Source organism: Rhineura floridana, chromosome 1 (genome assembly GCF_030035675.1).
Source record: "Rhineura floridana isolate rRhiFlo1 chromosome 1, rRhiFlo1.hap2, whole genome shotgun sequence".
In the NCBI taxonomy this organism is placed as follows: Eukaryota; Metazoa; Chordata; class Lepidosauria; order Squamata; family Rhineuridae; genus Rhineura; species Rhineura floridana.
This window is the reverse complement of record NC_084480.1, coordinates 24,489,732-25,013,733: the sequence shown is the minus strand read 5'-3', so window position 1 is coordinate 25,013,733 and position 524,002 is coordinate 24,489,732. Positions and strand designations below refer to the sequence as shown.

Below are 524,002 nucleotides of genomic sequence, written 5' to 3'. Positions count from 1 at the left end.
CAGCTCCATTTCTCCGTAACTTCTGAATCAGGAGAGGCCATGCAAGCCCTGGACCGCTGCCTGGACTCGGTGATGGGCTGGATGAGGGCCAATAAACTGAGTCTGAATCCTAGCAAGACAGAGGCACTGTGGGCTGGTGGTTCCCGAGTTCAGATAATTGGTCAGTTTCCTTCTTTGGATGGGGTCGTACTCCCTCTGAAACATTCAGGTTCGTAGTCTGGGGGTGCTCCTGGATTCAACTTTGTCGCTAGAGGCCCAGGTGACCTCAGTGGCTAGGAGTGCCTTTTACCAGCTTTGGCTGGTAAGACAGCTGCAGCCGTTTCTGGACCAGGATGGCCTGACCACTGTTGTCCACACTGGTAATCTCCAGGCTGGATTACTGTAATGTGCTCTATATGGGGCTGCCTTTGAGGTTGGTCTGGAAGCTGCAGCTGGTGGCAAGACTACTCACTGGGGCAGGTTATTGCCAACATGTCACCTCACTACTGAAAGAATTGCACTGGCTGCCCATTTGCTACCAGGCCAAGGTCAAGGTTCTAGTCTTGGTGTACAAAGCCCTATACATCTGGGGACCAGGATACCTGAAAGACCGTCTTACTCCTTATATACCCAGTTGATCACTGCACTCTGCAGGTGAGGGCCTCCTGCAGATACCATCTTATCAGGAGGTCTGTTCCGTTAGTGTAGTGGCACCTACCCTTTGGAATTCCCTCCCCTTAAATATTAGACAGGTGTCATCTCTGTTATCTTTTTGGTGCCTACTGTAGACCTTCCTCTTTCAACAAGCCTTTTAAGCAGAGACCTTATCTTAGTCTGCGTCTGTGTTGGAATTGCTTTTTTAAATGTTTTAAGCCTTTTTTATATGTTTAAAGTCTGTTTTTATTATGTTTTGAAGTGTTTTTAGTGTTTTAGTTTGCCTCCCTGGGCTCCTACTTGGAGGAAGGGCGGGATATAAATAAATAAACCTGAGGGCCTTTCTACCAAGTTTTTTTTAATAACTTTTGCTTCTATCAGTTATTGGAGTCATTCTCTTATGTCATGGAGATAACCCTGGTCGATTATCTGACAGATCTCAGTCAACTAAATGCAGCTTCTGCTGTGCTGTTTCTTAAGAAGACAGTGTCTTGTCATAAGATGGCACCTTTCATGAAAGGGCTGAAATCTGGTTAAGAATCAGATCAGAGGCCTATCTAGTGCAATATCCTGTTTCCCTCAGTGGCCAGCCAGATGCCTATGGGGAGCCCATAAGCAGGACATGAAGGTGATAATAGCCCTCTCCTGCTATTATTCTCCAGCAATGGGATTCACAGACATACTGCCTCTGATCCTGGAAACCACTGCCCACTGGTTCTCCATGAGGAGGACAAGAAGCTCCAGTTCAAGTTTCTGGAAAACAGGCTGGTGAGGGGACAACACTGTTTAAAAAATCATCACCATGTTATGGGGTGAGTCCCATGTCTCTTGTAGTCAGCTCCCATTCTTCTACCCCTTACTTCCATTTTTTTAGAACTTATTTCTTACAGTGCTGCCCATCATCTTAATTTGCTCAGAGACGTAAATTTCCATTTACACATACACATTAACAGGTGCAAATTTTATCCAGATTGTGACATAGCTCTGTGCATTGACTCTTCCAAGTGTCTAGCAGCCAAAAACAAGAACCCATCTCTTTTAAGACAGGCAAAATCTCTACTATTTAAGGTATCTAAAAGAAAATACATAATAGCTGGACACACAATCTGTACATGCTTTGCTGGAAGATAATGTCTGCTAGCCTATCCAGCTTGTCAAGGCTCCTATTTTATAATGATGGGGAATGCACTTACTGGTGGGGTAAGTGTGGAACCAGTGAAAGTTGGAGATTGCTGTAGAGGGCAGAAAACAAATGAAAACAAGAAAGATCACTCCCACCCACTAGGTCGCTGATCCACTGTTTATCAAAGGACAACCATCTTCACACACCACAAATCTATTCAGAGAGACCGTCCTAGTAAAGCCAACATACCAAACTACCCTTGTATGAGCCATTATAGATAATGCAGTTTCCCAGGAAATAACTTACATGAATCTCCACCAGTTGTAGGGAACCCTCCCATTTCTCCATAGCAACCAGGCTCCCTTAGAAACTGGCATGCCATTTCTGGCTGCAAATTATTACCCTCAGTGAAGGGAGCAGCATCTGTGTGAGGTTAAGATGCTTCAGTTTTAAATTCGGCTGGGATCTCCTAGCCGAGATCAGATGGATCCTGAGAAACTTGTCACAGGGAGAGTAATAGCTCTCTAAGTACTTACCTGCACCCTACACACAGGGTTTCCAGGCCTTGGCCCAGAGGCAATGCAGTGTCCCTTTAAGCTCCAAGGCACCAAGAGGCAGGGCAGCATCTACACCTCGCATCAGTTCTTTCACCCATCCTCCTCCCTCACCTGTTGTAAAAAGCCAGACATCACTTTTGTCCTGTAACAGGGTGGGTGAAGGGACCAAGATGGGAGGGGAAGCCACTGCCTACTCTCTCAGCGTCTTGAGGATGATAAAGGAGCAAGTGCCATCCCTAAATGAAAGGACGTGGAGATCTTGCCCTATGCATCCCCTCACCACTGCAGAGTCAGGATTCTCACAACCTTTATCATGTGATGGGTGCAGTGATGGCTAGTGGCCACTGGGACAGGCTAGGCAGACGGGAGGGAGGCCAACAGTAGATGGAGCACAGCCAATGAGAGGGAACAACTAATTTGGCTTTCATCCTCATCGTCCCTGCTGAGTTCTACTACAGCAAACCTGGGAGTAAGGAGGAGGAAGCAGACAACCAGGGCCACCCCCTTGACTGGTTGTAAGTAAGAAGGCAGGCAGATAGGCTTGGAGGAATCAAGACTGAGGTTGTTGGGGCAGTGCCCCATTCGCTCTAATGGACCAGCCTCCACTAGGTGGTTGTAAAGCTCCCATGACACCTTTGTCATCAAAATCTGCTAGCATGTACTGGCAGTCTCAATCAAGGTGGTAGCTAAGGTCACTAACAGTCAGATGGTCTGTTTATTTAGTATTCATACTGATTTGTCTGCACAGAGTTTCAGGGAGGCTACACAACATAGTCCATTTATTGAACATTCATTCTGATTTGTTTGTAGGGAGGTTATATGATATTGCATCAAGCAATTGTTATCCCACACTTTCCAGTGCATTTTCCTGTCACTTTCTTTATGGCAAAAAGTCTGACTGGGGTGCGGGGGGAGCAGGTTTGTTGAGCAAGAGCACCCAAACAAATTGAATTGCACAACCTGAATTTGCTGTTCTGTGAGTGAATCCCATCCAAAAATAGTGACCGTATGGAAGTGCCCCTAAGACATGCATGTGGAAGCAAAGACTGTGTGTCTGGGGTGGGGTTAGGCATGATAGAGTAAGACATTCATAGACTGTTCAATAAATTATTCTGATTGACAGTAGGCTATTATAAATTCCTGGGATATTATACATCTGACTGCCTGGGTGGAGGCTGAAAGGCCACTTTGGGGCTATGGTGTGTTCCAAGACAGCAAAAATAGCAGTTTCAAATTTGGATAGAGAGAGCAGGCTGATATTTTTGGAGCTATGTGGCAGAAGCTGTCTTGGAGAATGAGAGCCTGTTGCTACTGCTTTGGGATCAATGTCACTGTGAATCTAGCATTGCCAGCCTGGGTATCTGTTTATTTGCTATCTGTGTAACCCCTACATTTGTAAAAAAACAGCCAATATTAACAAAACCTTTTTTTGGGTGAATGGTCACTATTAATATCGCAATGATTACTATCTGTATGTCTGCATTTCCTTTCCTTAGGACTTCATTGTTTACAATTCTCCTGCCCCCGCCATGATCATGTACACCTGTAACTCAGGATAACCCTTCAGGCATTTGATAAAGTGGGGGTTAGTCCACAAAAGCTTATCTTAAAATAAATATGTTAGTCTTTAAGGTGCCACAAGATTCTCTGTTGTTTTTGTTGCAACAGACTAGCATGGCTACCCTTCTAGAAGGTATTACAAAAACATACTAGAGCTGCATCCTGTGCATGTTTACTTGGGAGTAGGTTAAACTGAATTTCGTGAGACTTATTTCTAAGTAAACAAGCATAGAATTGATTGGTGAGACCATACTACTCTGTCATGGAACCATCCTGTCTAGCAGCCTTGGACCTTCCAATTATTTGAGGAAGGGGAAATGAAAAATCATGTGATAGGCATTAAGGTTTGATCTAGTCTAGCCACTCTCCATGTGGTCTAATTTAGAAGACACATCACTCACTCACACTATACTAGATGCACAATGGCTTCTATAAATCTGAGCACACAGTGAGTCCCAGCTCACAGCAGTCCAATTGCATGAAATGGTTGCCAAGGTCAGAACAAGATTCTTTTGCACACTTCTGCCAGCCGTGTGTGTGTGTGTGTGTGTGTTGGCAAATCTATGCAAAGCGATCGTTTCATGTGACCAACTTGCCACAAGATGAGAGAGACGTGCATTCAAACAAACATTTGTTTGAACTGCCCCTTAGTGGAGACAGTTCATGACATCTGCAGGTATGGAAGTCAACTTCCATTCACCTGAGATGTAGGATACTTTCAAATGGAAGCCTAATACTGCAAATGGGTATTTCATATAGCACAAACGGATCATTGGTAACAGCCTGTTGTGGGTCTGGGTGTTTTAAAAACCTTACTAGATTCACAGGTTTATTTAATTTCTCAGATTTTCCATGGAAAGGGTAAATCCAGTTAAAATGGACAATGTAGAGGAAGAAGGTTTAGCTTTACTGCTTTATTTTTAATTTCCATTTCAAATTCAAATTCTCAAATGGATGCGATACAGAACTTTGAAGACTGATAAATAAAAAACAAATCCTTTCACCCCCTCTCTAATTTTCCAAGAGCGGATATATTTGTATTGCTGTTATGACTGACAAGTGCTTTTTTAAAAAAATAGTCTAGCCAGAAAAGCGGCAGCGGGGGGAAGGAGGGATTTTTTTTTTACCTTTGGCTAACATCCACATAGCATCCATTTACAATCTGATGTATCTTCTCTCTCAGAACTACATCTAGCACTTGTAGGGAGATGGTTTTAGTAATCCAATATCCTTTGCTGCTCTCATCCTAATGCTAATTCCATAGCATGTTTCATTCGTAAATTAGTTTCAAAGAACATAGAGCCATAGGGAAATATGAGAGAATACCATGCTCTCTCCCAGAAACACATTAAACCTAAATCTCTCTGAGACCCACCTTAAGAGTTAAGCACAATTGCAAACCTCCTCAAGATGGTGTGAGGAGTGTTATACAAAATTCCAGGTTCTACTTGGGATGAAAGAGTTACGTTATTTGATGACATCACAACATTTTTAACACAGAGCCCTGTTGGTTGCATTGTATCACATGACATGTGATGATATGTGGTTACGTAGGAATCAGCCTTCTACAAAGTTAAGCCATTGGTTCATCTAGTTCATTACTGACTGCACTGATTGGCAGCAGCTCTCTAGAGTTTCAGTCAGGGTTTTTCCCCGGAGCTATCTGTCAATGTTGGGGACTGACTTTTTGTATGCAAAGCATGTGCTCCACCACTGAGCATGGGGCTTCCCTATCTGAGCCTCACTGAACAATCTGGTAGCGTTGTTTCATTTTGTTTTGAATGCAGATAGGTCTGCATATTCTCAGGGCTGAAAGTTACTGCATCAGGTTGACTGATACCTTCACCCAGTTTGGGTGAAGGAAGTGGTGACAAAGACCATTACTAGGGGAGCAAGAATGCCAACCATGCTAGACAGGACCTTAAGGTACTATGACAGAAAGCTAGAAGAGCAGGAAATATTTTGGAGATGCACTCATTACCACTCACTACCCTCTGGAGTAATCCTTGTATTGCGCAATAGCTCTGTGCTGGATCTTAGCCAATGTGGAGTCAAGCTGCCTCTGAGCCAGTGAATAAATGCATAAATGGCTAAAAGCTTATGGCAATATTCTAAGTGACGAGTGTTTTATGCATTACTTTTGGTGCAGATGTTGCCATATGTATTTACATTTGTTTAATTAAATAAAATTATCTACCACTCTCCCAAATCAATGCTCAAAGTTATATAGTCTTATTTTGATGTTTCTCATACCAGGGTCTTCCATTTGAAAGAATGAACATGTTCTTCTCATTTCCATTGAAGACCACACAGCTTGCTTTCATTATAGGCCAGAGAGAGGTATAAAGAGGCGGGCCTTTGTGCAAATGGAAATCAGAACCTTTTCCCCCCTTCATTTTCTGTGAGGATTATGTATATCGTATGTCCTGAAGCATTACAGGAAAAAATCAAAGAGCTAGAAAGTGGGATGGTGTCCAGAATTTAGCCTTTGCAATTTAAAACAGGACCTGGGGGACATCTGTACTTTGGGTGAGGACAGATATAAACCTTATGTAATCCTTCTCCATCCATGAAAGCTCTGTATAAGTCATTTTACAAAGAAGCATGTAATTGCAACCAGTTATGCCAAAAGGACAGGAAAGGGGTTTTGTCGTATTTCTTTTGTATGCAGAGTATCTGGGACTCTGGAACAATGAATCTGGGAACCTCTGAGCCTATGTTTGGGGACTAGCTGAGTAAGTTACCACGAGTTGTGTGTGCTTAGCCTCAGAACCCTTGTGAAGACCAGAAAAGGCTGAGGTGTGCAACATTGGTCCATGGGACTGTCAGGAGGCATGAAGACCATGGACTGGCTAAATCTGGGATTAGTAGGGGGGGAAATCAGGAGGAAACTCCAGGTACGTGCAATAAATGCACGTTTGGCAAAAGCTGCTGCTAAAACATGTATCTGGGGAGGGATTTGTTCCAAAATGTGTTGGGCCTGGAATACATTTTATTTTAAGATCCCGGAGTTTTTTCCTATATTTTACTGGGGGACGGGAGAGGGGGCTTGCCATTGGTGCTTTCCTGATTTTGTGGTTGGATGTAAATATGAGAAACCTACACCTAAGAGCCAGAGTAGACGTTCCTTTGACTGCATGAATGCAATTAATGTGCATGTATGTTGCTATGTAAACAGCATCCCATGGCCTCAGGACCATGAAGAGGGGAGGTTTAACACCTTTTCTCCCTGCCAAGGTTCAGACAAAAATTGCTGCTCCTGTTGCACATAGGGAGAAAGGGAGTTAAACGTCCCCTCCTCATGGCCTGAGGCTGTTTGGGCTTCTCCTTGGATGCCTGTATGTAGATGATAAAAACTGCCTTCACCCAATAATGTCACATCCAGTTTTGCCTTATTGTGATTAAGAAGGGGGAACCCTCAGATTGCCAGTTTTTGAGCCCTGGAGACTTATTGTAATGTCATAATAATCTGTTTATTTCCAAAGGAATAAGTAGTACAGGTTTTTACAGAAGCTACAAAAATAAGCACACAAGTGAGTAACAGTGGTGCCCTGGCATCCCACCATGGCAACCCTCTGGCCTATTGTATTGTTGCTCTACATAAGCCAATTGCCCTAATGCAGGCCTGCACAGATTGTGTGACGCACTAAGCTGAATGCAACCCATGACAGCTATATAAAAGGGTCTGGTTTCTCCCTCCATCCTCCTGCCCGTTTACCCCCCCCCCCAGTCCCAGGCAGTCAGCAAAAACAATAGGTTTACTGAGGGCTCATCCACACGGCGATTTAGTGTGTGTGTGGTGCTACTTGCATCCCTTTGTAATTCGCATGGTTCGCATGACATTGCAGGCAAGCAGAAGCTAGAACGCAGTTTTCCCCTTTAAATCCGTATCAACCCAATCCAAATATAATGTGAAAAGGAAACACCATTTCAGCTTCATTGCACTCCTCCGTGTAGGTGCTTTGCTTCGATTTTTTTTTAGTGGGCGGGCTCTCTTATGCCCATCGCCGGCTCCCTCTCTCTCTGCTGCCTGCAAAAGCTGTGGCAGCCGCTGCCTACTTTGCCTTTCACTCACTCCCCCCTCTAATTAGTTTCATATAGTTTCATGTCAATTGCACCCCAACCCTTTCTGCTTCAGCTGGGAGAGGGGTGCAATTGACAAGAAACAATGAAACTGACCAAAAAAACCCTCCCCTTCTCCCTTAGCAATATTGATACTCTGGAAGGAGTAAACATGTAAAATTGGGGGTGGGGCCACAAGGAAACAGTGATACTAAACTTTTCCAAAGGAGCCCCTACTTGTGTGAAAGGAAAACAGCAGATTGGAAGCTACCATTGGACAAGAAGTGTGGACATTGAAAAGCTATTCCGATGGTAAAAGCTTCTTTAGTACCAAGTTAAGTTCCCGTGTGGATAAGCCCTGAGTTCCTGAGGAGTCACCAGCCATTGCTGGGGGGCTGCATTCCATTTTGTAGGTTACCAGTTGTGCAAGTCTGCCTTGACATAAGGTTTTTATTAATTTGCCATAAAGGCAGGGACAGCATGTCTATAAAGAGAAAAGAACATTTTTCATGTATGCAGAGAACTAGCTGTTATCTCTTGGATTCCACAGATCAGTTCTAATCAATAACATCCTTTATTACTCTAGTATGGGTTCCATAAAAAAGGGATTAGACCAGGAATTCACAGCATTGCAACTGATCATACCAGACAATTCCTGATGAACTGGAACCTGGTGCATAAAATCCCTTTTCTAAAGACAGCCCCCACACCCTCAAGGGTATAAATCTAATGGTTGAGGAATCCATTTGAATGTCAGATATATGAAATGAATTAAACTCGATTATGCCAACAATTCACTTCATTGATCTGGCCATATCCTGGAGCATATACTAGAGAAAACCCCTGTACTAAAACTTCTCATCATGATCCAAATTTAATATTTCTGCAGTAGTCTGTGCGGATTCCTTTTGGGGGGAATGTGTTCAGTTTTTTGTGGGACTTGGAAATCAGACATTTGTCTTTATAATGTAAAATATTTATCCTCCCTATTCCTTTGTCTTTCATCTCTTTTTTTGTCTCTCTCCACCCCCCAGCTTTTGAGATTGCCTCTCTTCACTTCATTGCCTACATTCTCCCTGTAGCTATCTCAGAGAGACTAGACGCTGCTTATCTCCTTTCTCAAACAGAAAGCATTAATCAGTTAATTGGTGTGTTAATTAGTTAACGATAGATTAAAACTGCTTCCCTTTGTCTTCCTTTGGCATTTCCTCTAGCACCAACCTTAGTCTTTTCTGTTGCTCTCTCTTTGGGTGCATCCAGACTACCTGTTCACTGAACAATCATCCTGATTTGTTTGTGAAAAGGTTAGATGATGTTGCATCTGTCAAGAAAGTGTTATCCCGTACTTTCCAGTGCATTTTCCCATCACTTTCCTTATTGCAAAAAGTCTGATCTTTTGGGAAAGAATGTTTGTTGCATAAGAACTACCAAACCACTTTAATTGTGCATCCTGAATTGCTGGTATGTAATTGAATCCAACTCGGAAACAGTGACCCTCTGGAAATACCCTTAGTAACTTGGAAGGTAACTTGGAAGGTGAATATACATTACAGTATTACATTCATCTGTGTAAGTTGCTTTCTTTGGGTCAAACTAGACTGGGCCTCCTGCTTCTTTACATTTTGTCCAATATCAGGTCTAGACTAGGAGTATGTGGTGCTGGGGAAAAGTGTTTCTCTTTCCTATTTTCCCCATGAAAACCATCATCTTCCTGAAGCAGCTATTTGCACCATTAGAGAAAGGGAACACATTCAGGCTGTGCACACATCAAGTTTTCCCAAATGCAGCAGAGAGTAACCATGTGGGGGATGGAGAGAATTTTCATCAGAAAAAGGACAGAGGAAAGAGGTATGCCCCTCTCCCCAGCACCATGGTCCTGGTCTGTATTAACCCCCCTCCCCTCGCTGTTGCTAGTGGTCAAGAAACAGGAGATCTAGTTCTTAGCTATACACTGTAGGCATCTGGACGGCTGCTGTGAGACCATAATGTTGGACTAGATGGGCTGTTGGCCTGATCCAGCAGACTCCTCTCATGTTCTCATGGTTACAGATTGTCCTGCCCAGAGCCCGAGACATGAGATGGAGGCGAGGCTTGGTTTAATTCTTCTTTTATTAGGGTGATGGTTACATCCAAAGCAGTGTGCTTCATAAACCTGGCTACTCTAGCTCACTACTTTCCCTAGCTAAGCTACCTAAACAGTCTCTGCAGCATGTGGGGAGAGTCGAATCAGCACTAGAGCCTGGGCAGGCACCTGCTTAAGTAGGGAAGGTCTTCGCCCATAACTGATGGCTCCTCTGAAGTTCCACCCTCTCAAGGTCCCCTTTCTTGTGCCGTCTCGTGCGGGGTGAGGGGGGTTGAGCCTCTGTCAGCCCATCTGACAGCGGGACTTTGCGAGGTGACGGCTCGGCTTCAGTGAGCGGGAAGCTGGTTGGCAGGGAAGCATTTGAAGTGCCAGGTGGTTGGCGCATGCAAGGGGTCGCTTCCCAATGGCTCAGGCGGGAGCTTGCAGACGGAGCAGGAACTGCCTCGATGGAGGGGCTGGCCGATGGAGTCTGCAGGCTGACTGCGCTCCCCCTTCCTTCAACGCTCCCAGGGACCTCGTCCTCATCTGACTCTTCTCCCTGAGCTAACTCCTCTTGTGCCTGGGGCACAACACAGATCTCTGTTGTCTGGTCTCATTTGGACCTAAAATTAAAGTAGTTAGTGATGCAATTATAACTAAGCTCCACTGAGCAAAGTGGAACTAACTTCAGGGGGGTAGGGATGGCATTTGCCAGGGAGAATTGGCAGCAAGTGCATGTGTGCTGTTAACTGGCTTCTGATGTGGTGGGGTTTAAAAAAAAATATTCCCCATACCCCAAGAGCTTGAAATGAGTTCAGATTTCTTCCGCCCTTCGTTGAGCAGTTAGAAAGCTGGTGTTTTGCCTTCATGTGAATGGCAATAATGTGTATGTAACTAGCACTGCATTGTTCATGCGAGTTGCATTTTCAATGTCCTTTCTGCTCATCAGGGCAAATGGCTCAACTGGGACCTTTCATCCAAAGAGGTAGGAAGTATTTATTTCATCACTCAGCACTTCTAAACTGTGTTGTTGGTACTCAGGGTAAGATTAGCGGTGCTAGACCTTAGGTGCTAGCACAGAGCTCTTAGGTGAAAACCAACAGTGAGTTTCTTATATAGGAGTTTTAATAATTTAAGAAAGGTTTAAAAATGTTTTTATTTCATTAAAGGTGTATTCCTAAGGCTCTTGTTTATTAAAAACCCAAAGTGTGGCCATCCTGTGCTATGTGTAAAACAACTGGCTCAGGCAGAGGGCGTTTCTGTGGCATTTTTGAAAAGAAGCAAGTGGTGCCTGCAGGGTTATGGCTTAGAGCAGCTTTCCCCAACTTGCTACTCTCCAGATGTTCTGGACTACGACTCCCATCAACCCTGGCCAGCATAGCCTGTGGTCAGAGACTGCAATGGAAGTTGTCATCCAAAATGTCTGGAGGATACCAGATTGGGGAAGGCTGGCTTAGAATCATGCTTGTTCTCTTGTCTTGCCTCTCTAGTGTTGTACTGCTGCTAGCTCCTCCGCTGAGCAGACTTGAGACAAAATCCCTCCAATGTGTAGAGTGCACAGATGGCCACATATATATTGTGGCACACCTTTGAGTCTCATATCTGACATTGCATAACTTGCCAAAAATGGCTAATTTTTGTACAAGCAAATTATATATATATATATATGTCTTAACGTATGGAAATACTAAGCAATATTTGGGAATATAAAGCAGCCCATTCCTTTGATCAGCTGTGCAAGAACCCATACACCATAAGCTGTGGCATTGCACCAGTAGAGCTAAAACCTGGGAGAATGGTTTTCAGCTGGTGCTCCCGGAAACCTGGCAAATTGTGGAAGTCTGTTAGGGATTCCTCAACGAGAAGATGGTAGACAACTTCCCTGAAAGAGGACTTCCCTGCCACTACTGATTTTCCTCTGCAATGCACAGCTGCAAGGGAGTGCTGCTGAGTGTTTTTAGGGCTGGGATGGGCAGAAGGTAATTTCTGGCCCACTTCAATGGCCAATTTTTGGTGTGCTGCTTGGTGCCTGCTGGTTGCAAAGTGTGCTGAGCTTTGATTTGATCCAGGAAAGAACTTGTGTCCTTAAGCAAGAATGCATACTCAGGATCATGTAATACAGATTGGAAGTTATGCCTTAGCTGTTAAAAGACATCCTGGGTATGGACTTTTGCTTTATAAATTTAAAATACACTTTAAAAAACAGTATACACACCATGTAAGCCTGAAGTCAACCGACACCTGTTCTAAGGTGTTCTCTTACTTCACATGAAGTGACAATGATACCCAACAAGTTGACCAATGCTCTGCATGGAATTATAGTGTACATCCTTGAACACTTCCCAGAATCCTCTGCAGTAGGCGGGAGTCCCTCAAAGAGGGAAGAGTTGCCTGAAGTTTGCAAGTATGAAAACCACTGACCTAGGCCGATATTAAATTTATAAACAGCCTTACTTTTTTCCTTTTTTAACTTTGCTGATAGGGAAGTTAAGATCATGGGAACAAGCCTAACTCTGCCTCTTTGGATTTTTAAAATGTTGACAGGTTATGACAGCAAGACAAGCCTGTAATGGGGTATGAAGTATAAAACAAGAAGTGATGAGGGGCCAAGGGGCTTTCATGATCAGTTTCAAGCTCCCTACATCTTTGTTGTCTCCCGGGATGTCACTCTCCTTGAGGATTTCGTTTAGGGATCGCATGATGCCTTCATTGATGCCATTCTCCGCATGCAGTCGATCCTTCTCCTTTTCACGGCCTTGGATTTGCTCTTTGAGCAACTTGTGGGACTTCCTTGAGATGAAAAATGGGTACAATGTAAATATTAAAAATTGTTCACTTGTCCAGGGAACACCCAGTTCCTTAATTGGCTACAGCGCAGCTGTTATCAAAGAGAGGGAAAAATCAGCACAGATTTGTGGATTAGGCTTTATCCAGATGATCATTCTAAGAGTTAATTTCAACATATTGATAAGCCACATGGTGCCAAGTTCCTACTAAGCATATCTGACCACGCAATCCTGTATATATCTACCCCGACATAAGCCCCGTCTAGTTCAGTGGGGTTTACACCCAGGTATAACATTTCAACCTTAATTATTATTATGTTAAACCTGAAGTATCCACAGAGAGAATGTTGTCCTGTTGTTTCTGATCAGCCTAGTCTCCGGCCTAGGGATCCACCCAGAAGGCACCAACAGGGAGTAATGCTCAGCCTAGTGACTGTTGCATTTAAGAAGAATTCCTGTCTAAAAATTCTTCTTACCACAATGATTTCAGCTCAGTTTCATACAGTTGTGCCAGCTCCTATAAAAAACAGATACATCCCAACATTAATAATTACTAGATGGGCCTTTTGTTATTCTTTTAGGGGACGTTTGCTGCCTACCTAATCTGCTAGGTCTGTGATTGGTAGCAGGTAAATTATATTGTAGGATTGTTGATGAGGTAGATTAAATGGTGGAGAGTTACCTTCTGAGGAAGAAGCTTCTGCAAGAGGCAATTCTGGTAGAGAAGTAGCTTCTGCGAGAGAGAGAGCTTCTGCGAGATAGCTTCTGAGAGAGAGATAGGTAAAAAAGGAGTGTTGTCCTCTGGTGCTACTAGGCCTGCTGCTAGCTTCACTGATGACTGAAACAAACTGAGGCAGGTTTTTGGAGGGAAAAAATAACTAACCAATTAAAGAGAGGGGTGATATCACCTGACAGGAAGTTACTATGAGGCTAAGGGAGCATAGAGACAGCCCATTAGAGTTCCATAACTTAACCTAATAAATGCCTTATTTAACACAACAGAAGGAATATCTCTATATACAATTCTAACCCTGCGGAGGCAGCACACCCACCAGGGGGGAAAAAGCACACCCTCAACTTAAAAAAAATAGAATGGGAGGGACAGAGCAACAATTTATTTATTAATTAAATGTATATCCCACCCTTCCTCCCAGAGCAAATGGGATGTTGAAGGGTAGAATCATAGAATCATAGAGTTGCAAGGGGCCTTGTAGGCCATCGAGTCCAACCCCCTGCTCACAGCAGGAAATCCACAGCTAGAGCATCTCCTGCAGATAGCTGTCCAGCCTCTGCTTGAAGACATCCAGCGAAGGGGATCCCACCACCTCCCTAGGCAGTCGGTTCCATTGCCGAACTGCCCTTACTGTCAAGGGCACCTTTACTGTCAAGGTACCCACATGCACCACATGTGGGGGACCCCAGATATAGATGTCATATGCAGTAATCTGCTAGCTTTAGTTGACATCCCGACTGCCACATCCTGGACCAATTAAAAATTGTCTTCAAAGGCAGTCCCACATAAAACACATAAATGGCAGATCCACACCATACATTTAAAGCACATCCCATGCACTTTTACAGCACATGGCTTTCCTCAAAGAATCCTGGGAACTGTGGTTTTCTCCTCCAGAGCTACACATTCTCAGCACACTTAACAAACTACAGTTCCCATTATTCTTGGGGGGGGGGAGGGAAGCTGAGCCAGGATGGGGGACTTTAGCTACTGTAGCCCCAGCTAAGCCCAGGCTCAGCTGGCTCAATTGGATATCCACTTATTCCAAATCCCCCTCATCCCAGCAGATCTTGAGTTTGGATTGCTGTCTGGTAAATTCCTATACACCCTTTCTTAGGAGCAAGTCTCATTGACCACGAGTGTTAATTCTGAGTAACATGCCTATGATTGTACTGCACAAAATTTTAATTTATGATCACAGAGAAAATATAACTAGGTTAAGCATAAAAAGAAAACATTACAGTTTCCTATACTTAACACGGTACTGGTGTGTAAGGCTTTTTGTTATATTACATTTGTGGTGAAACGGTTTGCTGTGACCGCTTATCTCTAGGCAAACCAGATATTTTTGTCAGGCACTGGAATTCATTAATATTCCAAAAAACTCATTTAAAAAAGTCCTTATCCAAGCAGTCATGAAGAATTGTAAATGGTGATTAGCTTGTGGGCTGCAAATGATTTATTAAATGTAATAAGATTTAAGGCAAGCCACATGTAGATGCTTGTAGAGCATAAGGGAGGTTGCATTGCATGGATCTTAACTAAGCAATGAAACACAGATCAGCATTGCATCGTTGGTGAATTATGCTATTATCAGATTGGAATAGTTGTGTAATGTGAAAAATACAAAATGGATTTCTCATAGATTTACAAGACATTATTAGCACATGTCTAGAAGCTATGTTAAAAGCTCCTTTTGCATCAGTGGTTTGAAAGTCCTTCCTTGTACTGCCTTATTGTAGTAAAAAAAAGATTATTATATAAAAATAGTACCATTTGGTTTTTAGAAATCCTTCATTTGAATTCTGGGGAAGCAGTTTTAAATAGGGTTGCCAGGTTCAGGGCCTGAGAGTGATCCTGTATCTTTAGGAGAAGAGATAGTCAGCCAAGTGCAGGTATTCTTGCAACCCTGTAATGGGAAAAACCACAAGGTGGAATTCTCCCTTCCCCCTGCACAACTTTTAAAGATACAGAAGACCTCTTGGTTGCCAGGCCCAGCCTCCAAGAGGTCTTCTGTATCTTTAAAAGTTGTGCAGGGGGAAGGGAGAATTCCACCTTGTAGTTTTTCCCATTAGAGTGTTGCAAGAACACCTGCACGTGGCTGACTTTCTCTCCTCCTAAAGATACAGGATCAGTCTTAGGCCCTGAACCCGGCAACCCTATTTTTAAAATGTGTTTCCCTGAGGATTAAACAATCAATCAGCCTGTTCTATCTGCGTCAGTCATCATCTTCAGGCAAAATATTAGAAGCCCTAAGAGGACTATATTCCATTTGGGTCTATCCTAGTGGAGGCTGACCCATTAGGTCAAATGGGGCACTGCCCCACCAACCTCAGTCTGACCTCAGCCAGCCCCCATCTGCCTGGCTTATTTATTACAAGCAGTCCAGGGGGTGGTACTGTCTTTAAGCTTCCTCTTCTGCCCCAGTGTAGCTTTTGTATAACTCAACAGGGAGGAGGACAAAGCTAGAATGAATTGGGTCTGCCTGTCATTGGCTCTGGCTTCACCTACTATTTGGCCTCACTGTCTTCCACCCTACCAGTTCCAATGGGCACCTACCACCACTGATATTCTTTGCGTACTTGGTGCTATTACTTACCCCTCAGTAAACCTAATAAACTCACTGCCTTACACAGTCCCAGCATATTAAAAGTCTATGTTTCACATTAAGGTTAGTTGATGGGGAAAGTGCCTGGGAGAGAGAGAGAGCAGGAAGGTGGGAAGGGTTCAGCGCCTCTCACACATATGTCCTCTTTTGCTCTGAAAATCCACCAGCCTGATTTATATGTTACTGGGGTGGTGTAATGGTTAGCGTGTCGGACTAGGACCTCGGAGACCAGGGTTCAAATCCCTACACAGCCATGAAGCTTACTGGAAGTCCTTGGGCCAGTCACTGCCTCTCAGCCTAACCTACCTCACAGGGTTGTTGTGGGGATTAAATGAGGAGGGGGAGAACCATGTTTGTACACCACCTTGAGCTCCTTGGGGAAGAGGTGGGATATAAATGGAATTATTATTATAGTTGTTGTTGTTGTTATTATTATTTCAGTTATCCCATCTGTAAAATGGGAAGAATTATAAATTTTAACTGCCAAGGTGGCTTCAAAGCAGTTCACAAATATAAAACCCATTGCAAAAATATATACAAACACACATAATTAAAATGAACAAGAAAACAAATTTAATCAAAACATTAAAATAAACATCCACAATTAAAATGTACAATTAAACAAGTCAATTAAAACAGTTAAAACAATTAAAACAGGAGGCTTGTGTCAGGAGATCAAAGGAATGCTTGTACAATCTTCTGAACATTCCTAAGAAACCTGTCTCTGTTATTCCTATTTTACATATAGGGTAATTGATGCTGAAAGTACTTTGCTATGTAGGGTTGTTGTTTTTCTTAACTTGTATACTGCTTTGATGTTTTTAACAAAATAGTGGTATACAAATATATTTATAAATTTGTAAATAAATAAATATGTGATCATTTTAACTTCTTTTGACATATCACTCACTCTGCTTCAGATGGACTCTTCTTGGAGCCTTGAAATCTCAGGTGTTTTTCCTCCCTTAGTGCTTTACTTGTACTAGGTCCAATCAAGATCCAATAATGCAAAATTCTGATGTCATATAATGAAGGCAGGGAAGCCCTGCTGTTGTGATTGTCAAAATAGCCTTGCTGCAAGGGAAAACTCTTATTTAAAAAAAAAAATCCTAGGATGCTCTAACATTGAAGAGAAGAAAGGCAGCAGACATGATGTTCCAGGGTATCCTATAACACAACTCAAGTGCAGCCAATACCAGTAAGATAGCATGTGTCAGCCCAGTGTTGCACTGCAAGAACCTCTGTAATGTTCATTAGCATGCAATTCGAGAGTTGTATCTTGGGTCCCCTGAACTGTTGCAAGGAATCCTGGTGTACCCTTTGGACTGCATAGTGCTGCACATGAGCCAGGAGCCCCCCCATCACCACCACAAAGAGAGAGAAAGAGAGCTTCCTCTACACTATCACAAGAAGAGGTGTTGGGGGTTGCCTAGATCACATTTTGCATTCATTTCCCTTGGCTACCTTGGACTCAAGGGCAAATGCTGCCCCAGCAAAAACAAATCACACCTCCAGCAATTGCTTGGAATGTTTGTGTAGTCAAGCTGGCCTTGCTCACATCCTGTTAACTGACCCACAAAGCTCTCTGGAATGTCTCCAGGTTTCTTAAGGGAACAGACAAGTTGCGGGCAACACTATCAGATTGAATCAGTCCCAAGTGAAATAGGAATGAAAACCAAAGGACGTCGGCAACTTCACCGAGTGGAGAAAGGGGGGGGGAGAGATTTAGCAGCCAGCAGCATCAGCCTAATTGTGTTGAGATGAATCTCTGGCCACACTGAAAGTCCTAATCCTCTGGTGAAACAGGAAGCACACATTCCATACGGCCCAGAGAGACAACCAAAAGGTTTGTCTGCCAAGTCAACATCTAGTCTGATTCCAGAACACAGCGATGAAAGATTACAGGTATATCCAAAAATGAGCCCAAATCCTTATTATATCTATAAGAACTGTGACAACATTGAAAGTGACGTTAAAATCCCTCTTTAGTTAAAGAGGAAAGCACAAAAGTAGGACTATAGCTGAACGTTAAGAAGACCAAAGTAATGACAACAGAAGATTTATGTAACTTTAAAGCTGACAATGAGGACATTGAACATGTCAAGGATTATCAATACCTTGGCACAGTCATTAACCAAAATAGAGACAATAGTCAAGAAATCAGAAGAAGGCTAGGACTGGGGAGGGTAGCTATGAGAGAACTAGAAAAGGTCCTCAAATGCAAAGATGTATAACCGAACACCAAAGTCAGGATCATTCAGACCATGGTATTCCTGATCTCTATGCATGGATGTGAAAGCTGGACAGTGGAAAAAACGAATAAAAGAAAAATCAAGTCATTTGAAATATGGTGTTGGAGGAGAGCTTTGCGCATACCATGGACTGTGAAAAAGACAAATGGGTGTCAGAACAAATTAAACCAGAACTATCACTAGAAGCTAAAATGATGAAACTGAGGTTATACTTTGGACAGATAATGAGAATACATGATTCACTAGAAAAGATAATAATACTGGGAAAAACAGAAGGGAGTAGAAAAAGCAGAAGGCCAAACAAGAGATGGATTGGTTCCATCAAGGAAGCCACAGACCTGAACTTACAAGATCTGAACAGGGTGGTTCATGACAGGTGCTGTTGGAGGTCACTGATTCATAGGGTCGCCATAAGTTGTAATTGACTTGAAGGCATACAACCACAACAAAGTGGCCAGTGCTGCACAGCTTGTGATTTACCCAGGTGAACATAACAAAGCAATCATGGCTTGTGGTCTACAGAGAGCTTGGCAAATGCTCCCACAGACTAGTCATATATCAAAACTAGAATTATTAGGCCTCTAATGGGTTACTGGCTATATATGAATGGCAGGCTGTGTTTGGTTAGAAGGAATATAGGTTGTGCAGGTTTGAATTTGAAGGTGTGTCTGAGGCAGTCCAGAGACCTCTCTTTGCTATATACTTTTTAGAACTATTCATGGCCCACTGTTTGACAAACACTAAATTAGAAGATAAAAGCAAAAGTAGAAATGCCAAGCAGGCCTCTTTAGGGTGGGTGTTCCAAAGACAGGGTGCCACCGCAGGAAAGGCCATGTCCAGACTTGCCATCTACCAAACCTCCTTCAGCTTTGGTACCCTGAGCAGGGCCTTTTATATTATATGTTATTGTGATATTTTTTAAAAATAATCATATGATTATTATAATATAAAAAAAACAAAAACACTCCCTCCTCATTTACATGTATGAATCCTGGCTGCTCATTTCCTAAGAATACATGATTGAAAAGACAGAACAGCTTGGGGACAGACTGTAGTTCAGTGGTAGAGCACATGCTTTGCATGTAGAAGGTTCTAGGGTCAATCCAGATAGAGCAGGAAAAGACCCTTTCATGAAACTCTGGAAAGCTGCTGCCAACCAGTGCAGGCAATACTGACACAGGCAGACCAATGATCTAGTTCAGTGTAAGGCAACGTCTTTTCTCCCTAGCTTTCACCTCTGTTTCTTTCCAGGTACACCATATAGGTAATTTTACATGGTTAAAACCAAGATCTATTGCAATCAACGATTTTGCTGGTGACTTTAACAGGACTTGGAATGCATGCATTGTTTCTTCCGGTTGCTATGAGAGCATATGTTCATGGCAGGTGACAATCTGATCCTAAACATTTACCCAGTAATAAGCCTGATCATATCTATTTTTATAACCAGTAGTAAGTCCTTCCCAGGGCAGAAATTGAAGTTATGAGAGGACATTCACAATTCCCAACCCCAGATTTTGCTTACAGTGCTAATGGAGGCATTTCCGTGAGAGAATCAGGCAGGCAGTATGTGTGTGTTGAACCTTTTCCCTAAGTTAAAGGTAAAGGTGTCCCCACACTTGTAGTGCGAGTCATTTCCAACTCTTAGGGTGACGTCTTGCGACGTTTACTAGGCAGACCGTATATATGGGGTGGGATTGCCAGTTCCGTCCCCGGCCTTTCTTTATCCCCCAGCATATGCCGGGTACTCATTTTACCGACCATGGATGGATGGAAGGCTGAGTGGACCTCGACCCCTTTTACCAGAGATTCAACTTCCTCCTTTCATTGGAATCAAACTCTGGCCGTGAGCGGAGCTTCAGCTGCGTTACCGCCGCTTACCACTCTGCGCCATGGAGGATCCCTTTTCCCTACTTGCCTACAAATCAGGGGTGGGGGATCTTAGCCAAATGTGGCCCCCCAAGCCCCTCTGTCTGGCCCTTGCGGCTCTCCCTAGGCTATGTCTTCTCAGCTACGCAACATGTCATTGATGCAATAATAGTGCATTAGCTGTGGATTTATGCTGGACCAGCCACACATCATTCCACTTTTTTAGTTGTTCTGCGACGCTTCCCCATTGTTATTTCATTATTGCCATCTGGAGAGGCAGTCTTGCACCACAGCACAACAAAAATGGGACAAACCCCCTACCCCCCCACCCCCCAAACATTTGTGGTATAAAACGTCACAGGAAGTAAGCAGCAAGTCACGTAACATACACTGATTGGAAACCAAGCAGTATATCTGCTCCAAAACGTCTGGAGGTGCAAACAGTGTTGATTAACCTGGGTCACATATAACCTCTGCCATAAAATAATGAGCACAAATAATCATGAATGCACAATATAAAGGATGTCTGAATGGGCCCATAGTGCTAAACTAGACATTTTGTAATACAGAGGGAAGAACCATCCATTTTGAAAGACAAAAAGGGTTCTGTTGCTACTGTTGTTTTGCTGGCGTGCAGCTTTAAGGTTGCCAGCTGGCTCCGCTATAAGAGAGGAAATGGGAAGAGTGTCCGCAAGAAACTTGCAATGAAGGCAGGGAAGCAGGCTGTGGAGTTTTACACTGGTATGCAACAGTCAGGGAGTCTGTCAAATCCATTTGATCTGAAAAACCCAAACAGCAAAGACGTTCTAGAGAACCCTAGGAAGCAATAGGTTCCTCAGCATTTTGTTAAATGTGAATGCACACACAAACATGTGCTTCCACCAGGCCACAGTTATTTGATGCCACCTCATAGTGACATAGTTATAAACCAATTCCAATCAAAGTGGGATTCCACTGGAAATTTGTAGCCCCTTCAAAATGAGTTACTGTCCTGAAAAAGCTGGCAGAAGTATCAAAGGTTGCCGTTTTCCAGTCATCCAGTGTGTTCTTTTTCACTGGAAGGTGGTCTAGCTTTCTTTGATGCCACACTAACAGGTATTCTGTATTCTTCTGATATTTGTCTCCTTGCAATATTTTAACGCTTTCATACTGCAGATAAGTTCCCATAATCTTGTTGAATCATGTGGTAATCCTTCTGCCAGTTTGAGACTACAGGCCACATGATGTAGTCTGACTATGACTGGAACACATATATACATGACAACATCTGCAGCCTTGACTGGAAGCAAGCAGTTTATTAATCTTGAAGGAGTGGCAGTGCAAATGGCAATATGTGCATTTTTTCCATGAAAGTCTGCTGCTTAGTTCTAGGAAAAAAATGATTCGAAAGTAATTCCTCACACAGATGTCACACATCCCTTGTGGGTAGAGGGTGCACAGGGAGGAAGGGAACCTCTGTTCCTAAACCCCTTCTCTCCCCCCTGCTTCTGGTATCTCTTATCTTATCCACATCAATCTCCTTCTCTCTGCCAATATATAGACAGTGGAACATCCCAAAGGAAGGGTGTATTACAGTTTGCTGATGCAAGCTGTACTACATCTAACAGATGTGGAGGAATCCCTGAAGCATCAATCACCATTGCCCAGAAACCACAGCAAAGTTGGAGCATGCTTGTAAGGACAAGGAACCTAATTTTGGAGCAGATTTGCAATTATACTCACAAGCCAAAAATACAGCAGCCATACATTATCTCTCTGTAGAGATTAGAGATGGCTTCTCACTTCACGATATAAATACACAGAGCCAGTTGTAATTCCCAGCAAAAAAAATAGCATGCCTTTCTAAAGGGCTGTCACCTCCCCATTTGTCGAACAATTCTCACTGTTCAGATGCTCAACTAATCGTGCACATTTTAGCCATAGGAAGAACTTCATTTCCTTATTGTTGAAAGACACATCCTAAAAACACCCTTTCTTGGGAGGAAGGACCCATTCAAATCAACTGAACTTGTGTTCCCAGGCTGGAAAGCCTCATACAGGAAGCTGCCTTACAGTGCCTTGCAAAAATAACCAGGCCCCTGGCCAATGCTCTCATATTACTGAATTACAAATGGTACATTGTAATTTCATTCTGTATGATATTTTAGTTGGAAACACTGAAACTCATAATCAATTATTGTAAGGTGACATTGGTTTTATGTTGGAAATGTTTATAAGAAACATAAAAAACGGAAACATGTTGCTTGCTTAGGTATTTAACTCCCACACATTAATATTTGGTAGAGCCACCTTTCGCTGCAATAACAGCTTTAAGTCTTTTGGGGTAGGTACGTAGCACCTTTGCACATGGTGCCAGAATGATTCTGGCCCACTCTTCTTGGCAGATTCATTCCAGGTTATTCAGGTTGGTTGGATGTCGCTTGTGGACCGCAATTTTCAAGTAGCGCCACAAATTCTCAGTGGGATTGAGATCAGGACTTTGACTGGGCCACTGTAGGACATTCACCTTTTTGTTCTTGAGCCACTCCAGTGTTGCTTTGGCCTTGTGCTTGGGATCATTTTCCTGCTGAAAAGTGAATTTCCACCCAAGCTTCGTTTTTTTAGTGGACTGAAGCAGGTTCACTTGCAGTATTTCCCTGTATTTTGCTCCATCTATTCTTTCTTCAGTTTTAACAAGATGCCCAGTCCCTGCTGATGAGAAGCATCCCCACAGCATGATGCTGCCACCACCAGACTTCACTGTAGGGATGGTGTGTCTTGAGGCATGGGCAGTGTTAGGTTGACACCTCACATAGAACGCTTTGAGTTTTGCCCAAAAAGCTTTATCTTGGTCTCATCTGACCACAAAACCTTTTCCCACATCACAGCTGGGGAATTCTCATGCTTTCTGGCAAACTCCGGACGTGCTTTCAGATGGTACTTTTTGAGTAAAGGCTTCTTTCTTGCCATCCTCCCATACAGGCCAATGTTATGCAGAGCTGTTGATATGGTTGACTGGTGCACCATTACTCCACTCCCAGCCACTGAACTCTGTAGCTCCTTCAAAGTGATTGTTGGCCTCACTGTGGCTTCTCTCACAAGTCTCCTTGTTTGAGTGCCAAGTTTTGAGGGATGGCCTTTTTTTGGCAGTGCCTGGGTAGTTTGATGCAGCTTCTACTTCCTGATGATTGATCCAACTGTGCTCACTGGGATATTCAAACACTTGGATATTATTTTGTACCCTTTTCCTAATCTATGCATTTGTGTTGCATTCTCTCTCACTTCCGTAGAATGCTCCTTGGTCTTCATTTTCCTTCAGATCCACAGCCTGACCAATGATCCTTCAATAGTGGGGGTTTTATCCTGACAATGTGACAGTAACTTTAATGGTTCACAGGTGGAGGCCAGTGGTAAGATAACTGTGTCCTCGATAGGGCAGTTTCTTCATCTGTGTAAACTGAGAGTTTTTTTACGTTTTTATGTTTAGGTTATGTTTTTTATGTTTCTTACAAATATTTCCCAACACCAATGTCACCTTACAATAATTGATTTTGAGGTTCAGTGTTTCAAAATAAAATATAGCACAGAATGGAATTACAATGTACCATTTGTAATACAGTAATATCATTGGTCAGGGGTCTGATTACTTTTGCAAGGCACTGTATATTGAGTCAGACTTCTGGTCCATCTAGCTCAGTATTGTCTACACTGACTGGCAGTAGCTCTCCGGGATTTCAGGCAGGGTACATTCCCAGGCCTCCCTGGAGATGCCAGGGATTGAACCTGGGACCTTTTGCATACAATGCAGACGCTCACCAGACACCCCCCCCCGGTGGTATGCTCTGAATGGGTGCAGAATTATTTAGAATCATGTCCTACAGTATAAGTGAGGGCAGAGAAAGAGAAAGAGAACTGTTTGGGACTCTTTGTGGACTCTCGTGGGGAAGTTTCAACTAATGCCACATATTTTGCAGGAGTAAGGAACACAGCACCATTAGAAGTAGGAATTTCCCCCTATAAAGCACTGGTTTTTATTAAGGTCTGCTTCTCCCCAACACTTTCCTCCCCTGTGTTGGTCGAGTTTTGCTGGCATAAATGTTATGTCTGCAGTAGCCTTCTGCCAGTGGAAGAGTGTTACCACACCATTCTTTCTGCTAATGTAGCATTGTGCTCTGCTAGTCCATGGGACAATTCTATCCTCGTTACTTCCCCCCCCCCCGGTGTAACTTCAGAATAAGCATGTCTGCTCACACCTCCCTGCTCCTTTGCTCTAAAGAGCACTAGATTATAAATTTGATTTAGGTGTTACAGTAGATGTGAGGATTCTGGAAAAAGTGACTGCTTCACATTTCTGATTCTATTTTTGTGATGCGATGTGCAAAGCCAGGACTCACGCATCAAATCCATGGTGAGATCTATGAGTGCCAAGTGACCTCAGTGCAGACTGCATGGTCCACTGTTAGTCAGCTACTTACTGACAGAATTTTGAAAATGTTCACTGTGATGATGTCTCCAGAATAGAGATGTGGCCCAGAAAAAAAAACTAGAAAACTTCAGGGAAAAAAACAGTTTTTCCTGTTTTTTCCTAATGTTTTGGGAGTTTCCCCTGAATTTCCCTTTTTTTTCTGAGCTTTCACATCTCTACTCCAGACTGCTAGTATTTTTTGGAAGGGATTCAAGCACACACTGGATCTTTAGACTTGAACAATTAAAGTGGATTAAAAGGCTCTGTCACACTGGCACAACAAATCTATTTTTTAAATAAAACACAGACTTTTTGTGGTTTGGAAAATGATGGGGAAATACACTGAAAAGTGTGGGATAAACGAATGAATACAGGGAAGTCTTGAAAACAGCCAACAAGCAAATAAGGATAAGATTCGATAAATGTTCATTGTCATGTAACCACCAGTAAAAAAATCAGAACAAATGTTCAATAAGACTGGAGGAAAGGCATGGTGGTTTACAGTGTGTTTGCTGATCCTCACATCTCCTGTTAATTTGCATCATTTATATGATGTTACCTGCGAACAGAAGTTGGACAGTGAAAAAAGCGGATAACAGAAAAATTCGCTCATTTTAAATGTGGTGTAGGAGGAGAGCTTTGCGCATACCATGGACTGTGAAAAAGGCAAATAATTGGGTGTTAGAACTATTTAAACCAGAAACTATCGCTAGAAGCTAAAATGATGAAACTGAGGACACATAATGAGAAGACATGATTCACTAGAAAAGACCATGATGCTGGGAAAAACAGAAGGGAGTAGAAAAAGAGGAAGGCCAAACAAGAGGTGGATTGATTCCATAAAGGAAGACACAGACCTGAACTTACAAGATCGACGCTACTGGAGGTCGCTGATTCATAGGGTCACCATAAATCATAATCAACCTGAAGGCATATAACAACAACAAACCTGCGAACAGAAGCTATCGTGTTGTTTTCCCCCTGTAAATATGGAGTAACTAGGGTTGCCAGGTTCAGGGCCTGAGAGTGAGACTTGGAGGCCAGGCCTGGCAACCAAGAGGTCTTCTGTATCTTTCACAGTTGTGCAGAGGGAAGGGAGAATTCCACCTTGTGGTTTTTCCCATTCAATGTTGCAAGAACACCGGCACTTGGCTGACTTTCTCTTCTCCTAAAGATACAGGATCAGTCTCAGGCCAAGAACCTGGCAACCCTACGCCAATAATACCAAAAGTTGAGAACAATATCTATCTACTCCACTCCACATGTGGTTGCATACGCTTTGCTTCAATGTTTTTAAATGGGTGTGTCAATTGTAATTTTTTCCTACTCCCCTTTCCACGCCCACTGTTCTTCCCTTATTTCATTTTGTTTCCTGCAGTTTGACAAGCAATTTCCTGTTCCTATCCTCAGTTTTGCTCTCCTTTTTTTATGTTTATGCAAACAGCCACAGAGGGCAGACTACATACTGTAGTTGACTATCACAGCAAGCAGCCTCATATCTTAGCAGATGAACGGTGCCTTATTTTTTTCTTTTTCCCCTAACTGGGGGCAGTTCTTTCTCCACCACCCCCAGGTGTTCTTTCTCCACCTCACCTTTAATTCTGCACATCCAGATTTCCCTGTTCAAAAGAAAGCATATCTGTGTTTTATCAGTTTTGCGCTTCAGTGTAAATCTGTAATTTTGTACAGCTATATATCAACATGAAACATATTTAAAAAGTTTGTAATGATGCATTGCAAAACCTCAGAACCTTCATTTTGATATAACTTAAAGGAAACCTGCTTGTAGATATGGGATAGCCTTTTCTCAGGTCTTGTCCAGTGAGCTTCTTTGCAACCTTAATTGCCCTGCTCGGTACCCAATTTAACATATGGAAGGAAAGATCAGTATCTGGTGAAACTTTAATTAAGAGACTAGCCCTCCCCACTCAGCTTGCTGATGCAATTAAGTAGCTTTTGAGGAGTTAAAAGTTGAAAAAGACACAATACATTCGAAATAATAGCAGCAATACAAATACAATTAAAAATCATACAGCATCTAACACAGCATATTACTGTTAGGGATAAATTGAAAACCCCAGTGCTTGTAAAACTATAATTCACTTGTCCTACCTAAACCAGCTTGGGCTTCACGGGAAATAGAACCAAACTGGCCTTTATTTGACTTTTGATATAAAATGTCGGTTTATTTCCTGGTGACCTGACCCTTACCTACATTCCAGTGGCTCGCATAATAAAAGCCGGTTTAAGCTGGAAACTTCCCTACTATGCATTTCTGTATCACATTTGTGCTTATGGCCTTGCTTATTGCTACTAATGTGCCTTGCATAGGAATGTCAAACGCTGTTCCAATGTCCCACAAACCTTGAATTGTAATGCTCCTTTGATATGTAAGCAAAGTAATATCATGTCTGTCTCAAGTTTAGGGGGCGCCCGGTTGCAGCTGGGCCTCCTCTCAATAGTTGCCTTTGTCTGCTCTTGCAGTGCTTATCTCAAGGACATGCGAAATATGCAGACATAGAGTCTAAGAGATAGTCTTGATGTTTCCACTTTGTCCTTCCCCCTGTACCCCTTTACCTCCTTACATATGCCCCAAAGCTATGACAGTTAGCAATTGCTTCTTTTGTATTTTATCACGTGAACCCGATATTGTAAACTTCGGGGTAAGCCTATATAAACCCTTAAACACCAATAAACGAGGTTCCCATGCTGGCCTGCTTCGGCTTGTAAATATTGGGTCCCCTTTGCAAAGGTTTTTGTCTCGTGTTACTTGATCTCTGATAGTGGGTTCATTTGCACTCAACTCCGCACTCTTCCCGGGTGTAATAAGCGAGTTGGGGTTGACAGGGCGACTTGCGTGTTGGGTTTGGACCTAACATTACAATAGCTAATACAGAAGAAAATTAATTAAGTGGCCCACCAAGACCATTGGCAATTTTAATGTGGTTGTTGTTATGTGCCTTCAAGTCTATTACGACTTATGGCGACCCTATGAATCAGTGACCTCCAGTAGCATCTGTCATGAACCACTCTGCTCAGATCTTGTAAGTTCAGATCTGTGGCTTCCTTGATGGAATCAATCCATCTCTTGTTTGGCCTTCCTCTTTTTCTACCCCCTCCTGTTTTCCCCCAGCATTATTGTCTTTTCTAGTGAATCATGTCTTCTCATTATGTGTCCAAAGTATGATAACCTCAGTTTCATCGTTTAATGTGGTACAGGAAGGAAAAAAGTTTCTGGAACTATCTAGAGTGTTTTGTGGAAATAAGAAATCTGTGCATGCCCAGTTACCTAGAAACCAGAGGGGGTGGACATACAGATAATAGCTCTTCCAGTTTTTTAAAAAAAATAATGCTACCTACTGCAGCTACTTAAATTAAAACATGTATGCTCAGTTCTCTAGCAAACAGCAAGAGTGGAAATGAAAAATTAGAGGGTGGGGTCATTAGGAAACAGCGTGATTTATCCTTCATGGAATGCCTGTCCTGCCAAAACTCGAAGAACTCAGACACGGCTGGGTTTTTTTCTTTTATTGAAGTAAGAGGTTTCAATTCAGTGCACTTCATGCATCTACTTATGGCTTATTCAGAACTCAGCATCTCTCTAGGTCTAACCAGGCACAACTTCGCTGCACTAAGATGTTGACTTAGCAACTACTCCCCCCCCTTGGCTTAAGTAAGGCTAGTTGGGCACCCTACTCACGTGTGCTATCACAATTGGGAGCGTATGCGCAGGTGAAGGCTCCGCCTCAACTGTGCCTGTTGAAGTTCCCGCTGTATTTGCCTCCTGGTATGAGGCGAAGGTGGAGCTCCCATCACTGTCCAGTCTTCCCCCTCAGAGGAAGGAGGCTGCCTGCGGGCAAAGTGGGCGCAGAGAAAGGGGAAGTGTCAGGCTGCGAAACAACTGGCTGGTCAGGTTGACTCTCCACAGGGATATCTGGAGCTGCTGGGGTTGAGCTGTCAAAGTCTAGAGCTGGGGGGTCTTCTGAGTCCAACTAACCGCTCGGCCCCTCACCGGCTCGACCATCCCACTCTAAGTCCTCCTTCTCAGCTCTGTTCTCATCGGTCCACCCCCTTCCAGCAGCGCTCACGATAATGCCTATTTATGTGAATGGAAAAGACCGTATTTACATCTAGACTGAGGACACAGTGCAGATGGTGGAAATCAACAATGGAGGTAAAAGATGTATCTTTACTACGAAGAAGTGTTGTCATTATTATTATTATTATTATTATTATTATTATTAACATTTGTATACCGCTCCATAGCCAAAGCTCTCTGGGTGGTTTACAACAATTAAAAACATTAAAAACAAATATACAAATATATAAATTTAAAAACACTTAAAAAAAATTAAAAACATGCTAAAATGCCTGGGAGAAGGGGAAAGCCTATGGTCTAATCACCATGCAGGTGTGTATTGGAGGGAGGACACTCCAGGACAAAGACGCATTACTTTTTTTGCAGGCAACCCCCTTCCAGCATCTCTCTGTTTGTCTCTACAGCCAATCAAGCTGCCGCATGCTTGCTTTTAAAGGCTAGGCCCTTTCCTCTTGCCTTAGGAGAGAGGGGGGAAATCCAGCAAGGTCAGCTGTCACTACAGCCAATTAGCAGTCAGTATGAATCTCATTGTTGCTGTTGGGAGGAGAGAAACAAAAGGAGGAAGAGAGTCAGCAGGAATTAAGAGAGGGGAGTTTACAGAGAATAGGAGGGACAGCCAAGCTCAATTTGAGAGGGGGGTTGCATCAGAATCTTACTAAAATGAAGACCTTTCAAACAGTCCCACACAGACTAATAGCAGCCAAAGTGGAGGGTGGGTGAAGAGAGCCACTCTGGAAGGGGGAGCACAGGGCTAAGAGTGAGGCAAAGCAGCGTTTTCTCTCAGAGGAGGACAAAGGAACATAAGAACATAAGAAGAGCCTGCTGGATCAGGCCAGTGGCCCATCTAGTCCAGCATCCTGTTCTCACAGTGGCCAACCAGGTGCCTGGGGGAAGCCCACAAGCAGGACCCGAGTGCAAGAACACTCTCCCCTCCTGAGGCTTCCGGCAACTGGTTTTCAGAAGCATGCTGCCTCTGACTAGGGTGGCACAGCACAGCCATCACGGCTAGTAGCCATTGATAGCCCTGTCCTCCATGAACTTGTCTAATCTTCTTTTAAAGCCATCCAAGCTGGTGGCCATTACCGCATCTTGTGGGAGCAAATTCCATAGTTTAACTATGCGCTGAGTAAAGAAGTACTTCCTTTTGTCTGTCCTGAATCTTCCAACATTCAGCTTCTTTGAATGTCCACGAGTTCTAGTATTATGAGAGAGGGAGAAGAACTTTTCTCTATCCACTTTCTCAATGCCATGCATAATTTTATACACTTCTATCATGTCTCCTCTGACCCGCCTTTTCTCTAAACTAAAAAGCCCCAAATGCTGCAACCTTTCCTCATAAGGGAGTCGCTCCATTCCCTTGATCATTCTGGTTGCCCTCTTCTGAACCTTTTCCAACTCTATAATATCCTTTTTGAGATGAGGCGACCAGAACTGTACACAGTATTCCAAATGCGGCCGCACCATAGATTTATACAACGGCATTATGATATCGGCTGTTTTATTTTCAATACCTTTCCTAATTATCCCTAGCATGGAATTTGCCTTTTTCACAGCTGCCGCACACTGGGTCGACATTTTCATCATGCTGTCCACTACAACCCCGAGGTCTCTCTCCTGGTCGGTCACCGCCAGTTCAGACCCCATGAGCGTATATGTGAAATTAAGATTTTTTGCTCCAATATGCATAATTTTACACTTGTTTATATTGAATTGCATTTGCCATTTTTCCGCCCATTCACTCAGTTTGGAGAGGTCTTTTTGGAGCTCTTCGCAATCCCTTTTTGTTTTAATAACCCTGAACAATTTAGTGTCGTCAGCAAACTTGGCCACTTCACTGCTCACTCCTAATTCTAGGTCATTAATGAACAAGTTGAAAAGTACAGGTCCCAATACCGATCCTTGAGGGACTCCAAAGGAAGCTTACTTGTAAAATACAAAGTGTGTTGCTTGGAAAGCATTTTTGTTCTCCCTTGATGATGCTTTTTGCAGATTGTCTGTGAGAAAGTGGATGGGGGGGAGAGACAAAGGGCTAGGAAGAGTGGGGGTATTTTACATACATCACTGCAAGCAAGAGAACTCCTCACAGCTGATCTACAAAAAGCAGGTTTCTTCCCCTTGTAAAATACAGGCAGCTTTGCTCTTCACCCACTTTCTTAGCCCTTCGCTCTTTGTCTTCCCCCACCCTCTGAGAGGCTCTCTTTCTCCCCCCCTTTCTCAGACAAAAGCACAACTGAGGGGAAAACAACCACTTTACAATCAATTCCCCTTTAATTTTACAGGCAGCCTTCCTTCTTCGTTTCTTCAGGCAGCCTTCCTTTGCCCCCTTCTTTGTGAAGAAATGCCACCGCACCTCACTCTCCACTCACTGTTCTTAGCCCTTTTTCCCTCTCTCCCCGCACACCCTCTGTGATGGCTGCAGTGAGTCTGTGCAAGGAAAAAGAATTCTTGTCAAACAATGCCCCTTGTATTTTGCAGACATTGTGTGCAAGAAATAAATCCTTCTCTCAGCTGATACGCAAAATGCAGCAGGAAGAAACTTTTTTTTTTGCAAATCAGCTGTGAGAGGGACCTCTCTTCCACACAGCAATTCCTGTAAAATACCACTTTCTTTATCCCCACTCCCCATGGAAAGAAAGAACCACTTTGCTACCCTATGTTTGGTGCTTTGGGAAGCCCCAAGCACAAGGCTAGCAAAGCCCCATGTGCAGAGATTTCCAAGCACCTAATTGTCAATAGGCTGTCATGGCTTGGGGACTCCCTGCAAGGGGTTTTGATAGGTGGGTTGGAGAGCCCACCTATCAATCATTTGACACCATAATCATGCCATGTGACTGACAGGTGGGTGGCACCACCTGTCAAATTTGGCCAGTGAGGCCCATCATGATGATGACTCATGAACGGACTCTGCACTTCTAAATTTGCCACTACACTACTGCCACCATGTAAACTTTTTGCAAGCAAATCAGGGTGAATATATCATTTGGGGAAGCCCAGAGGCACCTTCTTTTCAAGGTATCTAACAGCTCATGCAAAATGGAGGGAGAGGGGGCCCACACATGTGGCCTTTTTGTAATTTTATGCTGCAGAACACTCATCAGGAATGCAATCAATCCCAGGACTAGTTCTTGGAATTAATGTAGCCAATGTTTCAAATTACTCCAAGAGCATATTTTCTTTAATGTTCAGGTTGCATAGCAGAGAAGGAAACACTACAGATAAATACTATGCAAACAAAAGCCCATGTGCTGATCCTATGTGAGAAATAAGAAACTTGCAGTGTCTGAAATCAATCAAGTCCTAAATCAAGCAAATCAGATCATTGTTTCAGAGAAGGAAACCGGTGGATGCCTTTGGATAGTTGTTTAATACAGTTCTTTTCCCTTGTGGTAAATCATAGCCTTGTGAAAAGGATCGTGGAGTGAACTGCTACCCTGGAAACAGAGGTTACAGTAATTAATGCACACTATTGTAATTCTTGATTAAAGGGGTCCTTTTACAACAACCCATGTCTGCATAACTTGTCTGGCTCTTACCAAGGACAGCATTACAATAAAAAACAAAATGAAACAGTATTTCTGTTAACACTAACATGTAGAAATGTGTTTCCAAAATGGTTTCCTTTGCCAAGTGGGGAAGAGAGGGGCATGCATTTCACCAAAGATAAATTATTCTCCCCCAGGCCCAGCCAGATGAGATCCTGGATCATTTCCAGATGGAATCTGGACTTTGAAGCAATAATATCCTTGTAGAGAGCACATTGTATATCATAAGGTATTTAGCCAAAAGGAAATGTAATTCATAGCCTCACGTGCACTCAGGTTCAAAGATGGTGGTTTTGTGGGTTCTTCCCCCCCCCCGTTTATTTTCCATTAATGGAACCAATACGTTTTCAAGAATGGGAGGTAGCAACAACATGAACATAGGCATTGATTTAGGTCCTACATTTTAGGAGATGGAGCATGGAAGCAGTGTTAGAGAGAGAGAGAGAGAGACATTCAGAGTATCTGAAGAATATCTCAGAACATATATGGATTGTCTACACCAGTGGCTCCCAAACTTTTTTTCCCATAGACAACTTGAAAATTGCCAGTGGTCTTGGAGGACAGCTTAATGATTTTTCCGCCTGTTGTAGCAATTGTAATGTGCTGTGCTAGGTGCTGTATGATTTTTATTGTATCTTAGAAGCAGTAAAAATACAATTAAAATAAATATATTTAATGTGGACATGTTGCGGACCACCTGAATGAAGCCTGTGGACCACTGATGGTCCACACACCACAGTTTTGGAACTCCTGGTCTACACTGGCAACAACGCCTATGGTCCTATTCACACACTAGACAAAATGGGCACAATCAACATAGAGTGAGGCAGTGGGATTGCCCATTCTGATCCTGGGTCCCTGCCTTGCCTCTAAGGATGGAAGAGAAATTTGATTCAGCTTGGATTTAAAACTGAATTGATCAAATTCGCATTTTCTGAAACAATATGAGAACTGAAACACTGCTATCCTTTTAAACCTGCACTTATCCGAATTTTGGGATGCAGTTCTCCAAACAAACATTTACAAAAATGCATATATTAAGGAAAATGTATTGGTGAAAATAACATATTAAAATGCATTGTATTAGGAGAAATTGCTTGCAAAAATGTGTATATTAGTCAAAACTGCATACAAAAATCGGTTTAAAGGAGAAATTCACACTAAAATGATGAACATTTTTCATGAGAATTTTTTTTAAAAATCAAAAATTTCTGCAGAAATGTGGAGAACCGAATTTAAAACTGGAAAAAGAGAAACTGTGAGAACTGAAACTGACAGATCCTTCCATCCCTACCTGCCTCGATGCATCGGATATAATGTGCAACTGACACAGGTGTAGTGTCCAAAATATGTCTAGTAACGTGGGGTCCTTATCTGGAAAAAAAAGGGAACATGTGTACATACTAAAGTTGATGTTGTACTGATATTTCTTAATTTCCTCCCTAGGGAATTCCACAGGAACATAGAAAGCAGACAATTTCAAACCGCTGATCTATCTAGCTCAGTACTGTTGACTCGAAATCAGCCTTAGCCAATCTGGTGACCTCCAGATGTTTTGGACTACAAATCCCATCATCCCTGGCCATTGGCCATCCTGGCTGGGGCTGATGGGAATTGTAGTCCAAGACACCGACACCAGTTTGCAGAAGTTGGGTCTATACAGGCTGACAGCAGCTCTCCAGGTTTTCACACAGTGGGCATTCCCAGCCCTACCTGAAGATACCAGAGACAGAACTTGGGACCTTCTGCATGCAAAGCAGATACTCTACCACTGAACTAGGAATCTTACATCTACATACCCAGGGACTCTCTCTCTCTCACACACACACACACAGAGGCACCCAAACAGATCCCCCTTCCCCTCAAATGGTTTGCTAAGCTTCCTCCTCTCCTCCCCTTTAGACCTCCTGTGAGGAGGGGAGAGGTGGCCAGCCAAGGCGAGTGACTCAGGAACAGTGGGGAGTGGTAAGGCAGTGCCTCAGCAACTGTCCTCCTCTCCTGCTGCTTCCCTCCTCCTCGCCTTCTGCCACTGAGGCTGTGGGAGGGGGGAAGCAACAGCAGAGCAAGATGGTTGATGAGGAGTTACCCCAGGCTGTCCTGATTGTTCCTCCATGGCTTGCTCTCCCAACTTGCTTGCTTGCTTGCCTCATGCCCACCTCCCTCACCCACTGGTCTGCTTGCCTCACTCCACCTGCTCCCATGGAATGCTGCATGACAGCTTACAAAAATATTTTATGTATAGATATATTAATACCATATATGCATTTTTGTACATATTACTTGGCTGGGAGAGCTGCATTGCAAAATTCAGAGAAATACAAATTTCAAAGGATGGCTGTGTTTCAATTTGGAAAAGAGAGCTGTGTGCCGCCTACAGACTGGGACAGCCTCTGTGAAGGCTTGTTCCTTGTGGAGTACCATATATGCATTTTTGTACGTATTACTTGGCTGGGAGAGCTGCATTGCAAAATTCAGAGAAATACAAATTTCAAAGGATGGCTGTGTTTCAATTTGGAAAAGAGAGCTGTACCATATATGCATTTTTGTACATATTACTTGGCTGGGAGAGCTGCATTGCAAAATTCAGAGAAATACAAATTTCAAAGGATGTTTCAATTTGGAAAAGAGAGCTGTGTGCCGCCTACAGACTGGGACAGCCTCTGTGAAGGCTTGTTCCTTGTGGAGTCCCCTTAAGGGGGTTCTGATCAGTGCACGGATGGGAAAGCCATGGCTCTCCAAACATTGCTGGACTATGACTCTCCTTATCCCTGACCATTGGCAACGCTGGCTAGGGCTGATGAGAGATATTCCAAAACATCTGGAGAGCCACAGGTTCTCCACCACTGAGATTAGTTGTATTGTGTTGGTTGATTCTACCTCTGCTGCCAGTGCCCCTTGGTTTGATGCTACATTTGTCCTTTTATTGGATTTGGATCCTTATTTCAATTCCCCCCCCTGCATGGAATTATAGTGTACATCCTTGAACACTTCCCAGAATCCTCTGCAGTAGGCGGGAGTCCCTCAAAGAGGGAAGAGTTGCCTGAAGTTTGCAAGTATGAAAACCACTGACCTAGGCCGATATTAAATTTATAAACAGCCTTACTTTTTTCATTTTTTAACTTTGCTGATAGGGAAGTTAAGATCATGGGAACAAGCCTAACTCTGCCTCTTTGGATTTTTAAAATGTTGACAGGTTATGACAGCAAGACAAGCCTGTAATGGGGTATGAAGTATAAAACAAGAAGTGATGAGGGGCCAAGGGGCTTTCATGATCAGTTTCAAGCTCCCTACATGTTCATTCTCTCCCGGGATGTCACTCTCCTTGAGGATTTCCTTGACAGTGCGCATGATGACTTCCTCTATGCCATTGACCTCAGCATGCAGTTGATCCTTCTCCTTTTCACAGCCTTGGATTTGCCCTTTGAGCAACTTGTGGGACTTCCTTGAGATGAAAAATGGGTACAATGTAAATATTAAAAATTGTTCACTTGTCCAGGGAACACCCAGTTCCTTAATTGGCTACAGCGCAGCTGTCATCAAAGAGAGGGAAAAATCAGCACAGATTTGTGGATTAGGCTTTATCCAGATGATCATTCTAAGAGTTAATTTCAACATATTGATAAGCCACATGGTGCCAAGTTCCTACTAAGCATATCTGACCACGCAATCCTGTATATATCTACCCCGACATAAGCCCCGTCTAGTTCAGTGGGGTTTACACCCAGGTATAACATTTCAACCTTAATTATTATTATGTTAAACCTGAAGTATCCACAGAGAGAATGTTGTCCTGTTGTTTCTGATCAGCCTAGTCTCCGGCCTAGGGATCCACCCAGAAGGCACCAACAGGGAGTAATGCTCAGCCTAGTGACTGTTGCATTTAAGAAGAATTCCTGTCTAAAAATTCTTCTTACCACAATGATTTCAGCTCAGTTTCATACAGTTGTGCCAGCTCCTATAAAAAACAGATACATCCCAACATTAATAATTACTAGATGGGCCTTTTGTTATTCTTTTAGGGGACGTTTGCTGCCTACCTAATCTGCTAGGTCTGTGATTGGTAGCAGGTAAATTATATTGTAGGATTGTTGATGAGGTAGATTAAATGGTGGAGAGTTACCTTCTGAGGAAGAAGCTTCTGCAAGAGGCAATTCTGGTAGAGAAGTAGCTTCTGCGAGAGAGAGAGCTTCTGCGAGATAGCTTCTGAGAGAGAGATAGGTAAAAAAGGAGTGTTGTCCTCTGGTGCTACTAGGCCTGCTGCTAGCTTCACTGATGACTGAAACAAACTGAGGCAGGTTTTTGGAGGGAAAAAATAACTAACCAATTAAAGAGAGGGGTGATATCACCTGACAGGAAGTTACTATGAGGCTAAGGGAGCATAGAGACAGCCCATTAGAGTTCCATAACTTAACCTAATAAATGCCTTATTTAACACAACAGAAGGAATATCTCTATATACAATTCTAACCCTGCGGAGGCAGCTGTGATGCGTCCTATATATTAGTGTATATATGGTAAGTGCTGGTTGTTTAGAGCATACATGGTAAGTAGTGAAAGAGGAGGGGGAGTGAATGGGCAATAGAATGCTTGATGATTGGCTGAATGTGAAAAATGGCTGACAGTATAAATGAAAGGATGACAGGTAAATCTGGGGGAATGTGAGGTGGTGAATTGTGGAATCTGGGGGGAGAAGAGAAAGAGTGGATTGCTTGGTGGGGTTTAGAGAGTTGTTTACCAGGAGGGAGGTGGAGTTCAGATTAGTATTGAGTAAAACCATATGCTTATGTGCCTTAAGAAGAAATCTTGTTAATCTTATTAGCTTTGTTATCTTTAATAAATACTTAATTTGGTTTACCAAAGGCCTGATCCTTGGCTGGGGTTTCACAGACCAGAAGGGAGGGTAAGGTAATGACCAAGGCTGAAGGGGAACTGTAACAAATGGTGGCAGCGGTGAAGAGAATAACAATACCAGTATTCAGAGTCTCTGGGAATACTAGTATTGGGACGTTACTGGTGGTTGCTTAGCAGGGGGATCTGTTGAGATCTGTGCTAGAGCGGATAGGTAAACCATAAGAGAGTGCGGTCCGGACTGGTGGAGTCCCTGGTGGTGCCTAGAGACAGGCAGTAACCACGCGCAGGTAGGAACCTGACAGGGAGAGCCAGGGAAGGATGCATCACATGTGGTGGCAGTAGCGGTGGGATACGAACAACAGAGAATCCAGATACGAATACTAGAGAATCCAGAACAGTGGTGTGGCAAACAGAAATAACAAAACAAGATTTCTTGTGAGAGTGACTGGCAAAGAGTGTGTGGCAAAGAGTGAGTGAACTCAAACACCATGGCTGAATACATAAAAATGAAAAGAGAGGAGCTGGTGGAGAAGTGCATAACATTCAATTTACCTCACGAGGGTAAAGGGGTAGATGAATTGAGGGTAGCACTTATAGGATTTGCTACTGCCCAGCAAAAACAACCTGTCAGGGAAGAGACCCCAGGAGGATATTTAAGCAATCCCGCTTATATAGAGTACTTGAGAGAGAAGTTAAGATGGGAGGCTGAGGAAAAAGACAAGCAGAGGGAGTTGGAAGCTGAGAGATTGAAGATGGAAGCTGAGAGATTGAGGATGGAAGGTGCAGAGAAGGAAAAACAGAGGGAGTTGGAAATTGAGAGAATGAGATTGGGGTTTGAGGAGAGGGAGAAGCAACGAGCATTGGATGCTGAATTACAAGTAGAAAAGTTAAAATTTGATAGAGAGAAATTTCACTCTGAGGAGACAAGGAAAGACAGAGATGGAGCAAAAATAAAAATTACTCCAAAGGACTTTGCTGTCTATGAGCCTGGTCAAGATCCTCAAATTTACCTCAGCACCTTTGAAAAAGCAGCTCAGTTGTGGGGGCTACCTGAAGATAAATACATGCAGTATTTATCAAACCTGATTAAAGGGGAATTGGCTGAGGTATACCAATATTTCCCCTCAGACAGGCCCGTCACCTATGCTGAATTCAAAGAAGCAGTGTTTAAAAGATTCAGACTGGGGCCTGATTATTTTAGAAAGCTTTTCAGAAACTGCCAGATACAGACAGGGAGGTCTTTTGTGGAGCTGGGAGCAAAGTTGATGGATATATTTGGAAAGTGGATGAGTAGTGCCAAAGCTCAGTCAGTGGAAGAGGTGAAAAGCCTCATGATACTGGATCATCAGTTACCACCAGAAATAAGGCTCCTGGTCAAAGACCGTTCCCCTACATCTGTGCAGGAGGCCGCAGAGATGGCGGATCACTTCGCCTCCAATAGAACTGGCTGGGTGGGGAAAACATCAAGAGAGTTTAAACCCAGACCATATAGTGCTGGCAGAAGGGATGTGGTACCACAGCGAGTGAGTCCTCCATTAAAATCTGAAGGGCACAGGACACCCCAGAGTGGATCTGTGTACCCTAAAAGTGAGGAGAAATTATGCTACAAATGTGGTAGACCGGGGCACCTACGTTTTCAATGTGAGGTTGCCAACCCCATTAGTAATCCTGCTCAGACAAGGGCAGTGAAAACAGAGCCCAAGGCTTTAGAAACAGTGAAGAAGGTTCAGTTTTGCCAGATAAACTGGACAGAACAGACCTTGATTCAAGTCTGAGAGAGGAAGTGAGTGTACAAGGGGCAACTTATTGGGCATTGCTTGACACTGGTGCCGCTCAGATGTTACTGAGGCCAGATTTAATAAAATCTGAAGAAATATTACCTCAGGAAACAGTGACTATCCAAGGAGTGAGGGGTCAACCAGAGAGTTTGCCTGTGGCCCTAGTGAAAATGGAATGGAGAGGCCGAAAGGGCCAATATAAAGTTGGTATTAATGCCCAGCAACAAGAACCAGTAATACTGGGAAGAGATGTTATGGGGGCACAGGGGAAAATATATGTAGTGACCAGACAGCAAATTGGCAGAGAAAAAGAAGCCATATTAAGGGGGGCTGAAACAAACAGGGTGGAATCTGTTAACCAGCCTCAGGTCACCATAGCAACCACTAGCAGGCCTGCTGAAGAAGACAAACTGTATCAAGTGGTCTCTGGGGAAGAGACAGAGCATTTCAGAGAAGAATTGAATAAGGATACCAGTTTGAGTCAAATAAAGGAACAGGCTCTGACCCAGCAGATTCCTTTCGCTGACAAGCTGAGGAGTCAAGTTGTGTGTGAGAATGGGATTTTATATAGACTGTGGATGCCTGCTGAGAGAAAGGGTGAATGTGAACCAGTGAAACAAATGATGGAAGTGGTGAAAGAGAATTTGAGTCATGCACAGGAGAAGCAAAGTTACTGGTATGACAGAACAGCCAGAGAACGTGTGTATGATGTGGGAGATATGGTTATGGCGTTCATACCCAGGAAACATGACAAATTACAGGCTAACTGGGAAGGACCATATACCATCAGAGAAAGGCTTGACACAGTGAAATATGTAAGCACCACAGACCAATTAAACAAAAGCAAAGTGGTTCATGTAAATATGTTGAAGCCTTACCATACCAGGGATCCACAGGTGTTGCAAGTTACCTTATTCCCTGAGGGAAGTGGGCCTGAACTTCCAGATTTGGTACAGGAAAGCAAAGACAAAGGAGGGGTAGATCAAGTGGAATGGTCAGAGGAGGTAGAGGAGGAAGTAAAAGAAGAGATTCTGAGAGTTTTGAAAACCTATAGGAATCTCTTTAGCAACAAACCTGGCCGAACCAGTATAGTTATGCATTCCATTGATACTGGAGATCATGCCCCAATCAGATCTGTTCCGTACCGTGCGAATGGGAAAGTTTTGAATGAGATCAAAAAGGAGGTGGAAGAGATGCTGGAATTAGGAGTGATCAGGGAATCCATCAGTCCCTGGGCCTCAAGTATTGTCCTGGTTCCGAAAAAAGATGGAACGACAAGGTTTTGCATTGATTATCGGCTAATCAATAAAATTACTGTCCCAGATGCATATCCTATGCCTAGGGTAGACGCTATGTTAGAGTTATTGGGGGCAGCAACCATTATCTCTACACTAGATCTCTGTAAAGGATTTTGGCAAATGGAACTAGACGAGCAATCCAGAGCCAAAACTGCCTTCAGTACACCAGATGGGTTATATGAGTTTGTGACCTTACCCATGGGACTAAGGAACTCACCAAGTTCATTTCAGAGGCTAATCAATACTGTGTTGCGTGGCATGTCAGATTTTGCAGTGGCCTATATCGATGACGTGGCCATTTTTAGCAAGTCGGTGCCTGAGCATGTCCAACACCTGACAACAGTATTGGAGGCCTTAAGAAAAGCAGGCCTCACAATAAAAGCTAAGAAATGCCAGTTTGGACTAAAGGAAGTAATCTATTTAGGACATAAGGTGGGGAGTGGGAAAATCACCCCCTTATGGAGCAAGGTGGAGGCAATACAAGCGTGGCCGATCCCCTTAACCAAAAAACAAGTAAGGGCATTTCTGGGTGTGGCTGGATTTTATAGGAAGTTTGTGAGAAATTTTGGGGAAATAGCAACCCCCTTGCATGAATTGACCAAGAAGAATTGTTCTGAGCGTGTGGTATGGACGGATGAATGTCAGAAGGCTTTTGATCTGCTGAAGCAAGCCTTGTGCCAAGGACCCATATTAATAGCACCAGACTATGAGCAACCATTCATCGTGGCTACAGATGCGTCAGACCTCGCGCTGGGAGTCGTCTTGCTGCAGGAGAGAGAAGGCACCAGACATCCAGTGGCGTATCTGAGTCGCAAGCTGATGCCGAGGGAGAAAAACTATTCGTTGGTCCAGAAGGAGTGTCTAGCGGTCGTGTGGGGACTGAACAAGTTGCGCCCATACGTGTGGGGACGAAGATTCACAGTGACTACGGATCATCGGGCCTTGTTATGGTTGCAGACTATGAAAAACCATAACACTATGCTGCAGAGGTGGTCCTGGGCCCTACAGGACTATCAAGTGGACTTCCAGTTCATCAAAGGCAAGGACAATGTACTGGCCGATGGACTTTCCAGGCAAGTGGCTGGGACTGCAGTGACGTGACCAGACAGAGGAACAAAGAAAGACATTTTCCCCATAGAGACTTTTATTTGTTAACGCGACGTATAAATCCTGGAACAGGAATAATACTCTGCTGTTGTTTAAGGGGGGGGGAAATGTGATGTTCCTATATATTAGTGTATATATGGTAAGTGCTGGTTGTTTAGAGTATACATGGTAAGTAGTGAAAGAGGAGGGGGAGTGAATGGGCAATAGAATGCTTGATGATTGGCTGAATGTGAAAAATGGCTGACAGTATAAATGAAAGGATGACAGGTAAATCTGGGGGAATGTGAGGTGGTGAATTGTGGAATCTGGGGGGAGAACAGAAAGAGTGGATTGCTTGGTGGGGTTTAGAGAGTTGTTTACCAGGAGGGAGGTGGAGTTCGGATTAGTATTGAGTAAAACCATATGCTTATGTGCCTTAAGAAGAAATCTTGTTAATCTTGTTAGCTTTGTTATCTTTAATAAATACTTAATTTGGTTTACCAAAGGCCTGATCCTTGGCTGGGGTTTCACAGACCAGAAGGGAGGGTAAGGTAATGACCAAGGCTGAAGGGGAACTGTAACAAATGGTGGCAGCGGTGAAGAGAATAACAATACCAGTATTCAGAGTCTCTGGGAATACTAGTATTGGGACATTACTGGTGGTTGCCTAGCAGGGGGATCTGTTGAGATCTGTGCTAGAGCGGATAGGTAAACCATAAGAGAGTGCGGTCCGGACTGGTGGAGTCCCTGGTGGTGCCTAGAGACAGGCAGTAACCACGCGCAGGTAGGAACCTGACAGGGAGAGCCAGGGAAGGATGCATCACAGCAGCACACCCACCAGGGGGGAAAAAGCACACCCTCAACTTAAAAAAAATAGAATGGGAGGGACAGAGCAACAATTTATTTATTAATTAAATGTATATCCCACCCTTCCTCCTAGAGCAAATGGGATGTTGAAGGGTAGAATCATAGAATCATAGAGTTGCAAGGGGCCTTGTAGGCCATCGAGTCCAACCCCCTGCTCACAGCAGGAAATCCACAGCTAGAGCATCTCCCGCAGATAGCTGTCCAGCCTCTGCTTGAAGACATCCAGCGAAGGGGATCCCACCACCTCCCTAGGCAGTCGGTTCCATTGCCGAACTGCCCTTACTGTCAAGGGCACCCTTACTGTCAAGGTACCCACATGCACCACATGCGGGGGACCCCAGATATAGATGTCATATGCAGTAATCTGCTAGCTTTAGTTGACATCCCGACTGCCACATCCTGGACCAATTAAAATTTAAAAATTGTCTTCAAAGGCAGTCCCACATAAAACACATAAATGGCAGATCCACACCATACATTTAAAGCACATCCCATGCACTTTTACAGCACATGGCTTTCCTCAAAGAATCCTGGGAACTGTGGTTTTCTCCTCCAGAGCTACACATTCTCAGCACACTTAACAAACTACAGTTCCCATTATTCTTGGGGGGGGGAGGGAAATCATGTGCTTTAAATGTGTGCTGGATGTGCTTTAAATGTATGAGGGCAACACAGAATTTTCAAAGTCATTATAATGCCATTTCCCCCCATGCTAATGGGACAGGTACTTACTGTTATGCTCAGAGGCCTGGGACTCTTAGAAATAAGAACCTGGACAGAAACTGTACTTACTTATCCTTCACCATTTCATAACTGACAGTGGGGGATGGGGGAAACACACAGTGTAATGATGTTACATCATACATTGTCTTACACTAGGCATTACAAGGAAGAGAAACATGAAGTAGCAGCAGCTCTTGTAATGTCTAGTGAATGATCAGGGATGCTTTATGTTTCTTACACCGCTGGTCAGTCAGCAACCACTCCTTTAGGGGGAAGAGCCAGCAATGCCACAGGGTCCCCTACACTACGGTCAAGATTCCTTCTATAGTCATTGCTGGATCACATCAGTTGCCTCATGAGTATCAACGTTTTGATAACATAGCCTTGTTTCTTCTCCAGAGACGAAATCGCTATGATGAACTTCAAGAATGCTCTAAAGTTCTTGTCAATAGCAGTCCCAATCGTTTGTGGTGAGTATTCATCACATTCCATTCTTGATTTAAGAGACAAACAAGTGTGTGCTGCTACATTCACTCACCTGCTATATTGACTCCGAACGAATGAAGTCAAAACTGTGCTTAGTTTTGTATAGTTTGGTTGCCTTTTTTGGAGAGAGGCTATTGGAGACCTGCAACATATATGTAATACTTCACTCTATTTACAAATGTTCAAAAATATTAAGATTGGGAGTCAAAACACCAATACCATCTTCAGGACTTATTCAAAGAGGGCAATCCTTTGACTAGAGAACAAACTGTTGCTCATAGCAATGTGAGGGCCAGTAGTATAGTGGCAGATTCAGAAGTGCAGGGTCTCTTCATGATAGCCACACCACGTCCCCTCACAGCCACATCACCTCAAAGCCATGCCTCCTTTTCCACTTTCCCTCATATCCCTTACTCTCTGTGTCATCTCTGAATCAACTTGGGAATAGAACTGGAAGAGATGGAAGGTGGTGTTGATATTTAAGCTGCATTAAGTTTATTCTGTTTTTCTGACGTTTCCTCATCTGATAATTTCCTCATTTTATTTGATCTTTCACATGATGTATTTATTTATTTTATTTATTTAATTTCATTTTTAAACCGCCCATAGCGAATAGCTCTCTGGGCGGTGTACAAAAGATTAAAAGTACAGAAATACAAAATATCACAATAAATAAACTGAAACAAAGAGATTTAAAATTGTAACATTAAACGCTTTAAAATGCCTGGGAGCATAGCCGGGTCTTAACCTGGCGCCGAAAAGATAGAAGCGTCGGCGCCAGGCGTATTTCTTCGGGGAGGCTATTCCACAATTCGGGGGCCACTACAGAAAAGGCCCTAGATCGAGTAACTGTCCTCCGGGCTTCCCGATGGGTTGGTACCCGGAGGAGGGCCTTAGACGCTGAGCGAAGTGACCGGGTCGGTTCATAGCGGGAGAGGCGTTCCACAAGATACTGCGGTCCCACGCCGTGTAAGGCTTTATAGGTCAAAACCAGCACCTTGAATCTGGCTCGGAAGCAAATAGGTAGCCAGTGCAAACGGGCCAGAACAGGTGTTATATGCGCTGACCGGCTGGTCCTCGTCAGCAGTCTGGCTGCTGCGTTTTGCACTAGCTGAAGCTTCCAAACTGTCTTCAAGGGCAGCCCTACGTAGAGCGCATTACAGTAATCCAACCTAGAAGTTACCAGAGCATGAACAACTGAGGCGAGGTCATCCCTGTCCAGATAGGGGCGTAGCTGGGCTACCAACCGAAGGTGGTAGAATGCATTCCTTGCCACCGTGGCCACTTGCGCCTCCAGAGACAAGGAAGGATCGAAAAGAACCCCAAGACTACGAACCTGTTCCTTCAAGGGGAGTGTAACCCCATCTAGAACAGGGTAAGCATCCACCATCTGGGCAGGGAAGGCATTCACCAACAGTGTCTCAGTCTTGTCTGGATTGAGTCTCAGTTTATTAGCTCTCATCCAGTCCATTATCGCGGTCAGGCAGTGATTCAGCACATCCACAGACTCACCTGTAGAAGATGAAAAGGAGAAATAGAGCTGCGTGTCATCAGCATACTGGTGGCAATGCACTCCAAAACTCCTGATGACGGCACCCAGAGGCTGCATGTAGATGTTAAAAAGCATGGGGGACAAAACCGGCCCCTGAGGGACTCCACAATGGAGAGTCCAAGGAGTTGAGCAATGTTCCCCAAGTACTACCTTCTGGTGACGATCCGCCAAGTAGGAGCGGAACCACTGCCAAGCAGTGCCTCCAACTCCCAACTCCGTGAGTCTCCCCAGAAGGATACCATGGTCGATGGTATCAAACGCCGCTGAGAGATCAAGGAGAATCAACAGAGTCACACTCCCTCTGTCCCTCTCCCGACAAAGGTCATCATACAGGGCGACCAAGGCTGTTTCAGTGCCAAAACCAGGCCTAAAACCGGATTGAAACGGATCCAGATAATCGGTCTCATCCAAGAGCACCTGGAGCTGACCGGCAACCACCCGCTCCAGAACCTTGCCCAAAAAGGGGACATTCGCCACCGGTCTATAGTTGTTCAGGTCATCTGGGTCTAAGGAAGGTTTCTTTAAGAGAGGTCTTACTACTGCCTCCTTGAGGCTACTAGGGACTACTCCCTCACTCAAGGAGGCATTTATCACTTCCTTGGCCCAGCCGGTGGTAGTAGTCCTGCTAGCCTTCACTAGCCAAGATGGACAAGGATCTAGAGCAGACGTGGTCGCCCGCACCAATCCAAGTACCTTGTCCACTTCCTCAAGCTGCACCAACTGAAACTCATCCAATAATGAAAGACAAGACCGTGTTCTGGACACTTCAATGGATTCGTCTGTCATAACATCGGAGTCTAGGTCCCTAAAAGTCACTTCTGGAAATCTAGCAGAATATAGTGGAAGTTTAGTGTTCATTTTTGTGTTAATTGCTTCCAGAAAAAATCCATTTTCAACCCCATTAATGTAATATAAGAAAAGTTTAAAAGCTTTCCTGTACCTATAGAAATGCTGACAACACATATAGAATGCTGACAATGACTTTTGATAAGTTGGCAATATTAAGGGAATCAGCAGGACTCAGCAAACTGAAAGTATCAAATAAATGAACAAGCTAGCAGCTTCATTTCTTATCTGCAGTAAAGCGGAAATCTCCATAAAGTGGAACCCTATTGCTGATAATGGGGTGTGTCGTGTGAAAATGCCGCAAAATCGCAAAAATCGGCTTTAAAAAGGGGAATTAAAGCCGCCACATTAGCGGAATGCCGGGAAGCGAAGCGCCAGGAAGTGGGGCCCTACTGTATTTTGCCCTGCCAGCACAGAATTCCCATAAGGGAGGGAAAGGCATTTAGGAGAGAAGGGTGGATTTGTTAAGTCTTGATGCAGATACAGGATTATAAAGAAAAAAGGGTAAAAAGTATTACATTTGCTATTTTGATATTTAACATGATTGCTCAACACAGTAAAAAAAATTTAAATTTTTTTTTAAATTCCAATAGCAACGTTTGATCATGTTAAAATGTTAAGGTGTCACTGCATTTCTAATTTGGGCAATGTGTTGTTGCAGCTCTAGTTATGACTTGTGAGGCTGGCTTCCAGGCACACTTGTGCTCCAGCATCATTGTTAAGAACATAAGAGGAGCCCTGCTGGATAAGGCCAGAGGCCCCTCCAGCCCGACATCCTGTTCTCACAGTGGCCAACCAGAGGCCTCTGGGAAGCCCACAAGTAAGACCTGAGAGCAGCCACTCTCCCCTCTTATAATTCCTAGCAGCTGGTATTTGGAGGCATATGATCTCCGACAGTGGAAGCAGAACATAGCTATTATGGCTAGTAGCCATGGATAGCCAAATCCTCCATGAATGTATATAAGAAATTACTATTTCAAGTAGGCACCTGCAAAAGACTGCAGGAACTGGAATGAAGGTAGGCAAAAAGTACATTTCTCCTTTGTTTCCATTTTCACTCCCACCCAGGGCCCCTCCAGGTGCATTCTGCAACATGTCATTGATGCAATAATAGTCTATTGGTGCTGGATTTATACTGGACTATCCATACGTCATTCCACTTTATTAGTTGTTCTGCAATGGTTCCCCGTAGCACTATAGCGCAACAAAAATGGGACAAAAATAAAATAAATCAGAACATTTGTGGTATAAACATCACGAGCACAAATAATTATGAATGCACAATAAAAAGGGCATTTGGAGGCACCTCTTGTCCTCATATGCTGCCCTTCCCTTCCCATTACCCCAATAAATAATAATGGTGTGAAACCCCTCAGAGCCATCCTTGAATATATGGGTCACTCACATAACCTGACATACCCATCTCTTGGCTTTCCCCTTCCACCTCTCACCATCAATCTCCTCGCCTTCCTTCTGACCTCAGCAGCACACACGCTATACCTTTAAAGCAGATGACCTCCCCCAAAGAATTCTGTGCTTTAGATATGTGGTGTGTGCACAGCCTACATTTCTATCATCTTGAGTTCTTCCTTTTTTCTCTTCTTTAACCCATCAGTGGTGCTATCCCAGTTTTGTGGCTGTTTTTCTGCCCTTATTAAGCAACCCTCCTTCAAACCAGAGCGTGGAAAAGTTACTTTTTTTGAACTACAACTCCCATCAGCCCAATCCAGTGGTCAAGCTGGCTGGGGCTGATGGGAGTTGTAGTTCAAAACAGTAACTTTTCCAAGCTCTGCTTCAAACACCCCACTCTCTGGGTCCCTCCTGCTCTCTCTCAGTGCTGTTTGCCAAGTCACTGAGTTTCACTCCCTGTCTGCTGTGCTGACCCAACTATCCTACCTAATTCCACATACACTGAAGGAAAGCAAGTCACCAGGGAAAGAACCACACACCTGTGCTGTTGTTATATGAATTTATGAATCGGCTTCCACACGAGTCTCAAGGCAATTCATAACAACTAATGATAGCTTTAAAACAGTGCAAAAAACCCCGCAGCAACTCAAGATAGGTTTGAAAACAATACAAAATAAACACATAAGGCAGAGACCTTTTCAACCAGCTGGAAAAGCTAGTAGAAGCAAACATGTCTTCAATTGTTTCTGGAAAGTACAAATCTCAACAGGGATGCTGTTTGCCAGCACAAGTGCAGCAGCAGAAACGCTGACAGGAAACCTGGACTAAAGGGGAAGCACTGTCTCATGGGTGGAGCAGCAGTGGCCCACCAGAGTGGCCCGTGATCAGGGAGGAGGAGAATTGTAGCCCAGCAGCATTTGGAGGACCACAGTTTCCTCACTCTTGCATTGGTCGAACCCACTTATGGCTTCCTGGCATTAAGGGAACTTCACAAGGAACCATCCATCTCAGCGGGGCTGTGGAGTCGGTACGCCAGACGTTCGACTCCAACTCCTCTATTTTTCTACTGTCCGACTCTGACTCCGACTCCTTCATAAATGGCAAATGTATATTAACTAGTAATAACACATTTACTGTAGTAAAATGGTAGCACAAGGCATTTCATCACCACCACGTGAATCCAGAGCTTGGAAAAGTTACTTTTTAAAGCTACAACTCCCATCAGCCCCAGGGATTGGGCTCGTGGGAGTTGTATTTTTAAAAAGTTACTTTTCCAAGCTCTGGATTCACGTGGTGATGAAATGCATTGTGCTACCATTTTACTACAATAAATTTGTTATTACTAGTTAATATACATTCGCCATTTATGAAGGAGTCGGAATCAGCGTTGGAGTCGGTACATTTCTACCGACTCAGACTCAGACTCCACCCAAAATTGCTCCCGACTCAGACTCCACGACTCCAACGCCACAGCCCTGCATCTCAGGGGCTGTCCCAGTCTGTAGATGGCACACAGCTCTTCTTTCCACCTGAGAATGCAGGTGAGTTAAGCAGGGTAGGATGGTGTCTGTCAACAGAATGCATATAGGTCTGGGGACCTCACGTGAATAAACAAAGCCTCATAATACGGGCCTCAACAGGCAATAAATGAACACATAAACTGATCAGCCCCTTTGTCACAGGTTTGCAAATGGTCACTACTTTGTATTTCACTCCTCTGTGCTGATGTGGGACATACTCTGAGCTACTTCTAGGATGCAATTTTGCTATTTCAGTGCTCTTCTTAATCTTGTTTGCACTCTTCTTAGATACCATGTCACTGGATTATCTCCATGGTAATTCCCTAACCATCTGGTGCTCCTTTTGTCATTTTCCATGGATTATTTTAGTGTTTGAAGAAGCATTTCTAAATGAGAAGTTAAAAAATGCTTTAAATAGGCATCACCATATCAGATCTTGTCTTAAATTTCTCTACTCCTCTTACTCTAGGAAAAATGTCAAAACAAATGCAAAAACCCACAAATAAAAAGATAACCAGCATTTTTAGCAAACTATTTGCAGTCCTTTCTAGCTCCTTTGTTTTCCTAGCAAACCATCATGGACTTTTCAAAATTAAGCTTCAGCCCTTACCCAACCCAAAGGTTGCCATCTTTTAAGTTCACCCTACTCCTGTGTCTTTTAGAGCAGCTGATGCGTAGAAATTGAGACAGTGAAGCTTTTACTGGCATTATTTAATTAATTAATTTATTAGATTTGTATCCTGCCCTTCTTCCAAGTACAAGCCCATAGAGATGTTATGCATTCCTCCAGCTCAATCTCTGTGTCAAGGTGTTGCTAAAGGCACAGGAGCGAGCCCAGTAAGAAAAGGTGGCAACCTTATGGAAGACTGCGACCATGAAAATAAATTCTGGGTACAGTAGGGCCCCACTAATACGGCAGGTTAGGGACCAGACCTCCGCTGTAAAGCAAAAACGCCAAAAAGCGGAACATCGATCAGCTGTAGTGCAGGAAGCTCCAGCTGACAGCGCTTGTCCCCTGAAGCTCCCCCCCGCAATAGCTGATCGATGTTCCACCTTTCCGTGCATCGCTCCCCCCCCCACTCGCTCGCCCTCGTTATGGTGGGGGAGTAGTGCTCCCCTTGGGAGCTGTCCTCCCGCTCACACCTGCTCGCTTGCACTCCGCCGCCTCTCTGCCTTGTCCCCCTCTTGCCCGCGGGGCTCGCTTGCTCACTCTCCGCTGGCTCCCTCACTCATTCCCCTTGCCCATTCACCCTACCCCCCTGCCTGCTCGCTCGCTCGCTCGCTCCCACCGCCTCCCTGGCTCGTCCCCCCTTGCCCGCTGGCTGGCTCGCTGGCTCGCCCTCCTTCGGCTCCCTCACTCGTCCCCTCTTGCCCACTCACCCTCCCCCCCTGCCTGTTTGCGTGCTTGCTTGCCCTCCGTCGCCTCCCTTGACAAGAAAATGGTGCCAAACGCCCTTCTCGGACTCAGCTGCTGCGCGTGTCGCCAGCGCTTGGAAATGTTTCTTTTTTGAAGTACAACTCCCATCAGCCCAACTGTAGTTTAAAAAAGGAATGTTTCCAAGCTCTGATGATGCGCTCAGGGCATTGGGCGCCATCAAATTGTGCACTCAGTGTCTCTCTTTTCCAAGCTCTTCCTGTCATACCGCAAAATCTCAAAACCTCCGCAAAAATGGAACAAGCCCCGAACATATGGACATAGACACAATTCAAAACCGCCACATTAGCGAAGCACCGAGCAGCAAAGCGCCAGAAAGTGGGGCCCTACTGTACTCTATCCCACATATTCCTCTTGCCTGTGGCTCAAGTTTCACTTATCCTTCTCTCTTGGAGTGGACTGGCACTGTTGTCAATATCAAAGCCAAAGCTTTTGTGGTTGAGCTCCATCCTGCCTGCCTCTAGCATTTAATTTTCCACATGCAAGCTTCTCCTGCTGTAAAAAAATTGAAATGCCTCCTGCTGGCTTTTCATTTGGATTCTGGCAGCACTGAAGCTGGGCAGAGCTTACACCCAACAAAGCATGCCTAAGTTCTCAATGTTGATTACTGGTTGAGACAACAGACGAAGCAGATTTTTCTCCTGTGGTGGTCCCATTTTTACTTGGTAAGGGCAGTATCCAAGCAAATTAAAGCATTTTTAAGAATGCAGTCTCATGCACACTTATGAGAAAGTTATCTCAAATTCAGAGGGGTTTACATCCAAATGAACATGCATAGGATCAGGCTATAGGTTCAGATGATTCAGGGGGAAGAGAACTAAGAGCATGCTTCCCTAGTTAAATGAATTGGAGTTAAGGATACAGCCTTACTTTCTTGGAAGGACACCTTGTTGAAGTCAGTGTGATTTCCTTCCAAGTGAACAAGCATGAGATCAGCTTGCCAATATATTTGCACAATACCACATTCTGTTTAGGTTTATACAGCTATGTCAGCTTTTTTGGATACTAAAGCAGTCTGTAATGTGCTTAAGGTAGCTGCTGGCTTTAGGCAACAACAGTGGACTCCTCCAGATGATCTGTTTATTGAATATTCATCCCGATTTACTTGCACAGAGATTATACAGTGTCCATTCTTTATTGAGCATTTGTTCTGATTTGTTTGCAGGAAGGTTATATGGCCATGAGCATTCATCCTGATTTGTTTGGTTATACACCTTCCCATCAATCAACGGTTATCCCACACACTTTAGTGCATTTTCCCATCAGTTATGGACAAGGAAGGGACTGGCTTGTGCAGGGAGGCAATGGTAAACCCCCTCTGAATACCGCTTACCATGAAATCCCTATTCATAGGGTCGCTGTAAGTCGGGATCGACTTGAAGGCAGTCTATTTCCATTTTTTTACTCTTCAGAATCTTAGAAACTGATCCTCCTTTTCTGACATTTCCTTTGGATGCTTCCCAGGTTTTGTGAATGTGTGGATCCTGCCACTTTCCTAACCACACAAAGTCTGGTTTTTTTTAAAGTGGGTTTGTTGTACCAGAGCACTATAATTAATTTTAATTGCACAAACTTAAATTTCTGGTATCTAATTTAATTGTCCCCACAAGAGCGGGAGTCTGGAGGTTACAGGTAGTAAAACAAATACTGTGCCTGTTAAACTGAAGGCCCAAAGCCAAAGATCTGGATAGTTATTTCAAATCACTATGTTATTCCTCACCTCTGCAGCATCCCAATCTGTCCCCATTTTCTTTCTGCTCTCAAATGCTTCCCTCTGGCTCTCTCTTCTTCCCCTCATTCCACTGGGCCACTGCTTTTTGCTAAGTTTCAAACACAGTTTTCTTCTATTTTACTGGTTCTGCTCAGACATCTTCAACAGCAGGCTTGACACACAGGAATATAGGAGGCAGGTCCTGCAGCAAGGTACAGCAACAGCTGAGTGGTATGAAAATCTTGGTGCAGGGGTTTTTGTGGTTGATTCAAACAGGATTGATCTTTATTCGGTACATATTTATTACATAGCCATATGGAAAAAAATGTCCTTCTGGATTTGAAAACAAAAATGTCTCAGGAGGGTTTGGGCAAAGCCCTGAGCAAACCTGTGCTGAGCTAAAGTTGGCACAATATTTCTAACGTTTTCCAAATCTTGAAGCATGGCAACCTGAAGGTGTGTTCTATATAAAGGGAAACCTGAGAGAAAATGCCTGAATAAAATGTGGCAAACAGATGGGTTTGTCAAACTTTAATCCTTAACAGTAGTAATTTACACAGATGCAGGACATCAAATCTGGAATTTGCGAGTGTGACTGTACAACACGAATGGATTTAGGCAAATCCTGGCAATCCTGCAAGTTAGGTCTGCATGTCAGAGATGGAGGAGTGCTGATAGAAGATGTAAACCTCCCCCAGAAAGTAATGATGTATCTTTGGGTGGATTTTTTTTAACACATCAGGCTGAATTGTGGCATGTTATACTGAATGATTAGGGTGTCCCAAAGTATAATGACCCAAATCCATGGAAAGTTAAATCACACTAAAGTCCCTTTGAAATTAAGCATAACTCAAGTCCCAATGAAATCAATAGGACGTAAGCACAACTAACTTTCTTGGATTGGGGCCAATAGTAACATTGACATGTCCTATCTAGGCTGCAGTCTTATGCACACTTTAATGTATTTTTGTATTTTTATTGTCAGGCCAGGGTGGGGGTGTGCTTGTGGGATTTACTGCCTCAGGTACCAAAATAACTTTGCTTGCCTTGAGTACTATGCACCTTAACTTGGGAGGTGGGGCAGCAACCAACTCTGCCTCAGGCAGGAAAATATCTTGCACTGGCTGTGGTGGTAGGGTGGTCAATAACTGGCCAAGAGACCAAGAAAATTCTTCCAGGAAGTCTAGGTGAGAGCCCTTTGCTCCTGACTGCATGTTGAAGTGAGGCCAGAATAAAATGTAGTTGAGTAAGGAGTCTCTCAAGCATTCTCCAATATGAATCCCAGTAAAAATATTTTGGCATAAAACAAGTGGCTAATTATATTGTGCAAACATTCTTTTCCTGTAGCAATGGTTAACTGACCACTTTTGTTACAAAGGAAGGAGACAGAAGTATTAAATTCCCATCCAGGAGAAGGGTGAGGTGACATTGTATGAAATCTCCTGATTGTCTTTTGTGCAAAGACACAGTGCAAAACAGTGGCATTTTTCTTTTGCAGAACATGCATATAAATCTAGTGCATAAAAACGCACAAATACATTCACAGGTCTCCTATAATGTGTCGCTGCCATCTTTAGCCCTCCCTGTTAATCCTCCTTTAGCCACCTATGGAGGTATAAAAATGTATGCCAATCCAGGAGATCAGATTTTGGATCTCCCACAGGGTGACTAAACAACACTGATGCAAAACTAAGAACCAAGTATGTTGGGTCTGCATGTAAACCCACCTTCCCCTCTAAACTACTTGTATTGCACCTTTGCGGATTTTTTGGAGGGGGCATTTTTAAAAGAGCAGATTAAATTTTGGAAAACTATACTGTAGTGATTATAGTAATCACAAATAATAGACAATGCACACTCTAGTGGTGATTGCTGCTACATCACAGTGCACTTTATACTGAATATTTATTGAGCAGCTATCTATTATTATATTCCAAGAGAAGCTATCTATTATTATATTCCAAGAGGCTATTAACATGGCCCCTAGCATGGAGTTTGGTTAGAAAAGTACCTAAGTATAACTGCTTATCAATTATTTGCTTTTCGGCAGAAGCAGATTCACACGTAGCTTTTACTGACAATGATGTTTCAGACATGACTGCCCTCTAGTGTAATTTGCTTGATTTTCAAGCCATAAAACCCCACTCTGTGTTCCCCTACTTGCAGAAAAAAGTGCGCATCATGGATACCCTTCATAGCATTTGGCTGAATTTAAAGTTCCAGCTTTCTTGTTTTGATACAGGACTGGCCAATTTTGCTAGCAAGCACTGCAATCTGTGCAGGTAATGGAATAATATAAAAACAATCTTTATATCTCAGCAAGTGAAATGGTGTTGGCTTTACTGCTATTTTAATTATTTTCATTGTAGTTTTAATGCTCATGATTTGATCTTTTTCATTTTTATATCAATGTTTTATGGTTTTAATATATTGCTATTGTTTGATATTTTTATTTGTATGCTGCTTTTGCTGTATTGCTGAAAGTGGGATAAATGTGAAATAAATAAATATATAGTTGCTTCTCTATCTACAGATCCCCCATCAAAAATATGTGTGGGTGGATAAGCTGATAAATGTTTAGGTTGATAAAAGTTTTGTACCAGTTGGGAAGCTGGAAAAACTACAATGAAAGTCTCTTACCAAACATGCCCTGTACATTTTGGAGTAAGGTCCATGGAGTTCACAGCCTGATCTTATTTTATTTAACAGAATTAATATATGGCGTGCTTGTAAATAGAATCTATAAGCAGTTTCCAAAAAATAAGACAAACATTTAAATTATCAGTAAAAGACAAAGTTGATTTTTTTTTTAAAAAAAAATCAAAATATAATTAAAATCAACTGTAAGCTAAAAACAGATTAAAAAATACATGCCAGCTTTTGTGCGTCTGGACAGACTTTCCTGCATTTAGCAGGTGCCAACGAGTACTACAGTGAAGGTGCCTGCCTGATATCAGTAAGCATCTTATGAAGAGTTTGTGCTCATTATGTCCTAGTCAAAGTATATATATATACATATATATATACATATACAAGCCAACTATTTTCTGCTCTTCCCATGTGATTTATTTGTAATTTCCCTAACAAAATATGTGGCTGTCAGGGCTAGGGGTGAGAAATTCAATTCAGTTTGTATTTCAAGCCCAATCTATCAAATTTTGAAACAACATGAGAACTGAAACACAGCCATCCTTTGAAATTTGCACGTATTCAAATTTTGCTATGCAGTTCGCCAATCTATGTTTACAAAAATGAGTACCGTATATTCCGGCGTATAAGACGACTGGGCGTATAAGACGACCCCCAACTTTTCCAGTTAAAATATAGAGTTTGGGATATACTCGCTGTATAAGACTAACCCTGCTTATGACATGCAAGCGATGTACCTTACCGGCGATTGGCTGGTTGTTGTATACAAAGCCTATCGTGCGAAGGCAAGAATGTCTTTGAAGTCAAGACTAGGGGCGTCAGGCCCCTCCCACTCTCCAGTTCATTCTTGCCTTCGTACGAACAAGTTTGATATTCTATAGCGTAGCTTAGCTAAGTTTTCTGTGTTTTTTGTTGCTGTATTTGTTTGACAGAGTGTGGAGGTTTTGTGACTGTGTGTTTACCAAGTGTTCCCTTCCCTCTGTCTTGTATCTAACGTCGTGCTTTCCATTCCTGGGGAGTTCCCTTGGGGGGGTTCCCTGTTGCCCAGGCCGTTGATTTTCCCAGCCTTTCATCCAACGGCCATCAGAGGGACCGCGGCTGCGATTCTCTCTATTCCCAGCGGGAGCTTGCGGCTGCAGCTCCCGTCGTTATTTCCCTCCCGTTCCTGGCCGTTTGAGTCTCCCCCGTCCCGGGAATATTTCATTGAGAGTCTGCGGCTGCGGCTCTTTCTCTCCCTTTGCGGCTTTTATCTTGGACTGCCTTGAGCCTCGCTGCCTGACAGTTTCGCGCCACAACGGTCCCTGCATACGGCGGCTGCGGCTGCCTCCTCCTGCTTCCTTAGCGGCGGCGGCTTTTTTGCCTTTTTTACCTAGCCATTCCTTTATTGATTTTCTGCACCGCGACCTTGCTTATCGGCCCCGCGGCTGCAGCACAAGCGGCTCTACCCCCGCCCGCCATTGCCGCTTCGTTATTGTCCGCCATTTTTTGACTTAATTTTCCCGCTCTTTTTCAGCACCCGGCGTATAAGACGACCCCCGACTTTTGAGAAGATTTTCCTGGGTTAAAAAGTCGTCTTATACGCCGGAATATACAGTATGTTACGGGAAAGCGTGCAAAATAATAAATATATCAAAGAAAATAACATAAAATGCATTATATTAGGAGAAAGTGTTTGCAGAAATGTGTACATTAGTCAAAACTGTCTATAAACATTTGTTTATTAGGAGAAATTCACACTAAAATTGACTATAAGAACAGGATGCTGAACTAGCTGAGCCTTTGTTCTTATGATAAGGACTGAGAGCCCTAAAAGTGAAGGACCCCCTTAGTGCCATCCTTGGAGCAGAACACTAGAGGGATGTCAGTCCACCAGAAGAAATTACAGATGAGGAGTGATTTATGAAACATCTCTTTCCCTCCATTCATCTTTTAGTATTAGACTGGACTGCTTGCAATTGGACTAACTGTCTAGGAGCATTTCCCCCACCTCCTCCTGTGTAGTCTTTGTATCTGCTGAAGATATGTTGAATACACTTGATGGGTTCCATTTTTGGATTTGGAACCTGGAAATGCTTTGAAGAGGCACTGAGACTTTCTTACAAGCTTCTAAACTGATTGGGGGGTGGGCGTATAAAATCTGTACCAAGAGGGATATGCAGGATCTGTGTCATAGGTTTTGAGTATTATTTCTATCAAATGAGATACTGTAAAATGTAAGGAGTACATGTAAAAGGATGGAATCAGTTCAATTAAGATCAGCAATATGTATTTTATTAATCTGAAATTGTTCAAAAGCATTAGTAGGTTATTTGAAAGAATACACAAGCTATTTTGATAATATTGTTATGGGGCTGGGGGCTGAGACAGATGATTTCTTTGGATTCCCCTCAAGCCTGTGATTTTGTATCTGGAAGTTGGGATATGCAAGGAAGAAACCTGCTCTACTGGTCAGACTAATTCCATTCATAAGTTAATGGATTCAGCCAAGTCTGTCAAGTGCCCCCATTAAGAAGTGTAAGAATCTGCTAGGGAAGCAATGTGGCCCATTAAGAACTTTTTTCAGGAGAGAGGCCTCCCCTGCAACAAGGAAGTCATTTGTGTGTCAGAGTTAGTCGGAGGAAAGGCTGGGAAATGAAAACAGACAGAGAGGCTTGTTTGCTGTCTGTATTCCCAAAGCTATGGGCGATGGGGAGCAAGATCCAATGGACTGTTAATGCGGAGAACACCTCCATCTTATGCTCAGGCTGTGAATATGTGCAAATAAACCATATATCATAAAGACACCACAGTCTCCACTGACCTTCTTTCCAAAGAAACCAAACCCTGGGTAAAGCACTGGCAACCATAGAAGTCTCACACCGCTCAGAGTCAGAGATTGGGCTGTGCACAACAATATAGAGACAAGAAAGCAGATGCTGAAGGTGAAAAGGGCTTTAGATCCAAAAAAAAGCATTGAAACTAAAGAAACCAGCACATCGGAACTGCATGTTGAGGACTGTGTATATACAAACCCACTTGTGGTGGATAAATATAGTTTTTCTCAATCTGGAATCATTAATGCTCGTCCCCAACATGCTGCTTTCAATCCAGATTAATTCTAGATCCTGTCGTCCTCAAGGGTGGGTATGGCTACCTGATAACAGTTTAGAAAACTGTCCTTTTGATTAGGTTATCCACACCTTTTTCTCCCTGTACTTACCCCAGGTGAATGAAGAATGAGGTGGTGATCAGATATGTTTTCCTGGGGGGACACTCTGGGACACAGCCCTGTTACCTTTTTTGCAGCTGGCCTGCAGCTGGCCCCCTCGTGCAGTCCTTCTGTCTGTCTTTACAGCCAATCAAGTCACAGCAATTCCCAAACATGGAATCCAGCAAGGCCAGGAGTACCCACAGCTAATCAGCAGCAGTTAGTATGTTAATTGGCTCCAGTTGTTGTGGGGAGGAGAGAAACATGAAGACAGAGAGAGTCAACAGGAGTTAAGAGAGGGAAGTTTACTAAGAAGAAAAGAGGCAGCCAAGCCGGATAGGGTTTGCATCAGAATCCTACTAAAATGAAGGGCTTTCAAACAGCCTCACACAGACCCATAGCAGCCAACGTGGAGGATAGGTGAAGACTACCACATGGGGGTGGGGGAGGAAGGATGGGGCAAAGAGTGCAAAGCCACATTTTCTCACAGAGAAGAGGGACGAAGGAAGGTGCATTGCTTGTAAAGTATTTTTTTTCTCCCTCAGTGGGGCTTTTTGTAGATTGTCTGGGAGAAACCGGGAGGTGGGGGGAGAGAGACAAAGGGCTAAGAAGAGTGGAGGTATTTTACAGACATCACTGCCCGAGACAGAACTCCTTCTCACAGCTGATCTACAAAAAGCAGGTTTTTTCCCTCTTGCGAAATACAGGCAGCCTCATTCTTCTCAGCCCTTTGCTCTTTCTGTCTTCCCCCAACCTTCGTGAGCTTCTCTCTCGCCCCCCTTCCACTTTCTCACAGACGATCTGCAAAAAGCACAACTGAGGGAAAAAGAACGGCTTTACAGGCAATTCCCCTGATTTTTGTAGATCAGCTGTGAGAAGTAGCCTAATCCATGCCATGCCCTGATCTTGAAACTGTCCTTCAAGGGCATTTTTTAAGGATCGCATCTTTTTTCACCCCATGTACAATTGATCTGGCATGGGACACCTGCAATGTATCCAGATGTGTGGAAAATGTGAGTGCATTATCTGTGGTACTGGGGGAATGTGTGTTTAGTTTCCCCTGAAGCTTTTCTGGCCAACAGCAGAGAGATAGACAAAGTAAGAAAGAGCCAAAGCAAGTGCAAAGCTCCTCTGATGTCCACTGCTCTGAGCCTCTGTTGTGCCCAGAGGGTGTTGGAGGAGCTTGTCTTGGTGGCTTGTTTTCTGGGGGATTCAGTGCTGAAAAGCGTTGAATCGTTCTCTGGATGAGCTGCATACACATGTAGCTGTTTATAAGATAAAAATACGGAATCATGCATGCTCATCCTTGGCTGCCTGCATACACACAACATTTGATTCTAGAGTCAGTAGAGATTGTGTGTGGACTACATGGGGGGGAAAGCACTCAATCTAGATTTATTGAAAAAACTTTCCACTGAAAAGCACTTCTTGAGAAACTGGTTTCATTCTGAAAATAAAAGCTCACTGCAGATTGATTCTGATTTATCCCACAGCATGTCCATTTGAAAACAGATGTAGGCAGTCCTGGCAATGTGTATGGGGGGGGGGATGTATCTACATCTGCCCAATGATGTTGTGGGTAAGGGCATACTAAGATTGCAATTACCACTAGTAGTGTAGTGGCAAATTTAGAAGTCCAGGGTCCTTTCATGAGTCATCAGGATTGGCCTCACAGGCCAAATTTGACAGGTGACTGGGGGCACCCACCTGTCAGTGTCATGACATCATTATCCAACCCACTTATCAAAACCCCTTGCAGGGGGTTCCCAAGCCACAACATCCTGCTGCCCATCAGGTGCTTGGAAATCGCTGCACATGGGGCGTTGCTAGCCCTATGCTCAGCACTTCCCAAAGCACCAAACAGAGCTAGCAGAGTGGCTGTTTCTTCCCTCCCCATAGGGGGTGGGGACACAGAAGGTGGTATTTTACAGGCATTGCTGCCTGCAAGAAAGGTCCCTCTCACAGCTGATCTGCAAAACGCAGGTTTCTTCCCCCTGTGTTTTGCATATCAGCTGAAGGACTTCTCTCGCACATGATGCCTGTAAAATACAAGGAGCACTGCTTGACAAGCGTTTCTTTCTCCTTGCGCAGACTCACTGCAGCCAAAACGGAGGGTGCACAGAGAGACAGAGAAAGAGGGCTAAGAAGAGTGGGTGGAGAGTGAGGTGAAGTGGCATTTCCTCACAAAGAAGGGGGCAAAGGAAGGGAGAAGGAAGGCTGCCTGTAAAATACAAGGACAACTGCTTGTAAAGCAGTTATTTTCCCCTCAATTGTGCTTTTTGCAGATTGTCTGTGAGAAGTTGGGGGGCGGAGAGAAAGAGGCTCATGGAGGGTGGGGGAAGACAGAACGAGCAAAGGGCTAAGAAGAAGGAGGCTGCCTGTATTTTACAAAAGGGGAGAAACCTGCTTTTTGTAGATCGGTTGTGAGAAGGAGTTCTGTCTCAGGCAGTGATGTCTGTAAAATGCCCTCACTTTTCTTAGCCCTTTGTCTCTTTTCTCCCTACCCTCCAGTTTCTGCAAAAAGCCCCATTGAGGAAGAAAAAATTATTTACAAGCAATGCACCTTGTATTTTACAAGCAGCCTTCATCCACCTTCTCTGTGAGAAGACGCTGCTTTGCCTCACTCTTCGCCCCATCCTCCCATGCCCCCATGTGGCTGTCTTCACCTACTCTCCATGTTGGCTGCTATGAGTCTGCCTGGGACTGCTTGAAAGCCCTTCATTTTAGTAAGCTTCTGATGCAAACCCCATCTTCAATCAGGCTTGGCTGCCCCTTCTCTTCTCAGTCAACTTCCCTCTCTTAACTCCTTTTGACTCTCCGTCCTCGTGCTGCTCTCCTCCCCACAACAATAGATGGTGGGAGCCAATTAACATGCGAGGAGATTCATACTGACTGCTATTTAGCTGTAGTGACTCCTGGCCTTGCTGGATTCTGTTTTCAGGAATTGCTGTGGCTTGATTGGCTGTAGAGACAGACAGAAGGACTCCAGGAAAGGGTCGGCAGGAGGCCAGCTGCAAAAAAATAATGGGGCTGCATCCCAGAGCATCCCCCCAGGAAAACATACCTGCTTTTCCCATCACAGAGCTACAATTCCAAGTTCCCTGGGAAGAGGAATTGACTGTTAAACCATCCCAAGAATTGTAGCTCTGGGAGGGGAATAGGAGTCTCCTAACATCTCTCATCAACAACCTTAATAAACTACAGTTTCCAGGATTCTTTGGGGGGAGGCATGGCTGTTTAAAGTGGTTTCATGCTGCTTTAATCGTATACTGCTGATGAGGCTGAAAGAAATACAGGCCGCTCTGACAAAAAGGAGTAACTTGCAGGGAAAATGGGGATATGCTTGTGTGACCTTCATAGCAACAGTTGTCGTGGGGAATGGAATGTTGGGGGAAAGGCCAATTAGAGAGGGGGAGAGCTGAAGCTTTTGGGTGATAAGGAGACCTGGGAAGAAAATCAAGAAAGGAGATAGAGAGAAAGATAGAAAGAGAGCCGGCATGGGACAGAACAGCTACCAGGGCCAGTGACAGAGGGTGGCCATGTTGGGCCATGGCCAAGGGCCCCTGAAGCCCAGAGGGGACCCTGAAGGGCTCCTCTTTAGGGTGGGAGGGTGGTGCTCCTGTTCCATGATCTGCAGCAGTGTCACGTCCTGCAACCTGACCCTGCCACAGATCGTGGAAAGGGCGCTCCCAATACAGACAGCATGGGCTTCAATAAACCCATGTGCACACCTCACCTACCTCTCCTGTCAGCATGAATGTTGTGTGAACTGTGCGTGCACGTCATTCACATAAGAGGTAGATGGGGTACATGGGGAAGCTTATTAGCCCAGCACCACCTGTATTGGGGGGCTTAGGCTACGGCGCTGCTGGCCCAGGTCAGGTTGGTGCCCAAGGGCCCAATCATACCTGCTGCCGGCCCTGACGGCTATGAGGAGCAGCAAATCTGGCAGTCTGCAATGCACATGTCTAGGACACTACGTCTTCATCTAGTTTTTCCTGGGGAACAGGGAGGGCCCTGCAGAAGTGAAGGAAGAAGACCCAGGACTTTATTCATGACTTGGCTTCTTTTATGAAATCTAAATGTTTGCAAGGGGTTTGTTCAATAAAAAAGTATCTGGATGTTGTAGTTTTTAAAAACTCTGAAGTGCTTGCCTGGGTTCAGCGCGTACCTCTCAGATAACTTGAGTGTTGGTCACACTTGGCTATTGGAAGAATCTCTGTTTTCCTATAGTCATCTGTGGGAACAATTCAGACAGCTACCTAACTCTGGGTCAGATTCAAATATGACTTCTCTAGGTTGAAACCCGTATAGTGACCTGTATGGATCAATTATTGTTATGTATTCCAGTTGTTTTTACTAGAAACTCTCACTATGCATGCACACTGAGACACAATCCATATAATATCATTATAGCGTCAGATCTGTTTCCACATATTCCACTTCACTCTAAGTAACATTTTTAAAGGGGAACTATGTGGATTAGTCAAATGACATACTAGTATTGTTCATCTGCAGGAGCCATTGATGTACCATGTTTACCATTGTGATTAAAAGTTGTTTTTAAGGATGTATTTTAAATTGTTGTAACCTACTCTGGGACCTCAGGGCGAAGGGTGTGTAATAAATTAAAATAATAAAAATAATAATTCCACAAAAAGGAACCATTGCATTTGGGTGATGAATGATGTTTCCTCTTCGCAGACATTACTGGATGTAATGGCATGGGATTAGACTATAGTGAAGTCACTTTTACACCAGTGAGTGGTGGGTATACTTCTGATATAGTGGAATATTTGCCTTTATTCCAACTTATTTCTCATGTTCTCCAAACCTGTCTTATCCATCTTTTACTACTCCTAGATCCAACATTGTTACTTGAGGCCCATGTGGTCTTGATGGCTAGGAGTGCCTATTTCCAACTCCAGCTGGTTTGCCAGCTAAAGCCCCTTTTGGACATAAATGGCTTGTCCACAGTACTCCATGCTCTGGTAACTTCCAGACTGGATTATTGCAAAGCACTCTATGTGGGGCTGCTCTTGAAGACAATTTGTAAATTTAAACTAGTCAAAAATGGAGGAGCCAGATTACTGGCTGGGGTTCCATTTAGGTCTCATATAACCCCTCTCTAAAACAGTTGCATTGGTTGCTAGTTTGTTTCTGGGCCCAAATTAAGGTGCTCATGCTAGTGTTTAAAGCCCTAAACTATTTAGGCCTTTCTCTACAGACCCTCTTGGGTGTTGAGATCGGCAGAGGGGGCCCTCTTGCTAGTTTCACCACCCTTGGAAATTCAGGTGGTGGTGGCCTGGGAGAGGGCATTCTCTGTGGCAGCCCCTAAGTAATGGGATTCCCTCCTCCAACTGGAGGTTGGGCCCAAAGGGCAGTTTAGGGATTCTGCTTGTGTACCGCCCACCCCGCTGCACAGCAGACTCCCTGACCGAGGTGCTCGAGGTAGTCTCGGCTGTGCGATTGCTCTCCCCCAATCTTGTGGTGATGGGGGATTTCAACGTACATGCCGAGGCTGTCCTCACAGGAGCCCCTCGGGATTTCATGGAAACCATGACTTCCTGGGATCTGCACCTTAGTAATATAGGGCCTACCCATGTAGCCGGTCATGCTCTCGACCTTGTGTTTGTCTCGGGAGGGGAGGATAGTGCTCTGAAAATGGGGGTGAATTCTTCTAACCCCGTGTCATGGTCAGATCATTATCTGGTGAATATAGATTTCTCGATGCCGCACGCCCTCCGCAGGGGACAAGGACCTATTAGAATGGTCCGCCCCAGACGCCTGATGGAGCCCAAAGGATTCCTGAATGCGCTGGGGAATATGGAGCTGACTGAAGGTCGCCCGGTCGAATCCCTGGTGATGGAGTGGAATAAGGAGATCGCCAGGGCGGTGGACCGGGTGGCTCTGAAACGTCCTCTCCCCCTGAACAGAACTCAGACAGCACCTTGGTATACACCATGGCTGCGGGGTCTGAGACAGGAGGTGAGACGACTTGAGCGCCGGTGGCGGAAATCTTGCACTGAAGACGATTGGACACGGGCTAGAGCAGCAATAGCTGCCTACCAGGTGGCAACAAAGGCAGCAAAGAAAAATTTCTTTGCTCCCTCTATTGCGTCGGCAGAGTGTTGTCCCAGGAGATTGTTCCAAGTGGTCCGAAGCCTGGTCGGTCCAGTTGCTCAGGAACCCATGGAACATTCTAAAATCTCCTGTGATACTTTTGCTAAACACTTTGCCGATAAAATCGAACGTCTGAAGAGCACGCTTCCGCTCGCCGTGGAGACAGGAAGTGGGCCAGAGTCGGCCAGTTGCATGCCGGTCTGTTGGGATCGGTTTCAGCCTCTTCTGTCTGAGGAAGTGGACAAGGTGCTCTGTACTGTGAAGCCGACCACCTGTCTGGTTGATCCTTGCCCATCATGGCTCATCATGAACTGTAAAGAGAGACTGGGCGAAGGGATCAAGGCAGTGGTGAATGCATCCTTGCAAGAGGGTGCAATGCCATCAGCCCTCAAGGAAGCGGTAATAAAGCCCATCTTAAAAAAACTGTCCTTGGATCCCCAAGAGTTAAACAACTTTCGCCCAGTCTCTAATTTACCATTCTTAGGCAAGGTGATTGAGAGGGTGGTGGCTGTGCAATTACAGACACGCTTGGAGGAAACGGATTATTTAGATCCATACCAATCGGGTTTTAGGACTGGTCATGGTACGGAAACAGCCTTGGTCGCTCTGGTAGATGAAATGTGGAGGGCATTGGATAGGGGTGAATACACCTTCCTTGTCCTCCTGGACCTCTCAGCGGCTTTCGATACCGTTGACCACGGTATCCTTTTAAACCACCTAGAGGGATTAGGAATAGGAGGCACTGTCTTGCAGTGGTTCCGTTCCTATCTCTCGGATAGGCAGCAACGGGTGGCATTGGGAGATGAGGTTTCAGACCCTTGGCCTCTTCATTGTGGAGTGCCACAGGGTTCTATCCTCTCTCCCATGCTATTCAACATCTATGTGAAACCGCTGGGAGCAATCATCAGGAGTTTTGGGTTGCAGTGCCATCAGTACGCAGATGACACTCAGCTCTATCTCTCCTTTAAGTCCTCACCGGAGTTGGCTATGAATACCATGTCCAAGTGCCTAGAATCCGTAAGTGGATGGATGGGAGAGAATAGGCTGAAGCTGAACCCCGACAAGACTGAGGTATTACTTGTGGGAGATAAAAGGAGGTTAGGAATTACTGACCTGATGCTTGATGGGGTAAGTTTACCCCTGAAGGACCAGGTCCGCAGTCTTGGGGTCATACTTGACTCCCAGCTGTCCATGGAGGCTCAGATTACAGCAGTGAGCCGGGCAGCTTGGTATCAATTACATCTGATACGGAGACTGCGTCCCTATCTTCCTGTTCACCTGCTCCCTCAGGTGATACATGCCCTGGTCTCCTCTCGCTTAGACTACTGCAATGCGCTCTACGTGGGGTTACCCTTGAAAACGGTCCAGAAATTACAGCTGGTACAGAACGCAGTGGCGCGCTTGATTACGCATAGCCGTCGCTGGGATCTTATCACCCCAGTGTTATTAGATCTTCACTGGCTACCAGTTGCCTACCGGGCCCAATTCAAGGTGTTGGTGTTGACCTTTAAAACCCTATACGGTTTCGGCCCAGTATATCTGAAGGAACGCCTCCAGAATCACCGATTGTGCCGCCTGACGAGATCAGCCTCGCAAGACCTTCTCTCGGTCCCACCGGTGAGAACAGCTAGGCTGGTACGGACCAGAGAGAGGGCATTCTCTGTTGTGGCCCCCACCCTCTGGAACTCTCTCCCTTTCGATCTCAGACATGCTCCCTCCCTGTCCAGCTATCGCCGAGCCTTGAAGACCTGGCTGTTCAGGCAGGCCTACAAGACTGGGACAGATTAATTTTATGTTATAACTGAATTGATGGTTTTTTAGCTTAAAATTTGATTATGTTGATCTATATGTATTGCTTTTATTCTTGTTGTTCGTCGCCTAGAGTGTCCCTAACCCGGACAGATAGGCGGCTGAAAAATAAAATTTATTATTATTATTACTCACACAAGTACATGTGGAACCTTCACTGTAAAGTTTCCAGTGAATGCTGAAGATGCACCTTTTTACCCTAGCCTTTGACACCTCAGGTGTATGTTTTCAGGACCCACCCTAGTCTTGGTATTGTAATTTGTTTTAGTTGTTTTTAATATTCAGTTTTAAATTGTTGTAACCTGCCCTGCTGGCACTTGTTCATGAAGGGTGGGTATTGTTATGATGATGATTGTGTTTATTTGACCACATTACATGATCAAACATTTTAAATAAAATAATAAAACTGGTAAAGAAGCATAGCAACTTTAATGCCAGGGTACTAGCTCCTCTTGGCATAGACATCCTGCAATGGTTGTGTTCTTTGTATATTCCTGTAATGTATAGCACTAGAATTTGTTGCTGAGCTACATGACCAAAAAGGAATGCACACGTTAGGATTTCTTTAACCTAACACTTGAATTGCCCTCATAGCCGTGACATGGCAAGAATCCTATTTTAAACCAGTTCTTTTCCCAGGAAACATTTAAACAGATCACTCTGCAAACAGATGGCAATTCAGAAGGCTGACACAAGGTGGACATTCCACAGCTGCTGCCTTGTTGAGATTTGTAACAAATAGTTTTCATACAGAACGGATGTTTTAATGAGAAAAAAGGACAAATTCTATATACATATGGTCTGAGTCTATCAGTTGCTGCACAAATGCAGTGGTGCACACAATACAATGTCATTCTGGTTTGAGGAGACAATTGTGCAATGCTAGAAGCTTACCCAACTTTTTGGTCCTGCTGCTCCATGGGTGTTTCTCCCACAGTCCTGACTTAATTGAGTTATATGATACACAACATTGCTTAACTCTAGTGGGGGGATGGAAAGCATGAGGATGATTTTTTTTCTGAGGGAGCAGATAGGAGTTTCCTGGGAACATATTTCAGGCATAGGAACATGCCAATCATCTATAACTCAAGAAGAGGCATGTTCAGGAACAAACACATTGTTAGCATAACAGCGAAACAGCAGTGATAGCTGTGTGCAAATGGTGATTGAAGGAGCACACCCTTTCGGTAGATATAATCACACTGACAATCTGGCTTTAAGAAAACAGTCAAGCTTACATTTATCGTAGGAAATACATACTTAAAGAAAAGATCCCAGCTCTAGCTAACTAAAGGAGATGCAAAGAGCCTTACTTGCTCTTTCACTTCTGCAGGAGAGAGACAAAGGAAAGATATCTCCTCTACCAAAGTGGGAAGAAGGAGGGAGGAAATGAGATCAGCAACCTTAAGAGTATTGGTTTATATACACAAAGAAGGTTAGTATAGGTTAAGTCAGAGAGACAGTCTAGGAAGCTTGGAGGTTTCTCAATCTGTCTACTCTTTCCCATGCAAACCCCCAGCAAACTGAGTTGCATCCCCCCAACATTTCCAACAAACATCAGATTCCATTTACAGGATTATTAGGGAACCTATTTGGCTTAATCTTTGAAGTTCTAATGTCAGCAAACAGCAGTTAGGAGTAAAATTATATATGCCTTGGGGGGGTTTTCCAGTTCAAAAAGGAGTTGCTCCAAGTGGCTCACAAAATATCAAGCTGCCCACATTACTAATTCAATGTGACATACTCTTTTAGGCTGAAATTGAATGCCTGATTTAATTATACAACCAGTGCTGTGGGAGCCACTTCCCCATTATCTGGTGCTACAATACTCCAGCAATGCCTGTATGAAGAAACTGTGAGAGTGAGATAAATGAGCACTTCGCTCCTTCCCACTCTTAACTGAGCTTCCGAGAGAGGAAACAGAGTTTGGATTATTATGATATGTGAAGCCAGGCTCATGGCTTGGTTCTCTCTAAATAAACTATGAGTGGAAGCCAAGGTTTGTTCTTGGCTTACTGCTTGTGGTTTGTTTGTAGGAAACAAACCATGACCCTGGGTTTGCACATCACAACAAGCCAAACTCTGGGTTGTTTCTGACTTTTCTTCCCCGTGTGGCACAGTCAAGTGCAGGGGAATAGCTCATGCACATTAAACCATAGTTTATTTAAAACTATGCTGCTTGGAAAAGTTACTTTTTTGAACTACAGCTCCCATCAGCCTAATCCAGTGGCCATGTTGCCTAGGGCTGATGGGAGTTGTAGTTCAAAAAAGTAACTTTTCCAAGCTCTGGCCTTAACACTGTGTGCAGACTGGTCCAATGAGGGAAACTACTGAAGACTTTGGTATCTTCTTAACATATTGGAAGCAAATGTACTTCTAAAGAAGGCAGCATAACCTCTGGGCTTGCATCAGATTCCCAGAGAACAACAGAATTTTGCAGGACACAAGCATTATTAACTCCAGCTACAAAAAAATCCCAGCTCTCTACTCTGTTTTCAGTTCAAACTACAAACTGTTTTTGTTGCACCACACATATAGGCAGAAAGTAATCTCAGAGCCCAGCCTATAGGATGATTGCCCATTCTGGAAATATCTCCAATCAATCATCCCTGACCAAGCAACCAGCTTAATGAAAGATGGCCAACTTGTTCTTGTCACACTAGGATAGCAGTTCTTTCTCATGCAAATACAAAAGGTTAATTTAGTAGCATGTAGTTTTGTTTTCTTTGGCTTTTTGAGGGATTTCAGACAACGTTCTGAGAAGGAGCTCTGGTGTTGCTCCCTGGATTTTGTCCCATAATCTGTGGCTTGGAAAATTTCAGGAAGGAACTGAGGAAATTTGCTGCTTGGGAAGCCAGGTGCCTGTCCAACACCATCCTGTTAACCAGGAATCTCCAAAGATCTGTATTTTGGAAATATGATTAAAAAATGCAGAATTGCTGGGTGTGAATAGATTTCCATCTTTCTTTCCATGCCCTGTCCCCATTCCTTTAATAGCATGTAGACACATTAAATTTAGCAGACAAAGCTCTTCCTGGCATGGGGATATAGTGACAGAGAACGTTTTGCTTGCATAATTGCTGCACATCAGACTGATACAAAAATTCTCTAGTCTTAGGTTCAGATTGCTGCACACATCTGGTGAAATTTGATCAGGACGTTTCAAATTTTATATTCCCCTCTCCCACAATTCCATCACTGAAGATCAGAAGCAACAGACTGTTATCCCAACATATGTTTATGGAAAGGCTGATCACATTTTGCAGATGGTGTGGAGAAATGTTCAGGAAGTATAAAATTAAGAATAACAATATTGCTGAGTTGTGCAAAAAGCTCAAACAGCTGAGGAACCACTTTTTATGGTCCCCTTCCCAGATTATTATTAATAATATTAATTTGTTTTTAATTATACATTTTTCGATCAAAAACATGTTTCACTGCTCTGAGAAGTCTAGTGTGAGTCATCTCAATGTCTGGTTAGAGAATTTCCCTGGAAAGAAGCCAATTTTAAAGTTCCCTCAGGGCAGAAGTGAGAACTACCTTTAGAAATATATGGAGAAATCCACCCATTGTGGGGCAGGGGAGTTTGTCCAATCTGAAAGTTTAGCCTGAATTTTTCTATCTCTGACTAAAATTCTTCCTTTTCCTCTCTTTCCCCAGAATTCATTTTAAGAGGCAATAATCCATTAAGAATTATTATTCCATACATCAGAATGTCACTGTCTGATAACTTCCTTTAGGTGTCTCAATATGTGTTTTTAAAAACACCCGGTCACTGGGGAGAGCCGAGAGCCATAGGTATGTTTTGGCTGGTCAGTGAATGGAGCCTGGTGGTGAGGTTGGTTTTGGGGAGGGGGTAAAGTTGTAACCTGGTGATTTGAGGTGGGTCTGGGTAAGGGCCTTGGTGGGTCAGGAAGTAGGATTTGGCAGATTTGGGGGCAGGGAAGAGAAGAAAGGTGGCTCTAGGTTTGAGGCAGTCCTGGGCAATGTAGTGGATCCTGGTGGGGTTATCTCACAATGGTGGTGAGCAACACAATTGCTTCAAGAAGTACCAGATGCCTGGGAGCTGCCATTTTAATTTCTCGCAGTGCCCCAGTGTAGGAAATCAACATGGCAACAAGAGACCTAGATACTTGGGGCACTGGACCTATATATATAAATTACAAAAGGCCCTGGGGCAGGTGTCAGAAGTGGGCCCTGCCAGACATTGGGGCCCCAGCCACTGCTCAAGAATGTCAGGTGCTGACGCCAGCCCTAGCAGAGACCCTGGAGGATCCTGAGGTCATCTTAATGGAAATAAATTCACCCTGGTTCGAAATATCTGGTATATTTAGCAAAGTGCTTGAAACTTAACCTGAGGCAAAATAACTGAATAAATAGAAGAAAAATGTCAAAGGAATTTAAATAATAGGAATGATGATACCTAGAGAAGATTTGGAAGTGGTGAGGGTGCAAGGAAGATCACACCCCTTGGGTCAAAATTATGCTTATTTCAGTTTTTGCTCAGGCAAGAAAACCATGAAACCATACCTTCTTTGATTTACTCTTCCCCTTTCCCATATGTATGTGCTCTGAATGGGCATTACTCATCTGGAAACATTTTGCACTTTAATGCCACAGGAAACTCCAGAACAGCATCTGGCAAATTCTTAAATTGCTGTCACCAGCTGAAAACATCAGTGCCGTCCCAGGGTTTGCGGAATCAAATTATTAAGTGCCAAGGGGATTCATGTCTTCCCTGAATTATTCACATGTCTATGAAGTCCGAGGGTTTAACCACTGGCTACAAAGAATGTTCAGTTCGTAGTATAAAAAAAGAAAAGAAAAAAAGGTCAATTAGATGGCCACCGTCTCCAAAAATCTGAATTTCTGTATAGATAGACCTACTTACTGTTAAGTAGAAATGCAACTTAACAACATAAACAGAGCCTTGCTGGATCAGACTAAAGACGTCTGTCTAGCCTAGCGCTGTGTTTCCCACAATGCCCAACCAGATGCCTTTGGGAAGCCTAGAAACAAGGCAAATTGGGTAACAGCTCTCTTCTGCAGTTGTTTCCCAGCAACTAATTATTACTTCAGAGGCATGCCGTTTCTCTATGTCAGCCTTATCTTCCATAAATTTGTCTAATTCTCTTTTAAAGCCATTTAAGTTGGTGGCCTTCACATCTCATAGTCATGAATTCTATAGTTTTAATTGTGCTATGTGAAGAAGTACTTCCTTCTATCTGTCCCGAACCTCCCTCAGTTCTGCTTCTAATGGATCAGCGTGGCTACACCATTTTATAAACAACAGCAATTCATTTTAAAGTTTTATTTTTCTGCCCTTTTTCATTTCGAATTCACTTTTTATCTCCCCAAAGTCAATTTCTCTTGATAGAAAGAAATAGCTTTTACTTTGTTTACTTGCCTTTGTTTAACCACCTTAAGTTTCAGGTGGGATGCCTCACTTGTTTTTTATAACCAGAAATGGCAGCAGGGACCGTGTGTGTATGTGCGCATGTGCGTGCATGCACATGGAACTCTAGGACTGGTAGTTCTTGAGAGAGTATGTTACATAGGGAATAATAAATCTTTCTGGGTAGTTCCCAGACAAGCTGTTAATTCACATAAAATTTGGTTATCCTTCAAAAACTCTAATAAGAAATATTATGGAAAATTGTACTGGAAAGTACAGACTATCAACCGAATGCTGGCAATGTCTTCTTCTTCTTCTTCTTCTTCTTCTTCTTCTTCTTCTTCTTCTTCTTTATTGCCCACCCTTCACCAACAAGTCCCAGGGCAGGTTACAAAATCTAAAATACAATATTAAAAAGGATTAAAACATTTCAATTACAAGAATCGGGTAGGTCCTGAAAACATACATCTCAGGAGCCAAAGGCCAGGGTAAAGAGGTGTGTCTTTAGCATTCACCAAAAACTGTATAGCAAAGGTGTCTGATGCACCTCTGTAGGGATCAAATTCCACAATTTAGGGGCTGCCACAAAGAAAGCTCTCTCCCAGGCCACCATCTCCCAAAATTCCGAGGGTGGCGGAATTACCAAGAAGGCTCCTCTGCTGATCTTAGCACCCGGGAGAAGTGGGGGAAGGAGTCAGTCTCTGTAGGGAAGGAGTCAGTCTCTGAGATATTTGGGGCCTACGTTGTTTAGGGCTTTAAACACTAACTTAAGCTCCTTGAATTGAGTCCAGAAAAGAACTGGCAACCAATGAAACTGTTTTAGAACAGGGGATATATGACTTCTAAAAGGAACTCCAGCCAGTAATCCGGCCACTGCATTTGGACCAGTTGAAGTTTCCGAGTTGTCTTCAAGGGCCGCCCCACATAGATCACATTGCAATAATCCAGTCTGGAAGTTACCAGAGAATGGAGAACTGTTGCCAAGTCATCTCTCTCCAAAAGGAGCCAGAGCTGGCAAACCAGCTATAGCTGGAAATAGGCACTCCTAGCCACTGAGGCCACCTGAGCCTCCAGTGACAATGCCGGATCAAGGAGCACCCCCAAGCTTTGAACCTGCTCCTTCCAGGGGAGTGCAACCTTGTCCAGAGCAGGCCATCTTTCCATCTCATAGACTCGAGAACTTGGAACACATAACACTTCTGTCTTTTCAGGATTTGTTGGGCCACATCCAGCCCAACACCTCAGCCTCAGCTCCAGCACTTCAACTGCCTCTCTTGATTCAAATGGCACAGAGAGGTAGAGCTGAATGTCATCTGCATATTGGTGACACTTCACTCCAAAACTCCTGATGATCGCTCCCAGCAGCTTCATATAGATGTTACATAGCATCAGGGATAGAATAGAACCTAGCAGGACACCGCAGGAAAGCTCCCATGGTGTTGAACAGAAGCCTCTCATAACTACTTTCTGATGTCCCTTGAGGTAGGAGCAGAACCACTCAAGTACAGCGCCCCAAACCACCACCCTCCTGTGTTGGCAGGCTGGCTACCCCAACATGGCCTATGTGATTTTTAAAATGGCTTCAGTTTGGTTCATTTTGAAAAGAGGCTGCTTTGAGACCTGATGAAGAACATAGCTGAAAGAGTTAAGTCTGTCATTTCAAGTGAGAGGATTCTGCCAGTCATATGAACAGAAAGGGCCTTTGGCAATCCAAACAATGCAATCCCAAAAGCAACTGTAAAAATTTGGCCCTCAGGAGAGGAGGCCATTGTTCAAATCTTATCAAGCTAAATAAAAAGTGAATGCCACCACCTGTCTTCACAAAAGAAAAGCCCATTACCCTGACCATAGGATTCACAATAGGTATGGAAATTAAGGAAGGACACCTGCCTGAACCAATCAATTCTGCATTCTCCTTTGAGGCTTTTGTCCAGAATGGTATAAAAACTGGACTCCTAGAGCCATTTTCTGTTCTGGATTCTGGTTGCCGCTTGCCCAGATCCACTATGAAATCACCTACTAAATCACTGTTCTGGGCTCTGGGTCTTGGTCTGCTGGAAATCACTCTACACGAAATCATCTGCTGAATCACTCAGCCAGCTAAAACCCAGGGGTCTAACTCTCCCCTGCTTTTCCTTCACTATCTCTGGACCCCTTCCTACTGAAACAGAGGTCCCTGCTTGCCGAACCTGCTTCAGAGGCTCTTTTCAAGGCTCCACTCCTTTTCCTGTTTTGCTCTGGACATTTGCAAAGCAGAGATCCAAGAAGCCATTTCAGAGCCTGCCTGCTGCCTTTGCTGTTTCCCTGGCTGATCCAGGAGTTTCAGCATGCTCCAGTTCTACTTCCAGATTTCCCTATATTTTGCTCTCTATCCTGTCTTCTGAAGGTCTTTTCCCTACAAATTGTAGCCCCCACATCTGCTCCCTTTGCCTATCTTTGACTGTGTGTGTGACTATGTTTCAGAAGCCATATTTTGGACCTCCCTGCCCAGCTGCGACTGACTGAGGCCTAGTCTGGAAAGTAAGCCCAGTGAGAGAGAAAAGGGCAGGCTAGTGTGCCTTCCTTAGTTGTGATGAACTCAATCTCCCCAGTCTCCCCTTATGCCTTCTTGCTCCTCTGTGTGTGTGTGTGTGTGTATGTGTGTGTTAATTTGGTTATGATTAGGTTTATTTAGCTAATTCCCTCATGCATATTGTTACTGAACTATCCCCCTTGATGCCAGTAGATATGTACTGTTACTGAACTATTCCCCACTGAAGTGTTAAATGTGTATATTTTGATTCTGTGTGTCTATGATCAATAAATATCCCCACGTTTAAGACCTGTGTGAGTGTAAGTTACTGGGTAAATCTGGCAAGACGCACTGTTGCCAATGTCTAAAGATCCTAATTTTAGCATGTGTTTCTAAATTGCTTTTTAAAAATGTGTTTTTTAAATTTGTATATTTGTTTTTAATGTTTTTAACTGATGTAAACTGCCCAGAGAGCTTCGGCTATGAGGCGGTATATATAAATGCAATAAACAATTCACAAGAACTTTAGAATGTGTGAATGTGAAACATAAGTCTACAGAGGAGTCTTGCTAACACCTGAGCCGTTCCAGAAGGATGCCATGGTCAATGATATTAATAGGCACTGAGAGATCAAGAACAGGCAGGGTTGCACTCTCCCATCTTTCTCTTACAAATGTCATCAACCAGTCATCAGGGGGACCAAGGCAGTTTCAGTGCCATGACCAGGCCTAAAGCCAGACTGAAATGGATCCAGATATTGTCTCCTTCAAGCATGCCTGAAGTTGTACTGCCACTAGATTCTAACCGTGGCATCCAACATAACCTCCACATGAACATATCAGCGCAGATGCTCAATAAACAGCGGGTCTGGAAGCTCCCTGAGTTTTGCAAATGACAAGTCATAGTGTTAATTGCACAAACATTTATCACCTCTTTCACAGCTGCCACGTGACATTTGGCTCCAAGATCCCTATTCTGGTCAGATGCTGCCAGTTCAGAGTCCATCAATGTATATGTGAAGTTAAGATATGTTTGCCTTCACCTACAAAATAGTTCTAAAGAACTGAGCCTCTGTGTATTCCCTTTTCTGTATGTGTGTAAAAATTTAGACTTGACTTTGGACATGATTTTCTTAATTGTCCAGCTCTAGAGGAAATCAAGGCAATTGACATCTCTAGTATAGATATGTAGATTTCCAATGAAAATACTCTATTTAGCAACATAAAGTGAAGCTGTAAATATCTACAGGATTGTATTTTTAGTATCTTATATATTTATCTATGGGTAAATTCAAAGGATTATTAAAATGGGATTGCCACCCTGGGCTGCTACTGGGAGGAACAGGAGAATATAAATCAAATAATAAATAAAGTGCTACAAAAGGACCTGTCTAAAGTGAGTGCATGGGCAACAAAATGACAAATGAGGTTCAATATAAGTAAAGATTACAATGACAGGATAATTTTATAGGGACATGATCTGATTGAAACATGCTTCTTAGGTTCATGTTTATCTTTTCTTGGCAGGAAAATTGAATTTGATTTGGCAACAGCCTTTAGGAAAACATGGGAAATTAGAAGTGGGAGGGGGGTAAGAGGAGACGTTTGACTGGGAAGCTCAAGCTCAGCACTGGGAACTGGGACTCAGTATGAGCTTGAATTCAACTGACTGTTTTCAGCGTGTTTTTCCAGTTTCCTTCTATAGCTGGCACACAAGCAAGTATTTGTCTGCAGTGAGTAAGTGTAAGATTCAACCATCAAGTTAAAAATCTTCGCTTGTGCATTTGTTTCCTACTGGCCAGTATATTAATATTCCCCCCCCCCAGAATGAACAGATACTGTGTTTTGTGTTTGTGTGTGTTTCTGGCAAACAGCCAGAAAATTGTATCCAAACTCCAAAAGGCCTTTTTAAAGTCCAGATTCCCAGCTTTTCCGTGTCTAAAAGAGCATAAAACATTTGCCACATGTTCTTCATTTCCATCTTATTTATCACACTAAAATGAAAACATGCAAAAAGAAAAAAAAAGAGAAAAAAGGGAGTAACATTTGTCAGTGCCCTCAGAACCACAGCTGTCCATTAAATACAGTGGCCATTTCCAGCATACAAATCAATTTTCCCTGCAGTGGGGGATGCGGTGAATAATGACTGGGTTGTTTAAGAAAGCATGACTGCTCCGGGATGAAGTTTTCTGCCACTCTGACATTTTCACAGTGTAATTTATTGCATGCAGCATATAAAGCTATGGTAACTAAGTCTTCCTGCCAGCCTTAATAGTGGGGAATAGCCTGAAAAGACCACATCGCGGCAACTGCAGATCTTTCCCTAGGAAAAGGCACTTGAACTCCCGAGACCTTGCAATGTTGAATAATATGGCATCCAAGGATTTCCTCAATTGGAGTCTCCTGGCTTTGCTTCTATTGCTTCGCTTTTGCCTGTGCCAAGATGAATACATGGAGGTGAGCAGAAGATCTAATGATCCAGTGGCCAAAGTATTGCAAAGTCACCACCAGACTGGCCACAAAGGTCCCAGCAGCAGGGAATTGTTGAGACAGCGGAGTCGCCTTGTTGAATGGACGGTTGAGAATGATGATGGTAATAGTCCTTCTACTGACCAAAATGCCTTGAAACCAGAGGTAGATGATGTAGCACAGACTACCTCAAACAGAGTCCAGGTACTCTGAATTAATCTTCTAAGACAACATTTAGAAAGTTAATGAGATTTTATTTTACTATGTGAGACAATCAGCACTATTTTTAAGAAACATAGCTTGTTAAAGATTCATATTGATGGACATATGCAAGTTTCTTCTAAGTAATCATAAGACAGTATGGTTATAGCAGAGCACCAGCAGCTTTTCATTCTCTGTAACCTTTGGAGTTTTTTGCATGCAATCAAATGCTTTGATCTTAATTTTCTAATTTACTGTAACAGGGTATCTTGAGTATGCTAACAGCCTAATCCTACACATGTTTACTCAGGAGTAGGTCCCACCTAGTCCAGTGGAGCTTACTCCCTAGCCTAGTAAATGTGAGTGCAGACTAAGGGTGTGATCCAGCCAACGGTAAGTTCCATTCTTCTAAGTTCCATTGAAACTAGGGTTTGCTTAACTTTCAAACTGTAATTTTAGTAGAAAAACAAAGCATACAAAGTCCCTATCTTGTATCAGACCAAATTCTGTTCTTGAAGCAATATGCAAACACTTGAGCTACAAAAAAATTCTTCATTAAACAAAATGTCCAACTTAAATTAAAGATTAAATAATTTTGTGGGGTAGATCTCTTCTTCAGGATTTTGCAATGCATTTTATGCTTAATTGGGAGAAAACCCTATTGAAAAATGAACTTAATCCTGAATGCCCCTTTATAGATTGCACTGTAAGAGTGGTGAAGGGAAACAAAAAATATTGTTGGATTGGTGATTTTTTAAAAACACTGTTGAATCAGTATAAGATGATTTAATATGCTCTTGATTCCATCAACTCCAACTCAGCCTGTTGGAGGTATATGTTGCATTTTATTAATATTGATTGTAATTATGATTGATTTGTCATTTTAAGATGATCAATGTTACTAGCATTGGAATGGGCAGGAGGTTAGGCTGTTAAAAGTGAAAATATAAATATACTTTATGTAGTTACACACTGATTATTTTTTCAAGTGTTCTTCATTTAATTACTGAGGAAGGTATCAATATTTCAATATTTAAAAATCCTCAAAGTGGTGAACAATAAGACATACAAATACAATTTTTAAAACAATAAAACAACAACACAGTCATCATAAACATTTATCATCCAGTAGGAGAGATTAAAACAAGGGTAAGGAACCTGTAGCCCTCCAGAAGTTGCTGGACCACAACTCCCATCATTCCTGACAAGTGTTCACAGTTGCTGGGGCTCATGGGAGCTGGAGTTCAACAACATTAATCCCTACTCCTGGAGTAAAATATACCACCACATATATCTTAGATCTTGATATCAGCACATCTGAATGGACAACCTTCTTGATTTGGCCGATCTCAGATAAACTGAGATCCACAAATGGGGAACTAATACCACTACTAAAAATGTTCTTTTGACTGTTGAAGCCAGTCTTGCCTCTAACGGAAGTGACATCTGCAACAAAACTTACATCCACACCATACATTTAAAGAATCATGGGAACTGTAGTTCACCCCACTCAGAGCTACAATTCCCAGCACACCTAGCAAACTAGAGTTCAGAGGAATCTTTGGGGGAAGCCATGCGGTTTAAATGTATTCTGTGGATGTGACCGTAAAGTTTTGTTGCTAGATCTCAGTGAGGCAGGGAAGTTCAATTTTTTTGTCAGGTTTTGAATAGCCCTTGCATGAGCTATAGCATAAGTTTGTATGGGATATGAAGTCAATAAAGGGGAAGAAATCTAGATACTCCACAACTGGATTAAACAGAAGCTTGAGTGTTTCAAAAGTAAAGCTAATTTTAGCTCCATTGATTTCAATGGGACTGAAATGAATTAAATCTAAACACTTAATTAGATTGTGGATTAAGATACCATTTTGGGGAAAAAGTGGGAGAAAGCCATGTGTGATAGAATATTTAGAGCAGGGAAATAATGGATAGAGAAAGGGCTAACTATCCAATGGACCACTTCTCAGTTCCCAATTGCCCCCTCTGGAAGTAGCTTTTCTTCTTCAAAAAGGGCTGTTGGGCTGTACTTACATTTATTGTGCAGCATGGCCCTAATAAAGGTGGTAAGAGGGAATTGGTTGCACATATTCCAATTTTTCTAGACTATCCCTCTCCCTCCTCAGAATTTACAGGGCAAGAAATTAATAACTGGTTGTTCCCCATACCTCCTGCTTTATTTTTTCACTATTGTACTGATTAGGGGAAATGCCTGCACAAATATTAATTATGAATTGAAGAATTTTCAGATAGCAAATATAGACAAGTCATTAACAAATGAAGCTGTTGCTCAACACATGGAGATCAATGTAGATGCGTTCAAGCAAGCAAGTAGATTACAAAATACAAACATGCTGCATCAGGTTTGAATAGTATGTCAATTATTTTTTCAGCAAAAGCAGGGCCCAAATCCTTTCCCAACAGCCGTTCCAATGTATTTTGTTAAGAAAAGTGACAATTTAAATGTACTTGCACCATTCAATACTGTTATTACCGTGTATTGTCTTTGATTATGTCTATCCAAACACGAACTCTTGATTTACGATCCAAGCTTATGGTTCAAATTTCATGGCTGCCCCATCGCGTGCAAGTGTCCACATCTGCTCGACTGAACACCAACAATTTTTCAGGGAACATATGTTCATGAAATTTATGTTGTTTTTTGACAATGTTATTTCCTATTCTAGATATTTCTTACACACACACACACACACACACACACACACACACACACACACACACACACACACACACACACACACACACACACACACACCTCTCAATTATTTAACTTTGTGTCAATGTTTGCCTCTGTCAAGAGTGGATTTGTGTTTATTACTTAAAAATACCACCAAATATTGAAGATTTGTATCTAAAAAAGGCTGGGCAGGGTGCCAGTAAAAAAAAAACACAAGTAAACACATTATTTTGTTTTCTCACTTGTGTAGTAAGAATTCTCTTGAATAGTAATAATTTCCTTTTATAAGGTGTTGTTTTATGTGAGACTGCTAGAGATTTACCGTTTTGTAGGACAAAGTTTAATTGGTTAGACTAATCCATACATACAATATTTTTCTTAGGCTGCTCTCACGCTGTAATCACATGATGTCAGCCTTCTAAATGTTGTGGGGTCATGGTGGCAGCAGCAGCAGGCAGGCAAAGTAGGCTGGCAAGCAGTGCGGGAGGGAGGCAAGTAGGCAAGGTTAGGTGAGGGGGCAGTGCGGGAACAGGCAAGGCAGGTGGCGAGGCTAAGCTACATGACTGCCTGAGAAGCATAAGCAAGGCCGCCATGCACCAATGCCTGGAGGCACTGGGGAGTTTGGCAAGGGGGGGTAGGGGGTGCCTCGGGTTCCTATTCTTGGGGTTAGGTGGTGGGGTTGGCATGCAAAGCATGCAGGAGCAGAAGCCCCTAGTTTATTTTTTAAAATCTTTGGTGCACTCTTATTAATTGGGCAGCAGATTATATATATATACTTGTTAACACAAGTGCATAGAAAAACTGTAGTTTGCAATCACCATCTTAAAAGAGGTATAGAATCATAGAATAGTAGAGTTGGGCCTGTAAGGCCATCAAGTCCAACCCCCTGCTCAATGCAGGAATCCAAATCAAAGCATTCCCAACAGTATACTCTCTATTGTCAACACAGGAGGGAATGGATCTTCTAAGATGATGTTTGCTACAACGTATGTATCAGGTAAAGGAAGTATGCTTCTTGATTAAAAAAAGGGTTTATATGTAGATTTATTGACATTTAATTGATAGATCCATTGATTTAATCTATTAAAGCTCATAAGATTTAACATTTCTTCAATCATGCTGCAATGGTACAATTTTGTAATAATTTATTGAGATACACAAAACTGATAGATATCTTAATATATAATTTTATTTTATAATGTATATTATACCTGATTTTATTTTTATTTTGAAAATTTTTATGCCAACTTGTCTTTAACTTCTGACATTTTATCAGTAATTTTAATACATATTTTATAATGCATGTAAACAGCTTAGAGGTTTTTACAATTAAGCAGTATACAAATTCCATTAAATAAATAAATAATAACTAAATAAATATACAGGTTGAGCAGGTAGCAATAGTAAGCATAGATGTAGGCAGCTCCAGTCAGCTCATCATCCATAAAGTTGCTTCCACTGACTAGAAAATTTTGGGTGTGCAAACTTTTCCAGCTCCATCTCTTTGGCTTAATTTAAGCTGCCCTGTCTCTTTCTCTCTTTAGCTCTCTTGGTGCATATACATTTTGCTTGGATTCAGCTTTCCACTGTGCGGTTTTGATAAAGATCTCAATAGGCCATTGGTGTCCCATAAAGGAAACAGCTGTAGTTCATCATCAACCAGCAGACTACAGAAGAATCTGGAAAGACCTCTTCATTTGATACAAACAGAATAGCATGGCTGCAACAATATAAATGCAAGGTCTTACATTAGAGATTAATATCTTAATCACTGTGTGTATGCCTGTGCAGCAGGGGATACACTAGATCAGTGGGTCCCAAACTTCCCCCCCCCCATGAATCACTTGAAAATTGCTGATGGTTTTGGCAGACCACTTCAGTTCCCCCCCGTCTGTTGTAGCAATTGTAATGTGCTGTGCTAAATACTGTATGATTTTTACAGACACACTGCAGACCACCTAAATGAAGCTTGCAGACCACCAGTGGTCCAGACACAGTTTGAGAATCTTTTCACTAGATTAAGGGTTCCCAAACTGTGGTCCATGGACCACTGAAGGTCTGTGAGTTTCATTCAGGTGGTCTGCAGCATGTCTGCAAAAACACAATTTAAAAATCATACAGCATCTAGCACAATGCATTGCAATCAACAGGCAGAAAAATTAAGTGGTCTGCCAAGCCCCCAGCAATTTTCAAGTGGTCCATGGTAAAGTTTGGGAATCACTGCACTAGATGAATTGTTTTTGGATCTAAATTCTGTATTCGCAGACTACACAGAGTGGACCTCAAAGCCCACTGGAATGTGGCTGCCGAGGCGATTCTGGATTTCGATGTTATCAAGGCCCACCAGGACCTCCTGGAATGCCAGGTAAAAAAATCTAGTTGCATAAATGTTAGAGTTTCAAGTAGTTGTATGGGCACTAATAAGGCGGTCATAATCTACTGCAGTATGCAGGGCCAGCCATAGGGGTGAGTTGGGTGGTCACCTGTGGTGCTGGGCTGAGGGGAGCATCTAGTTGAGCTGAGGGGTGACTTAGCTGAGCTCAATGGCTGTGTTTTTCTAATGTACTGTCTGAATTGAGCTAGGGTGGCAAAAAGCAAGTGTCTAACCTTTTTTCCAAGGTTCTTTCCACAGGTTGTCTAAGTACTAACTACAAAAATGATTTTCCTTCAGTCAGCCTTAAAGCATGTTTCTTTCTTAATTTCCACCTGATGCATTAGGTAAAATCAGTGTAACACAACTTTACTTTAAGACATTACCAAGCACTTAGCACTTCAAATACTATAAACACTGTAAGCACTGTATAAACAATAATAAAGCTGTAAGAGGTCAATTGGATACCTTTTTTGTTTACAACCTTTCTTTATTATTTTTAAAGGTAAAAATAATGGATATTCTAAAATAAATAATGCTTACCAAATATAGGAACTGCTACAAAACAAAAAATATTAAAAATAAAACCCATGATAGCTGAGGAGGGAGTGTTGGAGCTCAGGGAGGAGAGCTTGAAGTAGGAGCACTTTTTTGTGTGTGCTGAACATAATAAAGAATATATGCCTACAACTCTATAAGGTGTACAACTCCATGAGAGTCATTATTTGAGAACCACCCAGACCACATGACAGAGACTTCATTAGGAACCTAGAACTGGAGCAGGAGTTCACTGAAAGCACAGCAGCAAATAAGAGGTAGCTTGTTCTGTACCTTTTTCAGGGGGAAAAGCCTGGGAGTAGCAGGTTCTGTTACACTGCTATGTTTTGCAACCCTGCATAAGGCATCCAACTTGGTAATGCTGCAAAGCTGCAGGGCTGCCCGGGGGGAGGGGGAAATGGGGCAATTTAGCCCAGGCCCCCACAAAGCAAGACCCCCTGCCTCAGTTCCTGTACGTACCATTGGTCCCTGTCCTGACTCTGCAACATTGCTCACCAGAATTCTTGGTATTATGTTTTAAGTTTCCATAAAAAGAAGATATGGTATATTAGAATGTAAGAAGACACTGAATCTCAACATGTAATTATGACATAATGGGACCTCTTCCTGTCCATGATGAATGAAATATTTTACATAGTTGTGTATGAAACAGAATATATTCTAATTTAAGGCTTAAACTGGTTGTAAAATGTATCCTTGGGAGGCTGAAAAGGAGGGCCATGCTTATTAACTAGGCCTGCAGCTCAACTGTAAGGTAGTCTAAACCAATCACAGTACAGTAGGGCCCCACTTATCAGTGCTTCGCATTCCAGCGTTCTGCTAATGCGGTGGCTTTCAATTAGGGGAAATTCCCTGTTTTAAAGCCGTTTTTGTGCTTCTGCGGCATTTTCGCATCATTTTTGTGCAACGCACCCCATTATACTCAATGAGTTCCACTTTACGGCGATTTCCGCTTTACAGCGGCAGTCCGGAACGGAACCTGCCGTATAAGCGGGGCCTGCCTGTATGGTTAAATCTCTCTTTATGCGTGGGCAGCAGTAGATACAAGATTGGTCAGGCAGGCTTATGATTGGTCCAGGCCAAGTAGCCCCCGTTACAGAGTTTGTTGTAAGGAGAGAAGGAACGGGAAAGTCTTTAAGGAAGGATTCTGTGGCAGAGTAGGCAAATTGTTCCTGTCACAGAAAGAACTCCAGGCCCACTGGGGAAAGAGTTCAAGTACTGAGCGAGTCAGTGAATGCCACCTAAAATTTCCACTGGTGCCACTGGAGATGCCACTGGAGAGTAATTTTCTGTGGCAGTTACCACAAAGAAAGGTGTAGGAGTGGTCTGAGACTAGGCCTTAAGGAAGAAATCCTTCCTGAGTGAGTAGTGGAAAAGGCCAGCAGCAGGCCAGAACCAGATGATTTGCAAGACTGAGCCCCTGGAAGCAGAAAGAAGCTCTGCCAGAAGGGGTATGGAATTTGCAGGAGGTTCTCAGGAGGAGTAGAACCCAATCCCTTATCCCCATGTAAGAAAAAATGAAGTACATCTATAATTCTGCTTGATCCCAGGGCAAGGAAGAGCTGCAGGTGAGAATTCTCACATGTAGAAAGTGCATGCAATAATTCTTGCATGCGGCCCTGAGCTTTGTACACATATGCATGGGTCCTTGTAGGGGCCAGAAGCAGGGCCCCCAACATCATACCTGCACTGGGCCCCATAAACCCTCTGGGTGGCCGTGCAAAACTAACCACAAGGGGGGACGACAAAAGGCACTCTTCCCAGAGCGCTGTTTATCCTAGGGCCAGCCCTGGCAATATGTTCCTATAAAACTTTTCCTAGATTGCTATGCAGCTAGGAGATCCAGTAGAGTGGTAGTCCTTTCCTTTCCTTGCCCATTCCCTTGGCTCAGCCCCGGTCCTGATGCATCCCTGGGAAAGTGGGTCAGAGAGTTCTCATTTGCATTGTCTTCATGTTAACAACCATGTAGATCTGGCCGTGCGAGCTCAGCTTAAATAACAGCAAGGGTTTGTACAACATGCCAGTAGCAACCAGACGGGTCTTCTGTCTTTTTTTCCTGCAAGTCATTGGCAGCAGCAGTAGAGCTAACATCCTGTCCATCTAGCGCAACCGAGTTTCTTTAGTTCTTTGTTGATATTCAAGTAATAATAAGAAGTTCCAGTAATAAAAGTATGACATAGCTGCATAAAATGCCTCTATAAGCAGATTTGGATGGCAAAAATATACAAATAGCATGGTTCCTTTGGCAGAAGCCAACAGTGATGAATAGAGTTTATTATGTGAGCCAGCCACCAACGTTTCATTCCATAAAAGTATGGTATAAGATTTCAGGCATAAGTACAGAAATATCCAATAATGGCTGAAGCCACGTGGGCTTTGGCAACCTAATAAAGAATAGTATAATTTTTAGATTATACAATGTATTAACTTAAAAACCAATGAAAATAATCATTTCAATTTGGTCTTTCAACATAGAAAATAATGTGTGTGCTCATGTAGTTAATGACGAACTTCACAGAGCATGCAACCAAAGAGTATCTGTGTTGTATCCATTGGTGTCCCTCACACTAATGCAGGAGTGGGGAACCTTTGGTCCTCCAGAATTTGCTGAACTACAACTCTCTTTAGCCCTAGCAAGCATGGCCAATGGCCAGTGGTGATGAGAGTTATAGTTCAGCAACATCTGGAGGGCAAGAGGTTCCCCACACTTGCATTAACAGAAGGCTCTTTGACCTAGCAGAGGCTCTCATCAGTGGAAGATGATTTTAAGTAATTCCTCCTCCCCTGCATCCCCTCCTCCTGCTCCAGAGGCATGGAAGGTGGTGATGGGGGTTATAGGGGAAAGGGGAAACAAGTAAAAATCACCTCCCTTCTTGTTAAGCTGATAGATGCCTCTGCTGAATAAAAGAACCTTCCGACAGTACAAGGGATAGTATAGGCTATAACCCCTTATTTCCAGTTGCATATACAGGAATACCCCGCATTAACGTACGCAATGGGTCCAGAGCGAGTACGTAAACCGAAAATGTATTTAAAGTGAAGCACTACCTTTTTTCACTTGCGCCGCCACTGTGCCACCTCTCCTTCACATGGAGCCTCAAAGCCCCACGCTAAAGCCTCTGCTGCGCTGCCGCTGTGCCTGCCAGCTGATCGTGATCGCGCCTCCCAGCTAATTTGCAATTGCACGATCGTGTCTCTTTCCACCCCCACGGACAGAAAGAACAGGCCACAACCAAAGGTTAAGTGTCCGTTCTTGTGAAGCGAGCGTACGTAAACGGGAATGGTGCTACTGTAAGTATGTCCGTACTCGCGAGTGTCCTTAAAGTGAAGGTCCGTATAGCGGGGTATTCCTGTACAAACTCTAAATGTGTTCCATCTGTTATTTAATTTAAAGGCTATCAATTCGGTTCAAGTTGTCTTGGTAATTGATCATTACAGCAACCTTTGGCCTGTGGGCCAGATTTGGCTCGCTATTTGGCCCAAGAGGTCGTTTCTCAAAACCATGCCACTTGCCCCACACCTGATGTCATAGGTGTTGTCAGGTGTGGGCAGGTAGACATGGCTGCTCCAACTGCTGGTGCACAAAGCAGGATTGAACTCCCTGAGCATCAGCTGATGAGTGGGGAGTTCAATCTTGCTTGGTTTGGGTGTGCAAGCAAGTTTCCTGTGGGGAACTCGCTGGTGCATCTGAATTCCCTGCATATTAGCTGATGCACAGGGACTGAAATCCTCTTTTGTCACTATCTCGCCATCCCACCCCCACAGGCCAACTCTGAAAGGTGGGTGGACAACGCACCTGTCCATCAGTCACCTGACATCATTATGATGTCAAATTATTGGCAGGTGGTTGGTCCCACCCACCTGCCAAAGTTGGTTCATGGGGCGGATTGAGATACAGATCTTGCTGACTGGGCCAAAAAGGTTCCTCACCTTTGTTGTAGCTACTATAGTCTTTCAGAAGCAGTTGATAGGTGATTAATTTTATTGCAGCAAAAATATCCTGCTTATGTCCTGAGTATGGGAACGATGTAGAAAACTGGAATTGTCTGGATCTGAGCAGCAGATTTTTAAGTCTCTCTCTCACAGACTTATGTGGGGCCACAAAGTTTCTAGGGCAAGTCCAGAAAGGCCTCAGATCCATGTTACATCTCACTATACTGAGGCTTAGGCCTATTGTGCCAAAGCAGGTTAATGATGTCATCAACCTATAGTATGCTAGGCCTTGGCCTAGGCCTAAATTCACCCATTGCCAAATAAGGGTAGCTTCCATTATAGTGTTGTATTTGGCCAAGAAAATAGTTTAATTTCTTGTAAAATCACTAGTGCAGGGATGAAGAACCTATCGTCCCAGATGTTGTTGGACCACACAACTCCTATCCCGTCTGGAGCTGACACAAATTGGAGTCCAACATCTGGGGAACCACATGTTCATCATCTAAGTATATAGTGGGCTATATGTGGGAGTTACATTCATGGCTGACATTGGTTTCTCCTGCTGCTGTACATGCCCTCCCCCTCAGGCCCTAAAACATGCAATTTGACCTATGCACGCAGTTTCTTTTCTGTGCCCTACCTGTTTTCTACTTTTTAGAAATCAGTTGTAGACCCTATTGTACAAATGGTTATATGATTTGAGGAGGATTAATCAAATAACTTATTCTAGAAAAAGGAGTGGAACATGAAGTTGGGTGGGCTAACCCTTTTAATCATGAGCCATTAAACTGAGCAAAAATATTGATCATTTTAAGGAAACCATGGAAATAATGGAAACAATGGAGCCCCTGGTACAGAAGGATCAAAAGGTGACAAAGGTGACAAGGGAGACTTGGGACCAAGAGGTGACCGGGGCAACCATGGACCAAAAGGAGAAAAAGGATACCCTGGCGTCCCACCAGAACTTCAGGTAAACATCCTTAGAAAGCCATAGGGTTGCATCCACCAGAACATCAGATAAACATCCTTAGAAAGCCATAGGCAGGCCCGGCGCCAGTGGGCAGCCAGGTCAGGCACTGGCCGGAGGGCCCAGGAGCTCACAGGGACCCACCACCCATCATTGCCAGGTCTGACATTCCTCCCACTGCCTTTGTTGCTGCGGTGGCCTGCTGGTGCTATCATTTCTACCTCCTCTATGCTTGCTTGGCCATCGCTTCAGCAGCTGGAGGCTCCAGGCGCTCTGCTGCGAGCCCTTCCACAGACACCGCTGCCAGAAATGTTGGGCGCTGCCCCCTCATGACGCAGGAAATGTCACCTCACGGACACCATCACTGCCGCACAAGGCACCACAGGACAATGAGAAGTTTCTCACACCACAGGCGCTGCTTCTGAGGGGGCAGGGCCCAACATGTTTCTGATGGTGGTGGCTGTGGAAGGGCTCATAGAGGAGCACCTGGAGCCTCCAGCCACTGAAGGGATGGGCGGGCGAGCACGGAGGAAGAAGTGGTAGCCATAGTGGCATGCCCCCGCAGCAATGAAGTCAGGCAGCAGGAGGAAGTAAGCAGGTGACCCCTTCGGAAGGGGAGAAGGAGTCCACTGTGCCAGAGGGCTCCCAGATACCTGGAACTGGCCCTGGCCATAGGGCTGCCTCCAGAGTGACCATTCCGTTAACAGAAAAGCTCCTTCTGTTCACAGGAGTAGCGTTTTGTATGAGAGGTCTCTAATATTTATTTTACTTAAAATGATTTATATACCGCTTTATTTTTTAAAAAATCTGTCAGTTCACAACTATAAAGCACAATACAACTCCAACACAGTAACTCTCAAACTTTAAAATTAAGAATACGGCATCCACATTCTACATTAGATAAATGATGGTATGTACCAGAAAAATAACTGATGGTTAGGAACAGCCTGGGTGAAGAAGCTAGTTTTGTTAACGTTTGCAAGAACCTCAGTATGGTTGGTGCATGTCTAATTTCTGAGGGGAGGCTGGTCCACAGAATAGGTGCTACCACCAAAGGCCCTCTTCCTGGAGGTTGTGAGATGGAGCTCAGAGGGCTGTGGCATCACAGAAAATGGGCAGGCCGTATGGGAGAAGGCACTCTCTTAGGTAAGTTGGTCCTAAGGTGTTTAGGGCTTTGTAAACTAAGAACGTAACCTTACATTTGGTTCGCTAAATTTGGTTCAACAGGGGTGTAACATGCTAACAGTAGGATGCTTTACAGAGTAATATAGTGGTTGCATTCTGCACCTGCTGCAGGTTATGAACCAACCTTAAGGGCAACCCCACACAGAATGCATTGCAGTAATCCAAACTTGAGGACACTGTGGCTAAGCTATCCCTGGCCAATAAAGGCCATTGTTGGGGTACTAGCCAAAACTTGTAGAAGACACTCCTAGAAACCAAGATCACCTTCAGCCTCCAGTAAAAATGAAGAGTACCTTCAAACAACTTATCTGTTCCTTCTGAGGAAGAGAAATCCCATTCTCATTAGGTAATTCACCCAGTTGCTGGACCCAGAAACCACTTACCCGTGAGGCCTCCATCGTACCAGGATTCATCATCAGTGTATTGGTTCTCATCTAGTCCATCACTGTATTTAGACTGGTCTAGGGCCTACACAGCCACATCTGGAGCAAACAGAAAGCAAATGCTTGTGAAAATTCAGCTAAAAATGCTCTGAAAGTGGCAGTAAGTTTTGATCTCCCATCCCTTCCTGGATAATTGCTCAGAAAGAAGATGCCTTCCCCTTTGTATCTATTTTTTTTCTGAATAAGTACCCAAGAAGGGATGGCACATCATTATGTATTGCTACCCCCAGCACATTTTCAGGTGCATTTTCAATAAGTGCTGGGCACTTTGTTTTCTAGCTGCTTGAAGCAGCTAGAAAACAGTTTTTAACAAGGGCAGTTCTTGAACTACCTCCTATATTACTGTAAACAAATGTAACTTTTGCTAAAAGCATGCAGATTTTTTCTTCAAAACCCCCCACACGAAACTGGAGTGGACAGATTTGCTAGACAATATGTGCAAAAAGACATGAACTGGGTCAAGGCTGTTCTGTCCATCCCTGATGAGTCAGACTGCAATTTTTTCCCCTGAACAATGGATAAAGTCCCCCCTTTTAGCATCCTTTCACCCATACTGATGGACCACATCCGGCTGATCATATATTGGCTTACTGAGCTGATATATGAATGAACCTTATGGCACCTTTTACTCATCCTTTGTGTGGGCAGGTAAACATCAAAGCATGAAGTCTCCATTTAACTGTAGCTTCACAAGTGGTCAGAACTGGGGAAACTGGTTAATGCTTCAGAACAAGCCAGGAAGTCATGGTTTGAAGGTGGCTTAGTAGTCTGGTTTGTTCTGAAGTTGTTAACCAGTTTCTCCAGTTCTGACAATACAGGAAACTATAATTAACCGAAGAATCCTGGTTTGTTTGCTAGTTTGCAAGAAGGGACCATGTGTGTGAGCCATAAAGCTTATTCATATCTTGATTTATTAAACCAAGATATAATAATCTGAATGGAGCAGGAACAAAAAAGGAATTCAAAGTGTTTTAAAGAGTTATTTTAAGTAATATGTGATATACTCACCCTAGTTTCATTCCATTTTACACTTGGCCATCCTGTTACAACATTCTGCAACTAGGCTAGTTAACTAGAAAAAACACATGATGAAAACTGGGAATATTGCTCTTTGATAAGGCTAATTATGTTTGCTGATACTTTCTGTACTCAAAAAGGATTCTGCAGTATTTACTGAGTCCTCTGTACTTCTGTCAAGTTAAATATAGCAGCTAAATTAATTTGGAAAGTGTATTTTGCTTAACTGGTCATAGCTAAAATATTAGACATTTCAACATATTTTTCTAGCTCCTCCATAATTAATTTTCCAATATTATTTAATGGTTTATGCAGCACTGCTAATATGTAGACCAAAGCAACATTTTAGTAAGGATAGAATGCCACAAAGTCCCCCTGAATTCAGTAACAATACTGCAAGATTTTGTCAAGGACAATGTTGTCAAGGGCTTTTTGCTCTGCACTGAAAACTTTTTTTAAAATAAAAATAAAGTCTGCCCCCCCCCCAAAGCTGAGTTTTGCACCTTTTATAAAACATGCCTATTAGGCAAATTTGCATAATTTATTATGCGCTGAAGCCCCAGTCCCAGGCTAGCCCAGTCTTTTACATTTATTTAGAAGCAAGTCCCACATATGCCCGTGTCTAATATTGCAGCCTTCTTCAGCTACCACTTTGTCTTCTAAGATATCCCATTGCCCACATATTTCCAGTCATTAAAAATTGAATTATATGCCTAATACATGTATTCTGTGATTTTTCAACTCTTGCACAAAACTGAAGATTACTAAGATTCTTTATTCCTGCTTCCTCAGAACTGTTCAGTGGCTGAGATGGCACTTGATGCAGAGAAGTCTCCCAGGATCCAGTTGGTTCAGTGGGTTTTGTGTTAAAGTGAACTCTCAGATTCATCTATTTACCCTGCAGTCATGTGCCTACATGTTCTGCCTTCTGCACATGAATAGTTCTGTTCTTACATAAACCAATGGGACTTTTATCACTAGAGTTTGCTGAGAGCTGGCCCAGGTCCTAAATATACATTTAGGAAATTAAAGTAAATATGCCCCAAACCAAAGTGGTGAAGTAGCCCATATAGAATGGATTGGTTCAATCATGTCTTCCAATTTGTCTTTGTCCTACTTGCTATCTGCTGTTTAAACATAAGCTATATTTGAATAGGTTGCATTCATGGCTTCAATGGCAACCCACTTCAGTAACCAGAACAGTGGAATTATCTTCAGTAGTGTTGAAACCAACGTTGGAAATTTTTTTGATGTAATGACTGGTCGATTTGGAGCCCCAATTAATGGTAAGTATAAAGAATAGCAAACAGTATAGAGATGGGCCAAACTTGTAACACTGGCTCCATTACAGCCACAATCATACACAACCTTACTTAGGAATGAGTCCTATTGTACTTAGATTTTACTTTGGAGAAAATATGTATACAGTTGGACTGGATATGGGGTGTGCATTTTCTAAGGAAAAAAGTAGTTTAAAGGCAATTCAAATATCTAATCACAATAAATTATGTATCACTGATCATATATTTGCTTAATTTTCAAATTTTATGTTGATTGAAATACGTGGGACTTTCACAGAATTCAGACCATTAGGCAAGAACCAGGATTGCCAAGAGGGATTAGCATGTAAGAAATCAAAATCAATTGTGGTGTAGTGGTTAAGGTGTTGGACTATGACCTGGGAGACCAGGGTTCAAATCCTCACACAGACATGAAGCTCACCGCATGACCTTGGGCCAGTCACTGCCTCTCAGCCTCAGAGGAAGGCAATGGTAAACCACCTCTGAATACCACTTACCATGAAAACCCTATTCATAGGGTCACCATAAGTCGGAATTGACTTGAAGGCAGTCCATTTCCATTTTACCTGTGTTTTCTTGGGAGGAGGCACATGCACAAACACTTTATAATATAGGCAGTGACATGTGGGATAATTGTCCAATCTGAACTATTTTGTACAGTTTTAATAAAGTATAAGATTATTTTTCAGGGGTGTATTTCTTCACCTTCAATATGATGAAGCATGAGGATGTGGAGGAAGTGTATGTTTATCTAATGCACAATGGCAATACAGTTTTCAGCTTATACAGGTGAGCTCACTGGCATTTGTGGACTTCATACATTTACAAACTTTTGTCAAGCTGTGAAGAACCACAGCTCAGTGGTAGAACATGCAAAGTCCCAGGCTCAATCCCGAGCATCTCAAGTTAAAAAAAAGGATCCAGTCACAGGTAATGTGAAAGAACTCTATCAAAGAGCTGCTGCGAGTTTCCCAGAATGGCAGCTTTGTACTTAAGTCAACTTAAGGTTGGTAGCCCAGCTACGTCCCTATCTGGACAGGGAGGACCTCACCTCAGTTGTCCATGCTCTGGTAACCTCTCGATTGGATTACTGCAATGCGCTCTACGTAGGGCTGCCTTTGAAGACGGTTCGGAAACTACAGCTTGTGCAAAACGCGGCAGCCAGGCTGATAACGAGGACCAGGCAGTCTGAACATATAACACCTGTTCTGGCCCGCTTGCACTGGCTACCTATATGTTTCCGGGCCAGATTCAAAGTGTTGGTTTTAACCTATAAAGCCTTATACGGCGCGGGACCACAATACCTCCTGGAACGCCTCTCCCGATATGAACCTGCCCGTACACTACATTCAACATCGAAGGCCCTCCTCCGAGTTCCGACTCATAGAGAGGCTCGGAGGATGGTTACAAGAACCAGGGCCTTCTCAGTGGTGGCCCCCGAATTGTGCAATAGTCTTCCCATTGAGGTGCGCTTGGCGCCGACATTGCTATCTTTTCGGCGCCAAGTTAAAACCTTTCTCTTTGCTCAGGCATTTTAGTTTAATATGTTCAAATTGGTTTTAGATTTGTGGATTTTTACATATATGTTTTTGTACCAATTTATGTGATTTTATTGTATACACTTTCTGTTGTACACCGCCCAGAGAGCTATGCTCGTGGGGCGGTATAAAAATTTAACAAATAAATAAAATAAAACTTCATTGTATTATCTTTAAAGAAGATTGAGGCTAGCATATATGTTTCTAGGCAACTAACATACTCAAACACCAAACCTGCTGTTTCACTGCTGCAAAGCGTTTGCAGATGAGGAGACCCTCATTTATTTATTTAAATTTCTCTCCTGCCCTTCATCAATTCATGATCCCCGTGCATGCTATAAATGAAACAAAAGATTCAGTTAAAACAACAATAATTAAAACTGATAAAATGTAGATCTCATCCCTAAGACCTCTATATCCATTGGGGGGTGGGAACATTTGTTCAAAACAATAATGTGCAGGATATTACAAACAGAAAGTTAATATTTTATAATCTCTTTATTCTCAGCTATGAATCAAAAGGAAAAAGTGACTCATCAAGCAACAGCGCAGTTCTCAAACTCGCCAAGGGAGATGAAGTTTGGCTACGGATGGGCAACGGAGCACTTCATGGAGATCATCAACGCTTTTCCACTTTTGCAGGGTTTCTTCTTTTCGAAACCAAATAGACTAACACTTTAAGACAGATATTGCTGTTTGCTTTCTGTTCTTTGGAACAACATGGTAACATCCCACAGGTCCTTTTTTCAAATCACTATGTTGGTGCCTGAATCTGTGGAGTGTTATGAGAAATGTTAGGCCTCAATATGCCTTTATGCTTTTTTTGGACCACACTACTTTGCTGTAGCTCTCATGCCACAGAGTACTGAAATCATATTCCACAATGAATTTAAAGGTGTGATGACTACAGCCTTTTGCCCCAATCTGTGTGGCCTTATACTTGTATGGATTTGTTCCACATATAGGGTTATGGATCTACTTTCTTTTGAAATTAATGTCTGGAAGTCACTGTGTTGGAAGTTTCATATATGCTTCAGAGCTCCTTTATAACAAAAAATCGGAAGTACTTCTGGTCTGCAAACTGCACCACATTCAGTATGGGAATATGGATATGGAATCGCATGTGCATTATTGTTCACGACAAAATTTTAACAACTATTTGAATTGACCAATTTAAAATAAGACCTCTGAAGTGTTAAACATTGCTAGGTAATGCATTCACTACAGAAAGAATAATAGGTTAGATTTTTTCTCTCTGTACTAATAAATGATAAAATCTTGATCAAAGCTTGATTTAAACTCTCTGGATAGTCTACAGCTAAGTAGAACTGTCTTTAAACCAATGTACCCATCCTGTATGAATGATTAGGAATGTTGACTAAATTCAAGTTCTTTGACTTAACTGAGTTTGTAGAAGTTTGTATATTATCAAAGTTTGTGCATGCTTCAAAAGACATAGAATCAATTTGTCATTAATTCCTATCAAATTATTTTGTCCCTAGCTCTCAGCAGCATGAAACCCTTTTGGCATTTATGTGTCATGAATGTGTTTAACTATTTGCTTGTTTTATAAATCAAACTTTTACTAATTAAAGACCAGTTTGGATAAATCTCTTGCAGGCAATACTGGAAGTATTTTATTTATTAAATTTATATCCTATCTGCTGTCCAAGGAGCTTAATGTGGCGTACATGGTTGACCCCTCCTCACTTTAACCTTAGAACAGCCCTGTGAGGTAGGTTAGGCTGAGAGATGGTGATGGGACCAAGATCATCCAGTGGACTTCATGTCTGAGTGGGGATTTGAATCCTGGTCTTTCAAGTCCTAGTCTAACACTCTAACCACACTGGTTCTCACTACCTCTTTAGTACAATGAAAATAATATAATAGCCCATGTTGGAGGCTGCAAGATGCAAAAGAACCAGGATTTGATTCAGAAAGTGACCTACTCAAGCAGGCCCTACAGAAAGACTGAAGCATAAAAAATACATTGTCAGTGCTATGTAACATACAAAGAAAATTAATACATCTTCTACCATGTAATTAATACATATTTCTAGAAGCAGGAACTTAAGATGTGCCATACTATGTGCAATGGCATAATGTGAATGCACACTTGCCCTTCCCATACAGGTGTATCTTTTGTTGTAATAGTGAGACCTTCTACAGAAACCAGCTTTTCATTTAATTTCACATGACATGCCTCCAAGGTAAAGCTGAAGCTGCCTTGCTGAATATATTCCCTGTTATTACAGCTTGCTTTTCAAAATGACTCCAGCTATGTTTTGGAAAGAGGAAAAAAAGGAAGGAAAAAAACAATACAACAATTATGTCTAATTCAAAGAAATCATATGCTTATCTGCCATCTGCAGATCACCTCTAAATAAAACAGCAAACTAATGAAGTATCAGAAATGCAAATAATCTAGTCTTTTCCTTTGATTATTCATTGTCTAAAAATATAAAGGTTGTTACCATTCTTCAGCAACCATACTAGAAAGTTGGTTCTAAAGCCAGTACTTCAAAACAGTATGGAACTACTGACTACGCCCACTGGGCCATCAGATGGAAGAGATCTAGTATGCTGATGCAAACACAAATGCATGAGACACAAAAACATGCCCTTATTTTTCATGTTTGCTCTTTTGTCTAAACCCATAAAAGAAAAATGAACTCCATTAAGTATTTGAGGGCTTATCCTTATATAAACACAGACATCATTATATCACATTCACTAGGTAAAGCAATTTGGCTTGGGAAATGTTTCTGGCAATTGTGAAATATAAATTAAATAGATATTTTACAGACTGTTATCAGAACAACAATGGCACATCATCCGAGATGCTATGAATTATAAAGTACCTGTGAAAGTGATTTATATTTATTTATCTTCATGAAACTTGGGAAAGTAGGTGATTGTAACTTCCAATTCAAGGAAGGAGAAATTAAACAGTAATGTGCCCAAAGATACATGTTGAATATGTTTGAAGTAGCAGATTTGGATTCCAGTCTTGGGAACAACACACTCTTCCCTGGACTACAATGGTCATTTCACACAGGTTTGTCTCAGGATAATTCAAGGACCTGCAGCTAATCACAGCTCCCTGAAAACCGACCTGTGTGACACACATTTATGTCTTTAAAAATGTGCTTTTAAAGTGCTAAGTGTTGTTCTTTGCAGCAACTGACACAACACAACTAACCCTCTGCAATTTCTTCATTCAATTTCTCTCTGCAAGCATTAACAATGTCCCTTTGGGGGAATGAACTACAGAAGTAGAATAAGACGAAAAGGCTAGTGCAACAACCCTCACAAGGGATCAATAACATAACAGAAACAACTCAGAAAATATATTTGGAGCGGCTTATTGTTACACATGACAGCTGGTATAGCACAGTGGGGAGGAGAGCCCGGCTGTGAGTTCAAATCCCCGCTCATGTCTCATGGGTGTCAAGGGCCCACAGTGAGTGGCTCGGGGTTATGTGCCCTGCCACCTGTGCAGCCATGGGCTACCTGCATAGTCCCAAGGAGCCGTTGCCCCCAGCTGGCAGTTGCAGACAAGGAAGGGGCTGGCTTGTGCAGCTGTGGCAAGCTGAGCAGGCCCTAGCCAGCTGGGGAGGACTAGCCTCAGAGGGAGGCAATGGTAAACCCCCTCTGAATACCGCTTACCATGAAAACCCTATGCATAGGGTAGCCATAAGTCGGGATGGACTTGAAGGCAGTCCATTTCCATTGTTACACATACGTGAAGAAACGGTAGCAGCTGTGAAACTAGCAGAACTGACTTGTTATTTCCTGAGACATTTTCACTCTTACTTCTCTCTTCTAATAACGTTTCTTTAGATGGAGAAACATCTCCCCATGCGGTGCAATCCAGTGCATGCTTACTTGAAAGCAAGTCCCCTTGTGTTCAGCAAGGCTTATCCTACTCCCTAGTACTGTATGCTTCTTGAGAATTGCACCCTCATAGAGCAATCCTGTGCATTGAGTAGTCCAAAGAATGGCATTCAATACTAGTCCACCACGACTGCCGATATTGTCCTTCCCCAAAAAGATGTGGCACCAGGACTAGAACCAACCAAGGCTAAACAAAGCGTCACTAATTTCGAAGGGAAACGTTGAGTTTCCCATTAAATCAATGGCTTGTCACTGCTTAGGAGAGCAGCCAGATGCAAAAGAGGGCAGAGTTCTTGCAGCTTTAAACATCATGTAGAAGAGAGATCTTCACGTTCCCTCTTTTACGCAAAGATGAAAGCTGCAAAGGACTTTGTCTCCCCTACAACCTGGCTGCCCTCCTGCATAGCTTAACTGTCAACATAATGCCATAACAACTGCTTGAGGATGGGTTGCTTTGAGGTTTAAATACCCACTGAAAAAGAGTTTTGTACATCTCAAAATGTTTTGCATTTCGTTACCAGATTTTTGTTAAAAAATGTGCCTTTGCATTCAATTATTATTCTTTGATTATTGCCACACCACCCACAGAATGGGATACAAATTGCTGCACAACTGATTCTTAATTCCATCAAGTTATATTTCATTGACAAAGACAGTCTGGATCAGCAGGTGTTTAGAATGCAAGGCAGACTGATCCAGGAATGGAACTTTATCACAGAGAAGTCAGGGGTGAACACATCTCAGCTCCTAAGTTAGCTCATTTAGCATGATCAGAAGCTGCCCTTATGGCAAAACTGGAAAGCTTCCCCAAGGTAACCAGTAAAGACTACCACAGGCTGTGGGACCTGGCAGATCTCCTGGAGGAGCTTGCAGCTGCGAAGACAGACCCACATCTTCCAGGACTCTCATGCCTAGACCACTACCTGTCTCAAAAGCCTGGCTGGGGCTGATGGGAGTTGTAGTTCAAAAAAGTAACTTTTCCAAGCTATGGTAAGGGCAGTTCGGCAATGGAACCGACTGCCTAGGGAGGTGGTGGGATCCCCTTCGCTGGATGTTTTCAAGCAGAGGCTGGACAGCTATCTGCGGGAGATGCTCTAGCTGTGGATTTCCTGCTGTGAGCAGGGGATTGGACTCGATGGCCTACAAGGCCCCTTGCAACTCTATGGTTTTATGATTCTACCCTTCAACATCCCATTTGCTCTGGGAGGAAGGGTGGGATATACATTTAATTAATAAATAAATTGTTGCTCTGTCCCTCCCATTCTATTTTTTTTTAAGTTGAGGGTGTGCTTTTTCCCCCCTGGTGGGGGTGATATGGTTATTTAGAAGTCTGGCCTCCCAAATGTTATCCACTGCTGATTTTTTTGAGCAGGGTGGTATATGAACATTAACCCGTATTAGGCAGATTTGAGAAATTACCATAAGAACCACAGCTGCAAAGGGATTACAAGGAGTTAAAGCTGTTATTACTACCTTCATGTTAGTTGAAATAAAACAAGCTAACCTTCCGCTGGCCCTCCCACCCTTAACAGAAGGAGTGGCTGTCAGAGAATAACACATTTAACCATTAGCAATATACTTTCCACTATAGTAAGCAATATACAACCATTATGTTTTTCTCCAGGCCGTCCTAGCTAAAATATTGTTCTTTTGATTTTCCACAGTTTTATTATATTGGGATATGCCTTATTTCAGCACATCACCACTCCTTGAAGTACCTCCACTTGTCAAAATTATCTATTGTAAAATATTATTCTGCATGTCGTGTAGTCTCTTTATAGACACTCCTGCAGCATGACAGTTCCCAGCAGTCTCTGTATAGCATATGGGAAGGAGACACTTTACCAGAATACATACACATCCATAATAACAATAATAATAATAAAAATAATATTTTATTTATTGGTCGCCTATCTGTCCAGGTTAGTGGTATGGGGGTTCTGTCCAGAGATAGCACCAGGTCTCCAGGGTTTGTTGTGTTGTTTCTTCTGTTCAGGAAAGGCTTCCCTTCCATAGCTGCTCCACGAGCTAGAGGGAGCCCCAGCTGACGAAGCGTCAAGGCCCCAGCTGACAAAGCATCAAGGCGAGTTAAGCAGCAGAGCGAAAAGAGGGTAAGTAGCTCCCATTTATTCCATTATTTAATTGAAGTAAAACAGCTCAGAGCAATAAGTAATAAGGGCAGCCCAAGGTCACCCTGAGCTAGGAGCCAAATCCTGAAAGAACCTATATCTTAGGAGACAGATCCTAGGAGAAGGAAGCCCATAGAAAGCTAGTGTTCAACACCACCCTAGCAGGAAAGCTTCAGGGGACACTGTAAACAAGGCTAAATTCCAGTCGGAGAGAAGGGGGAAAAGGAAACTCCACCTACACATACAGGGAGAGAGTCAGCTCAGTCCTTGCTAAAAAGGGCAGCTTCAGCCTTCCTGAAACACAACCACAAGCTCTGTTTCCCTAGGTTAAAGAAAGGTCAGGCTGTTCTAGGTGGGAAAACAACAAACACAAAAGACTTGCCTGGAAGGCGCAGCCCCTTGATTAGATTAAAAGCAGCCAAAAGCTTAAACAGCCCCACCCCTCGCTCAGGAAGGAAGGAAGCCTGAGAGAATACTAAAGAGTTAAGCCCCAGCTGATAGCCATCAGCCTCAAGTAACACATCATTGGCTGGCAGCAGTAGCTGGGAGGAACCAGCCACACATATAAAGTCAGAGCACCCTAGCGAGGAAGCCTGCTCCACGAGCTAGAGGGAGCTCCAGCTGACAAAGAGTCAAGGCGAGTTCGGCAGCAGGGCGAGTTCGGCAGCAGGGCGAGTTCGGCAGCAGGGCGAGTTCGGCAGCAGGGCGAGTTCGGCAGCAGGGCGAGTTCGGCAGCAGGGCGAGTTCGGCAGCAGGGCGAGTTCGGCAGCAGGGCGAGTTCGGCAGCAGGGCCCCCCACTCTGCCCGTCTGTTCCCTGACCTCAACTAAACCGCAGTCTCCAACCCATTGACGTAATAAACCTTAAACAAAACTATGCAGGTAAGAAGCCAGCAGGGGTGTGGGGGCTTTCCAGTGTTTTGCACCGCCTGCAGCATGTACGACTATCTGCCTGTTGGACAGAAGTCGTGGGTATGCTCTCGGTGCAATGAGTTCCTGGCTCTCCGGGAAAGACTTCATTTCCTTGAGGCCAAGGTGGCGGACCTGGAAAAGCGGAGAGAGGCAGAGAGGTGTGTGGAGGAGGCCTTCAGGGACGTTATAGCTGTGTCCCACTCCAACGATGATAGCTCTCCTGCTATCATGGAGAACGATGGTCTCGGGGAAGGAGAGCATCCAGCTGAGGAAGAGGGAAACGATCCCTTACAAGGGACCCATTCCTTGGGGGATGAGCAGCTATCCTCTCGGGCCGAGGATATATCTCCAGGGGGTGGAGGGATCCTTGTAGTGGGTGATTCGATCATTAGGAACATAGACAGTGGGGTGTGTGATGGGCGTGTAGACCGCAAGGTGTTTTGCCTGCCTGGTGCGAAGGTTGCGGATATCGCCCGTTGTTTAGATAGTTTGGTAGACAGTGCTGGGAAGGAGTCAGTGGTCGTGGTGCACGTTGGCACCAACGACATGGGGAAATGCAGCCGTGAGGTCCTGGAAGCAAAATTTAGGTTGCTAGGTAGGACGCTGAAAGCCAGGACCTCCAAGGTGGCTTTCTCTGAAATGCTACCGGTTCCACGCGCAGGACCAGCCAGACAGGCCCAGCTTTGCAGTCTCAATGCGTGGATGAGACGATGGTGTCGGGTGGAAGGGTTCGTATTTGTTAGGCACTGGGGAACATTTTGGGACAAGCCGGGCCTGTACAAAAGGGACGGGCTCCACTTGAACCAGAATGGAACCAGACTGCTGGCACTTAAAATTAAAAAGGTAGCAGAGCAGCTTTTAAACTGACTGAGGGGGGAAACCCGACAGGAGCTGAGAAAGGTCCGGTTTGGAATAAACCTTCCCCCTGGGATAAAAACCAAAGAAATGATGAAATTTTAAAAGGGGTAGGCCTAGAAGTAGGCATTGTGAGAGCAGGGGCACAGGATATAAATTCAGAAGAGCAAAATTACCACAGGCCTAACCACAAGTGCCAAAGACACTTGAAGAGAGACACTGCTTACAAGTGCCTGTACGCTAATGCTAGGAGCCTCCGAACCAAGATGGGAGAACTGGAGTGCTTGGTCTTAGAGAAGAGCATTGATATAGTGAGCATAACGGAGACCTGGTGGAATGGAGAAAACCAGCGGGATACGGTTATCCCTGGATATAAACTACATCGGAAGGACAGGGAAGGACGTATTGGTGGCGGAGTTGCTCTATACGTGAAAGAAGGCATTGAATCCAGCAAGCTTGAAACCCCCAAAGAGGCAGACTCCTCCACAGAATCGTTGTGGGTGGTGATACCGTGCCCCAGGAGGGACTTAATACTGGGAACGATCTATCGTCCCCCTGATCAAAATGCTCAGGGAGACCTTGAGATGAGATATGAAATTGAGGAAGCATCCAAACTAGGAAATGTGGTAGTAATGGGTGACTTCAACTACCCGGACATAGACTGGCTGCATATGTGTTCCAGTCATGACAAAGAAGCAAAGTTTCTAGATATTCTAAATGACTATTCCCTAGATCAGTTGGTCATGGAACCGACCAGAGGGACGGCAACCCTGGACTTAATCCTCAGTGCGGACCGGGACCTGGTGCGAGATGTAAGTGTTGTTGAACCGATTGGGAGCAGTGACCACAGTGCTATTAAATTAAACATACATGTAACTGGCCAATTGCCAAGAAAATCCAACACGGTCACATTTGACTTCAAAAGAGGAAACTTCACAAAAATGAGGGGATTGGTAAAAAGAAAGCTGAAAAACAAAGTCCAGAGGGTCACATCACTCGAAAATGCTTGGAAGTTGTTTAAAAACACTATATTAGAAGCTCAACTGGAGTGCATACCGCAGATCAGAAAAGGTACCGCCAGGGCCAAGAAGATGCCAGCATGGTTAACGAGCAAAGTCAAGGAAGCTCTTAGAGGCAAAAAGTCTTCCTTCAGAAAATGGAAGTCTTGTCCGAATGAAGAAAATAAAAAAGAACACAAACTCTGGCAAAAGAAATGCAAGAAGACAATAAGGGATGCTAAAAAAGAATTTGAGGAGCACATTGCTAAGAACATAAAAACCAACAACAAAAAATTCTATAAATACATTCAAAGCAGGAGACCATCTAGGGAGACGATTGGACCCTTGGATGATAAGGGAGTCAAAGGTGTACTAAAGAACGATAAGGAGATTGCAGAGAAGCTAAATGAATTCTTTGCATCTGTCTTCACAGTGGAAGATATAGGGCAGATCCCTGAACCTGAACTAACATTTGCAGGAAGGGATTCTGAGGAACTGAGACAAATAGTGGTAATGAGAGAGGAAGTTCTAAGCTTAATGGACAATATAAAAACTGACAAATCACTGGGCCCGGATGGCATCCACCCGAGAGTTCTCAAAGAACTCAAAGGTGAAATTGCTGATCTGCTAACTAAAATATGTAACTTGTCCCTCGGGTCCTCCTCCGTGCCTGAGGACTGGAAAGTAGCAAATGTAACACCAATCTTCAAAAAGGGATCCAGAGGGTATCCCGGAAATTACAGGCCAGTTAGCTTAACTTCTGTCCCTGGAAAACTGGTAGAAAGTATTATTAAAGCTAGATTAACTAAGCACACAGAAGAACAAGCCTTGCTGAAGCAGAGCCAGCATGGCTTCTGCAAGGGAAAGTCCTGTCTCAGTAACCTATTAGAATTCTTTGAGAGTGTCAACAAGCATATAGATAAAGGTGATCCAGTGGACATAGTGTACTTAGACTTTCAAAAAGCGTTTGACAAGGTACCTCACCAAAGGCTTCTGAGGAAGCTTAGCAGTCATGGAATAAGAGGAGAGGTCCTCTTGTGGATGAGGAATTGGTTAAGAAGCAGAAAGCAGAGAGTAGGAATAAACGGACAGTTCTCCCAATGGGGCTGTAGAAAGTGGAGTCCCTCAAGGATCGGTATTGGGACCTGTACTTTTCAACTTGTTCATTAATGACCTAGAATTAGGAGTGAGCAGTGAAGTGGCCAAGTTTGCTGACGACACTAAATTGTTCAGGGTTGTTAAAACAAAAAGGGATTGCGAAGAGCTCCAAAAAGCTCTCTCCAAACTGAGTGAATGGGCGGAAAAATGGCAAATGCAATTCAATATAAACAAGTGTAAAATTATGCATATTGGAGCAAAAAATCTTAATTTCACATATACGCTCATGGGGTCTGAACTGGCGGTGACCGACCAGGAGAGAGACCTCGGGGTTGTAGTGGACAGCACGATGAAAATGTCGACCCAGTGTGCGGCAGCTGTGAAAAAGGCAAATTCCATGCTAGCAATAATTAGGAAAGGTATTGAAAATAAAATAGCCGATATCATCATGCCGTTGTATAAATCTATGGTGCGGCCGCATTTGGAATACTGTGTACAGTTTTGGTCGCCTCATCTCAAAAAGGATATTATAGAGTTGGAAAAGGTTCAGAAGAGGGCAACCAGAATGATCAAGGGGATGGAGCGACTCCCTTACGAGGAAAGGTTACAGCATTTGGGGCTTTTTAGTTTAGAGAAAAGGTGGGTCAGAGGAGACATGATAGAAGTGTATAAAATTATGCATGGCATTGAGAAAATGGATAGAGAAAAGTTCTTCTCCCTCTCTCATAATACTAGAACTCGTGGACATTCAAAAAAGCTGAATGTTGGAAGATTCAGGACAGACAAAAGGAAGTACTTCTTTACTCAGCGCATAGTTAAACTATGGAATTTGCTCCCACAAGATGCAGTAATGGCCACCAGCTTGGATGGCTTTAAAAGAAGATTAGACAAATTCATGGAGGACAGGGCTATCAATGGCTACTAGCCATGATGGCTGTGCTCTGCCACCCTAGTCAGAGGCAGCATGCTTCTGAAAACCTGTTGCCGGAAGCCTCAGGAGGGGAGAGTGTTCTTGCACTCGGGTCCTGCTTGCGGGCTTCCCCCAGGCACCTGGTTGGCCACTGTGAGAACAGGATGCTGGACTAGATGGGCCACTGGCCTGATCCAGCAGGCTCTTCTTATGTTCTTATAGATGTAGAATTAAGTTTCATCGGTAGAACAGTCTTGGTGATTATGGGAGTAGGTTTTGCCTGGTTTGTAAAATGCCTCTGGACCGTTATACCATGACTGCTAAGCAGATTTATTGGCAATTAGCCAAACAGTTGTTGCAGGCGTCTTGAAGGTAAGTAGAACAGACGTGTTTAGTGAGGGGTTGTAAAGCTGTTCCACCTTCAGAATGTCGTTAGGCCATAAATCCATCAGACCTAGCGACTGGAGAGCGAAGGAAAGCAAGTGTTCTGAATCCTTAACACATATCAAACTCGCAAGAACTGCTTTGTGTATTATCAATAGTCATGACAATAAAGTAATAATACTGATGCAATTAGTACAGGTGTGACTAATGTTTGGTCATCCATCTAATGCTGTACTACAGCTCCTATCATGCTGGCTGAGGCTGATGGGAGTTAGAGTCCAACAACATTTGGAGGGCCACATGGGTTTCAGCTATAGCTGTTCCTGGACCTCAGTAACTTGGTCACAGACAGTAACACATGCACTGGTAGCCTCCCAATTGTAATGTGTTGTAGTGGGGCTACCCTTGAAGAAGGTCTGCCAGAGTATGTAGCTGCCAGAATGCTGAGCAATATGACTTATTGTAGCCTTATAACACAATTGTAATGAGATCTGAACTGACTGTATGTTAACGAGCCCCATTCAAGGTATTGTTGACATGTAAAGCCTTGAACAGTCTGCCCACTCCCTGTGACCTGCAGGAAAGGCTCTTCTGGAGGTCCTGCAAGTGACTGGTACGTGAGATGGTGACTTAGGGTAGGGCCTTTTCTGTTGTGACACTCCAGCTATGGAACTCCCATCTACTAGAAATACAGCAGTGCCTACATTGTATGGATGTCAATGTCAGCTGAAGATACATGTCTTCACCAAGGGAATGGTTGACTAGTGCCACCTGTTTGTAATTGAGTACTGCCTTCTGCTATAAGTTTGGCCTGGATTTAAATTTTGGTTTTACTTTGCTGTGCTGTGCTTTATTGTTTCAAGGGAAGGTTTTGTGTATAAACTTCATCATGAATGAATTCAGGACAGTTTATACACAAAACTGTAAATAAATTGAATGAATAAAATAAACACTCTTGGTTTTGCTTCCATAATAAACTCCTTGAGTTATCACATTGATAGTAGATGTTGAAATCGGCTTTTTCTTTAACTTTCAAGAAAATTAAGTTCTCTCAGATTCCTTCTCTGTAAAGTCTGAAACTGCTGCACTCTGCTCTATGTGGGACCCTGAAAATCTTAACCACCACAGATGCAGCCAGTCTTTAAAATAATTTATTTTTTAATTTTTAATTCTTCACTGTATAGCATCCCTCTCTCTCTTTTCCTCTCCCTCCCTCCAGCCAGAGTCCAGCCTCTTTCTCTCTCTCTCCAGCCAGCCTCTCTCTTTCTCTCCAGCCTCTCTCTCTCTCCTGCTCAGGGCCAGGCAGCGGTTGCTAGGAGACGACGTGCGCCTGCCAGCCTCAGCAGGAGTGCAGGCCGGCCAGGGCCGGCTCCTTCTTAGGCCCGGAGCAGGTTCCCCTGCTCCAGAAAGGGCGGCCAGCGTCTTCACCCCTCCTGCTGTGGGTGCCACTGGGCGGCAGCGGCCGCGATGGGGCTCAGGCTGGGGGCCCAATTCGCGGCCGCTGCCGGCCAGCCGCGGCGCCCACAGCAGGAGGGGTGAAGACGCCGGCCGCCCTTTCCAGAGCAGGGGAACCGGCTCCGGGGCCGGGCGCCTAAGGAGCCGGCCCAGCCTCGCTGCCACCGCCTCTTCATGGCTCAGGGGCTCCAGGCCGGCCGGTTCGGACGCCGTCTTCTAGCAACCGCTCCGTCCCAAGACTCCCGAGGGGGCTGCTGCTGGGGGGGGTCCCAGGGGCGGCGGCTGGACGGATCCCATGTCGGGACGTGGCAGCAGACGTAGCACGCGGGCCAGGAGGCTGCCCTCGCGACGCTCAGCCAGGCGGCTGCGGGCGGGGGCTACACGTCCAGCACCCCCCTCACCTGTAGTTGTGTGTGGGCGCTGGCTGGTGGTGGGCGGTGTGGTTGCTGCTGCAGCTGCCTGTGGTACCGCTCGCTAGCGGACAGGGGCTGCTGCTGGGGGGGGGGGTCCCTGGGGCAGCGGCTGCTCAAGTCAGAAGTCCTCCTTGTGCAGTCTCTACCGCGGCGGCAGCGTGCCTGTGTGTGACTGACAAAGGACGGGAACGCTGGGAAGGCGGCCCTCCACAGCCCAACGTATGCGTGCGTCAATCACGCATGCGTGGCTGAGGGGGCCAATGAAAAACCGGAGATCCACCTTTTTAAATAAAATTAATAGGAATGATATACGTAGGTTCATTAATTTCAGTAGGTCTACTCTAAGCGCTTAAATATAACCGTAGGTTCTACTATTCTCAATGGGGCTTACTCTTGGGTACATTGGACTACAGCGCTGTAGTGCATTTTAATCAGTTTACTCAGTAGAAAACTACTAAGCTCCCGTTAATGGACTTCGTACTTTTAGGTAAGTGTGCACAAGACTGCAGCCTCATTATCAAGCATTTCTAAACACGTGTACTCAGACGAAAGTCCCACTGAAGCGACCATCTATACAAGCTTGGCAGATTTGGCAACAAAAATGAACAAGAAATCAATAGATTTACTTTTATTTTCAGTCTAATATTATCCTTCACAGTCATGAGTTATTATTTTCACTATGTTCTCTCCTCGAAAAGTGACGTGCACGCCAAAATATTGGTTGTTTATTTCTATTAATTAATGTTATATGTTTATTTCTTTTTATTCCTCCACAATGATGTTCTGATGATTATACAAAGCCATTCTTCTTCTTTAAAATAGTAAAAATAGTTTTTTAAAAAAAATAAAGTCCCACTGAGGTCAACGAGGCTTACTCCCCGGTAAACGGGCACAGGATCGTAGCACACTGGCCGTAACCAAGATCTTTGGACTTCTCTGATTCCGGCCATGTAAACAGCAAGGAATCTCGCTCTCCCCAGCTCAGCCCTTTGGAACCGCCGCCTAGAACTCAGTCCACCCCAGGAGGAGGCGCCAAATCCGGCTCGGCTGGTCGGTGCAGAGACCCGCCTCGGAAAGTCGGCCTGCCTGCCTTCTTTCTCTCCGTTCTTGCCTAGGCCGCGTCAGTTCCCCGCACCGCCCGCCACTTTACGTCGCTATGGTGCTGCGCGGAGTGAGAGTGCTGGAGATGGCGGGCCTAGCACCGGCCCCGCTCTGCGGCCTGATTCTGGCCGACTTCGGGGCGCAAGTGGAGCGGGTAGACCGCTCGCCCCGCACGGCCATGGCTACGGACGTGCAAGGCCGGGGCAAACGGTCTCTGGCGCTGGACTTGAAACAGCCCGCGGGCGCCGCGACGCTGAGGAGACTCTGCCAGAAGGCAGATGTGCTTATCGAGCCCTTCCGACCAGGTGCCTGTCTGTTGCTCAAGAAGACGACGACGGCAAAGGAGAGCTGGGGGGCGTGGGGGCGTATCTCCTCCCCATAAGTAAAGCGAGGACCAGGGTGGGGGGATGTCGTTACCTTTTGGGATTTGAAGTGACATTTATGGGGAAGGATTAGCATGACAACGATGGGCTTGGGTGGGGGTGGTGAAGAGGCAGTGCGCTGAGGAAATTTACCTCAAGAGGTGCCAGAAAGGGGTAGATGGGTGTGAGTCTAGCTAGCGCTTCGAAACTTGGTTGGACTCCATCTCCCATCAGCCCCTGTCAGCATGGCCAGCGCTCAGGGATGATGGGAGCTGTAGTCCAGCAATAACTGGAGAGCCACTGTTCCCCTACCCTTGTCGCAGGGGCAAAAGGCAGGATGTAGCTGTTGCTCTGTCTACTGTTCTCGAATGGTCGCTCCCTTTTGTGTGTGTGTCTCACAGAACAACTTGTGCGGTGACGGTCCTTTTCTCACTCCCTGCCCACGCAAGGGAAAAACGCATGTGTCCCCTTTGCATGCCCCCTAGCGCAGACGTTCTCTGATGTGGCCTGTAGACATAGAACAGAAGAAATTGCTGTGGAATGTGGAAAGTGAAAATTCTTGTACTTCCTCCCAGTTCAATACGTGGGGAAAAAATCATGAAAAAATGCCAAATGAAAATTACTGAAAATGGATTCATTTAATACAGAATAAGTAAACCTGATTAACCTCTTTACAATGCCGACAGTGGCATAATCAGATACAATATAAAATGACAGCTCATTTTAAAATACTGTAGATCAACATACATAAAAAAGAAAAAAGGCAAATGGTTGCATTTATCTACAGATTTGCTATTCTAAAAAATTATAAATAAAGACAGTTTCCCAGTAAAATTAACTTATTTTTTTTTAAAGTAGCAACTCGAGTTAATTTTGGGCTTGGAATTTAACTGCATTAGGCATTCCTGCAGGATGTGAGTGGTCTACTTGAGTGAGCAGCTACTTTCACACTTAGAAAAATGTATGATGTGTTTATGGTAAATACTGGTTCTGTTCACTGAAGTAACCCCTGCAATCTTCTTTGTTTGTGTTTCAGATGTTAATTTACACACACACAAACCAGGAATGTATTTTTTAAAGTAATATTTGCACCAGCTCTTAGGTTGATAACATGAATAAACTGCTCCCTTGGATCAGTTTTTTTTTTTTTTTTTGGTGCATGCATATTTGGTTTTTCATCATACAAATGAATGCACATTGACTTCACATGTGACAGAGAAAGGGTGGAAAAGAGAACTTTAACTTGTACTTCCTCTCTGTCACTTTTGTGAAATGCCCAAAGGCACATAGACAGCAAGTAGGAAGTGAAAATGGTTCAGCTTCTTGTCTCCACTTTTTTTTTTTGTTATGTTTGCAGTTTAGCTTTTGTGGCTCTTCTCCTCTGGAGTTGTGCAAGCTTTCCATGCATCAAGAACATGTGTGTCTTCCCGTCAGAGAAGAAGGCACATGAATATTCCCATATGAACTTGTGGACAGACATAGAACCAGGAAGCAGAAAGCACTTGTGCATTTTGCTCTTCCTACATCAGTGTCATATTCAGAGTTGCACCAGGTTCATTTTCCCAAAAATGGATAAAACAAATATGCCATTAAACAGAGACAGAGCAAAATGGGACAGGCCAGTCACAAACTGTCAGGTGGCAATTCTGCCTTCCTGTTCAACATTTGTGGGTCTAGCTTTTAATTTTTATGTGAGTTGACTTATTTTATCTCCCTGTTCAGGTGTGATGGAAAAACTTGGTCTTGGTCCGGATATCCTTCTTCAGGATAATCCTAAACTCATCTATGCTAGGCTAACTGGATTTGGTCACACGGGAAAATATGCCAGATTGGCAGGTCATGATATCAACTTTTTGGCACTGTCAGGTACATTGCATAATTTAATTTTTATTTAAAAAAACAACAACACTTTTCTCCTATGTTAAATAATAATTAACTTGGTGGAGATTTGTGGTTAATATGGTTGAAATTAATTAGGGGGCGTGTTTGTGTGTACATGCATGCAGATGTGCTTGATTGTAATTCATCAATGATAAATGGTCTGCATTCGGCCACAATCATTTATTTTTATTTGGAAAATAAACCAGGTCTACAGTTCTGATACCAGCTTTTTGATATGTTGCTGTATAGTTTTGCTGTTAAGAGCTGACTTATGGACTTTGCTGTAAGGTCCGATAGATCTGAAGTTCATAATAATTTTTTGTGTATTTATTTGTGATACTTTTACAATATTGTGAACAGCTTAGATGTTTCTTTGAAGTAATCAGTGGTATATTAATTACATAAATAAATAAATTATTGAAATGATTGTTAACTCTTCCTGAAGATGGCTTGGAGTCTAATCACACTTATCTAGGAATACACCAGCATTCCAGTGGGACTGTTTCCAAGCAAACATTCATTGGATTGGATTGCTGATCAGCAATTGTTAAATTTGAGTAGATACTATCAAGAGTTGGTTATAATACTAGCAGCAGCAACAACAGAACTTTATTGCATATAGCCATAGGTCTTTGCAAAATACAAAAGGGTTTTACAATAAAAGTAGGGTTAAAACATCAGATAGGTTAAAATAGGCCAGAGTTTAAAAGAAATCACATGATGTTATAGGTCTTAATGTGGCTTGCTCGCAGCTTCTTGGTGGCCAGCACAAAATTAGCCATGGAAAGTGTTACTTGTTTAGCATGATCACCTAGGAGCTCCACTATCAACTCCCTGGAGCAATTGCCTGGGCGCAAGTGAATATATCGGGCCAAGAATTTCCTTCTGGGATCCTCGTATAGCGGGCAGTGAATACTAGCATTAAAATAACATTTTATTGAAAACAATTTGGAGTCTATTATTTAGAAAGCAAACTATAGTTGTTTATCAATCACATAAAAAGTTTCATTGTGAAGAATTCTTAAGCAGTTCTTTTGGCAAAGATCAATGCAAAGGATTTAGCTATAGTTCCCTCCTCTTTTCTGGAACAGCCTTATATAGGCATTTCTGGCATGCATTTTCCCCAGAAGTCCCTTTGCAAGGCCTCTACCCTAGTACAGTGGATTCAAAAGCCTAAGAATATGATTAGAGTTTGTTTGAACATTGATGAGCCTTTATATCTACATTTAGAAGACATTAGTATTGATTTCAGAATTTAAGACTACATTTTATTTTGGGGCGACATGGGGAAAATTAATTTAATTATTACATTGCATATATGTACTATTGTATATAGGTGTATTGTCAAAACTTGGCAGAAAAGATGACAATCCTTGTGCTCCTATCAATCTTCTGGCTGATTTTGCTGGCGGTGGTGTCATGTGCGCAATGGGCATCATTATGGCACTGTATGAACGTACAAAATCTGGCAAAGGGCAAATCATTGATGCAAGTATGGTAAGTTTTTTTTAAAAAAAAAACAGGCTACAGACTGTTAAAGAAAGGCAGGTGGAACTGTATGCACTTGGAATCAGTAGTCCTAAAACCTTCAGTTGATAGACACCTCTGTTTCAGCTGGATATGCGAGTTTCCTTTGTTGAATCAGATTGACTACCTGAACGTCTCTTCTCTTGATTTCTTGTGGCATCAAATTCTTTTGACATAATGTACATTTATATTTGTGTAGCTGTCCAACAACTAGGTATCAGTTCAGGCTTTCATTAGAGCTATTTCTGTAGGTAACATTCTTGCAGTAGCTTACTGCAGCTTCTAATTCCATCAGAAATCCTCTTTCTGGCACTTGCCAATGTTTATCTTTGTTTGCTAATTTTTCGACAAGGCAAAAGGTATGGAAGCTTCCTCATCTGTAGAAATAGTGCCTTTAACAGACCATAATCCCAGATGCTGGTGCATGTATCTGCTTAATGTATTACCATATTGGATATATTTGGGCAGGCACAAATAGCACTACCTGTTCTAGGACAGCCCCATCGTTAGGTATGGGGATTCTGAAGAGTTTGGATATATTTTGGGGAGGGGTATTATTAAATTTCTTTTGCTGTATTTTATTATTGTAAGCAGCTTTGGATGGGAATCGCCCATAAAAGCAGCCTATAAACATTTAAAAATAAATAAATCCATCATATTAGATATGGTTGGAGATACTGGGTCCAGCCGCATAATAGATTCAGACATTTTCAAGGTGGTGATGGAAACGAAGAGGTAATAAGAGACTCTGCTAGTCTTAATGGAAGGAATGACATGCATGTTCGGCTATGGCCAACTTTGGGCTATACCTGTACAAAGCCCCAGTAACTAGCTAAAATAGATACTTTAAAAACTGGAATTTCAATAATTTAGTCTCAAATATTTTTGTTACATAAGTGTTAAAAAGGAACAATTACATTGTAATGCACTAGGGAAGTTTTGGGAGCAGCAATAAAGCTTCGGGTTCCAGATAATGCCAAAGAATGTTCAACGTATTCTGAGTACTGGGTGAATGAAACAGGCAGCATGGAATATTCACAGACATTCTGCTCCGAAGGAAATAAGGCACTGGTTTGTCTGTAACTTAAACTCAGACTAATTTTCTTTTATTTATTTTTAAATAATTGTACCCTACTTCGATAAAATGGAACTAATCAGCGAACAATAAATAAAACAATAAATGTACTGCTAGTATTGCAGAACAATAAAACATGTTAGAATCGGCAAATTGTTAGACAATTTAAAAAACCAAGCTAATCTGAAAAAAATTAACAGTAAATACTGCCTTAAATCAGGCTTGGGGAACCCTTTTGGCCTGGCACCCACAGGTCAACTTTGACAAGTGAGCAGGACAATCCACCTGTCAATCACCTGGCATTATTGTGACATCAGATGATTGAAAGGTGAGTTGTCCCAACCGTCTGTCAAAGTCCCTCGCAGCACTTTCCAAGTGCCTGACAGTTCAGTGGAAGACTCAGCGGGAAGAAGAGGGAAGCAAAAAGAGGTTTGGTTTTATCAGTTTAGGATGTTTTACCTCAGAATATCTAGAAGAGAAATGCCTTTATTCCTATTAATATTATTTTGTCATATAATGTTACAATGTGGGGTCCCCCCCATTTTTATCTTTTAAGGTAGAAGGTACAGCATACCTAAGCTCTTTTCTGTGGAAATCACAAAACCTTGGCCTTTGGAACAGACCTCGTGGTGAGAACCTTCTGGACAGTGGTGCCCCTTTTTATGAAACATATAAGACCTCAGATGGGAAATTCATGGCTGTTGGTGCAATTGAACCACAGTTCTATGAGCAGTTCATCAATGGTAAGTTAACAAGAGGAGTGGTTTTAAGAAAGAAAGAAGGTTTTGTGTACCATGAGTTTTAAACAGATGTGCAAATATTATTAGTAATTTTTGTAGCATTTTAAAGATGGCAAAGTAATTTTCAGGTTCATCTCCATTGTCTGCACAACATATACTATTCCCATTTTACAGATGGAGGGAACTGAGCCTTGAAAAACAGATTTTCCCAAGACCACGCAATGAATTTATTGCAGCTGTGTTAGCTCAGGTTCAAGCCCTAGAACTTTTTTTTAATCGGTTGAACTACTGTGACTGAGTTTGTAGGTTTCCCAGGCAAGTGAGAGCTTTGTCTAGGTAACCATTTTTTAAATTATTGAAAGGTTCCTATAAACTTGTACTTACATTTTTTAAAAAAAGTTTGTAGACCTTATGAATATGGAGAAAATCCACAAAACAGGTTTTTTTCCGTAAGTCGCTTTGAGTTCCTTTTGGGGAAAAAATGACTAATAAATATTATTAATAAAATAATAAATAAAAAACAGGACTGCACAGCATGCCTTATACAACTAGTGCAGCAACAATAAATACAGACCTACTGCAAACATCGACCATCCTGAAATGCTATGGGAAACCATTGCTTGCTTATAAAGGAAAGCCCTTTTGGGAAAGTATTGGAACTTTATAGATCATTAAAGCATATAAACAGACCAGCAGTGTACAGAAGGAAAATTAACAAGACCATCCTTACAGGATTACAGTCTACATCATTTTGGTAGTTTCTGCATTTGATAGTTGGGGTGGGAGTGCTTGCTTTTAATTACACCCTCTGCTCTAGAAATGATCCTGGTACAGTATAAAGGAATTTGCAAGTAAACTTATTCCCCACCTGCCCTGTGCAAAAAAGAAAAAGAAAGATTACTTTTAAAAAGTTGTATGATGTAAATGGCCAAGTTTCAGGCCAGCCTATAATACAGTGGTGGGAAACCTCCTGCTCCTGGGCCTAATTGTACTTGCCAGGCTTCAAATGCTGGTCTGTCAGGCCATTTTGGATCAGCCATGCCCACTTTTCCTGGACCTGATGTTGTATATGATGTGAGGCACAGGAAAGTACAAGCTGTGGCTAAAAGGAATAAAAATTGGGAGTGCACTTAGATGTCACATTTGGAGTATCTTGTTTGGTTATGAGAACACAAGTTTTTTTGTTTTTTAAGTTCACTTGAAATAATTGCATAGGTGTTCACATCTCTTGTCTGTAGGACAGGGACGGAGAATGTTATTTCCTTAAGGGCCACATTCCCTAGGTGGTAGTTGGGAGTTGCATGCCAACAGTGGTTGGGGTTGGAGCCTTCTCATAGTTACTGTCTGTCTGTCGCACACATACCATTCATCCATCCTCCTTGCACTCTCTCTTATAAATCTCCCATCCCTTCATTTACTTACACTTCCATTCTCTTTCTCTTCTTCCCTTCCTTCCTGCTGTCTGCTTTCTTAACCTAAATCCCTCCATGCACAGCAATTAGGCTTAGGAAAAAAGCTTGCAATATTGCCAAGGGAACCTCCCCCCCCCCGCTAAATCTAATTACTGTGGGGGTGGGGTTCTTTGGATCGCAGTGTGTGGGAAGTGTTAATCTTTTCCTAGCTGCCATCTTAGAATAAAAAATCCTTCCATATGGGAATTAGGCTTAGGGGAAAAGAGCTTGCAGGGGTGCCAGTGCAAGCTTATTTCCAAATTCCTGTGGTGAGGGCAGACTGAACAGGGAAAGCTTCAGGCCAGCAGTTAACAGTCCCTGCTCTGGATGGTAAATGAGCTTGAATGTGAACAATTGTCGTATTGAAAGCACTGACATTGGTATGTGTAAGGGTTAACTAGGCCGGGTAATCGGGAACAGCAATTCAGAACACCAACAGAGAAAGACGCAACTCAGTTTTATTGATTACTGGTACACTGCACTGGCCTGCAAGGCTACAGTACAATACAAAATGTTTGCCCACAAGACTCCAACCAGAACCAGGGGATATAATTACGGAACAATGATAGCTCGCTGCAACTAACTCGACACCTTCAGCAAAGGCCAGTCCTCTAATCCATGGGAGGAACAAAACGTGGACTTTTCCAGTCTGTTCAGGGCATGGCTTCACTAATGGAACAGGCAGACTGTGCTCCCCAAAACAAATTGAAGTTGGCAATCAATTTTGTCAGTCCTGGAAAAGGGGAGGGCTAAAATAGAACCAGGAGGGCAATTAATGCTACAGAAGCCTATATGAAATTTAAAGCAGTCCGGGAGTCCTGTGGCACCTTAAAAACAAACAAAACCAGGGCAATCCTAATAATGTCTACTCAGAAGTAGGTCTTATTGAACTCAGTGGGGCTAACGTCCATGTAAGTAGGGTTAGGATTGCAGCTTAACACATTTATACGTATGATTTCTGTAAGCAAGATCTTGCTTCATGTGTCTGTTGAACTGCGCAAACGCTGGATATTATATTTGCGTGGTGTACATAATAAGACAAACATAATAATGCTTAGCATTTGTATAGCACATTTCAAGTGTTCAGAGTGCTTTGTGTTCAGTGTCTTAGTAATTCTTTCAACAACCCTGCAAGGTAGCCCAGTCTTATTATCCCCATATATGGATAAGGCATAGGGTCCTTGTCTTAAATCAACACAGTTGAAGTTAACTGTGTCATATAGATCTCACTTAGAGGTGTCTCTTTGTTATGTGTTCCTTTTATACTGTTTTCGGCAAACCCAGTATACAGACATGCAAGCTACTCTCTATGCCAGTGGTTTTCAAACTTTAGGTCCCCAGATGTTGTTGGACTACAACTCCCATGATCCCTCGACCAATGGCTAAGTTGGCTGGGGATGGTGGGAGTTGTAGTCCAAGAACATCTGGGGACCCAAGGTTGAAGAACAGCGTTCTGTGCTATCCTGCGGTACTGAGGTCATCCATGCAGATAGTGATGTCAGCAAGCCAATCCAGTGATGTCAGTGCACCAACATAGTAAATTCAGCAGAACAATTCATGAATCCTAATCAATGAGTTTACAAAAGTTTAACACCATGTCCTGCGACTATGATTATATTTAGATCTGGACCAACATCTTTAGCAAGATGTCTTGTTCCACTTCCTCATGTGCTTTGTTTTTCAGGCTCTCTCTTCATGCTTGCATGCCTATTTATTAATTTATTTTTAATAGATTTTTACCCTTCTTTCTCCCAAAGGAGACAGTAAACAAAACAATACAATTTAAAAAAATAAATAAGCAATCTAAATATCCTCACAACTAATGATTTTAAAGGTAGCAAAAATAATTCTGTCACTGAATCCTTGCACGAACAGTAATGTTCTTAAATTCTTCCTAAACGTTAATAATGAATGAGATGGACAAGCACTCTTCACCAGGGGGAGAGCATTCCATAAGTGGGGTACCATTACCGAGAAGACTCTGTTTTGAGTCAGCACAAGTTAGGTGGCATCAAGCATCAGAATCACCAACAGTGCATCTACTGGTTGATATTAGGGAAGGTGATCTAGGTACTTGGGTCCCAGGCTGCTTGGGGCTTTGTATGGTAGTACTAACACCTTGAATTGGGCCCAGTAACTCACTGGCAGCCAGTGCAGCACTTTCAGGACCATCGACACATGGTCTTATTCAGCTTCCTCATTCACAAACCTGGCAGCTGCATTCTAGACTCGCTGCTGCTGCTGTACTGTCTTCAAGGGGAGCCCTAGGTGTAGCCTGATACAGTTGTCCAGATCAGAGGTTGTTAGAGCATGGGCTGATGAGGCCAGGCTATCCCAGTCCATGCAGCTGTAGCTGCTGAACCTGTCTAAGTTGAACATAAGCACTGCTAGCTACAGAATCCACTTGTGACTCCAGTGACTGAAATAAGGGAGTACTTCCAGACTATGAACCTGGCCAGGGACAGTACAACACCTCCCAGAATAGGTTGTCCACATAATTCCCAGATATGACAATACCCTACCCACAGCACCTCCATCTTTTCAGGATTCAGTTTTACTTTATTGGCCACCATCCAACAACATCTTTTTCAGCCACCCCTTATTCAGATGGAATGGCAGTCATACTGATGATACCATGTTTCCTATCCCTGGATGGCAGCTCCCAATGATTTCATATAGATGCTGTATAGTGTAGGAGTCAGAATAGACCCCTGCGGGACCCCACAGCCCAAAAGCTGTGGGGCCATGCAGTATCCCAGTAGCACTACCCAGTAGCAGATAGGAGTGGAACCATTGTACTACATATCCATGGCCACCTGTTAAATGTCATCAGTGGTTATGTTTATATATATATATATATATATATATATATATATATATATATATATATATATATATATATATATGTTTGTTTCATCACATCAGCAAATATTCATCCAGTTCAAGTCCTGATCCACTGACAAAGACTTTTTTTGCTACACTGTGTGCACAAACATCATTTGCTAGACTGTGCAGCCCTTAAAACCAGACTGCTAATGTCATCAGTGGTTAAGTTATATTTATTTCATCACATCAGCAGATGTTCATTTCCCCCCCAAGTCTTGATCTCCTAATAAACACTTTTTGGTACACCATGTGAGCAAAGAGCATTTCCTACTCAGCGCAGCCCTTACAGCCAGATTCTTCTCAGTCAGATTCCTGTCTTCTATGGAGGCCTAGACCTTCAGTCTCATTTTGTGAATTTACAAGGATTTAGCACAGTGAGGAGCAGAGCCTGGCTGGGAGTCCAGAGTCTGTGAGTTCAAATCCCTGCTCGTGTCTCCTGGGTGTCAAGGGCCAGCTAAAGATCACCCACACAGGGAGTGGCTCAGGGGTTACGTGCCCTGCCACCTGTGCAGCCATGGACAAGCTGCATAGTCCAAAGGAGCCCAGTTGCCCCCCAGCTGGTAGTTGCAGACAAGGAAGGGGCTGGCTTGTGCAGCTGTGGCAAGCTGAGCAGGCCCTAGCCGGCTGGGGAGGACTAGCTTCAGAGGGAGGCAATGGTAAACCTCCTCTGAATACTGCTTACCATGAAATCCCTATGCATAGGGTAGCCATAAGTTGGGATCAACTTGAAGGCAGTCCAATGGGTCAATGGACAATTGAGCAGAGAACACCCATTAGGAGGAGCTCAGTAGGCCAAGTTGAAATGGGCCTACCTGAATACACTCCTCTGCTTCTGAATCAGGAGAGAGTGTTCCAGGAAACAAATAAAGGAGGCAAGGAGAAGGAAATGATGCCAGATTTGCAGGCAGTCACGGGGTTTCAGTCCAGGGATTTCTGTTTACAGATAGTTCTCTTGCATGTTAATATTCAGCACGTAACACCATACCTGCACAGATTCACAATGTTCTTAAATGGAAACAATGTGGATCTGATGCTAGTTCCACCTCTCACAAATTCTTGCCAAAATACACATTTAGACCTGGGACTAGCTTTGCTCCAGGATATTTGCTTTCATAAAGAATACTGGTAATTTAGGTCAATATTTCAGCATGTACATTCCATTTTTCTCTCCCACCTCTAATGCTAAGATGAAAAACTTGACTACCCCATTTCATTTGTCTTGTCTATTTTCAGTCATTATTCTTTTTATCATAGAACTGTCTTAAATGAAGTTGCTCTTATCCACAAAGTGGTGGCAAGGGTGATAGAGGTATGATTGCTAATATTTGATTTACTTATTTGAAATGTTTATATCTCACATTTCAATTTAAAAAAGTTCTCTAAGGTGGCATCACGTCTGTGGTAGCTGGTTCTCTAAAGCAAACTCAAGGATGGTCAAGTCTCGCACATAGCAAACAGGCTTATTCAAAAACAAGCAAGTACAAACACAAGCAGATACAGAAAAAACATAGACCAAACCACTTGGCTGACTAAATATTTTTCACCTGTGCTGGCAAGCAGTTCATAGATTTTAGAGGGACATTACGCTACAACTTCAGTATAATAGCATAATAAAACAACAGTGCAGTCATGGCCCCAGCAGCAATAAAACATCAGCTGATGAAGGTTATGTAGTCCACAACAATTTATCTGCTGCTCTAAAGCCTGGATTGTAAATGTGGGGTGTTTTTCCTATGGGATTGAAATATTCTTTGACCACAGGTAACCTCTTTCCACTTACCATCTTCCAACATCTGTGAAGCCATTATAAAAAGAAATAATAATAATAATAATAAAATTTTATTTCTAAGTCACCTATCTGGCCGAATTAACAGCCACTCTAGGTGACGTACAGAAAATTAAAATATAACATATAAATACAAATACAACATCAGACTCTACTTAATCTAAACCCACCCACATCTTTACAGAATAAAACTAGATTACCCAAAAGTCCCGTAGGCCCGCCTAAACAACCAGGTTTTCAATTCTCGGCGGAAACCTACCAGGGAGGGGGCATGGTGAAGGTCACATGGCAGAGAATTCCAGAGGGTGGGGGCCACAATCGAAAATGCCCTCTCTCTGGTCCGCACCAGCCTAGCTGTTTTAACTGGCGGGACCGAGAGAAGGTCTTGTGAGGCTGATCTCGTCAGGCGGCATATTTGATGATGCTGGAGGCGCTCCTTTAGATAAACTGGACCGAAACCGTGTAGGGCTTTAAAGGTTAACACCAACACCTTTAATAAAAATTAAAGCTAGAGGTTCAGAGCCTCTGAATCATTTATTTTAATTTTAACTGTGGAACACTGCAGTGGTTATTGGCCAATAAATGTGTCATATTAAAATTATTTCATGTGTCATTTTACTGTAGCACTTTACAACAAACCTGACAATAGATTCTGCCAGATTTCCTTCCACTGTAATCTGTATGTATAATTTCATAAAGGAATAATCATATTTATATAGTGTCATGTAGGACATGTTGTTTTATTTAAAGCTAAAAACGAATTTACTCTATTAAAGCTCTCAATTTTAATATCCTCATAACAAAAACTAGGACTTTGGGTCAGAGGTATTTCATGTCCTACAATATATGTCCATGGATATAATTTCCTGCTATCTGTTTGCATTCTGTTCAGTAAAGCAGTAAAACTGATTGATACATATGGAAATGTACCCAGTGGATTTATTATAGAGTAGGTTCCTTTTCCTTTGAGAGAACCTAAATTCACTGTGGGAGGCCAGCTGTGCAAATCCTGTAGCATGCACATCTCCTATTAACTATGTGGATTGCTAGCAGAATAGAGAACTGTGAAGCTTCCTACATGTTTAGACTATGGGGGTCAGAATTGTTGCACAAATTGCAATCCAATACATGTCTACTCTGCAATCCAATACATGTCTACTCAGAAGTAAGCTCCATTGGGTTCAATGGGACTTACTCCCAGGTAAGTGTGTATTGGATTGCAGCCCTAGTCTGTAAAATCAGAACCATCAGGGCATGCTGGAAATTTCTTCAAAGGCAAAAGCCAAAGTCTGAAGTCCAGGAAGCATCTCCTTTCTTCTGCCTGCTTGTTCTGCAGCTTTAGCTGTTTATTTTCTAGGATAAAAGTTTGGGAACAGGACAGAAGGCTGGTTCACACGGCAGCTTAAGTTCATAGTAAATACGCACCTTTTGCCATCGCAATAGCTTTGCAAGGTTTACACTCCCCAGCTTCCAATACGTTTATTTTTACTTTCAATTCACATGACGTTCCTCTGGAAAGGGTAGTATCTCTGTTTCCTTGTGGCCCTGCCCCCAAATTTGTGTGTTTACTCCCTCTGGAGTATTGCCAATGGAGAAGGGGAGGGTTTTTTTCCCATTGTCAATTGCACACTGAACTGGGAAGAGCATTGGGGGGAGGAACCATCCCTTTTCAAAGTATTTATGAAATGCAGCAGAAGCATGTGTGTGCGCATGTGTGCATGTGTGCCTTCTGCAGCCTCAAGCGACTACCCGGTCCTTATTTACTCAGAAGTAAGCCTCAACAGTGCTTACCCTCTGCTCGGGGCTCATCACTGATAACCATAGAGAGGTTCCTCCTGTCAGATAGACAGTCAAAGTTGATAGTTGTTCTGCACTCTGGACTCCCCCAAAGTCATTACTACCCTTCTCACTCTCTCCCCCACATTGCAACTTCTACAGAGAGAAATCTCTTACATGTTTACTCCCTCTTGAGTATCGATTTTGCTATTGAAGAGAGAGGGGAAGGGTTTTTTTTTTTTGTCAGTGTCATTGTTTCTTGTCAATTACATGCCTCTGGGAAGCCTGGAGGGGGGGAATTGACATGAAAGGTGTGGGGAATGAGTGAAAGTGAAGCAGGGCAGCTTTGCAGGTGGCAGAGAGACAGGGAGCCTTCTTTCATTCCTGCTCCTGATAGTGAACTAGGGTATTCCTCTCACATTTGTTTTTTTTTAATCTACTATTTTGCGATCAAACATAAAATCAAATGTTAAACGAATAATATCAAGAATAGATAACTTTGGTCAAGCTGAAATGGGTCAACCAGAGAGAATTCTGGGAGCCTGTGGATCCCTGGGACACCCTACTGAGGGAGATCCGTGGCTCAGCACCATACAGACAATTTGCAACATTGCAAGAAGATCCAACTGAACCTTAGCTATTATCCCTTATCAGCTTCCTGAGATCAAAAGTCAGGAAGAGGGGGTGTTGTAGATCAGGACCCCTGGGTGGAGCTGTCTGGCCCCCTTATCTTCAAAGGCTTCAAAGGAGTGGATCACAGCAGGGGTGGAATATAGCTATTTGCCTCCCCCCTCCCTGTGGATTGGTAAACTCCATAAAAATGAAGCATATTCCTTCAGTTGTTGCTCCGTGTTTCCATCTACTCTACTCGCCTAAAGCTTTACAGAAAAGAAAAGCCGTTTGGGGACCAGGCTATTCTACTGTGAGTATAGGATCTTAGCTTAGCAAGCTCTTTGTTATATTCTTTGTCTGTATTGAACCTCTCACCTTTGTTATGCCAATGTATCTCTTGTAGCCCAGCTGGGGGCAATTGGCTTTAAGGAAACAATTGCTGCTCTCTTTTTGTATATACCTTTCTTTTCTTTTAAATAAACTACTCTTTTATAGATGGTGTGTATTGACTTGAAACTAATGATTCTACATCTAGTCCTTGATCGCTGAACGCTACTGATCACTGTTGATTAATGTGGGTTAATACCCTTGGAACTCACGTAGCTCTCTGAGATCCCCTTGCTCAGAGAATGGAGCTGGAAAGAGGGGTGGTGGCAGTTCTACCTTTGATTTAATCCTGAAAGAGGGATAGTTTGCCTCAGAAGCAGAGACCCAAAGGTGTTGCGACTGTTCTCAGAAGCAAAGAACCCCCCTTGGGGTGCTGAGGGCAAGGGACCCCAGGGGGACAATTCTTTGACAAATAATATTTCCACAATGGCAATTTTACATATTACATGCAATATTACACAAACAAAGTTTAGAGGAGGTTTTTAACTGAGCTTCCTTGGGCTGAAAAGCCTCTTTTCCTGCCCAACAGCTGATGGGGATGAGAGGGGGAATTAAAAATCAGAGACCATAAGGAAGGGGAAATTAGGTTCTCTCCCTCCAGGCAGACAGATCTCTGTGTGTGTGTGCGGGGGGGGGGAGGAGTGAGAGAGAGTGCACACACTAAGTTGTGTTCTTTTCCTCCCAGCCTGAAACAACCCAGATGTTTATTTTGCTTGCACTTGAGGGGGGGCATTAACATTGCCCTTTTGCACACACACAAACCTGTGTTAACGTTACGGGGGGAAGTGAAGGGGCGGAAAGGAAGGCTAGAGCTGTGGAAGTGGCCGGCTAAGCAGACAGAAATGAAATGGAGTTGATGTGGAGTTTGTGCAAGTTACGATCCACCCCCACCCCCAGCAGGAAACATCGGAATAAGGCGACTACATGAGCGGGATGCAGTGAAGCAGAGGAATTTTTTCCCTTACTATTCGGATTTTCAGTGGATTGGTTTGACTCGCTTTTAAAGGGAAATGCAGTGGCTCGCCTTCCCTTTCCAAAAAACATAAAGCAATTGCTGCAAATTAAAAGGGAATGCAGCCAGCCTCGATAGCACATTAAATTGCCATGTGAAGGAGCCCAGAGACAGAGATTAGTCAGGGTGTCTGTTTGTACTATTTTGTATATTTTGCTTATTGATGCTGTGTTCTCATCTCAGCAAGGGGAAGTTTTGGCTAGGATCCTTCTGAATTTTGCTTCTTCGTTTCCCAAAGATGCTCAAAAATACATTACTACTGCTTGGAGTTGTACTTAATTCCCAGTACCCTGTCAGCTTTGTTCGGGACAAGTTGGAATAACAACTCAAGCTCACTTGATTAGTTTACACACTCAAGAGTTGCATAAGAGTATGAAGGTTGAAAGAGAGTCAACAAACACTACAAAGTTAGGCCTCTCTTGCTTTACTGTTCATCCAAGGATAGAGTAGTGTGTGTAAAACAGTGTAAGTTGCTTTCTACTGAGACAAATCAATGGTCCATCTAGTCCAGTATCGCCTATTCTGACTGGTAGCAGCTGTTTAGGGTCTCAAGGGTCTTTCCAATCATGTCCTTCCTGATCCTTTTAACGGGAGATGCTGGAGTTTGAACCTGGGACCTTCTGGATGCAAAGCAGAAGCTACATCTCTAAATAAGTGATCATATAAACCAGTGATTCTCAATCGGTGCGCCCTAAGAGATGGCTAGGTATGCCACAAATGTTATGAAAGTATATTTTAAAAATGAGAAGAAACCCATTTGTATAGGCTAAGTTTCTATAGTTTAAGTTATTTTTATTCATAGTTTAAAATATATTAATATATTTTTAATTTTGTACATGAAGTGCGCCAGAAATTTTTTATATGTTTCACAGTGCGCCGCGAACCAAAAAAGTTTGAGAACCACTGATATAAACAATAATAGAATGGATATGGCATAAATCGTCATTTGCCAGAGTTAACTTCGTCAGCTGAATCATCTTGCATCTGATAAAGCTGAACTTTGCCTACAAGCACTCATGTCACAATCAATGTATATGTTTTTAAGGTACCACTGTTTTTACCACTATAGACTTGCATGGTTACACTTTGGAAACAGCAGAGCTGATCTTCCTGGAGGGTGGCATCCACAGTTTCCCAGAGGAACACAGTGATTTATGGGCGAACCAGGATATTCAACAATTCTAGCGTTCCTTCTTTGATTAGGAAGCCACTGTTGAGATAATGATTTCTGAGTCATGATTGCATAAGTAAGTTTGTGAATTAGCATATTGATAGGGATGTGTGTGTTATAGGTAAAACATGCAGCGTGTGGATATAACCTGTTGTATACATATTCCTGTTGTCCTCCCTTTTTAATCTATGACCTTTATACAATTCCTGGTTGTTACTAATAAATAATTTTTTTTGCTAAACTCAGTGAATTTAATGATCCATTTTTTTTATCTCTTCAGGTCTGGGGCTGGATTCTCATAAACTTCCCAGTCAAATGAGTTTCTCTGACTGGCCTGAAATGAAGACGATGTTTGCAGATGTATTTGCAAAGAAAACCCAAGCAGAATGGTGTGAAATCTTTGATAATGTGGATGCCTGTGTGACAGCAGTTTTGACTTTTGATGCTGCTGCCTCACATCCACATAACAAAGAACGTGGTTCTTTTCTTAAAAATGACCAGGGGGAGATAAGTCCTAGACCGTCTCCACTTCTTTCTAGGACCCCAGCTATCCCTTCTTCCAAAAGGGACCCATTTATAGGAGAGCACACTGAAGATATCCTCTTGGAGTATGGTTTCTCTAAAGAAGAGGTTTCACAGCTCCATTCTCTTAAAGTAATTGAATTCAATAAGCCTAAAGCTAATTTATAATAACTCTACAAATCAAAGAGTCCTACACTGGCATGTTATATTTTTAACCCCATTTGTGCTGTATTCTTAGCAAGGGAAAGTTTTGTACAGTATCCTCTGTATTTTCATTTTCTTTCCCAGAGGATGTTTGGAATGGTAGTAAATTCCCCAATATCTTTCAGCTAATTATGCTTGGAAGGTTTTCTCTCTTTTCTGCTAACGCCGTTTGAGAGCCATGCATTTAAGTTTGAGAAATGAACACTAGCCAGACAAGATGTATATTGATCTACGTGGATCATCATTCAATACTTACGCTGAGAAACACACTAATGCAAATATAGGTGCAGCTTGTCCTGATGTTCTCCAGTGTGGATGATCAGTAGGTCTGTGTATTAATCACATGAAGAAATTACTAATACCAAATTTAGGCAGATTCTGCTGCTGTGCAAAGAATAACAGGAATAAAAGGATGAAGAACATTTTTCACAGAACCATGCTACCTTGAAAACTCACACTCTTGAAAGAGTTTTCAGAAATTCCTTAAAGGTTTTTGCTTACAATACAAGGATTAAAAACCCTTCATTACTTCCTTCAATAAGCTTCTAGCAAGCAGGTAGTGTTATTTTCAAAACATTATGTCTATGGAGTAGTGGGGAAAAAGGGCATTCCTCTCTGCCTATAACAGAGTCCCAGATGCTGATGGGACCTGAGTGCTGGTTCATTCTCTCCTCCCCCCTCAAACATAATTTTATGCTTATATGGTGTACACAAATGGTGTGCACAAAAAGCTTATTTTGTATTAGTATTTGCCGTATGGAATAAGAATATTATTGAATTGCAATTTGGTGAAATTGTTACTGTTTTAATTAATGATCACAGTGAAGGATTTGAGTCCTGTTAATCTGGTCTTATCCTTTCGATTTTGTGTTTGCAATTTGTTGTATCATTTTGTTGCGGCTTAAAGCCAAAACCAAACAAATATTTTAAAATTGCATGTTCTGTAAATTAACTATTGGGATGTTATCATCCTTTAGTTTGTAATTTATACTGTAATGATCTAAAGACAAGTGGTTTTCAAAAACGGTATTAACACATTTTTAAAAAAATCTTATGAATAAAAGTGTGAAATTAATTCCCAGTGTGGAAACTGTATTTTTTATTATTATTGCAGAATATTGTATACTTGTATTTAAGCTTGGCCATTATTTCAGAAGAATTCCACAGGGTGATACCCAGCTAAGGCATACACAGAATTACTTAAGTCCATTGGCTTCAGTTGGTCTACTAGTATGACTCACATTGGATATCACCCATAGTAGAAAGAAATGTTTGCCTTAAAAAAACTCTTTGATGCTGACTTCCGGGAAGGATGGCTTAGCTTGTGCCTGCCTCTGAGGCGAGCTCTCGTCTCAGAGGAAGCTTTTTCAGTTTTAAAACCAGCCAAAAGGTTTTTTTTTTGATTGGTAAAACTTTCTCCCAGGCAAGGGAGAAACGAAGAGATTATCCACAAGCTTCGTTGTGTTTGTTGGGGGACTTGAATTCATTAGGAACGAAGGACCTGCCAGCAACATCGGACGGAGCCAGGGAATTTCAAGCAAGCTCAAACTGATTAAGCAAGATGTTTTTTTTTTCTTTAAAGAAAAACCTATTCTAACAGGCAAGCATTCTTCTATCTACTCTTATCATTTTGTTATCGTTACAGTAAAAGAGATTTGTTATAGGATCAGCAACAAAGAATCCCTGGGTGAGTTATAACTTTCATATACACGGAATTAAGGAGGAAGAAAATCGAAATAGCCTATCTTTGTTTTTTATTGCAAAAAGCTGGCATGGAATTGAGCATTTTAAAGATATAAACGGATGAGGGGCAACTAATCTAAAGAGGAAATCTGATTTTATGACATTTGAGACTATTTTTTCTGGTTTACTTTTTTTTTTTTTTTTACGAATCTGCTTACTTTTTATGCCACTAATTTTTTGGATGCTGTGAACTAAATTTGTTTTGCACTTTTGGACACATAAGAGATAAGGCGGTTTGTGCTGTCTAGAGGGTGATGTCAGCAGGCTTGGAGGATTAACTCCTTTGTGACTGGAAAAAGAAATAAACTGTTCTTTGCTTGGGAATAGTTAAGAATGACAGTCAAGAAGGTGGCTAAGACCCTGGATGTACAGGAAGGGGTTCTCTATCTAGATATGTTTCAGAAAATAATGAATGAGATTAAGCTGGTGAGACAGGAGCTGAGACAGAGCAGACAAGAGATGAAAAGTGAATTTGGCAAAATGAGACAGGAGCTGAAGGAAATTCAGGATTCTGTGAGAGGGGAGGTGGATGATACCAAAGATATGGCTGGACAAATAAAACAAGATGAAAGAAAAATTAAAGGAAAGGTTCAAGCCCTGGAGATTGGAATAGATATATCAACTATGGACTTGGAAAAAGATTTGGATTTTATGGCTGTGATGGATCCTGGAGACAAATATCACTGTTTGGAATTCAGCGCTGTCCTTGAAGGAATTGGTGAAGAGATTAGAGATAAAGATATCAATGGTTCAAAAAAATTCCTGGACTGGAAGGATTTGATGGAACTTGAAATGGAGAAAGTTTACAGAATTAATTCCAGATGTGTGACAATGGAAAAACTCTCGGGAGATGTGATGGTGCATTCTGTGGAAAGGAGGAGCAGAGATGCAGCTTTACAACAACATTTCAGTGGTACATTCGGAATTGATGGCAAGGAAATATTTATGATGAAAGAAATTCCTATCAGACTTTTATTATATGACTATGACTATGACAGCAAGATTATTATGGGTGCAAGGATGGAGATGGAAGATGGAATTAACACTGAGAATGGCTATTGAAACTACTGGACCTAGCAGACTTGATGAGATGGATTAATTGACATGTTTATTTGGAGAAAAATCGATGGATATATTTCTCAAGGAGTGGAAGCCTCTCTTTGACTTTTTGCGGAAAGAATAAAGTAATGTTAATGAGATTTGATGATTAATTAAGAACTACTGGAGGAAAGTGATTTTGTAATATATTAAGAGAGAGGTTTGTTATATATTATAGATCTATAACTGATCTGCGACAAATCGGAAAGTCAACATTTTATTTTATTGTATTAGTTAATTTGTTTTTTTTGTTTTGTTTTGTTCTGTTCTGTTTTGTTTTTTGAAACTTTGAATAAAAATTATTGATATAAAAAAACCTCTTTGATGCTGTTTGCTGCTTCTTGACTGTAAGTGCAGGTTTATTATGGAGGAGGCTTGTGATACCTTTTAATAACAGTTGATATATATAATTTATGGCTTAGAAGGAATGCAGCAAGCACAAGTAGTGTGCGTCATTGCCAAGCAACATGAATCCGGGGGATCCTCAATCTGAACATCCCCTTGTCAGACTGCTTCTCATGCTGCATTTCTGCTAATTGCCAGAGTCACATCCTATCCTGTCAACTACTATTACATTTTCAGTTGTATAGTAGCACATTGGAAGCCTGTTCCTGTTCCCATTTTCTTTGGTGTAAGTCCGAGCTCAGACTTCTGAGTAATTGTGCATAGGATTGCAGTCTTAATATGCAAAGTGCCTTGCAGTTTTTGAGTTTGCAGAGCAGCTCAATAAGGAAGGTCACTATTCCACTTTATAGCTGAAAAATTGAAGTTGCTTGTTGTTGACTTGGTTAAAGCCCACAATAAGTGCTTGGTAGTGATGGGATAGGAGGGGAGAGTGCTGTTGAGCTCAGGTCCTGTTTGTAAGCTTTCCATAGACATCTGGTTGACCACCATGAGAACAGGATGCTGTACTAAATGGGCCACTGGCCTGATCCAGCAGGCTGTTCTTATGTTCTTATCCTAGGTATCCCAGATTCAAGTCTCAGTTCTGTGGCCACACTGCCTTGATTTTTGGTCTGCCCATCGTACTTAAATGGTGAGAAGGGCCTCTAGCCAGGGTTAGTGTTATGTCTGTGGTTTATATGGCAGTTAGCTTATTCATATCCCTTGATAAATGGTATACAATAGTAATTGATGAAATCCTAAGAGTATTATCAGCACAAAAGTGGTTGCTGTAGCCACAAAGCTAAATTAGATCATTCAGAGAGAAGTATAATTCCTTTGCATTCATCAGCCAGAGTGTCGGATAGTGATAACAGGTTTAGAATGCTGCCTATATATTTTCCTTTTATTTCCTTATACAGAAGGGATACATGCTTTTCTTTTCTTTAAATGAAAGCTGAAAATCCAGGGAGGGAGCCTGGAATGTTCCTTGGGATACAGGCCCCAGAAGCAAGAAAGCCGATCATCAAAGCACACAGGATTAAGTACCATAGGAAGGATTGCAGGTTTTATGCTGTTTCTTCCTCCAGACTGTTTTAAAAGCCATCTCGCTCTGCAAACCTTTCACTGCCAGAAATAGAGTAGAAAGGATACTCTCTCCCATAATCGACAGAAAGGTGGCAGATGCACTAACAGTCTGCTTGCAGAACATGAAGCAGCAGCAGCAGCTTATGAGAGTATTCTGTTATAGGCATAGTCTCTTGCCTTCAGACTAACTTTGGCTCCCAGCATATGAGAGTAGTATACACACATGATTCTTGCAGATAATCCTCCAGTCATAGCTGGGAACTCTCCAGTTAACTAGGCACTCTAATTGTACTAATCTTCCACAACACACACACACATACACACACAATGCATGCTTCCCCCTCTTGTAACTTGTGATTCCAGAGTCACGAAAAGTATGTGTGTGCCCCTCCTCCATCTCCTTTTCCCTGCCAGCTGACCCAAGAGCCATGCCCGACAGATCACACTCCCAGAAAGCAGCCCAATGACTCCAACCAGGCAGGATTTTGGTGGGCCGCTTCCACTCCCCTGTGAGTTGGGCACTGCCAGCATGGACTGCAGCAGTGGGGGGAAAGAAACCATGCTGCTCTGCTTGGCAGGCGGAGACCCTTTTCGGCCAGTGGAGCCCCCTAAGAAGGCAATGGGGAGACTGGTTATGCACAGCATGGCCATGTTTGGCCGAGAGTTCTGCTATGCTGTGGAGGCTGCCTTTGTCACGCCTGTGTTGCTCAGTGTGGGGCTCCCCAAAAGCCTTTATAGCCTGGTGTGGCTTATTAGCCCCATCCTTGGTTTTGTGCTGCAGCCTGTGGTAGGCTCGGCCAGCGACTACTGCACTTCCGGTTGGGGCAAGCGAAGACCTTACATCCTGGCCCTTGGCATTATGATGCTGGTGGGGATGGCTTTGTACCTCAACGGAGACGCAGTAGTCTCAGGTGAGTAATTAAGCACTCGCTTGTGCCAAGTGACACAAAGCTTTGTGAATCAGAAAATACGTATGTGGGGATGGGATGGATTGAAAGTGTGAGTTTTCTTAAAGGGCTGAAATTGGGATGTTTGTTCTGTGCCTGCAATTTCTCCTTCTCTCTAATGGATTGAAAATGTGAGCTTTCTTAACAAGCTCAATCTTGGGAATTTGTTATGTTCCTGCCATTTCCTCTCTCTCTCTAAAGGACTGAAAAAATGTGAGCTTGTCTAACAGATTAAAAATGCGAGCTTTTTTAACAAGTTGAAGCTTGGACATTTGGCACGTGCCTAAAATGGACTAGCTGGCATAAAAAAATAAATAATTGGGGTAAATTAATAGAAGCCATCCTGCACGGAAAGGGCTGAATGTATGTTGTTTGAAGTAGGTTTTGATACAAATGCTATCTGTATTTTGCATGCATATTCAACACAACAGTTGCAGCCATAATTGCCTCTTTCAAGCCACACAGAGGTTCTGGTCAAAAGAAAATGGGCAAAGTGCTAAATGGATGACTCCTCTGATTTTGAAATTAATCACATTTCATTGTTTATTTCAGGCGTAACTGCCTGAAAAAGTTGGATTATGCTGTGTTCCCATGCCTCCTGATGCAGAGGCTCATATTGGCACAAAATAACAATAACAACAACAAACGGTGTACGTGAAGCACTTCAAATGCTGAAGTGATGGAGTACATACAAATGCTGTTATCAGGTATCAAAATGCTTCATATGCATTGTCAGTAATCCCTGCAATATCCTTGTGAGGTAGGTCAATATTCTCGCACGCCACCCCGATCTCTGAGCAGCGTGAGACTGCACCCCAAACCATGGTGCAGAAAGCAGGCTGCTCTGTGGTCTTTCCAGCTTCACCCCCAACCCAAGACAAGACTAAAAACACAACCCTCTCCTTGGCTCCAGGATGGTGGGAGGAGGGCCCCTCACCTGAAAGAATTCCCAAAGCTCCCTTTGGATATGCAGACGGACTGTTCAATAAGTCCATTAACTCACAGGCTAGCTTAACAGAGGAAACTAGCCTGACCAGTAGAGCAGGTTTCTTGTTTGCGTATCCCACCTTCAGATACAAGATTACAGTCTTGAAGGGTACACAAAGAGATCATCTATATCATCCCTCAATCCCATAACAATATTATGATTCCTAAATACAGGACATTTACAACAGAGGCACTTAACAGGAAGCTGGCTATACAAGAATCATTTGGTTATATCCAATGTAGTGCTTAGCACAAGGTTTCTGCTTGCACAACAATTTCCCATCTCTCCTTCTCCTGCACCTCCCCCTAAACATATTCTCGGGGTTTCCCCAACCTTCCAGGTCAGATTTGGGAAGAGCACGGGGGGAGTGCAGGGAAATGCCATTGTGCAATCATAAATCCTTGCACGAACAGAACAACTGCATTGGATACCACCCAAAGAGTCAGAAGGGGCCTCAAAGGTAATCTGGTAAACCCTGCTGTTGCATCCCTGCAACAGGTAGCCATCCGGCCACCATCTTTTGAGGCCAGCCTGTTCCACTGATAGAGTGCTCGTACTGTCATAAAGTTCTTCCTATTGCAGTGGTGGCTGGTAGTTCCATGTCAGTGGGGCAGTGGCATCTGCTTCGAGTTTTAATTTGAACTTTGAAGGAGCTGTTCAGACTAAAACACAGAGCGGATTCCACTGCCCCGCTAACATGGAGCCACCAGCCATCACTGTCCTAATGTTTAATTAAAAAAGCACCCTCTGTTCTTGTACTTTGAACCCATTGACTCTGGTCTTACCCTCTGGAGTAACAGGAAGCAAATTTGCTCCATCACCCGCATGACATCCCCTCAAATATATGAAGATTGCTATTATATTGCCTCTTAATTAATCTCGTCTCCATACATACCCAACTCCTTCAACCTTTCCTCATAGGATTTGGTGTCCTCGCCATCTTTGTCATTCTCATCTGGAGACATTCCAGTTTCTCAATATCAACCTCCTCAACTGCAGTGCCCATATTAAACAAGCAGCTGTGGGCGCTTAGATTATCAAGAGTAAGGATTAATTCATACTATGCTGTTTTCAGGTTTTCAAAAAAAGGAGTCTCCTATAATAACCTTGTGAAGTTCAGCAGTCAAGATGATTGGGCTGTTATAATGGGCTGTTAATGGTAAACTATTCTGAAAGTGCTCTGATAGATTAGAAATTAGAAGAGATCTTTGATACTATCAACCCTACAATCCTCGCTGCTGACTCTGCAATAGCCCTACAAGAAACCAAAAAGGACTGCTTCAAGGATTGAGATGTTGCAGCACAATTTACACTTGGGCCTTGCATTTAATTTGCCTTTGTCTCATTGCAATCAACAGTTAAATGGATTTTAACCAAGTGTATTAATACCTGCTAAAGTGGCTCAAAGTCTACTATACCCAGCCAGTGACTGTTAAGAATCAGTTATGGAAAGGAAAATATAACCAGGTACCTAATTAAGGCTTTTGGTGTGCCCTGGTTCACCACATAAACCAACTCTGACTGTATGATTTGGGCTGCCAACATGCAACCTAGAGATTGATATATCTGTACTTTCCCTGATGATAGAAAAAACTTAATAGCCTTGACTTCTCTGGACAGCGTTCCCCTGTCCTTTGTCATTCCCCCTTCATATCTAGGTGTGTCACACAGAAAGTGGAGAGATGGAGCAGCGGGTGAAAGGAACAGACTGGAGGGGTGAAATACATTTGGGCAGGAAAAGCTGCAGCTGTTGAGTTCCCAGCTTCATTGGGGGTAAATGTAATGCTATAGTTGCCCTAGTTGGAACCCATCAACTATATGCATGCAACCAAATATTTGAGAAGATGGCTTGCGATGGTACATGGGCAACCTGCACAGCGGGGCTGATCCAGATCATGAGGCAATACACAGAATGGCTTGCTAAACGAAGCAACCATCCCATCCAGGGCAGTTGTAAGCAGCCTCTGTGTGGCAAACCTGTTGTGAAAAAATGGTCCCATGTTAGCCAAAGCCTGTGTCCCCCAGATCAATTAATAGAATTTTGGCTGCACTCCTTGCACCACTTAAGGCTGAACCAGGAGTGATGGTCGCAGGTAAGTATTTAGAAGAAAAAGAAAAGTGGCGATTGCCACAACCTTACAATAACCTAGCATGCCTGTGATATATATTTCTCATGTAAGCAATGGCTCTTGCGTGTGAAGAAGGCAACTGGAAATTGCAGCCAAATTGGCCCTGAGTAGTCCACAGTGCATAGGAAGTGGCTGTATTCAGTGCACCGGTTTCTTCTTTTGCAGCTTTGGTTGCAGACAGAGGCACCCAGAGGACTTGGGCTATAGTGATTACCATGCTGGGAGTGGTGCTCTTTGATTTTGCTGCTGACTTTATTGATGGTCCCATCAAGGCGTATTTATTCGATGTCTGCTCTCACCAGGACAAAGAGAAAGGGCTCCATTATCATGCCCTCCTGACAGGTAAAACACAGGGCTTCCGAAAGGGCCCCTTTCCCCCCCCTTTACTCAGACAGTGACGGGAGGGGGGAGAGGTGGTGGCTGCCTGGAGCTCCCTTTTCCCTTTCCATGCTTAAGCTTCTTGAATGACCTGATCATCTGATCCATGCCTCAGTCATGAGCATTGCCGAACAGGCCATCTTGTGACTGCTGAGGCTAGCAGAGAGAGGTTCCAGAGGGGCAGCTTCTTTTGAAGAAGTAATCTCCTAGAATGAAAATTAAAGCTAATCTCACAAGTATTTCCTCCTATTTGGGGAACATATTGGGTGTGCTTTTTTATTATTGATATTATTTTTCTTTTTGTTGCCTGGTATTTTTGTTTGTTTTTGGAGACTGGCATTTTTAACTATGGGGACACAAATCTAGCCAAGGGCCAGAGATGATACATCAACAAAAGCTTTTTAAACTTAGGGTTGTAGGTGACTAAGTCCTCCTCAGAGTAGACCCATTAAAAATAATGGACCTATTCGTCATGTCTATTAATTTCAATGGGTTCATTCTGAGTAGGATCGACACTGGACACAACCCTTAAACTGTAGCCCTTTAGCCCAAAATTACTAGGAAGTAAACTAGATAAGGACTGTGCTGCATATTTCAATTTCACTTAAGAGCGCAATTGTGCAAAACAGCATTCCTTTCCCATCCTCTCCCTGCCCGGCACCAGGTGAGAAATAAGTTTACCTGTAATGTCCCTTGATATTGCTACTATTTCCTACAATGCAGTGGTTATTCTACATTTAGATATTACACATCTATTTGTTATGCCATGCAAATAAGACCATAAGAAGAGCCTGCTGGATCAGGCCAGTGGCCCATCTAGTCCAGCATCCTGTTCTCATAGTGGCCAACCAGATCATCATCATAACTGATTATTTGTATGCCCCCTTTCCATAACAATTTATGCACAAGGCGCCTCACAACATGAACAGAAAAAAAGCTACACAACTCACTGTATGAAATAAGTTCAAATGGTCAATAAGTTAACAAGAACATCATAAAAACATACAATAAATTGACACATCCTTATAATTCCTACAAAATCCAACAATAAAATACAGAAGCATAATCCCAATAACAGCAAAACAAAAAACCGACCATCAGAAATTAAACTTTTACCCAAACAGAAGCCCCTAAGCAACACCCCACAGTCAAGGTGGTCTCTGGCATCTTCAGGCAGTGATACCTTTTATAGCTGCAGTCAGTCAAGGCCCCACCTTTCCAGGCCAGATGGAAAGAGGCCAGCAAGCAAGGAGAGGGTCTTACAGCCAAGATGGTCTCTCTTGGTCCATCCAAGATGGTCTACCCCAGGAAGCCCACAAGCAGGACCTGAGAGCAAGAGCACTCTCCCCTCCTGAGGTTTCCAGCAACTGGTCTGCAGAAGCATATTGCTTCTGATGATGGAGGCAGAGCATAGCCAACATGGCTTAGTAGCCATTGATTGCCATATCCACATACCTGCTTTCAAACAAAGGAGATGCCAGGAAGGGTGGGTGTTTGACCTTGCTGGCTGAGTTTGTTTGGTTTCTATCTTACCTTTTGATCCGGAGGGACCCCCAAAGTAGCTTACATAAAACAATAAAATATAATTGTATTAGGGCAGTGTGGAACCTGTGCTGTGGCCCGTCAGTGGCTCCTTGCCGGACTACAACTTCCGTCATACTTAACTAGGGATGGGGTAGAAATTCAATTTTATTTGCATTTTAATGAAAAATTACCCAATTTGCCCTTTTTGAACCAATATGCGAACTGAAGCACTGCTATCCTTAGAAAGTTGCACTTCCCCGAATTTTGTGATGCACTTCCCCAACCAAACAAACGTGTTTAAAAATGCATTATGTTAGGAGGAAATGCTTGCAAAAGGTCAAAACTGCACTGCATGTAAAAATGTATTTATTAGGAGAAATTCTCATTAAAAGGTTGATGAATTTTAATGAGGATTTAAAAAATAATGATTTGCAAACTGCTGCAGAAATGTGCAGAACTGAATTTGAGATGGGAAAAAAGGAGAAACTGAGGGAAACCTAAATGGATAGCTTTGTCTATCCCTGTCCTTGACCATTGGCCATACTGGCTGGGGATGAGGGGAGTTAATGTCCAAAACATTTGGAGGGCCACAGGTTCCCCACCAGTGCTTGTGGGCTTCTTCTACCCCAGGGATGGAGAACATTTGACCCTCTGGATGTTGTCAGGCTTTAACTGCCATCGCTCCCATCTCTTCCCTCTGATATGTAGCACTGTTCTGAGCTAGCATGTCTTCCCTGCAAAATGCCATTCTTATTTGCTCATTATGGTTGCTTCTCTCCTCACCTTTCATCCCATCTCACTCTTCTGACTGCTGGCAATTGGATGGTCCATTGCCCAGTCTGGCTATGGGCTCCTTTCTCCTTTCCCTCCAGGACCAAGGTATAACAACAGCAGCAGCAGCAGCAACCACATAAATTTAAATGTACTAAGAACCATATATAAACAAATCCATAAAGTCCTTAGAATCCTTAAGAGCATCAGTATAAAGGGGTAGAAATTAACCAAATGCTTGTATAAAAAAATGGGTCTGCAGCAGCCATGGGAAGAGAAGAGGCTGGACTCACCTCACAGGGGAGGGCATTCCATAGCCTAGGGGCCATGACAGAGAAGGCTCTGTTGTGAGTATTCGCCAATCGGGCTTCAGATATAGTAGGCACTTGCAGCAGGCCCTCTTCCCTGGCTCTCGTGCAGTGGGCATGACTAATTAGGGGAAGGCGGGCAGACAGATACCTAGGTCCAAACTGTTTAGGGCTTTAAAGGTCAAAACCAGCACCTTGAATTGTACTCAGAAGCAAACTGGAAGCAAATGTAGCTATTTTAGCACAGGCGTAATGTGCTCAAAGTGGCTCTTTCTAGTTAACATCCTGGCAACCGCATTTTGAACCAGTATTTTCACTCCCTTAGGACAGAGAGCTGATGAGTGGGGCAGCTGGTTGTTCCTATAGATGATCAGGAGAGCTTCCCCATTCACTCCCTTCACGAGGGGCATGTGGCTTGTGTGCCCGATAGGAACGCACATACAAAGCATTCCACAACACCAAAATGAATGCTTTGCATTTCAGCCATCATGCCATCTGGAGTAGAGCATCAGCACCATCCCCCAATGTGGATGGCAGGCACCAGCATCCAAATGGGTAGGGGAAACCTAGATCTCCAGGAGAGAGCTATGTGCTCTCCAGGCTTCAGGCAAAACATAAAATCAGGGTGACTGGAAGGCATGAGTTACTTATGCTTTTGCACTGTGCCACATCTGGAGCAACCCTATATCAAAGTGAGTTCCCAGCATTCTATGCCATACTCAAACATAGTTTAGATTAGAGTAATCCAAAGCAGCACCCACAACAAGACAGGAACAGGATTGTTTCTAAATGGCTGTGAAGGGGTGTCGCTAAGGGCAGGGACCAGTGTTGGCTAGCCGTGTCCCTGAGTGCACACACGTTTATTTAGTCTCATATGTGACCAGATGATGTTCATTCTAAATGCCGCAATGTGTGGCACTTGGGAACAATGTGTTGGTGGAGGCAAAATCAATCTGCTGTGCTTAGTAGCCGGGCCCATGGTGGGCAATGCTTTCCTCAGCCCAATAGCCTGGGACCCATAGGTGACCAGAAATTCCATGCATGTGAGTGGGGAGGCTGGTGGAGGAGGGATGGGGTGCTCTGTCCTACCTCTGCATCCGGGATAGAAGCCCAGTGGGTTGCTAGAGAAGGGGAACCCCCTCTTCTGTGACTATCAGACAGCTCTCCATCCCTTCTCAGCCAGCCCCCAACAGGCTAGTTAATTTTTTGCAGGCTAGACCTGAACTTACAAGATCTGAACAGGGTGGTTCACGACAGATGCTCTTAGAGGTCACTGATTCATAGGGTCGCCATAAGTCATAATCGACTTGAAGGCACATAACAACAACAACAAACAAAGTAAGTTTTATGGGCTTATTTATAAGACTGGCTGTGCCACACCTCATTCCCCCGCCCCCCAAGCAATACAGAGACCTTCCCTTCATATTTAGTTTGCTCATTCCAGTGATGGGCATTTTGCTTGTAGTGCAGGGATTGGAAGTCTGTGTCTCCAAATGTTCCTGGGTTCCAACTTCCATCAACCCTGGCTATTGGCTGTACTGGCTGGGGATGATTGGACTTGGAGTCTGGCAATGCCTGGAGGGCTACAGGTTCCCCATCCCTGTCATAGTGAGTAAGGCTGTTGTGCACAGCTCGCTAACCATGTTCAGGTGAAACATGAGAAGAACCATTGCACAGATAAATTAACACAGCATAGCCGCGTCCTCAAGGGAATGCAACAGACTGATGAAATGTGATGGACCTGAGTCCCCTTCATTGTGTACGTAACCAGACAGAGTGGGACCTTGGTGCCCCCATATTCAGAGAGGTTGTTTTGGGTGGACCTCTTATCGGGATACTTGGGATCCTATAACACCAAAGTGCGGTGATTGCTAAGTCTGCAAAACTGCTGTCCCCCATTTCTCATCCCCTTTTTTTGTAAAGGAATCATGCACCCACTTTGCTCAGTTTGTTTTGTTGTACACAGTTTGTATTTTGTGTCTGTCATCTCTGTAACTGTACCTGAAAGTGGACTTTTTGTGTGTGTCGTGAAAGAGAAGGCCCAGCTTGGAATATTTCCCCGACAACTTTCTCACCCCCATAAGGGCTTTTCCTTTCTCCAAATCTGGAAGTTCTTATGCCCCAAGGATTATTCTTCTCTGACCTCCAGACCTTGGATGTTAGGCTGGCATCGATGGCATGAGATGGAAGGAAGAGCCATGTGATCCTCATGCTTGCCCATCTCACTGCCACAAAACAAAGAGGAAGTTGTGCTGCCTTGCAGCCGAAGTGATGCCAGCCCTCCTACAGTTGTTTAAATTGGGGTTTACATATAAGTTTGACCTTTATGGTGTTACACATCCAGCTAAACACAGCATTTGTGGGTGCATTTTGGGATCTCTTGCAAATGCACAGCAAGCAAAGAACAAGCTCTTGCTATAAAAATGGTAGTGTTATAGCATTGCAAGTAGGAGGACCCTTTGTAGCCCGAGGGCCACATTCCTTTCTGAGCAGCCTCCCAGGGGCCACATCCCAGGGCCAGAGCAAAAGTGGGCAGAGCAATGAATGTAAAATTTGCAGCTTGGGACCAGCATACTTGAAAGATTATCTTACCCCCTATATACCCATTCGATCACTACACTCTGCAGATGAAGACCTCCTGCAAATACCGTCTTATCAGAAGGTCCGTTCCATAAAACATAGGAAGCGGACCTTTAGTGTTGTGGCACCTACCCTTTGGAATTCCTTCCCCTTAAATAATAGACAGGCACCATCTTTGTTATCTTTTTGGCACCTACTGAAGATCTTCCTCTTTCAACAAGCCTTTTAAGTAGAGACTTTATCTCAGGCTGCGTATGTGTTGGCATTGCTTTTTAAGATCTTTTTAGAGTTTTTTTTAAAAGATGTTTTTAAAGATGTGTTTTAAAATGTTTTTAAAGACATTTTGTTTCAATATGTTTTAAAGTCTTTTGTTTTTAAGATGTTTTAAAGTGTTTTTAGTGTTTCTGTTTGCCGCCCTGGGATTTCTGTTATGGACTGCCTTCAAGTCAATTCCGACTTATGGCGACCCAATGAATAGGGTTTTCATGGTAAGCGGTATTCAGAGTTGGTTTACCATTGCCTTCCTCTGAGGCTGAGAGGCAATGACTGGCCCAAGGTCACCCAGCGAGCTTCATGACTGTGTGGGGATTCGAAGCCTGGTCTCCCAAGTTGTAGTCCAACACTCTAACAACTATATATACATTTAATAAATAAAATAAAATAAAATTGACCTTTGTGTGGTAGGCTAGTTTCTACACTCAGTCACATGTTCCTCTTTATCCACCATCCAGATAAGCTAGAGGCATTATCAGAGTTAATAATAACACATCCCAGCCTAGCAAAAGCCCTCAAGTAGGATGTGAAACAGGGCCAATGCGGGTCATGGCCTGGGGAGAGTCCCAAGGGCCAGAGCGAAAGGCCTGGAGGGCCGCATTTGATTCCTCACCCCTGAGGTTTCTCCTCCTTGCAGTCCAATGTAGCCTTTAGATTTGTTCCCTGATCTGAGGGCTCTCCCAGGCAACCTCTTTATTGCGCGTTTGTCCCAATTTGTTTGAGGGGAGGCGAGACGACGTTGCATCAAAGCGAGTGTTATCCCACACTTTCCAGTCCATTTTCCCTGCCACTTTCCTTATTGCAAAAAGACCGATCTTTTGGGGGAGCAGTTTGTTGTGCAAGACCTCCCAACCCACTATAATTACGAGTCCTGGCATGTGGTTGGATCCCACCCCAAAAATAGCAACAGTCTGGAAGTGTCTCCATTTTAGAGCCGCCTGAAGAATCACAAGGAAGTCCATCCTTTGCAACTATCAAATGTCAGCATCTCCTATATGCCAAACCTTCCTGCATACAGGAATATAAGAACATATTTTCTTTGTGTCTGCCAGTGGTGGTTGGTGGCTCTGTGTCAGTGGGGCAAGGAATCCGCTCTGGGACCCTGGACAGCTCCTTGAAAGTTCAGACTAAAACCTGGAGCGGACTCCACTGGCATGGAGCCACCAGCTGCCGCTTCAGTTGAAAAATGGAAATGGACTGCCTTCAAGTTGATCCCGACTTATGGCGACCCTACGAATTGGGTTTTCATGGTAAGTGGCATTCAGAGGTGGTTTTACCATTGCCTTCCTCTGAGGCTGAGAGGCAGCGACTGGCCCAAAGACAGCCAGTGAGCTTCATGGCTGTGTGGGGATTTGAACTCTGGTCTCCCAGGTCGTAGTCCAGCACCTTAACCACTACACCACACTAGCTCTCGCTGTTACAATTAGAGGAAGTGATATCTTTCATTGATTTAACTGATTGTTCTAGATATCTTTTAATGTATTGTTAAAGCATGTGAATATATTATTAAAATGTGTATGGGAGCTTTTGGGAACAGAAGGGCAAGAAACAGAAATAAAAATAAAATTAAAAAATCTGCACAATAATCTTTGGATGTGGAAATAATCTGACATGTTGGTATTAAATAAGATATTACTGTCTTTTTAATATTAACAAGCATATCTTTTTTCTTTTCTTTTCAGGTCTGGGAGGGGCCCTTGGCTACCTTACAGGTGCTATTGATTGGGAGCATACTGTCCTGGGAAAATATCTGGGATCAGAATTCCAGGTGATGTTCTTTTATGCAGCTCTTGTGTTCCTGATCTGTCTTACTGTACACTTGTGCAGTATTCCTGAAACATCTCTCGCCATCAAGGTAGAATCTGAAGCCCTGCTAAAAGCAGCTCCACCCTATCAATATGGCTCCATAGGAAAAGTCAAGAATGATTATTTGAACAGTGGATATAATGAAATAGGTATTTTATCTCAGCAAGGGAAGCCCACCATAAAACAAGACATTCAGGTAATTGCTACTTTTTGGGTTACCATCTCTGCCTTTAATTCTTACATATTTGAGAGAGTAACCCTCGACCCCGCACCCACAGTAGAAAGTGATATAATCAATCTGGAATATCAGGTTGTTAGAAATAAAATGGAGGCTGGAACATGGGGCTGGATCCAGACTAAGGTTGCAATTTAATACATGTCTACTCAGAACTAAGCTCCATTGGGTTCAGTGGAACTTACTCCCAGGTAAGTGTGTATTAGGTTGCAGCCTAAGTTACCTAGTTCCCATTGAAATAAATGGAACACAAGTGAATTCATGACTAACTTGTTCTATTAATTTCAATGGGACCTAAGTTCAACTAACTTAGTCTGGTTCTAACCCACAATCTTATGGATGGCCCCATTTCTAAACTATGGTCATGATCCTAAAAAATTTAGTCATGCTCAAGGTTGCAATCTTGTACCCACTTCCCTGGGAATAAGCCCCACTGAACTCAATTGGGCTTTCTTCTGAGCAATATGTCTGTCCAGCTATCTAAGTTCACTGATCCTGATTAATTTGACTCTAATTTCATGTCTTGCATTTAGCCAAGAAGGATCTTGGCAAAGTATCACTGTGTTCGGTTGTCTTTCAGCTGCAGTCCTCAAGTTAATGCATTTAGTGAAAAGGAATCAGTCAGTTCTTGCTATATTAAAATCACAGAATCATAGAATCATAGAATTGGAAGGGGCATATGAGACCATCAAGTCCAACCTCCTACTCAATGCAGGTGTCCAAATTAAAGCATATCTGACAAGTGGCTGTCCAGCTGCCTCTTGAATGCCTCCAGTATTAGAGAGCCCACCACCTCCCTAGGTAATTGGTTCCATTGTCGAACTGTTCTAACAGGTAGGAAGTTTTTCCTGATGTTCAGTCAAAATCTGGCTTCCTGCAACTTGAGCTCATTATTCTGTGTCCTGCACTCTGGGACAATTGAGAAGAGATCCTGGCCCTCCTCAGTGTGGCAACCTTTCAAGTACTTGAAAAGTGCTATCATATCTCCCTTCAGTCTTCTCTTCTCAAGGCTAAACATGCCCGGTTCTTTCAGTCTCTTCTCATGAGGGATGGAATCCTCTCCTCCTTTACCTTTCATTTCAAGTATCTTTTCATTTTTCTGATCTCCAATTTTTTTTGCTTTGCAGAGAATTATCAATATTATAATCATTATTTATTCACAAGTCTCCACTGATACTGAAATTGCCAGTTTACATTCCTTTTCAAGTGCATTGCAGAGCAGATTAAGGCAGATAATCAACTCAGTGTCTTCCCCCCTGCTGCTTACAATCAGGACCTCATTCCTTCATGCTGCTTTTTGTCTGTCAGTTACAATCAAGACTTCATTGACATAAGTGAAAGGGAATACACATTTGAAGAGAAATAGAAAGTAGATTGAACTTTCACATAGAAAGTAGATTCATAAAAGTATCATACTATCAATGATTTCAAAACGATTGAAAAAAAAACAAATTGGGGGGAAAAAGAAGAAAGAATCGGAAACCAGGTGTGGAGAGTTGCTATTTCAAAATACTCTCCTCAAAGATAGAGAATATCAGAAATAATAATTAATCTGATGGCAAATCTGATTATTGCAGAAATGTAGCCCATCGCTACTCCTCACAGGGCTTTGTTTCCAGTCCCCTGATCATCCTTGTTGCCCTCCTCTGAACCCATTCCTGTTTGTCTGCATCCTTTTCAAAGTGTGGTGTCCAGAACTGGACACGGTACTCAAGAGGAGGCCTAAACATTGCAGAACAGAGGGGAACTAATACTTCATGCAATTTGGAAACTATACTTCTGTTATGCAGCCTAAAATAGTATTTGCCTTTTTTGCAGCCACATCACTCTGTTGGCTCATATTCAGCTTGTGATCAACTACAATCCTATCTTATCACTGTTCATTTGATTTCTTTTTCCTCGGTGTAGAACTTTGCATTTATTCCTATTCAATTTCATTCTGTTGTTTTCAGGCCAGTGCTCCAGCATATCAAGATCCCTTTGAATTTTGTTTCTGTCTTCCAGAGTATTAGTATTCCTCCCAATTTTGTATCTTCTGCAAATTTGATAAGCATTCCCTCCACATCCTCATCCAAGTTATTAATAAAAATGTTGAAGAGCACTGGGTCCAGAACCACTGATAAATACTGTTGAGTATGATTCTGCAGCCAACTGTGAATCTACCTGATAATTGTTCCATCCAGCCCACATGTATTTAGTTTGCTAATCAGAATATCATGGGGCACTTTGTCAAAAGCTTTGCTGAAGTCGAGATATATTATGTCCACAGCATTCCCACAGTCTACCAGGGAAGTTACCTGATCAAAAAATGAGATAAGGTTAATCCGGCTTTTTTAGGACTTGTTCTTGATAAATCCATGTTGGCTTCTAGCAATCACTGCATTGTTTTCAAGGTGCTTACAGACTGACCACTTTATAATCTGCTCCAGAATTTTCCCAGGGATTGATGTCAGGTTGACTGCTCTTTAGTTACCAGCTTCCTCCCTCTTGTCCTTTTTGAAGATAGGGACAACACTAGCCCTCCTCCAGTCATCTGGCACTTCACCAGTCCTCCACGATTTCGCAAAGATAATAGACAGTGGTTCCAACAGTTCTTCAGCCAGTTCCTTCAATACTCTAGGATGCAGTTTGTCGGGCCCTGCAGATTTGAACTCATTCAAAGTGATTAGGTATTCCTTGATGATTTGTCCATCTATTTCAAGATGCAATCCTGCCCCTTCAACTTCACGTTCTTTAGGAAGGTCATAGACCCTTTTTTGGGAGAAGACTGAGCCAAAGTAGGAATTGAGCACTTCTGCCTTTTCTTTGTCATCTGTTCTCATTTTGCCATCCTCGCTGAATAGCTGTACCATCATTTCTTTTCTCCGTCTTTTACTGTGGATGTACCTGAAGAAAGCTTTTTTGTTGCTTTTGGCATCTCTCGCTACCCTCAGTTCATTCTCAGCTTTAGCCTTCCAGATATCATCCCTGCAATTCTGTACTACTTGTCTGTACTCTTTCTTTCTGGCCTGGCCTTCCTTCCACTTCCTGTATGTGTCCTTTTTTTGTTTTCAGGTCATTTCTAAGCTTTTTGTGAAGCCACATTGGCTTCTTCTGCTATCTTCCTCTTTTTTTCCTTGATGGAATTGTTTGCCATTGTGTCTTAAGATTTTTCTGTTTTAGAAACTCCCACCCATCTTGGACTCCTTTTTTCATCAGGGTTGCTTGCCAATGAACCTTAGTTACCATTGTTCTGAGTTTATTAAAATCAGCTTTCCTGAAGTCCAGGGTACGCAAATGGCTACTCGCAGCTTTTGCTTCTGTTAAAATCAAGAATTCAAGTATGGTGTGGTCACTTTCCCCCAGAGTTCCTGTAGCTGCCACTTCATCCACCAAATCATCTCTATTGGTTAGAATCAAGTCAAGGCTAGCTGATTCTGTAGTTGCTTCCTCTACTTTCTGTAGGAGAAACTTATCTCCAACGCGTAAGGAATTTCTTGGAGGGGCCGTGTTTGGCAGAATTTGTCTCCCAGCAGATATCGGGGTAATTGAAGTTCCCCATTACTACTACACCATGCTTCTTTGAAACATTGTCAATTTGCTTTTCAAAAGTTTCATCCTCATCTTCTTGATTGGGTGGTCGGTAGTAGACTTCAACCACCATGCTCCTTTTATTCTTTGCGCCATTAATTTTAATCCAGATACTCTTGGTGGAGCTACCAAGCTCATCTTCCTCTATTTCTGTGCAGGCATATATATTTTTAACATATAGCATGACTACGCCTCCCTTTCTATTCCTTTTGTTCTTTTTGAACAAGTTATATTCTTCAGTTGCTGTATTCTACTCATGGGAGTCATCCCACCAAGTTTCAGTTATACCTATCAAGTCGTATTTACTCTCCTGTATTAAGAATTCAACTCCGTCATGTTTGTTTCCCATACTCTGGGGATTAGTATACAAACATCAAAGACCATGTGATTTACAGCCTGGCTTCCTTCCTACATTTTTATGAAGACTATTACTGGGCCCCATTAGAGCCATTCCCTCAATTCCTCTTACTGTGCACAAGACTTTGTTAGTCATTACTGGCAAGTTTATGTCTCCCGCCCCCTTAGGATTCAGTTTAAAGCTCTCCTGATGAATTTCTCCATGCTGAGGCCAATCATATTTCTCCCAGTCCTTGTGAGGTGCAACCTGTCACTTGCCAGCAGTCCATCCTCCAGGAAGCATAGCCCGTGGTCCCAGAATCCAAATCTCTCATGTTGGCACCAGTAGTTTATAGGCAGTCATTCACCCGGAGTACTCTCCATGAATGAAGGTGAAAGGGGAGGGCCACATAAAAAGATGACTCTTGTTGAATGCGCCATATTACCATCAATCAATCAATCAATCTATCAATCTATCTGTCTGTCTGTCTGTCTGTCATCTCCTGCCCTTCTTCCCATTTTCGAGATCATCCAGGCCCACCCTTAAGCAATGTTTTGTTTTGCATCCAATTTTTTTTGTTTTTTTTATTTGAATCCATTTAGGCCTGGGCTAAGCATATGGGGAAGACATTCTTCTTTTTTAAAAAAATGCATCTATTTGTTTGATTTGATTAACTGGCAACCTCAAGATACCTATGTGCTTACATGTTGGGAATCCCTATGAGTGCTTCCAGGCTGTCATTATTTTTCAGGCAGGATTCATTGCATACCAGGAAATTCAGGTTGTGCAATTAAAATGGTATGTGGTGCTCTTGCGCAACAAATTGACTTCCCCCACCGCTTCTACTTTTTGCCGTAAGGAAAGTGAGGGGGAAATGCTTTGGAAAGTGTGGGATAACAATTGCTTAGCATGGTATCATATAACCTCAGTGAAAAAAAATTAAAATGAATGCTCGATAAACAGCCAATGTATAACTTCTCTGCAAATGTTGTGCAAACAAATCAGGACAAATGCTCAATACACAGGCCATTGGGAAGTGGCCATTGGGAAGTGACCTATGTGAGGGTGGTTGTATACCACCAGCCCAAGCCAAACCCTACAGTGTTGCTTTGTGGCAATTTTTCTTTACTACTTATCAGAGGCTTTTACCAACCTGGAGCTCTCTAGATGATGTAGAACTACAACTCCTACCATGCTGTGTTGGCTGGTGGTGATGGGAGCTGTAGTCCAAAAACATCTGGAAGGTACCAGGTTGGTGAAGGCTGACTTACAGGAGTACCTTGTGGGCCCATGTGAAGGTCAAACTAAATGGAACACAAAAGTCACTTGACAGTTTGTTTTTACAAAGCTAAAGTCCTTGGCTTGTGACCCACAAGTCACTACAGTGTCATCCAATATCTGTGGACCATTATATGAGGAACAGCTAGGGATGGAAGGACCTGTAAGTCTTGGCTCTCTCAGTTTCTCATTTTTCCGATCTTAAATTCTGTTCTCCACATTTCTGCAGCAATCTGCATTTTTTAAAAAAAACCTCATAAAAATTCTTCAGCGTTTTAGGACAAATTTCTCCTAACACATTTTTGTAGGCAGTTTTCACTAATGTACACATTTTCAGAAGCAATTTCTCCTAATACAATACATTTTATATGTTATTTTCACTAATATATTTATTCTTACGCACACTTCCCCTAAACGTGCATTTTTGGAGACATTGTTTAGTTGGATAACTGTGTCGCATAATTTGGATAAATGTGTTTCGGTTCTCATATTGCTTTGGAAATTGTGGATTTGATGGATTTGGCTTTAAATGCAAACTGAACCAAATTTATCCCCCCTGTGATTGTAACATGTACACCAGTTCTCAGTGCGGTCAAAAGAAAATGCAGGATCTTTAGCCCTCTTCTGTGAATACTTTTGGGAGCCTTTAAAATGAAATATTGGGATATTCTTCCATTCAGGTTCGGAGGCAGATGACCATTAAGTCCCTCCTAAAAGCACTTTTAAGCATGCCCTCCCACTACCGCTGTTTGTGTGTGAGCCATTTGATGGGATGGACAGCTTTCCTTTCCAACATGCTCTTCTTCACCGATTTTATGGGGCAGGTAAGGAAAGTAACCATCCTTCCCCTGGCCGAATGCAAACTTGTTGATTTCAAGTATTTCACCTGCTTGCTTATACAGCATGATGGCAAATTTTAGAATTGTCAACATTTAGAATAGCCAAATGAGAAGAGAGATTTCAAAGAACACAAATGGATGCCTTCAGGCATTATTTATAGAACTGACTCCATTGGGTAGCCAAGTTTTAAAATTTATTTTAGAAAAAAAGGTTCAGCCTCTTTAATCTGTCATATTCTCTAAAAGATGAAAATGCCAGTTTTAAAAACAGCAGGACCTGGGGGAGCTTCCTCCTCCAACACACACGTTTCCATTTCTGTTGCAAATGTTTGATTCCCCTCCATATCACTCTTGGAATCTACAGAACTGACAATCATGCCGTACATTTTAAAATTAGAATCCCCTCTAGCATTTAATTATTTTGTTTACTGCTTTAGTGTATATGGGCAATTTTAACTGAAATAAACCTGACATTTCCAGCTCTCTGTTTCATGCCATTCAGAGACTATTATGTGAGTAGATATCCAAATCTGATCCTTCCCACTTGCTAGTGGAGGGTGTCATGGACCAGTACTACCTAGGAAGGGATACCCAATGTTGTTTCTTCCAGATATTTTTGAACTTTACCTTCCACCATCTCTGATCATTGGCCATGCTGGTTGGGCTGATGGGAATTGGAGTCCAGCACCATCTGGAGAAAGTCATGTTGGTCAGTAATTACCACTATGCTAAGGTCCCAGGAGGACAGAGGAGACTATGTCTGATGATAGCATTCTGCTGCCAGGAAGAAGGTTCTAGAATAGGAACCAATGTGCTGCTCTCCAGATGTTGTGGGACTCCACCTCCCACCGGTGCCAGGCAACATGGTCAGTCATCATGGAGTTTTACTGCCCTCTAGAAGTTCTTGGACTACGCCAGCAATTCATGTCTCAGAGTTTGGAAACAGTCAAGTGAAACGGCACACTATGGTTTGGTGTTGCAAGAATGAGCAGGCAATAGTTTCTGGCTTGTGGGTTCCCCTTCCTCTTCCCATGCCTTGTTGTACGAGGGGAATCTTAACATCCACTCCCAGTTTGTAGCAAAACATGCCAACAAGCTAGGATTTGCAAATCACATTCAAGTAATGGGTTATAATACTGGTTTTTAGTCAAAACAGTTAAGAATGGGTTGTATCCAATATTTGACCTACTCAGGGTAGACCCATTGAAGTGAATGAACATAATTAACTTTGATCCATTAATTTCAAGGGGTCTTCTCTGAATATTTGTTAGTTGGATACAACCCTATGGTTTAGCAGAAACTGAGACCAGACATTTCTATTTTGACTTACAGGTGGAGGAGGAAATGCATGAGTCCAAGGTTTATTCTTGTAACATCAAACCATGGTTTGGTACTAACATGCAAATAGAATCATTGTGACCTTGTGCTGGTGGAAAGCCTGTCTGAAACAGGAGTCAGACCACAATACTATCAATTGTTGGCCCTACACTATTGGCAGAAAGTCTGCTGTCAGTACATGTCATCATCATAATTAAAGTCACCAACACAAAATAACACACAGATGCAATCAATCCTGTGCAAGTGAAATAACATAAGAACATAAGAAGAGCCTGCTGGATCAGGCCAGTGGCCCATCTAGTCCAGCATCCTGTTCTCACAGTGGCCAACCAGGTGCCTGGGGGAAGCCCGCAAGCAGGACCCGAGTGCAAGAACACTCTCCCCTCCTGAGGCTTCCGGCAACTGGTTTTCAGAAGCATGCTGCCTCTGACTAGGGTGGCAGAGCACAGCCATCATGGCTAGTGGCCATTGATAGCCCTGTCCTCCATGAATTTGTCTAATCTTCTTTTAAAGCCGTCCAAGCTGGTGGCCATTACTGCATCTTGTGGGAGCAAATTCCATAGTTTAACTATGCGCTGAGTAAAGAAGTACTTCCTTTTGTCTGTCCTGAGTCTTCCAACATTCAGCTTCTTTGAATGTCCATGAGTTCTAGTATTATGAGAGAGGGAGAAGAACTTTTCTCTATCCACTTTCTCAATGCCATGCATAATTTTATACACTTCTATCATGTCTCCTGACCCGCCTTTTCTCTAAACTAAAAAGCCCCAAATGCTGCAACCTTTCCTCGTAAGGGAGTCGCTCCATCCCCTTGATCATTCTGGTTGCCCTCTTCTGAACCTTTTCCAACTCTAGAATATCCTTTTTGAGATGAGGCGACCAGAACTGTACACAGTATTCCAAATGCGGCCGCACCATAGATTTATACAACGGCATTATGATATCGGCTGTTTTATTTTCAATACCTTTCCTAATTATCGCTAGCATGGAATTTGCCTTTTTCACAGCTGCCGCACACTGGGTCGACATTTTCATCGTGCTGTCCACTACAACCCCGAGGTCTCTCTCCTGGTCGGTCACCGCCAGTTCAGACCCCATGAGCGTATATGTGAAATTAAGATTTTTTGCTCCAACATGCATAATTTTACACTTGTTTATATTGAATTGCATTTGCCATTTTTCTGCCCATTCACTCAGTTTGGAGAGGTCTTTTTGGAGCTCTTCGCAATCCCTTTTTGTTTTAACAACCCTGAACAATTTAGTGTCATCAGCAAACTTGGCCACTTCACTGCTCACTCCTAATTCTAGGTCATTAATGAACAAGTTGAAAAGTACAGGTCCCAATACCGATCCTTGAGGGACTCCACTTTCTACAGCCCTCCATTGGGAGAACTGTCCGTTTATTCCTACTCTCTGCTTTCTGCTTCTTAACCAATTTCTTATCCACAAGAGGACCTCTCCTCTTATTCCATGACTGCTAAGCTTCCTCAGAAGCCTTTGGTGAGGTACCTTGTCAAACGCTTTTTGAAAGTCTAAGTACACTATGTCCACTGGATCACCTCTATCTATATGCTTGTTGACACTCTCAAAGAATTCTAATAGGTTACTGAGACAGGACTTTCCCTTGCAGAAGCTATGCTGGCTGTGCTTCAGCAAGGCTTGTTCTTCTGTGTGCTTAGTTAATCTAGCTTTAATAATACTTTCTACCAGTTTTCCAGGGACAGAGGTTAAGCTAACTGGCCTGTAATTTCCGGGATCCCCTCTGGATCCCTTTTTGAAGATTGGTGTTACATTTGCCACTTTCCAATCCTCAGGCACGGAGGAGGACCAAAGGGACAAGTTACATATTTTAGTTAGCAGATCAGCAATTTCACCTTTGAGTTCTTTGAGAACTCTCGGGTGGATGCCATCCGGGCCCGGTGATTTGTCAGTTTTTATATTGTCCATTAAGCTTAGAACTTCCTCTCTCGTTACCACTATTTGTCTCAGTTCCTCAGAATCCCTTCCTGCAAATGTTAGTTCAGGTTCAGGGATCTGCCCTATATCTTCCACTGTGAAGACAGATGCAAAGAATTCATTTAGCTTCTCTGCAATCTCCTTATCGTTCTTTAGTACACCTTTGACTCCCTTATCATCCAAGGGTCCAATCGTCTCCCTAGATGGTCTCCTGCTTTGAATGTATAGAATTTTTTGTTGTTGGTTTTTATGTTCTTAGCAATGTGCTCCTCAAATTCTTTTTTAGCATCCCTTATTGTCTTCTTGCATTTCTTTTGCCAGAGTTTCTGTTCTTTTTTATTTTCTTCATTCGGACAAGACTTCCATTTTTTGAAGGAAGACTTTTTGCCTCTAATGTGACCGTGTTGGATTTTCTTGGCAATTGGCCAGTTACATGTATGTTTAATTTAATAGCACTGTGGTCACTGCTCCCAATCGGTTCAACAACACTTACATCTTGCACCAGGTCCCGGTCCCCACTGAGGATTAAGTCCAGGGCTGCCGTCCCTCTGGTCGGTTCCATGACCAACTGGTCTAGGGAATAGTCATTTAGAATATCTAGAAACTTTGCTTCTTTGTCATGACTGGAACACATATGCAGCCAGTCTATGTCCGGGTAGTTGAAGTCACCCATTACTACCACATTTCCTAGTTTGGATGCTTCCTCAATTTCATATCTCATCTCCAGGTCTCCCTGAGCATTTTGATCAGGGGAACGATAGATCGTTCCCAGTATTAAGTCCCTCCTGGGGCATGGTATCACCACCCACAACAATTCTGTGGAGGAGTCTGCCTCTTTTGGGGTTTCGAGCTTGCTGGATTCAATGCCTTCTTTCAAGTATAGAGCGACTCCGCCACCAATACGTCCTTCCCTGTCCTTCCGATATAGTTTATATCCAGGGATAACCGTATCCCACTGGTTTTCTCCATTCCACCAGGTCTCCATTATGCTCACTATATCAATGCTCTCCTCTAAGACCAAGCACTCCAGTTCTCCCATCTTGGTTCGCAGGCTCCTAGCATTAGCGTACAGGCACTTGTAAGCAGTGTCTCTCTTCAAGTGTCTTTGGCACTTGTGGTTAGGCCTGTGGTAATTTTGCTCTTCTGAATATATATCCTGTGCCCCTGCTCTCACAATGCCTACTTCTAGGCCTACCCCTTTTAAAATTTCATCATTTCTTTGGTTTTTATCCCAGGGGGGAGGTTTATTCCGAACCGGACCTTTCTCAGCTCCTGTACTTGTAAGCAAGTCCTTTGGGTCCTATTTTATTTAGAAATGCAATATCAGCATAGCCTGTTCTTATTCTTCTATTTTGTGGTGCACTGCAGATTGTGTTCAATGGTGATCCTTACGCACCTCATAACTCCACAGCTTATCTAACCTACGAGAGGGGGGTAGAGATTGGATGCTGGGGGATGTGCATCAATGCAATTTCTTCCTCACTTTATTCCTGTGAGTATTACCAACAAATGGATTCTTGTGATGTTACCAAAATATAAGTGCATTTATACAGAGTGGGCTTTAGGGACTTCAGAGCATTTTATCTACATTATCTTTGTGACTATACAACAACTCTGTAAAGCTGATCAATATTATTGTGCTCATTTTACAGATGTGGAGTTGAGGCTATGAGGTGGCTTGCCCTAAGGCTGCCTTGTCCAACCTTTGGGTTCCCAGATGTTGCTAGACTGCAACTCCCATCAGCCCCAGCCAGCATGGCCAATGGTCAGGAATTATGGGAACTGTAGTCCAGCAACATCTGTGGCCCAAAGGTTGGACAAGGCTGCCCTAAGGGTTCCTGGTGATTCTGTGGAAGAGGGAAGAGTCAAATTCAGGGTTTCCAAATTTGTAGAATATGGCAGAGCACATGCTTTTTGTACAGAAGGCCCAAGGATAAATTCCTGGCATTTTCAGTTAAAACTATGGCAAAGACCTGTGTGTGTTTTGGAGAACAGCTGCCAGTCAAAATAAAAGATACAAATAGATCAATGCTTTGCTGATATAAGGCAATTTCAAGCTTCCTTCATTGATATGGATGGTAAGACCCAAAGAGTGGTCTGGAGGTGTACAATAAAGTTTTGACTGCTAAACCTAAAGAGATCTTACCATGACGGGTACCAGGGAGACTGTCTGAGAATCATATGCAGCTCCTTGGAGGAAACTAGATACAATTAGTCGATAAAATTAAGCGGTATAAAAATCTTGCTAAATAAATTTAAAAAATAATGTTCAGTGGTGATTCAACTGGTTACCTTTTAACCAACCAAACAAAACCCTTTCTCAATCCTTTTCTCCCAACAGATTTGCAGAAAGCCCTTCTACCTTACATTGGATTAAAAGGACTTTACTTCATTGGATACCTGCTTTTTGGACTGGGCACTGGGTTTATCGGACTCTTTCCCAAGGTGTATTCTACTTTGGCTCTGTGTTCCCTCTTTGGTGTAATGTCCAGCACATTATACACCGTACCATTCAACCTCATTGCTGATTATCACAAGGAGGAAGAAGTAAGTTGGAATGCATGCTTGTTGCCATATCCTTCCCTATAGCATCCCTGTTCTAACTCCCGGAACTAACTCTCGTGTCCCATCTCCATCTGTGTCCGTGGGAAGTGCAAACCGAGAAGTGAGTGTAGACACAGCCAAGTTGCTTCTCTTTATTACTGACATCTCAAAGCCAACTGAGCTCTGTTTTTCTAGACTTGTTTAGAGTTAGATCTGTTTAGAATTTTGGAGGCGGCGGGGGGGGGGAAATGGTACCAGGAGTCAGTGGAGTTGGTTGGCCATTTCTGTAGGCCTTAGAGCAGCCACTTATGCACTATCAAAAAAAGAGAAGACATTCAGATTTGTATAAAATCTGCTTGTGCTAATTGACGTACATAGATGGGATGTGGATGTGGCCAAGCCCGAACAGCAAGTTACGGGGAGGAGAGGCAAGGTGGATTTTCAAAGTTGATTGTTGGAGGATTCAGGACAGACAAAAATAAATACTTCTTCACACAGTGCATAGTTTATGGAATTCCCTTCCACTAGATGCAGTGATGGCCACCAACTTGGATGGCTTTAAAACAGGACAGAGCTTGGAAAAGTTACTTTTTTGAATCCAGTGGCCACGCTGGCTGGAGCTGATGGGAGTTGTAGTTCAAAAAAGTAACTTTTCCAAGCTCTGAAACAGGATGATACAAACTCAAGGAAGATACAGCTATCAACAGCTACTCGCCACGATGCCTGTGTTCTACTTCCACTGTTGGAGGCAGTATGTCTCTGAGTGCCATTTGCTGGGAATGACAAGTGAGGAGAGTGCTATAGTGCTCAAGTCCTGCTTGTGGGCTTCCCATAAGCATCTGTCTGACCACTGTGAGAATAGGATGCTGGTTTAGATAGTATGGGCCCTTCTTGTTTTATAGATGATCTTTTTCACTGTAGACCATTGGCCCATTTATTCCAATGTGGTCTACTGAATAGCAGCCATTCTCTCAGGTCTCAGGAAAAAGTCTTCCCCAGTGCTTGCTCTCTGAGTACCTTTAACTGGTGACTGAACCTGGAGTCATCTGCCAACAAAACACATGCTCTATACTGATTAATATTCAGAAGTGATGAATGCTCTGAGACGAAGCTGCTCTTCTGACGCCAGTATCACTGCTGCTTACCCCTGATGGGGATGTGTGGGGTGGTTGCGCGGCTGCAGTTGCCCTGATGGTAAGCCCCAGCTAAGTAAGCAGCAGTGATGCCGGTGGTGGGAGGATGGCTCTGCGGCTTTGCCCCACCACGTGCACCACGACTGCCGATATTGTCCTTCCCCAAAAAGATGTGGCACCAGGACTAGAACCAACCAAGACTAAACAAAGCGTCACTAATTTCGAAGGGAAACGTTGAGTTTCCCATTAAATCAATGGCTTGTCACTGCTTAGGAGAGCAGCCAGATGCAAAAGAGGGCAGAGTTCTTGCAGCTTTAAACGTCATGTAGAAGAGAGATCACGTTCCCTCTTTTACACAAAGATGAAAGCTGCAAAGGACTTTGTCTCCCCTACAACCTGGCTGCCCTCCTGCATAGCTTAACTGTCAACATAATGCCATAACAACTGCTTGAGGATGGGTTGCTTTGAGGTTTAAATACCCACTGAAAAAGAGTTTTGTACATCTCAAAATGTTTTGCATTTCATTACCAGATTTTTGTTAAAAAATGTGCCTTTGCATTCAGTTATTATTCTTTGATTATTGCCACACCACCCACAGAATGGGATACAAATTGCTGCACAACTGATTCTTAATTCCATCAACAGTTATATTTCATTGACAAAGACAATCTGGATCAGCAGGTGTTTAGAATGCAAGGCAGACTGATCCAGGAATGAAACTTTATCACAGAGAAGTCAGGGGTGAACACATCTCAGCTCCTAAGTTAGCTCATTTAGCATGATCAGAAGAAGCTGAGGAGGCTGAACTCTCTCAGGGATGTTAGGTTTTGAGCACATCTTCTGTCGGGTTAAAGGACTGAGAAATGTTCAGGTGGAAAAGCACTGCAAGATAGTGTTTTATTCTCTACTGAGGTATATTTTTCATAGGAAAAAAAACCATTTTGATTACCTTGGCTTATTGTCATGAAACACTGCACACATTTGGTAGCTACCTTCTTTGCTGAACTTTGCTTTCCCTTAGAAAGTTGGAGATCAAAAGCTTTCCTACTAACATAATGTGACATAGCAGTCAGGGTGCTGGACTAGAACCAGGGAGAACTGGGTCCAAATCCCTGCTCAGTTATGTCCCTCTTTGGTTGATTCATCATTTCTCAGTCTAATATAGCTCACAGGGTTGTTGTTAGGATAAAATGGAGAGTGGGAGAAAGAATGATATATGGCTTCTTTTATTTAGAAAATGCATGTGATCTCCTTGGAGGAAAAATGGGATGTAATAAATTTTTAAAATTGTATTTCATATGATGGCACCAGAAAGGAGGTCAGTTGCTTTTGCTTTGCTGTTTGCTTAGTTGGATAGGTTTTGCCATACTTTGTTAACAACAGGAGAACTTTTTATCTCCAGCTTTCCGAAGGTAATTATGGTTCAGCCAAGAAGATAGTTAATGAAATGCCTGCAAGTGTATCATTACAACAAGCCCAGGCCATCAAGAGATGTTTCTATAAAAAAAACCCTTCACGCTGACCTTGCAATGCTTCTTATTTATCATTCAGAAAGCACTCTTGTTCCCTTAAGTGTTAAGTGTGAATTGTCACTTATTTGGAAGACTCTTCAGTCAAGTGCCCTGGACTTTAATGTAACCTACTAGGAAATTATCATACTTCAGAGCAGCTTCTAATGAGTTAGTGGCAAAAATATTGCGTATTTTGATTTGCGCTCATCCATTGAGAGAGCAGTCAGAGCACTAGGTCTCTTTGGCCTGTTTCATGAGTAACCCCTCTCAGCTTGCCCATCAAAAAGGTCTTCACCTGGAGCCCTTCTGTCCGAATGCATAACTGAACCCTCAAAAGGGGTACAGACATGCAAAATAGTTGTACATAAGAACAAGAGAAAAGAGCCTGCTGGATGAGGCCAGTGGCCCATCTCGTTCAGCATTCTGTTCTCCCAGTGGCTGACCAGATGCCTATGGGAAGCTTGAAACCAGGACCTGAGTACAACAGCACCAACCTCTCCTGCAGTTTCCAGCAACTGGAATTCAGAAGCATACTGTCTCCAACAGTGGAAGTACATTGTGACTGAGAGCGGGGGAAAGTCTTTCCTTACTAGCAGATTTTTCTCTTTGTAAAGGTTGTACCCAAAACAAATTACTAGAGCCACCACAGGTGCCTTCCATATATTCTTGGACTACAACTGCCCTCATCCCTAGGCATTTGCCATGCTGGCTGCGGCCAGTGGGAGTTGGGGTCCAACAACACATGTCTCACCCTGACCAAGGCTACCTGGCTGTCTCAAGGGGTGGGGGTGGTTCTAGGCCCTGCTGATGAAGACTCTCCCTCCAGCCCAACTCTGAAAATAATAAAAAGAAAGCAGCTTTAGAATGACTTTCCCAAAGCCCAGTGGACACATTATTCGACAGAACTTTATGAACTATCCTTGGTACACAAGGAGTAGTTTAACAGCCTAGCACGTGGAGAAAGTTTTAGCGAGAAATTCAAGAGAAATCCCCTTTTAAAACCAACGAAGCCAACTGCCAATGTCTAGAAAGATATTTTATTTGGAGAAAGGGAGGGGAAAGGAGGCTACATGCACGAATTATAAAAGCAAACAAGTCAGTCGGACTTGGCTCGTTACATTTTACCTGCTTGAGTAGAGTGTAGGGTTTCAGAGCATGTACAGAATTCCTGGCACAAAAATGTATCTGAGAGATCATTAACCTCTAGCAGAGCATCTGTGGCAATGTGATTTGCATTCTTCCCAAGGAGACAGGTGACTGGGACGATTACTTCACACATTAATGTGAACCTGAGACCATTTGAAGCCAGCCTCCTTCCTCAGATGGATTTGGATCAATGGAGAACTAAGCTCCATCTTTTATGGAAGTGGTCAAGGTGGCCAATCAGAAATTTATGTAGAGGATGGTTTCACCTTCCTAATGGGTTTGGATTTCTATGACAAAACAGCCAGTTCAGACTAGCTGGCTGTTGTAAAAAAGAGTCAAACCAGGAAAGTCTATGGGATCTATTACCAAGAATGTTGGTCTATGCAGGAAGCTCTCAACAGGGATCCAGAGTCCCAGACACTCAAGATGAGGCTATTTGTTTGAATTGACAAAGAGAGGTTTCCCACATAATGACATGGCTGCAAAAGACACAGACATTGGTAACTCTAATCCTATGTTTACAGCTGGATCACTGGGGACTTGACCCTTCTACTATTCCCCCCTTGGTCAGTGGAACTATTCTTTTTCATGTACAAGAGGCTTGTTTCTGTTAAGTTCAACCTGATGTCCCCCCCTTCCTGGATCTATTGATGTGGTCTATTGTGTTTTTGTGAGCCTTAAAGAGACATGGGCCCTATTCATTGTTGCTAGCTGCTCTCAGTTCTCAAAACTGAGGGTGGGAGATTTTTTTTTTTAAGTAAATGTAGAATTGGGCTGTACCAAGTCATAAGAAGTAGGGATACGAGGTGTGGCCAGTCAGAGCTGGCCCAAGATATTTTCTTGCCTAAGGTGAGGAACAAAATGGCACCCCCTCTTAATTCCATGTAAGAAGCTGAGTGGGCTGGCAGCTGAAACTTAGACCCCATCTATATTATCCATTTAAAACAGTATCATACCACTTTAAACAGTCACGGCTTCCCCAAAGAATCCTGGGAACTGTAGTTTATGAAGTGTGCTGAGAGTTGTTAGGAGATCCCCTATCCCCTAATAGAGCTACAATTCTCAGAGTCCCCTGGGAAGAGGGATTGATTGTTAAATCACTCTGAGAACTGTAGCTTTGTGAGGGGAATAGAGGTTTCTTAACTCTCAGCACCCTTAACAGACTACAGTTCCCAGAACTCTTTGGGGGAAGCCATAAAAGTTTAAAGTGGTAAGATACTCCTTTAAATGGATAGTGAAGGTTGGGTCCTAATTCAGTCCTGATGATGCGACAGTGACTTCCACAGCACCAGAGGCAGCAGGTGAGGGGTGGTGGTTATGTGTGGAAAGACATGCTGTATAGCCACGTTCTCCAAAAGAGGGGAATGGCCATAGAGCCTTAGAAGCAGTCCTGTAACCAGTCTTCCTTATTAGGCAGGGTAGATACAATTCTAGGTGGGGCATTCTTTGGAGAGGAGGTGCATAACACCAGCCAATCCCCACCCACTAGCGGAGAGGATGTGAAGGCCAGGCTAGGGGAAGGGAAAGGCAGTGACCTTTCCCCCTCACGTCTCCATCTAGAGAGTGTGTTAACTTACATAAGTGTTTCATTAAAAAAAAGATGTCAAGGATACAGTGACCAAGGTGATACCAAAAGGTGCTAACTCCTCCTTGAGGATCCCTCCTTCTAGTTTTGTTCCTGACTCTTATATTTTCTTTCCTGTTGGACAATCAGTTTAACTGGTTGTTATAGAAAGGACTTAACCAAGTGATTGGAAACTAATTGTGGAAGACAACAGGATTTTTTTAAATTGATGGCTGGGTTGATTTTTCTGTCCAGAAACCCTGAAAAGGCCTCAAGCTGAGCTGCACATATTGGCAAAATCAGAAATGAGGCTTGAGTTACAGCCTAGATGGCCAGCCACCCAGGTAACTGTAGTGTGCACAGCAGTATTTTTATTCCTCTAGGGCTGTTTTCATCCTTTGCCAACAAGTACACAAAGAAGAAGAAAAAATAGCCACTATGATTGTGGGTATAGTGAGTGTTTTAAAAGAGTAAAGGGTAATTTAAGGTAGATAGTTTTTCAGATCACTTTAAGTGATCTCTTTATTTCACCCTTTAGCAATAAGCACCCAATCCTGCTCTGTTCATCATCATAACTGCAAGATAAATAAACTCTTACTGCAGGCAAACAAACATAATTCTTTATTGCTGGCTGGGTAGAGAACACAAGTGAAGCTGAAATTGAAAAGCAGAGCAAAGGAAAGTCAAAGGGGTGGAGTCTAGCCCATAACACAAAGTTCGAATATATTTACCTCTTCAAGGGTCATGTTAGTATATAGGCTGGGTTTTCTTTAGGATCACGTAAGTTAATACGGGGTGATTGTGATCATGAAAAATCCACCCACAGTCATGTGAGCAGACTTTGAGGGGCTCTTCCAGATGTGGCTTTTGTTATGTACTCGCCATGCCTCATTCACTGAATTTTTCAGAGGGTCCTATTCTTAAATTGCTCCTGTTCTTAAAACAACCTGTCATTCTTTAAATGGACGCTGTCATTGTCTGTCATGTCACAAATTAAAAAGACAATTTTTAAAAAATCCTGGGGGAGGGGTGAAGCACAGCTCTGGGGGGGGGGGACATGGTGCACCCATTTGCCCCACCCTGGCTACAGGGCTGCTTAGGAGGAACAGCCAGAGGAGTGTTGCTGCCCGCCACCACCCGCCACCTAAGGCAGCCACCTCACTTTCCTTAATGGCAGGGTCAGCCTGGTGGCCAGTGGAACTTTTCTCTATTCTGTGCAATTCCAGTGGTCCAAACGCAGCTTCATGGAGTTTGAAAGGCGCACCTGATCTCCTCATCAAAGTATCATTTCCTGTGGTCACAAGAACAAAGGTTTGGCTTGCCTCTTCAGCAAGACTGTGTAGGATTTAAATGACTGAGAACCATGTCTCTACAATCTACACTGGCTTCCAGTTGCTTTCCGGGCTCAATTCAAGGTGTTGGTATTAACCTTTAAAGCCCTGTATGGTGTCGGCCCAGTATATCTGATGGAGCGCCTCCACCGTCACAAATTGAGCCGCCCTACAAGATCTGCCACGCAGGGCCTTCTCTCAGTCCCACCAACTAAAGTGGCTAGGTTGGTGAGGACTCGAGAGAGAGCTTTTTCTGTGGCGGCCCCCTCGATCTGGAACTCCCTCCCAATAGATCTTCGTCATGCCCCTTCCCTGGATATATTTCGCCAGGGCCTGAAGACTTGGCTTTTTAATCAGGCCTTCGCAACCTTTGAGACCTCTAAGGTGAATCAGCCTTGAACTAAAATGTTGATAAATCTATCATACTGTAAACTTTGTATTGTACTGTACTGACTATATTTATTATTGTATTTTATCATGTTTTATTGTTCGCCACCTAGAGTGGCCATCGGCCAGATAGGCGGCTTATAAATTAAAGTTTATTATTATTATTATTATGTCATGAAACGGACAGCACCGGATTCCTCACAGGATTGGCTCTTGTGCCTGGTTGGACTGAGTTCCCTTTTCTCTTTGCTTTCAGTGTCAGATGGGAGGAGGTGAAGAGCACAGCCGAGGAAAGGGAGTGGACTGCGCTGCCCTCACTTGCATGGTTCAGCTGGCCCAGACCATTGTTGGGGTGGGCCTGGGCTTCATGGTCAGTGCCGCTGGCAGTGTGGTGGTGGTCGTGATCTCCGCCTCTGCAGTTGCTTTAATGGGTTGCTGCTTTGTAGCGTTCTTTGTGCGTTACGTGGAAGGAAACAATAAATAGTTGATGCTCGGGAAAAGCTGTGGTCTTTGACAAAGGGTGGGGCACTGTTGTTCTCTGGTTATATTTATATGGTACTGCATCCATACTGATCTTTTCTGTAGCAACTCTTTTCTTTCTTTGTGTTTGTGCTGGGAACATTTGTGGGCACCAGTTCTCCCACACAGTTTGGGCCCCTCTATGCCATGGACTTAAACCAGCTTAAAAGGCATCCCTCCTCAAGGAATTATGCCTTCTGCATTTCTGTGGTGGGGACTGGGAGTCTTTAACAAACCGGGATGGGCTAATTTCAGTCTTGCCCAGTCTTCTTTTCTTTTCTTTTTTTAAAAAAACCAAGAACCCCAGAGGTCCACTGGTGAGTTTTCCAGTTTACAAAGCCACAGTGCATATTTAGGCTTTCATTAGGGGGGTTTCCAAATTGGGGCTTAAGATTGCAAATGGGTTGTTCAGAAAGCACAAACAGGTAATTAGCAACAGGTTTTTTTAAAGAAAAAACCTCACTGCATTTCCTTCAGAAAGAGTAAATCCAGATTAAATGAAGGAATATGGGTTGGCATTTTGATGCCAATGACGTTGTGTGGACACTGCAAAATGCTTGCATGCATGAAGAGCACTGATTCCACAATAAACACCTGTCTGATAGCACCCTTATACTGTTAAGGCGTAACTCATCTGTGTTAAGCAGTCCTGAGTGTGTGCTCTTGTTTCAGAATTGTCTTGTTAAATCAGACCAAAATACATCTAGACCAGCATTTTTTTTGAACCAGTAGATGCCATAGCTCAATGGCAGAGCACATATTTGGCATGCAAAATGTCCTGGGTTCAGTCCCTGGCATCTCCAGATAGGGCTAGAAAAGACTGTCTGGAATCCCAGAGAACGTCTGCCACCCCATAAATTTAAAGCACTCACATAGTACTTAGACAGTCATGGCTTTCCCCAGTGGCGTCACTAGGGTTGGTGTCACCCGGTGCGGTAACTCATGGTGTCACCCTCATGGACCTCCTCCCGTATCAGACCATACAGAATCCTTAGTAATGTTTTTTGTACTAATGTTACTCGTAAATCGTAATTCCCATATATCACTGAATGTAATGGCAATAGTAGTGACGTAAACAACTAGCAAAATTAAAATTACACCTTTAAATTACAATATCGTACGCACAGCTCAAATTCTTGCTCTTGTTACTAATGGGAGTTAATTATCTTGCATATGCCCATAGTAAATTTTCAGATACTTTCAGACCCTCAGCAATTTTCAAGTGGTCTATGTAGAAGAAAGGTTTGGGAACCCCCGGAATAAGACACCTGCCTATGTCCCTATGCTGCTCTCTCCCCTCATTTAGGTGCCTGGGATGCATGCGTGTGGACACACCTCCTTACAATGAAAGAAAGTGATTCTTAATAATAAGTCTCCAGACACAAAGTTACATAGGTATTTATCAGTTGTTTAGTAGAACATTCAGAGCTGCAGGGTCCCTTCATGATAGTTACAGCCACGTACACCCTTTTTTGCTCCTGGATTAAGAATGAGATCTTTGTTAATGCATTCTCTCACAACAACAAACATCACTAGGAGCCAATCAGCATGAAAGTGGAGAGCATTAGCAACTAAGAAGAGTCTTCTCAGTGGCTGACTCACCTCCTTTCACTCTGATTGGCTCCAATCTGCAGAAAAGGCAAGGAAGCATATTAGAAGACTCTTCTCAGTGACTAACACACTCCCTTTTCATGCTGACTGTAGGATGCTTGGAGACATAGAGACCCTGCTCCCAAAAAAGCAGAGGGACTAAGATCCCCTGGGCGACTACCCTCCTGGTGCTTATGGACATGACCGTAATATATTTTGTGATGTGCAAGTTCAACATTATTTATTAAGTGTGTTTAGGATTACACTGATGGCATTCCCAAATATGTACTTTCATACAGACTTTGGTTTTCCATAACACAATGTTTGTCCAAGCCTCCACACTTGGGGGGGCACTACTTGCACACCCCTTCCATAAGCACATCAAAGTTGGATACACACCTGAACCAAGACCCAGACAAAAGGGCACTCAAAACAAAAAGGTAATTACAGTGGCTGAGTAGATCTTGTACAGTGGTTATACTGACTGGGCAGCCACTGTCCTTCACATTTTACAAAATACTTTTTCCTATACAAAGATTAAATTTCTGTGTATGAAAAAGTAATATATGAAGTGGTCTCAATAGCGAGAAAAGTAAACAAGTGAATGGTGATCCAAATGTTTTTCATTCTCACATTATGAAGCTAGCTGCCAGATGATGTTTCACCTTCGCTACACATGCAGCGTAGAATGAAAAAACAGCACCCAAGCCACCATTCAATACGTACACGTGTTCTTTCCAACATGAATCTACAGGTCTCAAAAAGTAATGTGTGACAAAGTCCTCAAACACCTTATAACATGCCTCAAACATGGTCTCTTGTTCTACCAGCATGCCTTCACACCATCACTTTGCCAAAACATAGGGATAGGTAAATTGCTTTTAGGGAGGTTCACAATTATGATTTCCTATTTATTTAATCTAAAAATATTTAAAATACATAAAAACAGCCAGGGGAAGATATTGGAGAAATATAAAATAAATACAAATAAAATAAAATAAAATAAAAAGGGGGGGGAGGTGAAAAGACCTTAAATGTGCTACTCACCATCTCTCAGCCTGGATGAAAACAACGGAGAACCATGACCACCCCTAGGAAGAAGGGCACACTTAAAATGTAGAGGAAAAAATCATCTACAACCATAGTGTGAAATCAAATACTTATTGGGACACAGTATGAAGAAATATTTATATAAACATGACTATCAAATACGTTTATGAATTACACAATCTTTAAATATATTTATAGTGCAAACTGATGTTTGTTTACTCAGAAGCAAGTCCCAATGTATTCAATGGGGCTTACTCAAACTGGGAAGTGTGCAGAGAACTACAGCCTCAAGTGATAAGGAACTTGTTCTTTCAACTTGTTCTTTTAAGTTGAGACCTTATCCAAGTCTGAGTCTGTGTTGGAATTGCTTTTTAATATGTTTTTAAGCCTTTTCTTTTTTTAAAAAAGGTGTTTTTTTTAAGCTTTTAAAAAATATTTTCAAAGATGTTTTAATATATTTTAAAGTCTGTTTTTATGATGTTTTAAAGTGCTTTTAGTGCTTTTGTTTGCCACCCTGGGCTCCTACTGGGAGGAAGGGCGGGATATAAATCAAATAATAAATAAATAAACTTCATTCACCCAACCCAAAATTCAGAATCATGCCTCTTTAGGCTGTTTTCCAACTGTTTATTCTTGCTTTATGGTTATTGGATTTTAAATGGCTTTATTTCTTGTTGTGAGCTGCCTTGGTTTCCAACCCTACCTCACAGGGTTGTTGGAAAGACTACACACACACACTGCAGATGTATAAATACATACAGCCCATATAATAGTTTATTGTCAAACCAGTTGGTCATTGCAGAAAAATCAGTATTAGTTTTTTAAAAATCAGTATTTGTTTCCTACAGAATAAAAACTGTAATACCTAAGTAAGCCCTGCCTACTTGCTTTAAAATAGAATTGGAGGGGGGGGGGACAGAAAGACAACACAAACACAATTCTTTTTTACATTCACTCCAAAGTCCCATTGATTTTCAGCACATTCATAACCATGTCTACTCAAAAGTAAACCCTATTGAATTCAATGGGATTTACTCTGGGCATATGGGATTAGCAATGCTTTTACCCCCACAAAAGCAAGTATTGGGAAGGTTTTCAAAACACTGCCTAGGATCTGACTCCTGCACACAAGAGGGGAAAAAACTGAAATATATATACTTACCCAATTTATGAGATTTTCAGATAAACGGGGGGGGGGAACCACCATTTTCTGGCCTTGCAATGAGGTTTACTAGACACTGCCACAGGTCAAACAAACACTTCACTGATTGGTTGCAATCCTGAACGGGCGGGGTTAAAGCTACAAAGTGCTATACAGTAGTTTAAAACAAGATTTAACGGGGGCGGCTGACATTTTTATGTTTATCTCGAGAACTGGACCACCTAGAAACTTAATTTTTTAAAAAAAATAAAGCTGAGAATCACCCCCCTCTGATGGTGTCACCTGGTGTGGTCCGCACCCCCGCACCCCCATAGTGACGCCACTGGCTTTCCCCAAAGAATCCTGGGAACTGTAGTGTTGTGGAATTTTCTCCTTAATGGAGTCCTTCTCCAGGAAACGACACTGAGGCAGGTTGAAGCTTACAGCTGTTTATTATACTTACAATTGTAAGGAGTCCCTGCTAGCATGTGCTATGGCGGAAGACTGCCTTTTTCCTCAAATAGAGGGTCTTTTATAGGTTTTTACGGTGTACAGTCATGTGTCCCAAGGTACCCAATAAGGGGCTTTACCTGTTTCCCGCTCCCACCTGGCTCCGTGATTCGTCAGGTAATTCTCCATTAAGAAGAAGTATGAACGCACATACTCATCTTATGTCTGCCCCATCTTGTCGCAACATCCGTCCCCTTCAACCTTATTTACATACTAATACCAATGACCCCTGAGAGTAGAAAATTCCACTTCAGTAGTGTTCCCAGCTGCTGGGTGTTGGGAACTGTGGCTCTGTGGGGGTAAACTACAGTTCCCAGGATCCTTTGGAGGAAGTCATGACTGTTAAAGTGGGATAAATGTATGGGGTGGATGTGACCTCAGAGTAGATGATACTAAGCTAGATGGACCGGTGGTCTAACTCGGAATAAGACAGCTCCCTGTGTTCTGGATGATCCGTTGGAATCGGCTACTGAGTGAGCCATGATGCACTTCCTGCACATCCCTGCTCTAACAGAGAATTTTCAGCACCTTCATTTTCAAAGGATTCTTTAGGGCAAGCTGATATGCTTAAACTAGCACAAAATTGATTTGCCTTTGTGGTGTAGATTATGCACCCAGTTCTCAATTCCCAGGAAATTTGCAAACAAACATCACAGGTCAAAGGTCTGACTGTTCAATGTGTTGTTACTTTCCCATCCTTCACCACCTGAAAACATGCTGCTGGGAGAAGACAGGATCTTGTCTAAAATCAATGACAAACATTGCCTTGATGTTACAGGAACTGAGTTGCTTTCTAAAGCGTCAATTTCATTTAATTTCCTGAAAATCTGGAACCCATTGTCAATCCCATTCACATTCTGCAACCAGCATGTGTTATGGACAGATTTGCATATATTTGCATGCTTTGCCGAGGGAGGACCTTGCAGAATTTGAAACTCATTGTATTTTTTAAAATATCAGTGAATGGGACCTCATAAGGTTGGGTCCTGTGAGGCAGGGATAACAGCAGTACAGAGAGTAAAAGAACCCAGTCAATAGGACATGAAAGTGTTTAACTTACCTTCCAAAGGGCACAATCCAGCTAAAGCAGGTGTAGCCAACATGGCACCGTCTCGACGATGTTGGACTATAATTCACATCATCACTGGCCATTGGCCATGTTGATTGGGGCTGACGAGAGCTGGAGCCCAACACCATCTCAGGAGCACCCAGAGCTTGGAAAAGTTACTTTTTTGAACTATTATTATTATTATTATTATTTATTATTATATACCGCCTGACTAGCAATAGCTCTCTGGGCGGTGAACACAAAGAATACAATAAAATACACAATATAATACAATAAAAACATATAAAATAAGAACAATCTAAAATCAATACAACAAATATGAAAATCAGGTTAATTTAAATTAAAATGCTTTGGAAAAGAGGAAGGTTTTAACCTGGCGCCGAAAGGATATCAGTGTTGGCGCCAGGCGCACCTCCTCGGCAAAACTGTTCCACAGTTCAGGGGCCACCACTGAGAAGGCCCTAGATCTTGTCACCACCCTCCAGGCCTCTTTATGAGTCGGAACCCGGAGGAGGGCCTTCGTAGCAGAACGTAGTGTACGGGCCGGTTCGTATCAGGAGAGGCGTTCCAACAGGTATCGTGGTCCCGTGCCGTATAAGGCTTTATAGGTTAATACCAACACTTTGAATCTGGCCCAGAAGCATATTGGTAGCCAGTTCAAGGGAGCCAGAACAGGTGTTATGTGCTCAGACCGCTTGGTCCTTGTTAGCAATCTGGCAGCCGCATTTTGCACTAGCTGTAGCTTCCGAACTGTCTTCAAAGGCAGCCCTACGTAGAGCGCATTGCAGTAGTCCAAACGCGAGGTTACCAGAGCATGTACTACTGATGTAAGGTCCTCCTTACTCAGATAGGGATGTAACTGGGCTACCAACCGAAGTTGGTAGAATGCATTCCGTGCCACCGAGGCTATTTGAGCCTCAAGTGAAAGGGAAGAGTCCAGAACGACTCCCAAGCTACGAACCCGCTCCTTTAGGGGGAGTGTAACCCCATCCAGGATAGGGTATGAATCCACCATCCGATCAGAGAAACCATCCACCAACAGCATCTCAGTCTTGTCAGGATTGAGCCTCAGTTTGTTAGCTCTCATCCAGTCCATTGTCGCGGCCAGGCAACGGTTTAGCACATCGATAGCCTCACCTGAAGAAGATGAAAAGGAGAGGTAGAGCTGCGTGTCATCAGCATACTGATGACAACGCACTCCAAAACTCCTGATGACCGCACCCAACGGCTTCATGTAGATGTTAAAAAGCATGGGAGACAAAACCGACCCCTGCGGAACTCTGCATTGGAGAGCCCACGGTGTCGAGCAATGTTCCCCAAGCACTACCTTCTGGAGACGGCCAGCCAAGTAGGAGCGGAACCACTGCCAAGCAGTACCTCCAACTCCCAACTCTGCGAGCCTCCCCAGAAGGATACCATGGTCGATGGTATCAAAAGCCGCTGAGAGATCAAGGAGAATCAACAGAGTTACACTCCCTCTGTCCCTCTCCCGACATAGGTCATCATACAGGGCGACCAAGGCCGTCTCAGTGCCAAAACCAGGCCTAAAACCTGATTGAAATGGATCTAGATAATCAGTTTCATCCAATAGCGCCTGGAGCTGGCTAGCAACCACTCGTTCCAAGACCTTGCCTAGGAATGGAACATTTGCTACTGGTCTATAGCTGTTGAAATTTTCTGGGTCCAAGGAAGGTTTTTTCAGAAGTGGTCTCACCGCCGCCTCTTTCAGACGGCCAGGGACCACTCCCTCTCGTAAAGAGGCATTTATCACTTCCTTGGCCCAGTCAACTGTTCAATCCCTGCTAGTTTTTATTAGCCAAGAGGGGCACGGATCCAGTACCGAAGTGGTTGCACGTACCTGTCCAAGCACCTTGTCCACGTCCTCGAGCTGAACCAACTGAAACTCATCCAATAAAACATGACAAGACTGTGCTCCGGACAGCTGCTATAAATTGGGAGTCTAAGTCCCGGCAGATGCATAAGATCTTATGCTGGAAGTGCTCAGCAAACTCATTACAGCGGGCCACCGATGATTCTACCGTGTCCTGAAGGTCTAGATGGAGTAGCCCACGGACCACTCTGAAAAGCTCCGCTGGGCGGCAAATAGATGACTTAATGGTGGCAGCAAAATGTTGTTTTTTTGCCGCCCTCACCGCTCCTACATACAGCTTGGTAAAAGCACTAACCAGTGCATAATTGCATCCGTCGGGAGTTCGCCTCCATTTCTGCTCAAGCCGCCTCCTATCTTGTTTCATCGCTCTCAGCTCTGGAGTGTACCAAGGAGCTGTATGAGCTCTACACAGGAGAGGGCGCACAGGAGCAATCGTGTCAACAGCCCGGGTCATCTCCGTATTCCACAGATCAACCAGGGCTTCAACAGGAGCGCCAGTCCTATCAGCCGGAAAAACCCCTAGAGCCCTTTGAAAACCTTCAGGATTCATTAGTCTCCGGGGGCGGACCAATTTAATAGGTCCCCCACCCTTGCAGAGGGAAGAGGCTACTGAAAGTCTAAACTTCAGCAAGCAGTGATCTGTCCATGACAAAGGGAGAGATGTAAAACTCCCCACATCCAGATCACTATCCCCATGTCCAGTAGCAAAAATAAGGTCTAGAGTATGCCCTGACACATGCGTTGGACCACTAACATATTGAGACAGCCCCATGGTTGTCATGGAAGCCATGAAGTCCTGAGCTGCCCCGGACAAAGTCGCCTCGGCATGGATGTTGACATCCCCCAGTACTAATAGTCTGGGGGATCTCAGCAATACCTCCGAGACCACCTCCGTCAGCTCAGTTAGGGAAGCCATTGGGCAGCAAGGTGGGCGGTACACCAAAAGGATTCCCAGCCTGTCCCTCTGGCCCAACACAAGGTGCAAACACTCCAGACCGGTAGTTGCATGGACATGGTGCTTGGTGAGTGAGATGGAACTCTTATAGACCACAGCAACCCCACCTCCCCAACCCTCAGATCTACCATGATGCTGAACCGAGTACCCCGGTGGGCAGAGCTGGGAGAGACTAACTCCTCCCTGTTCACCCATCCAGGTCTCAGTTATACATGCCAGATCGGCTGTCTCGTCCACAATCAAATCGTGGACGAGGGAGGTTTTATTATGTACCGATCTGGCATTTAAGAGCAGCAACTGGAGATCTGAGAGTTGGCTGAGAGGACAACCACCAACCCTGCGGGTGTGAGAAGGACCGGAACAAGGCACAGCCACTACATGTCTGGGCCGCGTTCCCCTTACCTGGCCCGTCCTTCTCACATCACCATACCTCCCTCTACCTGTCACTACGGTAACTGGGGCCCCCTCAAGTCCCCCCAGTTGATGAAAAAACCTCTTTCCCAAGCACATATTAAAAACGTATGTACAGACACACAAACTCACTCACATCTAACACAATCACATGCACACCAACATTCATTCAAACCAGGCACACAAACACAGTTCCCTTCATGTGTTCTGTTCTTCCTTCTTCCTTCTTGATCTGCCGCTGCGATAAAGGGCACACCGTACTGCACCAACCACCGACGGAGACGGCCAAAAGGAACCCAGCAACGCAGACACATCCAAACCATGTCCCGGTTCCACCGCACCACACCCGCCGCCCACCGCTCCCCGCCAAACAGAAGGCACTCCAAGGCCCAACAGCATCGGGAGCGCAGTACACAGCGGCGGCGATGGGAAGCACGGCCGCGGCGAGAGCGCAAACCGCAGCAGCGGCGGTGGAGAAACACGGGCCGCGGCGGGAGCACAAGCCCCAGCTGGCAGAGAGGCACAATCAATGGCAGAAGGACACAGCCACAACAAAAACAGCCGCCGCGAAAACATGGGCCGCGACGGGCGCAGCCGCGGCCAAAGCGACAGCGACAGAGGAAGCAGGAGTCACAGCAACTCCCATCAGCCCAATCCAGTGGCCATGCTTGCTGGGGCTGATGGGAGTTGTAGTTCAAAAAAGTAACTTTTCCAAGCTCTGGAGCACCACATATTTCCCTGAGCTAAAGGTAAACATCTTTGCTCTGTTTTCAGTGGGAGAAACTGTAAGCGCCTGCTTCCCTCTCCCACTGAGATAAATGGGAACTGAAAGTGCTTTGCTTCAGCTGGATTGTGCTCCAAGTGCTCTAAACGGTGTTACTCATGCTCCAATTTCAAGAGTGATATTTGAAAATGTTCTCCATTCAGAGACTTGGATTTGAATTCTGACTGTTGCCTCCTACATTCTGAATTTGTTCTGAATGTTCATTTCAGCTTGATTGGTAATATTGGATTATAGATATATCTTGATGCCCAGACTGTGGAATGAGACCTCATGCAACCTGCAACCAGCTGAAATATTCCTCTTAAACTGTTAAAAGAGAAAGAAAGGTATTAACCATTGGTTCCATGCACCTGTTCCCACCTTTCTGCCTCAAATTATGCCAGAGGATAGGTTGAGATGGTGGGTACTGGGGTAGTGTGGTGACAAAGGTCCAGAACAGATTTGACACGTCCTGACTCCTGTGCAGCAATTTTACTGTGATACTTCCTTACAAGAACTGCTGGCTAATGTTAGAAACTCCACAGTTTTCCCAACGTCTTTCAATAAAGTTTCCCTTTAGAAATGTCCTTGACAGAGTCTAGCTAAAAATGCACAGGCTTCTCTTCTGAAGCATAATACCTCATCCTACTGGGAGGAAGGGGGGATATAAATCTAATCTAATCTAATCTAATCTAATCTAATCTAATCTAATCTAATCTAATCTAATCTAATCTAATCTAATCTAATCTAATCTAATCTAATAAAATAATAATAATAATAATAATAATAATAAAATACCTGCTAAAGATAAAGAAATGTTAGCCCCCCTCCAAAACAACCTGGTACAACAGGATTTTTATTTTTGTGTTCTGCCCATATATACAAAGCTTTAGCTTTAAAAAAAATGATAGGCATCCAGCGACTGTGCTCAAGTAGTAATTATTTTAAACCTTCCAGGAACTGTATATTTCAGCTCCTGTTTCAGCACCTATTAAAGCAATCTGTGGAATAACAAAATTGCAAAAGTACTAGTGATTTTATCTAATAGCAAAGTGTGCTCAGCGAATACATCAAGATTTGGGCTGTTCACACTTTCGTTCCGGGATGGCTAGCCTGTGATCTTCCAGTTGTTGTTGGAGTACAACTCCCATCATCCCTGATCATGGGCCATGCTGGCTGGGGCTGATGTTGTTGGGGTGCAACAACATTGGGAGGGCCTCAGGTCCCCCACTCCTGCTTTACTTTATCCATCATTCAGGGAAGCAACATCTACATTTGTATTTGTTCCAGTAATATCTTTCTTTGCCTGCCACCGGCTATACCACAGAGGGACTTGTGGAATGGGGGAGGAAGAGGCTTCTGGAGGGAGCCAGTCAAGGCAAAGTGCAATGGAGGGAAGGAGGAATCAAGATGGTAAGGAGGCAAGGGAAGTGCCTCCTGCATGGCTGGAGAGAGAGCAGAGACAGAAAGTGGGAGCAGAGGGAAGGGGACCAGAAAAGGTAAGGGTGTTAAGGAAAGGGAGTTGGGAAAGGAGGCAGTCCCATCCACATCATGCTTTTAAAGCACACAGCTTCAGTAATGCAGTGGCAAATTCAGAAGTGCAGGGTCCCTTCATGTCAGTCATAGCCATGCCCTCTCCCCCCCTTTTTGCTGCTGAGTTGGGAATGAGATCCCTGTTAATGTCTTCTCCCACAACAGACATCCCTAGGAGCCAATAAGCATGAAAAGGAAGAGAGTTAGCTACTGAGAAGAGTCTTCTCAGTGGCTGACTCACCTCCTTTCACTCTGCTTGGTTCCAATCAGCAAGAAAGGTCAAGGAAGCATGTTAGAAGTCTCTTCTCAGTGGCTAACACACTCTCCTTTCATGCTGATTGGCTCACAGGATGCTAGAGACACAGGGATCCTGCTGGGACTCTGCTCCCAAAAAAGTAAAGGGTCTAAGACCCCCAAGACCCTGGATGACTACACCCCTGCATGGCTTCTCCCAAAGGATCCTGGGAACTACAGTTGACACCTCACAGAGCTATAATTCTGAGCACCCTTCACAAACTACAGTTCCCAGGATTCTTGGGGGAATGCTTCAAATGTATGGAGTGGGATGTGATCACAGGAATTTGAATGAGGTAGGAAATGAAGAACACCAGCACTTTGTCATGACTTTGAGCGGTGGTGCCATCAGGGCAGGACTTTAGGCCAGATGAGCATGCCCCCCCCTGAGCAGGATGCCTCCCCCCGGACTGTCTTACCACATTTTGGAGCAAATGAAGCCGTGCACATTACCATCTAAAGAGGGGGCCTCCACAAGACCATTAAGTCCAGAGTGTTCCCCAACTCAATAAATAATTAACTCCAGAGTCTAACATTATCTGCATTTGGCAATAACTGATTTTGATGGCTGCAGAGTCAGTGGATGTGGGTGCAAAGTATCTGTGCATGCATTAGATAGAATCTGCAGCAATTCAGCTCTGCTGTTCTCTCCAAATATGTAGCATGTATCTAGCACTTTAGATTGTTCACATCCAGTGTTATGCTGCAGTCCTTGCTACCACCTAAGGGAAAGGGCCGTAGCTCAGTGGTGGAGCATCTGCCTTGCATGCAGAAGGTCCCAGGTTCGATACCCGGCATCTCCAGGTAGGACTCGAAGACACCCTTGTCTGAAACCCTGGAGAGCTGCTGCCAGTCAGCTGGATGGACCAATGGTCTGATTCAGTATATGGCAACTTCCTATATTCCCAAGGTAGGACATATGAATATTGCCTAGCTCGCGGCAGATGGAAGGAGAGTGGCTTGCTTAGGGCCGCCTAATGTATTTATGTCAGAGGCCAACTTTACCAGATGGTATGGGGGACCAAGAGAGCCAGTGTGGCGTAGTGGTTAGAGTGCTGGACTATGACCTGGGAGACCAGGGTTCAAATCCCCACCCAGCCATGAAGCTCTCTGGGTGACCTTGGGCCAGTCACTGCCTCTCAGCCCCAGAGGAAGGCAATGGTAAACCATCTCTGAATCAGAGCTTGGAAAAGTTACTTTTTTGAACTACAACTCCCATCAACCCAATCCAGTGGCCATGCTGGCTGGGGCTGATGGGAGTTGTAGTTTAAAAAAGTAACTTTTCCAAGCTCTGCTCTGAATACCGTTTACCATGAAAACTCTATTCATAGGGTCGCCATAAGTCGGGATCGACTTGAAGGCAGTCCATTTCATTTTCAAGCATGATTGCAAGGGAGTAAATCCCATTAAACTCAATAAGCATACAAATGATCAAACCTGCCCTCCCCTCCTCCTCCCTCCCATCCCCTCCCTCTTGCCCCTTCCCTCCCTCCTCCCTTCCTTTCCCCCATCCCCTTCCAATCCCCTCCTTCCCTCTCCTCCTCCTCCCTCTCCCCTTCGCCCTCCTCCTCTCCCATGGTCAGTTTTACCTATCCTCGGACTATGACCTGGAAGACCAGGGTTCGAATCCCCACACAGCCATGAAGCTCACTGGGTGACCTTGGGCCAGTCGCTGCCTCTCAGCCTCAGAGGAAGGCAGTGGTAAACCACCTCTGAATACCGCTTACCATGAAAACCTTATTCAGTCACCGTAAGTCAGGATCTGCTTGAAGGCAGTCCATTTCCATTTTCATGGGAGGCCATAACTCAGTGGCAGAAACACATTTGGATGGAAAAGGCCCTTGGTTTAATCCCTGGTATCAGCAAGTATGGCTGGGAAAAACTCCTGTCTGAAATCCCGAACAGCAGTCAGTGTAGATCATCCTATCTAGATCGACCAGGTATAAGGCAGGATTCCATGTTCTTATGAGAGATTCTGTGACCAAAAGTAATGGGTTGTATTCAACTAACCTTTACTCATAGCAGACCCATTGAAATTAACGGCCACAACTAACTTAGGTTTATTAATTTCAGTGGGTCTACTCTGAGTAAAAATTAGTTGACTACAACCCAACGTGTCTGAATCATGTTTGCCAGTGAGGCAGAAATGTTCTTTGCATGTAGGATGCCTGAGAGCAGTTGCAGATGACAGAAAAAGGCCCAGATTTTCTTGGTGCTAATGTGATGCTAGTCTAGATCCAATATGAATGCAGTGGATGGGAGGGGAGGTAGCCTTGCTTGTGTGTGTGTTTTGCACACACACACACACACAACACCTGTGTTGCTAGGGAGAAAAAGGAAATAACCTCCCCATTCTCTCTTCTTTTTTCCTGAATTAACAAAGTAGATGTGCACTCTTGCACCAAAGAAGAGGAGTGCCCAGCTTACAACTAAAGGAAAAACAGAGTTCATGAAATGTCAAGAATTTGCTGTAGGAGAATGCTTGCCAGGTTTGTGTGTTTGGTTTTCAAAATTTGTATGGATGATACAAGCATTTGCAGTGTACATTAGGAAGTCCCTTGACCCTAAACCATTCAGTTCTATGCACACAGGCACACACATAAACACAAGAGTGATCGAATCTTTCTGAGTGATATTTGCTTGCAGACACAGCACTCCATGAAGTAGCAACAAACAATGCTCAACATAATATGCATCAAGTGATTTAATAGTCTACAGATAACAAGATTCAATCTTTTGATACAGAAATTTTTAATACAAAACCTTTCCTCTTGAAGCATCCCTTATTTTCAGCCCCGGAGCATCATCCTAGGTACTGGGAAAGGGCCATAGCTGAGTGGTAGAGCTTCTGCTTTGCATGTAGAAGGTTGCAGGTTCAATTCCCGGCATCTCCAGGCAGGGCTGGGAGAGATGCCTGCCTGAAACCTCAGAGAGCCGCTGCCGGTGCTGACTGAGCTAGATAGAGCGACAGTCTGACTCCATATGAGGCAGCCTCCTCTGTTCCTATTTAGTTCACATGAATTTTCAGGACTATTACATCTAGCAATCTTTGGTGCAATCCCAGCCCTTGTTGGGCAAACACTGTGGCATTTGGATTAGGGCAGTAGTAGCCATGGATAATGGATGATTCATTGGAAATCCAAGCTGGAAAGAATTAACTCTATGCATGGGATAAATGGTGGCACAGAATGCAAGAGCTGGGATAGAAAAACAGGGAGTCTGGAGAAGATGGAAATCTGGCCATCAGAGAAAATGCTATTGCTTAATTACGAAGTCCAAGACTATTAGGTCATGAATGAGCGTTGGGTGGCAGTGCCACCACCAGGTACACTGGAGAGACAACCTTTCCAGACGTGGATCCAGAAAAGGACTTTTCCACACAAGGCATGCATGTTTTGAACATTGCCATGGACAGCTTCACCTGTCTGGAAGGACCTCATTATGTTCTTAAATGCAGGCTTGGCAGGGCAAGCCCGTTCCTGGCACTTCGACAACTTGCCTTACACAATTAGTCTGCACCACCATCTGGTCTCTGATCCATTCCCAATCTCAACCACCCGCCCCCTACAGCTTTTTTGAGTGCCCTTTGAAGTCCCAAATGTCCTTGGCAATGTTGGGACTGGAATAATCTCACAGAAAAGGATTGGTATTGCTCCATTTCCAGAAGGGATAGCTATATTAGTCTGTTGCTGCAAAAACAAACAAGCAGGTTTGTGGCACCTTAAAGGCAAATAAATGCATTATGGCATAAACTTTTGTGGACAAGGGTTCACGTCATCAGATGCAGACGTCTGAAGCTGCAACCCCAGCCCCTCTTGATTTCTCTTCCTTTGGTTCAAAGGTATGCCCCAGGAGTAAAGCAATGCCATAGGCTTGCTGTCTCTTTTCCCACTTCCCACTCCTGGAACCTTCAGCACTTCCCTTAGGATGAGTCCAGATCCTAATATGAGCACGCAGAACATGGGACGTGCTTCAAACACCAGTTCTAACACCCCTATAAACATTGTTTCCTCTTCCACTGGAACTGAACCGTCTCAGGGCCCTTTTGCTATCGACAGGCCCCCTTACTCCCAAGAAGGTGGAGTAGTCCAGTCCAGCCAAATTCCCCTACCATAAGGTGCAGAACCCCTCCCCTCTCTACTCTCTGTAAAAAATGAGAAAGTCCCCAGGAATGTTTTCCTGGGACCAGAAACTCCCTACCTTGAGACAGTTCCTTCTGCATCCTTGGCCATGGGAAGTCTCTCCTTAGGCAGAGTGGGGCAGCTGCCTCAGGCGTCGGTGCTGGGGGGCAGGGAGCGGTGGTGAGATGTTGGAGGACAGAGGTGTGTGTGCCACACAGCCTGTCACATACCCCTTAAACTAGCCTACTGCTCTAATGTGGTGGAGAAGGACACTATCCATCACAAGCACTGAAATGAGGTTCAGCTTCCACCAGTCTAGTCATCTTCAGTACATGCATCTTGTCTTTGCTTCAGGCGGCAAAATGTCTTGGGCTGGGTCTGCTCTCCTAAATGACATAGGTTCCCCACCTTTATGCAGGGAAGGGCCATAGCTCAATGGTGGAGCATCTGCCTTGCATGCGGAAGTTCCCTGGTTCAATCCCTGGCATCCCTAGGGAGGGTTAGAACTGTTCTCAGTCTGAAACCAAAGAGAGCTGCTGCCTGTCAGTGCAGACAATACTGGACTGGATGGACCAATGCGTCTGGTTGGTATATGCTCCTATTCCTTGGATGATCGAACAATCCTATATACATTTTCCTTTCTTCTCTGGAATGGAACCATTCAAGGAAAATAGTCCCACAGGCATTGTCCTGCTCTCCCTCCCAGGTACCCTCAATCAAAGATCCTGACCCGGGGATAGGGAAGAGTCACAGTCTCCCTCAGTGCCAAAGCCCCTTAGACTTAACAGTGGAGTTCAGGCAAGGTGCTGGTGGGCAAGATGTCAGAGCAGTTAGTGTAGACCACCACCCCGGGGGGATAGGAGATGATGCCAGGCAGGGCTATTGCTCCAGGAGGAGCGGCAGGGCCAGCAGGACCAACCACCGGGTCAATGGGCACCAGGGTCTGCAGTGCTTGCTCCTCCTGCTCTGGCTTGGTGGTGGCCGTGAAGGGGCGCATGGCGGTGAGCGAGGGCGAGGTGATCCTCCACAGCAACTTCTTGAGAGCCTTGCGGAATTCCCTGCGCATGAGGCAGTAGAAGATGGGATTGAGGCAGCTGTTGGAGTGCGCCAGGCAGATGCTGATGGGGAAAAGGTAGACCTGAGAGAGGAAGTAGGCATCGCTGAAGTGCAGCACGTTGAGCTTGATGAGGATGCCCCAGGTGGTCAGCGCCTGGTTGGGAAGCCAGCAGAGGAAGAAGGACAGCACTACAATTGTCACTGATTTGGTCACCTGGGACCGGCGCCTAGTGCTGGGCCCACAGGAGCTGGTGCCCATGTGTCTGTCACTGATGAAGCGCACCAACAACAGGTAGCAAAGGGTGATGGTGCCCAGTGGCAACACAAAGCCCAGCAGCACCTTCTGGGCATGGTACAGTCCCAGCCAGAACTGGGTATTCTTCCCTTGGCTGTCCGGGATCTTGACCAGGCAGAATTCCTCCTCTGAGTAGATAGTGGAGGTGGTGGAGAAGATGCCGGTGGGCAGAGAAGCAAGGATGGCCACCAGCCAGATGAGGACACACAGCCACTTGGCGAAGGTGCAGTCCCCGCCAAGCCCCAGCTGCCTTTTGCTCTTCAGGGCAGAGGCCACCGAGTGATAGCGGGCAACACTCATGGCCGTGAGGAAGAAGACGCTGGCGTACATGCTCATGGCCGTCACGTAGGAGAGGACCTTGCACATGGCCTTGCCAAAGAGCCAGGTGAAATCCAGAGCATTCTCCACCGCCCAGAAGGGCAAAGTCAGCACAAACTGGAAGTCAGTCACCGCCAGGCAGGTCACGAAGAGGTTGATGGAGGACTTGTTCCAACCTTGCTTGCTTTTCATCAGATAGAGCACCAGCAGGTTGCCTACCAGACCCAGGGCGCAGACCACCGAGTAGATGATGGAGATGAAGACCCGCAGGACCAGGGAGCCGCTCCCGTCCGCCCTCTCCAGGCTGATGAGGCTCCTCAGGAGCTCCTGCAGGGACTCGTTGGTCCCGTTGCCGAGGAGCCTTTCCTCCAGGGAGCCGGGGAAGGGACCCCGCGAGGCTCCCGGCTCGGCTTCTTTCATGCCGGCTGCTAGCGAGCAGTAGCTGTATTCGCAGAGGGCCTCCATCCCATGGCAGAGCGAAGCCTTGGTCCCTCGCCGCCCCTTACCAAGCTGCCCCGACGGCAAAAGAGGGCTCTTCCCACGCGCTGGCGTCCAGGCGCAGGCTTTCCCGCGATCGCTGCTGGCAAGCGGGCACCGGCTGCAAAAGTCTTCCCTGGGAAGGAATCTGGGGAGAACTTTTCGAAGGGGCGGCGGCGGGGAGGGGGTCTTCCTTCTGGAGCCAATGGCCAAGGCACCTGGGCGGACTGGGGGCGGCGACAGAAATGGGCGGCCAAAGGCGGCGAGGAGGACGCTGCAGCCGGCAGAACGAGCGCTCCCGAGCCAAAGGCTGAGAATAGACTCCCCGACGCGGTCTGGAAAGCAGCAGAAAAGGGGGCAGCGACCGGGCCGCCACGCTGACCTTTGCTTGCTCCCTCGCACGGCTGCTCGCTGGTCTGTCCAAGAAGAGCGTCGCCGAAGGTCTGCCTGGACGGGTCGCCCAGGTCCTGCCTGCCGCTCGGGGGTAGTTATAGCGCCTTCCTGCCCCCGCCGCCTGCTTTTGAAGGTGCGCGCGCAGCGACGCACCCTGGAACTCTCCAAGGTGCTGAAACGGAGCAAGCCGGTAACGCGATCTAGCCCCGCCTTCCCGCCTCTGCCCCCTTGGCAGCCAAATTGGCTGGCACCCACATATCTGCTCTAACTTGCACCAACGACTTTTTAAATCACAGATACCTCTTAACAGAGCATCTTTTTCTTCCTTCCTTCCTAAAAAAGATCCTCTGCTTTCACTGATTTTCTGCATCATTGCTTGATTCCACACCCTGCTTCACCATAATGGGCAACATACGGATCCTAAGGATCAAAGGCACACAGTATTTTGCATTTTTGCTTGTATATTTCACATGGAAACCTCAAAGTGGGCCTTTAGGAGTACATTTTTTTTCTTTTCCAGGCTTGCTGGTAGTGGTGGGGGAACCTTTTCCCAGACAGCAATTGTAAAATAAAAATTCATTTATTAAAAAAAGAGAAGCAAATGGCATTTATTTATTTATTAAATTTATATCCCGCCCTTCCTTCCAGTATCTCTTGCCTGCTGCAAATCTCCTTCCAATGTCGCTTTCTCTGTTATGTTTCCTATTGTGCAGTGTCCTGTGTTTGCAATCCGTTGTAACCAGGACTGAAACTTGGAGTGAAAGGGAGTTCTCTGCCCCATGAGGAGAAATAAGGGAAACTGGGATTCTCACACAGAACCCCTTTTCCCCCATTGCCACTGAGTAACCACAATCAGCCCTCATGACACTTTGATCGGGGCTAAGACAGGTGGCATGACACCCTGAACCCTGGTGCCTCTCTCAAAACAAATTAAACACTGCACATGATACTGCATGTTACTTACCTTCAGTAATTTCAAAAACATGTTTAAAACTGGTTAGAGTCCTTAAATTTCTCAGGTGTTCCTTTTAAAGTTTCCAAACAATGCATCTTAAAAACATTAGGTTTTCAAACATTTCCCTCTTGTATTAATAATTCTTAAAAAACCTACCTATCTTCAGAGCTATGTTTCTAGGGCCTTAGAAATATATTTATTTAAATGTTTATAGGTCACTTACCCATAAGCTCAAAGTGGCTTGAATGCAAGTAAAATGGACAATGGAATAAAATACCAAAAACATCCACCCCCCCAACACCCCTCCCAATAAAAATACAATAAAATTGATTGGATCCAGACTAAGGCTGCAATCCTAATCCTATTTACTAGGAAGTAATCTCCATTGCATTCCGAGTAGCCATGGTTAGGATTGCAGAGGTAGTCGTGCTTAGAATGGACCCATTGAAATCAGTGTGGCTTCAGGTAGTCATGACTGAATTAAGTCCCATTGATTTCAATGATAAACAGGACTAACTATGGATCCAACTCAGTTTTGACTGACTCTCAGAATCCACCCAAGTTCAACATATCAATGTATAGTAAACCAAATCCAAAACCAACCAGAATAGGTGTGTCTTGCAACCCTTTGTGAAGGCAGTTCTGCAACTGCAACTTCACACTGTATCTGGAAAATTGTTCCACAGCTTACAGCCTTGGGGCGATCCCAGTGAAACTCCTGCTTCTAGTAGCAACTGAGATTATTAACATGCACACTGATGGAATAAAAAGAGGGGCTTAATTGAGGGTTGAAATTCGTATGAAGGCTGATTTAAGGAGAAGCAATTTGTAGATTCATAAGGGTTAAACCTTGTGCTGAAAGATCTGCACTAGCCCCTAGTTTGCTTCCAGATACAATTCGAAGTGTGTAACCTACAAAGTTCTAAATGGCCTGGGCCTACACCAAGGACCACCTACTTCCATACCAACTGCTTCATTCCCCTAGATCTTCCTCAGAGGCTGAACTCTGTGTTGGAATGTATGAGGTTCAACTTGGTGGTTTGAGGCTGCATGGGGTTAATAAGGGTAGCTAGAGAGCTAGACCTCTTGCTGGTTGAGGCTATACCTATCTCTTTGATCCTCTGCCATCTCTCCCCTTCCTGCTAGGCTGATAAGCAAAGGAAGGTTCATCCCAGTTCCTTCCCACCTTTCTCAGTGTTCTCTTTCTCTAGAGAGGGGAGCAGACATCTTCTCTTTGTCTCTCCTCTCAACCAGGATGAGGGTGAGTACTGGGACCAGTGCTCGTTGCTCCAGCATAGCTAGTTAGCTAGATATAGAACTATTTCCTATCAAGCATGTACTTCCAGAATAAAGTAGCTGTTTCTTATTTTAAAGCTTAAAGTCTCTGTCTGACTAATTTGCAGGGAAGGTAGAATCTTAGCAAAGATTCAAACACACAGACACACTAAGCTCGCTCAATACTCTCCGTTCCACAACTCTGCTATGCAACTCAATAGAATTCCGACACTCTGGGTGTCCCTGCCTTCAGGGTTAAATCAGGTGTCCCCTGTAGTGGCACAGCACCTCCGGAATTTCCTCTTGAGACCAGGTGAGGGCAATCCTGTTTTGTCAAGACTTAAGAGCAATTGCATTTTAATTTGGATGATCAGGTGGTTGTATCAGTGTTGCTGTTTTTTAGCTTTCATATTTGTACCAGGCTTGTTTTACCTGGTTTTTAAGCATTAAAAGCTGCCTTGGACACAAATAATGGGAAAGGAGGTTATAAATGATTCAAATAATATAAAATTGAATATATAAAAGCCAGTATCTTGAATTGGGGCCAGAAGCACACTGACAGCCAGTGTGGATGATGTAACAGATCTGACAATGTTCCCACCTCCTAATATTCATAAGGAGCAGGGAAATCACATTTTGCTTTAGCTGCTGAGAGGCATCACATTGTGTGTTGCTGTTACTATATACAAGTTATCTTTATTCTGTCCCTCTTTTCTGTGAGCCGTAAAGACTCAGCAGTGCTCTTTCCCTTACTCATTGATGATGGTAATGATGATAATAAAGCACCTAAGCAACTAGATTCTTTACAATCATAGTCCTGATTAATGGCACTATTCAAAAATGGGAGATGAAATGGTAATAATTAGAATTATTATCAGAGGAATAATGTGGTCATGATTAACAGTGCTTTAAAAATGATAGAGCTCAAAAGCAGCAGACTGGGCTCCCATGCATGCTTAAGGACTAGGGTTGCCAGGTTCAGGGCCTGAGTCTGATCCTGTATTGTTAGGAGAAGAGAAAGTCAGCCAAGTGCAGGTGTCCTTGCAACACTGTAATGGGAAAAATCACAAGGTGGAAGTCTCCTTTCCCCCTGCACAACTTTTAAAGATACAGGAGACCTCTTGGAAGCTGGGTCTGGCAACCAAGAGGTCTTCTGTATCTTTAAAAGTTGTGCAGGGGGAAGGGAGAATTCCACCTTGTGGCTTTTCCCATTACAGTGTTGTAAGAACACCTGCCCTTGGCTGACTTTCTCTTCTCCTAACGATACAGGATCAGTCTCAGGCCCTGAACCTGGGAACCCTATTAAGAACTGTTAGAAGGGAACACTGAAGTTGTCCATGTCAACTAATAGTGGTTTCAGGAATGATTTTCTGTAGCTTTCAGGTCTTCATTAGGAAACTCTGATTGTTGTTCTAACTATAGCCACTAGAGGTCGCAGGTGTTATGGAGGAAAGCTCTGGGTGATACACTCATTCAACTCACTCACCTAGCTAACCCCGCCACATTCTTCCATAGCATCAGCAACTGATAAGAAGATTACAGTTTTGCCACAGCTCCTGGACTGGAAAGCCATGATATACGCAATTCATTGCTGTAGACATGAAAGTACGAGGAAGGCTGTGTTTGTCATTACTCTTGATCAGCTTTCCCAAAAAGTCTCCTCAGATGGTCATGGATTTCCTTGTGCAATAAAAACAAAGATCTTATAAAATAAAAACAGATTGTTCCATCCCTAGTCAAGAGCAACAGATTACTTCATTTAATCCATTTCTTTGTTCAGGCATAGGGGTGGCCATGTAATCCTTTAAAAAGGGGTAACTAACCTGTGGGCCACCAGATGCTGTGGGATGCCCCACTCCCATCAGCTCCACCCAGCATGGACAATGGGCAGGGACAATGGAAGGTGGAATTTAACCATGTCTTCTGGGCCACAGCTTCCCTGCCCCTCTCTCTTTTCCACACCAAACACCACATGAGCTGCTGGAGGAGGAACAGAGGAGTCTGTCTCTCCTCTAGCTATCTGCAGCCTTTGTGGTGTTAGGTGGTGAGAAACAGAAGCCTCTTTTCCCACAGCCTGCACAGAAGCCAAGCAGAAGGGGGGGAGAGGGAGAGGGAGGGAGGAGAGGGAGAGGGAGGGAGGAGAGGGAGAGGGAGAGAGATGGCAGATGGAGGGACAGAGAGAAAAGCGGCAGCAGATGGAGAGTGAAAATGGCAGAGAGAGAGAGAGAGAGAGAGAGAGAGAGAGAGAGAGTTTCATTCCCTTCGACTCTGCCCACCATCTGCACACATCCTCTGACAGGAAGATGACCCTCTCAGCATCCAAATGCTTTAGGGTTGCCAGGTTCAGGGCCTGAGTCTGATCTTGTATCTTTAGGAGAAGAAAAACTCAGCCAAGTGCAGGAGTTCTTGCAACACTGTAATGGGGAAAACCACAAGGTGGAATTCTCCCTTCCCCCTGCACAATTTTTAATGATACAGAAGACCTCTTGGAGGCCGGGCCTGGCAACTGGGCCTGGCTGTTGCCATTGGCTGAAGGCTGCCTCTGATGTCACAAAAGGAATGACTAGGGTTGCCATATTCCACTTCCACAAATCCGGGCAGGCTAATTTGCATATTATACATATTATTTGCATATTAATATTTGGATTGTCCAGTTGTTTTGTTCTTGGCCTAGGAATTACCACCAAAAACTGGGGAAAGATGTGAGAAATCTTTTTTTAAAAAGCAACATTTTCAGCCTTAAATGCCTAGACTCTAGTTTCCAACACTATGGAATATTTATTGATTGATTAAGAGGATTTATATCCTGCCCTTCTGCTGTTAAAAACAGAGCTCAGCACAGTTTACAAATATAATAAAAACAATAAAAATACACAATCAATATAAAAACATAATAAAAACACAAAATAGCAACAAACATAAAGTAAGTCAGGGCAGCAGTACGGTTAACCATTACATATACGATATATTTCAGAGATGTGGTGGGTGGAGAAAAACAAGAAGCCAAAATGTTAGGAAAAGGAGTCTTTCACACCACATGCTGTTGCAGCAAGTTTTACAAGTTCCTCCAGTATTCCACTAGTGCAGGCAGTCAGACATTCAAAGTATCTGTATGTTTCTTAGGTTTTATAAAAGCAGAGTTTTGCTTAACTCAAAATTTCTTCTCCCTTTGATCAACCACATCTACACAGGTTCTACCTCCATACTCAAAATGAAACTGGGCCTGGAAGTTTGCAACAACCCCACACATACCTTGCTAATTAGATTACCAATGCCAGGATGTCTGTCTTATCGACTACTCTCCTGCTCCCCCCCACCCCGGGCATCATGAAAGACCCAGTCCTGGGCTCAGAAAGAAAATAAATACCTGGTCCTCTTCAAAGTACTCATAAGCCTCTTGTTTTAATTAAAATAATAATTACAAATTTTTGCTCTTATCACTAATGGGAGTTAATTATCTTGCATATGCTGCATGGCTGTAATGGAGTGAGGTTAAAGATAAGTGAAATGCAAACAGGAAAACAACAACACAAAAGGCAGTAACACTTTCCTAAATGTAATACCATACCAACCACAACAAGATTCCTATGAGTAAGGCAGAAAACTCAGCATCCCACAACCAGTCAGGATTCATAACCAAAAACCCAAACTAAAGTAATCCTAGCAGCCAGTCAGCCAAGGTCACAGAAATCCCCATGCAGCACAACCTGACCTGAGGACTGCAGTTAATGCGGAATGCTGCAGCACAATTGCTGACATGAGTAAGATCCTATCAGCACATAATACCTCTGCTCTGAAATCTGCATTGGTTGCTGATTTGCTACCAGGCCAAGTTCAAGCTGTGCTTTCCATGTTATGGGTGCCACATAGTACTTGTTCTGCTCTTGTAAGAAATCAGTCCTGAAAAGTGGCAGCACCTACGCTTTGGAGCTCCTTGCCTATTGACATTAGGCAGACGCCTCTTTTCAGCACCTGCTAAAATCAGTTTTCTTGAGGCAAGCCTCTCCAGGCACGTGGAAGCTATTGAGTTTTTAAATCTGTTTTTAACTCATTGTTGGTTTTAAGTATCTGTCCTTAACGCTTTTGCCAATAATTTTATTGTTTTAATTCTTTCTGTAAACCGCTTTGAGATTTTTTACAATAAAGCGGTATATAAATGTTGTAAATAAAAATACATAAATAAATGTTGGAGTCACTGTGGCCCCTGAGTCTCTTCCCACTTTTAGGAACCAAGGAATCTGCCTTATACTGATTCAGGCCATTTCGTACCATGATTTCTTAAATGCAATACCATACCAACCACAACAAGATTCCTATGAGTAAGGCAGAAAACTAAGCATCTCACAACCAGTCAGGATTCCTAACCAAAAACCAAAAATAGGATAAATGAAGAAATATTTATATAAGCATGACTATCAAATATATTTATTATTTACACAAACTGTAAAGATATTTATAGTGCAATCCTAGGTTTATTTATTCAGAAGCAAGTCCCAGTGTATTTAGTGGGGCTTACTCAAACAGGGACAGAACTGCAACCTCAAGTGATAAACAACTTCATTCAAACAACCCAAAATTCCAAATCATGCCACTTTACACTGTTTTGCAACTGTTTATACTTGTTTTTATGGTTATTGGATTTTAAATGTCTTTATTTCTTGTTGTGAGCTGCCTTGGTTTCCAACCCTACCCCACAGGGTTGTTGGAAACACTCCATACATGCACACACACACACTGCAGATGTATAAATACATACAGCCCATATAATAGTTTATTGTCAAACCAGTTGGTCATTGTAGAAAAATCAGTATTAGTTTTAAAAAAAATCAGTATTAGTTTCCTACAGAATAAAAACTGTAATACCTAAGTAAGCCCTGCCTACTTGCTTTAAAATAGGACTGGAGAGGAGACAGAAAGAGTTAGAACACAAACACAATTCTTTTTTACATTCACTCCAAAATCCCATTGATTTTTAACACATTCATAACCATATCTACTCAAAAGTAAGTCCTATTGAATTCTGGGCATATGGGATTAGCACTGCTTTTACAAAAGCAAGTATTGGGAAGGTTTTCAAAACACTGCCCAGGATCTGACTCCTGCACACAAGAGGGAAAAAAACTGAAATGTATATACTTACCCAATTTATGAGATTTTCAGATAAACGGGGGGGGGGACACACCACCATTTTCTGGCATTGCAATGAGGTTTTCTAGACACTGCCTCGGGTCAATCAATCTGAAACACAACCCTGGCTTCACTGATTGGCTGCAATCCTGAACGGGCAGGGTTAAAGCTACAAAGTGCTATACAGTACTGTTTAAAGAAAGATTTAACAGTCGGGGGCGGCTGACGTTTTTATGTATATCTCGAGAACCGGACCACCTAGAAATTTAATTTTTTAAAAAAAATAAAGCTGAGAATCCAGGACACCTAAGGGGCTAAATAGGCGCTGGGTGGCATGCAAAGAATCCGGGTAAAACCCAGCTAACTGGGCAATATGGCAACCCTAGGAATGACAGCTGAGTGGGTGTCAAGGAGGGGGAAGGGAAAAGCATTTTTTCTCTTCCCCAACAGAGCATAGTGGGTAACGGTTGAGCCATCCCACTCACCATGCCTCTCCGTCTTTGCCCCTTTTAGGATCTTCTGGCATTGAGACCTAAACACTCCCCAGAATTTGGTACCCCAAGGATTAACAAGGACAACAAAGAAAATCAGAAGTAACTGTTATTGTACCAAAAAGGAATTAGCATACTTACTAAAAAAGTATTTGAATAGATGTTCATAGTATAGGAGAAGTTAAGGGGTGGAATCTGTCTGCCCACAGCAAAAAAGAGAAATGGTTCTCGGACATCAGCCTTAGGGGCCCAGGACATCCCAAAAAAGCAACAGCAGGTATGTTTGGGTGCATGTAGCAGACTTTGGGGGAAAGAAGGGAAGAAAGACACAATTTGGTGTTTTTAAGAAATAAGGGAGGTTTTGGGGGGGGTGAAAAGGCAAAGAGTTCAGCTCAAAGCAGCCAACAATGTAAGCTATTTGGTTTTCTTAATAATAATAATAATAATAATAATAATAATAATAATAATAATAATAATAATAATAATAATTTAATTTGTGGATCGCCTATCTGGCCAATGGCCACTCTAGGCGACGTACAATTTAACAACAATACATTACATCATAATAAAATACATCATAAAATACAATATAACAGTAAAACAATAAAACAGTTCCAGTACAGAGTAGTAGGCTATTCGTCGTAAAAATTTAACCCTCCCCGTAAATCCCAAAGGCCTGTCTGAAAAGCCAGGTCTTCAAAGCTTGGCGGAATACATTCAGGGAAGGGGCATGTCGAAGGTCATACGGGAGGGAGTTCCAGAGAGTGGGGGCCACCACTGAAAATGCCCTCTCTCTTGTCCCCGCCAACCTAGCTGTTTTAGTTGGCGGGATTGAGAGAAGGTCCTGTGTGGCTGAAACAGGGAAAGAAAGATTGAAAAATAGGCCTCAGGGAGGGAATACTGGACTAGATCAGGCTCTGTCCTGATCCACAAGGGCTCTTCTTATGACTTCATGTTTAAAAGAATTCCTTTCCTCCTTCCGCTCCCTGGGTCCTGTTTCCATTCCTATTTTGCTCTTCCCCAACAGAACACAATCGGCTCTTCCATTCAACACAGTCGGACCTATTCCAAACTGAGGATTTCTGAGAGCTTTTAAGTGGTGGGATCCACTACTCCTTGGGTGTGCCATCCGGAATCCAGTGGGGAAGCACAGAGCTGCCCAGTACTGTACTTGGAGAAGCCCATCTTGCACCACACTGTGATAACTCTTCCACCTTTCTCTGCAGGGCAGGCTACAAGGATGCTCCAATATGAAGGAGGCAAATTGGCAAACAGGAAGTGGTGATGACCCCAAAGCTGAGCACTGTGGGGTGGGTGAGAAGGCAAGTTCACTAGCGGTGGATTTGCAGAGTGGGTGGCAAATCTCTGGCCCGAAGGTGGCCAGAAGCCATGGCTGGAAGTGAGCTGATGTCTGGCGACTGACCTAGTGGAACCTGATGGATATTGGCAGATGCAAACTGGCAGAGTTTGTATTTGGAAGTTATGGAAGCTCAAGGGTTAAGCTGGCTCATTTTTGCAGATGTAAGCCAGTGAAAGTTTGCCTTTGGAAGCTAGCTAACGAAGCTTGGCAGAAATTTGTGGACTGAAGCCAGTGCATGTCCGTGAATGGATGGGAGAGTGGCTGATGGAGTGGCTGATAGTTGCTGAATTTCCTTTGAGGATGTGAGCTCTGTGTGTGTGTGCGTGCGTGCACGCGCGTGCGCGCATGAGAGAGAGAGAGAGGCAGGCAGGCAGATACTGCTGGTGTATGGATGCATTGGGGGGGGAGCAGAGGTGAGTCACCACTTGCTGTGTGCCTGGGAATTACATGTTCAGGGGGTGGTGAAGATCACCCTCCAGATGCAGGATGAACATTGTGCACGAAAGTGAATGGGGAGGCTGCTGGCTTATGGGTGCAATTAAGGGTCAGATGAGGTGAACCTCGAGATCGTCCCTGCCTGGGAATTTACACAAACAGGTGTAAGAGTTTGCCCTCTAGAAGCAGGGTGCGTGTATGAAAGCAAACCAGGGGCTGTTCATAGATGGAAGTCAGTGGAAGTCAGGGTGCAGAAGCCAGAGGATGATGTCACCAGAAAGAAGCCAGTGGAGGGGCCTGGACTGTGCTGGTGGATGGCAGGAGATGAGCCATGCCACTCACCATGTTTATATATTTGCATTCCAGCGATGTTTCATGCAGAGAAGGTGTTTGGGAGACAATTCCTGACAGCAGTGAAGGGAACCACAGGCCTTAAGCACACACAGAGCAATCTTCTCCACCTCCCTGGGTCCCTTTTCTTTTGCTTTTTGCTTTTCTGCAGCAGAGGATAGCGGGCAATGGAATTGACATTCAGTACAGTTAGACCTCTTTGAATCCCAAGGTTTGTAAGAGCTTTTGAAAGGTGGGATCCACTTTTCCTTCCGTTTGCAGTGCGCCATCTAGTGGGGAAATAGAGAGCTGCACAAGCACTTTGAGAACCTTTCCACCTTTCCCTGCCAGGCAAGCTAAAGGGATTCCACCATGTGGAAGAGGCGAATTGGAAGCCGGGGAGCTGTGATGACGGCAAAGCTGAACACGGAAGAGTGGTTGAGAAGGCAAGTTCACTAGTGGTGGACTTGCAGAGCAGGTGGTGAGTTTTTGGCCACCTGAAGCCAGCTGATGTCTGACCTAGCAGAAACTAGTAGACATTGGTGGGCAAAAGCTGGTGGAGTTCACATTCAGAAGCAAATGGAGGCTCAACGGGGAAGCTGGCTGAGGTTTGCGGATGTCAGCCAGTGGAGGTTTGCCTCCAGAAGCTGGCTAACAGAAGCTTGGCAGAAATTTGAAGCTGGTGCATGTCTGTGAATGGATGGGAGAGAGTGGCTGATGGAATGGCTGGTAGTTGCTAGATTTCATTTGAGGATGGCAGCTGGGGTGTGTTTGTGCATGGGAGACAATGAAAGTGACCCAGGAGAGACTGCTGGTGTATGGGTTCATTTTGGGAGGGAGAAGAGGTGATTTGCCAGCTGCAGTGTGCCTGGAAATTACGCGTTCAGGGGGTGGCATAGGTCACCTTCCAGATGAAAGGTGAATGTTGTGAATGAAAGTGAATGAGGAGAGTGCTGGTGGACGGGTGCATTCAGAGTGTGGCAGAGGTTGCCTTCCAGATGCTGCATGCCTGGGAATCACATGTTCAGGGGGAGGGGGAGGTTATTATTATTATTATTATTATTATTTATTAAATTTATATACCGCCCGACTGGCAATAGCTCTCTGGGCGGTGAACATCAAGAATGCAAAATTCAAACCTGTTAAATAGCAGTTAAAGCTTGAAAAATGTGTATTTGTGGAAAGTCTATTCAGACCAGGCTCTAAGAGGATTTCAAAAATATACTGCCTTTACCTTATACTACCTCTGTTTTTAAACTTGTCACAATTTTATGCTACATTTCCCCCCAATGATTCACAAGGAAAGGTATAAAAAACAGAAGATAAAGGTGATCTAATCTTCTCTTTGCAGATGACTCGTGAGTCCTTCAGCCTTTTAGGAGTTTAGTAGAACTGTTTTGGCCAAGGGATTCGATAGCCACTATGCAAAAACAATCAGGTCATTCAAGCAAAGGTTAAGCATTGCAAAACAGGGTTCTTATATTTTTCAAGCTCAAAATGCAATTGTGTTAACCTCACAGACCTAGGTTGTCCTCTAGACACACAGAGAATGTGATGGAAGAAGGTGAATGAGGAGATAGCTGGTTTTTCTGGGTGCATTGAGAGGGTGGCTGACGTCACCTTCCAGATGCTGCGTGCTTCGGAATTACACGTTCGGGGTGGTGGTGGAAGTCACTCTCCAGATGCAGAGCTGATGTGTTGGATGAAAGTGAAAGGGGAGAGTCTTGGATTATGGGTGTAATTAGGCGTCGGCAGAGGTGAACCTCCAGATGGTCTTTGCCTTGCAATTACATGAACAGGGGATATAAGAGTTTGTGGACTGAAGCTGGTGCATGTCTGTGAATGGATGGGAGAGTGGCTGATGGAGTTGCTGGCGGCAACTGAATTTTGTTTGGGGATGTCACCTGGGTGTGTGCATGGGATACAGTTAAAGTGCATGGAGAGACTGCTGGTGGATGGGTGCATTGGTTGCTGCATTGCTGGGAATTTCTCCACACAGGTCACCCTCCATGCGCAGAGTGAATGTGATGGATGAAAGTGAATGGGGAGGCTGCTGTTTTATGGATGCATTCAGGGGGTGTCAGAGTTTGCCCTTGAGAAGCAGGGAGCATGTATGAAAGCAAACCAGGGGTTGTTCACAGATGGAAGCCAGTGGAAGTTTGCGTGCAGAAGCTACAGAATGATGTCACCAGAAAGAAGCTGGTGGAGGGGCCTGGATTGTGCTGGCAGATGGCAGGAGATGAGCCATGCCACTCACTGTTTGTGTTTTTGCATTGTAGGGATGTGTGAAATAGACAAGGTCTTTTGGAGAGCATTTGTGAAAGCAATGAAGGGAACCACAGGTCTTAAGAAAGGTGAGGACCATTCCCTTCCTTGGTCCCCTCCCTGGGTCCCTTTCCTATGCCCCTTTTGCTTTTCCACAGCAGAGGATAGTGGGCAGTGGAACTGACATTCAGTACAGTTAGAATTATTCAAATCCAAGGGTTTGTAAGAGCCTTTGAAAGGTGGGATCCACATATCCTTGAGTGTGCAGTGCTCCATCCAGTGGGGAGATATAGACTGCCCCTGAGTACTTTCAGAATCCCTTTTTGAGCTGCACTGTGATAACCATTCCACCTTTCCCTGCTAGCTAAGTTAAGGGTTGCCACAACATGGAAAAGGTGAATTGGAAGACAGGGAGCGGTGATGACGACAAAACGGATGAGAAGGCAAATTCAATAGTGGTGGATCTGCAGAGTGGTTGGTGAGTTTTTGATCAGAAGGAGGTTCATATCCATGGCCAGAAGCCAGCTGATGTCTGGCGACTGACCCATCGGAAGCTGGTGGACACTAGCGGGTGGAAGTTGGTGGAGTTCACATTCAGAAGCAAGTGGAGGCCCAACAGGGAAGCTGACTGAGGTTTGTGGATGTCAGCCGGTGGAGGTTTACCTCCAGAAGCTGGCTAACAGAAGCCTGGCAGAAATTTGTGGACTGAAGCTGGTGCACATCTGTGAATGGTGGGGAGAGAGGCTGATGGAGTGGCTGGTAGTTGCTGAATTTCCTTTGCAGACGTGAGCCGGGTTGTGTTTATGTGCATGGTAGACAATGAAAGTGGTCCAGGAAATTGCTGGTGTATGGGTGTGTTCATGCAGAGGTCACCCTCCTAATGCTGCATGCACATTCTGGGAGTTGTGGTTGCCCTTCAGACTAAGGGTGAATTTTTTGGATGTCTATATTTGGTGAAACTGCTGATGTAAGGATGCATTCAAGGATTGGGGGAAAAGTCACTCTCCAGTTGCTGCATGCCTGGGAATTACGTGGCCAGAAAGAATTTCTAGATTCCTGTATTAATTACAGAGAGAATTATACGTGTTTGAGCGATAAAGCATACAATGAAAATTATGATTGTATTTTACAGAAATGGAGAAAAGACATGACTCTCGAAAACCAGAATTATCATGGTGGATGTATAAAACTTAAAACAGTAAAATCCATTTCAATCCAGATGGCTAGATTTGTCTGTGTTCTTTTTTTTTTATAATCTCTTTATATAATCTGTGAAATCAAACTAAACTGCAATAAATGTATGTACTTTACTTTGGTAAAAGTAAGAAATTAAGGTTGATGTAGCGGTATAAATCCTGAGAGTATTTAATATAATAAAATAGCATGAAACACAAATGTGACTATATAACAAAATATCTCTAAAGTCAAACAAATAAAGTTTGGAACAAGAGTTAGATATATTTTGTTATATAGTCACATTTGTGTTTCATGCTATTTTATTATATTAAATACTCTCAGGATTTATACTGCTACATCAACCTTAATTTCTTACTTTTACTTTTGATATATATTAAGGTTTCATTTTACTTGTTTTGTTTGCTGTACTTTACTTTGACCTATCATGACCTTTGTTTTGTGTCTTAATTTTCTCATAAGTCCATTTCCCAAACTATATAATGCCACTATTCAAAATCTGCTCCAATTAGATCCTTCCAGAGCCTCACAACAGTGGACCATGCAACTGTCAACAGTTGACTAATTAGTTCCTTATATTTCAGGTCTTTATCGCTATCCAGAAATAGATTCAGTAAATTGAGCTGTAGGGATGGCAAAATACGGTGCTTAACCAATTTCCTTAAATATTTGAATCGAAAATACTTGTGTACCATCAAGCAGTCCCACCACATATGCCTGGCAGCCCCTGAAAACTGTGTCTTTAAACAGGGCGTTTGAGCGCTTGCACCTCCTTGTGCCGCCTCCTCCTTATTATGCTTCTTGCTATACATTTCCAAAGACTTCCTCTGTTAAAATGCAAAAAGAATGTTATTATTACAATATGTACAGCCTTGCATATAAGGCCAGAAAAGTTATTAACAGGCTGGCAAAAAGAGAAAAGAAAAAAGTATTTTACCAAGTTGGCTGTCAATGGTTTCCATGCTGACATAGGAAGAAAGGGGTTGCTTTCCTCTGCAGACAGAACAAAAATGCAGTGGGCTGGGCTGGTGGCCAAGGGATGGATCTCTTATCTCTTCATCCGTGCTTGGTTTTCATGTTGCCATTTGTCCCTGCAAGTGCAGAATCCTGGAAGACGGTGGAGGAGGGAGAGAGCCACCTGCCTGGATGGACTCCTGTTCGACTCCTTGGTCGTTGACCTATGGAGTCCCTCAGGGTTCAGTTTTGTCCCCCATGTTATTTAACATCTATATGAAACCGCTGGGAGAGGTTGTCCGGGGATTTGGGGTTTGGTGCCATCAGTATGCGGATGACACCCAACTCTATTTCTCCTTTCCACCTAAAGCCAAGGAAGCTGTCCTGGTCCTGAACCAGTGCCTGGCATCAGTGATGGACTGGATGAGGTCGAACAAATTGAAACTAAATCCAGACAAGACGGAGGTGCTCCTGGTCATTCAAAGGGCAGATCAGGGAATAGGGATTCAGCCTGTGCTTGATGGGGTTACACTCCCCCTGGAGACACAGGTTCGCAGTTTGGGTGTGCTCCTGGATTCTGCTCTGAACTTGGAGGCCCAGGTCTTGGCCGTGGCCAGGAGTGCCTTTGCCCATTTAAGACTAGTGCACCAGCTGCACCCGTTCCTGGAAATGCCTGATTTGACTGTGGTGATGCATGCCTTAGTTACATCCCATTTAGACTACTGTAACACGCTCCACGTGGGGCTGCCTTTGAAGACTGTTTGGAAACTTAAACTGGTACAAAGAGCTGCAGCCAGAGTATTAACAGGGGCTGGTTACAGGGACCATACAACTCCCTTGCTACAACAGCTCCACTGGCTGCCAGTTTGTTTCCGTTCACAATTCAAAGTGCTGGTTTTGACCTTTAAAGCCCTATATGGCCCAGGTCCAGGCTATCTGTCAGACCGTATCTCCCTATACGAGCCTGCCCGGGCCCTGAGATCTTCAGGAGAGGCCCTTCTCTCAGTCCCAACACCCTCGCAAGTGCGATTGGTCGGGACACAAGATAGAGCCTTCTCAGTGGCTGCTCCTAGGTTCTGGAACTCCCTTCCTAGGGAGGCACGAATGGCCCCCTCCTTGCCATCCTTCCGTCATCAAGTAAAGACTTTTTTATTCCGACAGGCTTTTGGGATAGATGTTTAGGATTGGGCTTTACAAGGCTTGTTTTATTGTTTTATATTATTATCTGTATTGTTTTAAATTGTTTTTAGATTTTTAAGTGCCTTTCACGGTTTTAAGGTTGTGCATAGTTTAATTGTATTTTAATTGTATGTTTTTCTATGTTTTTAACTACATGTAGTTTTATTTGTAAGCCGCCCTGAGTTCCAGTTTGGAAAAAGGGCGGGGTAAAAATAAAGTTTCAATCAATTCAATTCCATGCCCTCCCCTGCACTCGAGTGATTCCTTGATGCCTATGGTGGCAGCTAGGCTAGTCAAATACCAGGCTGGACTATGCAACTGACCAAAAGACAGTGGTTGGTTCAGTCTGGCTTGAAAGGGTACTGCTTACAAGCAGACGTGAAGTCTGGTTTGCTGAGCACTGGTGCGTGGGGAGGAGGGCTGGTACCTTTTCTGGGTCATCTTGTGTAGGGCATTAGCAGAGGAAAGGAAGCTGTTAGTTCAGAACCACACAGGACTATATCTATATTTTGTTAATTTATGTGTTGATAAAATTTCTATCCCACCCTTCATCATAAATGATCTCAGGGTGGGCAGCAGTTTAAAATGCAATAAGACAAGAAAAACCTCATTAAAATAAAAGCTATAGATATCTCTCCCATCTGTCCCAGTTTAAGCCTTAACCCTTCAAATGCCTGGCAGAAGTAGAAAGTCTTCAGATGGTGCTGAAAGATGGATAAAATTGGTGCCAGCCTAACCTAGCTAGGGTGGGGAAGGAGGGTGTTCCACAGCCAGGGTGCCATTGCTTAGAAGGCCCTCTGGTTAGTCACAGCCCCTCTGGCCAATAGTTGGCGAGTGGCCTGCAATTCCCATGCGCTCAGTGTGGGCAACAGGCCATGATACCTGCAGCAGTGGAGGCCGGTCCATCAGGGTGAATGGGGCACTGCCACAGCAACCTCAGTCTTCCCTCAGCCAACCCCCACCTGCCTGCCTTCTCACTTACAGTCAGTCAGAGGGTGGCTCCACCAGTTATTGGCTCTGGCTCCACCTACTGGGTCTCCCTGCCTTCTGCCTACCAGTCCCAATGAGCACCAGTCATCACCGGCCTGCATTGAAGTAAAAGAACACATTTCCTTCTGCCTTCTGTGATCACAAGTGCTAAATGGGATCTACTCACACTCCTGTGATTCCATTAATTACGAAGCAGCTATTTTGGGTGCATTTAATTAGAAGAATCCCAAGGTACATTTTTGGTTGCTTTTCATGATTGCACAAGTGCATAATTTGTTTGAAGATCATCATCATCAAAATGAATGAACACGTAACTGATTAGTCAGCATTTTTCACAGCTAGCTCATTTCATTTTCCAAACAATAAAATAAAAATAAATCAGTTTTGAGAACGGTGAAAAATGAATCATTTCTTCTGTTGGATGGATGAAATGCAATCAAGTCTAGAAAATCCTTGTCACTTTTCCAGGGATGTTTTGCCATTACAGACCTTGCATTACAACAGGCATGAGGAACTTGTAGCCCTACAGATGTTGCTTGACTACAACTGCCATTGTCCCTGACCATTGGCCAGGCTGGCTGGGGCTGATGGGAGTTGGTTGGAGACCAACAGCATCTGGAAGGTCACAGGTTTCCCATCTCTGCACAGTGTAGCGTAGTGGTTAGAATGTCGGACTAGGACCTGGGAGACCAGGGTTCAAATCCCCACTTGGCTATGAAGCTCAATGGGTGACTTTGGGCCAGTCACAGGCTCTCAGCCTAAATTATTGGTGTTCTCATCCTTATCATTCTGCCATTCCTCCCAGAAGGAGCCCAGGGCGGCAAACAGTGTTGTTGTGAGGATAAAATCAGGAGGGGGGAGAACCATTTTTGCCACCTTGAGTTCTATGGGGAAAAGGTGGGACATAAATAATGATACTAACAGCAATATGGACTGCCTTCAAGTCGATCCCGACTTATGGCTACCCTATGGATAGGGTGTTCATGGTAAGAGGTATTCAGAGGGGGTTTACCATTGCCTCCCTCTGAGGCTAGTCCTCCCCAGCCGGCTAGGGCCTGCTCAGCTTGCCACAGCTGCACAAGCCAGCCCCTCCCTTGTCCGCAACTGCCAGCTGGGGGGGGGCAACTGGGCTCCTTGGGACTGTGCCGCTTGCCCACGGCTGCACAGGTGGCAGGGCATGTAAAGCCTGAGCCACTCACTGGGGGGTGATTTTAGCTGGTCCTTGACACCCAGGAGACCTGGTTGGCCACTGTGAGAACAGGATGCTGGACTAGATGGGCCACTGGCCAGATCCAGCAGGCTCTTCTTATGTTCTTATGAGACATGAGTGGGGATTTAAACTCACAGACTGTGGACTCCCAGCCAGGTTCTCCTCCCCATTGTGCTATACCAGCTGTGTAACAGCAATAATAACAACAATAATAGGTAATTGTGATGTTAAATCAGAACTTCAGTAAGGGACTTTCTAATCATCACTTTACTCATTTTAGTGAACCACAAAGTTGCCAGAAAAGGGGCAGACTCCAATATGGCTCCACCTTCCAAACAGCTTATTGGCTCTCCCTGACTTTGTCTGACTATAAACACTTCCAGCATTTGGTCCGGTAACAGTGGCTCCTGGTTTTGCCTGTATTCAGCTCTGCTTTGCCTATAATCTGGGATGGGGAAAACTGTGGCCCTCCAGATATTGTTGGGCTTTAGCTCCCATCAACCCTGGCCATTGGTCATGCTAGCTGGGGCTGCTGGGAACTGGAGTCCAACTGCAGATTCCCCATCACTGGTTTTTATACTAACTAGTGAATGGTGTTGTTTTAAATAATTCTTCCTGTGTGATGGTTGGCCCTTTCTGGTAATGATTCCTGGACAACCTAGGTTCCCTGCTCCTATTTGAATCTGACCCACCCATTGCTAAATAAAAGTCCCATATCCCAAATCTGAATAAACACCCTAAAGAATGACCAAAGGAGGCTGGAGATCCTGTATCTTAGAGAAAATTCCATCAGATGCCACTTGTCTTTGAAGAGAAAAGCTGTATTTACTACAATTTTTTTCATACAATTATGAAAAATATAACAAACTTCCTTGCATCTGGGCTTCACAGGATCTGATCACTTATGTTGTTAGTTTTAGGCAGTAGGCTGGCCTGGAAAATGACTGGAAGTTCAAAACTCTACACGTTAGGGAATAGGAAATAGGGAGAAATGCAAGAAAATAAGCAAATATGCTAATTGGGTGTTAGAACAAATTAAACCAGAACTGTCACTAGAAGCTAAAATTATGAAACTGAGGTTATCGTGCTTTGGACACATAATGAGAAAACATGATTCATTAGAAAAGACAATAATGCTGGGAGAAACAGAAGGGAGTAGAAAAAGAGGAAGGCCAAACAAAAGATGGATTGATTCCATAAAGGAAGCCACAGACCTGAACTTACAAGATCTGAACAGGGTGGTTCATGACAGATGCTCTTGGAAGTTGCTGATTCATAGGGTCGCCATAAGTCATAATTGACTTGAAGGCACATAACAACAACAAGAAGCAAATATGGAGTCAGGGAGTGTAGTTATTCAAATGGCTGAAGGCCCTTGAGATCACCACTTTCCTGAAGCTAAGCAGGTCTGGCCAGTGCTTGGACGGGTGACTGCCTAAGAACCACAAGTACATAGTCTTGAGTAGGGTTGCCAGGCTTAGGGCCTGAGAATGATCCTGTATCTTTAGGAGAAGAGAAAGTCAGCCAAGCGCAGGTGTTCTTGCAACACTGTAATGGGAAAAACCACAAGGTGGAATTCTCCCTTCCCCCTGCACAACTTTTAAAGACACAGAAGACCTCTTGGAGGCCAGGTCTGGCAAAAATCAGTGCAGTTTTAAAAGGTTCAGTCTGCCATCTTGATTCAAAATGGTGTCCAACTGTATCCAAGCATAAATGAAAGTCTGCTACTTGTTCGTCATGTAAAATTTGGTTACAAAGAATATCATGAGATGTCCAAATGCATAACCAATGAACAACTTTCCAAAATATATAATAGATAATGACCATTTATATTGTACTTGTGAGTATTTCAAGTACCTCGCAGTATACTATCTCAGTAATTGTTAATGGAAATGTTTAAGTGCACTGTGGGCTAAATATTAGAGATTTTTGACAACTCCCCTCATATGTTTCCAAAGGAAGTGTGAGGGAGTTGTGTGGGCCCATGCAGGCTAGCCCCACTCCCCTAGCTGCCATGTCCCCTGTATTTTGTGCATTTGGCATGCATAAGAAGGGGCTCACTGATCTATGTGCATATAGCTCCTTCAAGAAAGGGAAGGATTCTAACTAGAGATGGAAAGACCTGTCAATTTCGGCTCTCTTATTTTCTCATTTTTCCAATCTTAAATTCAGTTCTCCCTATTTCTGCAGTAATTTGCGTGTTTTGTTTTTTTTAAAAAATCCTCATGAAAATTTTCCAACATTTTAGTGCGAATTTCTCCTAATAAACACATTTTTGTAAGCAGTTTTAACAAGGGTAGCTATTTCTCGTTATCTAATGCATTTTTGCATGTTATTTTCACACATATATTCATTTTTATGCACACTTTCCCCTCATATATACATTCTTGAAAATATTGTTTAATTGGCAAACTGCATCCCAAAATTCTAATAAATGTGAATTTCTAAGGATGGCTGTGTTTCAGTTCTCATACCAATTTGGAAAGTGTGAATTTGTTACATTCTATTTAAAATGCAAACTGTATTGAAATTCTGCCCCATCCTTAATCCTAACTGGCCCATCATCCCCCATCAGGTGAAGGAGCTCTACCAATGGAGGCTGCTGTATTAGGGCAGATGGGGCAGTGCCCCAACAACCTCACCCTCCCTCACCTGTCTGCCTTCTTACTTACAACCAGTCAATTATTAATATTTCATGGGATGGATGTGCCATCTTCTGTCTTCAGCCACTAATGCACAGACAGGCCATAGACCACCTGAATGAAGTTCACGGACCAAGGTGGAATTCTCCCTTCCCCCTGCACAGCTTGTAAAGATACAGAAGACCTCTTGGAGGCCAGGCCTGGCAACCAAGAGGTCTTCTGTATCTTTAAAAGTTGTGCAGGGGGAAGGGAGAACTCCACCCTGTGGTTCTTCCCATTACAGAGTTGCAAAAACACCTGTACTTGGCTGACTTTCTCTTCTCCTAAAGATACAGGATCATTCTCAGGCCCTGAACCTGGCAACCCTATTGGGAACCCCTGATTTTAAGGAATTATTCAGGACAATAAATCTCAGAAATGGAAGGTTTGAGGTGCTGATAGATTTTCCATACCAAGGAAGGTATGTCCAGTATGGATAGGTATGTTTGTGTGTGTGTTGTTTTTTTAAAAAAATCTGTTTCCTTTTCAGAGAGAGAAATCTATTATACCCAAAACACAATGATTCAGAACTCTCCCTCTCTCAAAGTATTTATGTAGACAACAGCTGCTTGAGCCGCTATTACAATAAACATAACAAACAACTTTCTTCATTTAAGGAAACTTGAATAGGAAATGAGAAACAGCAGGACTCTTTCAGGGTGAATGGCATAAAAACTATCATTTTCAATATACAGTTGTCAGAGGCATTTTGAAAATTAATTGGCGGTGGGGAGGGGAAAGAGAGAAAAAACAGTTTGATCCCCAGTGTCATGCTATCCCAGTCAACAGGCTACAACACTGAGCAAATGCAAACAGGGAGAATTTTAGAGCTGTTCCAGATCACAAGGAAACACTTTTTTCAGGTTTTCAAGACTGCAGCCCTAAGCATGCTAACTAACTTGGGAATAAGGCTCATTGAACACATTGGGATTTACTTCTGAGTAAACATCCACAGGATTGTACTGCAGACTATGCAAATATCGTGCAAGTGGAAACAGAGTTCACAGCTCCTGAGGCCTGGCGAAAAGAAAGAGAGAGTGTGTGAAAGAGAACAGAGCTTTGGCACCCTTAACCGTTGTGTAAGAATTTACTTGCTTTTGCACAACAACTAAAGGGGCAGGAACCCCATCTTCATGTTTTACCTGGCCATCCTATTCAGAGTGTCTCTGTCATTGGCAGCATTTTACTTGCACCAGTTGTGATCCTGCATCAGCAATGCTTTGCGTGGCCAGACTTCGGCTGTGAGCACACTAGTCACCTAGAGCAAAACATTTCCATTGGCCACACCTGGAGGGGCAACAGGTTGATCTGCTGATCAGTTGCGAAATCTGTTTGAAGTCAAATTAAGAAAAAATACACTCAGGCTTATTCCCACCAGGTTTCACAGGTTTTAGGGGGCGGGGTTTGACTAGCATTGTGTGCCCCCATTTTCAGAAGACAGAGTGGAGACACATTGGAACCAGCAGGACACTGAGTGTGTCCAGTGGTGTCACTAGGGTTGGTGTCACCCGGTGCGGCCCACAGCGCCTTCTCTCTCAGACTCCGAGCAATCACATGTGCGGCGGAGCACGTGCGCAGCCTCTAGGAGCGCGCGGCCGAACGACAGGGCCCGGGAGCACACCGCCACCTTGTGTCTACTGCCACTTCCAACTTCTAACAGCCAAGGAAGGCAGCCGGTGCGCCACGCAAAGACTCTTGTTGGTGCCTAGGCAGTGCCTGGGGGGGGCGGCTTTGGGTGTCACCCTCGTCTGGTGGTGTCACCCGGTGCGGCCTGCACCTGCTGCACCGCCCTAGTGATGCCCCTGAGTGTATCTTTACCCTGAGGACACAATGCTGGCTTAAACCGCAGTCATTCCTGTTATTTGAATCTGGGTACACACAACGTTTCCCACAATTACCTACAATCCACTGGTTCCTTCTGAAATACTGTGTTTTGAATCTATATAAACAAAACTAGCCGCACTCTTACTTTAAAACTGTTTGAGTGGCAAATCCCAGGTGTATACCGTGGAAATGTTTCCTGGGGTTGGTTCTACATGCCTGATGTTAGCAGGGTGTGGGTGGGCATATCATCGAGGAGCATCCCCTTTTCTCAATACAGAATAGTTCATGCTCGTCTTCAATGTGATGCTTCAATCTAGATTGATTGTAGATTTTGCCATCCATATGGGTGGGTGTGGTTACTTGATATGTGTTTGCAAACCTTCCTCTTGACTAGGTTTTGCCTTTGAAAACCCTCCCCTTACAATTTTGGTAAATGCTCACCCATAACATCATTGAGCAGGTGTGAATATCCCTGATTCCTGGGACCACCTACATCTGTTTTCAAGGAAATGCAGAATCAATCTGCAAGAAGCGTTCATTTTTCAAATGAAACCAGTTTGTCAAGAAGCGCTTTTCAGGACAATAAAGAGAGAGAGAGAGAGAAAGAGAGAGAGAGAGAGAGTAGTAGTAGATAGGGAAAAGAAGAACTCAATCTCCCATTGATTCCAAAATAAAATATAATCAATCACTCAACTTCACTGTCAGAATGAGAGTGTTAATGCTCACATAGTGGGCACAGAATACACAGGGCCAGAAGTCTCCCTTGGCACATTGTTCTTGTGTTACATGCCCACTTCAATCAGTTGGAGCCAGAGTGGGAGCTTGGCCAATACTAGGCCAGAGCTCCTGGAGCTCCTGAAAAGGATTTGAAGATTATCCCTTAGAAAGCATCAATATTCTTCAGCAATGTTCAGGCTGGTTAAATTCATGCTCTCCATGTTTCTCTCAGTCTTGCCATGTCATTACTTGCTTGAAATGTCTTTATTTGGAGAGCGAGGCTGCATTGTTTTATCAACTTATCTGGGAGTAAGCCACATTGAACTCAATGGGACTTGCTTTTGAGAAGATGTGTATAGCATTGCACTGTTAGGCTGCAGTGATGACACAACTGTATCAGTGACTGCAATCCTGTGCATGTCTATGCAGATGTAAGCCCCACTGGGTTCAATGGGGATTATTCCCAGAGAAGTGAGTAGGTTTGCAACCTAGCTCACACTGAACATAGCAGGATTTATTTATGTGTAAACACACCTTGGATTGCACTATTTGTTTCACACCTATGCATATTTAATTGGTAAGTTACACTGAACATAGCGGGACTTACATTTAAGTCAGCACTCACTGAATCAGGCTAAAATGGCATATTTATACTTCAAATGTTTCGGTTTCATACCACCTTAACTGTCCTTGCTTTCCCTGAGGAATCTTGGGAATTGTAGTTTGGCGAGGGTGCTAAGATTCACCTGATTGAGATTCTTAGTTGCCTCTGTAGAATTACAGTTCCCCAAGGAGAAGGAATTACTGTCATGTCTTTTGTGAAGATTCACTTATGGAATTGGGCTATAGCTCAGTGAAAGAGCATCTGCTTTGCATGTAGAAGGTCCCAGATTCAATCTCCAGCATCTCCAAGTAGGCCGGGAAATGTCCTTTGTTTGAAATCCTGGAGAGCCGCTGCCAGTCAGTGTACACCAGCTTTCCCAAATCTGGTGCCTGCAGCATGTACGACTATCTGCCTGTTGGACAGAAGTCGTGGGTGTGCTCTCGGTGCAATGAGCTCCTGGCTCTCCGGGAACGATTTCATTTCCTTGAGGCCAAGGTGGCGGACCTGGAAAAGCTGAGAGAGGCAGAGAGGTGTGTGGAGGAGGCCTTCAGGGACGTTATAGCTGTGTCCCACTCCAACGATGATAGCTCTCCTGCTATCATGGAGAACGATGGTCTCGGGGAAGGAGAGCATCCAGCTGAGGAAGAGGGAAATGATCCCTTAGAAGGGACCCATTCCTTGGGGGATGAGCAGCTATCCTCTCGGGCCGAGGATATATCTCCAGGGGGTGGAGGGATCCTTGTAGTGGGTGATTCGATCATTAGGAACATAGACAGTGGGGTGTGTGATGGGCGTGTAGACCGCAAGGTGTTTTGCCTGCCTGGTGCGAAGGTTGCGGATATCGCCCGTCGTTTAGATAGTTTGGTAGACAGTGCTGGGAAGGAGTCAGTGGTCGTGGTGCACGTTGGCACCAACGACATGGGGAAATGCAGCCGTGAGGTCCTGGAAGCAAAATTTAGGTTGCTAGGTAGGATGCTGAAAGCCAGGACCTCCAAGGTGGCTTTCTCTGAAATGCTACCGGTTCCACGCGCAGGACCAGCCAGACAGGCCCAGCTTCGTAGTCTCAATGCGTGGATGAGACGATGGTGTCGGGTGGAAGGGTTCGGATTTGTTAGGCACTGGGGAACATTTTGGGACAAGCCGGGCCTGTACAAAAGGGACGGGCTCCACTTGAACCAGAATGGAACCAGACTGCTGGCACTTAAAATTAAAAAGGTAGCAGAGCAGCTTTTAAACTGACTGAGGGGGGAAACCCGACAGGAGCTGAGAAAGGTCCGGTTCGGAATAAACCTCCCCCCTGGGATAAAAACCAAAGAAATGATGAAATTTTAAAAGGGGTAGGCCTAGAAGTAGGCATTGTGAGAGCAGGGGCACAGGATATAAATTCAGAAGAGCAAAATTACCACAGGCCTAACCACAAGTGCCAAAGACACTTGAAGAGAGACACTGCTTACAAGTGCCTGTACGCTAATGCTAGGAGCCTCCGAACCAAGATGGGAGAACTGGAGTGCTTGGTCTTAGAGGAGAGCATTGATATAGTGAGCATAACCGAGACCTGGTGGAATGGAGAAAACCAGTGGGATACGGTTATCCCTGGATATAAACTATATCGGAAGGACAGGGAAGGACGTATTGGTGGTGGAGTCGCTCTATATGTGAAAGAAGGCATTGAATCCAGCAAGCTCGAAACCCCAAAAGAGGCAGACTCCTCCACAGAATCGTTGTGGGTGGTGATACCGTGCCCCAGGAGGGACTTAATACTGGGAACGATCTATCGTCCCCCTGATCAAAATGCTCAGGGAGACCTGGAGATGAGATATGAAATTGAGGAAGCATCCAAACTAGGAAATGTGGTAGTATTGGGTGACTTCAACTACCCGGACATAGACTGGCCGCATATGTGTTCCAGTCATGACAAAGAAGCAAAGTTTCTAGATATTCTAAATGACTATTCCCTAGATCAGTTGGTCATAGAACCGACCAGAGGGACGGCAACCCTGGACTTAATCCTCAGTGGGGACCGGGACCTGGTGCGAGATGTAAGTGTTGTTGAACCGATTGGGAGCAGTGATCACAGTGCTATTAAATTAAACATACATGTAACTGGCCAATTGCCAAGAAAATTCAACACGGTCACATTTGACTTCAAAAGAGGAAACTTCACAAAAATGAGGGGATTGGTAAAAAGAAAGCTGAAAACAAAGTCCAGAGGGTCACATCACTCGAAAATGCTTGGAAGTTGTTTAAAAACACTATATTAGAAGCTCAACTGGAGTGCATACCGCAGATCAGAAAAGGTACCGCCAGGGCCAAGAAGATGCCAGCATGGTTAACGAGCAAAGTCAAGGAAGCTCTTAGAGGCAAAAAGTCTTCCTTCAAAAAATGGAAGTCTTGTCCGAATGAAGAAAATAAAAAAGAACACAAACTCTGGCAAAAGAAATGCAAGAAGACAATAAGGGATGCTAAAAAAGAATTTGAGGAGCACATTGCTAAGAACATAAAAACCAACAACAAAAAATTCTATAAATACATTCAAAGCAGGAGACCATCTAGGGAGACAATTGGACCCTTGGATGATAAGGGAGTCAAAGGTGTACTAAAGAACGATAAGGAGATTGCAGAGAAGCTAAATGAATTCTTTGCATCTGTCTTCACAGTGGAAGATATAGGGCAGATCCCTGAACCTGAACTAACATTTGCAGGAAGGGATTCTGAGGAACTAAGACAAATAGTGGTAACGAGAGAGGAAGTTCTAAGCTTAATGGACAATATAAAAACTGACAAATCACCGGGCCCGGATGGCATCCACCCGAGAGTTCTCAAAGAACTCAAAGGTGAAATTGCTGATCTGCTAACTAAAATATGTAACTTGTCCCTCGGGTCCTCCTCCGTGCCTGAGGACTGGAAAGTGGCAAATGTAACACTAATCTTCAAAAAGGGATCCAGAGGGGATCCCGGAAATTACAGGCCAGTTAGCTTAACTTCTGTCCCTGGAAAACTGGTAGAAAGTATTATTAAAGCTAGATTAACCAAGCACATAGAAGAACAAGCCTTGCTGAAGCAGAGCCAGCATGGCTTCTGCAAGGGAAAGTCCTGTCTCAGTAACCTATTAGAATTCTTTGAGAGTGTCAACAAGCATATAGATAGAGGTGATCCAGTGGACATAGTGTACTTAGACTTTCAAAAAGCGTTTGACAAGGTACCTCACCAAAGGCTTCTGAGGAAGCTTAGCAGTCATGGAATAAGAGGAGAGGTCCTCTTGTGGATAAGGAATTGGTTAAGAAGCAGAAAGCAGAGAGTAGGAATAAACGGACAGTTCTCCCAATGGAGGGCTGTAGAAAGTGGAGTCCCTCAAGGATCGGTATTGGGACCTGTACTTTTCAACTTGTTCATTAATGACCTAGAATTAGGAGTGAGCAGTGAAGTGGCCAAGTTTGCTGACGACACTAAATGTTCAGGGTTGTTAAAACAAAAAGGGATTGCGAAGAGCTCCAAAAAGACCTCTCCAAACTGAGTGAATGGGTGGAAAAATGGCAAATGCAATTCAATATAAACAAGTGTAAAATTATGCATATTGGAGCAAAAAATCTTAATTTCACATATACGCTCATGGGGTCTGAACTGGCGGTGACCGACCAGGAGAGAGACCTCGGGGTTGTAGTGGACAGCACGATGAAAATGTCGACCCAGTGTGCGGCAGCTGTGAAAAAGGCAAATTCCATGCTGGCAATAATTAGGAAAGGTATTGAAAATAAAACAGCCGATATCATAATCCCGCTGTATAAATCTATGGTGCGGCCGCATTTGGAATACTGTGTACAGTTCTGGTCGCCTCATCTCAAAAAGGATATTCTAGAGTTGGAAAAGGTTCAGAAGAGGGCAACCAGAATGATCGAGGGGATGGAGCGACTCCCTTACGAGGAAAGGTTGCAGCATTTGGGGCATTTTAGTTTAGAGAAAAGGCGGGTCAGAGGAGACATGATAGAAGTGTATAAAATTATGCATAGCATTGAGAAAGTGGATAGAGAAAAGTTCTTCTCCCTCTCTCGTAATACTAGAACTCGTGGACATTCAAAGAAGCTGAATGTTGGAAGATTCAGGACAGACAAAAGGAAGTACTTCTTTACTCAGCGCATAGTTAAACTATGGAATTTGCTCCCACAAGATGCAGTAATGGCCACCAGCTTGGATGGCTTTAAAAGAAGATTCGACAAATTCATGGAGGACAGGGCTATCAATGGCTACTAGCCATGATGGCTGTGCTCTGCCACCCTAGTCAGAGGCAGCATGCTTCTGAAAACCAGTTGCCGGAAGCCTCAGGAGGGGAGAGTGTTCTTGCACTCGGGTCCTGCTTGCAGGCTTCCCCCAGGCACCTGGTTGGCCACTGTGAGAACAGGATGCTGGACTAGATGGGCCACTGGCCTGATCCAGCAGGCTCTTCTTATGTTCTTATGTTCTTAAGTTTTGGACTACAACTCCCCTTAGCCCCAGCCAGCAACTCCAGATGGGAGTTGTAGTCCAAAACATCTGGAGGGGAACAGGTTGGCAAAGACTGATGTAGAGGCAGTACTGAGCTAGGTGGACTTGGTATAATGCATCATCTTATGTTCCAGTATTTTTTTCTATGGTATGTTTTATAGGACCAATGACATTCAAAGAGGCCACAACCTTGCCACTTACACTGATCTCTTCATCAGGCAGAATGAATACTGGGAAGGGATGGGGGAGAATTTCTCTAAAGTCAAACTCGGCACGGGATGACCCTATCATTTGCACATTCGTTGTCTCTGTGGACCGATCTTGTTTGCTATCAGCTTCTGTGATTTTCTTGGTACTGGGTCAAAAGCTAAATAGGATATTGAATATTCCCCTCCCCTTGCCATTTCTTGTCACAATAAAAAGACCTGTCAAAGATAATGCTCAGTAAATGAATATCCTTGGCAGAAAGCAGCTTCTGCATTCACCCTTGGGGAGCTTAATTCACTTGCCACATGGCCACATCATCTGCAAAGACCAGTCATTCACCATGTTCCTGACGCAGAAAGCTGCCTTATACTGAATCACACCATTCATCTATCTCGCTCAGTATTACTTGCACTGATTGGCAGCAGCTGTTCAGGATTTCAGACAGGAGTCTCTCTGGGCCCTTCCTAGAGACACCAGGGATTGAATCTGGGACTTTCTGCATGCAAAGCACATGCTCTTCAACTGAACTACAGCCCTTCTCCAACAAGGGTGTCAACAAAGAAGTGAACCCCAAGGGATCTTTGCTTCTGAAAACAGCCCCAACCCTCTGGACACTATTCCTGGGCAACTCACCTTCCCAGGGCTAGATTACACCAATGCCAACCCTGTAAGGTAGGTAGACAGCCACCACCCCTTTACTTGGCTTTCTACTCTGAGTAGGGGGAACTCATAGCACTACTAGAAACCCCCAAGAGCAGGACTAACTTCTTGCTCTGGTATGTTAACCTGAAATAACAATCAGTAGTCAGTAGCATCGTGGTCAAGGACTGGATTTAGAGCCAAAGCCCCAAATAACACACACCAAGTAAGAAGAGGTAGTTTATCAAAAGCATAAAAGGTAAAGGTGTCCCCGCACTTGTAGTGCGAGTCGTTTCCGACTCTTAGGGTGACATCTTGCGACGTTTACTAGGCAGACCGTATATATGGGGTGGGATTGCCAGTTCCTTCCTCGGCCTTTCTTTACCCCCCAGCATGTGCCGGGTACTCATTTTACTGGCCACGGATGGATGGAAGGCTGAGTGGACCTCAACCCATTTAACCGGAGATTTGACTTCCTCCTTCCGTTGGAATCGAACTCCGGCCGTGAGCAGAGCTTCGGCTGCATTACCGCCGCTTACTGCTCTGCACCACAGAGGACCTTGTCAAAAGCATAAGGGGGCATATAAAAAGAAAGCAGCATATAATATCCTTTAAAGCCAAACACCCCCAACAGGGTTTGGCATAGACACATTTACATAACACAGTGAGAGATTTCAACAGACAAAAGAAACATAACAAAGTTTACTAGCCTAGCTAATACTCACTTCAAACTACAAGAGCCTGGTTCCCTGAGGCTCCACAAGAATCCATAGATGAGTCAAGGTAGATAGAAAGGGGAACAACTAACTGAGGAATCATCCTTCATTTTATGGGGTTCAGCTGGCAACAGTGAGGGGGCCAATTAGCCAATCCAGGCACCGCTTCAATGATCCAACCCAGACACCTTCTTTGAAGATGAATTAGGCTAGAAAGTTCACACTGGACAGTCTCTGATTTACAACGCCCAAACCTCCTGACTCTGATATCTGTTATATTGATCAGGATGAGACCGATAATAAAATAGAGCTTCTTAAACAGTAAAACATCTGAGCTTGTTCTGTGCTAGGCCTCACCCAGCACACACAACACTGACTAACTCCAGTAACTAAGTCAGTCTAGTTCCCCCTAGGGTGTGTAATACCCTCTAGAGAAAGTTAACTCTTTCTTTGCTGTGCATTTAACCTAAAGACACATTTCACTACATTTCCCTTTCTTTGAGTTCTAACTATTTTTTCCCCCTATCAGCAAACATTGTGTAGAATAACATTTAGTCTCTATAACTTTCTGGTTTTCGAATTACTCTTCCTCTGGATGTCATTATCTTCGGACTCTCAAGAGATAGGCTGTCTTTGGCAGATGATGCTTGCTCACAATAATTTGTAAGTTCTTTGTTCTCAGTCTTTTGAGATTGTTTTGGCAATAAATTCTGCTCTTCTGGTATTTCTGCGTCTGAATTCTCACTTTGTTGTGAAATTGGTTGTGGTTTGGGAACCAACTGTAGATGTCTCCTGTTCCTTCGGAATGTTCCATTGTTGGTAGTGACAACATAAGGTCTTGGAGTTTGACTTTGGCTCTGGACTGTTGCTGGTTCAGACCATCCTTTCTGGTCGTCCAGTTTCAGTTTCAGTCTTACTTGTGAACCAGGTTGTAATTTTGGAAGTGTCTTCACACCATAATGTCTGTCGTAGTAATATTTGTAGTTTCTTTTAGTCATGTTGTCTGTGACATTTACTTTTCCCAAATCAGGCCACTTAGGATACAAATTTGCTTCTAAGCTTGGAATTGGTGTTCTTAATTGTCTTCCCATTATCAGTTGTGCAGGATTGCACTTCATTGCATTGATAGGTGTTGCTCTGTAGCTTAATAGTGCTAGGAAGGGATCTTCCTGGCATAAAATTTGCTTTACTGTTTGTACTTCTGTCTCTGCTTCCCCGGTGGCTTGTGGGTAATGGGGACTGGCGGTAATGTGACAAAAGTCATGTTTCTTTGTGAACAAAGTAAACTTTTTCTCTGCAAAGTGCGGTCCATTATCTGTTGCATTTGGGCATCCCCATCTGGCAAAGATATTCTTCAGACAACTGATAACAGTAGAACATGTTGAATCAGGCATGTATGCAATCTCTATGTATCTGGAGAAATAGTCTATTGCGATTAAGTACTTTTGTCCTTGTAACTCACAGATGTCTGCTCCCACTCTCTTCCATGGTCTATCTGGCAATGGAGTGGTAATGAGTGGTTTCTTCCATTGCGAAGGTTTATTTGTCTGGCAAAACTCACAGTTTGCCATTGTTGTCACGAGGTCTTGCCCTATTCATGGCCACCAAACAGCCATTCTTGCATGTTCTCTGCACTTAGTGATTCCTTGATGACCTTCATGGAGTTTTCCCAATATTTTCTGTTGCATTGTAGCAGGACTGACATTCTGTCACCAAATAGGACTATTCCTTCCAACTCTGTAAGGCTTCCCTTTTCTGCAAAGAAAGGTTTAAGGTTAGTTGTCACTTCAGACATGTACAATGGCCAACCAGTTCTGACAAATTTCAGCACCATTGAAAGGTCTGGGTCAGTGCTGGCAGCTGCTTGAATGTGTTGAAGGAGTGTGGTAGATATTTATTTTATTTATTTTATTTAATTAAGCTTATATACCGCCCGACTAGCAACAGCTCTCTGGGCGGTGAACATTAAAAATACAATAAAAATAACACAATACAGTATATCACAATACAAAACTGTACAAAAAACTGTACAGTCTAAAATCAAATTATAATAATTTAAAATTAACAGGAATTAAAATGCCTCAGAGAAGAGAAAGGTTTTAACCTGGCGCCGAAAAGATGATAGTGTCGGTGCCAGGCGCACCTCCTCAGGGAGACCATTCCATAGTTCGGGGGCCACCACTGAGAAGGCCCTAGATCTTGTCACCACTCTCCGGGCTTCCCTATGAGTCGGAACCCGGAGGAGGGCCTTCGTAGTAGACCGTAGTGTATGGGCCGGTTCATATCGGGAGAGGCGTTCCGACAGATATCGTGGTCCCGCGCCGTATAAGGCTTTATAGGTAAGTACCAACACTTTGAATCTGGCCCGGAAGCATATTGGAAGCCAGTGCAAACGGCTAGCACAGGTGTTATATGCTCAGACCGCTTAGTTCTTGTTAGCAGTCTGGCCGCCGCATTTTGCACTAGCTGTAGCTTCCGAATCGTCTTCAAAAGTAGCCCTACGTAAAGCGCATTGCAGTAGTCCAGACGCGAGGTTACCATAGCATGTACCACTGATGTGAGGTCCTCCTTACTCAGATAGGGACGTAGCTGGGCTACCAACCGAAGTTGGTAGAACGCATTCCGGGCCACCGAGGCTACATGAGCCTCAAGTGTGAGGGAAGAGTCTAAGATGACTCCCAGACTATGCACCTGTTCCTTTGGGGGGAGTGTAACCCCATCCAGGACAGGGTATATATCCACCATCCGATCAGAGAAACCATCCAGTTTAGAAGCTTGTAGAAGATTTACATAGACTTTGATTTCCTCAACTAACTGGGTTGTTTCAAGGTTGTTTCCAGTGGATTTCTTGACAGTGTGTCTGCTACAACAAGAGTCTTGCCTTGTCTGTATTCTGCTTGAGGATTGTACCTCATGTGTAAAAGGAGTCACTGACATCGTATTGGTACTCGATCCAGGTCTTTACAGTTATCAGCAGTACCAAGGGTTTATGGTCTGTATAGAGTGTAAATGATTCTAACCCATAGAGATATTGTGAGAATTTTTCACAAGCCCAAATAGCAGCTAGACATTCCTTTTCCATCTGAGTGTATCGGGTCTCAGCTTCTGTTAGCGTTCTTGAGCAATAGGCCACTGGTTTCAACTCTCCATCATGATTTTGGAATAGTACTCCTCTTAGGCCATAACTGCTGGCATCAGCACTCACTACAGTCTGCCGGTTAACTTCATAGTAATTGAGTACTGGAGCCTCTGCTAACAGTTTTTTCACTGTTGAGAAAGCCTTTTCTTGGCTTGGACCCCAGCGCCATGTGCTGTCTGCTTTCAAAAGTGTATTTAAAGGGTGTAGTTTCTCTGCCAAATTTGGCAAGAAGTGTCCTAAATAATGTACCATGCCCCAAAATCTTTTCAGTCCTGTGATGGAGTCTGAAGGTTTGATTGCAGAAATTGCTTCTACTTTCTTAGGATCTGGACTCACACCATGCTCATTTATGCAGTGTTCAAGATATTTAATGTCTTTCTTGCGTAAGATTCATTTGCTGTTGTTGAGTCTTAACCCTGCTGCCTTTACTGTTGCTAAGACTTTGGCCAATCTTTCATCATGTTCTGACATTGTGGTACCATAAACCAACACATCATCCATGTACACTGAAACACCTTCCAGGTATTGTAAGAGCTCCGACATTTCTCTCTGAAACAGCTCAGATACACTTAAAATTCCAAATGGCAATCTCTTGAAGTATCTCCCAAATGGAGTGATGAATGTAGTCAATTTAGCAGTGTCGGCAGCTAGTTAGATCTGCCAAAATCCACTTGCAGCATCAAGCAATGAAAATGCGCGGGCACCAGCTAACTGTAGCAGGATATCATCCATAGTAGGAAGAATGTACTTTTCCCGCTTGACAGCATTATTTAGTTGTTTTAGATCCACACATGTGCGTACTGTTCCATCCTTTTTTGGTACTGGAACCATTGGTGCACACCAGTCAGGTTCTGTGATAGGTTCTATGACTCCACAGCAAACTATTCTATCCAGTTCTGCCTTTATTTTGGTAGCAGTGGAACTGATATTGTTCTGGCAATGTGAATAGCATAATATACAGGCCCTTCTTTGAGTCTTATCCGTACTGGTGGTGTCACTGTGTCAGGAATTTCGGATGGATAGTTCATCTAAATGTTGCACCAACCCCATCATAGTTGCAACATCCTGGCTTAGGATGTTATTAGTCTTTGCACAGATCACATAGACCTTAAAGTCATAGTCATTGTCTCTATAGCAGGTTCTTGCCATGAAATATCCCATGCAATTTAGATTCTGTCCTCTAGGACCAGTTAAAGCTGCTGTTGTGTGCTGGAGACTAGGTGGGTTAGAAAAAGACTTGTAAACAGACTCAGAAATTATGCTGACATCTGCACCAGTGTCTGTTTTAAACTTTATCAAGAGCCCACTGATTTGTAGTGATACTTCAAATTTTCCACCCATGTGACTGGACCCAGAAAAAATTGTTCTTGACTTTTCTGCTGCTCCACAGTTTCACTCATAATTCTAGTGCGGCACACAGTGGCAAAATGACCTATCTTCTTACATTTGTAGTATTCTGCAGCCTTTGCAGGACAGGCTGCTCTTTGTGTATGTCCTTTCCCACACTTTGCGCATCTAGGGGCTTTTATCTGAGCATTAGATGTTTGGCTGTATATTTGTTTCTGGTATTTTGGAGTTTGGGGTTTCTATTTCTGCAGGGTTTTTTTGGCTATTTCTTGCAGCCCTTTTAAAGCACCCTGGTCTTGGACCTAGCCTTTTATAAGCTCTTAGTTTCTTATCAACTCCACAGCCCTCTCCAAAGTGAGACTGGATTCCATCTGCAGCTTCTGGGACAGGTCTTTATCCAAAATTCCCACTACCAATTGATCTCTGAGCATTTTACTCCTGGTGTCCCCAAAAACACATTCATCAGCTTTCTCATGCAGCCATCTTATGTAGGCCTCTGCAGATTCTCCTGGTTTCTGATGTCTCTGGTGAAAGCATGCCTTCTCATGAAAGAGATTTTTCTTTGGCACAAAATAGTCATCAAATTTCCCCAGGACTAGGAGATAATCATCCTGGTCCTCTGCAGCAGCAAATTCAAATGATTTAAATATCTGCTCTGCTTGCTAGCCCATGGCATAAATCAAGGAGCATACCTGAATTTGTTCCTTCTCTTCATCAGTTTTGTAGCAATGAGGTATCTGGAAAACCTCTGCTTCCAATCTGGCCATGCTGCAGGCCTAGTGAAATCAAAGGCCTCTGGTGGGGAAAACTTTGCCATTGCTTTTCTTTTCTTTTTATTCAGTTGTTCCAGGAGCTTTGCTACTCTGGAGACACTATGAGGATTGCTTAACTTCTGACACTATGTTATATTGATCAGGATGAGACCGAAGATAAAATAGAGTTTCTTTATTTAATATTTCTTACACAGTAAAACATCTGAGCTTGTTCCGTGCTAGGCCTCACCCAGCACACACAACACTGACTAACTAACTCCAGTAACTAAATCAGTCTAGCTCCCCCTAGGGTGTGTAATACCCTCTAGAGAAAGGTAACTCTTTCTTTGCTGTGCATTTAACCTAAAAACACATTTCACTACACTTCCCTTTCTTTGAGTTCTAATTAATTTCCCCCCCCATCAGCAAACATTGTGTAGAATAACATTTACACATTTCACTACTGGCATACCCCGCTTAACGTCGCTTCACTTAACGTCGCCTCGCCATAACGTACATGCTCCATACTCCACCATACCCTACTTTAATGTACACACTTCGCAATAACGGACACTGACGGAACTTGCGTTCCATGTGCCATGTGCGTTGTGAAGCATCGTCTTCTGAGCGAACTGAGCGGCTGCTGCCTTGGAGACAGAACCTTTTACAGTACTGTAATTTTATTTGACATTTAAGTACAGTACTTTACAGTACTGTAAAGAGCGATCAGAGCTCTGCCTGCCCCGGCCTAGGTTGGTGGCGGCAGTGTGTGTGTGTGTGTGTGTGTGTGTGTGTGTGTGTGTGTGTGGCACCTCCTGCTCTTTAAATCCCCCTGATATCATTTTAGATCCCCCTGATTTCATTTTACTGTCCCATTTTATACCTCTCCGTCTCCATTGTCCTATCTGCTTTACTGTAATTGTTTGTGATAAAAAAATAAAAAATAAAAAAAATTCTTTAGATCACCCTGATTTCATTTTATACCTCTCCATTGTCCCATTTTATACCTCTCCATTGTCCCATCTTCCTTTCCTGCTTTTTCTCTCTGTCTCTGCCCATCATTAGTTCTGGCTTTTGCCACTGCTGGCTTGTGACTCCCAATAGCGTGTGTGTGGGGTTTGTGTGTGTATTGGTATTGTTTTCCCTTGCCTTCAGTACTATACAGTACAGTACTGTACAGTATTACAGTACAGTACATAATGGCAGATGCAAAGAAAAGTCGTAAATCTATCACCTTAGATATGAAGCTTAAAATGATTAATCTGTCTGATGAAGGTGTTTCTCAAGCTGAGATAGGCTGAAGGCTAGGCTTCACTCCAATGACAGTTAGCACAGTCATGAGGAGCAAAAAAAAAAAATTCTTGTGGAAGTTAAGAGTGCTACGCCAGTGAACACAACAAAAATTAGAAAAAGGGATAGCGTTGTTGCAGATATGGAGAGACTCTTAATACTTTGGATAGAAAATCAGACTGCACGCCAGGTTCCTGTAAGCCAGGCAATGATTCAAAGTAAGGCCTTAAGCCTATACAATAACCTGAAGGCTAAGAAAGGTGAGGCAGCGAAGGATGCCGAATTTGTTGCAAGCCGTGGATGGTTGGACAGGTTCAAGAAGAGGTCTAACCTACATAACATCAGAGTGCAAGGAGAGGCAGCTGCTGAAGATACTAAGGCTACAGAAAGCTATCCACGCGACCTTGCCAAAATTATTGAAGAGGGAGGCTACTCCAAAGAACAAATTTTTAATGTGGATGAGACTGGGCTGTTCTGGAAAAAGATGCCTGCAAGAACCTTCATTGCCAGAGAGGAGAAAACAATGCCAGGCTACAAGCCAGCTAAAGAAAGAATAACCCTTTTATTAGGTGGCAATGCCTCTGGTACCTTGAAACTAAAGCCTATGCTAATTTATTGTTGGGAAAACCCTAGAGCTTTAAAGAACTATGTTAAAACTAGACTTCCAGTGCATTGGAGGTCTAATAGAAAAGCATGGGTGACTGCAGCCGTTTTCGAAGATTGGTTTGACACCTGCTTTGTACCAGAGGTGAAAGCCTATTGCAGGGACAACAATATCCTTTTAAAAATTTTGCTCCTTGTAGACAATGCTCCTGGCCACCCTCGAACGTTAGATGAACTGAACCCTAACATTCGAGTGGAATTCCTACCACCGAATACCACCTCACTCCTGCAGCCCATGGATCAATGTGTCATAGCCACCTTCAAGTTGAACTACTTGAAAAGAACCTTCAGCAAGTGTATTGCAGCAATAGAAAATGAAGAGGGGACAGGGCAAGGAGTCCTAAAGAAATTCTGGAAAAGCTACAACATCTTGGATTGCATCAAAACTATAAGAGATGCTTGGAATGACATCAAGGAAACAACATGGACAAAATTATGCCCACAATTATTTGATGATGTCGAAACCTTTGAAGATCCTGTAGCTGATGTTACTGAAAATATTGTAGAGATGGCAAGGCAGTTAGAGCTGGAAGTGGAGGCAGAAGATGTTGCTGAACTTATGGCGTCCCATACTGAACCCCTCAGCAATGAAGATCTTCTTGAACATGAAGAGGAGAGAGAGGAAGAAAATGTGCCGGATGAGGATGAGACCATGGAACAGCCTGAAGGCCTAACTTCAAAAGTTCTCTTGGAAGCTTTCCGTCATCTTGATAGCGCCATGGCTCTTTATGAAAAGCATGATAGGGACTTTGAAAGAAGTTCCAAAGTCAATGCAAACATTTCGGGGGCTTATGCCTGTTACAAAGAAATCTACAGGGAAAAGAAAAGAGCTACAGTTCAAACTTCCATAGACACCTACTTTCTCAAAAGGCCAGCAGCAGCACCCAGTCAATCTCCCAGACCATCAACATCCACTGATCCATCTCTAGCATCGACATCAGCCCCAAGCCCTCCTCCTACTTCAGGTAGTCCATCCAAGTCGCCAGCAAGAAAGCGTCTAGCCCTTGATGACTTGACTTATGAAGTAGAAGATATGCCCTCTCCTTCATCCTTCCTGCAATACATGTAAATTTTCGTTCATCCACTTCGCATCTGCCAGCTGACATTAAAGGTAAGCTGACTTTATTTTATTTTATGTTTATTTTAGTTATAAATGTGTTATTTACATCAGTTATGCCCATATATGACGATTGCAGTGCAGTACATGCATCGATAAGTGGGGAAAAAGTAGTGCTTCACTTTAAGTAGATTTTCACTTTACATACACACTCCGGTCCCATTGCGTATGTTAAAGCGGGGTATGCCTGTATGTGTGCCGCCTCATTGGGGAAAGGTCATACAAGCAAGTAACAATTCAACAGGTGGAGTACTTACTTTGTTTTTTAATTTATTTTATATCCCACCCCTCAGTTTTACAGTGAAACACCCCGGATTCCTCCCCCTGCCCCCATCATTTCCACTGTCATGAAGGTTTTATAACAGGTAGAAATGAAACCAGTGCAGCTCTCCCTATAACCATATCTTCATACTATAAAAATTGCACCTGTTGCAGGACAGGCAGATAGTTAACTAGTGATATATGCTCTGGGCATTTTACAGCTGCATGGCAGGCTAAAATTCAACACGTGCAGCTTTCCCTGGCATGAAGATGGCCAGACTGTTGAAAGAAGGGGGGGAAGATGACAGCTTTTTAGTGTTGGGGCAGAAGGCAGCTGGTAAGGGAGTGTGATGGATGCTCCGCATGTTTGATATACAGAGGACAAAGTAGGGGAAGAATTAATGATCTTTCAAAAACCCACACTTGTGGGGTGAGACCACTGAGACTGAAGCGGAAAGCAGCAGTTAGGAAGAAGTTAGCCAAGAGCCGCTTCAGAATCGATAGGAACACACATAAGCAGTAGGCATTTGGACTTTGTAAGCAGCAGCCGCTTGTTAATGAGAAAACCCGCTTGTTACCTCAATAACATTGGAGTAAAATTAAAAATGTATATGTACTGCCTCCAAGTTGATTCCGACTTACGGCGACCCAATGAATAGGGTTTTCATGGTAAGCGGTATTCAGAGGGGGTTTACCATTGCCTTCCTCTGAGGCTGAGAGGCAGTGACTGGCTCACAGTCACCCAGTGAGCTTCATGGCTGTGTGGGGATTCGAACCCTGGTCTCCCAGGTCATAGTCCAACACTCAATCCACTACACCACACTGGCTCTCGGTCCCCTCGCTGGATTGTCACCTTGTAGTGATGAGTGGGCTTGCGAGTTCCAATGAACTCTGTGAGCGATGCCATTGGGAGTCATGTACTCCCAACAAAGTCACCCATGGCGGAAAGGTCAAGGGAGATGAACCAGACAAAGAATGATCCAAGAAAGTCCTCAACGGCAGAACATGTGCAGGATAACAATGTGTACTTTACAACAGCTGTGAAGGTGGATGAAGGCTGCAGCAGATAAAAGACTTCCAATTGTTGTGGTATGCATGCCATTGGATCAAAGCCTTTTTCTGTCAAGATTGTGTGTTGATCATTGTGCGCCGATCTCCCCACATAAAACAAATTCACGCACAGGCGTCTTCGAAGCAAAGACCTTATCTTGGAAGATAATCTTACTCGGCCACGAGTGATTGCCAATGAATGAATGAACTGGCTGTCGGGGTAAAATTAGCCCATGGGAATTTCCCCTTCTCAGCCCCATCATCTTGTTTTAACACCATTTGTCAGAATGCTTGGCTTAAGCCATCCAATAGCTATTAAAGACATTGGGGGGACTGATATTAGAGACTGTGAATGGCTCATGGCAAGATGTCCTTAGCTTCTTTTGTGCTCTTTTACTTCCCCTGAGAGTCAGGAAATTCCAGGGGCAGCTTTAAATAGGGTCTGTCCCTTGGCAGGAGTGGAATGTCATGGTGCATTTTGGTCATAAACACTTCCAGCTCATTCTGCACATGCACTGTCCTTTTTTCCTTCTGTTCTGCTCCATTCAGACTATCCATCCCCCTAATGCAAAAAATGAAAGCTGAAACATAGGGAAGAGGTGGGAAGCAAGTCATAGGGGAGTACCTAGGACCAGTGGCGGTCGGTGGCTTCAACTCAGTGGGGCAATGTGGAATCCATTCCGGGGTTTGTTTGAATTTTCAAGGACCTGTCCAAGCTCCTTGAAAGTTCGGACTAAAACCTGGAGCAGATTGCACCGCCTCACTGACATGGAACCACCAGCTGCTGCTGGTTAGGGCATTTTACACACTGGACTTAATGGTCTTACAGAGTGTTTCCCCTCCTCTGCCTTTAGCTGGTCGTGTGTATTATGTCTTCACTTACTTCAAAAGGTGGTAACCAGCTTCGTTGCATTTGGGGGCCCTCCAGTCCATTGGATCTGTGATGCACGGGCAACTTTGCTTGATGTTGCAGTCATAGGAAACCTAGAAAGTTGCCTTATACCTTGTCAGAATATAGGTCCATCTGCCTCAGTATAGCAGTGGTTCTCCAGGGTTTCAGGCAGAGGACCTATCTGGAGATGCAGGGGATTGAACCTGGGACCTTCTGCATGCAAAGCGAATGCTCTGCAGCTGAGCTAAGGACAAATCTGTCAGTTTTAGTTTCTCTCTTTTTCTCATTTTCCCAGTCTTAAGTTCAGTTCTCCACATTTCTACATCAATTTTTCTTAAAGTCATGAAAATTTGTCAGCTTTTTAGTGTAAATTTATCCTAATAAACACATATTTATTGGCAATTTTGCCTAATCCACACATTTTTTTATAAATTGTATTTTCTCTAATGTTTACATCTTCCCTAATAAAATGCATTTTTTGTATGTTAATTTGAATATATATATTTTTATCCACATTCCTTAGCTGGAGAACTTCATTGCAAAATTCAGAGAAGTGTGAATTTCCAAGGATGGTTGTGTTTTGTCTCGCACATTGTTTCAGAAAGCATGAATTAGGTAGATTCACCTTCTAAATGTAAACTGAATAGAATTTTATCCCCCATTCCTGGCTACAGCCCTCCCGCAAATCATTCTACAGAGTGGGGCCCTGGATTCTGCCCCCAAAGTCCTGCCCCGACAGCACTACTGAGTGGATTGGTTTAGACCAAGCCATGGTTTGGGGTTAATGGAACAAGCTGTGTGCTAAGGATGACCAGATGATAAAGAGGACAGGATTCCTAACCCTTTAATAGTTGTGCAAAATAGGGACTTTCAGCAGGTATAGTTTGAAAACTAGCTTGCTGCTTCTCACCCACCTGAGCTCTGTTCCTTTGCTGAAAATAGCTGGGTTACAGAAGAATCTGATTATATACCTTGTTGGGTTGGTTATAGTTAGAAGAGCTGAAAGAAGAGTTGTTTCAAACAGGCTTTAAATTGAAAGAAGTTTTGATATATACAGAGCTACATTTTTTGGCATGATTGTAAGATTGAGTATCTAAAGTTTTATGAATTATACGTTAGTATCGTAATGGATATAAATTGTCCAAAGATACAAGGCTTAAGCTGTATACATAGTGGCTGGATATTGTAGAATGTGTCAGACACAGATTAATAGTTTTGATGTTGTCTTTTTAGATTCTAGAAGGATAAAGGTTCTTTGTATTCAATGCATAAAACTTAAAAACATTCTATAATTGCATCCATTATATAAATATGTATAATTCATAAAACCTCAGGTACTCAGTATGAGCTTGATAACTGGAATCTAGAATGCACCATTTTTGTTTTTACAGAGTCCCTTGGTACAGATTTCAAAATTCATACTAGAGTAATATCTTTACAAGGCCAACCAAAACATCACAAAATAATGAGCAGGCTTTCAAGTCCTAAAGAATTCTTCATCAGGCTAGACACTAAGCAAAGTGAAGAAAGAGGAGGAGAGGAGAACAACAGACTTCTTGAAATATGCCAGAAACTTAAAAACGTGGTGCAGCTGTTTTTTCTCATTTCTGGCTTTTACATCAGATGTTTCTGATCATCTTTATTGTGTGGACCAAAGTCTTGTTCCAGGGTACTCAACATCTCATTCAATCACCTCTTGCGTTGATACTGCCAGAAGTATTGCCCATATATGTTCAGTCATAAGGACTAGAAACTTCATCCTTTTTTTAAAAGTTTTTAAAAAGGCAGCTGAAACTCTCAGGAAGCTGTTATGCACCTAATACCACACATTACTCTTTTTCTGCATCCTGAAAAAATTCCCTGTGAGTTGTGGCAAGCAACGAAAACACTTTAGCATTACTGAATACATAATAAGCAGAAGAGGCATTAGATGACCTAGATTCGATTTCTAAAATTAGATGTGTGTAGCTGAAGCAGGCCTGGAATCTACTAGGCCTGGTTTAGAAGCACCATTCCTTAATGCCATGTGTGGTTCCTTACTTGTGAGGAAACTCCATTCTGCACATGTTCAAAGGCATTCTCTCTTATGAAGAATCCTTGTGTCGCATTGCATCCTGGCATTGGCCACGTCCTGGCTAAATTAAAACCTGGCTGTAGTTACTTAGGTGCACAGCTGGACAGTAAAATAATGGATCATTTTGCTGAGGTTCTGAATTTTTCTAGAGTCAGGATATGCTGTCCTCATAACAATGTTATTTTTCAGTTGGACACAAAAACATACACCTCCCTTCTCCATGTTATTTCTGCAAATGTGCTCCTAATAGGATTAAAGGGCGGGATATAAATAAATGAAATATGTTACATGAAAACAATGGGCAATGGAGAAAACACTTCTAGGCTGCAATCCTACATCCACTTTCCTGGGACTATGCCTTACTGACCTCAGTGGGACTTGAAATTGTCAGTAGACATGTTTAGTGTCTGGTGTATGTGTTTGTGTAAGAAACAAGTCTCTCCTCTTCTGATTCCTCCTAACCCAAATAATTCACTACCCAGCGGAAACACCAGAAGAGAGAGTTTCTTATACCCCCAGCTCAACTGCATTCGCTCATCTGAGTTTGAAAGGGATTCCCTGGAAGCAGCTTTCTCACTCAGCCACCCCCTTTCCTCCCCCCTCCAGAAACCAGACACCAGGACTCCAAAGCACTCCCCTTTTCAGGAAAAAAGCCTCTCTGCCTTTCCTCTTTGAGAGTAGCTTCTCGCTCCCTCTCTGCATTGATTTTCACAGTCCTTGGCCATGCAACTTGATCGCTTTCTTCCAACTAGGCATTGAAAGAGGCGATCAGTTTCCTACAATTAAAACATGTCATGTATCCAGAGAAACTGGATTGCAAACTTTTCCTTTTGGGTCCACTTTCTTCATATCCAGGCGCTGTGCTATGGTAGAAATCCTCCACCCGGCAGATTTGTCTTTCCAGACATGAGGCAAGGTCAGTGGCTTCTCTTGTTTTTAACTAAAGCAGCTCCATTTAGAATATGGCAACGTGGCATATTTCCTCCACATTCCTGATCTGATTGGGCCTCATTTGGAGTTTTCATCTTTTGCACGAATAACATCTCGCCTCCTTTTCCTTTGCAGAGTTTTGCGATTTAAAAATATTTAACTTTAGTGCAGCTTTGTCAACTGATTCCTTCCCAGCTCAAGCCCAGCAGCTTCCCACGCTCCCACAGAAATGCTCTAAAATGCTGCGAGGCGGTTGAGTGTCCCACAAAGCACAAGGCTGGCTTGTGCTGCAGTGACAACATTCTTGCAACCAGCCAGCTGGTAACAGCTGTTTCAAAACAGATGGCAACGCTAGTGTGAATTATTTGTAGTGGGGTGGATGGATGGTTGCTGTAGCCCAATTCACTGGCAATCATACTGTTTTTCCTTTTGTGTGCAACAGTTGTGTGGATTTTTTGCATGAAAAAGGCTCATTGCATGGCTCTAACAATTTCACTACAGCCAGCATAGACTTCCTTAATAGTTTTCACAGTTTGCAGCTTCATGGCAGAAATCACCAGAGCTGCATGAACTGCTTCATGTGAATGGCTCGCCATCTGCAGCAACCCTGTTTGGGATGTTGTGAGGGAATGGCCCAGGGATCTTTTTAAAAAGATCTTCCCCCCCCTCTCTCTCTGTGCTGCAAAGGGCAGTACCAGTGTGACCCCACCCCCTCACCATGGCTGCATACACACCATGCACTTAAAGCACATTTAAATCACATTTCCCCCAAAGGATCCTGGAAACCGTGGTTTACCCCTCACAGAGCTACAGTTTCTAGCAAAAAAACTCAGTTCTCAGGGTTTTCTGGGTGGGGAAAAATGTACTTTCAATATGTGGTGTGTATGCACCCCATCTTAATTTGCCCAGAGGGAAATTAATGTTTTGTGCCTGGAAAATCGAATTGGCATCTCGTAGCTCTCAGTAAGCAAGTGCCAGAGGTTGTTTTTTCTCCCTCTGATATTCAGCCTGTGTGTGTATGTATATATATATATATATATCAGAGCTTGGAAAAGTTACTTTTTGGAACTACAACTCCCATCAGCCCAATCCAGTGGCCATGCTGGCTGGGGCTGATGGGAGTTGTAGTTCAAAAAAGTAACTTTTCCAAGCTCTGAATATATGTATGTATATGTGTGTGCATGTTATATATTTATATGCAAATATGTGTCATGGGCCTGTGCCCTGAGTGTTTTAAGTACCTAGTAATCCCCTTTGACCCTGTGTAATAGCAATGTCTTGAAATGCAACATCACTCTTTGTATGTGTGGTGAAGGCCTATAACAAGCCAAAATATGGTTCATTCAGTAGTGTATATAGCTTCATTTTGATGGTATCTGGTTGTCCTATGCACACCCCTTTATGTTTGCAAGGCACATCTGTACCATACATTTTAAAGCACTCTTATCCTACTTTAACAGTTGTGGCTTCCTCCAAAGAATCCTGGGAACTGTAGGTTGTTAAGGGTGCTGGGAATGGTAGCCCATGAGGGGTCTCCTGAGTCCTAACAACTCTCAACACCCATAGCAAACTAGAATTCCCCGGATTCTTTGAGGGAAGCCATGATTGTTAAAGTGGTATGACAGTGCATTAAATGTATGGTGTGGATGTGACCACCTTGTAAATATTAGAAGTGTGCATAGGCCTCAAGAGTTTCCTTGTATCTGGGTGTTTTTTAAAATTCTGACCTGCTTCTGAGGTGCTCTGTGCACTCTCCACTTCAATCTGTAATTTGGTTCCTGAACTGCTCTGTATAAAGCAAAATTCTGTGTTTTCCCATTCATTACAATGGGAAATCTAAAAACAACTATAACTTTTTCCCTTTTAGGCCAAAATGGATGGAATTTACAGGTACAGGAGCTCCTTCAGAATGGATTAATCATGCCAAAGCACAGATAAATAGGCACAGGGGCTTTTGTGGGAAAGCTAAAAGGGATTCCCTTTTCTCCATAATCTTTTATGGGGAAGGGGAAGGGGATTCTCTCTTTCTTACCTTAAAACAACTAAGAGGTCGCTGAGAGGTGTGTATTCTGGCTTGTACATTTTTTAATCTATGCAGCTTTCACCTGCTGGATCATCATCTTGTAGTGGTGAGTGGGCTTGCGTGTTCCAATGAAACCCTGTGACTGATGCAATTGGGAGTTATGTACTCCCAGTAGGGTCACCCATGGCGGTAAGGTCAAGGGAGGGGAACCAGACAAAGAACAATCCAAGAATGTCCTCAATGGCAGAACAGGTGGAGGATAACAATGTGTATGTTACAATGGCTGTGAAGGCAGATGAAGGCTGAAGCAGATAAAAGATTTCCAATCGTCATGGTATCCATACTATTGGATCAAAGCCTTTTTCTGTCAAAATTGTGTGTTGTTCATTGTGCACCGATCTCCCCACATAAATCAAATTCATGCACAGGCATCTTCCAACCAAAATAAAACAAAAGTCCCATGGCGAGCAGTGAATGGCGATGGGGGCAGGACTGTAAAATCTGAAAGCCCCTAGTCATGGACCGGCACATGGGCATTGGATACAGATTCACTAGTCCTGGCTCAAGGACTGAGGCAGTTGAGTAGTTCAGCAGCTATAGCCATGCCTGAGCAGTCCTATTCAGGATCCACTCTGCTCACCCCATATGGGGAGGGGGCTAGAAAAGGTGCCCTAAACATAATCTGCCTCCTCTCTCCCTGAGTGGATTACCGTGTTCAGTAGGGTCACCACTTAGTAGTCACAAAAGACAACTGAATGTTGGAACATGCAATATACGAACATTGCTGGACAACGCAGATAGTGAACGTCCTGAACACAGGACTGCCATCATCGTGGGGGAGTTGAGACGTTTTAATATTGACATAGGAGCACTCCAAGAAACTAGAAGAGCAGGAGGACAATTGAAGGAAGAAAAAGGAGGATATACCTTCTTCTGGAAAGGACTGCCTGAACAAGAATGACAAATACATGGAGTAGGCTTTGCTATTAAAAATAATCTTGTGAAGCTCTTGTCAGAAGTTCCTTTTGGCATTAATTAACTGCTCTCAACTGTCTGGTTAAAACTCACCAAAACCCAGCAGGCAACTATTGTAAGTGCTTATGCTCCAACATTAGATGCTAATGAAGATATCGAGGAAAAAATTTATACCCAGCTGGACACCATCTTATCAGAGATACCTAAGGAGGAAAAATTATCCTCCTGGGCGATTTCAATGCAAGAGTTGAGTGTGATTTCGATTTATGGCCAAAAAGCATTGGGAAAGAAGGAGTTGGCAATAGCAACCTGAATGGCATTCTACTTCTGACTAAATGTGCAGAGCATAATCTTGTTATTACAAATATACTCTTTCACCAGAAAAATAAATTTAAAACATCACAGAAGCACCCTTGGTCGAAACACCGGCATCTCCTGGATCATGTAATTGTCCATGCTAGAGATGTACTCCTCACTAGGGCCATGGCGAGTGCTGATAACTGCTGGACAGATCACCGATTAATTCAATCCAGTATGGCCATTAATATTGTTCTGCAATGTAGGCTCCAAGGAAGAAAACCAAGGTGTAAAATGAACACCCATGCCCTTCAAGATCCTATTAAGCGAGCTTGTTTTCAAACAACGTATAAGAAATATCTACCTGTTGAACTCCCTGAAAACCTCAAGGAACACTGGATTAAACTGAAGACTTCCTTTATTGCAGCATGTGAACAAACTATTGGATACCAAACAAAGAAACATCAGATGAGAATGATACTGAGATTGAACATATCACCTACAAGAAAAGGAAAGCCTTCCGGATATGGCAGAAAGACATTGACTGTGCTGCTAAGAAGAAAATCTATGCCAATGCAGTTGGTCATGGAACCGACCAGAGGGACGGCAACCCTGGACTTAATCCTCAGTGGGGACCGGGACCTGGTGTGAGATGTAAGTGTTGTTGAACCGACTGGGAGCAGTGACCACAGTGGTATTAAATTAAACATACATGTAACTGGCCAATTGCCAAGAAAATCCAACACGGTCACATTTGACTTCAAAAGAGGAAACTTCACAAAAATGAGGGGATTGGTAAAAAGAAAGCTGAAAAACAAAGTCCAGAGGGTCACATCACTCGAAAATGCTTGGAAGTTGTTTAAAAACACTATATTAGAAGTTCAACTGGAGTGCATACCGCAGATCAGAAAAGGTACCGCCAGGGCCAAGAAGATGCCAGCATGGTTAACAAGCAAAGTCAAGGAAGCTCTTAGAGGCAAAAAGTCTTCCTTCAGAAAATGGAAGTCTTGTCCGAATGAAGAAAATAAAAAAGAACACAAACTCTGGCAAAAGAAATGCAAGAAGACAATAAGGGATGCTAAAAAAGAATTTGAGGAGCACATTGCTAAGAACATAAAAACCAACAACAAAAAATTCTATAAATACATTCAAAGCAGGAGACCATCTAGGGAGACAATTGGACCGTTGGATGAGAAGGGAGTCAAAGGTGTACTAAAGAACGATAAGGAGATTGCAGAGAAGCTAAATGAATTCTTTGCATCTGTCTTCACAGTGGAAGATATAGGGCAGATCCCTGAACCTGAACTAACATTTGCAGGAAGGGATTCTGAGGAACTGAGAGAAATAGTGGTAACGAGAGAGGAAGTTCTAAGCTTAATGGACAATATAAAAACTGACAAATCACCGGGCCCGGATGGCATCCACCCGAGAGTTCTCAAAGAACTCAAAGGTGAAATTGCTGATCTGCTAACTAAAATATGTAACTTGTCCCTTGGGTCCTCCTCCGTGTCTGAGGACTGGAAAGTGGCAAATGTAACGCCAATCTTCAAAAAGGGATCCAGAGGGGATCCCGGAAATTACAGGCCAGTTAGCTTAACTTCTGTCCCTGGAAAACTGGTAGAAAGTATTATTAAAGCTAGATTAACTAAGTACATGGAAGAACAAGCCTTGCTGAAGCAGAGCCAGCATGGCTTCTGCAAGGGAAAGTCCTGTCTCAGTAACCTATTAGAATTCTTTGAGAGTGTCAACAAGCATATAGATAGAGGTGATCCAGTGGACATAGTGCACTTAGACTTTCAAAAAGCGTTTGACAAGGTACCTCACCAAAGGCTTCTGAGGAAGCTTAGCAGTCATGGAATAAGAGGAGAGGTCCTCTTGTGGATAAGAAATTGGTTAAGAAGCAGAAAGCAGAGAGTAGGAATAAACGGACAGTTCTCCCAATGGAGGGCTGTAGAAAGTGGAGTCCCTCAAGGATCGGTATTGGGACCTGTACTTTTCAACTTGTTCATTAATGACCTAGAATTAGGAGTGAGCAGTGAAGTGGCCAAGTTTGCTGACGACACTAAATTGTTCAGGGTTGTTAAAACAAAAAGGGATTGCGAAGAGCTCCAAAAAGACCTCTCCAAACTGAGTGAATGGGCGGAAAAATGGCAAATGCAATTCAACATAAACAAGTGTAAAATTATGCATATTGGAGCAAAAAATCTTAATTTCACATATACGCTCATGGGGTCTGAACTGGCGGTGACCGACCAGGAGAGAGACCTCGGGGTTGTAGTGGACAGCATGATGAAAATGTCGACCCAGTGTGCGGCAGCTGTGAAAAAGGCAAATTCCATGCTAGCAATAATTAGGAAAGGTATTGAAAATAAAACAGCCGATATCATAATGCCATTGTATAAATCTATGGTGTGGCCGCATTTGGAATACTGTGTACAGTTCTGGTCGCCTCATCTCAAAAAGGATATTCTAGAGTTGGAAAAGGTTCAGAAGAGGGCAACCAGAATGATCAAGGGGATGGAGGGACTCCCTTACGAGGAAAGGTTGCAGCATTTGGGGCTTTTTAGTTTAGAGAAAAGGCGGGTCAGAGGAGACATGATAGAAGTGTATAAAATTATGCATGGCATTGAGAAAGTGGATAGAGAAAAGTTCTTCTCCCTCTCTCATAATACTAGAACTCGTGGACATTCGAAGAAGCTGAATGTTGGAAGATTCAGGACAGACAAAAGGAAGTACTTCTTTACTCAGCGCATAGTTAAACTATGGAATTTGCTCCCACAAGATGCAGTAATGGCCACCAGCTTGGATGGCTTTAAAAGAAGATTAGACAAATTCATGGAGGACAGGGCTATCAATGGCTACTAGCCATGATGGCTGTGCTCTGCCACCCTAGTCAGAGGCAGCATGCTTCTGAAAACCAGTTGCCGGAAGCCTCAGGGTCCTGCTTGCGGGCTACTTTACTCCCAACTTAAGGATGGAAAATGGAGTATCGATGGACAGCAAAAGAAGTTTAAAGATGTTCTTAAAGATAATGTAAAAAAGGGTAACATGAGCACTGAGAACTGGGAAGTTTCGGCCCATGAACGTCCCAAATGGAGATCGGCTATTATCAAAGGTGCCGTGGACTTCGAAGAAGCACGAGTACAGGGTGAAAGGGACAAATGAGCTCAGCGGAAGGCACATCAAGCAAATCCTCATTGCGACGGTCTTCCATCTGGAAACCTATGTCCTCACTCTGGGAGGCTGTGTGGATCTAAGATTGGCCTCCACAGTCACTTATGGACCCATTGTTAAAGACCTTATCTTGGAAGATAATCTTACTTGGTCATGAGCGATGGCCAATGATTCTGACTTGTACATTTTTAAATGTAGTGATTGTTCGGTTCCCTGATAGGCTTTACAGGCCTCCTAATAAGCCTATGTTTTATTAGATGAAAGCAAATGTAATAACTTCAAGTAGTGGTGGGATACAAGCAGTGGTATTAGGTTTTTCAATTTCTGATCAAATATGAAAAGCAACATATAGGAAAAGATAAGCAGATTCTCAGTATATTGGTCCCAAACAAGTCATTGCAAGATATTTGATTAATGGTATTTAACACTGCATCTATTAAGATTTTGATAGATAAGAACTGTCAATATGAAGGGGCACTGATGCAAGAGCTGGTTTTATGAACATCTGCTGGGGGGGGGTCAGCCCTATAGTCCACAGTATTTTGGAGGAAAGTTTTTATACACATTTACTTCTGTAATTAAACAGTCTCGTCTCTCTGGACCTACCCGTGATTTTACTCAGACATCTTGAAAGGCAGGTTGAATTATGAAAAACAGGAGCTAGTTTGTAATATGTTAGGGATAGCTCAAATGTGATATTGAAATTTGACCCTCAGTCGGTGAATGGTGTGATAGCCACATCCACACCAGACATTTATTCCACTTTAAACGATCATGGTTTTCCCCAATGAATCCTGGGAAGTGTAGTTTGTGAAGGGTGCTGAGAGTTGTTAGGAGACCGTTATTCCTCTCATAGAGCTCCAATTCCCAGAATTCTGTGGGAAGAAAGGCCAACTGTTCAACCACTCTGGCTATTGGAACGCTGTCAAGAGAATTAGAATCTCCTAATAACACTCAGTACCCTTCAAAACTACATTTCCCAGGATTCTTTGGGGGAAGTCATGACTGTTTAAAGTGGAATGGATGCCTGATGTGGATGTGGCTATGGGGGAAAGGAGAGTGAAATTGCAGTAGGTAGGAAGGAAGAATAATATTTTTTTTCCATACTGTACTCCTGATTAGGGTTGCCAGGTCAGAAGCATCCCAAAACCTGAGATTTTAGGGGCAGGCCCGAGTTATGTCACGGGGTGGGCCCGAGTGATGTCACGGGGCGGGCCCAAGCGATGTCATTAAGCATGATACATTAAGCATCAACCACAGTTGCTTGGAGCGTACAATTAAAAAAAATATCTGACTGGAAATTAAGCTAGACATCTTAGCTAAAAGATGGAGCCTGGGTAGGGAACATTTAATCTAGCCTACTTGCTTTCGGCAAGAAGGGTTTAAGTGCCTTCAGGCCAGTCCAGTCACCAGAAGGCCACTGTAGGAAGAAAGGAGCCTAGTGTTGTGAAGATGTTAGATGGGAGCACTCGGGAGTAAAGATGGATACCCCTGAAGGATGCAATTCTAAACACACGTACTAAGGGACTAAGCCCCCATAGAACTCAACAGAACTTACTTCTGAGTAGATATAGTTTGGATTGTGCTGTTGGTAAAGCTTGACTAGGGATTCTCTGCAAAGACATCCATATCCAAGCAGGGTTGGCAACCCCCTGCCTGGAATGCCCTGCCCTTATCTTTTAATGTGGCTGCTCCAAACTTCTTTACAGATTTGACCCTTCCTTCAGAAAGAGGTCTGAGAAATGAGTAAGAGTAAGAAGATTCTCTACCCTTTCTGTCTGCATAGATGCCCTCATCCTTCCCCTGTGCCCAGCAGAAGCTCTGGGCCAGGCAGGATGCAGTGGCATCTCATAGAGGACACCCTCCCCTTTCATGGGGTGTATGATTTGTCCTGGCCCAGAGCAGATTTTGGGGTGGGCACCCCCAGTTACTTATTTTTTTCTATGTGTTTTTGTCCATTTTGATTTAGCATAGATGCCTTCCTCCATGCCCTGCACCCAGCAGAAGCTCTGGGCCAGGCGGGATGCAGTGGCATCTCATAGAGGACACCCTCCCCTTTCCTGGGGTATATGATTTGTCCTGTCCCAGAGCAGAGTTTGGGGTGGGCACCCCCAGTTACTTATTTTTTATGATTTTATGACATCATTATATATTTATGATAATATCAGAAGCCTGATGATTTTGATTGCATAAATATATTGTTATTCTTGATGGGGAGAGTCCCCCGATCACAGTGATATATCATACAGGGTACCCCAACATATATTTTGGGGTTCAGAGACATGTTAAGTTTGGCTTGAAGTTGCTGTAGTTGTCAACTCTTCTTTTTTAGTGTTTCGAACTTTCAAGCAAATAAGGAACTGGGAACTAGGAACCAACTTCAGTGTTGTATCAGTTAAATAGATTAAACAGTCATGGGGTGGCGGCTGATGTTTTGGTGTATATCTCGGGAACCAGACCACCTAGAAACTTATTTTTTTTAAAATTGAAGCTGGGAGTCCAGAGATTAAGGGGTGCTAGCCGGAGAGCCGGAGGGCCCCCCAAAAAACCAGAGATTTCGGCGGAAAACGGAGACCTGGTAACTCTACTCCTGATACAGCTGCTATTTGCATTGGGATGAAATCCTCCTATTCGCCAGAGCTATGTGTGTCTGCCCACTATGCAATGGATTGCTATAAACAATTCCCAGGGAAAGGAGGAGAAAGCCAGGAGCTTTGGGAACAGGAGATGGGGCCTGTATTACAGACCTGCATTGGGATTGACTTTCAGCTACTGTTAATCAATGCAGCTTCCTCGCTAGCTTCAAAGGAGTTACAATCACTTAACGTTAGCCAAAGACTTGGTACATCGATGACCTGATTAAATGTTTTTATTTTTTATTATGTTATATTTTTGAAGTCTGGGTGGAAATCTAAAATGGGGAGAGGTGACTGCTACCAACATGTAGACAGATATACGCTGCCTTCACTTTTAAACACTTCAGCACCAAGTAGATGACAGAGAATACACCACCAGACAAGAATTTACACAATGTATAATTAGATAATTAGATAATTCACCACCGCAAGATGTGGTGACGATTGTTAGTAGACAAACCCACAAAGGGGAAATTGTATCCTTGGGTGTAATATATAATCAATATAGTGGGTTGTAGTTAATTAACTTTTACTCAGAGTAGACCCTTTGAAATTAATGACCACTTCTAACTTTGATCCATTAATTTCAGTAGGCCTACTCTGAGTAAAAGGCAGCTGAATACAGCCCAATGTCCTCTTAACTACTCATTCAGTTGCTCCTTTTCTTCTCTAGATAAATTTGTCAAAACGTTGCAGGACTACCAAGCGGTCAGCCCAGCGAAAGTCAACGCAGAAGGGCAGTTTCTCTCCTACAGTTTGCATCACCATGCCTCAACCACCAGAAGGAAAAGAGACATCATGAAAAAGGACAGTAAGGTGTATTATAAAATTAAGCACAAAGAGAAGGATCTCTTTTTTAACTTAACTCTCCAACAAGGGTTACTATCTAAAAGTTATATTCTGGAAAGACGACATGGCAACTACTCTGGTGCACAGATCATACAACGCTTGGAAACGTCATGTCACCTCATTGGGACAGTCGTGCAGCCAGATTTCAGGAATGGGAAGGCAGTGATCAGCACTTGCAATGGACTAGTAAGTGACAGAGTTATCTTGAAATGTTTATTGCTGTTGGTAATTCCAGGTATTCATAAACCAAAAGCCACATTTGCACTATACATTAAAAGCACTATTAGACCACTTTAAACAGTTATGGCTTCCCCTAAAAGAATCTTGGGAACTGTAGTTTGTTAAGGATGCTGAGAGTTCTGAGGAACCGCATATTCCCCTCACAAAGCTACAATTCTCAGAGTGGTTTAGCAACCATTTCCTCTTCCTAAGGAACTCTGGGAACTGTAGCTGTGTGTAGGGAATGGGGGTGTCCTAACAACTCTTAGCACCATTAACAAACTGCAGTTCCTTGGATTCTTTTGGGGAAGGTGTCGTTCTGGGTAATGATATTGCTAAACATTGTCTCCAGTTATGGGTTGGAACTAAGACTCTACCCTTTAGCTTCTTCTGGTGGTTATTTTTATTTTCCTATGCAGTTGTGTGTTAACTTGATCTATATTAAACAGTATCTCTTCTATACTATATTTGTGTAAGAATGGCATTGTGCTGGATGGGCAGGCCTCATCTCCATGGAGGGGGAAGAGCAAAGTAGAAATGTGGCCTTCAAACTAGGTATTTGCATATTCTAACAATACTGAGATCCTTTTCTGCCTTGGCAAAACATTGAGGACAGAGAGGGACAGTAAGAGGCAGAAAGTGGTGGTATAAAACAACAGGAGAGGGCTAAATAAATTGGGGAGGAAGGCATACTGAAGGTTGCTTTTTAAAAAAAATAGTTTTAACTTCATGGTTGCCATGACAACTATGGGGCTGTCTCTGATATTATCTGCACCAAAGCATGTGGCAGGACACACACTTGGTTTAGTGTTTTGTTTGGGACAGGAAGAGGGTGATCTGAGGGTGGAGGGGTTCTTAGTGACTCCATTGGCAAGGTTTAGGCTTTGTGCCCCTGGGAACCTTCACAGGGGTGAAGGACCAATTAAGATGGTCCGCCCTCAGAGATTTATGGATCTGGATGGTTTCCTGTATGCTCTGGGGGATGTTCCCAGCATGGCTGGCGATACTGCCGAAGCGCTGGTTAATTTCTGGAATACGGAGTGACCTGGGCAGTGGACACTATCACTCTGAATAGCTCTCTTCCACTAGGGAGGGCTTGGTTTGCTCAAACCTTGGGGCTGATGAAACAGCAAGGACAACAGCTAGAGCGACGATGGAGAAAAACTCAGTCTGCTCCTGACCGAACACAGGCTAGAGCTCATTTTTGATCCTATCATGTGGTGGTGATGGCAGCAAAGAAAGCTCACTTCTCTGCCACCATTGTGTCCACTCAGTGTTGTCTGGCGATGCTTTCCTGGGTGATCCGGGGTCTTTTGGACTCTGGCCTTACACTGGATCCTGTTCCCTCAGTCACTTGTTGTGACATGTTTGTGAGGCACTTTGCAGATAAAATTGCCTGTATTTGGACTGACTTGGACTCATTAACTACAGTTGTGCCTAATGCCCCCGAGGCTTCCTCTGGTCATTTTTCTATGGATACTTTTCACCTTGTAAAGCCTGAGGATGTGGACAGGACGCTGGGAGAAATGGGGGCCACCACTTGCTCTCTTGACCCTTGCCCATCCTGGTTAATCAAGTCTGCAAGAGTGGGAGTGTCTGGTTGGTTGGCATATTTAATTAATACCTCCCTAAGGGAAGATTCTGTGCCTACATTGTTGATGGAGGCTGTGATAAGACCTCTGTTAATGAGACCTTCAGTAGACCCTGCAGATCTTAACAACTGCTGCCCAGTCTCTAATCTCCCTTTTTTGGGCAATGTGATTGAGGAGGTAGTGGCTGCTTAGCTCCAAGCTTTCCTGGATGAATAGAATTATATAGACCCTTTCCACTCAGGCTTCAGACCTGGTCATAGGAGAGAGTCTGCCTTGGTTGCCCTGTTTGATGACCTACACCAGGCATCAGACAGGGGGAGTGCATCCCTGTTGGTGCTGCTGGATCTCTCTGTGGCTTTTGATACCATCAGCCATGGTATCCTTCTGGGCCATCTGGCAGGGATGGGATTGGGAGGCACGGTTCTATGGTGGCTGTGGTCCTATCTGGTGGACAGGTCCCAAAAGGTAGTGCTGGGAGACTAGTGCTTAACCCCCTGGTTGCTGGCCTATGGGGGTTCCACAGGGTTCCATTCTGTCTCCTATGTTCTTTGTTATCTATATGAAACCATTGGGAGCAGTCATCCAGAGATTTGGAGTACAATGTCATCAGTATGCTGATGACACACAGCTCTATCTCTCCCTACCACTTGATTACAGGGAGGGAGTGCTCATTGTAAACTGGTGCCTGGAGGCTGTGAAGGGCTGGATGTGGGCTAACAAACTGAAACTTAATCCAGACAAGATGGAAGTGTTGCTGGTCAAGGGGAAAACTGTGCTGGGAATAGGGCTGCAATCTGTTCTGGATGGGGTCATACTCCCCTTGAAGGAGCAGGTCCGCAGTTTGGGAGTATTCCTGAATCCTGCCCTGCTGCTTGAATATCAGGTGGCTGCAGTAGCCAGGAGTGCTTTTGGCCAACTCAAACTATTCTACCAGCTGTGCCTGTTCCTAGAAGCAGTTAACTTGGCCACAGTGACACATGCATTGGTGACATCGAGGCTTAATTACTGTAATGTACTCTATGTGGAGCTGCCTTTGAAAACAGTTCAGAAATTGCAGTTGGCTCAAAGTGTGGCAAAAGGAGGAAAAAAAGGAGCAACCCCAAAATGCTTGAAAAAATGTTTATTTTAACAAAAGCCCAATGCGTTTCAGCCACTCAGTAGTTTGACCTTCATCAGGGGATGAACTGGCCTAAAATATTGTTTTCTAGCAAATCTGCTCAAAATGATAAATGATAAATGACCATAAATGATAAAGTGTGGCAGCCAGAATGTTAACTGGATTGCGGTGCAGGGGTCATATCACCCCTCTGCTTTATTGACTCCACTGGCTCCCAATTTGTTTCCTGGCCCAATTCAAAGTGCTGGTTCTGACCTTTAAAACCCTAAAAAGCTTTGGACCAATGTACCTGAGCAGAGCTTGGAAAAGTTACTTTTTTGAACTACAACTCCTATCAGCCCAATCCAGTGGCCATGCTGGCTGGGGCTGATGGGAGTTGTAGTTCAAAAAAGTAACGTTTCCAAGCTATGCCTGAGGGACTGCTTACATCCATGTGTACCTGCCCTTGATTTAAGATCAGCTGCCTCTGGCCTCCTCTGACTGGAATGAAAGATGTTAGACTGACAGGCACGTGGGAGAGAGCCTTTTCAGTGGTGGCCCCCAAGCTTTGGAATACCCTACCCCAAGAAGTCCGCTCTGCTCCTTCCCTGGTGGTTTTCCGGAGACTTCTGAAAACCATCTTGTTCCAGAGAGCCTTTGGGAGGGACTGAAAGTAGAGCCTGGAACTGATTTTATTTCCCCCCTTTTTTAGTTTTATTTCTTTAGTCCATTTTAATATCACTCCCCTAAATTTCTCAACCGTATTTTGTGTACTTTTATCTATTTTAATGTTTTTTGTGTTTTTATTGGGTATGATTTTATTGTGTATTATATTTATTGTGAGCTGGCCTGAGTGCCCTATTGTAGGGTAGAAGGGCGGGATAGAAATATTTTAAATAAAAAAATAAAAATAAATAGCAGAGATGGATACAACACAGGAGCTAATTACAAAAAGTTAACACAGATATAACACAGCCTTTCCCAACTCCCTCCTTGCCCTACTTGCTGTACTCAAACCTCTCATGTTGTTTAAAACCAACACTTTCCCCCTCAGTATTCCTCCATCTCTGCTTTGCTGAATCCCATTTTTTAATCAACATTTTCCCTCTCATGTTCCTCCACCCCTGCTTTGCTCAGACCCCTCCCATTGTTTAAAACAACACTTCCCCCCTCACATGTTCCCCCATTCCTGACTTATACTTCTCCCGTTGTTTAAAATGGGGTGAGTGTGCAAAGGGAGCTGCAGAATAGGAGGGGGAGGAAGCTTGGAAATGGGGGTGGTCTGTGTGCAACTGGAAGTTGAGAAAGGAGAGAGGAAAAAAGGAGTGAAGGTGAAAACTGTATGTGTGCAAATGGGAGCCGCAAAATGGGAGAGAGAAGGAGGCATGGGAACAAGGGTGGTCTGTGTGCAAGGGGAAGCTGAGGAAAGAAAGGAAGAGGAGGAAAGAAAAATGGTTGAAAGTGAAAAAAGGGGGGCAAAGCGAGTTTCCAAAAAAAGGAAGGCGTATGAGGCATGGGCATGGGGTGAAGGTGAAAACAAGTGCAAAATAGCCTGCGGTATAGAAAAGTGGCTTCAGAAATGGGTTTGGGAAGGTGAAAAGAGAGCTCAGTAGTTGCATGAAGTGGGAAGGGGAAGCTCTAGGGGGTTACCATGGTGAGAGTGGCAGGGACTGGTGAGCAGAGTGAGCAGGGGTGCAGCCCCTAGTTTTAAATAAGAACTTAACAGAAGCCATGAATATTTAAAGTAGTATAATAGTGCTTTAAATGCATAGTGTAGATGGGGTCTGTGTCTGTTTGTGGGTTTTTTTTTTCATTTCACATGACCAAACCTGCATGGTAAGAATATGGACAGAGCACATTTGTGGCCTGAGCTGCGCATGAACTGATTTGAATGTATGACTATTTCACCCTGAAGGAAGTTCACAGCTCATCCTACATGCCATGAAAAAAAGCGCTGTTGGTGGTGTTTATCTAATTCCTTTTTATTTTTTGCCAGTTTTATTGTTGTTCCCTTTGTTAATAATCCTTCAGAATAATCACGGTTGCCACACACTCAGTCAACGTTTTCATTTAGCAATTCACCACACACCCAAGATCTCTTTCCTGGCCAATCACTGCCAGTTCAGACCCTGTCAGTGTAAATGTGAAGTCTGGATTTCTTTTTGTCCCAATATGCGTTACTTTATACTTACTTACCTTGAACTGCATTTGCCATTTTTATGCTTGTTCACTCAGTTGAAGAAATCCTTTTTTTGCCAGCTCCATCTGCACACTTGGCTCACTTCTCGCCATGGATAATTTATGAAGGAGTTAAGAAACACTGCGCCCAATACAAATCCTTGGGGAACTCCACTGTTTACAAACCTCCACTGAGAAAACTGTCCCCCAGTCGGGATACACTGCCTCTGAACCTGGAAGTTCCACTTCGCTTTTATATCTGTTGATTTGCTCAACCCCTATAAATATGTCAACCCCCCCTTTAAAACCACCAAGTTTGCAATATTTTCCCCCACCCCAATGTGCATCACTCTACAATTACTTACAATGAAGATAATTCACCATTCTGTTGTCCATGCATTCTCCCTTACAGGAGAGTTCCTGTTGGACCTCTCTGGTCAGCCTTTTAGTATCATGACAGCCTGATCCTTATATAGATCCGTCTGCTTCAGACATTACAGCCATGCCATGGAAGATCTTGCCCCCTCTGCCCCCTCCTGAATTTGGAAGACAAGTTTTTGACTGGCCCAGGAGCTATTAGAAATACCTGGAACCTAGGGAAGAATTGGATTTTTGGCCTAGTCCCTAATTACAAAATTACAAAGAAAAAGAGTGTGTAGCAGGTTTGTAGTAGTCTGTAGAATTCAAGCCTAGAGGGTGTTATCACTCCTTTGATCTCTCTTATGTCTACAGATAAAACTATGCCAATGTAAACATGTGTGGGACATCGTCCTGCTCCCACCCCTTCGGTGTGGAGTTAGAACTATTCTCCTTGGAAACATTACTGGCCTGCAGAATATCCTTCTACTGTTGAAAAGCAAAGCTGATTGCGGGCCTGGTATACATACAAGTGAAAGATGTTCATTTCAGCACATGAAGGAATATTGAAAAATATATGGATAATTTAAATAGGATTTCCTTACACACGCTATCCAAATGTGGTTCATAACACCACATAGTCAAGGAGCAGAGATGTAAGCCCAATGTACGTGAAAGTGTAACCCACAATCTTATATATTTAATTAACAACATTTATATACCACACTTGAATGTAGAGACCTCTAAGCAGTTTACAAAAAAAATTAAAATTATAATTAAAACAAGTTAAAAATATGTTTAAAACAAGTAAAACAGCTATTAACTGAAAATATTAAAACAGATCAACATCTATGTATCTGGAAAGGCTTGCCTAAACAGAAAAGTTTTAAGCAGGTGCTGAAAGGATGACTATGATAGCATGATCAAGTGGATGTGGCAGTGAGGTGTGTTCAGCCCATCATCCCTGCCAACCTCCACATGTTGATCTAAATCTCTGCATAAATTTGTATGCCTGTAAAGGCTCTCTGCATGCATTGTACTACGTATTTTTCCATAATATGAGGTGCTGGTACCCATATCTTGATAAAAATGCCGTGGAATGGCACAAAATGGATGGCATAAGGAGCAAAAAAGAAAAAGAAAAAAAAGAGAGGTGCCAGTACTCCATACCAGGGAGTACTATCACAAAAAAAGCCGTGCTAATACAGCTTGTCCATGTGTAAACTCTGTGAGATGATTTGGACCAAAGCATGCAGGTTAAGGGCCAGTGAGTGCAATCCAGTCCCCCATCCTCATCAATACGTTGAACGTCTGCACAGGTTCCATGCCTGAATTAACAGAGGCTCTGAATATCATTTTGCCAGTAGGGACCAATTTGCTGAAATTTAGTTGATTCTTTTTCTCCCTGCAGATAATTAGCTCAGGATTATGAAAAGGGAGATTAAGTCCCAAATGCATTTTCTTTCTTTGTGTTGTTTTGCACATATATGTGCAACATGTTGCATTCTGTTTCACTTGATTCCCCTCCCCCCCCGGCTCGATAGTTCCTTTTTACCCTACGACTGCTCACTGTATTGCCAACATGTCACCCTGCCGCTGAAAGAATTGCACTGGCTGCCTATTGGCTACCAGGCCAAGTTTAAGGTTCTGATTTTGGTGTACAAAGCCCTATACAGCTTGGGACCAGGATACCTGAAAGATCGTCTTACTTATATGCTCAGCTGATCACTGTGCTCTGCAGGCGAGGGCCTCCTGCACATACCATCTTACCAGGAAGACCATTCCGCACAACATAGGAAGTGGAGCTTTAGTGTTGTGGCGCTGACACAATGGAATTCCCTCTCCTTAAATATTAGACAGGCACCATCTCTGTTATCTTTTTGGCGCCTATTGAGGACCTTCTTCTTTCAACAAGCCTTTAAGTAGAGACCTTATCCCAGTCTACATCTGTGTTGGAATTGCTTTTTTAGAAGTTTTTGAACCTGTATTTTTTAAAAAGATGTTTTAAAAATGTTTTGTTTCAATATGTTTTTAAAGATTGTTATAAGATGCTTTGTTTTAATGTGTTTTAAAGTCTTTTACTTCACCCTACAATGTGTTTATGGTTAATGTTCAAGATAACCAGTACCTTTTTTAAAAAAGAAAATTGGTAGATAAATCGGGAAAATTGTTGTTGTTGTTATGTGCCTTCAAGTTGATTCTGACTTATGGCGACCCTATGAATCAGCGATCTCCAGCAGCATCTGTCATGAACCACCTGTTCAGATCTTGTAAGTTCAGGTCTGTGGCTTCCTTTATGGAATCAATCCATCACTGGTTTGGCCTTCCTCTTTTTAAGAGTTTCTTCAGTTATCCACTGAGGTCTTTATCTCTTTTTAACTAGAGGTATTGTCTGTTTGCATTCTTCCCTGATAATGTCTCTGACTTCAGTCCATAGTTCTTCTGGTTCTCCGTCAAATAAGTTTAAAGCCTCAAATCTTTCTTCTGATCTTTATATCCTCCTGGGATGTTATTTAAATTGTATTTTAGCATTATGATTGCTTTGTTGTTCTTTAGCTTTTCCTTCAAAATATTGACATTAATATCAATGTTTTTCCGAGTGGAAAAAAACACGGATTGGTAAAAGCAGCAGCAAGCAGATACAGAACAAACCTGAACTGATGCTAGCCTGATAGGTTGATGGGATGCTTTCGATTGGCACTGGCCAATGGATCCCGTAGTACACAGCTTGAGTACATTTTAGCTAGAGGAAAAAAGGCATGTACCCAATTCTATGAATGCTTACCCAGATGTTGCTCGCACTACCTTCAATGGGATTTACTCCCATGTAGGTGTGTTAATATAATTCCAGAGGGTAACTATGAAGCCCAGGTGACTTACAGTGCAATCTTATACATGTTTACTCACCAGGAAGTCCCAATGAGTTCTTTGGAGCTTACTCTAGGTAAGTAGGTATAGGAGTGCAATATTAGACTACAAATTGGAGAAGCTTACATGGGAGTAGGCCCCAATGAACACACTGAAATTTACTTCTGAGTAATCATGCACAGGATTGTGTTGTTAATTGATCATAATTTCTTAAAATCACATTCCTAACTTCTTCCTCGTTTGATTTGTCTAATTCATTTCTATGGTCTTCAGAACGTTTTGGCATTACTAGAGCCAAAATCTTCATATATTCAATTTCTGGATAATCAGTACTATAGAACATTATAATAGTTAAGAAATCATCACAGATAACTGTGTATCAATAAGATTCCCTCTTGACTGTAGATACAAATCAACTTAAAAGAGGCTCCTTCTAATATTTTGATCAATAATTTTCCCAACTCCCTCTAGGATGCACACCTTAATGTGGGGAGGGGGTTTGAGAGTGTTGAAGAAGCTGAGAGCAATGCCAGGAGTCTAGACCAAGAGGCTAGACTCCTATCAGGGTCACCCAAGGCGGAATGGTCAAAGTTGAGACACCAGACTAAGATGCATCCAAACTCAGAGGAAGGCAATGGTAAACCACCTCTGAATACCTCTTACCACGAAAACCCTATGAACAGAGTATCCAAAATGCAACATGAAATAGTGCTGGAAGATGAGACCCCCAGGTCAGAAGGCACTCACCAAGCTACTGGGGAAGAACAAAGGACAAGTACGAGTAGCACTGTGACTAATGACACAGCTGGGTCAAAGCCAAAAGGAAGCCCAGAGGCTGATGCGCACAGATGCGAAAGGAGAGTCCGGAGTTGTATGACACACACAATAGGAACATGGAATGTGAGAAGCATGAACTAGGGAAAGTTAGAAATTGTCAAGCAAGAAATGGAATGTATCAACATTACAATAGTGAGTGAATTAAAATGGACAGGAATGGGACATTTTCAATCATGCAACTACAAAATATGCAGGAAATGAGAAATTGAGAAGAAACGGGGTTGCTTTAATAGTGAGACGTGATGTAGCAAAAGCAATTAGGAGCTATAATGCAAGGTCTGAGCGATTGATATCAATGAGATTAAATGGGAAACCTATCACATAACCATCATCCAAGTCTACACTCCAACGGCAAATGCAGAAGAAGAGGAATTGGGGAGATTTTATGCAGAAGAAGAGGAATTGGGGAGATTTTATGCAGAAGTAAAGGAGGAAATTGACTGTACACGTGAACATCACCAGATGGTCAATATAGGAATCAAATTGATTATATAATTGGAAGCAGAAGATGGAGAAGTTCCATACTTTCTGCAAAAACAAGACGAGGAGCAGACGGTACAGATCATGAACTGGTAATATCAAAAATCAGAGTAAAGCTAAAAAAGAACAAAGCAACCATAATGCCAAAATACAATTTAAATAACATCCCAGAAGAATATAAAGATCAAATAAGGAACAGGTTTGAGCCTTTAAACTTAGTTGACAGAGAACTCTTAAAATGGTTAAAGAGAGAAGGAAAGCAAAAGGAGATAGAAAAATTGTTAGAACCCTAAATGCAACTATACAACGACTAGTATGAAGGAACAAAGAGAACTATTACAATAGTTATTGTATAGAAATAGAAGAGGACAACAAAAAGGGAAGAACAAGAGCCCTATTCCAAAAGATTAGAGATATTAAAGGGAAATTTAAACCAAGGGTAGGGATCTTGAATAATCAACAGGGAAACACACTAACTGACCGAGATAAAATAAAAGGAAGATGGAAGGAATACACTGGAGAACTCTATAAAAGGGATGTGTTTATAGATTACAGCAAAGCCTTTGATTGTGTAAATCACGAAAAACTATGGGGTGCCACAGAATCTGATTGTCCTGATGCGCAACCTATACTCTGGACAAGAGGCTACTGTAAGGACAGAATATGGAAAAACCAATTGGTTCCCAATCGGAAAGGGTGTGAGACGGGTGTATTTTATCACCCTCTTTGTTTAATGTATACTCAGAACGTATCATATGGAAAGCGTGATTGGACCAAGATGAAGGAAGTGTGAAAATTGGAGGGAGAAATATCAATAATTTAAGATATGCAGATAGTCAAGAAATCAGAAGAAGACTAGGACTGGGGAGGGCAGCTATGAGAGAACTAGACAAGGTCCTCAAATGCAAAGATTTATCACTGAACACTAAAGTTAGGATCATTTAGACCATAGTATTCCGGATCTCTATGTATGGATGTGAAAGTTGGACAGTGAAAAAAGAGGATTAGAGAAAAATCAACACATTTGAAATGTGGTGTTGGAGGAGAGCTTTGCACATACCATGGACTGCGAAAAAGACAAATAATTGGGTGTTAGTGTCATGGCCCCGTCAGAGGACTCCTCTGATGAGGACGACTCGGGAGTAACAGCAGCAGACCCAGGAGCAGCAGACCCAGAAGGAGACACGGAGGAGCCTCCTGAGAATCCAGCTCCTTCTCCCCCTCAGCTGCAGAGCACTCCAGATACAGCAGAGGCCCTGCAGCCAGACACAGACAGTGAACAGGATACTCCCCCCTCACCTGCAGAACGTAGACAGCAGAAGGTCAGGCAGAAGAGAGGCAGGCCTGTCCCCTTAAGGCCCAAACGCTGAGGGCTCACACCTGCTGTCAAACCTGCTCCTTATAAGGCACACCTTGGCTTCAACTTGTTGCTGACTGCAATGTCAGGCATGGCTCGTGTATTCCTAGTTTCCCTGCAGCATCTCTTGGACTGACCCCTTGGCAATTGATCCCGGACCTCTACTGACCTCGCTTCTGGACTTCGGACTTGGAAAGTAAGCTTCAGACAGGCCTGGCCCTTATCAAGTTCCCTCCTCGTTTGCCTGGCAGATTTACAACCAGACTGCCGGCTAAGGACTTTCCTCCCCTGCTAACGACCCAGGCATTTCCAGCCCCCACCAGCACTGCTGTCTCAGTGCAGAGCTGACAGTTAGAACAACTGAAACCAGAACTATCACTAGAAGCTAAAATGATGAAACGGAGGTTATCATACTTTGGACACATCATAAGAAGACACGATTCATTTGAAAAGACAATAATGCTGGGAAAACAGAAGGGAGTAAAAAAAGAGGAAGGCCAAATAAGAGATGGATTGATTCTATAAAGGAAGCCACAGACCTGAACCTACAAATTCTGAACAGGATGGTTTATATCATATGCTATTGGAGGTTGCTGATTCATAGGGTCACCATAAGTCATAATCGACTTGAAGGCATATAACGACATTGATATTTTAAAGGGAAATATTGACAAATTATCATTTTTATGATCAATGTTATAGAGGTGGATTTTTTTTTTTTAAAGTACATTTTCAAAAATAGCTTTGGAAATTCCACCCTCCCTGAGTTCAGGAAACCTGAAGTCCATTTTGGCATGCACTGGTTTACCTGTACATGCAGGCAATTTTAAAATTATTTTTGCAATATAAGTTTTCTGATATACCACACTTGCACAAAACAGCGGGTTAATAAACGTGTGTGTGGTGTCCAGCCTCACCAGCTGTTAAAGGAGGAGCACCTTGACAATGGATAGATGGACTTCCGGGAAGGGTGACTTAGCCTGTGCCTGCTTTTGAGACGGGCTCCTGCCTCAAAAGAAGCTTATTCAGATATATCAGTCAGATTTTTTTTTTTTTTGACTGATTAAACTTCTCCCGGGTAGGGAGAAACGAAGAGATTAACCTCAAAGCCTATTTTTGTTGGGACGACCAGATCTCATTAATTTATGGGACGAGGTCCAGCCGACGAAGGTGGGACGGATTTTCAACAACAAGCTCTATCTGATAAAGCGAACGTTCATCTTATCTTCTAAGAGAGAACGCACTAACAGGCAAGCACCCTTCTTTCTATATTTTTCTTTTACTTGACTTAAATTGTTGCTGTTTAAAAGAGATTTGCCAGATTGATCGGTTTTTGACATCTCACTGGGGAGCCATAACTTCTCTCTGCTACTCACTAATTAATAGCTTATCTCTGTTTTTGTTGCAAAAAGCTGTCCTGGATTTGCATTCTAAAGATATACACAGAAGAGGGATTTCTATTCCAGATTTTTATTTTGAAGAATATTATATTGTCTGAGACTACTCTCTTTTTGGTCTATTTTATTTTGACGAATCTGTTTTCTGACGACCGCCATTAATTGTTTCGATCCTGGGAACTGCATTTTGTTTACTTAAGCATGGAGAGATAAGGCTGTCTGCTCTGTTTATACTGTGATGTCACCAAGTTTGGAGTATTAACCCAATTGTTGCTGAAATAAGAAGTGGTTTTCCTATATTTTTCTTTTAAAATGGCAATTAAGAAAGTGGCTGAGAAGCTGGAAATAACTATGTTTCAGAAAATAATGGATGAGATTGAGATAACGAAACAAAACCTGCGACAGGGTTGTAAGGAGCTGAAAATTGAATTGAGTAAAATGAAGCAGGAGATTAAAGATATAGGGGTCCCTGTGAGAGAGGTGACCCTGGAAGGGGTCCCTGTGAGAGAGGAGACCCCGGAGATTGGAACAAACGTGGAACAGGAAAAAGATTTGGAGTCTATGGACTTTAGAAACAAAATCTATTGTTTGGAGATACAGGAGATTAAAGACATAGGGGTCCTTGTGAGAGAGGAGACCCTGGAGACTGGAACAGGGGTCCCTGTGAGAGAGGAGACCCTGGAGACTGGAACAGGGGTCCCTGTGAGAGAGGAGATCCCGGAGATTGGAACAAACGTGGAACAGGAACAAGATTTGGAGTCTATGGACTTTAGAAATAAAATCTATTGTTTGGAACTCAATGTTATCTCTGAAGAAATTAATGAAGATTCTAGAGATAAAGTTATTAATGGCATGGATAATCTTCTGGACTGGAATGATGTGATGGAGCCCAATATAGAGAAAATCTATGGAATTAACTGCAGCCATGTGACAATGGAAAAACTTTCAAGAGATGACCCAGTGTATTTTGAAAAAAAGAACAGAGATATGATTTTACAGCAGTATTTCAGCAACCTATTCAGAATGGATGGCAAGAAAATATTTGGGATAGAGGTAATTCCCATCAGACTCTTATTATATGACTATGGCTTTGACAGCAAGATTATTATGGAATACTGATAATGGAAGATTGGATACTGAAATTACTGGACTTAACAAGACTACTGAAGATGGAAGATGGAAAATGGAACTAATAGGGATAATAGAACAATGGCTACTGAAATTACTGAACCTAACAGATTCTGATGTGATGGATTAATTGAAATGTTTATTTTGACTATGGTTATGACAATAAGATTATCATAATTAGTAATGAGATGGATTAATCGATATGCTTATCTGGAAAAAAAAATTGATAGATATATTTCTTAAAGAATTGAAACCTCTCTTTGACTTTTTGTGGAAAGAATAAAGTAATGTTTATGAGATTTGATGATTAAGTAAGATAACTACTGGAGGAAAGTGATTTTATAATATGACTTAAGAGACAGGATTGTTATATATTATAGACTTATAACTGATTTGATCTTTGACAAATGGGAAGTCAATATTTTACTCTTTATTTTTTATTTTTGTTTTTTTTTTTTCTTTTTTCTTTTTTTCTTTTTGTTTAACTATTTTTGATTTTGTTTTTTGTCTTTGAATGTTTTATGATTTTGTCTTGTATGTTTTATGAAAATCTGAATAAAAATTATTGAAAAAAAAAAAAAAAAAAAAAAAAGACAATGGATAGATGGCACCCAGCAAAATGTCACCACACGCTATGCTTCATTCAGTATGTTCACAGTTGGGTAACATGGGATTTAATGTTGGATAAATAAGCAAACATTTTAAAGTGTTGTGTGTACACATCCTCCGTTCCTCTAGTATTTTGTCTTATGCTATTGGAAATCCCTGCCTTGGGAAGAAGGTGGACCTAATGAATGTAGTTCTTTCAGCCTTTATGATTTTGCTTTGCAAGCTGAAGAGCTGCTTGTGCTGGGAGATGAACTTTTGGTAGAAGGACGCTATAAAATCTCACAGTGTTTTGATGAATAACAGTATGCATCTGGTTGAAATAACAATGCAGCTTTTAAATAGGGTGACAATCCTCTTTTGACATAGTTCAGAGCTCCAATGCTGAATTATTCGCTACATCAGCTTGGCTACTGCTGTTCAATTGATGTGTTCTTTCAATGCATCTTTCATCTGCCCTTCTGAACCTAAGAAGATCACTATCACTATCACTGCTTACAAACGTTTACCCCGGGGTGGAGAACCTGTGGCCCTCCAGATGTTGTTGGACTCCCAGCTCCCATAAGTCCTGCCAGCATGGCCAGTGGTTTGGGATGATGGGAGTGGGAGTCCAACAACACCTGGAAGGCCACAGGTTTACTCCATGGCTGATTCTTACACATACCTTTTGAATTCACTGGGCTTAAGAGTGACTAATTCTGCATTAGATTGTGATCTGGATGTCTTTGTTCCTCAAGAGAGAGACATTGTGAAATCTTCTTTGCTTGAGGAGATCAGTCCTAGTCCCTTCCAAAGGCCATCTCTTGATTGATTCTTATTAAGAGGCTTGGAAGCATTGGATTCTGGATACTTGAAACAAATTTTATTGTTGCAATAAAGTTCTCTAAAATACATTAAATGTGAAAAGAGAAAAAGATTGACAGGTTGAAGAGGTAGACTTTGGGACGAAATAACATTTTTTGGATAAGAGCCTTTTCAGAGATGCACTTGATATAGTTCTCTTAGTTTAACAAACAAGTGTTAAAGTGTTTTTAAGGAGTTCTCAACGAAGCTACATTTTTCAATTTAGACCACAACTGAATAGTTTTTCAAGGGTCTTATGGTGGTCATGTGTTCTATGTCAGTGGTTCCCAACCTGGGGGCCGGGACCCCCAGGGGGGCCGCAAAGTAATCCAGAGGGGGCCGTGAACAGTAAAGAAATGAATTATTTATTATTATTTTTTAAAGAAGTCTTCACTCCCTCTACACTGTCTGCTTTCCACTGCCGCTGCAGATGACACCTCCCCCTTGCTCCAAACAAGAGGGGAGGCCTTTTCTGAAGCTCCAGAGTGTCTTTCAGGCGCACTAAGGGCAGGCATCTGCCTATAAAATACATGGCAGATGCCAAAGGAGTCTGAGGGTGGAGCTACCAGGAAAAAGAGGGGAATACTATCACTGATTCCTGTCTCCTTGCACTGCCGCTACTGACAGCGCCCTTACTTAGAATGAGAGGAGAGGGCTTTTTGTGAAGCAAAAAGAAGCAAGGCTGCAAAGAAAGGCTGCTTTCCCCCTTCCTTCCTGGTAGCCAGCCTGCCTCCCTGGGGGGAGGGGGTCACAAAAAAAATTCAGCTTATAAAGGGGGTCCCGTGCTCATAAAGGTTGGGAACCCCTGTTCTATGTTACAGAAGACATCTATTTGTCAGGTTGTCTGGTCCAAGTCAGGTTTAATGATGAAGAGGCATCAGAGCAGGGGCCTTGAAGTTGCCCATTGACAGTTAGCAGGTTATACAACTTCCTGTTAATCAATCATTATCCCACACTTTTTAGTGTATTTCACCATCACTTTTGCCATCATGAATCTCAAAAAGTCTATTTTGTTTTTTAAAAAATTGATTTGTTGCGCCAGAGCATTTTAATCCACTTTAGGCATGCATACCTCCAGTAAAATAATGACAGTCTAGAGATGACCTCTCTTAAAGCAAGACAGAATAGTAACAGGAAATTCCTGGTTCCACCCAGACTCAACTATGTCCAGTGCCACCTAGTGACTAACGCACAATGATACTTGTCCATACATCTTCTGCACTATTATTTTAAGAAAACCAAGACGAAATCAGCACTGGTGAAACCTTTAATAGTTCAGGTAATCATTCACTACGACTTCTAATAAGTGAAACAGTGGTGTCAGTGAGGTAGGCAGCAGTGGCGGCAGCAGAGCAGGATGGTTGCTGTGGAGCTGAGTGGCTGCGACCACTGCTCTCAGACGCTGCTGCAACGACCTAGTGGCATTTAGAAGGCTGTCGTCACGCTGTAGCCCACAGCACGATCTGTTGGTAGATGGCGCTGCGGACTACATCATGAGAACAGCCTTAAAATAGGTAATAGAATATATACTGTAATAGCTTACAAAATGCATTTTGAACAACAAAACATAAAACATTACACTTGAATTACGCTCAGATGGACAGACTGATTTTTTTTAAAAAAGGAAGATGCTAGGATTCAACCCTCTCCCCGCATCTCTCCAGTCATTGTTTTAGGTGGAAGCATTGCAGTAACTTCCAGACTGTGGAATCTACCTATGGTTACTCAGTGGTTTGGAAAATAAGCTCTGTACATGTTCAACTGTGCTCTTACTATATCATCATTTGAGATACTCCCAGGTTGAGCCTTAGTGGGCCATGATATGTGAGGTGAACTGGGTGGTAACCAGGGAAAATGCCTTCTTGGTGGTGGTGCTCCATTTATACAATGCCTTCCCCAGGGAGTCTTGCTTGGTGCTCATGCTGTGGTCTTTTAGGCACCAGATAAAGAACTTTTTGTTCTCACTGGCCTTTTCATTTTTATAGTATTCTTTTTATCATAATGGTACATCTATTTTAGTGCTTCCCCTTGCTGGGTTTATGTTGGTTTTAAATTGCTTTTAGTTGTTGTGTTTCTATTGATTTTAGCTGTCTTGATTTGTTTATAATTGGTTTTAGTTTTTCTCTAATAATTTCCATTTTTTATTTTTTATTTTTAATGGTCTGTAAATTGCTAGTTATATGGGTGGATATGCATAGAATAAATAAATATGTGTGTAACTTGTGCAACCAAGAATTCAATTCCAAGAGTGTGTGTGAGAGCTAAACAAATATACAGTTCTGGTAAATGGACAACTGTTGTTTTTTGCTTTTGCTTTTTACTGTGGTAAACAGTATTTCAACATTTTTTTTAAAAAAAGTTTTCCAACCCACTTAGCAAACCAGTGTAGGATATTTACACCAAAATGCTAATTGTGTCTTGGAAAAATAACCAGTATGAAGTAGTTTTTGAGGTAAATACTTGCTTTCTGGGCCAGACATTTGCAGATAGCTACCCACTTACCTCCTCCCTCATAATAGTATTTTTAGTGCTACTGAGTCGAGGGTGGTACCTATATAATTAGGCCTGCATCTTTACAAACATGGGGAGGAAGCCCCACTGAATATAATGCATAAATGTGCTGAAGGTTACTTTTGGGTCTTCTAAAGACATTTGTTGTGAAATCTGATGCTGTTTGGTGAAGATGCTTCCATCTAAAGGCTAGTCGCTCTCTGCTTTCATGGATGGATAAACATTGGATAAGTAATTCATACTCTGTGGCAAAGGTCACATTCTCAGTCTCACAGAATGTTGCCCCTTGCAGTCACTGATAAAACTGTAGCCTCCTAGAATGCAAAGACAATCACAAGAACGAGAAAAACACAAGTGTCACTGAATACAAAAATAATATTGCTTCACGCTTGCCCCCCTGCAGGTGGGAAGCTTACGGTAGCCTTTGCAATGTCTGGAAGAGGGAACAGTGAAAGCTTAATGGAATATTTGTACCAGTCTGTATAAAGCAAATGGGATCTGTAACAAAATGTTGCAGGGTGGAGTACTACTGTAAAGGGCTTCCATCACTCAATACTATTCTGCATTTGTGGCCACTGAGTATATTCAGTCCGTGTTGGGCTGTTTTGTCCCCCTCTTTAGCCCCCCTAAAAATGGAATGGAACCAATAACCTAGGGAGTTGATGGCTCTCCAGCACTGGAGGCATTCAAGAGTCAGCTGGACAGCCACCTGTCGGATATGCTTTAGGTTGGATTCCTGCATAGACCAGGGGGCTGGACTTGATGGCCTTCTAGGCCCCTTCCAACTCTACTATTCTGTGATTCTGTGAAAAAAATGTGTTTTGTATTTCTGCAAGTCTTCTCTCTTGTGCATGATTTTGAAAGTACAAGGGACTGCAGGGGAGAGGAGGGAAGGGGGAAGTTGCATTCTACAAGTGGAAGTCTCTTGCGCTAGCTCAGTTCTGGGGAACCTTTGGCCCTTCAGATGTTTGTTTGTTTATTTATTTATTTATTATTTGATTTATATCCTCCCATTCCTCCCAGTAGGAGCCCAGGGTGGCAAACAGAAACACTAAAAACATTTTAAAACATCATAAAAACAGACCTTAAAATACATTAAAACAAAACAACTTTAAAAAACATTTTAAAAAAGCTTCAAAAACATCTTTAAAAAAGGGTTAAAAACATATTATTAAAAAAACATATTAACAAGCAATTCTAACACAGACGCAGACTGGGATAGGGTCTTAACTTAAAAGACTTGTTGAAAGAGGAAAGTCTTCAAAAGGCGCTGAAAAGATAGCAGAGATGGCACCTCCCTAATATTCAAGGGGTGGGCATTCAACAGGGTAGGTGCCGCCACACTAAAGGTCCGTTTCCTATATTGTGCAGAACGAATCTCCTGATAAGATGGTATCTGCAGGAGGCCCTCACCTGCAGAGCACACTGATCAACTGGGTATATAAGGAGTAAGACTGTCTTTCTTGTATCCTGGTTCTGAGCTGCATAGGGCTTTGTACACCAAAACTAGAACCTTGAACTTGACCCAGTAGCAAATGGGCAGCCAGTGCAATTCTTTCAGCAGTGGGGTGACATGTTGGCAATACCCTGCCCCAGTGAGCAGTCTCGCCGCCGCATTTTGCACTAGCTGCAGCTTCTGGACCAACCTCAAGGGCAGCTCCACAGAGAGCGCATTACAGTAATCTAGCCTGGAGGTTACCAGTGCGTGGACAACAGTGGTCAGACTATCCCGGTCTAGAAACGGCCACAGCTGTCTTACCAGCCAAAGCTGGTAAAAGGCACTCCTAGACATGGAGGTCACCTGGGCCTCTAGCAACAAAGATGGATCCAGAAGCACCCCCAGACTACAGACCTGCTCTTTCAGAGGGAGTACGACCCCATCCAAAGCAGGCAATTGACCAATTATCAAGACTTGGGAACCACCAACCCACAGTGCCTCTGTCTTGCTAGGATTCGGACTCAGTTTATTGGCCCTCATCCAGCCCACCACTGAGTCCAGGCAGCGGTCCAGGGCTTGCACGGCCTCTCCTGATTCAGATGTTATGGAGAAATAGAGCTGGGTATCGTCAGCATACTGCTGACACCTTGCCCCAAATCTCCTGATGACTGCTCCCAAGGGCTTCATATAGATGTTAAACAGCATGGAGGACAAGATGGTACCCTGTGGCACCCCACAGCACAACTGCCATGGGGCTGTAAGACAGTCACCCAATGCTATTCTCTGAAAACAACCCTGGAGATAGAATTGGAACCACTGTAAAACAGTGCCTCCAATACCCATCTCACCAAGTCGGCCCAGAAGGATACCATGGTCAATGGTATCAAAAGCTGCTGAGAGATCAAGTAAGAATAACAGGGTTGCACTCCCCCTGTCCTTCTCCCGGAAAAGGTCATCCATCAGGGCTACCAAGGCAGATTCAGTCCCATAACCAGGCCTGAACCCAGACTGGAATGGGTCAAGATAATCTGAACTACTACTCCCATCAGCCCTAGCAAGCTAGCTGCCCCTTTTAACTAGGGATGCCAGATTGAACCTGGGGCCTTTTACATGTAAAACATCTGTTCTAACCACTGAACTGTGGATGGTACCTAACCAACTTCCTATTAGCCCTGTGCCACTAGCTCAACACAGCCTTTCCCAGCCTTTGGGTCCCTATATGTTGCTGGATTACAACCCCCAACAGCCCCAGCCAGCATGGCCAATGGTCAGGAATTATCTGAATTGTAGTCCAGCAACAGCTGGGGACCTAAAGATTGGTAAAGGCTGCTAGATCACAATTAGGGCAATACTGCTGGTGGGGGACCAGAAAATTGTAGGGCTCTGGGGAACTCTTCGGACAGTGTAGGTGTTGAGCACCAGTTATCTATCTGAACAGCAGATTTAGGTAACTTCTGTTTTATATCTAATTACTTGGTTTCTTTTGAATTTGTGTGGTCCTGGGAAAGCAAGAGTTGTTTGTTAGATCAGCTTTATTAAATTTTATCAGGGCCTTCCTTCAAGAAGCTCAGAGCAAGGATAGGGGAGAAATTTGGTTTTGTTTGCTTTTTAATGAGAAACTACCTAATTCACACTTCTTAAACCACTATGTGAACCAGAATACAGCTGTTGTTCAAAATTCACAGTTCTCTAGCTTTAGCAGGAAGGAAGCTTATGATAGCCTTTGCAACATCAGTTTCATTAGGAAGAGGGAACTGTGAAAGCTTAATGGAATATTTGTACCATTGTATCATTTGTATTTTATCACATTGGAGAGGGAATTCCATAGGGTAGGTGCTGCCACACTAAAGGTCCATTTCCTATGTTGTTTAATGCTTTAATTTTTAATATTTAATATTAACATACTTTGTAGAGATTGCAGAAACCATGGCTCAAAGCCTGTACGTTGTATACTGCTTCGATAGTTCACCCCCTTTAAATCTGTACTAACCCAGTCCTCTGATAATATGAAAAGGAGGAAAGGAAAAACCATCTTCACTCCTTATCTCTAGTGCTTGCAGATGCTTTGCTCCGATGCTTTTAGGTGGGTGTGTTAATTGTTCCCCTCTCCATGACTATTCCCTCCTCTTCCCTTCTTTCATTTCCTGTGAGTTGACAAACAACTTCCAGCTGCTCTCCCCTCTTCTGCAAGCCTTTTTTATGTTACTGCAAACGATGCCTTATTTTTCTTTCCTCCCTAACTTGTGCGCAAAAGCATAACACTGCTCAGATAAAGATTTGTATTTCAGCTGTATCGTACCAGTGAAAATACAAATAATTGCAGTTCCGGGTTGTTCTTTTTTAAATAAAACAAACTGAGCATGTTTGGTTGCCAGGTAACCAGAGGGAGTGGAAATTTTAAATTAGAGGGCATGGTCATTAGGAAACTGTGTGATTGATCCTTCCCCTCCAGTGTGAATAGAAAACACAGTTTACAGCTGGCTTTGAGCCTTTACTGTGGATGGTGCAAATAGAAAAAGGAGGTAAAAACAGTGTCTTTAGTATGAAGCAATTCTCCTATGTGGATAATCCCTATGTCTGTCTATACTTTGCTGTTGTTATGTTTGTTTTTATATTAAAAACTTAAATGATGATACAGATGGGCCCTTGGAAGTTATCTAAATCCCAGGAAATGAGAAGAAAGGGAAATATAAAGGAAGCTCAAGTCTCAAAGAAGAACACATGTTCTTGTTCCTTTTTCCCAGTAGCCTTTTTGACAGCTGGATAGTTTGGCTGTCTGGAATCCTTTGCTTATAAATACTGAGCTATCTTGGGTATTTAGATGAGTGAAGGATACTAAGCATGGTTTCTTATGGAGATTAAACAAATACTTTTTAGGAACATATAAGGTGGTGCTTCAAAGTGTGATTTACTGCAGCCTTCCCCAAGACAGTGCCCTCCAGATGCTTTGGACTATATCTCCCATCATCCCTGACCATTGGTTATCTGACTGAGGCTGATGCCATTTGTAGTCCAAAAGATCAATTAATTATCAATTGTCAATAATTGTCAATTATCTCTGTTTGGCATAGACAGCTTGCTACAAAATAGCCAAGGAGCAGCTAATCTTTTTTTGGCCCAACAGCCAGGTTCACCCACGGACAACCCTCTGGGAACCATATGCCAGTTATCCGTATAGATCAGCTGAGAGGAGGGTAATTTCCCCCTCTCTGCTCATCAAACCATCTGTCTGATGACTAGGGAGGGGTAATTTCCATCCCTATTATGTAAATTATATAAGTTACATCATTTTGCCACAGTGGACAGCGATATCATAGTTATTGGTGGAAGATGAACTGCAGCAGGATGGTAACAGTGCAGCATGTGATGAATACAGGGTGAATAGGCGTTGATGTCTTCTTCCGTCTGTACTCGTAGTGGCTGAATTCAAGCGAGTAGTCCTAGAGAGAGCAATTGGGGCTGATTGAATTGGAGAGTTAGGCCACATTCACACTAAACATTTATTCCACTTTAAACAGTCATGGCTTCCCCCAAAGAATCCTGGGAAGGGTAGTTTGTGAAGGATGCTGAGAGCTGTTAGGAGACCCCTATTCCCCTCACAGAGCTACAATCTTCACAGTGGTTTAACAGTCAGTTCCTCTTCCCAGTGAACTTTGGTGGTTGCTTGTAAGCTGATCATCTCCCTTTACTTCAGCCTTGGTTTTTGGATTATTATGTCTTTTCTTGACTGTCCTGGTCAGGGCATTGGGGGAAGAGAAAGTTGTTATTGTAAAACTTTGAAATTGTTTTACCACCTCTGGCTTAATATGAAGCTTAATTCCAGGCATATGGGGAGGAGGATTCTTACTAGGAAGGCAGTTCATGGGAATGGGAGATTTATTTCTTCACACCCCAACTTCAAATTGGAACGGCCTGCCAATGGGCAGTGACACAGAAGGGCTTATTTCTGTTGCAACTGTGTTGGGGGAGTGAAGAAGTAACTCTTTTCTCCCAACACACTCCATCCCCAGTTATCCCACACACACACACACCTATAATTAAGGAAAAACTAGACATGTAGATGCATGTCACTCATTACGTGAATGTCTAGTTTGGCCCTGAGGTTATCAACATGGAGTTGATTATAAAAAAAGAAACAGAAAGCAGAGTTTCATCATGCAAGAAACAAAAAAACCTGCCTTCTTATGTATGCCTTTGTTGGAGCCACAAAGGCCAAGTAAGGGGAGGTCATAATTTCCCCCGGCAAGTGAAGCACATAGAACACAAAAACCGTAGGAAAGTGAGGTCCAAAACCATGCCAGTGTAAAGGGAAGGAATTTGTTTGCCAGTGTTGTTCTTGCCTTTCACAGCCATTTATGCAGAACAAGGAGCCAACACATGAAGGGGCATTGTTAGTCGTGGTTCATGAGCTGTCCTCAAAAGGGTCAGAGCAGAAATAGTGCACACTAACGAACCTAGTCCTGCTACTAGATAAGAGCCGGTTCAGGAACAAGTTATCATCTTCAGCCCTGTGTGATGCTGCATCTGTTGCTGGGCTTGATTACTTCAGACTGTGAGCAGACAATTAAAGGAAAGGCCATAGCTCAGTACTGAAGCACATGCTTTGCATATAGAACAGTGTTTCTCAGCCTTTTTAAACCCATGCCCCCCTTTAGGTAACATAAACATTCCATGCCCTCCTTCAAACCTGGCTCTCCTAACAATGCTGAAGTACTGCACACCCTTGATGACGTGCAGTTCACGTAATAAGCTGCATACAATCTTCTCACTTTCCAAACATAACATTCCATACTTTTAAATTTCAATATTGTTATTTTTTTTTCTTTACTTATAGGGCACATCTTTTTGGAAAAGCTCACATCCTCCGCTGGGATCTTCATATGCCCCCCTGTGGGGGCACACCCTCATGGTTGAGAAACACTGATGTAGAAGGCCTTGGGTTCAATTATTGGTGACTCCAGTTAAAAATGATTTAATAGAATACCCGTTGCTGGAGAGCACTAGTAGGGAGAGCCCTGTTGTGCTCATGTTCTGCTCGTGGACTTCCCATAGTCTGCTTGACCACTGTGAAAACAGAATGCTGAACTAGATAAAAACCTTGTCTATATAGGATGCTGGGCTCAATGTCTTGTAGGACCCTGCAGTAGCGGAACGGAGACCCTGTGTAGCGGAACGGAGAGTATTGAGCGAGCGTATGTGTGTGTGTTTGAATCTTTGCTAAGATTCTACCTTCCCTGCAAATTAGTCAGACAGAGGCTTTAAGGTTTAAAATAAGAAATAACTACTTTATATTGGAAGTACATGTTTGATAGGAAAGATTCCTATATCTAGCTAACTAGCTAAGTTGGAGCAACGAGCACTGAGCCCAGTACTCCCCCTCATGCTGGATGAGAGGGAGAGACAAAGGAAAGATGTCTGCTCCCTTCTTGAGAGAAAGAAGAAGACTGGGAAGGAGGGAAAGAACTGGGATCAACATCCTTTGCATATCAGTCTAGCAGGAAGGGAAGAGACAGCAGGAGATCAAAGGACAGGTATAGCATAGCAACCAAGAGGTCTCCTCTCTAGCTACCCTTTTTAACCCCATGCAGCCTCAACCCACAAGTTGGAGTTGAACCTCATACATTCCAACAGTCTATTCCAGCAGGGTACCTCTTGTATTCTGATGACTTGACCTGAAACCGTTTTATCTTTGGTAGGTTCTCTGGTAAGAGCATTAGGTAGGGTCAGCAGAGTCAGCTTCTGGACATTTAGTGGGGCTTTTCTTATGTTTTTGTGCACTGTCTATAAGACTGTTATATCAGATTGAATGCTTCCAGGTTTACTATGCATTTTATGTTTTATGCTGCCTGAAAAGACAAACTAGTTATGAACTGAAAAGAGAATGTATTATGACTTAGCATGCTTAAGAGCTGAAAAGAACAGCTTGCATGCAATAAAAACATTATATTAAATTGCTCTCTTTGCAAGTATAATCACGGGCTGGACTTTTTTGTTTTTGTTTTGGATTCTCTCCATTTCATCAAACACTTTTGTAAATGATATGGAACCATCACATTGCAGAATAGCTAATCTACACAACTTGTATGCTCTTATTTTAGTGTGTTGTCTTGACTTCCCTGACTGCTCTTTGTGTTCTAAGCTTTTTTTAAAAATAACAGCAGCAATTTCTTAAAGTGAGAATGTGGTGGAGAGGCTGTGACTATGGCTTTGTCTACAATTTATCCAGAGCCAAGCACACAAATTCCTAAATCTTGACAGGCAGCTCTCTTTGGGAATAAACTCAGCACAAATGCATAACCATAAGTACGTTCATACTACAATGCAAACTCCAGCCTCTCTACTGACATGAAGAGACACTGAGCAGGAGCAGTTCTGAATGTTTCATCACAAAATGTCTAGTTAAACCCCGAGACTCGTCATTAAATTCTGACACATGCTAAGATCAGGCCACTTTTTCCAGGGGATTGTTCCTTTATTGTTGGGTGTGGGTTTTTTTTTATACATGAACATATAGTTGTTGCAACAGGATGGGTTGTCAACCTGAGATCTGCTGGGACTTCATTTCAGAAGACGTGTTTCTCGAAATAAGCTGCCAAGGCTCTGCTTTTTGAATATGTCTGTCCTGCAGAACAGATTGCCAATTATCCAGCCTGTAATTGCATTGCCCTGAAATCCTAGAAGAAGTTTGGAATGTACAGGAGCTTCTTGCTTTCTCTAGTAATACAGATGGCTTCTTGAACCTGCTTGAATCTTTTGGAGATGTATATTCTGCACAAAGCTCTTGCTATCAGGATGTTAGACCTGAAATGTGACATGTCAGTGGGGGTGAAGTCAAGGGGGCAAAGAAGGGGGAAAACTGCATGAAACAAAATGAGGCTAAGCTAAGTCTAGGGCAGAGAGCAGCACTGAGCTAAGCACCTGTACAAAAACATCCTTGGGATGACTCATATCTTTCTGAGCTATCTCCACAACTCATTTGTGCTACCACTAAAAGTGACCGTTAGCTCAGTTGGTTAGATTGTGGCGCTAATAATGCCACGGTTGTGGATTTGATCAAGGTATAGGCCAGCTAAACCTTACCGTTTTACATAAGGGGCTGTAGCTCAGTGATAGAGCATCTGCCTTGCAAGCAGAAGGTCCCAGGTTCAATCCCTGGCATCTCCAGGTAGACTCCCTGCCTGAAACCTTGGGAGAGCTGCTGCCAATCAGTGAAGACAGTGGGCTAATGGACCAAGGGTCTGGCTCAGTGTAAGGCAGCTTCCTATGTTCGTTTCTCCACGAATTATTTATTGTGGCCGCCCCTAGCCAGTCACAAGCTTCTAGGAATGATTACAAGTCTTCTGTTTCTTGTCATTCAAGATTCTGATGGCACATTTGTGTGTGTTTCTGTCGTGCTCTTGCTCTGTTTAGAATTACATCCAGTTGTTTTTGTCTCTGAAGCCGATTGCCAAAATCCTTGCTCTGCAGGAACAGCAATCCATGCATTGCTTTCGATACACTTTCTGGTTTTAGACGACTGCAATCTTCGAAGAGCTTGTGGTTTGGTTCACAGTGATGTGTCGTAGATAGCTCCTCTGTGACCTCACCAACTTAGCCAGATATACATCATGCTTCCTAGAAGACATTTTGCAAAGGAAAGATTATACAGGATGTGGTATCTGCTCATAAACAAAATTATGCAATAAACTAGATGTTAAAGGTTAGTGGGCTAAGCCTAAAACAACAGACACCTGGTTCTGGAGAATTAATCTCCATTGCACATTTTGCAATTATTTGCGACATTGCACAGAACTGGAAAGTCTTCTGAATTACTGAATCCACTTTCCTGGCTTTTTATGGGAGTTAGGTAGGGGAGAGTATATAGAACATTCAACATGAAACTCCTTTCTCCAATCTACCTCTGAGAAGAGTTGAAGGATTCATTCCAATGATCCTAGCCAGCACTTGAGAGTTTCCTGAGTAGTAACCGTGGAAGAACAATTCAGTCCGGGGTTTGTACTGGAACAAAAGATAGGAATCACTTTGGGACAGATGGTTCTGTGCAATCATTTGGAAACATTGTAAATCATATCTCATGCACATTTCAAGCAAGCCTTGCTCCTAAGGCTACATAAACATCACACCACCTTCCTATTATTATTATTATTATTATTATTATTATTATTATTATTATTATTATTATTATTATTATTCTGTTGTTCTAGTAAAAGTCCCCAGAGCAGCATGTAGAATCATAGAATCGTGGAGTCGGAAGGGGCCTATAAGGCCATCGAGTCCAACCCCCTGCTCAACACAGGAATCCAAATTAAAGCATTCCTGTCAGATGACTGTCCAGCTGCCTCTTGAATACCTCTAGTGCTGGAGAGCCCTCTACCTCCCTAGGTAATTGGTTCCATTGTTGTACCACTCTAGCAGTTAGGTAGTTTTTGCTGATGTTCAGTCAAAATCTGGCTTCCTGCAACTTGAGCCCATTATTCCATGCCCTGCTCTCTGGGATGAGATCCTGGCTCTCCCCTGTGTGGCAACCTTTCAAGTACTTGAAAAGTGCTATCATATCGCCCCTCACTCTTCTCTTCTCTTCTCAAGGCTAAATATGCCCAGTTCTTTCAGTCTCTCCTCATTTTGTCTGCATCTTTCTTAAAGTGCGGTGTCCAGAACTGGACACAATACTGGATGAAATTTGGCTTCCTGCAACTTGAGCCTGTTATTCTGTGTCCTGCACTCTGGGACGATTGAGAAGAGATCCCAGCCCCCCTCTGTGTGGCAATCTTTCATGTACTTGAAGAGTGCTGTCATATCTCCCCTCAGTCTTCTCTTCTCCAGGCTAAACATGCCCAGTTCTTTCAGTCTCTCCTCATAGGGCTTTGTTTCCAGTCCCCTGATCACCTTTGTTGCCCTCCTCTGAACCCATTCCAGTTTGTTTGCATCCTTCTTGGAAGTGCGGAGACCAGAACTGGACGCAGTATTCAAGATGAGGCCTAACCGGTGCCAAATAGAGGGGAACCAATACCTCAGTGATTTGCAAACTATGCTTCTGTTAATGCAGCCTAAGATAGCATTTGCCTTTTTTGCAGCCACATCACACTGTTAGCTTATGTTCAGCTTGTGATCATCAACAATCCCAAGATCCTTCTCGCCTGTAGTATTGCTGAGCCAAGTATCCCCTACCTTATAACTGTACATTTGGTTTCTTTTGCTCAGGTTTACAACTTTGCACTTACCCCTGCTAAATTTCATCCTGTTGTTTTCAGCCCAGTGCTCCAGCGTGTTGAGATCCCTTTGAATTTTGTTTCTGTCTTTCAAGGTATTAGCTATCCCTCCCAATTTTGTATCATCTGCAAATTTGATAAGCATTCCTTCCATGTCCTCATCCAAGTCAAAATGTTGAAGAGCACTGGGTCCAGGACTAAGCCCTGTGGTACCCTGCTCCTAACCTTTCCCCAGTATGAGAAGGAACCATTGATGAGCATTCTTTATGATTCTGTAGCCATCTGTGGATCCACCTGATAGTTGTTCCATCCAGCCCACGTTTAGCTGGCTTGCTAATCAGAATATAATGGAGCACTTCGTCAGAAGTTTTGCTGAAGTCGAGATATATTATGTCCACAACATTCCCATAGTCTACGAGGGAGGTTACCCAATCAAAAAATGAGATAAGATTAGTCTGGCAGGATTTGTTCTTGATAAATCCATGTTGGCTTCTAGTAATCACTGTATTGTTTTCAAGGTGCTTACAGATTGGCCACTTTATAATCTGCTTCAGAATCTTTCCAGGGATTGATGTCAGACTGACTAGTCTGTAGTTCCCAGGTTCCTCCTTTTTAAAGATAGGGACAACATTAGTCCTCCTCCAGTCATCCGGCACTTCACCCATCCTCCATGATTTCACAAAGTAATGTCAGTGGTTCCGAGAGTTTTTCAGCCAGTTCCTTCAATACTCTGGGATGCAGTTCATCAGGCCATGGAGATTTGAACTCATTCAAAGTGGTTAGGTATTCCTTGACCATTTGTCTATCAATCTCAAGCTCCAATCCTGCCCTTCCAACTTCCCATTTCCCAGGAGGGTTATAGACCCTCTTTTGGGAGAAGACTGAGCCAAAGTAGGAATAGAGCACTTCTGCCTTTTCTTTGTCATCTGTTCTCATTTTGCCATCCTCACTGAGTAGCTGTACCACCGTTTCTTTTCTCTGTCTTTTACTATGGATGTACCTGAAGAAATCTTTTCTGTTGCTTTTGGCATCTCTTGCTAACTTCAGCTCATTCTCAGCTTTAGTCTTCCTGACGCCATTCTTGCAATCACTCTCATTTTGAACATACCACCACTTCCAGGTTAAGGGGCACACGGTGGGATATGTTATTCGAAGACCCTTATTGCACAGTAGAAGTTATCTAAAAAAACCCCAAGGATAGGCTTCCCTGGGAATGCAAGTAGACAGCAGGAGAACATAATCAATTGTTTCTAAAATGTGTACCCTGCATTAGCCCATGGGGTTCTCAAAGTAGCTCATAGAGAGAAAATAATAACAATAACAATAATAATGTAAAATCATAATGTTCCAATAACAAAAACATTAAAAGCAACTAACAGGGATTATACAGTGTCTAATATGCAGCAGCCAAGCCAAGGTAGAAAGTTTTGTAGGGCAGTACTAAGCTAAAGGATAAAAAAAAAATCCTTTGTTTGCATTGCTTAAATAAATAATGGTACATTGTTATTAGTATTTGTTTAATTAGTATTTATTTATATAGTCTTTGACTATTCAGGGTGTGCTGTACAGTGAAAGAAGATAGCTCTCTGCCCTGAGGAACTTACAATCTAAGTTCCTCAAATTTCAAAAGCACCAAATAGTGGTGCTTATTTCCAAATAAGCAAGCGTAGGATTGTGCTTTCAATCATATACTGCACGCTTGGGTCTTCTAGTCAGCTCAGATGCAGAGTTAACTAAAAGGGGAACCTGTGAACCTCTAGATGTACTTGAGTGCATGCACATCTGGCACAGCTAAACTAGAGCATTAGATGTGGATGTGAGAAGTCCATCTTCAAATCCCTGTTCAGCCATTAAGATTACTGAGTGGCTTTGGAAAAATTGCCCAGGCTACTTCTCAGCATAGCCTACCTCACGGGATTGTACTGTATGTAGTAAAAACAAAAACAAATAAGAATTGTATGCTCTTTTAAAAGTGTTATGGAAAGCAAGCACTATTAGTAAATAAGACTCGACTCTTCAGCTGGAATTCCAAACATACTTACTATGGCAGCCTTCTCCAACCTGATGCTCTCTCTTTGGACTCCAGCTCCCCCAACAAGCATGGCCAATGGTCAGGGGCAACTGGAGGTACAGTCTGTAGGCCTCGGGTTCTCTTCCCATCTACGCTTTAAGAGAAACTCAGGAGAGGTTTAAGGGATATAAATAGAGAGTACCTAAGACTTCACAGAGTGGTTTGCCTGTCAAGAATGTGTCTTTTCATTTGGTCTGGGCTATGTAGGGAAGAATAGGGGACAAAATTGAGTAGCCTCATGTTCTTTTTTTAAGCTGCTAACCGTCTTGAAGTAATTTACTAGAATGCATTAATAACGAATGTTTGACATGTACTGAAGCAGATGTGTAATTCTTCATTGCAGTAAGATCTTGCTTCATTTCTCTTTGTACCTAGTCTGTTCTTTGATGTTTCAATGAAACCTATTTGAGGAGGAAATGAGAACATGCAGTAATACATATCGCGTAATTGAAATACCTTCACATTCCATATAAAAGTTTATTGTATCTCCATTAGAATGATACACAAGTCTGATTTAAAAAGATATATATGATATATTTATTACCCTCACTTTGAGATTAAGAAATAGGAAGAGAACATGTCCATTAATGTTTGTCTGACTGCAGGAAGTGTTTATAAGGAATTCCTCATCATTCTTCAGCCCAGGATTGTGTCTTCAAAATGGGAGGGAGGGGGAAAGGATGAGGAAAGAAGGGAGGGAAGATAAAAGGAAAGAGGAAGAAGAGAAACAAGAAGTAAGATTAGGGATGGGGGAGAAATTAGATTCTGTTTGCATTTAAGGTCAAATGTATCAGCTTTGCACTTTCCAACACAACATGAGAATCAAAACAGCCAACCTTCAACATTAACCCTTATCTAAATTTTGTGATGCAGTTCTTCCACCAAACTGTGTTTACAAGATGCATGTATTAGGTAAAAGTATGCATGAAAATGAATATATTAGTGAAAATAATATAAAGGCACTAAATTGGGAGAAATTGCTTGCAAAAATGTGTACGTTAGTCAAAGCTGCATACAAAACTGTCAAAACTGACCCTTCTATCCTCAAGTAAGGTATGGCCACCATCATACATGCCATGCTAACCTCTAGGTTGGGTTACTGTAATGTCTTCTATGTGGACCTGCCTTTTAAAAGTGTTCAGCCACTACAACTGGTTCAAAATGCAGTAGCTAGTGATGGGAAATTGCTAGAAGAATTACCTGACCCTCATTTTAGAAGATCTGCATTGGTTGCCAATTTGTTTACAGTCCCAGTTCAAAGTAATGCCCCCCCCCTTACAAGGCTTTGAATGGCCTGGGCACAGAGTGCCTGAACGATTGTCTCCTCCCATATGCTTCTTCATGTTCTTTTAAAATCTTACGGGGCCCCTAAGGTGCTAAAATGAGGGTCGCTAAAATCTCTGGCCTTCTCTGGGGTACAAACCTCTTTGGAAAGTGCCAGGGAAGTGTGCCTGGCTGATTCCCTTGTGAGTTTCAGGAGACTCACCGCCTTTTTTAGAAGGGTGTATTTAGATTAGCAATTGTTTTGGTGTTTTATCATGCTGCTTTGATAAACCATGACGGTGATGCTTTTAAGTATTGTTTTAAATCATCTCATTATATGTTAATGCTGTGAGCAGCCACAATACTGCGCAGTCCAGAAGAAGGTTTATCACCATACCTGGCTGCTTGTGTGAACTGGGTTATCCAGTTCTACAGGAGCTTGAGGCTCAGAGACGAAGCAACCAGTATCTGTTCAAGTCAAGTCCAAGTTAAGAACAGGTGAGAACAGGACCTTGGACAGCTCCAGTGCTGCCGCCACCCCCCCCCAACTGACTGAAACATTCTCCCTCTAATACACCTACAGAAGATCTTGTTTCTGCAGGGAGCTTATGCAGGCTGATTTGGCCTGAGGTGGTAGGCTGTACATCCCTGGAGGAGCTGGCTGGGTGGTTAAAGGGTGCCTTGCTTCATTTTGCAGTGTTGGCTTCTATTCAAGTTCTACTCAGAGTACACCCATTGAAGTTAATGAACCTAAATTAGTCATCTCCATTAGCTTCAATGAGTCTACTTTGAGTAGGGCTAGCATTGAATATCCCCACAAGGCTGGGGACAGAGCCGTACTGCATGGGACTCATCTTCTGAGTCGGAGAATGGTAGCAGGGCTAAGTCTTCCAGCTGTGAGGGCCCAGAATAAGATCCTAATGGTCCCCCCCAGAAGTAGTCTGAACCTCATCATCATCAGAGTCCTTTGTTGTGCACTGCAAGGTTCCACAGGTTATGAGTCATGCCATGAGCCTGAGATGCAACTGTAGCAAATATGTTCAAGAAAAAAGCTGCAATTCAAGATGTAAGGAAACAAATCCCTCATAAATCCCAATGACTTGTAGGGTTGTTTTCCCATTTGGGAAATGGCTCTAACCCTTGGCCATGGGATGAGCACTGAATTCAGGGTGATCCCTTAAAGTTGAAGACTTCCTCAGAACCTTCTTCCTGTGAATGTAATGTGTTTCACTGGTTTTTAATACTGTATTTTAAATTACTGTAACCTGCCCTGGGACCAAATAGTGAAGGGCAGGAATAAATATAATGATGATTATGAAGGCTGAATTGTAGGTTGGAGCTGTATCCAGATGGGAACAGCGCATAAAGTCTCTTTCAAACTGTTGTACTATTTCACATTTCACCAAAACAGACAGAGTTGATGCCTGTGCTTAGTTTGGATGCCCCTGGGACACTGTCAAAAAGAAGGGCATTGTAAATTAGAAGAAGGGTGTAAGCAAAGACTATAGCTACTGACTCTACCTTTGTATGCTGGCTGCTGTCCATATCACTCTCCAGAAGTGGAGCTGACTGGATCGTTTTACAGCAAACCCTTCGCTAGCAAACTTGCAGAATGAATTCTGGAAAGGTGAGAGCAATTAAGCAATCAAGGACGCCATGAACAGGAGTCATTCGTTCACTACAATCCACATCTGCAAATGACATATTGGCTTGCATTAATATAACATGGAGTGAATAAATGTAATAATGATGAGACTAGGTTCACAGCTTTGTTGATGGAAAATATTGCTGGGGCGAAAGCACCAGTAGGGTTGAAGGTTTCATGGGGTTAGAGACAGGATGCTACAAGTAGCACTGTTTCCACAGGCGCCACCCAATTACAAGCCAGCACACAATACATATATAGTTTATACTTTGCAAAGCACTAATAAAATGCCTAGCATTATAATGGTCATGGAACTAAGTGGAGGGAGGAATGGAAGTTACAGTGGCTTTGGGGGGGCTCAATGCAGCTCTGTGATCCTTGCCCTGGCAACTCCAGCCACTAGGGTACGGGGTAGGGAGAAGTGGGATGGCCACTTACAAATCACCTCAAACAAGAAATGTACCCCCAGAGGAGAAGGCACAGATTTACATAAAATTTGCATATGCTAATTTATATGTATAGATGCAAATTAAGAAACAATTGCTATATTTTAAATAAGAACATGATGCAAGAGTCAACCAAGTTAAGTCCACTTTCTTTGCCCCATAGAAATCAGTGGGAGAGAGTAAACACGGAGCCAATCCACATCTGCATATCTCCACCCCTCATTTGCATACCCACCAGGCCATGCCTGCAACCCCCTCCCAGGTATCAGATATTAGTCTTTCAAGAACTGGTAGCCCTTGACATCACCCTTGTGAGCCTCAGGCTTTGGTATGCTGGGAAACTGGCAGCCATATGTGGAAATCCCTGAAGGCTGAGCATTTGTAACGGATATAAAATAAAAATATGTAAAGTCTCATGCGTACTTAGTTACAGTCAATTTTGGTTGTTTATCCAGAACTGAAAACTGAACCACAAATCAACAAGAGAAAGATGGGTGAATGTTGTTTTTCTTTACTGTGTTACCTTGGGCGGGGGATCAGATCTGTGAACCACTTTTAAGTCTCTGTAGTTTGTAGTTCTCTGATACAAAAACACATACCTCAGCTGAGATAACCAGATTAAAATGCTAATTATGTATTTTCTTCATTGGGGAATTAGGAAAAGTTCATCTAGCATTTCTTGTTATTCATGCGATGGTAAATATTTACTTACAGGAACTTGGTAGGTCTCAGAAATCATGGAATCCCTGGTGCATATATAACTATGAAAAAAAAACCCTCCTAAAGTCATCATACTGAAGTAAAAAACATCAGTCCTGGCCTGCTCCATCAACTACAAAATGAGCTACAACTGGTGCAGATGTTACAGCAGCCAACCAACCCCTGAAAATGACTTTCACGTAAGCTATCTACTTGCACACATAATGATAGGAACATTGATAGCTGCCTTATACTGGGCCATCTTGCTTAGTATTGTTTACACTGGCTGGCAGCAGCTCGCCAGGGTTTCAGGCAGTTAACATTCCCAGCTCTACCTTGAGATACCAGATATTGAACCTGGGACCTTCTACATGCAAAGCAGATGCTCTGTCACTGAGCTGTGGCCCTTGCCAGTGAAAATTCAGAAGATCAAATGGAAGCACAGGAAGCAACCGCCAATTTGCACCAAGGCCTTCTTCTCCATAGCCAAATTGAGGAATATTTTGGGAAATGAGCTCCCCTTTCTAGTCTAGAGAGAAACGTAAAACGTAAAATACTTTAGTGCAGCAGAAAAGAACCCTGAATGCGTATTCAGATGTCTCCCCTTTTCTGACACCCCTTTTCTGGTGATTAGATCGTATTTCAGTGCCATTTCTGGTGTTCTCCTCTTAGACCCAAGGGTCTTGAAGACATAAGAACTATTGGAAGGAACAACAGGAAAGGCTTTGAAATTGCCCATCAACCTCTAGCATCTGGATGGCTGATGGAGCAGGTTCACAGGTCACCTGAGCTCTTCCACACTATGGAGATATGTATTGTATTTCTATATAAATTATAGTGATTACTTCTAAATTTGCACCTGCACATATAAATTAACATATGCAATTTTACGCAAAGCTGTGCCATCTTCTTCCTCTTTTTTGGCAGTGCGTGTCTGCCCTGCACCATCATGGCAGTTTGTAGCTCTGTGGCTAGGGTACTAGACCAAACACCACTCTCTGTTGCCCTAGCAACTGTGGTGGTATTGAGAGCTGTTTAGTCCAGCACACAAACTTTTCCTTGATCCTGGCAGCTTCCTTCAGACAGTGTTGTTCTCTGTGGGCTCCTAGGATTATCAGGACTGAGTGCCCGTGGGACTAGATGCTTTGCATTTTTGGTCACATCTACACCATGTGTTTAAGCCACTCTTATACTACTTTGAACAGTCATAGCTTCCCCCAAAGAATCCTGGGAACTGTAGTTTGTTCAAGGTGCTGGGAAATGTAGTTCTGTGTTGCTTGTCCTAACAATGTTCAGCACCCTTAACACAGTACAGTTCCTAGGATTCTTTGGGGGAGGGGAAGCCACAACTGTTAAAGTGGTGTTAAGAGTGTTTTCAGTGCACAGTGTGGATATGCCCAATTGAACCACTGGCATAAGTGCTTGATGGCTCCAAATCTGAGGTGGTTTGCTGCGCTTGAAGGTGGTGTTATAGCTCTGTGGGGACATAGGAAGCTGTTTTATACTGCTGGACCATTTGTCCATCTAGCTCAATACTGTCTACACTGACTGGCAGCAGCTATCCAGGGTTTCAGACGGAGTATTTCCCAGTCCTACCTGGAGGTGCTGAGGATTGAACCTGGGACCCTCTTCATGAAAAACAGATGTTCTGCCACTGAGCTATGCCCCTTCCTAATGTCAAACATGGCCATACTATAGATATTGTTATGAGCATGGGGGTGGGGATGGATGATTCCTGTGGGTCCCCTTTCCAGACTCTGATTTGGAATCCTGTGCCTTGGAATGAGCAACTCTCTGCTGGTCAAATGAGACTTTTGTTAACCAAATAGATTGGCCAGGTAAGATAATGGACCGGTCAGTTGCCTAGCAACGGTGAATGGGTCAGGGAGATTCTTTTGTCATTGAAACTCTTCAGGAGAGCCTCCTTCCCCCCCCTCCTGGAGCCCAGGAGAGTTTTGTGTTTTTAGTGTGTCTAGAGAATTGCTGGGAACTGGAAGGCAGGGCAGAGAGAGACTAACTGTCTGCACCATGGCCTATGGGGTGCCTCCTGCAACCCAGATGGAAAAACTGGATATTGGACTGCTGATGCCTTGAACCCCTCCATTCTTGAGCTCAGGTTGGAATATGTGTAAATAAATAAACCATATTTCATAAAGACACCGCAGTCTCCGCTGAACTTCTTCCCAAAGGAAACCAAACCCTAGATGAACGCAGGGACCCCCGAAATCTCACCGCTGGAAGATTGGGAGAGGTGCACAACAATATGTTTCTTTTTATGTCTTTCCAGGTTCTCTGTTCAAACTGCTTTGGCAAGGTTTTACAGAACTTCAACCTGTACTCCATGAAAAGGCCAAAACAAACCCTCAGAATGGTGTCCAGCGTGACTGACTATGGGGATTAGTTGGGCAATGAGGCTTGACCCAGCTTTCAGAGAGTTATTTTGTCACCTGTCTCAATCCCTAAAGTATTGGCAAAAAACAAATAAATGGTTGATAAGCCTCAGTTCCACACTGTATCAGTTTGCTTTACTTATTTAAGACATTTATATCCCGCTCAATCATTTGCATATCTAAGTGGTGTGCATAAAAATGAACCAAACATAAAATGAAATAATAAAACAATAAAGTAATCATAAAACCAAACACTACCTTAACATGTCTGCTGGAGTCCTAGTCATGTGCCTGAAGTTCAACAAGTAGGGTGCCCATTTAATCTCAGTTGGGAGGGAGTTCCACATGCTTGGGCCCACCCAACACAGATTCCAGTTGCACCCACCCTAGCTGGCATGTGGCCCCCCCAATAATTATCCCCATGCTGGCTGGGACTGATGGGAGCTGTCATTAAATTGCATACTAAACCAGAATTGTACAAACTGAATAAAGAAGCAGACTTGGTAGGGTATAGCTACTTATAGCAATATTCCTGTCCTGTTGCTTGTACAATCATTACCTGTGTACGTAACAGGAAAGGCTTCCAGGTCAAAAAGCTAGGGAGAAGAAATGGATGATTAGATTAAGTCTTGGCACCTGACATCCAACTGTTGAAATCGATGTTCTAACTGGCATCATGTTACAGCCAATGCTTGGAAAGTTAATTTTAAAAGGGAACTAGTTCTAGTCCATCCTGTCCAAAAAGGAACTAGTTCCATTAAAGTTTGTACTTTTACAAAATGAACTAGTTCAAGCCAACTCCAAGTTCATCCATATGAACATTTTCGTTTATAAAAAGTTCATCAGGAGAAAAATCCCAGCTTTTAGAATGTTACAAGCTGCTGTGCTTAAGTATAGGGTCCATGCCTGAGTAATAAGATGTGTGACAGACAGATTGTCAATTGGTGAAGCTTTCCCCATGATTGTATTTCCACACTAGAAAAGGCTTAAGCTGTTTAATTTTTGTCTGCTACTCAGCTGTTAAAGGCACAAGGCATCATTCACTTTGTTTGTGTAACCTGTACTTCTTGCCTCAAGCTGCTCTTGTTAGAAGAGAGCAACTCTCTTCATCAGGGAAGATACATAAAATGCCTCCCATTCCTTCCTTTTGAAGACATAACGACAGTGATAGTAATGAAGCATCCTTAGAAACAGCAGCACCTCTCTATCTGCCTAATAAACCTTAACACATTACTTCCACATTTTGCTTTCTAATTTTCGTTATAGATGTCCAATTGACTTACTTAAAAAAAAAGTCTAGGCTCCCAGCTGGGGGAAGGAGCAGAGAATGAATGTGAAGATGAACTAGAAATTGTTCAAAGTTCTACCCCAGAATGAACTTAATAGTTCACTGAACTTCATTCAACTGAACTAGTTTATTCCAAGCACTGGCTACAGCCCTTTCTTTAGGTTATCTTGTAACTAGCATGTCCATAATAAGCAGTTTCTGTTTTCTGTTTGTTTCTGTTACTTCTCAAGCCAAAACTAAATGTAATGGCAACAGACATGAGTCTTTCAAACAGGGCTGCCACAATCTTGTGTAATGCAGGAATAATGTGTGGGTCCAATTTAAAGTGCAAAATGGGGAGATGAGCCCTGCATGATACTCCTCTCTCTTCCCCAGGCAGCCTCACTTCCAGTATAAGATACCATGGAGAATGTATAATCTTGGAGTAAGGACTGCAGGGGAAAGACTCTGCAGGCAGGGATGAAGATCCAGCACTCTCTGCACATACTCTTTTAAAGCTTGAAATCAGAACACCAGATTGCTGTTGCTTCACATGTGATTTGGGCGACCCAGCACTTCAAGATACACATCTACTGCCTTTATAAGTAGGCTGTGCAATTTCTAAAAGTGACCCACCTGGCACGCTCCCACTAGATCAAGAATGGTGGACCTTTTTTTCTGTTGAGGGATGCATACCCTAGAGCAGCCTTCGCCAACCTGGCAAACGCCAGACGTTTTGGACTACAACTCCCATCACCCAGGAGTAATCTGTTGGGGACCATGTACCATTACTGGAGCCAGTGGTGGGTGTGACCAGACCTCTGTTTCTGCCACCCTTCCCCCCCCCCCCGTTAGGTGAAGGAGTTCCATGTAGCTCTCAGGTCACAGGTTGCTCACCCCTGTTTGCATTGGGACCATGTGGAAGATATGGTGAGGAGATTAGGAACTGATGCATACAATAAGCTTTCCTTATGCCTAGGTCTTTGCTGCGCCTTGGTCCTTTACTTGTGTTTGGAATTATTCAGGTGTCTTGAGCTAAGATAAGTGAGCTAGACACTGTCAGGTGTGATTGATGTGATACTATTAGTTATGTAACCATGAGTCTGTTTATGCAGTCAATGTGGCAGGAATGTATTTAAACCCTACAGACCCCTTCCATGGTCAACTTCACCATGGGATAGGAGGATTATGATGTGTGTTGTGGCATGCTGACATGATGTCTGTACTGATACCGGGGTTCCCCAGTGATAGAAGGGATGTGACTCTTGTTATTTGTTTTCTCATCTCCTGTTCTGGCTTATCTTCTACTAAAGTAAGTTACAGATATGTGTTCATTGCCTTGTCCGAATCCCTATGAACCTCCTCCAGACTCCTGCCAGAACACTGTTCTGGAGTTTCAGGAAGGCAGTGAACACATCATTATTTTGACTTGCGTGCCTATAATGAAAGATGTGCTCTTTGGTCTCTAACTAAATTAACTCCAATTCTCCCAAGGATGTGTCTGTATCTGCTGAAAAATGCCTCATTTTGTCACTGCAAAATACGCTGTTGGCGTGAATGAAACTAGGGGTTTAGCAATGGGGCAAAATGAAATGCAGATCCATGTGTCCTCGACTTTTGCTATGCTATGAGGAAGCTGCCTCAGTAACAGCCTTGTCATTGAAACTGTCAGGCTCAGCAGCATTGCAAACTACATTGCTGTATCTGCTTAGGAAAGGATGGCCTTTTGAGATGAAAGTGACAGGATCATTTCACTTAGAGTTCTGAGCAGTTCCTGTCACCATCAGATGTCACCTGTGCTGTTGACATGCTCAGGAGGATATTATTCTGCTTATCTCTTGGAAAGCAGGAGTAGGCGAGACCAAATAACAGTCTTTTTGCATTCCAGATTGAAATCTTTCTTTCCAGGGGGGTGAAGAACCCCACTGTGAATGTCTGAATTTCCCAGTCAGATTTCCCCACAAGAAGTTCCTTGCAAAGACAGGTTGATGGCAATCTTATAGTGACGCTGTGACTGTCTTGTCTATCTATTTCATTTGTATCCTGCTTTTTATATGAAGAACTACAGGCGACCCCACATGGTGGTGAGGCAGGCTAGGCTGAGAAACGGTGGTCGTTTCCAAATGACCTGTTTATTGAACATTCATCCTGCTTTGTTTGCAGGGAGGTTAGACATTGTTGGCTATTTATTGAGCATTAATTCTGCTTTGTTTGTGGGGAGGTTCAATTATGTTGAAAAAAGCCTGTGCCTTCTGAATTTGCCAGTATGTGATTAAATCCCATTCAAACAAAACAATACTCTGGAAGCAACCAGTGACTTGTCCAGTATTACCTAGAACCAGGGTGGCTAAATGTAAGAAGATGATAGGACTCTTGGACCTTTAGTAGCTGTGTTGGAGAAGGAAATTCAGTAGATGATTAAAGGTGCAGGAGCCCTGTCCTCTTTTACATTTATTTCCAGGGAGTGTATGCTATTTTTTCCACACATCCCCTGTGTAAGTCAGTGGAGAGATCTCCAAAAAGCCATGTAGGGATCAGAGAAAATCACTCCTCCCTCCATCAACAACTCCTGGAATAACGGGGTTCTTGTTTGGAGGTGAATTTTTCCCATATCAGTCTTAGCTGGGGATCCATGCTTTTTTTTTTACCATACCCCCAGTTATTCCTATTGTACCTACCCCAAAACAGTAAAGACTGCCCTTGTGGGAGGACATCTGCATCTTTTATGCCTGAATTTGACAGACTTGCCCTCAGAAGGAGTGACCATGCCTGTGAATTGCAACCAATTCTGGCAGAAAATGAAAAAGTTATAGACTTTTCCTTAGTTTTTAAAAACTCAAACTCTAAAGGTGCTCCATATAAAGATCCCTGGATGCCTACAATTTGGCAGGCTTTATCTGTTCTGGAGGGGCTGCTCTGCTTGCAAATTTTATTCACTTCTGTGAGAAGGAAAAATGTTATAGCCATTTGGAGATCCCCATTATAGTGATTGGGGAAGCAGCTTTGTTTTTTGACAGATCTAATGTGGTCCTGATCAAAGAGTTGTATGCGAAAAGCACAGAGTGGCTCCAAAAGAGATCAACTAAAGATTCAGATACAAGTCAAATCTTGTGGCTATGCACACCCCTAATATTACCCCCCAAAATGAATTCTGGTATATCTGTTCATATTAGCTGGATCAATCTTGTCCCAGTGGATGAGTGAGCAAAAGTGACTTTCATAAAAAGAAAATATAATTTATTCGCTCACAAAGCCAAGGACAATTTCTAGTGCATATAAAATTCTTTCTCCCACCCGCTATAGAAATACAGAATTTCTAGATTCTGTTTAGATGGTCTCTCCTCCTCACCCAATTTCCCTTATTTAGAATATGATTAGGACAAAACAAGAAGGCAAATTCCTCATCATGAGTCTTTCAGAAATAGACAAAGGAGCCATTTATCTCACCATATGCAAACTACCTAAATCTTTTTACACAAGATGCAACCTTGAAAGGATAAAAATATATAAATTAGGGTCATTTCTAAAGCAGTGTGTGTGTGTAAATGTGCTCTAAAATACAATCCTTTGTTGCAATTCAAGCTTTCTTGAGAAACTGGAAATGTAAGTGGATAAGAATTAAGTGTAATCAGATTTACTGTGTAGCTTGAGACACAATGCAGTTAAGCTGATGTATTATTATATGGTATGGGTGATATCCTGAGAGCCAGTGTGGTGTAGTGGTTAAGGTGTTGGACTACGACCTGGGAGACCAGGATTCGAATTCCCACACAGCCATGAAGCTCACTTGGGCCAGTCACTGCCTCTCAGCCTTAGAGGGCAGCAATGGTGAACCACCTCTGAATACCATTTACCATGAAAACCCTATTCATAGGGTCACCATAAGTTGGAAATGGACTGCCTTCAAGTCGATCCCATTTCATGGGTAATATCCAACATTAGTTATACACAGAATAGACCCACTGAAATCAATGAACTGAACATTGGATATCGTTTTGGGTCTGCACCAGCTATTTTTCTTGGGAATATGGCACAGAATAGTTGGAACAGTCTAACTCCACCCATCATCTATGGTGGTATGTGTCTCTGAGTAAGGTCCTTCATTTAGCTCTAAAAGAAATGTCCCAAGACAGATATCTCAAGGAAGTTTGGATCCACTCCAGATAAAGTTAAGTACTTTTAAAAATGGAAATGGACTGCCTTAAAGTCGATTCCGACTTATGGCGACCCTATGAATAGGGTTTTCATGGTAAGTGGTATTCAGAGGGAGTTTACCGCCTCCCTCTGAGGCTGAGAGGCAGTGACTGGCCCAAGGTCACCCAGTCAGCTTCATGGCTGTGTGGGGATTCGAACCCCAACACCTTAACCACTACACCACACTGGCTCAAGTAGTTTTAAGTCCTGTCAATTTCAATGGAAAAACAAATCCTTAATTTTCCTGTTAAAATCAACAGGACTTCAGTGCTTAAAGTTGGCTGAGTCATGTCCACTGGCCTCTTCCTACCTGTAAGACTATTTATTCACAAAAACAAAAAAACCCGGTGTCCCAGTTTACCATTTGTCCCCTACCTCATACTGTTCATTTGTGTATGTATACTGCAAATGGCAGCAGAAAGGTAGATCCATTGAATGAAACCTAAGTTTTCCTGGGAATGTTCTGTACTCTACCCTAGGTGGGTCTGACATTAGCTTTGGCCTCTGTGGTTATGCTGTAGGTCAGCATCAGTCCTGTTTATCTCCAGATGTTTACTGTACTGGCCCTACCCATTGCTCTTTTATCATAGCAGCTATTTTCTTCTTTTTGATTGCTTGATGGCGAAGGATGAAAACACTCCTAGAGGAATAGCAATATTGCTGTGTACACTTCAGTTGGACACCTAACTCAGGCCTAATTTCTGACTTCCCCAGTATGTGCAGCTCAGCACGAGGCCTTTTCAGGGTTTGTGCACAGAAAAATCAACCCAGCAACCAAGAAAAAAATTCCAATTAGTTTCCACTTGCTTAGTTAGTCCTTTATATAACAGCCAGTTAACAAGTTTGCATTTGATTGTCCAACAGGCAGGAAAATCTAAAGGCCAGGAGCAAGACTAGAAGGACAAACTCTCAAGGCGGAGTCAACAAACACACCCTAAAGTATTTATTTTCTCTCTGCCCTTCTTTAAACTTGTAGTGTGGACAAGTTTGTTTTTCAGGTGGAATCTAAAACTGAGATACCTGTTGCAGCATCAAAGCCAAGCTCAGGAGCTCACGGTCTTTATACCAAAGTAGTTCAGTTCATGAAGAATCAGAACACAGGGATAGATCACAGGTGACAGGGGACTATAGCTTTGGCAAAGTCAAGCTTTTCAGTTTCTGGTGTTTCCTAGGGATCTCTCAAAAAAGGGTGAGATAATTCAACAGATCAAACTTCATTCATGTAAATTAACATTCTCTCTGAATGGAGGAAGAGTGACAGGGAAGGTCACTGACTTCTTCTGGCCTTCTCCACCAGTGAGGGGGGATTGTCTGGCACTATTCACCTCTACCCCCCTAAATGCTCCACCTAGAAATGTGACTGCCCCACCTAAAAAGGAAGGCTGGCTACAGGGCTGGGGGCACTGCTAGTCTTGCCATATACAGCATGTGCGTTTTGATTTGTGTGCTGCTTCCAGCAAAGCTAACATTCTGCTGAACCTGGAGACTGCTTCTAAAATCCTCTGTGACATTAAGATAATCTGTCTTGCCTAGGGTGACAAAAAAAAAGCTGGAGAAGGAACAGCAGACTTATATTTCCAAAGTGAGGAGGAAATGGATGCTAACATTCTGTGGATGACAATGATTTTTTGAAGATTTTAATAAAAGTGCAGATTTTATTAAGATCTGAACAGAACAAGAGTTCATGCAAAGCAGAAAAATGCTTTTGTTAAAATGAGCCATTTTAAAAGCCTTCATGTAGAGCTATAGCTCTTATAGAAATAACTTCACTGGCCTGAATAGCATGGAATTTATCAGCAACCACAGGAGCTGATTGGAAAGCTGTTCTGTTATTCTGTTGAGGCACTTGTATACAACTTGCAACCTTGCCTGACTTGTCAAATGCTTAATGACCATTGTAGCTTGCCATAATTGACATTTCTCCTTGTCTCAGACAATTTTATTGGCCTTGCCATCCCTTATGATTTCCTCCTGAAACACAAATAGCTAGAAGGGTGCTTTGTCAACATTCATTTCTAAGCGGGATTGATTTCTGTATTGGCTACGGAAAATAATTTTCCTCCTTCAAAGTGCCTGTGTTTTATGTTATAAAGCTGTCATTGGGATCGGAATCAAGAGTTTCATTTCTGAGCACAAGTGCTCACTCAACTCAGGGCTGGCACAAGACATTTTGATGCACTCACTACATTCACATATATAGAAGCCGACTGGACTGCAAGTCTAATCTTGCTTTAATGCTGGCATGGAGAGAGTGTACTCTGTTGCACATAAGGACATAGGGCCAGTTTAAGAGGTGCAAGGCAGTATGCATGGCACACACAGCTCTGCTCTCCAACATTCACCTCTGCTTCTTCACTGTGCCACCTGGTGCCTGATCACTCAAACAAATGCTGCAATGCAGCAGCAGCAGCATGTGTTGCAATGAGCAGAGTGCTGGGTGCACATGCCTGATGCCTGCTACAGGACATGGCCTGGGCTAGCAGTCCCTCTGACCCTTTGCTTGGCCAGAGATCTTTCCCAACAATGCTGTCTGTGACACATTGGTGGAAAGTGACTAGACAAGACAAGGCAAGACAAGACATCCAGCCAACTCAGGCCAGCATCATTGCGTCTGGGGCATTGGCTCAGCAAGAGGGGAACAATTGGGGGGGGGGACTTAGGAGAGATGAATGTGGAATTGGCCACCCCCAACATGGGAACTGACTGCAAGGGCTATTAAATAGGATACTGTTTTTACTGCTTTGTATTTTGTGTTTTTTGAATCACTTTGTTTTAATTGGTTTTAATTTTATAGTTAGTTGAAATAGATTTTAATTAATGTCTGTATGCTTTATTTATGTTTTTAATTGTATTTGTTTTACTTTGTCTAAGCTGCCTTGAGTCCTAGTGGGAAAAGGGAGGGATATAAATGAATAAAACAACAATCACAAATAATCCACTTCCTGGGGCAGCTGCTCCACTCTGTCTAATGATAGGGCCGGCCCTGGCAAATCTCTAGACATAGAAAGGTAACAGCTATTGCCACTTGTGTGCCAGTGTTTGCCCTCTGCCTCTGCAAAAGCATCATTTTTCTCAACACATGAGAGAACAGGCACTTATGCAAATACTCTTATAATTACATCACATTATGACTTCACTAGTGTTCTTGAAAACCAATTAATAAACAAGTCTGCATAAACAGAGACATACAGAATTTTATGAGCCTTCTATGAATCTGGTGCTCATTATGTACAGACTTCTAATTGAAAGCAAGTGCACGAGAAACTGGTTCTTTATATTTATTTATTTATTAAATTTATATCCCTGCTCTTCCTCCCAGTAGGAGCACAGGGTGGCAAACAAAACCACTAAAACCACTCTAAAACATCATAAAAACAGACTTTAAAATATAAGCATATAAATATAAAACAAAGCATCTTAAAAATATCTTTTTAAAAAAGCTTTAAAAACATCTTAAAAAGCAATTCCAACACACATGCAGACTGGGATAAGGTCGCTACCTAAAGGCTTGTTGAAAGAGGAAAGTCCTGTCTGCTGAAAAGATAACAGAGATGGCCCCTGTCTAATATTTAAGGGGAGGGAATTCCAAAGGGGAGGCACCATTACACTAAAGTTGTGCAGAACAGACCTCCTGATAACGATGGTAGCTGCAGGAGGCCCTCACCTGCAGAGTGTACATAAGCGGTAAGATGATCTTTCTAGTATCCTGGTCTCAAGCTGTCTAGGCCTTTGTACAATACCAGAACCTTGATCTAGGAGTACCCCTAGACTATGAACCTGTTCTTTCAGAGCGAGTATGACCCTGTCCAAAGCAGGCAACTGACCATTATCTGAACTCAGGAACCACCAGCCCACAGCACCTCTGTCTTGCTAGGATTCAGACGCAGTTTATTGGCCCTCATCCAGCCCACCACTGAGTCAAAGTACTGGTCCAGGGCTTGCACGGCTGCTCTCGATTTAGATGTTACAAAGAAACAGAGCTGGGTATCATCAGTGTACCGCTAACATCTTGCTCCAAATCTCCTGATGACCGCTCCCAAGGGCTTCATATAGATGTTTATTTATTTATTACATTTGTATACCACCCTATAGCTGAAGCTCTCTGGGCGGATTACAACAATTAAAACATAAAAACATATATACAAATTTAAAAACACATATTTAAAAGCCAATTAATGTTAAACAGCATTGGGTACAAGATGGTACCCTGTCACACCCCACAGCACAACTGCCAGGGGCCTGAAAGACAATCGCCCAATGCTGTTCACTGAAAACGACCCTGGAGATAGGATCAGAACCACTGTAAAACAGTGCCTCAGCTAACCATCTCTCCAAGTCGGTTCAGAAGGATACCATGGTCAATAGTATCAAAAGCCACCAAGAAATCAAGTAAGAATAACAGGGTCGCATTCCTTCTGTCCTTCTCCCAATAAAAGTAATCCATCAGGGCAACCAAGGACAATTCAGTTCCATAATCAGGCCTGAACCCAGACTGGAATGAGTCAAGATAATCTGTTTCACCCAAGAGTGGCTTGCAATTGCTGCACCTCAACCCTCTCAATCACCTTCCTTAAAAGGGGGGTATTTGCAACTGGGTGGTAGTTGTCACAGACCAATGGGTCCAGGATGGGCTTTTTCAACAGCGGTCATATCACTGCCTCTTTCAGGGTGGCTGGAACTACTCCCTCCCACAATTATGTGTTGACCACACCCTAGATCTCCTCGGTCAACCCCCTCGGCAAGCTTTTATAAGCCAAGAAGGGCAAGGGTGGAGAGGAGTCGTAGCTGGCACCTTGTCCACATCATCAGGCCGCATCAACTGAAACTGATCCCAAGAAGTTGCAGCAGATGTTGCACTGGGGACTACACTAGATATGGATGGGACATCAAGATTGTTATGGAGGCAAGCAACTTTACCCTCAAAGTGCTTTGCAAGCAATTTACAGTGGGCCTCTGAAGGGTCAAAATCTCCATTTCTGGAGTTGATGTCAACAGTCCCCGGACAATAGGGAAAAGCTCCACTTAACAGCTACTTGAGGATGTGATGGTGGCAGAGACATGGGCCCTCTTCGCCGCCCTCACCACCACACAGTAGGCGCAATTATGTTTTACTCTTGCCCGATCAGCCTCATAACACAACTTTTGCCACTTGTGCTCTAGCCATCATCCAGCCTGTTTCATTGCCCTTAGTTCATCGATGTACCAAGATGCAAACCAGGCTCCACAGTGCTGGAGAAGGGGCCTCAGGAGCAACATTGTTAAGAGCCCGATGTGCCTCGTTGTTCCATAGTGTGACAAGGACTTCAACAGGGTCACCTGCTGTATCTTTATTTTGGTTTCCAGCATTAGCTAGCTGTACAAGGATGCTGACTGGTTGGCTCTTGTGGTGATAACAGATGACCAGGTATATGTGGCCATTATGGATTGGATGTGTGGAGAAACAGAATGTCCCCTTGTCAGGAAAAAAAACCATTCCCCCTTGTAGGGAGGCACATCTGTATTTATTCTTAGTCAGAAGACAACCAGAGCCTTCCTATCAGTATTTTGCTGGAGGGATTCAAGCACATGTTGGAAATGAAGGTTTGTGCAATTAAGTGGATTGAAACATTATGCCCCTTTTATCCTAGCACAACAAATCCACTTTTTCAAAAAGAGCTTTTTGCAATTAGGAAAGTGGCAGGGAAATGTAGTGAAAAGTGTAGGATAAATGAATGATTAACGGGAAGATGTATAAACACAAGCAAATCAGGAAGCATGCTTTTGCCATATAACCTCCCTGCAAACAAATCGGAATGAATGCTGAATAAAGACCAGACATTGTTTAAACTCTGTGTTAGCTTTGTGCAAACGAATCAGTATGAATGATCAATATACAGGTTGTCTGGAAGAGCCCCATGTGTTTATAAAATTGATCAAACCAGGGCCCATTCTGCTGGCGATGAAAGCACATCTTCCCAAGCACCATCCAACTTTCTTCAATAGGGTATCTGATGCAGTGCGTCTTCACTTCTGGGGGCAGAGTTTGCCTGATGGAAAACTGTGGATCAGGCTGTGTGTATATAATTTTCTCTGGCTGTTTTGTCTAAAAAACTCCCCTCTTATATTGTGCCTGAGCATTTGACTGTTAACAGGAGAGGATCAATCCCCCCCCCTATTGATACAGCACCTCTTTTAGAAGGACAAGTGCTTCTTCCATGGGCTCTTGGTGCCTGGCTTTTTAGACTCTTCAGTAAATTACTTTCATACCAGGCCAATTGGAGACACTTGTTTTAAACTGAGTGTGGTGTTCCGGGCATGCTTGGGTCTTGCACATTGTATTATCTTCATCAGACATCTGTAAAATCTTGCATTTTGGGAAACCAGGTAGCTCTTTTCTGAATAGCAATTATATTTCCCTGGGCTTCTGCTTTTGTGTGTTTAGAACAATATATCTTTTTTAAAAGAGGAGATGAGAATGTTCTGGAGAGGATCATTCCAGTTCCACACAATGTACAGTAAAGTTGCCACTTCTATGCTAGGTAAGCCTTTGGAACTCACAGAGCCATCCCAACCAGATTTTGAGGAAAAATGTTTATTCTGCCTCCCACCTCCATTTCCCCCCAGGGACTCTCTGGGCTTTACATGTGGGCCCTCAGCCATTTTAAAAGCCTTGTCCACAGACATGGGAGGATTGTCAGGTGGGCCTCCCAGTCTGCACCCCCTCCCTTGCTGTGGGTTCCTTTTATTGTTATGTGCCTTCAAGTCGATTGTGACTTATGGCAACCCTATGAATCAGCGACCTCCAATTGCATCTGTTGTGAACCACCCTGTTCAGATCTTGTAAGTTCAGGTCTGTGGCTTCCTTTATGGAATCAATCCATCTCTTGTTTGGCCTTCCTCTTTTTCTACTCCCTGCTGTTTTTCCCAGTATTATTGTCTTTTCTAGTGAATCATGTCTTCTCATTATGAGTCCAAAGTGTGATAACCTTAGTTTCATCATTTTAACTTCTAGTGACAGTTCTGGATTGCCTGTAATGGCTACATGGATGGAGTCTCCATGTTCAGGGGAAGTATATAATTGCATACAAGTTGGGTGGAAGCAACAGTGGGGGAGGATTGTCACCTTCATGCCTTGCTTATGGCATTCCTGGAGCTGTCTGGTTGACTGCGGTATGAAACAGGCTGCTGGATTAACTGTGTCTTTGTTCTGGCCCAGAAGGGTCCCTATCTGATGTTTAGCGCTCAACTCTTACAATCTTATGTTCTTAACCTTCTCTTTGTGGGCTTGCTTATGTGTCTCAAGAACAATTCACACAACCATTCTGCTCCTCCTCTGCCCAGGCTGCTACAAGCCTCATTCAATTGCGCCATCTGAAGCCAAGTATCTGTATACTGTTCATATTGTGAGTTCAGTTTGCAGGTAGGGTGGCCATTTAGGCATTGCCAAAAAAAGCACTCTCTCTCTCATTGTCATCCAAGTCAGGAGAAGCCATGCAGATACTGAACTTGTGCTTGGAGATGGCAATGGGCTGGATGCAGGCCAAAACCTGGGGCTGAATCCTGACAAAAAGAAGGCAGTGTGGGAGTAGGTGGCTTCTATGTCTGGGAATTAGGTATGCATTCTGTTCTGGATAGGGTCACACACTCCCCTTGAAGGAGCAGGTGCACAATCTGGGACACTGACGCATCTGGCTCAGAATTGTCTCTCAGCTCTCCAGGGTTTCAGATAGGCTTTCCCGCAGCCCTGTCTGGAGACTAAACCTGGGACCTTCTGCATGCAAGGCAGATGCTCTACAACTGGCACCTCACAGCCTGCACATGTCTTAAGATGGGCAGAGGAAGCTATTATTCATGTTCCACTGTTGGAGTCTCATTTGGTGGGACAGAGCCTTCTCCATGTGTTGGGGCTATGGGATTTTGTGGGAGCTGAGCTGTGCCTCCACCGATGGAGGAAACACAATCAGTCTCCATTGATCTCTTTCTTCAAAGGAAACCAAACTCAGATAAGTGTTGCCCCTGGAACTTCTACCGCAGAGCTATGGCCCTTCTAGTTATCATCAAATCCCCGCCTCACACCCCCCCCCCCGGTGGTCCCAAGGCTGCTCAGGCTTCCCCTTGTGCTATTTACATAACAAAAAGTATGCTTGTTAATGTCACATCTAGCATGGCCCTAGGTGTTGGGGTACAACTCACACACAACATTGTGTGCTTTAAGAAGTTTCATCTAAGGGAGGGCAGTTCCTAAAAATTTCACAGCCGGCCCCTTCTGGCAAAAGCTGTCTCCGCTGTTTGTGAAGGTAACTTCTTCTTCCTCGGTGATAATCAGGGTAGCATACTGTCAGCTTTGGGGCTGGGAGCTGGGCTGTAACTAATCAGCCGGCAGTTAGCTGGGCCGTAAATCTGCCAAGGCCAGATAACAGGAGCCAGCTGGAGAAAGGAATGCTTCTAACAACCATACCAGTAGCAGTGCCTGAAAGCATCATCAAGGAGGGGAAGCTGGGTTCAGGAAGCCAGGGGTTCAGTCCCAAAGGTCTGGAGTCTGCAAACTACGTTTCACGTGGAGGTCACACCCGACGTTGTAGTCAGCAGTCTGCTGCAGTCACAAACTGCCTTTTAAAACCTACTTGCTAGGCAGGTGCAGGTGCTGAGTCTCCCAACTTCTCAGAGCTGCTTGTTCTTAAAGCCCGACCTCCTCGTCTGTTGCTGCGATACTTGCTGGCATCTTCGTTCTGCAGGGGGGAGGAGAGCCCCCTGTTCATCCCCTGAATCTGCTTGAAAGGCTTCAGCGGGGACCTGGACATTCTCCAGCTGGGGAAGGGTTGGAGTTGCGTCCTCAGGGGATTCCGCTTGTTCCTTCTTCTGGGTCCGGTGCCGCTGCCTCTTTCTCCTCCAAGTCCTCTGAAGGGGCCATGACACATGCTGTAGTTCCCGCCTTGTGGCGCTGTCAGTCTGCCCATTGTGTTATTCTGGACAGGACTGGCAGCAGGCATGACTGGGCCCTTGGGCACCAGCTTGCCCCAGACCTGCAGCACTGTAGCCTAACACCCCCCAATACAGGCAGCTTGGGGATCATAAGCCTGCCAACGTGTCCCACCTACCTGTTGTATTGTGTGAATGACATGCGTGCATAGTACAAATGCCTGCCATCAATCAAGATGGTGGCAGGGGCATTACGCACAGTATTCACATTGATGGAAGAAGTAGGTGGGGCATGTGTGTGGGCTTATTGAAGCCTGCATCATATGTATTGGAGAGGGTGCCAGGGAGGTTAGGTTGCAGGACCCGATGCTGCTATGGATCATGGAATGGGAGCACCACCCTCCCACCCTAAGAAGGGGCGTTTAGTTTTATTTGGGAAAAACAATTCTATACTTCCAACATTCAGAAAAAATATCATAGTCTTGAACAGCATAAAATAAACAAAATTACATTCATAAAACAACTGCAAAATACCTCCCAAATCAATAGATGAGATTAATACATTAACATAGCTTGATCACCCCCCAGGAAAAGCTTGGGTGAACTTTTTTCTTTTTTGCATTATCAAAAAAGAAGAGATTTGTATAAAATTTGCTAGTTTGGATTCTGCCAAGCTTGTCATGTTAATATGAAACTTTTTTTCTTAGTTTATAATGTTCCGATGTTTCCAGTTTTTAACAAGAGGACAAAGTGTATAGAAATAACTTGTAAAAATACAGTATGAAGGTTACTGCGTAGTAAAGGGGATGTCCGCAATACAGTCTGCCCGGAAGTAGCAATAAAAGCTTGAGTAAGCAAATAATTAAAACGCTCATCTGTTCAACACAAATGATCACATTTCAGGCTGTAGAGATCCCAGAGGACAGTACAGTAGCTAATGAATATGTCATGAAAATTGTATACGGAGTCAACGGATGCCACTGTGAAGTGGGAACGTGTCTGCACAAATTGTACAAACAACTTTGGTGAGCCTAGGGGGGGAAAAAAGGAAGAAAAGAAATTGGCACATAACAAAGAAATAAATAGGTAGCTGCCTACACTGTAATTGAGTGTTTGTCTGCTTAATGCAGGGCAGACATACATGTTACCTTAACAAGTAGATGTTTCCAATCCCATGCCTTCAGGCATACTGCAAATACAGGGTGCAGTACTTGTTCTAAGCAAATATCTGTCAATGAGACCAGGGATGTGTGTGCTTAACCCTTCCTGTGCCTGTTGATTCTTCTCTCCTAATACCCCCCAGCTGACCATTTCCCTCCAACTGGATTTACTTCTGGTTTCAGAGCACAGGGGGAAGAAAATAACAATCTGGCAGGGCGTATGAAGGGGGAAAATCAGCCAGGAGGGAAAGACTAAGCACTCAGTAAGGTTTCTTAAACCAGTGGATTTTAAAATATTTACATTAATTGTTAGGGCACTTGAGCATTCTAGGCCCATTACACAGTTTTAAATTTGGATATTGTCATTTTTTAAAAACAACAACTGGAAACTTGGACCAAATTTTGACAGTGCACACATGTTCCCCCAGCTCTACTACTACTAGTAGTAGCACTTAGAAGGACCTTAGCAGTCACTGTAGATATTTTTAGTAGGCTGCAAAACACCATTTCCAATGGAGGTTAGACTGGAGGCAATCTACTGCTGATCAGAGTGCTGCTCCAGGTGGGTGGTTCCTGGTTTGAGGGGTCCTTGACACAAGTGCTTTCTGTGGGTCCTCTCCTACATCGCTGCCCGTTGGCAGGCTTACCCACTACCACCAGCAGAAGTTAGCAGTCTGATTAGCAGTAGGAGGCCCCTCAACAGAGATCTGGGAGCTGCCATATAAACGTCCCACGATGCTGTGTCCAATGTAGCAGACTGACACTATTTTGGGGGCATTATGGGAAATGAAACTAGTGGCTGCTAGCCACCCAGCACAAAGGGTGTGGGATTGTTTAAAGCAGGGATAGAGAAGCTATGGTCCTCCAAATGTTGTTGGACTACAGCTCCCATCAGCCCCAGCCAGCATGGCCAATGGTCAGGGATGGTGAGAGTCATAGCCCAGCAACATCTGCAGGGCCAAAGGTTCTCCATCCCTGGTTTAAAGGAAGGGCCTAAGGTATCAGGGGTAGGGTGGCTGGGTCTCCTCCTTTGCAAAGGATAGCCCTCTGTTTGAAGGAGGCCTCTATTTGAAGGGCTGTATGGTCAAAGACTGGTTTGAAGATCAAGAGCCATAAGGCAGGTGATGAGCAATAGGAGCCTTTACCCATCAAAAGTTAGCAGCTGGACAGCACACTGAGCAAGCACATAGGTCATGGTCTTCCCCACCATGGTGAGATGTATTCTATCTCTATTTAAATCACAGGAGTTATTTCTAAATTTGCATCTATGCATTTTAAAATTAGCACATTGCTCATGGTGGTATGCTACATATTTGTTTCATGCTGTTTCACTGGATCATAAGGAGGTGTGACTTGCTGAATGCCCATTTTCCTTTCTGCAGCTGGGGTTTTATCAGGCTGCTTTTGCCATGATGCAAATGTTAAATATGTGCATGCTGTGAGGATGGAGCTCATTTATCTAAGGTCCTTTCCCTGCCCCCACCCCCAGCGCAGCTCTCTCTGAAAAGAACTCCAGCTGAACTCTAGACAATTGGGCAGACAATGCCAGTTGGCATTTTCAAAGCTGTGTCATGCATTTTTATTACTTTAATGTGCTGAGTTCTTAGTAAGAATATAATTGCCCTTTTGTGTATTAATATATTTATTCAAGGGTGGAAAGAAAGGTGACTATAGCATGTAAACAGACTAGTGGAGAAGTGATTTCCCTGATGCTTTTATAGGCACAACTGTCCAACAGAGACCTGAAACAGGAGTGCCTAACAGATTCTTATAATTCATCTTAGCCCAGGAGTAATTGATAAGACTGGAAGAATTTTAATTTTTTAAAAATAAAACACAAGTTTCTAGATCTCAGTCATGCAAATAAGGGTAAAAATGTGAGTGAAATGCATGAGAAAAAACCTTTTTTAAAAAAAGGTAGCTTTGATTCAATAGGTAAAGTATCTTATAAGCAAAAGTTCATATGGTATTTTAACTGTGCTGGTGGTTCATAGTATTTGGTTCATTTTTACATCTGGCAGTAGTGTGTTAGAATTGCTTCACATGTTAAAAAGCAGGTGAATTTCTTAAAATTATGCACATTTTATTCCTACTTCATTTTCACATTAAATACATGTTTTTGGAAGTGGTGTGCAAAATTTCAGCTGGAATGGTAAATGATTCAGCAAGCAAAAGTGTAACTGAAAAATAATACAAAAAGGTAACTCAACAATACCATACCATAAAGCGAGGGTAACCACTTGGTGCCCTCCAGATTTTTAGACTCCCATGAACCCTAGACAGAATGGTCAATGGTTAAGGATGATGGGAGATAGTCCATGACATCCACAGGGCACCACATTGGCTACCTCAGCCATAAACAGTATGGGAAATAATATGTATTATATTTTTGCCAAAGGGAAACAATATCACACAGATATTCCAAAATAGGTTTGCAATGAAGTGCAATAATAATATGAGAATACAATTCAAAAGAGTGTATTCTGGATGCCCTACTTGATAATAAGAACATAAGACCACAAGAAGAGCCTGCTAGATCAGACCAATGGCCCATCTAATCCAACATCCTGTTCTCACAGTGGCCACCCAGATGCCTGCGGAAGCCCCCCAGCAGGACCTGAGTGCGACAGCACTTTCCCTTCATTTCTAGCAACTGGGTCTCAGAAGTATGCTGCCTCCAACTATGGAGGCAGAGCATAGCCATCATGGGTAGTATCCATTGAAAGATTGTTTTACCCTTTATATACCCAGTCAATCACTATGCTCTGCAGGTGAGAGCCTCCTGCAGATACCATCTTATCATCCAAGTCCAATGGCAAACACAGAAGAAGAGGAATTGGAGTGATTTTACACAGAAGTACAGGAAGAAATTGATCACACACCAAAACATGTTCTGATAATCATGAGGGACTGGAATGCAAAAGTAGGAAACAGAGAAGAACTAGGAATTGTGGGAAAATGGGGCTTAGGAGATAGAAATGAAGCAGGAGAAAGAATTATTGAATTCTGTGAAGCCGATGATTTGTTTCTTGCAAACATATTTTTTGAGCAGCCGAAAAGACAACTGTACACGTGGACATCACCAAATGGTCAAAATAGGACTCAAATTGATTATATAATTGGAAGCAGAAGATGGAGAACTTCCATATTTTCTGCAAAAACAAGACCAGGAGCAGACTGCGGTACAGATCATGAACAGGTAATATTTCAAATCAGAGCAAAGCTAAAGAAGAAGAACAAAGCAGTCATAATGCCAAAATAGAATTTAAATAACATCCCAGAAGAATATAAAGATCAAATAAGGAACAGAGGCTTTAAACTTAGTTGACAGAGAACCAGAAGAACTATGGACTGAAGTCAGAGACATTATCAGGGAAGAATGCAAAAAGACAATACTTCTATTTAAAAAGAGATAAATACCTCAATGGATGACTGATGAAACTCTTAAAATGGTTCAAGAGAGAAGGAAAGCAAAAGCAAAAGGGGACAGAAACATGGTCAGAAGCCTAAATGCAACAATACAGTGACGAGTACGTAGGGACAAGGAGAACTATTACAATAGTTACTGTATAGAAATAGAAGAGGACAACAAAAAGGGTAGAACAAGAGCCCTATTCCAAAATATTAGAGAAATTAAAGGGAAATTTAAACCATGAATAGGGATGTTGAATCAACAGAGGAACACACTGACTGACCGAGATGAAATAAAAGGAAGACGGAAGCAATACACTGAAGAACTCTGTAAAAGAGATGCCAGGACGACAGATTCATTCATGGAGGAACCGTATGATGAAGAACCAGAAATTTTAGAATGTGAGGTGAAAGCTGCTCTTAAAATACTTGGAAGAAACAAATCGCCAGGAACAGATGACATACTAATAGAGTTGCTACAAGTTAATGAGACTGAAACTGTCCAAAGTCACCGAACACTAAAGTCAGGATCATTCAGACCATAGTGTTCCCGATCTCTGTGTATGGATGTAAAAGTTGACAGTGAAAAAAGTGGACAAGAGAAAAATCAACTCATTTGAAATGTGGTGTTGGAGTAGAGCTTTGCGGATACCATGGACTGCAAACAAGACAAATAATTGGGTGTTAGAACAAATTAAACCAGAACTATCACTAGAGGTAAAATGATGAAACTGCGGTTATCACACTTTGAACACATAATGAGAATGCATGATTCACTAAAAAAAGACAATAATGCTGGGGAAAACAGAAGGGAGTAGGAAAAGAGGAAGGCCAAACAAGAGATGGACTGATTCCATAAAGGAAGCCACAGACCTGAACTTACAAGTTCTGAACAGGATGGTTTAGAACAGATGCTATTGGAGGTCGCTGATTGATAGGGTCACCATACGTCGAAATCGACTTGAAGGCACATAACCACAACAAATATTAAACAGGCACCATCTCTGTTATCTTCTCGGTGCCTACTGAAGACCTTCCTCTTTCAAAAAGCCTTTTAAGCAGAGACCAATCTGCATCTGTGTTGGAATTGCTTTTTAAGATGTTTTTAAAGCTTTAAAAAAAAGTTTTTAAAGATGTTTTGTTTTAATATGTTTTTAAAGATGTTTTGTTTTAATATATTTTAATGTCTGTTTTTAAAGATGTTTTGTTTTAATATATTTTAAAATCTGTTTTTAAGATGTTTTAGAGTGTTTTTAGTGTTTTTGTTTGCCACCCTAGGCTCCTACTGGGAGAAAGGGTGGGATATAAATGTTAATATTAATAAGAATAAGAATAATCCATTGATAGCCTTACCTTCCATGAATTTGTCTAATCCTCTTTTAAAGCCATCCAAGGGGCCTCTTGTGGGAGCAAATTCCATATTTTAACTACAAGTTGTATGAAGTACTTTCTTTTGTGTGCCCTGAATCTTCCAACATTCATCTTAATTGGATCTCCACGAGTTCCAGTGTTGTTAAGAGAGGGAGAAAAATGTTTCTCTAATATAATAAAGTTAGAACTAAGCTGAAAGTTCCTTTTTGTTCACAAAATGTCCTTCTTGTTCAAAAGTGGGGGTCAGGGAAGGGCTAACCCCCTTATTGACCTTTTCCCCTGATTACACAGTCAATGGTGATCCCACTCCTACAAAACCTAGCTGCCACATCCTAGGCATCCTTTCCCCCCCTTTTAAACTGGAGTGAAGGCAGGAAGCATCCTCCTCCCTCTGCTTTGACTTCATGACAACATCACATATTCAAGAAGCAATCTGAGTGAGGTCAGCATACCTGCCTCCACTCTTTCAGCCTTGTGGGTAAAATATTTGGCTACTGGCAACAACCAAGTATCCAGTTGCTACCACTGGTAAGTTTGTGGCACAATGTAAAGTCATGCCTCCCCTCTCCTGCAATTACCATCTGACACATGGCATGGGAAAATTAAGGGAGGATGCAAAGGATAGCATAATCCAGACATTTTGTCTACTGTTGCAGTGTATATTACCCACATATCTAAAAGGCCATCTCCTTCCATACAGGTCCTCTTGGGTGTTTAGATTGGCAGATGGGGCCCTCTTGGTAATTTCACCACCCTCTGAAGTTTGGGGGTGGTGGCCCAGGAGAGGGCATTCTCTGTAGGAGTCCCTTAGCTGTGGAATTCCCTCCCCACAGAGGTGTGTGTGGTACCTTCATTGTATAGCTTTCATCACATGCTGAAGAAGCACCTCTTTATCTTGGCCTTTTGAGATATAAAGCAGTATCCAGTGCTGGTCCTCCTCAGGGCCAAACTATTGAAATTAATGGGCATGATTAACAGCTTCATTCATTTCCTTTGGTCTGCTTTGAGGAGAACTAGGGATGGGATCCATTGGCCAATGCTGATTCAAAAGCAATCCGTCAGCTAACAGGCTGGTATTGATTCAAATTTGTTTTGTCCACTAGCTGCTGCTTGTACTGATCCGATTTTCCTCCCTCTGAAAAAAAAATGATATTAATATCAATATTTTTAAAGAAAATATAAATAAAGGAAATTTATTAATTGAAACTATCAATAAATTAAAGGAAAATTGACCACGTCAATCTAGAGGAACAAGGAATAGATACATAATATCCATCCCTTGTTCCAGGTCTGTCCAGAAACAGAAGGAAGCTGGGGGACGCAGGATTCCTACCTACCTCCAGCTGCTGATGTGTAATGCCAGGTCTGTAGTACAAAAAACATCTGCCATCCGTGATGTGATCTTGGATGAATGTGCAGACCTGGCATGTATTACGGAGACCTGGTTGGACGAAGCCTCAGCTCCACCAGGTTTCCACTATGCACAGCAGCCGAGGGTGGGAAGGCGGGGAGGGGGAGTGGCAGTTATTTATCGAGAGTCGTTGATCTTTGCCAGACCTCCCCTTCGTGGGACTAACTTTGTTGATTGTATGTACTGGAGGTTGGGCTCGAAGGGCAGTTTAGGGATCCTGCTCGTGTACCGCCCACCCCGCTGCACGGCAGACTCCCTGGCCGAGGTACTGGAGGTGATCTTGGATGTGCGAATGTTGTCCCCGGAGCTGTTAGTTCTGGGTGACTTTAACATACACGCCGAGACCACTCTCATCGGAGCCTCTCGGGATTTCCTGGAAACCATGGCTTCCTGGGAACTGCGCCTTAGTAATATTGAGCCCACCCATGTAGCCGGTCATACTCTTGACCTTATATTTGTCCCAGGGGGGGAGGGTAGTGTGCTGAAATTAGGGGTTATTTCTTCTACCCCTGTGTCATGGTCAGACCACTATCTGGTAAAGATGGATCTCTCGATGCCACACGCCCTCCGCAGGGGTAAAGATCCTATTAGAATGGTCCGCCCCAGGCGCCTGATGGATCCAGATGGTTTCCTGATGGCGCTTGGGGAATTGGAACCTGCTGAAGGTCGCCCGGTCGAAGCCCTGGTGATGGAGTGGAACGAGAGGATCGCCGGGGTGTTAGACCGAGTGGCTCCGAAACGTCCTCTCCCCCTGAACAGAACTCAAGTAGCACCATGGTACACACCATGGTTGCGTACTTTGAGACAGGAGGTGAGACGACTAGAGCGCCGGTGGCGGAAGTTGCTCTCCGAAGATGCTCGGACACAGGTTAGAGCAGCAATAGCTGCCTACCAGGTGGCGGTAAGGGCAGCAAAGAGGGAATTCTTTGCTGCCTTTATTGCATCAGCAGAGTGCTGTCCCAGGAGGTTGTTCCAGGTGGTCCAAAGCCTGGTCGGTCCAGTTGCTCAGGAACCCTTGGAACAGTCCAAGGCCTCCTGTGACAATTTGGCAAAGCACTTTGCTGATAAAATCGAGCACCTGAGGAGCTTGATTCTGTGCGCCGTGGATACAGTGAGTGAGCTAGAGTTGGCCAGTTGCAAACCGGTCAAATGGGATCGATTTCGACCTCTTCCTTCTGAGGATGTGGAGAAGGTGCTCTCATCTGTAAGGCCTACCACTTGTCTACTTGATCCTTGCCCGTTGTGGCTCCTCATGAGCTGCAAAGAGAGATTGGGCGAGGGGATCAAGGCAATGGTCAATGCATCCTTGCAAGAGGGTGTTATGCCACTAGCCCTCAAGGAGGCTATTATAAAGCCCATCTTAAAGAAGTCCTCCTTGGATCCCCAAATATTAAACAACTTTCGCCCAATTTCGAATCTACCATTCTTGGGCAAGGTCATTGAGCGAGTGGTGGCTAATCAGCTGCAGACACACTTGGATGAAACGGATTATCTAGATCCATACCAATCGGGTTTCAGGACTGGACATGGAACTGAAACAGCCTTGGTCGCTCTGGTAGATGATATGAGGAGGGCATTGGATAGGGGAGAATTCACCTTCCTTGTCCTCCTAGATCTCTCAGCGGCTTTTGATACCGTCGACCATGGTATCCTTTTAGATCGCCTGGAGAGTTTGGGATTGGGAGGCACGGTTTTACAGTGGTTCCATTCCTTTCTCTCCGATAGGCGTCAACAGGTAGCATTGGGTGATGAGGTTTCAGACCCTTGGCCTCTCAATTGTGGTGTTCCACAGGGTTCTATCCTCTCTCCCATGCTATTTAACATCTATGTAAAGCCGCTGGGAGCGATCATCAGGAGATTTGGGCTGCAGTGCCACCAATATGCGGATGACACTCAGCTCTATCTCTCATTCAAATCTTCACCGGAGAGGGCTGTGGAGACCGTATCCAAGTGCCTGGAATCCGTGAGTGGATGGATGGGCAGGAACAGGCTGAAGCTGAACCCTGACAAGACCGAGGTACTACTTGTGGGAGACAAGGGAAGGTTGGGAGATGTTGACCTGGTGTTTGGCGGGATGAGGCTGCCCCTACAGGACCAGGTCCGCAGCCTTGGGGTCATTCTTGATTCCAAGCTGTCCATGGAGGCTCAGATTTCAGCCGTGAGCCAGGCAGCTTGGTATCAATTACACCTTATACGTAGGCTACAACCCTACCTCCCTGTTCAACAGCTCCCACTCGTAATACATGCCCTGGTCACCTCTCGATTGGACTACTGTAATGTGCTCTACGTGGGGTTACCCTTGAAAACGACCCGGAAATTGCAACTTATACAGAATGCAGTGGCGCGCTTACTTACCAACAGCCGCCGCCGTGATCACATTACGCCGGTGTTATTTGATCTACACTGGCTGCCGGTTGTTTTCCGGGCCCGATCAAGGTGTTGGTATTAGCCTTTAAAACCCTGTACGGTTTCGGCCCAGTTTACCTGAAAGAGCGCCTCCACCGCCACCAATTATGCCGCCCGACCAGATCAGCCACGCAAGGCCTTCTCTCAATCCCACCAACCAAAACATCTAGGTTGGTGGGTACTAGGGAGAGGGCTTTTTCTGTGGTGGCCCCCACTCTCTGGAACTCCCTCCCGTTTGATCTCCGACATGCCCCTTCCCTGGATGTATTCCGCAAGGCCCTGAAGATGTGGCTATTTCAACAGGCCTTTGAGATCTTCGGGATGGGTTAATCTCCATGATTTTGTCATCTATTATATGCTGTATATGTAAATGTTTTTATAAATGTACTGATGACTGTCCAGTATTTTATTTATTGAGATTAATGTGACTGCATTTGATACTATTGTATTTTATCCCATTTTAATGTACGTTGCCTAGAGTGGCTATTTGCCAGATAGGCGACACACAAATTAAATATTATTATTATTATTTATTATTAATAAAATATTGATATTAATATTATAATATTTTAGAATTTTTTTTAGAAAAAACCCATTTCCCAAAATAGCCACAGAAAATCATTACATAGAAATCTGATCTGCAAAGAGAGCAAACTAATGGAAAATGGAGGTGTCAGCAGTATGCTGACGATACCCAGCTCTATTCCTCTGTAACATCTGGATCTAGAGAGGCTGTGCAAGCCGTAGACCACTGCCTGGACTCGGTGGTGGGCTGGATGAGGGCCAATAAACTGAGTCTGAATCCTAGCAAGATGGAGGTGCTGTGGGTTGGTGGTTCTCGAGTTCAGATAATTGATCAGTTGCCTGCTTTAGATGGGGTCATACTACCTCTGAAAGAGCAGTTCCATAGTCTGGGGGTGCTTCTGGATCCATCTTTGTTGCTAGAGGCCCAGGTGACCTCAGTGGCTAGGAGTGCCTTTTACCAGCTTTGGCTGGTAAGACAGCTGTGACAGTTTCTAGACCGGGATAGCCTGACCACTGTTGTCCACGCACTGGTAACCTTTAGGCTGGATTACTGTAATGCTCTCTATGTGAGGCTGCCCTTGAGGTTGGTCTGGAAGCTGCAGCTGGTGCAAAATGCGGCAGTGAGACTGCTCACTGGGGCAGGGTATCACCAACATGTCACCCCACTGCTGAAAGAATTGCACTGGCTGCCTATTTGCTACCGGGCCAAGTTCAAGGTTCTAGTTTTGATGTACAAAGTGCTATACAGCTCGGGACCAGGATACCTGAAAGACTGTCTTATCCCTTATATACCCATTCGATCATTGCACTCTGCAGGTGGAGGCCTCCTGCAAATACCATCTTATCAAGCGATCTGTTCTGCACAACATAGGAAATGGACCTTTAGTGTGGCAGTACCTACCCTTTGGATTTCCCTCCCTTTAAATATTAGGCAGGTGCCATCTCTGTTATCTTTTCGGCTCCTATTGAAGACCTTCCCTTTCCAACAAGCCTTTTAAGCAGAAACCTTATCCCAGTCTGCATCTGTGTTGGAATTGCTTTTTAATACGTTTTTAAACCTTTTTTAAAAAAGATGTTTTGAAAGCTTTTTTAAAGGAATGTTTTTAAAGACGGTTTGTTTTAATTGTAAAGTATTTTAAAGTCTGTTTTTATGATATTTTAAAGTGTTTTTAGTGCTTTTGTTTGCCACCCTGGTCTCCTGCTGGGAGGAAAGGCGGGATATAAATCAAATAATAAATAAATAAAATAAAATACATAAAATTTGGTACCAAATCCAAATTTGGGCTCCTACTGGGAGGAAGGGCGGGATATAAATCTAATAAATAAATCTAATACATAACTACAATAAATTGGACTGAATTCTGACACATTCCTAGGTACAACCCATAACTTTTATGACCTGTCCTATTTTTCTGATTGTAAATTGTTTTAACTGACTTTAATATTGTATTTTTACATTGCTGTAACCATATGGTGGGAGCTTATGGTGAAGGATGGATAAGAAATGAACAACAGCAACATATCTATGTACGGTCTCTCTCTCTGTTTTTATTCTCAGACTGGATACTTCCATCTGCCTGATGGAGATTACCTCATTGAACCAGTGAAGAAATATCAGCTAGAAGATGGGGCATTTCCCCACATAGTCTACAGGGCAAACATCTTTCAGAAGGCTTTGCGGAAAAGGCGGGACACCTGGGCGAAGGAGGAACAGACTTGTGGGGTGAACGGTATACATTTAAATCATTTTTAAAACCCCTTTTGTTCAATAACCCACTCTTAAAGGTCTTGTATGGAGAGAAACTCCCCGCTCATGGCTGTTGCATGCAGCATCAGGCAGGCACACAATCAATTAAAAAGAAAAAGAACCATTTAAAAACTGTTGTATCTTCCCTCAGAGAATCCTAGGGATGGTAGTTTGGCAAGAATTGTGAGGCGCCACAGTGCTGTTTTATGAGGCTAAGACAATCAAAGTAGTTTTAGGTTGGCCTTCCAGATGTTGTTGGATTCCAGTTCCCATCAGCCCCTGCCTAGTATGGCCAATGATCAGGAATGATAGAAGTTGTGGTCCAACCACATCTGAAAGGTCATAAGGTCACCATCCTTGATACAGATATAAAATGAACCATAAGTGGGAGAAGATGCACCTGAAAGAAAGCTATCAGGTATAGCAATTTTTTGCTCTCGTTTTTGTAGTTTAGCGGTATAGTGGAAGGGAAATGCAGAGGAGTGCAGCTCATAGGTAATTATTTTTTTAGACCAGGATTACCAGGGTAATTCACAGGCCCTGCTTGTTCTGGCAAGTGAATGAGGTGATAAATAAAGGCTTTCAAGTATGTTTGTGACAGAAAGTCAGAGAATGAGGAAAATATTCAAGCAGAGGCTGGATGCTTCTTTCTTTTTCTTTGATGGGGTTCTTCCTTCACACTAGCAGTGAAAATGATAATACTTCTTTGCAAGATTTTTCACATTTCTAATGAAAAGTGAAAGGTTGCTTTTCAGCTGGCTGAAGATATTTTGTTAAAGTTCAGTGTGTTCTACAGGTTAATCCTGTGCAGTCAGAATTAAGTGCCACTGAGTTGAATGGAGCTTGTTCCCAGGAAACTGCATAGGATTACAGTCAGGCTGATCCTTATGAATGGGGTATTAAGCTATCTGCTGCTGCTCTTTGATCTCTCTCTTTGTAAATATATAGACTCTCTTTGGGGTTTGGCTATGGGAGCTGCCACAGTGAGCTCCTGCACTATAAAATGTGCCACTACACCAAGAGTATGGCCATAGGTCAGATTTCATTGGCCTCAGAGTCCTCTCCTGTCTGTCAGCTGCTCAATGAGGAACAGCTGAGAGGGAAAGGGGATTTGGTATTGTGCAAAGCATGCAATTGCAGCTCTTTCCTCTGTAATATCAAAGCAGAGGAGAAAATACCTCAGCAGAGAGGCAGACCTGATCCTTCAAGAAAAGGCAAAAAGCATTGATGCTTTTTGCGATTTCATGTAGGATGCCATTGCATTTTGGAGTTTGGGGATTAAGAATAACTCTAACACAAGGCTTGCAGTTCAGTTGTACAGTTATTTATTTTTGCTAGGCTTGCTGAGTCCCCCCCCTCCTTTGCACAGTCAGAATAGATAAAGGGTATTGCTTTTTTATAAACTCTGTGAAGAAAATGGTCAATGAAACTTGCATGGAGTTACTAAGAGCTAAATATATGCCTCTTTTTCCATGGAGAATAGCTTTGTCTGCCTGGGATTGTGTCTGTATATATATTCAGTGTGTGAATGTGTGTGGGTCTGGCCCCATCCACCAATGCATTCCACCAGGGTTGCTGTTATTTGTTAAGCTTATTAGTCTTTTGCTACCTAAAAGGCCTCCAAGTGACTAAAAGTGAAAACACAAACTTAGATACATTATATCACAGCAGAAAAATCAACCTCAAAAAGGTTAAGCACCCCTGCACTACACCATTGTTGACTATGCAGTTTGTGGTGATCCTCCTTATAGTGTTGTGTAAGTATCAACGGAATAGCAATCATCACAGTCCTGCTCTGTCCTGGAGTCCCAGACAAGCTGAATTAGCATGTTGGATGTGCCCAAATGCCTCTTCCTGGAAATGGCTTAAGAAATAAGAAATATACAGATCTATATGCAAGCTTTTTTAAAAAGGAGGCATCTAATAGTGCACAGCAGGCTTTTCTTTCTTTTCCTTAAAAAAACACAAAAACTGGAGATAATAACAAACATGCATACAACAAAGCCTGAAATGCTAGATTTTGTTGTGCAGGATGGGATAGGCAGCCCACAAACCATTGACCTTTGATGTCCTTTTGCTAACATTCTGAAAAGTTCATCTTACATTTCCTAAGATAATTATCTAGTTTTCATGGTTACTGGGGCCTGCTTTGAAACAACACTGTCAGAATGACTGAAGCATGGGAAATGAGGTTTGTAAAAAACCACATAAATTAATTTTTCCAAAACTCTTGTGTGGCTTAATCAGATTTGTTTCACATTTGAGAAGTTTCTGAACAAGAATATGCTAGGCACCATAAACTGTAGTTTGCTATCTCCCCCACCCATGACAGTGATATTAAAATGGAGTCAATGACTTGAAAGCTTAATACACACATGGCACAAATACTTCTATTGATGAAGGGCCAAACCACACAGTATATTACGTTACATTAAAAGTGTGATTTGCATGTCTTTCTTTCTTAGAATAGGATCCACAGAGAGTGGGCCGAGTGGAACCACAATGGATATGGAAGGGTATTAACCTTTTTTCTTGCACTACAAATTGTCCCTCAAGTTGCTGGCTGCCCTGGGAGGGAAGCTGCTATTGGTTTGTCCATAGCAGCTGGGGGAAGGACATTTTCATCAAAACCATAGTGCAGTGCAGAAGGGTTAAATCTGCCACTATAATTGCAGTTTTGATCCAGATTCTGACCGACCAACCCCCGCCACACAACCAGCAGCTTCTTTTTTCTTTAAGTCTAAATCATGCATTAATATAATGTGTAGCTTTCAGACTCTGTGATGTTTCAGCTGTGATGGCTGTTCTCAATGTGCACTATGCCACTCGTCAAATGAGGACTGTCTATATGTCAATTCAATCAAAGCAAAAAAGAAAAGAAAAGTTCCAGTGGTGTAAAAGGCAAGTGTTAGGTCTCATGCACTATTAGGGTTGCCAGGTTCAGGGCCTGAGACTGATCCTGTGTCTTTAGGAGAAGAGAAAGTCAGCCAAGTGCAGGTGTTCTTGCAACTCTGTAATGGGAAAAAACACAAGGTGGAATTCTCCCTTCCCCCTGCACAACTTTTAAAGATAAGGAAGGCCTCTTGGTTGCCAGGCCCGGCCTCCAAGAGGTCTTCTGTATATTTAAAAGTTGTGGAGGGGGGAGGGAGAATCTCACCTTGTGGTTTTCCCATTACAGAGTTGCAAGAACACCTGCACTTGGCTGACCTTCTCTTCTCCTAAAGATACAGGATCAGTCTCAGGCCATGGATCTGGCAACCCTATGCACTATCCAAGGCAAAAGGAAAGTGAAATGACATACAAGCCGACACTATGCCTGTATTTGAAGTATTACAACCACTAGACCCAGCCCAGCCATTTGGCAGAATGAGGCAGCTGCCTTAGCAGTAGATGCTGGAGGTCAGGGAGTGGCAGCAAAGCATTAGAGGAAACAGGTATGCCATGTGGCCTGTCCAACACCCACTGTGGTGGAGGATGCTGTCCTGTTACTAGTGCTGAACTGCCAGCCCAGTCAGCTTCTGTTCATGAAATGTGTTGGGTGCCATTTTGTCCTTCACCTCAAGCAGAAAAATGCCTTGGGCCAGCCTTGACTGGGTCTGAGTATATACCTTTGCATAAGTGTTGAAAGGAGCCAATGTAAGCTCTTGATATGAATGCTTCAAACTGTTTCTAAAACCAATCTGGGGATTTGGATTTTTCGTTCTACAAGACTACGAATGTGTTGCTGTACGGGCTTTATATTCACTATTAGGGTAAGTGTTTAGCTGTGGCATATTTAAACAAGGGCAAGTACTCTCTCATAATCTGAACAGTGTCCAATGGTGCCCCAGACAATGTTTTAAAATCTTAAGCATCTCTGTCTCAGGAATGCTGATTGTGCCTTTTCAGGAAACAAAAAGAGAGAGGGACAAAGCCTCAAAAGTGGAACTGGGAAAAGGTTTTATAAAGTGGCAAAATGTCCTTATAAAATAATGAGTTGCCCAACGTGCTTCTGCATCAGACTTCCTCAGGGCCACTGAAAGAACAGCATCTACATAAATAAATGAATAAGCCATATTGCAGATAATTATATCAATGTTCACTACTATATAGAACAAACTATGGTTTTTTAAATTAAAAATGTAAATGTACTGCCTTCAAGTCAATTCCGACTTATGGCAACCCTATGAACAGGGTTTTCATGGTAAGCAGTATTGAGATGAGTTTTACCATTGCCTTCCTCTGAGGCTAAGAGGCAGTGACTGTGAAAAAGAGATCCAGGCAGAGGAATCCCAGTTGGGGCTGAGGAAGAGTGGAGTGGCAGAACCACTGCCAGATCCCAAGCTCTTCCAACTTGCACCAACCAGGGCAGAACACAGGGGCTGTTCTTTCTTCCTTGTTGCTTTGCCAGCTGCAGGCTGGCATTGAGACCTTCAAGGGATACTTAGGATCCCGTGGACCCAAGCCACCAGCACCTAAGGATACAAGAAGGCATCATTTTCCATTCTGCCTTGTATCATCACATGCAGCACTGTTTCTTTTTCACTGCTGTTCATCTTCTGCCAAAAACTACATCACTCATCTTGCTGTTTGTTGTGGCAGAGTTATATGACTTACCTAATCAATTTAGTAAATTATGTTGTCATCACATTATTCCATACCATTCATTTCAGTGCAAAGGAAACAATGCAAATGAGGAAAAAAGTAATCAATTACTTAGTCATTTGCAGGCAGAAAGTAACAACAGTGAATATCAATCATATTCGCTGAATTGATTTCCATTTCCATTTTTGTTGGATTTCTCCAACATCCCTACCAGCACCCATGCTGCCCCTGAAATGCTGTATTTCTAGACTGGCGGCTTGCTACTGCTGACATGATCTGGAGTAGCGCCAGTGGTAGCTTTCTGTCCCACCCCTTTCAGGCATAGCTAGGGCTTCTACCATGATGGAATCCTCTCCCCCATCAGCAGTGCTCCTCTCCACCAGCAGAGGGTGGCAGTGAGGCACCTACAGTGGTGGTGTTAGGATTGTGCTTTTATACAACAAACCTCATTTAATTATAATACAAAGTGACATCAGTCACATCAGACTTACTGGTTTACACTGCAAAAATAAGTAAATATAATAAAAATAATAAATATCTCATTGGAATAATTATTACAATCATATACATCTCTTCATATGCATGAATCCCTAAAAGTATACATAATGGATAACAAGTATAATCTATCACATATATAAATTTAGATATAGATTTGATAAGTGATGTAATCTATGGGTTCTCTTGTTATGTGAAAAAAGGGGAGGGAATTAAGAAGATAAGGGCAGTAACAGTTAATATTACAAACACACCACAATCTACTTTTTAAATGCAGAAACAATACTAACTCATTGAAATACTTTTTAAAAACCACGAATACAGGTGTCCTATTAAGGCAATCTCTCTCAAAACTAACTGTGCTTTTCCAAGGTTTTACATATATTGAAACACACTGGTAAGCCAAAAACCTGTAAGCCAAAGTCTCATCAGGATCATGTCACTTCTACAACGCTTGATCTCTTCTTTTAGACTTTTTAATTTGGCAGGTATGGACACAGTTCACTCTGTGATGAACAGCAACAAGTATCATGGCAGTTTAACCCTAACAGATTATACAGCGATACTATGGTGGTGGATGAGGGAGAATTTGTGGAGGAGCAGCCACCATATGGCCCTGCTGGCTCATTGCAGCCAGGACAGAAGGTGGGGGTAGATTTATTCTTGCCCTGTCCTTTAACTCCCCCCCTTCTATGGGAGGGAATTAACTGTGCCAACTCTAGGCGTCTGTAGTTCAGGGCCCATTTGGTGGGTGGGTGTTTGCAGAACAAGGTGACTTGGGATCCTGCAGATCCACAGAGTTCCCCCCAAATGCCTCTTCTGTAGCCCCACAGAGTGCCACCAGTGGAATAACAACAGTGGTGGTGCTTTTCACTTCTCCATCAGGGAGGACTCCGCTGATGGAGAGGGAGGTCTACCATATTCTGTGGCCCCTCAAGTACCCTCCCATGGAGTATAAGATAGATCCTTTATTGAGGGCAAGAACTCACTTCCATTGAATCTTATGCCGTGATACATCTATTACTCTTTAATGAGATACTTTGCTGGTTTTGTTGGAACAGACTAACATGGCTACTCCCAAATTGCCTGTGATGAACAGATGATCATGCAAAGGGATGGAGTGGTATCATCTAGGTATAGTGGTAACATTTCATTGTCATTTGGATTGGAAGCAGACATAGCTCCCATACCCCCTTGCCATTAAAATAGGGAGATCAGTCTGGAGCATGCCTTCTAATCTAGAATCTCATCCTCTTGAGTGGGAAACTACATCAGGACTGGTAGTGACAGTGGAAGCATTCAAATGAACAGAAATGGGGAATCTGTGGCCCCATGGACATGGTTGGACACAGTGTTTCATGGCACAAACGTTCAGAATGCCTTAGAATAGTTTTAGAACAATGTGGAGCCTGTTTGGAAACACCCTTACTGTATTCAACCCAATCTTTCCTTCCCAGGTGTGAGAAAAACAAAAATGGATATTATTGTCCTACAACTCCTATCATTCCCGACAGTAGCCATGCTTGCTGGGGTTAATGGGAGTAAGAGTCCAAGAACAAATAGGTTCCCCATCCATGTCCTAGAAATTGTCCTGTATATCCAAGATAGTGCAGTCCATATAATAGATGATGTTCTATTTATTTATTTCAATTTATTTCGTTTATAGACGGCTTAATCACAAAAATTTCTAAACAATGAACATGAATACATCTAGGAAAGACTGAAGGTTATGGTGAGGTGCTTGGGAAGTGCTTCACAACTGTGCTTTGCAGGCAATGTCAATTGGCAATGCCTGCAAAGCCCCTAGACAAAGTCCCACCTTTCCCTGCTCCACACCTGACATCATATATGAAATAAGGTGTAGGGCAGGTGGATGTGGCCTGTCTGAAATGCCCTTGTGGGGCAAATGGGGAGGCCTGGCAGTCTGAATTAGGCCCATGAGCTGGAGAGTCCCCACCCCTCCAATAGGGCAAGAGAGCCCTTTAATCCACTTTAACTGCACAAAGTTCCGCTATGTACTTCAATCTCTCTTGCAAACTAGTAGTCGTTTGGAAACACCCAAGGTAAAGATTCTGTGTCTGTGTGTATATCCTGCACATGCTGTTTCTTTCTGTCTGTTGGCAGGAAAAGAGGCACAGGGCAAAAAAGGGAGAGAAGAAAACAGAGGGGGTAGCACTCATGGCACTCTCTCAAAATTCTAAATATGCCTGTAGGTCCAAGGGTTGGCAACCCCTTTATCTTTAAACCTGGCTTGGATAAGCCTTTCGAATAAAAGACTGTCCTCTATAAAGTAGAGTATGTGGCTATACTACGACAGGAGCATTCAAATTGCCATCAAAGGATGGCAGGAGCATTCAAGTTGTGTATGCAATAATATGTGGATCCATGATGGAGCATGTTTTTGGAGAATTGAGAGCTTTGCTCTGGTGTTATCTGCAGGGTGGTATAGCAAGACAGCCAATGTGGTGTTGTGGTTAGTAGGGATGGGATCCATTGGCCGGTGCCAGTTCAAAAGCATTCTGTCAACCTTACAGGCCGGTATCAATTCAAGTTTGTTCTTTGTCCACAAGCCGCTGCTTTTACTAATCCAAGGTTATTTTCTCTTGGGAAAAAAGAGATATTAATATTGATATTTTGAAAGGAAATATTTATATTCTAAAAAGAAATATTGATATTTTGAAAGGGTAAATTGAAGGAAATATCAGTAAAAATATTGATGTTATTATCAATATTTAGACACAGATTTTTTCCATTTCTGAAAATAGCTGCAGAAAATCATTACATAAAAATCTAATCACAACTATAGCAAATAACCAAATAAATGGAAAATTCGGTACCAAATCCAAATTGGGCGGAATTCTAGCATGTGATTAGAGTGTCAGACTGGGAACTGGGAGACCATAATTCAAATCCCAGCTCAGTCACAAAGCTCACTGGGTGATCTTGGGCCAGTCACTCTGTCTTAGCCGAACCTACCATGCAGGATTGTTGTGAGGATAACATGGGGGGGGGAGAAGAACCATGTACACCACCTTGACCTCCTTTGGGATATAAACATAATAAGACCCCCATAATAAGGCCACCCCATACCACACTTGAAGTCATAGCAAAAAAACCTAGCCACAATCTCAAAGACTTAATTGGCTGGGGAAAGTGGAAGAATGACTTGCATAGTTCAACACACTAGCTATTGTCTCTGCAATCTGGATATTATTATCCCGTATTTGATGTCATTTGTTCAAATGTAACTACTCTGTTATTGAAGGGAAAAATCACAAGGCACCAGTCACCCCTGTAAAAGAAAATAAGTACTTTACAGAAACTATTATAAAAGAAGTTGTTATCAGTGAGAAATGTTCTTCTGTGTTAAATGGGTTGATTCATATTTGTATGGTCCAAACTTGCCCTCTAATCAATCTCTAATAAAAATGAGTTGTCTGCACAAATTACTACTAGGCCTACACATTGTACGAACAACAATAAAATGCCCTTTGCAAGTGTCTAGATATGGGAAGGTGTTACAGTTCTGGCTTTTCTGGTTTGCTCAGTTATGTGCTGTCTGTAACTGTAGCCATGTTGCAAATTATTTTTTTAATGGGGAAGATGGGGAAGGAAGAGTTCAAGAACAGAGGTGAAAGTCAGCAAAGGCCATCTTTATAAGTGTTTTTAGATAATGTTGGGGATGTACAGTGCTTAAAAATGAAACTTGTTAATCTCTGGCTTGTAAAATATCGCAGATTACCTGTCAGGGATGTCTGATACAAGAATGAATTCAGAGACAGAAATTTCAGCACCATCACTTGCAGGATGAAACTTCTTTCCTTCCTCACCACCATACAATTCTCTCTTCTTCACTCATTACAAGTTGCTCAGCCTTGAGTCATTCGAATCTCTTGGGATCCAGGTGAGAGAGAGGGCTAGATGTGCACAGTCCCCTGAACCCCACATAATGGCCCAGCAGTCTGTTTGTGAGCCCCAAAATGGACAGTCAAAGGGGGAGGGAAAAAAACAGGGATCAGCCTGTCTGCATACAAGGCACTACATTCATGGTTCAGTGGATCTTGTTTGCTCTGGCAAGTGAATGTGTAGGAGAATTCTCTCTCCATTGGGATCTTTTGCTGGGGGTCCTTTAAATAAATTTGAAGACACAGGCTTGAAGCAAAAAGGTAGGCCTTTATTAAAAAAAAACAAGCATATGCATGGCCATATGCAGGGTCAGCCCCTCAGAAACATCCAGGAGAGACTGCAAAGAGGCACTGTGTGCAAGCTCCTTTTATAAAGTACAATTTCAGCATGTGACAATCATTTAACCAATCTCATCACAGTTCCTCCTCACGACAATCGTTCCAAACCAATCAGAAAGCATTAGCTAACTCCAGTGGTGATTCCAAGATTCTGTCCATATCATAAATATTACCATTGTCCTACTGTCTCTTCAAGACTAATGAATTTTGGTACTAGTTGGAACAGTTACTACTGTGAATGTTTTCAAGCATACCCAGTACATTCCTATATGCCATTGTTTCATTGTTTCAGTCAGGCTGACCCTGGAGAATATTTTGGACAAGTTCCCTGAGTTTAGTTTGGGAACTTAACTCAGGGTGTTCGTGAATGTATGAGCACCCCAGTTCTATTCCTTTGCCATACTTTCTCAGAAATCCCAGTTCCTTACTTATAAAATACATAGCTCATGAGAGGGGATTATTTAAGAAACTTGAGCTTCATCTTGAAGCCACACAGCAATCCCTACTGGTTAACCAGTATCCTTCAGCCTCAGAAATATAAAGAGGCAGGCAAGCAGGCCACCCCAGATGTACCTTTTTCTTTATGAAAACACACTTATAAAGTTGTAAAATATTATAACATTTCACTATTTCTCTTCATTAAAACTTCCAATACGTTTCATAATTTCCCCCCTAGGTGGAGTTCTTGTGTTACCCAAGAATCAAACATTGGCAATCCCTACTTATTACATCAATCACAACTTCTCTCACTCCTTGATTCTGAACAATAAGTAATTAATCTCCAGTCTAGTCAAGTACCAGTCGGTTTGCCAAGAAAACAGGAGATCGGTGTGACCTGTTGCCATCGCAACCAATTTTTGCTGTTAGCTTGAATAAAATGCTAAGATTCTGTTTTCTCTATAAGCATGGACTCAGGGCCACACTAGGCCTGCAATTCAATACTTAATTCTTTATGATTATAAAACATATACCCCCTTTTAATAGTTATGATCATACATGTATGGATATATAAAATTCCCCATTAAATGAAGTGCTAATGAAATTTTCAAGCATTTTGTGATAGAGTAGCATAGAACAGTGGTTCCCAAACCTTTTTTCCCATGAAAATTGCCGAGGGTCTTGGCCAACCACTTAATGATTGTTTTGCTTGTTGTTGCAGTTGTAATGGGCTGTGCTAAATGCTGTATGATCTTTTAATTATATTTTTATAGCTTCTTTTATTTCTTCTATATATTATTTTATTGAATTATAATAATATACAATGTAAGAAATAGAAGAGGCAATAAAACAATGAAAAATCAATATGAGCACTTAATAAGATGGATGTGCCATTTCCTGTCTTTAAGCACAAATCCACAGACAGGCGATGTTCCACCTGAATGAAGCTTGCGGACCACTGGTGGTCCATGCACTACAGTATGGGAACCCTTGGCATAGAGGAAGTCAGAGAATGAGGAAAATAAACAATAATCCTTTTCTTTGATGGGGTTCCTACTTCCGGCTAGCAGTTTAATAATAACACTTCTCAGCAGGGTTGTTTTCATTTCTAGTTAAAGGTCAAAGATTGAATTTCAGTTGGCTGACAATCTTCCCTGGGGTCTAGAATGTTTTCCAAGCTGAACCCGTGCACTCTGAAGAAAGCACCACTGAGATGAGTGGAGTTAGTTCTGGGAAACTATCCATAGGATTACAGTCATGCTAATCTAACAAGTGGAGTATTGTGCTATGAACTGCTGCTGTTTGATGTCCATGTGTTTGTAGAGATGAAGGAGGAATCCACTGTAAATGGATTTATATTTATTTATTTATTGTTTGATTTATATCCCGCCCTTCCTCCCAGCAGGAGCCCAGGGCGGCAAACAGAAATGCTAAAAACACTTTAAAACATCTTAAAAAGACCTTAAAATACATTAAAACAAAACAATGTTAAAAAAATTTTTTTTAAAAAGCTTTAAAAACATTTTTTTAAAAAAAGGGTTAAAACATATTATTAAAGAAACCATATTAAAAGCAATTCTAACACAGACGCAGACTGAGATAGGTCTCAACTTAAAAGGCTTGTTGAAAGAGGAAAGTCTTCAAAAGGTGCTGAAAAGATAGCAGAGATGGCGCCTGCCTAACATTTATACACAGAATATGGCAGTTCCAACCCAATAGAGCCTTGCTGGCATTGGAGCACCTTTTGCATTGAGTGCCCGTTTATGTCCAAGCTGCTCATGCATTGTCAGGGTCCCTTGTCCCTGCAAAAAAACCCAAACTAATTATGTGCAAAATTATATGCAAAAATACATATATGTATAATGCAGATAAAAGAATCAATTCCCAGGCTGTACTATAATTCTGTAGCATACTTTTAAGTGAATACATATATGTTTTTGTAGTTGGATGCATGGTTATACATATCTTTTTATGTGCTGGCTACTTCGGAAACCTGGAGTACAGATGTGTATAGTATGCATATAATATGATGTTATAAATACATATAATATGCGAGATTTGTTCATATTTTTAGTAGAATGTTGGGGAGAACTTCTTGTTGAGTTTAAGGAGTGAGATGGGCATTAGAAAAAATGTGCAAATAAGCTTGACATTGAGATTTTCAGAAAATTCGATCCCTATATTTGTGTGTGTGTGTGCACGCATCAGTACTTATGTGAGTATGGGTTTGAACTTACCTTGGGAGCAAGGCCATGGGCTCTGCTTGGGGGCATGGCTTTGGGGGCTATCACTATGAGCTTCTGCACTTCAAGGTTTACCACTGTACTGTTGTGGGTTAAAGCATTCTCATGACTCCTTATCTTTTCCTGGAATCTTTTGCTTGTGCACTCAGAGAGCTTCCAAAAGCATCACCCTCATTCCTAGGCTGGCTGCCTGGCTTTTAAATACTTTACAGCAGGCTTTGTACTGGCCTCACCCTCTCCCTCAGTGTGAGAGACATCTAGGCCTTACACTGTTGGAGGCAGCTTCCCTGTTGCTTAGGCAACGGGCTGAGACACCCAATCTGCTGCCATGTTGCTTTTCTTTAGACAAAGCCAGCAGCCTTGGCTCACCAATCTCTTTGGTCAGTGCTGGGTACCTGATCCTGGACACCTTCAAGGAAAGAAATAGTACAGATAATAATTAAAGTCTGAGAGTTCACTATGGCATACGCAAAACCGCAGTTCCTAAGAAAACTTAGTTGGGAACGATTATCATTGAATTAATAAGAGATGTTTTAAAAACAAAGAACAAACAGCTTGTCAATGGCCAGCTACTGAGTTCCGTGGTGAAGGAATGAGATTTGAGCTACAAATGGCTCTGGCTTGGGGTTCATACTCTTATGCCACATCTGTACTGTACATTTCAAGAACTATTATACCACTTTGACAGTCATGGCTTTCCCCCAAAAATCCTGGGAAGTGGAGTTTAAGAGTACAGTAGGGCCCCGCTCATACAGTGGGTTACGTTCCGGACCCCCGCTGTAAAACAAAAACCGCTGTAAAGCGGATCCCATTGACTTACATTGACCAAAATGGCGCCAGGTGGCAAAAATCCACCGTAAAAGCGGAACAAGCGCTGTAAAGTGGGGCCTTTCTACAATTCACAACCGCTGTATTAGCGGAACGCTGTAAAGCGAAGCGCTGTAAAGTGGGGCCCTACTGTACTGAGAGTTGTTAGGATCCCTCTATTCCCCTCACAGAGGCACTGTTCCCAGAGCTCTCTGGGAAGAGGGATTGATTATTAAATCACTCTGGGAATTCTAGTTCTGTGAGGGGAATAGGGGTCCCTTCTCAGAACCCTTCATAAGCTACACTTCCCAGGATTCTTTGAGGGAAGTCATGACTGTTAAAAGTAGTATAAGAGTGGAATAAATGTATGGTGTACAGCTATTACTTCACCATGTCTGTTAAACCAGATTGGAAACAGATTTAAATTTGTAGTTCAGATACACCTCACCTTCTTACATCTAAGGGCAACAGCCTGCCCACTGCGCTACCCTGGGCTCAGAGGATCCACAGCAAATCATGCCTCAGATTCATGAATATTTTAAAAAAAATATTCTCCTACTATTACGTGATCTAAAAAACCCTCTTAATCCTAGTTGTCCTGAAGTTGGAAGTGAACCAAATCTGCAGCATACAGGACACACTATTCTTTTAAAAACAGTTTCCCCCTGATTAAGACTCCCCAGCTCCATTGGGTCAAATTCCTTCTGAATTTAGTCATGGACACAATTTGCCAACACTAGCTGTTTCTCTTTAATTACTTGGGGGAATGGAAGTTCTCCTGTCACTCTCGGCAGCTGTGCTGGACTTTCTTTTTTCTTTTTTAAAAGTTCTATTGCCAAGATAAATGTTTAACGTTACAAACTCTGGTCTGTGCAGTCTCACTTGGAAGGAAAAGTGATGGTCATCACCAGCTGCAAGATCCTCAGTAAGGGTGCATATTTATCCTAGTCTCAATTCCCAGACAAGTTTGTAGGAATCTTTTCACTCAACAGGAATGGGGTCAAGTCCCAGAGCCCTAGGGCAGAGGTGAGGAACCAAGGGGCATATGCATCCCCGCAGGTCCCTCTGTCTAGCCCTTAGAACTCTCTCCAGGTCCCAGCCACCTCCTCTCTCCCCAGGCCATGTTCCTCACAGGACTTGCTTCACACCCTCTGTTATGAGCCCCATGGAATGTTCCTGGAGTGAAGATGATGGTGAAGAAGAGGAAAATAGAGGAAAGGACCTAGAGGAGGGTCCTAGCAACTTGCATCCAAGAAGTGCTGAGACAGAAGGCTTCAGCACTTTGGCCAGTGACAGCTTCTCCCCCTTAGCTCCAGTTACAACAGAGGGAGTGCTGGCTGATCCAGCCCCAGCCCTTTCTCCTCCCCTCTATCCCCCCTCTTTGCCCCAGATGCTGCCACTAGCACCTCCTCTAGAGGAGGAGGATTTCGATGAGGGGCCACCTCTGCTGTTGCCCCAGACATGCAGACAACTGCACTGGCAGGCTCAGCTGGCCCCCACATTTCCAATTAGGAGTGCTTGCGTGTGCACACGCTCCAGTTCTGTGACACCTTCCTCACACAAGTAGAGCCCACCCAAACCTACTTAAGGTTGTAAGGGGGGTGTCTAAGTGTTGCGACAATGTCTTAGCTTTGCGTAGTTATCCTAGTTATGCTGTGTAGAGATGGAGAATCTTGTGTGATCTGTAAGCTGATCCATGAAGTGCTCTAAACTGAAGTTCTTCATTATATATACTGGAGAAAAATACACCAACAGTTCTGAGTCTGATTCCAATGGGCTTGGTCAGGGCACCCTCAAGTGTTTTTGCCTGGCTGGAATGAGTCCTTGAACTTTGATGTTTCCTGCTTGCCTAGATGGAGGATAGAGTGTGAGGGTGTGTAAAAACTAGCCTACTGAACAAAGATAAAATCAACATTCATTGCTCCACCCATTTTTGCCTCTGGCTCTGCCCACCACTAGCATGTACTTTCTGGAAGCTTGCCCAGAAAGGGGATTCAGATTTCCCACCCTGCATTAGGATATCCACACACATATATATATGTCCCTTTTTCCTAGACTTCTATCACTGAAGCACATTGGAGGCATACTTCACTCTTACATTCCTAATATGCCAACATTTAAGTTTACCAGTGTAAAAATTACTCAGCTTCAGTAGAGATAATCTCATGTGCTTCTGCATAAGCAGTATCCAGGTTGAGCTAGGGGCAGCAATCTGGGGTGAGCCAGGAGCTGAGAACCAGAAGCTGTGGGACAAGTCAGTAGTCAAGAGACAGGAGCAAACCAAGAGGCAAGGTCAAGGAACAAGCCAGGACTGAAGGACAAACCAAGAGGCAGAGCCTAGGAGCAAGCCAGGAGTCAGGACTGAAGAGTGAGTCAGAACCAAAAAACAACCCAGGTTACAGAAACACAACAATGCTCAGGAAGTCTTGGGTGCTCCAGCAAGGGTTATCTGGAACAGGAAATCTTTTCTACTCCTTCCTGCCAAGAAGGAAGTGGCCAGCCTGGGTGGGCAGAGTGAGTCCATGGCCTGAAGGAACTTCACAGAGAAGGCTGCCAACTGCAGTTCATGGGGCAGCCACGCACAGTGACTCATGCAGACATAGAATGGGCTTTTTTGCCTGCCCACCCTCTCCCTGAGGATATAAAAGATAATGGGGAAAATAACAGACAGAGAGTGCAGCGAGAGACAAAGAGCAGGAAGGATGAATGGGGGCAGTTTATGCTTTTCCCAATCCACTTATCAGCTTATCTGATAGAGGACAGTTTTACTGGTCATATACAATTAAAAGAAAAAGAAAAAGATCAGAGCACCACGCACACACATTCCAGACCTCGATTTGGATATTGTTGCCCTTGGATCCAGTCTAGCTATGAGATCATCCAGTTGTGGTAATCTGTGGGTTAATCTCCTTTTCTGTAGGCGATGCAGTGCATTTTTTCTTTTAGTATACTCACCAGTATGGAGTACCCCCCCACACTTTTTTGTTTCCCGTGGCAGCCATTTTGTGCTGGCACCCATGGCACTTTTATCAAGGTATGAGTATATTGGAACCTCATTTCTTACAACAACAACAAAAGCACCAAAGAGGTGTATCAGAGTTGTTTTATTATATATTTGTATAAATGAGTTCCTAGCAGAAGGCTGTGTCTGGTTTGCGTTCTGCATCTTCTTTGTAAGCTAAGGCCAGTGCGCATAATGTTTGGTGGCAAAGATAAAAGATTTCTACTACTTCTTAAGTCTCAGCACCACAGGGCCATTGCGCTAAGTGGGGAGCCTAGGCAAATTCCAGCACAAGCATAGGCTAGGGTTAGCCCAGTCTAGTTGTGTTGTAGGTTGGTAGGGTGGCCACTTCTCCATTGCCAAAAACGAGGACAAAGGGGCAGGCTCAGATATATAGATGCTCATTGATATGTAGAGTCAAGTCAGTTTATTTATTATGGTCACAGACCAGCAAAATTCAATACAAATAACAGAAATACAATTAAAAACCAAGTACAAATTATATAATTCCTTCACTCAAGAAACCAAGGTTTCTTTTCCCCCTGATCTGCATCATCAGAAAAACCTTGCAACTCTTTCATTAACAAGAGGTGACACATTCCTTAGACAAAACAGCACTGAATTCACAAGAGATCTTCCTGGAAAATCTCTTAATAGGGGGGAGAATTAACCATCCTCTACATTCACTATGTAGTTTACAGTGTAGAAGAACATGTCCAATAGAATCTACCGCTCCAGCTCTCAACAGACATATACACTCATTAACTGGGGTCTTATTAAACTGTTTTTTAAACAGTGCTGATGGCAGCACATTGAAGCAAGCAAGAGTGAATGTCTCCTATACTTTGGGATGGTTAATGTGCACAGATGTGAAGCTGCAGTGATTCCATAATCACCAGGGTTATTCTAAAGTAATGCAGAACAAAAATTATTGGCAGCAATTTTCAGCTGTGGTAAATCTCAGTCTACTAATCTTTGAACAACAAGAAAACTGGGCCTTCTTTAACCCATCATTGCCTAAAACCTTGGGAGAAAAGCCCAGCCTAAATATCTTCTTCATCACTTTCATCCAATGACTAACAAAAGAGTCTGAGAGCAACAAGAAAAGATAATTACACGGAACTGCTAAGAAACGTAAGTGTAACCACTCTTCGAGGGCATCGCTCCAAGCTTCACATTCAGCTGATCGAATACCCACTTCCAGATAAATAGCTGCGTTTCCCACATGGGATATGTAGAGATGAAAATGTAGAAAAAATTACTATAACTTATAAAGAAATACCTTACATCTCACCATAGTGGGGAAGACTGTGATGAGATCACCTAGTGGGGGAGACTGTGGTCAAATGACCTGTGCCTCTACTGAGTCTGCTGTCCAGGTGCTGACACTGGTATATAGAGCCCTAAATTGACATTTGGCAGGTAACTTCACTTTAATGTTTTTGGTGCCTGCTAAAAACTTGTTTGTTTATAAGCCTACTCTACCCAGATATGTCAAGCTGATATGTGTTTGAATATGTAATTTTATTTTATCATGTATATTTAAAGTTGTTTTTTAAAAATGTTTTGTTTTCATGTGTTTTGATGTCTTTTGTTTTTAAGATGTTTTAAAGTACTTTTAGTGTTTTTGTTTGCCGCCCTGGGCTCCTTCTGGGAGAAAGGGCAGGATATAAAATAAACAAATAAATAGATATTTTCAGCTGTTGAGGAAGAGAGAGGTGAAATTTTTTTTTTCATTATTAAATAGGGGCCATCTTTATTTTCAGCATGGTCATTCAGTGCAATAGGGGCTTCCCTCCAAACCTGCCTAGCAACCAACTGGAAGTGGGATGGGTACACACCATACATTCAAAGCACATTTAAAATACATGACTCTCCCCAGAGAATCCTGGGAAGTGTTGTCTGTTAAGGGTGCTGGGAACTGTAGTACTATAAAGGATGAACTATAAATATGCTTTTACATGTATGGTGGGGATGCAGCCTAGGTAACCGAACAAGAACTGAAACACCCTTTCCAGATGTCCGTTCAGGTGGAATGAACATGTGTAGGAGAAGTGGCATTTATGTGTGTATGTGCACATGGATGCATATGCTTGCGCTACACTTGTTTATTTAAATAATAAATCATCCCTTCTATTTCAGATATTTGGATAAGAGTGACATTCCTTATGTGAGCAAAAACAGCATTGCCCATCCACAAGATAGAACCCCAAGATTTGCAGAAGTACAAACAATATTTAGGGGGAAATGCTAGGCAATGGGGGACCTAAAAACAGACCAATGAAGACAGGATATGCTTAGTTGGGATGGCCAGCTTTTGAAAAAGGAAGGGGGGATAGAAACCAGGAGTGGAGGAAAATGGAAAGGAGTATCCTGAACATTTTGTTGCAGGTCCTACTTGTCCCCTTACAAATGTTCATTCAGGCAGCACAAATGTGTGGGGAGTGGCATTGTGGTGGCATGCACTTATTTCAAGGTCTGGTACATGCAAGGGTTCATCTCAGACATTCAAAGGAAAGAAACGTGTGAGTGGAACCTGTTATCCCAATGCTGTTCCCCCAGTGCATGTTTACCCAAATGTCTGTAAGGTGTTAAGGATCCCCAGGTTTTTTTCTACTCTAGACAGTAGAAAAAAGTGTTTTGTGATTCCTTTAAAAGAAACCTGATTGCAGGTCTCTGGGAAATTAAATAGTGTACAGTTCCCAATATTCTTTACCCCTTCCGATCGCCACCATCAACCTCATATTGTGAAGGAAAAGCCATATGAGAAGTGCTGGCATTTGGAATACATTTTCATCACTGCTTGTTTCTTTGCAAGATTACCAAGTTTGATTAGCTATGTCATCTTTCTGGAAAATGTTGCAATAAGCACATTCTAGCCTTGCATGTTACGAGCTCCTTCTACAATTGCACTTTTTGCTGTAGAAATGAGTGGAACAATATTGAAATGGCCTTAATTATTCTTCCTTATCTTTCTTGATCATTTCTTCCTGACTGTTTGAAAGTCAGAAAAATGACAAAGTCTTTGTCTATGGCAGCATTTTTGTTATTGTTGTTGTTGTTGTTGTGTGTGTGGTGTTTATTTTTGCAAAGCTCACACACTTAAGCCAAGTGTGATGTAAACACTATTATTTATTTATTATTATTTTATTTATTAAATTTATATTCCATCCTTCCTCCCAGGAGGAGCCCAGGATGGCAAACAAAACACTAAAAACACTCTAAAAACATCTTAAAAACAGACTTTAAAACATTTTAAAACAAAACATCTTTAAAAACATATTAAAACAAAACATTTTTAAAAACATATTTTTTAAAAGCTTTAAAAACATTTTAAAAAGCATTTCCAACACAGACGCAGACTGGGGTAAGGTCTCCACTTAAAAGGCTTGTTGAAAGAAGAAGGTCTTCAGTAGGAGGAAAAAAGATAAAACAGATGGTTATATTTAAGGTGAGGGAATTCCAAAGGGTAGGTGCCACAACACTGAAGGTCCGTTTCCTATGTTGTGTGGAACGGATCTTCTGAAAAGATGGTATCTGCAGGAGGCCCTCACCTGCAGAGTGTAGTGATCAACTAGGTGTATAAGGGGTAAGACGATCTTTCAGGTATCCTGGTCTCAAGCTGTACAGTATAGGGCTTTGTACACCGAAACCAGCACTTTGAACTTGGCCCAGTAGCTAACAATCAGCCAGTGCAATTCTTTCAACAGCAGGGTAACATGTTGACGATACCCCGTCCCAATGAGCAGTTGCACTGGTGCATTTTGCACCAGCTGCAGCTTCTGGACCAACCTCAGGGGCAGCCTCACATAGAGTGCATTACACTTCTTGTTACTCCTGCTGCAGTGACAAACTCTATGTCACATCCACACCATACATTTAAAACACCCCTATACCTCTTCAACAGTCATGGAGAACCCTGGGAACGGTAGTTTGTTAAGAGTTCTGGAAATTGTAGGCCTGTCAGGTCAACACTCTTTTTTTTATCATTAATTTTTATTCAAATTTTCAAAGACAAGAAACAAAACAAAACAAAAACAACCAAACAATAAAATAAAATGTTGACTTCCGATTTGTCGCAGATCAGTTATAGGTCTACAATATATAACAATCCTATCTCTAAAATTATATTATAAAATCACTTTCCTCCAGTAGTCATCTTAATTAATCATCAAATCTCATAAACATTATTTTATTCTTTCCACAAAAAGTCCAAGAGAGGTTTCAATTCCTTGAGAGATATATCTTTCAATTTTTCTCCAAATAAACATATCGCTTAATCCATCTAATTCAAATCTGTTAGGCCCAATAATTTCAATAGCCATTCTTCCATTATCTATATTAATTCCATCTTCCATCTTCAATAATCCTGTTAAGTCCAGTAATTTCAGTAGCCATTCTTCCGTTATCAGTATCCCATAATAATCTTGTTGTCATAGCCATAGTCCAAATAAACATATCAATTAATCCATCTCGTCAAATCTGTTAAGTCCAATAATTTCCATAACCATTCTTCCATTATCAATATTAATTCCATCTTCCATCTTCAATAGTCCTGTTAAATCCAGTGGTTTCAGTATCCATTCATCCATTATCAGTATCCCATGATGATCTTGCTGTCATAGCCATAGTCATATAACAAGAGTCTGATGGGAATTTCCCCCATCACAAATATGTCCTTGCCATCAATTCTGAATATGTTGTTGAAATATTGTTGTAAAGTCACATCTCTGCTCTGGGTGCATCTTTGCTCTGTCACATATTTGTAGTTAATTCCATAACTTTTTTCTATGTCAAGCCCCATCACATCATTCCAGTCAAGAATTCTGAATATGTTGCTGAAATATTGCTGCAAAGTCATATCTCTGTTCTTCTTTTTTACAAAATGCACTGGCTCATTTCTTAAGAGTTTCTCCACTGTCACATATCTGTAGCCAACTCCATAGATTTTTTCTATGTCAGGCTCCATCACATCATTCCAGTCCAGAAAATTATCCAAGACATTGATAACTTTACAACCAAAATCTTCATTAATTTCTTCAGAGACGTTGAATTCCAAACAGCAAACTTTATTTCTAACATCCATAAACTCCAAATCTTTTTCCAATTTCACATTTGTTCCAATCTCCAGGGCTTGTAGCTTCCCTATCCCATCAAACTCCTCTCTCACAAAATCCATTGTTTCTTTAAGCTCCTGCGTCATTTTGTTAAATTCAATTTTCATCTCCTGTCTACCCTGTCTCAGGGTTTGTTTCATTATCTCAATCTCACCCATTATTTTCTGAAACATAATTTCTTCCATGGTCTCAATCACTTTCCTGGTTGTCTTTCTTAAAACCATAGAAACAAAAATTATTTCAGCCACAATTGGGTTAATGTTCCAGGCTTGCTTATATCAGTGTAGACAATACAGCCTGCCTTATCTCTATGTATTCAGGAATACAAAAACAAACTTAGTTCCCAACATCAAAACAATTAGTGGCGTCGTGAATAAGCAGATTCGTCAAAATGAAATAGACAAAAAAAAAAGAAGTTTTTGTTCCCCCCTCCTCGAAATAGAAATCCCTCTTCCGTTGGTATCTTTAGAATGCACCTCCAGGACAGCTTTTTGCGATAAAAACAAAGATAAGCTTTTTCGATTTCTTTCCTCCTTAATTTCGTTAGTGAAAGAGAAAAGCCATAAACTCACCTAGAAATTCTTCACAGCTGATTCATTGACAAATCTCTTTTTTGCTACACCAATTTAAACCAAGTAAAAAAAGAAAATAGAAAGAAGGATGCTTATCTGCCTGTTGAAGTCCGTTTTTCTTTAAAGAAAAGATAAACGTGTCGCTGTAATCAGCAAGAGCTTGATGAAAGTCCATCCGGCATTGCAGTTTGAACCTTCTCTCATAAATAAATGAAATCCAGTCCTCCCCACAAAAACAGGCTTTGTGGTTGATCTCTACGTTTCTCCCTGACCGGGAGAAAATCTTTATCAGTCAAAAAGAGCGTTGTGACTGATTTTAAAGCTGAAAAAGCTTCTTCTGAGACAAGAGCTCGTCTCAGAGGCAGCACAGGCAAAGCAACCCTTCCCGGAAGTCCGTCAGGTCAACACTCTTAACAAACTATAGCCCCTAGGATCCTTATGGGGAAGCCATGACTGTTAAAGTGGTATAGGAGTGCTCTAAATGATCTGTCTGTAATATTGCAGTGCTGAAAGGTTCTTCAAAGGTGTCGTGGATGCCTGCACTAGGAGGAGTGAAACAGATGATCCAGTGCTCTTCCTGTACTCAGACCCAGCCTTGGGAGGGCCTTTGGCACACACAAAAACTTAAATGGGCTCCCCAACGGTTTCTGTGTATTTATATCAATTACATTTTTATCTTGCCCTTCCTCCAAAAAGCTCACAGTAACATCATACCACTCTCCCCAGTCTGATCCTCCCAACAACTCTGTGAAGTAGGTTGGACTTGGGTCAGGGCTGTGACTCAGGGGCTGTACAGAACCTGTTCTGTATGCAGAGCGCTCCAGGTTCAGTCCACGGCACTTCCAGGTAGGGATGGGGAAGACTCCTGTCTGACACCCTGGAGAACCACTGCCAGGCAGCGTAGACAACATTGAGACAGATGGACCAATGACCTGCCTATTGGATCCCAGCAGACCAAAACTCTGTGCATCACGGATGAAGACCTTTTATAGGCTCAGACACTTCTCAGCATGCTTTCTAACTCATCTTAGTTTTATGGTATAACTCTGCTGGATTTTGTTGGCTTTCTAGCTGTTGATTCTGTGCTTTTGTCTTTGTTTTGGTTTTTAATTTTTTAATTGTAATTTTATGATTGATTGTACAGCTCCCTGGGACTTTTATGCTGAAGGGTAGCCTAGAAGTGATTGTAATAATAATTATTATAATGTTATACCATGCTGGCTTATATATAGTAACTTTGTAGAATGGTTTGCATAACAACACAGGAGGGAACCAAGTGCAGAAGCTAGCTAGAAAACCATTTTGCTTTCCCTGAAGGCTAACACAGTATACGTTATTTTATCAGAGGCAGTATGCTTCTGAATACCAGTTGCTGGGAATTCCAGAAGGACTCTTCTTGTGTTCGTAGGAAAATTCTGAGCAAGATCATGACAAAGTTATGCATTTGAAGCTGAAATCTTCTCCACACTTACCTGGCAATCAACAGGGCCTGTTTCTGAGTAGACATGCACAGGCTTGCACTGTCAAAGACCTATTTGTTTCAGTAAGCGTGCACTTATTCTTTTTCCATTGAAATCAAAAGTGCTTGAGTTTGGCTGGATTGTGCCTTTTTAATAGTATGTTCTCAGAATATATATCTTCATTTCTCCTTTTCTCTATGTATTTTTTCATGGTTTTTGACAGAAAAGTTCTTTACGGGACTTCCTAGATACAGGAAAAATCAGGCCACTTCTCCCACCCCACCCCAAAATCAGATCCTCTTTTATTGGAAAAGCTTCACCAAACTAAACCGTTTTGCATGCAAATGGCTTTCTGGCTAAATGCTAGGTTACAAGTTTATCTTCAAGGGATTTGTATGGAAATTCTTCCCAAATGGATTCTGTGTTTTATCACAATGTGTGTGTGTGTGTCAGTAGTGGCAAATTCAGAAGTGCAGGGTCCCTTCATGTTAGTCACAGCCATGCCCCCTCCCCCTTTTTTTGCTGTGGGGTTGAGAATGAGATCCTTGTTAATGCCTTCTCTCACAACAAACAGACATTCCTAGGAGCCATGAAAGGGGAGGCTGTGTGTTAGCTACTGAGAAGAGTCTTCTCAATGGCTGACTCACCTCCTTTCACTCTGATTGGCTGCAATCAACAGGAAAGGACAAGGAAGCATGTTAGAAGACTCTGCTCAGTGGCTAACACACTCCCCCTTCATGCTGATTGTCTCATAGATGCTGAAGACATAGAGACCCTGCTCCCAAAAAGGTAATGGATGTAAGATCCCCTGAGACACTGGACGACTACACCTCTGGTGTGTGTGAATGTTTCTCAATTTCTCTCATGCTTCTCCCATTGGTAACAGAACAGCTCAGGAATGAAGCAATATTGGTGGGATACAATGAACATTAATTAAGGAAGATCAGTCTTCTAATAGGTCTTCATTTAGAAGAAGCTGGTGTTGCCAAAGTGGTGCCTATAGGCACAAATGCACCCTTTGGGACTTTCTCTACGAACTGCTCTTTCGGAGGGAGTATGACCCCATCCAAAGCAGGCAATTGACTAATTATCTAGACTCAGAAAACTTGGGATTCTCTGAAATTGACCCTGGAGATAGGATTGGAACCTCTGTAAAACACTGCCTCCAGTACCTATCTCACCAGATCAGCTCAGAAAGATACCATGGTCACAGCAGCTTACAAGATATAGCTCTATGCATAGTTGTATCTTGTAAACTGCTGTGAGAACCCCTCAAGTTATATAAAAACAATTTACAATGAAAGCATCAGCCATAAAAGGTGGGCCCCCTCTTTACGGCACTTTGCTTTTCGGCGTTCCGCTAATGCGGCGCGCAAATGCGGAAAGTCCGTGCTTTAAGGCGCTTGTTCTGCTTTTATGGCGGTTTTTCTTGTCCATTTTCGCGCAACGCGCACCATTATTGTCTATGGGTTCCACTTTTTGGCGGTTCCCGGAACGGAACCTGCCGTATAAGTGGGGCCCGCCTGTAGTTTAAAAAGCTAACTCAAACTCAAGCTGAAAAGTTTCAATAATAGCAACAGATTTTACAGCTCTTCTAAAGGATAGGAAAGTGATGGTGCTATTGCTCAGGTGTGTGAAAGTGTGGCTTCAGTGTTCATGAATATATTCAAATATTTCCTAATATCTGCAAGGGTAAGTCCTGTCTCACTAACCTATTATAGTTATTTGAGAGTGTCAACAAGCATATAGATAAGAGGTGATCCAGGTGACATAGTGTACTTGGACTTTCAACAACCTTTCAACAAGGTACTTCACCAAAAACTTCTGAGTAAGCTTAGAAGTCATGGAATAAGAGGAGACATCTTGTTGTGGATCAGGAACTGGCTAGGAAACAGAAAGCAGTAGGAATAAATGGACAGTTGAGGCATGTAGAAAGTGGAATCCCCCAAGGATTGCTATTGGGACCTGTGCTTTTTAACTTGTTCATAAACAATCTAGAGTTAGGGGTGAGCAGTGAGGTGGCCAAGTTTGTTGGTGATACTAAATTGTTCAGGGTTGTTTTTTTAAAAAAAAGGATTGCAAAGAGCTCCAAAAGGACCTCTCCAAACAGAGTGAAAGGATGTTAAAATGGCAAATGCAATTTAATTGAAAGAAGTGTAAAAGTATGCATATTGGAGCAAAAATCCCTTAATTTCACATATATGCTCATGGGGTCTGCTGGTGGTAACTGACCAGAAACAAGACCTTGGGGCTGTAGGGGATAGCTCAATGAAGATGTCGGCCCAGTATGTGGCAGCTGTGAACAAGGCAAATTCCATGTTAGGGATCATTAGGAAAGATATTGAAAATAAAACTGCTGATATCATAATGCCATTATACAAATCTATACCCACATTTGGACTACTGTGTACCATCTGATCGCCTCACCTCAAAAAGGATATTGTAGAGTTGGAAAAGTTTCAAGAAAGGGCAACCCAAATGATCAAGGGATGCAGCGATTCCCCTGTGAGGAAAAGTTGCAGCATTTGGGGCTTTTTAATTTTGAGAAAAAGTGAGAAAGAGATGGCATGATAGAAATGTATAAAATTGGCATGGAGAAAGTGGATACAGAGAAGTTTTTCTCCCTCTCTCCTAACACTAGAATTTGTGGACATCCAATGAAACTGAATGCTGGAAGATTCAGCACAAACAAAATAAAGTACTTCTTCATACAACACACCGTTTTTTTAACTTTGAAATTATCTCCCACAAGAGGCAGTGATGGCCCCCAACTTGGATTTAAAAGAGGATTAGACAAATCCATGGAGGATAAGGCGAAATGGCTATTAGCCATGATCGCTATGCTCTGCCTCCATAGGTGGAGGTGGCATGCTTCCGAATACCAGTTGCTGGAAACTGCAGAAGGAAAGAGTCTCTTTGCACTCAGGTCCTGCTTGTGGGCTTCCCATGGGCTAGCCACTGTGAGAACAGGATGCTGGGCTAGATGGGCCACTGGCCTGATCCAGTAGGCTCTTCTTATGTTCTAAACCTTTTTTGTTGTTGATGATGATGGCTTAAACATTAATGGTGCAATAGGGCATGGATGGGGAACTGGTTGGACTCCAACTCCCATCAGTCCCAGCCAGCATGGCCAATGGCCAGGGATGATGAGAGCTGTAGTCTAGTAACATCTGAAGGGCCACAGGTGTTCTACTGCCAGCAAAGCTGGGGCAAAATGTTTTGCTCCTAGATTCAGGACTGACATCCTTCATCTAGCATTAAATAAAACACTGGACAGTACTTTGAACCCCAACTTATATAGCAATTTGCCTACGAACTCAAACCTTTGGATCTTGATTATCCTAAAGACAAGGATAAACCAGCCTCATATTCCAAAGGTATAACTTGATAGGTATAACTGAAACTTGGTGGGAAGACTCCCATGACTGGAATACAGCAATTAAAGGATAAAACTTGTTCAGAAAGAACAGAAGGAATAAAAAGGGAGGTGAGTCACGCAATGTTAAAAATATGTATCCCTGCACAGAAACAGAGGAAGATAAGCTTGGTAGCTCCACCGAGAGTATCTGGATTAAAATTAATGGGGCAAGTAATAAAAGGAATGTGGTGCTTGGAGTCTACTACCGACCACCCAATCAAGGAGAAGACGAGAATGTAACTGTTGAAAAGCAAATTGCCAATGTTTCGAGAAGGCATGATGTAGTAGTAATGGGGGACTTCAATTATCCCTATATCTGTTGAGAGACAAATTCTGCCAAACACGCCTCCTCCAAGAAATTTCTGACTTGTGTTGGAGATAGCTTTCTCCTACAGAAAGTGGAGGAAGCAACCAGAGGATCAGCTATCCTGGACTTGATTCTAACCAAGAGATGATTTGGTGGATGAAGTGGCAGTTACAGGAACTCTGTGGGAAAGTGACCACACCATACTTGAATTCTTGATTTTAACAGAAGCAAAAGCTGAGAGTAGCCATACATGCACCCTGGCATCAGGAAAGCTGATTTTAATAAACTCAGAACAATTGTAAGTACTGTTCAATGGCAAGCAACCCTAATGAGAAAAGGAATCCAAGATGGGTGGGAGTTTCTAAAAAAGGAAATTCTAAAAGTGCAATGGCAAGCAATTCCAACAAGGAAAAAAGGGGGGAAACAGCAGAAGAAGCCAAAGTGGCTTCACAAAAAGCTTAGAGATGACCTGAAAACAAAAAAGGACACATATAGGAAGAGGAAAGAAGGCCAGGCTACAAAGGAAGAGTACAGGCAGGTATCACAGGCAGGGATGGCTTCAGGAAGGCTACAACTGAGAATGAGCTGAGGTTAGCCAGAGATGCTAAAAGCAACAAAAAAGTCTTCTGGTACATCCATAGTAAAAGACAGAGAAAAGAAATGGTGGCACAGCTACTCAATAAGGATGGCAAAATGAGAACAGATGACAAAGAAAAGGCAGAAGTGCTCAGTTCCTACTTTGGCTCAGTCTTCTCCCCAAAAAGTGTCTATGACCCTCCCGGGAAACATGGGAGGGGCAGGATTGGAGCTTGAGATTGATAGACAAACGGTCAAAGAATACCTAATCACTTTGAACAAGTTCAAATTGGCAGGTCCCGATAAACTGCATCCTAGAGTATTGAAGGAACTGGCTGAAGAACTCGCAGAACTGCTGTCTATTATCTTTGAGAAATCATGGAGGACTGGTGAAGTGCCAGATGACTGGAGGAGAGCTAATGTTATCCCTATCTTTAAAAAGGGTAAAAAGGAGGAACCTGGGAACTACAGACTAGTCAGTCTGACATCAATCCCTGGAAAAATTCTGGAGCAGATTATAAAGCAGTCAGTCTGTAAGCACCTTGAAAACAACGCAGTGATTACTAGGAGCCAACATGGATTTATGAAGAACAAATCCTGCCAAACGAATCTTATCTTGTTTTTTGATCAGGTAACCTCCCTTGTAGACTGTGAGAATGCTGTGGACATAATATATCTTGACTTCAGCAAAGCTTTTAACAAAGTGCCCCATGATATTCTGATTAGCAAAGTAGCTAAATGTGGACTGGATGGAATAACTATCAGGTGGATCCACAGTTGGCTCCAGAATCGTTCTCAGAGAGTGTTTATCAATGGTTCCTTCTCAAACTGGGCGGAAGTGAGTGGGGTACCCCAGTGCTCGGTCCTGGGCCCAGTGCTCTTCAACATTTTTATTAACAACTTGGATGAGGAGGTACAGAGCATGCTTATCAAATTTGCAGATGATACAAAATTGGGGGCACGTCTAATATTGTGGAAGACAGAAACAAAATTCAAAGGGATGTTGATAGGCTGGAGCATTGGGCTGAAAACAACAGAATGAAATTCAACAGGGATAAATGCAAAGTTTTACACTTAGGAAAAAGAAACCAAATGCATAGTTATAAGATGAGGGATACTTGGCTCAGCAATACGACATGTGAGAAGGATCTTGGAATTGTCGTTGATCACAAGCTGAATATGAGCCAACAGTGTGATGTGGCTGCAAAATATGTAAATGCTATTTTAGGCTGCATTAACAGAAGTATAGTTTCCAAATCACATGAAGTATTAGTTCCCCACTATTCAGCACTGGTTAGCCCTCATCTTGAGTGCTGCATCCAGTTCTGGTCTCCGTACTTCAAGAAGGATGTGGACAAACTGGAACAGGTTCAGAGGAGGGCAACAAGGATGATCAGGGGACTGGAAACAAAGCCCTATGAGGAGAGACTGAAAGAACTGGGCATGTTTAGCCTGGAGAAGAGAAGACTGAGGGGAGATATGATAGCACTCTTCAAGTACATGAAATATTGCCACACAGAGGAGGGCCGGGATATCTTCTCGATCATCCCAGAGTGCAGGACATGGAATAATGGGCTCTGGTTGCAGGAAGCCAGATTTCAACTGAACATCAGGAAAAACTTCCTAACTGTTAGAGCCATATGACAGTGGAACCAATTACCTAGAGACAGAGCTTGGAAAAGTTACTTTTTTGAACTACAACTCCCATCAACCCAAACCAGTGGCCATGCTGGCTGGGGCTGATGGGAGTTGTAGTTCAAAAAAGTAACTTTTCCAAGCTCTGCCTAGAGAGGTAGTGGGCTCTCCAACACTGGAGGCATTCAAGAGGCAGCTGGGCAGCCATCTGTCGGCAATGCTTTGATTTGGATTCCTGCATTGAGCAGGGGGTTGGACTTGATGACCTTATAGGCCCCTTCCAATTCTACTATTCTATGATTCTAGGTCATTCTGTTTGCCCCTAGTTTGAGCTAAAAATTAGTAGAAACCACCATTGGAGTGGGATCCTTCCAGACAATCCAGCTTTTTGTTGAGCCCCATTGTTTTCAATAGGGCAATGAATCATCTGCTTTAATCTTAAATCTCCCCTCTTGAATTCAATGGGGCTTAAAAAGGCTTAATGTTGGCTGGATAGTGGCCAAATTTTAATCGCTTGGATCAGAGCTTGGAAAAGTTACTTTTTTTGAACTACAACTCCCATCAGCCCCAGCCAGCATGGCCACTGGATTGGGCTGATGGGAGTTGTAGTTCAAAAAAGTAACTTTTCCAAGCTCTGCTTGAAACCTGTATATCTGCTGTTCTCACTATTGTAAATCTTACTGAGCAATGGAAATTCAACCAACAGCAGCTGGACAGAAACAGAGCCAATAACCAATATGGAGGTAGACATATTTTTGAACATCAAAAGCACTTCATTTAAACCAGGGTGCAGGATCATTACAAATGCCAAAGCTGATTCTGCTCCATCTTCTGAAAAATTCAACCACATTTGGGAACGGACCCGACAATCAGCTCTAATCTGCTTCCATGTCAGGGGTTGGTAACTTGTGGCCTTCTAGATGTTGTTGGATTCCTAACTTCCCTCAGCCCCAGCGAACATGGCCAATGGCCAGGGATAATGGGAGTTATAGTTCAGCAACTGTCTTGTGATCAGTGGTGCAGCTGGGCAACTTCAGACCCTGAACTTAATGGTTCTAAAGGACCCCTCTTTTTTAGACTTCAGTTGTGAAGCACACAATTGCTGCTGCTGTTGTGATGCTATATTTATCATCTTGGGAATAAGCACCATTTTGTTGTAGAAAAGGACAATATATAGTTAAAGGAAAAAATAATGAAAAGAGCTTCTGTAACTATGTACATGTGTAGCCTGCCATCTCCTGACTTTAAAATATATATTTAAAAATAATAAGGGGAAAAATGGATACTGCAGTGACCAGTGTCAGCCCAAGTAGACCCTGTCATGTCAATATCAGCCCAGGTATTGATGCCCCACCTTTTATCTCTCCCCACAATCTGCCACTCTCAGTGTGAACATTTGGGGGTTCCCCCTGGGCTTCAGGGCCCCGATCTTTGGCTCCCACTGTTTATGGCTTTGTCTTGTGTCACTCAAAGGGCAGAATCTACTGGGAGGTTCTTCAGCACTACACCCATTCATGCCAGTAAAACTGCTGACTCTTTCCATGCAGGATGCTGCAGGAACCCATGTACCTTTGCTGAAGATCTTCCAGGATGGGATTGCATTGTACATGGGTTCCTGCAGCATCCTGCATGGAAAGAGTCAGCAGTTTTACTGCTCTGCCTCGAATCTGCAAGGCCTTGTGTACAAAAGGTACAACTCAAGTGGGCTATCCATGGGACAGGGGGGAGAGTGGGATTGCACCCACCATCCTGGCCCCAAATGCCATTCATTGATCAGCTCTGTACACATGATGAGGGACCATGCAAATTACTTTTCAAAATCATAAGCATAAATCTTGGCTACGAGGCATTCCCTGCACTCAGTAGTAGCTAACTGGTGGCCCTCCAGATGTGTTTGACTCCAAATCCCATTAGCTCCAGCCAGCACGATAGGAGATGGAGTCCAAGAATCCCTGGAAGGCCACAGTTGCCCCACCCCTTCAGTAGAAAGTGAATTTCTCAGTTAAGTAAAGCAACAGGGCAGATTGCAAAGATGTAGAAACTTGCCAATATTGTTGGAAGTGCAACAGCAGAGATCATTCATTATGTAACTTAAGGGCTAATTCCTGTTATTAGAAAGTCAGCTAACCATGAGGGGTGGTGGTGAAGATGTTGCTTAGCAACCAGGCAGAATGGCATGGTATTTAATAAGGTAGCATGTACTCTGATTGGCTGTGTTGTTTCCGCTGTATGTTTTGGTTGAATGTCTCCCTGCCCTGTAAAAGACCTGACCTGAAAAGCAAAACTTCTATGTTCCTTTTTCCTCAAATTGTACACTGTTTTTGTTCAGTTTGCTCAGTAAAGCGTTAAGACTTTTCTCTCTGGATTCCATCTGCGTTATTTAAGTGCAAAAGGTAAAGGTAAAGGTGTCCCTGCACTTATAGTGTGAGTCGTTTCTGACTCTTAGGGTGACGTCTTGCGACGTTTACTAGGCAGACTGTATATATGGGGTGGGATTGCCAGTTCCTTCCCCGGCCTTTCTTTACCCCCTAGCATATGCCAGGTACTCATTTTACCAACCACGGATGGATGGAAGGCTGAATGGACCTCGACCCCTTTTACCAGAGATTTGACTTCCTCCTTCTGTTGACTTTGCTAATAAACATCTCAAAAGATTGGAAACAGGTATAAGCAAGTGTGGAATGGATTTCTTATCGACACATAATCTTCTGAGCTCAAGGGCATTGCTGACCCATGACATAAAGAACTGTTTTGGGTTGGAGGAAGGGTTTAATTCTTTTTACTGTTTATTTTATGTATTACTTCTTTGGACATTGCATTCTGGCCCATATAAGAATGATACTCTCTCTCTTTCACTTTCATTCTTTTTCTCAGATCTTTGGCATGTGTGTTTCATTCCCAATTCTTTAAAGTTTTGTTGAATTTTACACAATTCTGTTTTGCAAGCCTGTGTGCATGTGTGTTGAAAAATAACATTTTTTAAAAAACATAAGCATTGACATTATTTAAATAATATTATGTGAAACTAATAGGGCTGTTTCTCTCCCCACCCCCCTTTAAACACGAGTCATTTATTTATTTGTTTGTTTTAATCACCTGCTGATATCTTTTTTTTCAGGAGAGAAACTGTATGTTTGCCAAATAGTTTTTTTTTTTGGCCTAAGTTAAGTGATTTTTGGAGGTGTCTGTAGACTTCTGCAAAAATGAAGGCGAGGAAAGTTAATGAAGCTAGGCATAGAGCTGCAGGGATGACTTTCATAGATGAGAGCACTACAAAAAGAAATGGTTTTCTATGGCAGCCGAAGAGCCAGTCATTCCGGAAATCTTGTTCCAACAGGAGGAGAGGAATGAGCCGGCGACCACTCTCTCCCATCTGCTGTTATTTTTGTTCCTAACTCCAGTGATTCAGCTTCATCCCATGTGTTGCACGTTACTCTCCTGCTGTATTGTATCTCGATACTTGGACACTTCCACCCACAGGTTTTTCCTTCCCAAATGGTTTCCAGAATAACCCTCCAGATTTAAAGGTGATGGCTGCACTACGTGAAGTTGCCTTAAACAGCACCCTTTGCCCTGTTTGTTTATAAATTGGTCTGGCATTTGCATTTGTCTCAATGGGCTGGTCAACTATTCAGGGTTTTCCTTTCCAAAGGCCTTTTGTCAATTATGTGTCTGTCTGCACATCAGTGTTGTAACTGGGTGGTGGTGTTGTTTTAAAGTCCAAGCGTAGAGCTGTAAGAACTTTCATGAAGTGGATTGTAAGTTATGAAAAGATTTAATATCTGTACGCCCCATTGAAATGATAATGGGACAAGAAGAAACTGCACCAAATGTTGCAGTGTAGGGTACTGCTGTTCAAGATCTCCTCCCCCTCCTCCCCTTGGTTTGCTATGTCTTTCCCCCTCCCCCCCCCCACAGCCTGTGGCCCTCTTAGGTGTTTCCCCCCAAAGATTTTTGTGCTCCTGCAAATCTTGGAGTTTCCCCAAGTCAACTGATACCTCTGCCTTGTGCATGGATGGTGCCATTTTGGCTACATAACCAATGGCACTCACAGCCTGAACACCGCAAATAAAGGCTTTAAAGCTAATTGCAAATCCTTTCAGTGGAACTTAAGTGTGACTAAGGCTGCTGTCCAAACTCACCCCCACTGTTAATGGCTGGAAGGAGGTGGTAGAGTTCAGATTGCCTCCACTGTTAGAGTAGAGCACCACTGGTGGTGGTAGAGGTCCACCAGGGCAATAGCCTTGCTAGCAGAAAGCATCAAAATGGAACAAAATGGGGCAGCAGAGGCTTTGGGTCTGCTTAGAGCAGCTCCCCCACAACTCCCCAGTCCCTCATTAGAATTGCTCTGCCCATTTCTCTAGACTGGAGCAAGTTGCCCCAAACTGGTAAGAGAGATATGTCTTCTATTAAGGTAGCTGGTATACATTTGGAAGGATACACCCCTATTTCAGTACACATTTGGCCCCATTTCACTCCCTAGACATATCTTTTGATACAATGATTAGGGCTAGATCAACGACTTATGCCTCAATCCTATACACACACACCTAGGAGTAAAGCCCATTAAACTCAATGAGGCTTACATCTGAGTAGATGTGCAGGATTGCAGGAACCTTTTTTTTTTTTTTTTTTTGCTACAACAGACTTTCCTGGAATTTAGAGCAACCTTCCCCAACTGGTGGCCTCTGGATGCTTTAGACTACAGTTCCCTCCCATAACTGGCTATGCTGGCTGGAGCTAATGAGAGTTATAGATGGGGGAGGCTGTTTTAGAGAGTACATCCATTTGCTGTTTATTTATTTTTATTTTTTTATACCCCGCCTTCCTTTTCATCATAGAAACCCATGGCAGCTTACATATGGTTCCCAGGCGGTCTCCCATCCAGGCACTGACTAGACTAGGGTTGCCAGGTTCAGGGCCTGAGACTGATCCTGTATCTTTAGGAGAAGAGAACAAGATCAGTACAGCACATGTCTTGTTTCTATTATTTGGGCTGATTGCAGGTGTTGCCACCACTCACCGTATGCTCAGAGGCACACGTTACCAAATTCTTCCAAGCTACACAGGAAGTGAAAGACCAACCCAAATTGTGTTTGCATGTTTACAAATTTGTAGGGCAGTACAATATCTCAGAGAGGAGGTCAGGTCTCCTGCTCCCCTGGTGCATTCACTATAGCTGCCCAATTTCCCTGTTTTTTAAAGTTTGATAGAAATATCTGTTGGCTATAGGTACATTCTTAAACTGCAAGGTTTTTTTACCTATTAGTGAATATATTTATTCTGATGCACACTTTCCCCTAATATATGCATTTTTGTAAAGATTGTTTGGTTGGAGGACTGCATCGCAAAATTTGGACAAGTGCAAATTTTCACAGGTGCTTGGTTTTCTCATTGTTTCAGAAAGTGAGAATTTGAAAGATCCAGCTTTAAATATGAACTGAATTTAATTTCTCATCCATTTGAACATTACATGTTCTCTCTGTGTTGCCAAATTAACTAATCAAAAAGCAGTCAACTCTGGGATGCTTCCTTGCTGGGACACAAGAGCTCCTCCAGAGTCCATGAGTTGTTGATTGTAGCCCTAATATGTTATACAAATGTCGCTGTTTGTTTTGTAAGATTTCATTGTGAACAACAACAAAGTATGGCTCCTTCCCGTCTCAAATCACAATAGAAGGATTGCAAGTGACAGTCTGGAAAGAGAAACACAGCTGCTAGAAACTAAAAATGAAGCCTGCTAAGGGTTTTTAAAGGCCTTATATTCCTGTGGATAATTATGGTAATGAAAAACAGTACAGCTGATTTAACAGAGCTATAAATTATCATTGCAGGGACCCACACCTCACTTATTTCAATGGGATTTGCATGGGTAGACAATAGTAAAGTGGAGCCTGTAAATATGAAAAGCCACGGCATATACACCATACCTTTAAAGCACATTATTTCCCCAAAGAATCCTGGGAACCACAGTTTACCCTCCCAGCAATGCCCAGCACCCTTAGCGAACTACAGTTTCCAGGATTCTTTGGGGAAAATAATGTGCACAGGCATCAACAGGCAATGGTCTGAAGGCACATGAGGCCAGTGTCCTGTCCAGGTCTAGTCTAGGGTTGCCAGGTTCCTGGCCTGAGACTGATCCTGTATCTTTAGGAGAAGAGAAAGTCAGCCAAATGCAGGTGTTCTTGCAACTCTGTAATGAGAAAAACCACAAGGCGGAATCGTTCCTTCCCCCTGCACAACTTTTAAAGATACAGAAGACCTCTTGGTTGCCAGGCCCAGCCTCCAAGAGGTCTTCTGTATCTTTAAAAGATGTGCAGGGGGAAGGGAGAATTCTACCTTGTGGTTTTTCCAATTACAGTGTTGCAAGAACACCTGCACGTGGCTGACTTTCTCTTCTCCTAAAGATACAGGATCAGTCTCAGGCCAGGAACCTGGCAACCCTATATCAAATGGCCTGAGTCGCTATAAGGTAGATTCCTTTGTTCCTAAAAGTGGAAAGAGAGCAAAGGGCCACAGTGACTTCAAATTTTATTTATCTATTTTATTTACAATATTTATATATTGCTTTATTGTAAAAAACCTCAAAGTGGTTTACAGAAAGAATTACAACAATAAAATTATTGGCAAAACAGTTAAAGACAGGTATTTAAAAACATTCAAAATAATAAAACCAACAATGAATTAAAAACAGATAAAAAGCACAATAGCTTCTACCTGCTACAATAGCTTCTACCTTCCTTGCCTAAACAAAAATGATTTTAGCAGGTGCTGAAAAGAGTAAAATTAAGGTGCCTGTGCAATATCAATAGGCAAGTTCCAAAGGATAGGTGCTGCCACACTAAAGGACTGATTTCTTATAAGAGCAGGACATGTATTATATGGCACCTGTAACATGGAAAGCACACCTTGAACTTGGTCTGGTAGCAAATCGGCAACCAGTGCAGATTTCAGAGCAGAGGTATTATGTTCTGATAGGGTTTCACTCATGTCAGCAATCGTGCCACAGCATTCTGCACTAACTGCAGCCCCCTAGTCAGGCTGTGCTGCTTGAGGATTTCTGTGAGCTTGGCTGACTGGCTGCCAGGATTTTTTTAGTTTTGGTGTTGCTTAGGAATGCTGAATGGTTGTGGGATGCTGAGTTTTCTGCCTTACTCATAGGAATTTTGTTGTGGTTGGTATGGTATTGCATTTAGGAAATCATCACTGTCTTTTGTTTATTTTTCTACTTGCATTTCATTTATCTTTAACCTCACTCCCTTACATCCATAGAAGCAACAACAGTGGTTCCATGAACTCTGCTGAGCCCCCTTGAACCCACTGATGATGTACCTTGTTGGTTGCATGATGGTTTGTTTCTTGCCCAATAGTGGTAAAAGAGAATTAACATACTGGGAGGTGTGGCTGCAATTGTTGTTCCCAAGCTGCTGTCTGTGAAGGTAGACCATAGCACGTGTTTTCTTTCTGTCAGTTATTACTCACTGGTATTGGATTGGCTGTCAAAGTGAGTTTATAGCAGCCTTCAGGGTAGACAGAAAAGAATAGAGAATCTTCTTACTCATACTGATTTCTCAAACCTCTTTCTGAAGTGAAGGGTCAAATCTGTTAAGTATTTTGGAACAGCCATGTTAAACAGTAGGGGCAGGGCATTCCAGGCAGGGTGTTGCCAACCCTGCTTGGATATGGATATCTTTGGAGAGGATCCCTAGTGAAGTTTTACCAACAGCACAAACCAAACCATATCTACTCAGAAGTAAGTCCTGTTGAGTTTTATGGGGCTTAGTAAGTGTGTTTAGAATTGCAGCCTTCAGGGGCATCCAGCTTTACTCCTGAGTGCTCCCATCTAACATCTCCACAACACTAGGCTCCTTTCTTCCTACAATGGCCTTCTGGTGACTGGCCTGGCCTGAGGGCACTTAAACCCTTCTTGCCAGAAGCAAGTAGGCTAGATTAAATGTTCCCTACCCAGGCTCCATGTTTTAGCTAAATTTTCTATTTTAATTTCCAATCAGAGAATTTTTTAAAAAATTGTATGCTCCAAGCAACTGTGATTGATGCTTAATGTATCATGCTTAATGACATCACTCGGGCTTGCCCCTGTGACATATTTAAGGCTCGCCCCTGTGACATATTTAAGGCTCGTCCCTGTGACATCACTCGGGCCTGCCCCTATGACATCACTGCAGTCCTCCCCTATGAGATCACTAGGGTTCACCCCTGAAATCTCAGGGTTTGGGATGCTTCTGACCTGGTACCCGTAATTCAGAACTATTTTGTGTGAAAACCCTTGTGGCAGCTGGAGACCATTATGACATATGATCTCAGAACACTGACTCATTAGGCAATATGCTAAAATGATTTTGATTCTGAATGTCTCCCAATAGTTTGGGTAGGAGACTCAGTAACCCTTGCTGCAAACTCTGGTACATGGATGGCCATGTGGGAAAGAGGTGGCAGTCTAGGATATTAGAAGCCTTCAGCAGACTAAAAACACCCCCACGTTTAGCATTTAGCATTTGGCAAATGATTCCAGCATTGAAGCCAGTGGCTGCAGTCATCAAGTCACCTCCTCCATAGTATTTCCAAAAGCTTCAGTGGCCCTGCTCCAGGCTAAATGGCTTGACAATCATGGGGATAAAAATATGCGTAATTTGTCTGGAGTACAAAATCTATTAGAAACTGGTGCTAGTTGACCAGGATATTTAGTGTGCAATATGGTGATGATATCCCACTCTATTTCTCAGTAACATCTGAACTGGGAGAAGCTGCGCAAGGCCTGGACCAGTGCCTAGACTTGGTGGTGAACTGGATGAGAGCAAATAAACAGACTGAATTCTAACAAGACGGAAGTGCTGTGGGTTGTGGTTCCTGAGTTTGGATAATTGGTCAGTTGTCTGCTTTGGATGGGGTTATACTCCCTCTGAAAGAGCAGGTTTGTAGTCTGGGGGTGCTCCTAGATCCATCTTTGTCACTAGAGGTCCAGGTGACCTCAATGGCTAGGAGTGCCTTTTACCAACTTCAGCTGGTAAGACAGCTGCAACCGTATCGGGATCACTGTTGTCCCTGCAATGGCAACCTCCAGGCTGGGTCACTGTAATGTGCTCTATGTAATGTGCTCTATGTGGGACTGCCCTTGAGATTGGTCCAGAAGCTGCAGCTAGTGCAAAATGCAGCAGCATGACTACTCATTGGGATAGGACATTGCCAACATGTTCCCTTGCTGCTGAAAGAATTGCACTGGCTGCCCATTAGTTCAAGGTGCAGATTTTGGCTAAGTTCAGAGTTCTAGTTTTGGTGTACAAAGCCCTATACAGCTCGGTACCAGGATACCTGAAAGATCATCTTACTCCTTATATACCCAGTCGATCACTGCACTCTGCAGGTGAGGGCCTCCTGCAGATATTTATTTATTTATTTATTATTCATTTATTAATTGTGCTTTTATACCGCCCTTTAGCAATAAGCTCTCAGGGCAGTGTACAACAATAAAAACAGGTTAAAATACAAGTGAGTATAAATAAAATGCACTATAAAACATATGTGAAAACAAGATTGCAACAAAAATAATTAAAATTAACATTTGAAATTTAAAATTTAAATTTAAAAAGCCTGGGCAAAGAGGTAGGTCTTTACCTGGCGCCGAAAAGATAACAAAGAAGGTGCCAGGCGTATCTCGTCAGGGAGGTCGTTCCATAATTCAGGGGCCACTACTGAGAAGGCCCTAGTTCTAGTTATTGCTCTCTGGGCCTCGCTATGCGTTGGAACCCGGAGAAGGGCCTTCGACGTCAAGCGCATCGAGCGGGTAGATACATAGCAGGAGAGGCGTTCCGCCAGGTATTGCGGTCCAATGCTGTTAAGGGCTTTATAGGTAAGAACCAACACTTTGAATCTGGCCAGGAAACATATTGGTAGCCAGTGCAGTTGGGCCAGAATAGGTGTTATATGGTCAAATTTCTTTGTCCCAGTAAGAACTCTGGCCGCAGCATTCTGCACCAGCTGAAGTTTCCGAACCGTCTTCAAAGGTAGCCCTACGTAGAGTGCATTACAGTAATCCAATCTAGAGGTTACCAGAGCATGGATAACTGTGGCGAGGTTCTCCCTATCCAGGTAGGGTCGTAGTTGGGCTACCAGCCGAAGCTGGTAGAACGCATTCCGTGCCACCGAGGCTACCTGAGCCTCCAGTGACAGGAGCGGATCTAATAAGACCCCCAAACTACGGACCTGCTCCTTTAGGGGGAGTGTAACCCCGTCTAGGGCAGGTCGAACATCAGCCATCTGGGCAGAGAGCCCCTCCACCAACAGCATCTCAGTCTTGTCAGGATTGAGTCTCAGTTTGTTAGCTCTCATCCAGTCCATTATCGCGGCCAGGCAGCGGTTTAGTACATCAACAGCCTCACCTGAAGAAGATGAAAAGGAGAAGTAGAGTTGCGTATCCGCACTCCAAATCTCCTTATGACCTCACCCAGCGGCTTCATATAGATATTAAAGAGCATGGGGGACAGAACTGAACCCTGTGGGACCCCATATTGGAGTACCCAGGGATTCAAGTAATGCTCCCCAAGCACCAACTTCTGGAGACAATTCTCGAGATAGGAGTGCAGCCACTGCCAAGCAGTGCCTCCAACTCCCAAATCCGCAAGACGCCCCAGAAGGATACCATGGTCGATGGTATCAAAAGCCGCTGAGAGATCCAGGAGAACCAACAGAGTTACACTCCCTCTGTCTTTCTCCCGGCACAGGTCATCATACAGGGCGACCAAGGCTGTTTCTGTACCAAACCCCGGCCGAAAGCCCGATTGAAATGGATCTAGATAATCAGTTTTGTCCAAGAGAGCTTGGAGCTGGCGAGCGACCACACGCTCTAAAACCTTGCCCAGGAATGGAACATTTGCTACCGGTCTATAGTTGTCAAGGTTTTCAGGGTCCAAGGAGGATTTTTTTAGGAGCGGTCTCACCACCGCCTGTTTCAGGCAGGGTGGTACCACTCCCTCTCGTAAAGAGGCATTGATCACCTCCTTGGCCCATCCGGCTGTTCCATTTCTGCTAGCTTTTATTAGCCATGAGGGGCAAGGGTCCAGAGCAGAAGTGGTTGCCCGCACCTGTCCAAGCACCTTGTCAACATCCTCGAGCTGTACCAACTGAAATTCATCCAATAAAACAGGACAAGACTGTGCTCTGGACACCTCATTAGGTTCAACTGTTACAATATTGGAGTCAAGGTCCCGGCGGATGTTCATGATCTTGTCTTGGAAATGTCTCGCAAACTCATTACAGCGGGCTATTGATGGTATTATTGCGTTCTGAGGACCAGAGTGTAAAAGTCCCCGAACAACTTTATAAAGTTCCGCTGGGTGGTTAGAAGATGACTGAATGGAGGCAGCAAAGTACTGCTTCTTTGCTGCCCTCACCGCTTTCACATAGAGCTTGGTAGAGGCCCTTACAAGTGCAAGATTACATCCGTCGGGAGTTCGTCTCCATTTGCACTCAAGCCGTCTCCTTTCTTGCTTCATCACTCTTAGCTCTGGGGTAAACCACGGAGCCACTTGAGCTCTGCAAAGGAGAGGGCGCACTGGGGCGATCGTGTCAGCTGCCCGGGTCATTTCTGTATTCCACAGATTGACCAGGGTTTCGACAGGAGCGTCAGTTTTATCAGCCGGAAAACTCCCCAGAGCCTTTTGAAAACCCTCAGGATTCATTAGTCTCCGGGGGCGGACCATCTTAATTGGTCCTCCACCCTTGCAGAGGGAAGAAAACATTGTGAGTCTAAACCTCAAGAGGCGGTGATCTGTCCATGACAAAGGAATAGATGTAAAATCCCTCACTCCCAGATCACCATCCCCCAATCCAGTGGCAAAAATCAAGTCTAGAGTGTGCCCCAAAATGTGCGTAGGGCCAGTAGCAAATTGAGACAGCCCCATGGCTGTCATGGAGGCCATGAAGTCCTGAGCCGCCCCAGACAAAGCGGTCTCGGCATGAATGTTGAGATCCCCCAATAGCAAACATTTGGGGGATCGCAACACCAAACCCGCGACCACCTCCGTCAGCTCAGTTAGGGAAGCTGTTGGGCAGCAGGGAGGATGGTACACCAACAGTATTCCCAGTCTGTCTCGCTGACCCAACACAATATGAAGACACTCCAGACCATTAGTCACCTGGATAGGGTGCCTAACAAGAGGGATCGAACTTCTATAGACCACAGCGATTCCCCCTCCCCGACCCTCGGATCTACCCAGATGCTGAACCGAGTACCCAGGTGGGCACAGCTGGGAGAGATTAATGCCTCCCAGATCGCTCACCCAGGTCTCGGTAATAAACACCAGATCGGCCGCCTCATCCACAATTAAATCATGGATGAGGGAGGTTTTATTATTTACCGATCTGGCATTAAGAAGCAGCAACTGGAGATCCGAGAGTTGGCTGATAGAACTACTAGCAATCCTGTGGGTGTGGGGAGGACCGGAACACGGCACAGCCACCAGTTGTCTGGGCCGAGTTCCCCTAAACTGGCATGTCCTCCTCACAACGCCATACCTCCCATTACCCGTCACTACGCTAATAGGGGCCCCCTCTGGTCCTCCCTCCCTGTACCCTATCCTCCCGCCCAGGCACATGATAAAAATAAAAATAAAATAAACTCATAATCTTTACACAGTCACACCCTCACTCATACAATCACACCCTCACTCATACAACCACTCATACAACTAGACAGTAACAGCGGCAGCGACGGCGATTGACAAACAGTAGTAATGGTAGCCATCACAACAGGGGCCAAGAACAATAAATAGGCCCAGAAGTGCTAGATGGATGGATGGAGCCGACCCAGAAAACGCCAAGTCCAAACCCCACTCGAGGCTGCGGCTCCAGGGGCCGGAGATGGAACCCAACTCTGCAGCGCTCTCACTGCCACCAAGTCGCTCCTTCACAGTACTCTCTCGCCACGGCTCTTGTCGTTGGGCGCTCCCCCTGCGGCGCTCTCACCACCACCGGGCGCTCCTCTGCAGCGCTCTCACCGCTGCTGCACGGTGCTCAAAACAACTCGAGGCCGCGGCGCCAGAGGCCAGAGATGGAACACAACTTCTTCACGGCGCTCTCTCGCCGCCGCTCTTGCCGTCGGGCGCTCCCCCCCAACGCTCTTACCGCCGCCAGGCACTCCTCTGCAGCGCTCTCACCGTTGCTTCACAATGCTCTCTCATCATCGGGCGCTCCCTCCGCGATGCTCTCACCACCGCCAGGCACCTCCGGAGTTTATCGTGGCGCTGCCACCGCTGCCAGGCCCGGCCAAGATCCTCCGTGATCCCCTCACGCTCAGCCACTCTCCTGCACGCCTCAAGCTCGGCGCTCTCACCACCGTCGGGGCTGATATTCTCTGCGCCAGAGGGGGAGGCAGAAAGGTAAGAAAGGGCCAGCCTCCACAACGTTCTCTCACTCCTCACTTCTTCGGGGCGTCTTGTGTGGCGCTGCCACCACCACCAGGGTGCCCAACCGCTCACCCTAGCACCCCAAAAACTCGGCGCTCTCACCACCGGGTTCTTGGCGCCGGAGGCAGGAGACAGGAGAGAGGAGGCAGGAAGGCAGGTCGCATCCAGCGTTCAGACGGCCCCCCACAACGTTCTCCCACCGCTGTAGTAAAAGGGGGAGGCAGGGCAGCTCTCGTACGAGTCCCCCAAAAGGTTTTAAAGTGCCCTAAAGTGTTTTAAAGTGGCAAATTTAGATGTTAGATCAGAAGGTCTGTTCCACACAACATAGGAAGAGACCTTTAGTGTAGTAGCACCTACCCTTAAATATTAGACAGGCACCGTTTCTGTTGTCTTTTCAGTACCTATTGGGTTGGATAGCAGTTCCGGCGAAGGGTAAGCAGATATTTTTTCAGCTCCCTGAGCTCACTAAAACATAAGACTTCTAACTTCATTCACCTCTCAGTAAAAGTGATAGCCTGAAGATAGTCTGAAGGCCAAAGACTTGGCACGCACCCCAGAAACTCCAAACATTACTCCAAAGCCAAAGGACAGCTGCATTTAAGATAATAAGCCGTCTCCCCCAGGCAGAACAAATGAACGCCATTCATGAATGAACAAATAAATGACTAGAGAAGCATTTCGTCTCTGATTCTCTGCCTAATCAGCTTTGTTTTTATCCTTTTATTTAACCTTTACAACTCTTGAGAGCCACGTATAGGCTGCCCAACTGCCGTGGAGAAATTATCTAATCTGTTTGATCTGTTTAGACCTCTCAACCAGACACTTCTAGCTCTGATTGCTCTCCTTGAGCTTCAGACGCCGCCATTCCTTGACAGCTCCTACAGTTTTATTGCTGATTGCTCTTTTACTGTTTTATTGTTTCTCTGCCTCAAGAAACAGCGTTTTTAATGGTTTTATAACATTTGAATTACTACAGTTAAATTAGAATAGCTATTAGACTTTCGTTGCTTCACCTCTTGTATACATCCTCCTGGACAATGCCATCGAGAAACGTTAGTCAAAACAATTTTGCTGCTGCTCCAAACTGTCTTATCCAAACCAAAATTTCAAGTTTTTTTGCTCCTATGACTAAACCGAGTTTTGCAGTGAATCTATCTACACCAAACGTATACTCAACCACTCCGAGAGCTGTGTCACATGAGTGGTCTCTCGACCGTCAACTTTTTACTAGCTTCCCTCTGGGTCTCTTTGCTTCTAAGAATCTAGCAGAAGAGCTCCAAGACGCAGGTTTTAATAACTCGTTAAACCCTTCATTGGATAAAGAAACGTTTCCCTATTCTCTCCTCACAATTGACTCATATCAACCCTTCAATGACTCGCCATCGCCACCTGCTGCCCATAAGGGAAAAAGCAAAACTTCTATTGAATTGAAGTCGGATCCACTTTTTCATTCTTCACTGCTTGATGAAATAAAACTCATTAAAGACTATATTTTAGCGACTAACCAGCTACTCAATACAGTTGCTCAGTCTGTTCGATCTCTTCTATCTTCCGCTCAACAATCCTCACCAGTGCTTCAAGAAGACATGAATAAGATCCCGAGGAAAACCAAGCAACTGCAACAACCAACTAAACCTTCAAAAAAATCCAAAAACATTAAAAACCATAAGACCAACTTTTCAAACAAACTGAACTACAAACCTTTGTTTAAACTTCTCGAGCCTCAAAAAAAAAACAATAAAGCCAACTTCCAACCACTGCAATAAAGGAAAATGTGGAAAGGACAATGTCTCTGTTTCTGATACTCTTGACTCAGCTTCAGTTCATTGTGGACCTGGAAATATACAAGTCATGGCCCCAACAAACAACCCTCAAGCTTTACGCAACTGCTCTCCTGTGTTAGAGGATTACCCCCGAACCTCTGCAATTTCTTGGAACCTTCTATTACAGTCGGACAAACTGGTGATCTCCTATAAAGGCAATCTCAACGCCACCAGATCGTAGCTACCTAGTATTACTTTTTTGGACACTTGCTTCAGTAAATCCATGGCGGCTCCTAGACAAATGAATTTCATTAGATCTATGAAAATCTTAGCCCAATCCTTTTATGAATGGAGACTGATCATAACATGTCATTCGCGGAATATGACCAACCAAATCCTCCGAACAAGGAACTCCTTGACTAAATTCGGTATTACTGTTCAGAGATACTACATCAATACTTCGCCTCCAGCTCCTCTAATTGATCCCCTTCTGCTATCCAGTTTTATCAGCACTCATGCATCAGAAACTACCTTAAGCAACTCCTCTCCACCTATGTCCACAAATGACATCCTGGCACGGTCCACCAACTCCCAGGAGCAAACGTTCTCTGTGCAATCCCAAGAGACGTCTTTCCAGGAACTGGATTTCGAGGAAAGTCAATTGGCTGACCTATATCTTACTTTGCCTGAAATGGACAGACTATCCCTTATAAATAGATTCCGACGACTAATTTCTCGCCTACAGATGTCTTCTTTATCTAACTCCTCTTCAGATAATCCTGCGCCAAATACAGTGCCTGAACAAACACCTCAGCACAACATTGGTCAGAACATTATGGATTACCAAGCTAACACCTCTCACTATCCTGAAGGAAGGAGTAGTACGAACTCTCAACAGCCTGAGGAACATCATTACGCTGTTACTAATTTAAAGAATTCTCCTCCCCCTCAAGCAGATTCTGTCTCAAAACACAAACCCCATACAAAAAATGGAGCTATCTATAACGATGTCAACGGTTCGCTAGATCTAATCGCTGCTCTTAATTGACAACCCCTCTCACCTCCAAGTGGTGCTCCTCCTGATCCTGTGCGGTCCTATAATTCAACAAACTGTTTACGTTTAATCTCTTGGAACATTGCTGGTTGGAACTCAAAAGTGGTAGACCCAGAATGGTCTTCATATCTTTCTAATTTTGATATTATTGTTTTGCAGGAGACTTGGGTTACTTATACACCTGATATAAATGGTTACTCCTCCTTTAACCTTCCCGCTATACCCTCTTCGAGTGGCAGAGCGAATGGGGGCTTATTGACCTTAATTTCATCTTCTCTTAACCTTAAAATACAACCCTTACAATCCCTTGCCCCTTTTGCGCTTTCTCTACTCTTAGAAATAGAAGCCTACTCTATCATACTTACTAATGTATATATTCCTCCAGCCAAAGACCTGGCCTCCATAGATCACAACTGGGAGCTATTCGACCAGTATATTTCGAACCTTGAGATCTCCCTCCCCTATGCGAAAATGATTATCATGGGCGATCTTAATGCAAGAATTGGCTCTAATAATGACGAACTACTTTCCTCAAAACTTTGGCGAGGCGAAGAATGTGATCCCTTAGCCTTTCCCTATGAAAGGAATTCGAAAGATACGATGATTAATCATGGGGGAATTAATTTAGCTCGTTTTGTAGCCACACATCATATGATCATCTTAAATGGTCTTAAGAATATTGACGATTGGGCGGAGTACACCTATATTTCCAATCATGGCTCTAGTACAATCGACTATGTTTTAATTTCCCAAAATCTCATATATATGATTGATGAATTCACTACTGGATTGAAATTAGACAGTGATCATCTTCCCTTAAACCTCACATGCAATATACCAAGGGGAATCTGTTTAGCTCACAAATATCATTTTTCAGATAACTTTTCTTCTCATCACAAACGACCTGTATGGTCACCTTCCCTAGCCACACACCTAGAAAAGTTCTTGCTCTCTCCAAGTACTGAAGCCATGCGCTTATTGTTGATGAACTCGAACTCTCCTGATGAGATTCTTCTCACATACGAATCTCTATCCTCTATGTTATGTACTCTACTATCTCCCTACACACCAAAGAATAAATCCTCTAACCAAAATTGCCCCAAATGGTTCGATAAAGAGTGTTTAGCCCTAAAACTACGTTTAAGGTCCATATACCACAACTATTGCCAACATCACCTTGCCCACCTTCCCTCCGAGTACTTCTCCATCAAGAGACTTTACAAGAGGACCCTTGTCTCTAAAAAAAACCAAGCAACTAAAGAGGAATGGAATAACCTTATTGATGCATCCAGACAAAACAATTCGGAGAAATTTGGGGGTATTATCACTAAGGCCTTTAAAACCCACCCCCAAGCTCTGTATTCTATCTCCCCCCATGTCTGGGAAAATTATTTCATATCCTTATATCAAAACAAATATTCAACCATCCCTAAAAATTCTTTGATCCTTGACCCTCTCCCCCTTCCGGACTGGCCGCCTGTCGACCAAGCCCATATCAGGGAACTGATTGCAGGCCTTAAGAAAAACAAAGCCCCAGGCCCAGACAACGTTCCTGCTGAACTTTTGCAAAATAATTTAAACTGGTGGGCCCCTTTTTTAGCTAAACTGTTCTCCAATCTCAATAAATCGGGCCACTTCCCTCCCTCCTGGCAAGAGGCTATTATAATACCTATTTTTAAAAAAGGAGATAGACATAATCCTGCCAACTATCGCCCCATCAGCCTCCTATCCTCCATCGGTAAATTGTACGCATCCTACTTGAAAATAAAACTTCAGTCCTGGCTCGACGAGCAAAATATCTTGGGATCAGAACAAGCAGGGTTCCGTAAGGGCTGTTCCACATTGAACCACTGCTTAATTTTACAACATCTTGCTGAGAAATATAACAAAGACAATAGTACAGGTCTACATGCTGCCTTTATTGACCTAAGGGCTGCATTTGACTCCATCCCACGGGACAATCTCTGGTTCAAACTATCAAAAACCTCCATCGATAAGAGACTCCTTTTTCTGATTTACAAACTACATCAAAACACTTCCCTCCAGGTCTGCTGTGGCAAAGACGGTGGGCTGTCAAATCACATTCCTACGTTTACAGGGGTGAGGCAAGGGTGTGTACTAGCCCCCCTTCTCTTTAACCTATACTTAAATGACCTGAAAGCCTATTGTTTATCCCAGGATTTCCATATCCCCAAGATTGCCTCCGAACAATGCCCACTACTACTTTATGCGGACGACGCTGTGCTCTTGTCCTTCTCAAAAATTGGCTTAACTCGTATGATTAAGACGTTTATGTCTTACTGTAATAACAATCACCTAGTTATAAACTTTGATAAAACAAAAATCTTAGTTTTTTCCAACAAAAAATCCCTTCCCGTTTGGTCAATAAATGGACACCAAATTGCACAAGTCGCTAGCTATAGATATTTAGGCATAACTTTCCATTCCTCCCTAAGTTGGACCACACATATTAGAGTAGCAGTAATGAAGGCAAGATATTCCACAAAAAGCTTGCTTCGCTACTTTTACTATAAAGGGGGGCGTTTTGTACCAGCACTTATCAAGTTATTTCAATATAAGATTGTTCCCCAACTTCTTTATGGTGTCCCCATTTGGATCCATTACTTTGGATCCTCAGTTGAATCCATGCTTTCCAGTTTCCTTCGCAGCCTTTTAGCCCTGCCACGCTGCGTTTCCTCTGTGGCTATAAGACTTGAATGTGGTCTGTCCTCTTTGGACTGTCGGGCGTGGATTTTGACCACCAACTACTGGGCGAAAATATCTTTAACTCCCCCTCAAGGTCTTATAACTCTTTTCTGGGATGATTCGCACCCATCTTCTTGGCTTAAAAAAATTGAAGCCAAACTAACAAGAATAGGTTTATCCAAGGACTACTTGGCTACACAGGCTCCAAGTACAGTAACCTCTTTAATTCGCTCTCGGCTCAATGATACTGATTTGCAGAACTCAACTGCATGTGCTTCAAAAATCTGCTCCCCCAAATATCTAAATTTAACTTTTCCATCTGGTGAACCTGCTCCCTACCTTTATTTCATTACCCTTCCCAAACTACGTCTGGCTTTTTCAAAAGCCAGATTTAATGCTCTAAACTCTGCAATTATGGAAGGGAGATTTCAGCATATCCCATATGAACATCGCACCTGCCCCTGCGGTTCAGAAGTGACTGAAACCCTAGGTCATTCCATGTTGGACTGTGTGCTTTATACACATATTCGATCTAAATTTCTCAAACCCATTCTGATGAATCAGAAATTTAAAAATCTCCCCTCTAACGAAATGATACCTATACTGCTGTCCGGTTCGAATAAAGACATCACTATCCAAGTTGCCAAATTTATACATGCCGCCCAAATAATTCGTGCTTCTCTTTAATGTTTGTAATTCTGAATTTTACCATGCTATTTCTGCTGTATTTTCTTTTCTTTTTTATGTGTTCACTTTGGGTCTTTGACTGCAATAAATATCTATTCTATTCAGTACCTATTGAAGACCTTCCTTCTTCAATAAGCCTTTTAAGTAGAAACCTTATCCCAGTCTACATCTGTGCTAGAATTGGTTGTAAGATGATTTTAAAGACATTTAAAAAAAGTTTTTAAAGATGTTTTGTTTTTAAGGTGTTTTGTTTTTATAATGTTTTTAAAGATGTTTTATAGATGTTTTTAGTGTTGTGTCGTTTGTTTGCCTCTCTGGGCTCCTTCTGGCAGGAAGGGTGGGATATAAATCTAATAAATAAATAAAATTTAGGCTGCAGTCCTATGCTTACTTAATTGGAAATAAGCCCCATTTAAATTAATAAGGACTTTCTTTAAAGTAAGCATGAATAGTATTGCATTGTTAACATGCTATTCTTTAGGTCAGGAATGGAGAATTTGGGATGTTACAGATGTTGTTGGACTAGAACTCCTATCAGCCGTTGCCAGGATGACTAATGGTTAGGGATTATGGGAGTTTTAGTTCAGCAACATCTGGAGGGTTATAGGTTTCTCACCCCTGCTTTAGGTTGTTTGGTTCTTCCAATAACCGTGCAAGGTATGTTATTATAGTAACCATTTCTCTGATAGAGAACTTGAATGACTTGCTTATATTGCAGCTATGTTTTAATGGATTTGAGCCCAGGCTGCTTTCAGGTCCAATGATTAACAAATAGTAGCATTAAGAAATGTAAAAAGATTTCCTACAGAGAAATGTATCAATATGGAGTGTTCTGCACGCTGAAATGGAAAACAACCTACAATTTATTTCACTACCATTTTTAAGAGGAAAGAAATAACAATAGGGAGACTTCTGAGGAAAGATACATTTGAAAGAAATGTACATTTTCAGGTTGTTACTTTGCTATGCACATTGAAGAACAGGTAAAGGTGGCCACACCAGCAATTATTGATGGGACAGCAGAGGGGCAACATCTTTCAGTCTCTAAAGTGTTGTGTTTTATACTGAAAGAAAGTAGCTCAAAGGGCATGTGTTGGAGCTGGAGATAGAACCATAGAATAGTAGAGTTGGAAGGGGCCTATAAGGCCAGCAAATCAAATCCCCTGCTCAATGCAGGAATCTAAATCAAAGCATTCCTGACAGATGGCAGTCTAGCTGCCTCTTGAATGCCTCCAGTGTCAGAGAGCCTACTACCTCTCTAGGTAATTGGTTCCATTGTCGTATGGCTCTAACAGTTAGGAAGTTTTTCCTGATGTCCAGTTGAAATCTGGCTTCCTGCAACTTGAGCCCATTATTCCGTGTCCTGCACTCTGGGACGATCGAGAAGAGATTCCAGCCGAAGCTGTCTGGGCGGTTTACAACAATTTATTTGTTGCATTGCCAACAAAATAAAAAACAGAGGAATGCATTAAAAAAGAGGACAAAAGGGGGCTTAGGTTTGCATATACAAATTTAGAAAAATTACTATAATATAAATAAAATATAATAAATTTTACCATCATGGGAAAGACTGTGACCAGCTGGCTTGTGTGCAAGATCAGTCTGCTGTCCATTGCTGTTGATAGACGACTTCAAGGTCCCTGTTCTTTATTGTTATGGCACTTTATTATTAAAGTGGACTTGGAACAAAATGATTCTGGAGGGAGTTTACTGTGAGTTTAAGCCATTCAATTTAAAAATCAAAAAGTTAAGTTAAACTCTGTTGTGTGCTCCATTAAAAAAAACTCAGAAAGGCAGAGCACAAAGGACTGTTTATGTACCTCCTGCATCCCTCAGTCAATGATGCTCACTATTAAGCTAGTATTTATGAGTAACTGTGACAGCATGATCTGTCCTTCTGGCTTTGTTGATGACTCTGTCAGCAAGAGGTCACTTAGAAAATAAGGCCTGCTGGTAGCAACTTCCATTAGTGTCTTATGTCTTAGGGAAATAAGGTTACAGGATGCCATTGCCCAAAATTCTGAAATTAATGGGCCATAAGAGTCAATGTTGTCTTGTCAGTATGCCCAAATCAGCAGAAATTGGGAGAATCTCACAGATGTGTCTAAGTGTCACTGAGTTAATTTGAAGAGGCCATGAGGCCATTTAGTCCAATTAGAATTGTCAACTTTGTTTGCAGAAATTCCAGTACATTTCTCCTCCTGTTATTGTTGTTATGTACCTTCAAGTTGATTACGACTTATGGCGACCCTATGAATCAGCGACGTCCAGTAGCATCTGTCATGAACCACCCTGTTCAGATCTTGTAAGGTCAGGTCTGTGGCTGCCTTTATGGAATCAGTCCATCTCTTGTTTGGCCTTCCTCTTTTTCTACTCCCTTCTGTTTCCCCCCAGCATTATTGTCTTTTCTAGTAAATCATGTCTTCTCATTAAGTGTCCAAAGTATGATAACCTCAGTTTCATCATTTTAGCTTCTAGTAATAGTTCTGGTTTAATTTGTACTAACACCCAATTATTTGTCTTTTTTGCAGTCCATGGTATGTGCAAAGCTCACATTTCAAATGCGTTGATTTTTCTCTTATCCTCTTGTTGCTATAAATATTGTTGCTATAAATTATATCTAGGTATTATGGATGAGCCAGTGTGGTGTAGTGGTTAGAGTGCTGGGCTGGGACCTTGGAAGCCAGGGTTCAAATCCTTGTTGGCCATGAAGCTCACTGGGTTAACCTTGGACCTGTCACTGTCTCTAAGCCTAACTTACCTCAGAGAGTTGTTGTGAGGATAAAATTGGGAGCAGGAGAATCGTGTTTGTATGCCACCTTGTGCTCCTTGGAGGAAAAGTGGGATATAAATATAATGTAAATGTACTGCCTTCAAGTCAATTCCGACTTACGACGACCCTATGAATAGGGTTTTCATAGGGCTGAGAGGCAGTGATTGGCCCAAGGTCACCCAGTGAGCTTCATGGCTATGTGGGGATTCGAACCTTGGTCTCCCAGGTCATAGTCCAACACCTTAACCACTACACCACACTGGCTCTCATAAATATAATAGTAATAAATAAATAAAATTAGTTTTCATATGTGTATTTTTTTCAAAAATGAGCTTGCAGTGAAATCACAGAGGCTGTTTTAAGACTAATGTAATTTCAAAATTGAAAACAATCCACAGGCCTTTCCAGAGGTTGTGATTTACAGGATGATGGCTGCGGAGCTATCACTGGCCAACACAGGCATTGCTCCAGCAGGGGCTTCCACAGTTTCCCAGCCCTCAAACCACAATTCCAATGGTCCTTAAATTGTAGTTTGGAGGCAGCCAGTGGTTCCTGGTGCATTTTCAGACAGAAAAGTGAGCAATCTTTTCAAATTTTCTACTGCATGCTGGAGGATTAGACTGTTCTTCAGTTTCACAGTTAGGAATGATGTTTTGGATAGGCTTTGTGCTCAAATATTTATGACAGATATGGTGAACCTGTGACCCTCTTAATATTGTTGGACTCCAGCTGCCATCAGCCTTGGCCAGAATAGCCAATGGTTTGAGGAAGGACCATAGCTTAGCGGCAGAGCATGTGCCTTCTGCATGCAGAAGGGTCTAGGTTCAGTCCAAGCTATTTCCAGGTAGTGTTGGAAAAAGCTCCTGCTCAAAACCCTGGAGAGCCACTGCCAGGCAGTGCAGACAATATTGACCTAGATGGACCAATGATCTGACTGTAAGGCAGCTTATTATGTTCCTGTAATGTGAATTGTAGTTCAGCAACATCTGGAGGACCACCATGGGATTCTCCATCCATGGTTTATGACTGCGGTCCTCCAGATATTGTTGGACTTAGGACTACATCTCCAATCATTCCTGATCATTGGCCAAGCAGTCTGGGGCTGATGGGCTGTGGAGTATCTACAACATCTGGAGGGGCACTGTGGGGTTCTCCATCCCTGGTTTGTGAGAAGATGGTCCAGCATTTCAAAAGTCATTTCTAAAATGTCAAGTCATTTTTGCTCTGAAATGTCACACATTCCGATGAAGTGCCACATGTAACATTGTGAGCTCTTTTTTCTCCATGAGGATGAGAAATGCACCCGTTTCTTTCCATAACACTGCCCTCTTGGGGAATTTGTTTACTTTACTTTATTATTACATTTATCTCCCATCTTTCCTCCAAGGAGCTCAAGGTGGCATATTTGGTTTTACCCGCCCCACATTTTATCCTCACAACAACCCTGTGAGGTAGGTTAGGCTGAGAGCCTGTGATTGGCCCAAGGTCATCCAGTGAGCTTCATGACTGAGCGGGGATTTGAACCCTGGTCTCCCATGTCCTAGTCCAGTACTCTAACCACTATGCCAAACTGGCTCTCTACAGATACAAATACAGTCAATGTGTTTTACCTTCCGTTTTCAGAAACACTGACCTTTTTCAGACAGCAAGAGCTTCAAAGGGTGAAGTGGGAGAGGAGCCAGGTGATGGGCAAAGCAATCTCCCGGCGTTCTGTCAGCAAAGAGCGATGGGTGGAGACATTGGTGGTTGCCGACAGCAAGATGATTGAATACCACGGAAGTGAAAATGTGGAATCCTATATCCTCACTATCATAAACATGGTATGTAGCATGCAGAACATGCTGGCAAGAGTGTTAACTGAGTCCAGACGGTATGAGCACACAATGCTGGTCCTTTCTGGCATTTGCTGGTTTCTGGACCCAACTCAAAGGGCTGGTTCAACCTGCAAAGCCTTAGATGGCTTGGGACCCTAGGACCTAAAGCAACCTTTCCCTACACAGTGCCTACTCAGTGTGGTTGGAGTCCAACTCCCATCAGCCCCACCAACATGGGCGATGGATGAGGATGATGAAAGGCGGGGGAGGCTGCTTTGGGTACTGGGGTCCCACTCAGGTCGGGGAAGGCGAGCTAGAGGAATACCTTAATCTACCCATGCCGTGAGTTCAACAGTGGAGGACTTTCTCCAAATACTCCTTCAACATGAAATCTGGATAGTTGCCACAAGAGAGGAAGCCTTTTCAGCAGTGGCCTCTATCATCTGTGGAATATTGTCCCTCTTGCCTGCCACCTTAATGACTCTTAATATCTTTTATCATCATTGATGTCATTTTATTTTAGACTTTGCAGAATGATGGCAGTTTGGCCAGTTTTGTAGCTGGGCTAAGTTTTGTTGCTATGCTAAGCTAACCAGATTGATTACTGGGGTTTGCTATGTGCTATGTGCTCTATATGTTAGTATTGTACTATTAGTGAGTTGACGTGATTGATCTATGGTTTTATAGAACTGTGGAATTGAGAAGAAAGAACCTTAGGTCAATGGCAGAAAATATATCCTCAAAGTAGAAAGTCCCTAATTCACCCTTTCTAGTCAAAGTGAGGTGGTTTGTTTGTAGAAATGTCTATATTATTTTATTTATTTATTTATCAAATTTATAGTCCACTCTTCCTCCCAGAAGGAGCCCAGGGTGGCAAACAAAACACTAAAAACACTCTAAAACATCCTAAAAAGACCTTGAAATATATTAAAACACAACATCTTTAAAAACATCTTAAAAACTGCTATCTATACTGCTCAACATACAAAGCATCAGAGTAGTGTACATTTAAGACTTGAAAGGATATACAAAATAAAATTCAGAAAAACAGTATCTCCAATAATGCAGACAATGTGACTGTTCACACTGCAGGGAAAGCTTGGGTGAATGAGAAAAGTTTTAAGCAAGTGTCTAAAGCAAAGTGCTATAGATGCTTGCCAGATGTCCAAAGGGAGGGAATTCCACAAAACAGTTGCAGCAATACTAAAAGCCCTGCTCAGTGTGGTCACGGAGAGGACTTCAGATGCATGGTCAAAAGTGCCTCTTCCAAAGACTGCAGTGATTAAGCAGTTGGAATAAGGCAATTCTCAAACAGGCTGGTCCCAAGTGGTTTAGGGCTTTATATACCATCAACAAGAAGTCCTTAAACCTGGCCTGGCAGCTTACTCTAGTGTTACTCATGGAGGATGAGGCTATCAGTGACTACTAACCCTGATGACTATGTTCTACCTCTACTATCAGAGGCAGTATGTTTCTGAATACCAGTTGCTGGGAACCGCAGGAGGGGAGAGTGCTCTTGTACTCAGGTCCTGCTTGCGGGTCCTTCCAGCGGCATCTGGTTGACCACTCTGAGAACAGGATGCTGGACTAGATGGGCCACTGGCCTGATCTGGCAGGGCTTTTCTTATGTTCTTGTGCTAGTGAGGCGGCCACCACAGGCAAATTGGTTTGCATCCATGGATGCCTGAGGATAACACACTTTTTGTTATTGTATTTATACTGCCAGGAAGGGTTGTGTGTGCACCTTGGTTTGTTGGTGCTCAGGAAGTAAAACCTCTTGGGCCATCCCTGTATGCATCATTGCATTTGCTCACATTTGCCCTTCATTCCGCTTGCCTCTTCCATTCCTTCCTCTCCTTTCTATGAGGCTTGTTACCTTTTCCTTTCTGTCTCTCCCTGTTGTCGCCCTTCCACTGCTTAAATTAGATTGTGAGCTTCTTGAGGCAAGGGCCTACCTTTTGTGCAGTGCCAGATATCTCTAATGGCGCTATAGAAATAAATGATCATCAACATTGTTTGGAAGGGAAAAATACTGCTGCCAAAAATGAATCAATTAACTTCCTATTGTCTGGCTCTGGCCCAGGTGGCTGGCTTGTTCCATGATCCAAGCATTGGTAACGCGATCCATATTGTGCTGGTTCGACTTATTCTTCTAGAGGAAGAGGAGGTAAGAATCCAGCCTCACATTTATGCATTTAATTAATTGTGCCACTTAAGGAAGAATCATTTTGGTAGATTTCAGAGAAGGATGAAGGAAACCGGACAAAAGCAGACTTTTTCACTGGTGGCTTTGGAACGCCAGTAGACAAGCCAGTGTTGTGGAATAATGCCAGTGTTGTGGAACATTATTTTATTATGTGCTTTAATTATAGTTTATATTTTAAATGTTGTACAGTTGTGTTAAATGTTGTGAACCACTTCTATTTGGGCATTAGTGGTATCATCATCATCATCATCACCTTTCGCATGAATCTCAAGGTGATTCCTTATTTCAGGAATGTGGCACCAGTGGCCCTTCAGATGTTGGACTTCTAATTAGGGTTGCCAGGTCAGAAGCATCCCAAAACCTGAGATTTTAGGGGTGGGCCCGAGTGATGTCATAGGGTGGGCCCGAGTGATGTCACGGGGCGGGCCCAAGTGATGTCATTAAGCATGATACATTAAGCATCAACCACAGTTGCTTGGAGCTTACAATTAAAAAAGAATCTGACTGGAAATTAAGCTAGACATCTTAGCTAAAAGATGGAGCCTGGGTAGGGAACATTTAATCTAGCCTACTTACTTTCGGCAAGAAGGGTTTAAGTGCCTTCAGGCCAGGCCAGTCACCAGAAGGCCACTGTAGGAAGAAAGGAACCTAGTGTTGTGGAGATGTTAGATGGGAGCATTTGGGAGTAAAGATGGATGCCCCTGAAGGATGCAATTCTAAACACACGTACTAAGGGACTAAGCCCCCATAGAACTCAACAGGACTGACTTCTGAGTAGATATAGTTTGGATTGTGCTGTTGGTAAAGCTTGACTAAGGATCTTCTGCAAAGACACCCATATCCAAGCAGGGTTGGCAACCCCCTGCCTGGAATGCCCTGCCCTTATCTTTTAATGTGGCTGCTCCAAATCTCTTTACAGATCTAACCCTTCACTTTAGAAAGAGGTCTGAGAAATGAGTAAGACTAAGAAGATTCTCTACCCTTTCTGTCTGCATAGATGCCCTCATCCTTCCCCTGTGCCCAGCAGAAGGACGCAGTGTCATCTCGTAGAGGACACCCTCCCCTTTCCTGGGGTATATGATTTGTCTTGGCCCAGAGCAGATTTTGGGGTGGGCACCCCCAGTTACTTATTTTTTTCTACGTTTTTTGTCCATTTTGATTTAGCATAGATGCGCTCCTCCGTGCCCTGTGCCCAGCAGAAGCTCTGGGCCAGGCAGGACACAGTGGCATCTCATAGAGGACACCCTCCCCTTTCCTGGGGTAAATGATTTGTCCTGTCCCAGAGCAGAGTTTGAGGTGGGCACCCCCAGTTACTTATTTTTTATGATTTTATGACATCATTATGTATTTATGATAATATCAGAAGCCTGATAATTTTGATTGCATAAATGTATTGTTATTCTTGATGCGGAGAGTCCCCCGATCACAGTGATATGTCATACAGGGTACCCCAAGATATATTTTGGGGTTCAGAGACATGTTAAGTTTGGTTTGAAGTTGCTGTAGTTGTCAACTCTTCTTTTTTAGTGTTTTGAACTTTCAAGCAAACAAGGAACTGGGAACTAGGAACCAGCTTCAGCGTCATGTCAGTTAAATAGTTTAAACAGTTGCGGGTGGCGGCTGACATTTTGGTGTATATCTCGGGAACCAGACCACCTAGAAAGTTTTTTTTTTAATTGAAGCTGAGAGTCTGGAAATTAAGGGGTGCTAGCTGGAGAGCCACCGGGCCCCCCAAAAAACTGAAGACTCAGGCCAAAAAATGGAGACCTAGTAACTCTCCTTCAAATCCTATCAACCCCAGCCAACATGGTCAATGGCCAGGGGTGATGGGAGTTGTAGGACAATATCCGTTTGTTTTTCTCAGAGTTTGAACCTGGAAATGAAAGATTTGAATTGAATGCAGTAAGGATGTTTGCAAACTGGCTGTACATTGTTCTAAAAATATTCTGAGGCATTTTGAAAATTTGTGCTGTAGAGCTCTGTGTAGTTTCTAAAAATGTTGCATCTATCTGAACCCAAGGATTATGCTTCAGATTTTTCTCATTTAAGGATCTGTTTCAAAATTGAAAACAAAAGCAAGTATTTTAGTTGGATAACATATTTAAGCTCTTCCTTCGTTTCCCAAGTTATCTGCAGTAATAACACAGTTTTTTTCTTAACTTTCTGCTCTCAGTAAACAGCTATTTAAATTATGTATCTTGCTTCAAGCAAAAGCATCTTTTGTTAAACCTAAGTTACCTTACAGAGCTTGATAATTAATGTATCCACTGCTAGTGTTCTTGCAGTATAATAATATTTTTCTTTCCCTCTCTTTAGCAAGGGCTGAAAATAGTTCACCATGCAGATAAGACCCTAGCCAGCTTTTGTAAATGGCAAAAGAGTATCAACCCCAAAACTGATGCCAACCCACTGCACCATGATGTGGCAGTCCTTCTTACCAGGTATGAGGATATAGGGTGAGGGTCACTATATTTGATTTCATTTTTTATTATTGTCTCAGTAAGAGAGGAGAGCACAGAAATTTCAGCTATGGCGATGAGATTCTCAGCAGTGCTTACATGCCCACTCTAGAATTGTTTTTCTTTAGGCTTGGAGATTTGGGCAGGAAAGGGTTAATACAGAGCCAGCCCAACCATTAGGCAGAGTGAGGCACCTGCCTCATGTGATGGTTGCTGGCTGAGGGAGCAAGGAATGATGGCGAGTTCCTGAGAGGACAATGCTGTGAACAGCATGCAGTCAAACTCTTCACCCCCTAAGCAGCTAGCCTATTGTCCTTAGTTACAGTAGAGGATGCTGACTATCCAGTTTATATTTATTTATTTATTTTACATATTTATAATCCTTAAAATATATCAAGATAATATACAATGTATAAAAATAAAATCGGCACAATGCATCCATAAAAACATCCATAAAACATCAATAAATACTTATCGGCTCAAAAAGAGAACATTCATATTGTAAACGCTTGTTTAAACAATTTATTTTTCAAAAGATGCCTGAAAGAAGGGAGGGGTGGTTCCTGCCAAACCTCTACTGGTGGGGAGTTCCACAGGGCAGAGCCTGCCACACTAAAGGCTTGGTCACTACTGAAGGCCAACCAGACCTCAGGGGCATAGGGAAGCATCACAAGTGTCCCATCAGAGGATCTCAGTGATTGAGGTGGAGCATAAGGAATCAGATGGCCTCACGTTGGGCTCACGTTGTTGAGGACTTTGTGAATTAGCACAAGTACCTGGATCTGGAGCGGTAGCAAATGGGCAGCCAATGCAGCTCTCTCAGCAGTGAGGTAACATGTTGCCAATAATCTGCTCCTCTGAGCATGTCATGAGAGGGCGCCATCTTGTCCTTTGGCTTGGGCAACAAAATGTCTTGGGCTGGCCCAAGGACTATTGGAGATTACCTTAATGTCCCCAGGAGGTGTCTCCTTTGTTGGGGAAATTACAGATAAATGGCCTACAACGACTAGGAAACTAAACTAGGCAGCACTCTGTGCCCCCTCAACTCCAGGACCTTTGCACCATCCAGAGATGCCAAGCAGATAGCAATGGCTTGGATCCTGACTTTTCTTCCATGAACAGAATGGAGTGCACGTTCACAGGGCAGGGCTTTCCTGCTTCTCCCTTCCCTCTGTATTCCTCTGCACTAGGGAAGGGATCCGTTAGCCAGTGCCAGTACCAATTTGAGTTTGTTCTTTGCAGAGCTTGGAAAAGTTACTTTTTTGAACTACAGCTCCCATCAGCCCAATCCAGTGGCCATGCTAGCTGGGGCTGATGGGAGTTGTAGTTCAAAAAAGTAAATTTTCCAAGTTCTGGTTCTTTGTCCCCAAGCCACTGCTCTTACCAATCCATTTTGTTTCCCTCGGAAAAAATATTGATATTAATATAGATATTTTGAAAGGAAATGTTGATATTTGAAAGGAAATATAGATATTTTGAAAGGAAATATAGATATTTTGAAAGGAAATATCAATAAATATATTGATAATAATATTGATAATAATGCAATAATTATTATCAATAATTATATATCAATAATATTGATAATAATGCAATCTTTTTTAAAAAAATCCCAAAATAGCAGTGGAAAATCACAATATAAAAATCCAATCTGCAACAATAGCGAATAAGCAAATTAATTTAAAATTCACTACCAAATCCAAATTGGGTGGAATTCTAGCACATCCCTACTCTGTACTCCTGCAAATGTGCCCCTGGGGTTGGGGGACCTTTGGGAATGGTGTGAAATATGGCACATGAGGTGTAGGGGGAGGGAGGAGCTGGCACAATTCAACCCTCTTTAGTGAATGGAGGATCAACTTGGAATCCATGCCAGAATTCCCCCAGATCAATGCTAGGAGTTCAGTTTCATTTGGTCTTTTGTTTATCTCCTCAGTCCGACCTTCATTTCCTTTCTCAGTGGTGCGTGGGGGAGACTTAAGTACTATGCACATGACCCTCCCCAAATGCATGGATTGGAGTGGAACTGTGCCCAGGGGCTGTGCATTCCGTGTGTGTGTGAGTGAAAGGGGTCTAGAGATTATTCCCTATACTTACAGAAAACTGTAATTACCAAGTTGTTTGGGGAGTGGGTGGTGGTGATGCTAAACTCATTTCAAACATATATTTCAGACTGGTTTACTTTTGTAGTGTAGTGTATGCTTTTCTCCTTACTTGAGTGCATAACTGATGTTTGGGTATTTTACACTGCAAAGCACAAATTTCCTCTATGCAGAAATGTTGAAGCCTCAGGCCTTCAGTTAATAAGGCTGATCTCGGACATTTTGGTGCTGAAAGTTGTAAACCCAAATGCTGCCTCTCCTTGCTCAGTGATATCAACATTCAGCAATACCTCAAATAACTGACCAGTATGCCATGGTTTAATTGGTCCTTAAAACTGAGAGCTGATGTGACAAAATAGATAGGAGACTAACCTATGAATTTAAAAAGTCCTCATGTTGAATCTTGTCTCTGCTATGAACTCACAAGATGCGTTTGGGCAACCTATTCTTCCTCCACTAATAGCACTGATCTACCTTACAGGGTTGTTGTTGTTGTTGTTTGATTTATATCCTGCCCTTCCTCCCAGCAGGAGCCCAACAGGATAATATATGCAAAGTGCTTTGAATGCTCAAAGCACTATAAAATGCTAATATTATAACATCATGGCCTAATTTAGTCAGCAGTAGGACAACCAGAAATGCTACAAACACTAGAACACTTATAATGCTGATGTTTTCATTTGACCCCAACATCCCCATTTTCTTTAATGAGCTACTCATATAATAAGCTACTCACAATGCTAATCACGCTAAATCATACTCAGAAGCATTTTATGAATCAGGACATTTTCTACTAAACTAAACAAAATGAAGCACAAACACTTTTGGAAACAGCACCTCCTCCCCAACACACTCCTTTCCAAACAGAACAAATGCAAAAGCAAATATTTTTGGTCCTTGTTGTCATTGTCTGCTTGCTACAAAATCACAGCACTTTATTGCTTGTGACTTTCCCAAGAACAGTGCTTGTTAACGATAATTGCATGCTTTTCTGAATACTGCTGTAATGATCAGAAATATGTCACTTGGCTTGCCTTTTTTTTTTAAAAAAATGCCATGTGCCACTCTTATTTCTAATTTAGGGAATTATGATTCAGCATCTGAACACAATGGTAAAAAGCAGTGCACAAATTTAAAAGAAAGATCGAAGTGGTCCACATACTGAACTAGTGGTAGGAACATAATGAGGTGGAACAAGCCCAGAGTGAGAAGGAAGTGTGTTTTAAACCAGAGGATGGGGAACCTGCAGCCTCCAGAAGTTGGTAGACTCCAGCTTCAGCCAGCCCCAGCCAGCCTGGCCAATGGATAGGGATAATGGGAAATGTAGTGCTACAACATCTGGAGGGCCACAGATTCCCCTACTTTGGAGGCATGTAGTTTTGCCCTAAGGCTGCCTTTGGATCTGTGCAACAAGCAGAGATGTGCTTTCAGGGAAGAAAATAAAGCAGGGAAGTAAATAAAGTTGACTTGGTGTTCTTGCACAACAATCCCCAACTTTATGTGGTAAACAAAGTGATGGAAAAATGCACTGGCAAGTGTGGGATAACACTTGACATGCTTGGAAAAGTTACTTTTTTTGAACTACAACTCCCATCAGCCCCAGCCAGTTGTAGTTCAAAAAAGTAACATTTCCAAGCTCTGCATACCATTGTATAGAGTTCCCACAAACAATTCAGAATGAATGTGTACCAAACAGCAATGTCATCTAACATCCCTGCAAACTTTGTGCAAACAAATCAGGATGAATGCTCAATAAACAGGTTATCTGGAAGTGGTCCATTTGTCTTTCTAGCCTTGCTGGAAGGAAGGAAAGAGTGCATGGCAGAGATGCGGTTCTTTAAAAAAAAAGAGAGAGAGAGCGCGGGAGAAGGGTTTGGGGCTTTGCTGTGTTACAGTTTTTCTAATGGACAATGTTCAGTAGTCTGCTCCAAATGAAGCAATCATTTCACCTAGGATGTGTAAGCTTTCTTGTGCTGCTTCTGTTGGTCAGTGTTTGCCGCTTCTTGGGGCCTGAACATTGCTAGGACTTACTTCTGAGTAAGGATGGAGGAGAAATTCAATTCAGTTCACATTTAAAGGTAAACCTATATAATTTGCACTTTCCAAACCAATACAAGAACACACTCATCCTTCAAAATTTGCACTTCTCCGAATTTTGCAGTGCAATTCTTCAGCCAAGTAATGCATACAAAAATCTACATACCATAAAAGTGCATATGTTAGTGAAAACAACATACAGAAATGCATTATATTAGTGGAAATTGCATGCAAAAATGTGTATATTTAGGAGAAATTCACACTAAAATGCTGATGAATTTTCATGAGGCCTTTTTTTAATCACAAATTGATATGGAAAGTGGAGAACTGAACTTAAGACTGGAAAAATGAGACACAGAAAGAACTGAAACTGATAGATTCATGCCTCCCTGCTTCTGAGTAAGCACACGCAGGACTGTGCTGTATGGCTCTTTTAAATCAACCCTTTTGCTGTATTCACAGAAAAGACATTTGCGCCAGCATGAATCGTCCATGTGAAACTTTAGGCTTGTCCCATCTCTCTGGAATGTGCCAACCTCATCGGAGCTGTAATATCAATGAAGACTCTGGTCTACCTTTGGCTTTCACAATTGCACATGAACTTGGTCACAGGTATGAAAATGTTGAGAGTCTTCAGATGTTTATTTATTGAATTTCTTTATTGAATTTCTTAGTCGCGCATCTGACTGGCTATCCAGCCACTCTGGGCGACGTACAAAATAGGCATACAAATATAATAGACATTAAAAATCTGAAAACAATAACGATAAAATCTAGATGTTATATCACATTACTATAGTAAAGGGGGGATTTAAGATTGGGATCATGAGTCAGTGCAAAACCAGCAGAAACCTACATGCAAGTACTCAGATATGTTTTGATATAATTAACATTTGGCTGGATTAGAATGTTTTACTTCTTCCTGTGCAATTAGAACAATATTGTTTGTGTCCTTTTCTTATGCTCATATAAGTAAAAGGGTTAGTGACTTATCTAGCTTTATATTTTCTGAAAGATGCTATGTGCTTTAATATGCGCTTCTTGAATCATTTCAATATCTGCATGTTCTCTTTTGTAATCTAGAAACTATTTACCTTCCTTTAAAAACACTGTTTGATCTGTTAGCAATAAACACTTTATTGCTTGCTTTGTTCTATACATGCACTTTTAAAAATTTGAGTAAAGATGCAAGCAAGAATAAGCAAAAACCTAACTTTGTACTTCTTTCATCCTCAACTGAGTCAATATTTCTGCAGGAGTTCTGTTCTGCACTTTTCTTGAGGAGTTCGCTTCAGTCTCTCTTATTTCTTCTGCATGTTCCTGTCTTGCTCCAGTGTCGTTCTCCCCAGCCAGAGTTCAATGGCAGAACATCTGCTTTGCATGGAGAAGGTCCCAGGTTCAATCCTTGGCATCTCCAGGTAGGGCTGGGAGATACTCTATATGAAGCTGCCAGTTAGTGTAGACAATACTGAGATGGATAGACCATTTGTCTGACTTGTATAAGGTAGTTTCCTATGGTCTTCACTTGCATCCAAATTGTTGCAAAATTTTCTGCCTCCTCTTTATTTCTGATGACCATTTTAATCTATGTATGTACCTGAATACCAGCTTGTCGAGGAAACTCCATCTGTATTTTATTTGTTCTTTATTTAGTCTTTCTAATAAACCCTTTAATGGCTCTTTGTTATGGTTAATGGGGAAGTAATAGTAAAACCTGATAGTGCTCTGCGTACTTTTATAGCTGGGCACAATCTTCCTTTGATACATAACCAAAATATCTCTATCCAAATATCCCTTCCTAGCATACTCTGAATTAAGCATTTTCAATAGCTAAAGTCTCATTAAGCTTGGATCCTGACAGATTAGTAAAAAAATAAGTTTTAAAAAATCATTCAAAATACAAAACATGTTCTCTTTTGCTTTCCCTCTTTATGTCATGAATTTTTACATTTATGCATCTCTATTTGTAATTCATCCACACAACTTTTTACAGTTCAGGGTTTATATTTAGTCTCAGCATTAGTTCTCTCACTCATTCTTATTCAAGTTCTGACTTTTTAACGGTTCCATTTTGTTGATTTATTTGATTAAAAATAGTTCCTTTCTTTTCCAAATCTGTCATTTCACTGCTCCAATTTCTCTCTTTTTCTGTATTCAAAAGCTATAAAATTTAGCCAAATAATTATTTTATATTTTCTAAAGATGACTGGGTGCTTTTTATGTATGTACTTTTTAGACCTTCTTGTCTTGATTCCTTTTGAATATCACAGGGCTTTTGTGGATATATTCCTTTTGAAGGAAAGGATATTGAAGGATATATTCCTTTTGAATATATAATTTCATAGATACACATCTGATATATGGAAATTTAAATGAAATTAATCAATAGTAATTATTACAGAAACAAAAACAATTCAGTTACATTAGCTTCAGTTGCATTATATAACCCCATCTCAATATTCTTTTCTAAATATCCCTGCTGGGAGGAAGGGCAGGATATAAATCAAATAATTAATAAATAAATGAATAAAATTAAGAGCATAAGAAGATCCTGCTGGATCAGGCCCATGGCACATCTAGTCCAGGATCCTGCTCTCACAGTGGCCAACCAGATGCCTGTGGGAAGCCTGCAAGCAGGACCTGCAAGAGCAATCTCCCTTCCTGTGGTTTCGAGCAACTGGTGTTCAGAGGCATACTGCCTCTGACTGTTGAGGCAGAGCAGAGCCATAATGAATTTATCTAATCCTTTTTAAAGCCATTCGAGTTGGTGGCAATCAAAGCATCCACTGAAAGTGAATCCCGCAGTTTAAGGATCTGCTGTGTGAAGAACCTTCTATTGTTTGTCCTAATTCTTCCAACATTCAGCTTCATTAGATGTCCATGAGTTCTACTGTGACAAAAGAGGGAGAAACTTTTTTCTGTTCATATTCTCCATGCCATACATAATTTTATACACTACTATCTTACTTGCCTTTTATCTAAACTAAAAAGCCTCAAATTTTGTAACTTTCACCCATTCCTACCTAGCTCTTGTCAGTTTGTTGACTAGACTCAGTTCACATGAGATATCAGCACACCCAAGGGCATAGTCATCCGAGGTCACAGGGGGTTGTAGACCCATTACCTTTTTGGGAGCAGGGTCCCAGCCACATCCCTGTGTATAAGCCAATCAGCATGAAAGGGGAGTGTGTGAACCACTGAGAAGAGTACCTTCTCCTTTCATGCTGATTGGAGCCAATCAGAGTGAAAGGAGGTGAGTCAGCCACTGAGAGGATTCTTCTCAGTAGCTAACACACAGCCTCCCTTCTCATGCTGATTAGCTCCTAGGTACATCTGTTGTAGGGGAATGTGGCTTGTGAGATTACAGGAAGAGCGAGGGAGACAAGGGAAAGTGGAAAAGGGGGCGTGGCTGTCAGGGGGCATGGTGTGACTATCATGAGGGGATCCTGCTCTTCTGAATTTGCCACTACACTGCTGATCACACTGAGTTTGTTTTGTGCACTTCAGTGCTTATGCTCTTATTTAGAAAAAGGACCTTCTCACAACAAATCACATACATGGCTATAAAGCGGCAAATACAGAAGACACAGCTAATCGCCACTCATCCTTCTTAGTTTCCATCAGATCACTTTATGATAACGGTAAAGTGGAATACATGATGAGCATAATATCCTGGCCTGTTGTCTGGCTCTGCTGGAAAGCAATGTATATAAGGGTGATGCCCTTAGGAACTGCACTTGCTTGTTTTTGGCCACTGACAGTGATTGTAGGTGTGTCCCAAAGGTCTCCTTCATCAGGAGCCTGCACTGCTCTCCAGCCCTTCTGCCCCTCGGAGAGCTGCCTTTGAGATCCAGAGACCAGTTACTGTTGGCTGCACTGGCTTGGGGGAGTGGTGATGGAAGTGCTCCTCTTTCCTCATCTATTTGTTCGCTATGCACATTCACAGAATGTGAATCTTCACGGTGTGGAATCTAGTGCCCAGTGTTAGTTCCTCTGCATAGACTGTTTATGCTCACGTGTGCCTATGTGACTGTCTGGAAGTCATATTTATTTTTCCAGTGTCTTACAACAGTTAATTTATTTCCTGTATATTAGCACCCAGATGTGTAGTGACCAAGTTCCCATGAACATCTCTTGAGAAGATTAATTTAAAGTGGTGGCATTGCTGCCACTCTGATCCTAAATCTTTGTTCAGAGGTACAGGCTTACAGCACTGATGGGGAGTTCCTATAAAGCAGGGGGGATCTGTGGTTTTCCTGGTGATGTTTATGATTAAATTTCTTACCTGACCTTCGCCGTAAGGTCCAAGGGACAACAACTCCCATCGTCCTTGACCATTGACCATTAGCTGTTCCTCCTGCCCATTCCTGTCTGTTGGAAAACAGTGCAGTGTGCATGTTCTGGGCTGGCCACTGGACGGATGCAGCGGAGAGCACAATCATGTCACTGGTGTTGAACTTGGATTCAGTTGTCAGTCCAGTCAGCTTCTGTATATGGAATGGGGAAAGGGCACCATCTTGCCGTTTGTCAGCAAAATTATTTGGGCCAGCCCTGCATTTGATATTGCCATAATTGTTGGAGTTCTCAGATTATGTGATGCTATTTAGGGGGTGAGGCAAATGTCTGAACCTATTGGTACCTTTCGCCCCAAACACTAGCCATTTTATTTTGGCTAAGTGCAGCACACATCTGGGGACTGGAATGCAGGTCTTGATAAGATAAAACTTTCACCACACAGTTGGGCACAGAAATGTAGACTTAAAATGTTGGCTTCTTTCAGAGCTCTGCTCCTTATTTGGGATATTCTGCTGTGCGCCTTCACCAAGGCCAATCAGATAATAGACTTCACAGTACCTGATAACCAGAAGCAATTCCCCAGCATATTTTCTGCAGTACTTGAGGTTATTTGGAGATAAGATATTCTGTCTTTATGTGCTTTTCTGACAGTATCTTGTGCCTGGATTTATTTCCCTCCTAGTTTTGGAATTCAGCACGATGGAAAAGAAAATGACTGCGAGCCGGAGGGAAGACGCCCATACATCATGTCTCGGCAACTACAGTATGACCCGACTCCCCTCACATGGTCAAGATGCAGCAAGGAATACATCACACGCTTCCTAGAGTGAGTCACTATGGTGGTTTTGAAACAGGGGAAGCAGAACATATTAAATGAAATTCTTAGCCCCATTGCCTTTGAGGATCTTGCAGCTGTGTTTTACTCAAATACATATGAGCTGTGGTAAGCCTTGGGCTTGAATGCTCCTCCTCCCTCACTTCACCAAGTCTGTGAGGAGGTGTTCGGAAGATTTCAGTTCTGTACTCGTTTAACCATAGCTTGCTGCGATGTCTTACATGACACTGTGGCTAATGTTAGCTATGGTTTGTTTGAAACAAGCCAACTTCAAACCATAGCTTATGAAGTTAGCTTGTGTCCACTACTCATAGTTAAGATTAACTACTATTTAGAGTTCAGATGACACAACAAGATGTGGTTGATGGGAAATGGAAGTGAAAAACTTCCAAACTGTTCCTTGTAGTGCACTAGATGAGGAGAGGGGAGCACAGGAACCTGAGGTTCACTGCAGCTTGTTTCCATAGTTTAGTGTGAAATGTGAACATGATCTTAGGATACAACCAATGACTGCAAAATAAGCCAAATGGATAATGGAAGCTGGGTTACCTTGTTTGCTAGGTGTTCCAAGGATTCAATTATATTATTACACTAGCAAATTGATGTGGGATGTGGACTTGCTGGCAGATGATGATAGATCTTTGGATATTACACTTGATCTTAGCTGAAAATCCAAAAAGCCTTGGGAAAAGTATTTTTACCATATTTCCAGTTATTCTGGTTCAATGATCAGATGTTTACTAGTAATTTTTCCTGAGATTAATGAAGCAACCACATGGTCTCCCATTTCAGAGGATGCCGTTAGAAAACTTACTCAGAGTCTTGCTAATAATAAGGCCCAGGGTGAAGATAAGATGCTCCCAGAAATTTATCAACAGAATATTGACTGATGGGTTCCAGAAGTTGCAAAGCTAAAAGAAAAAAAGCAAGAAAGAAAAGCCATTATTTTATTTAGAAATAAATTTATTTAGAATCCTTGAGTAGCATCAATATTTCTTATTGCATTATTCTGAGAGGAGGGGGGAAGCATTGTAAGACCAAAGTATTATAGGAAAGCCAATTTTATTTTAGAGTCTTTAAAAGGTGTATGGAATCAGTTTCAAAGGGAAAATAACATTTACAATATCCCTTGTGGCTTATAAGCAGAGCCCTGCTCAGTGAAACTACTGGCTGTTGGAAGACTATGTCTCAGATTAATAAGCCAAGATATGATCACCCCAACCAGGCCACTGTGAGATTTTAATTTAGATCAACAATTAGGAAATTTCAGAAGCTGGGAAAAGCATAAATTACATGGATTTATTTATGGAAGTTACTATTATCTTATGAAGAGATTTTTAGGAGGATGGGTGGTTAGGGTCCATCTTTTGTTTTGTATCAGTGACCTCAAATTAGAAGTAGTTTAAAATATTTAAAGGGGTGTCACAGTGGGAGGAACTTAAGCACATTTGAATGGCTGGTAAAAGATGAGGAATGGAAAGTTATGTCTAGTTTATATGCTATGGATTATATCCTATGCTAGTTCTACTCAGAGAAGACACACTGAAATTTAATAGACATGACTAATTTAGGTCCATTAATTTCAGTGGGTCTACTCTGAGTACGGCTAGTATTGGAGACAACCCTTATTAAAAGTCAAACTCAAAAACTGATGGATCATGTAATCAAACACGGGACAGATATTTGTAGCACTTTATCCCACAGAAAGTTTGAGAATTTCTGCATACATATCCTCAGTATATTAAATATGCAAGATATTTTCTTTCATCCAGTTAATCTTAGAGAGAGCTGCTGCATTGGAAATATTTATTATTTGTGGAACAAATCATGAGACAAGCTGTCACTGAGTAATATAAATGGCTTTTTTCATATCTAGTGTAATGTATTATATATTTAGTGGCGATAAGCTATATCATGTTGGAAAATGATTCTGCAAAGATCGAATGATGCTAAACTGTAGAACCCTGCAATTTGCTTACTGAATTGTGTTCGGTGAATAAAACCAATAAACAGACATGAGATGATACTGAAAGGTATTTATCTATGAATCACCTTTCATGTCAGTCATCAGAGACCTGTTCATCCCAAAAGTAGTAGCTGCCCAGCTGCCAAAAAAGGCTATCCTATCCCATATCTTCCATTCTCTAATACATGCAGAACATGCCCTGAAGCCATAACATTATTCGTTTCTTCACCACTGTCCAGAATAAGGAAATGGAATATAGCAAGGGGCCTTATACCGAATTAGCTCAGTATTCATCTAGCTCAGAATGGCCCACACTGACTGGCAGACATGGGCCTTTCCCAGCCCTGCCTATAGACTGAACCTGAGACCTTACGTATGCAAAATGTGTGCTCTACCACCATACATTTCTGGGATGAAAGGAACTTGGAGGTAAGTCATACTTGCAGTAGTGGCATGTGGGGGGGGCAGAACTGTTGCTGCTTGCTTTGATGAGGTTGTAGGGAGGGAGAGCAGAGAGGTTGGGTCTGATTGGCAACGGCAGTCCCACTGATATAATGGCATGGCCCCGACTTTGCTACACCCCCCCATCCAGGGAAGCAGCAGCAATGTCAGCATCAGGAAAGCGGCTCTGTCTCTCTGCCCCCAACATCTGCTGGAACTGTTGGCATTAGAAAGCTGAGTCATTCCCCAAGTTGGAAAAGGTTAACAATAAATGACAGCATTGGAGGTGTAAACCACACAGCTGTGCCTTGTTAGGTTGCCGTACTATAAAGCCTAAGAACGGAAGACGGGTTGTGTGGGGGGAAGGGGGGAAGCAAAGGTGTACGTGTTGACTGCTTGCCAGGCTGTATCCTATAAAGTGGGTTTTGCATACCTATGTGTATGGACTCTCCTTTTGTTTCGGATGGCTCTCTTGCGTGAACTCATACTGCGCCCTGCTGGGACGGGGCGCTGAATACCAACTGGAACTGTGTACTTGGAGATACTGGAAGTTCAATGGGAATCTTTTGCATGCAAGCGATGTGCTCTACGACAGAGCTATGGCCTCTCCCCAGAAAAAGGAAGCCTTGAGGGGAGGAGGGCTAGCTTGATACGGGATTGCTATTATCAATCAGTCTTTTGTTCTAACAGCAGTCTTAGGTTTCTTACACCATTTTGTTCTTCCCTTGGTGTATGAAAATTGTTGATTGTCTTCTCTCTAAGCTAAAATATGCCCAGATTCTTCAGCTTTTTTCCTTTATATGTCATGCATCTCCAACCATTGATTGTCGTTATTTTCTGAATCATCACATTAGCGGTTAGCTGATCATCTTTCTAAAAAAGTAGTGATCAAAACAGGATACTGTGAATCAAGCTGGTGTCTGGCCAGCACTGAATAGAACAGTGTTTTCACTTCCTACACACAGTGCTTCTGTGGAAACACCCTTATATAGCCAGCACTGACAGTCTTGCCTGTAGGGAGTCCTCCTCTACTGTGTCCTTGTCATTCCATCATTGGCGTAGAAGACAGGAGTATGGTTGTCATTTCTGACCTCCCTTGAGGTGAGGAAGAGGCTGCTCACAACACTGGCTGCAAGACGAGAAGTGGAAGTTAGTGATGTTTTAGTTGAAAACTTCCAAAAATGCTAACAAGTAATCCCACATGTCACATTTAGCCGAGGATGGGGCTTCTGCCTGGATGATGTTCCAAAGAAGAAAGACCTAAAGCCTCCTTTCATTGCCCCTGGAGTGATTTATGATGTGCACCACCAGTGCCAATTGCAGTATGGATCCAATGCAACGTTCTGCGATCACGTGGATGTAAGTTCAGTGTTGTTCCTCTCCCCATGCCCCGGGTTTTCTTTTGTGATGGTGAAATTGAGCCTCTGCACCCTAATGTGGGAATGGAGGAAGGACAGATGTGATGATAGCAACCAGGGCAGCCAGCGAGAGGGGATGTATCACTATTCAGTCCATGGCTATAGCACAGATACAAGGATGTGCTTAAAGAGGCTCACCATGCTGTGAATGATCTTTGAGTTCTCCTTTTTGTATTTTATCTCTACTCACCTTAGGCTAATCACATTTGATAGTGGCCACCATGTCACTGGTTCTAGCAGCTTATTAGACTGCAGGTATAAATTACTGCCTGCTCAAAACCAGAAGGACTCTTTAAATGCAGGTTTTAGTTGAAAACTAAATGTTAGCATTTTTGGAAGTTTTCAACTAAAAAGGTTCCTTTTGTTGTAGTTGAGGGCTACATTCCCTCAGTGGTAAACAGGCAAGGGCCGCATGCTGGCAATGAGCAGGGCCAGAGCCAAAAATGGGCAAAGTTTGTTGCATTGAAGGATTGCATAGCTGTCTCTCACTTTCCCACTCTGTCTCTCTCACTCCCTGTATGTCTCCTTCTCTCTCTCCTTCTCCCTCTCCCTGAAACACACACACACACATGCACGCACGAACACACACAATGGAAGAGGAAGTGATTCCCAGAAGGGTGTCTAATGGGCTGCATGAAATTAGGCTAGGTGCCACAGGTTCCCCAATACTGCCTTCATGGAATGGACAGAGGACCATTTCCCAGCGTTTATTTGTATTTGTTCCATTTATATCTCACCTTTCCTCCCTGATGGAATTGAACACAGCCTACACGGGGTTTGTAGGTGGTCTTTCACACCAGACACTTGACCAGACCTAGTCCTGCTTAGCTTCATCAAGGTTGTTGCATCATGTGTCTTCAGGCCATGCCGTAGGATTTTATATTTGTTGTTACAGCATGTGATAGAGTGCATTTGTCTCCCTTTGATAGTGGGTTCACATTCTTAAAACAAAACAAAACTGGATTCCTAGAATGTGATGGGTTACTTGCAGAAGCTTTGCTTTCTCCTGCTCGGTAGACCAAAGAGAGCTTCACCGAGGCAAAATTAGATCCTTGGGTCTAGATTTGCACTGTGTATGTATTTGGTACAAACTCAGAGCAGCACCAAACACAATCTCTATCAGATGGCTGACTGGCAAGGAAGTCAGATCTGCAAACTTCTAGAGCAGATTATCTACCAGGCTTTCTCCATGGTTACTGAACCTTCACAGCACTGCAGCGACAACCCCTTTGAAGCTATGTGCGCACTTGAGAGGGAGGGGAAGAAGTGCTTCTACAGCGAATGGTGTTTCTACTGCAGCTGTTCAAATGGATAATACGGCAAACTGATGTAAAACTGACATGTTGCTTTCTCAATCAGCCATGAATGCTCGCAGCTGCAGTAGAAATGTAAAAGATGCCTGCAGTTATATGTGTGATTCTTCCCACCCATTCCCCATGTGCACAGAGCTTTGAAAGGTTTCTGCCAACATGAGGGTTCTCTATATTAGTGGGTAAGGTGTGCTTGCAAAAACGGTACTTGTATGACATCATTGGAGAGACACATGATTTGCCAGCCTCTTCAAGGCCTGATTAACTGTTAGGTTATACATGGAGCAGAGCAGTAGGGACTGCTGTGTATATCGTGGAAGCCCTCTTATGGTGAAATTACCTGGCTTCTCCAACCTGTGAAAAGTATATTCTTAAAATTGTCCAGAGATCAGAACATGATGACTTTGCCATCATTAGGGATGTAAGTTCATTTCACAACAAATGAAGCATTGAACGAAATGGGGCCTATCTGGTCCAATTTCATTTTGTTATGAAATGAATAGCAAGATTCACAAATGAATATGAATAGGGAGCCCAGTGAGAGTGGGGCTGATTTTAGCTTTTTTCTTTTGCCAGATGTCCTGAATGTTGCATTGACCCAGGGCATTTGGTGGGAAGGGCCACGGCAGGCCACAGTGGCAGCCATCTTTTTTTTTAGTGGCTGCCATTGCCACTCCCCAAGAATGCTCCAGAATGGCACAACATCTGGAGTATCTGGAAAGAAAATGGCGACCACCAGGAGATAGCTGCCAAAATCAGATCTGCGGCTACTGCAGACAGCAACAAAGCAAATTGTAAATGAAATTGGGGCGGGGGGAGAAAAGTACCACCAATATGAGGCAAATAATGCAATGAATGGATAGCAAAAAGAACACGGATGTCTCAAAATGAATAATTAAATGAACTGGATCTTTATTTATTACACAAATTTATATACCACTTAACATAAAAAAATGTCAAAGCAGGGGATAACCTGAGAATACAAATGATCATAAAAACAGTATAAATGGTGCATACAGCTGGAGTCACATTTAAGAGAAGATCTGTTTGAATTAAAAATGTCCTAAGCAAGCATCAGAAGCAAGGCTGGCACCAGCCCACCGTAAGCCTCCACCTCCCACCTGTGTGCACATGCCTGTGTGTGTGTACAGTCACATAAATACACCCAGTTGTGCCATCTCACACATCAGCACACATGCCTGCCATTGCCCAAGATGGTGGAGGGCCATGTTGATGCCCCTGCCACCATCTTGGGTGATGGCAGGCATGCATGCTGATGTGTGAGGTAAAGCGACCAGGCATATTTAAGCACCCACTGGCTGCACACACATGCAGAGGTGCTGTTGTCTGGGAGAGCTGCAACCTGATGCTGACAGGGATTGCAGAGCAGGAGCTTCACTCTTCCAGCTGCAGGGGCCCGCAGCCAGTGCCCAACTTGGCTACCTGCTGGTGCCAGGCCTGATCAGAAGGTTAGCACAGTTGGCGTTTGCTTGATACCACTAGGAAGTGACTGAGCAGGAACACCTGGGGTAAAGCTGTTCCCAAGATAACCTGGTCCCAAGTTGTTTTGGGCTTTGGATTAAAAACAAAACCCACCCTTAATTGCCAGTCATCATTGCAGCACAGAAGAGCAGTGACTATGTTCATAAGTGGGATGACCCTGAAAAAGAACAGGGACCACCATGCCACTCTATGGGCATACTTCTGTGTGCAGATGGATCTTTTTTATATATTCATATTTCCTTCCCTGGACCATGAACATCAAATTGCATAGAAATGTTGCTCAAGAGCAGTTGCTTTCAAACTCTAACAGGGAGCCCTTTCTATACTGATTTCTTTAACAAGTAACCCCTACATTATATCTTTTCCATTTCTGATCTTCAGCTTCTTAGAATATTCGGCAATGAATTAAAAATTTAGTGGCAAGCCAGCAGGAGAACAACAGTAATGTCTCCACCTATAGGCATATCTAACTTCTGCATTCACAACACTCTGAAATCCTAGAATCCTCTGCAATGGGCAGAAGATGTGGATTTCATGGCAGATGCTTGATGAGTCAATGCAACAGATGAGTCAGAGTGAAAAATATGCCCTGGAGGTAAAAAGTTTGACAAACTCTGTTCATATGGTATATACTTACTACTCTATCCTGCAGCTCTTTATTTCATTTCCTACATTGCACGAAGTGCTCAAAAGCAAAGAGTTTTCTTAAATAGCATTGTGTGCATGGTGGGAAGCAAAATCTCTTGACCATGTAAGCCCTTCACAATATACCTTTCAGAAGAATAAGCAAAACCAAACTAACAGTGGGCTAAATTTTCTTTCCTATTACCGTATATTCCGGCGTATAAGATGACTTTTTAACCCAGGAAAATCTTCTCAAAAGTCGGGGGTCGTCTTATAGGGCGGGTGCTGAAACTTCCGAGCCTTTTGTATAGTATGGACAGTCTTTGTCAAACAGTTTTGGTATAGTATCAACAGCTTCAAGCAGTTGCAGTATTCAAATAGTCGCAAGAGGCAGCAGCAGTAGCAGAGAGAAAGCTATGTAAATCACGCTGTGGGGCTGCCAGAAAGCCTTGGCTCTGCAAACTACAGCCCGTGTAATTGAGACCCCCCTTTTTGGCACTGTAACTGACTAGACAGAAAGAGACAAATAAAATGGCGGCCGCAAAAAACGGCGGGAAAATTGGCCAATCAGAGAAGCTTGGGGTGATAAAGAAGCAATGGCGGTCATAGGAACGCACCAGCAAGCACAAAACAGTCTCAAACCAAAACTCTGGGGCCGCTGGGCTGCGAGAGCATGATTGGGCTCAGCAAACGAGGGAAAGAATGAGCCGCAGCTGCGGGCTCTAAAGGCAGTTGCGGTAGGCTTAAGATGCCGCAGACGAGCCGGGGGAGGCGGAGCAACCCCCCCAGATAGGGGCTGTGACACAGAGCCGCAGCTGCAGGCTCTGGAGCTGCCGTGAAAAAGGTAAAGTGGCAGCAATACTGAGAGCAGCAGCCGCAAGCTCTCAGTTAATTCTAGGTGGCTTGCTGAGGGGGGGAGAGCCGGAGCTGCGGTCTCCCGTAACGTCACTGAGCTTCAGGAGGCAAAGGAAGCCATATGTACAGGCTCCTTATGTAAGTAAGCCGAAGAAGTCAGGAAAAAATGCGGCGGAGCGGGCCAGGAAGCCGCAATCGCAAGCTCCTGATTAGAGCTGCGTCAGCCGCCAGAGAACAAAAGGAGCCGCAGCCGCAGCCTCCCTGAAAGCCGTAGGCAATTTACTGGGGGAAAAAACGAAAGGAGCCGCAGCCGCGGTCTCCCTGAGAGCCGTTAGGGAATTTCCTTCCTTTCAGCTTTAGAGTGAATTAGGAAAAGTTTAATCCACTTGCACTGTTTTATGTTTACATGTTTGATGACAAACAGCCTTATGTTTATAAGTGACAGTTTTCCTGCTAAGTACCTGCATGTCATAAGCAGGGGTAGTCTTATACGGCGAGTATATCCCAAACTCTATATTTTAACTGGAAAAGTTGGGGGTCGTCTTATACGCCCAGTCGTCTTATACGCCAGAATATACGGTACATCTTCTTTTCCATAGACATGAGTTCCATGCTATATCTGTGCTTTATATACAGAGAGTGGCTGAGAGCTATGTCAGCTCACAATTCTAAAATCAGAGGAATCTGGAAATTCATATTCTTGGCAACTTTCTCAAGAAATGAGACTTCTTTTTGTCTTTCCCCCCAAACTAATGGACATTAATGCTAGAACTTCTCTCTGACGCATTCCCAGCCTAGTTTTGAATGAGTTAATTGGGCAAGGAGTCTTTGCTTTCTCCTGCCCAGCCAATGGAATGCACGTGGCTGTGTGGATCACTCCTATTCTTCTATGTCCCGGAGGGAAGTGTTTGACAGGAAGTGAGATTTATCCATTTCCTGTCCCAAATGACTAGAACTAAGAGCAGTGTTTTGGCTACTGAGAATAAAGTGCTATTACAAGTTTAAACAATAGTTTTACTGATTTAGGAAACATACTAGACCACAAAGGCTGAGAGCCTAAGCCTATCATAGAATGATAGAGCAGTAGAGCTGAAAGGGGCCTATAAGCCCATCATGTCCAACCTCCTGCTCAATGCAGGAATCCAAATTAAAGCATACCCAACGGATGGTTGTCCAGCTGCCTCTTGAATGCCTCCAGTGTTGGAGAGCCCACCACCTCCTTAGGTAATTGGTTACATTGGCGTACCGCTCTAACAGCTTAGATGATAATGAAATTAAAATTCAGCTGCATCCTGCTGAATTTAATTAGGTAATTGATTAATAAGACCTATCCTATTCCAGTAATTGTAATTTGTTTTTACTGTTTTTAATCATTGAAGTTTAAATTGTTGTAACCTGCACTGGGACCTACTGGTGAAGGGCAGGTTATAAATAAATTTAATAAAATGGAAAACCTCAGTGCAGTTATTTCATTGCATCTTATTATTTTCCACAATCCTGCCCCATTGCTATAGTCAGCGTGGTGCCCTCCATATGTTTTGGATTGCAGCTCCCATCATCCTTGGCTATAGGTGATACTGGTTGGGACTGATGGGAGTTGTGATCCACAATATCTGGAGGGCACCACATTGGCCACCCCTGCAGGCATGAAATCAAGCCTCTTAAAAACATCCCAAGCTGAGAAAGCCCTCTCAAAAAAGAGCCCCTAAACTCTTAATTGTTTTTTCTTTACAACCAGTGGAGCCTTGATGTCAGTGGGGCAGTGCTCCTGGTTTTAGTCCATAGTTGGACATCTCCTTGAAAGTACAGACTAAAACCTGGAGTGGATTCACTGCCCCACTGGCATTGGGGCCACCAGTCTCCACTGTTTATAACATTTGAGGTTGTTGTTGTAGAATATTTGCCAGACATTGTGGTGCTTCGTGAAAGGCTCCTGCCGGTCAAAACTGGATGCTGCAGCAGATGGGACAAGATGCGGCGAGAACAAGGTGACTGTAAGATTCTGTTACAGAGAAAGACAAGAATGGGGAAAAGTATACTTGGTACCTGACTTATTTTATCAGCACTCCAAGAGCACAAATCAAAAGAAAGTGGCCTCCTGTGAAACTACTTTCTTTTGCTACATTTTGCATTCAGTAGCATTCTTTTAGTAATCTTTCATTGTGATATTAATCTGAAACCCTGGCCGCATCTGACTGTTTCATTAAGTTATCATCATATGACTGCATTTATTGTCCTGAACGGGAAGGCAAGAAAATTGCTTTCTTTTCAAATCAATGCCAGTTCCTTCAGTGGCACAAGTTTGCACGCCTAGCTCCTACAGAGCAGACATATAATTCTGGCATTTCTCCATAGCACTGACAGCTGAATGAAAAAGAGTTGCAGACCTTTTTCTGAACAAATGGCTGAGTCTCAAACTTAGCAGCATTGCAGTAATAGAGATGGTTCATTATTCCAAAAGTTGTCTTGCCTATCCAGGTGCTTCTTTTGATTTGCAGCTCCCCACCACCTTTCCCAGTTCACCAACTCCTTAACATAACCAGTTCCCCATTTCTCCAGAAAACCCAGGCTTGCTCAATGCCTCTTAGTGGATTTATGGCTGAGCACTAGGACTGGTAACATCTCATTTCTATGGGGCTCTTCAGAAATAATACCAAACTAATAATACCAAACCAATATCAAACTAATAATACCAAAAATGGTTTGCTGTTGCACTGAAACCCAGCAAACTATGGTTTGCACAAACTATGGTTTGCACAAACCTGGATTAAACTGTAGCAGAGTATTCTCAGGTCTAGTTGCGCCCTCATTGTGTATGTACCTGTTTATAATTAAGAGATGCGTACTAGGGAAGTTGTTCTTTTTACTACTGAGTCAACTTCTGGCTTGCCTTTAAATGTAAGATTATGCCATTCTTTTTCCATTTTGCGAAAAGACTTTAATTACATTCTGCCTGATAATAAGATATGTATAAAGGCCAGACTACACATGACATAAAAGACCTGTATCTGGATCTCTCAATGTTTCTTTTCCAAAAAAGCAGCCATGGGAGGGGGGGGGCAAACAAGAGGAGATACATCACCAAAAAAAGAGGACATCAATTTTCATAAAATGTGCATGTTTTAATAATTTACATGCATTGATGCAAACTTAGAAATAATTGCTATAATATAGGTGACCTGTGTGCTTGCCTGCTCAAGCCTGGTGTCCTGGTGCTATTCTTTGACCAGCTTCTCCTTCCAGTGGTATCTTGGGCTAGACAGCACTTCACATACAGGACTTCTTCAAACAGAGGACTGTCCTCTGACAGCCTTTCAAATAGAGGATGGTCTTCTGTAATGTAGGACACATGAAGACCCTACTTGGGGGAGGGGGTTTAACCTTTTGCTCCTGTGCCAGTTCCCTGAACCAAGTCACTTCCCCACTCCTCACCCTTGAAGCTGCTATTAGCTGTGGAGATGGAAACATACAGGGACTATAGAGATACCTGAATCTTTTCTCCTCTTCAATTAACAGACTGATGGGATGATTTGCAAGGGGTATTTTATAGGTCACAGAGTTAAACTCCACTTCCCCTGTGCCCAGCCACAGTTTGAATTGAGCCTATAGATGGAAGGATACATCAGTTTTGGTTCTCTACGTTTGTCATTTTTCCAATCTTAAATTCAGTTCTCCACATTTCTGGAGCAATATGCAATTTTTTTTAAAAAAATCCTCATGAAAGTTTATCAACATTTTAGTGGGAATTTCTGCTAACAGACACATTTTTGTATGAGCTTTGACAAATGTACACATTTGCAAGCAATTTCCCTAATATAATGCTTTCTGCATGTTATTTTCACAGCTATATTAATTTCCCCCAATATGTGTATTTTAAAAAACCTTATGTGGTTGGAGAACTGCATCGCAAAATTCGGATAAAATGTGGATTTCAAAGTATGGCTGTGTTTCAGTTCTCATTGTTTCAGCAGGTGCACATTTGATAGATTCACTTTTAAATGCGAACAGAATCAAATTTCTCATCCATCCCTAACTGGGCTTCCTTGTGCTGGCTTTTTAGAAAGGAAAAAAAAAGGAGTCTAGAGACTTGATGATCCATTCACAGATCTCCTGTGCCATGTGTACAATTGACCCCACCTAAAAATATGTACCGACAATGTTCATTGAAAGACACAAAACTGGGAAGGTGAGCTCTCTCTTACATCCATCTCTGGCAAGCTGCTATGGAAGAAATGTATTTCAGTACCAATAACGTTTTTTCTCTCTGAACCACTGTGCTGCTTGACTGTTCAGTGGTGCTTCACAGGTGCATGCATAACAGTGGGCAAGAGCCCTGAAGCAGTAAACGGTGGATGGGGATCGTGGTCCACATGGTCACACTGCACCCGGACATGTGGGGCTGGCATTCAGGCTGCTGAGAGGCAGTGTAATCACCCAGAGTAAGTCTCACGCCTGGCGGTTTGCTTAACCTTCTGATGTTTCAAAATCTTGAAACCTCGGCACCCTGATTTTAGGGTAGAATCACAGAATCATGGAACGGTAGAGTTGGAAGGGGCTTATACGTCTATTGGGTGTGACCTGCTGCTCAGTGCAGGAATCCAACTTAAAAGCATACTCGACAGGTGGCTGTCCAGCTGCCTCTTGAATGCCTCCAGTATTGAACAGCCCACCATTTCCCTAGAGGTGGTTCTACTTTGGGTTTTTCAGGGGGGGGAACTTCTGAGGTCTACCAAATAGAGCAAGGGTGGGGAACCTGTGGCCCTCCAGATGTTGTTGGTTTACAACTCCCATCATCCCTGACCATTGTCCATGCTGGCTGGGACTGATGGCAGGGTCTGAAGTCCAACAACATCGGGAGGGTCACAGGTCCCCCATCCCCGAAATACAGCCATGTGCAGAATGGTGGCTAAGTGGTGGGGTGGGGTAAACATTCACTCCAAACTAGGGACCTGGGTGCCTCAAACCATATGTTTCGTGCCCCATAACTGAGGTCAAAGACCTTTTACATAAAAATCAACTTCTGATTTCCCCCCAAGCTGTCTTCATACGCTCTCTTCATTTCAGCAGTCTAATTTCCAGGTTGGGGGGGGGGTTGTTGTTCCTCTTGTTAAACAACTAGGAGTCAAAAACTCTTGTCTTTCTGCAGCAAATCACTCCTAGATCTTACACTGGACCCCTGATCTACATTCTGCTCAACTCTGATCTAAACGAATGTTCCCAATAGGGATGCATAGATCTGACCATTTTGGTTCTCGCAGTTTCTAATTTTTTCCAGTCTTAAATTTCGTTCTCCACATTTCTGCAGCAAAGTGTGGATTTTTCTTTAAAAAATCTCCAGCATTTCTATGTGAATTTCTCCTAACACATTTTTGTTGGTAGTTTTGAGTAATGTACACATTTTTGCAAGCAATTTCTTATCATATCTGTATGTTATTGTAACTCATATATTCATTTTTGTGCACACTTTCCCCTCACTTAGATGTTTTTGTAAACACTGGGACTGGCTGGTTGGCAAACTGCATTGCAAAGTTTGAATAAGTGCACATTTTGAAGGATGGCTGTGTTTTAGTTCTCGTGTTTTAAAAAATGCAAATTTGATGGATTCGGCTCAAAATGCAAACTGAAATGAATTTCTCACTCATCCCTAGTTCTAGTAATATGTTTCCTCTATACATTAGAATTAACTATTCTAATAGATGGGCCATTAGTCTGATCCTGTAGGCTCTTCTTACATTCTAACGAGGTCTAGCCATCCTATTTCATTTCTTCAAGGAACAGGGGACCCCAAGTTAGGATCTCCTCTAGATGGGCCCATCTAGTTTAGCATCTTGTTCTCACAGTGCAGCCAGCCAGATGCCCATGGGAAGCCTGCAACCAGGACCTGAGTACAAAATCACTGTCCCATCCTGCAGTTTTTAGCAACTAGTATTCAGAAGCATACTGCCTGCAACCATAGAGGTAGAGAATAGCCACTGTGGCTAGTAGCCATTGATAGTTTTATCCTCCATCCAATTTGGTGGCCGTCACTGCCTCTTGGGGGAGTGAATTCCATAGTTTAGCTGTGCACTTCATGAAAAAGAACTTTCTTTTGTCTGTCCTGAATCTTCCAACATTCATCTTCATTGGATGTCCACACGTTTTAGTGTTATGAGAGAGGGAGAAAAAATTCTCTATCTACATTCTCTATGCCATGTATAACTTTACACACTTCTGTCATGTCACCTCTTACTCTACTTTCCTGTAAACCAAAAAGCCCCCAAAGCTGCAACCTTTCCTCATAAGGAAATTGCTCCATCTCTTTTATCATTTTGCCCTTTTCCAAACCTTTTCCAATGCTACAATATCTTTTTTAAGGTGTTCAGAACGGTACACAGTATTCCAATATCTCAGGCCTTCTCTGTCGTGGCACCTCTGTTTGGAACTCCCTTTCCATGGAAGTGTGCTTGAGCGATTCTCTTGCAAACTTCCATAGATTAGCTAAGACTTTCTGGAGTGGTTTGGAGTTGCGGGAGCACATTGGTGCATTATATTCTGCTGCTTTTATTCACTATATTGCAAGTTTTTTTTAAAAAAAAACTTTCATTGTTTAAAATGGTATTTTCATGTATTTTATAAGTCATCATGGACCTCTCCAATTGAGCACATTGGGATCTAAATATATTGTAAGAATAAATAAATGATAATCTATGCTGTGAATATGCTACTTAGAATTAACTCTCTTCTGTGGGACTGATTGTTAATTCAGAAATAGGGTGGGCTACTGTATAGACAACAGCCCTTATTTGAAGGAATTCTCTATTTTAAGGGCTCTCCAGTCCAATTTTGGATACTCAGTTCACTTTGGACACATAGTGAGAAGACATGATTCACTAGAAAAGACAATAATGCTGGGAAAAACAGAAGGGAGTAGAAAAAGAGGAAGGTCAAGCAAGAGATGGATTGATTCCATAAAGGAAGCCACAGACCTGAACTTACAAGATCTGTGTTGGCGTGTGTGCGTTGTTGCGTGAAACAGCATACATTACGTTGGAGTTAAGTTGAGCAAGAAACTTCTTCAGAGCATTTAAATCATGTAAGAGTCTTTATTAAGACATTAAGGCTTTTCAGCAGTTTCCCCCCCCCCTAGCTCTACAGCACATCTCTCTCCAAAAGTAAACACAAAAGTAGGCCAACCTCTCAGCTCAGAGGCATGATGCAGAAGACCAGAAGAACCAACAGCAGGCTGTTACAACTTTCCCAGCTGTTATCTCCCGTTACCATGACAACCTGTCTGACCTTGAAAGTCTGCTCTCTCAGGCCAGGCATGGCAGATAAGACTGCTTCTCAAGACACATGCTTGTAACTTTCCAGACCTGATGAAAACATCCTCAGGCAGTACGGCCTAATGCCAACAATCTGAACAGGGTGGTTCATGACAGATGCTCTTGGAGATCACTGTTTCATAGGGTCGCCATAAGTCGTGATCGGCTTGAAGGCACATAACAACAACAATCAGTCCAATTTTGGCTTACAGATAAAGAACCCTAAGGAAGGAATGCTGTTTTTATGATGTTTTAAAGTGTTTTTAGTGCTTTGCCACCCTGGGCTCCTGCTGGGAGGAAGGGCGTGATATAAATCAACAGTTAGCACCTGGACAGCAGACTGAGCAGACACACAGGACACCTGATCATAGTATTCCCTATTATAATGAAGATTGATTGTACTTCTATTTAAATTATAGCAATTATTTCTAAATTTGCACTTATACATATAAATTAGCTTATGTTAATTTTATGCAAATGTGCTTCCTCTTTTGTCTGGAGGACCGCTGGTTCTCCTGGGTTAGAGTGTCAGACAGGGAAGGCCCAGGTTCGAATCCACACACAGCATCAGTAATTCTTAGCTTAATCTATTTTCCAGGGTTGTTATAAAGATAAAGGAGGGAAGCCATATATGCTGCCATGGGCTCCTTGGAGGAAAGGCAGAATATACATGTAATAAATCAGTTCTTATTTTCAAAACCACTTATGTCACTTTTAGACCACAGTTTGGAGGGAAGTATTGCACTGGTGAGAGGAAACGCTATCGCATGTGTAACATTAAGCTGTGCCGCAGGGCTACGCCAAACTTCCGTCAAATGCAGTGCAGTGAATTTGATACAGTCGCCTACAAAAATGAATTCTATCAGTGGATTCCAGTTTATAACACAGGTAGGCTTAAGTAAGTTGCACTAAGCTTATTTATTGAACCTCTGTTTCCACCTGTAGTTTTTGATTGTTTAAAATATTGTATTATTTTGATTGATGGATTGTTTTATTGATGGTGGTGTAAACCGTTTTGTGTGGTGAAAAGCAGTCTATAAATATTGGGAATAAGTTTTTAAAATTACCCATTATTAAATATGAGAATGAATTTCAGGCGTCATCTGGTGAAGTTTTGACATTTGGATTTTGACTGTAAGCGTTTGCCCCAAACATTTGGAAGTTTGTGAAATTCAAAAACATTTGAATTGAAAAACTTGTTCTTGATTAGATGGGTACTCTTACCTGTTCAAGGTGTTCTCCCTAATTTGTTAATTTTCTCTCTGTGTGAGAGAATATGAACTTCTGTATAATTCATTAACTGCAGTTCTGATTGACTGCTGTAATAGCCCTGTTCCATCACTCAGAAGTGCATTCAGTGAAACACATGTGAGGATGGGACCAGGCTCACACATAATCTATCAGGGCTTGCCCATGACATTTTGCTACCTGAGGCATCCCTATGTTTGCATTTCAGTGAGAAACTACCTAATTCACACTTTCCAAACCAATAGGCAAACGGAAACACAGCTATCCTTTGAAATTTGCACTTCTCTGAAATTTACAGTGCAGTTCTCTAACCAAACAATGTGTACAAAAATGCATATACTAGGATAAAGATTGCGTTAAAAGGTATATATTAGTGAAAATAACATACAAATATTCATTATGTCAGGGAAAATTGCTTGCAAAAACATGCATATTAGTCAACATTGCAAATAAAATATGTTTATTAGGAGAAATTCACACTAAAATGCTGACAAATTTTCACGAGGTCACTAAAAATAATTCACAAATTGTTGCGGAAATGTGGAGAACTGAATGTAAAATTGGAAAACTGGGAGAACTGAAATGACAGATTTGTCCCTTCTACCCCAACATCAGGGTGCATAGTACCCAAGACAGGTCAAATTGTTTTGGCGCCCAAAGCAGAAATTCCACAAATGCCTCTGCTCCTCCTTGGCAGTAAAAATACAAGAATAATTAATTGAATAATCCTTTGCTACCCTTTCACAACACCCAGAATCAGCTGCCTGAGGCCAATGCCTCACTTTGCCTTATAGAAGAGCATGCACATCCTGTCAGTTTATGAAAGAGCTGCTTTGAAAACCTGTCCCCCAGGAAAACTGCTCTCAAGGGGTGTGTGTGTGTGTGTGTAAGTAAGTCTATCTCTTGCTGGATGCTTTTTGGGGAAAAGCAACAGCAACAGGTTTATTGCCCAATAGCTAATCAGGCCATTCGCATACACAGGGCAATAAGAACAACAACAACAAAAAAGGTGCATACAAAATGCATTCAGCCATGCCAAAATGTGATTAAAAATTATACCATTACAAGAAAGTGACATGCATTACCATATATTATCATTTGAAACCGTAAGCGTCTTCCATTTCCCTGAAGCCAATTTTACAAATTTCACAGTTGTAAATGCTACATATTAATCTGTTCAGGCCAGTGTGAACAAAATTTTGCTTAGCGGAAAGTTATAACTAATCCCAACAATAAGGAGCTCAAGGTAATGGATCCTAGAGCTAAATACAAAAAAATCCAATACAATTTGTACCAGATCCTTTATCTTCAGGCATGTGGCAGGACAATGTCTAGCCACCCCATACTGAGCTTCATACGTGCCTTAACCTTAATCAGCTATTAAGAATTTAATGGGGTAAGAAGGTCCTTCACTCCCTGTTTTCCCAGGTTTTCAAAGCAGTTCCCTTACAAACACACAGAGCCCCAGTTTCTCCAGAAATAGCTTTTCAAAGGAGGGGTAAGCTGGGAAGTCTCCAGCTAGAGAAGAATTTGGGAACTTCTAAAGCTCATATGCAAGTCAATCTTCCATATCCTCTGCTAGAATGGCTGACAGATTCACTGAGCAGGCATCAAAAGAGGAGATTTGTACCAGGAACAACTCTTTGGACCTGCTGTGATAATCTCTAGAGAGTTCCATATTTAATGGCAATTGAGAAAAGTGGGAAAAACTAAGAAGGAACAAGTTTCCAAAAAGCCAAAATGTTCATTATATTCTTATGTCCAGTTGTTCTTTCAGTTGATACATGTTGCGGGACTGAAGGGTTCTTTGAGCCCAGACTTTTAAGAATTGTTAGTCTGGTTGTGATGTGCACAGATAAGGAAGACCTGCTGTCTGCATCTGTGTGACTTTAGATCACAGTTTCAATGAAAATAGAGCTGTATAAATCTCACATGAGTTTAAGTTAAGGATGTGCTAGAATTCTGCCCGATTCGGATTTGGTACTGAATTTTCCATTAATTCATTTATTCTCAATTGCTCAGGATTGGATTTTAATGTAGCGAATTTCCACAGCTATATTTGAAAATGGACTTTTTTTAAAAAAATCTGCCTCCAAAACATCAATAGTAAGAATGACAGTTTATTGATATTTCCTTCAAAACATCAATATTTCCTTTTAAAATATTGATATAACAATAGCAATAGCATCCACACAAAGCTGTGGGAAAGTTTGGCAGCATATTAAAAATGAAACATCATCTCAATCTATCAAATGCCCGAGAGAAAAGGGACATATTTACCTGTCAATGATGGTGCCAGGTGGATCTCACTGGGGAGCATATTCCACAGATGGAAAGCAACAACTGAAAAGGCCCTCTCTCTTGTCACCACCCTCCGAGCTTCCTTCAAAGGAGGGACCTGGAGAAAGGCCCTAGAAGAAGATCCAAGGGTTCGAGTAGATTCATATCAGGAGGGGCGTTCCAGAAGATACTGGGGTCCTGATTCCCTCTTTAAATGACTTGCTAGTTTGTTTATGCAGGCTTGGCTCCTCTCCTTCCTCCCTTCTCTTCCTTTCTAGTCAGTGAAAGATAGGGCCTGTGAGTGCAAGCCTCATGTGGCTCCACAATGGCTACAACAGCATGTACGATTTTATTTCTTTGTAGTAACAGGTTTTTTCTTTATTTTTTCAACTATATATATATATATCCCTTTAATTCTAAGCGTCACAAATGTTGTCCAGGAAATTACTCTGATATCTGAAAGTCTGCTACTTCTTCTACAGGAAGAACACTGTGGCATTCCTCATTTGCAATTGTTGAATCATTCAAATATATGCAATGTTCAAAGAACAATAATTAAAGCTAATTATCAAGATAATAACAGCTTAGCCAGTCTCAGCCCAGTCAAAGCCTAGAAGTACCAGGTAACCTTCTCTGTACTTCCTGAAGGAAGCAAGGGCATAAATACCAGCGTGTCAAATGCTTACAATTGACTATTGAACTAAACCGCCCCCAGCCAAACAACACAAAGAAAACCTGTTTATAACATGCTCTCGTTAGTGATCCCGCCACCACCATCCTTCAAAGTAGGAAAAGCAAGCAGGAATTTTTTTAATGTTTAGTCTGCTCCTGTCAATAATATTCCTCCTCTCCACTTCACTTTCTATGCAACATTGCCACAAGTAAACCTCAAATGTATTGTAAATACCAGACTTTCATTTAGTAAGAACGCTGCTGAGAATAAACAGAATGAGACCGTTTCCAAAGGCATTAAAAGGATTTTGTAAATATTGCAAGATCTTATGGTGGTGTTGGGAGCTGAAATGGCTTGTGTGGGGCTCCCCATGCTAGTCTTGTAGCCCACGGGTGTGAGCTGCATAGGAATGCAGGAAGCTGCCTTATTCTGAGTCAGCCATTGGTCCACCTAGCTCATTAATGTGGACACTGAATGGCAGCAAATCTCTCAAGATTTCCGGCAGGGTTTTGTCTCACCTGGAGATGCCCAGGATTGAATCTGGAACTTTCTGCATGCAAAGCAGATGGTCTACCTATGAGCTGATGGTTGGAGCAAAGATCCATCTAGCTTTTGTGCTCAGATTCCTGCACAAACATTGGTTAATGGGAGATAGTGGCTATCATCTATAGCCAAGGTACTTAGTTTTAAAAACAAACAGTTTTTAACCTCTAACACAGCGGTTCCCAAACTGATTGTGGACCATCAGTGGTCTGCAAGCTTCATTCAGGTGGTCCGTGGCATGTCTGCATTAAATGCTCATATTTTAATTGTATTTTACTCCTTTTATTTCTTCTGTTGTATTTTATTGTATTACAATATGAATTCTATGGAGTGCAATACAACCAATATGAGAAATAAAATAAGCAATAAAAATACAATTAAAAATCTAACAGCATCTAACAGAAATATCATTAACTGGTCCATCAAGACCTTTAGCAATTTTCAGGTGGTCCATGGGGGAAAAAAAAGGTTCGGGAACCACTGCTCTAATATATAACATTGTTTGTTTACACTACAGCCTTACAATTGTACTTTGAAATGTGTGGTTTTTTTTAAAACTGAAACAACTTTTTGGATTTTTGGGTTTCCCTTCAGCTAATCCTTGTGAGCTACAATGCCGTCCTACAAACAACCACTTTTCAGAGAAAATGCTTGATGCTGTTATCGACGGTACACCTTGCTTTGAAGGAAACAACAGCAGAGACATCTGTATTAATGGCATGTGTAAGGTATTGGGTATGTTTCCTTCTCTGAACACTTTGTAGAGCTCAAAAGGCTGTCAGGGGTATATTCTTAAATACTAGTGCTTTCCCTTAAGCAGGGCCGGCTCCAGACATGCCGGGGCCCTTGGGCACCAGCTTGCCCCAGACCCCGGCATACACACGTGCATGCACACACACACACCTATCTGTCTCTCACAGGGAGGGACTTCTTCTGCCCACCGGTTTGCTGGGTCTGTCTCTCTTGTCTTTTGCAGCTGCGCGGGCTGCTATGCGTGTGCATTGCTGCCATCAATCAAGATGGCGTCGGAGGCTTTTGCCCCTTAGGGAAACCTTGGCTGCCATCTTGCTTAATGGCAGTCCTGCGCACGCAGCCCACGCAGCCTCAAAAGATAGGAGAGACGGGCAGGTGGAAGAAGCTCCCTCGTCCTCCCTCATCCTATTGAGAGGACCCTCTGGCCTCTGTGGCTCCAGGGGCTCTCGGCCAGGGCCCGACCTGGCCACCCTTTGGGACCGGCCCTGCCCTTAAGTTCTTGATAGTTTTAACAAGCAATATCCCCAAAACCCATTCCCTGGTTTGGGGGAAGGTGGGTGAGGGTCTGGGAGCTGGGGAGGTGGTAGAACAGAGGGTGCTCATAGATATTGGGTTGGGATTGCATCCCATCACATTTCCAATTGGAGATCTTGTAGGATCCAAATGGATTGGTTGCAATCTCTTGCCCATTTACATGGGAGTATCAATACTCAGTTAGATGTATTAAGGATCTGACCCAGTATAAGGCAGCTACATATTCTCATTCTGTAATGTATTAGATGTTACAGTGATAGATACTCCACAGCATCCTATTCATAATCTGTTTCTGTGTATGGAGCTGTTATTTAAAACCATATCTAAGTTCTTCTTTGTGGAAATGTGACATGAACTTTGAAATTATGTCGTTTTCCTATTCTAAATAACTGCCTTGTAAGCAAAAGGTGAAATTGTCACTGATTCAGTATATTATGAATACACCATGTACTCTGAAAAATGTTTTCTTTTAGACTGTCGGCTGTGACTATGAAATGGATTCCAATGCTACTGAAGATCAGTGTGGAGTTTGCCTGGGAGATGGTTCCTCTTGCCAGACTGTGAAGATAGGATTCAATCAAAGTGAAGGAGTAGGTAAATAATGCCTTTTCCACAGCACTGCAGCAGCTATTTCAACAGACAACAGGAGGGGAAAGTGGCAACCCTTATAATGAATCAGTCAAAGAAGAAGAAATTTCAGACACAATGAAAGCTGCCTAGAAAATATGAGTATTTAGTCATGAGATCAGAACTGCTGCTTAGGAAAGGCCGAAGATCATCATACCCTATTCTTCCTCATCCGTATTTCAACCAGATGCACTTATTCTGTGCTCAAGAGTACCTATACCTCTCATCATTCTGAAGGCATAAAAAGATACAGTTGGAGCCAAAGGTCCACTTCCTTATAGGTAGGGTTGCCATATTCCAGTTCCACAAATCTGGGCAGGTTAATTTGCATATTATGTAAAGTATTTGCATATTATGCAAATATCTGCATATTATTTGCATATTATGCAAATACCTGCATATTAATATTTGGATTGTCCAGTTGTTTTGTTTTCGTGCCTAGGAATTACCACCAAAAGCTGGGGAAAGATGTGAGAAATCTTTTTTTTAAAAGCAACATTTTCAGCCTTAAATGCCTAGACTCTAGTTTCCAACACTATGGAGTATTTATTGATTGATTAAGAGAATTTATATGCTGCCCCTTTGCTGTTAAAAACAGAGCTCAGCACAGCTTACAAATATAATAAAAACAATAAAAATACACAATCAATATAAAAACATAATAAAAACACAAAATAACAACAAACATAAAGTAAGTCAGGGCAGCAGTACGGTTAACCATATACGATATATTTCAAAGATGTGGTGGGTGGAGAAAAACAAGAAGCCAAAATGTTAGGAAAAGGAGTCTTTCACACCACATGCTCAGTTCTAAATACTGTTGCAGCAAGCTTACAAGTTCCTCCAGTATTCCACTGGTGCAGGCACTCAGACATTCAAAGTATCTGTATGTTTCTTATGTTTTATAAAAGCAGAGCTTTGCTTAACTCAAAATTTCTTCTCCCTTTGATCAACTACATCTACACAGGTTCCACCTCCATACTCAAAATGAAACTGGGCCTGGAAGTGTGCAACAACTCCACACATACCTTGCTAATTAGATTACCAATGCCAGGATGTCTGTCTTATCGACTATTCTCCTGCTCCCCCACACACACCGGGCATCATGAAAGACCCAGTCCTGGGCTCAGAAAGAAAATAATTATCTGGTCATCTTCAAAGTATTGATAAACCTCTTGTTTTAATTGAAATAATAATTATAAATTCTTGCTCTTATCACTAATGGGAGTTAATTATCTTGCATATGCTGCTGTTGCTTCTATGGCTGTAACGGAGTGAGGTTAAAGATAAGTGAAATGCAAATAGAAAAAAAACCACAGAAGGCAGTAACACTTTCCTAAATGTAATACCATACCAACCACAACAAGATTCCTATGAGTAAAGCAGAAAACTAAGCATCTCACAACCAGTCAGGATTCCTAACCAAAAACCAAAAATATGATAAATGAAGAAATATTTATATAAGCATGACTATCAAATATATTTATTATTTACACAAACTGTAAAGATATTTATAGTGCAATCCTAGGTTTATTTATTCAGAAGCAGGTCCCAGTGTATTCTGTGGGGCTTACTCAAACAGGGACAGAAATGCAACCTCAAGTGATAAGCAACTTCATTCACACAACCCAAAATTCCGAATCATGCCACTTTACGCTGTTATGCAACTGTTCATACTTGTTTTTATGGTTATTGGATTTTAAATGGCTTTATTTCTTGTTGTGAGCTGCCTTGGTTTTCAACCCTACCTCACAGGGGTGTTGGAAACACTCCATACACACACACGCACACACTGCAGATGTATAAATACATACAGCCCATATAATAGTTTATTGTCAAACCAGTTGGTCATTGCAGAAAAATCAGTATTAGTTTTAAAAAAATCAGTATTACTTTCCTACAGAATAAAAACTGTAATACCTAAGTAAGCCCTGCCTACTTGCTTTAAAATAGGACTGGAGAAGGGGGTAGAAAGAGTTAGAACACAAACACAATTCTTTTTTACATTCACTCCAAAATCCCATTGATTTTTAACACATTCATAACCATATCTACTCAAAAGTAAGTCCTATTGAATTCTGGGCATATGGGATTAGCACTGCTTTTACAAAAGCAAGCATTGGGAAGGTTTTCAAAACACTGCCCAAGATCTGACTCCTGCACACAAGAGGGAAAAAAACTGAAATGTATATACTTACCCAATTTATGAGATTTTCAGATAAACGGGGGGGGGGAACACACCACCATTTTGTTTTCTAGACACTGCCTCAGGTCAATGAAACTGAAACAATCCTGGCTTCTCTGATTGGCTGCAATGCTGAATGGGCGGGGTTAAAGCTACGAAGTGCTATAGTACTGTATACAGTACTGTTTAAAGAAAGATTTAACAGTCGGGGAGGCGGCTGACGTTTTTATGTATATCTCGAGAACCAGACCACCTAGGAACTTAATTTTTTTTTAAATTAAAGCTGAGAATCCGGGCCGCCTAAGGGGCTAGCTGGGCGCCGGGTGGCATGCATAGAATCCGGGTAAAACCCGGCTAACCGGGCAATATGGCAACCCTACTTATAGGCCTTCTGTTGGAGAAAAACCCCTTCCATCAAAGAAAGGGAACCCTCAGATCCAATCCGATGCTTGCTTTTTGCAGTTTTATTTAAAATATAAGAACATCGGAAGAACTTGCTGGATCAGGCCATTGATTTCAGTGAAGCTTACTTCTAAATCTGGATTTAGGACTCAAACCAAAATCAGATTCTGAAATACTGCCCATCTAGTCCAGTATCCTGTTCTTGCAGTGGCCGGTCAGATGTCCATGGGAAGGCCACCAGCAGGGCCTGGATGTAAGAGGACTACAACTCCCATAGATCTATATTTACAACTCCCTTATATCAAAGAGCAAATATTTGAACCTTGCTGCAAGCATTGTCTAGAGTTCCCATCAGTTACAAGCAGCCACATCAATCCATTAGAGCAGAGGTTCCAAAACTGTGTCCACAAGCCTCATTCAGGTGGTCCTCTGCATGTCCACATTAAATATTCATAACTATTTTAATTGTATTTTTATTATTTCTTTTCTTTCTTTTATTGTATTACGGAATGCAAATTGCAATATAATAAGATATAATATAAGAAATAAAAGAAGGTATAAAACTAAACTAAAAATCACACAGCATCTAGCACAGTGCATTACAATTGCTACAACAAGCAGAAAAATCATTAAGTGGTCCGCAAAGACCATCAGCAATTTTCATGTGGTCCATGGGGGGGAAACGTTTGGGAACCACTTCATTAGAAACAATCCAAAAGTAACATCAAAGCAATGGCTTTATTTGGACAAATTAAAAAGTGGCAAAGAAATTAGCAAGATTTTGAGTTTATCAAAACTTTTAATCAGGCTCACTGTTAAAACAAAAGTGAGGGCTGATCCCATTTTTCATTGGGCTAAATGCCAGTGGTGCTTCTTAATGTCTAGATTTCTTGTGATCTTGTACGTTTCTGAGGCAAGCAAACCCTGCTTCTTTTTTATGTCCTTCATATTTTGTTTTGTTTTGTTAGTGTAGCTCTCAGACCACCAGCGACTAATGCCTGGTACTGCAGTCCTAAAGGCATCTACTAGTCAGTTCCATTGATTTCCATGGAGCTTACTTCTAAATCAGTGGATTTAGGACTCAAACTAAAATCAGTTTCTGAAAAAGTGCATTCATGTTTTGCTTCTCTCCTTTGGCAAACTGCAATAAAAACCTGACAGGAGAGCATTAAAAATCCCACATCTGTTTTACTGCTATGTCAAAATTACATTCACCTGAAAGTACATACAGGCATAGCATTATTTGAGTGAAGTGACCACTCTAGTAGTACACTCACCATGTTCTGTTCAAACAATCCATTTTCTTTCCAGATTGAGCTCAGGAAAAAAGGTGGCGTGCACAGCACTGGCTGGCTGACACCTGTTTCACCACCCCCTCTTTTTAAAGTGATGATGTGCCTTTTTGAAAAAATGCAGCATGTGAATATTGAACTGAAAACAGTCATTTAGCATTCCATGCACATATGCATGCTGTATTTTAAAAAATGAACTTGTATAGCTCACCTGGATATGGAAAAAGGATAGCACTGATGAACCATGAAAGTACCGGTATCTATAATTTAAATTTCAAAGACTTGCCCTGTGAGAGAAGAGAACGCTATGGTTCCTGCTTTTATATTATGTTTGTACATACTCTCATTCTGTGATGACCTTAAGTTTTTAATTTCAGTCATCCCAATCAAAAGAGAGGTTCCTTTCTATTTTCTGTGTGCATTGCCAATGTAAATTGGCATGTACATGTCAATGCACATCATGATGTCCATCAAACCCTATTGAACCGGCTGGTGCATGTTTTAGTGTGAATGGGAGTGCATAACTGTACCGAAAGTCACTGCCTGTAGCTTACACCTAATAGCCCACATCTGCAGCTAGAAAGGGCCAATATTTGGAGCCATTGCTACTCATATAATATTGTAGTTATCAGTCTCTTCTTCAAGGCTCTTTCCCTAGGTTTTTCTTGGCATTTGATAATGAGCAACAGAGGCCTGACCAGTGGGCCCTGATGATCTTGTGGAATATGTCAGTTCTCCTTGCCAGAGTAGGGCAATAAAACCAGTCAAACCAGCAAGGCCAGCTCTTACATTAGGCAGAGTGAAGCAGCTTCCTCAGGTGGCAGACATTGCGGGGCAGGGAGTCCTGGAGAGTTGCCGAAGGATACAGTTGTGCCTGCTGCCTTCAGTGGTGGTGGTAGATGCTCTCTCTTTGCCAGTGTTGAAGTAAGGTTCTGCAAGTGTTGAAGTAAGGTAATGCAAGAGTGTTCACAACAACAAATTATATGACAGATTTGTCAATCCCTAAATATAGAAAAGCTTTCACGCTTGCTAGGTGCAATGCTTTACCGTCTGCACTTTTAGAAGGCAGATTTAACAAGGTTCCAGTTCAAGAGCGCTTATGCCCCTATGACACGGGAGATGTGGAAACTGTGGCATATGTGCTGCTGTATTGTCCTTTTTATTGGGACTCCCGACTTGATCTTATCACCCCAATTCTTCAAAAAATCCCAGGGAGATCTGATGCATTTCCTTTAGAATATTTACTCTCAGATTGGAACCCATAGGGTGGCAAGATTTTGTGTATCAGCAGTTACCTGTCAGAGAGTGATGATGGAATAATAATAATAATAGCTAACCTTTTGGGGCCTTATTGCCCACTAGGGTATTTATTCAACACCATTAGAGTCATATTATCTCATGTGGCATCTGTTTGTTTCTTTCTTTGTATACTGTTGGTATGTTTTTATAGTTTTAATATTTTATAATGCTGGTCTTTGACTGTAATAAATGATTGATTGATTGAAGTAAGGTTCAGTTATCAGTCTGGTTGGCTTTCATACATCAAATACAGTGGCCATGTGTTATAGAAGCCAGTCCACTATTTGAACGCTATCAGAGGCAGAGCTTGGAAAAGTTAGTTTTTTGGACTACAACTCCCATCAGCCCACTCCAGTGGCCATGCTGGCTGGGACTGATGGGAGTTGTAGTTTTAAAAACTAACTTTTCCAAGCTCTGATTCAGAGGATAGCCATCTGTTTCAAGGAGATGACTATGTGAAGGACTGTCTGGTCCGTCAGGCGGAATGATAAAGAACCATAAGAGAGGAGAGCAGGAGCCTTGGAGCTGCCTATCAACAGTGAGCACCCGGACAGCAGACTGAGCAGGCAGGCACCTGGGTCACGTGGTCAGTCTTCTTCATAATAGTGAGATATATTTAAATTTAAATGTTAGTAATTATTTCTAAATATGCATGTATACATATAAATTACATCCCATGAGCCTTGGCCCATGAGCGTCCCAATTGGAGGTCGGCCATTATCAAAGGTGCTATGGACTTTGAAGAAGCACGAGTACAGGGTGAAAGGGACAAATGAGCTAAGCGGAAGGCACGTCAAGCAAATCCACATCGTGACCATCTTCCATCTGGAAACTTACGTCCTCACTGTGGGAGGCTGTGTGGATCCAGAATTGGCCTCCACAGTCACTTACGGACCCACCGTTAAAGACTTTATCTTGGAAGACAATCTTACTCGGCCACAAGTGATCGCCAATGAAATGAATGACATCTCAACATATCTTTATGCCCTCCTCCCCTGCCCGCCTGCTCTCCTTTTTGGGGATTGCATAAGTGGCCACCCTGACATTGCATTAGTGGTGGTGGTGGGAATCTTGTCCATCTCAGGGAGCAAAAGGTTTTGAGCTATCAAGGGAAATTACAAAGAGCCAGAGGAGTGTTTGGGTTGATATGGGAAGTGATGCTTGCTTGCTTCCAGAATATACTACAAGACTCCAGCACTCTGCCATCAAAAAAGGGAAAGTGAACCTGTACAAGGAGGCAAGGGACATGAGGCAATACTGAATGTAATATTTATTGAATTTATTAAGGAGGATGTACTGGATCTGCTTTGATCAATAGGACAATAAATATGGTTGCCAGGTTACATAGAGCTGGGCTACATGACTCAGCCTCCTTGAATACGTGCCCCCATTACCGTCTGAAAACATCTTCAAGAGGGGTAACCATGTTAGTCCATTGCAGCAAAAATAACAGAGTCTTAGGGCACCAGACTAAAGCTTCAGTCTTATAAGCACTTACCTGGGAATAAGCCCATTTGGGAACTGACTTCTGAGTCGTCATGCGAGAAGAGAAGACTGAGGGGAGATATGAGAGCACTCTTCAAGTACATGAAAGGTTGTCACACAGAGGAGGGCCGGGATCTCTTCTTGATCATCCCAGAGTGCAGGACATGGAGTAATGGGCTCAAGTTGCAGGAAGCCAGATTTCAACTGGACATCAGGAAAAACTTCCTATTAGAGCCATACGACAATGGAACCAATTGCCTAGAGAAGCAGTGGGCTCTCTGACACTGGAGGCATTCAAGAGGCAGCTGGACAGCCATCTGTCGGGAATGCTTTGATTTGGATTCCTGCATTGAGCAAGGGGTTGGACTTGCTGGCCTTATAGGCCCCTTCCAACTCTACTATTCTATGCTTCTATGCATAGGAAGGGCCAGAGCTCAGGAGGAAGGGCTGTAGCTCACTAACAGAGCATCTGCTTTGCGTACAGATCTCCAGTAATTCCAGGTAGGGCTGGGAGAGAACCGTGTCTGAGATCCTGGAGAGCCACTGCCAGTCAGTGTAGATAAAGGTAAAGGTGTCCCCGCACTTGTAGTGCGAGTTGTTCCCGACTCTTAGGATGACATCTTGTGACGTTTATTAGGCAGACCGTATATATGGGGTGGGATTGCCAGTTCCTTCCCTGGCCTTTCTTTATCCCCCAGCATAGGCCAGGTACTCATTTTACCGACCACGGATGGATGGAAGGCTGAGTGGACTTCAACCCCTTTTACTGGAGATTTGACTTCCTCCTTCCGTTGGAATCGAACTCCAGCCGTGAGCAGAGCTTCGGCTGTGTTACCGCTGCTTAATAATAGACTAATTGTCTGTCTTGATATCAAGGAGCTTCCTCTGTTCCTAGGATTGCACTGTGAGAGGATGTATTATGACATCAGCATTTGTGGACAGTTTTGAGAAGTGGGCTTTAGTCCACAAAATCTAATGCTGCAATAAATATCTCTCTGTGATGCCACAAGGCTCTTTTTTGTTTTTCCTTTTGTTTACCCTGTGAAAAGCTTCTGTTCAACTTTTTAAGAACTTTCCATTTTTCCTTACTAGGCCTCGTGCGGGGAAATAAGGAGGAAAGCAGAAATCTTTGAGATGAGACACTATTGGGAAAAGCTCTTGGTGAAGCCAGAAGCATTTTTATATCTAGTGCTTAATTTTCTAAGATTAAGTGAGGCTTTTATTCTGGTCTGTGCTTATATTAAAAGGAGAGCGGAGTGTTGATGATTTTAGTTTTGTCATGCCGGGCACCTTCTTTTATCTGTGGGCTTCCAACTGCTCTACTGTTCTGTCGATTCACTGTGACTGTGTAAAACCATGTTGTGATAGCAGTCAGAGGCTGTACTTAAGCTATAAAGACTGTGGACATATTTATCAGAAACCTCTGAACCGGGGTATGCATGCAAGCTGCCATCCATTGCAAATGTAGGTCTGAAAAGGTTACTCTGTTTCTAGAATATTTCTATTGCAAATGTAGGTCTGAAAAGATTATTCTGTTCTATGGAACATCGTAATAAGGGAAAGAAATCATTGATCTAAAGCTGCCTACAAAACTTAGTAGATCTGATCCTCTCTGAAAATGCTTTCATTTAAAATGCTGCTGGAGAAGCATATTTTTCTGTATTTTCTAATCAAAGACACACCTGTTGAATCCTGCAGGGAAGACCTTCTTATTCCTTTAAAGCAGCCCTTGCCAACCTGGTGCCCTCCAGATGTTTTTTGACCTGCAACTCCCCCTCAGCCCCAGCCAACACAATCCAATGGCAATTTTAGTCAAAAACACCTGGGGAGTGCCAGGTTGGCCAAGATTGCTTTAAAGAAACAGTAGCTTCTTTCAAATGGACTCCTAACGCTGCGGAATTTATTGGCATTTGAAAAATACTCTGTGATTACTTTCCCCTTCCACACTTCTCAAGTATCCTGCTTACTGAGGGTCATCAAATTCTAACTAACCCGTGAGGGCTACATATTGTTAACAGCACTCAGAGAAGTTTCGTTGTTAAATCACTTCAGTGTGTAAAACTACAATATGGCAATAAAGACAAAGGTCTAACAATACATTACAAATAGGAAGCTGCCTTAGACTGAGTCAGACCATTGGTCCATCTAGATGCCAACTGGCAGTGGTTCTCAAGAGTTTCAGGCTGGGAGTCTCTCATCCAACCCTACTTGGAGATGCCGGGATTGAACCTGGGCCCCTCTGCATGTAAAGCAGATGCTCCACCACTGAGCTACAGGTTAGATCACTATGATAAGTTCATCTCCATAATCCCCATAGCTTCCGCCACCGGCAGACCTTCTCTTCCCTCCTATTCTTGTCCCAAATTATTTGTTTTACTTTGGATTTCTGTGGGTTGGTTCGTTTGTTTGACTGATTATTACATTTATATCCAACCTTTCCTCCAAGGTGCTCAAGGTGGTGTATAAACATAGTTCTCCCCCTCCCTATTTTCTGCTCACAACAACCCAGTGAGGTAGGTTAAGCTGAGAGGCAATGATGTGCCCAAGGTCACCCAGTGAGCTTCATGGCTGAGCAGGCATTTGAACCCTGGTCTCCCAGGTCATAGTCCAACACACTAACCACTTTGCCACACTGGCTCTCTGGGTTGCAGACATATTAACATTATCTGGAATAATCATCAGGTGATATCCAACATTAGTCATCCTCAACTTAAGTCAATTGATTCCAATGGGTGTATTCGAAGTGTGACTTAATTGGGTATCACCCATAATTATGTTTTGTCCTGAGTCCGATGAGAACTGAAACAAATTTGAGGAAAAGATCTCCTTGCTCAAATGGACTTGCACATTACTGAGTTTAGATTCTCTTAACTCAGACATTTTTAATACCATTTCTAGTTATGGGGGCTGGATTTTTGGGATTTGAAAAAGAAAAACTTTAATGTGAATGTGTTATGCTAATCCTTAAGATTATTGTCTTAAAATACATCAGCAAAACTTATTTAAATGTCCTTTCTTAAAAACAGCAACCCAAAGCATCAAAATGTGTATGTTTATATACAAAAAATTACCAGTTCTTTCTTTCTTGGGACTGCTGTATAATCTGCAGCTCCATATTAGAAGCAGCTGAGATGCTCTGAAGCTTGAGGGCTATTACACAAAATGCATTAAAAACCCTGCAGCTGATTAGCTTTGGACATATTATTATTATTATTATTATTATTATTCAAAAGCTACATGATGATGGATGATGATGGACTGCGTTCAAGTCAGTCCCGACTTATGGTGACCCTATGAATAGGGTTTTCATGGTGAGCTGTATTCAGAGGGGGTTTACCATTGCCTGCCTCTGAGGCTGAGAGGCAGTGACTGGCCCAAGGTCACCCAGTGAGCTTCATGGCTGTGTGGGGATTTGAACCCTGGTCTCCCAAGTTGTAGTCCAACACTCTATAGGTTTTGGGAAAAATGCAACGTTTGCTTGGAAATCATAAGTTGTTTCACCTGGCCAAGACTAAACAGATCAAAGGGCAGAAGGCATAAGTCTATCAAGGTGACTTTGTAATAAGGTGTGTTAGCTGCAGATAATTTATACCCAAATAAATCTGTTTGAAAAGCTGCTGTTTCATGGGGAATTTTTTTTGTATTTTAATGTAGAGTAATAATGGATCTGTTATTGTTGGCGCAGAGTGGTAAGCGGCGGTAACGCAACCGAAGCTCTGCTCACGGCCAGAGTTCGATTCCAACGAAAAGGAGGAAGTCAAATCTCCGGTAAAAGGGGTCAAGGTCCACTCAGCCTTCCATCCATCCGTGGTCAGTAAAATGAGCACCCGGCATATGCTGGGGGGTAAAGAAAGGCCGGGGCAGGAACTGGCAATCCCACCCCATATATACGGTCTGCCTAATAAACGTCGCAAGACGTCACCCTAAGAGTTGGAAATGACTCGCACTATAAGTGCGGGGACATCTTTACCTTTTGTTGTTGTATTCAACCATTTAATTATAACAAATGTTTTTGCAGTTCCCTGTTTGAATACTGTAGTAAATATTGGACCAGATGTACTAAACCAGGGCTCTAAGCATTTTAACAAATGGTAGAACAACGAAAGTAAAAAATTAAAATAATAAAATAAAAATCACTGAAGATCTCTCACATTTATTTGGGAATAGGAAAGGGATCTGTTGGCGGGCACTGCTTTGAAAACATTCCATTGACCTAACAGGCAGTATCGATTCAACTTCGTTCTTTGTCTGCTATCCATTGCTTTTACTGGTCCATTTTTTTCTTCCCCCCAAAATATCAACATTTGAGGGGCCCTGAGTGCTATGAAACTTGGCTTTTTATACACTTTCTCTTCTATGGGAAGGTGTGCTCCCATAGTCTTGTCTGCTTTTTGGTACTTCTAATCAGGCTCTCATTGGATACTCCAAAAGAGTCTTTCTTTCTCAGCTTGTCAGCTTCATCATATATGGATTTCCTCTTCCTTCCTATTGACAGTTCACATGGCACACTGGCTGGCTGTTATCTTGTACTGTACTCAACTTCATGAGAAAGCAATGCACTGTCTATTCCAGTTGTTTCTCAGGAAAATTACCTCTTTAGTTAGGAGGAGGAAACAAGGGGGGCAGTTTCAAACTACTCCTGTTTTACTGTTTGACTCATATATCTATAGCAGACTTTATACACTCATTCAGTAATTCTTAAGCATCTTCAAAGCAAATCTAAGCATGTGTAAATGATTTCAGCACATTGTAGGCATATTTTAAGCCATTATCTGGATCTTCCCATTACAGTGGCAAACATGTGTACACCACTTCCCAAACCAGCAGTGGAGAGTACTGGATGCAGAGTAAACAGGAGTGTCTGCACAGCCTTAGAATATACGATGATGGCTGGCTTAAGCAATATGTGAATGGCATCAGTCTTCTGTATATATTCTCAAAGGGCTAAAACCAATAGCTTTTGGGATTAGGCAAGGTGTGCTAGCATTATGTTGTTAAATCTGGAAAATATTTTTCCCCCTCCATAGGTTACGTTGATATCGGCCTGATTCCAAAAGGTGCAAGAAACATCAAGGTGGAAGAAGTGGCAGAAGCAGGGAATTTCCTTGCGTTACGGAGTGAGGATCCGGAAAAATATTACCTAAATGGAAGGTTTATTATCCAATGGAACGGAGACTACAAAGTAGCAGGAACAGTATTTCAATATGGAAGGAAAGGGGACCTGGAAAATCTCACTGCTCCTGGACCCACAAATGAATCATTGTGGCTACAAGTATGGAACTGTGGTGGCTTTAGCAATTGCTGTGGGGTTCGGGGTATGCGGCTCTCTATACCAGCGTTCCTCACTCTATGCCCTCCAAATGTTGGATCCCAGCCAGCATGGGTCAGGGAAGATGGGAGAAGGGGTAGCAGAGAAGGTTGATTCATTTCTCATTTAAAGGCAAGCCTACTTAATTCACACTTTCCAAAACACTTAGGGATGGGTGAGAAATTCAATTCAGTTCACGTTTCAAGCTGAATCGATCAAATTCACACTTTCCAAACCAGCATGAGAACTGAAACACAGCCATCCTTCGAAATTCGCATTTATTTGAATTTTGCAATGCAGTTTTCCTACCAGACAATGTTTACAAAAATGCATATGTTAGAGGAAAGTGTGCCCCAAAATGGATATATGAGTGAAAATAGCATACAAAAGTGCATTATATGATGAGAAATTGCTTGCAAAAATGTGTACATTAGTTAAAACTGCCTATAAAAATGTGTTTATTAGGATAAATTTTCACTAAAATGCTGGAGAATTTTCATGAGGATTTTTTTTTTAAAAACGCAAATTACTGCAGACATGGAGAACTGAATTTAAAACTGGATAAATAAGAAACTGAGAGAACTAAAATTGACAAGGATGGATAAAACTTCTCCCTATCTACTTTCTACACAACATGCATAATTTTATCCACCTCTGTCATGTCCTCCTTATTTGCCTTTTTTAAAAAAAAGCTAAAAGGCTCCATACATTGCAACCTATCGTCATAGGTGTGTTGTTCCAGCCCCATGATCATTTGCTTGCCTTTTTATACACCTTTTCCAGAATTACAGTATTTTGTGGCAACCAAAATGGTGCACAGTATTCCAAGTGTGGTCACACCACAGATTTGTATAAAGGCATTATTATACTGACAGTTTTATTTTTTGTATTCCCACAAAAAAGTTTAAAAATTGTATTGTTCATGATTCCCAACATGGAGTTTGCCTTTTTTCACTCAAGAGGATGAGCCTCGCTGTGCCTTTAGTATTTGTATAGAAGGCAGAATTTTGACTGGTGCATGGGGGTTGCCAACTTTGGAACCAGCCTTTAACAGTGGCTCAGCTGGCAGGAATGATCAGATAAAGCTTCTCAAAGACATGCAGATAAATGGTATTCTCTGTAGCTGCTGCAAATCAAGCTGTTGTTAGAAAGCAGAATGACAGGGGCCAGTTTAAAACTCTACAGGTGCAGCTTGTGTTGTAGGAATGAGAAAAGTTGTACCTCTTGAAATTCCTTCTTCTGTGCAACAAATAAAATACATTTGGGGAATCTGGATATTGTTGAACTCCAACTCTTATCATTACTGAACAGTAACAATGCTTGCTGGTGCTGATGGGAGTCGAAGTCCAACAATAACTCCATAGCCACAAATTCCCAACCCTGAAGTAAAGGTACAGAACAGCTTTCCCCTGCTTGCTGCCCTCTAGAGATTCTGGACTACAACTCCCATCTAGGGATAGGTGAATCTGTCAGTTTTGCTCTGAGTTTCTCATCTTTCAAGTCTTAAGTTAGTTCTCCTCATTTCCACACAAGTTTGTGATATTTTTAAAGTCCTCATGAATTCCAGTGTGAATTTCTCCTAATATACACATTTTGGCATGCTATTTCCCCTGACAGAACACATTTTTGTTTATTTTCACTAATACTTTAATGCATACTTTACCCTATTTTATGCATTTTTGTACACAAAATCTGCTTGGGGGGTTCCCCAACCCTTCAGAGTAGATTTGGGGATGGCACAGGGTGTATGCTTGGGAAGGAGAGATGGGAAATCCCATTGCACTAGTGCAAGAATTTATTTGAATACCGCCCATTACTTGGCATTGGAAAATTCACAGTAGTGCAAATTTCAAATGACAACTATGTTTTGGTTTGTATATAGTTTTTAGTGATGAAATAATGCTGGAACTCTGAGTCATCCAATGAATAGGAGATTCAGGACAGAGAAAAGAAGCTACTTCTTCATACAGCATGTAGTTCAACTATGGAATTCACTACCACAAGATCCAGTGGTGCCCACCAGCCTGGATGGCTTTAAAAGCAAATTAGCTTGTCTGTCAGTGGTTACCAGCCATGATGACTATGTATTGCTCCAGGATCAGGGGCAGTATGGGAGGTATTCAAGGCTAGTCCTACTCAGTGTAGACCAACTGAAGTTAATAGACATGACTAACTGAAGTTCACTCATTTCAGTGGGTACTCTGAGTAGGACTTTATGACTCTGACTTAGGGTTGCCAGGTCGGAACCATCCAAAAACCTGAGAAAACGGGGGCGGGCCCTAGTAATGTCATGGGCCCTAGTGACATCACGGGGCAGGCCCTGGTGATGTCATGGGGTGGGCTCTAGTGACATCACGGGGTGGGCCCTAGTGATGTCATGGGTGGGCCCTAATTATGTCATTAAGCATGATACATTAAGTATCAACCACAGTTGCTTGGAGCATACAATTAAAAAAAAAATTCTCTGATTGGAAATTAAAATAGAAATCTTACCTAAAAGAGGGTGTTCCCAAGTCCAGCTGAAGTGACAAGGTCATTCCTTCTCACAAGCTTAGGGAGCATGGATGCAAAATGGAAATGGACTGCCTTCGTCGGTCCCGAATAGGGTTTTCATGGTAAGCGGTATTCAGAGGTGGTTTACTATTGCCTTCCTCTGAGGCTGAGAGGCAGTGACTGGTCCAAGGTCACCCAGTCAGCTTCATGGCTGTCTGAGGATTCAAACCCTGGTCTGCCAAGTCATAGTTCAACACTTTTAGGGAACATTTAATCTAGCTTACTTGCTTCTGGCAAGAAGGGTTTACATGCCCTCAGGCCAGGCCATTATAGGAAGAAAGGAGCTTAGTGTTGCAGAGATGTTAGATGGGAGCACAGATGGATGCTGTAGTTTGTCATGGGTGGCGGGAACTCTAACTGCGAGGGGGAAACTACACTTCCAAGGATTCTTTGGGGGAAGTCATGCACTTTAAATGTGAGTTGGATGTGCATTATTTGTTGCTGTGAGCTGCTTTAGTTTCCTCTAGAAGCTAACAAGTAGGGCCCCAATACCAAAACAAAAAAATAAAAATTAACACATGGAAGGAATACACCAGGCATAGGGAACCATAGGACTTCCAGTTATGCCTCTGGTCCTGGGGAGTTGCAATTCAGAACCATCCAGAAGGCCTAAAAAAAAAAACAAGCAAAGTCCCCCCCTTTTTAAAAAAAAAATGAAATAAAAGAACATAAGGTTGCCAGTGGTAAACTTACCAGAGCCAAACCCACAACATTTTAAAGGAATTTATACACCTACACACCTGATCATGTGTAAACAATTAAATAGCTGAAGTTAGTTCAAAGCTTGTAACTAAGCTACAATCCAATACACACTTAGCTGGGAGTAACTACCATTGAACCCAATGGAGCTTACTTCTGAGTAGACATGTATTGGTTTGTAGTAAGAAGTGGGGGATGATTATATTGGATGGCAGTGGTGAAAACAACCCTTAATCCTCTGCTGAATTTTCCTCTGAGTAGCTGCTTTTTGTGTTTATTTATTTAAGGCATTTATACCCCACCCTTTAGCCAAAAGGGCTGGGAGACTGTTACTTGCGTCTGCTGTATAATGGCCAAAGGTGTTGCTAGCAGCAATGCAGTGGCAAATTCAGGAGTGCAGGGTCCCTTCATGAAAGTCACAGCCACACCCCTCCCACCTTTCCCTCTTCTGCTACTGGGTTGAGAATGAGATCCTTGCTAATGCATTCTTCCACAACAGAGGTCCCTAGGAGCCTATAGGCATGAAAGGGGAGTGTATTAGCTGCTGAGAAGAGTCTGCTCAGTGACTTACCTCCTTTTAAAGGACAAGGATGCATGTTAGAAGACTCTTCTAAGTGGCTAACACACTCCCCTGTCATGTTGATTGGCTCATAGAATGCTGGAAACACAGGGATTCTGCTGAGACCCTGCTCCCAAAAAAGTAAGGCATCTAAGACTCCCCGAGACCCTGGACGACTACACCCTTGTTGCTAAGTTCTTGAAAAACTCTGGGCAACAATCTGCATAAATGTATACAGTGCTTCTGGGCAAATTAAAATAGTGTGTGTACACACAATATATTTAAAGCATGTTTCTCCTTCCCCAAAGAATCCTGGGAACTGTTGTTTGTTAAGGGTGCTTGAAATTTTAGCTGTGAGGGGTAAACTACATTTCCACAATTCTTTGTGGGAAGCCGCACACTTTAAATGTACGGTGTGTATGCAGCCTGGGATCTCACTGGCACTGTAGTTTGCTGCCCTATGAGCAAAATAAAAATAAACATGTGTTTTTAAAAAATGGGGAGTAGCAGATCTGGGTCTAGCAGAAAAGACCCAGGGCTCAACCTCCCCTGATAATGCCCCTAGCGATTGCAGATTATTATAAATAATAATTAATGCAGTTTATAGCAAGCAAAAAAGACGGGTCTCTGCCCTGAGATGTTTAGAACAGAAAAATAAGATGAAGTCTTTCTTCTGGTTGACCCAATTCATTTTAGAGGAAAAGACTCTAAAGCCCATCCCAAGCCTAGTTACTCCAAAGCAATCCTCACGAAATTCAGTGGGCTTTCTCCCACCCAAGCGTGTTTAGGATTGCAGTCTTCATCCTGGAGGAAGAACATGCTTTCTTGGAAGTAACTATCATAGGAGGTTCCCAAAGGGGGCACAAGGCTGCAGCAAGTTTTTCTGAGTAAATGAACACTTACAGAGAAAGAAAGAAAGAAAGAAAGAAAGAAAGAAAGAAAGAAAGAAAGAAAGAAAGAAAGAAAGAAAGAAAGAAAGAAAGAAAGAAAGAAAGAAAGGGTGGAGAGCAATTTCTGGTTTCACCAGCCCATGTATCTCCACCCCGAGCAGAGAGTGAGTCTGCTACAGGCTGCTGGTGCTTGGGAGAAAAAGGCTCCCAAGCATGCAAGAGAAGAGGTGAGGGAGCCCTGGGATCAGTGAGGGAAAGAAGCGGAAGGGGGGATAGAGAAGGGGGAGGGAGAGAAATACCAATGTTTCTCACGCAAAATAAAAATAAATAAATAAACAGACAAAGAAATCAAAGGGGGAGGGGAGAAAGGGGAGGGAAGTCAAGGACAGGGAGAGAGGATGCCTCTAAATGCAGGGGGGAAGGTGGGATGCTATCCTGGGTGAGCTGGAGCTGGAAAAGAGGCAGCGCCCGATGTGTCATCCTCTTATTGCCTGCACTTGGAATGCCACTGCTCCCCGGCCACAGCTGCTCATCAGCTCTAGAGCAGCTAGAACTCCCTAAAACCCTCAAAGCCGGGGCATTTGCCAGCCAGCCAACTCACCTCCTACTTGCTCCAATTTGCTCCACGCCACGGAAGAAGCCTGGGTTCGGCTCTCATTGGGCCTCAGGGGCAGCCAATGAGAATGAGAGGTGGTGCTTGGGAAGGCAAATGGAGTCCTTCCCCTGAGGTGTGCACGTCTGCATGCAAAGGAGAGAGAGAGAGAGAGAGAGAGAGAGAGGAGGCAAAGCAGATAGAAGAAGCAAGGGGAAAATTGGCATCTGCATGACTGGCTCCTCGCTCCTGGGAGTCCACAATAGCTGGAGATTAAACAACATGGGGGCAATTCTGGCCAGAGGTGAGAAAAGCAGGGGCGGGGCCGGAGTCTCCGGCTGTTTGCCGGAGACCTGGCATCGCTACTCTGACTGCCAGTTGCTGAGGATCATGAGCAGGAGAATGCTGTTACCAATGTCCTACTTAGGGGCTTCCCGTAAGCATCCGGTTGGCCACTGTGAGAACAGCATGCTGGCCTAGATAGGGCTTTGTTCTGATCTGAAAGGACTTAAGTACTATATTTGGTCACACTATGGAAACCTTGTAGCAATATTATTCCCACTGCACTCACACGAAGCTCTGGTCTACTTCTCACTGAGTTGGTGTCTGGGCTCCTCTACTTTAAACTGCAGGGGGGCGGGGGGGGAGGAGGGAGATGACTGAATGCTTTTCCAAACAAACAAATAAATAAATCACAGCAGACAGAAAACAGATACCAGGGAGAAGATTACATTAGACCCAACATTTTCCTGGCCTGTATTTTTCTATGAGATATTTTTGGGACAAAGAGCATTCAGTCATGTGAACCCCCACCTGCAGTCTGAAGTGGTAAAGTCCAAGCACAAGCTCATAGTGCAGATGGCAAAAGATTACGTGTAGGAAAAGTTATCTAGGACTGGAGTCACTTATAGGTCAGAACAGACCATAACCAATCCTGACCAATTAGTGTATTGATATATTTTTTCTATCTCTAGAAAGAAGGTTTTTCCACTGTTCTTCAGGGGTGAGGAACCTGTGGCCCTTCAGATGTTACTGGATTCCAGCTCCCCATAGCCTCAGCCAGCATGGCTAATCACTAGGAATGGGGAAGAAATATGTTTCAGTTCTCATTTAGAGGTGAAATGATCAAATTCACACTTTCAGAAACAATATGAGAATCAAAACACAGTGTGCATAGAAATAAAAATAATACTGAAAATAACATACAAAAATGCATTATATTAGGTGAAATTATTTGAAAAAATGTGTGCATTGCTACAAAAAACTGCATACAAAAAAGTGTTTATTAGAAGATATTTTGCACTAAAATTCCAGTGAATTTTCATGAGAATTTTTTTTAAAGAAAATTGGAGAACTGAATTTATGAATGGAAAAATGAGAAACTGAGAGAATTGACGGATCCTTCCATCCCTAATAGTTAGGAATGATAGAAGTTGCAGTCCAACAACATCTGGGGGACACCAATTTCTCCAGCCCTGCTTTAGAACCTAAGATCTCTTGCTTTCCTGTTTGTCTGCTTCGTGCCACTTTGTGATCAAAGTTGAACATTTTTTTTCTGTTCAGCTCCTTTTTCAGGAGAATAACCCTGGAATAAAGTATGAGTATACTGTCCGTAAAGACTGCAGCTCTGAAAATGAAGTCGAAGAGCCAGAGTATTTTTGGCAATATGGAAGCTGGACCATTTGCAGCGTGACGTGTGGGAGGGGTAAGCAATATCAGTGCCGCTGTTTTCCTCTCTCTGCCCACTGCTTTGGCCTCGCCATTAATTATCTTAACAGCATGCTCATTAAGAAACAAATAGATTGCTCAGAAGTTGGCAAATGGAGTTTTATTAACACCTGGCTTGAACCATGTGCCCTTTGATAAGCTACTCTGTTAAAAAAAATCATCAACATGTTGAGAGCTACCCTGGATAGCTGCTAATCAATGATTAGTTGAATTTGCTGTAAAACAATTTAGCTTTGATGATTCACATATATGTGCACACACAGTGATGTGGAGAGCTTTTACCGTTTGATTTAATTAAGTGAAGATTTTGTTTTTAGATGTGTTATACTGCAGAAATCATCAATACATTCCTGCACTTTTTGAAGATAAACAGCATATGTAAAATAAAATAGTTAAAATACATGTTTATTTACTTACTAGTAGTTTGTTACCTAAAAGGTCTCCAAGCAACTTGCATTTAGAAACCTATAAAATAAGTACATTGTACCGTAGGAAACAAAATAATATAAAACATCAACATTTCACACAACATATAAAAAACAAAAAACAACCCCCTCCCTAATAACAGTGATTGGAACCTTTGACAGCATCACAACAATAAAGTAATTATACAGCCACAAGAGTGGCTGTATACTATAGCCAGCGGGGATTTTTCGCATTCCGCAATGTTAAATGGAAAATACCCCCCATGCCATTCTGATGCTTCCCATAAGCTCATTTCAAAACAAAACCTTACATAACTTATAGTTCTGAACTCAGAACGCTTGCTTAACAACCCTGTCAATTTTCATGGCGATACACAAAACAGTCAGAGATAATCGAGAGTTCAAAGTCTAAAAAGAGAGAGAAAAAAACAGAGCCCTTTTGGACTTTTTTCTGCTAGTTCTCATAATCTGTTGAAATTCATTAAAAATCAACCATGTTCACAGAGTACCTGTAATCCTAATACTGACGTTGCCCCATACTCTGACCTTCATCTGCTGCAGTTTAAAAGTTTAAAAAATGCCTGGCTGATTTTTAATTTAATAAATTTTGGCTGGGACCCAATCATAGCACAGAGCATGCTCAGTAAGGACCAACTGTCAGTGTTCTAAAAGCCTCATAGCTGCTGGGCTTGGCTAATAAGAGGGCCACACCCACACCAGACTTGATTTCGCTTGAGACAGTCATGGCTTCCCTCAAAGAATCCTGGGAAGTGTAGTTTGTGAAGGGTGCTGAGAGGAGACTCCTATTCCTCTGAGAGAATGGTTTAACAGTCAGCCACTCTGACTGAAGGTCTGTGAGAGAAACAGGGCGTCTCCTAGCAACTCTCAGCACCCTTCACTAACTACACTTCCCAGGATTCTTTGAGAGAAGCCATGATTGGCTTTGAGCCATGGCTTTGAGAGAAGCCATGATAAATTGTTTTAAATTGTTTTTAAAAGATGTGTTTTTAAATTTGTATATTTGTTTTTAATGTTTTTAGTTATTGGTAAACCGCCCAGAGAGCTTCGGCTATGGGGCGGTATATAAATACACTAAATAAATAGAGAAATAAATAATGATTGTCCAAAGTGTAATAGAGGCCTGGTGTGGATGTGGCCAGGGACAGCTTTGTTTTAAATTTGGGTGGGAGGTAGGGTTGCCAGGTTCAGGGCCTGAGACTGATCCTGTATCTTTAGGAGAAGAGAAAGTCAGCCAAGTGCTGGTGTTCTTGCAACATTGTAATGGGAAAAACCACAAGGTAGAATTGTCCCTTCCCCCTGCCCAACTGTGAAAGGTACAGAAGACGTCTTGGTTGGCAGGCCCAGCCTGGTCAGTTTTACCTATCCTAATCATGATTGCATAGGAGTATATCCGATTCAACTCAATAATCATACAAATGATCAGACCTGCCTTTTCCCTCCTTCCCCTTTCCTCTCCCTTTGTCCTCCCCTCTTCCTTCTTCCGCTTCCCTGCCCACTCCAGCCCTCCGACCCTCCCCCCCAGTCAGTTTTACCTATCCTAAGCATGATTGCACGGGAGTGAATCCCACTGAACTCAATAATCAATAAACATGCAAACTACCACATCTGTCCTTCTTCTCCCCTCCCCCTCCTGCCTGCTCCCCTCCCAGTCCTCCCCTCTGCCTTTCCACCCCTCCCGCCTCCCTCTCCTCCCTTCCCCATCCCCTGTGGTCAGTTTCACCTATCCTAAGCATGATTGCCTGGTGTGTGTGTGTAAATCCCACTTAACTCAATAAGCATGCAAATGATCAATCCATTCTCAGCAAACTTGCACAGGATCCCATTTATTACCTCCCGGATTAAAAAGCAGGGAAATTCACTAATAGGCAAAAAACCTTGCGGTTTAAGAATGTACCTATAGCCCACAGATATTTCTACCAAACTTTAAAAAGCAGGGAAATTGGGCAGCTATAGTGAATGCACCAGGGGAGCAGGAGACCTGAACTCCTCTCTGAGATATTGTACTGCCCTACAAAGTTGTCAAAATGCAAACACAATTTGGGTTGGTCTTTCACAGTCCAATCCACTTGCTGTGTAGCTTGGAAGAATTTGGTAACGTGCCTCTGAGCATATGGTGAGTGGTGGCAGCACCTGTAATCAGCCCAAATAATAGAAGATATGTCCTGTGCTGATCTTGTTTTAGCCGGGAGGAAGCAACATTATTAAGACAGTTGATATAGTTCAGATGGTCACTTTAAATATGTCTGATTTACTTTGCAATTTTAGTAATAATAATAATAATAATTTAATTTATGTGTCGCCTATCTGGCCAATGGCCACTCTAGGCGACGTACAAATCAGTTGCAGTAAATGCAGCACAATAAAATACACATAAAATACAATATAACAAGGAAACTATAAATAGGAATGATAACAGTTCAGAGTAATAGGCAGTTAGTCCTGAAAATTAACCCTCCCCGGAAGTCCCAAAGGCCTTTCTGAAAAGCCAGGTCTTCAAGGCTTTGCGGAATACATTCAGGGAAGGGGCATGCCGAAGATCGTACGGGAGGGAGTTCCAGAGAGTGGGGGCCACCACTGAAAATGCCCTCTCTCTAGTCCCCACCAACCTAGCTGTTTTAGTTGGTGGGACTGAGAGAAGGCCCTGAGTGGCTGATCTTGTTGGGCGGCATAATTGGTGACGCTGGAGGCGCTCCATCAGGTAAACTGGTCCGAAACTGTGTAGGGATTTAAAGGTTAGTACCAACACTAACAAAGGTTAGTGAAGTTTTCTATAGGAAATCATTTTCTTTTGCTTTTGTTTCTATGAATATGTGAAGTACAGCAACACTTTGCAAAATTTATACTAAAAAGACTCCAAACATAATTGTGGAATAATGGCTCTGACATCTGCAAAATAATCTCCAGTGGACCTCAGAAGTGTCTCAATTTGCACAAGATAAAACAGTGGGAGGCGAAATATATTCTAGCAAAATTCTAGGTGTGCCCTATGTTTTTAATTGATTGTGAACACCTTGCCTTAAATAAAGTGGTTTAAACATAGCAGGCTGAAAACATGCATCCTCTTTTTTCCAACAACTAGAGCCATTGCTAAAGTAGCAGCATATTGTAATCAGTCTGATTTTACATTAAACTGCAGTTTCAGGTCCAACTGTTAATGCACCCAAAATAGAAATAGACCATAACCTCCAGTTTGAAACAAAAAGGCTATATTCACCATCATATTTATTTATTTATTATGAGATTTGTTAGTCGCCCATCTGGCTGGATAGCCAGCCACTCTGGGCGACGTACACGATAAAACAGTATATAAAACAGTTAAAAATTTAAAAACACAGTAAAACTAGCCCATTCCAAAAGCCTGCCTAAAAAACCAGGTCTTCAGGGTCCGGCGGAAACTCATTATAGACGGGGCATGGCATAGATCATTTGGGAGAGAGTTCCATAGGGTGGGGGCCACAATTGAGAAGGCCCTCTCTCGAGTCCTCACCAGTCTAGCTGTTTTGACAGGTGGGATCCATAGAAGGCCTTTTGAGGCTGATCTTGTTGAGCAGCATCCCTGTCGATGCTGGAGGCGCTCCTTCAAATAAGCTGGGCCACAACCGTATGGGTTTCAAAGGTTAAGACCAACACCTTGAATTGGGCTCGGTACACAACCGGTAACCAATGCAACTCCTTCAACACAGGAGTGATGTGATCTCTACGGCAGCTGCCTGTAATCAGAGGCGCCGCTGCATTTTGTACCAGCTGTAACTTCCAAACCGTTTTCAGGGGTAACCCCACGTAGAGCGCATTACAGTAGTCTAGGCGAGTGGTGATCAGGGCATGTACCACTGGTGGGAGCAGATGATTGGGGAGGTAGAGGCGTAGCCTCCGTATCAGATGGAGTTGATACAGAGCTGCCCGACTCACAGCTGAAACTTGAGCCTCCATGGACAGCTGGGAGTCAAGAATGACCCCCAGGCTACGGACCTGGTCTTTCAGGGGCAGTCGTACCCCATTAAGCACCAGGTCTATATCTCCCAATCTTCCCTTGTCTCCCACAAACAGCACCTCGGTTTTGTCAGGATTCAGCTTCAGCTTATTCCTTCCCATCCAGCCACTCACCGACTCCAGACATTTGGACAGGGTTTCCACAGCCAACCTTGGTGAAGATTTAAATGAGAGATAGAGCTGTGTGTCATCCGCGTACTGATGACACTGCAGCCCAAATCTCCTGATGATTGCTCCCAGCGGCTTTATATAGATGTTAAAAAGCATTGGAGAAAGGATAGACCCCTGTGGTACCCCACAAATGAGGGGCCAGGGATCTGAGACCTCCTCCTCCAGTGCTACTCTTTGGTACCTCCCAGAGAGGAAGGAATGGAACCACTGCAATACAGTGCCCCCAATACCTAACCTCTGCAGGCGGTCCAAGAGGATACCGTGGTCAATGGTATCGAAAGCCGCTGAGAGATCGAGAAGGACAAGGAAGGTGCATTCGCCTCTATCCCACGCCCTTCTCATATCATCTACCAAGGCAACCAAGGCTGTTTCAGTCCCATGTCCTGGTCTGAAGCCCGATTGAAATGGATCTAGATAATCCGTTTCTTCCAAGTGTGCTTGCAGCTGTTTAGCCACCACCCGCTCAACTGCCTTGCCTAAGAATGGCACATTTGAGACTGGGCGAAAGTTGTTCAGATCTTGAGTGTTCAAGGAGGGCTTTTTTAAGATTGGTTTTATTATCGCCTCCTTGAGCACTGATGACATTAACCAATAAATAAAAAGGCTTTGAAATTAATAAAAATAAATTTGACACAGATTTCTAGGATGAATAATGAGGGAAATAAAATTTTCTAGTTTAGATTCTCTGTAGAAACATTAGTAACACAGGAAAGAAGCAAAGTAAGAAGAACACCAACAAACATACAAAAATATAATTCTCCATCTTTGGAGATGGCAGGTGTTGCCACCACTCACCATATGCTCAGAGGCACATGTTACCAAATTCTTCCAAGCTACACAGCAAGTGGATTGGACTGTGAAAGACCAACCCAAATTGTGTTTGCATTTTGACAACTTTGTAGGGCAGTACAATATCTCAGAGAGGAGTTCAGGTCTCCTGCTCCCCTGGTGCATTCACTATAGCTGCCCAATTTCCCTGCTTTTTAAAGTTTGGTAGAAATATCTGTGGGCTATAGGTACATTCTTAAACCGCAAGGTTTTTTGCCTATTAGTGAATTTATATAGCACTTTTAGAGTCTTCAGAGTAAGGGGAGGCTGGTGAAGTAGTTTGCAGTAAGCACTGGCTGCCACTATGGAGAAATCAAGGAGGGAAGGAAATTCCCATCCTGGTCAGAAACAGACCCTAGATCAGTGATTCTCAAACGGTGTGCCACGGCACACTGGTGCGCCACAAGAGGTGGCTAGGTGTGCCTCGAATATTATAAAAGTATATTTTAAAAATGAGAAGAAACCTATTTGTATAGAGATTTATTGCATCCATGATTAATTAATTTATTCATAGTTTAAAATATATTAATATATTTTTAATTTTGTACTCGAAGTGTGCCAGAAAATTTGTATATGTTTTACACTGCGCTGCGAACCAAAAAAGTTTGAGAACCACTGCCCATGATAGATAGTAGAAGAAAGCAGTGCCTCCATCAGCCTCTTGCAAGCTTGCCTTGCTGACTGTCTAACTACCCTGGTTGGATCTCAGTAGGGTAGCCAATCAGCAACCAGACACTTGCCTGCTGCTGACCGAGGCACTTTCCTCTCTGCTGTCATGTCCTGTTAATTTCTGGTAAGGATGGAAAGTCACCTCTCACTTTAATCGCCCTACAACTGCTTTTTCTAACTAGCAAACTACTTCATCTGCTATTGTTATTCAAAGCCCTTTGCATGCAATGGTTCATTGTCCTACTCCCCTTCTCTGGCATGTCTGCAAGGAGAAGATTGGACGTTTCCACTTCCCATTTCAATTAACTACAGTTTAGAGTCATGTCCAAGACCTAAACTGTGGTTCATCTTAACTATGGTCTGAGCTTGGATGTCAAAACAAGCTGTGGTTATTGAAAGCTTCTGAAGTCCTCCTCCTGGTTGTGCTGGGGGGGGGGAGTACTGTCATGAGCCTCGCAGTTCTGACAGGGTCTGGGCTGGGGAGGAAGCAGAGGACGCTAGTCAGCTGGAACTAGGGATGGGATCAGCATTTTTGTGCTGGTTCGATTTTCGTTCCGTCGAACTTCCAGTACCGCTCCGTAAGGGATCAATATTAGCTATTTGGGATAAATACCAATTCAGTTTTTCCATCCACAAAACTATAGATATCAATATCGATATTTTTAAAAATATCATTTTTCATTGATTTTTTTAAAATATCGATATGTTCCTCAAAATATCGATACTGACATTTTGAGGGAAATATCAGTATTAATATGAATATTTTTGAGGAAAATATCAATATTACTATTGATAATTTTGAGGCAATTTTTTTTAAAAAAATCCACTTCAGCTGCAAAAAAACGCTAGAACAAAACCTGATCCATGAGGACAAAAAAAAAAAGTGAATAAATAGGAAATCCAGTGTCAGATTCGATTTTTGTGAAATTCGAGCACATCCCTAGCTGGAACTAACCAGGAGGAAGGATGAGGATTCAGCCCTCTTGACTCTGGATGTTAGGGAAGAGGTGGCAGAGCCTCCAGCTCTTATCCCCACCCCACCCCCAGAGCTTCATTGGGGGCTGGGGGAGTCATTAACCAGTTGGGAGGGGCAGCGGAGGAGGAGGAGCCAGGGGTGGCAGGTCACTGTTCTGTCACCAAAGACTTACCACCTCTTTCATCTTTGCGAGCAGTTGCAACCCCCCTCCCTGCAGAAGTGCCTGCTTGCAAGCACAGTCTTTTCACAGGGGCTGACAGTCATGTGAGTGAGCTCGCCACAGTTTGCTCTTTTAAAGCTAGGGGGGAAGAGCATGGCAACTTATTGGGACATCTCTGTTGCTATCTCCCTGTCTTGGACTCTGAACCCTGCTCTTAGCCTCTTGCTTTGTGACCCTTTATAGCCTAAGCCTATCTCTGAACCTGCATTGAGCGCCCTTGAATAAAGCTCTCTCTGCTACTGTTTGAAAGCAAGAGCCTTTGTCATGGTGCTTTGGGACAGCGAGCCAGGACAAGTAGTGTGTTAACTCTATATTGATAAATATAGGCCAGTATTTCAGTAATATTTGCAACTATTTTGTTGCAATATTATACTCATACTGTAACTGAGAGACTGCTACTGAGCATTAATAGCTTAGCGAAGGTAATCTAAAGAGTCTGTGGTGAAGATAAAATTTGTCCCACAGCCTGCACCAAGTTTTTTTGCTACACGTTTAAATGCTACTTTAATTTTCTTTGGATTTATTTTGTTCTTGTAAATAACTGAATACCCTTTTCAGGTTACTTTAACAAAGGGAAAGAGATTTTCTAGAACATAGGTAGCTGACCTGTTGTCTTCCAGATATTTATTGGACTACAACTCCCATCATCCCTGACTATTGGCCACACTGGCTGGGGCTGATTGCAGTTGAAGTCCCAACTACATCTAGAGGGACACAGGCCAGCTACCCCCTGCTCTAGAAAGAAGTGCCTTATGATGAACTAGCTTTTTTTTATTGATAGAGGCTCTGTGTATGATGGGACAAAATTCCACCAGTGCAGCTTTTCCTGACTTGATGTTCTGGAAAGTTGCATCTGTTGAATTTCTGCCTGTTCTGCAGAGCCTCTGGAAAAAAGAAAATATGGTATCCTGACCTGCAGACCTAAGATTTGAGGCTTCTGTAAACTATGTAGCAAATGTTCAAATTTGTTGAGGTGTTCCAGGGGGCTTTCTCCGTTCTGCTTAATTGGAAACAGAATGTAAAACACGTGTAACCATGGCCATGGATATATCTCACTATGAATGTGGCATCATCCAGATTTGCAGTGCTTCTTCCCTGTAACATGAGAGCTATTCAGTCCTATTTTATTAATATGCTGCTGCACTAATCTTGCTCGATCCTAGGCTTGGTACTTTCCTCTGCTTCCTAGTCATTTCATGAGGATAATTACTTAACTACCCTAAAGGAAATTGCCTAATGATACGTTAGGTTGGATGGCTGATTAAGACGAGTCCTGGTTTTCTGCTCTCAATTAAATTAATGGATAAACAATTAGCTGCCTGCCTGGTTCAAAAATACAGTGAAAATTGGGCATTGATCCTTGTTGCTGAGGGTCATGCAACTGATCAAAAAACAACCCATCCTGGTCAGGATTCTTTCCTTTTGCCAGGAAAGAAGAGGAAGGGGTTACTCCACAAATACACTTCGTTTTCAAGTGTATATATGTACACCTGAACAGAAGCTTTTACACTGCCCCCCCAAAAAAAACAAACCTTGATTCCATCCTCTGGTTTATCTGTTTAAGTTCTGCCCTCTAACCCTGAGGGATCTGGCTTATAAGAAGACCCCTGCTAGAGCAGATCCAAGGTTCGTGAAGTCCTCCATTTTGCGTCTCAGAGTGGCCAGCCTGATGCATCCAAGAAACTCACAAACAGGGAGTGAAGCCAATAGCCTTCCCCTATGGCTGCTGCTCAGTAACTGGTACATTCAACAACAGACTGCCTCTGAATAGGAAGGTCCCGTGCATTCATCACAGCTATATTTTTGTCTGTTTGTTTTAAGAGTTAGCAACCCAATGTGCAGTCCAAGCCTTTGCAAGTTTTCTCAGATGTAAGTCTCGTTGTGTTCAGTGAGACTTATTCTCATGTCCTTCTCTGGCCCATCCTCTCCTAACGTTTTGTGGTGTTGTTGTTGTTATATGCCTTCAAATCGATTACGACGTATGGCGACCCTATGAATCTTTTTTTGGATATATTCATAGGGATTTCATGAAAGGCAAAAATTGACAGAGGAATGGATACAGAGTAGATTCAAAACATATCTACCTTCCTATTATTATTATTATTATTATTATTATTATTATTATTATTATTATTATTATTATTATTATTATTGGTAGCAGTAGTAGTAGCAGCAGCAGCACATTTATATCCCACCATTCCTCCAAGGAACTCAAGGTGGCATATTCCCCCTCTCCATGTTATCCTCACAACAGCCTTTTGAGGTAGGTTAGTCTGAGAGTCAGTGACTGGCCCACGGTCACCTAGCATGCCTGATGGCTGAGCAGGGATTTGAACACTGGTCTCCCAGGTCCTAGTCAAACACTCTAACCATGACACCACACTGGCTGCCATGTCATCCAGTGCCACTGGAACATCAGAAACTGGCTTATACCAAGTCAGGCCATTGGTCTATCCAGGTTAGCATTGTCTATACTGCCTAGCAGCAACTCTCCAAGGTTTCACGCAGAAATTTCAGCTCTACTTGGAGATGCCAGGGATTGAACCTGAGACCTTTGGATTGCAAAGCAGATTCTCTGCAACTGAGCTATGGCTCTTCCCCATTGCCACAGAGTAAGCAAGAAGTACCATAAGAACTAGGTGTCTTCATCCTTCTTTCCCATGTCCTGAAAAGCAATGGGGGGACTCTACCCCCCCAGCTGGGTCAACAAAGCTAGGAACATAGAAAGTTGCCTTATACCGAGTCAGGTCACTGGTCCATCTAGCTCAGTATTGTCTACACTGATTGGCAGCAGCTCCATACAATTTCAAACAGCGCTCTGTTTCCAACCCTGCCTGGAGATGCTGAGGACTGAACTTGTAACTTTCTGCTTGCAAAGCACATGCTCTGCCACTGAGCTAGGGCCCTTCCCAAAATGGTTAGGTTGCCATAGCTACAATAGAAGTGCCAAACTGTGCTATTCCACCCATGGGAAATGCTCAGTGTGGCTGATAATCCTTCCGGTCAAGTTGCTACATTGACCCAGTACAGTAGTTGCTCTATGTTCTCCATGCTCCTTTGCTGGGCAGTGGCTAAGAGGGATAACGTGCACGAGTGCTTTCGTGATCCCTTCCTGGCAAGGAGGCAGGGTCTGAAACCTTAACAATTCTCCTGCTCTTCTTTGATCTTTGTCCTTCTGCTTCTCCTCCCCTTCCACCCTGAGCCACTTGGGAAGTCCAGTCTTGCAGGACCGAACACAAACACCTTCAGAGGGAGAAATGTCCAAGTGCAGACAATAAAATGCGCTACAGCTGTTAGGATACAAGAGCAGCTTTCACCCTCTGTGGCTTCACAAGGCAGGACTAGAAATTATGCATGGAAATTACCAGGATGCAAAATTCAGCGAAATATCAGAAGCTCCTTAATGGTGAAAGCTGTTTGGCAGTGGTACACAGACTACCTTGGAGGGGTCACTCCTTTCCTAGGGGAATGTTCCATAGCACGTTTTATGGGAAGAACCATAGCTCAGTGGAAGAGCATTTGCTTTGCATGCAGAAGGTCCCAGGTTCAATCCCTGGCATCTTCAGGTCAGGCTGGGAACCCTGGAGAGCTGCTGTCAGTCAGTTGTACACATTACTGAGCTAGATGGACCACTGGTATAAGACAGCTTCCGATGTTATTAGGTGATCAGGCTAGACGCCCTACAGCATCCCTTCCACCTGTAAAACTCTATGATTACTTAGAACAATTTCTCTATTCACCACCTTGCATTACCTCAGAGTGTAGCATATATCATTTCTTCCTTATAGGCTTCCAGCAACAGACTGCCCGCTGTGTGAAAAAGGGGAAAGGTGTGGTGAAAAACCTATTTTGTGATCCCGAAAAACAACCGAGTGGGAAACAAAAGAAATGCATTGAAAAGGACTGTCCACCAAGGTAGTGTGTGTGTGTGTGTGTGTGTGTGTGTGTGTGTGTGTGTGTGTGTGTGTGTGTGTGTGTGTGTGTGTGTGTGTGTGTGTGTGTGTGAGAGAGAGAGAGAGAGAGAGAGAGAGAGAGAGAGAGAGAGAGAGAGAGAGACTGACTGTTGGCTAATGATGGCAATGAACAAAATAAATTTGTTTGGCCACAGGCCAATGTATGGCTCTCCAGATATTGTGGGGCTGATGGAAGTTGAAGCCCAAGAATGTCTGGAGGGCCAGAGGTTCCCATCTCTGCTCTAAGGCAACCACTGTCTCTCAGCCTCAGTTCCATTTCTGCAATGTGGCCTGCCTTAGAGGGTTGTTGTAAGGATAACTGAGATACAAGAACGTAAAAAGACCCTGCTGCATCAGACCAGTGATCCATCTAGTCCAGCATCCTGTTCTTGCGGTGGCCAAGCAGATGTTTGTGGAAACTGGCTAGACCCAAAGGTTTGAGCTCGTAGGTAAATTGCTATATAAGTTGGGGTTCAAAGTACTGTCCAGTGTTTTATTTAATGCTAGATGAAGGATGTCAGTCCTGCATCTAGGAGCAAAACATTTTGCCCCAGCTTTGCTGGCAGCAGAACACCTGTGGCCCTTCAGATGTTGCTAGTCTACAGCTCTCATCATCCCTGGCCATTGGCCATGCTGGCTGGGACTTATGGGAGTTGAAGTCCAACCAGTTCCCCATCCATGCCCTATTGCACCATTAATGTTTAAGCCATCAACAACAACAGCAGAAAAGGTTTAGAACATAAGAAGAGCCTACTGGATCAGGCCAGTGGCCCATCTAGCCCAGTATCCTGTTCTCACAGTGGCTAACCAGATGCCCATGGGAAGCCCGCAAGCAGGACCTGAGTGCAAAGAGCACTCTCCCCTCCTGCGGTTTCCAGCAACTGGTACTTGGAAGCATACTGCCCCCAATTGTAGAGGCAGAACATAGCCATCATGGCTAGTAGCCATTGATACCCTAATCCTCCATGAATTTGTTTAATCCTCTTTTCAAGCCCTCCAAGTTGGTGGCTATCACTGCCTCTTGAGGGAGCAAATTCTGTTGTTCAAGTATGCACTGTGTGAAGAAATGTTTTCTTGTGTCTGTCCGGAATCTTCCAGCTTTCAGCTCCTTTGGCTGTCCACGACTTCTAGTGTAAGGAGAGAGGGAGAAAACTTCTCTCTATCCAGTCTCTCCATGCCATGCATCATTTTATACACTTCTATCATGTCACCTCTTCCTTGCCTTTTCTCTAAACTAAAAAGGCCCAAATGCTGCAACCTTTCCTCATAGGGGAGCTGCTCTACCGCCTTGATCATTTGGTTGCCATTTTCTGAAGCTTTTCCAGCTCTACAATATCCTTTTTGAGGTGAGGCAACCAGAATGGTACACAGTATTCCAAACACAGCCAGACCATAGATTTGTATAGCAGCATTTATGATATCGGCAGTTTTATTTTCAGTACCTTTCCTAATGTTCCCCAGCATGCAGTTTGCCTTTTTCACAGCTGCCACACACTGGGTTGACATCATTGATCTATCCATTGCAACCCCAAGACCTTGCTCCTGGTCGCTGCCAGTCAGACCCCATAAACGTATATGTGAAATTAAGGCTTTTTGCTCCAATATGCATCACTTTACACTTGTTCACCTAAATTGCATTTGCCATTTTACCACCCATTCATTCAGTCTGGAGAGGTCCTTTTGGAGCTCTTTGGGATCCCTTTTTATTTTAACAACCCTGAACAATTTAGTATCATGAGCAAACTTGGCCACCACTTTTTTTACCAATCCCCTCAGTTTTGGGAAGTTTCCTGTTTCGAAATCAAATGTGACCATGTTGAATTTTCTTGGCAGTTCAACCATTTACATGTATGTTTAATTTAATAGCGGTAGGGTCACTGCTCCCAGGTGGTTTGACAACACTTACATCTCACGCTACTGGTGAAGACAGTATGTGAGTCACTTGGAACACTCTGAAAAATCACTATACAAATGCTTATTATTATATGTCTTCTGTAACTTATTTATTTATTTATTATTTTATTTATATCCCGCTCTTCCTCCCAGCAGGAGCCCAGGGCAGCAAACAAAAACACTAAAAACACTTTAAAACATCATAAAAACAGACCTTAAAATACATTAAAACAAAACAACTTTAAAAACATTTTTTTAAAAAGCTTTAAAAACATCTTAAATAAATAGGGTTAAAAAAACAGATTGTTTAGGAAAAAAGGTTTTAAAAAAACATATTAAAAAGCAATCCCAACGCAGACACAGACTGGGATAGGTCTCAACTTAAAAAGCTTGTTGAAAGAGGAAAGTCTTCAGTAGGCACCGAAAAGATAACAGAGATGGTGCCTGCCTAATATTTAAGGGGAGGGAATTCCACAGGGTAGGTGTCACCACACTAAAGGTCTGTTTCCTATGTTTTACGGAATGGACCGCGTGATAAGATGGTATCTGCAGGAGGCCTTCACCTGCAGAACCCAGTGATCGACTGGAAATATAAGGGGTAAGATGGTCTTTCAGGTATCCTGGTCCCAAGCTGTATAGGGCTTTGTATACCAGAACTAGAACCTTGAACTTGGCCCGGTAGCAAATGGGCAGCCAATGCAATTCTTTCAGCAGCGGGGTGACACGCTGGTGATAACTTGCCCCAGTGAGCAGTCTCACCGCTGCATTCTGCACCAGCTGCAACCTCTGGACCAACCTCAAGGGCAGCCCCACATAGAGCGCATTACAGTAATCCAGCCTGGAGGTTACCAGTGTGTGGACAACAGTGGTCAGGCTATCCCGATCCAGAAACAGCTGCAGCTGTCTTATCAGCCGAAGATGGTAAAAGGCACGCCTAGCCACTGAGGTCACCTGGGCCTCTAGTGACAAAGATGGATCCAGGAGCACCCCCAGACTACGGACCTGCTCTTTCAGAGGAAGTATGACCCCATCCAAAGCAGGCAACCGACCAATCATCCAAACTCGTGAACCACCAACCCACAGCGCCTCCATCTTGCTAGGATTCAGACTCAGTTTATTGGCCTTCATCCAGCCCACCACCAATTCCAGGCTATCCCAGTCCAGAAATGGCTGCAGCTGTCTCACCAGCCAAAGCTGGTAAAAGGCACTCCTAGCCACTGAGGTCACCTGGGCCTCTAGTGACAAAGATGGATCCAGGAGCACCCCCAGGCTACGGACCTGCTCTTTCAGAGGGACTACGACCCCATCCAAAACAGGCAACTGACCAATTATCCGAACTCGGGAACCACCAACCCACAGCGCCTCTGTCTTGCTAGGATTCAGACTCAGTTTATTGGCCCTTATCCAGCCCACCACTGAGTCCAGGCAGTGGTCCAGGGCTTGCACAGCCTCTCCAGATTCAGATGTTACGGAGAAATAGAGCTGCGTATCATCAGCATACTGCTGACACCTCGCCCCAAATCTCCTGATGACTGCTCCCAAGGGCTTCATATAGATGCTAAACAGCATGGGGGACTAGATGGTACCCTGCGGCACCCCACAGCAAACTGCCAGGGGGCCAAAAGACAGTCACCCAATGCTATTCTCTGAGAGCGACCTTGGAGATAGAATTGGAACCACTATAAAACAGTTCCTCCAATACCCATTTCACCAAGTCGGCCCAGAAGGATACCATGGTCAATGGTATCAAAAGCTGCTGAGAGATCAAGTAAGAATAGCAAGGTCGCACTCCCTCTGTCCTTCTCCCAATAAAGGTCATCCATCAGGGCAACCAAGGCCAATTCAGTCCCATAACCAGGCCAGAACCCAGACTGGGATGGGTCAAGATAATCCGTTTCATCCAGAGTATTTGCAATTTTTCAGTCACGTTCCCTAAAAAGGGGGTATTTTCAACTGGTCGGCAGTTGTCACAAACGAATGGGTCCAGGGTTTCAGGAGTGGTGAGATCACCACCTCTTTCAAGACGGCTGGAACCACTCCTTCCCGCAATTATGCATTCACCACACTCTGGATCCACTCGGTCAAACCCCCTCTGCAAGCTTTAATAAGACAAGAAGGGCAAGGGTTGAGAGAACATGTTGCTGGCCGCATCATCTCAAGCATCTTGTCCATGTCATCAGGCCGCATCAACTGGAACCGTTCCCAAGAAGTTGCAGCAGACGTTGCAGCAGACGAAATAATGTCCCAGATGTCTCCAAGCAAACATCTGTCAACCTGCACCTAAACTATATCACTAACATGGGTGGGAGTGATACCTTCAGCAAGCTGAGAGTGACAAGAGGTTAGGAGATTGTGTCTGGGAAACCTGCAACCTGTCACCAAGGAGAGAGATTTCAAAAGGCCTCTTTTCCCTAGGAAAAGCATTAAGGAAAAGGGGCTTTCATTGTGCAATGAAAGGCAATCTTGACATCACCAGTCACTAGGGATTGGAGAGAAATGTGATTCAGTTCACATTTAAAGATGAATCTACCTCATTCGCACTTTCCAAAACAATAAATGAACTGAAACACAACCACCGTTCAAAATGCACACCTCTGCAAATTTTGTACTGCAGTCCTCCAGTTAAGTAATGTGTACAAAAATGCATATAATAGGGCAAAATGTGCATTAAAATGCATATATTAGTGAAAATAACATACCCAAATAGACATTAGGGGATACTGATTTACAAACATGTGTCTGTTATGTGTACATTAGGAGAAATTTGTTCTAAAATGCTGATGAATTTTCATGAGGATTTTTTTAAAATTGCAAACCAGTGTGGAAATGTGAAGAATTGAACTTAAATGGGAAAAAAGAGAAACTGAGAGAAATCAAAATGGACAGATTTGCCCCTCCCTCCTACTCACTAGGCCAACCCTTTCCCCTGCCCCTGCCCTATCCCTGTTACATGTTTGAAAATTCAAGGGTCTGATTGCCACATTGAGCCATGAGCTCATGTTTTAATTTTGCTGGGCATCTTGATAACAATAATATCTAATGATTCTACAGTGGTTGGGGAACTGTAAGTATATAAAAGGCCAACTCTTAAGGCACAACGAGAGCTGTTCTAAATGTACTTGCATGGTATCTGGTTGACTGACGACAACTGCAAACCTGCCTACATGGGGGACAAATTACAAGGGACACTAAATGCATTGCTTGCTTGCTTTAGCTTTTTAATTGCCAATAGCAGGTGTGAGGGTGATCTTCATCTGGACAGTGGCGCATGGGGACATTTTAAAAAATTCTTCCCTGCCCTGCTGCGGTCCTGATGAAAACCACACATCCATAACTGCTTGCAGCCTCAGCTGTCATCAATGAACACTTTTCTCCTGGAGTTAATAGGAGCTGTGTGTGTGTGTGTGGGGGGGTACTAATGAAAATTCCTCCCCAGGGCCATGCCTGCTGTTAGCTATTAAGAAACAAAAGAGGGAACTGCAAATGGTGCATTTAACACCTTTTGTTTGGCCCTGTGCAGCATTAATGACACACTGCTGGTGCAATCCTTATGCATATCTATTCAGAAGTAAGTCCTATTGAATTGATGGTGGTTATTCCCAGGGAAGTGAGTATAAGATTGCAACCTGAATCTATTGTTGTGAGTTTAGGGATCACCCAGGAACCAACTTTTAACCATGCTAACAGGTGGTATGACTTAAACTTTGGCATGATACTGAGTCCAGAAATGATTTCTTTGGCTGACACCCCATCTAACTAGCCTTGCCTTTGTCAGCAATTACTTTTACGACATATCCTGCTGATTTTACAGAGGAGATAATAATCATCACTTAGAAGTTGATGATCAGGTTTGTTTTCTTTACAGCTATGTATAACAGTAACATCTCAGTGGGGGGTTGTCTTTGAATGCCATGGTAGCCCGTCCTGGAGATGCCTGATTTGACTACAGTGATGCATGCCTTAGTTACATCCTGTTTAGATTACTGTAACGCGCTCTACGTGCGGCTGCCTTTGAAGACTGTTCGGAAACTTAAACTGGTACAAAGAGCTGCAGCCAGAGTGCTAACTGGAGCTGGTTACAGGGACCATACAACCCCCTTGTTGCGACAGCTCCACTGGCTGCCAGTTTGTTTCCGGTCACAATTCAAAGTGCTGGTTTTGACCTATAAAGCTCTATACGGCCTAGGTCCAGGCTATTTGTCAGACCGTATCTCCCCATATGAGCCTGCCTGGGCGTTGAGATCCTCAGGAGAGGCCCTTCTCTCAGTCCCAACACCTTTGCAAGCGCGATTGGTGGGGACACGAGATAGGGCCTTCTCGGTGGCTGCCCCCAGGTTCTGGAACTCTCTTCCTAGGGAAGCACGAATGGCCCCTTCCTTGCTATCCTTCCGTCGGCAAGCAAAGACTTTTTTATTCCGACAGGCTTTTGGACTAGAAGATGTTTAAGATAGGACCTCATAAGGTCTGTTGTATTGTTCTATGGTCCTATTCTTAATGTTTTAAATTGTCTTAGTATTTTAAGTGTGTTTCATGGTTTTAATGTTACAAATAGTTTAATTCTATTTTAATTGTATATTTTTGTATGTTTTTTACCTATGTGTAGTATTATTTGTAAGCCGCCCTGAGTTCCAGTTTTGGAACAAGGGCGGAGTAAAAATAAAGAGTAATAATAATAATAATAATAAATAAGTTTGTAAAGTATATTTACACAGTGCAATGATTATTCAGTGCTAGTTACTAGGAAGCCAACTGATGGTATAATCTGATTTGATCACTTTTGGTGTCTCTAATATCTCAGCATAAGCCAAAAGCTCAGAGGCATTCTGTATTTAGGGCCTTCTCAGTGGTGGCCCCAGAACTATGGAAGAGACTTCCTGATGAGGTGCGCCTGGCGCCAACATTGCTTTCTTTTCGGCGCCGGGTTAAAACGTACCTCTTTTCCCAGGCATTTTAATGTATTTTAGTATATTTATAACACTCTGGTATACTAAATTAATTGTGTAATATGTTTTTAGCTTTGAGAATTGTTATTATGTGTGTGGTAATTATTATGTGATTTTATCTTATTGTATTTTTACATTTATGTTGTTCACTGCCCAGAGAGCCGTTGGCTGTGGGCGGTATAGAAACTGAATAAAATACTACTACTACTACTACTACTACTACTACTACTACTAATAATAATAATAATAATAATAATAATAATAATAATAATAATAATGTAGATTAAAGAATGGGAAACTGAGTTCTAGAGTCACAAAGGAAAATTGGCACAATGCAATCCTGTGCATGTTTACTCAGAAGTAAGCCCCACTAAATTCAATCAGATTTATTCCCAAATAAGTGCAGTTAGGATTGCCACTTCAGTTATTTGAGTCACAGCCCACTGGGATCTTTTGCCTTGCAATTTTCAATGAATGGGGCTTGTATAGCAATACAGTTTAAGAAATGGATCCATTTGAGATCTGTAGTATAATTGCCTTGTACCAATCCAGCACTATTTACACACCTACGCAGAAGGACAAGCTTTGCTGTGAAAGGACTAGCATGGCTTCTGCAAAAAAGGGTTCAAGGTTCACCATCCTTTTAGAATTCTTTAGGATGCTGACAAACGCATTGATAAGGGCAATCCAGTATCTTTTCATTTACGTTTTTGAAATTAAAGATGTACAGTAGTGCAAGCTTAGAAAATAAACATCAAAAGGAGGATTTACAGAGTTATAATACAGTACTACCAGGCTTCAACAATTACACTCTCTGTGGTTGATTTGGCACCACCCTCTGGTGGGCATGATGAGTGACAAGACTTTCTCCCAACTTCACAGCTACAGAGGTGAGCAGGGATTGTCCCAGGACTCCCAGCAACTGTGTGGCAAGGCATCAAGGTTGGGAGGAAGTCTCTGAGTGATTTGGCAGCTGTGTAGCAAAGGTGCCTTGGGTTTTTGACCATGCACAACCAAACCAGAGGCCTCTCACCCCTTCCTACTTTGGGGGCAAGAAAGAGTTGTAGGTGCTTCTTTGCTACAGCTAAGCAATAGGGCTGTGCTTATGTTTTATCTTAGCATACCAGAGAGCTATCTTATCAGTTGAGACTGCATGTTAAGTCATTGTGGACCTTATAGATTTGTTTTGCAGATTGGGAATTCATAGACAAAACATAATGTAGACAGAATTACATGAAAAACCTCCATGCTTTTATATCACTTTTCTAGCAGCATAAAGCAATGTACAGATGAAACTGTATTAAAACCGTCATAAAGTAGGCTGGTAAATAAATAGCCTTGTTTTGTTACAGTTTTATGTTATTTGCAAATTTTAAAAAAGTACAAACAGTAGTCAACCATCAAAGTAAAAATAGCAATTAGGTCAACTCAATGGTGTAACCTTCATTCCTTTCCATGGGCCCTGTATTGTGCCAAGACACCATCAAAATGATTGGAGATTGTGTTGTTGTGGCATCTGATAGATTTTTCTCATTACGCTGGGAAACAGCAAAGCCTTTGTAGATCAAAGGAGGCAGTAGGAAAAGGCAACAGTAAGGAACTGAGAAGGGTTGCTTGTAGGGATGTAAGGAGGCAGCGATTTCCATTCTCTGTTTATCACAATCAGCGCTTTTTCCATTCCACTACAGTTCAGCTTCAGCTAAAATCTATATTGTTCATCTTGCTGTTTGCTGTGGTTGAAACTAATGTAGTTAATTATGTAATTAATTACACAATAAATTTCATTGCATTTCAGTGGAAGGGAAATATCAAAAACAATGCAAAAACAATGTAATTATTTACATGTTTGTGGACTAGAAAACGACAACAAATATCACTCGTATTTGCTTGTGTGATTTCCGTTCTTGACCTCTAATGAACATATGAATTGTGGCAATTTCCACTCCTGTTTCCATTTCTGGTGGAATTCTCCAACATTGCTAGTTGCTTGGCAGAAAACATAATCTGACACCATCCTTGTTTATCAGTTTATTAAGAAGTGGCTTATTCCCCTTTGCTGTGCATTGATATTTAGCAATGCTGTGGGCTGTGGAGATCAATATATAATTTCCCACAGGTGGGCCTATTAGCTTTGAACAAAATCTAAAAATTGAGTGGAACACCAGTACTGTCACTGTTTTCCAGCAACACTACTAATATCCCCTGGACAGGTAATTGGCAAAGGCAGACGTGCAACCAGTGGGGATTAAAGAGCTTACTAGCTCCAAGTTAATATATGGAAAAGGATTATGCAGACTTCCTAGAAAATGTCAAATGTGTAGACTACAGTAATTAAGCAAGTGTGCAAAGGACCACGTTTTGTTTCTCACTGCCTGCTGTCTATCATTCAGAAATGAATTGTTTGCCCAAGCGAGACAGACAGTTTTTAATATATAAGTTTCTGAAGATTGATTCACTTTTGTTTGAGGGCTTGTTGGGTTTTTTTTAACAGAAGCACAAAAATAGAGAAGATAATTGTACATCTTTATTAGGACTGCAGTTTTCAGCTAATTAATTGGTTAGATTAATCAACTAAAAATAATCAACAAAAAGTACTTCTGATTAATCAGGCAGCAGACCATCTTCAAAGAGGCTTCCTCCCCTTCTCTCATGTAGGATGCCTGCCGTAGCCTACATGACAAACTGAGGCAGTGCTGAAGTCTTGCACTACCAAATTGGCACATACCCGCACATTGGGTTGAACTTTGCACACCATTTTCAGAATGTGGGCAAAATTCCAGTTTTCGTGTGTGTTCCAGAGTAGACATAAAGCCACCTCTCTGCATGCAGTATGGATACCACCCCATGCAGAAGTAATAGTGAGATTTCAGCCCTCAGTATCTCACACACCGGTAATGTTACAAAGCGGTGCACTAGTAGTATTCTGTTAGCTTCCTATTATTGTGCTGATGAACATTCTAGGCTTGTCATAATTCAAAATAAGCTCCTGATCAGTGACATTTAAACTGGGATTGAACCAGGGCTTTAATGAGACAAGCTGAGACAATGGTCTCAGGCGGTGTTGTGGTGAACTGCCTCCCTCCAAGCCCCTGTTGCTTGCCCTGTTGCCCACCTGCAGGTTCTGTTGCTGCTGCCACTGACCACAAACCCAGCAAGGGTTTCCTCCTCCATCCTGCTTTTCTCTAAGGAAGGGCCAAGGGGGTCCTTCTGTGTAGCAAGGCATTCTGTCTGAATGGTCAGGACAGCACCTGCACCGCTATCATGATTTGCGGCAAAGTTTAAATTTTTAAATGTAGTAAAACATTTGAAGACACTTTAAAGTCACTTTATAGTAGAACAGCAGTGCAGGCATGCCTCATTCTGAAGTAGGACCTGCTCTGGCCCTTCCTCAGATCAGAGAGAGTGGGAAAACAAAGCAAAAATATGAGGGAGGGAAGGGAGGAGGAGGGTGGTGCCAGCGACGGGAAAGAGGAGGAGGAGGAAGAATGGTGAAGGAAGGGCAGGAGTGGGTAGTAACTAGGGAGATGATCTGTTGGTCGATGCCAGTTTGAAAGCATTCTGTCGCCCTAACAGGCTGGTATCGATTTGAGTTTGAACTTTGTCTGCTAGCTGCTGCTTTTACCGACCCATGCTTTTTTTCCCCCCGCACCCGCAAAAAATCTTGATATTAGTACCAGTAATTTTATTATTTATTTATTTATTTATTTATTTATTACATTTATATCCCACCCTTCCTCCCAGTTAGAAGCCCAGGGCAGCAAACAAAAACACACACAAAAAATCACTTTAAAATATACCAAAACAAAACGCCTTTAAAAACATGTAATTTTAAAGGAAATATTGATATTGCTGGGAGTAAGGGCGGGATACAAATTAAATAAATAAATAAATAAATAAATATTTTGAAAGGAAACATCAAAAAATGAAAGGAAATGTTGATAAAATTATCGTTCTTAATATTGATGTTTTAGAGGCAGATTTTTTAAAAAAAAAAAACCCTCAGAAATAGCAGTGGAAAATTACTACGTTATAATCTGATCCACAATGATAGAAAATAAGTGAATTAATGGACAATTCAGTATCAAATCCAAATTGGGCAGAATTATAACACATCCCTACTGGTAACCTCAGACAGTGCAATCTCTTGAGCTGGCCCTATGGAGAACTCTTCACCTTGAGGTATGGACTAAAGGGACTGCAGTGTGAGAGCTGCCTGCATTTTGTTGATTCCCGTACAACACTGGAGCCGTCTTGGAGCCATGTGGAAGATGATACGGCTGATGCCAGGCCACCACAGAGTAACAAAGCTCACGTCTACAATAGTCAAATCTGCCTCCTTCCATCTCACATGGTTCTTAGATGTAAATAATGTGTGTGCTTGGTGTGATCTGTCCTATCCACATGAAAGTGGCTTCAAGTTCTGGGTCACGATGCTCCATATGACTTGGCCTAAATTGTGAGCCCAGAGAGAACCATCACTAGTGATCCAGAAAATAGTAATGAGAGCATATTTACCCTACCATGGACTCATTTGGCAAGTTGCAATGTCTCGTTTATTTATTTATAAATTAATCACTTCCCATGAAACACCCCAAAGCTATTAACAATAAAAACAAACATATGAACAAACATATTAACAGTAAAAACATATATAAAAACAATTGAATATCAGACACATTTATAGATTGGGATAATAAGAATCTCCACTTAAAGGTTTGCTGAAAAAAGGAAAATATTCAATAGGCACCAAAAAGGCAGCAGAGATGGCACTTATCTGATATGTAAAAGGAGGAAGTTCCAAAGGGTAGGTGTGTCCCCAAAGGGTAGGCGTGTCCTACATTGTATAGAATGGATCTCCTGGTGAGATTGTACCTGCAGGCGGCCCTCTTTCATAAAGGGTAGTGAAGGTAGGAGTTTGCAAAGGTATTATGTAAATGACAGAAGTACTTCATAGAGTATTTGAGTAGAGTTGGAAGGGGCCTATAAGGCCATCAAGTCCAATCCCCTGCTCAATGAAGGAAACCAACTTCTGTTAAGCTGACATAAGTTTACTTTAAACCAGTTTCCCATAACCCAGACTGATGGAAACAGGAAATGTTGTAAGCCTGGAACGTAAGTATTTCAGCAGTACGCTTGTAGTCCCTTCTCAGATTTTCCTTTGTATCGCTAGTGTTCATTCTCTGATTTAACATGAATGCTCTTTTGGTGTTCTCCATTCCTTCTTGGCTTGCTCTGCAGATGGTGGGCAGGAGAATGGCAGAAATGTTCGACCACCTGTGGTCCAGCTGGAGAGAAGAAAAGGACTGTCCTTTGTATCCAGGCAGTGGGATTTGATGAGCAAGCTTTGCCTGCTGAGGAGTGCCAACATCTGCTGAAACCAAAAACTCACCTTTCGTGCAACAGAGATATCCTGTGCCCATCAGACTGGACAGTAAGCAACTGGACTGAGGTAAGTTCACGACATGCTCTATTTATATGTGTTACATGCTTGTACCCAGCTCTTCTTCTAAAGAGCTCAGAGCAGTGTACATATCCTGGTGATGTCCCATCCAAGGCTAAACCTCAGCAAAAGAAATGCATCATGAGCCTTCAGACGATTCTTGGGGCCTATGAAAAGACAGACCTATTTGCCTATTGCCCTTGTACAGCAATATGGGCAAACAAACCAGAACGTCTTCAGTTAACCATAGTTTCCCATTTCCTCTGAACCAAGAAAATATGGTTACCCTCTCTGGAAAAATCAAGGATATTAAGCCATGTTCTGAAGTTGATTTGATATCCTGGTTTGTTCCAAAACAGATAGCAATAGTTTCCCAGTTTAGATGAAATGGGTGAAACTGTTATTAAATCAGCAAAGAGGATACAAGTGTTGTGGGTCAAAGGTTTGCTTTGCTTATTAAGATGAGATGTGATTGTCCAAACTGTCTCACAGCAATGTGTCTCCTGCCCTATAAAATAAACAAATAATTAAATAAAAAATTGTAAGGGCATCTGTTCATTTCTGCTTAACTGTGGAATGTCAGGTTTTGCAGCCTCCTCTCAATACAAAATCCCAGTTTATTTATTTATTTATTGTACTTATATACCGCCCCATAGCCGAAGCTCTCTGGTCGGTTTACAGTTTTGCTGTGATTAGTTATCAACAGGTGCAAAGCAGTTGTGTTCCTCCTACCCCTACCCCAGTGCCTTCAGGCTGTTTTCCCCTTTCTTACAATAAATAAATAAATAAATGAAGGATGAAATTGGATTTGTTTGTACCAGAATTCCTCTGTTGGCCATATTGTATGCCTTGTCAACCCCAATTCTATTCTACTTTCTGTACAAATGAAAATGTGACGCTGGTGGTGATTGAATTAAATGTTGGTTTAATTTCAGCTAATATTCTTGATGAAGCATGAAAGCCTATATTAATGACTCTGCTTTCAGCAGAACCACCTCCCTGTTTTCTGTGAAGCAGCTTCACGTATGGCATGACAGTTTGTGTCTGCTAAAAAGTTGTATAATTTGGGTGGGGTAATAAAGCCACCTGCCCCTGGGCACAGCATAGACAAGAGGGCAATATAGTCCCCAAAAGATCATAGGTTATATTGACAGATTAAGATTATGCTAGATTATGTTAGCTTTTATTTTTCAAGGTGACTGATGAAAAGACAGGTATCAGCTTATTCAGACGCTTAGCAGGTGGACCAGAGTGATCCTGTTCCAGCTTCTCATAGGGTGCAGGCAGAGAACCAAAGACAGCCACTGTACACTGTTTATAGGTGTAAGGAGCTGTTGGGTCTGTGTGCAGCTCCCCCACATGCAGTAGCAGCTGGTGACTCCATGTCAGTGGGGCAGTGAAATCCACTACAGGTTTTAGCCTGAACTTTCAGGGAGCTGTCCAAGGTGCTGAAAATGGAAAGTTCAGACTGAAATCCAGAGCGGATTCCACTGCTCTGCTGACCTGGAGCCACCAGCTGCACTGTCCATGTGGTGAATCATTGAACCGCAGATAGCAGCCTTCTCAGTCAAGTACCCTAGAATCATAGAATCGTAGCGTTGAAAGGGGCCTAATAAGGCCATCGAGTCCAAACCCCTGCTCAATGCAGGAATCCAAAATAAAGCCCTGGATGGACTCCTCTGCCCACCCAGGTTGGCCAATGAATCATTCTTGAAAGGAAAGACTATGAAGGCCTTCCTTTTCCAGCTGAGCCTTGCTGGAGCAACAAAATATTCCTGAGTGCTGGCATGTTCCTTTATCTTTGGTTATTCTTCATTCCTGACTTGTGGCTTGTTTCTCAGTCCTGCCCAGGAGTGTTTGTCCTTCAATCCTGACTTGTTCTTTGGTCCTGCAGAGCTCCTGGCTATCTCTAAAAGGTCTCCACAGACCAGCCTGACTACATGAGAGGGTAAAATAGAGTCCTGTGACACTGGACAGCAGCAGATAACAATGTTGTTGTTTTTCTGTAAGGAACAGTAGCTGTTCTGATAGCATGAGAAGTATTTCTGTGTAGTAGAACTTTGAACTCCAGCATACCTTAAAAGTCAATAACCATTCATAATTCACCCCTGCACTGTTGCCCACTGTGGTGGAGCACAGGAAGCAAAGAATTTGTGGCATTGTTGCACCTAAGGGTGATGGACAAAAAATGACTGACAGAGTGGAGTCAGAACTCGAGCTGGGGAGTCAGAGCTGAGGCACCAAGATAAAGACAGGAAGACCTTGTTGCTCAGATAAAGTCCCAGTCCGAACAGGAAATTATTATAGCATTTCCTGTCCAAGACAGTCCATTGGTGGTCAAGATATTCCAAGGTGCAGTTCTAATAGTTCACCACATGGGGCAGTTACACACAAAACTTCCTGGTTATAGCCTTGGTCGCTCCTGAAAGCAGGTTATGTATTTTGTAAATGGCTAGGGAAAGAAGAATTGGATGAGATATCTGAAGAAAGATGATTTATTTTGCAGTGCACAGTTACCTGTGGTGGAGGTATACGGACTCGGAACATCACCTGTACCAAAAACAATGGAGAACCATGTGACATTTCAAAGAGGCCCCATTCTAAAGCTCTGTGTGGCCTCCAGCAGTGTCCATTCACGAGAAGATTGCTGATACCCCATTTCAAACTGCATAATGGAAAGATAATCAGGAGAATGGGAGCAAATCCCAACGGAGGCCCTGACAATAGTCTGCCATCCCCCAAGCCAAGCCCAAGAATCCCCACAACAGTGAGAACACTTGAGCCCAGAAATGTTACTGTGATACCTACATCCTTTGGGGTTATGAACTCTTCACAAAAAGAAGACTTGGAAGTAAACATATTACAAAGTAATTCCAGTGGTTCAGGCATTGCTAACAATTATTCCTGTGTATTGAGTGATGGCAGCTCACTGCAAAATAGCACGTTTGTGCCTATCACAGATGATTCAAGTGTTTCAAACTCTACAAATGTGGGGAACATATCATACAATTCTTCCGGGGATGGCTTTATAAATAAGGACTCCTTTACCACTAACCCCAGTTCTTGGGCTGTAACCTCCAGGTATTTAATTGAAGAATCTAGTGCAGTGTCTAACAGTACTGATGGAGAAACAACAAATAAAGCCCAGAGTGAATGGCCAATGAGAAGATCTACTACTACCATCACTTGTGGCAATACGTCAAGAACCTCGCCAACAGGTTATCATCCCGACAGTTTTAGCCAGGTTTCTGTTACTCCAGTAGGAGAAGTAGGCGTTTCCGTGACAAGCATAGGTCTCAAAGGCCTTCCTATACAAATAAGTACACCCGCAACAGCAGATCCTGTTACTGTACAACTGGCGCTGTTGAACGAAACATCAAGAGACAAGCCTGCAAATAGAACAAAACCAAAAGCTTCTGTTGCTGAAGCATCCGCTTGGCCTACAGAAAGTCCATTTCTGCATGTTACTGGTGTACCAAAGAATCAGGATGAAGCATTCAAGAGAATGTTGCTGAATGACTCTGATCCAGAACAGCCAGAGGTGTCCAGGAACTCGCATAATGATGCTTTCTGGATGGTGGGAAATTGGAGCGAGGTGAGTGTTGGGGTTTCATTGTTTTGTTCATGTTAACTACATGTGTATTCACTAATATGCAAAAAACCTTGTGGTTTAAGAATGTACCTATAGCCCACAGATATTTCTACCAAACTTATAAAAGCAGGGAAATTGGGCAGCTATAGTGAATGCACCAGGGGAGCAGGAGACCTGACCTCCTCTCTGAGATATTGTACTGCCCATGTGTATTACGTTGCAACCACCTTTATCATCATTACCTCATTCAAGTCAAGAGTTTTCTTAATTGAAACTATCATCTATGCACAGCATCTATAAACCAGCCTTTTAAATATCCCTAATCTGTAACCTATTTGGGGCCTGTGCAGGCCCATTTTATTGTTCTTTCAAGATGTGGTCCCTTCATCTGGGTGCAGTGATAAAAATGTGAGTAGGCCATTCTGTTTTATACAGTGGCAATTTAATCCCAAGGCACGAAGGAGTTACTCTGCTTTAGGTGTGGGGAACCTTTGGCCCTCCAGGTGGTGCTGAACTACAACTCCCATCATCCCCAGCCATTGGCAGACAGTCTAGCATACAAGAGATGTGGAAAGGAGACCCACTTCTCTGAATAAGGTTAAGGAATAAGAAACAGAAAGGTTTCTTGCTCTCTTATTAATCCTGCTTCCCAGAGATAAGAGCAAAATCTGACGGCTTTATGGCCTCCATTAACAACTATGTCAGGGCAAAATTAGACATGGTTTTTAAAGAAGTTTTTCATTTAATGTACATTTTGATGCGAATATCTACTAGTGGTGGGGATGGGATTGACAGTTAACAGGATTGCAACAGGAAAGAAGGGTCGTTTAACCCTTACTGTAAACCGCCCAGAGAGCTTCGGCTATGGGGCGGTATATAAATACAATAAATAAATAAATAAATAAATAAATAAATAAATAACCCTTTCCTACTCTTCTGTGGTCTTGGCACCAATTCATTATGTATGTATGTATTTATTATTTGATTTATATCCTGCCCTTCCTCCCAGCAGGAGCCCAGGGTGGCAAACAAAAGCACTAAAAACACTTTAAAACATTTTATGTATTATTTATTTATTTATTATTTGATTTATATCCCGCCCTTCCTCCCAGCAGGAGCCCAGGGCGGCAAAACATAATAAAAACAGACTTTAAAATACATTAAAACAAAACATCTTTAAAAACATTTTTAAAGCTTTCAAAACATCTTTTTTAAAAAAAGATTAAAAACATTTTTTTAAAAAAGAAAATTTAAAAACATATTAAAAAGCAATTGAGGAGGCTCCAATAGCAGCTCCAAATGAGTGATTTTTGTCAGGGCTGCAGCAAGGGAGCAGAGAGTTAACCCCCACCCCCACCAGTGACTGCTTTCCTATGTGCATTTTTTAAAAAGCATGCATGTTAAATGCAAAGTTTGTTCACATCCAGTTTGGTCCTCAGAATTAGGGCTGGGATGAATAATTGTCAGTTTTGATTTTTTAGGTTGAAACTAGAAACTTTGGGAGAGTAGAAATTTTGCCTGAAAGATTATTTGTGCAAATATTCCCTATTCTGGATGTTGCTGAACTACAACTCCCATCAGCCCCAGCAAGCATGCCCAATGGCCAGGGAGGATGGGAGGTGTAGTTCAGCAACATCTGGGGGGCCACCTGCCTTACCTTCTTCTTCTTTTTTTGCACCAATCTTTTCTCCAGCTTTAGAACCATTTCTTGTTCTTTTTGTAACTGCTGCTGCTTCACCCTCCTTCCTGATTGGTGACACCCCCAATCAGAGTTCAAGTTCTGATCAGAATGATGTTAGATTGCTACATGATGAATGTAGCGATGGTATCCTCAAGACCCCTGAGCAAATTTTGGGGCATGCAGGGAACTGCAGAGAGGGAGAAGAGGAAGTGGAAGTCCCATTGCACAAATGGAAGTCTGTTTTGCTAGCAGACACACACCATTGGCTGCCACCCTTTTTGTACATCTCTAGTAATATAAATATAATGAAGTTGTAGCAACATTAAGACCTTGCTTTATGTAAATAAAAATCACACAGAGAGACAACTTCTCTCTTCAACTTTAAGAGTGTAAAAGGGAAGTCATTTCAGTTCATCATTTCTGCCAACAATTTATGTTTATGTTTTGTGTGAAACTGTTTAAAACTGTGCAGCAAGTCCCTGGGAAACTCTGAGGTGCTCCTGTAAAGAAATTCATAACAGCTTGTGAAAGCAGTTAGACAATACATTGATGCTTACCCATTTTGCAATTGATTATAAAATTGTCAAGTCAATGAATAGCTGTCATGGAGACTTGCAGCATAATGGAACAGTTCCATACAGCTGTTTCTTGTCTCTTAAGGATTCCCCATTCTAAATGAAAGAGAAGTAGTTTTTTCCACAGTCCCTATTAAGGCAAAATATTTGGCATTTTTATGGTAATAGTATTAGATCAGTTTATTTTCAGGAACTTGGCAGTCAGCAGTAGCATAGTGGTACATTTTGAAGGGCAGGAGCCCCTACTGCCCAGAGAGGAGCCCATAGCCATACTTCCAAGGAGAATTTTTTAAAAAAAATACAGGCAGCAGTGTTGAACTATTATGCAATCTTGTGAGGAAGTGTTACCATTTAAACTGCTAATATAAAGTAGGGACTCAGTCAAATAAAAAGAAAGAAGTATCTAGCTTCTGTTTGAATATTTTCCACATTCCTCTTTGCTAATCTACCACAAACTGCAGTAAAACTTGAAAGCCTTATTATCACTTCATCCACTTGCCAGAGCAAGGGTATCTCTCAATTATCTGGAGTTCCTCTAGATTATGTCATCACTCCTGCTCCAAAAAATTTTCCCCAGAGCTGCACTCCCCCACATTCCACCTTACTACACTATGGGTTGCCACAAGAACTTGCCCCTTAACACACACATAAAAAAAATTCTGCTTGGGCACAACATTATAAAGATTTTCAAACCAAATGATTATTGGTTAAACTTGGGAAATTTCTCAGCTAGGGTAGGGTGGAGTGGAGGTCCCATCATCGTTATTGTAAGCTTATTTTTTTCTCATTTTGTATGTATGTATGTAGATGAAAATTTTCAATCTGGAAATGGGGGAACTTGTAGCCCTACAGATGTTGTTTGACTCCAACTCCCATCAACCCCAGCCAGCATGGCCAGAGTTCAGGGACTATGGGAGCTGTGCATTAGCTACTGGGCCAAGTTCAGCGTTCTGGTTTTGGTGTACAAAGCCCTATGCAGCTTGGGACCAGGATACCTGAAAGACCATCTTATCCCTTATATACCCAGTCGATCACTGCGCTCTGCAGGTGAGAGCCTCCTGCAGATACCATCTCATCAGGTGGTCCGTTCTGTACAACATAGGAAACGGACCTTTAGCATAGTGGCACCTACCCTTTGGAATTCCCTCCCCTTAAATATTAGACAGTCGCAATCTCTGTTATCTTTTCAGCTCCTACTGAAGACCTTCCTCTTTCAACAAGCCTTTTAAGTAGAGACCTCATCCCAGTCTGCATCTGTGCTGGAATTGCTTTGTAAGATGTTTTTAAAGTTTTTTTAACAATGTTTTAAAGATGTTTTGTTTTAATATGTTTTTAATGATGTAAAAACATATTTCACACAATTCCACTTCAGATGCAGACTGGGATAAGGTCTCTGCTTAAAAGGCTGATGAAATGAGATGGATTTTCTACAAAAGTCTGATAGTCATGTCTCATGATCATGCATGAAAACTTGTTAATTGCACAATCCAGCTCCTAGATACCCCGGGCTGAGGGGCTGCTGGATGTGGCGTCACTGCATTGGAGGAGGAAGGGTGTTGGTGCCACCAGACTCCACCAGCAGAAGTTCCCCCCCCCCCGCCTGGAGCAGCCACAGTGCCGGCAGGGAACTCTGCCACCATCCGGGTGCAGCTGAGGCCCAGTCAAGACCAGCGCAAGTGCAGCCAGCAGAATGCTTGAAAGAGGGACATTCCAGGGGCATATTGAGGGCAGAACCAAAGGGAGAGGGCCTTGACACTACATCCTGAGCCCATTCAGGTCAGTTCTGTGGCCCTCTGTCCTGGCAGCTGACGCGCCAGGAAAAGGGATGGCTGAAGGAAACATGCATTTTGTTTCCTTCTGCTGTGCCCTGCCAGCACAGCCAGTGTCCTCCCCTCCAAGCGGCTTCTGAAGTGCGGTTGGATATAGCAGCCCCTTCTGCCCGCTCCATTTCTGCCGGCTCCACTCCTGCTGGCCTTCTCTGAATTGGATTGTTCTGTCTGCGTGTGAACTTTGGCCTGAGGAGATCTCCAGTGTAAAACCTCAGCTCAGCTGTGATGTCATTGACTTTCAACAAGCCACAGTCTCTCTCAGCCTTTCTTCTTTAATGTGGGGATAATAATACAGGCGTACCTCACCTGGCACCTGTAAGGTATACTGAATGTCTACGAATCGCTTTGAGCACTTAGGCAATGTGCTACATCTGTGTTGCATTGCACTTGTAGCAGTGAAGCCTCCAACACTGATTGGCTAAGCCGGTGTGATGCTGAAGGAACAAAGATTTCACAAGCAGGATGTACACAGTTCCGTTGTAGTGAGGTAAGGGGAAGTTGTCCATTGGGTGGGATTCAAACCTCGCACAGTAGCTGACATGTAAGGAGCCCACAAGCAGGGAGTGGGAGGAAGGAGGGAGATGGAGCAGGAAATGTGAAAAACCTAAAGGTAGAAGAAAGTAAAGAGACCAGTTGAACAGGTGACACTTTTAAAATATCTCCATTCCAGGAAAAGTAGTGTCAGACTGCAGCTAAAGGTGGTAAGGGCCCAGAAGCAGGGGAGTGGGATAGACTCTGAGGTCAGAAAGGCACTGCTGAAGCTAAGCAGTCCTGGGTCTTGGTCAGTGCTGGCAAGCGACTGGGAGACCACCTTGGGAACCCATTAAACACCACATTGAGTTTCATCATGGAACACTGGTGGCTGCCTTATGCCCAGTCAGACTTCTCCATCTAGCCCAGTATTGTCTATTGTGACAGGCCTCAGTTCCCAGGATCTTCGGCAGATCCTTTGGCCTACTACCTGATCCTTTTAACCAGAAATGTCAGGGGTTCAACCTGGGATCTTCCGCATGCAACGCATGTGCTCCACCACTGAGCTATAGCCCCTGCCCCACAAAAGGGAAGAAATAAGGGAATATTCATGTAGTGACTGTTTCGAACTAACCAGCCAATTGCGGGGGCTGCAGGTTTCTTGTTATGTATTTTGTGTGTGTGTAGCGTGTACCAGAAGTAGCCAGAGGGGGTGCTGCTGCAGAGATGACCACCTGGCAGTGGTGTCACTGCCACTTATCGGGATGACGTGGGGGTAGGGTGGGCACACCAGTGGATCCAATCCTGTATTCATGCCAGTGCACCTGCACAGTCTTGAACCTAGCCCCCCAACTCAGTCAGTGGCAGCGATATCACGAGCAGGAGGCTGGCATCACCCCACTCTGCTAGCCTAGCAGTGTAGCCCAGCTGCTCCTGGCATGTACCCTCTTCAAAACAGAGGTATGATCATCTACAGACAGGGATGGAAGGATCTGTCTATTTTGGTTCTCTCGGCGTGTCATTTTTCTAATCATAAATTCACAGTTCTGCAACAATTTGCAATTCCCCCCCAAAAAAATCCTCATGACAGTTTTTCAGCATTTTAGTGTGACTTTCTCCTAGTAGGCACATTTCTGTATGCAGCTTTAGCTAATGTAATGTAATTTTTGCAAGCAATTTCTTCTAATATAATACATTATTGTATCTTATTTTCACTTAATATATTCATTTTTATGCACATTTTTTCATATATACATTTTGGTAAACATTGGTTGGAGAACTGCCTCACAAAATTTGGATAAGTGTGAATTTCAACGGATGGCTCTGTTTCAGTTCTCTAACCGTTTTGGAAAGTGCCAATTTGACAGATTTGGCTCTAAATGTGAACTGAATTGAATTTCTGCCCCTTCCCTTTCTACAGAGCTGCTATGAATTGCTGCCCTTGTGAGAAAATTCTTTCCACTTGAAGCAAACCCAGAGCTACTCTAGTTTTTTCGCAGTGCCTTCTTAGTCTTCAGGGTCATTTGAAAGGCAGAAAGTGGGAAGGGAAATGGAATAATTACAAATGATATGATATGAAAGAGCTTCCAGATTTTAAAGAGTACTGGATAAGAAGTGATGTGTACATTTATGACATTATCTTCCTGAGCTGTCAGGATTTGGTGGAAAGAAAAGCCACTGATGGATTGGGTCTGCAGCAAAAGTGACCTTCACAGAGACTTTTACTTCTTAAATGTTACAAGGTTCACAAAAGATGGCAGCAGTTGTGTGTACAGAGCTACAGATGTTTCAGTCTGTTCCTAAGCTAAGACAGCATCAATTTTTTGTTAATTTCTGCCTACGTTAAGTATGATGCTTCAAAACCAACAGTAGAATAAATTAGCTTCTGCTTCCATTTATTCCCTGCTTTCGTGGACTGCAAATGAGGTGCTAAATTTGCATCTCAAGAGGCCATCTGAGCAATGTAATTAGGGACATCAAAACTCAAACGCCTTTTATTTCTGTTTTGTTTGACAGTGTTCCACCACGTGTGGCGTGGGGGCTTTTTGGAGAGCAGTGGAATGCAGCACCAAGAATGAATCTGACTGCCAGCACATTAAAAAACCGGATCCAGCAAGGAGGTGCTACCTCCGCCCATGTGTCCAGTGGAAAGCCGGAGACTGGAGCAAGGTAATGCCCCTTGGAGAATCTTTCCAATTTCCAGCTCTCATTTTTAAGAGATCTGCCTTTTAGGACCACATGAGGCTTCAGGGCAACTAAATCTCTGGCTCTGATTCAGAGAGGTGCATGCGAATCCAAAACTGCTGAAAAGGGCGTAGACTAGGTATATGGTGCTCTTTGCTAAATGCATTCCCAAAAACCAGTGAGTAATTTTATGTACGTCCATACTGTAACCTTACTTTACCCCAAACAAATCCCAACATTTCAGGACCAATTTGATTGATGCTTATATCATTTAGGAAGAAAGTGGGAAAGGGAAGTTAAATCAAAAAGGACTGTATGCCAGAATTATGAATCCAATTATGCAGCTAATTTTGATGCAGATGTCTTTCTGTAACAGCAACTCCAGTCATATTGGCTATTTTTGTTTTGTATTGTTAAAAAAAATTGGCTCTCTTTTCTTACAAGCTGAGAGGTTTAAAAAATTACCATTTTCTTGATTATCCAAATTGCAGCTGTTATTCCCGACAGCTATTCAAAGGTAGTATCAGTGGATAGCAACCCAACACTATTAAGTGTGGAAATGTAGCTTCTCTATGAAGGTACATCCTCACCCAGGATGAATTTTTTGGGAAGAATTGTAGAGTTTCCCATCCCCAGTCATTGGTTTAAACCTGAGGTTTTTGAGCCAGGCCTTTTCTTTTCTTTTGTAGTTTTGCAATAGTGGGGGCAAGACAAAAATGATCCCTGAAGATAGTGGGGGAGGGAGATACTGCCCAAACTTTTTTTTTTGCCGGGGGGTGGTTACCTTCTATATGAGATGGCACAAGGTAAGTTTCTTCTCTGTTATTTGGGGGGGGGAAGTAAATCCAACTTTACTACCATTTCAAGCTGTGGAGGGACTTCCTATCCAGCCCAGTGGTGTCCATCTTCATTTTTAACAGATTCCCAATGGGAATGCTGCCATGTCATGATGTAGCGCCATTGCCAGGGAAGCCATATTTTTTCTGTACAATGCCACTGGTAACAATGCTACATCATGACAGGGCAGCATTCTAGTTTTTCTTTAAAAATAAAGACAGATGCCACCAGGCTGCCTGGGCAGCCCACCATAGTTTGAAGCAGCAGAAAAGTTGGGGTATACCTTTATGGGAGGGTCTAAAATGGAGAGAAGTAACTTGTCTGAAATATATCTCACACACACACACACAATTAGTGGTGGTGACAGGGGGAATAGACTCTTAGAATTAAGGGACAGGATGTCTTTAGGGGGATAATCAGTCCAGGAATTTGTTTTCAGTTCCATGAGCTGAGAGGCCTGTCACACAAAAATCCACTCTTGGAGCCTGTTTGTTGCTGCTGCTGTTAAACAATTGGGAGTCAGAAGCCATGCTGATCTTCCGCAGATTGCTTGGAGGCCTACCAGTAGATAGACCAGATTGCTTGGACCAGTAGATTGCCTTCTGCTCACCCCAACATTATAACCTATGTAGTGGACACCATTTTATGATCCTGGTTTTTTATATATATTTGCACTTTTAATTATTGCTAAAATGTTTTCCTTATATATAGAGAGAGAGAGAGACAGAGAGAGGGAGAGCGAGCACTGTATGTCAAGTCTATATCTCTACTAGATTAGAAATTGTTTGCAAATATGAAATTATTTTTAATTGTTGTTACATATTGAATTGTTTTTAATTGTTTTATTGTTGATGTTTTTACTGTGAAATTACTTTGAGATATTTTATGGTAAGCAATTCATAAACAGAATCAACTAAATAAACAAAAACACCATCATATTATAGCATTATTGTAAATAGAATGATAGCAATAAAAGATCAATGTAGCATATGCTCTGCACACACATATTATATATTGCTATGTGTAATCACATGAAGGACTGCCAGTCCCACAGAGACTATAGTGTGATGGCAGGTGTGGGGAACCTTTGGCCATCCAGATGTTGCTGAACTATAACTCACATTGTTCCTGGCCCATTGATGGGAGTTGTAGTTCAGCAACATGGGGGGGGGCAAAGGTTTGCCACACCTTCACTACTGTGCCATAGCATTATACCTCTCTTCTATTTTTATTTTTTAAAATATAGCCAGAAGACTGTGTTAATGATAATTAAAAGATTGATTTTTTAAAAATGACCCAGGGTCATAGAATGGTACCTGATCCCAAAGACTATAGTGAATGTGTGCTAAGCTTCAGGTGGTTGCATGAGCAGCAGCTATGCCATGCTCACTGATGTGGACAGAATGTAGCAGGTTATGCACACAGAGAAAGCATGATATGATAGGTTGGAAAATTAGGGTAGAGACACACTTACTGTTGTGCTGGTTCCAGTCCATCTCCACTTCACTTTTCTGAAAACAAGGGCACATGACGCTAGTCAACCTATGCCCATTTTTACTCTAAAACCTGGTTGGATCAGCTCAAGTGCGGGATTTTAAAAATTCAGCTCAGGCAGGATTTGCAACTGATTGGTAGATCAATCCGTTTGTTTTCCAGGTGTGGCCAACGCAAACGCTTTACTTCAGGCTCAGGCAGAGACAGTGATTGGCCCAACACTGCTATGGGTGGTCCTGAAAAGTCTGAAGTCAGCAGAGGGGAAGAGAGGTGTGGCCAGCAGAGGGCAGAGTCGCTTCAAAATGCAGCCAGAAAAATCATTCTGGTTGCTTTTGAAGTGACTAGTGTGCCCACAGCTTCATTTGCAGATCTGATTATAGCTTACAGTGGAAGAGCAATGATTAGATATTCCTAGAAGCCACCTCTCTGGAAACAGCCTGTGACATGGTGACTGGCCCAAGGTCACTTGGGGAATTTCATGCAACTTCATGTCAAGCAGGGATTTGATCATAGGTTTCCCGGCAAGTTCAGCACTCTGTCCACTACACCCAACTAGCTGTGTTGTAGGGATGCCAGTGAATTCTGGGAGACGCAGAAATCGCTCATGTTTGCTTATGTATCCCATGTTTGGAACAGAAATCAATCCAGTGAATACAGTTGGCAATTCACTTGTTGTTGCTTTCAGTCCGCAAAAAATATGGAATTGATGATATGTAATTTATTGCTTTCTCCCCATTTGTATTGTTTTCTTTGCATTGAATGGTGTGGGGTAATAATAACATAATAATAATGTAATTAAGTAATTAAACTGTAAAATTCTGCCAGAGCAGACAGCGAGATGAATAATGTAGCTTTTTTCAGAAGCCAAACTGCAACGGAACAGGAACAGCGCTGTTTGCGATGAACATGGGTTAGAATGGAAATCAGTTCCTTTTTACTTCCCTGCTTTCTTGTGATGTTGAACACAGATTCCTGTCAGGGCTCTCTGAAACTACAGGAGCCATCTCCTCCTTCCTGTTTTTTCTCTGTGCAGTGTTCCTCCAGCTGTGGAGGTGGTTTCAAGACCCGCGATGTCCATTGCCTCAATGTTGGTGACAACAGGATGCTGAGGCCATTTCATTGCCAGTTAGCAGAACGCAAGCCACTGCTGAATGTCAGCTGTAACAGAGAGCCCTGCTTGGGGTGGCGTGCAGAGCCCTGGAATGAGGTATATTGTCTCTACGGCAAGCTATTAGACTGGGTGATTAACTGCCAGTTACAGGCACAACTGTGACGTGACCTTATGTGCATTTAATCTCAAAGGAAGGACCACAGCTATTACCAAATCAAGCTCTTCAGTTCCTCTTGGGGATGCCAGTACATTTTTTACGTATAACTGTTTCAGCTGCACGTACCCTTTGGATCTTCTATAGCAGCTTTCCAACCTGGTGTCCTCCAAGTGTTTTGGCCTACAACTCCCAGCAGCTCCAGTCTGCATGGCACCACTGGTATCACCACCACATTTTTAAAATACCATGTTTGTGAGAATCAGAGAAAGATGGGAGAAAGAAAAAAAGCTAACCAGAGTTGGGGGGATGACCAAATGCAGGAGTTGTTGTATCTGGTGCAGCTTCACACCTTTGCCTGACAAGCTACACTTGCCAAAATTCTCACTCTTGTACAACGTTTGAGGTTCAGGAAACTTATACATCTATCTGGTCACCCCTGCTCTTACAAACAATGGCATAATTGAAAGGCCATCCCATTATAGGTTAGGGCTATGGCAGGATCCTGGGTCTGAAAGAGTTTAAGGCTACTGCCCTATTTCAGCATTCAGCCTCACACAGATATAATTGCATGGCATCAGAGTGGGGCTACACACCATTAACCACTCGCCCCTGTGTGCAGGGCCGGCGCTAAAGGGTGGCTAGGTCAGGCCCTGGCCGAAGGCCTCTGGGGCCACAGGGGTCCCTCTATAGGGTGGGGGAGGAGTAATGCTCCTCTTCCATGATCCATGGCAGATTGCAGGGAGAGACCTTCCCAGCCGCCCACCTGTTCGCTGGCTCCACCTACCTGTCTCTCCTGTCTTTTGCAGCTGCGCAGGCTGCGCGTGCAGGGCTGCCATTAACCAAGATGGTGGCTGAGGTTTCCCTAAGGTGCTGATACCCCTGCTGCCATCTTGGTTGGTGGCAGAGATACGCGTACAGCCGCAAAAGACAGGAGAGACAGGTAGGAGTGCAAGACAGTGTAGATGGTTATTTCCCCTCATTTTCCCTACCTAGGAGGTAGGTTAGGCTGAGAGAGAGTGACTGGCCCAAGGTCATCCTGTGAACTTTACTGGGGATTTGAACCCTGGCCTCCCAGGTCCTCGTCCAACACTCTAGTCACGCCGGCTGTCTTCTTGGGCTGAGCCCAAGCATCAAAGCAAGTCCCAAAATTTAGCTCCAGTGAGCCCAGGTTCAAATGAAGTACTTCTTAAAACATCCAGTGCTGAGACTTGCTCTGTTTGTTGTACCCATTAACCATGCTGTTTTACCTCTTTGATTTAGATTTTAGAACTTTGTTTAAAACTATCTTCTTTTTGGCTGCCAAAGCAAATGGTGGGTGCAGCCCATGGGGGAGGTACCTGTGGGTTAAGACAGCCGGAAGCCAGAAAGAAGGGTGGGCTACTGACCTAAACATTGGGCTCCTCAGAATGGTTAGACACAAGGCCAAGGAGGAAACCTTCTGTCTGTGCCATGCCAGAGGATGTTACTCAGCTCCAACTCAGCCCCAAGCCTTGGTCAGGTCAAGAGACATTAGCAGAAATGCAATCTATGATGCTCTTACCACTAGAAACTAAGCAAATAATATAGCAAATCATGCCCTGCTTGATTGGACTCTTGTGGCTCTCAGGCACCTCTGTCTGCTAGGAAACTGACCAAGCATGGCAGTCCTTGTGCTCTTCTGAAATCAGTGTTGTATTTAAGAGCTTGCTTAGTCACCATAGGTGACAATGAATTCTATGCAGGTGAGTGAGTGGACTGATGTAGGAAGGATTTATTTTGATTTTTATCTGCAAAAATTTCTATCCCACCAACATTAAGAAAAAATATCACAGTGGTAGACTTGGCTTTTGGTTTCCCTCCTCCAGAAACCAACACAGAAATGCAGGCTTCCAGCCTCTTAGCAGGCTAGTATGTTGTTGTTTTTTGCACACTAATAACTCCTGTGGGCTTATTTACAAGGCTGTCTTATACTATGTCTCCATTGCCATTCAATATGTCTTCCAGTGTTCTGTTTCATGTGGAGGAGGCATTCAGCAAAGGGCAGTGCAGTGCATCAGTGTGGAGGATCACACAGCTAAGGACGAGGGCATGTGCGAGATTGAGTCCAAGCCTCCCGGCTCTCAAAAATGCAACCTACAAGAGTGTGTGGGAAGCACAGGTGGGTGTAGCTCAACAGCAACCAGTACAAAGGAGCAGTTTTTTTCAGAAGTCAATATGGAGAATTCTGCACAGCAGACCGCTTCACTGGAGATGCTCGGGCATTGCTCTTTTAGCTGACAAATATCTCAAGAACTGTATCTTAAGACCCAGGGCTACATCACTGAACAATGGCTAGACATACATCAACTCTATATCAGTTTCACTTCCCAAAGCAGGTTCAGGAAAACACAGAAGGCCTGTCCCCCTTGTCTCCAGACCGAAACTGATTTGAAATTTAAATGAATGAATGAATGAATCTTTATTTTTAAATGCCTGCAATCTTTTTATCATGGCACTGACACAGGCCTTAAGGTCATAATACAGGCCAATAAGGAATAATAATGAGATCTACAGAATGGTGGTGTAATAGAAATCACTGTTCTCCTCTGGGTTATTGTCTCTCGAGACAGCTGGTAAGTGCTGCAAGGACTGGGACCCCCTGCCTGACCCTGACTCCAGAGAGGCTGTAGTCAATCTTCCAGCCTCTTGCATCAGCGCCTGGCTGGGTGAGGGAGCATAAAAGCCCATCTGCCCTTGGGTGGTGGGTCTGCCACCTTCGGGGTTGCCACCAAAGGGGATCGCCTCTTGGGGATCCCCTTAGGGAGTCCCAAGGGCGAGAGCACTACCCCCTTCTTTAAAAAAAAAAAAACAATCTAGAGGAAATTGGTAATGGGGAGGGTGTATGGCACATATGTAGTTCCTTCGCAGGGTGAGAGCCTGTGCAGTGAACTGAATGATAGGAGAAAGTCTATATGAAGCCCTTGGGATTTGGGGCGAGGTGTCAGCAGTACACTGATGATACCTTGTTCTGTTTCTCCATAACATCTGAATTGAGAGAAGTCATGCAAGCCCTGGACCGCTGCCTGAACTTGGTGATGGGCTGGATGAGGGCCAGTAAACTGAGTCTGAATCCTAGCAAGACAGAGACACTGTGGGTTGGTGGTTCCCAAGTTCGGATAATTGGTCAGTTCTCTGCTTTGAATGGGGTCATACTCCCTCTGAAAGAGCAGGTCTGTAGGCTGGGGGTGCTCCTGGATCCATCTTTGTCACTAGAGGCCCAGGTGACCTCAGTGGCTAGGAGTGCCTTTTACCAGCTTCAGCTGGTAAGGCAGCTGCAGCCGTTTCTGGACTGAGATAGCCTGACTACTGTTGTCCATGTATTGGTCACCTCCAGGCTGGATTACTGTCTGTCTATGTGGGGCTACCCTTGAGGTTGGTCCAGAAGCTGCAGCTGGTGCAAAATGCAGCAGCGAGACTGCTCACTGGGGCAGGGTATCATGTCACCTCACTGCTGAAAGAATTGCACTGGCTACTTTTTAGCTACTGGGCCAAGGGCAAAGTTCTAGTTTTGGTGTACAAAGCCCTGTACAGCTTCAAACCAGGATACCTGAAAGACCGTCTTATCCCTTATATACCCAGTCGATCACTGCGCTCTGCAGGTGAGGGCTTCCTGCAGATACCATCTTATTAGAAGATCCTTTCCACACAACATAGGAAACGGACCTTTAGTGTAGTGGCACCTACCCTGTGCAATTCCCTCCCCTTAAATATTAGATAGGTGCCATCTGTGTTATCTTTTCGGTGCCTACTAAAGACCTTCCTCTTTCAACAAGCCTTTTAAGTTGAGACCTTATCTCAGTCTGCATCTATGTTGGAATTGCTTTTTAATATATTTTTAAACCTTTAAAAAAAAAACTACCCAGAATGTTTTTAACCTTTTTTTAAAGATGTTTTAAAGCTTTTTTTAAAGGAATGTTTGTAAAGATGTTTTGTTTTAATTTTAAAGTATTTTAAAGTCTGTTTTTATGATGAAGGAGGAAGTCGAATCTCCGGTAAAAGGGGTCGAGGTCCACTCAGCGTTCCATCCATCCGTGGTCGGTAAAATGAGTTCCCGGCATATGCTGGGGGGTAAAGAAAGGCGGGGGACGGAACTGGCAATCCCACCCCATATATATGGTCTGCCTAGTAAATGTCGCAAGACATCACCCTAAGAGTCGGAAACGACTCACACTATAAGTGCGGGGACATCTTTACCTTTTTTAAAAAGCGTTTTTAGTGCTTTTGTTTGCCGCCCTGGGCTCCTACTGGGAGAAAGAGCAGGATATAAATCTGATTGATTGATTTATATTACTGTAACTTGAAAGAGGCTCCTAAATCTGGCTATTAAGAGTCTGGAACAATATAGACATGATTAGACTAAGAAACATAATCACTGCAATCATGAATAAAAGCAAGACTCTTCAAATGTATGGCTTCCTGGATTAATAACTTGAAGCATAAATCAAATACATATTGGCTGAGTGTGGCTGTTATCTATCTACCCATGCATGGCTGTGAATCTTCTATCTTCTATCCACATTCTGATACAACTAGGCAGACAGAAATACCATTTTTACAGCGGAATAGCTGTAGCCCAATGGTGGAGGCAGCACATGCTTCAGATGCAGAAGATTCCAGGTTCAATCTCTGGTTTCTCCTGGTAGGGCTGGAAAAGGGTTCTGTCTGAAACTCTGAAGATACTTCCAGTCAGTTTAGGCAATACACAGAGGCAGATGTGGACTAAGACGGCTTCTTAGAGCTGGACCAGAGCAAAATGTGTAGAGGGGAAGAAGGAAAGAAAATTGTGTAATTGCTTTCTACAAAACAGTAATTTTTGTAAATTGTATTGCTTTTATTGATGTACTTTTATACTTGTGTTTATTTTTCTTTGTAAGCCGCCTTGAGGGCCTTTGGCCAAAAAGCGGGGTATAAAGAAATTTAACAACAACAACAACAACAACAAGCAGATAACAGGCATTTGGAATGCATGAATGCTCAGATGATTATGCATATTTATTTAACTGTACTTTTAGATGTGTGGTTTACACATAAGTCCATATGTTTGTCTCTCATTTTTCTGCATCTCATAAAGTAGGCTTCGCCAAGCTGCTGCCCTCCAGATGTTTTGGATTACAATGCCCATCAGCCCCAGCCAGCATGTACTACCATATCACATGAGAGAGAGTTCACCAAGTGTGGGGTCACCACTATGAAGGCTCTGTTTCTCATGCCTGTCAATGTAATAGGTCTTACAGGCAAGCCCACGAGCAAAGTCTCTGAGGCAAATCTCAAAGCACAGGCAGCTTCATATAGGTGAACACAGTCCTTTGGAGAACCTTGTCCCAAACTTTTAGGGCTTTAAAGGTCCATACCAGCATTTTAAACTGGGCCCTAATTCAGCCAGTCAACACATTTTTTTGCAATTAATTGATATAAATATTTTCATTTAATATAAATATTTTTAATTAAGTCACCTTTTAGGGCAAATGCACTCACAAGACAGTTTCTATATAATATTAAAATACACTCATGCTTTGTACATGTTCAGATTATATGTGTGCATGCGTGTGCATGTTAAAATATACTGTGTTATGTGTGTGTTAAACAGGAGTGCAAAAAGAGCAATCTTCATGTGATCATCTGCATGACTGCATCAAAGGTGCTTTCTGTGTTTAGTTTTAATGCTGCCAGTTTCTTCCCTTCTGCCTCTCTCTGATGTCCTACAGTCTTACCCCAAACCCAGTAGGCACCAGAAGCTGCTAACAACGTATGTCTCTTCACGACAGGTTTGCCTTGCATCAAGGACAGGCTGACAGTAAACTTCTGTGAGAGAGTGAGAGATGTCGGCAAATGTTCTGTGCCATCAGTGCAGAATCAATGCTGCGCCACGTGCAACAGACCCTGGGCTGTTAACAAAACGGGACCTGGGAAACGATCAAGCTGGAAACCATAATGTGGCTGAGAGCCAGGATTGCTCAATCAGAATTCAAAACTGAAGAATGCTAAAAGAAGGGGTAGGGATCCTGTAGCCCTCCAGATGATGTTGAACATCTCCCCCAGCCAGCATGGCCAAAGGTCAGGAATGATGAAAGTTGTAGTCGCAATGCTAATTTCCCAGCAGAGGTGTTACTGCAGCTTCCCAAGATGGAGAGGGGCGAGGTGGCAGAGAGCTCAGGTAAGCTACAGTAACGCTGCTGCTGGGAAGCTCTACCACCAGCTGCTTCTGTTGGAAGGGCAACAGGTTCCCCACCCTTGCTATGGATCTCTACTGCCACTCCCACCCCACTGTCTATGGAAGTATGGTAGTGGCTTTAAACTTTTCCACATCCACGGTAGCCTGTACCCTTACCCCAAATTTGCAACATTGGATTCACTTAATGCATTCTTTGTTCTACATTATATACTTTTAACCTATACTATTTCTTTCCCTCCCTCTCCTTTTTCCTCCTCTCTTTTAAAAAAATATGGTTTTGGTGCCATGTCTCCAATCCATCTAAGGTCAGATTGTGTGCACTCCAATAACTTGTTCTGGAGACAACACCAATGAATATCTGCATATAGAAGTAGGCTTCTATGCATGCAGTTCATTCAAATACAGAGACACATCTAGATCTGTATTAAACTGCTCCTCCAGACTCCATTGAACTGGTTGGATATATCTTGGACAAAGATGGAAATACCTATCAACATGTAGAATCATTGATTTGTTACACATGACTGGTTATGAGCAGCTGAAGGCACCTACAGCTGACCTGTTTATTGAGCATGCATCCTGATTTGATGGCAGGGAGATTAGACATTGTTCGCTACTTAATGAGCATTATACAGCCATGAGAGTTCTTCCAAGCTACACAGCAAGTGGATTGGACTGTGAAAGACCAACCCAAATGGTGTTTGCATTTTGACCAATTTGTAGGGCAGTGCAATATCTCAGAGAGGAGGTCAGGTCTCCTGCTCCCCTGGTGCATTCACTATAGCTGCCCAATTTCCCTGCATTTTAAAGTTTGATAGACATATCTGTGGGCTATAGGTACATTCTTAAACCGCAAGGTTTTTTGCCTATTAGTGAATCTATTCTGATTTTTTTTTGCAGGGAGGGTAGATGACAGTTGTATCAAAGCAAGTGTTATCCCACATTTTCCAGTGCATTTTTCTGTCGCTTTCCTTATTGCAAAAAGTTCAGTCTTCTGGAGAAGCAAGCTTGTTGCACAAGACCTCCCAGTCAACTGTAATTGTGTAATCTGAATTTGCCAGTATGTGATTGAATCTCACCTGAAAATAGCAATAGTCTGGATGCAACATGAGATTCTAAAGTGTTGTCATGATAATTCTGCTCACAATACACCTCTGAACCCAATTATTTCCTACTTGCTAATCCTGCAAGTTCCATGTGAGCCTCAAATGAAAAACTGAAAAATAAACATATATTTTTTTAAAAAACCCACCCTAACTAGAGGTCATTGGAAATCCTGTAAGTCAAGTGGGGAACGTCTGGCCTGTGGGCCATCACGGCCCTTCAATGGGTTGCATTTGGCCCCCAAGGCCATTTTCCCCAAACCAAGTCCACCCACCCACAGATGGCATGCTGCCCATCTGCCAGTTTTGGCCCAGGAAGCAGATTCTGCTAAGGATCTGGCTTGTGGAGCCAAAAAGGTTCCCCACCCCTATTGTATGCGGAGAGTAGTAAAGATTGTCATGTGCTTGTACAACAACTTAATCGACACACATATCTCTAAGGCAGATATGGGAAACTTTTAGCCTTCCAGATGCTGCTGAACTGCAACTCCCAGCAGCACCAGCAAGCATAACAAATGGCCAGGAAAGATGGGAGGAGTTCAGCAACTTATGGAGGTCCGAAGATTCCCCACACCTGCTGTAAGGGAATTTAGCAGTTTTTATGTTTATTTTTAAATATGGTGCTATTATACCACGGTGCTAAAACTTGCATGGTGCCTAAAAACTATGTACAGTATGCAGATGTATTTCTAATCTACACCTGCTCTGAAATTATACTTTGGCAAGGTGTTGCTGTGCAATGCCCATCGCACTGCTTTTTCAGGTGTTATATGATGTATTTTTCTAAAGCTGCTTCAGTTTGTAAAATACAGAATATTTTGTAAGCCCTCATGAGAATAAAAAAAATTATATATATATATATATATATATATCTGTTTCTTTGATGCTGGAAAGAGCTATAATTGGATTTCTGCATGAAAGGACATTTTTGTATGTGGCCGAGGTCTGATCTGCATGAACAAGCAGCTGCTGGATGGCCACTTACAACGACACCACTCCGTGAAGGCTGCCGGATGCAGACAGTCCCCAGGATCGCAGCCAATCAGATAGTAGAGCTGCATGCGTATCTGAGCCTGAATTGGATAGATGATGGCTGCGTACATGCTATACATTTAAAGTACTCTGCTTCCCCTAAAGAATCCTGGGAACTATAGTTTACCTCTCACAGAGCTACAGTCCCCAGCCCCCTTAACAAACTACAGTTCCCGGGATTCTTTGGGGAAAGTGATCCCTGCTGTGTACCAAAGCTATCCAGTAAGGTGGTGTGTAAATGTGCATAATAACACTTAGCATTTGTATAGTGCTGTCATGTGTTCAAACCACTTCACATGCATTATCTAGCTGCCATCCATACAGCCACCCTACAAGGTAAGATTGTATTCTTTTCATAAAGAGAGGGTCACATGCAGCCATAAGAAAAATACCACGGGGGGGGGAGAAGACATCTGTATAGAATACCTTTCCCAACTAGTGGGCCACCAGATGTTGTTGGACCACAACTCCCATCAGCCTCAGCCAGCATTGCCAATGGTCAGGAAAGATGGAAACTGTGATCCAACAACAGCTGGTGGCCCCTAGTTGGGAAACGCTGGCTACAGATGGATATGGTTACCTTAAAGAGGAAACTCTTTATCAAGGAGAAATTTATCTTAAAAATACAAAATGATACACTCTAAAAAGACAAGCAGCCGCTATAATAAACTACATTAAACAAACAATACAGTATCGAGTCATAGAATACACACATTGCAATCCAATGGTCTCTGGGAGGGCGACCAAAGGACGGGTTGGATCTATTCTTCCGATGTTAGAGAGGAAGATCCAATGTCTGAGCCCCCCTCTCCAATGGCACTAGCTCCTTCAATGCCCTGGTCTAATTGACACTGGGGCTTAAATGTTGGAAGGTTCCAAGAAGGGGGTGTTTCAAGGGGCATGCCAGGAAGCAGCTGGAATCTGAAGGATTCTTAAGCTTTCCAGTTCTCTGCCATGTCCCCAAACCAGGGGACATGTTTAGGCATGTTTCTCCAGATATTGTGGACTACAACTCCCAACAGCCCCATCTGGCATGGCCAATGGTCAGGGATGATGGGAGGCATAGTCCACAATATCTGGAGGGCACTACTTTGGCTACCCATGGCTTGAAGGATGACAACATTGCGATGAGCCATATCCACCTGGGCAGCTGTCTGTTTTATCTTCAGTATTACCATCTCCCATAACTGCAGATGGGGAAATGAGGCTGAGAGAGAGAAGAGAGAGAGAGAGTGGCTTGCCTGGGGCCACCTAGTGAATTCATGGCAGAGGTGACATCTGAACCAAGGACTTCCTGATTCATTGCTCAGATTCATTGCTACACTACACCAGCCTCCACAGAAAAAAAAGAGCAAATGGAAGGATTTTTCCAAGCATTCAAATTACAGGAGGTCAAAGGGAAACTACCTCTCCACCCCTTACATTGTGTGATGGCCTATAGAAAGCTACCGTGTGTGAGAGAGCATGATTTAGCTAAAACTGGAGAGAGTCAAGGGGAAGGGCTGTGGATTTCATCAAGGGCCCCTGCACCTTTCCCACATAATTTCAGCACTGTGGGGCATGCTTCTCTTCGCCGTCTTTTTTTTTTTGTCCCTAGCTACAGATTGATATGTTATTGTGACCCCCCCTTGAGGTAAGCTGTTCTCTTTGCTTTCTTTTGGACATTTTCTGCATGTTTGCAAGCTTGTTTGGTGCTTTACTATTATTTTTTTAAGGTTTCCCCTCCATCCTTTTACACAATTTGGCATTTGTTCCAATATATGATAGGGAGATAGCTTTGTGACTGGCACAAGGGCCAGCCAATCAGCACTCCGCACCGCCTTGACCTGTGAAGGGCAGAAGTTGTTTCATTCATAGCACAAGGGCCAGCCAACTGGTGATGTGAAAATCCATCTTCTGCTCGGATGGGAAAAACTGGGCCCAGTCTTGGGGAGAAAGCTTTGCATTTGTCAGAAATGCAGCGAGTGTGCTTCCACAATGAAACACACTGCTGAAAGTATGAGTGTCTGGGGACACACCCTAAGTTAATGGCTATGCTAAGGTTTGAAGCAACGTCTCCATCTAACACCCAGGGGTGGGGAACCTCAGGCCTTGGGGCAAAATGTGGCCCTCTGACCCTTGCTGTCTGGCCCTTGGTATCTCCCGAGTTCATGCCTCTTCTCACCAGCCCAAGTGCTTTCCTTGGTTGAAATACCTTCTTGAACTGTGGTAATGCCTCTTGGACGAAACATGGAGAGGTGTGTGTAGAAGCTTTTGACTTCTGTGTGGCTAGTATGGTGTGGCATTTTCCATGCAAATGTAAGAGCCTTTGTTGCTCTACCCCCTCTTGCCTCCAGCCCTTCTCACTGCCGGCAAGCAGCTCCCATTGCCCATGAGAGGAGGCATCCCTCAGGCTGGAAAAAGGTTCCCCATCCCTACTTTATTTTTTAATTTATTTTCTGACATTTATATCCCGCCTTTCATCCATCAAGAAACCCAAGGCGGCATACATGCGGTTCCTAGGTGGTCTCTCATCCAGGCACTGACCAGGCCCAGACCTGCTTAGCTTCAACAAGGTGGCTGCCCCATGTACCTTCAGACCATACCCGGGGACCTCAGACCATATCCTGGAACAACGGATCAAAATGGCATTGAACTAACACATCCCATCAGTGCAAGGATTTCCGCTTGTGCAATGGGACTTCACCCCATGCATGCCTCATGCGCTCCCCAAATCTGCTCTGGAGGGTTGCGGGAACCCCTAGAACAGATGCAGAGGGCGTGGGGGGGAGAGAAAGGGGGAAGTCCTGCGGTAAGGAGAAATCCTTGTGCTGATGAGACTGCGTCTTAGCTCTGCTTTGGATACAACCCCAGATTGCTGATTAATGACAGTGTGTCGGACTCCCTGTTCTGCCTCTTTCCAGTCTATTTGCAGAACGCAGCAGATCAAGTGAAAGAGAAGAGGCTGCAAAAGGAAGGAACTCTCAGGGGCACAAAAGTAGAGAGCCTCTTCATGATCCATTTTATGCACACCCCAGGGGCTTTCCTGTGTCTGTCACTTCTCTAACCATCCTTTTGCCCTCTGTGGAACTAATGGTTTCCAAAGGAGACAGTGAATCAGCAAGGTAACCACATTTGCGCTTGCAACCCTGCCTGTCACAACACAAGCTGTTCAATGTGCACAATAGGGAGGATGTAAAGATGCAACAGACTACATGCATCAAAGTACTGTGATCAGGGATTTCTTAGCCAGTGTAGCCTTGCATCTGAGTCAAGGAAGAGATGTAACCTTTTGCTATCCCTGGGATCCCCAATCTGTATGTATGGGCAAGTGCTTCCCTAATTATACACCTGAGATGGGGATGGAGCTAGTCTAGAGAAGTTTAATTATTTGAGCAGTACAACCCAGAAACACCTCCTCATCTGCTGTTCATAAACAATAAAAAAAAATTCCCTGCCCTTTACACATAGAAACCTAGCCTCACAGGATGAAGGTGAACCCTTCTTCCTACATCTAGTTTTCTGTGTGCAGCAGGGCCAGCCCAAGACATTTTGCTGCTTTAGGCAAAGGACGATATGCCTCCCATTCCACATACAGAAGCCAACCATATATAGCAGCTGAATCCTTCTTCAGCACTGGCAACAGGATAGCACTCTCCATTGCACTTGAGGTTAGCAGACTAGCAGAGCGGACGGCTCTGTTCTCAAATGTCCTGCCACCCCTCCCCAACTCTTCCCTCATCTGCAAAATGGTAGGGCCAGTCCTGCTAGGGATCTCTCTCTCTCTCCTTCTATGCAGGAGCATTCTGTGTCTATTCGGCCCTTGCTTCCTCCTTCCCTACACTGGTGAGTTTGCCTTAACTCTCTCTAGACTCTGAGAAGCTAGAGCTTCCATGTCTCCTCTGTTTGAAGGACCATCTGGTCCAAATACACTTTAAAACTAATGACCTATAAGAAGGGAGAGCAGGTGAGGCCTTGAAGGTACCAATCAACAGTGACCAGCACCTGGACAGCACACAGGTCATCTAATCAAAGCTATGGCACGATTCATGCAGTGTTAGCTGGTGGCTCCATGTCACTATGGCTGTGGAATCTACTGTTTTAGGCTGAACGGTCAAGAAGCTGTCTGAAAGCTATCAGATGCCACCAAGGTATGGTATTTTCAATTTAAATTGTAGTAATCTTTTCATAAATCTGCATCTGAGCATATGAATTGGCACATGCAAATTTTATGTAAATATGGCCCTCTTTTTTCACGATGGAGTTCCCCTTTTATTGGTGTTTCATAAGTGACCACCCCAAGAGTCACTGAGCCAGAAATTCTCAACAATAAATCCTTATTATAGCATTGCGGCAGCTCAGTCAACTCAGTCAATTGCTGCTAGAGGCTTTGCCATCACATCTCATCGTCCTGCTCCCCCACCCCACCCCCAGTGTCTGGAAGCAGCAGCAAGAAGCAACTGAGTAAAATATTATTATTATTATTAAATTTATTTATACCCTGCTTTTTGGCCAAAGGCCCTCAAGGCAGCTTACAAAGAAAAAACACAAGTATAAAAATACATCAATAAAAGCAATACAATTTACAAAAGTTAAACTAAATAAATAAATATTAAGAAAATAATGTCCTTTTTGTTCCATGCAAGCCTCAAAAGGGTCTGTCCCTTTGTAATAATTCTTTTACAATCAAAAAGAAAAGAAAGAATAAATGTGAAAAAGAAGGGTAAGAAAAGAAAAAAGAGAATATAAGAACATAATGATAGCCTACTATATTAACAAGAAATAATTATATGGAGAAATGTTGTCCCTCACTTTTTCATTCCAATATGGAATAAAGAAGGACTGTCTCTCAAATCTTTCTTGCCAGGTGTCATTTATAGCTTTTTTATATATGTCAACTTTGTCAGTAACACCATCTCCCAAATGGTTCACTTTGTTCAATAGTGTATGGTGTTCTACACATTAGAACCCTCCTTCACTTTTTTTTTAAACTAATCTTACTCATCTGAGGATGCAATCCATAAAGCACTTTATCTCCTGCAAGAATTCGATTTAAATCAATCATTTGGATCCTCCAGATTAAGTGGTTGGTAAACTGTCGCCAGGACAAGTAGCTAGCTGGAACATTTTGACAGCACTTCCAGGAAAGGGATAGTTTTGTGGGGTTTGACTTCTTTGTAAATGTGGCCGCTTGACAATGTACCTTTCTAAGTCCTCATGGGTGATGAATGCCACTAGGAGCTTCAAAGAGCTTCTGCTGTTTTATTGCTCACAAAATCAATAGCATCAGTTGAACTCTTCAGTGTGCAGTTGCCTGGAGTAAACTTGTTCACCGGGCTGAACAAAACTGGAACAATTTGTGTTACTCTCAGTAAATTTTGAAACGGTGTTTTGTTTAGGTGCAGCTGGAGATGTTGATGATTGTTACCCTGTTTTCCAGCTGAGGATTATTCATTCTCTCCCTTGCACTGTGCAAGGTTGGGGCAAATCCATCTGACAAAAAGACGCTTCTTGTCTGTCAGAAGAGGCGTTTTGTCCACGCAGGTGTCCTATGGGTCCTTCCCACCATTGCTCCTTAGGTGTAAATGACATGTTATGTTGCGGTCAGATGTATTGAGGCCTGATGTCCCCTTTTTCTTTGCAAAGTGTCCACTGGAGGAGAGGTGCTTTGAAATGGAGAGGAAAGGGATTGCATGACCCTTTCCACTCGAATCAATTTCTTTTTAAATTCTGCCCCCCCCATTGCTTTTATCTATGGGTCTGGAACACTGGTAGGAGTAGAAGCAGCCAGGAGAAATAAAAAGGCTAGCAGGGAAAGGGTGAAGTACTCTCTTTTCCCCTCTGCTTCTTTTCCACTTCAAAGTGTCGCTCCTGCAGTCGCTTTGCACAACAGAGTGAATGCTTCATTCCTCAGGCCACAGCATGGCATTCACTTTGCCTCCTTAGTTGCGGGAACTTGCAAGGCACATTTCACACACCCCTCCCATCTCAGAATCATAACTGTCAAGTTAACGGCATTGTTTAGAGACCAAAGAAAATATAAATGTGTGTGTGTGTGAGAGAGACAGACAGACAGACAGAGAGAGCAGAAGAAGGTGAAGGGGGCAAGTGTAATACAGTACAGCTCTCAGTGAGCTGCAGGCCCCATAGATCTTACTCAAGCAGGACTCACAACCAAAAGGGGTGCATACAGACAGAAACAAAGGTGATGGTGCATTCTAAGGGGAGGCAGCGGAGCCGGCAAGCAGGCACCATTTGCTGGACCACTTCAGGCCCAAAATGCCTGGGGCTGATCCTGGGTGGTGAGCTGTTGGGAGGGCCGAGACGTGTGTGCCATGTGGCCTGGCCCGGACTTGGGATGGGCAAATATGCCAGTTTTGGGTTCTCCTTTTTTCCCACCTTAAGTTCAGTTCTCCACATTTTCATGTCAATTGGCAGGGCTTTTTTTTAAGTCTTCAAGAAAATTGTTCACCATTTTGGGACAAGTTTCTCCGAATATACGTATTTTTATGCAATTTCCCCTCCTACACACATTTTTGCAAGGCGTTTCCCCCTAATATACTGCAAATGTGTAGGATAGTTTCACTAATCTATGCGTTTTTGTGTGCACTGTACCCCAGTATATGCATTTGTGTACACCATACCTGGCTGGAGAACTGCACTGCAAAAGCCGGATAAGTGTGCATTTCAAACGGATGGCTGTGTTTCTGCTGGCATAATATTTCAAAACGTGAATTAGGGAAGTTCACTTTTAAATGGGAACTGAATCAAATTGCTCCCCCTTCCCTACCTGCACTCCCTCGGCTGGCCTGCTACCTTCACGTGTGGTGGTGGACACTGACTGGCGCTGAAGATGCAACTGGCCAGCCCAGTTGGCTATTGTACTGGAGGGAAGGGACACAGCATATCCTTTGCCTCAAGCAATGGACTGTATTGGATCAATCCTGATTACTAAAAACAAAACATCTAACTCCATGGAAATGAGCTCATCTGCATATTGCATCACAAAGAAAAGGAGGGGGTGAGCCCAATCTACCTGCTGAGGAGAACATCAGCTCCTGCTTTCTGGACATGGCCAAAGCTGTCTCTTTTATTATAACACAAGTGTTCCATATACTGGCTTTACTCTTCGAAACTGAATAAAGATTGGGAAATGCTGCGTCCACCCATTGAGTTTAGCATCCATGGGCTTCATACTCGCACACACACCCTGAATTCGTAGCCTATCTGGCCTAGACATCCTAGAGCACTACACTTCGGCCTTGGGTCCTCAGACGATCTTGGCCTACAACGTCATTCCCAACCAGTTTAGCCACTGGTCAAGGGATTATGGGAGTTGTAGTCCAACAACATCTGGGGACGTAAAGTTGAAGAACCCTAGAGGTTAGACGCATCTGAACACTTGTAGCATAGCTACTGTCCTCTTGAATTCTTCCACCCTATTCACATAGCTATGCCACAGTCACATGTTGTTAGGGTCTGGTCCCTTCAGACAGATATGCACCGGAATTAACAACCACCTATACACTAAAGGAAGAGAAGGGATCAGGGCATGTAATCCATGAGAAATAAATTGAAATATAGCTTCTCGTTTATTTTATAAACCTTGTTGGGGTGGGAAAGCTCCAGCTCTATGGTTGGCCTGGCAAATGTCCCAAGTTTGATTATATGTCTTTTTTCTTACTAGGGATGGACAGATGCACATGAGTCCATGCTGTGTCAGTTTTGCTGGCACTCAGTCATAGGTCCATTCCATCCTTTTGTGTGCGTGTGAACTTTCCTAATGAAAGTATTAAAAATCTGCATGTAATTTCTACGCATTCTATATATGTTTTGTATGCACTCTTCCCATAAAATATACAGTTTTCAATACTTTTCAATGCATTTCCCCCTAAAATATACATTTTGCATGTATTATTTTGACATAAAATGCCTACTTTTTATGTGCATTTTTTTGGATTGAAACTGTGCCATAAAATCCAGAGAAGTACTTAATCTAACCAATATTTGTGTTTTGATCTGCAAGCAAATTGATCTGCAAGGAACGTCAAATTGGGTTGGTCTGCTGCAAAAAGCAGACTGAACAACTTCATCTCCCCTCCCTTATGGTTATAGGCACCCAGCTTCCCCAAGCAGTAAGCATATTCAGAGGTAGCACTTACCTGAGTTCAGCTTCTTTTGGCTGGAGAGATCACTAGAGGCTTATTGAGGTTTTTTTTTTTTAATATTTGGGTTTTATTTACAAATATACAAGTTGAGCATAGATGGAGGCAAATAATGTAGCACTCCTACAAGCATCAAATTAGAGGCCATCACAGGCACTCCAGCACTGACGCTTTGAGCTCAAAAAACTTTCCATCTCACTCTCAAGCTACAGTTTCTCTATATTTCCCACGGTCTCCAAACCTGCTTGTTTTGTTCTCTTGGTGCACATAGATCTCACTTGCATCATCCTTAGAGTGCACAAAAAAACCCAGTCACTGTCCAATAGTGGACAGTGGTTCTAATTTGCAGAACATCATACTAATTAGTCCATCCAATATCACCACAATGACACGTGAGATGGAGCTACGGGGAATGCATTATACCAGTAACGTAAAGGGTCCTAATGTTAGCTACTTGTTTGTAATCCTGTTTGTTTCCTTTTCCAGTTTTTTTTTCCTGCAGGAATTGTGCTGCCATCTGTTGGTCAGAAAATAAGTGAAGTATAAACCAGGTTTAAAATATCCTAGGAAGACACATAGACACACACAACTCCAGCATCATTGGATGCATCAGTTTTTGTCTCTTCTCACTCTCATTGAATCTAGGTCAGTACCTGTCAGAACACACACAATGTGAAGCAGAAAGATGCTGGCTGCCCTTTCCATATCTGTATCTCATAAGTAGGAGCCAGTTTATCTGTAAATGGTTGTGCTACAAATTCATTTAGGATTCATCGCCATGGATGGATGGGGCTGCTCTGGAGAAAGTGGGTTTGACTTGCAACTGCTCCTGATAGGCAAATCCAATAATGCCTCACCTCTAAATGACCTTGTGTGTGTGTATGTTAGATGAATGATATTGAAATTATGCCTATATTTAGGACACCCACCCATCCTAAGGAAAAGATTGACATCTATTTTCCTCCTCCTCCTCTTTATTCTTATCCTCACTTCTAGAGTCAGGGAAGAATGACACCTAAAGAAATTGCAGTGCAAAAATGTGTATATATTGCAGGCAGATTAACCCATTTAAAAGCCATTCCCTTTCATCCTCAGGGAAGCCAAGTAGTTCTACAAAGAGTGGTTAGGTAGATCTAGCAGAGAATATTAATCATCCTCAGAAAACTACAATTGCCAGGATTGCTTGAGGGAAATCAATGAAGTTATAGAACCATCATAGTGTAGATCAGGGGTAGCCAATGTGGTAACCTCCAGATATTGCTGGACTACTACTCCCATCATCCTTGACCACTGGCTATACTAGCTAGGGCTGATATTTTATTTATTTATTACATTTGTATACCGCCCCATAGCCGAAGCTCTCTGGGCGATTTACAACAATTAAAACATAAAAACAAATATACAAATTTAAAAACACATATTTAAAAGCCAATTAAAACACATGCTAAAATGCCTGGGAGAAGAGGCATTGACCTGGCGCTGAAAAGGTAACAGTGTTGGTGCCAGGCACACCTCGTCAGGGAGATCATTCCATAATTTGGGGGCCACCATTGAAAGGCCCTCTCCCTTCTTGCCAGCCTCCCAGCTTCCCTCCGAGTAGCCACCCGGAGGAGGGCCTTGGATGTTGAGCGTAGTGTACGGGTGGGTTCTTGTCGGGAGAGGCATTCCAACAGGTGTTGTGGTCCCAAGCCGTGTAAGGCTTTATAGTTTAAAACCAGCACCTTGAATCAAGCTCGGAAACATACAGGTAGCCTGTCATGGCCCCCTCAGAGGACTCCTCCGATGAGGATGACTCGGGAGTAACAGCAGCAGACGCAGGAGCAGCAGACCCAGAAGGAGACACGGAAGAGACTCCTGAGAATCCAGCTCCTTCTCCCCCTCAGCTGCAGAGCACCCCAGATACAGCAGAGGCCCTGCAGCCAGACGCAGACAGTGAACAGGATACTCCCCCCTCACCTGCAGAACGTAGACAGCAGAAAGTCAGGCAGAAGAGAGGCAGGCCTGTCGCCTTAAGGCCCAAACGCTGAGGGCTCACACCTGCTGTCAACCCTGCTCTTTATAAGGCACACCTTGGCTGCAGCTTGTTGCTGACTGCAATGTCAGGCGTGGCTTCGTGTATTCCCAGTTTCCCTGCAGCATCTCTTGGACTGACCCCTTGGCAATTGATCCCGGACCTCTACTGACCTCGCTTCTGGACTTGTGACTTGGCAAGTAAGCTTCAGACAGGTCTGGCCCTTATCAGGTTCCCTCCTCGTTGGCCTGGCAGATTTACAACCAGTCTGCCGGCTAAGGACTTCCCTTCCCTGCTAACGACCCAGGAATTTCCAACCCCCACTGCTGTCTCAGTGCAGAGCTGACATAGCCAATGCAAGAGGGCCAGAATTGGTTTAATATGTTCAAACCATCTGGTCCCTGAGAGATCAAGGAGAATCAACAGAGCCACACTCCCCCTGTCTTTCTCCTGACAGAGGTCATCATACAGGGCGACCAAGGCTGTTTCCTGCCAAAACCAGGCCTGAAACCTGACTGAAATGGATCCAAATCGGTCTCATCCAAGAGTGTGTGGAGCTGGCCTGCAACCACTTGTTCAAGGACCTTGCCCAGGAATGGAACATTTGCCACCGGCCTGTAATTATTAAGATTTTCTGGGTCCAGGGAGGGTCTCTTCCGGAGTGGTCTCACTACCACCTCTTTCAGGTAGCCAGGGATGGGAGTTGGAATTCAATGTCATCTGGAAGGCACTACATAGGCTATCCAAGAGCACATCCTCTTCTGGCAGCCTTCATGGACTATGTCTGAATCCCTCAAAATGGGACATGGTGTCTGATGCTGTTTGTATTTATGTAAATAGAAGTGCTTTGGACTTGCATTTATGTTGTGGCAGGGAGCAGCACACATGCGTGCACTAGGGAAGAACAGATCTGTCAATTTCAATTCTCTGTTTCTCATTTTTCAGTATACCCAAAGACCCAGACTTATTAAACAACCATCCAAGCTGTTGTGAAAAAAAGATCTTGCAAAGATTTACAGATCATGTAACTGCAAAACCCCAAACACTGCCAATGTATTTATGCAAATAAATCATTCACTTTTTGTATGATTTATTTTAATGCAATTTATTTGTTTCCTTTCTAGTGTAGTGGTTAAGGTGTTGGACTATTGCCTGGGAGACCAGGGTTCGAATCCCCACACAGCCATGAAGCTCACTGGGTGACCGTGAGCCAGTCACTGCCTCTCAGGCTCAGAGGAGGGCAATGGTAAACCCCCTCTGAATACCACTTACCATGAAAACCCTATTCATAGGGTTGTCCTAAGTTGGGATCGACTTAAAGGCAGTCCATTTCCATTTTTTGTTGGAGGTACCAAGTGAGGAAGGAACTGCATTTGTAAGGCTTTTGGCTTTGATGACTGAATTCTCCACCTGATTAACAGAACTGCTGTTAGGCTGGTAAAGTTGCAGGTGCAGCTATGTGGAATGGACCTAATTGATCAAAAATGGTAGGGGGGCTTTCCAAAGCCATCTATTAAAAGAAATGTTTGTTAGGAGACCCAGGGTTTCCTTAAGCCCGTTCCTCTGCTTGATTCTTGTAGGATAAAACTCATCACACTACATAGGAACCTCATACCAAGTCAGATGATTGTGCCATCTAGCAAAGTATGGTACATGCTGACTGGCAGCATCTCTCTTGGGTTTCAGACAAGGAAAATTCCCAGATCTATCTGGAGATGCTGCAGATTAAATCTAGTACCTCTTGCACGCAAAGCAAATACTCGACCATTGGCCTTGGCTTCATGGGACTGCACACACAGCCCAAATTGACTATGGATTTAAATGAAACCTAGACAAAATATTGAATTTATAAACTAAAGTAGAACACACTATTGTCAAGGCACCAAGGACAAATTTTAATGGAGGATTCCTTACAAGTCCAGCCAATTACTGCTTGCTTAGCTCAATCTCTGAAAATTGGGGTCATCTTAACAAATGCTAATGTTTAAACAGGGCAGTGAATTGTTAAGGTAATAGAACCAAGGCATTAAGAGTAAATTGCCTTACTGGCAGACTGTTTCAGCTGGATCTTCAGGGTATCTGACTGCAATCAGCTATATGGACGAATAAAGTTTAGCAAGAAGAGTACACAAATCCCACTCTTGGGGGGGGGAGGAAAAAAGAGGTGGAAATAGCAAAGTATACGTTGCTATGATAAATTTGGTGCAGTGAAATGGCTTTGATTTCTCATGGCATGCTCAGTTGCTCTAATTATCTATAATTTTCTGCTTTACAGACTACATGAGCATCTTAACAGTTCTGAGAAGAGTTTCTGTACATCATGATTTGCTTGCTGCTAGGAATTGTACACAAAAGTCTGGGCCTTACAGAAACATGACCCCAAAGTCACATTTCATAAGTATAACAATGTAGTGCAGAAGGCAAGAAAGAGTACGACTTTTGAGCCATTAGTCCCCGCATATTCATATTTTCTCACCCTTAGTCCAGTTTTTGTAATAAGGACAAAACAGGCCTACCTCACAAGGTTAACATATGCGATAAAATGTGCTTTGAACTCTATATAAATGCCACGTAAAGCTGTTGATTGTATTCAGAGCTTGGAAGTAACTCGTTATTTTTAACGAGTTACTTGTAATTAGTTACAATTTTAAATAATGAGTGGGTAATTCCATTACATTTGGCAAGTAACGGAACGACTAGTAATTTCCCTACTTTTCAGCTGCAACTTTAATGTTTCCACGTTAGGTTGGACGTTACTTGGGGGCGGGAACAAGGGGAAATCAGCTCCTGGCTGTGATTGGTTAACACAAGACATGTGCCTCACACTGATTGGACCTCTGCGCAGACTGTCTCTTCCCTCGTGATCTGTGTTAGGAGGCATGAGGGAAGAGGTGAATAGGCAGGGCCTGCTAGCGTCTGAGAGGAAAAAATGGACGCCGGAGGAAAAAGCCAGGGCAAGGACAACGGAGAAGGCAGCAGCAGAATGGCGAAGAGCTGTGGAGGTGAGTGACAATGATTTTTGTGTGTGTGTGTGTGTCCTCGTGGCCCCTTCTGCCCCCTGTGGCATTTTTGCCCCCCCACCCCACCCCGTGGCCCGTTCTGCCCCCCCCACTGCCTCTCCTTGCCTAGGTATGCATGGGAACAAGGGGGAGAGTTCAAAAAGGGGGGGAAGGAAGAGAAGTAGCTTCTCTTCCTTCCCCACCTTTTTGAACTCTCCCCCTTGTTCCCATGCATACCTGTGTGCTGTATTTATCCAGACAGAGTACTCCTGCCTTTTAAAATGCCGGCTAGCTTTTTATTGTATATTTATTTGAACTCCATCTTTCTTTTTATTTGTCCTGTTTAATCACAAGACTGAATTGTATGTGGGACAAAAACTGTCTCAGTAATAATAATAATAATAATAAAAATAAAAAATCATTAGGCGTATAATAAATGGCTCAAGGCTGATTTTTTTGTTCTTGGCAGAGATGAGGTGAGAAGTAGGGTCCTTGCAGCTCCTCCTCTCAGTCCCCCAGCTCTCAAACTCATGTTCTGTGGGAAAGAGAGAGATTCCCAGTCCCAGAGAGAGATAGACTGTTGACAATCTCTGCTAATATCTATACAAATGTACATAACATGCATCACCTGAACTCACATGATCTAGAGTTACCTTAGATCTTGCAAGATTTGCAAATGAGAAGCAATAGGGTTTTATATTAGTTCTGATTGTCTATTGGGCTATTTCATTTTCTATGGCAAAAACTCCAACTTCAGTGGAATTTATGTGATGTGTTCTAATCATTTGAATTTGGCTAATGAATGCTTTATTCTTTCATCAGAACTTTAGCAGTAGTACTAAATATTAATAAAAAAGAAAAGGGAAAGAAAAAATACTTTACATACATCATTCAGCTGTATTGCTAATTATAGATATAGATATAAAAGATAAATGGCATTTTGTCAAAAGTATTTTTGTCTACATTTTATACCTCATACTTGGTTTTCCAAGCTTGGCATGGAATGCTTCTCTTACAGAATTAATTTGAAATGCTGCATATTTATTATCATAATCATCATATTCAAAATAAAAAATATATGTACTGCCTTCAAGTTGATTCCAACTTATGGTGACCCTATGAATAGGGTTTTCATGAGGCTGAGAGGCAGTGACTGGCCCAAGGTCACTCAGTGAGCTTCATGGCTATGTGGGGATTTGCACCCTAGTCTCATTTTGTTCTCACAACAACCCTGTGAGATAGTAGGTTAGACTGGCCCAGGCAGGGTTATTCAGTGAGCAAAAATGAGGCAAATAGGATCTCTTTTAATTGTGCTATCGACCTGCTTACTTCCACTCTGACTGGGGGATCTTGCAGCATGGGGAAGAGATGGGGGCACATCACAGCTGAAGTTCACCCATATAGGAGCATTATCTCTTGTTTATTACACAGACGCCTGTTGCAGGTTTTGCTGCTGAGAGCAGCAGTCAGTTAGTGCGGCCACTTGAGTCACAGCTTGTTGATCCTGAGGAGGCAAAACTAGAAAGTGAGGTTCAGAAAGGAGGCCCTGTGCATGAGGAGGAGGAGGGCATGAAGCAGTGCCAGTTGCCCACAGCCACATCTGCAGAACAGCAAGTACCATGGTTTGGCTTTGAGAAAGCTTGTACATTTGTGAGCCAGAGTGGGGGAAATGTTGTTGTACGATGCAATTACTGCCTTCCAAGGATCAAAAATCTGAGATCAGCTGTTTCCTCCTCATCCAATGTGAAGAAACATTTTGAGGTAAGCCTTTGTCATGCTGGTCCTCAAAGAGTGTCCATTGTCTATTGATGTTTAAATTGTGAAGTTCCTCTTCCATTTTTTCTTGGATTCATGCTTTGTTCTTCTTCCTCAGAGGGCACACCCTGAGAAGCTGAGAGCAATTGAAGAAGCAATAAAGGCAAGGAGACGTGGCCTTCCTGAACCAATGCATGACACCCCTCCTCCCAAAATGCTGAAGCAGCAGCAGACAACCCTTGAGAGGTGGGGATCTGGCAGGGACTCTGTCACCCAGAGCAATCTCGACAGGAGAATCATTGATTTCATTGTAGAGGAGACATTACCACTTCAGACTGTGGACAAACCATCATTCATTAATCTGGTTCGCATTGGACTCCCCAAAGATCTCACCATCATATGTGCCAAGACTCTGAGAGACAGAATTGAGAAGAGAGCATGCCACATGAGAGAAACTCTTGCAAACCGAATGGGTGCTGTGGCATATATAGCAACCACTGCAGATTGTTGGACCAATGGCAAGAAGAGTTACTTTGGGGTAACAGCCCACTGGATCAACCCAACTACCCTGAAACGTGAGGTCGGGGCCTTGGCTTGTAAGCGTCTGAAGGGGCGCCATACATACAATGTCCTTTCAAAAGCACTGCATGATGTACATGTGCAGTACAGGATCCACAACAAAGTTATGTGCACTACTACAGACAATGGCTCCAACTTTGTGAAAGCGTTCAGAGTTTTCATGGCCAAAGAACCAGTGGAAGCTGCAGGCACCAGTGACGATGATGGTGATAACCAGGAGGAGGAGGAGGCTGAGGTGGAGTTTGTGCCTATCTGTGAGATCCTGGACACAGGACCTGAGGCAGAGGAAGAAGCTGCAGACTCAGGAGAGGATTTTGTTTTACCACCACACCAGAGATGTGCTAGCCACACCCTCAACCTTGTGGCAACACAAGACATAGAGGCCATGCTTTCTGACTCCTCCAAAAGTAGTCTTCTTGGTCCTTTCAAGAAACAGTTTCGTTCCTTGATGGGAAAGTGCAGCAAGTTGTGGTCCAAGCAGAACCAGTCAGCCCAGATTGTTGAGTATATCCGTGCGCAATGTGGTGTGTATCTGAAGGTACCGAATAAGACCAGGTGGAATTCCACCTTTGATGTGTTGAAGCAACTACATGAGCTCCTGTCAACTGTGCCACTAAAAATGCATGCCATAATGGACCGCTGCTTCTTGTCCAGGATCACAGCTGCCGAGATTGAAGTGGTACAGGAATACACAGAGATTATGGAGCCACTAGCCCAGTCCCTAGATATCCTGCAACGGGACAACGGCATGTTCATGGGGTATTTGCTACCAACGCTCTGCAATCTGGATCGCAAGTTAGAAGGACTGGAAAACAAACCTGAGAGGTACACATACTGTTTTCAGCTGCTGAGAGGTGTGTGCGAAGCCCTAAGAAAGCGGTTTGCAGCTATCTGGGAGGACAAGAGGCTTCTTCTGGCAGCCTGCCTACACCCTCGCTTCAAACTAGATTGGCTGGAATCGTGTCAGGCCGCCACCCATACCAACAAGTAAGAACATTAGGGAAGCCCTTTGGGTGGATTACTCCAAGGGAAATGTTGTCTCAAGGGAGGCATCAGAGGGCTTAAGGTGGTAGGCAGGGGCTGGGCCTTTTCTTCCTGGGGCTCCTCATCACAACCTTGGGTTGCTGCAGGTAATCCTTAAGGGTCTGCTGTGCTGCCCCATGAGTGTGGTGACTTGGTCACCTTCCTACCTTCCATGTCATCATCCACAGGCTCAGGCTGGACCCTGAACCAGGGGACATGACAAGCATCAGGAAATGAAGAGCAGATGATGGTTTCCTAACATATATGTGTTAACATATCCTCTCTCTTTCTTACACAATGGAAGCCTTGTTGAAAGCCGAAATGAAGATGGGTGTACTTAATGAGGACAGTGATCAGTCTTCAGATAAAGACCAGGAAGGAGATGACTTAGAAGATGACTTCTTTAACTTTCTGCCCCAGGGCAAGAAGTCAGCAGTGGACACTGCTGAGGAGGAACTGGTGAGGTACCTGAGGTCTCCCAGCAGGGAAGTGTCATCACTCCATGGCTTTCCACGTGTGCTGCGGTGTTTTTTGCAGCACAACACAGGCATGCCTTCAAGCGCCGCAGTAGAACGCCTGTTCAGTACTGGTGGCAACGTAATGACTGTAAAAAGACATTCCTTGTCTGACATGCTCTTTGAGCATCTTGTTCTTTTGAGACATAACAGAAACATATTATAAAAGCATTTCAAGTGTAAAATTTGATTTCAAGAGTTGGGGTATCTTCATTGCTTGGGGGGATGTGAGATTCTGTTATGCCATTATGTTAATCTTATGGATAAAATTTTTTATTCTACTACCCCCTGTGTGTGTGTGTTTATTTTTAATATTGTTTTAGGCTTCTTAGATGCGCAGCAGCCAAGGCCAGCACCTTGTAGGAGTTTTTTAAAAAAAGTAACAAATGTAATTGTAGCGATTACTTTTGAGAAAAAGTAAAGCAATCAGTTACTTTCAGAGCAATTGTAATTGTAACGGTAATTACTACTTTTTGGGCCAAGTAATTGTAACTGTAATTTATTACTTTTTGAAAGTAATCTTCCAAGCTCTGCTTTTTTTAAAAAGGCAAAATAAGTCTTGCAGTTGGGAAAAAATCCCCCAAACCTCCCAGTGATATGTTCCATAGGCATGCAATGTTGAATGAGTGTGTGGTAGGGACAGAAAACTGAGGCGGGGGTGGAACGGAGTATCCTTAAAGTGGGCATGGCTAGCTGGCTGGCAGGCGCTCTAATTGGAGCACTCCACAGTGCAACAAGTGGGACCTGCAGTTGCTGCATGAAGTGCTCCTATTTACAGTGCCAGCCAGCCATGCCCATTTCCAGGACACTTCATTTCATTCATAGAATCATAGAGTTGGAAGAGCCAACCCCCTGCTCACAGCAGGAAATCCACAGCTAGAGCATCTCCCGCAGATAGCTGTCCAGCCTCTGCTTGAAGACATCCAGCGAAGGGGATCCCACCACCTCCCTAGGCAGTCGGTTCCAGTGCCGAACTGCCCTTACTGTCAAGAAGTTCCTTCTAATGTCCAATCTGAATCTACGCTCCTGCAACTTAAAACCATTAGGCCTAGTCCTACCCTCTGGGGCAGCAGTGAACAAATCTGTACCCTCCTCTATGTGACAGCCCTTCAGGTACTTAAAGAGTGTAATCATGTCGCCCCTCAGCCTTCTCTTCACCAGACTGAACATGCCAAGTTCCTTCAACCTTTCCTCATAAGACTTGTTCTCCATACCGGCTATCATCCTCGTCGCCCTCTTCTGAACCCGCTCTAACTTGTCTATATCTTTCTTAAAATGAGGCGCCCAGAACTGAACGCAGTATTCCAGATGAGGCCTGACCAATGCAGAATATCGTGGGACTATTACTTCCCTTGACCTGGAAACTAGAGCTCTGTTTATGCAGCCCAAAACCGCATTTGCCTTTTTTGCCGCAGCATCACACTGCTGGGTCATGTTCAACTTGCGATCCACTACAATTCCAAGGTCCTTCTCACACGCACTACTGCTAAGCCGGGTATTTCCCATCCTGTACCCGTGCATTTTGTTTTTGTGGCCTAAATGCAGAATCCTGCATTGTCTTTATTGAATGTCATTTTATTAATTTCAGTCCAATTTTCTAGTCTATCCAGGTCCCTTTAGATTTTATTCCTGTCTTCCATTGTGTTAGCTATCCCTCCCAGTTTTGTATCATCCGCAAACTTCATAAGGCTTCCCTCCACCCCATCATCGAAGTCATTGATTTAAAAAAAAAAAAAACCCCGTCCCCAGGTTTTGCCCTCTTCCCCAAGTGCACAACCTGACTGAAGGTTCCTTTCTGCCTTTGACAAACAGATGATTTCTAGGTTGGATTCTCTTTTTATCCCAATAGATGACCAGAGGAGATGCGAGAAGGAAAGACATCAGCTGGAAAATCTGGGGGAAGCTGAGCTGCACTGGATGCTGTTGGGAAGTAAGGAGCAGATGGTGTCTCACCCTCCTGACCAGGGAGAAGCCCAAGAGCTGGCAAGGTAATTGCCCATGGAAGGAAGAGAATAAAGCATGTAGAAAACTCAGCTCTAAAAATCTACCTGTTGTTGTTGTTTTGTGCCTTCAAGTCGACTACGATTTATGGCGACCCTATGAATCAGCAACCTCCAACAGCATCTATCGTAAACCACCCTGTTCAGATCTTGTAAGTTCAGGTCTGTGGCTTCCTTGATGGAATCAATCCATCTCTTGTTTGGCCTTCCTCTTTTTCTACTCCCTTGTTTTTCCCAGAATTATTGTCTTTTCTAGTGGATCATGTCTTCTCATGATGTGTCCCAAGTATGATAACCTCAGTTTCATCATATTAGGTTCTAGTGATAGTTCTGGTTTAATTTGTTCTAACACCCAATTATTGGTCTTTTTCGCAGTCCATGGTATCCTCAAAGCTCTCCTCCAACACCACATTTCAAATGAGTTGATGTTTCTTTTATGCGCTTTTTTAATTGTCCAAAACCTACCTGTAAAAACCGGTAAAATTACTATGAGCAGCAAGAATGAAATCTAATACCACAGTTTTTCTCTGAAAAGTTACACCACCAAAAGACATCAGGAGGGGAAAAACATGCAAGGACACCATGTATATATGCATGTATGTATCAACGGGTGAAGAATGCAGTGGCTAGGCTGCTGACTGGAGCAACCCATAGTCAACCTGCAACTCCCCTGTTAAGAAGCCTCTGTGTAAGATTTGTGCAAGCAAATGGGGATAAAAGCAAATGAATTAATCCTTTGTAGGAGGGTCTAGGCATGCCCAAGATTGTAGCTGTTTTAGTTGGTTGAAATTGTACCATTGAGTTATTGTTTTGTATCATTTCTCTATCTCAATAGGTTTGATACCTTTGGGAAACATTTTTCACATGTGCTAGTCCACTGTGCGCTTGTGCCATGGAAGCCCCTGAGCACTGTAGAGAATTTGGAGTGAGGTTCTAGGACCGAGAAAGTCAACGTGGGGCCCTCGTGATGTAGCTGTACAACTCCCATCATCCCTGATCGTTGGCTGGGGCTGCTGGGAGTTGGAATCCAACCACATTATTACCTCTGGACATGGGCAGAGAAACTTTTATGTGCACACACTCTTTGCTATGAGATTATGCATGGCATGGAGAAAGTGGACAGAGGAAAGTCCCCCCCCCCCTCTCTCATAACACTAGAACTCAGGGACATGCAAGGAAGCTGAATGGTGGGAGATTCAGGCCAGAGAAAGGAAGTTCTTCACACAAGTGTAGTTAAACTATGGAAATCGCTGGTGCCGTCTGTGAGGCGTCCTTCCCTGGCTCTCCCTGTCAGGTTCCTACCTGCTCATGGTTACTGCCTGTCTCTAGGCACCACCAGGGACTCCACCAGTCCGGACCGCTCTCTCTTATGATTTCTCTCCCCGCTCTAGCACAGATCTCAACAGATCCCCCTGCTAGGCAACCACCAGTAACGTCCCAATACTAGTATTCCCAGAGACTCTGAATACTGGTATTGTTATTCTCTTCACCGCTGCCACCATTTGTTACAGTTCCCCTTCAGCCTTGGTCATTACCTTACCCTCCCTTCTGGTCTGTGAAACCCCAGCCAAGGATCAGGCCTTAGGTAAACCAAATTAAGTATTTATTACAGATAACAAAGCTAACAAGATTAACAAGATTTCTTCTTAAGGCACATAAGCATATGGTTTTACTCAATACTAATCCGAACTCCACCTCCCTCCTGGTAAACAACTCTCTAAACCCCACCAAGCAATCCACTCTTTCTCTTCTCCCCCCAGATTCCACAATTCATCACCTCACATTCCCCCAGATTTACCTGTCATCCTTTCATTTATACTGTCAGCCATTTTAATCATTCAGCCAATCATCAAGCATTCTATTGCCCATTCACTCCCCCTCCTCTTTCACTACTTACCATGTATACTCTAAACAACCAGCACTTACCATATATACACTAATATATAGGAACATCACATTTTCCCCCCCCCTTAAACAACGGCAGAGTATTATTCCTGTTCCAGGATTTATACGTCGCGTTAACAAATAAAAGTCTCTATGGGGAAAATGTCTTTCTTTGTTCCTCTGTCTGGTCACGTCACTGCAGTCCCAGCCACTTGCCTGGAAAGTCCATCGGCCAGTACATTGTCCTTGCCTTTGATGAACTGGAAGTCCACTTGATAGTCCTGTAGGGCCCAGGACCACCTCTGCAGCATAGTGTTATGGTTTTTCATAGTCTGCAACCATAACAAGGCCCGATGATCCGTAGTCACTGTGAATCTTCGTCCCCACACGTATGGGCGCAACTTGTTCAGTCCCCACACGACCGCTAGACACTCCTTCTGGACCAACGAATAGTTTTTCTCCCTCGGCATCAGCTGGCGACTCAGATACGCCACTGGATGTCTGGTGCCTTCTCTCTCCTGCAGCAAGACGACTCCCAGCGCGAGGTCTGACGCATCTGTAGCCACGATGAATGGTTGCTCATAGTCTGGTGCTATTAATATGGGTCCTTGGCACAAGGCTTGCTTCAGCAGATCAAAGGCCTCTGACATTCATCCGTCCATACCACACGCTCAGAACACTTCTTCTTGGTCAATTCAGGCAAGGGGGTTGCTATTTCCCCAAAATTTCTCACAAACTTCCTGTAAAAACCAGCCACACCCAGAAATGCCCTTACTTGTTTTTTGGTTAAGGGGATCGGCCACGCTTGTATTGCCTCCACCTTGCTCCATAAGGGGGTGATTTTCCCACTCCCCACCTTATGTCCTAAATAGATTACTTCCTTTAGTCCAAACTGGCATTTCTTAGCTTTTATTGTGAGGCCTGCTTTTCTTAAGGCCTCCAATACTGTTGTCAGGTGTTGGACATGCTCAGGCACTGACTTGCTAAAAATGGCCACGTCATCGATATAGGCCACTGCAAAATCTGACATGCCTCGCAACACAGTATTGATTAGCCTCTGAAATGAACTTGGTGAGTTCCTTATTCCCATGGGTAAGGTCACAAACTCATATAACCCATCTGGTGTACTGAAGGCAGTTTTGGCTCTGGATTGCTCGTCTAGTTCCATTTGCCAAAATCCTTTACAGAGATCTAGCGTAGAGATAATGGTTGCTGCCCCCAATAACTCTAACATAGCGTCTACCCTAGGCATAGGATACGCATCTGGGACAGTAATTTTATTGATTAGCCGATAATCAATGCAAAACCTTGTCGTTCCATCTTTTTTCGGAACCAGGACAATACTTGAGGCCCAGGGACTGATGGATTCCCTGATCACTCCTAATTCCAGCATCTCTTCCACCTCCTTTTTGATCTCATTCAAAACTTTCCCATTTGCACGGTACGGAACAGATCTGATTGGGGCATGATCTCCAGTATCAATGGAATGTATAACTATACTGGTTCGGCCAGGTTTGTTGCTAAAGAGATTCCTATAGGTTTTCAAAACTCTCAGAATCTCTTCTTTTACTTCCTCCTCTACCTCCTCTGACCATTCCACTTGATCTACCCCTCCTTTGTCTTTGCTTTCCTGTACCAAATCTGGAAGTTCAGGCCCACTTCCCTCAGGGAATAAGGTAACTTGCAACACCTGTGCATCCCTGGTATGGTAAGGCTTCAACATATTTACATGAACCACTTTGCTTTTGTTTAATTGGTCTGTGGTGCTTACATATGTCACTGTGTCAAGCCTTTCTCTGATGGTATATGGTCCTTCCCAGTTAGCCTGTAATTTGTCATGTTTCCTGGGCATGAACGCCATAACCATATCTCCCACATTATACACACGTTCTCTGGCTGTTCTGTCATACCAGTAACTTTGCTTCTGCTGAGCTTGACTCAAATTCTCTTTCACCACTTCCATCATTTGTTTCACTGGTTCACATTCACCCCCTCTCTCAGCAGGCATCCACAGTCCACATAAAATCCCATTCTCACACACAACTTGACTCAGTTTGTCAGTGAAAGGAATCTGCTGGGTCAGGGCTTGTTCCTTTACCTGCTTCAAACTGATATCTTTATGCAGCTCTTCCCTAAATTGCTCTGCTTCTTCCCCAGAGACCACTTGATACAGTTTGTCTTCTTCAGCAGGCCTTCTAGTGGTTGCTATGGTGACCTGAGGCTGGTTAACAGATTCCACCCTGTTTGTTTCAGCCCCCCTTAATATGGCTTCTTTTTCTCTGCCAATTTGCTGTCTGGTCACTACATAGATCTTTCCTTGGGCGCCCATTACATCCCTTCCCAGTATTACTGGTTCTTGTTGCTGGGCATTAATGCCTACTTTATATCGGCCCTCTCGGCCTCTCCAAGTCATTTCCACCAGGGCCACAGGCAAACTTTCTGGTTGACCCCTCACTCCTTGGATAGTCACAGTTTCCTGAGGTAATATTACCTCAGATTTTATTAAATCTGGCCTCAGTAATGTCTGAGCGGCACCAGTATCAAGCAATGCCCAATAATTTGCCCCTTGTACACTCACTTCCTCTCTCAGACTTGAATCAAGGTCTGTTACTTCTGTCCAGTTTATCTGGCAAAACTGAACCTTTTTCGCTGTTTCTAAAGCCTTGGGCTCTGTTTTCACTGCCCTTGTCTGAGCAGGATTACTAATGGGGTTGGCAACCTCACATTGAAAACGTAGGTGCCCCGGTCTACCACATTTGTAGCATAATTTCTCCTCACTTTTAGGGTACACAGATCCACTCTGGGGTGTCCTGTGCCCTTCAGATTTTAATGGAGGACTCACTCGCTGTGGTACCACATCCCTTCTGCCAGCACTATATGGTCTGGGTTTAAAATCTCTTGATGTTTTCCCCACCCAGCCAGTTCTATTGGAGGCGAAGTGATCTGCCAACTCTGCGGCCTCCTGCACAGATGTAGGGGAACGGTCTTTGACCAGGAGCCTTATTTCTGGTGGTAACTGATGGTATAATTGATCCAGTATCATGAGGCTTTTCACCTCTTCCACTGACTGAGCTTTGGCACTACTCATCCACTTTCCAAATATATCCATCAACTTTGCTCCCAGTTCCACAAAAGACCTCCCTGTCTGTATCTGGCAATTTCTGAAAAGCTTTCTAAAATAATCAGGCCCCAGTCTGAATCTTTTAAACACTGCTTCTTTGAATTCAGCATAGGTGACGGGCTTGTCTGAGGGGAAATATTGGTATACCTCAGCCAATTCCCCTTTAATCAGGTTTGATAAATACTGCATGTATTTATCTTCAGGTAGCCCCCACAACTGAGCTGCTTTTTCAAAGGTGCTGAGGTAAATTTGAGGATCTTGACCAGGCTCATAGACAGCAAAGTCCTTTGGAGTAATTTTTATTTTTGCTCCATCTCTCTCTTTCCTTGTCTCCTCAGAGTGAAATTTCTCTCTATCAAATTTTAACTTTTCTACTTGTAATTCAGCATCCAATGCTCGTTGCTTCTCCCTCTCCTCAAACCCCAATCTCATTCTCTCAATTTCCAACTCCCTCTGTTTTTCCTTCTCTGCACCTTCCATCCTCAATCTCTCAGCTTCCAACTCCCGCTGTTTATCTTTTTCCTCAGCCTCCATCCTCAATCTCTCAGCTTCCAACTCTCTCTGCTTGTCTTTTTCCTCAGCCTCCATCCTCAATCTCTCAGCTTCCAACTCTCTCTGTTTTTCCTTCTCTGCACCTTCCATCCTCAACTTCTCTCTCAAGTACTCTATATAAGCGGGATTGCTTAAATATCCTTCTGGGGTCTCTTCTCTGACAGGTTGTTTTTGCTGGGCAGTTGCAAATCCTATAAGTGCTACCCTCAATTCATCTACCCCTTTACCCTCATGAGGTAAATTGAATGTTATGCACTTCTCCACCAGCTCCTCTCTTTTCATTTTTATGTATTCAGCCATGGTGTTTGAGTTCACTCACTCTTTGCCACACACTCTTTGCCAGTCACTCTCACAAGAAATCTTGTTTTGTTATTTCTGTTTGCCACACAACTATTAGGGATTGTCTAGTATTCGTATCTCACTGCTACAGCCAACACCTGTGACGTAGTCTCCTTTGTCACCACGTGTCTTTGGGACTCTCTTTGGTTCGTATCTGGATTCTCTGTTGTTCGTATCCCACCGCTACTGACACCACATGTGATGCGTCCTTCCCTGGCTCTCCCTGTCAGGTTCCTACCTGCTCGTGGTTACTGCCTGTCTCTAGGCACCACCAGGGACTCCACCAGTCCGGACCGCTCTCTCTTATGATTTCTCTCCCCGCTCTAGCACAGATCTCAACAGATCCCCCTGCTAGGCAACCACCAGTAACGTCCCAATACTAGTATTCCCAGAGACTCTGAATACTGGTATTGTTATTCTCTTCACCGCTGCCACCATTTGTTACAGTTCCCCTTCAGCCTTGGTCATTACCTTACCCTCCCTTCTGGTCTGTGAAACCCCAGCCAAGGATCAGGCCTTTGGTAAACCAAATTAAGTATTTATTACAGATAACAAAGCTAATAAGATTAACAAGATTTCTTCTTAAGGCACATAAGCATATGGTTTTACTCAATACTAATCCGAACTCCACCTCCCTCCTGGTAAACAACTCTCTAAACCCCACCAAGCAATCCACTCTTTCTCTTCTCCCCCGATTCCACAATTCACCACCTCACATTCCCCCAGATTTACCTGTCATCCTTTCATTTATACTGTCAGCCATTTTAAACATTCAGCCAATCATCAAGCATTCTATTGCCCATTCACTCCCTCTCCTCTTTCACTACTTACCATGTATACTCTAAACAACCAGCACTTACCATATATACACTAATATATAGGAACATCACACCGTCCCTTCCATGTTCATTCAGGGTTTAGCCCTTAAGCCCGGAAGGCCTTTGGAGCATAACAAACCTGACACTTTTTGTATGATGCAATGTTGATTATCATGGTGAGTTGAATTTTGGATTGTGGTTCCGCTTTTTTTTGAAAAAAATATATTGCTAGCCTCCATGGACTTTCCTAAGAGGAAGGATGGGATAAATAATAGTACTAAATAATCATAGTAATGCCCGAGCACTACTCTGCCACAACCATCATCATAATCAAATGTCTAGTGTGAAAGAAGCACCCTGCAAACCAGAAATCCCAGTAAAGCAGTACCTACCCTGTGGAATTTCCTACCCTCAAATACTAGACAGGCACCACCTTTTGGCGCCTATTGAAGAACTTCCTCTTTCAACAACTTTTAAGTTGAGACATTGTCCCAGTCTGCTTCTGTGTTGGAATTGCTTTTTAATATGTTTTTAAACCTTTTTTAAAAACATGTTTAACCTTTTTTTTGGAAGATGTCTTCAAAGCTTTTTTAAAACAGTTTTTAAAGTTGTTTTGTTTTAATGTTTTAAAGTCTGTTTCTATGATGTTATGAAGTGTTTTTACTGCTTTTGTTTGCAGCCCAGGGCTCCTGCTGGGGGGAAGGGCGGGATATAAATAAAATAATAAAGAAATTGCAGTTGTCCCATGGCCTCAGCAGGCAGCCTTAGCTGGCCTCCTCTCCTTCAGCCTCAGCTCCAGCCTGCAAAATGGGGATAATTATACCAAACAGACCAAAAGGGCAGCACCAAGCTGCTGGGGCGGGCGGGCAGGAGAACCACACACACACACAAACCATTTTGTCAATGTATGGGGCAGGGAGGGAGAAGGGGAAGCTGAGAAAATAACATCTCCCCCTTCCTCGCAGGCATGATTTGAACCCAGGTCCTCTTCAAAGCCTAGATGCTGAGCTCTTAGATTGCACTGAGGCTCTTCAAAGTTGTCATTGATGGATCCTGAAGCAAGTTCCTCACCAGCCCCAGCAGGCATATTACAAATAAAAGAGCTTTCCAAACCCATGAGATCCTGCTAAGGTGTTTATTGGTGTGTATGGAGGCAAGGAGAATCTTCAGTTACATTCCTTTTTTGACAGCAGTGCAGGTGAGACAGGCACAGGAGCTCTGAGGGAGCAAAATGTTGGCAACTCAAATATACAGGAGGGAGCCAGCCCAGCTTCTCCAGTTTCTAGATTCACTTCCCCTCAGCCTCCCCCTCCTCCTGGGCTCCTTCCCTCCATTTGTCCCCCACCCCCCACGGCATCCTTCTTCCCCTCAGCCACCATGTCCTTTCGTGACATCACAGGCAGTCCCTTGCCCACAGTAACAGCACAACCTCCCTCAGCCTGACAATGGTAAGGACACCTCAGCAGTGATGTATTCATTTATTATTAAAATATTTCTAGCCTCATGTATAGCTATGGCTTCATGTATACTGATACCAGGGAGAGGCACACCATAACGCTCTGGGATTTGATCTCCCATTACCTGTTTTTGAATAAAGCAAGGGACTCCACAGGAGATGAATACAAAAAACCATTTTATTTAGAAATAAAAGCTGGCTTCTTTAAGCCTTGCAGTCCTCTTTGTTGCTCTCACAGGTAGTCTCTTCCAAAACCTCACCAGCTCAGAGACATCCCTGAAAGGAAGGAAAAAAACACAGACAATGAGGGGGATGGCAACTATCCAACAGCCTCACCCAGGCACCTCCACCAGCATCCGCCTGGCAACTTCATCCTCTAGCTTCCACCTGCCAACATTCACTGGTGTCATTTAGTCATGGTATAACCACCGGTGGGGGGTAGGGATGGCATTTGCCAGGGAGAATTGGCAGCAAGTGCATGTGTGCTGTTAACCAGCTTCTGATGTGGTGGGGTTTAAAAAAAAATATTCCCCATACCCCAAGAGCTTGAAATAGAGTTCAGATTTCTTCCGCCCTTCGTTGAGCAGTTAGAAAGCTGGTGTTTTGCCTTCATGTGAATGGCAATAATGTGTATGTAACTAGCACTGCATTGTTCATGCGAGTTGCATTTTCAATGTCCTTTCTGCTCATCAGGGCAAATGGCTCAACTGGGACCTTTCATCCAAAGAGGTAGGAAGTATTTATTTCATCACTCAGCACTTCTAAACTGTGTTGTTGGTACTCAGGGTAAGATTAGCGGTGCTAGACCTTAGGTGCTAGCACAGGGCTCTTAGGTGAAAACCAACAGTGAATTTCTTATACAGGAGTTTTAATAATTTAAGAAAGGTTTAAAATGTTTTTATTTCATTAAAGGTGTATTCCTAAGGCTCTTGTTTATTAAAAACCCAAAGTGTGGCCATCCTGTGCTATGTGTAAAACAACTGGCTCAGGCAGAGGGCGTTTCTGTGGCATTTTTGAAAAGAAGCAAGTGGTGCCTGCAGGGTTATGGCTTAGAGCAGCTTTCCCCAACTTGCTCCTCTCCAGATGTTCTGGACTACAACTCCCATCAACCCTGGCCAGCATAGCCTGTGGTCAGAGACTGCAATGGAAGTTGTCATCCAAAATGTCTGGAGGATACCAGATTGGGGAAGGCTGGCTTAGAATCATGCTTGTTCTCTTGTCTTGCCTCTCTAGTGTTGTACTGCTGCTAGCTCCTCCGCTGAGCAGACTTGAGACAAAATCCCTCCAATGGGTAGAGTGCACAGATGGCCACATATATATTGTGGCACACCTTTGAGTCTCATATCTGACATTGCATAACTTGCCAAAAATGGCTAACCAGTACAAGCAAATTATATATATATATATGTCTTAACGTATGGAAATACTAAACAATATTTGGGAATATAAAGCAGCCCATTCCTTTGATCAGCTGTGCAAGAACCCATACACCATAAGCTGTGGCATTGCACCAGTAGAGCTAAAACCTGGGAGAATGGTTTTCAGGTGGTGCTTCCGGAAACCTGGCAAATTGTGGAAGTCTGTTAGGGATTCCTCAACGAGAAGATGGTAGACAACTTCCCTGAAAGAGGACTTCCCTGCCACTACTGATTTTCCCCTGCAATGCACAGCTGCAAGGGAGTGCTGCTGAGTGTCTTTTTTAGCGCTGGGATGGGCAGAAGGTAATTTCTGGCCCACTTCAATGGCCAATTTTTGGTGTGCTGCTTGGTGCCTGCTGGTTGCAAAGTGTGCTGAGCTTTGATTTGATCCAGGAAAGAACTTGTGTCCTTAAGCAAGAATGCATACTCAGGATCATGTAATACAGATTGGAAGTTATGCCTTAGCTGTTAAAAGACATCCTGGGTATGGACTTTTGCTTTATAAATTTAAAATACACTTTAAAAAACAGTATACACACCATGTAAGCCTGAAGTCAACCAACACCTGTTCTAAGGTGTTCTCTTACTTCACATGAAGTGACAATGATACCCAACAAGTTGACCAATGCTCTGCATGGAATTATAGTGTACATCCTTGAACACTTCCCAGAATCCTCTGCAGTAGGCAGGAGTCCCTCAAAGAGGGAAGAGTTGCCTGAAGTTTGCAAGTATAAAAACCACTGACCTAGGCCGATATTAAATTTATAAACAGCCTTACTTTTTTCCTTTTTTAACTTTGCTGATAGGGAAGTTAAGATCATGGGAACAAGCCTAACTCTGCCTCTTTGGATTTTTAAAATGCTGACAGGTTATGACAGCAAGACAAGCCTGTAATGGGGTATGAAGTATAAAACAAGAAGTGATGAGGGGCCAAGGGGCTTTCATGATCAGTTTCAAGCTCCCTACATCTTTGTTGTCTCACGGGATGTCACTCTCCTTGAGGATTTCGTTTAGGGATCGCATGATGCCTTCATTGATGCCATTCTCCGCATGCAGTTGATCCTTCTCCTTTTCACGGCCTTGGATTTGCTCTTTGAGCAACTTGTGGGACTTCCTTGAGATGAAAAATGGATACAATGTAAATATTAAAAATTGTTCACTTGTCCAGGGAACACCCAGTTCCTTAATTGGCTACAGCGCAGCTGTTATCAAAGAGAGGGAAAAATCAGCACAGATTTGTGGATTAGGCTTTATCCAGATGATCATTCTAAGAGTTAATTTCAACATATTGATAAGCCACATGGTGCCAAGTTCCTACTAAGCATATCTGACCACGCAATCCTGTATATATCTACCCCGACATAAGCCCCGTCTAGTTCAATGGGGTTTACACCCAGGTATAACATTTCAACCTTAATTATTATTATGTTAAACCTGAAGTATCCACAGAGAGAATGTTGTCCTGTTGTTTCTGATCAGCCTAGTCTCCGGCCTAGGGATCCACCCAGAAGGCACCAACAGGGAGTAATGCTCAGCCTAGTGACTGTTGCATTTAAGAAGAATTCCTGTCTAAAAATTCTTCTTACCACAATGATTTCAGCTGAGCGTCATGCAGTTGTGCCAGCTCCTATAAAAAACAGATACATCCCAACATTAATAATTACTAGATGGGCCTTTTGTTATTCTTTTAGGGGACGTTTGCTGCCTACCTAATCTGCTAGGTCTGTGATTGGTAGCAGGTAAATTATATTGTAGGATTGTTGATGAGGTAGATTAAATGGTGGAGAGTTACCTTCTGAGGAAGAAGCTTCTGCAAGAGGCAATTCTGGTAGAGAAGTAGCTTCTGCGAGATACCTTCTGAGAGAGAGATAGGTAAAAAAGGAGTGTTGTCCTCTGGTGCTACTAGGCCTGCTGCTAGCTTCACTGATGACTGAAACAAACTGAGGCAGGTTTTTGGAGGGAAAAAATAACTAACCAATTAAAGAGAGGGGTGATATCACCTGACAGGAAGTTACTATGAGGCTAAGGGAGCATAGAGACAGCCCACGAGAGTTCCATAACTTAACCTAATAAATGCCTTATTTAACACAACAGAAGGAATATCTCTATATACAATTCTAACCCTGGGGAGGCAGCACACCCACCAGGGGGGAAAAAGCACACCCTCAACTTAAAAAAAATAGAATGGGAGGGACAGAGCAACAATTTATTTATTAATTAAATGTATATCCCACCCTTCCTCCCAGAGCAAATGGGATGTTGAAGGGTAGAATCATAGAATCATAGAGTTGCAAGGGGCCTTGTAGGCCATCGAGTCCAACCCCCTGCTCACAGCAGGAAATCCACAGCTAGAGCATCTCCCGCAGATAGCTGTCCAGCCTCTGCTTGAAGACATCCAGCGAAGGGGATCCCACCACCTCCCTGGCAGTCGGTTCCATTGCCGAACTGCCCTTACTGTCAAGGGCACCCTTACTGTCAAGGTACCCACATGCACCACATGCGGGGGACCCCAGATATAGATGTCATATGCACTAATCTGCTAGCTTTAGTTGACATCCCGACTGCCACATCCTGAACCAATTAAAATTTAAAAATTGTCTTCAAAGGCAGTCCCACATAAAACACATAAATGGCAGATCCACACCATACATTTAAAGCACATCCCATGCACTTTTACAGCACATGGCTTTCCTCAAAGAATCCTGGGAACTGTGGTTTTTCTCCTCCAGAGCTACACATTCTCAGCACACTTAACAAACTACAGTTCCCATTATTCTTGGGGGCGGGAGGGAAATCATGTGCTTTAAATGTGTGCTGGATGTGCTTTAAATGTATGAGGGTAACACAGAATTTTCAAAGTCATTATAATGCCATTTCCCCCCATGCTAATGGGACAGGTACTTACTGTTATGCTCAGAGGCCTGGGACTCTTAGAAATAAGAACTTGGACAGAAACTGTACTTACTTATCCTTCACCTTTTCATAACTGACAGTGGGGGATGGGGGAAACACACAGTGTAATGATGTCACATCTAGGGTTGCCAGGTCGGAACCATCCAAAAACCTGAGAAAATGGGGGCGGGCCCTAGTGACATCATGGGGCGGGCCCTAGTGACATCACGGGGCAGGCCCTAGTGACATCATGGGGCGGGCCCTAGTGACATCACGGGGTGGCCCTAGTGACATCACGGGGCGGCCCTAGTGACATCACGGGGCGGCCCTAGTGATGTCATGGGGCGGGCCCTAGTGACGTCATTAAACATGATACATTGTATCAACCACAGTTGCTTGGAGCATACCATTAAAAAAAAATTATCTGGAGATTAAAATAGAAATCTTACCTAAAATAGGGTGTTCCTAGGTCCATCTGAAGTGACAAGGTCATTCTTTCTCACAAGCTTAGGGTGATGCAAAATGGAAATGGACTGCCTTCAAGTTGATCCCAGATAGGGTCTTCATGGTAAGCAGTATTTAGACAGAGGTGGTTTACTATTGCCTTCCTCTGAGTCTGAGAGGCAGTGACTGGCCCAAGGTCACCCAGTGAGCTTCATGGCTGTGTGGGGATTCGAACCCTGGTCTGCCAGTTCACAGTTCAATGCCTTTAGGGAACATTTAATCTAGCTTACTTGCTTCTGGCAAGAAGGGTTTACGTGCCCTCAGGCCAGGCCATTATTGGAAGAAAGGAGCTTAGTGTTGCAGAGATGTTAGATGGGAGCACAGATGGATGCCCCTGAAGGCAGCAACTGTAAACATGCTTATTAAGGAACTAAGCCCCATAGAACTCAACAGGGCTTACTTCTGAGTAGATATAGTTTGGATTGTGCTGTTAGTAAAGCTTGACTAGGGATCCTCTGCAAAGACATCCATATCCATGCAGGGTTGGCAACCCCCTGCATGGAATGCCCTGCCCTTATCTTTTAACGTGGCTGCTCCAAACTTCTTTACAGATTTGACCCTTCACTTCAGAAAGAGGTCTGAGAAATGAGTAAGAGAAAGAAGATTCTCTACCCCTGTGGGGTGCTATAAACTCACTTTGACAGCCAATCCAATTCCAGTGAGTAATAATTGACAGAGAGAAAACACACATGGTTTGGTCTACCTTCACAGGCAGCAGCTTGGGAACAACAACTGCAGCCACACTTTCAAATATGTGAATTCTCTTTTACCATTAGTGGGCAAAAAACAAACCATCATCCAACCAACAAGGCACATCATCAATGGGTTTTAGGGGGTTGAGCTGACCACATGGAACCACTGTTGTTGCTTCTATGGATGTAAGGGAGGAGGGTCAAAGGTACATGAAATGCAAACAGAAAATGAAAAAACAAGACAGTGATGCTTTCCTAAATGCAATACCATACCAACCACAACAAGATTTCAGAGCAGAGGTATCATGTGCTGATAGGATCTCACTCATGTCAGAAATCGTGCTGCAGCATTCTACATTAACTGACAGGTTGCCAGGATTTTTTTAGTTTTGGTTTTTGGTTATGAATCCTGACTAGTTGTGGGATGCTGAGTTGTCTGCCTTACTCATAGGAATCTTGTTGTGGTTGGTATGGTATTGCGTTGACATCTGCATTGGTTGCTGATTTGCTAACAGGCCAAGTTCAAAGTGTGCTTTCCATGTTATGGGTGCCATAGCAGTACTACAGTGTAACATTTATTACCCGAATTCAACCACAGCAACACAGACCAAAGGGCCAGCGTAACCCTTCAACTTGTGGGTAGAACTCTTACTAGGACATTAGGGACATTTCTTGGGAGGTGCAGTTCTGATGCCTTCAGAAAAGAAGTGTCTCAGTCTTTCCTGGCCCATGGAGGGTTCTTGCCGTCTTGGGCACCGCAGAGGAAGAGGAAATTTTAAGAGAACGGCGAAAGATGTTATCTGGAAGTAGGGACTGAATCAACCAACCTTGGCTTCCTCTGCGTCATTCAGCTTTCCTCCACTTGCTAAGACTCAGGCCACATTCACACCAGACATTTAATCCACTATTATTCCACTTTAAACAGCCATGGCTTCCCTCAACAAATCCTGGAAAGTGTAGTTTGCAAAGGGTGCTGAAAGCTGTTAGAGGACTCCTGTTGCCCTAACAGAGCTACAATCACAGAAATCTCTGGGAAGAGAGGCTGTCTGTTGAATCACTATGGCAAACTAGCTCTGTGAGAACAGGGGTCTCCTACGTTGCTGTAACTTGAGCCCATTATTTCGTGTCCTGCACTCTGGGATAACCGAGAAGAGATCATGTACTGAGAATGCTTCATGGCTATCTTGGCTTGTGCTCCTCTATTGTGATCTTTGATTTTGCTAACAACAACAGCTGCAAAGTGAGTTTTTAATCTACATTTACTTAAGACATATGTTTGTTGTTCATTGGGTCAAGGCTGAGTAAACTGCTACATCAGACAATAATTTGCATTAATTAACTTATTTTGTAGAACCCAAACTTTCTTGTAGGCCTGTAGGAGTTTCATAGGCACTAATGCAGGGGCCTAGTGGGTAATCCAGCCCTGCACACAAGTATGCCACAATGCTGCTGGAGGAGCCCTGTTGGATCAGAGTAAAGGCCCTTCATATCACAAGCTATATGGCTCTGTGTAACATTTGCTGGGAATCACAAGTGGGGACAGCGCTGCTGCACTGGGTTCCTGCTTGTGGGCTTCCCACAGGCATCTAGGTGGTCACTGTGCAAACAAGACGCTGGACTAAATGGGCCTTTGGCTGATCCAGCAGGGCTGTCCTTACGTTCTTCAAACCTAGCATCCAACCCTGGCCAGTCAAATGCATCCTGTAAGCTCACAACCAGACAGCAAGGCGATAGACCAGGGATTTGCAAACTCATCACCACCACTACTTGAACATTACTGATGACTGAAACAAACTGAGGCAGACCACTTAATGACTTTTTTGCCTGCTGAAGCAATTGAATGGTTTTTAATTGCATCAAGATGAAACGTCTTATAAAAGATTATAGAAAATAAAAATAATGTTTTATAATGCTTGGGAAAATAGCAGGGAGTAGAAAAATAGGAAGGCCAAACAAGACATGGATTGATTCCATAAAGGAAGCCATATGATTCCATAAAGTCATGCCTACCAAGATCCTGCTGTGCGTGCTTCTTGGATGTTCTGGACCTCGTCCCGGCTATCTACAGCAAGATAAAGGTGGAGTGACAGGCACATCAGCGCTGAGAATTGTTCAGCCCACAGCAGCCCCCCCTCTCTCTGAGGTTATGCAGCCCATTGCTCTCTCTGCCCCCCCCTCTGAGGTTATGCAGCCCTCTCCCTGAGGTTCTTCAGCCCCTCTCTGAGGTTATGCAGCCCTCTCCCTGAGGTTGCAGCCATGTTAAGGACAAGGGAGGGCATTCTAGGCAAAACAGACAAATAATTGGGTGTCAGAACAATTAAACCAGAACTAACACTAGAAGCTAAAATGATGAAACTGAGGTTATCATACTTCAGACACATCACGAGAAGACATGATTCACTAGAAAAGACAATAATGCTGTGAAAAACAGAAGGGAATAGAAAAAGAGGAAGGCCAAACAAGAGATGGATTGATTCCATAAAGGAAGCCACAGACTGACCTTACAAGATCTGAACAGGGTGGTTCATGACAGATGCTCTTGGAGGTCACTGATTCATAGGGTCGCCATAAGTTATAATCGACTTGAAGGCACGTAACAACAACAACATTTCAATTAAGGAAACTCCTGTTGAGATTATGATGGTGATGATGATCTAACATTTTAACAGTGAAATCCTGTATATGTCTACTTTTCTGGTGCCAGGATTGTTCTTGGTCATTTTTTGTCAGGACAATTGCATTATTTTCTGTTTAAACGTACCCCTTGGTATTTGATAACCAGTTTTGAGATAGGGTCAGCTTCCTACTGCAGTGCAGCTACCACATGTTGAGACTGTTCTATGAATGCCAGCACTGTGCATATTCCCAGTTTGAATTAGCTATTTGCATGCTACTCATGCAGGGTTAAAAAAAATCATTGCACAAAAAGCGGTATGCAATACTGGAATTTAGACAACTGCCTTAGCAGACAGATGTGCAGCTTAACATGTGGAAGTCAACACTCATATCAAAAGTTAAAGGCTGCAGGCTTTGGACCAGGGGATGGGGAACCTGTGGCCCTCCAGAAGTTGGCTATACGGGCTGGAACTGATGGGAATTAGAGTCCAGCACTATCTGGAGGGCTACAGGTTCTCCACCCTTGCTACATCTTGTTACAACCCTCCGAGCTTCCCTATGAGTCGGAACTCGGAGGAGGGATGAAGAAAAGGTTTGATTCAAGTGCAAAGAAAGTGCAGAGTAGTCAGGTTTGGACTACAAGCGGACGGTTCCAATAAAGAAAATGTGGGTTTTCAGTATGGTCTGGATGAGCCCAAAGATAAAAATTACATCCATTGCTTCAGCCACTTTTGTCTCTGGCCATGCCCACCACTGGATGCCGTTGCCAGAAGATTGCCCAGGACAGAATCTGGTCCTCAAGCTGAAAAATGTTTCCTGATCTAAACCAATGAATCTCCAGTAAATTGGATATAAAGGAAGGTTTGATGCCACCAAAAATTGGCCATTGAAGTGGGCCAAAAATTACCTTCTGCCCATCCCAGCCCTAAAAAAGACACTCAGCAGCACTCCCTTGCAGCTGTGCATTGCAGGGGAAAATCAGTAGTGGCAGGGAAGTCCTCTTTCAGGGAAGTTGTCTACCATCTTCTCGTTGAGGAATCCCTAACAGACTTCCACAATTTGCCAGGTTTCCGGGAGCACCACCTGAAAACCATTCTCCCAGGTTTTAGCTCTACTGGTGCAATGCCACAGCTTATGGTGTATGGGTTCTTGCACAGCTGATCAAAGGAATGGGCTGCTTTATATTCCCAAATATTGCTTAGTATTTCCATATAATTTGCTTGTACTGGTTAGCCATTTTTGGCAAGTTATGCAATGTCAGATATGAGACTCAAAGGTGTGCCACAATATATATGTGGCCATCTGTGCACTCTACCCATTGGAGGGATTTTGTCTCAAGTCTGCTCAGCGGAGGAGCTAGCAGCAGTACAACACTAGAGAGGCAAGACAAGAGAACAAGCATGATTCTAAGCCAGCCTTCCCCAATCTGGTATCCTCCAGACATTTTGGATGACAACTTCCATTGCAGTTTCTGACCACAGGCTATGCTGGCCAGGGTTGATGGGAGTTGTAGTCCAGAACATCTGGAGAGGAGCAAGTTGGGGAAAGCTGCTCTAAGCCATAACCCTGCAGGCACCACTTGCTTCTTTTCAAAAATGCCACAGAAACGCCCTCTGCCTGAGCCAGTTGTTTTACACATAGCACAGGATGGCCACACTTTGGGTTTTTAATAAACAAGAGCCTTAGGAATACACCTTTAATGAAATAAAAACATTTTTAAACCTTTCTTAAATTATTAAAACTCCTGTATAAGAAACTCACTGTTGGTTTTCACCTAAGAGCTCTGTGCTAGCACCTAAGGTCTAGCACCGCTAATCTTACCCTGAGTACCAACAACACAGTTTAGAAGTGCTGAGTGATGAAATAAATACTTCCTACCTCTTTGGATGAAAGGTCCCAGTTGAGCCATTTGCCCTGATGAGCAGAAAGGACATTGAAAATGCAACTCGCATGAACAATGCAGTGCTAGTTACATACACATTATTGCCATTCACATGAAGGCAAAACACCAGCTTTCTAACTGCTCAACGAAGGGCGGAAGAAATCTGAACTCTATTTCAAGCTCTTGGGGTATGGGGAATATTTTTTTTTAAACCCCACCACATCAGAAGCTGGTTAACAGCACACATGCACTTGCTGCCAATTCTCCCTGGCAAATGCCATCCCTACCCCCCAGTATTGCTCCTTCTACCAGGGCAGTTGCTAGTGAATCAACCTTCATAAGACAACTTGCATTTGTAAGCAATCATGCTCACTCCCTGAAACACTGTTTCAAAAGATGTCCACTGATTTTCTTAGCTTGTGAAGCAGGGCTATGCCTCAGCCATAAGCTAGCTGACAACTCGCACTTTGTGCCAAGATAGCATTGCTAGAAGGATGCAGATGAATCAGCCACGGAACTTTAGTAATGGACCTCTGCAAGAAACCGTGTTTGCTGAATGTTGTTCATTACAGAAGAAATATCTTTGAGGCACAACACTTTTTCCTGACCTTGCATCAATAAATATAGAACAGGGCATTGAGACACTGGCAGCATGTACACTCAAAAGTACATCCCTCTGGGTTCAATAAGGCTCATTTCCTTCTAAGCAGCATTAGATGTGCAGCTTTAGAGTGCCTATAAAGGCAGAAAACCTATAATCCTCCAATTGACACTAGCAGGAGTATTCATCTGCCTTTGCATTGTAAGGTTCAATACCAGTTTTCTGTAACTTGGAAGATAAGACTTGTCACCTTCTGCTTTTCATTCACTGTCCTTCTGGTTTCTTCCAATTGATATTTGTCATGTTATCCATCTTCTTTCTGAATTCTATCTTCCTCACGTGTCATGCTTTGCTAGATTGCAAACCTGCAGACAGAGCTATGTCTCTTCACTTTTGTATGACGCATGGTATAGTGATAGACACCATATAGAGAATAAATGATTGTTGTAACACAAGAGGAATCAAATGTTAACATTTTAACTGCTGGAACTACAGACCGAGCCTCATATTTCAGCAGTATTTGAAACCTAGTCATTCGTATGAAACTGACTCAACCAAAAATTTAAAAGATTTGGCCATTTTGATGCATTTTGTGATGTCTTCCTTATGTTTATACTATCGTATCTGACCTTGTTAAGCCTATCAGGCATGTTTCCCTTAAATAGTGCTGTATTCCAGAGCGAGCGTGTTAAAAAACAGCTGTCAACAGTATTGGGAGTGGCTTCTTAGCTCCTATATAAGGTCTCGGCTAAATCTTAGATACTTAGGCAGTATCTGAATTTATCTTTTGTGAAATTTTCACCTCTGGATTTGTAGTAATCCATTATTATAATTTTTAATATAGTTTTAATATAGTAATATAGTTTAATATAGTATAATTTTAATATAGTTTAATATATTACCTGATTTGTCATTTTAGTACAGTCATTTATGTTAAAATCATTGAAGTTATCCCCTTATATTTGTATGACAGATGCAGATTTGCAACAGGCAAATTAATTGTATTATTGATATTTTTCCACACACAAATTTAGTTTTTGGGTGAATATTTACATATTTTCAGGATTTAGTCTTGGGACATATCCCTAAAGAAAGAAAGGCATTAGACAAGAATTTAAGAAAACCGCCATCCCTGTACAGTTTCCATTTTCCATCTGAGGAAGTATGAAACTAGATATAATCCAGGAGATCTCATTAACAACTGGAACATTTGGAGTACTTTATTTATGTTTATTTGACAGGTAATTAATGACTGAATAACTTATCAACTGGAATATTTGGAGTGTCTTATGCATGTCTATGTGGATGTTTATTAATGATTTGTGATCCTTTCACGGCTTGGCTCTTCCTTGCCTGTGTGATCTGTACTTGTTCATATTAACAGCATTTTATTCTTGCCTAATTGGTCCCTATAGTTTCTTCCTTTTTGTCCTTAAATAAAACAGAATCATTAACAGGGATACAAAACTTTAAGGAACACACCATTACATGATCTTATTGAAAGTTAGAAGCCATTTTCTTAACAAATTTATTTTGTGAAGAGGAGAAAAATATCAGAGAGGGTTGCTACAGTGGTATTTTAATCCCTGATTAATCATCCCATTGTCCCTTTAACCTGCTGTTTTTTAAGTTTGATAAACTTGCATTCAGATGCCAATCAAGGCAATTGCACTCATTATACAAAATGGACTTACAACTTAATTTCTGAACATATGAAACCAGTTAGGTTTTTGGTTCTTTTGATAAAAAAACAAAAACCATTTCAAATACAATACATTGCAAAGATCATTGTCCAACAAGGCTAACTGCTCGGGGCAGGGAGAGACAGAAAATATGGAGGAGCAAGACTTTGTTAAAATTCTTCTTCAGCATTTTTGCAGCGAGAGTTCTTCAACTGCAGCAGCCTCTCTACTGTTTCAGCCACGGTGCGTTCACCGTGAACTTTGTTGTCTCTGGTGCGGATGTTAACTGTCCCACTTGCCTTCTCTTTTTCACCAACAACTAAAAGGCAGAAAAGAGACATACAGGTTTGGAAGGAGCTCTTATTACTTTTGACCATTAAATAGAAAAAAAAAAGAGAGAGCCAATTTATTATACTACTTAACACTCAAGAACAGCCAATAGTTAAACTATGGAACCCACACCCACAGGCAGCAGTGATGGCCACCACCTTGGATGGCTTTAAAAGAGAATTAAGGAAAATAATGGAGGACAAGGCTATCACTGGCCATGATGGCTATGCTATGCCTATACGGTCAGAGGCATATGCTTCTGAATACCAGTTGCTGGAAACTGCAGGAGGGAAGGGTGCTGATGCGCTCAGGTCCTGCTTGAAGGCTTCTCCCAAGCATCGGGTTGGTCACTGTGAGAATAGGATGCTGGACTAGACAGGCCATTGGCCTGATCCAGCAGGCTCTTCTTATGTTCTTAAGAACCAGCATGAAACAATTATGCCACTCTGTCCAGCATTTAAAACGTCTGGAGGATGGGTTAGTGTTTTGGGCAACAAAGTTAAAGGATGCAGACAAACCGGGAAGGATTCAGAGAATCATACACAAGCGTAACAAGGCAATTCATACAATAAAAGGAACTGAATATGTATGCGTAAGCCTGAAGGAATAGAGATTAAGAAATAAATACGCTGATAATGGCAAAAATATTTTTTAAAAGGCATTAGAAAGTTGTTATAGAATGTAAACAAGAACTAAAAAAGCACGTTGCCCCAGGGGAATGAAACACATTGTACCATACAAAAACTGGTGTTGTTACCTAAAATAAAGTTGTACTGTGCAAGCTGAGCATTTCTTATCTTCTTGTTCAGTGTACAACCAGCATCCACATCAACATCTGCCATTAAGCCAGCATCATGGAACTGCTGCTTCACCTAGGAGAGCATCAACATGACAGTATTTAGGTTATGGGTAGGTTAGGTTCCTGGAGAAAGATGTCTATCCTCGCTGTAAAGTTTGAGTAGCAGCAAAAATAGATATCCACGTGTTCTTCCACAAGGATAAAGTTTAAGAAGCCACACAGTTTGCAATCAAATTAATGTCCAGAAGTTAGGCACTATAACTATATGTATTTGGTTTTAAAAAATCTTAAATACATTAAAGATGAAGACAAATTTATGATAGGTGTAGAAATATTTTCAGGACCATGCGGTATTAATAATAATGGTATTATTCTTTGGCACATTTACACACACTCACTAACACTGGGACACTAGACCTGCGTATTGCTTTCAACAATACACTTTATGTGTACATACAATGAAAGCTAAGCGAGAGATTGGCATATCTGCTGTCTGCACAAAAGTGCTTCCACTGAGAGAAAATTGTAGCAAAGACAGCAGCTGGGGTCCTCTTAAATTCAAATAGACATCATGTATGTATCTTTGCAGCTAGAGTAGTTATGGAGAACCATTGGCCCTCCAGAGGTTGAACTACAATCCCATCAGGCCCAGCAAAAAAATGGCCAATGGCCAAGGGTGATGGGAACTGTAGTTCAGCAATATCTGGAGGGCCAAAGGTTTCCCACACCTGAGCTAGAGTATCATACTCCTTCCACAATTGAAACACTGTTTCTCCTTCCACTAGAAGGAGAGTCAAGACTCCAATTGCACATATGTAAACCACTGGATGCACCTAAGAGGGATCTTTATGACTCTTGGCTAAATGTGCAAAATTGGCTGACAGACAGCACAGCACCACATATCACTTACTTGCTAGTGCATCAGTTCATAGGATTTGCCTGCAAGTTTGGGACTAAAGAAAATAAGTCCTTACCTTTTGGGCATATTCATCAACTGTTGGTCCAACTGGTACCACCATCACCTGCTGAGGAGATAACCAGAGCGGCCTTGTGCAAGAAGAGAAACAAAGTAGGAGTAGGTCATCATTTTGCCAATTGAAAGACAACACTGTGCTCAGAACAGCAAATTAAGTTGTTTAAAGGGCTTATTTACCAGCTAATCAGCTTCTGCAATCCCATCACTAATTCATTAGAAAATGAAAATGAAGCGGGGTTAGATAGCTGTTTATTTCCTAATTCAGACTGGATCAAATCCTGGTTTCATAAACTAGTAAACCTAAATTAAACCACAGTTTCCCAGGTTGGATGCAACAGGAAAATGTGATTTCAACAACCATGAAAGAAGTACCAAAGCCAATGTGGCAGGGGAAGCATGTGGGCCTCACACTAATTCTCAATTTAATAAACTAAGATTAATGAAGCCCAGATTGTTTGAGTACTTCTCATACAAATTATTGTAATTATTTTAATATACTTTCCTATGGGGTGAAATGATGAATCTATCCCTGATTAGAACAGAGGAGAAACTGCTAAACAGACTGTATGATGGCTGTTTAGATGTACCAACATGGCAGATTTGCAGCCCCAAACACAAGGCAGAGTACTGGCCTTTGGCCATGATGGCCAAGTATTTCTGTTCTGTTACAAGTATTTGGAAATCTAAGCAAAGGTTAGGGGAGGGGAGGCTGCACACAATGCCAGAAGCTAAAGACTATGAGCCACTCTACATCAGCCTTTCCCAAGATGTTGCTGGACTACAGTTCCCATAATTCCAACATCTGGGGACCCAACGATTTCGAAAGACTCATCCTGCTCATGGAGGAAAGGGGATTTCACAGAGCTGTCTGTCTGCACCATCCAATGCACTTAAAAAAAATACAACCAGGCAGAATGGAGCCTGGAACAAACATGTACGCCTCATTGGATGAGCTAAAAGCCCTGTGGACCCACTGTGAAACTGGGCAAAACAAGAAAGAAAAGAAAATATATGTTTAGTACCATTTGCCTCCATAGTTTTCTGTCAGGATAGCAATCATCCTCTCCACAGATCCCAAGATGGCACGGTGTACAATTACTGGCCGTTTCTTGTCGTTACCATCATGACTAGAAGAAAAAATTTGCTTTTGTCAAATCCAAGCCCTCATGAAACAGGAAATGTTTAGTAGCAAAAAAACACAGTGCACTTACTTCACATATGTCAGATTAAATCTTATGGGAAGCTGGAAATCCAACTGGATTGTAGCACACTGATGGTACCGGCCAATGGCATCTTTAATCTGAATGTCAATCTTTTGGGGTTGGTGGGTGGGAGTGTGATGAGATGAGACAAAAGTTAATTCAATTCTTAGGTTCAGCAACATTTGAAAGCAAAGCCCATTTTCCCATTCTGACAATTAATTTTAACAACGGACCACCTGGAGGAAGAACCATCCCTGGGTGAGCACCTGAGTGCAATGGCACCTGACTGCACTCCCACCTCTGCTATATTCCTCTGATAACATATATATAGATATACATAGAGACAGACAGTGGTGTAGTGGTTAGAGAACCGGACTAGGACCTGGGTGACCAGGGTTCAGATCCCCACTCAGCCATGAAACTTGCTGAATGACTTCGGGCCAGTCACAGTCTCTTAGCCTAACCTACCTCACAGGGTTGTTGCGAGGATAAAATGGAGAGGGAGAACCATGTACGCCACTTTGAGCTCCTGGGAGGGAAGGTGGGATATAAATGATATAATAAAATATTTTGCAGTGGCACCTACGGCTCACTTTCTCCGAATATTTTGTGCACTACAATGCAGCCACCACAACCTTCTGCCTTGGTGTTCAGCAGTGGAAGAATGGTGCAGTACTGAGGAGATTTTGCATCCTTCTCTTGTCTTCACCCCCACTTAGCAGTGGAATAGTTAAGTAACCTGGTGGGCAAGCGGGCCATGGGGCTCCCTGGCAACTAACCCAAGGTTTGTTTGCAAGGCCATTTTCCTGTCCTCATCACATTTTGACTCTCCCCTTCATTTCTCTTTTCCCGGCAGATTATAAACAACCTTAGGAAGTTGCCTTATACAGACCAACCATCTAATTCAGTACTGTCTACACTGATTGGCAGCATCTCTGCAGGGGTTCAGACAAGGGTCTCTGCCAGCCTCATCTGGAGATACCGAGACTAAACCCGGGACCTTCTGCACTCAAGGCAGATGCTCTATCCCTGAACTATGCCCTTTCCCCAAATTTTTGTTTTACAAACACGATTATGCTGGATGGCTCCTCCCCCACCCCACACACAGCCAGGGAAAAATGTTTTGCTCAGTACCAAACTGGACCTAGCCTTATTTTCGTGCCTAGTTTATACACTGTATAGGGCTGCCAATTCCCTCTGTGTTAGAGAAGTGGATGTGTAACCCTTCTCTCTGCTCCGTGAAGATGCTCACCGGTGTGGGGGTGAACCAGGTTAATGTCTTATGATGCAAATAGCTTGAAATATAAAAATTATACATAATTCTGTCTATACAGTGCAGAGACCACCACCGATTCATCCTTCAGCTGTACTTAACTTGCCCCCCTCCCACAAATGGGTAGACACACGTGGGAATTAAGTAGAACTAAAATGAAGATTCTGACGCACATTTTCTCTACAGTGAATAGTTGTGGAACAAGGTACAAAAACCGCAACTTGTTGGGAAGTGTGGCAACTTTTAAAATTCACTCAGGAGATTATTTACTAACCTTTGGCCCATAGAAAGCTCCATCCCCAGGGTTCAGTTCCCACTTCTCACCAAATTCAATCAGGCTATTTTCAAGTTGCTAATGAAAGAGAATATACACGTCAGTGACTTTGCTTTGCAAGATTAATTTGCTGTTTTCTCTTCCTTACAGCTCAGTGTAGACACTGAACTGCTGTAGAGGCATGGAACATTCGCTACCTAGCCTCCCTGGCCACTCTATGGAGAGCAGAAAGTTACAACTTCAATTTCATAAATATATATCTGAATCTTGTCCAGTTGCCTAGAATATCCCTTAATTTTATTCTTACAATCAGTTAAGGATGGCTAGAAACACCACCTTGTGCATGAACTTTTATGGAATAAGCAAGGATGTACTTGTTACTGCTTGAGCAACTTAAAACTCACCTAATCACCTTGGAAATGTCGTTAGGCCCCAATCTTAAGCCACTTACTTGTAAATATAGCCCACTGAAGTTAGTGTAGTCTCCTTACTCAAGCCATCAGTCCCACTTATGCTAGAACTGCCCTGGTTTTGCTTGGCATATGAGTTGTTGTGAGCAGACTTTAGGCTTGCACAATCTAGTACTATTTTGTTTTTTACTAAAACTCCAAGATCCCTCAACTGGAGCCAGCTGCAGAAACCATGCACTTTGAATTAGAGAATTCTGCGCCCCGGGATTTTTTTTGAGTACCAGAATTGAACAGAATTCAGTGTCCTTCCACACAAAAATCCAGTCTTGTTTACCTCCAATTCTCTTCATTTCAGAAATATAATTTGGGGCAGGGAAGGAGAAGAGTAATTTTGTTGCTGCTATTGTTAAATAATTGGGAGACAGAAGCCTTGCTGATATACTGAAGATCTCCTGGAGATCTCACTGTAGATCCAGATCTACTTTCTGCCCACCCCTGCTTTTGACAGAGAGGACAACCTCTCTGGAGCACAGTGAATGGGATCTGGCTCCGGGATGGTGGTCTGGATTTCACTGGACTCTTAGCCATGAAAACCAACACACTGGGAAGCTTTACTTATAAAAGAGATAAAAAGTAATAAGCTATTCCACAAACCTCAGAACCACTAGTGAAATTTTCTGGTTTTATACTGTTGTTTTCTGATTTGTGCAGCCACACTGGAAATGTTTTTATATTCAAGCGCAGGGTATATATTTATAAAATGAAATAAATGAGCAGATAAAATTAGAACTCAAAACTAATTTTAACAGCAGCTCCAGGTCAAGAAGGTATCAGTTACCTTTTCAGCTTGATTCCACACTTCAATGTCTCCAAGATACTTTTCAGGACGGGTGGAGAGATGGAGTTTGAAGGAAAAACCAAACACATCGTATACTGTACGCAAGAACTCCAGACAGCTCTTTATCTCCCCTTCAATCTGTACATACAACAAAAACAGATGCAGTCAGACATGAACTTACAAGATCTGAACAGGGTGGTTTATAACAGTTGCTATTGGAGGTCGCTGATTCATAGGGTCACCATAAGTCGTAATCGACTTGAAGGCACGTAAGAACTCCTCCCTCCCCCAACTGTGCATCATCTCGTACCTGCTCCATAGCACAGAATATGTGAGCATCATCCTGCTGGAACCGCCTCACTCTGGTGAGACCTGTAAGGGTCCCTGACAGCTCATTACGGTGGAGAACTCCAAAGTCAGCCAGTCGAAGTGGCAGCTCCCTCCAGGATCTTGGCCGGTGATCAAACATAAGGCTGAAGGAAACAGGGCGCATGCTTGAAACCAAAGACGTCCAGGGCTACTGCTAAGAGAATGTCTTTCAAAGGCTGCCTTGAACAACTGATGCTGACAATCCCAGCAGTGCAGATTTAGTGTTTATTGTATAGTATTCTTATTCCAACATATTAAAAAAAATGTCAAAATATTTTAAGAGGATTGTTTTCCTATTTACCAGAAAGGTATTTCAGCACCCCTTTCTGCCAATATCTGAAAAAAATCCTTTTCTTTCCTGAATATTTTGAACAGTATCCCCATTAGTCTTACAGCAAGGACTATTAATAAACACCAAACTGCTTTCTGCCCCTCTCCAGAAAGTGTGACGCATGTGGCAGAGCATCTGAGCATCTGTACTGCAACAGGCCCTTGTGATAAATTATTGAGATGGTTTGTCAAGAACATCAGGCAAAGTGAAAGTTACTGGCCAGGTGCAGCACACGTGTGTAAATTGGCCCAGACAAAGAAACAGAGACCCACTAACATATATCACGGTCAAATCTGGGTAAACCAGTTACAAACCTATTCCCAGATTGATCAAGGCCAAAGAAGTATGCCACTAGCAGCTTTTGGAAGGCAAAATATTATCACCAATTTATTAGATCACAAGCCACAATTTGATGAATTTTAAGTTCAAGAAATGTAAATGGAAAAGAGGTGGCATGCCAAACAAGAGGGCAAAGAGGATACACGAGAAGTAGGAGCCAGAGCCATAGTCTCAGGCACAAGCCATCGGCACACAGGTGGGTATAGAGCAGCAGCATTTTCAATCCAACTCATGAGAAGCCGGTGGAAGGGGTGCTGGCGGGTTCAAGGCATCCAATTGCCATGCGGGAGCCTCCACACCAGCTGAATGGAAAGTAAAAGCTGGCTCCCACCAATACTCCTACCAGGGAGTAAGTTCTCTCATAGACTTCCATTGTAATTATTTTCTTAGACCGACTTTTTTCTTGGCATAACTTTAGCCTGGATTGGGACCCGCAGGAGCGCTCCAAACAGGAGTTGAATGTTGCATAAGTGCCCCCCGGCCCCTCCTCTGACACGCTCCCAGAATGCCCCTTTCTCGGGCCTTCCACCGGCTTCCCTTCCTTTGGGCTGGGCTTCCCTGGCAGGGTCTCAGCTCTGCCACCGCTGAGCCAGGGCGAGGGGCTTCTGCCAGCAGAGCTCAGCTGGGGGTCCGCCATATCCAACTCCTCTCAACCTGGTGTAAATACGAGTTGGATTGCACCCTAAGTAGGAATCTGGGTAAATGAAGTCTAAGGAACAGAAATGGGGGTGAGGGTGGTAGTAGTAATTATAAAGTGATGCGGGGTGGGTTTTTTGCCTCTGCCACATGAAGACTTGATATGCTCAACGCAGAATCTTTCCTTGTGCAGCCCAAGGTCATAGCATAAACAGCAAATTTAACTGTGCAAGCATGTTTCTGCAGTGATTGAGCACAACATATAAGTTCACTAGGAAAGACAAAAGTGATCTAAAAGCTGGCCCCATCTCAGTCAGTACCAATGTCCAGGGCAGTTCATTGGCTTCAGAGCAAAGATCTCTTTTTCCACCTCAAAGGAAAACATGTTGTCACTGTAATGCTGCCAGTGCCCTGAGGTCACCCAAAGCTTGCTGTTGTAGATGTTTGGAGACACAACTTCCTGGAATCCTCGCTTTCGATATTCACTCTGAAAGTAAAGATTTGAAAATCAGAGACGCCCAAAGGAAGGCAGCCCACGAGAATCTGATCAGTGACTCAGTGACTGAAGCCCTCTCCTCTTTCAACAAGCCTTTTAAGTAGAGACCTCATCCCAGTCTGCATCTGTGTTGGCATTGCTTTTTAAGATGTTTTAAAAGCTTTTTAAAAAAAGATGTTTTAGAGATGTTTTGTTTTAATATGTTTTATGTTTTGTTTTAATATATTTTAAAGTCTCTTTTTAAGATTTTAGAGTGTTTGGATTGCTGCCTTGGGCACCTTTAGTGAGAAAGGGTGGGATATATGTTTAATAAATAAAATACCAATAAAATAAATGCCCATACAGATGTCAAATCCATGTCAAAAGTGAACAAAGCACTCTTTTCCTGACTACTGCCTGGCATTTAATATGGCAACCTATTAACTTGCTTTCCTCCTAATTTTTATACAAAAGTAAGGGGGTGTGGGCTAGAGTGTGACCAAAGAGGATGTTGCAATTACAATGTACCTTTCAATGCCAGTGCACTAACATAGTACATATTTATGATGACATGATGCCGTATCTGAAACAAACTTATAGTGCTTGTCATCACTGTAACTCTCAGCAGCCCAATTCTTTAATCTTCAGATCAACAAAACTGGGAATTGACAAGCTAGAGGTCAGACCCCCCCTCCGCAATCAACAGAAATGCATTAAACCAATGAGTGACTTGTACATTCACTCAACCTGTGAATAATACAAGATGCTGGTTAGCTGTACTCTATTTCTGCTGCTATACTTTGCTGTAGAACAGGCATTTGTGACCACTAAGCCAAATGTCACATTGTGACCCAGCTGAGGCATGATAAGTGTTCTGGGTTTTTTTTTTTTTTTTGCAGATCTGGAAAGGCAGCAAAATGGTTAACATATTGAGCTCCTGCCGGATCACTGTACTGGCAGGCTGTGGTGCAAGTCAGAAGTTGGGTAGGCCTGTTCTAGAAATATGTGGGTCAATGCAGGCCTACTGGCAAGCAGCTGTCCTATTAAATCGTTTGTGTGGATCAGCACCTCCACACCGAAAACTGATATGCACCCAATGAGGTGTCCTCCTACACTGTCTCTGTGTAAATGTGACTCACTGTCCCATGCACTACCAGAGGTTCAGAGACAGCCTGTTGTCTAAGGTGAAATTGACCTTCCCCACTTACCCTAATAAATTCTATCAGCATATTATAGATGTAAGCTCCCTTTGGTAAGAAAAAACAGCTGCCAGGACTGAGTTCATGGAAGAAAAATAGTTCTTGATCCTGTTGAGGAAAATAAACAAAAAGCAGTTTTCCTTTTTAGTTGGTGACCATGCGCTACAGCTGTAATTATTTTAGACTGAGATTCTTAGGCAATAATGAAATGAGCGATCACATGAAAAGGAGCCCAGTCTTCAGAACACATACAGGAACACAGTAAGAAAGTGTGAATATCCTCCAGGAGAAGGAGCAGAAAATAAGTAGGGAAAAAATTCTATTCCACCATAGTGTGAAGAAAAAACAAATGTTCAGAGCAATTATGATGAAGGGGAGATACCTAACTGATAAATTAAGCGACTGTTATGTACATCTTCTTTTCTTTCTGAAACGGTCACAGTACATAATGTTTTTGTGGCGTTTGCCTTGAGATACTTATTTTTCACCCCCTGTGCCATCTGTTTCCATGCAGCTTTAGAGGTAGGCCTTTCTCTGAGTACTGCAAGGAAAAGTACCACACTGGACTTCATGGAAGGGAGCGGTCTCCTCTAGCATCACCAGCTCACCATGTTTTCCCTCTGTGACCTAAGAAAGGGGCTCCCCTTTCTCAATGTACAGAGAGGAAGCCAAGCTGAGAAATGGGAAATACAGTGGGCTTAGCAGTATAGGAAGAGACGGGGCTGGTGAATCAGGGAGAGTGTACTCTGCTTCATCAGCCTGAGATAGCTGGCCAGGGACAAAGTCAACAGCAGAAGGTGGCAAGCATCCAAAAGCAGAAGAAAGGAACAAAAGGGGGGAACCCCAAAATGCCTGAAAAAATATTATTTATTATAACAAAAGCCCAACGTGTTTCGGCCACTCCGCAGTTTGGCCTTTGTCGGGGGATGAACTGGTCTAAAATATTTTTCTCTAGCAAATCTGCTCAAAATAATAATGACCACTGCGGAGTGGCTGAAATCCGTTGGGCTTTTGTTATAATAAATAATATTTTTTCAAGCATTTTGGGTTTTCCCCTCCCTTTTTTTCTTTTCTTCAGGGACAAAGTCACTCTGTTCCTCCATGGCCAGCTCGCTGCAACGGTGGAGGGAGCAGAACAAGACCAGGTAGGGTGAGTCAGTGCCTAGGGAAAGTACTGGGAGCCTGATTCACATGCTTGGAGAGCCAGGTTCCTCATCCCTGCAGTTAAAATGCATTCAGCATTTTAAGTAATAAAGAAATATGAAAAAGTGTGTTTAAAATTCATGCATATCACAACACATTTAAATATAACATTCATTTTATTAAATATTAAGAGAGAGTGTGTTTCAAAGTTCTTGAAAAGAATTTGGAAGCAGGCATAAGGCTGTTTTACAAACTGAAATAGCCTCAGGAGCAATTTCGCCCTCCTCATATAATGAACTCGATCAATACTACTCAGAATCTCACCCGTCCAATTTTCCTGTGATCTCTGTTCTTCGCCTCCTCTTGGAACTTCTCCCATTCTTTTAGCATTTTTGCATCTGGGAATGAAATTCCATAAATCCTCTGCAGGCTTTCCATATCAGACTTCCCTTCCCAATATGTGGAGGAATTCTGGAATTGTAGAAACAGTTGAAGAACACAAAGTGTTGTTACAGAAAGAACAACTATGAATTTCAGAGGAAGGCTTCATTATCCACATGACCTGTGTTTTAAAGTTACATACTTGTTATGCTCACAGATAATTCAAGATTTCTTATGCTGTGAGAAATTCAATTGTAGCCAAGAGATATGTTTTTTGGGGGGAGTATTGGGATATTAAAAAAGAAATGTAAACATACACGGTCTAAAGCAGCATCTAAAAAAAGCAGCCTCATCCTGTGATGGCTGTGCACAGTACACAAAAGTTAAGACAATGGACAAAAAGCAGAGAAATAGTAGAGCTTGTCAATCTCACTGAAAATCAGTGGGACTTACCAGTGTTTTACTGGGCACAAGAGTCACACTGACTTCAATGGGGCCAAAGCGTTCTTTTGTTGCTACACTGAATTCAATGGCTAGCATGAGAACATAGCTTTTGTTGGAACTCTTTAAGAATCTTTGGGCATGAATGCTCACTTGAGTAAAGGATTCAAAGGGTTACTTTAACATAACTGAATTCAATGATAGTAAGCTAAACAGGTATATTGATTTCTTGTCTCCCTAACTGCACTGCAGCACAGTCAAAGGGGAATGAATTGAAGATCCCCCTAACATTGGCTCAAAACTACTGCTGAATCATTTAAAACCCCACCACATTCCCAAAAGATTCCACCACTGAGGATTAGTTGCCTGACACATCTAACTTTTGCTGTAGTTGTACTATAGTTTAATTTCTTACCTTATGTATTTTTAACGCCTTTATTTTACCAGTATGTCTGACATGAGGTCCCCTGCAAAGATCAATCAAAGGGCCACACCTAAAAAACAAGGATAATATTCAGATTCCTGAAATGCTCACATCATTTGTCTTCAGGCGATTTGGGTTTTGTATTATTATTACCATTACCTGTATACAGTAGTAGTTGGAGTAGTGACCTTTTCATTCAAGATCCGACACTTGAACTTATTGTACTTTGGAAAAGATAGAAGAACTGGAGTTAATTCTTTGCCACTCTAAGATCTAAATCTTATCTCCACATATGCCTACAATCTGTGGCTGCAGCATACAAAAGGCAACAGTAAATACAATTAAGTCATTCCAAGAATTTTATTTCTCTATCCCACCAATATTATTTTATTTTTCTATCCCACCAATTTCTCTATCCCATTTTAAGAGATGGCCCAAGGAAAATGTGGTTTGCTCTACAACTGCATGATCTAATTTACAGCAAATGTTCAACCCTTGTTGAAATATCCATTCTGTCTCACCTTAGGGAAAACAGAGGCCTAAGGTTGTAGCCAATGTTATTCCAAATCAGAGTAGATCCATTGAAGTTAATGACCATGACCAACTTAAGTTCATTAATTTCAATGGGTCTACTCTGTGTAGAACTTGGTTGGCTACAACCCTTGGTGTCTACAGAATCTCACACTTGCCTTTGAATGTCATAATCCAATAGTTACACATTAGCCCATCCCAGTGGCTGCAAAATTCATAACACAGCAAAAAATGGTTGTCTGAAGCCACCTATATGCTCATACCATAACAAATCAATAACGGAACAGCACAACGTAAGGGAGCATACTTTGCTGATATGAGATCCCATATTCAATCTGCAGTATCTCTGATTAAGAAGTCTGCAGTACCAAGGCAGAAAAAGGAACTTTCCCTTAAGACTGTTTGAAATGACATCTGCCAACCATCAAAGCTGGAAGATCCAAGCGGGGTCGCCAGAGAACATTTTGCATATCACAAAGGCGACACACAATTAATGCTACCATACCAGCTATAGACAACATGAACCACACGTTTTGGAATCTACCTTAAACATTTCAAGTAAGGTTTCCTTCTTAACTTCCAGTCGCTCAAAAAGTTGCTTCTCTTTCATGATTTTCTTGCACAATGCCTCTAGGGCAGGGAAGTCGTTGCTAGAGACACCCCTATAGCAGACAAAGAAACGTTGATAAAGACTGTCCAGGTTGTTTCCTTGAGCTCCACTTTCTTCCACTCCCATGCGTTCATCACAAAAAAGCAATTTGTTATAGCTAGAGGGTTGCCCTCTAGGCAAAAAGGAAGTAGAAACCAGATACCAGCTGGCAGAGTCTGAGAATATACACCAACCATCATTCAGATGGCATCATACAGGAAAACAGTCTTATGATTTAAAGTCAGAGTCTTATTCAGCCCATGTTCTGGGGGGATTTGTCTTTTTCTTCCCCTTAGGCTAGGCTGCAAGATAAATTTCCAGACACTTTTACTTTAAGGAGGAAAAAAACAACCTTACCCATCATCAAGGAACATATCATAATAAAATCCATTCTCTATTGGTGGGCCATAACACAAGCAGCCACCATATACTCTCTCCATGGCTTCACCCATTATGTGGGCACTTGAATGCCAGTACACCTAGCAAGAGGGAAGAGAAAGAGAAGGAGATCAGGCTGATACACCTGGGCTGCAATTACCTAACATCTTCTTTCTCCATAGTAGTCAAAGAACTGCAATTGTACATAAGCATTCATATCTTCTGATTACTTAGTATAATTATTTCTTCCTAACTCAGTGCTAAGATCCATCCTAATAAACAGTCATAAAAACTTATTTACTAATATTTATTTACTCCGTGGCGCAGAGTGGTAAGCGGCGGTAACGCAGCCGAAGCTCTGCTCACGGCCGGAGTTCGATTCCAACGGAAGAAGGAAGTCAAATCTCCGGTAAAAGGGGTCGAGGTCCACTCAGCCTTCCATCCATCCGTGGTCGGTAAAATGAGTACTCGGCATATGCTGGGGGGCAAAGAAAGGCCGGGGAAGGAACTGGCAATCCCATCCCATATATACGGTCTGCCTAGGAAACGTCGCAAGATGTCACCCTAAGAGTCGGAAACAACTCGCACTATAAGTGCGGGGACACCTTTATCTTTTTAATAAAGCAAAAATGGTTTGATTGATGGCAATATCGAATATTAATTATACTCAGAGTAGGGTCTGTTGATTTCAATGGGTCTACTTCAAGTAGGATTTAGCTGGATATCACCTCGATTCTTTTTCCTGCTCACCAAATACGCTTGTTCCAATCTTAAAAGCCCCTTTATACGTGCCCAAAACATGGCGCCCTAAACTCTGTTGCAAACAGAACCTCCGCCGAAGAGCATTGCAAGTGATTTTTAAGCTCAGAGGAACTAAATAGCAGCTAGTGATGTGGCACAAGATGGTGCTGCTCACTGAAAGTTTTAGAAAGCTGTGTTGTGAATGCAATCTCCCATTCATACTTCTTAGGATCAGATTCATTGCGTGTACAACTACCATGGTAGTATTAGTGAGGGTGGGGCAGGTGGTCTATGGAATGTAAGCTATGCTGATATTCTCAAAGCTGTTGTGCATATTAAATTGACCATCTTCTTTAAAACATTTCTGCTGTTTCCACGTTGAGAGCAAAACTGTAGTGACTCGATGCTTGGAAGGTTGCAATCCTTTATGCACACTAACCTGGAAGTGAGCTATTGAACTAAGGGGGGCATGCACCTGAGTAGACATGCCTAGGATTGCACTGTAACCCTCACAACCACTTCTTGTCATTTCTACAAATTCAAAATGAAATGGACTGCCTTCAAGTCGATTCCGACTTATGGCGACCCTATGAATAGGGTTTTCATGGTAAGCGGTGTTCAGAGGGGGTTTACCATTGCCTCCCTCTGAGGCTGAGAGGCAGTGACTGGCCCAAGGTCACCCAGTGAGCTTCACGGCTGTGTGGGGATTCGAACCCTGGTCTCCCAGGTCGTAGTCCAACACCTTAACCACTACACCACACTCAGACTTTAAATCTGGAAAGTATACTATTTACCCCATTATTTTTATAGTTAAAAGCATAGCTTGAATAATTTATTTGGAAAGGCATGTCTACCCTACTTTTTGTGTTGAAAAGTTGCTCTGTCAACATTTCAATAAAAATATAGACATTTTAAGAAGCTTTTCTATTTTGCTGTAAACATTTTTTGTTTTTCCAAAACAACTAACCTTGTATGTTGGCTGTAAGCATGGCTGCAATAGGCTTATTGGTAGATCAAGAAGTGTGTATTTATGGATTCTGTAGTACTATTCAGAGTAGCTGCTATTTTATGTTTTGCATACAAGCTCCCATCCACAAACTTTTTACACTAGTACAACCCAACAAGCCAGTGTGGTATTTGAAACTACTCTGGAGTCAGGAACTTATGGTTCCTAGTCACTTCCTCAAAAACATTTACACCAAAGTATTAGGAATTATGCAGACTTAGGCATACTTAAGTGAACTGTGGCTCACTGCGTTTGCAAGCCCATATGCTAGTAAGCCAACACTCTTGAACTTAAATAGGCTTGAGCCCACTGATTGCATTGAAATTGAACAGATATGAGGATCTGTATACAGTACTGTCAAATGGCTGGTGACCATTGGGGCTGGTAGGGTGGAAGGCAGGGAGACCAACAGTAGGTGGAGCCAGAGCCAACAAGTGGCAGAGCCAACTCATTCTAGTTTTGTCCACATCCTCCTCTCTGCTGAGTGCTACAATGGCAACACTGTGACTAAGATGGGGGCTGGCTGAGGATAAACTGAGGATGGTGGGCAATGCCCCACTTGCCCTAACTGACCAGCCTCCACTGCTGTCAAATTTCTCTCAAAACATTCTGTGTGTAAACAAAGAAAGAGTGGTCAATACATCCAATACCTGTCCAAAATTTAATCTCAATAATAATACTGAAGGGAATTAAACAATCTTATATGTACTATAAGGATTAATGGTTAACTCAACAACTATTACAAATCACAGGACTAAATACAATTAGGAACACATTGCAGCACAAGTTTAAATAGCTGCTAGCCCATTGCTTCCTACAGATATACTACAGCATATATTACACACACACCCTTTCATCGAAGACTGGCTCCCAACCCAGCTTATAATTAAAATCTATCCAAACATGCAATATAAGTAAATGGATGTGTGTGTATGATGGAGAGGAGGGATGATGTTTGCACCTCACTATTCTAGCTTCATGTTCTTCTTTCTTGAGTTTCGAGTTGCTTTTTGCCATAGCCTACTGGGCTAGCTTATTCCTTGTGTACAGTTTTAACTACAGCCAATTGCTGAACCTTCAAGTAAAGCATAATCAGTATTCTGATGTGCTGTCTGCAGAGAGATGATCTACATGATGAAAGAAACTTCAACAATAACAAGAAAATCGTACCATCAGTCATGGGACACAATGGTGCGGGGAGTGTCTTAGATGCTAGTCCATAGCTGTCACCCCCAATCTCCCATCTATTGGTGTCTATAAGTTGCTGGGGCCCCTGGTGTCACTGTCTGATAATGGCTTTCCTTCCAGAGACACGTACTAACAAAAACAAACTAAACAGCACAGATGACTTTCCTCAGTAGATAACCCCACACATAATAGACATAGAACAGTGTGGTACTACTTATTGCTGATCTGAAACATCAGTATCCTCAAATATTGAGGAAATCCAGTGCACGTTTTCTATTTTAAAATCTTGCTTCCTTATTAGGTAGTTTATAAATAACTTAAACTGCATTTGTAAATTACCACTTGTGCTTCTTCATCATCAAATTTCAGCAGTTCCAAGGAACAGTCTGCTTCCAAAGGACGATCTAGATCCCAAACCACTTTGTTCACTCGAGCAATAACGGTGTTGTCAGCCAAACCTTGACTAAAAATACGGGCCTAATGAGCTGTTTGTATACAGTAAGAAACAATAGATTTATCTCTTATGTAACATACAAATTGCAATTGGTTGTTCACCCTGAACGAATTTCCTAATCCCACCAGAGCTATTCAAAGATTATTTTTCAAGGTACAACACCTAGATATCAGAGAAGTGTGTGTGTATTGGGGGGCGCTTTTTTATGGGCTTTATTTTCTGATAAAGATTGAATTTCAGAACTAGTTTGCAACCAAAAGAATTCCCATCTTGTAAAAAATGTGTTTTTCCTGCTCGTGCTGAATGGTTATTATATTCTTTGGAATTTGCCTGAATAGATTTACCCCACATGGTTGACACAAATATAGTTTGTGATGGAAGATGGCCAGTGACCACCAACAAATGCCACCCAAGCAATGCATTAAAGAGCACAATGGGAGGACTGAAAACAGCAAAGAATGCTCTTTCCTATGGAAAATGTTAGAAAACACTATAAAACTCCTGGAAAAGCAAGATCATTTTGGAGCTTCCCCTTACCATGAAAATGGGTAACTGGTTCCATTAACTATTCACTGTAGTTAAAAAGGGGAATTTCAAAATCTGTTCTTAGGGCAGTTCTTTTTTTTAGGGCAAGCAAAGTGTTACAAAATAACATGTAAGCTTTCAAGTTCTCCAGAGCTCTTCATCAGGCTAGAAGTTAAACAGAATGTGTGTCGGGGAGTGGGGAGTTGGCTGGTGGTGAAACCATGGAGCCTGCATCTGGTCAGTCTTAGAAAGATGGAATGTGGGAAGAAGCAGCAGAAATTCAAATGAAACCATGGTAGGTGCCATGCAGGTTTCAGGAGGTGAAAGTTTCCCCCCTATTTTGTAGCATTTTGGTTGGCCTAATAAAAGGTATCTTAGATGTCAAACATGGCTACCTTTGCTTCCTAGTTTAAGGAGCTTTAAAGAGCTTCTTAAAAACCAATGCATTCCTAAAGCCCATTTTATATGCCTATTCAGAAGTAAGTCCCATTGAGTTCAATGGGACAACCCCAGGCGAGTGAGTAGGTTGATGAAGGCTGAGGATTGCAGCCCAAGTGGAGCAATAGCTCTAACTGATGTCAGTGAAAGAATGACACAATGAGTGAAAGAAAGTTTGAGCTGTGAGAAAGATCTATTTTGAGGGATGGAGCAGACATAATGCTGTCATTCTCTTAACCACACCCTTTGATATAGCAGCCATGATGTCAAAAATACCATATCCCTGATTCCATGACACACAAGATGACTCATAGCCATGAAGTTGACCATCCCTGCAGGATGCATCACACAGCAACTGCTCTTTGTATCCCCCAAGCCAGGATTTTTGAATTTAATCTGTCTTATCCCTATCAGCTCCAGTGGTTTGTGGATCAAGCTCTTTTGTCAGTTCCAGAGAAGGTTTTTGTAAGATACAAAATTCTGACTTTAATTCAAAATTATTCTACACCTACTGACATCTAGCCAATTCAAGTAGCACAGAACTGCTGCCAACTTTTTTTTAACTTTAATACAACAAACAAACATCTTAACGGTAAGATTATTCCTGTAATAATGTGCTTTTGAAAATGGTAACAAAAATTGCCCACTGAATTTTAGAGAAACAAAGAACAGGAGGAGTGGGGGAAGAGAGCAGTTAGAACACTAGTAAGGATTAAATGCACACATCCGTAGAAGCAACAGAGGTCTCCAAGAGGAACTTTACCTGATTCCACAGGCAATCTGATATGGCGTTGTTTTCCATGATTCAGCATCAACTTGCTTGCCATCAGGTAAGGTAACTTTAATGGGCTGGCTTTCTTTAGCTGCTCGTTCTGCTAGAAGTGCATCATGTTCTGCTTTAAGTTTATGATATATTTCTAGTCTCTGGTTAATGTATTCAGGCCATTGACTCAGCTGCATACAACAGGAAAGGGAGCGAAAAATGACATTTTTGTGGAACATAGTCTTATCAATTACTTCAAGCTTCATCACAATATTATATCTAAAATATTTTATGTATGTTGGTTCCACAGGAACCATGCCATAAATAAAAAAACACAGAGTGGCTGCATGAAACCTTCCTAGCCTTCTTCTATTAAGAGTCTCAGAAGTCATCCAAAGCAGTTATGAGAGAGGGAAACATGTGGGTCTCTGGTTCTATGATCATGTTATTTTACTATTACTTGTTATAACAAAGTGGAACCTTCATATTCAACAGCAGTATACCTCTGAGTACCAAATTATTTTGGGGGGGAAGTAAAATGGAAAGGCTCTTGTCTCCATGAGCTGCCTGAATGCTTCCCAGAGGCATCTGGCCAGCTACTGATGAAAACAAAGTTCTGGACTAGGTGGACCTTTGGGTCTGATCCAGACAGGTTATTTTTATGCTCTTTCTCAACTGCTCTTGAACCAGCTCAGACATCCCTTCATGCCTCTCTGCAACCTCCAGCACATCTCAGCTAAGCCCCTATAATGCTTCCACTTCACAGGGTGATGCTCAGATGTATAGCTGAATCATTGCGCAGATAGGCTTGCAGAAGTTGAGCCACAAGGACCAAATTCTCTACAGGCACCTTCTTGCAGTGTGATATAGAGAGGTCTGTATCAGTAGAGGTCGATTTGAGGGAAGGGGCAAGACAGCTGGTGTGTGGACCGGCGCTGAACTCAAACTGTGATGAAATCATGGAGAGAATGTTTAAGAGCACACCCAGCTGGAAATAAATTGCATAAAAAATCCAGGCAATCTTACTTCCCAGTATATGTGTTCCAGGTCAGCGTTTAATAATTTAAGTACAGGGGCATGCAACCTGTGGGTCTCCAGATGTTGTTGGACTCCAGCTCCCATTGGCCCCAGTCACCACGGCCAATGGTCAGGGATGAAGGGAGTTGCAGTCCAGCAAGATCTGGAGGATCAGCTGTTGCCCACCCTGTGTTAAATGAAGTAGAGATTTACCTCTGAGCGGCCACCATCACCAGTCCCTTCCTTGGTTTTCTTCTTTCCTGGTTCTTTCTTCTTCTCTTTCCCAGCAACAATCTAGAAGAATAAAAGACGACCAAGCCACTTGACTCAAAAAGTGTCATCATGAACAGTGCTAGCTAAATCAGTATTATGAATTTCAGAGGAATGTTGATTTTAACAATTGAATCATTTGTGACCTTAGTATGAGTACATTCTGGATAATTAAACATTTTAGCTGCACAAAAATCCCAGACCATCTTAACAGCCATCTTAATAAACTAAAAGAAAAATTAGATCTTCTATAACAACAACAACACTAATAAACCCAACCAGGGCTGTCGAGTGGGAGTCGTGGGAGTCGGGAGCAATTTTGGGTGGAGTGGGAAGAAATGTACCGACTCTGACTTCAAAATAAATTTTGATTGACAAATTTTTTAAAATATAAATTCAAAATGTCAAAGAAGTTTCCCATGAAGTCAGCTATAGTTGAGCATTTCACCATAACTCAAGATGGAAAACATTTTGTGTGTCAGTGTATGACACAGGACCCAGATGAAGACAAATGCTGTGATGCCAAGATCAGCGCATACTGAGGCAGCGATAAAAACGCTCTGAGAGCTTCCAATTTAAAAAGACATTTACAGCACTTTCGAGGGCTGTGGAGTCAGAAGCAATTTTGGGTGGAGTCGGACAGTAGACAAATAGGAGTCAGAGTGGGATTTGGAGTCGAAGGTTTGGCGTACAGACTCTACAGCCCTGAACCCAACTACCAATTTCTGGGAGATTCTGGGGGTGAGCTGTGTTTGGGTCCTGGGTGAGAGCCAGGAGCCTGAGAGGGTGTGTATGTTAGAAATAGGAGGAACTGATATGGGTTTTATTTATTAGTAATTTGTATTGGTGCAACACTTGTATATGCAATATTATGTATTTTTGTAACATTTGTTTAGGGTTTTTTTTGTATTTTGTAGCATTATATGATAAAAGTATGATTATTTCTGTATATTTTTGACATTTCTATGATTGTAAACTGCCTTGGGTGCAGTGATGTAGAAAGGCGGTATACAAATTAAAAATGAAATGAAATGAAATTTGAGGATGTTAAACCAGAACTATCATTAGAAGCTAAAATGATGAAACTGAGGTTATCATACTTTGGACACATCATGAGGACACAGGATTCACTAGAAAATACAATAATGCTGGGAAAAACAGAAGGAAGTAGAAAAAGAGGAAGGCCAAACAAGAGATGGATTGATTCCGTAAAGGAAGCCACAGACCTGAACTTACAAAATCTGAACAGGGTGGTCCATGACAGATGCTCTTGGAGGTCACTGATTCATAGGGTCGCCATAAGTCGTAGTCGACTTGAAGGCACATAACAACAACAAAATGCTGAAGGTGACTATAGCTAAGCAGCTACAGATAGGCTGTCAAGATGGGCACTGCATTTCAGGAGACCCTCAGCGTAGCCTGCAAGCTTCTCTTTGAAGAAGAGGGCTGAAATACTGCAGTTCCCCGCCCCCTTTCCCAGAAACACAGGTCATGCAAATGTATAAACCATTAGCCAGGAGCCTTATATTGCCAAACATGAAAATGTTGAGGACTACTGACTTGATGATTCAAATCTGTCTGGTTAAAAGCAGGAATCTCAAAACAATTTGTGGCTGTAGGCCACTGGCACTAGGCCACTGGCTATCTCTCACGAGCAAATGTACTACGGGGATTTCAATGTACGTCTGTTGTACTTCAATGCATTTTTATCTTCTTTTTATACACTTGATTTAGGATTACGGATCAATTAATTAGAAACTGTCACCATGCCAGGATGTTCTGCGCTCAGAATTGCTAATAAATCTGCAACTGAGACCACTTAGTCCAGCATTCTGTCTCCAGCAGAAGCCAACCAAAATGCCTCAAGGAAACACAAAGATGGAGGCAGAGTTGCCCTCAGCATCGGGTGATCAAACAGGTATATTGCCTTTAAACATGGCACATGAAGCTTGTGGCTAATTTTTAATTTATTAGATACCTAGGCTGCTCTACAGAAGAGACAGCAGTTCACAATCTACAACTAAAACAAGAAAACTTTGAGCACCTCAAAAAAGAAATACAAGAGCAAGGATTTTTTTTAAAAAAAATCCAGCTTTAAAAAAGCTAAATTGAATGAAAGCACTGTTTTTAAAAAGAGGCTTTAAAAGAAAGAGCTGTGGGAGAGCATCATTTTGCACAGAAGGTCCCAGGTTCAATCCCTGGCATCTCCAGATTGGACTGGGAACATCCCCTGCCAGAAACCCTGGATTGCTGCCAGTCTGTGTCAGCAATAGTGAGCTAGATGACCCAATGGTCTGACTCAGTCTAAGGTTGTTCCTGTTTCACCTGGCTGCCATACAGGAAGGTTTGCCACGCAAGTCCTCTCGGACTGAAAGTTCCACAGTTGCCACCAGCAGCCAATTCTCCATAAGCAACCCCATCTACACGCCACCCTGAGCTCCTTGGAGAAATACAATACGATATTTTTTTTAAATGGAGGAAAGAATTTTAAATAACTGCCATGGAAGAAAAGAAAAGCAAGACTGGGAACAAGGGTGGTGCGGTGGCTAGGACTGGAAGAGAGCGATTAATTGGACTTCAAATTGGACTTCAAATGACAACATCATGCTTCACTTTTATAGTGCCACTTTTTAGCGTGGAAAAGATGTCCACACACTCCATACAGCCCACGTGCACGCATTCCAGGGGTCAGGTCCCTGCCCCGAAGGGCTTGTAAGTCTACATTCAAACACTAGTGGTTGGGAGGAAAGCAGGGAAAGAAAACGAGTTCTTTCATTTCTATGTGTTTGCGGTCAGCTCCAGCCGGACCTGGGAGGCGCGCCGAAGGTTCACAGCAAAAGGTGGGCTGCATGAGAGCAGCCTTCTCGCGCTTCAAACCCAAGCAGGGTTGCCGCGGAAGCCTCTCTGAAAGCGGACGTGTGTGTCAAACTGAGAGAGCCCCAAGGAGGCCTCGTTCCTTTGGAGGGCCCGAAGAGCCGCCGCCGCCGCCCCACACGTTGAAAGGGGAGAGCCGGCAGCAAGTGGAGCCCCCTTACCTGCTCCTCTGCCGCCGCCACCGCCGCCATCCTCCTTTCCTTCTCCTTTCCCCCACAAGTGGAGCAGGTCCGGCTTGGCGATGAAGCGCCGATGACAGGAACAAGCCGCGAACTCTCCCGGGTGGCGTCAACCGCGCAGGCCCGGGCAGCTGATGCAACGCCCGCAACGTGGTTTCCCGGCCCTCCCAGGCCGGCCGCGAGGGGCAGGCCGGTGGGCGGAGCGTATAGACTCTGGCCCGGGTGGCGGAACTAGAGGTTGCTGGCTCGTTGGGACGAAGACGAGACTAACCCGTGTGTGGGTCTCCCTCGCGCAAGAGCTTCCATTTCAGAGAGGGGACAAGCCTGGGGACCAAATAGCGTTTGAGCTGCTCCGCTGTTGCGTTTTTCCCTATACCTAGGAAAGCCCCTCACAAGGCAGAGTTCCTATATGGTCAGCAACAATTATTAGCAAGGTGGCAGTGATCTTATTTGGAAATTATTTAAAATCGGACCTTCAGTATTGCGGCACTGACCCTTTGGAATTCCCTCCCCTTAAATCAGGGGTGTAGTCATCCAGGGTCTCAGGGGGCTTTGTTGTTGTTGTTATGTGCCTTCAAGTCGATTACGACTTATGGCGACCCTATGAATCAGTGACCTCCAAGAGCAACTGTCATGAACCACCCTGTTCAGATCTTGTAAGTTCAGGTCTGTGGCTCCCTTTATGGAATCAATCCATCTCTTGTTTGGTCTTCCTCTTTTTCTGCTCCCTTCTGTTTTTCCCAGCATTATTGTCTTTTCTAGTAATGCTGGGAAAAACAAGGGAGTAGAAAAAGAGGAAGACCAAACAAAAGATGGATTGACTCCATAAGGAAGCCACAGACCTGAATTTACAAGATCTGAACAGGGTGGTTTATAACAGATGCTACTGGAGGTCGTTGATTCATAGGGTCGCTAGAAGTCGAAATCAACATTAAAGCACATAACACACAGTTTTTGGGGAGTGGGGTCCCAGCAGGGTCACTATGTCTTCAGCATCCTACGACCTGATCAGCATGAAAGGGGAGTATGTTAGTCACTGAGAAGAGTCTTTTAACATGCTTCTTTGTCCTTTCCTGCTGATGGGAACCAATAACAGTGAAAGGGGGTGGGTCAGACTCTTCTCAGTAGCTAACACTCTCCCCTTTCATGCTTAGTGGCTCCTGAGGATCTCTGTTTTTGTGGGAAAAGGCATTAACAAGGATCTTATTCTCAACCCAGCAGCAAAAAAGGGGGGGGGCGTGGCTTTGACTATTATGAAAGGACCCTGTTTTGCGTTTGCCACTACATTACTGCCTTAAATACTAAACAGGTGCCTTCTCTGTTATCTTTTCGGCATATACTGAAGACCTTCCTCTTGCAACAAACCTTTTAAGTCCCAGTCTGTGCCTGTGCTGGAAATGCTTTTTAAGATGTTTTTTAAAATTGTTTTTTAAAGATGCCTTGTTTTAATATGTTTTAAACTCTTTTGTTTTTAATACGTTTTAAAGTGCTTTCAGTGTTTTTGTTTGCCACCCTGGGCTCCTTCTGGAAGGAAGAGTGGGATACAAATTTAATAATTAAACAATAAATAAACCAATGATGGAGAAACATGTGGCCCTCCCAATGTTTTTGGATTCTAATTCCCATCAGCCCCAGCCAGCATAGCCAGTGATCAGAGATGACAGGCATTGTAGTTCAGCAACATCTGGAAGGTCACTGGCTTCCCCTGCCTTAGCTTTAAATGATTTTTATGCTGCTTTTCAGGACTGTGTGTCCTCCTAAAGTAAGGAGTCATAGACAACCAGCACCACAATTGGAATCCACAGATAAATTAAAACTCTTGGAATGTAAAACTAGGATACAAAAGAAGCAGAAGGCAAAACATGTAAATTCAGTTTAATAACTGCTCCAGCTTATCTTAACCAAAAGCTGATTGGAAAAGAAAAGGCTTTAAGGGCGCTTTCCAGACCCTTGCTGTTTTGCAGATGGGATTCAATGGCATATGTTTATAACCTGTTTATTTGCAGGAAATGTATATGTTCCCTTCCAGATAATGTTGGATGACACTGCTCATTCGTTGAGTATACATTCTGATTTGTTTGCAGGGATGTTATATGACATTGTGTCAAACAATTGCTATCCCACACTTTCCAGTGCATTTCCTAACCTCCCTGTGAGCCTTGTGCAAACAATTCAAGATGAATGCTCAGTAGGCCATTGGGAAGCAACAGGTTGTATAGCTTCCCTGCAAAAAAATTGTTCTGAATGCTCAATAAATAGGCCATCTGGAAGGGATCGTTATATAACTCCCTGCAAATAAATCACAATGAATGCTGAGTAAGCAGCCCATAAACTTTGAGCAAACAAATCAGGATGAATGTTCAATAAGCAGGTTGTCTGGAAGCAATCTAAAGTTCCTTTAAAAGATATTGGAGTGGACAGTCCTGCCTGTTCTGCCAAACTGCCTCTATTTCCTTTTCAGCCTGAGGGCTGCATTCCCTCATGAGCAACTTCTGGATGGAGGGGCACAAGTCAGTGAGGAAGAGACGAGAAGAACCTCACGTGAGTGAGGGCCAAGACAAAGGTGGGTGGGCAATGCATGGATGTGACTCTTACCATTTTATTATTATTATTATTATTATTATTGTCATCGTTATTGTTATTTTATATCCTGCCTTTTCCCCAGAACTGGGACTCAAGGTGGTTTACAAAATTTAAAACAAATACAACATGTAAGTAACAACCAGGGCTGGCTCCAGGCATGCCGGGGCTCTTGGGCACCAGCCTGCCCCGGGCCCCACCGCTCCCCTTCTGTGATCTGCGGCAGGAACTGTGGGTTGCAGGATGGGAGCTTCTGAGCCGCCCACCATCCCCCCACTTCACCTACCTTTCTCAGCTGTTTTTTGCAGCTGCGTGCGCAGGGTTGCCATCAGTCAAGATGGCAGCCGAGGTTTCCATAAGGGGCTGAAGCCTCTGCCGCCATCTTGGTTGATGGCATGCACGCACGCGCATTGCTGCCATCAGCCAAGATGGTAGCAGTGGCTTTAGCCCCTTACGGAAACCTCGGCAGCCATCTTGAGTGATGGCAGCCCTGCACGCACTGCAAAAAACAGCAGAGAGAAAGGTAGGTGAAGCACGGGGATGGCGGGTGGCTCAGATCGCAGAAGGGGAGCGGAGGGGCCCCTCAGGGGCCCCTGTAGCTCCAGGGGCCCTCGGGCCAGTGCCCCACCTGGCAGCCCTTTAGAACCGGTCCTTGTAACAATATGTAAGTAAAACATACAGAAAGTTATAATTAAAATGTAATTAAGCTATCTATAGAATTAACACCATTTAAAACAGTGGTTTTTTTAAAAAACCCACAAAATAATAAATAAATACAACAGCACCCTGTTCATAGCCCTACAGTCAGTTCCCAAAAGCCTGTGGGAACAGAAATGTCTTCACCTGCTGACAGAAGGACAACAGGGAGGGAGCTAGTCTAAGCACTCTAGGAAGGGAGTTCCAGAGCCTGGGGGCAGTCACCAAGAAAGCCCTTTCCCATGTTCTTACCAGACGTGTCTGTGAGGGTGGCGAGACGGAGAGCCGGGCCTCCCCTGATGATCTTAGATTTCTGATAGGCTCAAATGGAAGATACAGTCCTTCAGATACCTTTGTACAGTAGATTATATTCCAGCCAGGCAAAAGTCAGAAGCTTACATATCACATATGCCCTCCATCTTCCTTCTAGATGAGCAAGTGGCATTATCACAGTTCAAGGCTATTACTGGCTACTAGCTGTGATGCTACTGTCAGAGGCAGCATGCTTCCAAATGCCAGTTGCTGGAAACCGCAAGAGGGGACAGCGCTCTTGCACTTGGGTCCTGCTTGTGGGCTTCCCAAAGGCATCAGGTTGGCCACTGTGAGAATGGGATGATGGATTAGATGGGCCTGATCCAGCAGTCTCTTAGGTTCTTAAGGACACCTTCCAGCTAGGCAAAAGCACTGAAACAAGGTGAGATGCATCATCTAGCGAAGGCACATAGCCCAGGAAAGTCCTGAGGACCAGAAAGCGAGGTCTGGAGGGCTGCATTTGGCCCTAGGCCTGATGTTCCTGTTGGGAGTAGGGTTGCTAGGTCTCTGGTTTTTGCCCAAACACTCTGGTTTTGGGGGGTCCTCTCTGGGTCTGTCGGGAGTCACCTTAATCTCTGGACTCTTAGCTTTCATTTTTTTAAAAAAAAATAATTTTCTAGGTGGTCTGGTTCAAAATTAGGGTTGCTAGGTTCATGGCCTGAGACTGATCCTGTATCTTTAGGAGAAGAGAAAGTCAGCCAAGTGTAGGTGTTTTTGCAACCCTGTAATGGGAAAAACCACAAGGTGGAATTCTCCCTTCCCCCTGCACAACTTTTAAAGATACAAAAGATCTCTTGGTTGCCAGGCCCAGACTCCAAGAGGTCTTCTGTATCTTTAAAGGGTGTGCAGGGGGAAGGGAGAATTCCACCTTGTGGTTTTTCCCATTACAGTGTTGCCAGAACACCTGCACTTGGCTGAATTTACTCTTCTCTTAAAGATACAGAATCATTCTCAGGCCCTGAGCCTGGCAACCCTAATACTCAGAGAAATTCACACTGAAATGCTGATGAATTTTCATGAGGACTGTAAAAAAAAAGAAATCGCAGACAGGAAAAATAAGAAACAGAGAAACCAGAACCAACAGATTAGCCCACCCCTCAGATTACCTGAGGCACCTGTCAGGGAAGGTGAGTTGGTCTGCCAGAATATGTATTTTATGACATGTTTATAGATTCCCTCCTCTTTTTGCCCCACAACCCAAAGTAAAAGAAAAATGCGAAATAAACCAGTTATTTGATGGCTGCTTTACATTTCTCAATTTTACTTCATACAAATATATAGGTAGGTAGATTATACAGCCACAAGAGTGGCTGTATACTATAGCCAGCGGGGATTTTTCACATTCCACAATGTTAAATTGAAAATACCCCCCATGCCATTCTGATGCTTCCCATAAGCTCATTTCAAAACAAAACCTTACATAACTTATAGTCCTGAACTCAGAAACGCTTGCTTAACAACCCTGTCAATTTTCATGGCGATACACAAAACAGTCAGAGAGAATAGACAGTTCAAAGTGTAAAAAGAGAGAGAAAAACCTCAGAGCCCTTTTGGACTTTTTTCTCTGAGAGTTCTCATAATCTGTTGAAATTCATTAAAAATCAGCCATGTTCACAGAGTACCTGTAATCCTAATACTGATGTTGCCCCATACTATGACCTTCATCTGCTGCAGTTTAAAAGTTTAAAAAATGCCTGGCTGATTTTTAATTAATTTAATAAATTTTGGCTGGGACCCAATGATAACGCGGAACATGCTCAGTAAGAACCAAAGCCTCACAGCTGCTGGGCTTGCCTAATTGGGGCCACAGAATTTGATTTCATGTGAGACAGTCATGGCTTCCCTCAAAGAATCCTGGGAAGTGTAGTTTGTGAAGGGTGCTAAGAGACTCCTAGTCCCCTGAGAGAATGGTTTAACAGTCAGCCACTCTGATTGAAGGTCTGTGAGGGGAACAGGGCGTCTCCTAGCAACTCTCAGCACCCTTCACTAACTACACTTCCCAGGATTCTTTGAGAGAAGCCATGACTCTCCAAAGTGAAATAAAGGCCTGGTGTGGATGTGGCCAGGGAAAGCTTTGGTTTAAATTTGGGTGGGAGGCCACATGTGTCTGCTGAAGAATAAAAAGGTGGGGGAAAGGCTGAAAAAGAATGATTCTGTTTACAATGTTTTCCTTTTGAAAAGGAAATGGGCTTCCCTTCTGCCCAGTGCCCACCCACCCAATCTCTTCTCCTCCCACTCCCTGCCCCTTCCCTGGGTCAGTGTTGGACTACAACCTGGGAGACCAGGGTTCGAATCCCCACACAGCCATCAAGCTGACTGGGTGACCTTGGGCCAGTCACTGCCTCTTAGCCTCAGAGGAAGGCAATGGTGAAATCACCTCTGAATACCGTTTACCATGAAAACCCTATTCAAAGGGTTGCAATTGGTGGGGATTGACTTGAAGGCAGTCCATTTTCAAACATGGTTGCATAGAAATAAATCCCATTGAACTAAAAAAATATGCAAACGATCAAACCCACCCTCCCTTCTCCTTCCTCTTATCCCCTCCTCTTGCCCCTTCCCTCCCTCTTTCTTTGCCCCTCCCTCCCCATCCCCTTCCAATCCCCTCTTTCCCCTCCCCTTCCTCCTCCCCTCCCCATGGTCAGTTTTACCTATCTTAAACATGATTGCATGGAAGTAAATACCATTGAACTCTATAAGCATGCAAATGACCAAACCTGCCCTTTCCTCCACCTTCCTTTGCCCCCTCCAATACGCTCCTTCCCACCCCCCCTCCTCCTCCCCCATGGTCAGTGTTTCCTATCCTAACCAAGATTGCATAGGAGTAAATCCCATTGAAAATAAGCATGCAAATGATCAGACCTGCTTTTCCCCTCTCCTCTCCTCTCCCTTCCTCCTCCCCTGCCCACTCCCCCCCTCCCCCCCTCGGTCAGTTTTACCTATCCTAAGAATGATTGCACGGGAGTAAATCGCACTGAATTTAATAAATATGCAAATGATCAAACCTGTCCTTCTCCTCCCCTCCCCATCCTGCCTGCTCCCCTCCCAGTCCTCCCCTCTGCATTTTCTCCCCTCCCTCCTCCTCCCCTCCCCATCCTCTGTGGTCAGTTTCACCTATCCTAAGCATGATTGCAGGGGAATAAATCCCATTGAATTCAATAAGCATGCAAATGATCCAAACTTGGACAGGATCCCATTTCTTACCTCCCGGATTAAAAAGCAGGGAAATTCACTAAGAGGCAAAAAACCTTGTGGTTTAAGAACATACCTATAGCCCACAGCTATTCTATTAAACTTTAAAAAGCAGGGAAATTGGGCAGCTATAGTGAATACACCAGGGGAGCAGGAGACCTGAACTCCTCTCTGAGATATTGTACTGCCCTACAAATTGGTCAAAATGCAAACACCATTTGGGTTGGTCTTTCACAGTCCAATCCACTTCCTGTGTAGCTTGGAAGAATTTGGTAAAATGTGCCTCTGAGCATATGATGAGTGGTGGCAACACCTGCAATCAGCCCAAATAACAGAAACAAGACATGTGCTGTGCTGATCTTGTTTTAGCAGGGAGGAAGCAACATTATTAAGACAGTTGATATAGTTCAGATGGTCACTTTGAATATGTCTGATTTCCTTTGCAATTTTAGTGAAGTTTCCTATAGGAAATCATTTTCTTTTGTTTCTATTTCTGTGAATATGTGAAGTACAGCAACTCTTTGCAAAATTTATACTAAAAAAACTCCAAACATAATTGTGGAATAATGGCACTGACTTCTGCAGAATAGTCTCCAGTGGACCTCAGGAGTGTCTCAATTTGCACAAGATAAAACAGTGGGAGGTGAAATATATTCTAGCAAAATGCTAGGTGTGCTCTATGTTTTTAATTGACCGTGCCCACCTGGCCTTAAATAAAGTGGTTTAAACACAGCAGACTGAAAACATGCATCCTCTTTTTTCCAACAGCTAGAGTCATTGCTGAAGTAGCAACATATTGAAATCAGTCTGATTTTTCATCAAACTGCAGGTCCAAATTCCACTGTTAATGCACCCAAAATAGAACTAGAACATAACCTGCAATTTGAAACACAAAAGGCTGTCTTCACCATCATATGACACTGACCAATAAAAAGGCTTTGAAATTAATAAAAATAAATTTGACACAGATTTCTGGGATGAATAATGAGGGAAATAAAATTTTCTAGTGTAGATTCTCTGTTGAAACATTAATAACACAGGAAAGAAGCAAAGTAAGAAGAACACTAGCAAACATACAAAAATATAATTCTCCATCTTTGGAGATGGCAGGTGTTGCCACCACTCACCATATGCTCAGAGGCACGTTACCAAATTCTTCCAAGCTACACAGGAAGTGGATTGAACTGTGAAAGACCAACCCAACTGGTGTTTGCATTTTGACAACTTTGTAGGGCAGTCCAATATCTCAGAGAGGAGTTCAGGTCTCCTGCTCCCCTGGTGTATTCACTATAGCTGCCCAATTTCCCTGCTTTTTAAAGTTTGATAGAATAGCTGTGGGCTATAGGTATGTTCTTAAACCACAAGGTTTTTTGCCTCTTAGTGAATATAGGATAAAGACAAAATGAGGGGGGGGGAGACTTTTGGCAGTCTCATTGGATATCCCCCAAGGGTGGGAGGAAATGACTTCGAGAGAACTTAATTTTTTTGGGGGACAGGAAATAATGTTATTTAAAAGAGAAATGAAAAGCTCCAAAACCACCAGTGGTTTCTGGAAAGCGGCACAATGTTAATACTATGTAATAAATATAGCCAGGAGATGGCAGTAAAGGTACACATTTTAGGGTAAAATTCTTTGTGACCTTGATTCTGGTTACATTCATTTAACCTTTTTTTCCATTGTGAGGTTTTTTGTTTGTTTGTTCTGTTTTGCAATCTTATTGCACTGGTAATTCATGTGAAATTAGCTCTTGGGATCCAACACAAAGTGGCATTGTAGGTCAACCAGGACCAGTTCCAGGTTTGAGAGAGACATGGGCAAAGTTCACTTGGATTGAGGCACTTCCCCTGTTGGTGGGTCCTGGCAAGCTTACCTGGCACTAGTGGTAGCCAGTGTTAGTGTTGGGTTGCTGAAGGCCCCCATTTAAATTTCCCACAATACATCAGAGCAACCATATATCAATAACTTTGTGGGAAATTTAAAAAGCAGCTAAACCCAGCTGCCTGGTGCAGCTCAAAACACTGGGCCGAGGAGGAAATAATTAAAGGGGGCTCAGGGCAGGCGTCAGTGGTGGGCTGGTCCTTCCATGATGCTGGGGCCCTGACAGCTGCCCAAGGATGCCAGGTGTTTATGGTGGCCTGAGGGCCAACACATGTTTAAAAAATGTTGAACAAATCAGGTTTGTTAAACTTAGGTCTGGAGACACAGTTGTGGTTTTACTGGTTTCAGCACATCTCCACCTCTGTTTTCTGAAAGCAGTGGTGCACGACATTACTCAAACTCTGCCCCTTTTTACTTCAAAACCTGGGAAATTTGTGACTGCGCATTTTAACTTGAAGTCAGCTTCCCACAAACTTCAAAACTGGTTGGCCATCAACCCTTTGCCACTCCAGGTGTGTCCAGTGGAAAAGCTTTGCTGTAGAGACAGTGATTGGTCCAATCCTTTGCTGTGGGTGGTCCTAAAAAGTCTGACATCAGCAGTGGGGAAGGGAGGTGTGTCCAGCCATGGGCAAATACGTTTCAAACTGCAGCCAGATGAAATGGTCTTGCTACTTTTGAAACAACCAGTGTGTACATAGCCTTAAAACCAAAGTAGATGTGATATTGTGTGAATGCAATTCACATGGGAATTTTAAAATGTAAATAGCAGCTGTGGCGCAGCCTGAGCAGAATTGGGACCATGGGGGTAAGAGGAGGAAGTTTTTTTTTTTCAATAGTTTTTATTCAGATTTTCATAAAACATACAAGACAAAATCATAAAACATTCAAGTTAACCCTTTCTCCTCTGCTGTGGTACCAGTGAAAATCCCCCTCCCTTCAGCTGTCATTTGCATTGGGAGGGAAACTGATTAATGTGTATTAAATCTGCCTGTAACCTGCAGTCTAATCATAGGCATGCTTACTCATAAGTACATTAAGTCCCACTGAGTTCACTTTCTCCCAGGGAAAGTGTTGTTATTGCAACTTACTATTTCATTGATTCCTATTATAATCAGACCACAAAACATCTCCAAAGTATAAAAAATGAAAAGGAAAAAACAGTTGTGTGAATGGATTCTACTTAGTAACATGAGACAAAAAATGGATTCCATTTATTAGCTTCTGAAATGCACACAAAAGTCCATCTGTGCTGATTTCTATGCATGGCCCTGGTATTTACACAATCTGCCTTGCGTGTGTCACCTTGGGTGAACAAAATGAGCACAGTCTATCCCGTAAAAACCACAGCTACCAAGCACAGAAAGGGCAATGCTTTGTATAGGTGAAACGTCATGGGTCAAATCCTAAGTGGGTGAAGACTGGTGTAAATATTGAGCTGTATACATTTCCATCGAGTATCATGTTAAATTTACTTAAAAATTGTGGTTAGAAGGATTGAGTGGAATTGGAATGTTATTGAGTTCACATTCTTCTTAAAACAGGCTGTAAAGAAAGTACCCAGGAAAATACAATCCAAGGAAATAACAGTGTGGAAAATGGAAGCTGATGCTAATGCTGGAGGCTTGAAATGGGACAATAAGGCCTTCTACAAATGGGGTAAGAAGTCACTATTAAAATCAATATGATGCATTCAGTTTTGAAGGCCCTTGGGTATACATCAGCTTCTTTTGAAGCTAAGGTCTACTTCAACCATCCTAGGAAAAGTTCCCTTTTAGCTAGGCTAGGACATAAAGCAGATTTTAATGTTTTCTATTAACATTTTCTTTTGAGGAGTGGAGAGTGAGACCTCATCAGGAAATTCAAAAATGAAGCTTCTTGATCTCAAACTGACTTTTCAAACCCAAGAAATAGTTGGGAAGTTTGCAAGATTTCTAACGCGATGAATTTCATTGCCTGTGTCTACCTAGTGTTATAAAAATGTAATCGGAGACTCATATTTCCTTTTGTTCTCTGGAAAGCACATCAAGGGGTATTTTTGGGTAAAATTAGGCTCCATGTGTACAGTCTAAAATGGGAGTCACAGGGTGCTTGCAGACAGTTGCTATTTTGGGATGGGATTCAATCACATACTGGCAATTCAGATTGTGCTATTACAGTTATTTTGGAGGTCTTTTGAAACAAACCTTCTTCCTCCAAAGATTGGACTTTTGTGATAGGGAAAATTTTGAGGGGACGACGACTGGAAAGTGTATTTGCTTCACACAATGTAATTGAACTTCCCCATGAACCAATTGGAATGAATGCTCAATAAATAGCCATTGTCGCCTAATCTCCCTGCAAACAAATCGGAATGATTTGCTCAAGAATCTGGAATCGCCCGCAGTGGATTTTTCTCCCTGGAATGAGCCCAGCTTTTTCATTCACCTTCATAATGTATGACAATGTATATTCTAATGAATAGAATGACAGTACTCTTGGATGAAACAGATTATCTTGACCCATCCCAGTCTGGGTTCAGGCCTGGTATGGGACTGAATTGGCCTTGGTCGCCCTGATGGATTACCTTTATCGGGAGAAGGACAGGGGGAGTGTGACCCTGTCATTCTTACTTGATCTCTCAGCGGCTTTTGATACCATTGACCATGGTATCCTTCCGGGCCGACTTGGTGAAATGGGTATTGGAGGCATTGTTTTACAGTGGTTCCGATCCTATCTCCAGAGTCGTTCTCAGAGAATAGCATTGGGTGACTGTCTTTCGGCCCCCTGGCAGTTGTGCTGTGGGGTGCTGCAGGGTACCATCTAGTCCCCCATGCTGTTTAGCATCTATATGAAGCCCTTGGGAGCAGTCATCAGGAGATTTGGGGCGAGGTGTCAGCAGTATGCTGATGATATGCAGCTCTATTTCTCCGTAACATCTGAATCTGGAGAGGCTGTGCAAGCCCTGGACCGCTGCCTGGACTCAGTGGTGGGCTGGATGAGGGCCAATAAACTGAGTCTGAATCCTAGCAAGACGGAGGCGCTGTGGGTTGGTGGTTCCCGAGTTCAGATAATTGGTCAGTTGCCTGCTTTGGATGGGGTCGTAGTCCCTCTGAAAGAGCAGGTCCGTAGCCTGAGGGTGCTCCTGGATCCATCTTTGTCACTAGAGGCCCAGGTGACCTCAGTGGCTAGGAGTGCCTTTTACCAGCTTCGGCTGGTGAGACAGCTGCAGCCATTTCTGGACTGGGATAGCCTGACCACTGTTGTCTACACACTGGTAACCTCCAGGCTGGATTACCGTAATGCACTCTATGTGGGGCTGCCCTTGAGGTTTGTCCGGAAGCTGCAGCTGGTGCAAAATGCGGCGGCAAGACTGCTCACTGGAGCAGGGTATCGCCAACATGTCACCCCGCTACTGAAAGAATTGCACTGGCTGCCCATTTGCTGCTGGGCCAAGTTCAAGGTTCTAGTTTTGGTGTACAAATCCCTATGCAGCTCAGGACCAGGATACCTGAAAGACCATCTTACCCCTTATATACCCAGTCGATCACTGCGCTCTGCAGGTGAGGGCCTCCTGCAGATACCATCTTATCAGGAGGTTTGTTCTGTACAATATTGGAAATGGACCTTTAGTGTGGTGGCACCTACCCTGTGGAATTCCCTCCCTTTGAATATTAGGCAGGCGCCATCTCTGATATCTTTTCGGCGCCTTTTGAAGACTTTTCTTTTTCAACAAGCCTTTTAAGTTGAGAGCTATCCCAGTCTGTGTCTGTGTCAGAATTGCTTAATATGTTTCTTAATAATGTTTTAACCCTTTCTTTAAAAGTTTTTTTAAAATGTTTTTAACGCTGTTTTGTCTTAATGTATTTTAAGATTTGTTTTTATGATGTTTTAAAGTGTTTTTAGTGCCTTGTTTGCTGCCCTGGGCTCCTGCTGGGAGGAATAGTGGGATACAAATTAAATATATAATAATAATAATAATAATAATAATAATGTATATTTCTGCTTTTCCTGTTCGCTATCACCTGCAGCTTGAATTTAGGAACTTTAAGTGATGCCCTGGGCTCCTACTGGGAGAAAGTGTAATAAATATATAATAAACATATGATTACATAATATGCTGTTTCAGTTAACATCTCCATAAACAAGCTTGCATGCAGTGCTGATCAACATAATCCTGAGTGTTAAAGTGGTTGCCTCAAAAGCTTAACATTCTGATTGGAATCATGATTATTCTTTAAACATTCATTCATAATCTCCCCCCCCCAAAAAAACATATATATCAATTTTAAAAAGAGTTGCAGAATTGCTATCTGGATTGGGGAGGGGTAGTTTGATGCATAACAGAACACCCACCCACCCCAATTAGTACTGTGCGGTCTATGCAAAACTCAAGGAACTGACCTCAATGCTGGTGAGAAAGTGCTTTCTTGGAACAAAACACAGTGAGCAGGCTTCCAGAGTAGTCCTACTACTCAAATAATATTCCATCAGTACACACACTTAGTGGTCTAAGTTCCTAGAAACCTAGTTTCTCCGAAATATATACTTCACTGCACATATTTTCCAAGTTGCTAGATGTGCAGCTGGTTGGATTTCTCACATGGTTGTCCCAAATGTGCTTAGCAATTTTACATAAATCATGCAAAAGTGAGACAGAAGCTTTTCTAGAAGATGATGGGTGCATAGTTTCAAAGACTGTTTATTTCCTTAATTGGAGACTGTCAGGTGTACTCCTCGGGCAGAAGCTTCCATTTATAGTCAGACAAGTCCCTACAAGCCAGTGATTCTAGGTTTTGATCAAACAATGACTCCTCTTGTAACTTGGATTTATATCCACCTAAAAGAAATATTTTAGAACAATCCTAATTGAGGAGAGGGGGAGTGCAAGGGCATGAGGTGGGGATGTTTTTCTTCTTCTTCCATGGTTTCTTTAAAAATCCCCTCTGATTTCTAGGGGAGGGAAGTAACTAGGCCAGCACCAGGCTGGTGTTGTTGAGATCAAACCTATGTACTGTGTTTTAAATTTTTTTAAAAAAAATCTGCTGCCAGATTAATCACGGACACATTTTTAGCTGATCAAAAAATATTTAAATCAATTACTTTTACTAATTAATTGACTGAACATTGCAACCCTACAAGTAACAGATCCAAAGCTGCACCAATAATATTCAGTTCAAGGCCTGCTCAAGGGAGCCCAGCCAGAATTCAATCAATATAATTAAATTATTATTTTTTAAAAAATGCATCTCTTTCAAAGAGTTAGTAGTAATAGTAAAGATTATGTGGAATGAATGAATCACATCATTTTTTTAAAAATCACTAAACTGGGGTGGGAGTAGAGATGGGGAGTGTTTCTGTTAAGGATCACATTGCCGTGGAGGGGTAATCTGTTAGGGGTGGCATGCCAGTGATGGGCAGGCTGAAGCTACCAGTGGGCAGGACCAAAGGCAAAAGTGTGAGGGCCACATATTCTTTCTCTCCCTCTCTCTCTGACACTCCCTTTCCCTCCCTCTCTTTTTGATACCCTCCTCCCCCCACATCTCCAACTTTCCCACTCACTGCTGGGGGTGGGCCAGAATTTCTCTTGTTAGAGGTCTGAAATGATTGCCCTACCTAGCAATGCCTGTATGACTGTTTTCCCACAGAACAC

The 524,002-nt window shown here is 43.0% G+C and overlaps 6 protein-coding genes, 4 long non-coding RNA genes and 1 other non-coding gene across 17 annotated transcripts; 7 read left to right on the top strand and 4 right to left on the bottom strand.

Annotated features, from left to right (window-relative positions):
* Window positions 1-12,027: 12,027 nt before the first annotated feature.
* On the bottom strand, window positions 12,028-13,577 carry LOC133375649 (uncharacterized). The gene is made up of 3 exons (XR_009760278.1): window positions 13,466-13,577; window positions 13,108-13,300; window positions 12,028-12,787 (listed from the first exon to the last, which is right to left on the bottom strand). It is a non-coding gene; the product is annotated as an uncharacterized LOC133375649 (long non-coding RNA).
* Window positions 13,578-75,745: 62,168 nt separating this feature from the next.
* Window positions 75,746-93,812, top strand: C1QTNF3 (C1q and TNF related 3). Of its 3 annotated transcripts, none has more exons than XM_061607432.1 (6): window positions 75,746-76,201; window positions 81,198-81,297; window positions 86,610-86,764; window positions 90,563-90,692; window positions 91,397-91,496; window positions 92,754-93,812. In XM_061607432.1, exons 1-6 carry the CDS (start codon window positions 75,926-75,928, stop codon window positions 92,911-92,913), a joined length of 921 nt encoding a protein of 306 aa, XP_061463416.1. In that variant the 5' UTR covers window positions 75,746-75,925; the 3' UTR covers window positions 92,914-93,812. The 3 variants fall into 3 exon arrangements, with proteins under 3 accessions (XP_061463416.1, XP_061463415.1, XP_061463417.1); XM_061607431.1 differs by having other exon boundaries at window positions 75,746-76,240; XM_061607433.1 differs by having other exon boundaries at window positions 75,747-76,024; window positions 92,754-93,811.
* Window positions 93,813-106,223: 12,411 nt separating this feature from the next.
* On the top strand, window positions 106,224-124,862 carry AMACR (alpha-methylacyl-CoA racemase). 2 transcript variants are annotated; one of them, XM_061615994.1, is made up of 6 exons: window positions 106,224-106,700; window positions 108,480-108,623; window positions 109,975-110,135; window positions 111,797-111,983; window positions 117,572-117,626; window positions 123,342-123,407. In XM_061615994.1, exons 1-5 carry the CDS (start codon window positions 106,451-106,453, stop codon window positions 117,580-117,582), a joined length of 753 nt encoding a protein of 250 aa, XP_061471978.1. In that variant the 5' UTR covers window positions 106,224-106,450; the 3' UTR covers window positions 117,583-117,626; window positions 123,342-123,407. The 2 variants fall into 2 exon arrangements, with proteins under 2 accessions (XP_061471978.1, XP_061471969.1); XM_061615985.1 differs by lacking the exon at window positions 117,572-117,626 and having other exon boundaries at window positions 106,229-106,700; window positions 123,342-124,862.
* Window positions 124,863-128,526: 3,664 nt separating this feature from the next.
* On the top strand, window positions 128,527-160,561 carry SLC45A2 (solute carrier family 45 member 2). Its single transcript, XM_061607430.1, is given in 8 exon segments — window positions 128,527-128,553; window positions 128,556-129,009; window positions 132,328-132,504; window positions 139,679-139,998; window positions 145,903-146,046; window positions 150,721-150,844; window positions 151,694-151,899; window positions 159,225-160,561. Coding segments are annotated over 8 exon segments (1,680 nt in total). The 3' UTR covers window positions 159,453-160,561.
* A 15,035-nt stretch (window positions 160,562-175,596) lies between these two features.
* RXFP3 (relaxin family peptide receptor 3) lies at window positions 175,597-176,949 on the bottom strand. Its single transcript, XM_061608377.1, has one exon. The coding sequence runs from the start codon at window positions 176,947-176,949 to the stop codon at window positions 175,597-175,599; it is 1,353 nt and encodes a 450-aa protein (XP_061464361.1).
* A 12,616-nt stretch (window positions 176,950-189,565) lies between these two features.
* Window positions 189,566-197,864, bottom strand: LOC133375646 (uncharacterized). Its single transcript, XR_009760276.1, has 4 exons — window positions 197,792-197,864; window positions 191,724-191,877; window positions 191,479-191,613; window positions 189,566-190,648 (listed from the first exon to the last, which is right to left on the bottom strand). It is a non-coding gene; the product is annotated as an uncharacterized LOC133375646 (long non-coding RNA).
* Window positions 197,865-198,123: 259 nt separating this feature from the next.
* ADAMTS12 (ADAM metallopeptidase with thrombospondin type 1 motif 12) lies at window positions 198,124-447,047 on the top strand. Of its 4 annotated transcripts, none has more exons than XM_061615943.1 (23): window positions 198,124-198,221; window positions 230,280-230,641; window positions 293,287-293,458; window positions 346,400-346,596; window positions 348,674-348,757; window positions 351,113-351,237; window positions 355,857-356,006; window positions 360,373-360,516; window positions 364,147-364,291; window positions 370,538-370,630; window positions 372,936-373,081; window positions 376,662-376,831; window positions 381,282-381,415; window positions 382,448-382,568; window positions 394,292-394,536; window positions 401,429-401,570; window positions 412,682-412,808; window positions 424,921-425,131; window positions 427,629-428,717; window positions 435,287-435,439; window positions 438,819-438,992; window positions 441,037-441,190; window positions 444,837-447,047. In XM_061615943.1, the coding sequence occupies exons 2-23, from the start codon at window positions 230,405-230,407 to the stop codon at window positions 445,001-445,003; spliced, it is 4,380 nt and encodes a 1,459-aa protein (XP_061471927.1). In that variant the 5' UTR covers window positions 198,124-198,221; window positions 230,280-230,404; the 3' UTR covers window positions 445,004-447,047. The 4 variants fall into 4 exon arrangements, with proteins under 4 accessions (XP_061471927.1, XP_061471936.1, XP_061471918.1 ...); XM_061615952.1 differs by having other exon boundaries at window positions 198,124-198,240; XM_061615934.1 differs by lacking the exon at window positions 198,124-198,221 and adding an exon at window positions 220,278-220,487.
* On the top strand, window positions 256,455-256,526 carry TRNAA-UGC (transfer RNA alanine (anticodon UGC)). Its single transcript has one exon. It is a non-coding gene; the product is annotated as a tRNA-Ala (tRNA).
* LOC133379876 (uncharacterized) lies at window positions 264,175-267,160 on the top strand. Its single transcript, XR_009761292.1, has 3 exons — window positions 264,175-264,258; window positions 264,711-264,895; window positions 266,983-267,160. It is a non-coding gene; the product is annotated as an uncharacterized LOC133379876 (long non-coding RNA).
* Window positions 447,048-486,673: 39,626 nt separating the features above from the next.
* TARS1 (threonyl-tRNA synthetase 1) lies at window positions 486,674-509,930 on the bottom strand. Its single transcript, XM_061615911.1, has 19 exons — window positions 509,697-509,930; window positions 506,605-506,685; window positions 505,375-505,565; window positions 503,534-503,657; window positions 500,239-500,360; window positions 499,777-499,894; window positions 498,861-498,925; window positions 498,693-498,771; window positions 497,780-497,926; window positions 496,322-496,420; window positions 494,959-495,125; window positions 493,274-493,436; window positions 492,964-493,101; window positions 491,716-491,793; window positions 490,178-490,278; window positions 489,989-490,093; window positions 488,965-489,037; window positions 487,949-488,063; window positions 486,674-487,180 (listed from the first exon to the last, which is right to left on the bottom strand). The coding sequence occupies exons 1-19, from the start codon at window positions 509,724-509,726 to the stop codon at window positions 487,032-487,034; spliced, it is 2,145 nt and encodes a 714-aa protein (XP_061471895.1). The 5' UTR covers window positions 509,727-509,930; the 3' UTR covers window positions 486,674-487,031.
* LOC133379857 (uncharacterized) lies at window positions 509,922-520,013 on the top strand. Its single transcript, XR_009761289.1, has 3 exons — window positions 509,922-510,126; window positions 512,176-512,277; window positions 519,915-520,013. It is a non-coding gene; the product is annotated as an uncharacterized LOC133379857 (long non-coding RNA).
* The last annotated feature ends 3,989 nt before the right edge of the window (window positions 520,014-524,002 follow it).

What these genes read in the sequence shown, in the direction of transcription:
- C1QTNF3 (XM_061607431.1), top strand. Translation starts at nt 75,926, where the DNA reads ATGTTGAATAATATGGCATCCAAGGATTTCCTCAATTGGAGTCTCCTG. An exon ending in AGGACCTCCTGGAATGCCAG is followed by an intron (nt 81,298 to 86,609) that starts GTAAAAAAATCT and finishes GATCATTTTAAG; the next exon opens with GAAACCATGGAAATAATGGA. An exon ending in ACAGTTTTCAGCTTATACAG is followed by an intron (nt 91,497 to 92,753) that starts GTGAGCTCACTG and finishes CTTTATTCTCAG; the next exon opens with CTATGAATCAAAAGGAAAAA.
- AMACR (XM_061615985.1), top strand. Translation starts at nt 106,451, where the DNA reads ATGGTGCTGCGCGGAGTGAGAGTGCTGGAGATGGCGGGCCTAGCACCG. An exon ending in TATCGAGCCCTTCCGACCAG is followed by an intron (nt 106,701 to 108,479) that starts GTGCCTGTCTGT and finishes CTCCCTGTTCAG; the next exon opens with GTGTGATGGAAAAACTTGGT. An exon ending in CAACTTTTTGGCACTGTCAG is followed by an intron (nt 108,624 to 109,974) that starts GTACATTGCATA and finishes TATTGTATATAG; the next exon opens with GTGTATTGTCAAAACTTGGC.
- RXFP3 (XM_061608377.1), bottom strand. Translation starts at nt 176,949, where the DNA reads ATGGAGGCCCTCTGCGAATACAGCTACTGCTCGCTAGCAGCCGGCATG.
- ADAMTS12 (XM_061615934.1), top strand. Translation starts at nt 220,361, where the DNA reads ATGTCATGTATCCAGAGAAACTGGATTGCAAACTTTTCCTTTTGGGTC. An exon ending in TACATCACACGCTTCCTAGA is followed by an intron (nt 360,517 to 364,146) that starts GTGAGTCACTAT and finishes TGTCACATTTAG; the next exon opens with CCGAGGATGGGGCTTCTGCC. An exon ending in GTATTAATGGCATGTGTAAG is followed by an intron (nt 381,416 to 382,447) that starts GTATTGGGTATG and finishes GTTTTCTTTTAG; the next exon opens with ACTGTCGGCTGTGACTATGA.
- TARS1 (XM_061615911.1), bottom strand. Translation starts at nt 509,726, where the DNA reads ATGGCGGCGGTGGCGGCGGCAGAGGAGCAG. An exon ending in AGGCGTTAAAAATACATAAG is followed by an intron (nt 497,927 to 498,692) that starts GTAAGAAATTAA and finishes CTACAATTCCAG; the next exon opens with AATTCCTCCACATATTGGGA. An exon ending in ATCACAGGAAAATTGGACGG is followed by an intron (nt 496,421 to 497,779) that starts GTGAGATTCTGA and finishes TTTCCTCAACAG; the next exon opens with GATCAAGAACTATTTTTCTT.